The 575,951-nt window shown below is 44.2% G+C and overlaps 10 protein-coding genes, 1 long non-coding RNA gene and 1 pseudogene across 19 annotated transcripts in view; 4 read left to right on the forward strand and 8 right to left on the reverse strand.

Moving 5' to 3' along the window:
• ADHFE1 (alcohol dehydrogenase iron containing 1) overlaps positions 1-3,829 on the forward strand; it is a 15,638-nt gene extending 11,809 nt beyond the window's left edge. For both annotated transcript variants that reach the window (XM_078593626.1, XM_078593627.1), the window contains 3 exons: positions 115-211; positions 1,452-1,609; positions 3,337-3,829. In XM_078593626.1, coding sequence (XP_078449752.1) covers positions 115-211; positions 1,452-1,609; positions 3,337-3,420 — 339 coding nt within the window. In that variant the 3' untranslated portion in view covers positions 3,421-3,829. The remainder of the gene's footprint in view (positions 1-114; positions 212-1,451; positions 1,610-3,336) is intronic.
• A 2,807-nt stretch (positions 3,830-6,636) lies between these two features.
• LOC144717880 (uncharacterized) lies at positions 6,637-12,652 on the reverse strand. Its single transcript, XM_078593628.1, has 5 exons — positions 12,367-12,652; positions 10,748-10,876; positions 10,179-10,269; positions 8,828-9,153; positions 6,637-7,675 (listed from the first exon to the last, which is right to left on the reverse strand). The coding sequence occupies exons 1-5, from the start codon at positions 12,479-12,481 to the stop codon at positions 7,545-7,547; spliced, it is 792 nt and encodes a 263-aa protein (XP_078449754.1). The 5' UTR covers positions 12,482-12,652; the 3' UTR covers positions 6,637-7,544.
• A 6,998-nt stretch (positions 12,653-19,650) lies between these two features.
• On the reverse strand, positions 19,651-280,862 carry LOC144717881 (microtubule-actin cross-linking factor 1-like). 4 transcript variants are annotated; one of them, XM_078593630.1, is made up of 94 exons: positions 280,386-280,862; positions 200,295-200,356; positions 172,575-172,664; positions 170,727-170,804; positions 169,316-169,408; positions 158,621-158,787; positions 151,009-151,124; positions 150,679-150,785; positions 149,943-150,062; positions 149,286-149,381; positions 148,742-148,869; positions 145,100-145,193; positions 144,188-144,342; positions 143,111-143,309; positions 141,264-141,392; positions 140,800-140,877; positions 140,020-140,181; positions 139,520-139,624; positions 138,976-139,071; positions 138,644-138,769; positions 137,664-137,816; positions 137,201-137,355; positions 136,437-136,563; positions 135,895-136,078; positions 135,329-135,486; positions 133,154-133,332; positions 132,302-132,440; positions 131,110-131,303; positions 130,405-130,567; positions 129,373-129,456; positions 128,761-128,859; positions 127,083-127,181; positions 106,353-106,511; positions 104,667-104,755; positions 103,920-104,043; positions 94,446-94,589; positions 92,432-92,665; positions 91,078-91,209; positions 90,242-90,796; positions 89,041-89,217; positions 87,478-87,601; positions 86,026-86,234; positions 85,065-85,385; positions 83,926-84,092; positions 83,046-83,202; positions 81,548-81,677; positions 81,162-81,212; positions 79,262-79,497; positions 78,872-79,001; positions 78,174-78,373; positions 76,455-76,950; positions 74,383-75,638; positions 73,290-73,508; positions 66,705-66,866; positions 65,760-65,930; positions 64,245-64,411; positions 62,995-63,154; positions 62,189-62,515; positions 61,852-61,936; positions 61,327-61,568; positions 60,162-60,488; positions 58,195-58,302; positions 56,955-57,173; positions 55,193-55,396; positions 53,442-53,673; positions 52,690-52,916; positions 52,094-52,216; positions 51,693-51,794; positions 50,542-50,643; positions 49,824-49,997; positions 48,047-48,202; positions 46,861-47,058; positions 45,919-46,047; positions 44,636-44,800; positions 44,085-44,240; positions 43,330-43,536; positions 42,365-42,484; positions 41,083-41,252; positions 39,934-40,093; positions 38,944-39,138; positions 38,336-38,464; positions 37,805-37,948; positions 36,711-36,899; positions 35,683-35,797; positions 35,156-35,319; positions 34,408-34,570; positions 34,116-34,270; positions 32,433-32,507; positions 30,510-30,527; positions 29,501-29,618; positions 26,441-26,685; positions 24,096-24,209; positions 22,733-22,856; positions 19,651-21,250 (listed from the first exon to the last, which is right to left on the reverse strand). In XM_078593630.1, exons 1-94 carry the CDS (start codon positions 280,573-280,575, stop codon positions 20,979-20,981), a joined length of 16,248 nt encoding a protein of 5,415 aa, XP_078449756.1. In that variant the 5' UTR covers positions 280,576-280,862; the 3' UTR covers positions 19,651-20,978. The 4 variants fall into 4 exon arrangements, with proteins under 4 accessions (XP_078449756.1, XP_078449757.1, XP_078449758.1 ...); XM_078593631.1 differs by lacking the exon at positions 280,386-280,862 and adding an exon at positions 268,666-269,241; XM_078593632.1 differs by lacking the exon at positions 280,386-280,862 and adding an exon at positions 212,039-212,168.
• LOC144717477 (uncharacterized) lies at positions 95,779-102,879 on the reverse strand (the record flags this gene model as incomplete). Its single annotated transcript, XM_078592847.1, has 1 exon — positions 95,779-102,879. A coding segment is annotated over one exon (7,008 nt), but the record flags the coding sequence as incomplete, so codon positions are not given.
• On the reverse strand, positions 106,518-113,572 carry LOC144717882 (uncharacterized). The gene has a single exon (XM_078593633.1). The coding sequence runs from the start codon at positions 112,438-112,440 to the stop codon at positions 108,301-108,303; it is 4,140 nt and encodes a 1,379-aa protein (XP_078449759.1). The 5' UTR covers positions 112,441-113,572; the 3' UTR covers positions 106,518-108,300.
• LOC144717479 (uncharacterized) lies at positions 113,836-127,076 on the reverse strand. The gene is made up of 2 exons (XM_078592848.1): positions 118,070-127,076; positions 113,836-117,106 (listed from the first exon to the last, which is right to left on the reverse strand). Exons 1-2 carry the CDS (start codon positions 123,017-123,019, stop codon positions 114,947-114,949), a joined length of 7,110 nt encoding a protein of 2,369 aa, XP_078448974.1. The 5' UTR covers positions 123,020-127,076; the 3' UTR covers positions 113,836-114,946.
• LOC144717885 (uncharacterized) lies at positions 167,703-176,910 on the forward strand. Its single transcript, XR_013585159.1, has 3 exons — positions 167,703-167,853; positions 168,014-168,166; positions 176,042-176,910. It is a non-coding gene; the product is annotated as an uncharacterized LOC144717885 (long non-coding RNA).
• On the reverse strand, positions 214,748-217,395 carry LOC144717884 (small ribosomal subunit protein eS10 pseudogene; annotated as a pseudogene).
• Positions 280,863-307,148: 26,286 nt separating the features above from the next.
• Positions 307,149-309,510, forward strand: LOC144717886 (protein LRATD2-like). Its single transcript, XM_078593634.1, has one exon. It carries the CDS (start codon positions 307,484-307,486, stop codon positions 308,261-308,263), a length of 780 nt encoding a protein of 259 aa, XP_078449760.1. The 5' UTR covers positions 307,149-307,483; the 3' UTR covers positions 308,264-309,510.
• Positions 309,511-403,205: 93,695 nt separating this feature from the next.
• Positions 403,206-411,607, reverse strand: LOC144717887 (tribbles homolog 2-like). Its single transcript, XM_078593636.1, has 3 exons — positions 410,696-411,607; positions 407,898-408,190; positions 403,206-404,764 (listed from the first exon to the last, which is right to left on the reverse strand). The coding sequence occupies exons 1-3, from the start codon at positions 411,095-411,097 to the stop codon at positions 404,272-404,274; spliced, it is 1,188 nt and encodes a 395-aa protein (XP_078449762.1). The 5' UTR covers positions 411,098-411,607; the 3' UTR covers positions 403,206-404,271.
• A 101,967-nt stretch (positions 411,608-513,574) lies between these two features.
• Positions 513,575-566,042, forward strand: LOC144717888 (arf-GAP with SH3 domain, ANK repeat and PH domain-containing protein 2-like). 3 transcript variants are annotated; one of them, XM_078593637.1, is made up of 28 exons: positions 513,575-514,193; positions 524,252-524,324; positions 525,259-525,404; positions 526,013-526,087; positions 526,610-526,659; positions 526,785-526,851; positions 527,651-527,736; positions 527,915-527,990; positions 528,934-529,020; positions 529,570-529,670; positions 530,524-530,593; positions 532,304-532,391; positions 532,523-532,571; positions 537,372-537,535; positions 539,438-539,571; positions 543,353-543,447; positions 543,644-543,833; positions 544,345-544,430; positions 545,242-545,357; positions 545,987-546,054; positions 547,550-547,657; positions 550,252-550,471; positions 554,273-554,443; positions 554,927-554,984; positions 556,188-556,267; positions 557,442-557,581; positions 557,942-558,064; positions 561,506-566,042. In XM_078593637.1, exons 1-28 carry the CDS (start codon positions 514,059-514,061, stop codon positions 561,578-561,580), a joined length of 2,931 nt encoding a protein of 976 aa, XP_078449763.1. In that variant the 5' UTR covers positions 513,575-514,058; the 3' UTR covers positions 561,581-566,042. The 3 variants fall into 3 exon arrangements, with proteins under 3 accessions (XP_078449763.1, XP_078449764.1, XP_078449765.1); XM_078593638.1 differs by having other exon boundaries at positions 557,948-558,064; XM_078593639.1 differs by lacking the exon at positions 554,273-554,443.
• A 2-nt stretch (positions 566,043-566,044) lies between these two features.
• On the reverse strand, positions 566,045-574,984 carry ITGB1BP1 (integrin subunit beta 1 binding protein 1). 3 transcript variants are annotated; one of them, XM_078593642.1, is made up of 7 exons: positions 574,893-574,984; positions 573,079-573,180; positions 572,721-572,799; positions 571,684-571,817; positions 569,777-569,869; positions 568,944-569,093; positions 566,045-567,961 (listed from the first exon to the last, which is right to left on the reverse strand). In XM_078593642.1, exons 2-7 carry the CDS (start codon positions 573,148-573,150, stop codon positions 567,890-567,892), a joined length of 600 nt encoding a protein of 199 aa, XP_078449768.1. In that variant the 5' UTR covers positions 573,151-573,180; positions 574,893-574,984; the 3' UTR covers positions 566,045-567,889. The 3 variants fall into 3 exon arrangements, with proteins under 3 accessions (XP_078449768.1, XP_078449769.1, XP_078449767.1); XM_078593643.1 differs by lacking the exon at positions 574,893-574,984 and adding an exon at positions 573,499-574,883; XM_078593641.1 differs by lacking the exon at positions 574,893-574,984 and adding an exon at positions 573,391-574,883.
• Between the last annotated feature and the right edge of the window lie 967 nt (positions 574,985-575,951).

A 575,951-nucleotide genomic window follows, 5' to 3' on the forward strand; every position in this document is an offset into this window, starting at 1 on the left:
TAACAAGGTACCAATGAGAATTGTTCATTCGAATCATAACCAGCAAATCTTAACAAATCCACTGAATTTCCGAGGGAGTGAATCATTACTTCCTGATGTTTTTGTTCATTCCAGCCTCACGGTCTTTCGGTGGTGCTGACCTCCCCTGCTGTCTTCACGTTCACCGCCGCCATGTGCCCAGAGCGACATCTCGAGGCAGCTGCAATCCTTGGTAGGGCTGCTGCCGGCATGCTAGTTGGCTGTTTGAGAAATGGTTACATCCATTGTTTTAAATACAGTCTAATGTAGCAGAACAGGGCAGGTGGATGTCTGTATAAACGGTCCTCCGGTTTTTCCATCCACGTTTAGAAACGTGCTTTCAAAGTATTGGGCTGTGGTAAATTTACACGTGATAAGCCACTTCGTTGGGCTATCGTTTGTGGCCAGATCGCTTCTGAAAATGAGATGTGTAATTATAGCTCAGTGGACCATAACCTGGTAAAAAAAAATTATCATGGGACCTCCTTTGCCAGTGCCAAAATATGGGAATAGGTTTTCCCCTTTTTTCTGGCAACAAAACAGTTGTGTTAAGATGGTGTCCTCTGGTCTAACAGCGTTTGAGACGAGGCTTGAAAGAAAGCTGTCTCTGGTGTGGACCAATCAGTTTCAAAGAAAATGCATATATTATTAGAGTGTTTTTTTGGTTTGCATTCTGATCACAAGCATTGTGGTTAATGCAGACATGATTCCTTGTAAAAGGTTTCAGTTTGGTGTTTTAACATCTTAACACCTGTTTTGTTGCCAGAAAAAATTGTTAATGAGTTAAATGTCATTATAACAGGACCCTGCGGGGTGGGCTGGTAGGAACGAATAACCAAATAATATAAACATAATGTATTATTACACTTGTTAAGCCAGGAAAGCCCCACTGAGTCAAAAGGTTTTTGTAGGGTCCTGCCAAGTGTTTGCAGTAGGGGTCGATGTTGATACACGGACGGACGGACGGACGGACGGACGATATAATCTATTGGTGGTCTGGTCCACTTCGTTCCTACCAGTATAAGCTCTGTACCTATCAGCCCTCTCTACTTGCTGAGTGAATGGGCCATTGCCTAAAACGTTCCTTGACGATATACTTTTTTGATCCACAATACACGTTTTTTGGGTTAGATTGCATAAATATAAATGTGTCGTTAAACCCGCCACCACCCGACACAGCTAATTAGTAAGGTTTGTCATGTAAACAGAACATGCCAATTCGTTATTAGTACAGCACACCGGTGTGTTGGAGGGCAAATCCACAACATTTACAATCTGAGTACGACGTTTCGCCAGTAATTACAACTAGCATCATCACACGGCAGCCAGATTTGTGGATAAATCCTCTTGTTTCGTTCCTTAAATAGAGGGGTAGATTTGATGACGTCTTCTTGTGAACCACTACACCTCCACGAATGCTTGCCTCTGCCTAGGGGCGGACGTAAGCCAAGCGAAGCAAGCTGACGCGGGATCCATTCTTGCCGACACTCTGCGTGCGCTTTTGTTTGACCTCAACGTCGAGGATGGCTTGAGCGCTGTGGGGTACTCGTCCCAGGACATCCCCGCACTCGTCAAGGGCACCCTGCCCCAGGTGAGTACAGGGTGCTCAAAAAAATATTGGACACTTCTGAGAATTTTCAACAATAGTAAAAGATATGTGCCTCTGGGCTCTGGAGACCACCTGGAGAAGATTCTAGGCACGTGTTGACAACGATGGCGAACAAGTGGAGACTCTTTGACTTGTTTAAGCTATTAGCATACATTTGTTATCAAGTTAAAGTGTATTATTCGTTCTTTTTCCATTAAAAACGATGGTCCCATATAAATGTTAACATTTTTTTGAAGCTACCTGTATTGTCGAGAGCCCATCAAGCTCAGTTGGCTGCCCCATGGCTGGTACGCTTGATTGCTGTCGCATTTTTTTTATGTTGCCAATGCAACTTTTCAAAATTTCTGAATTTCCATTTGTGTAATTTGGTGTGCCGTAACTCCGTACGAGTGTTGATTATAATACATGGCACATATGCAGAACCTTGTGTCAATCCACTGCTGGATGAGGGATTCCCTACATGCTGGTCAGTGCAGGTTGTTGAAGTTAAGGAGCATAGACATGGGAGCATAGATGTATAGCAGAACAATGTACTTTGTTTGCATTGCCCTCTGCAACGCACTACATAGCCTCACAGCCTATCAGAACCTGCTGTGCATGGCGGTCTCTCATCCAGATACTACCCTGTTTAGCTTCCGAGATCTGATAAGTCAAAGTATTTGGTCATTTATCACACTACCTATATATGTTATGAAAAAGAACAGATACACTTTTATTCAAAGTTTAATCTTGTCATCATGGGCAATGCATAACAATTTGTAAATAGAAGTGTTTGTGTAAACTGCCCACGCTTATATTACATACTTACATTGAATATAAATGCTGCATGGTCGAACGTTTAACACAGTGGACTTGCGATCCAGAGGTCGCCGATTCAATCTCCTGGCACAGCAGTTGAATCGATTGGCAGGTTCATCTTCTTGGTTCTTTCGGTAAAGTCACGTAGAAGGGAAGTAATAAAATAATAAAAATAATACATAATAAAATACAATTCTCACGACGTTTCGGCCACAACGCAAGCAGCCGTCCTCAGGTGAAAACCAGACGCTGTCGCCTCGACAGACCTGGTTTTCACCTGAGGACGGCTGCTTGCGTTGTGGCCGAAACGTCGTGAGAATTATTTTATTATGTTTTATTTGTATTTTATTACTTCCCTTCTACGTGACTTTACCGAAAGAACCAAGAAGATGAATCCCTGCAGTCACGAAAGCTTTAAATCGAAAAATAGACTAAGTACATTCATGATTCCGGCTCGTGATAAATTCAATGACAATCAATGATGAGATGTTTCATTACAATACTTTAAATCGAAAGATTGGCAGGTTGTGTGTGGTGTGGTCAAGTGTAGGTACTCCCATCTCTTCTACGATATCAGGTCAATGTGGAAGAGTCGACCAAATTACTCACTATAAATGACTGTCTATAGCTCCCTCAAGTGGAAGCCCTTCTGCAAGCAGTGCTGCGAGCAATGAATCGCCAGACTCTACTGGCAACCCTTTAAACTTGATCTGATCAATGTTGTGAATGTTCCTTGAAGTGTGCGTAATGGTTCTAGATTTCGATAGGGATAGTGGATGCCCTTCCGCCATCAGTGACGTTAGCAATACATTGCAGGGCTGCACCTTTGACCTTTGACATTGAATATAAATTGGCGAATGGGCAAGTTTATTTTTTGTACACGTCAACTCTCCGGCCTTAATCTGTTTCAGGAACGAGTCACCAAGTTGTCTCCAAGGCCCCAAAATGAAGAGGACCTGGCAGCGTTGTTTGAAGCATCAATGAGAATTTACTGAGGAAGGAAGCTCCGACCAAAATAATGTTCTCGCACAGCATCAGATATATCTCACATTTTATTCAAACTATACTGTATTTTTCAAAACTAATTGTAAAAGCCACACATTTTCGGTGCCCGAAATGCACGCTTGATGCAATATTTTGTGCAGGTACTGCGTGGAGAGAAATGATTGGTAAGAAGACGCAGCACGTTCTAATTTCATTTGGAAGGGATTTTTGAATGATCCCCCCCCCCCCGTGATTTTCAGATGATAACCAGTCAATGATAAATTCTTACATAGCACTTGAAAGTGTTTATAAATTCCAACTCTTTTTTTTAGGAACAGAAAATTGTCTATTCTTATCAGCAAGTCACTGCCATAATTATACCAAAAATAAAAGATGTGTACTTACAGTCCGAAAATGAAAGCTTTTCGTATCAGGCTTATTTTGTTTCGGTAAGGTGTGAGAATAAAAGTGCTTGATTAGAAAATTATAGAAGAAAAAGAGGAGAGTTATGAAATGGGTCAAAGATGCCAAACAAAAGCGATGAGAATGTCGGAGAACACATACAAAAATGATTGAAGACAAGAAATGGAAGCATCTAAGCAGAAAAAAAGTAGAATGATGACTGGTAATTTCCCAATTCTGGCAGTTAGATTGATGAGTGCAAGTCGTAAAATGATGGATATATATTTTGGTCAATCATTCTACAACTTTCTTGCAATCGCTGCTGCTTTCATACAAAAGCAAAAAAAAACATCGCACCTTGTAATTAATGTTTGGCCGATTCTGCATCAAATGTATAAAGTCTGCCACTTTTGCTTTAATTGTGGAATGGTCAAAAGTGTGTGGAGGTAAGTGTGAAGCCACTGTGGAATCACGTCAATCACGAGCTCGGGACACGGCTTGCGTGGGCGCAATGGGGAGGAGAGTGGCGATTTAGCACAATAGTGAGTCCGTGAAATATGGAGGAAGTATGCATGTGCAAGAGGGTACACGTGCACCGATGTTCAGGTAAGGTCTTTATAAATATATTCAGCTATCTCTAAGAGCCCCGAGCACAATTTACACCCCCTTTATATACCCTCGATTTTCTGGAACCCTCCAGTACGTTCCTCCAAATTTCCATGTATAACGGGCGTATGTGACGCAGGAGAAGCTGATGGAGGCAACACGTATTTATTACAATTAAATTCAGTACAGCAGGGTAACGACTCTAACACTTGAAGAGGTATCGGCCTCTTCACCCGGTCTATTAGAGGAAGTGTTCCCCAGCTAACGCTCCCCGTTAACTCCTTACTTCCCTCTATTCCAGACCTTCCCCAAATGTAGGCTCGCTAACCTGGCCCAGCTTCGGCGCAGGTTCTGACCCTCAGCCACACGAGTCTGGCCATTACAAGGACATCAGACCTCACTGCTCTGAGGTCGCCACTGGCTTGCCCTGCTCGGCCCTTACAAGAACAGCGAGTCAGGGTAGTTCCAGGTCTAGCTAGCTGGCCTTCAGTCTTCACTGGCTCTTCATCTTGATCTGTACCCAACGACTGCCTCGAGCTCTCTCGCTCTCCGCCTTATATACCAACATGCCCTCGAGGGGGGCGGGGCTGTGTGGGATCCCAGCCTCCCCCCCCACACAGCCCCCCAGGGTGGAAACCGTTTGCGGACGTGGATGTAGACACCCCAGTGTAACTGCCCGTTTCTCCCCGTTACGTAACACCTCTACACATGTTTGCCTCTCATGCTCCCCTCTCGTTTCTCTTTCCTGCCAAATCTCTCCACTTGTCCTCAACCAATCCTGCTTTGTGCTGCCTAGCCGTGGTCCTTGCACCACCCTAACATGTCCTTACACGGCCCCTTACGCATTAGCCTTAAACAGCCAATGGGAAGCAATGCCACAACAAGCAGTCGGATCCAGCGAAGGATCTGAGCATGGGATTCATCTGGTATGTGTCTTGAGCATGGGTTTACAGCATGGGGTCGAGCTAATATGGGTTGGAGCATGGGTTTGGGCATGGAATCGAAATCGCTATTTCTGTAGATTGCTGTTCTATACCTCCTTAAATGGTAAGCACACGCCAAGGGTAACCTTAGTTGGATGTGGTATCTACTTTACATCCCTCATTCTATCGCGACAGTACCAACCCATTCCACAAAAAATCATGGGTATTCTTGGTACCATTGTACAATTTATTCATAAATTGTTTAAAGTAAACTTTCGAGTATTTTTACGAGCTATTCTCGTCTGACAGCGGTGGAAATACGGCTCGGAGACATGCAGATGCCGTTGATGATGCAAACTCAATTAAACGATTACACAAGTCGATGACGAAGTCAATGATAAGATAATACGCGGATGCTGCTAATGCAAGATGACGCAGAAGAAATGAGTGTGCCTGGAAAGACACCGAGTCTCGAAGACTCGCTTGTTTTTTCCATGCCAGAGGAAGCTGGAGGAACCAGATAAACCCCACGCTTCGAGGAGATGCATCTCAAAAGCCATATACCGGAGTAAGGGGCCGTCCATAAATTACGTCACGAGATTTTGACGATTTTTGCCTCCCCCCCCCCCTTTCGTCACACGGCGTCACAAAGTCAGACCCCCCCCCCTCAAATATGACGTCACAAAGCTCTGCCCCCCCCCCCCCCCCCAAAAATACATGCTTCAAATCGCTTTAAACTATTGTCATTGTAGTGCGTATTTAATGTGGTGCTGCCCTCTGATGTTGTAGGGTAAAACATGTACTAAACAGTCTATTTAATTAAGTAGAACGTGTTGTCTATTTATTTAAAGTTGTGGATTTTGATGTGACGCCACATTTCTCAACCTCCCCTTCCCCCCTCGTCACACATCGTCACAAATGTCTGACCCCCCCCCCCCCCCCAGGTGCGTGACGTTATTTATGGACGGCCCCTTAGTACGTAGGCACTCAAATAATAATGTTAATATTTGAGAGTGAATGGCATTGGCGTTATTGTAAATCTGACCGCGTCTCCACAACAAAGACAATGGGTTTTCAAAGCAGACTGAAATAAACATTATGATTCAGCGAGTATAAATCTGAGGATTGTAGGCTCGAGTGAGAAAGAGGATGTGCGCTCTGAGCCAAGCCTGGGATGACGGACCTGGCTGGGAATTAAACAGATCATTCGCAGGAGTGACCACGTGTGAAGCTGCAGAATCATGTATGGCAATGTGAATATTGCATTGTTCAACAGAAGCACAAAGACTTTGTAAATACATTTCAAATAAAATTAGTATTTATTAGTTTTACAACTGTGATTCGATCTCTCCGTGGTATGTTACATGTATATCAGCATTTGTGCAAGTGTGCATCTTATCTTAATGATATTTACATAGTGCATTTAACAAGGCGCTTTACAGCAATTATAAAATTGTACCGAGCATCACAATAATTTGAAAAAGTAAATTGGGTTATTATACATGGTGAGGTTTTGATGCAGCCAAGTAAGATGGATTGATACAGAGGGTTTGGGATAGGCCTGGTCGTAGTTGAGAAGCGACAGAAAGCTGGGGGGTTGAAAGGTAGTCAGCCAAAATTAAGTTGGAAAGACAAAGGGGGACGCGGCGAGGGGCTGGAGCCAGGAGGGAGAAGGGGGCCACGGCGATGGAGTCCCCCGCACCACCGACGATGTCCGTAATGTCCATGCAGTGCAGCAGTGGAGAACCCGCAGCCTCGGCCTGGCTTGCTTTCCACGGACACGAAGCTTCCCTCTGTGCCCGGCATGCTGATACGGTGAAGACCCCCCGGCAGGAGCTGGACCTTCCATCCTTGGGAGTGTAGTGGTCAGCTCACTGCGCTATGAACCCGGAGACTGGAATTCCAGTACCGCTCACGGCCAACAGTCCTCGGTCTTTTGTGGGTTGACTCAAACTCAAATGAGGCCATGGTGAATGCAAAAAGATCGTTACTCGGGAAACAAAGGCAGCCGGGCGTGACCACCCGGCCTTGCCCCAACAATCTGTTTTGGCTAAACGAGGGATCATTAAGTTTGTGAAGAGTTGAAGAAGGGAGCAGGGAATGCGATATGACGAGAGAAGTGATCATGTGGATTCATAAATGTTCGGAGTGAAGAGGAGGAGGAGCGGGGAGGGGTTGTCGGGGAATGGAGTTGCTGTCCACGACTATTTACGCTTCTTCTTACATTTACATTTTTTCATTTTATTCTTGAAGCCCGTCTTGAATTTGCTGTGAAGTTTCTTTGCTTGCGTTCTCTTATTTGCCATGAGTTTCTTGAACTTTTCTTTCTTTTTGCCTGCAAGGGGACAGATCATGTTAAAGTAGCAGCAAGCAGGGGAGAGTGGCCTCTTCACCGAGGCCACACAGAGTCGGAGCAGAACCACAACACCACGCGTCATTTCGCAGTGAGCCTACGCCGTAACAGAGCCTTGATAATGCCATGCAGTGGGCCCTTGGAGCTGAGCAGCTACTAATGTCGCAGGAAAATTCAAGTATTTGAAACCACGACCAACTGCGAAGTTTCACATATACATTTTCGTGATATCCTAACCTGTGTCACACCCTGTGTTACATAGCATGTTCCCAGGGGAGATGTCACAGACATGACTACTTATGAAGTCATTTCAGTGGGTGTCTTTATCCACAACAGGCATAAATATTTCACCTACCGTAGAAATATAGTTTGTTGAATTTCATTTTACTTATTTACGCGTTTGAGTTGGTATAAGCCACGTTAATTATTAGGATGGTCTGCTTCTGAACTATTTTTGACTTCATCTGGTGATGAAGGATTTGTTCATGAGAACAAAATTTGAGCTTTTTCACTCTGTAGCCTGATATGTCATGTAGCATCGCATGACTATTGCAATTACATGTTCTGCCAATGTTGACGAGCGGTGTATCATCATGAAGGCAATCTGTAAAACACAACTCCCGTTTTCCACCAAGTGACGGTGAAGTCACCACGGCACGTGTGCCATGCTACGTGCACGTTGAGGCCAAGTGAAGGCTCGCTGGCAGGAGGTCATGGAACCGATCCAGTTGCCATAGATTTTCTGAGATGTAGGTATGTTGAATTTCTTTTGTACAATACATAGCCTACCGTGCTTATAGGAGGTGCGAGATGACCAGAGGTCGCTACCGGGTACCCGATACCCGTACCCTACCTGATACCCGGCTACCCATACCCGGCCGGGTACGGGTACCCGTTTGCGACCCTGGTGCGGCCGGGTACGGGTATGGGTACGGGTAGGCCGTGAGTCACTGGTGAGTAACCGTTTGTCACTCATTTCGGGTAGGGTACGGATAGGGAACGAGTACCCGTACCCGGCCGGGTACTCGTTCCCTACCCGTACCCGGCCGGGTACGGGTAAGGAATCAAAACCCGTTTGCGACCTCTGGAAATGACTGGTAGATGCACACAGACACACACACACACTTCTCTCACCTGACTTCTGGTTCTTCTCCTTATGGTGCGTCTTGTTGTTATCATCACCACCACCACCACCGCCACCGCCGCCTTCTGTGTTGCTGCTGGTCCCTGGCTCAGGCTTCAAGCTTTCCACCAAGGTAGTGAGGATCTCCATAAACCATCCGCCTGGTGCAACGGCTTCTTCTTCCTCTTCATCCACGGCCCTTGGTTGCGGCATTATGCATTGGCAAATTGCCCTGAAGGCTCGTGAGATATCGCTCCGAAGTGATGGTGGCATGTCTTCTTCATCATTGTTCATGAGATCGGCTTCGCCACCGTCATCTGCAGCCTGTGGTGAAAAGCTACCACAGAAAGTGCAAAAGAGAAGCAGAAGAAAATTGTCTAGACATGAAAGGTTGCCTTGTTAGGATGCAGTGCACGTGGCTTGTGCAGTGTTCACCATGGGTTCCTATATTCCTGCACAGTGCTCTTATCTTCCTACATCAGGGGTTGGCGATCAAAATAACAAGAACCGTTTTTTTCGAATTCGGCAAAAAAGACCTCAATATTTCAACAGCCGTAATGCACTGTGGTGAATACGAGACGGTCCTTAATAAATAAGGTCACGAAGCAACCCTTAAAGAGCCGCATGCTACTCCAGAGTCAGAGGTTGCCGACCCCTGTCCTAGCTTCTACTACACACACACCTAGACATTGTCTCACAAAGCTTCACATGCGTTTGAAGCTTCTTAAAGTTATTTATTCATCACTGATTGGTGGTGGCTCGTTGGTGTAGTGATATCTTGGTGTGAACTGGCACTGCTGCGATGTTTTTCTACACGTAGCTGCCTGTGATGAAATTGAGCTGAGAAGTGCATTGCTTTCTGTTAAATTCGAGCTCTGAGAGTTACGTGGTGGACGTTACTCTGTAAAAGCAGATGGGGAATTATTGCCCCGTGGTATAGGTCACTTCGTTGTGTGATATCTGTTTCCATGGACCATTGTCTAACATGGGGTGATGCTGCTTTGCAAGAATGCGATTTTGGATGCATTATTCATTTCAAAACATGACACTGACTTTACAGAAGTTCATCGTACCATCAAATAAAACGCGTGCTAAACTGCCAAGGACACGCTGATTAGTTGTGTAGCTACAAGATAAGGGCTGTTTGTTTTTCGTTGTTCTTCAAGTCACTTTAACATGAAGGGCTTACACTTGGCTCCAAACATTGTACAATTATGTTTTTACAAAGAACATACGCAGTGTGTTACATGGAAGGGAGGAGGTTGACATGGAACCAATGGAAAAGAGCGGTTGATTTTAAGAAACATGTGCTCCCTGGACCCTGTAGCATTTTACCCTCATCATCATCATCATCACACTCACCTCACGAAACGCCAGTATAGAAGCCTTGCACCAACACACAGGGCGATCAGCCCTATGGAACTCAGGACGGACAAAATAACCGTCTTGTAGACTGCGTCCACACACAATGGAGAACAAACACATTAATCTTCAGCAACATATCAAGAGGGGTGACTCACATCCTAATTAGTCAGGGTTAGGGACAGCAATATAATTGCTCAACCCCAGTTATTAATGCTTTAATATTTGCATTCCTTTTGGCGCTCTCTGGTCTAACACTGGTGAGACAAGGCGATAAAAGAGGCTGTCTCTGGTGTAGGCCAATTAGTCTCAAGGACAGTAATTAATTTTTAAAGCATGTTTGTTTGCATGTTTTACATTTGTGGTTAATGCAGACTCGATGCCTTCCAGTAGGTGTGTATTTGGTGTGGGAAAATCTTAAACACTTCCTATATTATTGCCAGAAAGGGTGAAGCCTATTATTTTTTAATCGCTACTTACAAAGTTAGGGTTTACAGTTAGGGCTATGTTTAGCATTACGGATGGGCTTGGAGTTAAGGCTAGAGGGTTATTAATCATAAGATAATTACCTGAAGATTTGTGGGCCATGTCCGGTGCTTGAGGGATGGCAGTCGTGCTGGTCGGAGGGGGAGCTGTCGTCGTTTTCACGCCGCGCATCCGCTGGATCCAGCCGGACATTCCCATCGCCGGCTCCACTCCTGACCGACCGACCACCAGAACCAACGTGTAAGGATGGAAAAATCATCACATACCCATCCTATGTGTATGACACCAAACCTTTTACTGGCATTGATTGCACCGAAGCCTCTGCACTCAAAAGGCTCTCAGAGTACGGCCCCAGAGCCTCGCAACAGAATTCTGGACCGTTTTTAACTTTGAAATGAGCAAAGCAGGGAAACCGTGGGAGAGCGAGTTTAAATGTAGTCCAACAGAGAAGTAATGAAGGCATGGATGAGTCTCACAATATTCCATATGCGGGGCAATGTAACACTGGCATCGGTAGAATGTCTTATAGACTTGCGACGTTTGGTCGGAGAATAAAAGCATGAGGATCTAAAATAACCACGAGGTTACACGTGCTGTTGGCCAAGATAAGATAAAAAAAACATTTTTATTTGTATATATTTATAAGTAAATTTTTCGATTTAAAGCTTTCGTGACTACAGGGATTCGTATTCTTGGTTCTTTCGGTAAAGTCACGTAGGAGGGAAATAATAAAATAATAAAATTCTACATAATAAAACAGGCTTTTGTTTTACCAATATGAAGGACCTCAATTTACGTCCATATTTACCAGCATCAACATTGCTACTATTGCATCACAACGACTACTACCAACAAAACCCATAATTGAAACAACCACCACGGCATCAACACCATCCCAATCGGCAAAAGCAAACCATGAGGACTACAAGGCAACCATATAGCATTGCCTTCAACACCATCTCCTGCATCACAACATCCACCAACAAACAAAAGACAAAGACCCCTCATATAGCCTTAACAAATTGTTGAGGCAAGTGCTGTAAGCAAGCAACTATGAAGCCCAACACGGTACACGATGGGGTGGGTTGTCAGCACCATGCCCGATCACCCTTGTCTCCCCAGTGGCGATGTTTGCACACCACACAACAGGTACAGTCCACATGTGAGGTTGAGTCGACTTCGGGGAGGACCATAAACGGTTCGGATAATCATCACTGGTGTTGGCCATGAGTAGAAATCGAACTCGTGTTGCTGGGTTTGTATAGCAGCGCGCTAACCACTGCGCCACTGCTGCTCACATCCACCAACAATGCCACTATTATCATCGGCGCACGTGTAAAGCCCTAATGGAGCTCAGTGGATTCCTGGTGGAATTAGGATATCTATTTAAAGCTTTCGTGACTGCAGAGATTCATCTTCTTGGTTCTTTCGGTAAAGTCACGTAGAAGGGAAATAATGAAATAATAAAAATAAAACATAATAAAATACAATTCTATATTTTAGTATGTTTCATTTTTATTATTTCCCTTCTACGTGACTTTACAGAAAGAACCAAGAAATAATAAAAATAAAACATAATAAAATACAATTCTATATTTTATTATGTTTTATTTTTATTATTTTTATTATTTCCCTTCTACGTGACTTTACCGAAAGAACCAAGAAGATTAGGATCTCTATTTATCCCTCCTGGTTCTCTCACCCTCGGGCGCACTGATGCTGTTTTTGGACATCACGGGCTTTGCAGCCGAAGGATGGAACCCCGCAAGAAGCAGCAGCAGTAGCGGCAGGAGCAGTTTGAAGAACTTGAACTCCATTGCCAAAGCAGCTGTTGTAAGTGGAGCTCAGTGAATATCCTAAAGCCAAAACTTAGCGTGGTTGTCGGGAGCTTAAACATGGAGCGTCAACCTCACGACACCGCCTCGAAGTGTGTGACGTCACTACAGGTCTGTGACGAGTTGTGACGTAGCATTGACGGTGGGCGGAGCCATGCGAGTGGGCGGAGCCAGGCGAGTGGGCGGAGCCAGGCGAGTCCATTCGGCTGTTGAGAGCGGAAGGGGGGGGGTACTTAACGAAATCCAGCCTTGATCTTGGCAGATTTTTGACCCCCCCTCCCCCCCTCGTCACAAAAAGTCAGACCCCCTTCAAATATGACGTCACAAAGCTCTGCCTCCCCAAAAAACATATTTCCATTTTAAAAATAAAACATGCTTCAAATCACTTTAAACTATTGTCATTGTATTTAAAGTGGCGCTGCACTCTGATGTTGTAGGAGAAACACGTATTAAAAAGGAGGCGTTGGAAAGCTAAAATTTTGCATTAAATTCACTTGAAAATATCCAACGTCTAACGAAACTGCAGATGTTCAGAATATTATATTGAAATTTCTCATAATTATCAAATATTAAAAGTAATTATAACTATTAAAAAAATACTTGAAACTTTGTAGCAGAACGAAGCAAAATGGAGAGTACAATTATAATAACCACATTTTCATTCCACAGAATGAAAAGCCCTGGTAGAATCATTAAAATGAAAATGTTGAATAACAATCATTCAACAAAATTACAAATTTATGCTTCTCCATTCTCCCATGGAGAAGCAAAAGGAATAAATAAAAGGTGACCTTAGTCAATTTAAATAATCAAATAGTTAATAATGAAAATTAATCAAAATTAGTGTTGTTATAACAATTATATTGTTAAAATGTATTTAAAGTTGCGCATTTTGATGTGACGTCACATTTCTCAACCCCTCCCCCCCTCGTCACACATCGTCACAAATGTCTGACCCCCCCCCTCCCCCCCTAGGTGCGTGACGTCATTTTATGGACCTTGAGGCCAAGTGACAAACCCAGGTGCCATGGGTTGACTGAGATGACTGGCAAGAGGCTCCCTCCTGTGCCAACTCGCTGCTTTTTATCCACCCGGCGCGCGCTCTGATTATTGTGAGCGTCGCTCCTCCGCCCTCCGTTGTTGTTGGAGGGCGACTGCCTCCAACTGCCCAGTCGCGTCCTTCACGAGCCTCCTCCACAGCGGCCGATCGTGACACCGCTGGAAAAACCAGTCATTGGGCAAGTCCGCTCAGCTCCAACATCATCCTGTACCGCATCAAGTCCATCTCTTCTCCAGCCCGTGCTGCGCCCGTTTAGCCCCCGCTATCCGAACAGAATCTGCTTAAACACACACACACATATAAACGTGCAAAGACTCCCAACGTTACCGTATAAGGCTATTAAGTCGAGGGATGAGCAACGCAAACTGATACATCAGGATATTGATGTTTTCCTTTGGATGTTGTGTTTTTCACGCCAAACAAACGATGGTCACATTTTTTTACGAAATTTCCTGTCGCCCATCGCCCACCCGTCACGAACAGGTGTACATATTGTAGATAATAAGTAATATTCTGTAAAGTAATCTGTAAAGTAATATTCTGTAAAGTATTATGTAAAGTAATATTCTGTAAAGTAATCTGTAAAGTAATTTTATGTAAGGTAATCTGTAGAGCAATATTATGTAAAGTAATCTGTAAAGTAATATTATGTAAAGTAATATATAAAGTAATGTTCTGTGAAGTAATCTGAAAAGTAATATTCTGTAAAGTATTCTGTACATTAATATTTTGTAAAGTAATCTGTAAAGTTAAATTATGCAAAGTATTCTATAAACTAATATTATGTAAAGTAATATGTAAAGTAATATTCTGTGGAGGCAAGATTGCTGTTGGCTGAGAGGTGGCACCTGTGGGGTGGTCTGAGGAACTCCCAGAAACCTTAGGAAACCTTCACCATGGCCTGGAGTTGAACTGAGTCTTCAATGCATTGAAGCCCGCTTCGTCCCATGGTGACGCGAACCTGCGGAGAGCGTTCTCACCTGGGTCGTTTGTGCGGGTTACCTTTGGCTCGTTCGTCCGTTCGTGGAGTAGGCATGGGGCAAATAAAACAACGTTAACATCGATGTTCTTGGTTTTGATGCGTTGACATCGATGTTGCAGCCATCCCTACGATAACATCGGAATGTCAATGTTTTCCTTTCTATGTTGTTTTATACTCACTGAAAAATTGGTGTAAAGAAATGAATGAAGCAGTCTCAACGTTCTTCGGCCACCTTCATGTTTAAGCTATTTAATGAAAAAGTAACTGGTCCCTCTCAAAATGTCGACAGGTGTTACTTGCTGTGGATGGGATGAATGGTAATCTATATATATATAATCGCAAATCTGTCTGTCTGTGTGTGTGTCTGTGTGTCGCCGGACCATACGCAGTTTCATTGGACGAAATGTGAGGGATTTGCGAGACACGATTGGTCCGTTTGGTTTTCCTAGCGCTGCGATTGGCCCGTTCATCGAGGCCGTGGCGGAGTAGCGCAGTTGGTAGCGCCCTCGCTTCCCATGCCAAAGGTCGCGGGATCGATCCCCGCGTCCTTCACAGGCGAATATATTTTTAAATCCTATATATTAAGTTCGCTGCCACGCATATAAAGAATTTATAGTGAAAAACTTTCTTTTTACGAACGCGTCCACATGCAAACCACAAAATACAAAGCCTCCAACTTAGACAACACGTGAAGACCCGTGCAACGCCGGGTTTTACTGCTATTTATATATATAAAAAAGGGAAATTTGTGAATGTGTGTCTGTTGAAAATGTTTAGCGTACTTCCCGACATGCAAAAAACGTGAAATTTGCCATGTGGGTACTTTCCAGAATGTACACCATGCAAAACTTATAAAAACATTACTTTTGTATTCTTTTGGGGGGGGGGGCGCAATAATGCATATATTTTGCACGGCAAGTGAGCTGTGACGTCACATCTGTCATGTGACCCGCGCGTGCGGAAGCGTAACGCAGTGTGCCTGCTCATCACGCACCCCCCCCCCAACCCTCCGCGAGTAAAGTGCCATACAAATGTTTTGCAGGTCTAAGACGTTCTTCGCGCAGCAATATCCTGTCGTTTACTGCCGTACGCACCGTTAAAGATGTGTGTCTGTAGCAAGCGCGTGTATGTGTACCTATGGACGGGGGGCGCGTGTGTGGGGCGAGCGGTAGTGTAGTGGTTAGTGCGCTGCGCTATGAACTCGGCGACCCGAGTTCGATTCCCACTTACTACCACCACCTGTGACGATCATTTGAACCGGTCCTGGGCCTCCCCTAGGTCGACTCAGCCTCAAACGAGTAACCGTGGTGTGAACATCGCCACTGGGGAGACAAAGACGGCCGGGCGTCGAGAATCCAAGTCCCGGGCGAAGCTGGGTAGTAAAGCTAGTATTCTAGAAAGTAAATGTAAATTAGATGTCGGTTGAATGTTGAGCCTGCCAACTGCCTTGTAATTTTCGATTGCTGAATCTCTTTCAATTATATTTATGTTTTCGATATTGCTTTTGCATATTGTTAAATAAATATCAATGCTTTGCTTAACAGATTTCACGCGATTCCTCATTGGTCATTGAACATTATTGTTTCACGCTATACAGGTGTCCCTCGATTTATACGGGTTCGGTTTGTGCGATTTCTCATGTATGGCCAACCTATTTCTACCGAAAATTCGCTCTATTCCGTTTTAATTCACCCATATGCAGCTGGGTTGTGGTCGGAGGTGGGACAACTGTGTGGACTGTGTGCATGTGTAATGACTATAGAGCCTGCATGCGGTGTGTGGGGCCTAGTGGCCACGGGAGGTAATGGCAGGGGAGTCAGCCTACAGTACGAATGCACTAGTGGCTACGGGAGGTAATGGCAGGGGAGTCAGCCTACAGTACGAATGCACTAGTGGCTACGGGAGGTAATGGCAGGGGAGTCAGCCTACAGTACGAATGCACTAGTGGCTACGGGAGGTAATGGCAAGGGAGTCAGTTGCGAGTGCGAAGGGACTAGTGGCGACGGGAATGTTCGAGAAGAGAGCGTGGTCAGGCGATGGAAGAGGACGGTGGAGTCTGGAGTCTACCGGCGGAGCGAGCGTCCAGAGTCAGCGAGAAAGTTCGGGAAGGGGAAGCGTGGCCTCGTGTCGGTATAAAAGGGGGAGATGCGCGGGAGACTCGGGGCTGTTGCAGTGGGGGTCTCCGCCTGATGTCAAGTGTCACCGTGTCTTCAATAAAGTGCCATCTCAAGAGAAGTGTGCATACACACAGCGTGGAAGTTCGCTCTCCTGTCCACTCCTCGTGACACCACTTTTATCTCACCTCCTCCCCACCATTATTTTCCATCTCGTTATTTTCCACCAATCCCGTATCCTACCGCCTACTTATTATTTCCTGGCAACTCCAAAAATTTCGCGTCCTCAACCCCAAATCCCCTCGCTCTCCCGTACACCGGCTGTACCGTGGGCCCGTCCATGAATGATTTCACTCGAGTTGTCCTCGCTTAACCCCCCCCTCACCCCTCTTTACAACAATCAATCTCTTTGGGACCTCATTTGGTTACAAGTGACACCAACTTATACGTCGTGAAATCTGAACAAAGGGGGGTGGGTGAACGGATCCATCTTTAGTTTTAAACGTGTATGCTGTTTCACTGTTTAAGTTATTTCTGTAAAGAAAACAACCCTTTCCACTTTCAACAAAATAATCATTACCAATTTCCACCCCCTCCCCCCCCCAATAAAAAACCGGTTATTTTGGTGCATTGATCCTGGATGGAGTCGCATACATCAACGTCTGCAATTGGGATTTGTTGAAACTTATCACACCACGTTTCACGCTTTGTACAGCACGTTTAAGTTCTATCACTCATTTTCAAACTATACTGCGGGAACGTCACGCTCTCTCAAATTGTCAACACTACCTGGCTGTTTTACAGTTGCAGCCCAATAAATGTGTCCTCCGTCAGCAAAATGCATCTACCTACAACAATCTATGCTTCCTGTATTAAACAAGTAAAGCACTATAAACACCTACAGCTGGTATTCACCTACAACTGTTAATTCGCCCGTAGTGTAAGAGCATGATTATAGTACGCACGTTTAAAATAACTGCAGACCACGAACGCAAAAAATGTTATTCCAAAAAAAATGAGCAATGCGTATAAGTGAGCTATTTACCATTCACTTGGGTGAGGCTTTTGAGGTGAGGTCTCCAAACTGGATTGCCCTGAAACCACCCCACACGGCTGCTTCAGGTGTGGCCCTGTGTCCCTGCTGATCATTGGAGAACGCTTTGAGGCACGCAGCTGGAGTTATGGACTGCTCTTAAGTCCTATTGTGCGCTGAATTTATAACAAAGCACACCGGAAGTTCACTTAACAAGACGCGCCTTGATATCTATCCGAATATCCTCTGTCTTGGCATACGTTTAAGCAGTTCATCTGTGTAAGTATATAAGCGTTAAGCTATCTGGTAAGATCTACCGAATTATAACTGCTTTGGGGTTTTTTTTTTATTAAAGGATAGATGTCATGACTCCAAAAATGCTTTGGTCCAGGCACAAATGAGCGGTGCCAACATGGAAGTGACGGTGCGAAAGAAGTTCAACATAAATTTTGATTTAAAGCTTTCGTGACTGCAGTGATTCATATTCTTGGTTCTTTCGGTAAAGTCACGCAGAAGGGAAATAATAAAATAATATAAATATAAAACAATATTTTATTATTTCCCTTCTACGTGACTTTACCGAAAGAACCAAGAATATAAGTTCAACATAAATACGCACACACACACGCATGGCCAATCAAGTTCACGAGATCCAGTGGGCACACGCACGACAATCATTAAACAACAATAAGACGAGACGGCCACCTAATAGTCGATGATCCACGATCCCATTAAGAGGTTAACAGTTCATGATCAGTATAATGCAGAGCAGTCATTGGGTACACACTTCATCTGTAGCAGGTATCAAGCAATGCTCTAAATGGTGATGCTCACAAATTGTATTCCATTAAAAGAATTGAACAGATATAATCTCCGGTCATGGTGCAGTTAAAAGGTGACACTCCATTTGGTGCAGATTACTCTGTAAAAAAAAAATAGGCCAATTTTGGGATGGCAGTGCAGGATGTTTCAACATAAGTTTTTTCTAAGCAATGCCATTGGCGTAAAGGTGTGCACACCTTGTGAATTGACGGTTGTATTGATTAACATGCAGAGCCAGAGGTCACAGCCTTATTATGAGACAACTTATAACTTTATTTCAGGAGTATTCGGAAGAGCTATACGGAAGACATGAGAGAGATGTGAATACTGTGTACTGAGATACGAGAGAGATGCAGCGAGAATGATGAAAGTGAGATGCATTGTGAACGCGCTTCCAGCACTTAGACCGCGAGGATGCGGTCCTCGGTTCACATGACCTCCCTCTGCACCCTTCCCCACTCCAGTGACTCCACACATCCTCTCCGCCAGTGGTTCTTACCCTGGGGTGGACGCACCTCCATGGGGGCGCGAGACATCGGCAGATTTTTTTAGAAGGCAAATCATCGATACACAAATTAAGCACGGCCACGTAACAACGACTTTGTTTCATCACACCTACGTATTTATTAACGTTACACATTTTTGTGTACGATTGGGAACCAAAGGGGTGCAAAGGCTGCAGTAAAGGTTAAGAAGCACTGCTCTATTCTGACCAAGACCGTCCAAGTAATTAGTCCACAGAGTTGTGCGCAGTAAATGTTATCATCGTGATTAAAAACACGTGACGGGCGCCATTTTTTAAATGGTAATTTGAGTAACGCCGCGGGCTGCATTAGACGAGATTCATTCTAGCCCACGGGGCAAATTGGACAGCCCTGGCATAAATGTAAGGCAGCAGCAAAAAGGAACTTGTTCACGTGATGTATAGACTTTTCTCTACTAAAAAAATCATACATTTGATTGGATGTGTATACGTGTTATAAGGGATAATGAATTAAAAGTGGAGTACATAATTGACACATCTTTGAGTGTCTTTTCATCCAAAGATTTTCTGCTTAAAAAAAAAGCTAAACATTACTCTTATGTAACTTTTTAGAATAGCAGAATTTTTCATTCGTATTTAGCACAAGTACTCTTGCAGTAGACCAAGCAATTTATTTGAAACATTGCTATTACAATGTTAGCCATCAATGGAGCAAGAAAGTTATAATTAATTAAATCTCGCAAACATGACTATCGCAACCTTAATGAAAATGTCACCCATACACTTCGAGACCTATACAGGTGCCCATATAATACCATCGTTTTTCAATTAATTATACATAAACAGCATTGCAAATGTTGTGACCATTATCGTTGATCAGAATTTAGCAGCAAATGTTCGTGAAATATATCAAAGCATGGCATATCTATGCGTTTGACGTCTGGAACACCGAATACAAATATTTGTTGACCATGAACACGAAATGAAGCAAAAATCAAATACAAAATATTCGGGAAAACTGTTCAAGCTTCTTTTATTGCAAGCGCATCTGCTTTTGTACAAAATAAAATTTGTTGAACTGCTAATGTAGTGTTTAAACTTGGGTGAAACAGAAAAATCTGGCAAAGAAATCAATTTTTTTTTATTTGAAGCTAGAAATGGCTTGATTTGTTGTTCATTTCATTTCCGTACATCCGATATAAACGGGGGGGGGGGGGGGGGAGGGGGGCGGAAATAGTGCTTACATACGCTTTTGCTTTTTCAGCCAAGTTAGTTCGGTTAATCTCATTTTAAACAAAGTCAAGCTTCTCGAAATTCCAGTCTTCAATGTTAAATATCCCTTTGAAGATATTTCAGTTTTATTTTAATATCCTAGTGTACGTTTAATACCTAGTGTTCCGTTAGTGTGAGCCATGCAATGCTTAGCAGTTTCAGTTCACCTTCTACTGAGGTATCCTCATAGTGTTTGACAATAATGGATAGCATTGTTCGTGCATATAAAGTTCTTCGGCAGCCTTCGTCACACATAATTTATGCTCCGAAGACAACTTAAAAAAAAAAAGTGACAAAAGATGGATAGAGCTCCACGGAGCCCCGAAAGCTTGTCTCCTTACAAACAATCAAAAACAGGCCATCCAATTCTGACACATCTCCCGTGCAAAGCAAGATTAGAGGTGAAGAGGTGAGCTATTTCTAAACATTATCAACGACGGCGACAACAATGAAGATGAACAATTATTATGGACATTCGTTCACAAAGTACCTCCTTGTAAAACGCACAAATTACATAAGTAAGGCCATCCGTAGCATAAAACAAAGGTCACTTTTGCTGCTGCTGCGTTGCAAGCTCCATTATTATATATTTTATTTGTTTTCTCCTTTATTCTTACACAAATAATTTACATCTCTTTCAGCTCTCGTCTAGCGACGGCGGAGGTGGTGGGCGGGGCGGGGGGGTTGGGAGGCCCAGGTGCCGCCCCGGTCACTATCTGCGCGCGCCTTTGCTGGCCGATGAGGCGGAGGAGGACGCTGGGCCGCCGAGCTTGGTGGCCGAGTTGGTGGTGGGGATCTTGGAGCCCTTGGGCGTTTGCCGGGCGCCCGTGCGCGAGGCGGGTCGCGGCTCGCCGTCCGACTGCAGGATGGAGCGCTCCGAAGCGTCCAACTCTGACGACTCGCTGCCGCGGCGGCTGCCCGTGCGGCTGCCCGGCCGACTTCCAAGCGCACTGCTCGTCCGACTGGGGGACCGGCTTGAATCGGCTGCAGGTGATACACGCGCACACGCAAAACATGTGTAAGAACGGGGATGAACGGCGCGGTTCAGCAAGTGCGTTCTTCAAGCCAATGCTGGCATAGAAGGGCCTTCCCTTCCTTGCCCTAGATGGTGCTGATGACTGTACCGCTACTGACGAGTCCGTAATGTTTCACCGCTGCCTGGATAGATGGCCTCACTTTCGACCCTTTTTGAGTCGGTTGCCTAAGCGATAATACAGCCACACTTTCAAATCTCTCATGAGTTAGTGGTAGACAAGGCTGAGAGAACTGTCCGTGCGATGTGGTGGTGACCGACACGATACACAAGCGATGATGGGAGCGGTGCCTTCCTGGTGTTGTTTTTTGCATGCCTTTGCGCCATCTTATTTCTAGAGAGGCCCTCTAGAGCATATTCGGCCTACCCTTCAACGATGGCCAGATGCCTTGGAAGAGTTGGGAGTACCAACACTTCACGCCACTGTATGCAACATGCCGATTGACTATCTGTAGTGTAATCATTTATACTGCTGGGTGGACAGAGACGGGGGGGGGGATTTAATAACCTTCTCCAATGTTTCAATGGTCACACCAGCTACGTCTGAATTGAAAGACCAGCGTGCTAACCACTGCACTCTGGCTACAATCATATTTACACTCATTAAATGCCAGACATAGAATCCATGCAATGTTCAGCACTGTAACATTCAAATATCACCGCCAAATGTGAACAATATTATGAAAGTTATACATTTCACTTGCTAGGATGTATTCGTGCGAACAGCTTTCAAATGCTACTTAAGGGAGACCATCATCAAGTCTTAATAACAATACAAATACATAAATAACCTGAAGCGATTTACTGTGGCCAACGCATTGCTCTATGAGTATGCACACAGATAATATAGAAGGTGACCTTTGTGACTAGGTAACAGCCCACTGAAACCAAGAGTGTTTTTCAAGACCTGGGATTTAAAAATAAATCATACAATCATTATTATTGAAGAGCACTCATGTACCACACGACACTTCCACTACAATGAACCGCAACAAAAACGAGGACATTTGAGACTGCCACAATTTCCCCCCCCCCCCCGCACTTATTATTCTGAAAACTCAGCAGTAAGTCGTTCGCACGAGCGTGGAATGGAGTTTTAAATAAAAATAACCTTAAATTTCGATTTAAAGCTTTCGTGACTGCAGGGATTCATCTTCTTGGTTCTTTCGGTAAAGTCACGTAGAAGGGAAGTAATAAAATAATAAAAATAAAACATAATAAAATAATTCTCACGACGTTTCGGCCACAACGCAAGCAGCCGTCCTCAGACGCTGTCTCCCCGACAGACCTGGTCTTCACCCGAGGACGGCTGCTTGCGTTGTGGCCGAAACGTCGTGAGAATTATTTTATTATGTTTTATTTTTATTATTGTATTACTTCCCTTCTACGTGACTTTACCAAAAATAACCTTCCCAGAAATGCAAGCAACTCACCTAGCGTGCACGGTGGGTGCGTTTCGGAGGCAGAGTCTGACGTCAGGCTGTCGTCGCCGGTGTGAAGGCTTTTGCCAGACAGGTAACCCGGAGGCCGGAGTCTGCTGCCCTGCACAGGAGTGACCTGCCAGGGGCATGTGAAGAACGGTGAATAATATCACATTAGGGCCTCGCTACCATGCTGTTCATCACATCTCTCCGTTATTTTCGTAACTCAATATACAGTCTCTTATAAGTTAGTTGATAAAAATAATAATCTTGCAGCCAATATTGACAGGGGTTACTTTAGCGTGTGTTCTTTGGTAAAATACAAGGGAGGGGTGATCCTTATAGTTGTATAGCACATAATGCCGTGAACTCAGCACGACCTGAGTTTAATTCCTGGCCATGGCAAACACCAGTGGCGATATCTGAACAGGTCATGGACACCCCCCCCCCCATTCACCAACTCTGACTGACTAGTGTGATAAAGTACTTTACGGTTAAACCCACATGACTGCAATGGCATGGGGAGGCCTTCTTTCAGCAGCGGATTGTTGATGGCTGAAAATTATTGTTAAAATACAAGAGGTATGCAGTTAGTAGGAATACAATTGCAAGCCGAACCTATGGACATCCACAAGTTCAATGTCCAAAATGTTAGCTTGCATTTGTATTCCTTTCAGTAGCATTTGCTGTTGATACAGGGCGATCCATGTACAGATATCCCACTATAATACAATTAATATAAGATGAGGGGGAAAAACATTTACACGTGTGTCCCACCTATCTCCATCCATTTATTATATAACTTTCGTTGTCTCTTCATATACTTAGTCACACGTAGGTTGCTGTTGTTATTCAGTCATGCGTAAGTCGAGGCGACTGGTGACTCGTGATTTTGTCACAGACACGTGTGTGGTCTCAGATATAGCCCAACAAGGAAACAAAAACTTCAACAGGGTTATACAAGGTGAAAGTTGGGGGCGGGAGGCAGACAATTTCCTCTTGTAACCACAAGAGCCGGGTCGTAATAAAACAGTGGGATGTCTATAATTGGATCGCCCTGTACTTTTCAGCCATCCAGAAAAAAAAACCAACACACTTTGTGTTGCAAATGATTAAAGTCCAAAATCCTAAAAAAAAAAATAGTTCCATTCCTCAGTAATGCAATATTAGACACGTTCGAAGCAGTTTATCAAAGCATGTACTCAACAACAACAACAAATATCGAGCGTGACCGGATTACGGTTATACAATTTCCGATACCGCACCGAGAACACGGAAACCTCTTCCCAGTGGGCAGGCAGCAGAAAGAGAAACAGCCACTCAAATCGACACTCTTCCTTAAAGTACCGAGGCACACTTGGCATTGTTTGCGTACCTCAAAGGGTGGACTCTCACAGTCTTGGCCAATTGGCCTTGCTGGCGTTGAGGTTTTGCTGTTGACAAGCCAAGGCTTGTCATAATTGCGGCTAAGGCTCAAAGCTGAAGGTTGCTGGAGAACGATGAAACCATGAAGAGGGAGAGACAGAAGACACAACACATTGTTGGGATGGGAGGGGAAAGAGGCATGGCAGAGGCCAGGTTTGGAAGGGTTTGATTCAATGGAGACAGAAAAAAAGTGGAATTGGATGGGTTATGCCATGGGGGGAAGGGGGAAAGGGGAGATCAAAATTAAATAAGAATAAAGCAAAGCTTATATATATGATTACATATATATACACACGTATACACATATACGTATACGCACAGATAAAACACTCCAATTTGCATGCATACCAAATGTTATGTGAAATAAACCAAGCATGTGAGTTCACAAAATCAAACCAAGAATGAGAATGCAGTAGCGTAGAATGGAGGTTTTTTGTTACTGTAGAGGGCAGCCTCAGTCTATTGGAAGCCTGCGTGTGAAGGTGTGCGCTAGCATCTACAAGCTAATATTTGCACAGAATTCTTCATTGCCACAAGCAATGATACGCACGCGCAAAACACACGCACAATCTAATTTCGAGCAACATGCATGCGATCAAAACGTATCTCATAATAATAGGAGGGTAACATTAATCGCGTAGATTCATGCATGCACAAAATCTTCATAAAGGTTAATGCTCTCTGCAGTAATTTCAATCTGACTTGCACCATTGCTTACATGCCAGAATATATGACATGTATATTTAAAATAAAACTGTCAAAGTATAGCTAACCCAATGTCAGACCGTCCCACAGAAGCGGGCATCGCAGAACTACTTCTGAGATTCCTTCAATTGCTTCGAAACAACATGCCCTGCTCTAGATATGTTAATTACTTGGGATGTTTTTTTGTTTATCATCAGAACTAGAATATTGTTAAATTAGGGGCAAAACCATGCTTAATATGATATTCTTTGGTACAGTAATCGATCACTTGGCTGGGACCATTAACTCACTGCGAGGGAGAAGCCAATTTAAACATGGGTCATTGATTGGATTTTAACCGAGATTTTCAGCCGTGCTCACTGCACCCTCGGCACCCAGCCAACTGTAAAAAAATAATTCTACATATATTTTGTCGATTAACTTGCAAACTACATAAACCATACATTCTCATGAGCTATAGGTCAGTACAGAAAACACATTAGCTGAGATGATCTTCATTATATTGCCATGCAAGCAGTGTTCATTCAAATAATAGTACATTTTTACAACAAAACAGGCAAGTCTTTAAAAGTGACAAAGATCTGTTGTCACATGACAGCAGACAGTGCAAAATTACATTCGGTTCTGCACACAGACACTACATGGCAAATTGCACAACTGTTTTTACCAAAGATAGTTGGAGGCCAGGTACCTGCCAAGTATGTGTTATGGCATTGGTGTTTATCCATGTTACTGCTCCGTTATCACTGCTCATTACACAAACACAACTATAAACACAATGATCCTAATGAACAAATAGCATTTGCACGAAGATCATTTGGTAGGTAAATTCACAATAATACAAGAGGCACACTTGAGACAATTTCCATTAAACTTCAGAACGATTATGCACAATGCAAGAAACAGTTATCAGATCAACTTTAAAGGTTATCAGGGCAGTCCAGCAATTGCTTGCTCATGGCATTGCTTGGTGGAAGGGCCTCCACTACAGGAAGCTCTAGCGATGCCCTTCAGGGGCTATTTTGGCCCACTCTTGCACAATGGCCAGACATCTTGGATGAAGTGTGAGTACCCACACTTTACCCCACTACATGCCACCTGGCGATTGACTGACTGTGGCGTAACCCAATTATATTGCTGGGGTGGACAAAGGCGGCAGGGGAATTTAAGAAAACGGTGTCATCTGCCATGCCGAACTTCAAACTGGCAACCGCTGAATTGCAAATCCACTGTGCTAACGAACTAAACTTTTTTTTATTTTACCAGGTAAGGCCCACTGAGCTATGTAGCTCTTTTTCAGAAGCGACTCAGCCACAAATGATAGCTCAACAAAGTGGCTTATCGCGTGGAAATGTATAGCAGCATAAATTGCTCTAACCATTACGCCTCGGCAGAATATAGCATAACAGGAAGCTGGCTTCCAACGAAATGCAATCCGCCTTGCACGGCACAAACACACACACAGGAGTGCACACACAGCTGGCCACTCTTTCTCACTCCCTCGGCGGTGGCTTTTTTCGCGCTGCGGAAATGTGCCGCCGGGCCGCTCTCCCCAAATAGCGAGGGATGCCCCCCCGCTGGGGCACTCACCCTGGGCGTGCTGGGGGTATTGGAGGAGCCCGAGGAGGGCGGCGTTGCGCAGCTGCCGCTGTTGTGCGTTGGGGTGTAGGCGTGCCCGTGGCCGTGAGAGTGCGCGAATCCAGCGCGCGTCGGCGAGGCCGTACGGGATGACGGGCGGGAGCGCTTCCCTCGCATCCTGAAGGGCGTCATGGACTGGCTGGCTCCCTCGGGTAGGATGAACTTCTCACGGAGCTCCAGGTTTGTTCGACCCTTCGCTGTGGTGGGAACCGGACAGCAGTCATGAGAGAGAGAGAGAAATAAAAACACGCACAGTTCAGGTGTGCCCGCACTGTAATTTCGCAGCCCCTGCTGTGGCATGAGAATATATATATCATTAGCCACGAGTACATTTGCAGGCCTGAAATTGCTTGCTCGCATCAACTGCTGGTGGAAGGGAGTACACCAGAGGGAGCACGAGGGTACTTTGGCCTACTCTTCCACGCTGGCCAGACGCGTATTGGAACAGGTGGGAGTACCCACACTTAACCCCACCATAAGCGATAGTTTATAGTGCTCGGTAGACAGAGGCAGGGGGATTAAGGAGCTCATTGCATCTGCCTTGCCGCGAGATGGAATCGGTTGCAAAGTCCAATACGGAAATATAAAGAAACAAATACAGACATTTGGTAAAAAAGTTACAAAATATCTGAATTTCATTACAATTAAAACAAGCACATACATGGTTTCATGATGAACACATGCAGCTTCTTAAACAGGCAAACAGTCTTGGAAATATTGTTTGCAAAGCAGGTTAACAATGTTTCAGCTCCCATGCCTTGCTCTAAATATGAATGAAGCTTACGTGACAAAACCGAGTTTATAAAAGCAAACGGTTGTCGTAAACACTCGAACAACATAAAAAAAAGCACAAACAAGCTGCAAATACATTGTTTAAAGATCACAATCAAATCGCAAAGTGGCAAATAAAGGGTTTTCTGCGGTCGCAGCGCCATCCCCTTGAAAGATTAATAAACCAACACTACGTGCACGGACACAAACAAAAAACAAAACACATGCGGGAATAACTGCAGAGGCAGGAGGAGGGAGGCTTAAAGTTAACACACACACACACACCGACTAAAGGTTAGTAGAGCATTACACTTTTGTGCAGCTTGAATAAATCAAGCCACTGTGTGGAAACATTTATTTAAAGCAGGGGGGGGGGGAAACCAAGGAAATGAGACGAGAAGAGAAACGTTGCCAACCTATGGCAGACTGAGTGGTTATTGAAGAGTTTGACTCCGAGCGCAGCATTTTATTCCCGTGGTGGTGAACTAGAAGAAATGTGAGTCAAGAGGCAAAAGGCAGAATGTGTCACACAGGAGGATGAGGAGCAAGCACCAGGCCTGGACACAGCTTCGTTTAAGGAGAAGAAGAAAAACACATTTTTATATCGCGCACGCGCGCCCGATTTTCACAATGGTTCCTCTCTCTTAAGGCTATATAGAGCACAGCACCAAATTACAGGTCTCAAATGCAAAACAATTCGAGTTAAAATAACAAACAAACTTGCGTGCTCCTAGTTTTCCCTCGGACAAATTGCTATAATTTCTGTAAAACGTCTGAGTACTTTCGTCCACTTTTAAACAAGGGGAATGGCAAAAAAGAAAGACTGACAAAACTGCTTGAAAGTTTCTTAAAAACGCGTTCCGCGGCAGGCACCGTATGTACATCGCCACAGGCAGCGCGAGAGAGAAACATCGACTTATGCAAGGTCCAGAGATGCAGACTAAGACACAATGGGATTGATGGAAGTAGGGATCAAAGAAAACGCCGTTTCGTTCTTGAAGGAAGAGCTGCAGGGGGGAAGCGGAGCAAGCAGCTGCCATATTAACCATGCTGAGGATCGTGCAAAACGTTCCCAACGCCCGCCATGGCAGATGTTATAGCTTGGAGTTCGGCATTGCAAGGTTGTGTAATAATTGCCCAGCTTGACAGTTCGGTTTGACTTCTTATGAGTTTCCAGACCAGGATTTCACAAATATACGCCATCTCTTGCGTACGCCGAATTTAGTTTTTTATGAACGAGTAAAATTCGTCTTGTTGAAGGTGGCAGTGCATTCTTAAAATAGACGAGTCAATTATTTTTGTAAATGTAATTAATCTTACGCTTATTGCCACTCAATTCAACTGCAAATACGTATGATGAATGTATCAATGTTGAGAAAATCGTAACGTTACAATTCAAATTATGGCTGGCGCTTACATCATCGCTCAATTTGTAAAAATGTAGTCTGGAAAGTCTGGGACAAAGAGGCACTCGTTTCAGGGACATGCGGTGGATACTAAGATGTGAGCCTATCCACATACCACAAGGAACAGCTCTGACCGAATATTACGAAGCCGAAATGTGGAATAAGGGAAAGGTATATACTGAAGCTGCTCTGTCGACCATACTAATCTCACACAGCCCAATGGGCAGGGCAGAAACTACCTTTGATAAAGTGCCACATCCAGTTGATTTGCTCTGGCCATGTGAAATAAACAGGAAGATTAAAATAAAAGAATTTGAAAGAGCACACACACACACAGGCAGATGCACACACACAGGCAGATGCACACACACACACACACGGGAACATAACACACCACTTAAGTACAATGCAATGGCATATTTTCATCCGAACGACACTTTTTTTTCCAGCATGTCATAGAAACGTGTTACATGTTATGACGAAAAAAAACAGTATAAGCTTTGGCAATAGAACACCATATACTTTACATTCGATCTTTTTTGATTATATTAAAACGTCAGTGGCTGGCAATTAGATCTAATCAAGTTAATCGCCGACGAGCTTTCAGGTTTCAACGCTCGTCATTCGGCACGGCGTCCCGACGTTTCGCTCCACGTGCCCGGGCCGAACAACACGCGGCACGACCAACTAAAACACGCCGGCTAGCTGTGTAGCACAACCGCGGAAAACCTGCGCAGCCGTAATGAAATTGGCCGCACATTTAGCGCGAAGGGAATCGGTATGATGAGGTCGCGAGGGCAAAACGAAGGAAGGAGGGATTGGAGATCACCCGTACCTCGGCAGGGGTCGTTCTTCACCAGAAATTCGTCGAGAGCCATCCAGCCTCCACCGACGCGCACCATCACGGTGCTACGCAAGATGCGCACCAGGCGCAGCTGCTGCGAGTCGCCAAACTGTCGCAGGGCACGGCGAGGCGTTAGCAGGCAACCGCACGGGCGATGGTCAATGGGCTCTGACCGCAGTTTACGAGGCCAAGAATATGGAGTAAGAAACATATATGTATTTTGACATACATTCAAGCTGCTCTGTTAATCGTACTAATCTCCCATAGTACAACGGTGTTGTCCATCTACCACAACCCCCCCCCCCCCCATCTCGTACGTTCATTTCTATGAGTAAAATAAAGGGTGTTTCTTTGTATATTTACAAAGGTTACGGGAGCTCACGTGCTAGGATAGGCAGATTCACTGTACAGAAATCAACTGACTTTTAAGGTAAAAAACAAGAAATAAGAGCGTTTTAAAAGGCAAGAATTACAAGAATTCGTTTGTTTTGATTCGGAGCAGTGATTGGCCACAAATGTTCAGTAAATAAATGTTATTTCAATCTGAGGTTAAAATTTGGTGTTAAGTATGACTGACATGAAATATGCACGGTTCGCTGTTCATGCGCAATTCACTCGGTGCATTCATACAATCTGAAACTCCTCTGAAGGACGAAGCACAACAAGATTTTTTTTTTTCAAACCACAAATTGAGGTTAAACTTTAAAAAGTCCACAGCACATGGGAGACGTCTTTTGAAATGTGGATAAACATCTTGCGTCTCAATTTTTCCTGTTTTGTTTGAAAATCTCACATTAATTTGTCATAATTATATTTTATTGTGTGATTCCTGCAACCAGCTCCCCCCCCCCCCCAACCAACTGCAGACTTTTTAAAGAACCATATTCATGCACAAGCAAAAGTGGGAGAAATATATTAAAAATGATATTCAGAGAAAAACCATTGATGAGAAGCAATGATCACCACAAGCAGCGCATGGCCAAACACAAACCCTCAGTACCTGATTCCCAAGGTAGAACTACACACCAAGGAAAGAAGAGAAAGACACAGAGAAGAAAAAAACCAAAATAAAGAAAAAAATTGTTAAAAGAGCAACACACAAAGCTACAAGGCATGGGCAAAATGCCCAGCAAGCTTCTTAATGCACCACCTTTACTTTACCAATACTGTGTTTTGTAGAACAAGACAACGGTACTCTTCAATTGAATTTCACTTGAAATGTAACACATAAAATGTGATATATAATTCTATGAAGATTGGCTACATGGCTCTCTGATATTTTTGGGTTGTACACGCCGTGCTGTTCAGCATGATGTCTGACGTTTCGATCCAAGTGCAGGGAGCTTCTTCAGGAATTTAGAAAAAAGCTCCAAGCACACGGAGTGAACAACACGTGGTACAGACCGGCAAAAAAAACAATCGGAGAGCTGTGCTGCATAGAATGTTAACACGTGCCAGATTTAGTATTGGTAAAATACAAGAAAGTGCATTTTAACGTCGCTACGTGAGTTCATGAAAGAGTTCACCGGCACCACCTAGGGGCTTCTAAATGTTCCATACGACGACGGTCTCATCGGCAACACAGAGCTCTACGATGTGCTCACCCTACTGGCCAAATAAAAACCTCCTCGCTCTACCTTCCTCTCAACGGTGGAAGGCCACTGGCCGGCATGCACACCATCACACACACGGGGGTCAGGGTCTCGGAGGTGCTGGGCTTGGCAAATCGGGGAGAGAAGCCACACAAAAAAATAGCAGAGAGAAAATTTGGCTGATGGGGGCAAAACAGAGGTGGGGGTACGAAGACGACAAAACGGCGAAAGCTGGAGGACAAGAAGCCCTTTCACAAAATCCTCGCTCATCCCGCCGTCACTCAGCACTGCTCTGTGTCACTTTGTGTCACTTCGCGCCATGCCGTGTGTGCATAGCGAGAGCGCTTTTATTTTGTTTCTCCATAGGCGCATCACACGGCTGTGACAGCTTTTAACAAAGGGCTCTCTCAAACTGTGGGTGCATTCAGCAACAGCCGTTTGATCAGGTGACTTGGGCTTTGTAGATCAGTGCCACGGAGTTTGAATGCCAAAATGCAGTCGCTCACGATCCAATTGCCAAGGCGATAAATGGAGTTGCCGTACATAATCCCAAGGGGTTTGTCCAGTTTAACACGTAGGCTTTCGCGACCAATATTATTCATGATAAAGGTTTTTGGGTTATATTGCGTAAGTATAAACGTGCCGTAACCCTCCACCACCCGACACAGCCGGTAAGGTTTGTCACGGGAAACAAAGCGCCAATTAGTTACTACTACAGAGAGTAAATCCACAACATTTACAATTTTAATACGACGTTTTGCTGGGTTTGTTCAAATAAGATACATATGTTGACACTTTCAAAGTGAAGCTGCCAATGCAAAATTACCACATTCCCAAACAAGCTCCGACATGAAATCACTGTAATGTGTTAGCCAAAACATATTCCTGTAAAAGGTAGGATTGGGTTACATCCCGCCTGACAGATGCCCATTCTTATTAAATAGCAAGCTGCAAATATGAACCATGAAATACAGACTCCTGAGTGCCTCACATGTTAATGAGGGCGATAGCAATAATCAAATGAAAGCAGTGAAAATGTTAAGCCAACAACTTTGAAAGATATCCCCCATTGTAAAAAAAGGTTTAAATAAAGATATTCACTTTTGATCATGTTTTTGTTATACAAAAGCAATGCAAAAGTTTAGGTATGATTATAGCATATGAAAAAAATAATCAGATAAAAAACAGTTCTACTTGTGTTATGCATGCCGATGGAAATAGATTCTCGCCATGCAAATCAATGTATTCGCCCGACCAATGAGATTGGAAACATTTACGTATTTTCTGGCTCGCACGAAAAAATATTTAAGTTAAAAAACATCAAAACTCACTCGGTACTTGTTTTCACCAATCTGCTCCACCTGGAATCTCCTGGTACACTTGCAGGCAGCAACCTGTCTGGTGACCTGCAAGGCCAAGACAGTTGTACGTCAGATCACGCACTATTCCTGGGTAATAATAGATTATCATGCTTCTAATAATTCATCGAATCGTGCCTGTAAGAATCCTTATTGTCCAGAAAAAAAGCCGACATTAAACTGAATCATTATTGTCAATCGTTCGTGTTGTAATTGGTTCACATGCAGCTAAAAAATCACCATGATGTTGGTAAAAATAACAACCAATTCTTCAATCAAATTCATAATTCAGGATAATGACAATGCATGTGTAGAGTAGAGATGCGCGCAGTTGAGCGGGTGCAATCGAGGACGAGCAGGTGTGCGCTTTGGGGCAGGAGGTTTGCGCCGGAGAGACGGGAGATGGGGGCGATGATTAGGGATTAATGAGTGCAAGAGGCGACGTGGTGGCGACAGCTCAAGTGGGGAGCACGTGAGGACTCGGAATGAGGAGGAGGGGTATATAAGCGGGAGCGTGTGTGAGCAAAGTTGAGTTCATACTCTTAGGTTTTTTTTTTCGGTAAAGTCACGTAGGCAAAAAATTATAAAATAAATAATACAATATCTAAAAGAATGATTTGATTTTGTTATTTTCATTTATTATTATTTTACTTTATTATTATTATTCTTTTACCTACGTGACTTTACCGAAAAAAAAAACCTAAGAGTATGAATCCTTGCAGTCACAAAAGCTTCAAATCTAGAATCAAAGTTGAGTTGTTCGGGGACCAAGAGAGAAGACATCTTGTGGCTGTCGCTCGAGTCGCCAACGGGACCTCGCTGCTCTGTGTTGGCTGAACCCCCCGCCCGGGGCAGACGTGTGAGTGGGTACGGGGCAGTGTAGGAGAGGGCAGAGGTGAGATAGGAGACAGTAGGTGAGATGCAGAGGAGGTGAGCTGCGGAGTAGATGAGAGCGGGTAGTAGGAGAAGCAGAGTTTGTGGTGACAGTGGAAGGCAGTCATAGGAGTGCCTACAACGGGTGCGAGAGAGGGATTAATAAAGTGTAAGCAGGTGACCTGTTTCTCCGTGTCAGTGTGAGTAATTTCGAGACACCTCACATGGAATCATGAGGGGACGAATAATTACAAGCCTTCAAAATTATAAACGTCTGCCCTCTGGTTCTATAAAAGAATACCCTCTACACTACCATGCGAGTTGCACACCTATAACGCGAAAGACGTTCAACATACATACATGCAATAAGAAATAAATATATATCATAAAGTGGGATGTGATAACTATGGGACTGGTATGTCAATTGCATTCAAATGTCCAAAGTTGTTTTCATGTAAAATACATCTTTCATAAAGTTCAGTGAGATACATTTATACATTTGCACAGTGAAGTGAATAATAACAATTGGCAATTTGATTTTTCAATATTGTATACAACAGCCCATTCTTACAAGACATGTCACTGGCTTCAGAATACCAATTTCACAGCAACCAATGTCGTTAAATCATGTCCCACTCTATTGCTAGGTGGACGTAAGAAATTAAATGTCAACCCCATTCAATCTATCCCGATAGCAAGTGTGCTAACCACAAGCCTGCCCAGCTGCATTCAGTATAATGAGATGCAACACACACTGCCGCAGCCGTGTCAGCATGATTGTACCTCATCCTCAATCTTGTCTGCATCGGTGATGGGCCTGTAAGCATCTTTGTTCGGATGCAAGGCAGCAATGAACTCATAATAGTCGATGTAGCCATCGCCATCCCTGTCAAAGATATCTGCCACTGCTGTCATTTCCAGGCGATTAGTTGGAAACCCTGGAGAAATATATAAAAAAACACAGATGCTGTCAATTATGAGTTGTGTCAATTTATAGACTGCGAATACAGTTGAAATGTAATTTCTCGCAGAAATACAGATGTTTTCAGATTGAACAAGTACAAACGATGCTCACTGGAGGACAGGATTCCATCGATGAATTCTTGTCGGGTAATCTTGCCGTCTTGATCTTTATCCATTCTCCGGAAAAAGTCCATGACACGGGACTTTTTGTGGTTCATCCACTGCATGTACCGCTTCCGCCAGACGTCAAAGTCAAAGTTTTCAAACTCCTTCAGCTGTTGTCAGAAACGCAAAACAGGGACATGAGGCTCAACAATCAAACGAGTCGGCAATTAAACCTACAATGTACAAGTATGTGTTCTTTTACATATTGAACTCGTGAAATAGCCATTTCAATATTTCATGTTTGGTTTCTTTTGGTGATATTTTCACATTATTATCCCCATCGTGCTGTTGGTGCCGTTACGATACAAAGTATCCGTTTAGATCTCTCACAGAGCAATGCAACCCTCTGTGTTGGAGAACGGACAGTGGAACTGGATATTACAGAGCGACCTCCAAAAGCCTTTCAAGTGACTCAGTCCAACGAGAAGACGGCAGTACTTCCCACTTGCCCTGCATGCGAGAGTGAGGGGCATTGCACTGCACGACAGTCAAACCGGTATTTGATTGCACGGAGCTGGAATTGAGCCCAAGTAAGCGCTTGACCAAATCCACAGCGACGGTATCTTGCACAGCCATTGGCAACGCGGGGCCGAGACCATCGCCTCACAATATTCCACGTTCTTAACCCAATCTTAGTGGGCGTAACCGTTCCACCCACAGCAAAAGCCAGCGAATATCAAAGGGAGCCCCCTCACCTCCTGGAGTCTCTCCAGCGCGTCCTGCAGCTTCCGCTGCCTCTCCAGCGCCACGAGCCAGACCTGCCGCCAACGGTTGAAGAGCAGCGTGATGCGTGGGTTCTTGGTCTCCAGGGGCTGGGAGGGCGACGCTGGAGCGGTCGACTGGGGCCCTCCACGCTTTCCTGCAGGGATCACAACGCGGTTGCACCGCACGTTTTTTTGTGTTTGTTTTTCCCTTGGCGCAATTGTGGAACAACAGCCGTATCAGACGTCAGGACGCCTAATCGGCATAATCGTTGCTTCGCTGCAGCTCAAGGACTCAGTACTACGAGGCGTGTGGTGAAGTAAGGGGATGTCCATGTGCTCGGCATTTCTGTTCTGGCAACTGTGGGGGGCAAGGGGATGGCTTGGCAGGGTACAGACAACGTGTCGCATCCGGCATCATGCCGTCACGTCATCGACACGTGAACGCACAATTCGTTTTCTTCTTCTTTTGTTTGAATCTCAATAGAATAATCCCGGCGTTGAATGAGTTGTGTACTTACGAGTACTCCCACGAGTTCTGTCGAACAGTGCATGAGATTCTGAAGGTTTGCGCTTGTAAGACTTTGTCATCTGCTCCATTTCTGGCTGCTTGCTCATCATCTCCTCCATAAAGCCCTACAGAAGACAGTACCAATTAACGTATTTATATTTATGTGAATACATACAATCAAGCAAACATTTTTTTTCTATAACGTGATATAAATACAGTTGCTTGAGCAAACATTTTTTAAAATAATTTAACAGAAATGGCACTGCAATCAAATAAAAAATGTAAATGTTCGAGTTCAACCCTTTCAAACCGACAGTAACTCCTCTATCAACATAGGTTCCTCCATTTTCACATTTCGAATTTATCGGGCAAACACCCCATGCTAGGTGCATCGGTGCTTGTGCCAGCCGCTGGAATTCTCGGCAAGAACGATTATGAGCGTAAGCAAAGTTAACATTTTCACAGCAGCGAAGTTATCACAAGATTTTTCTTCTTCTTGGTTCTTTCGGTAAAGTCACGTAGAATGGAAATAATAAAATAATAAAAATAAACATAATAAAATAATTCTCACGACGTTTTGGCCACAACGCAAGCAGCCGTCCTCAGGTGAAAAACAGGTCTGTCGAGAAGACAGAGTCTGAATGACACGCCCCAGGCTTGGAGCGACTATTTAAGCTGGGATGGAGGGGCGAAGAGCGCCTTAACAAAATAATTTGCATATCAAGAGGAATTTAGCATATTTATGGGAAATGCAGAAATGCGATTAGTACTACTTGTGAAATGCGTAGGAGGTTTGGCGAGGGGTTTAAAGTCATTATGCCCGTGCATTATGCAGGATTAGCAGCATTTTATTATGTTTTATTTTTATGATTTTATTATTTCCATTCTACGTGACTTTACCGAAAGAACCAAGAAGATGAATCCCTGCAGTCACGAAAGCTTTCAATCGAAATTTCACAAGATTTTTGTTTTGTTATCACTGCTTCCACCTGGAAGAACACGCGAGTAAATGCTACGCGATGGGTGCGGGCGGCAGACCTGGTGCTCCGAGATGAGGTAGTGCAGAGACTCGATCTGCTCAGGGAGGGTCTCCTGGTCTCTCTGCGCCAGCATCTCCTGCGCTTTCTGCAGCCAGGCGAGCATCTCCTCGAGAAGCTGCGAGTTGGACACGAGCTCAGAGAGGGCGGCCTCCAGCCGCGTCTGGTGCTGCCGGGCCCACGTCATCACCTGCGGCCCACGTCACCCCAAGTGAGTGACAACCCAGCGCGTTCACGACATTTGCGACGAGAATGTTAATAAATTTAAGTGGGGTTTTTTTTTGTTATGTCAGACAGTCAGCGATTACTACAAGTAGACGAAAACTATCGATCACGATGATGAACAGGGCTGCCCACCAAAGACCATCGCACTCAAATTGTAAATGTTGTGGATTTACTCTCCAACACACCGGTGAGCTGAAGTAGTAACTATTTGGCGTTTTGTTTACGTGACAAATCCCTTACTAATTGGCTGTCAAATGGTGCAGGGTTACGACACATTTATACTTGCGCGATCTAACCCAAAAACCTTTATTGTGAATAATATTGGTCGCGAAAGCCTACGTATTCAATTGACTCAAATTAGACAAGCTGACTGACTAAAATAAATAAATGCTGCTTGTTAGCCAATCCAATTAGGGGATATACCGTCACAAGCAAAGCAGCAGTGACCAGAAAATGGCATGGCCAGCCGTTCATATTCATAACCCTAAATGTGTGTAATATCAGAGAGAATATGTTGTCTGGGAATGTACTGTGTATGTATGTTGAACTTCTTTCACAACGTACGTAGCCAATCTTGCTAATCGGAGGTGTGGGGGAAGGACAACAAACTAAACACTAAAAACTGTTCTAAAGAAACTATAACCGTGGCTTAATTTCCACCGTGTCTGTTCAGGTCAGCAACTCGAGAAAATATTTCCGCAACTCGCACAACACACCCAGTACACGTCTCATTGCATCCGTGACGACTCCTCGTGCTCACTCCAGCGTATCAGCGACCCGGAACATATTCGGGCGAGAAATTAATCCCTGTTGATAATAAAAGTCAATAAACTACAAGTCGTCACGCACCGTACAGAGACACTGTCTCACCTCCTCAAAGCGGGTGCGAATGATGTTGATCCACTGCTTTATGGCGGATGCAGAGTCCGGGTGGCAGACTGCCAGGATGGCTTCTCCCATGGAGACGGCCCTGATCACCTCCGAGCGCTGAGCTTCCAGCCTCTCCGTGAACTCCTACAAAAATCCCCGACCGCCATGGCCAATCAAGACTCGCATGTTTGTATGCATGAAAGAAAATGCACATGGTGTGGCAAGGTCTTCATGCAGCAGTGCATTATAAAATAACCATAAACAATTAATGATTTGTAAATAATATTTCATACAACACAAATCAGCTGATATGCATAACAATTGCTACTAAATCATGGTCATGTTCATGTATACTTTATATCTATCCTATTCATGCATTCTAAAATATTGCAACAACCCAAAGCATTCTCCTACTCAAACGAGCACTGACGGGAACGTTATAATAGATCATTTGAGGGGTTAAAAGTAATTGTAGGCGACTGGAGAACAATGTTTGCTGATGTCAATTGCAACTACTACGCTGTTGAGCACCTTGTGTTGGGAGATAAGGAGCCTCAGGGAGTCCTCGTCATCGGGCAGCGTCCCGTGGAACCGCAGCGTCTTCTCAGCCTCCGCCAGAACATCCATGATGCTTTGCACGAGTGTCCGGAACACCTCCGCCTTAACACACAGACACACGCTCGTTTGGTTACCGTCATGCCACGCCCACAGGGCCTGCCCCTGCTGGTGGACGGGCCTCCCGTTACAGGCAGCTCGAGGGTACACGTTGGCCTACTCTTCTATGCTGGCCAGATATCGTTGAAGACGTGCAAGTGCCGCCCGTACTTTACCCCAGCACATGTGACCTGCAACATGCCAATCGGATGACCTAGTCCAGGGGTCGGCAACCAAAATAACAAGAAGAGCCATTTCTTTCCAATTCGGTAGAAAATTCAGTATTTCAAGAGCCGCAATGCATCTGAGTACATACTGTACATACGTACATATCGTCAAGAAGCAGCCCGTAAAGAGCCGCATGCGGCTCCGGAGCCGTAGGTTGCCGACCCCTGACCTAGTCGAATCACCGAGTCGCGAATGCGCGGGACGGCGCGCTTGCGCGGAGGCGGGGTGGATCGCGCGCCGCATGGCCCGTCACGCACCTGCTTGAGCGCGTCGTCCAGGCGAGCCTGCTTGCTGACCGAGAGCTTGCAGACCGTGTCCCAGCGCGCGCTCAGCTCCGCCATCTGGGCACGCACCCACGACGCGTCGCTCTTGCTGCTGTCCAGGAGGTCGCGTGCCGAGCGCTTCAGGGCGTTCACGCTGCTCGCACGCTTGCCCAGCTCCCTTTGGAACACCTGCGAGAGAGAGAGAGAGGGAGGGAGAAACACACAGGCGCGCGCATTTACATAAGTCTTCCTGCACGTGCGCATTTGTATGTCGGGAGAGGTAGCGCAGGGGTTAGTGCGCTGCGCTATGAAACCGGTGACTCGAGTTCGATTCGCTCTCATGGCCAACAAGAGTGGCGATTATCTGAACCTGTCCCGGACATCTCCGAGGTCGACTCAGTCTCAAATAAGTGCCTGCTGCGCTGTGTAAACATTGCCACTGTGGAGACAAAGGCGGCCGGGCATGGTGCTGGCCACCCACCTCCTCGTGCGCCATGGTGTTCTGTGTAAACAATAGGACTGGAAAGACAAAGGCGGCCGGGCTTGGTGCAGGTCACACTGCCCCCCCCCCCCGCACCCCTCTTGTGCACTGTGCTGGCCTTCATAGTTGCTCGCTAACGGCACTCGTCCCAACAGTCTGCATATGCTACACAGGGAATATGCCTTCATTGGAACATCCATTCATTCTGGGGTGCCATGGTGGTGAGATGTTAACTACCTCGTCTGATATGCAGGAGGTCCTGGGGCGATCCCAACCCTGACGCCTGTATATTTGGAGTTTGCATCCTCGCTCTGTGGCCGTGTGAAATTTTCTCCGGGTCCTCCAGGTTTTTCCCTTTTCCTTATTTGGACTCAATGTGCGCTTGGAGTATCTGGCTGCTATAAATTTCCAGGCGATAAGCCACTTCGTTGAGCTATCATTTATGACAGCCAGGTTGCTTCTGAATTTTTTTTTTAGTTTAGTTACGTTTTGAATGCACGCACCTTGTGGGCGTCGATGAGCGTCATAACGAGCGCTACATCGCCATGCACCGGCTGGTCCTCAGCCAGGTGAGGCTCCACCTTGTACAGCCAGTCAATGAGCACCTGCAGCGCCTCGGCAAACTGGCCGGAGAAGAGCAGAGCCTCCTCCAGCTTGTGCTGCCTGCGCGTACACACACACACGAGTAAAACAGAACGGGTGTTAGGCGGGTATAGGGCAATCGCCACCGGTGCCACCATGCAGGGGTGAACAACTGCAGGAGGAGGAACAAAGATTTATTGCGTCGCTTTTGAAACCCAGTGCTTAGAATAACGCGATGAACTGCATCGATATGGGAGTTGGACTGTACCCATCGATACATAAAATGATTACCATACAAACAACTAAATTACAGGATTTAAACATGCATGTAAAAAAACTAACATTAAAAAGGAACACAACTGTAAACATGTATTATTGTTGATGGATTAAGCTAGTTATTAATGTAAGTTCCACTAGAAATTTACTTTGATGTGGTTGTTAATGCTACCTATTCAAGCATACTGCAATGTCAGATTCATCGATTCTGAGACTCACAACACTTGTATCAAATGATGCAATAAAACATCGATTATATTATTAGAGATTTGTATAAGAGAATATACATTCATATGGCACTTGCTTAAAAGCCTCAGCAACTCAAAACTACTTACCCTCCATCTCATCTCGACCAATCCAATGCCCTGCTCTAGTCTCGCTAAGAGAACCCCAGTGGCACCTGTCCCCGTGCGGCACAAGGTATACGGAGCACCGGCCTGCAAATGGCTTTCATCTGCTGGTCAATGGGCAGTGTTATTTTGTGTCTTTTCCCAATTGTGTATCTTGCGAGTAACTCCTCAAACTTGGAAAATGCATCGCATGCCGCTGGCTTAAATAACAACTGCAGCCACTCGATATTCCACGTACACCGATTCCCCGCACCATCGAATTAGCAATTTGGCTACGTACAGTGCAAAAAAAGTTAAATGCATACATACACCACAGCGACAACAACAAAATAGAATCGACTCTTGACTCGAATGGCGACACCACTCCCGAGGATAATTCGTTGAATCTCGAGTGGGGGGGGGGGGCGGTACGAATGGTCGCAATTTCCGCGCTGCCCACATTACCTCTCGACGGACTTGCCACAGATCGTATCCCACTTGTCACGCAGCTCGCTCAGCATGTTGTCGAGCCGCTGGTCGTCGTCCACCAGCGTGGCGCGCTCCTTGAGCGTGCGGCCGGTGCGCGTTGTTGAGTCGTAAATGGGCTGCTTGGCTCCCAGGGATTTTTGTATGTCCTGTGGGAGTCGGTGGGGGGGGGAGACCACAAAGACAAATATGACATGTTATAGTCTTGACGGAGGAGTATCATCCCCTGTAGAGGTTAGTCAACTTAACACATTTTCACGTCTTGCAAATGGCCTGATGAAGCTGGTTGTAAATGCAGGCGAAACTTCGTACTCAAATTGTAAATGTTTGTGGGGTTTACTCGCCATCACACCGATGTGCTGAAGTAATAGCTAATTGGCACGTTTTGTTCACGCGACAAACCTTTCTAATTGGCTGTCGGGTGGTGGTGGGTTAACGACACATTTATATATACACGATCTATCTCAAAAACCTTTATTGTGAAGCCTTAACAGACATCAGGAGCAAGTGCTATTAGCGAGCACCTATGAAGGCCGGCACGGCATACGAAGGGGTGGGTGGCCAGAACCAAGCACGGCCACTTTTGACTCCTTCGTGGCGATGTTTCTACTGGATATTTGGCCTACTCTTCCATGCTGGCAAATGTGTCTTGGAAAAAGTGGGGGTACGCCACAAGTGATTTGCCAATCGTCTAGTTGTGGTGTACACGTTCATGATGCTGGGAAAAATTAAGAAACATTTGATAACATTTCCCAGTTTCAACTGCTGCAACTTTTTGTATTGTGAGTCGAATTTGCGTTAACCATTTTACCTAAGCAGCATCCCTCAATGTTCGACTTTTAAAAATAATTAAATATTTTTTAATAATTACGTGCATAGATTGGCCCCTAGCATGGGAATGTGGAATTTCCACCAATGGTTCAGGGATTTCAACGCGGATGAACAGCCACCCTGTTTTGAGTGTCTGACACTTTGACTGCTTGATATTGGCATATATTGACCTGAATAATTTACTTATTTAACCAGTAATGCTTCAGTGAGTGCGAGTCTGTCCATTGTACAACCACTCTTAACCTCCCCATTAAGTGGTCTACATTTTATTGACTTTGGAGGGATGATGGATTGAGTCAACCTCCACACAGGATTTTAACTCGTAAACCTTCCGAGTTGCTCACTCAATTGCCGAGCCACCTGGCCAGAATATTGTCTGGCTACTATACATTGTATATAAATAAAAAACAATAAATAATAATTGACGTGCCTTGTGCCGGCCAAGCATGAGTTTAATCCGCTCCGGGTCGTTGCCACAGTCCAGCTCATGGTCGAGTCCTTTCTCTGCCCCCTCCAGCCAGTCCATGAGTTTAGTCCAGGACTCGTGGAACTGAAAAAAACACAACCCAACAGTAATACTTAAACAGTGTGAACACAGAAACATACATTTGGGATTTCTAAAACGCTCAAATGTGAGCTCATTTCAAAACACTGCACAAAATAAGGTGATCACATTGAGAGGACTTAGAAGGGATGGAGGGCCTACAATTAAAAGCTATGTTTTTTAATTATTATCGTTGCAATTTTTTGTGTTGAATAGGGCCACATTATGCACACAGAGTGCTTTTTACAATAGCTTGTTGCATTTGAGCAGTATTTTATTTGTTGAAACAAATATTGATGAACAATATTGGTCTCGAAAGCTCTTAGGCTGTCACACTATATAACATTTCATTTCAATATAGAAAAATGGATGTCGATTTATTTACTTATTTTGATATATGGCAATGTCTTTGATAGAAAACGGATGCGCTATCATCAATAACTATCTAGTTGCTCTCTGATGTGTTTTTCCGGTTGTGAAGCGTGTTTTGTTCATGATGGCCGGACATGCAGCAGCACTGTTTCTTCAGGTTATGAAGTTCGTAAAGAATCTCCCATCACGTGGGGCAAAACACAAGACATTGCACAGAACAACACGCGGTACAAGCCATTAACACATCAGAGAGCCGTACGGCCGCACAAAGGCCAATGTCTACCTCGGTAGCAAAATATCAAACCCGCATTATTATCGGCAGAAATCGCCCCCCCTGGAAATTCCGGAGCGGCACACGCATCAGGAGGGGACCAAGAACACACAGAGTCCCCCCCCCCCCCCCCGCCCGCCCATCTTTGTCCAGGGCGAGCGGCGCGCGTTACTGCGCCGCCAAGCATGTTGCCGCATGTGACGCGAACCTGCTTGGCTCGCTTGCGAGCGTCATCGAGCGAGCGGCCACGCTCCAGCGTGGATTGCATGATGTGCTCCCAGCGCGCCTGCACGCTCAGCAGCAGGTTCTTGATGAGCGCCACGTCCTGCTTCTGGCTGAAGTACTTGAGGTGCGTGCCCGTCTTGTCCAGCTCGATGATCTGCTCACGGTGCGTGTTCACTTCGTTCGCGAGCATCTGCTCCCCCCCCCACCACCCCGAGGTGCAAAGTTTTTAACGCGAATCGTCAGCGCTCGGTTCGTCGCATCGACCGGCGTTATTCGTGTACACTGAAAATCGCGAACACTGTGAATTAACGTGGGCGGATATACACTCTAAGCTAAAGAAGGGAACATCTGGCAAAGCAATGCTGACACTGTAGTTATCAGAGTGTCAATGCCGCGCAGAAACATTAAGTGTCAGGCAGTCGCACGGCAAATAATGTGGCCTTGGATTGTATGTTCCAGAATTGGCATGTACATTTTCAGTTGTTTAAACTGTGGTGTTCCACCTCATATTGCTTTTTATATAGAGAGTTTGTGTTTAATAAAACATAAAAAGCAATATTAATAACATCCCAAGCTATGCATAGACTGATTTTGGTCTTTATGGTAAACAAATGAGGTTTTGTTAAGATAACACATATACACAGGGGCACCTCGCCACTGCATTAGCTCAGGATTTCGACGACACGCTGTTTAATGTAGAACGGTAACGTTGGCGCGGTAAAATACCAAGTGGATTACCTTATGCTCATCGATCTGAAACAGAACAGAGTCCAGGATGAGGCTGGCTGGCGATAGTGTGTTCAGATTGTTCTCCATCTGCGTCAGCCAGCCGATGAAATCTTGCAGAGAGTTGTGGAATTCAATCGCCGTTTTCAGAGCGGTCTCCAACTTGGCCTGCCCACAATAATTACGCATCAAGAAAACCGACAGACATCATCACGTTAATATTCAATCAAAATGTATCCCATCCCTTCTTCGGTCCAAATAAATATATAACGGTTATTGAATGTTGAAAATTAACACAGGATGTTGAATGTTGCAGTTTAAAAACAAAACACGCACTCAACCATAATTTTTACATAAATGCTCATTATTTAATCATCAACCATTAATTAAGAGAAAACGTGTGCCTACTTTTGCAGGTTTACATTTAAAGGAATGTTAACCTTTGATCACTGGCTAATATTTCTCCACTAAATGCCTACGTAGATAAATCAATGCGTGAACTCTCTGAATTGCAGTCATTAAGTAAAATCATTTCCCATGATGCATTGCCATGCGAGGCTCACCCTTCTCTCGTTCAGCTTGTTGCCGACGATCTTCCACTTGTGCTCCAGGTCCTGAATGCCGTACTTCAACGTGGGTTCACCAGATTGCTCATTCTGCATCCGCTGACACTGCTCCAGCACCTTGGTGTACAGCCCGTGTTTGACCTGGTACTCCTCGCACATCTCCTGCAGGGTGGCACAAACATGTCGAGGGCACGAGAAATTCATAATTGTACTTTTGTGTCGCGTGGCTCAGAGCGCCGAGCCAACAGCACAGCGGTCAACGTAGATTCAAATCCGGGTAACCACTGGTGATTAACGAGGGTTAATCTTTGCATTCATGAAGGTGTATATATGTATGCATGTTGAACTTCTTTCGCACTGGTACGTAGCCAACCGTGCTCATCGGAGGTGTGGAATTTTTTTTGTTAATCGTCTCAGCCCAGTCACCAATGGGCAGCACGGAATGCCTAATCATACTACATTCGTTGTTTCAATTAATTCAGCGCATTTAAACCAAAACATTATTTTCACACGTGACAAACGCACTTTGTAAATCATATAAACAGGGTATAATCAAGTGTGGATAAAGATATTTATGCAAGTGACTTGAGCAACAGGTCTGTAACGTCACCTTCCTGTGCCATTCTCTAACCCCACGTGGTACCACCGCTGTCTGCGCGGGTACTCGGTGGAAATGTAATAGTCTCATAACAAGACAAAGATGGTACGGTGGCGAGATGTTAAGTCCCTCGCTTGCATTTTTTCCCCTCCAAATTTATAATCAACGTCACGCGTTTAAGATTATTTGGCTGCAATAAATGTCCACGGGATAAGCCACTTCGTTGAGCTATCATTTGTGGGCAGGTCGCTTCTGAAAAATAAGCTGAGCTCCGCGGGCTTTACCCGGTTAAATAAAATAAAAGAATAAAATACTTGCACTACTATCGCATTTTTGTATCGGTTGTTGTGGGAATTTTCATACGCACATCAGATTGATTCCTTGAAAAGGGTATCTATTTGGTGTTTGAACATCTAAACACCTGTTTTATTGCCACAAAGGGTAAAAACCTATTCTTATTTATTTCATATTTCTAACCCACCCCTACTGGACATCCGTGAAAGAGAGCTTTCTAGCTCATCGGATACCTCCAGCATAAAATAAAGATTCCGATTATGACATATTGGGGCGGCGGTACAGAATTTCAATACAACTTAATGATAAAGAGGACGGGGGGGCGGGGGGGGGCGGCACCGCGATTGGGCCGTGATGGCGGTGGGGGCATGGATGTCGGTAGGTGTACCATGTGAGTACTGAGCTGCTCCTTGGCAGTCTCGGGAAGGCCCCCGACCGGCTTCGTGTCACTCAGCTGGTTCTCCATGTCGGACAGCCACTGCAGGAGCCCATCCATCTCACCCTGAAAGCCCTGGGCCTGTAGGCGAGAAGCAACGTGCGTGCAAAGTCATCATCACTCTGTTGGCAATGTCACACCTGCAATTGCATCAGTCATTATGAAGTGGACCATTTTTATTCTAACTTACCAGTTAAAGAGGGTTCAAGTCTAATTGTGGTTTAAAAGACCATCTGTAAGGCATGGAAATATTAACCTTCCCCCCTCCTATTCTTGGTTCTTTCGGTAAAGTCACGTAGAAGGGAAATAATAAAATAATAAAAGTATAAAACAATAAAATTCTCACGACGTGAGAATGCGCTGTGACCTACGCGTGAGTATGTACGTTGAACGTCTTTCGCACCGTACGTAGCCAGCCATGCTAATCGAGAGGTGCGGCGAAACAACAAACTAAACACAAAAATCAGTTCTAAAGAAATGTATTTTCAATCTAGATTTAAAAGACCTGCAGTGTGGCGGTTAACCCCTTTCCCGTTTCGAGAAGTCTTCAAGTTGCAGGGTGGGTCCCATTCACCTCTGAATCTCGCAAAGTGCAAGCGGCTCGGCGTTAATTGTATTTAGAGAGGCATAGCACCGTTGTTCTTAAAGACACTGTACTCACCGCAGAGAACTGTAGTGACACAACCGCACTCTACGATAGATGGCACCAAACTGCACCACACGACCCTCCCGCATGGCCTTGTGAAAAGCCTCGGTACTGATAAACCTATTTTTGTTTAGTTTTTCTTCCGGTTTCGTTTTGATGATGTACACGCGCGTTCCGTCATCGGACTGGGGAAAGGGTTAACACGCAGTGAGGACCCGATAACGGCGTCTCGGGCAGGTTGCGCGTACCTTGCGCAGGGAGCCCTCCAGCTGGGCCTGCCGCTGCTCGGTGCAGCTCAGCACGCTCTCCCAGCGCGCGGCGAGGTCGTCGAGCCGACCCTGCAGGCCGCTGGCCTCGGCACCGGAGCTCGAGAGCACGAGGTCCTGGCCGGCGCGCTGCACCGTGCCCACCGTCGACTGGTGTGCCAGCACGTCGTTACGCAGCACCTGCGGGGGCGGTGGGGAGGGTGGGGAGGACCACGGCAAGCGCGGGGAGTCGCTCGGGCGTCGTCGGGGGCCGCGTCGAGCGCAGGATCCGAGCCAAATGCTTGTGTCTACTACTACGGGGACATCGGTGTGACGTGCGCCACAGCGGAGTCACTTGCGTAGCTGCATCGTGGAGGCCGTCTTCTGATAAGCTAGCCAAAGTTTGGCGTTGCATTGACGTGAGCTGTCTGATAGACTACGCGAAAGGAATATGACAGTGACTTTTAATTTCGGGACGTTTTGCGCACATTTATACCAACACTAAATGACCCAAAATTCATTCATATCCCTATTGTATTTTAAATTGCTTTAAAAAAAATGACGTATTTCTATTTGTTCTGTGTTTTGATTTTGACATTAACTTGTCTTTATTTTCACTTGGAACCAGTTTTTTGTTTTTCTGCACGTTCTCTTTCAGTCTTTTGGCCTTACTTGTTTAATTTCTGCATTTTAAATTGTTTATCCCATGGAACCCGTTTGCTGTACGATGCACGTATTTTAATCCATCTCTCGCTCGCAAAAAATACTTCCTATCTCAACGGGCTCTTGGATAAAAAAAAAAAACGAAGACAATCCATCAGTAGGTACTCTTGTCATTTAAACTTGAGAAGGTGATGATGACGGAGAGCACGTAAAATCCTGGGAAAGACAACTCCGCTCCCAAACGTTTACCGATTCGAAATATATCCGGGCGACGGTGAAAGGGGGTTAAACGAGGCCTGAAAGTGAGGGGGGGGTTTGGGCGCGTGCAGGGGTTGTGGCAACCAAAATAACAAGAGGATGCATTTTTTCGAATTAGGTCCAAAAAAAAAAAAACCCTGCAATATTTCAAGAGCCGCAAAGCACGTGAACAACGTCACGAAGCGGTTGCTTAAAGAGCCGCACGCGGCGTCGGAGCCCCAGGCTGCCGACCCGCCGGGCGTGTGCGTGTCAAAGCATTTCCGCGTACGTGGTGCTTGGCCAGCTCGATCTCGATGGCCTTGGGCTCGTTGGCGACGGGTTTCTGCTCGTCCAGGAGGCCCTCGGTGTGCTCCAGCCAGGTGAGCAGCTCGTCCAGCGCGTGCTGGAACTGCCCCAGGGCCAGCAGCGCCGCCTCCATCTTGTGCTGCATTGCACGCGGGATCGCACGCTCGTCAATAGAATGTTCCGGAACACGGGGAGGGGGGGGGGGGGACTTCACATCATGACCCCCACGGACGGCACTGCAGTGCTTGACGCACAAGCTGGGGGATTACAGCACATGGACGTCACGGTGGCGAGATGTTAACTACCTCGCCTGGTATACAGGAGGTCGTGGGATCGATCCTGATCCTGATGCCTGGATATTTGGAGTTTGCATATCTCTCACTGGTTGGTCGCTTGGATTTTTCTCCAGGTCCTCTGGCTTTCCCTCTACAATTAGAAACATCTTTTTAAGAGCATTTGAGTGCTATAAATTTCCACATGATAAGCATCTTCTGAAAAAGAGCTTTTTAGTTCAGTGGGGCTAGTTTAGTTTCTGAGGTTGTCCTGTACAGGGTGCTCATGGTGTATTGAGATTTTCTGGTTGTGCCGCGTGTTTTTCAGCTTGACTGCCGACGTTTTACTCCGCGTGCTGGGAGCATTCGGAATTCCATTTCAGAAGTAGCTCCCGGCACGTGGAGCGAAACGTTGGACATCACGCCGAACAACACGCGCGGTACAATCCAAAAACACACCAGAGAGCGAAAGGTACTTAAACAAATGCCGTGGAAATTGCAGAGGTGGCGGTACCAGCCAATCAATCAGATGGGGTGATTTTTATTCCGATCTACAATTGTCAATAAAAATGCGTGAGCTCAAGCCTCTTTCCGCTTTGCCCTCCACCACCCAGCCACGTTTGACATCATGAGCAATACCTGCTGTGTCCACCGGGCAGTGCACTATTCACAGCCATTGGTACGGAGACAGTTTGCCGTCACGGTTTCAGAACTCGGTCAAGGTCATAGGTCATGCATGGCTAATCATCAATACCAGACGTTCTCGGTTCCTTCTCTTTCTCTTCAAATGAAAATCACACAAGTGCTGTGACTGAGCGGCAGGCTGACAACGACACTTCCTACAAGGACGCTCGCAATTCATAGAAACATTAAAATGATAGACGTCACTTTCCCAATTTCATGCAACGATTAGGTCTGCGAACCATCACTCAATTCATACACTTCCCATTGAGTCTCACTCGACATGCAGAACCCTTAACAGAGCTGCAAACTCGGCCAATGCCCTTGCACCTGTAATGCGAGCGTATGCTGGGACTTCGCCGCCCCAGCCCCTAAGCCAACCAGGCGACACGAACCATTGGGGGCAGGGTTCAAGGGCGGAGCCCGAGGGCGCTAGGGGGTGGTATTATCTGGAAAGTTCTTAAGGGGTGTGGTGAAGGGTGGAGTCTGGGTGACGCGGGAAGGGGATATTAGGGGGAGCCGGAAAGGGGCTCGGGGTCAGTTGGTGAGAGCTGGAAGCTGGGCCACGTCGCGGGTCTCCGTGAGCCATCGGCCACGTGGCGACGTGGAGACGGCTCCCAGTGCGCCGTCTGCCAGCGGTGCGTGGGAGCGGAGAAGTGAGAGCGAGAGGGCGGCGCGGGAGCGGGACGCCAGCTCACGCGACGCGCCATGGAACAACCGAGAGAGCGGAACGCGAGCTGTCCAGATAACGAAGAAATAAACAGACGGAGACACAGTCGCTTGCCGTCGACCTGGTTGATTACACACCTGTCTGCTGAGTATTTTGGTGTCGAGGGTCTCCCACTGCTCCTTGAGGTCGCGGAGCGGCCCCGCGATCACCATGCGGTTCTCCTCCTCCTTCACCCTCTTGAGCATCAGCTCGCCCTGGTGGCTCAGACGCTCCATCTCGATCTGCTGCTGGTAGCTCTCGGTTTTCAGTTGCTGCAAAAAAGGGAACGGGAAACAACGTCCCAGCTTCATCAAACAGCATTCAGAAATAATTGCTTTTAAAACATGCACGTAATAAGAACATTATTCTATGCCAATTATATAGCTAAAATGCATCTTCCTGGAGATGAAGTGGCATTTTTAAAAATATAAAATGCATTATTGTGTCCTGTTCATTCATTACTCACAATTAAGTCAGATTTTCAGCTGGTCATCATGTTCACGGTTGTTAGATATTTCGCGTATTTGTTTACAAATTTTATTGCATTGCTTTGCGGTTCAGGTCTCCCCTGCCGAAGAGACTCTTGCTCTCAGAAGGTAACAATGAAGGATACGTACATCTAAACATACTCTCGACAAACACCATCAGACGGAGAGACCAGATCGAGGGGAATTGTGGTGAGCGTTGGCCGAAGCCGTGAGGATGCCGCTCACGCGGCGGAGTGGCGAATGCGATTCAGAGCCGCCACCCCCGAATAAACGCGACGAGAAGGAGGAGAAGAGAAACTCTAACGCAGGGAAATGTGCGGCCCCTCACCTTGAGATCCTCCATCTGCCGCTTGACCGTCTCCAGGTCGGTTCCGACAGGCGGCAGGTTTTCCATCTCCGTGGTGGCGTTCTCCACCCAGTCGAACATGCTCTGTCGAGTTACGCAGCGCGCACAGTTATCGTGCGTCAGAATCAGAATCTTTGAATTTGGACTGGAGGAATGCGATGAGCTACGAAAGCCCTCTTTCATTTCGATTTAAAGCTTTCGTGACTGCAGGGATTCATCTTCTTGGTTCTTTCGGTAAAGTCACGTAGAAGGGAAGTAATAAAATAATAAAAATAAAACACAATAAAATAATTCTCACGACTTTTCGGCCACAACGCAAGCAGCCGTCCTCAGGTGTTGTGGCCGAAACGTCGTGAGAATTATTTTATTGTGTTTTAATTTTATTATTTTATTACTTCCCTTCTACGTGACTTTACCGAAAGAACCAAGAAGATGAAGCCCTCTTTCAATTAAGACGTCCAGTGCCGCAGCGCAATCGCAATTGTGGAACGGCTGCGCACACCACGTGCACCACGTAGACAGTTGCCACTGCTGGGGAGATGGGTGGGGGACGAGGGAGACGCGAGGTGGGGGGGGGGGGTACCCATTTGGCTCGACTGCAGCAAGGCACTGGAATGGTTGAGATGAGATGTAAGGCTCTCTGAGTTGCTGGGGCATTCAAGTGCCCGGTGGACGCAACATCCGTATGCGTGCAACCCTCTTCGTCAATCCACTGCTGGATGAGGGTTCTCTCCACACCATGTGGGTCGTGGCGGGTAGATAAAAGCCGAGTGAGCATTTCGCTTTGCTCAGGCACAGCATGAAAACACCTCCTCAGAGACGAGAAGCCGTCAGTTACTGAACAAAGCCCGTCGATTGTTAATTATGTTAGGCTCAATCTTACTGCTCTATTTTTAAAAAATGATTGCCATTGTCGCAAAATGGTGCTGTTATGAAACAGTTTTGATAGTATATTATGCGAAAGCATGAACGAGTCTTCGAGAGAAGCCTAACAATATGTTGGCGAGACCTTTCATTGGCCTAATTCTGTCAGGATTTTGACCGACCTACGCACAAGCGGTGCAGGCAAGTGAACAATGCAATGGCACATGCAAGAGTTGTGGAGGAATGAAGAAATGGATGAGCTGCCCAACCTGCAATGCATCCTGGTATTGCATGGCTGTCTTCATAGCCTCCTCCAATTTGTCCATGCGGTCCTTCCAGCATTTGTTCAGCCGATCCCAGGAAGAATTCATCTTTAAAAAAGAGTGCATAGTGGCAGTGCCTTCAGTACAAAATACAATATTTGATCGATTAATGCATTCAATGACATGTAAACAATTCAAAGGGACTTTTTTAATCGGCGCAACAGACATTGTTTGATCAATTGTATTATTTTATTATGTTTCATTTGTATTATTGTATTATCTCCCTTCTACGTGACTTTACCGAAAGAACCAAGAAGATTGTTTGATCAATTTACGTAAGTGTGTGTGTGACGTACTTTTGATTTCATGTTTAAAATTTAAAACGAAGTTTGGGTGTGTAATCATACCTCATCGATGCTCTTCTTCACTTCAGGCTTGTCCGGTTCTCCGCAAGCCGATATCAGATTTGTTCCCAGATACCTCAGAATCTCAAGGTCCTCTTGGAATCCATCGATGTCATTCTTGTTAGCCTGATTGATATACAACAGGTTGTCTGTTAGTACTGCTGCATTTCATTTTATATCTATGACTTTCATTAAAACAATATAAATGTTAGTGCCATTAAACCGCCCACACAAGGCATTAGAGTGGGTATGCAAAGGTCAGTAAATTAGTTTGAAGACCAACAACTAGATGGTGGGATACTGGGAGACGAAACCTTGAGGGTTTGACATTGACTTCACAATACCTAGGTAAGCTACTGCGTAGGATTTACAGTTGTGCCGTAGATCTCTCCGATGAGCTTCTGAGCCGTACAGCGTGCCGTTCGCCATCACGTGCAGCGAAACGTCAGACACCGTGACAGACAACACGCGCTAACGACCCAATAACACATCGGAGGATCACGTGACACAGGAGAAGTACACAGCTGCAGGGTGTGGCGGCATCGATAGCGCTGGCCACGACGGGACCTTGCCCTTGACCCACAGCGGCGCGCGCGTACCAGCATGTACTCCTCCTGCTGCTTGATGAGCGACGGGTCCACGCCCAGCTCCTCCAGGTCCTGCATGTACTCGCGTGTCTCCTTCAGAGTGGCCAGCATGGTGCCCAGGTCGGTCCAGAAGCGCTCAGCCAGGTCCAGCACGTCCAGGAGACGGTTCTCCCGCTCCTCCGAGCGAGACTGGATCTCCTCCCACAGCGACAGCATCTGGCCCAGCTTGTCCTTGATGGCTGCGTCATTACAAAGGTGGGGGGGGGGGGGTGGGGCGGCCAACGACACACGCTTCAATATGTATGCGTGTATGTTTAACTTAAATTTCGATATAAAGCTTTCGTGACTGCAGGGATTCATCTTCTTGGTTCTTTCGGTAAAGTCACGTAGAAGGGAAATAATAAAATAATAAAAATAAAACATAATAAAATAATTCTCACGACGTTTCGGCCACAACGCAAGCAGCCGTCCTCAGGTGAAGAACAGGTCTGTCGTAAAGACAGCGTCTGAATGGGCACCACCAGGCATGGCAGCGAATATTTAAGCTGGGTTGGAGGGGGAAGGGGCGCCTTGACAAAGGAATTTGCATATCAAGAGGAATTTAACAAATTTTGTTCACTGTTCTAACGCAACGTGGACGTTGAAGTGTCGATGCCCATTTTCCATACTGGGCATCTGGGAAAAAGAGCCTTGTGGCTCATTGGATTCCTCAAGTATATAAATAAATATTCGGATTACAACAAGGGTGGCAAAGTACACAAAACCTTTAGCATTGAGCTCCTTCTCGGCGCCCCCGGAGAGGCCCACGAGCTCCTCGCCGCTCTCCTTGAGGAGGTTGAACATTGGCTGGAGCTTCTCCAGCTCCAGAGCGATGTTCTTGTTCTCCGCGAGCTGCTCCTTGATCTTCTCTGCCTCGGCCGGAATGGGTGGCGGCATTCGCAGCCGCTCGATGATCCTGCCCAGGCCTTCCAGCATCACGTCCATCTTGTCGTGGAACTAGAGCCAAAGTGGACCAAGAGTGCACGTGATTTGTTTTTTGCGCGTGTATAAATAAAAATGAGTACTTGTCAACAGAAGAAAAAAACAACAACAGACAACTGCCTCTTAAAGGAGTTTGCAAAACTAGCAGCACTTTGCAGATGGTTATGTTGCGAATAACGGGCAGACAGAAATACACTTACCTCTTTAATCTGAACATCAGTAGAAGCCATTCAGAGATCCAAGCAGAAGAATGCACAGAAAAGCAAACAGCGTAGCGATGTGATAGATTAAGTCCTCATGCAACACAGAATTCAAGAAATCAACATGTTAGGCAAGACGATATTTGCGAGGCATGCAGTAGACCAGGATCACATCATGGCAGCATTTAATTATAATGTGTTAATTGCAAAGAATGCTTCACTGCCATTTGTTTAATCTTCCATCGGACATGGTTGGATATGCCCGAAAACGCATTTCAGATGGTCAGAGCACATGTTTTATTGTGGATCATAGCATATAGAATGAAATATTGTCCTTGTTAATTTGGTACAGAGCCAGATATAAAATGGAAATGAAGTGAATCACGAAGAAATTATCAGCCTTAAGTTTAAACCAAGATTTATGTTAGTGGGTGATTGTTGTTATTGTTTTATTACTTAACTAATAAATGATCAGCAGACAACATTTTAAATTACGCATATATGAATATCAGGACGTGAAATTAGTAGCATAGTAATCACTAAAATTGGTGACACAAACCAGCAAACACAGTCGCTGGCTATTAATACAAGAGGAGCATGGGAAAGGTACATAAAGACGAAGTTTAGTTTTCACAAAACAAAAGACATGGCACATTCACTCGAGTTATTCAAACAATGAATAGTTTCACGCATCCATCATCTTTCACCAATCACCATACTAGGCAGAGTAAACAAAAATCTACACTGGGACTGTATGGCATAGTCAACACTTTGCGCCTACATTTTCCAACGGTACGTGCATGACAATTGTTAAACATTTGAAATAAGTACCATACCAGGAACTCGGTAAGTCGTTGTTTTAACATCCAGCTCAATATAATTAGACTTGTGTGCACATAACATTCTGGTAATAAAACCAGTTCATTATACTCCGCCCCACTGTCCTCCTTGCGAGTCACGCGGCGATGGCGGAGACGCAAATACGACGGAACGCGACGGTGGCTAGACGTTAACTACCTCGCCTGGTATACAGGAGGTCGTGGGTTCGATCGCGACCTTGACGCCTGCTTATTTGGAGTTTGCATGTTCCCTCTCCCCGTGGTGGCGTGGAATTTTCTCCGGGTCCCCCCGGTTTAGTCCCTCCACCTTCAGAATCGACGTGCTTTTACGAGCATTCGGCTGCTATAAATGCCCACGCGATAATCCACTTTCTCACCCAGCTGTCACCTGTGGCCTGGCCGCTTCCGATAAAAAAAAAGAGCTATGTGGGCCTTACACCTGGTGAAATAAAAAGTGAAAGAAAATTGATTTAAGTTAAGGGGGCGGCCCCGCACCTGCGACGACTGGGACAGGGCCTCGTCCAGGCCGAGCGCGCGCTGCCGCACGTCCTCGCGGATCGCCTCGAACAGCCGCTCGGCGCCCGTGTACTTCTCGCGCAGCGCCGGCCCCTCCGACAGGCTCAGCTCCTCCAGCTGCGGACCGATCTTCTTCAGCTTGTCCACGTACGGCTTGTGCTCCGCGATGGACTCCCGCAATTGCTAAGAGGGTGGAGCCATGGGGGAAGAACGGGGCCCCACGGTGAGACTTGGGAACAGTGGATGGTCAGCGGTAGCTCAACGTTAGCGGCCGGTGGAGTTGGTGAGCAACAATTTTTTAAAAACTAGAAGGTAAAAATTTGAAAATTATCATTGGTGTTTTAAATTGCATCGTGGCCTTTGATCACATCGCTGGAGTGCCAATAAATAATAAATATTAATTGAGACTTTAACAAGCCTTGGATACGTGACATTGCATTGCAATATAAAGACAATTGAACACTTAATTTCGTGAATGCTAAATGCTACAAATTTAAAAACCCAAAATAAAAAAAAAAATACTCGATATTACTCCTGATGTATCTTTAAGTTTATTCTAGTTGACAGTGTTCAACTTACTTCATTGCTATCTAAAGTCATAATGTACTTGGAGGGAATGGGCTTGCTTGGTTGGTAATCCCAATCAAGAAGTGACTTACCCTCTAAAATTGGTTCAAGGTTCAAGTTTAATTGCTTTAACCAATTGAGAACCCAAGTGACCAGGATAGTCTCATTAACACGAGACATCTAGGTCACCAAAATGACAAAAAAAAAGCCACCTAAATTTAAGACAGGGTCTCACGTTACATTATACCATTGTACCTTCCCTTAATGATATAAATTTGGCTATGTCCAGTGGCTCCATCGAACTAACCACAAGCAAGAAATGACGCTTGTCGTTTCGGACAGCTCTTAGGGTGAGCACGAATGCAAGACTGCACGACTGCACGAATGCACGCATGCATGTATGTATGCTGACCTTCTTTCGCACCGTACGTGGCCGCCAACCGTGCTCATCGGAGGTGTGGGGGAAGAACAATAAACTATGGGTCTCTGTGCGAGTCTATGGGTCTCCGTGTGAGTCTATGGGTCTCTGTGTGAGTCTATGGGTCTCTGTGTGAGTCCATGGGTCTCTGTGTGAGTCTATGGGTCTCTGTGTGAGTCTATGGGTCTCTGTGTGAGTCTATGGGTCTCTGTGTGAGTATATGGGTCTCTCTGTGAGTCTATGGGTCTCTCTGTGAGTCTATGGGTCTCTGTGTGAGTCTATGGGTCTCTCTGTGAGTCTATGGGTCTCTCTGTGAGTCTATGGGTCTCTGTGAGTCTATGGGTCTCTCTGTGAGTATATGGGTCTCTGTGTGAGTCCATGGGTCTCTGTGTGAGTCTATGGGTCTCTGTGTGAGTCTATGGGTCTCTGTGTGAGTCTATGGGTCTCTGTGTGAGTATATGGGTCTCTCTGTGAGTCTATGGTTCTCTCTGTAAGTCTATGGGTCTCTGTGTGAGTCTATGGGTCTCTGTGTGAGTCCATGGGTCTCTGTGTGAGTCTATGCGTCTCTGTGTGAGTCAATGGGTCTCTGTGTGAGTCTATGGGTCTCTGTGTAAGTCTATGCATGTATGTTGAACTTCTTTCATATCGTACGTAGCCAACTGTCCAACTGTGCTAATCGGAGGTGCACCCCCCCCCCCCCCTGCCCAGCTGGCCACCCCTGCCACCGCAAACTGCACAAAGCCGCAAAGCGCTCACCCGCAGCTCCTCCTGCTGCTGCCGCAGGGTCTCCTGCTCGATGGAGGGCGGGGGCAGGTGGCCGAGCGACTCTCTGGTCTCGACCAGCCAGGGCATGAGCTCTTCGTAGATCTCCCAGAACTGGGTGGACAGCAGCTGGGCGCGCTCCAACTGGCTGAGGCGCGCGGTGTTCAGCCGGCTCACCACGTCGTAACGCTCCAGCAGGGACGCGAGCTTGCTCTGCAAGGGACCATCGCACAAATCCCACCACGTGACCGGCCGCACCGCAAGATCCCCGCTTAGGGTTTGAATCCGAACTCGTTCGTCACGTTTCTCCCCCATTCGCCAACGACAGGTTGGATAGTTCTGCTGGCTAGTTGTTACTGATACCGACCATTTGTTAAGTGTTGTTGCTGGAAAAGGTTTAACATTAAAAAAAAAATGTTGATTCGATTCATTGACTCTTACTTCTGTAGGGGTGTTAGAGAGAGAGCCGTTATGCATGGCAGCTTATGGGAAACAAACACAGTGGGCGGGGCTACGTGAGTGCACGGGGGGGGGGGTGCTCTCAACGACGTCCGCACCAGGCAGCCCGGGGCCCCACCCCTCAGCGGGGGTTGAGTATAAAGGGGGATGTGTCAGAGGGCTCGGGGCAGAATGTTAAAGCTAAACCAGTGAAGACCGAAGATCGTCTAGCTAGAGCCCTGGACTCCCCTGGGACGCCGCCCTTGTCAGGGCCGCGCAGGACCGAGCCAGCGGCGTGGTCCCGAGAACCAGAGCTAGTGCTCTGGGACTCCGGGTACCGTAGCCCGACTTACCAGTGTCGGGCCAGACAGCCTCCCCTAGCCCGTTAGTGGAGGACTAGGAGGTAGGTCAGAGATAGCTAGCAGTGTATTCCCAGCTAGCCGGGTGAGGGGGCCGATACCCCCTCTAGTATTGTATGTCCACAGTTGTGACTACTTGTACGGAATAAATATGTGTGCCTCACCAACGGTGTCCAAGAGTCATCAACGGTACTTCACTTCGTTGGATGCAGATACATCAATGCCCTATCTGTACATTTCATGCAAGTTTAATTAATTTTGTGGGACGATCATAACTTGGCGTTTGCAAACAGGGAGTTCACTTGAAACGCCGCCAAACTACATAGGGTTTGGAATGCAAGAACTTGTATAAGAGTATGAAAAGAAAATAATCAACGATCTGATGCCCTTCATTTTATTTAAGAATAATGTTGATCTCAACCAAGTATGGAAAATACCTCCATGGCAGCTTTCTCTTCTTCACTGCATGAGACTTTCAGCTCATCGCCATTCTTCACCAACTGGTCAATGGAGTCCTTGTGTCTAAGAATGTCGATGGTGAACGCCTGAAGGCAAAAAACAGAAGAAATAAATAAGCATCCATTCAAATGATGAGCAGTTAAAACGTCGATCCAGCCAGGTGGCTCAGTGTTAGTGGTAGATCGAGCGGCTTGTAATCAGGTTGCGAGTTCAAATCCTGGTTGGGCAGTTGTCTCAGCCCACCATCTCTATGGAGTCGGCTAAAATAAGCACCACTTTGCAGTAGAAGTCAAAAGCGTTTGTCCTACGGGCAGGCTCATCCCTGCCATATGAATGTGGAGTTTCCACCATTTTCTCAGGGTTGTAAACAGGAGATGAGCACTGCCTCGATGCGCATTTGAGCACGAATCAAATTTACTTTTGACAATAGTTCTAAAAGGCAAAACATGGAAATCAATGGGCTCACCTTTTTGTCATCAGCAATAACATGTTAAAAAAGAAGTTAATAATTCAGAGGAATTCAAAATAAACTAAACTTCTACGTAGTAATGCCAGGTGGACTGAAAGAGGCAACTGTAATACAGGCCATGCTGACTCACACGAATAGCCAGCCTCTGAGGTCCGAGCCCACACACGTGCACCACGATCACCTTCTGTGTTTACTCTCAACATTTTACAGCATTTACCGAATGTGACGCCTTCCTACCGAGCACGCCACTCACCGCCCGGTCAACGCTAGCGGAAGAGCGGAGAAATTTTAAAAAGAAAACGTTGATACTGCATGCGTATTAAGACGCGTGATAATTTGCCCTCGCCTCCGCCCAGAAATATAACGTTGCAATAAGATTGAATAATATAAAAAAAATGTTCGTACAATTTGTATTTTCCCTCTATTTTCCAACTTTTCTACAGTTTTGTTGTATTTGTAGCCGAAAAAGTTACACTATATAATTTTCATAAACTTTACACAGATTATGACATGCTTAACAATTAATCACATTCGACGAATCAATGCATTGTTGCATGGCATACAGCACACGCACTGTGGTCCCACGTGAGTGATTCAAACCGCGTAGAGTTAATCTTTGGTAGAAATAGGTAGGCTGCATATGCAAAATTGCACAAACCGAACTCGCATAAAGAGAGGGAAATATATATTTTCAGTGACAAGACAATGTTCGTTCATGACAAGAGTGGTAAAATATGTACAACCTTTAAAAGTAACCAATTCATTAATCGCTAAAATCTGATAACATTTACATATATATACATTTAGATAATTAGTACAGCAGTAGTGGTGCAGTGTTTTAGGACCATGCAATATAAACCTGGCATCCTGAGTTTCATTGCCGGCATGGGGAAACATATCTAAACCTGCAAGACCTTCCTGCACCTACAGACCAGTGTGGAGTTTGGTCAAACAACCTCCAGGAATGACTTGCACTGGACATCTGTGAAAAAAAACAGCCTGATAGCTCATTGGATTCCTCCAGCAGAAATGAATTTTCTGATTCTGGCATGGGGAGGACTTTAGGCAGCAGTGGACTGTTTAGCGAAAGCGCACTTCACATATAACTCTGGTATATGCTGGGTTTGCAATTGTATTGCATTCTGGGTGATCTGTCATGCGGGAGCACATATGGAAAGTAATGACAGGGTGAGAGGAAGGAGGTGGGGAGGTTACTCTGCAGGCTGCTCTAATTATGGGGCTGGGCGTTTTGTGCGGTTGGCAAGAGGACGCAGTGCATTATGGTGTGCGGTGGGCGAGCGTGACAACTGCCTGGATGAGTAGAATATATGCAGGTACTGAGAGATCACGATAGGGGAGCCCGTAGGAGATGACCTAGGTTGGCTAGCGGATCCGACGATATTTTTCACTTGCAAAAAGTCAAGAGCCAGAAGACCAGCTGAGGCAACGGAGAGTGCCCCCCCCCCGCCCCCCCACCTTCTGGACTTGCAGCTGCGACGTGGTGGTGTCCTGCTCGAGGCTGACGTCGCCGAGCGCGCGCAGCTTGCGCTCCGTCTCCGCGACCCACGCCAGCTCGTTGTCGGCCGTCTGCTCGAACTGCTGCGAGCGCTGAACGGCGGCGTCCAGCTCGTCCGTCTTGTGCGCGACGGCGTCGCTCACGACGCGGTAGCGCGCGTTGTCGTCGGCCACGAGGCGGTCGAGGCCCTCGCGGGCGCGCCACGGCACCAGCTCGAGCAGGGCGCTGCTCACCTCGTTCACCGTGTCGAGCGTCAGCCGCCGCTCCATCACGTCCTTGTGCAGCGTCTGCGGCGGTGGTGGGAGGGGTATCGGACGGATCGGTGTTGTAAGAACGCCTCGGCTTCGATTCAAAGCTTTCGTGACTGCAGGGATTCATCTTCTTGGTTCTTTCGGTAAAGTCACGTAGAAGGGAAGTATAAAATAATAAAAATAAAACGTAATAAAATAATTCTCACGACGTTTCGGCCACAACGCAAGCGGCCGTCCTCAGGTGAAGAGCAGGTCTATCGGGGAGACAGCGTCAGACGAAACGTCGTGAGAATTATTTTATTATGTTTTATTTTTATCATTTTATTATTTCCCTTCTACGTGACTTTACCGAAAGAACCAAGAAGATGAACGCCTCGGCTGCTCGCCGTCCCGACTGCTGTTTGTTCCGAATCTCCTGCCAATGAAAACTTGCGCCGTGCCGTGTGGAATTCGTCAACGCGGAATGCTTAATTTGTACGTGAAGAGATGTGGTGCACATATTCAGTAATATCTGTAAAAAAAGAATATAAGCCTACGATGAATATGGCGTTTTTTATCGAATAATGCGAGTCGTGGCAGAGCAGCGGCACAGTTGTTAGCACACCGTAATATGAACCTGGTGACTTGAGTTAGATTCCCGGCCAAGGTTAAGATATTTAATCCGGACATGGGATGCTCGCACTATCATGGTAAAGTTTCGACAATTAACCCCCATGAAGGACACGGCATGGGGAGGCCTTCACTAAGCAATGGACTGACAAAAAGTTTTTAAACGATTCCCATCTTATGATCATCAACAGCCCGTAACGTGGAGCAAGCACAGCAGTGGCAGCGGCGGCTGCGGCGACGTTGGGTGCAAGCGCGGAAAGCTCACGTTGACGCGGTCCTGCATCGCGGTGAGCTGCTCGCCCACGGCCAGGCGCGTGTCGCAGGTAGCCATCTCGCTCTCGGCATGGCCCAGCCATTCGTTGAGCTCCCGGTGGGTGCCGTGGAACTTGGTGGCGAGGTGCAGGGCCTTCTCGAGCGTCTTGAGGGCGCGTGTGCTGCTGCCCGTGATCTCGGCATAGCGAGACTTTATGCCGTCCAACTTCTCCTGGATGGTGAGAATCTCATCGCCTGCACCACGGACGTTTCGGGGCAAGCAGAGCTCTTTGTTACAGTGACCGTGTTTCCCTGAACTTCATTTGTTTGTCCTCGTGTACAAGAAATCAAGGAAGATAGCGAGATAAGTATGTAAGCAATTTGGACAAATGTAGAATTTCTACCGCTGGCTGATCGGAGATGAGCACCGCCTCAATGCTCATTTGAGTAGGAAATCCCTTATTATAATTAAGTGATGGTAAAAAAATATAATCATAAGCAGGAACTAAATTTAATTTGTTCCAGAATAAACGCCCACCTGTGGTTTGCTTGAGAAGGTTTTGTCCGTTCTTAATCGCCTGGTCGACCGTCTGCTTCCGTGAGACGATCTCCTCGTGAAGGCTCTGAAAACACACCCTGGCCTTTTAGCGCGATTCCCGAGCCAACCACAAGCAACCCCACTCAACAAACCCCCTGCCACCAAACGCGCACCAAAAAAACACAAATCACATGAAGACATTACGGGTGACCAAAAAAACGAAAACGATCAGAATGCAAAAAATGACACGTAAGTTTCAACGCAACAGAAAAAAAACTGAAATGAAAACGAGAGGAGCGCGAGTGAGGTGCATGTGGGGTCCGGCGGGCAATGCTACCAGGTGCTCATCATGCTGAGCCTGCAGCACGTCCGGCTGGTGATCGCTGGGGGACATGTCGGCCAGCCGGTCCTGCGCCTCGGCCAGCCAATTGAGCAGCTCCACCTCATCGTCTCCGAAGAGCCGCGCGTGCGCCAGCGCCTGGCCCAGCAGCTCCCCGCGACGCCTGGCGCGTTCGGCCGTCTCCAGGTAGCGAGCCTGCACCTGCTCCAGCTGCACCTGCACGGCCTCGCGCTCGCCCCCACCGCTCGATGCCTTCAGGGCCTGGCCCAGGCCGAGCAGCTGGTGCAGTGGTTTGCTCCGAGCGTTGACGTCCTCCTCCAGAGACTGCGGCGCGCGATGAAAGCCGGCGGGCGATTTTGTCCGGTTTCGTTTTGGTTTTTTGGTTTGTTTTTGTTGTGGTGTCAATTTTCCACCCACGTAGAATAGTGCGTGTGTTTTTTGTGATGAGCGAGCAAACATGGAAGGAATAAAAACGTAAATAAAAGGAAACTTGATGGTAAACGATGACAAAAAAGGCACGAGACACAAGCACAAAACTTAAGCAAATAAATAACGAAGAATTAACAATGGTAGGCAGGCTTGATGTTTGGCGGTCATAATAAAACACACAATAGACAATTTATTTCGAAAAAAAAACGCGATTATTAGTCAACATGTATATATGTTAAACTTCTTATGCACCACAACATAAGATGAGAAAACATTTCAAGATATATATGTAAAATTGAATTTTAAAATGCGTCCGCTGTTTAGTACAATAAATAGTAACACATCCTGGGGCTGAAAGAGCCAGGATCCCACACCTTGTGTTGACTGATTTGCTGCTGGATCTTGACGGCCTGAGTGCCGATGGGCTCCAGGTTGGACAGCTTCTTCTCCGTGCCACTCAGCCATTCCGACAATGGCTCCAGCGTCTCGTGGAACTGCTGAGCCACCACCAGAATCCCCTCCAGCTGCTTCTGCCTGCAATGCAAACACAACCGGGTCGAGACCGTTCGTGAGAACTCGTTGGAAAAGCGCTGCCCGAACGGCGATTAACTCCTAAAGTGGTCACACACTTGTTTTTTTTCTTCTTGGTTCTTTCGGTAAAGTCACGTAGAATGGAAGTAATAAAATAAAAAAAATAAAACTTGATAAAATAATTCTCACGACGTTTCGGCCACAACGCAAGCAGCTGTCCTCAGGTGGAGAACAGGTCTGTCGAGAAGACAGAGACAACGTCGTGAGAATTATTTTATGTTTCATTTTTATTATTTTATTATTTACATTCTACGTGACTTTACCGAAAGAACCAAGAAGATGAATCCCTGCAGTCACGAAAGCTTTAAATCAAAATGGTCACACACTTGTTTTTAACTCTGCAGCATGTTTTACGATAAGTAAAAAATGTTTACAAATATTTAAAGTCTGTCTCAGTACAAAATCATCTATTTCATGCGGCGAGATGGAATTATGTCTGTTTAAATGGACGTTGCCCATTAACGTCCAATAGAGCACATTCTAAACTTACAGTGGTTGCTGAAAAGAGATGAATAAATGTTACAATTGATTTCAAGTACGAATGCGTACGTTTACAAAAGTACAACGATCTACCATGGACTTTCATCGAGTGTGCCGGAAGCCAGTGTCGTGAAACATTGAGCGTCTCTGGCTCGACTTATAAGCATTTATTAATTCCCCAACCCCCCCCCCCCCCACTTCGTGCAAGAAGAGCACAAAGGTTTTGGTCATCACATCTACCCCTCTATTTAAGGAACGAAACACTTCTCCACCAATCTGGCTGTTGCCTGATGAAGCTAGTTACTGGCAAAACGTCGTACTCAAATTGTAAAGGTTGTGGCTTTGCTCTCCAACACACCGGTTAGTGCTGTACTAGTGACGAATTGGCACGTTCTGTTTACGTGACAACCCTTACTAATTGGCTGTGTCGGGTGGTGGTGGGTTTGACGACACATTTATATATTTATACACGATCTAACCCCAAAAAACCCTGTATTATGGCTGGACTCTCCGTCTGTTCTGCTCAACGCTGCCATGCAATCCCGATGAGCACCTGGCATCGGCCTTGGAGGTGAGGGCCTCCCAACGGCGGCCCAGGCTGGACAGCTGCTTGAGGATCTTTTCCTTGTCGGGAGCGTCGGCCGAGTCGGCGATTTGCTGCCCCTCTTTGCGGATGACCTCGATGCTGTGCTTGCGGTCGTCCAATAGCAGCGCCAGGAGCTATCACAGAAACAACAAATGATGACATCCGCCCTGGCCCCCGGCACCATGAAGCCACACATGCACTACGGTCGGCAGCTGTGTGAATTGCGGGTTTCAGAGAAATGTTTTAAACAGATGTCCTTGCCATCTCGACGGAGTGATCCATTTCTGGATCAAGGTTTCATCTAGCTTCTGCACAACAGCTAAACACTTCGCCCCATCTCCACAATGGTCATCCTCCTTTTGAGTGTGTTCACTCCTTCGGCTATCATTCCATCAGCAGCCTTGTCCGTTAGTCACCATCCATTCCCGTGAAAGTGTCTTGCCCAAGCCCACTTTCTTTTACGGTAAATGCAGCGTCTCGAATTTGCGTTATGTTTCTCTGACCTACGTATTTATCTTTTCATCTCGGAGAATAATAATTGCAGGCATGAGTCATTAAAAACAAATGTCTTTAAGTTTTTTTTTTATATATTTCAATGCATGATCTATACCCTGGCTCACAGGATCAATAATACTGGTTGCTTATTAAGATCCTTGAGCAGTCAAAATATGTAATATATTTAGAGAATCTGGTAAAGATAAAACGCAAAAAGATCATGAGTATGTTATTTTAAAGAGGGATACCTATGGAATGGTAATAGTTGAACACAGTACAATGTCACGTATCCGCCATGACCGATGAGGCACCCTGTAAAGTATTTACGGATGGTCACCAATCCAACCTCTTCACACCCTGTAATGTATTCCTAATCTCCATAACAGGTGCCTCAGGAGAATCTGTTGCATCTTCTGGCCAAACAAAATCCACAACACCGAACTGTACAGGGAGACCGGTTGTCCTAATATCACACAGGACATCGAGAGACGGCGACTCAGATATGTCTTCAGAATGGACCAGGACCGTACACCCAAAATTGCCCGAAGATGGACACCGCCGGGCAAAATGAAACCTGGGAGACCCGAGACCACGTGACGCAGGACCGTGAAGTTGGAGCTGGCGGCAGCGACCAGCCTCTCTTGGGGCGACGCTCAACATGTTGCCAAGGACAGGAAGCAGGTGGAGGGAACTAACTGCGGCCTCATGTCCCATAAGGAATGAAGAAGATTAACTAACTAACAAATCTCGCGGTCTACATTTGCTTAATAATAGTGAAGCTTTTTCCCATGTTGAAAGCAGTTTGCGCTTTATACTTGTCCAGTAACCGATTTGTACATGGAGTAAATCCCATATACTACAGTTAACATATCTGAACTTTCAACAGTTCCCATTAAACCTCAGTCCCCGGAGTCGGATATGCAACGTTGTCCTTCACGTGTACAGACAAAGGATATGAAGTCAAAACAACAACGGACATTGCTGTACCTTCTGCTCCTGGATCTGAGCCTTGACCACCTTGTACTCGGCCGAGGGAGGCTTCTGATTGGCTATGAGCTCCTCTGTGTCGGCGAGCCAGCTCAGCAGGGACTCCAGGGCATCCTGGAACTTCCCACAATGCAGCAGGGCCCTCTGCAACTGCACAGCTCGCTCGGCCACCTGAACACCCAACACGGCGATTTAACAACAGCAAAAAACACAAGGGATTCTGCCATGGTGTAACGGTTAGCACACTGGATCTGGAGTCCAGGGGGTCGCCGGTTCCACCTCTGGCCCAGCAGCTGAAACAATGGGCAAGTCTCTTATATCCTCTCCACCGCCTCTGTGCATGCAGCAGAACACATGGATACACTATAAATGTGATCCGGAGGTTAAAGTGTGGGTCCTCCCACCTCTTGCAAGACATCCGACCAACGTGGAAGAATAGGCCAATATACCCTATAGAGGGGTTTTCTAGAGCTCTCTCAAATGGAGGCCCTTCCGCCAGCAGTGGTGTTTCGGCTAACGGCCCGTGCAAATCCACCCACGCTGCGAGAGCCAGGAGCCAGGAGCTGCCTTGGTTCACATGTGCCAGTGGGGGAAAAGAGGGTACAGACAGTGCTCGGCTTACGAGCACCGACACTTATAAACACCCTCACTTACGAACCAGCTTCCAGGATCATTATTTTTTAACACCGACTTAAAACGCGAAGTCTCGCTTGCAAATCGAACCAGTGGAACTATTTTGTTCAGCTGAGCGATCCTCCGCGGGATGTAATGAGTCTGCTTCGTGCTGGGAGCAAGTGTTTGTGTGTGTGTGTGGGGGCATTTAAATACGGTAGATTATTGTGCTCGGACTTTCGAACCGTTCGACTTAGGAACGGGCCTCCAGAACGAATTGTGTTCATGAGCCGAGGACTGACCACACTCTAGGGACGCGAGTCTGGAGCCCACCTTTTTGTTGAGAGTGTTCCAGCAAGCGTTGGTCTCTTCCAGCTCGTGCTCCAGGCCCTGCGTTGCTACCGACTTGGCGGCGCTCTGCACCAGGCCGTGGCCCAGCGTGTTCAACTCCTGCACGCTCACCTGCAAGGGCTCCACCTCTCCCTTCTGGAAACTCTGTGGAAACCCACAAAAAAAACAGAGAAGGCGGCGGCCGCGGTAAGCGAGTGAGTGCAAGCGAGCGAGCGGTGATGGCTTCTAGTAGGGGATGCCAAACAAAATGGGTTGGAATGGCTTTAGTAAATGCAGTAATGATGTAGAGCTAAACACATTGTATGAATGTGTGGCCGAGGAGTGTAACGATGTATCGGTTAATATAGATCTTTATGCATGTGTTGCAAGGACCACATTGCACGTGTTAGGATCAATGTTGTTCGATTCTTATCTGTTGCGTGCAACGGGCTCACGTGACCAGCCCAGATTTGATTAATAATGACTCTTTCATTCAAAATACACGCATCTGGATGTGTGACCACGAATCAGTGTTACAATGTTGTTCTTCGATTTAAAGCTTTTGTGACTGCAGGGATTCATATTCTTGGTTCTTTCGGTAAAGTCACGTAGAAGGGAAATAATAATAAAAAAACGCCACTTTTTTCAAATGTTCTTGCTGTGGTTTTCACACCTAATGATGATTGCTTGTGTTGCAATCGAAACGTCGTGAGAATTTTATTGTTTAATTTTTTTCCCCTTCTATGTGACTTTACTGAAAGAACAAAGAATACTGTTGTTCTTGTATGTCATTGCTTCAAGTTATCCCTGCTGGAGATTGCCACTTTCACCGCAAAGTAAAATAAATGAATATTGAATTGAATAGAGACTGAATTGCACAAATTCATTGAAGCACACGGAGTGTAAATTATATGCTTCTAGTAAATCTGCTAATTTGTACATTTCTGCAGTTAAACTTGCAGTAGGTCTTGTGCTGGTGAACTTCCAATGTATTTGGGAAAGGACCCTCAATGTTAAGTTTGGGCCTTAGTTTTCATACAAAATGTGAAATACATTACACAAAACAATCATCTGGTAACAAAATGAGTCACCAGACAATAAACCTTCACAGATCTGTCCCTCCATGTCAAAAATAAAAGTATGTTGACACATTACGGCATTGGTTCAAGCAAGCCTGACTGTTGATGAGGCACTGTGTAGTATATCAATACTGATTGATTGTTAAACCAATGGCGCTAAAATTATACAATCCTGGAAGTCCGTGTGGGCTAATGAGTATTGTCTGCTCATTAATTATTTTTACTTATATTGTCAAAAAATACACTAACGTTTAGTTTGTGCCAAATATGTTTTGTTAGAGAGGCTACGCGTCGAGGCATATTTCAAGATACCGTTTGTGGTAGACTGAAAAAGCACGAAACTCCCTCAACATTCTTGTTAAAACCCGCAACCCAACATCTTGTCGTGAACATTTTCATAGCATTCATCAGATGGATAACTTTGTGGGGACGTATTTCAAACAATCACACTCCCTGTTGCGGCACTTTTATCTTTTGCACAACCGCTGTTCAAATCCGTTCAAAACTGTGAGAAGTACAAATGTGCACTCCTCTTCATTGTCCATTAATCAGGCCGTATTGACGCAGGTGTTTGTGTGCTCCTTTGTGCAATGGCCTCATTTGATCTGAAGAACTTTGCCACTTCCCAGGCCAGCATTAGAAAAATTGCAACACAAAAGTCACTACACATGAACAAGGAGCAGCCTGCAATTAATTCGGCTAAACATTGCAAGTAGTTGGCTAACATACCAGTGCATTTGCAAGCGTATTTGGCAAGAATCTGTTTTTAAGTGTCCCAAATCTATCAACAATTACAAACACACCTTTAAACAGAATGTTAATAGGATCAATATTTGTGGCCTAATAATATACAGCACTTGTATTATTGTGAAACTATTAAAGGTCGGAACAAAAAAAAGATAAATTGCAATAAATAACCGAGTTCAAATATATACACCGAAATAAAGTAAACGGAATGGTTTACAGAGTCCTTATTCTTTAAAAAAAATACAAGAGACTCCGTCTCACAGTCGTATTCACCAGTTGCCAACATCCACAGCATATCAATTCAAACTGCCAACTTTTTGCCAATATATTTCATTACAAAATTGCTGCACACACGTGTAAACACACACTCCAGACACATACACACTTCACACAAAGATGCCCCATTTAGGCTGAATGTTGTAACAAGTGCTATTAGCAAGCAACTATTAACTCCGGCGCTGTACATGATGAAGTGGTTTTGACAGCGCCTAACTTGGCTGTCTTTGTCTCCCCGCTCCTTGCTAAATTAACTAAGGGGAGGCCAAGGCCACGTTCAAATACTAACTTACACGACGAGCATGAATAGTAATAAAAGTCAAGAGATAAAAACGGTAACAATCCGCTCTATTTTCACCCAGGATATCTTCACAGAGTCTCAAAACACGTACTGTGCGAGAGAAGTTCAACACAATACATGCATGGGGAAGTTTGGTCATTTCCATCAATGAGTGCCTGGCATGTGTGAGGAAACCAAAATACAGTGCTCAAAGAAAACCCCCCAAAAAAGTTCCGCACAAATAGGTTTAGGAATATATTGCTGCATCGACATCACGCGGCTACTTTAGCTACAGGACTATGCTATGCAATGCTGAGATCACACAATGGGGTAACCATTACGAAGCTACCATTCACGCGCACCACCATTCACAACTTACGGACACACAACAAAGGTTTTCCGATGAAGCAAACCTCAACGGCGAACTCCTCCACGTGTCTGCGCCCAACCGTGACGGGAAACTCCGTGATTTCAATTATTTCAGTAATTGTCGTTTCTATCACTTCTGTCACTTCCGTGACCTCGTGCCCAGTAACGGATCGCCAGGATCTTCGGTCTGCCGGAACCCGTCCTCGGAGAGTGCCTTGGAAGCTGTCCGTGTCAAGATCCCGCTGCAAGGTGGCGTAACTGCCTCTGTCCAGGGTTTTGCTGTCCTTTCTCGTTAAATCCCGCTGCAAAGAGCCATTGGGCAGGGCAGGCAGGCACTTGGAGTTCAAATTCAAGTCTTCCTGCACAGACTTCAATGTTCCATTGGATGAGGACACACCGTCAATCTGGTCGTTGAGTCGGACGGTATCGAAGACCGTTCGGCGCGGGACGTAAAAGTCGTCCGCGTAGGCTTCGTCTTCGGCCACCTTCCCGGCGCACGAGCTACGGCCTAAGCAGGTAGGCTTGCTTGAAGTTTTCCCCATTTCGCTAAAAGTTTCCCAGGTGATGCTATGGCGTAGAGGAACACACATAAGCTGGCGTACTGCATAAACAACTTTCAAGAGCACGCATTTCAACTCTTGTCGACCTTGATGACCATTAAGTTGTTAGAAACTTTATTCCGCCTTCAACTTGAATAAAATGACACACGACCCGTCAGTGACCGACGTAGCCGGCCGAGACCCTTCTGTCCAGTTTAGCCTTTTATTACTCCTGAATTACCCGTAGTTCTACTTTAAACGTTGTCAATTTATTTGGATTGTAAATATTGTATGGAACAAAAATAAAACCATAAAATCAAACCCGCTAAGGCAACAGAGAGAAAGCTGGGAGAGTGTGCGCTCACGTTCACACGCCACACTGCACTGGCCTCAACTCTCCAGCCGCTCCCTCAACATAAAGCCTGCATTCATTCATTCATTCTTTCTTTACGCCCCAATTTCCCTTTCATGCAGGGCCTCACGCAGATGCCCTCCTGATCCACTTAATTCCGCATGGAGCTTCAGCGGTTGGAGAAACACGGGCAGACAATGCAGAGCGAGCCATTGGATGTAACAATGCTTGCTTTCCACAATGGCTTTTCCAAACTTAGGTGATAAATTTTGATTCCCTACCTCCAACATGGGCCACGATTGTTTAAACATGTTCTAACTTCCATGGTTTTTCTACATCTTCGTGTTTTTCTTGCTGAGATTATTACATTTCATTTAAAAAAAAACAATACCAACGTTTAAAAAATAAAGCAAGTAAATCAAGGCCTTAATTGTCAACTTTAAAATGACGCATGCCAAGAGTACTGCATTGTAAATGCAACTTTCATTTGCTGCTTGTAAAATGTGGCCAACATCTATTGATATGGACATGTGTGTAATAAACCCAATCTTATGGAACGTCTTGAAACAGTCAGACGCAGCAGCTGTGAGATGTAGATGCATTGAGAAGGAAGACAGTCTTAGCATTCACTTAAGTGTTGGCAAGGCTTAAAAGTAACTCCAACCCAATGGTTGCTTAATTTATATGGGTTAACTTCAGTGAATGGGATACATGCAAAAGAGACAAAGACAGCCCCAGCATGCTGTCAGATGTAGTCTTCTAAGACAACTCATCAACTGGGGGCCTGTGGTGGAACCGGGGATTTTTTTTCCCCCCCAACCAAAAACACATCCAATAAAATAGCAATGCCCTTACCCATTTCTCACAGGCTTACTCTACAAGCAGGATGTACAAGCTCGTACACATGTTTGCATTTAGAGAGGGGACACTGCCAAGTCTCAGCGTGGGGATTTTTGAATGGGAAAACATTGTTGGAATGTAATCTTGCTGCCCGTATGAAAATCCTTGCACGTTAATTCACGCTACTCTCAGAAATGAAAATCTTTGCAATGATTTTATTGTATATAAAACAAAATGTTTTTTTCAGGCTTTGAAAAAAACCAACGTGGAATTTGACCATGGAATGCAGTATTGCAGTATTGAGAAGTAAACACATTAGCTGTCACAAGCAGGGCCAAATAAACATGCTAATATTTTGAAAGGGGTTGCTGTCATGAGAAAGCATGTCAGTACACTTAGGCATTTGTTATCCCTGCTGTTGGATAAATGTTGACGTGGAAAGACGATGAGAGGCTGCCAACACAAATGCACGACAACCACCAGAAACAGCGAATTAACTGAAACCAATTAAAAACGACTTGCATCGATCATTAAAAATAATTGCATGCGCCCATCTGAAAAAGGGCCATGCCATGAAACATAAATCGGAGATGTCAAAAGCATGTTCTGTGGCTGGAATATGATCTGCATACAGCGTTTACTGTAGCATTCAAAAGGGCCTGTGGACTTGGCAGTTTGAAAGAGAAGCTTCACCACTGAGAGACGCATTGAATATGCTTGTGCAAGGCAGTCGTCAAAACCGGCTAACAAAGGACAGACCCGACAGCACAGCAAGTCATGCACGGTTGGCTGACCTCCACGCACAACTTCTCACATAAATTATTCATAAGCCTGAGAAAAATTTTGTTATGGAAAACTGCGAGCATTTTTTTTTGCTTCTTACAAAATGAACAAACATAAAACTACGCATGAGCAGGGCGTTGTGATTTTCTATTTTTGACATTGACCATCAGCTGTTAACCTCAATAGCAGAAACTTTAGGTATGAAAGTCTACATTTAATTAAAAAACATTTTTTACCAAGTAAGGCCCACTGAGCAATATGGCTCTTTTTCAGAATCGACCTGGCCACAAATGAAAAGCTCAACTGAATTTATATCAGCCAAATACTCAAAATGCATGTTTCTAAATGTGGAGGGAAAAACCGGAGGACCCGGAGAAAATCCACACAACCACAGGGAGAACACGCAAACTTAAAATATACAAGTGCCAGGGTCGGCATTGAAGCCATGACCTCTTGTAAAACTGGTGAGGTAGATAATATCTCGCCATGAATAGAAAAGAGGAAATTTGTTCTTGAAACATTTTTGTTTAGCAAAAATGTCATTATAACGCTCATAGCATGTGCAAAATTATAGATGACAATTTGTTTGCAATGCTAAATAAAAATAATTTAACATTCATTCCACCATGGTTTTTGTGCATATGAAAAACTACTAGAAAATACTCACGGTTTAAAAGTCTTAATTTTGCTAAACAACTAATCTCAAAATTAAAAAAAATGTGCATTTGAAAAAGATTTTAGACATGTCCAAACCCCCAAATAATTTTCAGTGACAATTTTCCCTTGTGTTTTTTTATCAAGGTCAAATGTCATGAGATGAATCATATCGGTCCCAGGTTACTCCGGTCAGAATAAGCCTTTGCTCGACTCTACAAACAAATTCACTCACAGTGCAAGCTGCACAGATGGACAAATTAAGTTTCTTTTTTACAGAATATAGATGTACGTGTACGGCTTTTTCCCCAATCCACTTCTGGATGAGGGCATCCCCACGACATGAAAAATATGACATCACAGGAAGTGACGTCCCTAATTTGGCATATCTGTGCTTTTCCCGCCAACAGGGGTGTCACGTGACATTAGGTGACACAATTCTTGTTAGCACGAAGACGTTTTCAATTCTTACACTGTTAATGGTCTATAAATAAAAAAAAATATCCAAAATTGTTGTAAGGAATTTAAAAAAATCCAATATCTCAATTTTTTTAATTTTAATCTCACTCCCTCAAATAAAAAAAAAACCTCACAATTTACTTAAATTAGGAGGTACAAGTTGCTTGACACATTGAGAATCCGGAGGTACAGCGCAATGACGAGGCATACCTGGAAGGTCTCCATCTGCTGGTTGATCAGCTCGAGCTCGGCAGCGACCGGGCCCTGTCCGTCCTCGGTGGCCTCGGCAGACTGCAGCTGCTGGCTCAGCACCTGTATCTTGTGGTGGAAGTCCTCCACCTGGGCCAGCGTCTCCTGCAACTCCGCTTGCCGTGTGTCCGTCCTGTCGGCCAGCCGACCGCTCTGCTTCTTCAGGGTCTCCACCTCCCTCTGTCAGCGTGAACACATCGGCTTTAGCTACACGGTCTTGTATCCAACACTGATGAGCACTGGGGAGTGTAGGTGGTTCGCCAACATATCTGGACCGCTCTCACCCCACAGAAATGTTTTTGCGCACCGCAAGATGCAATAAAAACGATGGTGTTTTGTGAAAAAAAAATTAATATCCGCAAACAGATCGGCGGACCGCTTCCCACGGCCTTGGGGACCAGCAGTAGTTCGTGGTGCCCAGGTTAGGTACTGGTAGAGGATGAAATTAAATACAATGAAATCTAGGAGGTGACTATGTGGCTGAGGAGTCAAACCATTGAGCCGGCAATGCCAGGGTGGTTTTAATCCGGATTCTGAAAATTATGGAGGTTGCATTGCCAGCTTTTTCACGGATGACTGCACAAAATGCACGTTAAATGTATCGATTAGCTTGACAAAATAACAACCTGTTAAATGGTCACGCGACAAATATTTCTCAATATCAGTGCCCCTAGAATTGGTTCTGTAATATCTCACTATACAGGCCATACTCTAACATCGCGTGATGATCTGCTGGATTTGAGTTTTCCGAATTGACATTTCTTAATCTCGTGACATGATGCCAATAAGTGTGATTGGATTAATATTGGAGACATGGCCAAGCGTGTAAATAAGACAATTATTGTAAGACTAACGATGGCCACAATTTAGGGATATATTTTTATTTTATTTTGCAGATTGATTTAGAATGACAAAATGACACGACTTGCAAAGAAAATAAGATACCACACCGCTTGATAATTTATAAAATAAACCCAATACATTGACCGTGTCGACACATTCCACAATAAAATGTGCCAAATGTATACTGCAAAGTTAACTTTTACATTCTTACCTTGACCCCCTGCAGATCCATCCCGGATTCATTCTCCTGCATCTTAGTGCATCCTTCGCCGGCTTTCCTGATTTCATCGCGGAGGTTCTGTAGCTTTTCCTGGATGCTGCCAAGGTCTTCCAGCTGGCACTGCAGCGTGTCTACATCGCGAGCTGTTGGCCCCATCGTGTCGAGCTCATCGTCCAGGTCCGTCAGCGACGTGAAGAGCTCCCTCACGTGGCCCTGGAAGCGGTTCACGCCCTGCAGCCGACCGTCCAAGACGCTGCAGCGCTCGGTGATGCCGGCCAGGGCGCTGTCGAACGAGCTGCGCGTCTCCTCGGCGAGCTGCACGACCGAAGACGTGTCGCTGCCCTCGGAGGCATCGGCCACGAGGCCAAGGGCAAAGTTGTGCATGTAGTCCACCTGTGGGGCCAGCGCTTCCATGCCCTCGTGGTATGCCTTCATCTTCTCGAGCTGCTTGTTGTTGAAAGCCTGGTTTCCCATGGCGTCGTGCGAACTAATCTGCTGGCCGGCGTCATCAAGCTTCTTCTGGATGTCTTTCTGCGAGTCGTGGAACTCTTTGAGCCTCTGCGCCATCTCCTCCAAGCCCTCGACCCGAAGCAAGACGTTCTCCGTCAAGTTGTCCATCCTTTGGTTGAGCTCGGCCTTCTCATCCCGGATCATTTCCTCGTCTACTTGGCAGGAGTCAATGAAGTTGTCGGCTGCCGTGTTCAGCGCCTCCAGCATGCTGTGGCGCCTCTGCACGTCTTGCCTCATGGCCTTCCCACCTGCCAACTGCCTGTCGACTTCCGTCTGATCAATGCTCACCTTGTCAATGGCTGTCAGTTTTCCCTCGCTGTCCTCAACCCACGGTCTTAGCTCATCCGCCAGCTGCTTGTAATGCTGTGCCTTCTTCAGGGCATCCTGCAACCTGTGGTGCCGATCTCCCGCTTGCTTCATGAGGTCCTCCCAATGCTCCTTCAGGGATGCAAGCTGCGTCTGCAGGGCAGTCTTCTCCGCCCCGGGCTGAGTGGCCTGAAGCAGAGCCTCCCCCTCTGCCACGACTACATGGTAGGTGCCGGCGTGCTGGTTCAGGGACTTCAGAAAGTCACTTTGTTGTTGTAGCTGGGCCTGCAGCTGATCTATCTTGGCTGATATCGGGGGCATGGTGGCCTGCTCCCCACGTTGCTCATCCAGCCAGCCACGAAGCTCGTCGAACATCTGCTGGAACTGCTGGGAGCTGGCCAACGCCGTCTGCAGCTGATTCATCCGGTCGCCTGTAAAAATAGTGCCAAGGATACCATTAACATCATCGTCATTGTCAGCCATGGTCAATCCACTGCTGGATGAAGGCCTACCCAAACTGCTGCCATCTCTCGTGTTCCTGCGATGTAATGATTGTGACCGTATGGTATTGAAATAAAAACTTTAAACATCCATATGAATATATTCTGAATATGGTATTATAATACTAATGCTCGTTGTTTACCCCGGAAAGCCTCAGAGTCTCATGACTCTCTCTTTTTTAAGAGGGTTCTGCATTAGGATGTAGGTTAGGCTAATTCTTAACATGCAAGAAGGAAAACCACAGTACCTAGAGAAAACACACAGATACGAGGTGACACAAGCTTCATACAGATATATTCAAGAATCCATTGTTGTGGCTGCAAAATAGCCAGGAGGTGACAGTGCTGGTGGGTTTTTTCATGGTACTCCCATTTCATCCGACATGAAGTCAAATACTCAACAATGACACTGACCAAACATCAATGTCGAACCTCCCGATAGGAGTCTTTAGACACAATGCGGTTTTCCTGAGTAAATAATTGACAGTATTGTTGTAGTACCATATCCTAAGAAATAAGTGTAGCAGGAACAATGAGATTCCCTCCCAGAGTCTCTTTTCCAAAATTCCTATAACCTTGCTCAGTTCAAGAAATGTACTTAGTCTCACCTATTGCAACATCAACAGTGCTGTTTGTGTGGCTGGCCACTTGGCATTTTGAACCACTGGGGACTGTAATCGGCAATCATGACAAATCAAATAAAAAAGTTAAGGTGCATTTGGATAGCATCGACTAAAAAAACCTCACCTGCTCTTTCCTCCAGCTCTTTGAAAGGTACCATGACACTACCGAGCCTCCTCCGGATCTCCGTCTGGAGGTATGGCTCCTGGACCAGGTCCGAGAGCTCCTGGCACAGGTACTCGGCCTCCTCCAGCTGGTCCTTCTGCAGCTCAATCTCCCCGGCGATCTCCCCCGCCTCCTCCAGCTGCCGCTTCACCACCTCGGGCTGGGTGCTCAGCGGCCCCTGCTTGCTCAGCTTTGCGCCCAGGTCCGAGACTTTGTCGGAGAGCTCCCGCAGCGCGTCGGCGTACGTCGCGCTCGTCTCCAGGGCCTTGTCGATGCGGTCCGAGCGGCTCGACAGTTGACCCGTGATGTCGCCCCAGGTGTCGTTGACGGCCGCGTGCTGCTCCGCGACGCGCTCGTTCGCTTCGCGGTTCTCGCCCCCTTTGCCCAGAATGCCTTGCGCCGCTTGGTTGAGTTGGTCGTACTGTGGCCGCCGTGCCTCGAACTCTTTGAGCATGAACTGTGAAACGGCGGTGGCGGGCATTGAAATATTTTTTGCGAGTGTTAACCCTATTCCACATTCCGACGACGGACACCATCAAAACGAAACCGGAAGAAAAACTAAGATAAAATAACGTTATCGCTACCAAGACTCCCACAAGGCCATGCGGGAGGTCGTGTGGCACAGTTTGGCGCCAGCTACCACATAGAGCGGTCGTGTCGCTACAGTTCTCGGGGGTGAGTACAATGTCTTTAAAACAACGGCGCCATGCCTCTCTAAGTAAAATTAACTGAGCCACTTGCATGTTCTGAGATTCAGAGGTTAATGGGACCCACCCTGCAACTTGTAGACATCTCCGAATGGGAAAGGGTTATACATATTCACGTGTGAAACACATCACAAGGTTGAGTATTACATTCCTGCTACTTTAGTTTAAGGATCGCATACATTATTATTAGCTCAGAAATTTGTGACAAAGCAAAACGCTTGCCAAAGATCTATGAAAAGGGGGGTATTTTTAGAGTGCGTTTGAAGAGACAGGTTTGAGGGATGAAGAAATGAGGAAAAAAACAGGGGTCCCGATACTGTTGAAGAAAATAACAAAAGGGATGGGGCCAGATTGAGAACGACTAATGAGAGATGGACAAATGTAACTATGCAGTGGAAACCGAAAGAAGATCAAATAAGCAGAGAATCGAAGATGAATTAAAAGAGTTTGGAGACCAATAACGGACAAGAATAATGAAGGATAACAAGGAAACATGGGGTCAAATAGATAAATAAATAAATATTACTATAATAAAAATAGAAAAATAAACCAGTGCCCCCACAATACTCTTTGGGTCTTTCGGCGAAGCCACGTAGATGGAAAAAATAAAATAATAAAACTAGGTTCAAAGCTTTCGTGACTGCAGGAATTACTCTTGATGACGATTGCTTGTGTTGCAATCGAAATGTCGTATTCTATTATTTAATTTAACCTCTTTCTCCGTGACTTTACTGAAAGAACCAAAGAGTAAAATAATAAAAATAAGAACAATATCACGAAGTTAAGATCACAACACAAGCAATCGTCATCAGGTGAGAGCAGCTCGTATTATTGTTATTATTTTCATTATTTCATTTTATTATATTTTTCCCATCTACGCGGCTTCACTGAAAGACCCAAAGAATACGAATTCCTGCAGTCACGAAGGCTTTAAGTCAAGAGTGCCCACAATTTGAAGTGAATACACCCTCACCTGGACCTGCTGTTTCTGGTTGGCCAGCATATTGGGATCGATGGAGAGGGGACCCAGGACGCTCATCATGAGCTGCTTCTCCATCAGCCACTGGCTCAGCTGGGACTCGAGCGAGCGGAACGTCTCCAGGAGGCCGCACGACTCCTCCAGCTGCTGCTGCCGCTCGCTCGCTGACTGGTGAACCGCCGCCCACTGATCATCTGGGAGGCGACGCCAACGCATACAACAACATTAGCGCAGCACGAACTGGGTGGCGACCCAATGCATTGACAGCGACTAAATACCACCCCCACCTCCCCTTCCCTTTTATCACTGGCATATCCAAGCCACGCCAGTATAGGTGCTTTTCCACTGACCATTTGCCGAGCCGAGCCAGAACCAAACCGTGGAACTCTGGCCTCAAAATACATCTCAATCTGGCTCTCAGCCAATCACGGCCAGCATTGGCGGGGGGGGATTAATAATTTTCGTTACATGTTGCATCAGCAGTCAGAGTGCACTTAGTAGGTAGTGACACCAGCGTTGTCACGATTCGAGTCCTGCAGTGGAAAAAGAAAAAATCCTGCGCCTCGTGAGTTGTGCCGGGCTGGCTCGGCAAAGACCCTAGCGTTGGATCGGTTTGTAGAATGGAAATCAAAAGAGGATAATACATCCAATAGGGGCAGTTATGTGAAAAGTAAAATGCATTGGTCACTGACCAAGTTCCTTCAGCATGCTCCTCCACTTGTCCGCTTCGGGAGAGTCTGGGTTTTTCTCCAAGAGCTCCCGTAGCTGCTGTCTGAGAGCCTGCACTTTGGGCAAGTTGTTTTCAATCTCAGAGAGTAGCAGCTGAAAAGAAATTGCATTGCAGGGACACGTTTAAACCTTCAGCGCATTTCATTAAGAAGAACGCTACAATAAATGTCATTAGGTTCGTATTGCCATCTCTTGGAAATCTCCTCGGCCAGTATTTTTGGGAGATCCATAAATGTAGGCAACCCACCAACCCTGGCCTACCAAGGTGCTAGATTACAGCACAACCGCGAAAAACCTTCACGCAGTACTGGGGCAATTTGTGTTGCTACACGGAACCCGGTGGGGCCCCTCACCTTGTTGCGCTCAGCCTCAGATTTGATGGCGCTGCCCTCGGAGGGAGCGCCGCTCCACCCGGACACGTCCTGCAGCTTGCCTGCCAGCCAGCCCATGAGGGAGTCGGCATCGCCGCGCACCTGCTCTACCCTCTCCAGCGCCGACGCGGCCGCTCGCTCCCTGTCCCTCAGGGCGTGGCCCAGCTCGTCGTAGCGCCCGCTCACGTCCGACACGTCGCTCTGAATCGTGGCCAGCTCTGTACGTGCGCACGCGCGGGCACGGATTTACACACAGACAAAATGTGCATTCTTACACGTACGGGGATGTGGAAGCACACAGAAGCTTGTGCACAGTTATGTGCCCACACAAGTAGTACATCCACAAACCAGGTTTTTTGGGTTAGATCGCATAAATATATTTATATATTTTTCGGTTAGATTGCGTAAATATATTTATATTTACACGATCTAACCCAGAAAACCTGTATTATGTGCAACCACACAAGACGACTTAACCCTAACGCACGAGTACATGGGTGCACGTCGCACGTGTACACACGCACAGACCCACGCACAAGACAAAGATCCCTTCCATAGCCTTAACAGACTGTTGGGTCAAGTGCTGTTGACAAGCACCTATGTGAAGGCCGGGAAGGCACACGAGGGCATGGGTGGCCACATCATTATGCCCGGCCACCTTTGTCTGCCTAGTGGTGATGTTTACACATCGCACCAGGTACTCATTTGAGGCTGAGTTGACCTAGGAGAGGCCCAGGACTGGTTCAGACAATCGCCGTCACTGATGTTGGTGGCCGTTGGTCAGAATCGAACTCAGGTCGCCGGGTTCGGCGTGCAGTGCGCTAATCACTCTGCCACCGCTCTCCCCTCACCACGAGCACACAAAGACACACACGCAGATGTGCACAGTAGCTGCTCTATTTGGCCCAACTCCAAAATAAATACATTTTTTATCATATTAAGGAAGAAACACCATTTACCATAGGTGGGACAAAGTCATTGTTATGCAAGTCCAAGTCGAGTCGCAAGTCATCAAATTCATGACTCGAGTCTGACTCGAGTCCAAGTCACATGACTCGAGTCCACATCTCATAGGTGGGACAAAGTCATTGTTATGCAAGTCCAAGTCGAGTCGCAAGTCATCAAATTCATGACTCGAGTCTGACTCGAGTCCAAGTCACATGACTCGAGTCCACATCTCATAGGTGGGACAAAGTCATTGTTATGCAAGTCCAAGTCGAGTCGCAAGTCATCAAATTCATGACTCGAGTCTGACTCGAGTCCAAGTCACATGACTCGAGTCCACATCTCATAGGTGGGACAAAGTCATTGTTATGCAAGTCCAAGTCGAGTCGCAAGTCATCAAATTCATGACTCGAGTCTGACTCGAGTCCAAGTCACATGACTCGAGTCCACACCTCTGCCATTTACTGTACATATATGTGACAGGCTATTCATCAATCAATTAATTATAGCGGTAAAACATGTGACTGGTGTGCTGTGAAATTCAGTTACGCTGAAGGACTGGTTAGAGGGTCATGTATTTATGTAATGCAAGAGACATTAACTATGTCACCGTGATAGAGGGACGAATTAAGATAATTATTCTGCAAGTACATCATAATACTTGTATATCTGAAAACGTAGCTGCATTAACTTCCATAGCAATTTTTTGGGTTTAACAAAATGCATTCATTACTCAAAATAGATAAAACATAAGTCGACAATGAATATAAATACAGCAACAAAACAACGTTGATGTGCAACGAAGACAAGAGTTCCAAACATCATGCTTTGCATATGATGTCTGCTATGAAAAAAATCTTACTCATAAGGAAACTTTGCATCTCTGAAAGTGCTGAAAAAACAACATCAGCAGACAGTTCACATGCATTAATCTCACCTTTACTGGTGGAGTGACCATTTACACTAGGTGAGGAACTTGGTATAGAACCTATGGTAACAGGAACACAAAAGAAAAGAAATAATGGCAAGTACGCAACTTAAAAGTGATCAAACAGCCAATGCAAACCAAACACAGAGTGCACACTCAAAGCAGCTGGTGTCTGTGAACTGCAGCTCAATAACTACAGACGTGAACATCAGACGACACACATCGCGGGCACCTGACGGCATGGGAAATGCCACAACGTGTAAGTACGCTGCACACAGCAAGGGCAGGTCTGTCTATCTCTGGCCACGGCATTGCAAAAGCACGGGTCATTTGATCGGCAAAGCTCTGCAGCAGCCTCATGTTGGCAAGTGTAACCGATGACCATCCGCACGCACCTGATTTGACCTGGCTCTCTGTTACCGCATCAGCAGATACCATTGTTGCAAGAAGCTTCTCCAGTTCTTCGGCCTGCTTTTTGACGTCATCCACGTTTGGGCCTTTAGCCTCCCACTCCACAAGGAGACTCTGTGGAAGTCAAGATGCGCGTGACATTGGCAAGAATTAGTCGATAGGCCAAAGAATAGTTTTGCAAAGGAGATGGGAGGCTTTACCCTTTCTGGTGTAAATGCAGGTGTAAAGATGGACAAACACTAAATAGACACCTATTACGAGGCATCAAGTCTGCAAAAACCACGCATAATTGTGATTGATTCTTCAATGATATATCTATGGGACCTTTTTCCAGTATCAAAAATAGGTTTTATCCTTTCTGCAGACTTGATGCTTTGGAAAAAGGTATCTATTTGGTGTTTGAACATCTTAACACTTCATAGGTACAACTCCATAACCCGAGCTATTAATGGTAAGGCGTTTGCATCCTCCTTGGACCGCTCTCGCCTTTTGGCCGCCTTAATTCTATAGCACCGGCGAGACAGAGATTTTAAAAAGTGTGCGTTTCTGGTGTGGGCCAATGTTATCAAAATAGTAAGAAAAAAAACTAATGTAATGGCATTTTTTGGTGTAGATTCATTGGTGAGTGGGGTTGAGACCATCGACCCGCTCCACTTCAGAACCCAGTTTAATCACGGCTGCTTATATGATCAGGATCTCAGCAGTGCTGGGTAAGTGCTCTGACTTCTGTGCCAACCGGGCAACCTAATCTGTATCTGAACGTTTATCAACCACTTTATAATCAAAGAGCAACTGCAAATGCTTGCTCACGTCACTGCTGGTGGAAGCGCCTCCACCAGAGGGAGCTCTAGAGAGATGGCCGCAGGGTTATTTTTGGCCAACTCTTCCAGCTGGCCAGACACTTCCAAAGAGGTGGGAATAATACCCACACATCACCTGCCGATTTAATAACTGTGGTTTACCTATTTATACTCTTGGATGGACAGAGGCAGAGGCTGGGTGGGGAATTTAGAAACTCGCACCACCGTTTCAACAGATATGTGGTTCATCTTCTTGGTTCTTTCGGTAAAGTCACGTAGAAGGGAAATAATACAATAATAAAAATAAAACAATAAAATAATTCTCACGACGTTTCGGCCACAACGCAAGCAGCCGTCCTCAGGTGAAGAACAGGTTGCTTGCGTTGTGACCAAAACGTCGTGAGAATTATTTTATTGTTTTATTTGTATTATTTTATTATTTCCCTTCTACGTGACTTTACCTAAAGAACCAAGAAGATGAATCCCTGCAGTCACGAAACCTTTAAATCGAAAAAGATATGTGGTTCCAGGATTGCCCTTATCAGCCACCAACGTATCCACAAACCCTGACCATCATATGCTGTCCACGGACGATCATCATACTCGACCTCCACGGATCCCAGATGACACGGGGAGATCTCAATTTTAATACGTAAAAAAAAAACGCTTAAAATACAGGCACCTGAACGAGCTGCACATGATCCTGAAGGCTCCCCGCCGCGCCGGTGGACGCGTCCGACGGCACCCTGCCCTCCGTTTCCGTGAGCCACTGGCGCAGAGATTCCACCAGGACACGGAACTCGTCCAGCTGCAGCTGGAACGACGCCACCGTCGCCTCCCTGCGTGTCGACACGCGCGCGTCACGCCGCGACGGCGAGGATGCGCAAAAAGCCACGGCCACACGAGAAGCGACGTCCAGTGGTTGAATCCGATGCAGGAGGTTATCCACTCTTGCACAGCGTCGGGTTACATCGCAGCGCTCGGTAAATTCGCAGGGTTCGGGTTTGAAGGAAGATTTAGTCTCCATGCATTGACTTATTTGCAGCCCGACCCTTTCACTCCATTGTGCACCCAACTGCTCGTCTCTCTTCTCACATCATTTCCCTTCCTTTTGTCGATCTCTTCCTGTTTTTCCCAGCCTGTCTTTGTCCTTTACATTGCTTCAGAAGCACTTCTGCAGCCATCTGGAATGCGCTTCCTTCTGATATTACGAAGCCACTGGAGCTATGCACTTTTAAATCTATATTGAAAAATAATTTCTTGAGAACTGCTCTTTGTGATTAGTTTGCTGTCCTTCCCCCGCACCTCAAATTAGCACGGTTAGCTATGTACGGTGCAAAAGAAGTTCAACATACACACATATAGTTCTGCCCCACCCCCCCCCCCCCCAGCTTGGTAAAGTATGGTAAAACAACGGACAACCTGGACCGACAAACCATGGGCTATTATTACGAATGCCAGTAAATTAATAGTGCGAACACATTTAGGTCCTGCGTGCAGAGTTGGCCCATGCTTGCTTCCCACAATGCAACGTGCACACGCTCTGAGAAGGGAAGCCCCACCTCTCCCGGATTTCTTCCTGGAGCTGGTGCCACTCTGCAAGGATGCCGTTAATCTTCTCCAGCATCTGGTCCCTCGCGGCTGACGGTTCCATCTCCGCGAGCTCCTTCGCCAGCTTCTGCAGCTCCTCCATCTTCTCGGATTCTGCCGACAGCTCCGAGCTTCGCCACTGAAATGCAACGCGAAGCATTGCGAGTCGTCACTTGGTGGAAACAAATGATAATTAATTAAGCTTTTTGCTAATGGGAAATAGCTGAACTTAATGAGTAGCTCTCCGATGAGTTTTTCGGGTCGGACCGCATGTTGTCCGGGACGATGTCCGACGTTTTGCTCCACATGCTGCGGGCTTCTTCAGGAACTCCAAAGGCAGTAATATAACTTTGGTGTGTTGGTATTTTTGGCGTGGGCTTTACCTGTATGTATGCATATGTATGTATGTACGTGCCTTGAAATTACCATTTTTCCAGGAAGTAGTCTTACCTGCAGGGAGCTGAACCCTAGAACTGCCATAAAAATGCTAATTAACATCCTTGGTAATTTATGTAACATTCTTGATTTGAAGCTTTCGTGACTGCAGGAATCCATACTCTTTGCTTCTTTCGGCAAAGTCACGTACGTGATTTATTTTATTTTATACCTACGTGACTTTAAGTAATATTATTTAACATCCATATTTTTGGACATATTGAAAATAACTCTTTTGATATTCATAACAACTTTAAATATCTAAACTTGCAATACCATGCATTTGCCTAAACATGTGAACTAAACACAAAAACGTTCCGTCATAACGTACCTTCACATTTCGATTTAAAGCTTTCGTGACTGCAGGGATTCATCTCCAGAAGTAGTGACTAATCCCATATCTGCATCTCCCATAAATATGCTAAATTCCTCTTGATATGCAAATTATTTTGTCAAGGCGCTCTTCCCCCTCCAACCCAGCTTAAATATAGGCTGCCAAGCCTGGTGGTGTTCATTCAGACGCTTTCTTTCCGACAGACCTGTTCTTCACCTGAGGACGGCTACTTGCGTTTTGGCCGAAACGTCGTGAGAATTATTTTATTATGTTTTATTTTAATTATTTTATTATTTCCCTTCTACGTGACGACTTTACCGAAAGAACTAAGAAGATGAGTACCTTCACATCCCGGCTCATTTCGGAGAAATCCATGCCTCCCCCTCCATCCACCATGTTGAAGCCCTTCTCTCCCGGAGCCATGAGGGAGCCCATCCGTTCGGTGGCTCTCTCCACCACCTCCATCTTCTCCGCCAGGCCGCCCAGGTTGGCGTCCTTGTCCTGGCACCGGCCGTCCAGCGTCTCAAATCTCTCCTCCAGGCGCCGCAGCTTCTCCTTCAGGTCGGCGGCGGTCACGGGGTCGGCCGTGGCGAGCAGGCCCTCGATTTTCTCGCGCATGGACGCCATGCGGCCACGCTTGCGCTTCAGCTCCTCTTGCAGTGACTGAGACAGCGAGAGAGAGGGACAGGGCGGTAGTGGTAATGAGCGGCCACGGTGATATCAACTCACTAGCGATGATAACAACGGTGAATATTGTTTGGTTCTGCTGACCTTGGCTCTGTTTGTCGGAATTATAACTCATTCATGCCCAAAATTAGGGTGGCCTTCGACGCTACAAATTCACCTGCAGATTTAACATTTTGCATTGCGGGTCCCATACAAATCCCAGAGGTTATTAACATTAACAACCTGGAAGTTGATATTTACACTGCTGCCATCGAGTGCGCCAGCTCTTGTTTACCTTTTACTGCGGGAAGCTAAATTTTTGCTCGCCGTTGAAATCAATCAATAACCACGGGGCACTTCAGCCAATCCCTGTGTGCAGGGAGTGGCTCAACTTAAGTCCCTTCCACTATTTAAATCCCATTTAAAAACCTTTGGTTAAATTTCGATTTAAAGCTTTCGTGACTGCAGGGATTCGTCTTCTTGGTTCTTTCGGTAAAGTCACGTAGAATGGAAATAATAAAATAACAAAAATAAAACATAACAAAAATAATTTTCACGACGTTTTCTACGTGACTTTACCGAAAGAACCAAGAAGATGTACCTTTTGGTTTACCATGGCATTTAACTGGGTCCTTACCTCATTGTCGGTCATCATCTGCCGCACGGAGTGGGATGTGACGGGGCCGCTGGCCTCTTCCTCCACCTGCCTCTCGGCCTCCTCGAGCCACTGAAGCATCTTCTCCAGGCCGTCCTGCAGGCTCACCGACTGCTCCAGGGCCGCCTCCAGGCGCTCCCCGTGCTCGGCTGACGAGCGCGACAGCTCCTCGTACCTCCTCGTCGCGTCGTCTGCCAAGGTGATCACGCGACAAAGCGTCCCCAGTCAAGCCAAGCGGTCTCGACGTACCGATTCAGCGAGACACCGAATCCAATCATTAGTCCAGTGGGTGTTGCGCAATTCTTATAGCGCACGGCTATAACAAAGGCACTATATTTCATAGACAATTGCAGTCTGTACTTGTTTCCCAGTATGTTTTGCTATGTGGCTTTACCCAATTAGGTAATTTGTGAGTCATTTTCTCATTTGGAAATTTTGAGAGAGCGAAACCGGCACACAAGGCCTACTCTTCTTATATATGTGTAAAGTCACGAGATGTTTCACGTCCACTGTGATATACCTGCTGCATCCATCTGGGCGGCACCCGGGAGTGAACAGAAACATTTTTAAATACGTGGAAAAATGCGCTTCCACTTGGCAAAACTATATTTTACGGGGTGTTTTTCCTGCAGGTTGTGGTCAGAAAACTAAATCCGTTGCGGTGCTGTACTTCTACATCCCCATGTCTAAGCAGCCCACCTTCACCAACCCGCACTGACCAGCATGGTGAAGTATGATCAAATAACCACTCACAAACCGCACGGTGTGCTGATGCCCCCATCGAGCATTGGATTCACAAAAGGGCTGCACATGGATGGTATTGTTATTACGCATGTGGTATTGTTATGATGGTATTGTTATGATGGTATTGTATGATGTATAGTATGTATGGTATTGTATGATGTATGGTATTGTATGATGGTATTGTTATGATGTATAGTATGTATGGTATTGTATGATGTATGGTATTGTATGATGGTATTGTATGATGTATAGTATGTATGGTATTGTATGATGTATGGTATTGTATGATGGTATTGTTATGATGTATAGTATGTATGGTATTGTATGATGTATGGTATTGTTATGATGGTATTGTATGATGTATAGTATGTATGGTATTGTATGATGTATGGTATTGTATGATGGTATTGTTATGATGTTATTGCTATTACTTGCATCACACTGGGAATTTTGCACACAGCGTTGTAACACGGTGGTTTATTTTCTGGAAAATTTGCTGGTTTATCCAGGATGTTTCTGTTGCGCGTCGTCACTTTAAGATGTCCTCTGTTCATATTTTGCTTGTTGCGGTTGCACCTGACTCAAGAGCCGCATGGCTCGAAGGGCTATACCTCATAAATGAAACTTGAAAACTTGTATACGCAGGTGAAACTCTCAACATACAATTCATATTTCACGCGTGCAACTCACCCAGTGTGTTTTGAATTTCCTGCTGGTTTGTGAGCGGCTCGCCAGTCGTCGCGAGAAGTGCCTCCGTTGCTCGAGTGAATCTCTGCATGGCGGTCTTGTGAGCCGTCACATCTTCCTTCAGTTTCTGAAGTTATAAAATAAATAAATTAAAATCATCTCAGTTTCAGAGAAAATGCGCACGCTCACTGTTGAGATTTCAATTTGCAATGTAATTTGATTTCAGGGCAAAATTTTGGTGAAAATGTAAGCCCAACTGGTAATCTCACAATTCACGTGAATATAACACCACACATATATATAAAAACGTTATACTAAGCTTTAACTGTCCAAAATACAAGAAACATAAATATAGTATAAGTGTTAAGATTTTATAAAGAACGGTGCTGTCAGGCCATGTGAGTTTTACCGTTATAGAGTTAATGCCTGTTCTTAAATCCTAACCTAGGTCTTCATGAGCCTTGGACCCAAAAATGGCTTATCGGTAAGATTGACCATTTCATCGTGAGATCAGAAATTCGTTTTGATAGTAAGGTCACCGTTGTCGCTTCATATGGGGAAACGTGTTTTATAAAGGGTACCATAGGAAGTACTGAAAAGAATATAGTTTTCGAGAAAGGAAAACTGAACGTGATATGAAACATCTATGGAATATGAACATACACAGGAAGTGTGTTCAACAGATAGCGTATATATATTTCGTTACAATTTTTTTGATTTTACAAGCTAAGTTTCACTGAGATATATAGCTCTTTTTCAGCAGTGACCTGGCCACAAATGATAGCTCAACGAAGTGGCTTATCATGTGTACATTTTTGCAGCCAAATACTCTAAACGCATGTTTCTAACTGTGGAGGGAAAAACTGGAGGACCCGGAGAAAAATCCACACGACCTTGGAGAGAACACGCACACTCCAAATATACAAGCGTCAGGGTTGAGACCGAACCCACGACCTCCTGTACACCAGGAAAAGTAGTTATCATCTCGCCACCGTGTTCGCCCATATATACTAAGCTAACTGTCAATGGTGTGCACTGCCCATGGTGGATACTGGTTGCATTTGCCACCCCAGGCAGTATCGACTAAATCACCTGGGCCAGAGGTCGCAAACGGGTTTTGATTCCTTACCCGTACCCGGACCCGGCCGCACCAGGGTCGCAAACGGGTACCCGTACCCGTACCCGGCCGTACCCGTACCCGTACCCTACCCATACCCAGCCAGGTACGGGTAGGGTACGGGTATCGGGTACCTGATTGCGACCTCTAGGATGAAGCCATGTTGCAGGCGCGGGTGGGTTGATTATAGGAACTTGAATTGTGAGAAGAGACAAGACGTTGGGAAATGAGTGACAGTTACTCATCAGTGACTCACGGCCTACCCGTACCCGGCCGCACCGGGGTCGCAAACGGGTACCCGTACCCGTACCCGGCCGGGTACGGGTAGCCGGGTATCGGGTAGGGTACGGGTATCAGGTACCCGGTTGCGACCTCTGACCTGTGCTCACGGTCTACCTCTATGCATGCAGTGGTGTGTTGAGCTACATTACGGTGGCACACTGCTTTACCTTTGCTTCCTCCAGCTGCCTCTGCAGGCCATCGGCGGTGGCGGCCACGGGGTCGGACTTCAGCTTGTCGGCCGCGAGCTCAGCCTGCTGCAGCCAGGGCACCAGCTCTGACGATGCCTCCTGGTAGTGCTTGTACTTTTCCTGTCTGTCCACCAGCTGGCTCCCAAGGTCATCGCACTAAGGAATAAACACGTAAACGCAGAGCACACATGTGAAGCGTATGGGATTAATTAATGTTGAAGAAAAAAATATGGAACATATTATTTGATACCGGAAATTTAGCTGTGACGGTCCCACCTGAAGACGGAGACTTGTGTTGCCTCCGAAACGTCGTGATTTAATTTAGTAATTTTTCATTTATTATTATTTTATTTTGTATTATTATTTTACCTACGTGACTTTACCGAAAAAACCTAAGAGTATGAATCCTTGCAGTCACGAAAGCTTCAAATCTAGAATTAACATTTTATTTCATTAATAAGTTATGTTAACTCAATTTATTTTAATTTACCCGAGCACACATTAATGGAATTGGCCAAGCATTCCATTTCAGAAAATGTCTGAAAAACAGTCCCAGACAAATGAAACACGTGATCACAAATAAGGTAAAGGTGCGACCCTGCAAGAACATGCCAATGCCATCGTTGGAGGAAGTGTCTGCAACAGAAAGAGCCTCTAGTGAGCCTCGACATAGGGTATTTGGCCTACTCGTCAACGCTGGCCAGACATCTTGGAAGAGGTGGGGGAGTGCCCACACTTTACCCCACTGCACGTGACCTGCTGGTACACTAAATGCAGCTTGGTGGACAGAGGATTGAGGAAACTTGCCCCATTGTTTCAGCTGCTAAAAGATCAAATCCGGATTGCAATTCGAATCACGCCAACCATTACCCCACGGCAGCAGCAGCACTCCCCCCTCCCCCGCCACCACAATACTTATCATAGCGACGAGTGCACACCGTGTCCCCTCCGCCAGCAATGGCGACCTGCCTGCCGAACGACTAACTGTGGTGTATGCATTTATACTGCTGCACGGACTGAGGCGGACCCATCGTGTTCAACTGCTGCACCGGGAGATGGAATTGAACCGGCGACCTCTGAAATTAAAAGTCCAGCTTGCTACCCCTTACACCAAGGCACCATTAGCATCATTAAAATTATTATAAAAAACACACACACACAAACCCTCACATATCCATACCTGTGCACGCAGAGTGCCGAACCGCCCGTTGACCTGCTGAAGCCTGTCTTTGACGGTGATGGCGATCGCGTCCGTGTTGAAGCTGGGTCCCGAGGGCCCGTCGGTGACCTTGGCGCACAGCTCCTCGTACGCCTTGATCGCGCCCAGCACCTTCTGGCCCGAGCGGCTGAGGTAGCGCAGGTCGCCCTTGTGCGACACCACGTCGTCCGAGAAGCTGCCGTGCCTCCGCCGCACGCTCCGCAGCGACTCGGGGTCGGAGGCCGATCGTCCCAGCTCCCCCATGTCGCCCTCGGCCTGGTCGAGCCAGCCCTCGAACTCGTCGCATTCGCCGCCGAACTTGCCCGCGTCGTCCTGCATCTCCTGCACCAGACGCCACTTGCCGTCGGCGAGCGCCAGCGTGGCCTCGAAGCGGTCGCGCAGGTTGGCCAGGTTCCGCTCCAGCTTCTCGCGCTCATCGGGAGGCAGGGAGGCGCCGTGCTTGTCCAGGAAAGCCTGGGACTGCTGCGCCGCGATGAGGAAGCCCTGCTGCTGTGCCAGCACGTGCTGGTGGTAGGCCTGCTCGCGGGCACACGGCACACGGCAGGGCGTAAACCACTTCGGCCTGTTGCCGTGTTCTACCACCGACCGTACGAGTAAAGTATTCAAACCGGGAATGTCACAGCAGGCCGACGAACCCAGAAGACAACGTTTGTATGTACGTACATTGAACTTCTTTCGCACTGTACGGAGCCAACCGTGCGAATGGGAGGTGTTAGTTTGGCGACCGAACATTGCAGCTAGCTGCATTAGAAAATACAAAGTAAGGGAGATATGGTGAAGAGCCTGGTCTCTCTCACCTTCATCGCATCGTGCTCCGAAATGGCACTGCGGCTGTCCACTTCGTCCTGGGGTTCCTCCAGAGATGAGAGCCACCCAAGCAGCTGATCGATCTTGTCCTTGTTTTCTTCCAGCTGTTCTGCGGCGGCCAGCTGTTGCAACGGAAAACACGAGGCGACGACAAACTGTTCAGCTTAAATGGACTTTACATGTAACGCCATGATTCAATCGGCTAATAATGAGGAATGTTGCATCAGTATGAGAGCAGCATCATGTCAGGTACACATGTTGAAATCGTTTCTCCACATTTTATAAAATTGTGCAGTCAAGTGCATGACAGCCTTGTTAACGTTCATCAAACCAAACACATATTCAAGCATTATCAACACGTCAACAAAGGATGATGATAGTGAATTAAAAAAATCATATTGGTACCAGTCTTACGTTGGATCTGATCATTCATATTTGAGTCGATGACATCAGGTGACAGTGGTCACATGTTGATAAACACTGGAGGCTACGGGTGGGGAATATCATCCTTACTGAGCACCGATGAAGACTTTGAAATGTCTATGGTGGTGGTAGAGGGTCTACACACGTACACACACCTTGGTCACTTCTGTCAGGGCAAGAGGCCCTTGCAGCAACAGAAGCGACCGAGCGTGGCGCTATCATGAGAAACGCGGTGTTGCCAGGTGAAAAATATTCCCCTCCAGTGCCCGATTAGAGCAGCTAAGGTTCTTGCAGTGACAGATAAATATCGTTTGCAGGCATTGTCGAAGTGAAGCAGTGGGCCGCTGAAGCGAAGTTACGGGCCCTGTCCGGCTCGTGAGCCTGTAGGTTCCCCACCTCTGCTTGTAGAGGCCTTGTCAGCGGGTACGCGACATTGATTTTACTTGATAATGGTTTTTTTACCCTTCTATCTGGCAACAAAACTGACACCTTTTTACAAGGAGTCATGTTTGCATAGACCGTAATACCTGCAGTCATAATACAAACAAAAGACATAACTCTCATAATGTGCACTGTCCTTGAAGTTGATTGGTCCACACCCGAGACAGCTTTCCTTAGAGCCTAGTCTCATATGGGTTGGACCAGATGATGCCAAAAGGCGCACAACTCAAAGACAATGCACCATCAGAGTATGAGAGCTCGGGGTAAGCATTTACACCATTGGAACCTCATTTGATTTTACTTGTTGAGAACTCACCGAGCGGACAGGGGAGGGGGGAGGGGGGGGGAGTTGTTTATGCAACGCAAGAGGCAGAATTTTGACTGTAGGCTTGGGGGGGGGGGGCAAGGCAAGTCACTGTAAGGGGACGATGGTCGAACCCGACCGCGGATTGGCAGCAGACGAAGTTGGCAGCGCCTTACCTTCTCGGTCTTCTGCTTGATGGCGGTGCTCACGGAGGCATCGAGCTGCCTCTGCTTGGCCTGGGCCTCGGCCTGCAGCTCGCCGAGCTTGCTCTTGGCGTCGGCGAGCTTCTTCTCCACGGCGGCCACGAACTCGGGGTCGAGCCGCTCGCGGTTCTCGTCGAGGAAGCGCTGCGTGCTGCGCACCATCTCCTCCATCTCGCCGGCGCGGGTCGCCAGGTCCCTCTGCAGCATCTGCGAGTGCGGTCAAAGAGGCACGTCGGGTTTCAAGTTTGATTTATTAGGTATAGCCCTGTGAGCCATTCATGAACAAGAAAACATCTTAAAGTGACTGTGTGCCAACAGAAAATCCAAGAAAAGATCGCAACATATTGCGGAAAAAGCACCGTACACCAACACTGTGTGCAAAAATCCCAGTGGGATGCAAGTCAAACAACAACCACAAGACAACTTAGATTTAGGCCATCAGTCTAACTCTGTACTACAACAAACAAACATGGCCAAACCAAAAAACTTATCGAAAATCACCAAAATAAAGCCATAAAAGCAATGAAACAGTGATCATAGGAACTGTGACCGAATTTTCACAATAAACGACGTAAACAACATGTATTACCAAACTCTGCAGCCATAGCTGGCTGCATGAGTCACTCCACAACAGCAGGAGCATCAGTCGGAGTGTCAACATTTTTCAATGCACGTTTAAGGTCAAAGCACGCGACCGAAGATTCACCGCCAAAAACACTGAACAGGACACGACAGTCAACAATTGGCCATGCCGGAGGGACAATGCATACTGCTTCAATAACGTGCATTTTCCATGCGGCAGTTCGACACATTCGCATTTAGTAACTTTATGTTTGGAGCTCCGGATGTGTTTTTTTATTGTACTGCGTGTTTCGAAGGAGCTAGTCTGGTTTCTCAAGAAGATCTCAGCAACTGGAATGAAATGTTGGACATTATGCCGAAGAACAAAACAACAATCGAAAGCTACACTGCACATGAAACCTTGTGTAGTGGTAATGTTTATTTAATCCGTTTATGTGTGGAAATCTTGATTTTTTTGTACTTCTCAATGTCCACAAATAAATTCATACTCAGTGTCCACTTATAGAAAGTGGTTTCATTTGTTAACGTTCTTAAAACTTCCAAGTTGTTTGAGGGCCCCAGGGTAAAGCATGACCTCCAACTATTAAGTCCATATGCCTCTCCCTGCTCTGAAGAAGATTAAATGCCTAAAATGTTAGACATTTACGTAACATCATGAAGTGGTAATGATTATTGTGATGAGTTTATTTAATCCGTGCTCACATATCATTTCCAACCCAGCCCATTACTTATTTTGTATATTACAATAGAAACTGTTTATAAGCACTGTTATTATATAAGCAACAACGGTTTGGCCTGGCCATGTTTGTTTGTTGTAGTACAGAGTTGGCCTGATAACTTTAATCTACATTGTCTTATGGTTGCTATTGTTTGACTTGCATCCTACTGGGATTTTTGCACACAGCGTTGAAATGCGAAGTATTTTCTGGAAGACTTTTTCCAGGATTTTTCTGTTGTGTGTAGTCACTTTAAGATGTTTCTTGTTCATGTTTTTGTTTTGTTGCGGTTGCACCCGAGTCAAGAGCCGCATGGCTCACAGGGTTATACCTAATAAATGAAAACTGAAATGAATGAAACTGAACACAAACAGGGATACGTGAGGGTGTGTGTGTAAACTTTGTGCTGCGTAGAGACAGCAGCCACTGGGGCTCCGCTTGGAGAATGAACGGGTCGAGATGAGATGTGACGTAAGATGCTTTCTTTGAGTTGCCAAGGCTTTTAAGCACCCTAGATATGCAAATCCGTTTGCTTAATTTATTCTGGTTAGGGCACACCCATGGGCAACTTCTGACACAAGCATATGTTGGACATAACCACAGCTGACCTTGCTCCTAAGGAGTGTGCTTACACACATCCAGCTTCCACTGTGATACGATTACCAATTTCTAGCAAGCCTGCGACTTGCCTGGTGCTGCAGCTGTTGTTGTTGCAGATCGTCGAGTTCATGGAGGTTATCCTGGGTGGAGAGGCCACTGGATGCTTCATCCAGCCAGGACTCCAGGTCGCTCAGCTTCTGTGAACACTCTTGTTGCCGCACCTCCAGGACTTGCTGCAAGGCACGTGTGTTCCCATTTAAAACCCCGCCATGCACCATCCATACATCGATATCTTTCACATGGTAACATTTAAAAGTGTCTAACTGGCTGATAGTGGGGTTTTGCACCATAGAAATTAAACCAATGATCACTGATCGAATTTGAAGCACACAGACAGGTCTTGCACCACCGCAGAATGTTTTTCTTTGAACGGAACAAATTGTTTTTGAAACAATGTCACCCCCCCAGTGTAAGCGATGAAATCGGCAATGATATCAGCTGGTGCGCGCAGGCGTGAGATGGATTTGACGGCCCCTGTGGGACCACGAGAGATGGTGACAATACGGAGGAGCCTTCATCCATCAGTGAGTAGGCAAGTGGCTGATGATGAAGCCTGTAACAATGTATGAAGGCTAGTTTGGAGAGAGAAAAAAATGTTGACCACCTCTGAAAACAGGTACTCAAAACCCAAGTTAAATGTGCACACGTTTACCCGACCAATAGCCTCCAAAAGCAAAGTCCCTTGTTAAAAATGCACGTGAATAAGCACCGGTTTCTAGACTTATATGTCCATGGTTCTGAAATGACCCTTGCGGGTGAGCCATAAACATGCACAGCGGACCATCTGTTATCCATTAAAGGGAAACCACAGAAGTCAGTAAAAAAATAGGCCAGAATACCACGAATATTTTGACCATATAAAACTTTTTCACGCAGTTGCAAAAAATAATTAGATGAATAAATAAAAATGCAAAGCATATGAACAACCATTCAACTGACAAAAAAAATAATCTCTCCATGCAGTCGAAAAAGAAAAAAAATCTCAAACATTAACAAAACCCAAGGCCTAAAAAAATCAATACAATACACGGCACAACGGAAGGGCACCTGCTTGCATTCGCACACGATTCAAAATCAAGGCAATGTTAGCAACAAAGACTCACACACACGCATACACACACATTGCAACTTTCAACGCGTGAAATAAATTTAACTGTTCACATGCCCTAGCCCAGGCACAGGATGTGACATGCACAGGGGCAGGCATGGTGCGAGAGCGATAGCAGCGAACTGGGGATACATCTTCCCGGCACTAAAACCCGGACCTCCAGGTCAATGACGGAGCCTTCATCGTGTGTCACATCTTCTCGTTCACAACGACCATCCCTTGCCGAGTGGGGCTCGGGCAAAGCCTTTTGGGAAAAAAAAAGACAAAAAAACAGCGAGAATAAGAAAATAAATAATAAATACACGTACTTCGTTTATTATTTTCAGAAATACAATGCATATTTGCAATTAATGGGATACCATGAAGAAAAGTGCAATAGCAATGTATTCACATATTACCTCATTGCCAATGACGATGTCCACGTTGTTGCTTCCGCCCTCCTGCTGGATATCTTTAGCGGTGGCATTCTTGGAAAGGTCACCTTCAAGAGGCGTAAGCTTCTTTTCAATTTGACAAGCTGCCTGCACTGGCACCTCTTGAAATAGGCTCTGATCTAATGGCTTTTCTTTTGTATCACCGGTATCAAGTAAACTGTCATTCAATGGCAAAGGAGTTGGCTCTAACTTTGAAGTTTCTGTTGCAGCGAAGACTTTTCCAGATGACACGCTTGCATCTTTGGGTTCCACTCTCAATTGGCCTTGTACTTGCTCAATCATTTCAGAAGAAGGCGTATCGTCCTTGCTATGAGGACGATCATCATCATGTTTCAAGGTCCCTCTCTCTTGTTGGCTCGCATTAGATGATATATCTCTCCCCCCATGAGAATCACCTTCATGTTTCACTGGGTCTGGCTCTTGTCGATTCGCACAAGGAGAAGGTGTATCTTTCGCACTTTTGGAATCATCATCGTCATGGTGCAGTGTGTCTCGCTCTTGTTGGTTTGCATTATAAGAGGTATCTAGCTCAATTACATTAGAAGGGTCATTTTTTTCAGCATTAGGTTGTATTGTCTCTTGCTTTTGTTGACCTGCACTAGAAGTTGGATCTTCCCCCCTATGAGAATGGTCGTATTCTTTTTTCAATGTATCTTGCTCTTGTTGATTTGCACTTGAAACAAATGTATCTTTCTCACTGTGAGGATCGTGATCTTCACATTTCACCATCCCTTGCTCTTGCTGGCTTGCATCAGAAGAGACATCTTTTACACTCTGAGAATCATCTTCATGTTTTACTGTGTCTCTCTCTTGCTGGCTTGCATCAGATGGGACATCTTTTACACTCTCAGAATCACCTTCCTGTTTTACTGTGTCTCTCTCTTGCTGGCTTGCATCAGACGGGACATCTTTTACACTCTCAGAATCATCATCATGTTTCTCCGTGTCTCTCTCTTGCTGGCTTGTATCAGTCGGGACATCTTTTACACACTCAGAATCATAATCATGTTTCTCCGTGTCTCTCTCTTGCTGGCTTGTATCAGTCGGGACATCTTTTACACACTCAGAATCATCATCATGTTTAACCGTGTCTCTCTCTTGCTGGCTTGTATCAGTCGGGACATCTTTTACACACTCAGAATCATCATCATGTTTAACCGTGTCTCTCTCTTGCTGGCTTGTATCAGACGGGACATCTTTTACACACTCAGAATCATCTTCATGTTTTACCGTGTCTCTCTCTTGCTGGCTTGCATCAGACGGGACATCTTTCACACTCTGAGAAACATCTTCCTGTTTTACCGTGTCTCTCTCTTGCTGGCTTGCATCAGAAGGGACATCTTTTCCACTCTCAGAATCATCATCATGTTTCTCCGTGTCTCTCTCTTGCTGGCTTGCATCAGAAGGGACATCTTTTACACTCTGAGAAACATCTTCATGTTTTACTGTGTCTCTCTCTTGCTGGCTTGCATCAGATGGGACATCTTTTACACTCTGAGAAACATCTTCCTGTTTTACTGTGTCTCTCTCTTGCTGGCTTGCATCAGACGGGACATCTTTTACACTTTCAGAATCATCTTCCTGTTTTACCGTGTCTCTCTCTTGCTGGCTTGCATCAGAAGGGACATCTTTTACACTTTCAGAATCATCTTCCTGTTTTACCATGTCTCTCTCTTGCTGGCTTGCATCAGACGGGACATCTTTTACACTTTCAGAATCATCTTCATGTTTTACCATGTCTCTCTCTTGCTGGCTTGCATCAGACAGGACATCTTTTACACTCTGAGAAACATCTTCCTGTTTTACCGTGTCTCTCTCTTGCTGGCTTGCATCAGACGGGACATCTTTTCCACTCTCAGAATCATCTTCATGTTTTACCGTGTCTCTCCTCTCTTGCTGGCTTGCATCAGAAGGGACTTCTTTTACACTCTCAGAATCATCTTCATGCTTCTCCGTGTCTCTCTCTTGCTGGCTTGCATCAGTCGGGACATCTTTTCCACTCTCAGAATCATCTTCATGTTTTACCGTGTCTCTCCTCTCTTGCTGGCTTGCATCAGTCGGGACATCTTTTACACACTCAGAATCATCTTCCTGTTTTACCGTGTCTCTCTCTTGCTGGCTTGCATCAGACGGGACATCTTTTACACTTTCAGAATCATCTTCATGTTTTACCATGTCTCTCTCTTGCTGGCTTGCATCAGACAGGACATCTTTTACACTCTGAGAAACATCTTCCTGTTTTACCGTGTCTCTCTCTTGCTGGCTTGCATCAGACGGGACATACTTTCCACTCTCAGAATCATCATCATGTTTTACCGTGTCTCTCTCTTGCTGGCTTGCATCAGACGGGACATACTTTCCACTCTCAGAATCATCATCATGTTTTACCGTGTCTCTCTCTTGCTGGCTTGCATCAGACGGGACATCCTTTCCACTCTCAGAATCATCATCATGTTTTACCGTGTCTCTCTCTTGCTGGCTTGCATCAGAAGGGACATCTTTTACACTCTCAGAATCATCTTCATGCTTCTCCGTGTCTCTCTCTTGCTGGCTTGCATCAGACGGGACATCTTTTCCACTCTCAGAATCATCTTCATGTTTTACCGTGTCTCTCCTCTCTTGCTGGCTTGCATCAGAAGGGACATCTTTTACACTCTCAGAATCATCTTCATGCTTCTCCGTGTCTCTCTCTTGCTGGCTTGCATCAGTCGGGACATCTTTTCCACTCTCAGAATCATCTTCATGTTTTACCGTGTCTCTCCTCTCTTGCTGGCTTGCATCAGTCGGGACATCTTTTACACACTCAGAATCATCTTCCTGTTTTACCGTGTCTCTCTCTTGCTGGCTTGCATCAGACGGGACATCTTTCACACTCTGAGAAACATCTTCCTGTTTTACCGTGTCTCTCTCTTGCTGGCTTGCATCAGACGGGACATCTTTTACACTCTCAGAATCATCTTCATGTTTAACCGTGTCTCTCTCTTGCTGGCTTGCATCAGACGGGACATCTTTGACACTCTGAGAAACATCTTCCTGTTTTACCGTGTCTCTCTCTTGCTGGCTTGCATCAGAAGGGACATCTTTTACACTCTCAGAATCATCTTCATGTTTCTCCGTGTCTCTCTCTTGCTGGCTTGCATCGAAAGAGACATCCTGCCCAGTGTGAGAATCCACATGCGTCTGCTGTACCCCCGTTTGCCCTTGCTTTACCTCAGCAGTGGAAACCATTTCAGACACCACTTTAACATCGTCAGGTTTTACACTGACTCGCCCTTGACCCATTTCAGGAGAATGAATATCGTTACTATTTTGACATTCTTCATCGGTGCTTTTCACACCGTGTTGCTCATGTTTCACAACTTCATGGAAGGAAACCTCTTCTCCTGTGAGAGGTTGCCCATCTGAGCATTCATCACCTCCTTGCTGCTCCTCAACTTCACAAGTTAGAGAAACGCCTTCCTTATGTTCGCTCGTCTCGTGCCTGCGTTGCTCTTGATCCTGTTCCAACTCTTCAATGTCAACCACGTGAACGGGCGTGTCCTCCAAATAGTTATCAGTGGTTTCCGTTGCTTTCATTTGCTCTCTCTTCTCACATTCATCCACCACTCCTGAAGCTCCTTCAACCACAACTCCATCAGGCCGTTCGCTCGGCACACCTGCAATGTCTTTCTCGAAAGGAACACACGTTCCAAACTCATTGCTCACATCCTCACTTTCATCCTTTTCAACATGCGTCATTGAGCCTTTGACAGGACTACCATCAACCGCTTCCACAGTTAAGGTCTCATCTTTAAGATTACTTTTTCCTGAAGAGTTAAATAGTGTATCGTCATCTTTGTGCGGACCTACAACATTGTCCGTATGGAATTTTTCAGTAACAACATCTGTCTCAGTCACCTTTGCATCGGTGTCTCTTTCCTCTTCTTCACCTTTAATTTCAAGCAGCATCACCTCCTCGCCAACCTTCTTGACCATCTCTACAGCAGGCAATGCAGGAGCAGGCTTTTCTTCGGAGCAAATGGAAACGGCGTGTTTGTCATCCTGGCAACTTTCTGAGCTCACGCTACCAGAAGACAATCTTGTATCATCGTTCACCATTTGGTCAGCGGATAACAATAATTCTGCTTCTGAAGCAACGGCCGTTTTCATTTTCTGTAATCGCGAAACATCTTTGACCAGCTCTTGATTCACCACGTTGTTCAATTCATCACTCGTGGCGACATTCATCGCACTCTGGCCATTATTTGCTTCTGTTTGTTCGGTGTCGGCTTGTAAAATGTTGGCTGTTGTCTCTCCGTGCCATTTGTCTGTAGCTAAATTGGAGCTGATATTGTCATTTGGTTCGGTTTGATCATCAGAAACATTTGAGGCAATCTCTGGCTCCCGTAAGGGATGACTGATCATATGGAGGCTCTCTCCATCCTGGCTCATTTCATCAGTGTCCGAGCATTCAACAACGCTTTGAAAAATATCCTCAAGGTCCAACACATTTCCTATTTCCTCCGAGGTAGTTTCCTTTATATCATGAGTGCTATACTCCTTTTCATCATCGTCATCATCAGTATGTTTTAGTAACTCACTATTTATATTTTTTGATTTGGTTAACTCAGGAGGTTCAAAAGGCATCTTTTCTTGTTTAATATGTAGGCGCACAGGTTTCTGCAACGCTTCCGCTTCACCAATATTGGAAACCCGCACATCTTTTGACTGCCGTGCTCCATCTTCAGAAACCACGACAGCAGTTTCAGCAAGTTGCCCTGAGTCATGAAATGTTTCTCTTTCAACCAAGCAGTCTTCTCTCGGGTCATTCTCCTCTCGCTCATCTTCATCGGAGTGCTCTTTCAACTTCCGCTCGACGTCCTCTGCTTTCGGGCTACAACCTACATTTTGCAAATCGATACGCTGCGTCTCGTCTTTCTCGGCATCAACGTGCATCTTTGGAACGTACACTTTACCACTTGCCGCATCCACTTCACTCACTGCACCACGATCGTGATCTGCCCTGTTTTGATCAAAGGCACTTTCAATGTTTTGCATAGGGGTCAGGTTTCCATCTGTCTCGGAGCGTTTGCGATTACCTTCAGCTCCTTCCAATGGCATTTCCTCCAGATGTTTTTCTTCATTGAAGATGGCCTCATCAGACAGTGACAGAACATTCTCAAGAATTGTGTTGTCTTCGGTTGCGTCCACGGACCTGTAGCCCGAATCTTTACTCAGTGCAGATGCTTCTTTTTCAGTCAGTGCAGTACTCTCCTCTTTTTCCTTCATGCACAAGTCTATGTTTCCAACATCTGAAAGTGCTTTTGTAAGGGAAGCACACATTTCAATCACCTTCATGTCACCCATCTCATCTGCAGATCCAAGCTGCTGGCTATCAACATCAGTGCTTAATGTAGAATCTAGCGCATCACTTGATATCCGTGGCATTTCCCCTTTATTACTTTCTTTCTCACACGGCAGTAATTCAGTCACCCTGTTCTCTTCACGAGCTAGGTTCTCATCAGAAAACGTTTGTTCGTTAATGTCCATCTCTACGTGGCTTCCTTCGATTACCCCTCTGGTCAGGCATGTAACGCCAGCATCCATCACTATTAGCCTGTGCCCTGTTTTAGTGTCCATGTAACTGTGATCCAGGACGTATTTAAGCAGAATATGTTCTTCATCCACTTCACTGCCATGTTCCTCTGCATCTCCTACAGAAGCATCTTGCTGAATTTGACAGGGCTGCTGTTTGAGGAATGGATTTTCATCTGGCACAAGGATTCCCTTCAGGCTATCACTAATCGGAATGTCCAGGACAGATCTTTTGGCAGACTCCTTTATCGACAACACTCCGCCAGCCTCAGGTACATAAAGCCCAGCCACATAATGGCGGTTTTCCAAAACCTTCAGTGCTGTGTCCGTACTAATAGCATCCTGATGTAGTGCAGTTGAGACTGGCATCAGCTCCCCAGACTCCACCCAAATGAGACCTCTGAATGCCTGCAGAGATTCCAAAACAACCAGGGCACTTGTTGGAGAGATTATTTTTTGAGCCACAGCTTCATCCACGGAGAGTCTCTGACCACAGGAGGGATCCACAATTCCGCCAGACATGACTTGCTGCACTAGCAGCGAGGACATTGTCTCGTGGTCGATAAGGTTATGGTTCACGGCTTCTTCTGCAGTCATCCTGCGCCCTGTCCTAGGATCAACAATGCCCCCTGCGAAAAGCTGGCATTCCAAAAGACGAAGCATCACGTGTCTGTCAATAAGCCCTTCGTGAACTGCCCTGAGTACACTGACCTTTCTACCAGACTTTAGGCAAATCATTCCTGCTGTCGTCTGCCCGACAGGTAAAAGCTTTTGACCAGTTTCCTCATGGTAAATACATCGCTGCAACAGCTCCGAGAGAGACACTTTCTCGAGTGAATTGGGATCGAGCAGGCTCTGGCAGGTCTTGTTCCTCTCCAGCAGCTTGGAGAGGAACTGTGGTGTTATTAAGTTCAGCTGGGATGCCTTCTCCAGCGACAGGTCATCGGTGAAATCCTTGTGAATTAATCCTCCTGTTGCAAGCTGTGCTTCCAGAATCTTCACCCCAATGCCTTCGGGGATCTGTCCTGTGTCCACAGCTGTTACAACGGGCAGATGATGTGTACGGTCAAGTGGAATGGCACTGACCGCTTGTCGATGGAGCTGAATAATTTCTAAACGACCGTGAATGTGGTCATCAATGAGCCCCCTGTGCAAGGCCTCTTTCAGTGAGATCACCTGATTTGCACGTGGATCGACCAAAGCACTCAAAATAACTTGCGTTTCTAACAGTGTCAGGCCAGTCTCGTGATCAAGGAGCCCTTTCTTGACCGCATGATATATTGAGAAGACTTCCGACGTGCCTAGGTTAATTATTCCGGCAATTGCCACGTTACCCTGCAAAGCCAAAAGAGATTAAACAGCATCAATGTGGAAACTACGCGTACACAAGGGATTTTTTTTAGCAAACAGAAACAATAGCAACATAAATACGTAATTAAGCAGCAAAAATCGTCATTAAAACTGCCAAAAAATATGCAATTGATATAAATGAATGCGAAAAACCGAAAGGCAGTTGTAAAGCAAGTAAAAAATAATGTAAAATTGACAACGTATGTACTTACCAAAACAAAAGGATGTCACACAAGCGGTGCAAGCATTTTTGTCAAGGGTCAATGCCAACAGCATGACAGGTGAAAGGGGATAAGGAAGCTGATCCAGCATGCTTCTTTAGAACTCACAACACAATGGCTTTGTGACACAGAAGCATCAGTTAGTTAACGGCAAGTAAAAAAATGTTAACTTGAACCTCCAGACTCGACGTGGGAGACACACACGGACGTTTTGTTGTTCTTTGCAAACACGCGAGACATTTCTTTGTTAAAGTTCAGACCATGCTGTGCATGTTTATGGCAAGCCACACGATGTATTCGTGAAGGTAAGTAAAACACCAGTGCCCTGCTGTGTGTTACTTTCTGCTTCCAGTGCAAGGTGGCGGTGCTTGAATACAAATGTCCCAATGGTGCAGCGGTGGTAGTAGTAGGTGATTCATGACACGGATTTACTTTTTTCGCCTGTATTGTTGCAAATTTGAATTTCGCTCAAAATGTAAGGACCCATACTGGTATGCAATTAAAAATAAATTCACAAAAAAACACACGCATATAACAGGATTAAAACCTATGGTGCAATAACCCCACCATGCACGTTTATAAAGGAGAGCAATGCAACACATTTGAAAAAATAACAAAAAATGAACGAGCTGAGCATGCACGCATCAACAAAAAACACACGTTAAGGTGCAACCAAAAAACAATGACCATTCCGACATTCCGTTTAATGAAAATGCAGCGTTAAAAAAAATCACCGCATTAATATCTGCAACGCAACACGACGACCATGCTTTTCCTGTGCCAACCCAGCATCACCGAGACCGAGCAATACGCTACCTTGCGCTGCGCTTCCTTGTGCAGCTGTTGCAACTCCTCTGCCGACTGCTCGCACAGCTGCTGGTATGTTTGCTTGAGGTTGTCAAGCTTGGCCTGAATTTCGGCCTTCTGTTCTTCCGATAGCCTTCATGCACAGCACAGGAAAAGCAGCATTTAGTTGTTTTTCCCCAACGGCAAGTTAATTGTGCAATTTGTGAAATGTATATATACATCTGAAAAACACCAAAAATCTTTGAGCTCAGATAATGCCCCACCAAACTGAACCCAAACCTGGAACGCAGAGTGGTATTGTGCACTGCACTATGCACCTGGCCACCAAAGTTCCTTCCTTGCCCTCGTCTAGGAGGCCGCTTTCCTATCTTACAGCAGTTAAATGCTAATTTCTCACATTAACATCACTAGCCCCGGCCACTTCTTTATGACCGTTGGGCTACACCCATTTCAAACCTTTTAAAACAGTCTGCCTCAGCAGCAAACCATGCTTTCCCACCTGATGTCGGACGCTTGTGTTGCGCCCGAAACGTCGTGATTTATTTTATTTTATACTTGACCGAAAGAACCAAAGAGAATGGGTATTAATACATAAAGAAACTAACAACATTATAAATACATACAATTAAAAGAAATATTGTCAAATCAAAGCATTAATTAACATTTACTGTACCTACAACAGCCCGTCGTTAACAGGAGTGGTCGTTAAGAGGGGTTGTCTACTGTATAATCACCCTGCAAAACGTGGACACTCACTTGCTGCCGTTTTGAGCCAAAAACAGCTCCGTCTGTCGAATGGCCTCAGCAACGGCATCCTTCTGGGAGGACAGCTGGTCAACCAAACTCTGCAAGAATGGAGCAAAATGTGAGAGTTCATTAGCAAGGAGAAAGATTAATCGAAATGCAATTGTAATGATTATAGATTATACAGCATTTACATCGAGACGCATGTAGAGTTTGTTTAAAATACTGAGAATGACAGAGTAAATCCAGTGATTTTTTAAAAAAAATTACTGTGAAGTGCCATGTGTTCTAAGTGCGTAAAAAGGCTTGATAATTATTACCATTTTGGCAAATATCGTGAAAATCACTGAATATTTGACATTTTTATTCTGTACGTGTATTTATTATATACCGTTGCCGAATGTAGGTCTAGGTCTACCTCGATCTTTCGGTAATGGGGGGGGGGGGTTGTTTGACCATACTTCCTCACGTTGTTCATTGTGGGTCGGTGAAGGGAGGCCAGGACTGGCTCGAACTCAGATGACAGGGTTCGTGGTGCAGTTTGCTAACCACTGCATCACCGCTCCACCCTTATCTCGATATAGAAGGGCTGATAAAGCACTGCTTTGTAGCCCGAACACAATAAGATAACATTGTGGCTGAAGGCCATTCTTTAGAAGGGCAACTGTCGAAATATGTTACTTATTTCAGACCAATGGTAGGGGGGGAGGGGATATGCATCAACGTATCAATTAAAATCGTTCTAAAGCTCATGATGCATCCGATCCTGTTGTGCAGAGTTAATTCATGAGGACCTCTGCAACCACTAAAGGTGCTACGGCGCAAAACGATGCGAGAACAAAAGTGTGATTCTTCAATCAAATTGTGCCCCCTACTCAAGACGAACCGAATCACCAGGATTGTGCATAATTACAGGCATATTTTACACATTTTTAATTTGTGGACGTGTTCGCTAATGTTGAAGGTGCCTAAAGCCATTTAACAACTGATGCTTCGACACCACTGCCAATGCAATGCTTTACTGTTCTTGTCAACTTACATATGTATGCACTGTAATTCGGAATATTGGATAATCTGGCAAGGCCAAAGCCCTGATATGTGTCGAATTAACAAGGGTTTACTGTATACTCTTTGGTTCTTTCGGTAAAGTCAACTGCTGATTTCAGCAGTCGTCCTGCTGTATCGGTTCCGCCTGATGACGGTCGCTTGTGTTGCAATCGAAACATCGTGATTTATTTTATTTTATTTCTACCTGTGTGACTTTACTTAAAGAACCAAAAAGTATGGATTCCTGCAGTCACGAAAGCTTCAAATCAGGGTTTACTGTATGTTGAACTTTTTTCGCACAATATGGAAAGGTGGTCACAAATGACACCTGCTTGTTACGGCGTTCTTGCCTGCCGAGGGGCTATGTTGTCGGCAAAGTGCAGTGCAGCAAATTGCATATTGTACTGTGTTACACCCCAACGTCTATGCTCCCCACATTCAACAACCAGCAACTGACCAACGTAGCGAAGTATGGCCGAACAACTCGCACGACCTGCACGGCACGGGGGAGGCCCTCATCCGTCAGTGCGATGAATTCACGTAAAGGGATACGCACACGCACGTATGTACGCACGTACGTACGTAAGAGTTTCGCGCGCGCGTCGATCAATTGTCGCGCAATCACGAAACATTTGAATGCATCCTCCTCACCTGCTGCTCATTGCAGCTCTGGTCCAGCAGCTCAGAGTCGGGGCTGAGGCCACTGGACTGCGCTCGTCTGCTCTGGAGGTTCTCGCCGATGCCCGACACCCACGAGAGAAGCTCGTCCACCTTTGACAGGTGACCTTCTCTGGACTGTTCCAGGGACGTCTGGGTGGGCGGCGAGGATGCCGAGAATCCGGTTAGTGGCGCAAAAATAAAAAAATTGTACACGTGATTTTTTTTTGTGGTCGTCACATTTCAACGTCAAAATACCAACGTCTCAAGGTGGAGTTAAGCTGGCAATTGCAAATACAAGCACGGTGCATGCAGAGTTCAACGCAGTTTCTGCGAAAGTGTCGAGACTGTATGGTGCTACAGTTATATGTTCAGGACGGTTTTATATTTGCAATGACTTTTATGTACGTTTATGTACTTTTTATAGAAATATAATTTGCATACCTGCAACACCGTAGAGTAACACTTTCAAATTGGAAAAGTTCACCTTTTCACAATTTTAGGCACATATAACGCCGAGCATGCATACCAAGCAGCTACACAACTCGCACTTTTGGCCATAATACTGGAATTATTTTCTATAATTCTCCACAGATAATTCAAAGGGAGTGTGAAAGGCATAGCACAACATATCGGGCACTACACCTCGTTAGCAGATGGGACATATCCAATAGTTTTAATGAGAAATTTGTATAAAGAGCCTTCGCATATCTTAAACGTTGTTGCAGCTTGGTAATGCACTTTGAGCAGGATTAACACACCCTACTTTAGACATAACACACACATTCAGAGCATCACCACCATTAAACACCAACAAACTCTCATCAACGGAAGCAAAACGTTCCAAGAATTTAAGCGTTGCAAAAATATGCACTCGCCATTTTGGCTCACGCCAGTTTTTTTTCCTTGTCAAAACATTGAAATTTCCATCATTTGGTTAAGTACGGATGTAACGAAAAAAATACATATGGCACATCCCGATAAAGTGAATACACGTGTGAATAAATAAAGACTTAAACAAGTTGCTGCTGCCACAGTTTTGTACAAAATGCACACCAACCACTGCCCCACAGACCTGCAGGCCATGCTTCCACTCCCGTATGAAAGACGCCGTGCCACGCGATTCTGCACAACCCTGTCAAGTCTCGCCCTAGCCCACCAGTTGCCAGAACATGCTCCCTGGACTGAAGCTTCCTTCGATCTGCTGTCCGGATATGGTATGGAAATGCCTCCTTGAACACATTGTCGGCAAAATCACTGATTCTGGTCTTCAGGCCTTCAAATGCCGAGCACACACATGGATATCTCCTAACGTCACCACACGCCTTGTAGGGACTATTAAGTCGTTGAGCTGCAGTGAACCAATGATTATGCCGATTAGAAGTACTAATGTGTGATATGGCTGTTGTTCACAATTACACCCAATTAAAAATATTCAATACAACGTTGATACTAGACACTGGATAGCCCCAACGTTGAGATTAAAAGTAAAAGTTGCAGCTAGCTTTGTTTTAGGAGCTGAACGCCAAGAGAAATTCGCACAATAGGTTTGGCTCTTTACGTGACACAAGTACACACACACACACAGGTTTGTTCCAACATTGTACTCCACACATATGTTGAGCACGGGTTTTAATTAAAAAAAAACACTGCACAAAGCTTAGTGGCTAGAGAGGGACAGCAGGGATGGAGATGACCTTGAAAGTGAAACCACAGCAAGGAAAAACAGAATATATTGCATCGAAGCACCCAACCCAAGTGTATTTCCAGAAGAGAGAAAAAAGTGAAATTTTACACAAATATTCAAATCAAGGACTGTAACTGAATGAGTTGCTTCCATGCACATAGTTATTGCTAATATACATTTATCAAATTAGCTTGGATGCTACACATTTACAGGGTACATACCTCAAAGAATTAGTTTTTCCCCCCATTTGTTTTGTTAATGAATACATAATAATGCGCAAAGTATCACAAAGTGATTATTAAACCGATAACATAGGCAGCTTTGAGTGCTACGCACCACACTGCAAGATGCTTGAGCTTTCGGGCTGTTATCACAGGAGAGGTCATCATCATCGCTGTCCCCTAGCAGTGTCTTGTCCAGCCCAAAGTACACAGCAACCCCATTGCGAGGGCACTCTACCAGTTCATTCTGTGGCACCAAGCAGCCTTGCTCCTTCTGCCACCGTTGTGCCCAGGAGAAATTGTAGAAGCTGTTCTCAGACATTGAAGGCTTCTCCCCTTTGTCGTGTTCAAAATAAGATCTTTTCTCACTTTGTGGAGCACCCTCAATCTTCTGGGAGGTTCCGGTGACATTTTTCCCTCCTTGGTTGTACAATTCACTTTCGCAGATATCGAGAGGAGCACACAATTCATCTTCATGATGCTGGTTTGAAGCCTTAATGCCTAGGCCTTCGTCAGAATAAACACACTTTAAATTCTGTGTTGATGGAGATGTAGTTTTGGAGCCACTTACATTTTCATACGATAAACCTTCTACACCAAGGGTGTTTACTACGTCTGCGATTGCAGGGATGACATTTTCTTTGGTTGGCTGTGCCATATAATCAGCCAAACTTCCAGAAGAATAAACTACTGATGTGACATTTATTTTCGAACTGTCAAAATCAGTATCAGACATCTTATTTGGAGGAGACCCTGGTGGTGACTTTTTCAAAATATAGTAGGTTACATTTTCATCATCTTTAACTTCCGCATTTTGTTTTTCAGGAAGGGTAAGGTAATCATATCCAGGGTGATGCACAATTAATTGCTCAGGTGTATTTCCAAGCATGGACCCATCGACGTGTTCATGGGAAATGGCATAGCTAGACAAAGGAGGGGATCGATATGTTCCAGCTGAATTAAACAAGTTGGCACTGCCGTCTGCCGCCTTTACTTTGTGCGAAGCACCATCGCAGGAAGGCTGGAGGGATCGGCTGGAATCTGACTCGCCAACGTGCATCATCATTTCGGGAGCCTCCGTGTCCGAGAGCAATTTAGAACTCTCAGACACGGAGCCCACCCCTAAAAAATGATCGGACTCGTTAGAAAGCATCGTAGGAGAAGTCGCAACCCTCTGACCAGAGCTAAAACTAGTCTGACCAGAAAATGTATGAGTGCTAAACCCTGTGCTATGGCCACCACTGTCAACAGAACTTGAACCCGAGCCAAAGAAGGAAGCACTTCCAAAGCTCGAGCTAGACCCAGACACAGCAATGGCCTGCTGGGCCGACACTCCCAAGCTGGTCAGCGTAGAAGCTTCGAGGAACCTTAAGCCAGTCGGGGCGTCTATCTTGGAACGATCCATCGCCTCCTTGTAGGATATTTTTGCTTTTGTTTTAGGGCAAATCATGTATTTTGCGTAAGCGTTCACATTGCGCAGTTTCTTGATCATTACCTCGCTAATTGTGCCCTTCTGAAGAGCTTCATCAATTGGCACTCGGCCTTTTATACCAGGTTCAATGAGGCCTCCTGTTAAGTACTGCACCTCAAGATATCTCTGCCCTGCCTCAGTATACAAGGAACCTTTTTTCATGGCCTGCGCTGTGGAAATTACTGTTTTATTACGGGCATCTTCAAACCCTTTGAACGCCTTCTCAGCGAGTTGAATCCTTTCTTTCATTATTTTATCAATAAGATGTTTTGCAACTGCTTCATCGAGGGAATATCTCTGACCTGTTGCTGGATCTATGATTCCCCCAGTGCATGCCTGAGCCTCAAATAGCTTTTGACCCGTTGATCCATCAACTAAATGTCTCTTCATTGCTTCTTTGATGGTAATGTATTCCTTTTCGTGAAGATCTAAAATTCCTGCGACTGGCGTGGTTTCCTCTGTGGGGTCATTGAATGAACACAAGCTGCCATATTCCACAAACACAGCACTACCGCCAGTTTGTGGTGTTCTTGGAGATGATGGTTGGACTTCATGGACAGGCGCGCTTGCACTCAGCATACCGGCCAATTCTGAGACAGAAATAGATCCTTCCTTGTACTGTTTAAAGCTAGCCTCGGTTAATATGCCTTTCGCAAGTGCATCATCAATGTTAAACTCTTTTCCGGACTTGCTGTCCATCAAAAGAGTGGAGACACTGCCGTCTGGCATTATTGTTACAGTTTCTTTCCACTCACCTTCTTGTTCTGTGAGCTTATAATATGTGTGCACATCAATGAAACCTTTTCGGTATGCCTCATACACAGTCATTTCCCTCTTTGTATCGGGATCTATGATAATGATCTTACGGGCCCGTACAGATGATTTGGACGAGGGTCTCCTGTCCTTTTCCTTTTCTTTCACCGGAAGCAGAGAGAAACCAAATTCTGAATCGCACACGCATTTGCCCAACAGGTCTTTGTAACTGATTTTGTCACCCGTGTCTGGGTCATGAAAACCTTTGGCTTGCTCGCCAACGCCTGACAAAATTCGGAACATATCCGTGTCTATGACATTGTGCTCATAAGCCATTTTCAGAGGAAGGCGAATGCTTGCCTGTGGCTCAATTATCCCACCTGTAGCCGCCTGTACCTCCAACAAATTAACAGCCATAACCTTCAAATCGGGTCTTTTCTGTAATACCCTCTGCAGTGTCAGCACTTTCCCCGTGAGCATATCAGTAAAGCCTGTTGCAATTTTCTCAGCAGTGAGCAGCTTTTCGCGAAATTCAGAGCCAACCAACCCCTTCCTGAAGGCCTCATCTACCGTCAGCTTGCCATTGTTAGCCGGGTCTAATATGTAGCCAGTGGCAGCCTGGGCCTCGAGCAATTCCAAGGCAGTGGTCGGGCTTAGAATCCCTCGTTTCATTGCACTGTAAATGCCCACCTTTTCATTCGTGGACTCAACAAGGATCCCAGCAATTCCACCGCCGCTCTGTAATTGCGATTTCAGAGACTGCGAAATTTCCTCGAGGGTCACTGTCCCCTGCAAGACCTGAGAAGCTTTCGCCTCGCTTAGCAATCCCGCATTAATCAGTGCCTCCAGGCTAACTGGGCGTCTCACTCCTTGGACGCCGATGAGCTTTTTCCTGTCAATCTTCGGACCCTTGCCCTCAATAATTTCTATGATTATGATGATAATTGTCTCCACGGTTGTGACACCTTGCTTGTAGGATGCCTTTAGATCCCTCCTCTTTACTTCTGAAATAATACTGGAATTAAGGATCTCCCAAATTGAAAGGGTTTTTCCTGCCAACACACCGGACGGTATGGTTAAAAATGGTTTCTTAAGAGCAATTTCCATTTGATATTCAGTGTATGTCTCTATTACAGTTTTGCCCGAGGCGCCGAGTAGCGTCGCTGCAACCTGGCTGTATCTATCGCCAGCACTTTGTTGCTGCTCGCTTGTTTGGCGACTGCTGTTGTTGCTTTCTGTGTGAGTGACACCTGACCTAGTTATAGTGACATTGCTCTCGGCGACCTTGTCGGTCTTCATGGTCAGCTTCTGCAAAGCCTCCATCTCCCGTTTTTTGTTCTGCTCTAACTTTTCAAGCTCGAGCTTCCTCTCTTTTTCGAGACGCTGCATGTCCAATTTCTTCTGCTCCTCCAAAACCCGCTGCTGATGCTCCAAGTCCCGGAGCCTCTGCTGCAACAGGCGGTTCTCCCCTTCCCATCTGCGCTTCTCCTCGTCAGACTTTTTCTTCTCCATGTCCATCAGCTCCTTCTGCTTCTGCTGTATTTCCGTCTCACTCTTCCTCTGCTTTCTCATGCCCTCCTCAATCTGCGCACGCAGATTCCTGTTCTCTTCCTCCTGCTGCCTTCTCTGCCGCGTCTCGGCCATCAGCAAGGCTTTGGCCTTGTTGAGCTCCTCCTCGTACATCTGTTCCAGCTTTCCTTTTTCCTCGTCGAGAAGCTTCTGCTTCATTAAGAGCGTCTCCCTCTCAGTCTTGTGCTTAAAGGCTTCTTCCTCAATTTTCTTGTGCAGCACCTGAGTCTCGTGAGATATTTGCGACTCGTCTAATTTAGTCCTCTGCGGGGGAAAAAAAAATTGGCAAGACATATTTTTGTCAGGCCAAGGTTTCAAAATGCTTTTTTCCCATGGCTCTTTCCCAGCAGGCAAGCCCTGTGGCTTTGATGAAGCATGCATATTGTAAATAGGGAGCAGTGGTGTTTCTTAAGTATGGATGTGAGGGAAATCTAGAAAACATGAATATTTTAAGACAATAATTACATGCTACTTTAGTTCAGCTTAAAAGTGTGATTTAAAAAAAATATTATTGCATAGCATCCCAATAAGATGCAACGTTAGGTAAATGCTGGATGACACTGGGCCAACAACGTTGGTCCAATGTCAACCAATATTGGCCCCAACATTTGCATGTCTATTGCAATACATGATATTTAAATAGACTGCATATTTTAGTATATTGCCTTTACAATTCTAAGAACGGTATAATGAAATATGGTTAGTTGTACTTTATGAACATGCAAATAAATATAGATGAAAGTGATTATATGCACTACATATAATGCAACTGAAAGAAGCCATGGGATTCATAATGTTAAAGAGAGCATGCATAAAATATATTTTATACACATAAGGGCTTACATAACTACACTCCATGTTTTTGGTATATTATGATATTTTAAGTATATAGAAGTCTACAATAACAGGTAGAGGTCCTTTGTATTCAGAATGACAGAAGGTAAAAGGAGAAAAGTCAGGGTTTTGAAAACAAATAATGGATCGCAAGATTACCAAATACAGAATAAATAAAGTGTTTTGTTGAGAAACCAGAACGAGGAAATAGAATATATATAAATAGTAAAATAATCCCAGCGGAAGGCATGGATTTTCCAGAAAAGTTACAGCCACCAAGCAGAAAAAAAAACTAGAAAAAATAAAACCTTCAGGGGATATAACACGACTGCATGTGTATAGAATGCTGTTATATCCTGCGGCGTTAAAACTACGAGGTATGATAAAAAAATTAACCCGTAAAAACAAAGTTTTTCACTCTAAATCCTTTATATGCGTGGCGGCTAGAGTCCTCTCGTCCTCTGGCTTGAGATGGCTGCAATCTATGGGTCAGATGATTGTCTGCCAGTATTAAGCAATTGGTAATTAAATATTTAATTTGTTTTCCCTAAACAGTGCAAAATTTTGGAAAAACATTTTCACAAAAATTAATTGTCACACACAACGAGTCTGTGTGGAAAATGTCAGCTCGATTGGATCACGGGAAGTGGGTTAAAAAACGAGCAAAAGATTTGCACGGTCCTAAGCAAGCAAACGAACTTAATATAAAGGATTTAAAATATATTCGCCTGTGGAGGACGCGGGGATCGATCCCGCGACCTTTGGCATGGGAAGCGAGGGCGCTACCAACTGCGCTACTCCGCCACGGCCTGTGGAGGGGTTACGCTCTGGGCTCTTATACTGTGACGTTCAGCCAAAGCCAAGAATGAGTTCTATTTGAATATATGTAAAATATTTTTTTTTTGCCTAAAAAGTGTAAAATTTTGGGAATTTTTTCCCGAACATTAATTGTCTTTCACAACAAGTCTGTGTGGAAAATGTCAGCTCGATTGGATCACGGGAAGTGGGTTAAAAAACGACCGAAAGATTTGCACGGTCGTAAGCAAGCAAGCACGCAAGCAAGCAAGCATGCGAACTTAATATAAAGGATTTAAAAATTAAGCACCCACCACCAAGACGGAAAATTACAAAAAGTCAGTATTTTTAAGGCACACATTACTTTTTTTTGCCACATTCGTAAGACCCATTTGTCCAGCTAGTTGGCTTTCTTTTCTTTTTGAACACACGAAGAGGGCCAGTGCCAACCTGAGTTACTTAAATAAAACACAACTGTGACTAAGAGTAATGAAAATATATCCTCTCTCCACAAACAGGTATTTCAAATGCTCTGTCAAAACAGAGAGTGGTCACAGTCACATCAGGATAAGTGTGTTAATTTGCAATAAAACAGTGGGGTATAAGATAGCTGGTGAAGTAAAAAACTGGCTTAGCCAAGGACATTATTAACACGTTTGAATTGCATCGCGCTTGTCACACAAGTGCCGCGCCAATGTTAGGAAGTAATTATGATGTGGCAAAACTGTTAGAAGCCTTGGGACACAAGCGTTGGTTTATGCATCCTGCAAAGGTTGTGCACAAACAAACACAGATGTTTTTTTCTTTTTTTACCACCACCAATGTTTCCCGGAAAAATAAAAAAGTTGATAGGACAGAAAAGTTTTGAAAGGGAATACAAAAGGAACACATTCAGACCTGCACATGTTTGCCTGTTTTTTCTAAATTGGGATTGTGTAAATGAATAGTGGCCTGTCCAAAAGCTTACCAAGTCAGACCAATAATATTAATACATTAAAACGCATTAACTTTCTCAAATAAATTGGCCATTTCTTCCACTTAATTTTGGTAAAAGTGCATTTTGCATTATTTATAATTGCATATATTCTTTAGAATAATTGCTAAATTACCAGAAAATATCTGTCTCACAAATGTTATATACATAGGAATAATCCCGCTATATTAAAAATATATATCCTCTTCTACTGATAGAGTAACACATTGTCGAAAAACAATTACATTCCAATTATAAAAAAAATCATAATTATTCTGAAACACCCTATGCACGATTTAGGCGAAACTGCCAGTGCGATGGGCAAGATACCTCTGCCATTTTTTTTAAGTGCTCAAGCTCATCCACGATTCTCTTCTTCTCCACGTCGGACATCTCCAGCTTCCTGCGCATCAAGTCCAGCTGCGTTTTGAGAGCCTCTTGCTTCATCTTCTCCTCGCCAGCGAGCCTCTTCTGCCGCTCGGCTTCCGCTTCCGCGCTACTTTTCTGCATCTCGAGCAAGTCGCGCGAGCGCCGCTGCTCCTCCTGCTTCTGCTCCAGTCCCCTCAGCTTCTCCATTTCCTGCATCAGCTTCTGCTCCATCTCGCGCTCCTGCTTGCTGCTGACGCCCGGCTGCTGCATTCTCTGCTCCGACAGCTGACGCTTGCGCTCCGTATCCACCACCGTCTGCTTCAGCTTCACCACTTCCGACTCGTACTCTCTCTGTTTTCTGATGGCGTCTCGCTCGGACGCCTGCTTCATTTGCATCTCCTTCTCCATTCGGCCCTTCTGGTTCTTCAGCTCTTCGAGGTAGGCCTTCTGTTTCACGATCTCCTGCTCCAGCTTTGACTTGTCGCGGTCCGCCAGATCCACTTTCGCCTTCAAGTCCCTCGCCTCCTTCTCTGCCTCGCACTTGCTCTTCTGTATCTGCTCCGAGTAGCTCTTCATCTGCACCACCTTCTCATCCAGCACAGATCGCTCTTTGGCCATCTCATCCAGCTTCTGTTTCAGCTGCATCTCCTTCCTATCCATGGAAATCTTGGTTGCGGACTCCCGCATTAAAATGTCCTGCTGCGACTGCTCTCTCAGCTTCTGCAGCTGATGGTCATACTCCCTCTTCAATTCAGTCAAGTTACCATGCAGACTTTCGGCCGACCGCTTGCTGCTTAAGAGCTCCTGCTCAAGATTCGTAATCTTTCTAAGGTACTCATTTTCCGCCCTCAGTTTATCTTGTGTGAGCTCTTCTGCCTTGCGCAGCTTCTGTGTGAGCAGCGTGATCTGCTCCTCTTGGGCCACGATGCGCTTTTCCGCTTTCGCCTTATCCAGCTGCACCATGTGGATTTGATTTCTCAACAGGCCGAGCTCCTGCTCAGACATATTCTTCGACCTGGAAAGTTCGTCAATCCGCTGCTTAAGCACTGCCATGCTTTTCTCATCTTTCTCCTTAGCTCGGACGTAACTCTCAATGTCCAGCAGCAATTGCCTTTCCTTCGTCACCATGTCCATGTGCCTCACCGCCTCCTTTTGGAGAGCCTCCCTCGCCACGGCTAGCTGACGCTTGGCCTCTATTTCCGCCGTCTCGCGCTGGCGGAACTTTTCTTCCGCCAATGCCTTCTGGCGCTGCAGCTCCTGCTCGGACAGCTTGCACTGCATGCTCAGCCTCTCCTCCGTCCACGTCCTCCGGGCTACCTCCTCCTCGGCTCTCTGCTTCTGGGCCATGCTGTCCTGCAGCTCCTTCTCCCTATGCTTCAGCTCCTCTTCCAGCTGATGCCGGATCAAGTGACCATCCTGCATCTCTCTCTGCAACAGACCCAGCTGCTCCTCCGACACTTGCTTCCTGCGCTCCGTTTGCTTGCAGCACGCTCGCATCTTCTCCAGTTCCACCTCCACCCCGTCCTTCTGGTTCGTCAGCTTATCCACCTGGACGCGCAAGCACTGCGCTTCTTGCTCGGCCTGGTCTTTCTGCCGCTGGACGTCGCTGGCAAAACGCCTCTGCCTCCTCAGCTCTTCCTCCGCGTTCAACTTCAAGCTCATTATTTCCATTTCGGCGGCCGACTTGATTGCGATGTTGTCAGCCAAAAGAGCTTGCTCATGCACGCTGCTTGCCTGCTTGCTCCTCGACACGTCGCGGCCACTGGACAACCTCCGTCTCGTTTTGGTCGGCGAGTTCGGCTGATCAACGTTGGCGTGCTGTTTCATTTCTACTTGGTACATCTTTGGCTGCTGAAGAGGGCTCCCGTTGAGGACCTGTATCGTCTCCCGTCTTCCTCCGCCCCTTTCAGGTGACATCTCTGCCGCCACTTGTTGCTGCTGCTGCTGCTGCTGTTGTTGCTGCTGCTGTTGCTGCAATAGTAAGAATTCACGCTGCTGCCGATGCCTCTGCTCCTCTTGCAGCCTGTGTTGCTGTTCAGTGTGACGTTGCAGGGCTGCTTCTGAAAGTTGTGTTTTCTACAATAGAATTAAAGTGACGATCAGAGTTGAATTTTGGCACGGCGCATCATCTTGAAGGGGTGGCGACAGGGCAAGAGGATTTGCAGAGGCAGTGCAGCTTTCAGCCCAGGGCAGGATGCATCATGAGATGCATCCTTTGCAAAAAAAGCAATTGTCAGCAAGGCCATTTCCCTCCACCACCAGTTGAACAAGCTAGTAATGAATGCCTGGAATGAACATTCATTGGCACAATGATTCATAGAATCATGTCCTAAAGGCATTATTCATCTCTTGCCACTTTGATGCAAGACTGGAGTTTTTGCATAATTTCCAAAATCATGCAAAATAACTAAAACATTTTCAATACTGTAACTCTTGATCAATAATTCGGAGTTGTTCCATTTCAAACCCTACAATCGTTCATCATGGGGCCATAACGTGAACTACTTAGGAATGAATGGCTTGTGATGTTTATCCAGGCATACGCTTGTAAGCATTGTGTAGAATACAGAGTTAAAGAAACAGAATATTATAGAAAAGTAATCTGCCTATTCTCATAGAAGACAAAAACTTGCTTTAAAAGTAGTCAGGCAAACACGCTCACTTTCACGGCGATAAGAACGGATGTCATGAGACAAATAACCCAAAATAATATAAAGGCAACGATTGGTGGTAAAAAAAAAGAATAAGGTGTAGTCACACGCAACGATGACATGTTTAAAACAGTATCAGGTGTGAAAATGTGAACTCTTGTTCTTGAGGTGTGGAATAGTTATATATGTAAAACGGCATGGCTAACGTTTGTCAATATGCAAGTGCATTGTCCCTGCTTCCAGTGTGAAAGACAAAACAATAGGTGGGGCTTGGTGTGTTTGAAAATCACACAGACGAAACACAAAACGCACAAATACAAGATCAAAGCAATGCATGCATAGGGAGGGCTTGGTGGCTTTCAGAATCATGTCAAAAAGACACGAATCAAATGTAATAAAATGGCAAAGTATGAAAAAAATCCAAAACGACCCTGACTTTTTCACCAGTGAAATATACCTTCTGTGTGACGATAATATTCACGGTATTCATATGACTGCAGACCACACGTCTACAAAATGTCAAAGATGACCACACCAATACCTCTGTAAATTTGGTGTCTGCGATGGGCTCCATCTGACCACCTTGTGCACGCTCTGTTATTCGAAGTGTCGTTCTTTCGGCAACCACCGCCAGTTTTACGATACTTGGGTGCATCTTGGCATCGACTTCAGATTGAGCCCCGAATGTGGTTGCTGTTGAATCGGAAGGTCCCATTTGCTGAACACTGGCATCAACGACAGGCCCCTGATCACAGCTAGTACCCGTAATTTCTGATTGTGAATCACGTGCACTACCACCCTCAGTGACCGTCATTTCCAACGGTTGTTCACCGAATAACGTAGTAGCGTCAACATATGTGGGCAGTATTCCCGTGTAGTCATTATGGGATTCTTGTTGTACTACAGTTTCACGAGATTTGTCTATGGCCAATTTTTCTGTTTCATATACAGGTTCAGCTCCTTCCGTCACTAAACCTGCTTTATCGCCAACCTTCAGATGATCACTCAAGCTAATAATTTCATCGCGTGGTTTGTTTTCTTTTTTTACAACCACTCCACTTTCTGCACGGGTATCCATTGCCTCGAGTCTGGCATCGAATTGATCTTCTTGTCTTCCACCGGTTATTTCTACATTTGATGGTTTGTCATCTTCAACTGCAATGAGCCCAACCTCTGCGCACTGATGGTCAGATGTTAAAGTAGTACCTCCCATTTCCAACGCATGACGGATTTCTTCCTGCTCAAGAGCAACTGTTGAATTCTCACTTCTGCCAAGATGTTCTTCCCCTTGGAGCAGTGAAACCTCATCTAAGCCAGATGTTACATCCATAGACATATCTTCGATAATGAAAAGACCACGTGCTTTGTTCGCCGAAACCTCAATATTAAGTGGTCCTTCTTTTCTTAGCGTCTCATCTTGCACGCACTGAGACAAAACATGCTGCTCATCCGTAGGCAATGTTACCGTATTGCTTTCACTAATCTCAGGCTCTTTCAAAAACGACCCATCAACTGATAAAGGTTGACCAACAGTGCCTTCATCATACTCTTTAGTTTTTTCGTCACTTAACTCATCTCTTTCAGCAAGTCGTGTTGGCTTTGTTTGGTGCCCATTTTTATTTTCTGAACTAAAATCTCCTGGCTCGGTCTGGACTGCTATTTCTAGACATATCTTGCTGCCAGATTCAAAATCATGGCACGCGCTTGCTATTTGTCCCTGATCGACCTCCGCTTGGTGAATTATTTTCTCAGCGTCAACCATTACGCGGGGCTGAAGCTGCATTTTGCTGCCTCCCGGAATGACATCTTCGTCGCCTTCCTTCACACTCTCCCCCACAGACACGTGCGGAATGCTGTCCTCACGACGCTCATCGCTGCTCGATGTTGTTTTGGCTTCACCGTCTTGCCAATGCACACGTGAGCATTCCTTATCCGAAAGAAAAACGGTGTCGGTGCCAATGTTTTTCATTTGATTGTGGAGGTCTGTCTGCTGCCCAGCATCCGTGACCAATGTCGGTGCTTTGTCAAACTGCGCTTTGGCATTCGCCGCCGCTTCCTGTGCCTGCGAGCGCTCCAGGGTGAGCTGCTCCACGAGTCGGCGGAGGCGATCCGCCTCCTCCAGCAGAGCTTCCTGACGTCGGTGCTCTTCGTTTAGTGTCTTCTTGAAAAGCTCCGACTCGGACACGAGCAGCTGCTGGTAGCGCTCTTTGTCTTCGGCCAACGCTTTGAGATTTTCTTCCGCATTCTCTTGCTGTCTCTGCACCGCCTCCGTCTCCTGCTGGAGCCGCAGTGCTTCCAGGATTGCCTGGAGCTTCTCCTCCTCCATCCTCCCCGTAAGCTCTCTCTGATTTTGCAATTCTTGCTCAGATTTCCTTTGCAGCCTGGCAGATTCGTCCGCCTCTGCACGGAGATGCTCTGCCTCCATCGTGGCCACCCTCAACTTTTCTTCTTCTCCTAGAAGTAGCACACTCTTCTCTTCTTCGGCTTTTTCATGAAGGTTCTTCATTTGCTCATCGTTGTTGTGCATTTCAAGCACCTTTTGCATCCGAGCTTTAAGATCTGCCAGCTCTTCTTCCACAATGCTCTTCTGATGCACGACCTCTGCTACTTCAGCTTTCTGAGAAATCAGCTCTTCTTCTAGATCCTTCTTTTGACATTTGGTCTTACCCAACTGGGAGCGTAGCTCGTTCAATTCTAGTTCAGTCGAGGCCCTTTGGTTGTCCGTCTCTTGGGCAATGCGTCTTTGTCGTTCAATCTCAGCTTCCGCGAGTGCCTTTTGCCGCAGGGCTTCGGCCTCAGCATCCGCACATCTGCTCGCGTTCTCCTCCGCTTCCTTTCGACGCCGTTCGGCCTCCTCCTGAGCCTGAGCAGTATGCACGGCTGAGTTTTCAGCCTGAGCTTTCAGGTGCCGTGCTTCTTCAGCCTGCTGTTGAAAGAGAAGCAGTTCCATCTCCGCCCGCTTCCTCGCGAGGTCTGCCTCCGCAGCAAGCCTCTTGGCTCGGCTGGCCTCCTCTTCAATCCGCAGAATTTTCTCTTTTTCCTCAGAAGCCAATTTTTCACTTTCCGCGCACTTCATTTCCAGCAGCGCCAAACTGGCCTGTGTTTCCGCCTCTATTTGCGTTTGAGCGGCTTCTTTTGCCAACGCGATCTGTCTGACCGCTTCCTGCGCAGACTGCTCTTTCAGAATCAGTGCCTCGCGCTCCCGTTGCCTGAGATTTTCCAGCTCGTCAAGCGCGCACCGACACTGCTGCGCCGCGTCTCGTTCAGCCTTCATCAAATGCTGGACGTGATCCTCGGCTTCTCGTTTCTTCCGGGCCTCCTGCAGGGCAAACTGTCTCTGCTGCTGCGCCTCCAACTCGGCCTGTTCCTTCAGCCGTGCAGTTTCATCAGCCAATACCTTCAGCTGCAGGAGCTGTCCTTCCAAATTAACCCTTTCCTGAAGAGTATCATCCACCTTATTTCTTAGCAGCTGGATTTCTTCTTGTATTAAGGTTCGCTGGAAACATGTTTCTTGAACGATGACTTGCTGTTTCCTTATCTCGTCCTCAGACTGCAGTCGCATTTGCTCCTTCTCTTCTGCTATGGCCTTCTTTTCTCGGGCCGCCTTTTCTTCAACCAACTGCCTCTGGTATGCCCCCTCTTCGGCCAAAACCTTCAGCCTCTCTGCCTCCTGCTCTTTTTCCTTGAGCGCCAGCTCCGATTCTTCCTTGAGTCTGCATGCCTCCTGAATGGCAGCCAACTTATCTCTGAACATTTGCTTTGCATCTTCCCTCTGCTGAGCCAAGGCCGCCTCTGCTTGGAGGCTCTGTTGCATTGCTTGCTCAGCCAGAGCTCTCAGTTGTACAGTCTCCTGTTCCATGTCCTTCAACTTTGCGACCGCTTCTTCCTCAAGGGCCTTCTGCATCCTACTAAATTCCTGTTCTGACCATCTCCTTTGATCGTTCTCGTTACGCAGCTTGAGTTTAATGAGCTCCTGGAGCTGCGCTTTGACTTTAGCGAGCTCTTCCTCGAGGATTCTTTTCTGACGCACCGCTTCTGACGCGTGAGCCCTGGCGTGCGTTACCTCCTCTTCCAGGAGCACAACGTGCTGAGCATTCTCTTCCATGCACGTGCGCAAACGCGCAAGTTCCATCTCCGCCAAACGTTTCTCGTTTGCGGTTTCCGCGGCCAATTTTCTCATTTTCTCCAGTTCGTCTTCGGCGTGCCGTTTCTGCCGGAGAGCCGCCTCCTCCGACTTGGCACATTCCTTCGCCTCGTGTTGAGCGAGTGACTTCTGGTGCTCGGCCTCCTCCTGTGCACGAGCTCTCTTTTTAGCCGTCTCCTCTGCCAGGACTTTAAAGTGGAGCGCTTCATCGGTCCTTTGCCTCCACTTCTCCAGCTCCCTCTCGGCTGCATCACGACAAACTTCTGCCTCCTCGGCCCACTTTTTGCACCGTTCCACTTCGGTGATCAGCGACTTCATGATTTTCTGCTGTTCCATTAGCAAGCCACCTTCCTCGAGCTCCTCGTGAAATGATGAGCGCTTCAATTTTATTTCAGCTTCTTGTTTGTGCTGTTCAGCCACTTTAGCCAATTCCCCTTGTTCTCTAGCCTTGGTCTCAGCCATGTCATGTTGTTTTTGAGTCTCTTCAACTTCCCTGCGCACTTTGTCGAGTTCATGGAGGGCAAACTGTGTTTGACGAGCCGCTTCTTGCTCTGCTATGGCCTTCACTCTCAGTTCTTGCTCAGCATTGTGCCTCTTACAGGCTTCCTCCTCAGCCAGGTCCTTCATTTTTTTGGTTTCCTTTTCGGTGCGCAGCTTCTGAAGCGCTGCATCCTCCGCGGCCATCCTGAGGCGCATGACCTCTTTCTCGAAGGCCTCTTTCTGCAGAGACAACTTCTTGAGCTCCTGCCTGAGGCTCTGCACTTCCAGCTCGGTTTGCTTCTGCTGCAAGAGAACGTCCTGAACGATCGTTGTCTGCCGATCGATTTCCTGCTCCGTCTGCCTCTTGAGCTCCATCAGCTGGCGCTCAATGGACAGTTTTTGCAGCGTCACCGTCTCCGTGTAGGAGAGGCGGTTCTGGGTCTCTCGGTGCATCTGCCGGCGCAGTTTGTCAGCCTCGGCCTCAGCCTGTGCTTTTTCCTGGGCATAGTTTTGCGAGATCTGCTTTTGTTTCTCCAGCTCGGCTTCCATCTTCGCTTGCTTTCTGAGCGTTTCTCGCACCTTTTGCTGCCTCATCTGCGCCTGCTTTGAGCCACCGCCGCACACCGCACGCACACAGAATCGCAACCAAGGGGAAAGAATAAAGAAGACAAGTGAGGGGGAAAAAATTAAAGTGAAAAATGGGAAAAAAGACATTGAAAGGGGAAGAAAACGGTAATGAAATGGAGAAAACAAGATATTAAACACTGGGGTATTAAGGGGTTAAGAAAAAGCAGTGAAACAAAATGTTATGGAGTCACACGTGAAGAGCACACAGCACACACAACTTCTAGAATTTAGCTGCCATGGAAGCCATTAATTCTTCACGTCACACATGTAGAGTTTCATTTCAACGCAATGTGGGCAGTAGTCAGTGTGGCTGATGATTCCAAAGCCACTTGCATGGTGTTATGGCAGTCACACAAATGCCCCTTGGATAAAGGCTTCAGCAGCAATACAGGTTCTTCATCGTCGCTGGGAGCCGACATGAACGAGTTCTCCGTGAATGCTTACGACTCCCGCTTTCCATTCCCTCCGTTAAATATACAAAGATTCATTTATGTTCAAGATATGTTTCTGAAATTAAAAAACGTACACTTCAAAGTAGTCAAATATTGCATTCGTAATATTTTTTTTTGCGAACGAATATCTGCACTGAAAGCGAATTAAAATGTGTGTAAAATAAATGTTGCTAAATGTTTAAAAGCTTGCGATGATCGTAAACACATGCTTAAGTCATGCTTAACGATAGCTCCGATGCGTTGTCAGATTGTACAGCATATTTTTTGGCATGGTGTCCGACGTTTCACTCCCCATCCTGGGATCTTCTTCAGGAGCTTAACGGAGCGACTAACTTTCTCCCTCGATTACAGAGAGTGGCCCAATTCATTTCCCGAAGAAGCTCCCAGCACATGGAGCGAAACGTTGGATTCCAAGCTAACACTTGGTACGATCTGAGAAAACACATCGGCGAGCTATACAGCACAAATATAAAAATTCTGTAGAAATCCTCAATGATTTTATGCGATGCTAGTTACAAAGGTATCTTTTTTTATTTAACTACTGTAAATTGCATCGCCTTGCTTATTTAGGCAGATATTCTGAAAGCCACCAGCGTTTACCTCTTAATTACAAAACAAAGAGACGTGTGTTTTTTGCAGCACGAGTAGGTCACGGGTGAAAGTTAGTCGTTTTTTTTCAAACATCAGCCGGAAAATAGGGTTACTGTGATGAGTCACAAAACACAGACACGTGCAGACACTCACTATTGCGTGAGGTCGCTGCAGAAAAAGACAGGAATTGTGTTAAACGCATGTAGTGGCAAACTCTGCACATGATCTCGACAACACAGAGTGAGCACATTGCCGATTGCTCTCCCCTGTATGAAAGTAATTCGAGTGAGGCAAAGGACATTGACAAAATTAAGAAATATAAAATGTCGTGCAATCGACTTGGTTTTTTGTTCTAGATCACTTCTTGTGATGCTGACATCATGTAAAAAAATTGTGTAAGTTAATGTTATTCAAAATTACCGTATGTGCAATGAGTTAAAGAGGAAGAAAGGGACATGGCATCACACTGATTTCAAACTACAAAACGGATAATATATCATATTTACACACAAACACACACTTGTAAATGATAGTGAAAATCCTGGAGAATAACCAAGTGTTAGTGCAATGAAAAGCAATCTACCAATAATCTGGAAGTGTTCAGTCAAATATAATGCCACGAAATAATTGTACTAGGTGACATGCCATAGGTTTACCAGCTCTTGGTGTTTACAAATACTGTAAAGTTCAGCAATTAAACAAAATAAAATTGCCATCCATAACGAGAAATTAACAATGAAACAGTTAAAATGGTGTGATTCACCCCTAATCACTCCATGTTCATGATCACCAATTACACATTTCCCTGGTAACATGGTGATGCAATGTAAAAATACAACTGAATACGAAATAGGAGAGAGAGAAAAAACATCAAAGACAGGAAAACCACATCACAAATAAGACATTTGTCCACGTGTTGGCCATCGGCTGTAGATATCTTGTCCCATCTTCCATCGCGTTATCTTACCGCAAAGTTGAAGGAGCTGCAAATCGCACTGTTACCTCGATAAAAAAAGTATACCGTTCCTTCGACTATAGCCGACACCTGTGTTGCTTACTACAGGATGCTGCCACTACAAAATATTATGGGGAATATCTTTTGTTTAACTTGGCCTGCACTGGGACACCTTTCATAGCATGCAGGATAGTTTTTAGTTTTGTATGTTGGGCAATTAAGTGTATATTAGGGCTGCCACGGTACAATTTTTTTACTTTGTGATATTACATTTCATGATTTTAGAATCTCGATAAAAGTTTTCCTTAACCTTCAATCTGTATTTCACATCTGCCTCATCTTATTATTGTGCCTTTATGTACTTCTAGCACAAATAAAGAGTGCTCAAAAGTTATTAAACTGCAGTTCACGCAAAATAAACTGACCAAAAGTCGTTTTTATTCATTATTACTTGACAATGCATGATGCTGATGGCATTGTATAAACACCATGCTGTCAAATTATGCAGAACAGACGCTGTCGCCTCGACAGACCTGGTCTTCACCTGAGGATGGCTGCTTGCGTTGTGGCTGAAACGTCGTGAGAATTATTTTATTATGTTTTATTTTTATTATTTTATTACTTCGCTTCTACGTGACTTTACCGAAAGAACCAAGAAGAAGATATGCAGAACACGTTTTATGAAGCAGAAATTGAATGAAAAACTACGTATATTTTTCACGTGAACGTTATAAATATTGTCAGGAAGTGACGATATTATTGTGGACTTGATATCATCCGATATATCGTAGTATTGCTACATACATCGTGGCAACCCTAAGGTATATATATATTTATATTTCAGCATACACAAATGAAGGCAAATAACGAAGGATTTTAGTTTTGGAAACAATTCATCGCGCGCACGCTGTATTGTCCATCACAGGTCGTGTGCTGCAACAACGGTGCACCAGATCAGTTTGGTGGAAGAGTCTAAAGGGCTTATCGGGATGTGCCACAGTATTGCTTCATAATGCAGACAAGCAAGCATTCTGCAGCACAGCAAATGTTTGTTTCAAACGCAACGCATGAACTCCCACACACATACGAGCGCACACACGTAGAATCAAAGTGCACTGAACAACAGTTCAGATCACTTCATATTGACATTTCGTAAATGTTAGTAGTGTTAGATACAAAAGCTGCTTACACAAACCACAAAAGTAACAAAATGTTTTTGCACGAAAAAACATTTTTGTCGTTAATCGCTGCAGGAATCAACAGTTTCTCTCAGCATTTGAGAGAGAATCTGTTTAGTCAAAACAACACTGGTATACTTTCAACCGAGTACATTTTTTCTTTCAATATTTAGAATCTAAAATGACCACAACTTCAGGTCCGTTACTCAAATATTTAATGTCACACAATGCACACACTGTGCCTCACAAGTGGAGCACTGTAGTGGTCATGTGCACTACATGTCAAATGCAGAACGAGATGTCAGAAACTAAATTAAAAGATGAATGAAGAAATAACATCGTGACTGGTTAACACTATTTACAATTAATGAGCCTTGGTCAAGATTCATGTAAAACTATTTTACATGGAGCCCATGCCAATTCTACGCACAAACAGCGATTTTTGGAATTAAAAAAAATCAGCAGACGGAACACTGTCCCATGAGCACTGTTTGTGGTTGACTGCCATCAATGTCAATCAATATGAACATACAGGCATTTCATAAATACAGATGGGCATAAGTTAGCGAGTAATTCATAAAAATTCTGATGATGTTGGGTATAAAGCTGAAACTTGTCAATATAGTCATACCTATGATTATAAATTTACACAACCGAACAAAAAAATATATATTTTGAGCACCAGAAAATTGAGGGGGGAAATAAAATAAAACGTTTAGCTATTCTGCGTTTTAACTGAGCACTGGGGAAGTTTGTATCCAAAGATTTTCAAAGGCGCTGAATCCAAATATGATCAAATATTTATCATCATTAAAATTTTCGCAAAAATGTGACATTAATTGCAATAGTTGTGGGCAAATTCCCACCGGCAACTCGAGTTGAATACAAGGTACATGCCTCTGGCATGACCCTGCCCAGTGTTGTTCGACGTCACCGCACGACGCGTCGTTAGTAAAACTCATTAGCGACACTACCTCGTCCTCGCGGGCGCGCCGCAGCGTGTCGCCGATGAACTTCTCGTTTTGTCGAGCCAGAGTAATCTGGCTACTGTAACGGTTACGCAGCTCCATGAACTGTAAGGGGGAACAACATTTTGCAAAGTCATCGGCGATCCAAACACGTACGCAGCGGTCAAGCGAGATGTACACAATCCGCTCCGCGAACGAGGAGCGTTCTCGTTAGGATCCGCCGAGGGGGCTGGATTAAAGCAAAAACAACTTGCACAACACGAGAGTGTGATTAATGTCAACGCTGCTGTAAAGAAGTGTTGTTCATAAAGCGGTCGTGATTCAGGATAATATAACTCAGACCCACTTTCTCATGTATGCATATGCCACTAGTTATCCAGATTCTCGTGGTAGAAAAACCATCATGCACAAACACATCTTGGGCTGAAATGATTAAATACTGAAGCCAATAGGTGCATCAGTATTTACATCGATTGCATGTCTGCCATAATGCACAGACATATCGTCAAGGACGTGCATCTGTATCAAAATAAAGGGCCACATTGCCTAAAAGGTAAAAGCCAATCTTTAACAACAAATATGTTATGGGATGTTGGCTATCAACAACAAGGCAACTCCTATGACTAATTGGGAATGGGACGCAAGCGTAGGATTGATCACCCTGTCGCTGGCCGCCTTTGGGGAGGGTGTATAGTATGAAAGGCCGAAACACCCTAGGAACCAAAGGTTCACTACTGACGATGCGCTCCCCAAATTTCACCAGGCTCACTGTTCATGAACTCTTGGAAGTGCTTGCACAAAGGATAGTAACATCTCATCATGTGTTCTTGGAACCTATCAAGTCAATAATTTTCTGTTGAGAATGAAGGAACAATCAAGTCACAGGCACATTTGGTGTTGAATATCTGTGATCCGGCACTTTTGGACGCGAGGGGCAATGGATCAAGTAGATTTTGACAACTCCCAAACCCACTGGGTGAGGATGGGGCCCAGAGATGGCAGTGCAGCAAAAGGTTTTTTTTAGTGCTATCCTCATGAACATATGTGGGTTTTCTCCGGGTGACTCCAGTGTTGTCCCACATTCCAAATATTCCTTGCAATAGAATTGGCCAAACATCCCATTGCAGGACCTCCGTGAAAAAAAAACGAAAGTCTTAACCGTTATGGAAGCTTTCCTGAACAAATAACTTTATCATTGATATAACCTACTGAAGTGCATAAGAAGCTTGCAAAAAATAAATTTCCCAATTATGTATGAAACACACAAAAATGTAAGTTCGTGTGCGTTGTTTACTGCGTGTTGTTTGGCATCATGTTTTGCTCCACTTGCTAAGAGCTTCTTTGGGAACTGAATGTAGCAGTTCACCAACAGTTTCCTTGATAATATAAATTAAGTTGAGCAGCCAATGTTATGTTTCATCTCTTGTGCATACAAAATCAATGTAACCGACAGAGAACGTCAACTGCTTCATCCAGTTCCTGAATAAGCTCACAGCACGTGGAGCGAAAATTCGGACATTGTGCCAAACAACACGCGGTGATACATCCCGAAAAACACAACAGGGATCAACACAGCGCACAACTGTGTAAAACTATGCAATCGTGACATTGATACTGTAGTCCCCCTACTTAATGCAAGATCCACTTCTGTGGCAAAGAGCCCGTGGCTCCAAATCCCTACTACCTGCTGCCCTGTGACATCAGCAGACGACTGCAGCATTCGCTTGCGCACAGGTGCCTTCTCCGCCATGGCCCTGTAGGTCATCAGCTGCATCTCGTAGTCCTGGTTGGAGAGAAAAAGGGGCAGCATTGGAATACTGAATGCAAACTGGGTAGCTCATTACCCCCATTATCACGGAGATGAAACAGCCAACGTGATAATGCGGTACTGAAATAACTGCCGACGCGATGCCGGATTTGAATGTTGATTTTATAAAAATCCCAAATTATACCAGGCATTCTAATGTTATAAGTAGATAGTCTGAGGCTAATTGTGTATGTATGAATGCACACACATACACACAAAACACTGCGGTAATTTATTTGTACAGCCACATAGGCTGTATATCACGACTGCATGTCGGATGACTTACATTTGGTGAGCCACTCTCTAAAAAGGACGATAGAATGCTGCCTAGTATTGGTAACAGAGACCTAATCGAGCGATTCCAGAATTAGTTCTGCCGAATCGTGTCACGAGGCCGCTCCCTGATTTGTATTTACCTCACCGCCTCACTCCGGGAGCATACATCAGACGAGCATGGTGATTTGAAAGCGGCAAAGGGTTCGAGCTCACCTTGACTCCAGTGCAGAACTGGCTGGAGTATTCCTGGCACTCGTTCAGCTTGGGAAGGTTCTTTTCCAACTCCACGACCAAATTCTGCAAAGAAAAAACGCAGCCTCGCAATATTCGCGCGAATGCTTACCAACAATTCCATCTGGAGCACTTGGCCCAGCAAAACGTTTCACGGCCCAGCGGCAAGCCCTCATTGCCGCTTGTTACAGAGGTTCACGGTTCGAGACCACTGGCCACCCTGGTTGAAACAGCAGGGTCTATTTACCATAAATAAATAAATAGATGCGCCATGTCTGATTCTGAGTGGAACGTTGGAGTTCCTGTGACGTTACACGAAAAATAGCAGTCCACGTGTACAGGTACCATGGCCCAAATCAGCTAAATTGTATTTGTGATTGACAAGTTACTCAATGGGGAAAAACCACAAAGCCGGTACCATAAACATCTAGTGCTGCACAGGGACAATTGCCACTGAGGGTGCCCTTGGCTAGACTGTAGAAGGGCATTGGAATAGTTCACATGAGGTGTGATGTAAGGCACTTTCAGTTCCTGAGGCATGTGAGAGCAAACAAAAGACACGAATGTTGGCGTTGAAGTAAGGAAGGCGAACAAAGGAAAAAACAACAACCTGTTAAAATTTCGATTTAAAGCTTTCGTGACTGCAGGGATTCATCTTCTTGGTTCTTGCGGTAAAGTCACGTAGAAGGGAAGTAATAAAATAATAAAAATAAAACATAATAAAATAATTATCACGACGTTTCGGCCACAACGCAAGCAGCCGTCCTCAGGTGAATACCAGGTCTGTCTGGGAGACAGGTCTTCAAAAAAACGTCGTGAGAATTATTTGATTATGTTTTATTTTTGTTATTTTATTACTTCCCTTCTACGTGACTTTACCGAAAGAACCAAGAAGAACAACCTGTTTGCTCATTATTTTATCTAAAGAAGAGCCAGACTACTTCCACTGGTTTCCAGAAGGCCTGGCACACATATAGAGGCCAGACCGAGTGGCTGCTCGTACACACAACACACCTGCTGCTGGTGGAGCTGTTCAGTCAGGCTGCGGCTGTCGGTGGCCTTGGCGGACTGGAGACTTTCCTGGAGCCCCGTGGCATCTTGCACAAAGCTGTCCAGCCACACGTACGTCTCCGTGTAGTAGCCGAGCTGCTTCTGCAGGCCCTCCAGCTCCCGCGCTCTGCAATGTCAACGCGACACGTTCGCACAAAGGGCCGCATGTTGTTGTTCGGCACGATGCCCCGGCGTTTCGCCTCCGCGTGCTGGTAGGTGAAATTGTTACATGCGTGCAACGCTTCAGCGGGCTATAAGCTGCGTGAATGTATGCGGGGCATTGACACGGCTGCCAAGCGGTAACGCCTTTCCCGCTTGTTGCAGAGGGTTCGCGGTTCGGCAAACGCCCTGGTCAACACCGCGGGTGTATTTACCAAAAAAAAGTACATCCCCCTCTGTTCCACTGCAGACGATCAAGATCCCTTTGTGAACGAGTAGGCCAAGCGTGCTGGCGGCGTCACAAGGCAAACGACTCGCAATATACTTCATTGAGTCAAAACAAACAATTACAACATCGCCCTGCCCCCCCCCCCTAACCGGCAGTGAAACAGCACCCGTCGCGATCGCCTCGCCCTGTCTGTTGGGATGGGCCGCCAATACCAAACACGTGCAGAGTTATTATTCCTGTCATTGTCATCACAACGACTAAAAGGGGGGCGGGCGGGGCACCTGGCGTCGATCTGGCTGTGGACGCTGTGCCAGCGCTCGCACAGCTGATCCGCCCTCTCCTTGAAGCGATCGACGTCCGGGCCGCGCTCGCTGTGGGCGCGGAACATGTGCTCGTTGACGGCGCGCGCCCTCTGCACCTCGTCCTCCAGCGAGTGGAACAGGTCCTGCTGCTGGTCCACCTCGGTGCGCCATTGCTGGCGGTGGTGGGGGACACAGACACGGTGCCGCATGTACAATACTTGCGCTCGTGGCTATGATAAGCATTGTGGGGGAGCGGGGGGGGTGGTGCCGCCGACAAAACAAGAAGTTCATCAGTGGCACGCTGCGGGCTGCGAGGATGAGGTAGTCTGCCCATGAGTTGTACTAACAACGCGTGCAGTTATGTTGAACAACACTGGCAGGGTCATGCCAGAGGTATGTGCATATTCAATGGTAGTTGGAAGTGGGAATTGCCAACAAGTGGTTGGCGTCATTGGAATTGCAATATGGTGCAGCAGCTGAAACAGTTGGGCAATTTCGATTTAAAGCTTTCGTGACTGCAGGGATTCGTCTTCTTGGTTCTTTCGGTAAAGTCACATGTCGAAAAGACAGACTCTGTCTTCTCGACAGACCTGTTCTTCACCTGAGGACGGCTGCTTGCGTTGTGGCCGAAACGTCGTGAGAATTATTTTATTATGTTTTATTTTTATCATTTTATTATTTCCATTCTATGTGACTTTACCGAAAGAACCAAGAAGACAGTTGGGAAAGTTTACAAAAAATCCTCTGCCTCTGTCCACCAAGCTGCATAAAGTTAGTATACTGGCAGGTCATGTGCAGAGGGGTAAAGTGTGGGCGCTCCCCCACCTCGTCCAAGACGTGCGGCCAGGGTGGAAGAGTAGGCCAAATACCTCCAGAGCTCCCTCTAGCAGAGGCCCTTCCTCCAACAGTGATGTGAGCAGGTAATTGCATGGCTACACCTGTGTCTGTGATAACTATGACTCCGGGTCATTTTTCAGGAGAATTCAGCTTTGGGATATGCGACCAATTCTTTCGGTTATATTTTTTTTGCATGTGAAAAGAATCTTAGAGTGCTCGGAAAGAAAAAAAACATGCGAACAAGGCAACAAAACTAGGAGGCTAACAACCTATGTCCTTACCAGCAATGTAAATGCCAAAAATGGTAACAAGAAAAAACTGATCGATGTGTCACCTTGAGAATGGTTTTATAGCGCTGTATTTCCTGTGGGTCAGTTGGAACTCTTTCTTCCTCGCATAGCCTGGTCTCAAACGTCTTCACGAGGATTTCTGCATCTTGCACAGACTTTATCACCAAATCCACAGTCTTCAGCCTACGGGGAAAACAATTATAAAAGCAATTATATAATAAAAACATTATTAGAAAAACATTTTAAGTTCATGTTCTCCATAAATAGTTTTGTAAGGTCTTTATGAACCCAATTATGCAGCATTTTTCCAAATCAGTAAATTATCATAAAATGAACGTAAAAATGACATTAAGTAAACACTTTCATTTTATATAGCGCCATTCAGGCTAACAGCGTCCCATAACCCTGTACATCAATGAAATATGAGGACCAAATCCCATACACAGCTACTACCAAGTGAATTAAAACCCTACTTACCAAGCAAAATCAAAAAGGATTAAATTAAGACATTGCACCAAAACACAAAGAGCACAAAACAACAGAAAAACGTCATCACAACAAAAACATCGGTCCATTAAGGTCACGTAATAATAATGACATTTATAACGCGCCAGATCTTGCAGACAAGTCAACAACTCAGAGGCGCGGAGCCAAGCTCAGGGCAGCTCGAAAGCCCTGACCAAACAGATGGAGGTCTTTAGATGTCTTTTGAAAGTCAGAGTGCATTTTATGTTGGGGATACGTAAAGGGATAGAGAGTTCCACACCAAGGGGGGTGACAGCAGAGAACCGACGTGAGGCTGTAACAGTTTGAGACCTTGGTGTCCCGAAGCAGATTTTGAGTGACACGAGACAAAGGCCTCGACTGCGTGTGGATTGGTGTGGCGCCGTCCTCACTTTTCCAGGTAGACGGAGGAGAGGCAGTAGACTTGGTCCATCCTCTGCAGGGTGACCGCGTGCTCGGAGCGAAGCTGGGTCTGGCTCGGCACGGCCACGCTCTGGCCGAGCACGGACTCGCAGCTCGCGCTCGTGCGCTGCAGCCCGGCCTTCACCTCCTCCACGTCTCCGTGCAAGCGCTGCCCAGAAAAGGGAGGAGCACGGAATGGAAGGGACGAAAGCGATCAACGTCAGCGTCAGCAAGATGACCTGGCGCAGCAATAGCATGTTAAGAGTGCCCCGTACCGGTTTGCTGAATGAATCAAGGATATCAATGCCAACTCTGCTGATGCCACCACACCTTGTCATTCCTCCCCTTGCTGGCTCCTGGTTTTTTCGACAGTTGACAAGTGTCTCATCTTCTTGGTTCTTTCGGTAAAGTAACGTAGAATGGAAATAAGAAAATAAGAAAAATAAAACATAATAAAATAATTCTCACAAGTGAGAATCACAAGTGAGAATTATTTAATTATGTTTTATTTTTATTATTTTATTATTTCCATTCTACGTGACTTTACCAAAAGAACCAAGAAGATGAATCTCTGCAGTCACGAAAGCTTTAAATCGAAATCTAAGTGTCTCATCGTTTGGCTTTAGGGGTCCCCATTGGTTGCTGACCTCTGGGTGATACTCCAATGCCAGTCTCTGTAACCTGCCCTTTTTCATACTGCACGTGTGCCCTGCCCATCACACCCTTCCAGATTGCATTTAGAATGATTGCCTGGCATCTTCCATTGCGAACTTTCAACTTGCTCTCCCGACACGTCGATGAAATTCCCAGCACAGAGTTGCACGTAAATGTATTTAAATTACAGGAACGTATTTTCCACATGCTAATACATTTTATATAAAAATCATAATTACCATAGGAGAAAAACATGATTGGAACTTGTGAATAAGCAGGCAAAGAAACATTATTTATTCAAGGAATGTTCAAGAACACAATATTTACATCGATGAGATCATGTGTTGATCGCATTTGTTATACAAAACCTAAATCATGCGTAATATTGAAAACTTCCATGATACTAAACATATTGATTTGGAACTGCCTACCAATAAAAAAAGATTAATGATGAAGGTATGTCGAATTATTATCAGAATATAATCTATAATGAACACAAATAATAAAAGTTGCGCTGTTCAACAGCAACCTATTTTTACACATTCTTGCTCGAGCTGAAAAAAAGCATTAACAACAATGAATAACTGATGAAAAGCATTCTGACATGCCAAACAAAAAATACTCGGAGCTTCTCAAGAAGCATTTTAACACTGCAAATTCATTCTTGCTTTCCCAAAACGTGTATGCACAGGCCCCAGATAGCTGGGGTAGCGCCACGGGCAAGCGGTCGCAAGGCTGTGAACATTTCTGTCGTTCCACCCACGCCCCCACCGTGGTCACGTCCCTTGCACAACGGTTTCAATTCACCACTTGGCAATAGTATATACCGCGTCATTCTGGAAGCGAGAATAATTACATTTTCACAAAATGTAACCTACTTTATTGAGCAATGCCATTCTCACTATAATAGTTTTTTTTGTAATAAAAATAACAATGTACATTATACTCTTTGGTTCTTTTGGTAAAGTCACGTAGGCATAAAATAAAATAAATCACGACGTTTTGATCCACTGCTGGATTATATGTTTTCCGCCTTAGGACGACCGCTTGTGTTGCGATCGAAACGTCGTGATTTCTTTTATTTTCTACCTACGTGACTTTACCGAAAGAACCAAAGAGTATGGATTCCTGCAGTCATGAAAGCTTCAAATCAAGAATGTACATTATTTTTTACGAAAATAACTGAACTCATCGGAGACGAAAGAAAAGTAAGGAAATGTTATGCTCACTAAACTTGTCAACAACTGTTCAAGTTATATTATTTCCACTCCAAAAAGTATGCATGCATGTACGTTTAACTTCTTTCGCACCGCACGTAACCAACCGTGCTGAATTGTTACATCACAGGAGTGGTTGGATTGTTACATCGCAGAACCATGAGAGATGGCCTCGGTTGGGCTACATGATCATCCAGCAGGGAACTGATTGTGGCTGAAAAAGCCACTCCCAAAAAGGAAGGCACTGGCACTTAGGCAGCACTGCTTGTGAGCGAGCGCCGTGCAGTCACGCACCTCCTGCTCGGAGATGCGGTTGGCATTGTCCTGCAGGGCATCCTGGTCCAAGGGGGTGCGGATCATGCGGACCATGCGCTCCTCGCAGCTCTCCAAACGCTGCTGCACGCCCTGCAGTTCGGCAATCAGACTGCGACATGCAGTCTCATCCTGGTCCTCTGCACGCCATCCAGACACGCGATAGAGAGAGACGGACTCGCATTGTGAATCAAATGAAAGTGATAGCTATCGGTGCCGAGATATAATGAATCAGACACGGCTGTCAAATTTCTTGGCACCTACATCAACCCAAAGCGTTGTATCAGAAGCAACAATAGACTGAATGTTGGAGATATACAGACACCGACTGGCACATGATTGCCGCTGATGTTTCCCACAGATGTGAACATGAATGACATCGTATAAATTGTGTGTTTAGAGAAGACGGAATAAAAGCACCTCGTCAACTTTGCTGACAATATCAGCAACATCAGAGAAAACTGCGAGACGTACTTTCAAGCTGATAAATGCGATCTGCTAAATTAGCACCGTCAACAAAGCAGGAACCACCACTGTCCTCGCATTACCTTTTTCGACTGTCAGAAGCAGTTCCTCGTAGTGCTGTCGGCAGAAGTTGAAGTCGCGCTCCAGCTGAGAGAGTTCCGACGGGGTGAAGACCTCGGACTCCCGGCTGTTTTTCAAGAACTCCTCGTAATGCACCGTCAGATCATGCATGACGTTGGCGTGCTCCTCCGGAGAAATGTTGCGAAACTGTCGTGGACGTCGGAACAACGCGCAAAGCCACAGCAAATCACAAGGAGCAAACTACGTCACGGAATTCTAGCGGGTATATTAAAAGTCCAACGGCAGGGGTGCATCGAACTAACTATCTCACGTATCCATACCGAAACTACCTGAAGATAACATTTCAAAGTCCGATTGTAAAAATCGTGTTTAAAGTTTGTGCTGTAAACTAACATGCCAAAAAAAAGTGTGAATTGTATTAATGTTTGCCCGAGATAATTTTTACAATGGCACTTTTTTCTATCGATCTTTCTTAGCGAGGGCGAAAGCAATGGACTTTGCATTTCATAAACATTGGTTGAAAGGTCGCAGCGTGTTGCCATACCATGTTGGTGTTCCAAGAGCGGATGACGTCGATGTCACTCACAAAGTAGTGCCAGGAAAGCACGCTCTGCATATTGGTGTACAGCTGGTGCCAGAGCGTCCCTATGTCATGGTACAGCTGCTCAAGTCTGCCAAAGAACCGCACCATCGCTTATTGGTTACAGAAGTATCCTTGGAAACAGAAATGCACAACAAACTCACCATATCTATTTCCACTGAACCTGAGAAAAACTAAAAACATGTATAAAACCGCAAAAAAAAAAATACTTACATAACGGGATATATAAGGTAGCCAATGTATATGTTCATTCGTTAAATTCCTAGCATAAACCAATTAATTATAATTCCATATCTGTGTAATATATGAAAAGGGAGTATGAGCCAGAACTTTAGGTTACGGTTTGGTTATTTCTCACTTTAAAAATGTAATGGGTATGTCAATACATGCCCATTATAAATAACACGAAATAATAGAAATAATCTCCAGAAGTTTTATGGAGGCTTCTCCACATCATCTCAATTGGGGGGCTGTCTGACCATACTTCACCACAGTGGTCAGTGTGGATTTGGTCGAAAGGGGGAGCCACCCAGGAGGAACAAACCGCCGATGTTATCCGCGGCCAGGAATCGAACACAGATCGCCAAATTCAGAGCGCACTGTGCCGCTGCCGCCAACACCCACTGCACACCCATTGCACTAAGTGTTGCCTTCTAATCACCGTGCCAAACTGCCAATGGTAGAACCCACAGCACACTGGGCCACACCTGCTGGCCAAGTCGATCGCCTCCCTGTTTGGCGCCGGCACGGAGAAGCACACGGAGGGCACCATGGCCTCGCTGCCGCTCGAGCTGATCACCTTCCACCTGGAGCGCTGCGAGTTGTCCTCCAGGACGCACTCGGCATTCTTGTGCAGCGTGATCTTCAACACAAAGACAGATATCCCCCACGTAGCCTATTAACGGGCTGTTAGGGCAAGCGCTGTTAGCGAGTGGCATCCATGAAGGAGTGCACGGCACGCCTTCATGTAGTATTAAAATAACACGTGTGTACTGCTGTTAGTCGTCGCCATATATTGAAACATAAGACAGTACGAGCGGGTATGCGTACGTTAGCAATCCCTTAAGCAACCTTGTCGCCTGCACGTAACAGATGCACGCCGACACAAAGTTCGCAAGTACTGAACTTATTCCGTGGAAGTACACGTTACCACGCTGAGGGCATCCGTACCTCCAGCTGCTTGTAATCACAGATGGCCCTGATAGGAATGGTGCCATGCAGGAAACTGTCCGGGTTTCTGGGCTTGAGCTGCACGACAGTCTTGGCTCTGCTCGCAAGGTTGTTCACGCGGCTCTTATAGCTTGAGAGCTGTTCCTTTTCCTCCTAGGAAACACGATCAAACATTCGAGCCCGATTGAATGCGCTGCGTCGGTGAACAGCAAGCGGTCACGGACTACAATGATTCAACAAACCGAGAGATGAAAAGGTAACGGGGGATAACGGCCCTTGTAATGCCTTGGTTCATTCCCACTGCTGCCAAAAGAGGCCTCCACTAGAGGGAGCTCTGGAAAGCTCTCTGAGAAGGGAATCGGCCGCCTATTCCACACCGGCCAGGCGTCTTGGAAGAGGTGGCAGACACCCACTGTTTACCCCACCCACACGCGACCCTTCCAATCGATTGACCTCTCGGTGTTACCCATTCGTACTGCTGCTGTGGGGACATGGGTGGAGGAGGGATTTAAGAAACTTCAACTATCGTGACAGGGAGTTCGAACTGGCGACCTGTGGATCACAAGTAGAGTGTGCTAACCATTATACCATGGCAGCGTCCCGTCATCAAACTACGTTTTCATTAAGTCTAGTCATGGATATTTCCTCACAATATTTATGCCAATTCTAACCCGTGTTAAAAGGCACAGGTGACTTGCAATTATCATTGTGGTTATGAACGTGGAAAAGGGGCAACCCACAAGGTTCAATACTGGGGTAAGCATTACACACGTAATCAACTTAATTAGGATCTCAGATGAAAAAGAAATTAAAGTGCAACTATTACTACTATTTTATTTGATCAGGTAAGGCCCATTGAATGAAATAGGTCTTTTTCAGAAGTGACCTGGCCACAAACAATAGCTCGACAAAGTGACTTATCATGTGGACATTTATAACAGCCAAATACTCTAAACTCTCAAACGCTCAAAAGTACTCACGATCGCGTCCTGCAGGAGATTCTCTAGGCGGGTCAAACTTGTCGACTTGTCGCATTTGTACTTCCTCCAGATGGTGTCCTGAAGGTTGTTCAGCTGCTGTTCCACCTCCTTGGCATCTTGAAAGAACTGGCAACGAGTAAAGGAAGTTTGTGATCATCGCACCGTCTTGACAAGATTAATAGACTAAGAATTCCGTAGTTTAGATGTGCTGCATAGGAAGTAGCTATGCGCACGCAAATACATTTCCTCGTTTTGAAAGCAGACGATCATAGACGTAGCTAGTCAAAGAGGGATAACAGCGACTTACACGTCACTCAGTGCCGTAAGCGTACCTGGAAATAGGCGGTGTTCTCGGCCAGGTGTGTCTCTACGCAAGAGCACAGCTGAAGGACCCAGTTCCACTGTGTTTGCATGGCTGCAATGTAGGCCTGTAACACACAATTACAGTCAAACAACCCAATTCCAAAGGAGAGTTCAGTGGAGGCACACGTCAGGGTTGGTTTAGCCAAATAAATCATCGTCATTATTTCTAGATTTGAAGCTTTCGTGACTGCAATGATTCATATTCTTAGGTTTTTTCGGTAAAGTCACGTAGGTAAAATATTAAAATTAATAAAAGTAAAATAAATATAAAATAAAAATCAAGTTTCGGAGGCAACACAAGCTTCCGTCTTAAATAGCTTGATACAGCTATCGTGCTGTGACGGTTCCACCTGAAGACGGAAGCTTGTGTTGCCTCCGAAACGTCGTGATTTTTATTTTATATTTATTTTACTTTTATTAATTTTAATTTTTCAGCTACGTGACTTTACCGAAAAAACCCAATTACGGCTATACCAATGATCACAGGTGCATCTCTGAAATAAAACTGCATACCTGAATCGACTGCTTTCCAGGGTGGGCATCAGCCAGGAGTTGCTCGCCGCTCTCCTGAATACTCTTTATGTTCGATTCCCTTTCCTCGAGCTCTCGCATAAATTCCTGCACAAGGAAGTAAAGATGAAGACGATCACGTGACGTTTTCATTGCGCCTCCGATTATATTACCAAGGTCGGCTACGTAGGGTGCGAAAGAAGTTCAACATGCATGCATACAATTACATGGCTTGCTTTGCTTTTCACATTTCCACATCGGCCCTCGAGAACCGCATATTTCTGGACAAAGTTATACCAGTGAAACAAACCGAGGTCGGCTACGTAGCGTGCGAAAGAAGTTCAACATGCATGCATACAATTAAATGGCTTGCATTGCTTTCACATTTCCACATCGGCCCTTGAGAACCGCATATTTCTGGACAAAGTTATACCAGTGAAACAAACCGCCTCTTACGGTCTCCGGCGATGTGCGAGTGACTTATGGGCAGTGGATAAACGTACACCGTAGGCCTCCTTCTTCACGGCAGTGCTGCTGTTCTTCTCGCTCCAGTCATAAGACACCTCATCTTCCTCCTTCTGGTTCAGCCAGATGAGCTCCTTGGTGGCCCGTGTGATGAAGCTGTGCAAGCTGTCCAGGTGCCTCCCTCTGCTCCGTGACGCGTTCTGAATTCAAGGCACACAATGCAAACCGCTCAGAATTCCCATCGCCCACAGGGTGTGGTCAATAAGTATGTGCCCTTGGGATTAGTTAGAGACAAAATTACATTGTTTCACGAGGAATATTGCAATTTTATTTTAAACTAAAGTAATCTTGGTGTTTACAGAGAGATCACTATAGCTAATAGGTAAAGGTCTAGCCGTATGGTTTCTTGGCCACGCTCTAGGAAGCTCGACAGAGACTCTCTAGACGGTATTTAACCTATCTCTTCCATGCTGGCCAGACGTCTTTGGAGTACCTAAACTTTATCCCACCGCATGGGACCTGCTGATGGACTTCATGTGCTGTAACCCGTTTATACTCATGGGTGGACGGAGGCGAGTAACTTGACCCATTATGTTAACCGCTGCGCCAGGAGATCAAAAAGTCCGGTGCGCTACCCACGGCAGAATCCCGACCTAAATAGGAGGTTACTTCAACCGATACCCACGAACTACATTTAAAAACTTCAAATTTCCAAGAAAGTATTAGAGAGTTAAATTACGTGACAGACACCGATGCTTAATTACGAGTACTCATTAGGCTTTGCTGCACTGTGTGAAAGCATAAGCCAAGTTACAAACCATGAGTTTCGTGTACTTTATCTCCAGGCTGTTCACAAGCCCAATGTACTCGGCCTTCACAGTCGATGACAACTTGCTCTGTAAAACAACAATTGACATAGCACGCACACGACGCACTCCACTCACATTTGTGCAACTTTACAAACCATTCTAACGTGTTGACTTTTGAGTACAGCACTCAAACTGTAAATGCGGTGGGTTTACGCAGTAGACAACTCGTAAATCTTGTGGGTTTACTTTCCAACACACCGGTGAGCTGAATTAGTAACTAATTGGCACGTTTTCTTCACGTGACAAACCTTACTAATTGGCTGTGTCGGGGGTGGTGGTGGGTTTAACGACACATTTACATTTTCGTGATCGAACCCATGAAAAAGTGATCATGAATAAACAAAGCCTCTCTTCCCGGAGAGCAAAGATATAACATTTTTATGGGAATCAAATGATGTGGTAATAAACCGTACCTTGTTGGCTGTGGCTTCTTCCACACTTGACCTGAAGTCCTCGATGGATCTGTGTAGAGTTTTGTGGCTTTCCATATTCGCCTCGACAGAAGGAAGATCGGAGCCCCAGTCACCCGAGTCAATTTGTAACTGTAAGAACCCAGAAGCACCAGGTAGGTTACACAAATACAGCGATACCTTGGTTCACGAACTTAATTCGTGAACTGACTCTGGTCGCGAACCGAATTGGTCGTGAACCGAGGCACATTTTCCCATAGGGTTCAATGTAACTCCGGTTAAGTCACGACCATGTGACAGCCTGGAAATAGCATTCAAATGGCCGCGGCTCCTGTTCGTGAACCGAAGCGGAGTTCGTGAACCGGAGCATTTTGTTATGAACTTTTCTGTTCGTGAACCGAGTTGTTCGTGAACAGAAGCGGAGTTCGTGAACCGGAGCATTTTGTTATGAACTTTTCTGTTCGTGAACCGAGTTGTTCGTGAACCGAAGCGGAGTTCGTGAACCGGAGCATTTTGTTATGAACTTTTCTGTTCGTGAACCGAGTTGTTCGTGAACCGAAGCGGAATTCGTGAACCGGAGCATTTTGTTATGAACTTTTCTGTTCGTGAACCGAGTTGTTCGTGAACCGAAGCGGAGTTCGTGAACCGGAGCATTTTGTTATGAACTTTTCTGTTCGTGAACCGAGTTGTTCGTGAACCGAAGCGGAGTTCGTGAACCGGAGCATATTTTTATGAACTTTTCTGTTCGTGAACCGAGTTGTTCGTGAACAGAAGCGTTCGTGAACCGAGGTATCACTGTATCATGGGCGAGCCAGTTGAACTGTTAATGCATTTACATTTGTATTTTTAAAAAATATGTGAAGCTGTTGGAATGGCGGACTTTGCAAAGATGCTATTAAACTGTGTTTAGCCAATGTGGAAAGTTACATCTTGTGACCAGCAACCATTTACCACCACATACAGAATACACTTATTTACTGTTTATATAATTTTAGCCAATATTATTTGTATTTTCACAAAAGCAACTGGACTTGTATTAACAGAGACTAGTATAAGTAATGTAATTACAAAACAAAATCCAGAAAATGGCCTTCAGAACTTTCACAGATTACTCATGAGATATATTTAAAATTGTAACTCTTTGTTGAATGATGGGCATGGCAGACTTTGTATGTTTTGTTTCCAGCCGACACAGCAATTGAGTACAAGTTGCGACACCATCATGATTATTATTACTACTACTATGACTGCATAGGTTTTCACGGATCGTGTTGCTGAACGGCTTTCCAGAGTATGTGCGGATCGTGTGTGCGTGCTGTACAACACGATGCCCTTGGGCAGCTGCTGGCATAATGCGAAGCCAAATGTCAGACGTGTCAGAAAATCATGCCGAGCAAAATACAAAGATCCTCCGTATAGCCTGAACAGACTGTTTGGACAAGTGCTGTTAGCAAGCACCTATGAAGGCCAGCACGCCACACGAGGGGGGTGGGTGGCCAGCACCACGCCCGGCCGCCTTCCTCTCCCTAGCGGCGATATTTACACACCGCACCAGGTACTCATTTGAGGCCGAGTCGACGTAGGGGGAGGCCCATCGTCACCGGCGTTGGTCGTGAGCAGGAATCGAACTCGGGTGGCCCGGGCTCGAATAGCACGGCGCGCTAACCGCTATGCTGCCGAAACACGCGGTTTTCAGCAATTCTAGATTTGAAGCTTTCGTGACTGCAAGGATTCATATTCTTAGGTTTTTTCGGTAAAGTCACGTAGGTAAAAAAATTAAACCCACGAGCGCATCAGGAGCGAATACAACTTATCTGCCGTGCCGTAACCCCGGGCAGCCGCAAACGCACCTGGCTGTGCTCCACCCAGGCGAGCAGTTCGTGAGCATACTTCAGGTTGGAGTCGTCCTCGGTCCGCACGCGCTCGGCGTCCGCCGCCCTGGAGGCGGCCGCGTCCCTCGCCTTGTCCTCCAGCAGCTGCTGCACCCTGCCCAGGAGCTTGCCCTGCTCGGCGCGCATGCTCGTCAACTGCTCGTGCAGCTGCAGGACCCTGTGCGGCCGCGGCACGACGAGAAGGCTTCATCGTTAAACCTCCTTTGCCAGGACCAAAATATAATAATAGGGGTTCTTCCCCTTTTTTTTCTGGCAACAAAACTGAAACCTTCTTTTTACGAGGATTCATGTCTGCATTAGCCACAATACTTGCAGTCAAATGCAAACAAAAAACACACTATGATAATATATGCATTGTCCTTGAAACTGATTGGTCCACACCGAGGGACGGCTTTCTTTTGAGCCTCGACCCGATTGGTGCTCGACCAGAGGATGCCAAAAGACGTACAGCTCAAAGACAATGCACTATCAAAGTAATGAGGGCTCGGGGTGAGCATCCACATCATTAAACCTCCTTTGCCAGTACCAAAATATAATAATAGGGTTTTTCCCCTTTTTTCTGGCAACAAAACTGAAACCTTTTTACAAGGAGAAAGCTCATGCTCCATTAAACTAAAACTACTTTTTTTATTTAACCAGGTATAGGCCCCGCTGAGCTACCATACCTCTTTTCTCAAAAACAGAACTCGCCACAGATGGTAGCTGAACGAGGTGGCTCCTTGCGTGGAAATTTATAGCAGCCAAAAACTCTCTAAAATCTGAACGCGCAATTCTAAATGTGGAGAGAAAACCCAGAGGACCCGGAGATAAATCCACGCGACCACAGGGAGAACATGTCAACTCCAAATATACAGGGCGTCAGGGTCGGGATCGAACCCATGACCTCCTGTATACCAGGCGAGGTAGTCAACATCTCGCCGCCGTGGTGCTCAGCCGGGGACGGGAAGGCAACCGTGCCACATCCCCGGAAGTATACGTAGAGATATTTGTTTTGGTTTGGCATTCAGGGTGAATGAAAGAAGCCACATGTCGTACCTGGAGTAGAGCTGCTCCGAGTGGAGATATTTTGCTTCTCTGAGACTCTGGATGTCCACAAAGAGTTTGCTGATCTTCACTTCAGTTTCCGTTAAATACTGTGCAATCTCAGCCATGCTCTGTGGTTGCTGCCCGGAAGAAATTCGACTCGAGTCCTAAGAATGAATAAACATGGATCATCTATTACTTTCTGTTTTGACGCGAGTACAGGATACACAAATAAGTAGAATTGTCCAATAAACACTATTTACTAAAGACATAACATTAACTTATGAAACTGCTTCTACGCTATAATAATACATTAACACAGAATTTACATGTAATTGTTTTAACGCCATTATAATGGTGCCTTATGAAAGTTTCCTTCTTTGTAAATATCAATTTCCACATCTTTAGAAGCCCATTGCAGAATCCAAATGAGATTCGGGACAACTAACTGAATATTAACTATTTCTCTTTTACCAGGATAGGCCCACTGAGCTAAACAGCTCTTTTTCAGAAGAGACCTGTCCACAAATGATAGCTCAACCAAATGGCTGATCATGTGGAAATTTATAGCAGCCAAATACTCTAAACGTGTCTTTATAAATGTGGAGAGAAAAACCGGAGGACCTGGAGAAAAATCCACACGACCATTGAGAGACCATGCAAACTCCAAATATGCGGGCGTCAGGGTTGGGATTCCAACCCACGACCTCCGGTATTCCAGGGGAGAAAAAGTTAACATCTCGCCCATTAGGCCGGCGCCAGCAATGGAATCCAAACGGCGTCTCATTAAAACAGCACACGTAGGGATGTCATTGCCACCAGCAGACCGTGTGCAGTTCATCACGAGGCTGCTGCCTTTGTCCCTTTGTCCTCCACTGCTAGGCTATAAATAGAGACGCGCAGAGAATGCGGTGCGACACATACGGCCTGCAGGGCCGACGACGCTTTGGCCAGGAGGTCACCGCACTGGCTCGTGTCCATCTCCGCTGTCCTCGCCAACCTTTGCAGCGCCTCCAGCCTGGCAATCAAAGGGCAGAGTGGCGATAGCACAAGAGAAATACGATAAAAGCGCAGCCCCGCAATTACCCTCCTGAAAAAAAACTGTCATGAGACTCGGCTGCGCTTGCCTAGGTGAACAAGCATAATACATAAATAAACCGTCTAGAGAGCGCCGCTACAGTTAATTTGGCCGAATCGTCCACACCAGCCAGACGACTTGAAGGCGTTGAGAGTACCCACACTTAACCCCACCACGTGCGATCCGCCGATCCACAAAATGACATGCAAACCATTCACGCCATCTGTGCTGCCGTGTGAATTATAGGTGGGGAGATTAAATGGAACTGGGGAAGTCCAGTGTCATAACCGCTACACCGCAGCGGCATTGAAATGAAATACGCCATGTGAAATGTCTCTCCTGTTCCAACTGGAACTGCATGCCCGGTTCTTCCCATTGCATGAAGCGGGCAACCCTCACCCGTCACCTTTCCGTAGAGCGAATGAGCTAATTCAGCGCGGCTGAATTTTTGTTCTTGTGCCCACGAACGACATGGCAGTTTACCTACTACGTCAGGTATATTTATATCGGGTCATTGTTCAAAAACGACATTGTAAAATTATCCCTGAGTCACGTGCTCACGCTTTGTTTTGGTGTGAGCAGGTGGGGCTCATGCATCGCTGTGAAAGCATGCGGCCGGTTCAATATCCAAATGAAGAAAACATGGCAATTAATCACGTATATTTTCATTAAGTGACTTATTTAATTTAGATAAAATGACTATTTGCGGTATATAACTGCAATGTGTTATACTATTTTTGAGATGTCTAACTAATTTCAACAAAGTGCTGAAGAAAACGACTATATATTTGTGTCACCATGACAATGGTGACAATAATTATAGAATAACTGTATGCAAATTCGATTAGGGATTAAAATTAAAAGCCATCGACTTCAAAATGAAACATCTGGATATGTATGTGCATTATGCACAATGCTTATATACAAACAACAATTAGACTCGAGCAATGCAATGCGGCATTGCATGCATTAACGCGTACGCACGTATGCAACAGCGACGCACAAGCAAGCGCTGGAATTTCACACCGCCACCGACACGCGCGGTTGCCGTCATCACCGTTACCTGGCCATCTCTCCACCCGCGTCCACCAACTGACCGTACGCCGGCATGCCTGTCAACCCGTGCCCACCCCCCCCTCCGAAGCTGGCTTGAGCCATCTGGCTGGCGTTGCTCCTCAGGTGAGCTGCGCTGCTGAGACCGCTGCCCGTTTGCGCCGGGGTCAACACCTGGCTGCTATCCACTATTCCAATGTCTGAAGAGGGGGCGAAGGCCTGTATCTGCTCGACGGTATATAGCGTCATGCCGCCCGATTGACTGCGCTCGGCGAGAGACGACGCGACCCCGCCGCTGTACTGCGCCGGCTGGCCCCTCAACACGACGTTGCCAAACTGAACCGGTCCGACCACCTGGCCACGGTCAACACCAGCCGGACTGGGAGATCGCTGCCGCATGACGGACGCTGCGACATCAGCGCCGTACTGTGGAGAAGGCAGAGGGCTCGTGGCTCTGCCAAGCGTCTGGCCTTGGCCGCTACCGCTACTGTAAGAAACGCTTCTGTACACGTCTGCATTGTCAAAATTATCAGCAGAGGCCCCTGCAAAGGACACGCTTTTGCCCGCGGCACTGTTTTGGTGTAATGATCCCGCGGACTGGCCCCCATCAGGAACACGAACATTTGAGCTGACCGACTGACTTCTGATCGACATGCCATGTCCAGACTGGCTCCCACCAGCGACCATTCCATATGAAGCACCAGACATCGACCTTGGCAAAGATCCATAATGGACGGTGCCTGCAGGCTGACTGCTGTAGGACATACCACCACCAGACTGTCCTCCACCTAAAGCCATCCCATACGAGCCACCAGCAGCTGTCTGCGACAGAGAACCATACTGCATGGTGCTGGCAGCCGGACTGCTGTAGGACAAGCCAGCAGCAGACTGTGCCCCATCCACTGCCATTCCATATGACGCACTAGGACAAGCACGAGAGAAAGCTCGTGGAAGGGAACCGTACCGCACAGCGCTCGCAACCTGGCTGTCGTGAGGAGACAAGCCAGTAGCAGACTGTGGTGCCCCATCCATTGTCATTCTATACGAGCCGCTACCACCACCGCCATCACTACCACCAGAGAATGCCCTTGGGAAAGAACCATACTGCACGGTGCTCCCAGCTTGAGTGCTGTAGGACATGCCAGCAGGAGACTGTGCTCCATCCATTGTCATTCCATATGAGCCACCGCCACCACTACCGCTACCACCACCACCACCACCAGAGAATGACCTTGGAAGAGAGCCATACTGCATTGTACTCCCACCTTGTCCACTGTAAAACATCTCACCAGGAAACTGTGCTCCATCCATTATCACTCCATATGAGCCACAACCATCGCCACCACCACCGCCACCACCACCGCTACCACCACCGCCAGAGAATGACCTTGGAAGAGAAGCATACTGCATGGTACTTCCAGGGTGACTGCTGTAGGACATGCCTACAGGAGACTGCCCCCCATTCATCACCATGTCATGCAAACCGCCAGTGTACGAGCGTGGCAGAGAGCCATAATGCACGGCAGAGCCACTCGACATAATCCTAGTGCTGAAGGAAGTCAAGCTTCCTTCCTAAGTCCAGTTGTTTTTATCAAAATTTCCTCCCTTGAATATTTCCTGTATTTTTACCCCTTTCCTCAGCAGGGCTGCAAATGACAAACTGACGCTAACACGTGCTACCCCATCTTGATTGAATGTACTAATAATTACGTAAGAAAATAAAAAAACACGAGCACAATGTTTCTCCGAAGAATCCTAAATGACTGCCACAGTTTAAGATTACATCTTTCACGACGGCAAGTTGAGATGAACTTCCCAAAAACGAAAGCTTTTCGCGGCGAGCATGCGCTATTTAAGGAGTTTCTGCTCAGCCACGAAAAGCATCGCGCCAATCAGGCAAAAAGTAAAACTCCCCATGCGTCCCGATAGGTCCGGCCAAGATGGGCGTACCTGTAATATTTCGCCCCGGAGGTCTTAAACGTTGGCTTAGTGCACTGAAATTAATCCAGACCACACTTGCCACGGACCATTGTCAAGCCTGACAAGCCACGGCACGGCAGGCGCTCTCAGATCACACTTTTGTCAGTTACACCACATTCCTCAGCCTGTTATGTTTCCCCCCCCCCGACCACACATTTAAAAAATAAATATATATACTTAGAGATGAATATGTTATTATGTCTGTATGACAAGCTACCAATGAGTTACGAAAAAAATTAACAAAATGGATTTCTGTTAATTGCATAGAGGTAATATTATTTAAACAAAATAGTAAGAAGAAAAAATGTATGCATTAAAAAATCCTAAAATTTAAGAAGCGACACAGCAAGCAGAAAGGAAAACTACTGGAAAGCAATGGAACTATAAATATATCAAAGCTCTATATTTCACTTTAGGGTTTATTGATTTAAACACGACGACGAATCATTACCGACCTCGCTATTTCAAATCGCAGAGTGGTCTCCCGCTCGCCCATGGCTTTAAAGAGCCTGCTCCACTCCCGCTCCACATCGTTGGGATGGCTCTTCTCGGGCAGCTTGATTCGACCTGACTGAAACCAGCCCTGCCAAGACAATGGCACAGAAGCGATCGCAATTGCTCTCGCAAAAAAGAAGAAGATAAACGGAGTGCGACACAGTGTTGGTCTTCTTGGTTCTTTCGGTAAAGTCACGTAGAATGGAAATAATAAAAAAATAAAAATAAAACATTAAAAAAAAAATTCTTTACTATGTTGAATTTGTATTATTTTATTATTTCCATTCTACGGGACTTTACCGAAATAATAAAATAATAAGAATAAAACATAATAAAAAATTATTGTATAATGTTTTATTTTAATTATTTTATTATTTCCATTCTACGTGACTTTACCGAAAAAAACAAGAAGACGAATCCCTGCAGTCACGAAAGCTTTAAATCGAAACAGTGTTGGTCGTTTAAAAAAATCAACGAGCGTCGTGGCTGCCGTGCAGTCCGCACCTCCAGCGTCTTGTAGAGCTCGTGGATTCTGTGCTTCTCCGACAGCCTCGTCGTGAACTCGGTGTTTTTCAAGTGGGTGAATTGGGCATAAAGTGCCTGCAAAACAGAACATCGGGTGAGAGGAACTTCAGATTGTGGTTACAACACAGCATTTTTTTTTTGGCTGCGATAAATGCCCACGTGATAACCCACTTCGTTGAGCTATCAATTGTGGCCTAGGTCGCTTTTGAAAAAAAGCTCTACTGCTCAAGTGGGCCTTACCTGGTAAAATTGAACATTGTTTAGTTTGTAGTTTTTTTCGTCAGTAAGTTACGTGAATAACACAAAAAAGTTCATCATTCCTGAAAGAAGATGCTGTGTTTATGTATTGGAAAGAAAATTCCACAGTGACTTAAGTATTTAATATTTATGGGAATACACATATCAAGCATTTAAAACGTATAAGACAAAGAGTGAAAAAACATATTGCAGTGTGCTATTTGTGTATTCTGATTTTAAGACATACTTGATTATTCTAATTAAAGATTACACATATCTCAGAATAATTTATCTAACATCTGTTTGTCAACTTATATTTCACCAGTGTATATGATTCAGGGGAAGGGGGGGTAATTAAGCCACAGGGCACAGGCACCAGATGCAGGGGCAGTATCTCACATTCAACTGTTCCAAGTCGTCAGGGAATGTTCTGTCCTCCATAATCTCAATCTGTCGTGAAATCCAAAGCAGCAGCGACTTCACCATCTCCTGGTACTCCGACCACTTCAGATCGGCCTCCTGGTGAAATAAGATAAACGTGTAAGTTCCAATTCAAAGGAAAGTTTTTGTTTTTATTTTCACTACGCACACAAACTCAGATACAAAGATTCCCTCAATAGAGTCTTTAACACTCACAGCAAGTGCTGTGAAGGGGGTGATGGACTACACAGGTGCTCGCTGACAGCACATGCTCGTAAGTAAAAGCCAAGAGGAAAACAAGCAAATAAAAAGGTTAACACGTCGGCTTTCGCGACCGATAAGGAAGACTTCTTCAAAATTCTGGAAAATCGCCTGATGAAGCTCATTGTAATCACCAGCAAAACGTCTTACTCAGATTGTAAATGTTGTGGGTCTACTCTCCAACACACCGGTGTGCTGAAGTAGTAACTAATTGGCACGTTCTGTTCACGTGATAAACCTTACTAATTGACAGTATCGGGTGGTGGTGGGTTAATGACACATTTATATTTATGCGATATAACCCAAAAATCTTCATTATGAAACAAATAATAAGTATGTACATCTTCTGTGTGAAAACACAGTTAAAAACATTTGAACTGCTTTGATAATTCTTCACTGGATGCATTCATTCCAGGCTATATATCGTGTATGCATGGCAAAAGGAAGTACTCACATCTGCACTGATTCCATTGAACACGTCAGGGACAACAGGCATTGCGTCGTACAGCGAAGACACGTACGTGATGATGGACTTTTCATCCGGAGATACAACATCAATGTCTGCAACAACAACAACAAAACCCATCTCATTACAACAAAAAACGAGTTCTTTTGACAGCCTAAATTCAGAAACATATTCAAGAGCAACTCTAAAAACTAGAACTTGCTTCGACAGCTGGTTTACATTAAACATACCTGGTTACAACAGTAATTAGCGCAAGATAATTAAACCCGCATTGGCTTGCCATACGTGTTTTCTTTTCATTATTGCAGACAGATTCACCTTCAGGGTCCAGTAGACTTGTGACCCCGAGTTCCTTCTCTGCAAGGGCAAACGCTTGCGCCAGATTTTCCCTGTTACTCTGGATGTTGACTTTTTCCATGTCCACAAGATCCGGCCTGCAAAGTGTGAATCAACAAAGGAAATGTGATGTGTGAGACGCGGGTCAATCCCATTGTAATAAGACTTGGGGAAATGCCAACATTGGTTTTCATGCTTAGGATTTCGCGATTGTGCCTCTCAGCTCTTCGGTGCAATCTTTGTGTCGTTTGGCATCATGTCAAACACGTGGCACACCCCGAAAACCCATTCTAGAAAGTTACATTTTATCTCCACCTAGATTATTTTATTTTCTTTGTTCGGCCATGAACGCTGCCAGGAGAACACACAAAGCTTCACATGTCGGTAAAACTACGAATAACTCTGCATTAACTGTGAGCAGATAATCCAGGTTGCTACCTAATAACGAAATAAAATATTTTGACGCATGCTGGTTCAATTATTAGCTGCTCTTAACTCCTCGAACGTCAGTGACTCCGATGCAATTATTCTGAGCCTAAGAACATGTTTTAATTGATTAATTAAAGCACTGTTTCTTCCAATATCCAATGAAACAATTTACTTGAAAACTGGGTATGAGAAGAGTCATTACCCCAAAAATCTTAGAAATCTGTGTTATTTATCTGTTATCATTTTTTCCCAATTTAATTCATATTTTCTAACAAACTTCCAAAGACTGCAGTGTTATAAGACCACATATTGCAAATCCTACCTATAAATGATATTGCTTGGGTCTTTGACTCAACTTCATTACAATTGACACCACGTCATATAGAAAAACATCCATTCAGAAATATTGCAAACCAACGTATCAGCCTATACTCGAGAATAGCCTGCTCGAAGCAGACATCACAAAACTAATTTTGAGAGTGCTTCAAATGAGAATTTAATCCACACACCCAAAGGGCATATTTTTCATCATGCGCCAGTACACAGCAACTTTATTTTCAAGACAATCGAATGTGTATGTTTTTTTTTTATTAATCAGAGCTATAATTCAGGCAAGTGAATAAAAAAACTGACAATTTCAACATAAAGTTTATTTTTACAATCACAGGTAGCCACGGTTTAACTCGATGTCCAGATTCAAACCCGGTATATCCAAGCAGTGGTAACTCAATACCGTGACCCCTTGTGCCAGTTGGCCACCTCCAATGATCCCAACTAATTTAAAGGCTCTAACTCAGCAGCCATCGTCACAGCAACTGCCCACGGTTATGTCCCCAGAGCTGCACAGCTGCAATCCATCCAAGACCTCCAATCACTCTCATTACATCACTGCAAATCCTCCTCGATTGACCCCTCGCGTTCGTGTCATTTGCTTGTTGCTTTTCTAGAATGAGATTTATCTACAGATGGTCACCCTTTCTAAAAAAAATGTCTAGTAATATATATGTACGTACTGCACAGGATTATTTGTTTTGCTTGAAGCAACCTCAACATGGAGCTCACGTGACATCCATGTGTTTTATACTCGTAATGAAATATGTTCTGCTTAACATCTGAAGCTATTTTGATCTATGAATCAAATTACTGTCACGTGGTAAAACCTGTGAGTATAAAGTTGCAACAACCACAAAAAAACACAACTGCACGTAAACAACGTTCAAGAACTGAAATCCAACCATGTGTGCTTTTAGACAAATAGCCTTTTCATTAGAGGCATCATACCGAGGCTACAATGTGTGGCATTAGCAAACCACTTATATTGCCCTGGGCACAATACCTACAGAGTGAAGAAGTGAATATGCCTACCAACATTACCGGTTTGCTAAAATGCAGAGTAAAATGTACCAACATGCTAATCGGGACAAATACATAATCGTAATAAAGCAAACAAACTAAAGTTATGGTGGGTGTGAAATGTATTTACAATACTTGTGCAAGTGATATAAATAAAAATTATTTGCATCCCTTTGTCAACCAATTGCTGATGAAGGCCTCTTCACACAACACCAGTTTAGAGAGTTGATCGGCCATACTTTGCCATTCTGGTGAATACGGCCGGTTTAGATAGAAATCGCTACTAATGTCAGCTAAGGCTGTGAATGAAAGTCAGATGGCAGTAACCGCCGTGGCACCGCACCACCCCATTCCACTCTGGTATAATCAAATATGCACAGTTTAGTGCACAAGCTGGTAAACCAGCACATCATAAAATTGTGTTATTGTTAAGTATGCCACATGCGTTATGCAGTGGTTATGCAAGCTTGATGCTTAGCCGCAATTAAAAAAAAGAGATAATCGTGGATTTGGTGGTTTGGGTGTTTAAGCCTTTAAAGACAGATCCGTGCACCACAGAAGGGTTGTTAATTCAAGTCTTAACCTGCATAAGTAGACTCGTGTCACTTCATACATTACCGATTTATCACGGCAGCTTTATACTTCCGATTAAACCCATCAGTTAGAAACAATCACCGTCTACCAATGCAATGTACTGACAGAGCACACGTCGTGAGATGTCGTTTGCTATTCTTTAAACAATAAGACAGAGAAGATTAGGAATGAAGAAGATGAGAAGGGGACACGGGAGGAGATGAGAGGGCAAGACCATGGAAAGATGTAAAGACTAGCATCAGGTATTTGATAAGAGAGCGGTGTAGTAAACGGAAAGCCAGTGGGGTTGAAGGAGGAGAGGTGAAGTGTTATTGTTTGACTTGCATCCCACTGGGATTTTTGCACACAGCGTTGATATACGGTGGGTTTTTTCTGGAAGACTTTGCTGTTTTTTTCCTGCATGTTTCTGTTGTGCGTAGTCACTTTAAGATGTTTCTTGTTCATGTTTTTGTTTTGTTGCGGTTGCACCCGAGTCAAGAGCCGCATGGCTCACAGGGCTAAACCTAATAAATGAAACTGAAACATTGTCCTTAAAGTGTTTAAATTTTTCAATCCAATCAAAAAATCAGAGACCATTCCTCCAAATGGGTGGAAGCTGGCCTCATACGGAATTAATAGTGGAATGCAGATAACTGAAAATTACATCTCAAACAGTCCAAATAATATCATTGACATGTGTGGAGCACTGACAGCTGTATATGTGCATTTTAATGGAATGTACTGCAGTCTGTTTGGTACAGCATTTGACTGAGATTATCAATGGTGTGGACAAAATGGGTTCTGACAAATGATACTGCAGTGCAGAATGTTTCAAGAGGGTGTGAAATTCGTTTTAAATGCAAGATGAATGGGATAAGTGATGAAGGCCATTTCAGCATCTTCATCATTTCTACATAGATTTGTGCGATTTTTCAAGACATTTCCAGTAACCTGAATACACCAGCGGAACCGTTGTCCAGACACCCAAAGTGTCCAAACCACGTAATTGCACGTGGCTGCCTGTACGACATTTCAATAGGGATTAAGAGCAAATTGCTTGCACGTTTACGTAACTGAAGAAAGTCGCTTTTGGTCACGCCTTTCAAACCCTCGCTCACAAAAGCAAATTCCACGTTCTGCTGAAATTCTATCCATTACAAGCGAGTCAATTTAATGGCCTGCTATTGAAATTCCCATCACGTGTTTGCACCACGTTAGCCATGCTTGTGACGACTTGAAAAGACACCCGCACATTCAGGGCCCTGAATTCCTGAACCATAGCCCAGTGGCAAAGCCCAGTCCTGTCCCGACAAGCAGCAACTCTGCACCGAGACCGTCAACATTCAGCCAGGGCCTCTGGGACCAAGTGAATCAATGGGATACACTTCACTTCATCTTATAGATATGTTTTTTTTAAAGCCACCGACCTATTTTCAAACACAAGTCACTCAGATGTGACAGTTGGCCACGTGGCATTGACTTTGATTACATCACCTCATTACAGTCAGTAGTGGTTGTCCTATGGGTAGACTCACCCCCATCATAGGAATGTGGAATTTTTTTCACCATAGGCTCATGGAAGTAAGCAGGAGAGGAGTGCCACCCCATGCTAAGCTGGAGCATGAAACCACTTTAAGATGATTCTTTTGCAATTTCGTTGACTTACATTTCCACAATTTGTATAGTGTAAGGATAAAATGTACAATCTAATCTCATTTATATTTATAGAGCACCTTCACTCGAGGCGCTTGACATAGCTTACCAAACGGTAACAGAATAGAATTATTTAAATTGCAGGTGCGTACAAGGATATAAGAATGAGTGAGAGTGATAAAGGGTACTTAGAGATCACGAAAGGGTATGGGAGGGACGGGAAGGAGTGGAGGAGTGAGGGGAGGGAAGGGAATGGGCACTGGAGAAGAGGTGAGCTTTGAGAGCAAAACAGAAGTATGTTATTGAGGGGGACTGCTAAATGTACAAGAGAACATAATAAAATACAATTCTCACGACGTTTCGGCCACAATGCAAGCAGCCGTCCTTGCGTTGTGGCCGAAACGTCGTGACTTTAGCGAAAGAACCAAGAAGATGAATCCCTGCAGTCACGAAAGCTTTAAATCGAAATGTACAAGAGAAGTTGATTCCAGTGGAGGGGTGCAAGGAGGAAGAAGTGCCAAACATGGGATTGGGCACAGGGAGACGGAGGGACAGACAGAGACAGAGAAGATTAGGAATGAAGAAGATGAGAAGGGGACATGGAAGGAGATGAGAGGGCAAGACCATGGAAAGATGTAAAGACTAGCATCAGGTATTTGATAAGAGAGCGGTGTAGTAAATGGGAAGCCAGTGGGGTTGAAGGAGGAGAGGTGAAGTGTAAGAATTACAGGGGAGATGGAAAATAACAATACATGTTGATTTGAAGCTTTCGTGACTGCAGGAATCCATACTCTTTGGTTCTTTCGGTAAAGTCACGTAGGTAGAAAATACGTGACTTTACCGAAAGAACCAAAGAGTAACACACCAAAGAGTAACAAGAAATGTGTTTACGGCAAAAAAAAATGGTTGCGCACAAGTGATACTGCTGATATACCCAAACATTACGAGTCTAGACTAGCAGCTGCAAATGCCAGCAAATGAGAGAAAGCATGTCGATTTAAACCGACAGCATCTGAAGAAATAATCAGTTCCATCGATAAAACGTTTACCAGCATTATTTGGGAAAAGTAGAGCTGCAACGGCCAATGGAACAACTTCTGGAATGCGATTTTGAAACGAGTTTGCATTGACGCACACAGACGGGTATCACCATCAGCTATAATGACTGCTGTGCGTACGAAGACACATCGGTTCAAGTAAGGTCTACGGACATCTGCGATTTCTGGGGCTCCTTCGTGAAGGAGTCAATTTTATACTCTTGTCAATTCTGCGGTTAAACAGCAATGCGACTTTGTCAAATGCAATGCCACATCTCGCTCTGTAGATTGGCTTCCCCAGCTAAATACTTGGCTGTGGAGCGGCATACCACACTCACGCAACAAGTCTCAACGATAAATCCTTTAGGGCTCAAATAAGTGGTCAGCAGAGGACACACCTCAACACTGACCGCAGCCAACAGATATTGGCGGCAATGTGATCTCCACTACAGGGACATTGCAAGGGATTGTACGCATAATCATTAATTCATGGTAACAACAACAACAAAACTGTACGTTAAATGTGTCAAGTTTGGTGAAAGCTTAACATATCCACCTTTATTTTAATGATGGGGACTAAAATGTGAAATTGGCTGATTCCTTAAAAAAAGGACACTTGCCTTAATTGTTAATCACCTTTGTCGGTTAAACGTGACTCAAACATTCAGGTAAAGATAACAAGGGTAAATCAAGTGATGAACCCATTTAATGAAGTTCATTAACTCATAGTCAAATACACATGTAACACTGTTGATATACCCCAAGATTGCAAGTCTAGACAAGCAGATGCTAACGTCAGCAAACTGAGTAAGCATGTTGATTTGAATAAATAATGAGTTCCATCTGTAAATGCCTTGTTTTTCTTCTGAACTTATGCAGTCTTGTTTGAAATTTAAAACACAAACACATAAATAACTTAAAATGCTGCCTTCGTTTCTAATCAATTCATCGCTCTGGTATTAAGCAATCTAATATCAAATACATGACGGTGTGCTTAACTCACTTGACATAACATGTCTAATATTTGGCAATTCAACATAAGAAATGAGTCCAAAAGTGCACTGGGCTATTTGCTATATTACTCCGATTATGCACGCAACAGCATCAACAACTTCATTGCGAATATAATAGCACCGAGTATGCGTGCATTCCATAAACATTCAGAAAGAAACAAAAGCAGGTTAAAGACATCGTTATATCGGTAAAAAAAACTACCTAAGTAAGTAGACTTGGACAGCACCACTCCAGATGTCCGCTGCAAAGTATGATCTTGAGTTTCGATTATAGTGTGCTGAACTTGAAAGGTGCATTCGCAAATTTTGATGTTATGAACTGACTCATGCTGCCAGCTATGGCCGTAAAGTTTGGTCGTACATGTTATGGATATCGTTTATTGCTAAATTTGAATCACAGTTCCTATGATCACTGTTACATTGTTTTTATAGCTTTATTTTGGTGATTTCGAAAAAGTATGGTTAAGCTATGTTTGTTGAAGTACGGTGTTAGCCTGATAACTTTAATCTAAATTGTCTTATGGTTGTTATTGTTAGACTTGCATCCCATTGGGATTTTTGCACACAGCGTTGATATACACAGTGCTTTTTCTGGAAGATTTAACTGTTTTTTCCTGGATGTTTCTGTTGTGCGTCGTCACTTTAAGATGTTCTTTGTTCATGTTTTTGTTTGTTGCGGTTGCACCCGAGTCAAGAGCCTCATGGCTCACAGGGCTATACCTAATAAATGAAAACTGAAAAAAACAAAGTCGCTAGCCAAGGGAATAGAATCAAAATATGAATTCACACTGAAGGAATCCGATGAGCTATAAATCTCTTTTTTCACAGATGTCTAGGAGGGGCGAGTCAGAACGTTGCAACAACAAACACGATAGGAGTGTAAAGTCTTGGGGAGGTAAACAAATAACTAAAATCTATAAATAAAACTAAACTATTTTATTTTACAAGTTAAAGCCCATTGAGCTATTAGCTTCTTTTTCAAAAGCGACCTGTCCCAAAATAATAGCTCAACTAAGTGGCTTATCTTGTGCATATGTATCGCAGCCTAATAATCAAAATAATCGAGACGCATGTTTAAAAAATATAGAACACGCCCGAGAAGGTGTCCACTGGATTGCGACATCGATAAATCCTGAGTGATGGTAACGGCTTGAGAAGGCCTTCATCTAGCAGTGGATTGATCATGGCTGATGATGATTGACGATGACAATTAACAATTCATCTTTAACCCACGGAAAAAAGATTAAAGACTTGAACCCAGAAACAATAAGCGGTTGAGATGGCCAAACAGCAGGGTATATAAACACAACATGTTGGTGAGCAATGGCTTACCAACATGGCACCTCCGATTAGCGTGGTTGGCTATGTACGATGTGAAAGAAGTTCAACATACATCCACAGGCTAAGCCAAGCTGGCGGGTAATGGCTGCAAAGAGCACCTGTTCCAGTTTGTTGTCCTTCCCTAGCACCTCTGATGAGCACGGTTGGATACGTACGGTGCGCCAAAGAGGTTCAACACTACACACGCACACATACCGGTGTCGATGGATGATGGCGTTGAAGAGGTGTCCATCCCGCCAAGCAGTTGAGAAGTTCTGGCATGAGGCGGCAGGGTAGACCTCCACCATGCGCTGGGACCACAGCAGCAGCTTCTCCTTGGCCGACATGTCCTCCGACTGTCCCGTCACCTGGATCTCCGAGATCTGTCAGCAACACCAGCGAGGCGGGTCAGATGAGGTCACGGATGCACGCGACCTCAATGAGGTTAAACCGAACTTTATGTTGGAGGCAGCGCACAGCCATACTCCAACTCACCTCTGATTAGCACGGATGGCTATGCAGGGTGTGAAAGAAGTTCAACTTACATTCATCTTTACAATTTCGATGACAGTTTAGGTAGTGTAAGACAGCGCAAGATGTAAAAGATACTGCTTAAATAAAGTTTTAAGAAGTGCAAGTTGCAGATTTAACGTGATTTTTTGGTAAAGATGCATCGATGCAATCGCTTGCCATGCCATATCTGGGCAGAGAAGGGCCTCTACTAAAACTGCCACGCCAGGAGATCGATCTCTGAACGGAGCTAACCATCAACACAACAGCAGCAGCATCGAACGTGTTTCGGACATTGTTGAAATTACCAATTAAAACTTTTTTTTAAAAATCATGTGGGCAGAGCAAAGAAGCAACAGCGCCCCTTCGTGATTGGACATGAGGTCAAGAATGTCGGTTGCTTTGTGCCTTTAAAAAGTTAAAAGGACCCCCAACCCTTTACCAGACAGCCTTGCTGAAAAATACTTGACAAAAAACACATGACATAATTTATATCGTGTATTACGGTACACATCACTCAATGTTGGAGATCTGCATTCGGAAATTATTGCCGTTTAAAAAAACAACTTAATGCTGCCACCAAGCGGTGCATACTTGTCAATATGCACCCGGTTATTTACGCAGAGAGGCGAGGATGAAACGATACATTGTCCATAAATAGCACCTTGCTCTACAATGAACATAACCCTTTATGGAAAACTCGGGCGAGCTTTCATCTCACTCGACTCCTTTTCACAGTGCCAATGGTGAATCAACACCTCCTCTGAATGTCACTAGTGTCCATAACTTGTAAATATATGATTTCTAAATGTTAACATTTATAGGGTTTACACATTTCTTCCATGCATACAGTGCTTATTTTTACATGGCATACGTGTCATTAATAACAATTTCCGGTTAAGTGCAAATTAAAAAAACCACTCCGAAAGACTTTTGGAGAAAATTTTCGATGAGTGGAATTACATCACTGTATTTCCAACATTCCTTTAGCACGAGACGGAAACCAAACCTAACGGTACAGTTCAGTTTTTTTGGCATTAAGAAAAGAAAAACCAGACATTGGTAACAACTGCCTTCAGGACTACCAATTAAATCGTTGCTTTGCAGACAGAATATCCAGCATAAAGTGAGCCAATGATATGCTCACTATTTTCAATTTCTTTAGATGCATTGGCCTCTTTTTTTTCCTACTCGTTTTTTTTATAAATTCAAACATATAGAAAGTAAAGGCACAACCCTGCAATGTCTTGCTCATGCCACTGCTGGTGGAAGGGCCTCCTCTAAAGTGGGCCCTCGAAAACCTTGCTATAGGTGATTTTGTGGCCCTATTCTTCCATGCTGGCTAGACGTCTTGAAGGAGGTGAGATTACCCACAATTTACCCCACCTCAAGTCACCTCCTGCCCAACGGCTTACTGCGGTGCACCCATTTATACTGCTGGGTGGACAGAAGCGGTGGTGGTTGGGGGGGATTTAAGAAACTCGCACAATCGTGTCAACTGCTGCGCCAGGAGATCGAACTGGAAGGCCTCTGGATCGCAAGTCAAGTACCGCGTGAAGCATTACACCAGGGTTGCATCCTTCCAAAAGTTAATTTGAAATAGAATAAAAATTTCACATTGAAAGAGAAACCCTACGAAGATAAAATGTGTGATCGTCTATCCCAGCGTATGCTGCAAAATTGTGCTAAGCGCATAAAAAAAATTAAGGAAAGTATTCCATGCCAAAAACAATTACGTGAATTAATGCTGGAAACAAATGACCTACTAACGTGGGTAAACAGAGGACACCGTGGCTGTTTGCAATTTGACAGCCATTTTGACAGCCATTTAGGCGCTTGTCCAACGGTGCCTAGATAATGGGGGAAAATTGACACTTAACATTCCGCAGCGGCTACAAAAACAATCAAACGGTGCCGCCACAAAGACAACCGCTATCAACAGCAATGTCGGAGCATGCGCCAAATTCCTCGCATAAACGAGACCATAATCATATCAGCTCCTCACACGCGGGGCGACGTCGTGCGCACGGCATTATTACGGGGGTCTTGTGCGCATTATTGCAGTGCATGGTAGAAGTGTTTTTATTTTTTAAAGGTTAATGCAGCGGTGTACGGTTGGGAGCCCCATTCGAAATGAAAAAAAAATTACAAGTTGTTGTTCAATACTATCTGTAAAAAAATAGAAATGTAAGGGTCCCTTAGGTTTTTCTCCTGCAAGGTGTGGTCTCGCGCTGTTTCAGACTAAATTAGGCAACGGCAGGCTTGTGTGACGAGTGTGAGATGGGCACGGAGTGTCCCGTACGTGTACACAACCTCGGTCGTGTTTATACCTCGAAAATGTACAAGAATTCTACGGCATCATCGGCGGACCTCGCACAAAGCCATTTAAGTAAAACAAGTGCACACTGTGCACGAACAAAATATTTATTTAAACCAAAACATGTCAAGTAAACCTTTACAGGTGTCGCCCGTATTAGAAATAAGTGCTTCCGTGATTAAAAAGAAAAAAATCCTTTGGATTTACAGCTGGTGGCTCACAGATGTCAATGATGCCTCATCGCTGTTGGTCCACTGAGTCAATTTTTTTACAGGATTGAGACGTATATACAGAGAACATGGTTTTTTATGATATGTTTATAACAGCTGACATGACCATCCATGAGAAAAAAGACTTCAAAATAAGGGATAAATCACTTAGACCCGGTATGTTTTTGCAAGGATTCATACGAGGCTTTTCTACAAAAACAAAGATCCCCCATATATATTCTTGGTTCTTTCAGTAAAGTCACGTCGAATTTTTATTTATGTTTTATTTATTTAAAAAAATATATATCTAAGTAACTTTAACGAAAATAACCCAGAAAATGAATTCCTGCAGTCACGAAAGTTTTAAGTCAAAATCCCCCATATAGCTTTCAACAGATTGTTGGGGAAAGTGCTGCTAGCGAGCACCCCTTAAGATTGGCACGACACAGGCCAGCACCACGCCCGGCCGCTTTTGTCTCCCCAATGCTCTTTGCACATGCACCAGATACTAAACTAAGGCTGAATAGACCCACAGGAGGCCCAGCAGTAGTGAGAGATTGGCCACGAGTGGGAATCGAACTTGGGTGGCTGCGCTGGATTCATAGCGCAACGCGCTAACCACTGCACTACTATACTACTCTTTGTCTTTAAGGATATGCATAAATGCACACGCGCAGAGGAAAGGTAGCCAGCTCAGTTCTTTACATGATTCAAATGTATTTTGATCTATATTTGGATCAACTAACGTAAATTATCTGCACATGTCAAAGCTTCCCATTTTACATTTTTATATTCTACATTGAATGATTGAGACGTATCCAATGCAATCAGAAACCGTACAAAAAAAAAGATTTCGTTTCTCTTTTAGATTGATAGAGCGTTAAACAGCAAATACAATTCAAGTGACAACCATTGTTCTATCTTTTATTTTTTGAGATATTTCAGATTAAAGCGATTGTGAATGAAAAAATACTGATTTTATGATGTTCAAATCTGAATAATTCGAAAACGGTAAAAGGTAGGAGCTTCCTCTCATATAATATTAAGTTCATTCATTTTTGTTCTTTACAAAAATATAAATAAAACTGAATCTTTAAATTGAGTGGTTTCCGATGGGTACATCGTTAAATATAACAAGTTCAATCAAGTCGTCAACAATGTGTTATTTTTCGTGGAAAAATACACATTTTTGGAGTAGTTGTTGGTGTCTGATCGTAGATTAAAAAAAATAACATCAGGTTAATTCTTATATTTATTGAAACTTGCCTGGTGAAGACAGGCTTTATGAACTAGTTTAATATAAAATTTAACCATGACTTTTATTTACCCTGCAAATGCTCACTCAGTCCTCAAATCTTTTTTCTGAAGGCTCCTACATAAGGAGGGCCCTGTAATTCAGAAGGATCATCAATTGCACGAATATGTTTGGCTTGTGTAAATCAATTCTAGTACTTAGAGAATAACCCATGCTTACTAAACTAATCTTTGTATTTTACAGGGTAAGGCCCACGTAGCTATATAGTTCGTTTTCAGAAGCTAGACATTTATAGCAGCAAAACAATCTAAATGGCACGTTTTGTTTACATCACAAATCTTACTGGCTGTGTCGGGTGGTGGAGGGTTCCGACACATTTACACTTACGCGATCTAACCCATAAACCTTTATTATGAATAATATTGGTCGCGAAAGCCTACGTGATCATCTCAATATATTGTTAAAGATCACATTTACAAATCACATTTGAAAATGTGGCTGTATGCAGCACTAATCTTTTGCTTCAAAACATTTTTTGAAGGAAGATTTAAGTGAAAAGGCAGAAAAGAAGGTTGTTCCAAAACGTTGGTGCTGCAATGGCAAAGGCTTTGTCACCTTTACAAAGTCGTGTTCTTGGGATAGTTAAAAGGCAATTAGATGGACACCTTAGGTTTCTTGGATTTGACAATGGCATAAAATAAATTAGCTAAGTATAATGCAGATTTGGCAATAAAAATGTTACGGATAAACATGCCCCAATTTAGATTTCTTGTTACATCAAGTGATGAGCGATCGGATTTTAGGTCGAGGTCACAATGGTGGGTCCTGTATGGTACATCCAGTGCAAATTGAAGAGCAGAATTATAAAGTGGGTTTCGTCTGTTTAGTGATTTATTAGAAGCTGATCTGTAAGCAGCATCACCGTAGTCAAACAGTGATAGCTTCAAATTTTGCAGGCGTAATCGAATGGGAAAACAATGATTGTTTCCATGTTTGTTTCTAAATATAAGAATCCTATTTTTGATTTGATTATCTTCAAGCTGTGATGAATATGGGGTTGGATTGTAAGTTTGGAATCAATCAGTAAACAAGTATTTAAGCACTCCGTTTGTTCAATAATGTTGTTTCTGTAATCAGTATAAGGTGAAGAGAATGAAACTGGATTTTTGTTTGAGGAAAAGACCATGACCTTGTTTTTCTTTTTTACGATTTAGGAGCAATCTTACGGTTGACAATTGATCTTGAATTAAATCAAAATCGTGTTGGAGATTCTGTTTGATTTCGTGAGGAGATTTAACAGTAAAAATACCACGTATACAATATGTTTTTGTCCTCTGATCCATGCCTTCCATATTTCAGGCTCAGTGTCATTCCAAGAATTAACGTTTTCTTGTTAATTTGCAAACGTTTTATGATTTGCTAAATTTTCTTTGCCGTTGTCGTGTTCCCAATCCATATGTTACATCAGCGAATGAAAGCTGATTTTAAAACGTTATTCTTCAGGAATTTTGGTAAGTTGTATTGCTTCAGCAAATTCAGTTCTCCATATGCACTCCTACCTCTTAGTGACTTGAACTACTTGAAGGGTTACAAGAACCATGAGCCTTATATCTTATGTATATAAATTATTTACTTTGGCCAGTTTAAAGGCCAGCTAAGCCGGATTTAGGAAAGGTTTTTCTACCAAGAGACTACTTTCATACTCGAAATCAAACTATAAACTATAAAAAACAATTTTTATTTGCCAGGTACGGCCCACTGAGCTACAGAACTCTTTTTAAGAAAGACCTGTCCACAAATAATAGCTTAATTAAGTGGATTATGACGTAGAAATTTCTAGCAGCCAAATACTTTAAACGCATGTTTATAAATGTGGAGGGAAAAACCGGAGGACCCGGAAAAAAATCCATGCGACCACGGAGGAGAACATACAGCAGGCATCAGGGTTGGGATCGAACCTACGACCTCCTGTATACCAGGCGAGGTAGTTAACATCTCACCACCATGGCACCCTATCAGATTCTGAAATCAGATTCTGAAATCAGATTCTGAAATCAGATTCTGAAATCAGATTCTAGTAAAGACTAAACATTATCTTCAAATCTAGAAACATTATCTTGCTATTGTCGACTAAGGAAACGAATTTTACTCAAACAAATTGTCTGCAGTCATCAAAGTCCTCACAAAGCAGGTACAGTATGAAATAAAATAAAAAATATTACAAATTATGAAACCATCTACGAGGATGGAAAAGCTATATTGAGACTGCATGAAGAGAGTAACACATGAAGAGAGTAACAAATAACATAGCATAAGCAGAGCCAGGTAATGAGATGCACTCTCACTAATGTTATTCGCACCTCCGATAAGCATGGTTGGCTACGTACTGTGTGAAACAACTTCAACAAACATATATTCCCAGCGACATCAGAAGGTATTTTTGTACAATCATATTGGAGAAAAAAGGTATGGCCATGAATTGAGACATGTTTTCTGATAACACTCATAATATATGGAAATAAATAACCGAAAATTATCTAAGAATGTAATAAAGAAGGCTGCAAAGTTAGGCTCAAGAAAAACAAGCAAAACAAAAATCATCCGAAATAAGTTTTCGATTTTTTAAAAATATTTATTGTGGGTAGACACAAATGGAAATTATTTAAGGTGGATAAGAATTTGCGATCAGAGTTTCCAATGTTAAGAAATAGAAGTTATTTATATAAGTGATGAACGAATACACATTTTAAGTCCTATGAATCTCCAGTCATTATTCGTAAAGTTTTAGATTTATTGTTGTTGTCCGAGGTCCTCGAAATGACACATCTTCCGGATAAGTCAATTCAAAACAAGGTACACGTAAAACAAATACATGTCCCGAACAAACGACAAAAAATAATGAACGCCGATTGTGCCAAGCGAACAAAACGTCCTGTTCAACGCAGCTGCTTCTGCTGCAAATCAATACGTGCAGGAGCTCAATGAAAAACACATGCTTTACAGTTCTTGAGGGTGTGCACGATTACTTATAGAGGCCCCAACCCATCCATAATGAGCACATTTTCAACATCTGCCAACCATTCTGGAATAAAGCAACTGAACGACACAAATGCCCCACTGTACCAGCTCTGGCCACCGTAAGAACTTAATCTGCTCAAGTAAATTGCCTGCTCACTTACGGTGGGTTACTCCACAGTGGAGTGCATTGCCGCATGGTTCACACTCAATATTGGCAATGTATTGAGTTTATATTTTATAGGAGTTATTTTTTTCACACAGCTAAAAACCCCCTTCAATGTGTTTCACTTGGACGATGCTTTACACAAGCACACATGAGGGCAACACAGTAAACGCTTCCAATTTTAAACATGCATGCAATTTTAAACAAACATGCAAGCAATGTTATGGGACTAAAACATCACCACCGGTCATTGCGTTGAAAGTGATTGATTTTTAAAACGGAAAATGGTCCTACCTCTTGCCTGTGAACAGCCTTAATTACGTCGCTCTGATGAATGTGTCTTTGACATACTTCACCACCATGGTCCGAGTCATTAATTCCCGAGGCTGGTTTCCCAACAACAGATGGGGAATTAACTGGCTTAAGAGCTCCTTCTTCACGTGGACGTGCCTTATCATCAACCCTTTGACCTCTTGCCCAGCCAGCCGCAGCGCTGGGAAGATCGCCAACCGTCTCGTCATCTTGCAAACTGTCCTCATTAATGTGTAGAACTTCATCGCAGCTAAACGTCAAATGCCTCTCAAAATCAGCAGAAGCAGGATTGTCATCCTCCCCCAGATCTGATGCATCACCGCTGCCATTATCCACAAGCTCCGATGAGAGATGCTCGTGACTGACCAACACAGTTGCCCTCTTATCTGTTGCCAACCAATCTGTGACTGGCTGCTCGAAGACGGCAGATCCAGACCTAAACAATCCAGGCGCATTGCTGTCAACTTTGTCTTCGCTACTGGAACTGGCCAACACACTTGACGAAGCTGGTCTTATGCGGTCGTCTTCATTATCTCGTTGTAACGATGGCGAGCCGCTCTCGTGTGTAGTAAATCTATTATTAACATGCTCCGCTGAGCCACGGTCGGCCGACACAGAATCTGGTTTCAACTTCTCTTGCCTGCACAGTTCTGAACCACCAGTGGGCTCAATCACACAATTATTACTTGAACAGTTTTCCAGATGACTATTATCTCTCCCGCTCATAGGTAGTGTCTTCTTGATAGCCTCAGCCTCACGTCCATATCCAGCGAGCTCACGTTCAGCAGGGTAGACGATTGGATTTTTTAACATCCCCATGTCAACATGGTCGATATTTTCTGCCGGCAAAATGCTTCTGTTGCTAACGTCACCGACCTGCCACGGATGAAAAGCTTGTGTCGGGGTCTCGGCTTCTCTCGCTTGCGGGTCGAGGTCTTGCGACAACTGTGACTTTACAGACGATGCTTGCCTTTTGCTCCATTTTTTCCACCTCTTCCTGTTGGAGGAGTCCTTATCCTTTGCTGGATCAAAGTCCAGCGGCGCTTTGCTCGGATCAACGACCAGTTCTTCCTTTTGCTCCCTGACGCAGCCGCACGTATTCCCCATGGCACCGATTCCTAAGCTTGGCGATGTTCATCGATACGACCGTAATCCGGGGGGGGCCAGGCAGGCAGCAAAATCTAATCACCTTCGGAGCTCCTTGAGCACTCAGCCATTAGCGCTGACGCTGAAATCCTGATGACACGTACTACCGCAGCGGCACGGCACTCAGCGGAATGGCCATCCTTTTACGCCGGCCTCTACATACGTAGCCTGCTGCCGCAAATGAACAGACAGCTCACTTCGGAATCAGCTGCTCTGCGAGCAGAGCAGTGAGTGCGGCGAGAGGGGTCGGGAGGGGAGAGGCTGCCAAACAAGCAAGCAGCGCCCATAGGCTACCCGTCCGTGCTCATTGTAATATTTTGCCCTGCCCCAGGCTACTGTTCCAAACTGCTGGCAAGCTGGGAGAATACATTTCCTGGAAGCTTAGACAACACCAGCAACTCTAAACCAGTAACACATTCACGCCCCCCCCCCCCCGATTCTTAATCGACTCGAGAGCTAACGCACGAGACAACATGCACTGGGGTACGAAACGCCTTTTCGTACGAAAAAGGGAAACAGGTACTGTGCTCGTGTCGCTGAAAATATGTAAGCTGTCATATATATCAGTGAAGGTCATCCGTAGCATCGATCCCCGCACCTGGAATGATTCATAGACACGACCATAATCCGCCAAGTATGAAAAAGTACAATGTGTGAAATGCGCTTATTTTTTTCACAGATCTACTGAGACTTCACAAGGACAAAGTGCGTTATCCTTACAGTCTAGTTCTAAACATCAAGAGCCTGTGTGCAACGTACTTTGCTTTGCTCATAAATCTGTTGCTGGTATTCACACACGAGGACTGTGGAATGTACCTCTCCCACAAGCAATGTAAGTAATGTGGTCGCAATCATACAATTTGGAACGTTACATTTAATACATATATGTTGTATGCTCCTGAATTCGTAGTAATAATAAGTGCACATATAACAATGATTAAAACAAAATATGCCACTGTAGGCTTGGTGTAGATGTAAACAAATGTCTCCCTATAATATTTTCACCAACTCACAAGGCGACATGATCTAAATGAAAAGCAAATCTTTTTTCACATGCGTCATTCAGCGTCATGGTTGGGAAGGCCACAATGAATATGAAACACTGCTGTTGGCTTGGCATCAGCTTTGGAAAATACCAACTGGAATAGGGGAAACTATAAATGGATAAGCATTACTATGACACAGTGTTTTAAAACTGTTGAGAATGTTAGTGGGGTCGTGTTACATTTTTAAGCGTTTATATTCTTACAAGATAACGTTTAGTCTCTAATTATCCTGGTAATGGCTGACAAACAGGCCTTTGCCTCGAAGTAATGTAAAACGCCTTTGACAAAAAAAAATGTAAACCAAAAAATGTAAGCCCAATAGCTCCCCAACCAACGCGTGGAAGAAGAATAGCTGCCCAACATCTGGCATTTATCAATTGTATAACGAGGTGTCGACACGTGTATTAAACTACAAAGTCTCAACAATGATTCATGTCATGTTTGTTCTCCAGTCCTGGAACCATCAACAGTTGTACAGTCGCTACCTCAGGCATGTGACCAAAGGTCGGCACACATACAAATGTAGGTAGATACACAAACATGATACGTACACACTGAAGTTGATCTGCAACGTTAATTTTGATGAGAAACGTACCGTGCAAACTAAACTCAACTGCGTGCAAGTAATCATTAAAGGGGGGCTGTTGACTTTGCAAAGACCAACAGCCGTTCAGCGGTAAGTAAGCAATAGACGTGACCTTTGACAAAGGCCGTTTGCAAACGCCGCACAGACATTCCCCCACGCCGCCGTCACGCCAACACGCCCCCTGAAGGCGGCTGGCTCCAGTTGGTCTCTGCTAACCGATGACAAACACGACGTTTCGGTGACGTTTCGGCGTCCTCCGTAGCGCGGTCACAAAGATCGCCCGTATGAAAATGCTCGCTGCAGCGGTGGTTTTCAAGTCACTTGTGAAAGTCTGAAAACGATTCATTACCTGGAAGTGGAGGATGATGGTCCATATTAATCCCAGGGTCAACTTGGGGTTCCCATCTGCAATGTCATCACTTCTGATGTTGACGAGTTTGATCTGTGGGCAGTAAACAGGAGGCGATATAAATACTTGAATATCCATACATTTCAGATGTAATTTAAAATAATTGCATTTTCCACAATTGTATTCTCATTGTGCTCTTGGTGTTATGCCATGAGAATAATAATTCATTTAGAACTCTGACAGATCCTTACAACCCCCTTGTTAGAATAATTGTGTGTGCAATAAATATATGACGGAACTACTTAATTGGGTTGTGTCACCATACTTCAACACTCTGGCCATTTCAGGTTGGTATGAGAGCCCAGAGTTGGTTTGGTTGAGGTATCACCCTCCACAGACTTTAGCCGTGGTCAGGAATAACATTCAGGTCACCAGGTTCATAATGAACCACTGTACCACTGCTGCACTCTATCCCTTGTACTTGATTTTAAAATGTATTCACTGGACATGTGAATGTTTCATTCTTAGAAAATATGTATTTCGAAATGCATTAATAATAGTCAAGGCTCTGTACGTTCTTATTGTTGACCTTTGATCACATTATTACTCCCATGCTTTATTTGACTCAGGTCTCCGTTGAGAATGAGACAATCTCAACTGGCTTTCACCTGATTAAAAAATATATGTAAGCATGGTGACGAATAATTAAATGGTAGCAGTGCTACAAAACTACTCCTGGCATGGAATTTGAAAAGGGCTAAATTGACACACTCGTGCCATTTATTTTACCACATGTCACAGGGTCTTGCGAGATACTCGCACGGTGACGTTGACCAGCAGAAAAACAATTGAATGTTCTGACTCAACGTGCGAGTGTGATCTATGGGATACCTTTTTGCCAGTATTAAAATGATGAAACTATAAGAAGAGATTTTACAATTTCTGGCAATAAAACAGTAGGCGTTAAGATGTTCAAACACCAAAAGGGTACAGCTCGGGTTGAGCAGTTATATCTACAGCTCTATAGATACCTATCGATAGAACTGCTCAATCCGAACTATAAATGCTCTGACACGTGCATTGTCCTTGTACTGTTCGCCTTCTAGCAAACTCTGGTCTAACACTGGTGCAAAGACAAGGCCATCAAGAAGGCTGTCTCTGGTGTAGGCCAATCAGTTTCAAAGAAAATGCATTTATTCTAAACGCATTTTTGTTTGCACGTTTTCCCACAAGGATGTGTGGTTAATGCAGACTGGATGCCATTCAAAAAGGTATATATTTGGTGTTTGAACACCTTAACGCCTCTTATTTTAAGGTCAGAAATGGTGAAACCTATTCGTATTGTTTCATCACATGAGTGTGAATTTAAAAAAATCGGCATGGGAATGGAATGAAAGTGTGAGTTTCATACCTGGCGGTGTCGTAAGTATTCAAGTGCAATGTGGACATTCTGAAGTCGGTGGAATCGCATTCGCCCTTTTTCCCTTTGCTGTTGCGTGGGAGGATCAGGAAGAAGCGATATGAAAAAGAAACAGACATCCATAAGGGGTTTCTTCTTTGGGATTAGGTCGCGTAAATATACATGTTTAGAGAAACCCGCCGCCTCCCCCTCCCCAACACAGCCAATTTGAAAAGGTTTGTCATGAAAACAAGACGTGCCAATTAGTTACTAGTTCAACACACCGGTGTGTTGGAGAGTAAACCCGCAATATGTTACATTTTGGTCAATATCACGCCAAGCTGGTAAATACACTTTATGTATATTTGAAAGTCTTATCAATAACGAACACAAATATGTAGTCACGTTAAAAGCACTTTTATATTTTACAAATGACTGATGTAATTTGAGAGATTATGCATTTGAGAAATTATGATACAACGTCCCAAGTGATAATTGTAATTCACCACCAATGATGAATGGGGATTTTCTATTTGCAGCTTCAGATATAAATCTAGAAATATTGACGAGGCAATTGCTCACAAGCAAATAGGTTCATTCAATCTGAATCTTGAAAAAAACGTCCAAAAACCATTTTTTATGTTAAGACGCACATACAACTCCATGTGTGTACCACCAAAACTAACCGTTAACCCACTGACAGCTGTTCACAGACCTCACAAAGCAATATAGTGATACTTGTATTAAATCTATAAATTAACGATACATTAGCTTAGGCACCGGTGTGCTCAAAGAATAATAATAAAACATAAACGTGTGACACAAAGAATGCCATTCGCGGGTTCACAAATCATTTAGTTTTTTTTAGCTAACAATACTATTTATGTTGTTTATTATTCTAACCGTGTAATAATTGTCTACGAAAATGATGTTCAAGTATGAGAAGTACGCAAGACAACATACGTATTAACAATGTTACGTTATACAAGGATTCAGCACCGTTGCATTTAGAAATACTTTCTTTTCATCTGACGGTCTTTGAGCTATTCCTGGATAAAAACCTCCCCATGTCGCTGCCACCCCCCCCACCCCCCACAGTCCTGCACTGCCACAATCCATCTAGAGGTCCTGCACATAAGCCGATCTCTTCACTCCATATCGGTGGTGGTCTCCTGCTTGGGGATTGTGCCTGCCTTTGGTTGACATTTCATGAGCAGTTTCATCCTTTGGCCACAGACATTCCTCGAATGATCTTCCTTTCAATATTAGGTAGCACACAGGAGTTATGCCTTTTTAAATCTAGGTTGAAAACTCATTTCTGTAGAGCTGCTTTTTGTGTTTATTTTTTTGTTGTCCTGCTCCCGCTCCTCCGATTAGCATGGTTGGCTACGTACAGTGCAAGATAAGTTCAACATAAATGCATATATGATAGGTCCTACCCAAGCGCACTTCATATTCTTGACCGTAAAAGTCTCTAATTTGCATTTGTTTTCTGATTCATCTTCATCTTTCTGTCTCCGAGTGCAAGTCCCAGCATGCAGCTCTCCATGTTAATTGTCATACTTTGCAGCCTGTGTTCCATAGTGTGTCAAAGGCCACATTACCAATCCATGTCATGGAAGGTTAACGTCCACCGATTGTAAATTGTCATCTTCGGGCACATGTGTTATACTTATTTTACTATGGTAGTTTCAAAACAACTGTGAGGATGTATGTCCACCGACGGTATTTTTCTACTAAACCCAGTCGCCGGGTACGTCATTTTGTAATGCCCTACTCTGCATTAATCCTTAATTTATGCACGAATAACATTTTGTGGTTATACAACCATAAAACATGTAGATGCATCACGAGGCTTACCAGCGTGTCCCCAGAAAGCACCTCCAGTAACGTGATTAAGTTATGCCCATCCCGCATGTCTTCGTAGAGGTCATTGACATGCTTCCGGACCTGCATGATAAAAATACACGCAAACCCACACACACACACATACATTACTCCTTAGCAACGTGCACATTGGGAAAAAAAATAATATTTCATAGCCAAAGGGTTAGGCTACAGCATGGATCATCACAGGGAATAATTTTATCTGTGAGATGGCTATTGATTCCAGCCTTAATCCATAATCACATCAGCACCCTGTTTACATTGGCATGACAGGTAATGCTTTTTTGTAAAGATAGGGGGAGTCATTTCTTGAAGTTTCCCTTTGACCCCATACAAACAAATGTGGCTAAATCTGGAAAATGTGCATGCTCACCATGATGCCTCACACTATCGTACGTGGGAAATGTGCAGTTCCTAACTTGTGCTCTGCGGATAACTGGTGGTCCCCGCATGCCCATGGGGGGAAAGTGGGGTGGCACGTGCCCCTCCAATCATCCGATCGAAATCCCTAATTTTGATCGGATCCCTAATTTCGATCGGATCATTGGGGTTTATTAGTAATAAATCGGCATTTTGCGGCCCCCACTGCCACTGTTCAGCATATTATGATGTGCCAGGGACTCTATGAGATTATAGGACAATAGTCTGAGTCCATAATTGGCAATAAGTAACGGCAAAGCAGTTATAAGTGATTCACAGAATTGTGCGCAGTTGGGTATACAGTACACGACTTCCCTGAAGGCATTCACCTTCAGGGAGCGCGATGCCGATCACACATGGTTCAAATTCGACCCTCGATCGATGGCTGTGCTATCGCCGCACACACGTCGAATAAAAAGCAAGGGACAAGTCCTTACTTACTAACAACTCCTATCATTTTTCATTGTTGGAGGGGTTGCCCCCCCTACCTGAAAATCCTGGCTCCGCCATTGCGTGGGAAGTGGCCAACAAAACTGTTCCAGATTTATTAAAATGCATTTCACCAAATCCCAGGTTAATTATTTTAAGTATGGTTTTATTAACTAACATTTTAGAGCGCTTTTAGAGTAGTTAACAAAAATATGTTATTGGTGCATTGCGGTCCATGAAATTTTTTTAAGGGTTGACATCGGGTCAACGGGTCCATAAAGGATAAAAACCGCTAATCTAAATGGCATGCTGTTCAACACAGTTTGTGGCTAAACTGACTGTTACCATTGTGGAAACGAGACACAATAAGCTGATAAAGCTGCTCTCCCATCGTACAGACGCACACTGCTGACAATGCATGGACAAAATGCAGTCAAGAAAACTATGACAGAGATTAATTTCAGAATTTGCAGGCCTTTGTCAGTTTACTGCTAAATAAATGCTACACCAAGTCATTGTTGTTATAGTGGTGGAAGCTGGTTCATGGTGGGTTTGTTAAGAAGGTGGGGGGGGGGGCGGTTAGGACTGATTCAAATATTTTTAGATTTGAAGCTTTTGTGACTGCAAGGATTCATATTCTTAGGTTTTTTTCGGTAAAGTCATGTAGGTAAAAATTTAAATTAATAAAAGCAAAATAAAAAATATCGACAGCAATCGTGCTGTGACGGTTCCACCTGAAGACGGAAGCTTGTGTTGCCTCCAAAACATCGTGATTTTTATTTTACTTTTATTAATTTTTATTTTTACCTACGTGACTTTACCGAAAAAACCCTAAAAATATGATTCAAATATCACTCGCTGGGGCTTAAACTCAAGTCGCCGGGTTCATAGTGCAGCTTGTTAAACTATCAAGCCATTACTGAACCCTCAATAACTGATTAACAAATAACTAACTTAATTGAATGCAAGAAAGGTTATTACGATGTGCCAAATTCCTATTCAGTGAGGCTGGCTGTCAGATGGGAGCCACTGTGGCACATAATGGAAGTGGCCAATGTCTTAGACCAGGGGTCGGCAACCTACGGCTCCGGAGCCGCATGCGGCTCTTTACGGGCTGCTTCTTGAAAATATGTACGTATGTACAGTATGTACTCAGATGCATTGTGGCTCTTGAATTTTGTACCGAATTGGAAAGAAATGGCTCTTCTTGTTATTTTGGTTGCCGACCCCTGTCTTAGACCATGAGTGCAAGTGGAAGACATCTGTCGAGCAGTTGTGTGGAGCAGCAGCCCCATTGCCTCATCACGACATGCGTTGGGAAATTTCCAAAGCCCACAAAATTGCAATCTCCAAAAATTATTCCGTTTTTGTCTAAAACTACAAACTGAACTTTTTATGTTACCAGGTAAAGCCCCACATAGGTTTACAGCTCTCTTTCGGAAGTGACCTGGCCACAAATGATTGCTGAACGTAGTGGCTTATCATGTGGTAATGTATAGCAGCCAAATGCTCTAATCACATGTTTCTAAATCTGGAGGTAAAACTGGAGGACCGGGACAAAAATCCACACGACCACGCGGAGAACACGCAAACTCCAAATATACAGCCGTCAGGGTTGGGATCGAAGCCACGACCTCCTGTATACCAGGCGAGGTAGTTAACATCTCGCCACCGTGGTGCCATGCTTTGGTTACAAGTGGAATATAATATATATTTTAATAGCCTACAAGAGAGATAAGGACTCTAAATTTGAATGACCACAACAGTCACAGCAAAGTAAATGCTAATCTGTTTTTTTAACAATAAATAAAAACCGAATACAAGAAGGTGAGACGGCCCCTTTTCCACCTCCACCAGCAGAGGGGGTGCGAGATCAGGTTAAGCCGAAGGCCACAGGACACAAGCGCTGCGTATAAACTGAAGAATGTTTCCCACATCCCCCAGAGACTAAACAAATCAATGGCCCGAAAACAACCGGGCTACCCGCATACGCCGCCCGCCCACCCTACAACCCCAACAACAGGATGTGTTGTTTGAATGAGCCAATCCAACTTGTGTTTCAGCCACACACTGATTTATGATAAGAAAGTTAAATATTATCCGCTCACCAGTGAAGGGCTTATTTGTTTGATTTGTTGACACGATAATGCAGATGTTTACTAACAATGCCATTGTAATAGAAATATGCCGGTTATTATGCTTAAGCAGTGAGTAGTGTTCAATTTACTGCAGTACAGTATAAGCAACGCCAAGCCAATGACTCCAAATTTACATACATGGGGCGTATGAAACAGTTCTGTCCATTGCACCAAATAAAAATTGTCAGGTTGAAAGCTACCTTGGCAACTAGAGCAGTGGCTATGAAGGTCACTGACGCTGATAATTATGATGTTGACATTAACTACAGATTGAGGTGTTTTGCATAAGTAATAAAGTATAGCACAGAAACGTGTTCAGTCACCAGTAGAGGGACAGGACGCAATAGGAGCGCCTTTGTCCTGTAAAAAAAATAAATGACCTCAAGCAAATTCGTTTGTGCAAATTATTTTTCGTCTTTTGTTTTTTTTTGCATGCGTGTGTGACTGTGGTAGCAGGCAAGCAGGCCGGTGAGACACTTACCCCCTCCCTCCAGTGCTGTGCAACGTGGCGGCCAGAAAACAAAGCAATGAAGAGAGAAATCAGAGTGCAGGAGAGAAGAAAATGGACAAAGATTAAAGCGCAGCAATTGGGGGGGAAAAAATAGGCAGAAATCACATTCGCAGGCGGCAGAGAGGGCCCACGAAGCTGACAGAAGCTGCTCGCCACACGTATTCTTTCACTCAAAACACAGAAGGAAGAGCAAGGCAAAAGAAGCTAGCATGGGGGATTATAGTGTTATGAAAATATTATAGGGTGGATGTGATTCAAGTTTATAATAAGGAATCTATTTATGATAGGGAAGAGCTGGGACACAGTGATCAAAACCATGACTGCTTGGGTGATTAATATATGATGGGAAACATGAGCAATGCTCAACTATTAATACAGGATGGGCTGCAAACAGTCACCGACAGATGCAGCACCAAAATGAGCAGTTTCTTAGCACCGTGTTCTCCACCACACAGAGTTACAAATAAGGAAATGTATCCGTAGAGCCATGGATTATTATATTTAAGAAATTAAATGTTAGTTTGATGCAAGTATAACAGTATGACATTGCATAATAACGAAGCATCAAATCCAATCAAGTTTCCCGTAACACGGATAGAAAAAATAGCGCAACAATTTTCACGTACCATGATGAAATGCAACAGTTGACAAATTCTACTGCAAATTTCATGCAGTCATCTTAAAAAGGACGATACTTCTACAAAAAAATGTTAAGTGTACTGAGTAACCATCGTCTTAGGACATCCTACGAGGATCACCAGGTACACATTCAAGTGCTTTGCATTCTTTTAAAAATAAATTAATCATAAACGTCATCTAAACAGAGCATCAATTTAAATGTGGCATATGCATATTCATTTTACACTTTTTTACAAGCAAGCTGAGAAATGTGTTTTGTTACTTTTTGAAAAGTATATATTTTTATATGTTTGTCTTTTTTCACACAATTGTATCTGGAATGTGTCATCACTCACTTCCATGACATAAGATAAAGAATCAATTTGGATCCTCCGCAGAACAGCGCAAGCCTACATGTTTATAGAACAGCCCACAGAAGAGAATATAAAGGAACTAATTCTGAGATCCTTCTGAGCAGAGGTCGCAAACGGGTTTTGATTCCTTACCCGTACCCGGCCGCATCAGGGTCGCAAACGGGTACCCGTACCCGATAACCGTACCCTACCCATACCTGGCCGGGTACGGGTAGTTGGGTATTGGGTAGGGCACGGGTATCGGGTACCCGATTGCGACCTCTGGGATGAAGCGATGTTGCTGGCACGGGTGGGTTGATTCTAGGAACTTGAATTGTGAGAAGAGACAAGACGTTGGGAAATGAGTGACAAACGGTTACTCACCAGTGACTCACGGCCTACCCGTACACGGCCGCACCAGGGTCGCAAACGGGTACCCGTACCCGGCCGGGTACGGGTAGCCAGGTATCGGGTAGGATACGGGTATCGGGTACCCGATTGCGACCTCTGCTTCTGAGACCTTTATACACCCTTAGGGGGCAGCACATTTCCACCCACGCTGATTGAGAGAGTGACGTTCATCATATGACAAACTGATATGTTTTAAATTTTCAGAGCTGGAATTTAGTCAAAGTAAGCCCAAAGATTGGTGCGGTTAAAACTTACTACAAAATATACGCTGTTTCATCGCCAACATTTGAACCCAGGACCTCAGCAGAACCAGTTCAGAGCTCTGACCTCCGAGCCACCAGTTTACCTCATCCAGGTATAGTTTTTCCACTGATAAGTTAATGCCTTGGCAAAATTGTACAGTGCACTAACTCTTAAACAAAGATCCCCCGTGTAGCCTGAACAGACTGTTGGGGCAAGTGCTGTTAACCAACACCTATGAAGGCCGGCACGTCACACGAGGGCGGTGGGTGGCCAAACACACCAGGTACTCGTTTGAGGCTGAGTCGGCCTAGGAGAGGCCCATGACCAGTTCAGATAATCGTCACTGGTGTTGGCCGTGAGCGGGAATCGAACTTGGGACCCTGAGTTCGTTGCGCATCACGGCTAACAGCTACGCTACTGACTCGCACACACGCTGATCCTAATCACTACCTCCAACCCAAGTCTCTTGCAAACCAGTGCTTCAAGACTCACCGCACTAGGATAGATATAAAATAGTTTATGCAACGTCGATGGTAGTGATCACATAGAGCATTTCATGCAGGAGTCCTGCCTTATTAGGTTATTATTTAAACTGTCAACTCAGATTATTGCGGGTACAATGTCGAAACCTAAAAACGTGTTGTTAAACAGGCTACAGTTGTCCGAGACCTTTAATTGTGTAGAAAGTACTCATTGTGAAAATTGAGGGGGCACTATACATATGTATATTAAAACATTTAATTAATTGAAACGTTCACTTGGCTAATAAAACATCCTGCCCAGTTGTATGGCACATTCAACCTACAGTATCTCTCTCCGTGGAGAACTAGTGAGCTCACAAAAATATTATAGAAAGTGTGTAGCACACACCAATTTCATTTCAGAAAAAAACATATCATACCAGTAATTAATTATAGTTTATGAAAAAATAACATATATAGGATGCTAGATTTGAAGTTTTCGTGACTGCAAGAATCCATACTCTTTGGTTTTATTCGGTAAAGTCACGTAGGTAGAAAAATAAAATAAAAATGATTTAATTTAGTTGTTCTTTCATTTTTATTTTTTTTACCTACGTGACTTTACCGAATACACCCAAAGAGTATATATAGGATGATGTTTTAATGGAAACCTCTCATTTTGCTCTCAATCAGTCTATATCTTTCTAGTGAGCAAAGCTCCCCGCAAAATACATTTGACGTGGGCATTTTTTTATCGAAGTGAAAGCAGCAGCAGCGAGAACAGACTACATCTTCATACATTCTTTGGTGATTCCTACGCCAAATCAATCATTCAATTTCATTAGCCGCATTCGAATGAGCCTACAGCCAAGGACCAAGAGAACAAAAAGAGACATCTTTACAACATGATGAAAAACGCACGCTAAATGCACGCCCTTGGGTGAACTGCACAATATGTAATTTTCCACAACGATGATTATATATATGTGCTGAGGTGCTAGAATTCTTAGCAGTGTGAGAGCACATTTAACCTATGCTCTGGTACTAAGAAAAAACATTGATAAGGAATGCAGAGATTCTTTTTTATTTGCTTCATCATGGAAGTGAGTGTTTAATTTAGCAATGATATCAACTAAAACGTGTGCTTATTCTTATGAACACTCGTGGTCCGATCTTGATTTGAAGCTTTCGTGACTGCAGGAATCCATACTCTTTGGTTCTTCCGGTAAAGTCACGTAGGTAGAAATAAAAAAAACAAATCACGACGTTTCGACCGCTTGTGTTGCGATCGAAACGTCGTGATGTTTTATTTTATTTCTACCTAAGTGACTTTACTGGAAGAACCAAAGAGTACTAGTGGTCCGTTTTGCTTAAACACAACCACTGTAACACAAACACGAGCTGTAACCTTAACCTGTAAATTACGATCTGTAATCAACGAGTGAGAAAACTGCAGAGGAAGTCGAACAGTGGAACAACAGTCACTTGGCATGCAAACACTATTATACCCAAACCCATGGAGGGCAGGGTTAAGAGGTGGCTAGAAACACGTGTGCCTCTTTCCAGTAATTCCTCGCTTAACACAGTAGATGCGTTCCCGAAAAATGCCGCGTGAAGCACACACGAATTAAGCGAGGAATCGTCGTACTGAGTCACAACTGCACTACAAAAAAATGAGTCTGCAGTCATCCCACAGATAACAGAGGCTACACCGGGTACTGTAACACATTCCTGCGGAGGCAGCTGGTAGGAACGTTGGGTTGCTCGGTCAATGGCCAGGGTCAACGGCGGCGTGGTGTATTCCGCAAATATGGCCGACTGTGTGAGGGTGGGCACAAGCCGGCGTGAGTAGGTTAAACGTTGAGTTTTATAAGGGCACCACGGGGTGACCAGCCCCTCCCCACCCAGCCCCACCCCACCCAGCCCCACCCTCCCCTCCCCACCCATCCCCTCCCCACCCTCCCCTCTCCACCCAGCCCCACCCCTCCCATTTTTGGATGCACGACGGACGGACGGACACAATAATCCCGTGTGGGCTGGTGGAACCAGGTGGTTCCTACCAGCATTAATCTGCAGGTACACCCATAATTCCCATAACCGCTCAGCTGCACAGCTCAAGTAGTTCGTCGTCGACCGCTCAGAAACCACGTAATCACAACGGGCTCGTTCCACGTTTTGCTAAAAGTGTTGCCTAATAGAGAAAAGGCACTGTGTGAAAACGCGTTAAGCGAGGACTTTCCTGACAATGCTTTCCTGTTTGAAGGGGGAAAACACGAATTGTTTTAACCTTCCTATTCCCTTTTGTGTTGGTCTATGTGAAATTGTGACATTAATGTTACGTGAATTCATGCGTCATACAAAACTGATCACACAAGCTGAAGTGTGAAGCAAACTGACAGACTCTATTATCGCCAAACACTTAGAACCCTTCATCGTACTAAGAGCAGCTGAAAGATTCTGAAAGTTTGACATTGAACTAAAATATGTGCAGAATAATTGGGTTATTTTACAAATTTCTGTTGCAAGTTTCAAGTTGACTTGAAGTACTCATTACAAAGTAACAAGTGAAGTGCAATATTTAGTATGTTCTGTCGTCAGAATGTGATTAATGTTGACATCTAACTATTCAAATTTGTTTTTATCAGATGGTTGCTGAAAATGGGCCCAAGAGTCTAAAACGCCAAGGCGCTAGCAACAAATGGTGTGATTGAATGCAGAGAAGATGAGAGTCAAACCATTCCTTCATTAAGCAAGGTTATAAGAACTTGTGAAACGAGGAGATGCGAGGTAATTCTATAATCGAGCCGTGCAAGTACGCAGAGAGAGCAGTTGTTGTGGTCTGCTAGCACGGTGGTTGAACACGGATGTAGGAATCAATGAGTGAAATTCATGGGAACAGTAACCATGGTAAGTAGTATCCATAGAACTGTGTTAAAGGGGGCCACTGACTGCCGGTGAGGAAGTGTCTGCGGTAGTGTAGCGGTTAGCGCGCTGCGCTATGAACCTGGCCACCCGAGTTCGATTCCCGCTCACTGCTAACACCAGTGACGATTATCTGAACCGGTCCAGGGCCTCCCCTAGGTCGACTCAGCCTTAAATGAGTACCTGGTGCGGTGTGTAAACATCGCCACTGGGGAAACAAAGGCGGTCGGGCGTGGTGCTGGCCACCCACCCCCCTCGTGTATCGTTCCGGCCTTCACAGGTGCTCACTAACAGCACTTGCCCCTACAGTCTGTTAAGGCTATACGGGGGATCTTTGTAGTGAACTAGTATGGGGGAGCTGCAGTGTAGCAGTTAGCGTGGTGACGCCACGAACCCGGCCACCCGAGTTGGATTCCCACTCACGGCCACCAACACGAGCGACGATCATCTAAACCGGTCACTGGGCCTCCGGTGGGTCGATTTGGCCTCAACTGAGTACCTGGTGCGGTGTGGAAACATCGCCGCTGGGGAGACAAAGGCGGCCGGGCGGGTTGTTGGCCACCAACCCCCATCGCGCACCGTGCCAGCCTTCGTAGGGTGCTCGCTAACACCACATGCCCCAACAGTCTATTAAGGCTATACGGGGGACCTTTGTTTTTGCAGTGAACCAGTATGGATTCCTGGAGTCACGAAAGCTTCAAATCTAGATTTTTACACGCATGTGTTTCTTTATCCTAGCCTTCAAGAATCTGTTCCACGTGTACATCTCATTGTGTTCGTTGAGACCTCCGTAAGCCTCACCGATATTCTTCTCTGAAGCCTGCGGCTCATGCAAACTGTAACCCGAAACAATATAAGAAGAGAGAGCAGAAAATTCAGACGCTGGGGACACACAACTGTATATTCACGAGACCTTTGCACGGCGCTGCTTGGGCTCCGAGCCCCAAGGCCTATTCAGCGCATTCGGCACCCAGCTATGAGGGAAATTAAGCGCGGGTAGATGGAAGGGGACATTTATCGTTGCACCGCAAACGCTCCATAGATATAATGTCAACCCAACGCTGCAGGAAGACTCCGAGATTAGCCACTTAACGCGGAGTGTGTGACGACAATCAATTAAAAGCAGTTGGGGACGAGATTCGTTTTTTTTACGTGCCATACATTTTTTTATTATGCTAAATGCAATTTAGATCATTAAAATGTAATTTACCATTACCAGCTTTGGCTATTTTTAAAGGGACTTCATAACTGCATATAATTCATGTATTAGTATTACTATGTATATGTCAGTTGCTTCAAATCCCACTAATATTACATTAGTGTGTTTTTGTTTAAATGTTATTGTTGAAAGTAAATCGTTAAAGGTGCAGCCCTGAAAGTGCCTGTTCATGATACAGGTGATGGGTTTCCACGAGAAGGAGCTCCGGAGAGCCCCTCTGTAGGGTAATTGGCCTTCTCGTCCGAACTGCAGGTACATTACATGTACGGAAAGTCCTCGCTTAACGCGTTTTCACACAACGTGCTTCCGCTATAACAAAGTTCTTCCAATAGCGAACAGTTTGTGCACAACGCCGAACGCGCACACCGTTCTAACGCGGTTTCAGAGCGGTCAACGACGAACTACTTCCTTGAGCTGCGCGGCTGAGCGGTACGAGACGGTACACGGAATGATACATCATCTCAGTTCTTTGTCCAGCCATCGGATGACTGCAGGCTGATCGCACGGTGCAAATGTGATTCAGTACAGCAATTCCCCACTTAATGCGGTTCTTGCTTAATGTGCCACTTTTCAGTAACGCATCTACTTCTAGCGCGTTAAACAGGGGATTACTGTACAACACACTTGTAAATTTAGATTGTCTGGCCAGTTGGCTCGGTAGTAGAATAAGCAATTTGCAATCGGGTGGTTGCAAGCTCAAATCCTGGTCGGGGATTGCCTCAGTCCATCATTTATCTGGGGGGGGGGGGGGATCGATATCACTTTGTAGAAAAGTTAACAGTGGTTCAACTATGGATCGACTCACCCCCTGCCTTAGGAATGTGGAATTCCACCACTGGCTCAGGGCTGTAAACAATACGAGTGCTACATACTGATCATTGGAGCAGGAAATCAGTTTTGACATTTAGATGCTATGAAATAACTGCAATGGTTTACACATTAATATTTTGAACCACATATTTCTTTTTATTCAGTTTGGCACAATTAAAGTCAAGTTTCGGGGACCATAGAGTGCCTGGCCGCCACAGTGATGAGATGTTAGCTACCATGTCTTGTATACAGGAAGTTGTGGGTTCGATTGTGACCCTGACGATGCCTGTCTATTTGGAGTTTGCATGTTCACCCCGTGGTCGCGTGGATTTTTCTCGTGGGTCCTCTGGTTTTTCTCCCCACATTTATGAACATTAATTTAGAGTATTGATCTGCTATATACATTTCCATGTGATAAGCCACTTCGTTGAGCTGTCATTTGTGGCCAAGTCATATTCTTAAAAAGAGCTTTCCTTGTAAAATAAAAAAAATAGTAACAATAAATAGAAACATTGCAGCAAACACCATGAACATTTAGGAATTTGGGCGGGATGGGTTTGCGTGATCGGCAGGCACGCTTGATGAGATTGCGGAGTTCCAGTGGCTGTCTGCATCCTCCTACTACTGCAGCTCTTTCATCAGAGTGTTGTATCCAAACCTGTCATGGTCCATGACCCACTACCCCTGGTTCAAAGTCCTCTTTTGACATTGACTGAAGCCTCCCCCTTGGTGCTCTATAATAAATCATGGCTGAGACGGAACACGTGATGGCACCTTCTTGCTGGTCTCAGATGTGCTGTTGCCCTCCTCTACCTCATTTTTCTGACTCCCATAATCCTTTGCAGAATTACTGTACTCAAGGTTGCATAATGTTTCACATTTGACAATTTCTTGGGGTCAAATCCAGAGCAATCAGACCACAACAAAATCGCAAAGAAATACGTAGGATGCGAAAATGTCCTTTTCTCAACACTTTTTCCACAAATGATATGAAAAAATGTCTTCAAATACATTTCAATAGTGCTCATCAGATGAAGAAAGTTTAATTCGAAGCTACATGTGCAATACTCCTTGTCAGAGAATGACCACGCAAAAGATGACACTGCAGAACTACTTCTGAGGTCACTTCATCAAAAGGCGTCATTAGCCAAACTAGGGCTATGCCCTGAGAAAACAGCTCGTCCCACGTCAATCAAAGTATAATAACCCTTGGAGAGGGCACATAGCTAGACTTCGAAAAAAACTTTATTTAATATGATGAGTTTTTTTTTTTGGTCAATGGGAACTGGGGTGAAACCATCACTTGTCCCGCCTGCACTAGAAAACCTTGCTTAATCACATGTACGTCCTGGATCCCAGCAATGCCAATTCAGTGCTCTGATCCTGTTAAGATCGGAATAGTTTAGTTTTATTTGTATATATTTTTAAGTAATTTGCTTACCATTCCTATGCTTTGCACTCCTGACGCGTTTTTGTATTGTTTGTTGTTGTAACGTTCTGACCTGCCCCAACTGGACATCTATGAAACACATCTTTATAGATCATCTGATTCTGATTTTGATCACCGAGGTACCCTGCCATCTTTTCTTACCCCCGAGTCATCCGGCAAACTTAGCGTTCTCAACGCCTTCATGTCTGCATCTCCAATTACACAAACATTTCCTTTTAAAAGGATCGATGCAGGTACAGGAAGCTATATAATCACACCAATGTGACAAGGCCTGTGGAATCACCAATTTGAGACCCACCACATCAATAAAAAATATATATTCACACCCCATATTTCAGACCACCACAAAATCATCCACCACCATATCAACAACAGCCACGCTGCGTGCACTGCTGGATAGAGCTCCCCTACATTGGTTCCACTGCCTCGAGACGTGCACGCATGCAATCCATCTTACTGCCACGGATGAGTTTATTCCATCGCTCCGTCTCCGCTCTGGGCATGTCCTGACTGCTATTACGAAGCTAGTTATCGCTGTTCTCATGCCTTGTAGCAATGTTTCCTGTTATGGGCATACATGCGTAGGACGTGAAGCCACTTGTTTTAATGACAAGCGTAAGCGTTTAATATCCTTCAAATAAAATGGGATTAGTGGTGGCTTTTGTACAGTTTATGGGACATAATTATTCCAGTTTTCCCATGCTGCTTTACACAAATGGGAATGTAAGTGATGAGATGGCTGCACTTTTAATATGTTTCAAGTTCAGGCAAAAGAGGGAGAAGAAAAAATATTTACTGACATTAAAAAAAAGTCAACTTCTTATTTAACCCAAATGCAAGCTTTGCTGTTGATCACAACGAAAACAATCTCCTACAACTAAGCCATTGTGTAAATGCTGTGTTATGGTCCTCTAGATAAATTCCCACAAAAGATATGTTCACATGCGTTTATTGATGCCCACAGGATTATTTTGGTCCGGGTAAATACCACAAGAAAATAGTATAATCTGTACAGGACACGCGAAGTGAATCTAGACATACATTAGACGACCCAATTAGATGACAGCGCTGGCCGGATCCACTCTAGCAGAATGAGGTACTGAAGTTGAGTATCTTGCTGAATGGGCCCTTCCTGTAATTAGACCACCAACAAAATTTGGTCAAGCATATTCTGTCGCGTGCCCTCAACTGATTCATATTCAAGTGGTGCAATTAAGGTTATTACGGTGAACAGGTGGCTCTCTGTGCAATCCCTGCACCTGTTTAATAGTCCCTGAGCATGGCACTTGTTTACATCTGTGGCTTGCATGCTGAGTCATACTCCCATCTGCCCCGGCTATTGCCATGGTGCTGGTCTGATAACGCCGCACCAAGGCCCTGAGTCTGCAGGTCCCCACTCACCCACATGGCAGGTTACCACATGCACCATGTCCCACGAGACATATTCCCCGAGACGTAGAAGCAATGGGAATCTGCCAACAGGCACACACTGTACTGTGGGCAATTCTAAGGCTAAAGTGGAAAGCGAAGGTCAATATCACCGTCATTATCACGCAACTGCTAATTAAAAACTAAAATCAGTTTCACTGTGTTCGTTGCCAGTACGTTGCCTCATTAAACGTGTTACAGGCTTCATGGTTAATGATAAAGAGTTAAAACATTTTTTAAAGGTGAATGTTTACGAAAACAATTAAACGATCAAATGCAATACATTTATGCGTAGGATTTCATGACCAATATTGTCATGAATGGTTAGTCTCTCATAACCGCTGAAGCTTCTGTTAGTGAACATCTGATGATGCTGGATGTCATCTCCAACGAAACGTCGGGTAAAACTGTCAAACTTTTTCTTGCTTTTCAACACTCCGGATGCAATTAAACCAAATGAACTGGAATATTTGCCCACGTGACAACTTGATTTGATTGCCTCTGTCCGGTGGCAGAGGGTATAGTTAAAAATTGTCATAACACGTATCACAATATAGCCCAAAAATGTATCATTATAAATCAAAATGCTCGACTCATGAATAACCCATAATGAGTCATGTATATAAGGAGACTCCATCCTGTATCTTCAATTACAAATGCATTTGTTTTGGTCCTTTGGGTTTCCAGACCAAAATTATCCAGCGGCATTTGTGTTTAAGTGTGCAAAACTCCGAACCAGTTTTTGGTGTACGGTGATTTTTTCTGCAATATTTTGCTGTCTTTTCTTGGATTTTCTGTTTGCACGTAGTCACTTTAAGATGTTTTCTTGTTCATGTTTTTGTTTTTTTGTTGTTGCGGTTGCACCCGATTCAAGAGCCGAATGGCTCACAGGGCTATACCTAATAAATGAACTTTGAACCTTCTGGCTCTCAACAGCAGTCGAGCTTATTGAGAATAACATTGGGTGAGTAAAACTGTGAGTGAGATGCAGGCGTCACGGTGGTGTGAACATGTTGTTACGAGTTGGGTTAGAGTCGTAATACCAACCCCCCATTAACAGGTAGCGTGAGCTTAGAAGGTGTTGCTTTGTAAACAAATGCTAATTGTTGATTAAAGCAACACTGAAGGCCCGATGAAGCGCCTGCAAAACGCGCAGTGGGCCGACTTCTTTCCATAACGATGATTCTACGACAGTGCGGCAATTTACGTTGCTCAAATGCCAGCGCCGAAGGAGAATGAACACTTAAAAAATGCATGACTCATTAAACGGAGACGGACGCAAAACTGCAATGCGGTACATTACATAAAACGCATTACGTAGGCGAATTTAATAGTAAAAAAATATCAATAAATTCTAACAACCACCCAACCACTAACCCCCCCCCCCCACCACCTTGCCCTCACCAATGCCCCCCCATACAACCACCCAACACTGCCTGTAAATCCATCACACATTTTACAGCAGACCCCTTGCCGGCAAAGACAAAGATTCCCCCGTAATAGCCCTTTTTAACAGACTGTGGGGGAAAGTGCTGTTAGCGAGCAGCTATGGTGGTCGGCACGGCGCACGATGGAGTCGAGCGGCCAACACCACGCCCGGCCGCCTTCATCTCCCCAGTGGTGATGCACTGGGTACTCAATTGAGGCTGAGTCGACCTAGGGGAGGCCCAAGACCAGTTCGGATAATTATCATCAGCGGGTATTGGCCGCGAGGTGGGAAATCGAACTCGGGTTGCCCAGGTTTCAACGGGCGCAGTGCGCTAACAGCCAACGCCCACCCATAAATATAGGTTTTTATTTTTTGGTTGGGGGTGTTGTTAGATCGCGACCTAACCCCAACGAGACCTATATTATGGATGACATCGGTAGCGGCGTTGAACGCAAACGGCCGAACAAACAATGGGGGGGGGGGGGGGGGGTTGGTGGGGTGGGGGCAGACGCACACACCTGGCGCGTCCCGGGGAGCAGCGGGCACCATCGCGAGAGTTCACGGAAGCCGCACAAAGCCGACACGCGTGTTAATTTTTTAAGAACACGTATAAGTTGAGAGAGAGAGGGGGAGGGCTTTTGCGACCCAAATATCATCCTTAATACAGGGTTGTTGTGGGTTGTTTTTTTTTTTGGGGGGGGGGGGGGTGAGGTGGGTTAGATGGGCGTAAATATAAACGTGTCGTTAAACCTGCCACCAACCGACACAGCCAATTAGTAAGGGTTGTCACTTATTCATATTTACGTGATCTAACCCCAAAAAAAGAAAAACCTCTATGAAGGGCGCTTGTTATTGCTGCCATGCAGCTCAGGCTAACCCCTGCAGGATGTCGCCGAGGTCTAATCCTTTCCAACGGGTACGCAAAAGAACGATTGCGTTTTTGCAAGCTTCAACTTGTGACACCCCCCCCACACACACACGCTTTGTATGAAAAAAAAAATCACAAGAAGATAAAGGTGCAGCCCTGCCAATTGCTATCCTCTCCTTTAAATGTGCAGCAGCAATGTCTTGCTCGCACCACTTCTGACAGAAGGACTTTTCACTACTGGAAGCTCTTTTACCCTTGTTGGTATATGTTGCGGTGACATGCCCCAGCGGGAGCGCATGAGACGTTTGTTGCAGAGGTTCACGGTTCGAATCCAGTGGCCGCCTTGGTTATTACTCGCACCTCCGATTATTATCGAGGTTGGCTATGTACGGTCCAAAAGAAGTCCAATATACATTACTGTGGTTGGATATCAAGTTCAAGTTCATGTATTAGGTATAGCCCTGTGAGCCATTCGGCTCTTGAATCGGGTGCAACCGCAACAAACAAAAAACATGAACAAAAAACATCTTAAAGTGAATATGTGACTGGGTGCAAACAGAAAATCCAAGAAAAGACAGTAAAATATTGCACAAAAAGCACCGTACACAAAAATGTGCAAAAATCCCAGTGGGATGCAAGTCAAACAACAACAACCACAAGACAACTTAGATTAAGATATGAAGAGTTAAATTATATGCCGTCTGCTTGGCAGCATATTTCAAAGAATGTGTGGTGTAATATGGAAGCGCTGTCCATTGTGATCGGCGTCATCGTCCAAACTTAACAAATTTAGAAAAATTACCCGCAAATAAATTATTCAACTGGAAAGGACACGTGGCAACCATCGCCCCCTACTGTGAACACTTGGCTCAACCCTACTGTTAAAACGGCCATGAGACTTGGTAATGCTTTCTCCTAGGAGAACAAGCGTAATAAAAAAACAATTTAGAGAACCCCTCTGGAGTGTGTTTTGGCATACTCTTCCATGCTGGCCAGATGCATTGGAAGAGTTTCAGTTTCATTTATTAGGTGTAGCCCTGTGAGCCATGTGGCTCTTGACTCAGGTGCAACCGCAACAGACAAAAACATGAACAAAGAACATCTTAAAGCGGCTACGCGCAACAGAAAAATCCAGGAAAAAACAGCAAAGTCTTCCAGATAAAAACACCGTATAGCAACGATGTGTGCAAAAATCCCAGTGAGATGCAAGTCAAAGAATAACAAGCATAAGATAATTTAGATTAAAGTCATCAGGCTAATAGTAGTTTTTTTACCCTTTTTTCTGGCAACAAAACTGAAACCTTTTTTTACGAGGAATCATGTTTGCATTAACCACACCAGAGACAGCTTTCCTCATAGCCTAGTCTCATATGGTGGTCGACCAGAAGATGCCAAAAGGCGCACAACTCAAAGACAACACACGATCAGAGTAATGAGTAATGAGAGCTCGGGGTAAGCATAAGGAAATCTGTCTCTGGTGTGGACCAATCGATTTCAAGGTCAATGCATACATTATCAGAGTGTGTTTTTTGTTTGCATTCTGACTGCAGGTATTGTGGTTAATGCAAACATGATTCCTTGTAAAAACAAGGTTTCAGTTTTGTTGCCAGAAAAAAGGGTAAAAAACCTAATATTATATTTTGCTACTGGCAAAGGAGCTCTCATAATGTAAATGATCAGGCTAACTCTGTACTTCAACAAACAAACATGGCTATGCCAGAGAGGCAAGGAGTACCCACTCTTTACCTCAACACACGTGACCCCACCGATGAAGTGTCGGTGGACCCATGCACAGAGGCATTGGGGGAATTCAGAAACGTGTCGATTTTTTTTATTTTGATTTAAAGCTTTCGTGACTGCAGGGATTCATCTTCTTGGTTCTTTTGGTAAAGTCACGTAGAAGGGAAATAATAAAATACTAAAATAAAACATAATAAAATACAATTCTCAGGACGTTTCGGCCACAACGCAAGCAGCCGTCCTCAGGTGAAGAACAGGTCTCATCCAGACGCTGTCTTTCCGACAGACCTGTTCTTCACCTGAGGACGGGACGGCTGCTTGCATTGTGGCCGAAACGTCGTGAGAATTGTATTTTATTATATTTTATTATTATTTTATTATTTCCCTTCCACGTAACTTTACCGAAAGAACCAATAAAACGTGTCGATTGTTTTAACTGCCATGACAGGAGCTCGAACGGCGACCATGTCCAGTGCTAAGTTTTACACCACGACAGAATGCCCTTGTATTCTCTACATCACAACCGATGTATTCCTATTATTACGATTTTTTTTAAGCAACACAGTTATTTTAATCGCAACAAGCCGGGGGGAAATTAATTTGGACTCGCATTACCATTCACGAAATGCTCTCCCAAACTTCAAAACGTGACTCTTGGAAATTTGTTCTCCAGATTTCAAATATTGATTTAACATTATAAACATCTCCACCCACTCCTCTACACGCAATAAAAAAAAACAATTCATCATTAGTCACTGCCATAAACATGACATGTTTCAGTGTAGCAGATGTATACAACATCAGTGCGGTGTGCTTTACATGCCGCACACATCCACTGTCTGACATGCACTCTGGGTGCTACAGTTTCGTCTAAATATAGTGGCAAACATGAAGTGGTTATTCCATTATATTATTTGGTCCATTGCCAGACGTGCTCTTGCTTGTCTCAACAAGGTCAGACAGAAGCAATGTTATATTATTTCGAAAACAAAGTATGTACTTTACATACAAAATTCATGCGTGCAAAACACTTGCGCAATTCGATTAATCTTATCCTTGGCTCGGGGAAATCAGGTAGAATCGAGGCCAATCAGACATGAGATTTAAAACAAAGCTGAAATGTGCAGCAATAACTGCGATAATGACCTGGGAATCAACATCCTATTGTATATGCCTGACTCCGCAAAGAATGAAAGAACTGGTAAAAAAAAAACACCCTCCTATAAACCGCTGTGTATACTGAATGGGTACATATTTGCATAACATTCTTGACAAAGAGAGATTTTGCTCCGATGAATAACGAAGCTACTTCCTCGAAGCTCGTAATCAAGACCCAGGGCCTCCTCTTGTGAGCAGGTCACTGGGCCATCATTCAATATAGCCGCCCCGTTCATTACTCGTTCTGCATTTGACATTTCTTAAATTAAGAATCACAATCCCAAACTAAATTCTATTTATCATAATGTATAGCAAGTCGGAGAAAATATCAACTACCTTGCAGTGTACAACTACCAACCTCAAGTTACAATTTGGTGGATAATACGAGCTAACGCAGAACAATTGTGCGCCGTAAATGTTGCATATGAAAGATATCACAGTAGTTAAAATGAAACGTTACTCAATGTTTACATGTTACCAGTGGGTAGTGGCACAGCCAAATGGGCAAGGACCTGAGATCATATTCCTCTTATACACGATAACACGCAAAAGGCTAAATATAACAGGCCTAACCAGGCTGTGACCATTTGATGTGATGTTCTGCATTGGAAGGGAAACCGAATAAAAAGATGAGATTGAAATCACTGTGCAAATGTGTTTGCATAATAATACCAATGATTTACCAAATTTCCCCAATTCTGAAGACTCTTCAAGGAGAGTCCCACATTAGAATGTTTGGCCAAAACCATTACTGAGCACTGTACCGTATTTGACAAATTAACGTATTTGGCAGTACACGGGTGAGCGGTATATTTTTTGCAACCCTATTTTTTTATTTTTCCTGCGATTCGCAACCCCGGTCAGAAAATCTTGCGGGGTGCGTCAAAACCAGTTCTCGCGATGTCGAAGCAGTCGGAAGACAAATGTTACATGAGCGGCTGAACAAGAAGCTTCACAGTCTGTTGCCGTATAGCGCCCAGCCTGATGACGATTGTCTGCTCCATGTTCCAAAGGCAGAATTGGACTCCTAGTGCCCTCGACTTTGTCGGACGGTTCCTCGATTAATTTCCGGAATCATTTATTGGCGGACGGTGGCATCAAAAGATTATGTCCCATGGTGTCGCACGTTCGAATATGAAAGCAGCTGCTGAGACTAAGGCAACTTCTGATGGAGAGTCTGCAGCTCCACGCAAGGGCAACAGCAACATCGTTGGACTGCTTTATGAGGACTGGTGTGTTATGCTGCACCGGTGCACCCCCAAAACGTCCAAATGGAAGGAAGACAAATAACCTGGAGAAAAACTTCCATGCATACATGGACATGATATTACCATATCCTGGCCATATCCTATAGCCCCACGCCTGCAACACCCGGCAAAAGCTTTATAGTTTCGTATTCAACGACAGTACTAAATAAGCCACTTAACCTTTGCTTAGCTTGAAAAACATGACGGGACTGGCCACATTCGGGGAAGATTTGTTTTAAGTGTTCATAGCTAAGGCCTAAACGAGTATGAAAATTAAAGCTAGGCAAGCCGGTGCAATGCGTGAGCAAAGCACTTGCACATCAGTAATTTCCACTCGCGTAAAACAACATAAATCAGCTGCCTATTATTTTCATATTTTGTCCTTTCAGTGAACACCGGAAAACATTTGGTCATGTGGGTGACATATCAAATATAAGTTAATTCAGCATTACTAAATACCTGGTGTCACTCTCCTGAGGATCTTAATATATAAAAATGCAATACTGGACATTTTCAAAGAACAACCGACAATATGAAATATAATAGCAAAACTGTAATAAAATATCCTTAATTTAATGTTCACAAACTAATCAGATTACTGTGGCGGTACAGTATAATACTAAAGCTGGAAAGTTATTGTGCATTGCGTTTAGTCAAATGTTTCTACAAATAGCTCAGAAAGATATTTCAACAAGGGTAAACTGCTGTACGTGTTTAAATAGAGGGTATGATTTAAACTGGCGCTTTACAGCACACCACAACAACCAATGAGAATGCAGTACAGAAATCTTGACAGTCGTCTATTTCATTTCAGTATTCCGTTCATCATTACCACCATCATCATCAGCCATGTTCAATCCACTGCTGGATGAAGGCCTCCCAAGATGCTGCCATTTCTCAATGATCCTCTGATGCAATCATCCACCTTGCACCAGCACACGAGATTATTTCATTGTTCCATCTCGTCGCCTTTTGTGTTCTCGGACGTGTGCCATTCCTTGGCTGTCACTCCGCCATCATTTGTGGCCATCAGCCATCGTCCCTTTGAGCAGTGTCCTGCCCAAGCCCACTCACATTTCTTAACAGTCCGAATGATGTCGTTAACCTGTGTGTATGTCCTCTAAACCTTGTGTTCAACTGTCTCTCAATGTCATTCTAAGAATGCATATCTCCATGCTTTTTTGCCCAACTTTAGTTTTTGTACCCTGCTTTTTGTTAATGATCATGTTTGTGAGCCATAAGTCATAGCTGCTATGACGAAAGTAAAATATGAATCGATGGATGAGATTCAATGAACATGTGTAAAAAGCACACAGCCTCTGAGCATATGCAAAAAGCATCAGAATTTCCTGAAGAATTCCATTGTGGTCCTCTAGCCTCCGAGGTCACCATCAAGATAACAAATGTGACCAACTGACAGCAGCAGTGACACAGAGACAGACAACTGTCGACCTGATTTATCCTTCTTTGAACTCATCACCACAGAATAGTAACCAATATTCACTGCTTTAATGTCTGCCTCTGGGAACTGGAAAGTGGATCAATCTTAATTTTGGAGCTTTCGTGACTGCAGGAATTATTCTTTGGTTCTTTCGGTAAAGTCACGTATAAAGATAAAATAATAAATTAAATAATAGCATACTACGACGTGTTGCAATCGAAACGTCGTAGTATGCTATTATTTAATTTATTATTTTATCTTTATACGTGACTTTACCGAATGAACCAAAGAATAACTGTATAGTGGAGTCCACCGTGTACACTAGGGGGCACATTAGCTTGACCCGCCAACTGGATATCTGTGAAAAAGAGCTTCATAGCTCATCGGATTCTTATAGGATAAATAAAGATTCTGAACTTGGCTAACGCACATAGGCCCTGTGCGTTTTACACATTTATGCGTCTAATTTCAAAGGTATGTTTTTCCAGCCTCCACTTTACTTCCATTACGATGGAATTTTCTCGTTAATTTACAGATTTGATAACAGATGGATTTAGACATTTTAATAACAATATCCCTAAACACTAATGTACAGCCCTTTGTCAATCCACTGCTGGATTAAGGACAACCCACACATTGCCAGTAGTGGTGGTATGTCTGCCGATACTTCTAACATAGATATGCGTAGAATTTCCCCACTAGTTAAAATGTACTAGCCACAGGGGCGGTTTCTTCATTAGGGCGATTGGGCGACGCACCACCAATGTCATTCAACCACAGAGTCACGCTAGCCGTCACTGTGCCTCTGGATATAGTCCAATCAGCGTCATGTCACGTTCTGTGGAGTATCGCCTCTTTTTGGGCGATTTCACTCCGGCTGAGAATCGCCCCGAGTGGCCCCATAGACTTACATTCAAAGATGTTTTTTTTCGAACGGGAGGCGCTGCAATGCATTCTCTATGGCTTCCGGGAGGGCTCGCCCTAACGTGCTTACGTCATCATACGTAAGCACGTTTCATCCAACAATATAATTTGTTGCCACCTAGTGGAATCTTTAATAAAAGAAACTTGAGTGGATTGTATTAATAGTGAGTATAGAAACAAACAAGATGTATTGTAAGAGTCACTTTATTTTTCATTAATATTAAAGAAGTGAAGTTGCCTTTACATGCTTAAGCTGTTAATTTATCCATTGCATGGGTGGACCTTATCCTTATCAATCATCCAGACATTTGCCCCCCTTGAGAGATTTTGCAGGAGCCGCCACTGACTAGCCATATCATCCGGGACACTACTAACTTGCTCTCTGGGAGCTAATATTTGTGATTACCGATCATTAACTTCCTTTCCGCTAATTTCTTTGCTCCCATTTGCTTGCGATGGAATCTTCACCCATGTTTGTATTCTGTTGTGCAAATGAGTTTTCTCATTCTTTCCTGAAGGGCTTTACAGAGTAATGTGTATTCCATACTTTGGCATTTTTAAAATCAAATTCCATATCTCTTATCTCTTTTTCGTCATCGCGAGTGTTGTCGTTTTGAAAAACTTGTTCTCTTAGAATTCTGTTCACAAATGTTTTAACTTTTCTTCCCACTTTCAGTTCACTGCTCATCAAAATGTTCGTTCTCTTTATTGAAGTGATGGCATCCTCTCCAACAGTGCATAGATCATGGCTTGTGATGCTGATGATTCTGATGATTCACAAATACCCGCTGGTATGCAGATGTGTGTTTGAAATCACATTCAAAATGGGCAAGCAAAGAACACAAATTATCATGAAAGCGAGGCATTTTGATATTCCTAAAAGTGCCCAAAGGTTGGGAAGTATTTCGTGACTGCAGGGATTCATCTTCTTGGTTCTTTCGGTAAAGTCACGTAGAAGGGAAGTAATAAAATAATAAAAATAAAACATAATAAAATCATTCTCACGACGTTTCGGCTACAACGCAAGCAGCCGTCTTCAGGTGTCAGCTTGGTAGTGTCTCATTCTTCACCTGAAGACGGCTGCTTGCGTTGTAGCCGAAACGTCGTGAGAATTATTTTATTTTATTATGTTTTATTTTTATTATTTTATTACTTCCCTTCTACGTGACTTTACCGAAAGAACCAAGAAGTTGGGAAGTATGTTATTACTCACTTGCATCAGACATGAGACTGGCACACAATGCATTTACATGATTGGATGGAATAAGCTTGCACAATGAATAAACTAGCATCACAGTGATGTGCACGGTGAGTTATGATTCAATAAAATCGATGGAAGTGTGTTCGTCAAAACTCTTTCAATATGCTATGCCTTTTTTTCCGCCTAAAAAGTACCTATATTAAATGTCCCGCATTCAACAACTGAAAATACCAACCGCATTGAAATATTGAGAAGAGATAACATAACAATGGAGACGTAAATAGCTCTTCCAAAGTGCCGATTCGTCCACCGAACAATGCGGTGCTCTGGACACCGTGTCGAAAATTCATCCAAATCTAAGCGGACGTAACACGTGTGAAGCATTGTCAAGGACGAGCATTCCTCACACACCTTTTGCACAAGGCCACACGCGAGCGACCTCCAGCTACTACACTTAGCCAAAAGTAGTTTCGAAAAAAGAATCTGCTGACGCGCAGGCGAAACGCAGGGTCAGATAAAGGCAGTCAATGTCAGCCGATTCGTCGCGGGCAAACTTTCTTGAACGCGCATCGTTATACATAACGATTCGACACTGCAGTCACGTCATTAAACACTTAGAAGTATAAATTCACATTCTAGCAATTTCACATCGCGGATAACAAAATGGGGTGAAGGTGCAGCCCTGAAATGGCTTCCTCATGGCACCGCTGTGCTAGAAGGGCCTCCACAACAGGGAGTAGCCACTCGAGTTGGTGGTATTCTGACCAACTCTTGCACCATGTCTACTCACGATTGGAGAGATACGGGGGGGGGGGGGGTATTTTTTTCAAGATTCCACCGTCTCAACTTCCGCGCCGGGAGATTGAACCATCAGCAGCTGGATTGAATCAGAATCTCTACTTATACTGCAGGAATCCGAAAAGCTATGAAGCTCATTTTCACAGATGTCTACCAGGAGTGGGTCAGAACGTTACAACAACAAACAAGACTAAAACCGATAGGAGTGCGAGATATAGGAAAGCTTGAAAGCCCAGTGTGTTCACCATTACACCACAAAAACATAATTAAACACATAACTGCCAGAAATGTGCAGCTGTCAGATTTCAAAGCCACGTTGGCAAGCGAGTACGAGTTTTCAGCACAATCATGACAACTGGCAGCAGCAGGGGCTGCTTGGTATTTAGGACTGAAACCAAGAATAACAATGACATTAGGTCAATACTATTGTACAAATGGCAAAGTATACATCTAAGCAAAAGCAAATAAAAATTTACCACAGACGCCATAGATAATGAAACACACGATGTGCTCGAACATAATGTTGAGGCAATTTCCCACGACTCTGGTTTTTCACTTGTAAAAAACACAGTATATAATGCAATTTGCATTAAAAAAGATAATGTTTAGAGTGTCTCAAGACACTCTAAACATTGATTTTGTGTTAAACGGGTCAGAAAAGGTGGCAGCAGCATGTTGTCTTAACCCGGTACGCTGCCTGTTAAACCATTGAACCTGTGGTTGAGACAACACCCATGTTTTGCATTGGCTAAACACAGGCATATATTGAGACAAGTGACGCGATGGTAACAGTATGCGGCAAGCATCAAGATGGTTACAAGTTCAATCCCAGTCGGGAGTAAACTTGGCCCGTTTATCCATCTGGGACAGATAAATTGAGTACCATTTTACGTAAATTTAGCAGTGGTTGTTATCGGTGGTGAGCTCTTCCATAGCAACACGGGATCTTCATTATTGGCTCAGTCCATGCTCATTGAGCAGAAAACATGACGTTTCTATTTTTTTACTGATAATTACAGATAGTGCCTGAGTTACGATGCTCCGACTTACGCTATTTAGATCTTACGATGGCGATAGCGATATGACAAAATTGTAAAATATTTTTTATTTCGCGCGGCAGGCAAACGCATGAATGTATGATACGTAGCTTTAGCGATTTCATTTTAGGGTTACCACGATACGATACGTTCAATTCATGTTAAAAGTTTTTATAGCAAATAGGATTGTTTCCTGAAAAAACTTTCTATTAATTTGCAGTTCATATAGGTAGGCTAAGAATTTACCTTGGTTTTTACTTTATATTTTACTGTGCAATACAGTATTGTAATTAATAAATACATACAGTATATAGTTTATACAGTACGGTACTGTAAATTGCTCTGTTTTGCTAAATTATCGCCATTTTTTAAGACTCCTGGGTAGGCGAGGCCATCTTCGACTTACGATATTTTTGACTTACGATGGGGTCGTCGTAACGCATCTCCATCGTAATTAGAGGACTACCTGTACAATGTAATATTGGTTAAATTCACATCCTGATGTCACCTAAACAACAACAACAAGGTGTCTCCTTAACGAGTTCTAAATGCACCTTTGATTATTAAGGTACACTCATAATTGCTCACATACCAACGACAACAATGATAATGCCTCACTGAGGCGTCACAATCGATGATCTGGACTTCCTGCCCCTGCACTTCTTGCACTAAAAGCGGCCAATAATGTACGAGTTGTTATCAAGAAATAAATGACAGTGTTTCTAGATTTGAAGTTTTCGTCACTGCTAGGATCCATATACTCTTTGTTTTTTTCCGTAAAGTCACGTAGGTGAAAACAAAATAAAATAGTAACAGGTTTTTACCCTTTCAACTGGTACAAAAAACTGACACTTTTATACAAGGCATCATGTTTGCAATAACCACGACACAAGCAGTCAAAATGCAAACAAAAAGAAACAACTCTGATGATGATAATGATATGCACTGTCCTTGAAGTTGATTGGTCCACACCCGAGACGGCTTTTCTTAGAGCCCAGTCTCCATTGGTGTTGGACCAGATGACGCCAAAAGGCGTACAACTCAAAGACAGTGCACTATCAGAGTATTGAGAGCTCGGGGTAAGCATGCCTTATGCCTTGTATAAAGGTGCCTTGTATAAAGGTGTCAGTTTTTGTACCAGTTGAAAGGGTAAAAACCTATTACTATATTTTGCCACTGGTAAAGGAGGTCTCATAGTGAGAACAAAATTTAAATAAACAACTAAATTAAATCACGACGTTTCGGAAGCAACACAAGCATCCGTCCTCAGGTGCGACTGCTCCAGCAAAATCGTCGTGATTAAATTTGTTGTTTTATTTTTATTTTATTTAGCTTTCACCTACGTGACTTTACCGAAAAAACCAAAGAGTACAAATGACAGTGTGCTTCTCTCCATTCGACAGACCACACGTATCACTGGAGAGTACTGGCACACACCACGATGAGATGAAAGAGAGGAGTCACGGATTAATAGTGACGTTTATAGGCAGTTGGAAACACATTCCTTGCTAATAACTGAAGGACAATGAGCACGTCACATTAAAGTTGTCGCATACAGTGCAGTGAGCAAATGGCAGCACACTTATCACGGAAGCAGTACGATGTGATGCATCCGTACCAGAGGTCGCAACCGGGTACCCGATACCCGTACCCTACCCGATACCCAGCTACCCGTACCCGGCCGGGTACGGGTAGCCGTTTGCGACCCTGGTGCAGCCGGGTACGGGTACGGGTAGGCCGTGAGTCACTGGTGAGTAACCGTTTGTCACTCATTTCGGGTAGGGTACGGGTAGGGAACGGGTACCCGTACCCGCCCCGGGTACGGGTATGGGTACCCATTTGCGACCCTGGTGCGGCCGGGTACGGGTACGGGTAAGGAATCAAAACCCGTTTGCGACCTCTGATCCGTACTCAGTACGGTACCCATAGTTAAGTCATTAATGTTTTATCCTACTGTGTAGATGTCCACGGCAGTGCTGGATAGCTCTCTGCTGTGCTGTTGGGTTCTTTCCATGACGCACCTTCACATCTCTGCCCGGATGCATTCAATCAATTCACGTATTTAAGGTTGATGTACAAAGTTACGAATTTGCTGGCGTTGAGTCGGTGCACTTTGATTCAACTACTCTTCATCCCCGCTTTGTCAAACACGCCAGAGGAACCCGAAACAATATACTAACTGCGTAAAATGTTCGCGTTTGCGCTGTATAAGCCTTCCGTGTTTCGGGTTGGCGGCGCATTGCTTGGAATGAGGCCCAACGTTTCCGTTCAAGGCGTCGGGAGCTTCGTCGGAAGAAGAATGTTCCGGGCACGATGTTTTCAAGCAATGAGAACTTAAAATAAACCGTAGCTTGAGTGATGAGTCATTGAGGCAAATATATTAACGAGACCCTCCGTTACCACATCCCTTAATCATCATCAAATAACGTGACGTTACCTTTATCAAGTGCTTGTTCACCCATTTGGTGAAGGTTTTCTTCTGAACTTTGTCCCGTTCATCTGTAAAACACAAAGAAAATCCACAGTCAGCAACATAATTCGAAGGCCTTACGGTTGATCCTCAAGACCCTGAGAAAGAACACGTTTACAGCCAAATGAGGCAACGAAATAAATAAATAAAACTCGGCTGCAATTTTTGGTTTCATCCGAGACATTGAAAAATATGGGTCAGTACACTCTAATGAGCATATATAGCGTATATATGCAGCTACAGATTCTTTTCTTCCACTCTATAAGAGACTTCAAATGGCAAAATGTGAACGCAAAGTAAGCAAATTAATATGATATCATGCCGTTCCTAAATATGGAATCTGCTAAATCCACAACTGCCTGAGCAGGCATCTTTCATTTCCGAGTTGACACTATTTTTAATGTGCACTTCAGCTTGGGTAACACACATTTATCAGAGTAAACAAGACTTCACAAACATGTGCTAACCACTACTTCATATGTTCACGATTACAACTTGATATATCACTGTCTTCTTGGTTCTTTCGGTAAAGTCACGTAGAAGGGAAATAATAAAATAATAAAAATAAAACATAATAAAATAATATATTTTTTATTTTATTATTTCCCTTCTACGTGACTTTACCGAAAGAACTAAGAAGATGAATCCCTGCAGTCACGAAAGCTTTAAATCGAAATTTGATATACCCTCTTCTTGGTTCTTTCGGTAAAGTCACGTAGAAGGGAAATAATAAAATAATAAAAATAAAGCATAATAAAATAATATATTTTTTATTTTATTATTTCCCTTCTACGTGACTTTACCGAAAGAACTAAGAAGATGAATCCCTGCAGTCACGAAAGCTTTAAATCGAAATTTGATATACCCTCTTCTTGGTTCTTTCGGAAAAGTCACGTAGAAGGGAAATAATAAAATAATAAAAATAAAACATAATAAAATAATATATTTTTTATTTTATTATTTCCCTTCTACGTGACTTTACCGAAAGAACCAAGAAGATGAATCCCTGCAGTCACGAAAGCTTTAAATCGAAATTTGATATACCCTATATCAGAAAGTCAAATTTTCCTCATTAAGAGAAATGCATCAGCTGCTGTTTGATGAGAAATGCAAGTGCGTGAAGGGAAATGGATTACAATTGTTTGATTGTCCAGCAAAAAACCATCATCACCATCGCCGCCATCATCATTTATTTAGGGCTCTGTAAGTGCCCTCTGTAAGTGCCCTCTGAGGTAGAGGACTGTAAGCGATACCTGGGATGAAACAACCAACAGCCATATTGCTAACTGATGAACACACAGAACATTCCCATTCAGAAAATAATAAGAACGAACAAATACCCCTTACAGTATATTACAAGATTTGAAGCTTTCGTGACTGCAAGGATTCAGTCACGTAGTAAAGTCACGTAGGTAAAAAATGAAAATAAAATTTATAATTATTATTACTATTATTTTATTTTTATTAATTTTAATTCATTTTTTACCTACGTGAGTTTACCGAAAAAACTAAGCGTATATATTACAACATACCAAAGCGTCAGATTTTCACATATAAATCGAGTAAACGCCAGAGGGATAAAGACGACAACACAATGTACTTTCGATTTAAAGCTTTCGTGACTGCAGAGATTCATATTCTTAGTTCTTTCGGTAAAGTCACGTAGAAGGGAAATAATAACATAATAAAAATAAAACAATAAAATTCTCACGACGTTTCGATTGCAACACAAGCAATCATCATCAAGTGTGAAAACCACAGCAAGAACATTTTCGCGAGAATTTTATTGTTTAATTTGTATTATTTCCCTTCTACGTGACTTTACCGAAAGAACCAATAATAAAAAAACAATGCACGACAATGCAAGTAACAATTTGGAGCGCTGCTGTGGTGAGATATTCTCTCCATCGCATGGTATGCAGCATGCAGGAGGTTGTGGATTGGATCTCAACACCTGGATTTTTAGAGTGTGCCCGTTCTTCCCATGGTTGCGTGGATTTTTCCCTCCGAGTCCTCCGGTCACACCTTCCACATTTAGAAACATGAATTTAGATGATTTGGCGACTACTATAAATTCCCACACGTGATGATATAAGCCACTTCCACAAGCTCAAGTACAGCCAGGTCACTGCTGAAGAAGAGCGAATAGCGCAGTGGGCTGTACCTGGCAAAACAATTATTTTAAATACGACTACTATGCAAACGACAGTTCATTCAGGGTCAACAAATGTCAGGGAAAATTAAACCCGAGCATATTTAAAATGGAGAGCAGTGGCACAGTGGTAAACACACGCACAATGACACCAGCGAACTGAGCTTGATTCGCAGCCACTGCTAACAACAGGAGTGGAGCGAGTGATATCAGAACCAGTCCTGGGCGCATCCTCCTTTACCAACCCGCACTGATCAGCATGGTTTAGTAACTTCCATGACTGTCAAGACACGGGGAAGCCTACATCCAGAAATGTATTGGCAAATGGTTTTAAATCACTTTGAAAATTGCGTTTTAAATACTGAACTCTACGTTCTGATGAAACCGACTCATGTGAATTCCAACACCTTCAGATTGAAAAGGCGGTCGTCGAACATCAAGATGGGTTATTTAATACGTTGGAGGATGTGGCCTCAATGTGAAGCACCTTCATTCACCAACGGACATGCACAAATAGTTTAGAGCTGCAACTATCAACGACTGAAATAATCGATTAATCTACTCGTGATGAAACCCTCTATTAATCAGATGACAGGACAAAATGAGCATTCACTATGCTAATCATTTGCATACAATCACACAATTTACACATGCGAAACATCCAAAAAATGTTTTATCGATAACGTCATCAGCAGGGAATTTCTAGGGTTTTGGAGGCCGTATTCCCAGCAAAATCACCATACACTTCGCGGGCAATGTTTTTGTTTTAAACCTCATTTGTTTTTTGTTATAGTTTGTCAGCACTACGTTGGGTTCGACTCGTCTCCATGTGATTGGATACGCAGCTACCTCACAGTGGGCAAACGCCAAGGGCTGGGACTTTAATCCGCATGCTCAGCTGCAAACATGGACCTTTGTTTTTAATTAGCTCGAGCAGGGAGTGAAATCTCTTAAGCTGTCATGTGGGCACTAAATACCCAGTGCACGACTATACAAGTTAAAATAAAATTCGACGCATACATTCATCAGTCCTTGCGATATTATGCTTTCGCAACTGAATTTCGACGTTTGAAAAAGTCTACATTTTGAAGGTACAGGTACTGTAATTACAATAGGATGGGAGAAAAAATTGCGTTGAATATTATTTTTCCAGGTCACCAGCCAATGATGGGGATGCACATGTTGGGGGGAGGGAAAGAGCAAAAAATAAAAAAAAAATATTAAATACATGAAGTTTAAAACAAGAGAACGACTACTTTAAAAGGCAGTGAGATATTAATTAAAACATACAATCAGTGTTCTACATTTCGACGAGGATACAATGTACAATTGCAGCATTCAAACGTCCATCCCTAATGAGCACTCACATCAGTGCCGAAGAGAAACTGAACACAAATTCCCGGTGACATCACGCTGCCAGATTAATCGCTTCGAGAGATGCTCGCGGCCTTTAAAAAAAAAACTCCGCGCGGTCCTACGCATGGCGCATGCAAGAGAGAGAGAGAGAGATATATATACGCACCCATGCAACACATCTTCTGCACCAGGCAGGCGTTGATTTCCCTTTCATGTTGGCGGGGCAACATTCTTTGGAGTTCTACTTGAAAAACCATAGCCTGGAGGTCGGGCAAACCCTTATTCCCATCAATGCGGTGCAGACTGCGTGTCCTTTTAGCTCTGCCACAACCACCCGAGAAGATTACGCCAAGTTTGGCGGGGGCTTCAGCCCGCATCCAGGACATTGCAAACGGACGCACGGCACGGGCAGAAGCACGCGTCCCTTCTTGCATCCTTTGGCGGTCGCTGTGGATGCCACACCTCATTTCAGAACCCGTCGGAGCACGGCGTGGGGTAACGACGCAGTCACGGAGCGGCTCCTAAGCTAGCACCAACAGGCCCACCTCATTCCACCGCCCTGTCTGGAACTCTCTCTCTCTCTCGTCGTCATGCCCTCGGGTACGAAGAGGCCGTAGCAGCAATCTCGTGCACGCGAACGGAACATTTGTCGGCGCTGATTTCTCGGGCGATATTCACGCAGAGCAGCAGAGAAACCCGGTCCAGGTGCCTTTAATGCATCCTGCCGCCGCTTTCACTATCAGGAGCACCAGGGCTTGACGCGAAAGCCGAAGCAGGTTTATAATACCTTTTGCTCAGCCTCCAACAAGTGCTTTCTAAATTGCCAGCGACAGCCTTTCATCCAGTGTGTACACGCGCACCGTGCTGAGCTGCATATGCGCTGCAGCCGAGCTCGGCTTAAGCCAGAAGCGTGCACAGCACAACAATCCGCTGCTATCTGGACTGTAACAAATGTCAACCTTTTTTCTTCGCCGATTTAAAAAATACGACATCCACAGCGGACGGCTTTGCTCTCTGATACCGATGATGGAACTCTGTGCACCATACAAAACAAAATGAAATAAAAATAGTCACGAGAAAAAAACGAAAATGATGTTGGTAACTAGGGCACGAGAGGAGTCTCTTACATAATGCAAGCACGCTACGTGCGATGCAGAGGAGCGACTGCACTGTGCAATATGGCAGACCGGATGATATAAATGGATTGTATATGCCTTGCAGTTTAATTGTTAATGCACCGTGCATTTGACAGTGCAGGATTGGAGGCATTGGGAGCAGAGTCATAGTAAAAGGGGGAACATTGTCCTGGATACATCACATTGTCATTCCAATGAGATCTGCGGGGGGGGGGGGGGGTCTGTGGTTTAATTTTGGAAGCATTCATTTCAAATGCAGCGCACCACACATTTCACGACGGCCCGTAGATCAGGTGTGTCGCATTCATTCAGAGGTCACAAAATCAAAAAGAGATTCGTAAAAGGGACGTTGGCTGTGATTTCAGCCTCTGTTCCTCGCATGATAACAATGATGTGCACAGTTAAAGAGTCAGTCTGCCGTCAGCCGATTTGCGTGCATGGCAACAAGGATGAGCGCTGCCAGAAAACCCGCTAATGGCGTGCAGATAAATTAACGTATTTTTGAGTGGAAAATGCATGCAAGGTTTTGGTGTCCACTGCCAGTCATGATAGTGTTGGCCTAGATATGCTTTCGGCAGTCCTGATTGTTGAAAATAATAGAAAATGACACCGCCTTGTGGGCACGTGCACTGTCCACTCCTGTGCGTGTTGATGTGCGCACACAAGATCATATCACGCCGTTTGGAGTGTCCCATAAGAACCCGTCAGAAGCCTCAATAGCACCATAGCATACACCAAATATGGTTAGAATTGGCGATGGTTCCACTCGATTTTTACTAGATCTCAACAACAATAATAATAATCAATGAGGACAGGCCAACATTTATTTTCTTTTGTCTGAAAATGTGTAACAAAACGAATGCCCTCAATTTACCCAGAAACACAACGTGGGTCTCGCTACTACATTTTTTTAGGAACGCCTTGCATTTGGGATGAGTGACAAATTCCATAACTACATATAATTATGATGGGTGTTTGGCACGTGGGAGACAACCAGGGTCGCCTGGGAGAAAACCCATACACAATGGGGTAAACACCCAAAGATCTTTCACAGATAGATGCAATGATGCACGACTGGACTGCGATGTGCTGATCACATCACAGCCAACACCTACAACAACTGGCATTCACAGGGGGTCTTCCACCCTAGTGCTATGGCATAATCCGCAGTACCCCCTCTCCTTATCCTCCTTTCATTCTTCTATGAAAACTCACTTCTTCTCTACAGCCCATTCCCTTCCTCTTCCCTCCCCTCCGCCCCTCCACTCCCTTCGATCCCTCCCCTTTCTTGATCCCCAAGTACCCTATATCACAATCACTCATTCCCCAATCCTTGTACACACCTGTCAACGACAACATTCCATTCTGTCATCGTTCTGTAAGCCGTGTCAAGTGCCTTGAGTGAAGGCACTCTATAATATAAATTAGATTGGAAAAATATATCTTCCGAGATCTAATGAGGTCGTGCAACATTCAGGGCAATTTTTGTCAAAGGCGTGATGCACCGCCATGCCACATTTCCATTGTCTTTACAGAAGGAGAGTAAATGCAGTAATGCGGTTGACATCACTAGCATAACCACAGCAACTTGCTCCACTTTTCAATCCATTCACTAATTTTTTTGAGTAAAAACTGGCCCCACTAAAGACGGCATCACATACTTTTTGCTGAAATGGTGCCACACCTCAACAAAAAAAAAACATCGTCATCCTAGGTCGCATGACAATACAATGGAGGATGGGTTCCCTCGTTGCTACGACTGTTTATGCTGCGTCGCTTGGTATACATTCCAGAAAGCAACTGTACTGTTTAAACGAGAGTTCCTGTTACAGAACCAAATATAGAGAATGAATATTGAGCTCATGTCCCAATGATGGGGTAACGCATTCACAGCATTCCCATCGTGCTAATTCAAAACGTCTGTTGAATTCTTTAAGCAGTAACTTTCCTCAATTCTTGATCACATTCTCCACAGTGCTTTTTCCACGTGGTAACTGAAATATTTTAAAAAACGGAAGAAAATCGATTGCACAGGAACCATGCAATAACATTCAGTACGTAACCACAAGTTTAATAAATGGAAGTTTAGCTAACGTTTAATTAAAAATCCATATTAGCTATGAAAACCACGTTATGCAAAACAATCTACTGAAGCATTAAGAATGCAATACACTTTTAGAGTACAATATAAGCTTTTAGAAATATTATCTATAAATACGAATATTCAGTCACAAGTTTTACCCATTGCCGAGCAGTCTATATCGTTGTGGTCCAAACAATCTAATATGTATATTAGGTATAAAAGTAAACAACAAAAACTGAAAATTAATAAACGGGACATATGCATGGAATTTAATTGAGGAAGATATGGATTAGAGACCACATGGAGGTGTAACGTCGTTCCAAGGGATGATGGATGGTGGTCAAGAATAATAACGGAGCGGCGGCAAAGGAATGGAATGCATCAGAGAGGATGCCCACTGACGAGATGGAGCGATGATATCGGGTCATGTGCGGGAGCCGGATAGATTCTTGCATCGCAGGATCATACGAGGTGGAGGTGGACTGACCATAGCTATTCTGACAAATCGCCCGATGACGCTGGATGTAAATACCAGCGAAACGTCGGACTCAAATTGCAAATGTTGTGGATTTACTCTCCAACACACCAGTGGGCTGAAGTAGAAACAATTTGGCGCGTTTTTTTTACGTGACAAACCTTACTTGCTATGTCGGGTGGTGGAGGGTTATGACACATTTATACTTACGCGATCTAACCCAAAAACCTTGATTATGACCATAGCTGATGACTATTAAGATAAAGGCGCAATCCTATATCTTCCTCATGCCACTGCCGGTAAAAAAGCCTTCGCTTGAGCGAGCTCAAGCGAGTGCGCCCTTTCGAGCAGTGTTCTTCACTAACTTTCAGAGGGGGGCCCACTTTCGCCGATAAGACATCATCAGTGTGAGGGCCGCCACACCGCCTGCAAGAGGTTTGTGTATTGTCGGGCGGTGAGTACGTCAGGGGCCACACTAAAGGCCACCAGGGGCCGCCAGTAACCCACGGGCCTTGCAATGAGGAACACTGCTCTAGGGGATAGTTGGCCTACTCTTTACACGCTGGCCAGACGTCTGGGAAAAGGTGAGAGTCCCCACACTTTACCACACCACACACCACTCGACGATTGGCCAACTGGTATGCCAATGCATTCTGCCGGGTGGACTGATTCAGAGGGATTTGAAAACGTTGTTTCAACTGCTGCGTTAGGAGTTCACTCTGGAACAAAGACCTCTGGATGGCTTCTGTATTGCAAATCCAGTGTGCTACTTACCCATACCACTACGGCACCATCCCCATATTGTATATATGGCAAACAAACATATTTTACATAAATACATTGCGTGAGAAAAATTCCAATTCCAAATGCAACAATTTTTTCAACAAAGAGCCTATAATTTACTCCATTATTTGAAGGGACAGATAATTGCCAAACCCGCATGACAACTCTGAGGCGAGGGTTCTGTGACGCACTCCACATGTTAGCAATAACAATGCGTAGCGACGCCTTGAGGCGGGGAAAAAAAACCGGATTGTATGTTTAAAATCTAAGTTCTTTAATTAACAAACATTTAATTAACACCCTTACTTTCATGCACGGTACACGTATTATAACAGAGATGACGACGGCATTTTTTTCAACGCCGAGCGAAAACAATTGACAAACGGTGACCACCGATTCGCAAACTCCGCAGACACGGCTTTGGACCGAGGCGACCGGCCAATGCCTGGGGCCGTAAGAGAAGGGCGGCGAGCTCGACACAACGGACGGCAGCAGGTGCCCGGGCTGCCAGGCCGGGAGAGGCCGGCAGGGCAGGCATGGCCGCGACGCGGCGAGGGCCTGGGCTGGCCGGGCTAAAGGGAAGAACCCTCTCTTCTCCCTCCACGCCAAACGCAACGCCCGATCGCCGCTTGCCTCGCACTCCTACCTGGAATAATCTTCATTCAGCTCTGCAGGTGCCCGGCAAGAGTGGGGGGGGGGGGGGTGGTGGGAAAAGGCGACGGTGCGCAGGACTGGCGAGCGACGAGAAGGGGAAAAGTCTGCGACAAGCGCGGCCGCTAGTTCCACACCCGCTCCACACGCCCCCCCCCCAAAAAAAAAACGCAGATTGGTGCCGCTGCCCTATCAATCAGTAAGGGGCCATGTGAGAGGCAAGGTTAAAAATACCCGAGGACAAGCACAAGGCTCTACAGGCAGAGGCCGGCTGAGTCCAATGGAGGCGGAGGCACAGCTGTCGGTAGTTGGGAAAGGGGACACCCAGGCCTTCGTGGCCCTGGCATCTCGAGGCACATATTTTGCACCCGTCGCAATATCAATATATATGCAGGCGTGTGTGTGTGCAGAGGTCCTGTGTATCAATACGGTACTTTCTTAAAAGCTTCAAACGAGAAATATTTTTTTACTGACCAAAAGTGGTCTTCTGAAGTAGGACACGAAACGTCGTGAGAATTATTTTATTATTTTTATTTGTATTATTTTATTATTTTCCTTCTACGTGACTTTACCGAAAGAACCAAGACGATGAATCCCTGCAGTCACGAAAGCTTTAAATCGAAATTTAGGACACATCTCACCTTGCTAAAATTACTTTGACAGTATGTATACACGATATATTTAGTTATTTAGGTTATTTGAAAACACCTGTGAAATGTCCTGGCTTAGGTCCCCACATCACTGCAGCACTATGCAAGGACAAGCTTGTCAATAGTTTTGCTTGGAATTGTTTGGATCATAACTTACAATTGTCTGAGATGTGAATTTTTAGACTGTTGTCATCAATTGCATTTGTATACCATCTATATTAGAGTTTGTCTAGTCTGACCATTCCAACATTTCAATTGTCATTGCAGGGTTAAAATTGACTCATATCCCAGTCAGTATAAACCTGAATTGTCATTGATATGCATGGCCAAATACCTAGTGCATGGAATTGGCCTAGTTCCACCTCATTTCTACCTTGGCATTAAGGCAAGATGGGATAGTCTGCAAGGCCTGGCCAGCCTAGTGTCATATCCAATTAAACATATGGCAAATACCTATGTAAAATATTTTATTGGTAAATCTGGGTCGATACTAACCAGCTGGTATCATCATCAATCACCTGGGCTACCAGCAGGACCAGCAACTAATACCGAGACAGCCACTGGGTCAATTGGGACGAACGGAAAAAACATTGGGACTACTGCGACCACTGGCGCTACCATTGGAACCACCAGAAGCTCTATTTAGACAACCGAAACTACCACCACGACCATTGAGACCACCACTAGAATCTCAGGGACCAGCACTTGGACTACCAGAACTACAAATTGATTGGATGCTCACTTACTCACATTCAGGTATGTGCACAAAAAAACTCACGTATTAATATTTACATACACAGATGTTCACTCATGTATATTATGAAGATTTTAACACGGGAATTGTCAATAGCAGAATCGTGATTCCTGCAGGAATAGCCCAGGGTGGAATTATAGGAAGTGAAGGCAAATCCAATAGAAAAGCACCACTGGAATCTACATCTGTGTATTCTAAATTGAATTTGTCTATGAGTCAGTCTGTTTGTTCTGGAGGTTACTTGAGCGTATGCAAAGGAAAGGGTTTTTTCTGACCGGAAGGATTCAGGATTCTAATGTATAGATTGTCAGCAATCTAAGACCGAAGATCTTAGACCTAGTTGAAAGACCGTGAAGGGGAATTTTCACCATCCTAATCTGATGGGGTTTTAGACATTTGGAAAATGCATTGCTTATAAAACAACTTGGACATGTGCAGAGCAAATTGAACCTGGACTAGAAATGTCACAGGCATTTCCAATTTAGTTTTTTTTTACGTTGAGGTATTCAGGTTAGTGACACAAATTTTGGCTCGTGAAAGTGGCCAAAATAAAAATGCTGTAGGGTTTTTTTGTCCAATTAAAAACATTCACAATGTTGCCTTTTGTTTGTATCGAACGGTTTAAGCATATTAGCTCACAAGTCCAATTCTCACAATTGATTTTTTGGGGTTTTATGAACGAGCAGATGAACAAAGCAGATATACATATCCATTGATAAACAGAAGCTGCATTTATGCGAATGTCCCATACCCGAATCATTGGCTCTGAGAGTCAGCACACCTGCCCATTATGAGATAGCGTACCGATGCAAGTAGACAGGACAGTAGACTAAACACACCCAGCAAAGATGCTATTCATCCAGTACTCCGGCTTGATCGAGTGATAGGTATCAGACTTCCAAGCGATGAGTCTTCTACCTCGCATCCATCAAACTGTTCAGCACTCTTAAGTTTTAAAGTAAGAATGCAATAACATTAAGTGGTAAAACAGTCGGGCAGTAGTGGGGCAGTCCCAATTGACCCAGTGGCCGTCTCGATGTTAGTTGCTGGTCCTGCTGGCAGCCCAGGTGATTGATGATATGTAACATCAGTTGGCGAGTGATATCTGAACTGGTCCCAAGCACCCTCCCTCCCCTTCACTAACTGGCACTGACCAGCAAGGTGAAGTACGGTCAAACCCCAGTGACAGACATTGCACATCCGATTAGCACGGCTGGCTACGTACGATGCAAAAGAAGTTCGTCATACAGAAATGGGGAATACTTCATCCAGCAGTGGATTGAGAATGGGCTGCAAGTAACTCGTATCACGAGTGACTTATACGCTATTGAAACGAGATGACAAATGTATGAAGATAAACTGTTCAGAAACAACTAATCTGACCACACGGCACAATTTCGAGAGTCATATCTTGCACGACTTCAGAGCGTACAGCATCCAACACGAAAGCGCATAATCGGAAACGGCCCAGGTCGATGTGGCACATACGCCACCACATTTATGGGGACGTGGCTCAAAAGTTCTCGTCAAGCCGGAGCCTTTATCGAGCCCCGCCTGAAGAATTTCCGAGGTGCCAGGAGGCATTTTAACCTGAGCTGCTGCTGTTTAAGGCAGACGAGCAAAAACGAGAATCCCGCAAAAGTCACCGCGCATACACGGCTCAAACATTACCTTGAGTGTGGCGAATAACATCTTCAAAACGTGTCACTGTCACAGCCATGGAGATCGGTGTTTAGGGAAACAGGTGACTGAAAACGATTTGACAGGTAAAGCGCCACCGCCGCTGCTGCTGCTGTACCTCCGCACAGTTTACGTGCTTTTTTTTCATCACCTGTAAATCCGGCAGACACGGTGGCCACGTGACTCGGCCGCCAACAGAAACGAACGTCATGGGAGGGGCACGCATTTCAGAGAGGAAAGGGCCCCCCCCACCCCCGACCGACGATGTGGCCACGCCACGAGCTCCGTCTAACCTGTCCGACTTGACGAGACACCCCGAGAATCCGCGCGGTGCCCGCCGTCACTGTCGCTGGGGCACTTTGTGGAGCAAATCCCCTTTGTATTGAACACACACACAAACCCGGTCTGAACAGGACAAACATGTTGTATCTTTTACAAAATAAAAAAAAATTGATGAGGTCATATATTGTTTTTGTTTGTAGTTACGCTTTGTGTAGCTGTTGTTCAACGTGCGTTTAAAACCCATCGACATCATCATCCGCCACGATCAATCCATTGCTGGCTGAAGCCCCCCACCCGAAAAAATCGTCTCATTCCCTCACAATCCCACAGTAGTTCAAAGTAAACGATGCAGCTGGTGCTCCTTCTGGAACCTAGCTTCATCCATTTAGCCCTGCTCTTTTGAAAACACCTACCTCATCAGGCGTGGGTAATAAGGTGCTGTGTGGCGCTAGTGAAAAGGTCAGCTGTGCTGGATGCCGGGAGGCGAGACACGGGGCTAATGTCGAGTTATGGTGGCTAGTCCTACATTGCAGGTGGTCAGCACAAAGGCCCGAGGTTCCAGCACGCGTTTGAGGTGTGTCCGAGGCAAATATTTGGCAAGATGTCTATGTGGTCTATGAATTAAAAGTCAGACGTTGCAAGAACACGCAGCAAAGTGCTGTTGGACCACTTCAATTGTTCTGATGATACAAACACAGCTTGATGACGACAATACGTAAAGGCCACATTGGGTACACTTTATATATAAAAAAAGATTTGAATTAAGCAGACAGTACAGTACTAACCTGTCACCTCATTTTAAAAGACAGGGTTATTCATACTCTATGGTTCTTTCGGTAAAGTCACGTTGGTATAAAATAAAATAAATGATGACGTTTCGGGCGCAACACAAGCATCCATCATCAGGTGGGAAAGCGTGGTCTGCTGCTGAAGCAGACTGAGTATGGATTCCTGCAGTCATGAAAGCTTCAAATCAGTATTATTCATATTCTATGGGTCTGGTCTTGATTTGGGTCTTTCGGTAAAGCCACGTAGATAGAAAAATAATACAAATATCACGACGTTTCGATCGCAACACAAGCAATCGTCTTCAGGTGAGAGAGTATTATTCATAAAAAAAAAATGCAATGTGAAGTCCTTTGTCAATCCACTGCTGGATAATTACATCCTCCCCATGCCGTGTGCATGATGGGGGTTATTTAACCTTCCTTCACCAACCCACACTGACCAGTTTGGTGAAGTATGGTCAAACAACACCCATGAGTGGATCAAGATTGGCTGTAGCCAATGTCGTTGGTGGTCATGCTCGTAATGCACGAACCCAACCACAGCGCCACCGCCCCGCACCAAAATAAACCTCGCTGTATTTCATGATTTAATTTTTAATAACAAAGTAACATTGTAATTATTAAAGACGTAATGAAATGACAGTTCACGTGGCTTACATGCTAAAAGTGACCGGATTTTTTTAGTTTTTTTACACATCGACTGATAGGCAGGTCACTTTCCAGAGGAAAACGTTCTCATTTCTCTGGCTTGTGATTGAACAGGAAGGGCCCTTTGTGAGTCAGAGGGCGTGGGGGCGGTGGGGAACGGGACAACCACAGAAATGCAATTGCAGCCTCCACCAAAACTGCCACGGTTACACAACTCCAAAAAATTAAATACAATCGCCTATGTTAGATTACGGACAGGAAAGGCATCAATCATCCCGCTCATCGATTCGCACGGTTGCGTTACTCTGCGTAACGTTATTTTATTTTCCCAAAGCAGCTTTGTCATCGCGAGGGCCTCCACTGTACACGAGATGTGTTTCGCCCAAGCTGCTCGTTTAAGAGTGGTTTGAAGTGCTCGACTTTTAATTCGAGAGTGAAAGAGGTTAGTGTACAAAAAACTGTACTCATTATCAGCGATAACATTTAGTCACGGTTGACTGCAATGTAAATAGGGGTGCGCGCAAATCGTTAGCCCCCCCCCCCCCCCTGCATCACAATATTAATCAGGGCATTTGCCACCGTTTGGCCTTCAATAATTTGATCTCAAAAGAAGTGCTCAGAGAGTCTTGTCACGCAAACACATTTAATATCAGCACATGCATTATTCAGCCACTCCCCTGTAGCAGAGACAGGCCAGGCTAGTTCCGGGTATCTTGTGCCATCACATTTGTGTCATCCACTCATTCGGACTTCAGCATTGAAATCTGCTTAATTAATAATTAATATTCGCTCCACATAGGCAAAGGTACAGCCCTGCAATGTCTTGCTCAAGCCACGGCTGCTGGAAGGGCCACCACTAAAGAAAGCTTTAAAGGACCCCTTGTGGGTCTACTCATCCAATACGTCTAGGAAGAGAATCCCACACTTTACCCCACCACATGCTGCCTGCTGATTGACTAACTCAATGTTATGCAATACAGTATTTATAGTTAACACGCCTTTGTATGAACAGATAAGCAAATGCACCTATATGTACATCAAAAGCAAAGCTATAATCCAAACAACACACGTACGTCACCAGACACCAATGTAAGAAATACAATACCATAGTATATGCACTGTAATATAAAATGTGTGTTGAACTTCTTTCGCACCGTACGTATATAACAACACAAACCCCTATCCTTATCAAGAATTTACAGACTTTGCTTCACAATTGTGCTTTAATTGCTGAAGACTAAGCTATCCAACATTGCATTCATACAAATAAGACATTTATTTATGAACAGGGCAGACTGCAGCCCTGCAACAGTGTGAAAGGTGATATCGGTAGGAAGTGTAAATACTGCACAGGCGGAGGGGGGGGGAGGAAGCAATGATATGAGCGCAAAGCAAACCTGGCAGAGGTTTCTGAGGCTGGACGCTGCCTTTCCCACCGCGGAACTCAAACACGGGCAGCCCCGCCGCCCCGACGCTTGCCACCTTGTCTTCGTCTTTGGCTATGGCTCGCCTGTACGCCTGCCTGTCGGGGGACGCCTGCGTGGCTACGGCGGCGGCGGCGCAAGCGGAGGAGGAGGATGAAGCGGAGGAGACCGGCACCCGGCGCGCGACCCCGGGACCCCGGCCCTGGAGCGGCCGGACGGTGGGCGTCGGCTGGCGGAAGCGCTGCATGGACGCGGGAACGATCTCCATCGGGAGCCTCAGGTATCCGCGCAGGAAGCCGATGCCCTCGTCCGTGAGGTACCAATAGTGGTGCTGCCACGCCGCCGTCTCCCTCACGAAGCCCCGGGAGCGGAGGGAGCGCATCGCTCGGAAGATCTGCAGCTGGGTGGCAACGCGGACTTCGGCGTGGCGGCTCTGGGGCCGGTGGTCCCGGCGGGCGACCATCACACCGTCTCTGAAGAGCAGCTCGTAGATGGCCCTCAGCTGCTCCGTGGGCAGCAGCATCCCTCCGACCATCTTCGGGACTTGGGTGATTTTAGTTAATTAACAAAAAATGCAGTGCCGGTCACTCTTGCGGCTTACAATGAGGCGCACGTCTTAGGGAGAATGCGGTTTTTGTCCCACCTCTCCCAACAAGAAAAAAAAAGAGGAAACCAAGCGAGTGCAATGATGCTGTCAAGTTAAAGTAAAAGGTCCCATCTGGAAAATTGCATCATCCGGTAGAATGAAAGTTGAGATACAGTACGTACAATAAACAAATGTCCTTCCACGGTGTCAGCGAGCTGCACGGAGGAAGGTCAAAGCTTCTCGTCCAGAAGGATGTTTCACATGTTCTTGCACCAGCTTGTCCCTCCAAAACCCACGTCGACAAGCAGGTCAGCTCTTCTTCCAGTTGACAGTGCAAACCGAGCAGACGGACAAACGAGTCAGTGGCAAGGGCCTCCACCCTGACAACTCTGCAGTGTGCCGAGAGAGGGAGCGCGTGCAGAATATGCTCTTTGCTGTCTGCGCACAATCACGTTCTACTGCAGCGTCGGGGTGTGATCGCCCCGAGTACAATGCACGCAGCAGGAAAACTCCAGAGACCTTCAGGCTAACCTTTATTTATTTTCAATCCCTGGAGATGAGTAAAATGACCTCACTCGCTGCATTGCACAGATTTCCCCCGGAGAATAAGGCTTTCAATCTGCTTTTTGCCAGCACGTGCTACCTCTCGGGGAGAAGCGGTCCACGAAACAATTTCCACGCGATCCCTCCTGAAGGTCAAACACCAGGGAATTTTTTCCATGCGCTGCGTTACCTAGAGTAGGAGCGGAACAGCAGGCGCAGAGCGGACGAGCATGCAAATAGGTCCTCAACAAGAGCCGCGAGGTGAGCGAAAAATAGTCGGCGGCACAATATTTCATTCAGCCCGGTACCAGCTGTCCTGCCTTTTTAGCTCTGCGGAAAATCCATCTGCACGGAGAGACACCACCACCACCACCACCAACCCCGTCTCCCCTCTCCTCGACGCGCCTCGTTCACACCATCAACTCCTTTATTAACGTGTTGCGTCTACAGCACGGCCCGCACGCTCCGTTCACGGAGCCTTCGTTATGCGACGCTATGCGCAGCCCACACCCAAAGCACTGCCGGATGACGTTAAAGGGGGGGGGGGGGAGAAAAAAATCAATATCGCTCCACGTCGGCTGCTGCTGCTGCGCAGGAGATGTGTGTTTTTTTCCTTTTCAGGAAACACTGCAGACGGGTCAGCTGACTTATGAGATGCAGGAGGGAAAATGTAAAAATTGGAAAATGTGACCTTGTGACTAGATATGCAGACAGATCATAAACAAAATAATGCAACAAAAAAACGCTTGAATTTGTGTGTTTAAATTAGAAAATAAATAAAAAGGTGACAGCTTTACCAATGCACAAATTTACTTGATTTTTTTAAAAATAAAAAATGGTCAGTTAAAAAATACATTTTGTAATTCACATCTTTTTGTAATTCACATTTAAAAAAAAAATATTCCCTTCTTTAATTCTCATTTGGGAAAAAAGCTTTGGATGGTGTAATAATTACCCATTCCAAAACAAAGATTGTAAACCACTATTTACTCCTATAATGAGCCAAGAATGTCTGTGTGTCCCGCGCGTGACGTCACTCCACGTCGGCCAGCCCTCCTCATGAATAATCATGAGCGGGTGACGTCACTCCACATGTAGCACCCCCCCCCCCCCTTCATTAATAATCATAAGTGGGTGACGTCGCTACAATTCTGTACTGGATCACTACTCGACCCTGTGAAATAAATTACTGTACTACCTTCATAATATATTGTTCTGCGCCACATGAATTAGGTACAGCAGCACAGTCAGTGCATTTGTAATCAAACAGCAACCCGGATATGTCCTCTCACATTACACATCGACTGATAATCCGTGTTACTACTGTATAAGCAAATTCAACCTCTTAATGTGATCCACATACAGTATACACATCATTACTGAGCCTCGGCTTAACAATAACTGCTGGTAGTATATGATGATAAATACCAATTCAGATTCATTCCTTCTTTCCTATTCTTTTTTAATTGAGCAGATACATTTAAATTTGTCAGGAGTTTTAAGGCACCCGTATGTATTTTTGCAGAAATGAAAATACTGAATGTTAATTTAATTCAACACTTCGTATATTTTTATATTTATCTTTATCTTTCTATCTTTATCCTACCAGGAAAGGCCCACTGAACTATAAAGCTATTTTTCAGATGCGACCTAGCCACAATTTATAGCTCAACGAAGTGGCTTATCATGTGGAAATGTATAGCAAGCTAATATACTTTAAATGCACGTTCACTCTAAATGTGGAGGGAAAGACCGGAGGACCCGGAGAAATCTCCACGAAACCACGGGGACAACATGCAAACTCCCAATATAGAGGCGTCAGGGTCGGGATCGAACCGACAACCCCCTGAATAATAGGCGAGAGAGTGAACATCCCACCACCGTCTTTGTGGCCCTCGAAGCTAATACCCATATTCTCCATGATCCTGCATTTTCCCCAATAGAGCCGTACATATTACTAGAGTATAATAATCATAGCTGATAGTAAACATGATGCAATACAATACATGCCAGGATTTACCATTAGCAGACACGAGAGTGATTATACATGTTACTAAATGTGCACATTAACTCTGTACTGATGGGCCAACTACTGTACTATAATCTTGGGAGAATATACCATAAATAAAAAAAGCAAATACGATCTGATGTTAATATTTTGTTGAAAGGGATATTTCTTCAATGAGCCTACAAAAAGAAAATAAATGTTCAACACATATCTCCCTCTCCGAGCTTGAACAACACATGAAACCTACGTTTCACACCCTGCGATTGGCACGGTTGGATCTGTACGGTGCGAAAGAAGTTCAACATACATACGCCCCCCACAAGGGGACAACGTAATACAATATTAAAGCAAGCTTAACGAACATGGTCTATCTCGACTTCAATCTCGTTTATCATGCCAAGCAACTCTAAAAATGCACTACTAATGCACACAGTAAACTGTTCTAAAATGCGAGTTGTATATACTGGCGAAATCTCGTACTCGAATTGTAAATGTTGTGGGTTTACTCTCCAACACACCGGTGTGCTGTACTAGTAACGAATTGGTATGTTTCGTTTACGTGACAAATCTTACTAATTTGCCGTGTCGGGTGGTGGCGGGTTTAACGACACATTTATATTTACGCCATCTCACCCAAAAAACCCTCTATTATGCTCTAAAATACCGGTAACTTGTTAAACCAGGTGGTTGTTGTTATTTGAAAGATATATGTCCAATAGGGAAGGGCAAACCGGACAAAAAAAATTTGGATGTTGCATTCAATTTACGACCCAATAAATAATCTCTCTACCCACAGAAAAGCACATCGAGCTATCTGTGCAAACACCCTCGTGTATTAAAAAGGTCAGCTGATAATTTACGTTTTAAATATCACCACGTGACACTATATAGCACTAAAGAAGGTTGGGGGGGTTTAAATAAGGCAACCTTATAAAGGCAGCACGTGCGTGTCTTTGGACATCGGTAACAAGCGAGTGAGTGGGAAGGTCAACAAAATAATCCATGTCATCGTTTAGAAATCAGTGAATGATTACCTCTGTATAACACAAACACGAAATTTGCACCGTAAGCTATCATCGTTGTAAGCAGCTATGTAACTACTGTAGCTCATTGATTTAATAAAATAGTATATTCTATATGTGTGTGTATATATATAATTCAAATAAAAACAACAGAGGCAATTCAGGAAGAAAAAAACACTTGAAGCGGATTTAACTCATGTACTTAAAATAAATGGCTTGGAGCCATGACCCACACAAACTAGTACAAAAAGCAGTCGCGACATTACTATTGCAGAGGTCCAGGAGAAAAAAAAAACAAGCCACGTTGCAAAAATCAATGTCTGTAGGGGGCACGGCCCAACACGTACAAAGCGAGGCCACAAAACAAGGATGGAGACGTACGTCCACTTAAGGTAGAGCGGGCAGCCCTCCACTCTAACCCACCGTGTCATAATAATCATCATCCACAGACTCCCCTGTGACCATCCCTGCACCGTCAACCTCTAACCCCTTGCACAGCACCGGCCACTGGGGACACGTTTATATCAAGGTACAGTAGATCATACCTGCAACTGCCCTGTGGGATTTTAGCGGTATTAAGTACTGAACATTTTATGAGAAGCACTACATCTGCAGGGTACTCACTGACAATGCATTCAGAGTTAGCTTTTTCAGGACATAAGACCAAATTGAGCAAGCAAATATGGAAATAAAGAGTACTGTGTAACATTTTTCTTTGGTTCTTTCGGTAAAGTCACGTATAAAGATAAAATAATAAATTAAATAATAGCATACGACGTTTCGATCGCAACACAAGCAATCATCATCAGGTATAATGAAATAGCGACATAAAATCTAACCAGAAAACTATAGACAGACATATAAGCAGACAGATATCACCAAGATACATAGCGAGAGCAACACAGGTACAGAGAGGGGTGATCGTCTCTGTGGGGTGGCGACGATCACCCCTCTCTGTTACCTGTGTTGCTCGCTCTATGTATGTATCTTGGTGATATCTGTCTGCTTATATGTCTGTCTATAGTTTTCTGGTTAGATTTTATGTCGCTATTTCATCATACCTGATGATGATTGCTAGTGTTGCGATCGAAACGTCGTATGCTATTATTTAATTTATTATTTTATCTTTATACGTGACTTTACCGAAAGAACCAAAGAATAATTCCTGCAGTCACGAAAGCTCCAAAATTAAGATACTGTGTAACACTTTCAGTCATATTATCTTGCTGGAGGGCAACGCTTTGTCATATGTACCCCCGAAAGCTTTCAATGGTCTCGTTTGTACAGCAGACTGTGCTGGAGATTGCAATATGCCCTGCGTACCATTACAGAGTAATCGCGATAACGCAACACTCGACGTTGTACTCTGCACATTGTAGCATAAAGACAATGACATGGAAAACATATCCATGGTACTGTGTTGGTAGTGTTTGCCACAGGTTCCCCAAATATTGTTTTAAATAAAATTTCAACTACAGTCCTGTATATTAGAAACTATTAATATTTTTGTTCTTTCACCTGATGACGATTGCTTGCGTTGCGCTCGAAACGTCGTGATATTTTTTAAATATTTTTTCTATCTACGTGGCTTCACCGAAAAGCCCAAAGAACATAAATCACCACATTGCAGTTAATTTGTGTATATAATCAGTGACAAATTACAAATATCAAACAGCTCACATTTGTTTTTATCTCCAAAAATCTCACTTGAAAAAAAGAAGACAAAAACCTCATCAGCCTCTCTTCATGGTCATCATGCCACTCACTCCATTGATCCATTCATTCTGTGTTACACATATTTATCACTCCTTTGGCCGTGCGCCAGGCAGCATGGTTGCAGCGCCGCCTATAGGACTCCCATAACTCAAGGTGGTGCAATGCGCAAGCCCTGCTACAGACTTGGAGCACCTTAACACAACTGCGATGATAACATATAACTGTAGGCCCTCATCATGAATCACGTTACACTAGATTATGAGTCGATATGGCTCATTGCTCGATTTGCATGCATTCGCCCACATTTTGCACGGCGTTTTAATTATCGTGCAATTTGTTTACGGGGGAAAAAGAATATATATTCCAAGGGGCATGAGAGTACTGTACTACACCTGGCATTGAGAACACATTGCACATGGTTAAATTGCTTCAATATCCGACCACCAATGAATAAATGTAATACTTGTTATATATTGTCTCGTATCATGTTGCTGATAGCACAATTGTTGGTGTCATTGGCTTAAAAGACAAAATACTGTAATAGCATACCCACATTTCAACCCGTAGTGTATATCATCCAAGTCAGGTGACAACAAAAGTGCTGGAACCAGGCCCGTAGCCCCTGGGCCCTTTTTTGGCCACTGTTGTAAAACCATTAGCAAATTTCCTAAACACTGACCACCAAACATATTTCAGGTTTCCCATAATACCGCATCAAACCGTTGTAAACATACGGCACTACTGTATCACTCAGTTGTGGAGGGATATTTTATCCAAACGAAGCAGGTGACAATACTTTGCTGCCTGGAAGCATGAGCAAAATCAGCATTAACAGATTTACTGTGCACGCATGCACACACATATTAATGAGGAAAAGTGATTGCAGTGCAATTTAACAGACTGGTGACATGGCTTTAATCATGTAAAGAGAACGCTGTGAGGTTCTTTTAGCGTAATTATCAGTGTCTGAATGTGCTATGGGCATAAATGGCCGTTATGCAAATGGTTTCGTCGTAGGTTTTAAATTAGCACTCCACATTATCCACGAGAATCCATAACATACAATTAACTGAACATGGAAAATATATTATTATTTCCTTACATTAAGGGCAACACAATTTCATACATTTCTCTGGGTCTACTTGGCGCACATAGGTGTAAATGTGACATCTTCAATTGAACACAACCAGGACTGCATAATAAGCAAGCACATTTAATTTAAACCCGAAGTCGTCTGTTACCTCACATCTCCGCGGTGACATTGTATAACTCATCAAGCTAAACTGGCAGGGAAGGTACGAGTTATACTAACTGGTTTGAAGATACACAGTTTTGGGGTTGCTAATATTTCCTTGTAAGCAGAATTCCTTTTGCAAGCCAATTCATTTATATATATTTTAAATATCAGGACATTTCAAATGTATCATATTTACTTGTGAAGATGTCTATGTTATAAAAATGTATAATTAAAATTATAATAATAGCTGAACAGCTGTTGCTTATAGATTGTTAATTGGTAAATGCTCGGCAAGTGAATTTTATTAATTGCTTTTCCAATGCAAAGTGACAATTTGATTCTATATTCGATTCTCCCCTGTCTAATGTCACCATATTGCTGGTATTGTTGCTCACATATTCTATCTATATTGTATGCAGTAAATGATGCATTTTAGGACACCACTTGACAGCAAGGCCAGCTGTGCTTGAAATCCGGAACAGTGTGTTGCTTATATAAGAGCTCTGATTACATAAAGTTGTCCTTACATGCCAGTGCCTACACGAGTAACTTAAACATTTGCATATAATTTGCATGCCAATTTCATAAATCATATAACATGTATGTAGAATTTCTTTCGCACAGTACGTGGCCAACCACATCGATTCCCACTTGCACAATTTGATGCACTTTGGGAAGCTTAATAAAGCAAATGCATTTCTCGTTGCCACATTAAATACTGAGCCACGTGATTGGACAAGTGTGCTAATTTTGGTCACATCCTGTGGAAAAAGGGTTGCCAGGGCACCATCTGCTCATGCGTGCCAACTCGGCGGTGAATTCATCAAACAGAAACCCCTCCCAGCAACATGCGTATGGAGCCACGTAAACCTGCAGCCAAACCAGCGAAAGCAGTCCCACTCTGACCTCACCATGCACTCACAGCAACCAAGTGAATTTTAGGATCAGAGGGGCATGGTTGTTCAGAGGTCAGAGGTCAACGTGTTGGCACCGATGACATCCTGGATTAGAATCCAGCTATTAATCGGCCTGTGATTAAAACGCATTTCCAATTAGAGCGTGTTGAATGTTTCAGCTGCACACACAAAAAAAAATCAGTCAATCTGGTTCTGCACTCAATTTGGCCAACTTCCAGTCCTGTGCATAAAACATTTTAATTCTATATCGTGTTGACTATCGTGCGATGTTCCTGTAATCTTGCTCTCGCATGCAGAGCGGATGACAAAGTGCTGCCACCTAGTGTGTGGTGGGTTCCCGAGGCAACTCTATGACGACCTCTTCCACAATCGGATGGCAATAATTATTTTAAAATAGATCTGAATGGAATACGTAACCTCATTGTGTAATACAGCATAAAACTGGGTGGTGGGATTGAGAGGGCTGGGGCAGATTTGAGGCGGGGGGGGGGGATACCAAAGAATGTAACCTTACAGATTGTAAACATGAATAATTACAGTATATAATTATAATGAAGTAAATAGAAAAAAATAAGTTACGTATTTCTGGTTTGCAAGATCAGTTTGGTTCTCATGATACTGCCAGAAAAAAAAAACATGTATTCGCGTTACAGTACTTCAGGTAAGTGTTGTGGCTATTATTAGGTTAAAAACGGTTACGCTGGTTAGGACCCGTGCAGGATTATGGAGGGACAGTGACATCATTGGAACTGTCTCCAAAAGTCTGGTGACCGATGGGATGACCTCAGGCCAGATGAGTGCAAACTTAGGCCAGATGTTGGAGGTCGCGTGTCTACTGTGCAGCAGTTGCAGGGTTTGGCAGAGGATATAAAGCGTTGACCAGGTGTGGTCTTCAACTTTGATTTAGTGGCTCCAATGCAAGTGTGTGCTCAGCTAAAGAAAATATAGTTATCCGCACTCAACTCTACATGATGAAAATATAAGGTGCAATTAAATTTTATGGGTATGTAGTAATGCAACTCAAAGGCATCGTATCGTAAGATCTCTGTGTATGCCCATGACTTTAATTCACAAATGACAACAGAGTAACCCAGACATATCACTGAGAGAGAAACAAACATATAAAAACATTAACGAGTGAGTTTTTGAAGGAATTATGACCGCAACATTACTTTATAAAAGAGTTAATGGAAACACCGTTTCACTTGAGTCAGTCCAGGGACCTTGCGGCTTGCAATTTGGCATTTTCTTCAGCTCCCTGATGATGAATCCGACTGTAAATTCCACACTTGGGTAGTCATCTCATACCCACACATTTTATTGGTGCGGCCTCCAAACCTTCACTTGGGTGAACTACAGTGTGAACAGTCATGCAGTGTGAGCTTTGAGCATGATGTCAGGGTAATTAGATGTCATCACTAATCATGGAGGATCTGGTGATTATTTTTATGTCACGACTTGGACAAAGCTTTTACAAAGCCACCGTTTGATGTAGCAGGTATGTAATTGGCCTAAATGGGCGTAGTATCATCAGGACACATGAATAATGTAACAGGGTCTCCTCTGATGTCTTTGGCAAGCACACATTTGCAGTGACAGTGATACATTTAATATGGCGAATGCTTCTTGCAAAAGAGTGCTTCTTGCCACATGCATGCTAAGACCAACCAAGCAGTGTGATTCTGGCGCAACGCTTAAAGGGTCTTAAGCTAAATACACGCATCGAACCATGGATTTCATGTTTAGAATTGTACAAGTCGTATGCACGTGACCCCCTGCAGCCACTAGGGATCGCTGCATCCACAGCAATGCGAAAAAAAGATAATAGATTCTTGAATCAAATCCGTGTCCAGAACCACCAGTAGTTGATTTCATGGCTAGGGGAGAGCTACATGATTCTTGACACCCCACATGCGTAACACCACCCTCCGCTATTCGGAGCCTCAGTGCTAAAACAAAACTGTAAGCCACTGCAGGGAACAAGATGACACACATTTCACCATACAGCCAAACCAATGATGAAAAGCTCTTCGTGCTCTACAAAAGCTAAATTAATGTAAAAAAATAAATCACACAATTGGGAACTCATGTGATTAATCTATCAGATTCTAGATTTGAACCTTTCGTGACTGCAAGGATTCATATTCTTAGGTTTTTTCGGTAAAGTCACGTAGGTAAAAAATTAAAATTAATAATTATAATCTATAAGAGTTTGCTTGTGTCGAATCGATGGTTTTGGAATTATGCACTCATGGAAGGCTGTGTGACTGATGGGATGTGTACAATGCTTGTACGTTTTGTGTGGAGATACAGATGTGGGGGAAGGAGGCATGGTGTCTGCTGCACCTCCGATTAGCACGGTTGGCTACGTACGGTGCGAAAGAAGCTCAACGTACACACGCACAGCTCGACCACATTTAATAAACTAACCAATTAACTTAAGACAGCAAATATTTACCAACCCTAAAATGAACATATTCTTAGGTTTTTTCGGTAAAGTCACGTAGGTAAAAATGTTTTAATTAAAAATATTTTACTTTTATTAATTTTAATTTTTTACCTACGTGACTTTACCGAAAAAACCTAAGAATATGACTCTTTGCAGTCACGAAAGCTTCAAATCTAGAACTAAAATGTACAGTTGAATAATGTCCTGTATGGTAATATTCAAATTTCCAATCCTTATCCTTCGCGTTTAAGCGTTGGATAAGGTAGATGGCTTCCTGAACTCGCGATTCAGCTATGGCAGTGGTTCTCAACGGGTGGTACGCGGACCCCTGGGGGTTACGTGGCAATGTCCCAGCAGGGTACGTGAGGCAATTCACAAATGTGTGAAATTAAATCATACGTGAGAGTCCTTGGTGAATAATCATGCATGATGAATCTGCCGATATAAAATAACGACGATAAAATGTTAAGTACATATGGTAACCTAGAACAATACAAAATACTTGATTTGAAGCTTTCGTGACTGCAGGAATCCATACTCTGGTTCTTTCGGTAAAGTCACGTAGATAGAAAAAGAGTAAAATAAAACACGATCGCAACAGAAGACGGATACGTCTTCTTGGTTCTTTCAGTAAAGTCACGTAGAAGGGAAATAATAAAATAATAAAAATATAACATAATAAAATACAATTATCACAGTAGCCACATAAAAAAATGTTGAGAACCACTGGGGCTATACGGTACACAGCAATGTCTGAATGAGGTCACAACTAATAACGTCATTCTAACAGCTGTGCACACACTTCCTGCTGATACTTTAGGGATGCCCATACACGTATATTGGTCAATGAGCACAGATCTGGCCCTGGAATCAACCGCACATGTGGTAAACCACTCTTTCATTGGAAACATCAATCATGCAAAACGGCCGGGCAGAATCGTTTTCTTTTACCTTTGAGGCAACGGAAAAGAAAATACCACAAAACGAAGGTATTATGCGCGTAATTTTTTATGTCATTTTCTTAGCAGTTGGCTCCAGGGTCAAAGCGCTGAAATGAATGTGGGGTGGTGACCATCAACATTCGCAGCTCTGAGTCGAAAGCAGAAATTCCACACTCCTATGAGGATTTAATTCTCTACTTTGGGCAAATACTGACACAAGGCGTTAGCGTGCATATATTTGCACTGAATACAAATATACAAAGAAAACAACGAATACTGTACAAGATGAAACATACAGGATTCAATTCGAGGGCGAATCACCATTCCCATATTTATTCACTATTTACATTTTACGAGGTAAGGCCCCCCGCTGAGCATTATCGCTCTTTTTCAGAAGTGACCTGGCTAGAAATGATAGCTCAAATAAGTGGCTTATTGTGTGGAAATGTATCGCAGCCAAATACTTCAAACGCACGTTTCTAAATGTAGGAGGGAAAAACTAGAGGACCCGGAGAAATATCCACGTGACCATGGGGAGACAACCTGCAAACTCCAAAAGTATCGAACTCACGACACCTCCTGTACACCAGGTGGGATTGTTAAAATCTCGCCACCATGGTGCCACATCTTTCAGATGGACTGAGCGGTGGCACAGTGACTAACGCCCTGCGCTGTATAACCCCCGTGACCCCAGTGTCATTCTCGGCCACGAAAAGTGATAGCAGCCCTGCCCCCAGCCCACATCCCCTTTCGCCACCCCGCACTGACCGGCATGGTCAAGTATGATAATAAAATAAAAACCCCATGACCGACGTGCCACGTGGAAGCCTTCATCTATTGGCTCATAGGAGAATAGCTGGAATCGATTCTGTCCAACAGGAGCCATTCTGCATTTTCCACCGAATGCTTCACAATGGTGGCAATTGCAATGGGATTGGGCATCGGGGGGAACTTGGTAGCACCAAAATCCCACCTCTCCTCTGCCCCCTATTGGCAGCAACTTCAATTTACCGGAGACTTGAAGAGAGCTCCATTCATTGCTGCACAGCTTTAATAGTGGGCGATAGATTTATTTGCTGGAAGACTGTTTACCCAGGGAAAGCCACAACATTTGAACCTGGACGTATGATTTACATTGTACTTGCCATACGCTAGACGAAAATTATCCTGGAAAGCCTCGCCGAGTCTCATGACTCTTTTTCTAGGAGAGGCCCTGCCGAGTTTCCACAGTAGGGGTCGTTAATTTGCTATACATTTAATTGTATGTGTACTTATGATTGAGTAATTTGCGTGTATTTGTTTTCAAATTTGGTCAATTTATAGATACTATACCCCACTGTTTTGTAAAAACCGTCTTACTTCGCTTCTCAACAGGTGATTGATTATTGCGAAAACGATGGTTATCTATTTTACAAAGGAGATTGTTTAAAGAATAAGTGCACTGAGGTTGGTGGGAAATGTAGAGGCTTTGAAATAAATAAAACGTCGTTCTCTATATAGGAACATATGATGTCTCCCTATTACTTTCGAGGCGTATCTATGAATTGATCACCCTGTACATTTGCCAGTCCTATTTTGCGAAGGACTAAGCGGTACGCATAGTTCTGTAGATGTAAATCAAATGCACGATTTATGGAATTGCGAATAACGAATAAATGGGCTTTGCAACATAATCTTTATAATAGCTTTAGCTCTTACCGGACGTTTAAATATAACCCGTAAGATTAGACATGATAGCTTAAACGGACTGCATTCAAGTGTCGGTCCAAGGTCTGTTGTTTCGTAACATTGGATGCAAGCGGCCAACAATAGGTAAGATATTAGTGCTTACAAAGTGAACACTGTAACACATCAGTGCTTGAACAAAACTGCTGCAAGTACAGAGTTCAGAATATAGAATGCATGTAATGTACACTAAAATAAAACATGCGTGTGTGGTTGATTGTCCTCTAGGCATGCTTAGGGATCCATCTATAAAGTCACATTGAACCCTGTAGTGTGACCTTGTTAAAATGGGATCATCTTCTTGGTTCTTTCGGTAAGTCACGTAGGAGGAAAATAATAAAAATAAAACATAATAAAATACAATTATCACGACAGCCCTGTTCTTCACCTGAGGATGGCTGCTTGCGTTGTGGCCGAAACGTCGTGAGAATTGTATTTTATTATGTTTTATTTTTATTATTTTATTATTTCCCTTCTACGTGACTTTACCGAAAGAACCAAGAAGATGAATCCCTGCAGTCACGAAAGCTTTAAATCGAAAAATGTAATAGGATCACTTCAAAAAAACTTCGGTTGAGCACTCCACGTTCACGACACTGACATGCAGAGGCACATTCGGGTTATGGGTGAGAAAAAAATACCACCAAATATTGTACCTACATTTTTTGTTACTTGACAATAAGAATTTAGAATGGGGGCTGAGCCCTCAAGCAAGGGAAGTTGGAAGGGGGGTAGTATGCCCCACCAGCCATTTGGGGATCCTCCATCCAGCAGTGGATGAATAATGGCTCATGTTGATGATGAACCTCATGGATAACATGCGTAAATTATACAGATAAACGCTCGATTACCCTGGAAAGCCTCACCGAGTCTCGTGATATTTTTTCTCAGGAGGCGATTGCCAAGTTTTCACAGTAGAGGGCGATGATGGCTACGTACAGTTTCATTCCAATTGCGGTCGTTGCGGGTAAATTTTTTTTCTAAATTTGTAAAAGTTGGACCACGATTGCCTCCACACACAATGGCCTAACTCTTGCGAATGAGCTCACGAAGTCTTTAACGTCCACTGTGAAGCAGATGGCGCGTATTTGTTTTACGGCTCATGTAACCGCAGTGTTAATCCCGGCTGCGGCTGGATATGACCCGCAAAACCTCTGCAAGGTTTTGGCGAACTTGCTACCAAGAGGCCATGTATATTTATATATTTCACTGGATTATTTCCGCGTTCAGTAACCTTCAATTGAAGTTATATCGTTAGGTAATTTTGTGAAGCACGTTGCATGCATTATACAGGGCGCTTCAATTTTTGTTTAACACTTCTGATAATTTGCAACAATACCACAAGAAATGTGCTTCCGGGCTCTGGAGACCACTTGGAGAAGATTCCAAACATGTGTTGACAATCCATAATAGAGGTTTTTGGATTTTATCGCGTAAATATATAAATGTGTCGTTAAACCCGCCACCACCCAACACAGCCAACTAGTAAGGGTTGTCATGTAAACGGAACATGCCAATTCGTCACTAGTACAGCACACCGGTGTGTTGGAGAGCAAAGCCACAACATTTACAATCTGAGTACGACGTTTCGCCAGTAATTACAACTAGCTTCATCAGGCGACAGCCAGATTTGTGGAAAAGTCTTACTGTTTCGTTCCTTATATAGAGGCATAGATGTGGTGATGTGGTCAGCACAAATCTGGCTGTCGCCTGATGAAGCTAGTTGTAATTACTGGCGAAACGTCGTACTCAGATTGTAAATGTTGTGGCTTAGCTCTCCAACACACCGGTGTGCTGTACTAGTGACGAATTGGCACGTTCTGTTTAAGTGACAACCCTTACTAGTTGGCTGTGTCGGGTGGTGGCGGGTTTAACGACACGTATTTACGCGATCAAACTCATAACCTCTATTATGGATAATATTGGTCGCGAAAGCCTACGTGTTAAAATGTGTTGACAATTATGGCGAACAAGTGGAGACTTTTTGACTTTTTAAGCTATTAACATACATTTGTTATCATGTTACAGTGTATTATACGTTATTTTTCCATTAAAAACGATAGTCCCGTATAAGTGTTAACATTTTTTGAAGCACCCTGTATATGCACACGTGTTATCAGTTCCAACTTCGGTTGGGTTGAGTCCAGATAATTAATGCAGGAAAGTTCCAGTGGGCTAGAAAGCTCTAAGTGTGGGATTCCTGCATTAACTGCAGATGTCACAAAAATAGTCAGTGGGCAAACTTGGCATAGCAAGAGTCGTGACACGTATTATAAATAAAGAGTGATGGACAGTATACATGCCTGTCAACCCATACGGTTTACCCGTATTCCTGTACATGGAAATTGAGTTTACAGGTCCATACGGCGTACAGCCGTTTCAATACGGACAGAATTAAATGTGTCTATTTGTTTGTGTTTCTCCCTTGTGATGGGACGTTGTCGGATGAACGTCGAAATGTATAAGGGGCACGGGGTGACCAATACGTTCTGAATTGGTCTGTAACAAGGTAGGCACGGATAAGAGGTTGAAATGCATGAGTATACATACTGGAAAAAATAAAAACATTAGTGGTGAGATCGCATCTTGATGAACAACATAACGAGTGAGATCTCGTAAAAAAGAGATGAAATTACCAAGCCAGTCTACCTGTCCATTGTTGGTAATTTGCCAAATGTTGGCTATACTGTAGCTGTTCTTGAACCAGTTTGAATAAAGGGAAGACATTTTAGGCAAAGCATAGTCGAATGACACTGCATGGGCAAGTGGGGGAGGGGGGGGAAACTGCAAGATAAAATTAAGTCCAAAAACGCCGTTAACAGATAAGCAACAAAACGCAGTACTTTACTGTGAACAAACTGGATCTAACTGGGAAACGAAGCAATAAATAGCGCATCTTCACGCCATCAAGCGCACACACAAAAAACCAAGGCAATTAAGTACCAATGACGTAAAGCGCCTGATAAGATGGGGAATTTATACCAGGGGCACAAGAAGTTATTCTCTGGGTGTGGTGGTGGTGTTAACGTTTTGAAGACAATGGGCAGTAATAAAATAGATATCTACCAAACATTCTAAAGGGTTGAAATGACCAAACTTTAAAACCACAGATGTTCCAAGAAATGGAAACAGAGTACAAGACCACGTGAGCATTTACAATGGCAGCCAACGTGGTAACGTAAATGCAAATTCCATCACGTAAATCTCTCTGCTGCTGGGATGAAATTAAACATATTTAAAACAGTTGCATTAGAAAAACAATGGAGAGCTGCAAGAATGATTCACACAATTTTCACTGGCGGCCGTGACAAGTTACGAGCTGGAACGTGTTTACTAGCATGGTGCATGACCACTCAACTCGACTTTAAAAAAAACAATTATATATGTTAAAAAAATTGCCAATCATTTACCCAGGAAACTCACGGAGTCACAATACATCTTGAGGAGGGTCCTGCATTGTGACATTTAGCTGATACGGTTAATGAGCAGTCGACATATTGAAGGAAACCAGTGCCTGGAGAGGTAACACTCAACACCGCAATCTCCTGGACACCTGGTAAGCCCTGGGAATATTCCATCCTCCAAGCATGAACCAGGCCTTAACTCTGGATTTGAAGCTTTCGTGACTGCAAGGATTCATACTCTTTGTTTTTTTTTCCGGTAAAGTCACGTAGGTAAAACAAATAAAATAAATGAAAACAACTAAATAAAATCACGACGTTTCGGGCGCAACACAAGCGTCCTTCTTCAGGTGGGGACAACGTAGCGAAAGAACAACACACTTAAGCGGTTGATTTTATACCTACGTGGCTTTACCGAAAATAACAAAGAGTAGGCTTTAACTCTGCTTAGCTTCCAAGATGTGACAATATTGGGTGCATTTAAAGTGATATGTTAGTAGGAAAATACCCCAACTGATTCAAGGTGAAATTTTACAATGTACAATAATAATGATAATATAATGAAAATAAAGGGAATACCATTTGTGCGTATTATTTATACAAACATTCATGCATGGATATTGATGACTGCAAGGATCCATACTCTTTGGTTCTTTCGGTAAAGTCACGTAGATGAAAAATAAAAATAATAAATGAAAATAACTAAATTAAATCTCAATTTAATTTTCATTTTATTATTTTTATTTTTCATCGACGTGACTTTACCGAAAGAACCAAAGAGTATAGTTTGTAATTTAATTCGTACTGTGATTGACTGTACAAATGTCTCACAGAAATTACAATGATGTAAAATAGTTAACACATTTAACTTCTGAACTCTCTCACCAATGAAGAATACCCAAAAAGATGTTTGTGAACGTGCTATCTAAAGGTCAAAGTTAACTATGAAATGCGTTTAACACAAGATGAAACGTACATATAATACACATAACTCAGTGGAAATACAATCTGTCCACCCAACACACATACAAAAAAACTTGTCAACAATTCCCACCAATGGCACATGATGTTTAATGGCAGGATGGAGGGTGTGCCTATCATAACCTAAATATAGTTTCCAAACTGCTTGTTCTTAATTTGGCTAAATGCCAAAGGAGCATTACTGAGGTGGACAGGAAATCTAATGCCACTCCTTATACAGAACACATTTTTACGAAAATACACACGAACATTTATGGTGAACTATTTGATTGCAATCTCAACTCGGCTGCTGTCAAGCTGGATTTGAAAATGATCAGCATGCGTGGCACAGTGCGGAATATCATTCCTTAGATTCAGCCGCGTGCTAATTTTATAGCCACAGCATTTATGTATACATTGAAATGCACCACATACGCATATTACGTTTTACAACATGTTTCACAAACATGATTTAAACACAACAACCCCTTGTACTCTCTGAACAATGTTCAGCTTCCAAAAAAAAAAGTCACGTGTTCATGGCATGAATATATATATATTTTTTTAATGGAATGCTTAATCTTGTCATGTTCAGTCACTTTCAAAGTGGCATTTGAACTACCACTCGATGCAGTTTGTTCTATCATGAATTTTATTTTGGCGCACTGCCCACCTATCCCCCCACGACGACAAAAGTGCAAACGCAGGGAAATAAAAACGCCTTAACAGCTGCTCCAGTAGCAACGTTACGTAACGGAATAAGCACATAATGGGGGCACCAACGTGTGCACTTTAATTATCGCGTAATAACCTGATTAAATACTCCATTAAGACGTGCGTCATTTAAGCGCAGGTCGATTCATGACGACCATGTAAAAATGTGGCTCTGTGTTTACTCTCGCATGCCAAAAGGATATATGAAGAATGATATTACATACTCTTAGGTTTTTTCGGTAAAGTCACGTAGGTAAAAAATAATAAAAATGATAAAAAATAAAATAATAATAAATGAACATAAATCAATAAAATCACGACGTTTCGGGGGCAACACAAGCTTCCTTCATCAGGTGTAAAAAGGATGAAGGAAGCTTGTGTTGCCTCCGAAACGTCGTGATTTAATTGGTTTATTTTAATTTATTATTATATTATTATTATTTACCTACGTGACTTTACCGAAATAAACCCTAAGAGTATGAATCCTTGCAGTCACGAAAGCTTCAAATCTAGAATGATATTACAGAATTAGGTAAGCTACCACAAGGGGGAGCCGTATAAAGATTATGTAAAGTGTACAGTATTTCAAATCACTGCTCCCTTTTCAATGCCCCTCTACGTAATATGTACCAAGGCAGCAATCGGTTTGCACATTCAATTCTATAACAGCTGAAGTGGTTCCGTTACTCTGCAAAACGGAACGTGCGCCGTGGTGAATGGCAGGGCGAATCCAGTGTGGCTTGGCATATACATGACAGGTGATTCTGGTGTCCAGCCCTGAGGACAACGTGAAATAACATTTTATGGGTCACTGCATAAACCTCACCACCAATATTTGGTACTTGTGTTGGTTATATCATCTCAGGTATTTGATCTAACATGCATGCAATGTTACATACACTGTATATATGTGAACTTTTAGTAAAATAAATTTGCCGATACACTGTGTGTGACCAGACCAGGCTAATATTGAAGCCTCTGAGACACATTTGACAAGCAAACGCGAGAGTTAAGCAAGCAGACTTTGCTGTGACACATACGGGGGAAAATGCCAGTTCTGAGGTTGTATCCCATAGCAGCTCGTTTTTCTCTCTCTCTCTAATTAATCTTGATCGACTCCTTAAATGTAGTTTCTCTGAAACTTACATCTTCACAGCGGATTAGGAAAATCCAACTAATGATGTTTTGGCAAGCAGGTTATCCCACTGTGCAGCGATCGTGCAGTTATGTCATTTATTATTTTAACTCCTCCATGAAGAAACGCTTTGGGTCAATGTTTTGCAGCCCATTTTTTTCAAGTCTGGAGATCTATGCAATGCTCAAGTCAATGAGCGGTTCAATAAAGAGGATCAGAAACATTTAGAAGCAAAATTAAAAACAAAACATTTCACTTCACCACTGCCGGGAGGGCAATGAACTTTGCTCTCACATAGATGAGCTCCTACGTGCAGCTTTACAGCAACGAATTGGTTCCAGGAACCCTACACAGTTGTCCCCCACCATCTGCACAAAGGTTCCCGCAAAGTGTACTGACAATCGGCGTTATTAACATCCTGCAATGCCAAGCAAGGTAATGAGCAAGGTACGCCTCATTGTAGGGCCCTGTGTAATGTGTGTGTGTAGGCATGAGCTGTGGTGATTGTTACATTGGGGAAACGAAACGTCATGTCTCTGATCGTGTCCGCGAGCACAAGTCAGATTTGAAACACGGCAAAATTGAGTCTTCCGCCGTTACCGATCATTGCTACAACGCGGTGGGCTCTCATGATATTGTTTTTTCCGAGACTAAGGTGCTCTGCAAACCCTCTGGCTACCATCAAAGGTTTGTACACGAAACCATTCAGATATACAAACACAGACATAATTTCAACCGTGATGATGTGTACAAACTTAGTAATCATTGGAAAGATGTTATTAACCATGTAAAAAATATTTAACTACACATTTTTGGACTATCTTATCCGACAGGCACTATTTTACTTAACCGAGTGTTAACATCCCCAGTGTTTAACAGTACTCTCTTTACTGTCAGCCAACACTGGTATAAACATGGGCATTTTCGTTCTTTTCTATCATGTGTATCAACAGGTGCTTGTGCATAGACATGTCCACGTACACTTGCACCCCGTACTCTCTTTTAGCCCCCCCCCCTCGTCCAATACGTTATCATGTGCAACAACAGTGACTTGCGCACAAACACGTCCACGTCGTCGACGCCTACGAGCACTTCGTGCCTTCTTTTAGCCCCCCCCCCCCTCCCGATACGTTCCATTCATTGGCTACCACATTCTGATAAGCTCCCCCCCCCGCTCCTCCCCCCTTAACTTGTATTTAAGGGCTTGCATCTTGAATACCTGCCTCACTTGATGCAGCAAATCTGGCTGTGACGGTCCCACCTGATGACGGAGACTTGTGTTGCCTCCGAAACGTCGTGATTTTTATTTTATTTGTATTAATTTTAATTACATTTTTTACCTATGTGACTTTACCGAAAGAACTAAGAGTATGATTGAAAACATTCCCCCGGAGTTGAAGATGCAACATACAGCAGTACATCGCATGACCACGTCATGTGCCGCCTCTTAGTATTATTTGAACAAAGAAACATTTTTAAAAAGACAAGGCGTCATGTGAACGCAAGGGAAATAGAAAAAAACGAAGGTAATATTTTCAAAGCCATCTTCTGAAATATAGTTCAACATAGAAAACCGATTCTGGTCAGAGGTAGAAATAGTTCACTTCTGTTTTATTTTTGTAAAAAAAAGAAGGTAAAGGTGCAGCCCTGCAATTGCTTGCTCAGGCCACTTCTGGCCAAAAGGCCTCTCACTCGAGAGCGCTCTAGATAGCCCCTACAGGGGTGCCACAGTGGCGAAATGTTAACTCCCTCGCCTGGTATGTAGGAGGTCATGGGTCCAATCCCACCCCTGACGCCTGTATATTTAGAGTTTGTATGTCTCTCTCCTTGTGGTCGCGTAGATTGTTCTCCGGGTCCTCCACATTTAGAAACATGCGTTAAGGGTATTTGAATGCGTATAAATCCCCACGTGGTAAGCTACTTCGTCGAGCTATCAATTGTGGCCAAGTTGCTTCTGAAAACAAGCTATATAGCTCAGCGGGCCTTACCTGGTAAAATACAATGAAAATAAATGGATATTTGACCTACAGTTCCACACTGGCCAGACATCCTCGGAAGACATGGGAGCACCCACATTTTACCCCGCCACACGCGACCTGCCAATCGATCAACTGTGGTGAACCCATTTACAATAACTACACTGCTGGGTCGACAGGAGCGGCGGTGAGGGGGGGATGTTACAAAACTTGCACATTTTGTCTCAACTGCGACCTCTGGATTGCCAGTTCAGCGTACTCACCATTACACAACGGTCGCGTTTTTTTTTAAGTGTGTGTTTTTTTTAAGCAGAGTGTAAGTTTGATTGATTGGTAATCCAGAAGGAACAATGACAGCTGGGGGCAAGGTCAAGCAGCAAGCATGTGTTTCTTGACAATTGGGTTACCAACTGTAGGGAATGGTTTCTTCCTTTGCTCATACTATAATAGTGATCCCCACCCACCAACACCACCACCCCCCGTGTCAAACTTGGCACAGACACCGATGATCGCACTTTATTTCACACAAAGTGCTTGCCACAATTGAACCACAATGCATTGCTGATCTTGTCAAGGAGCAGAAACCATCACGCGAATTCTGGTCATTCTCACAGCGGCTTTTGGCTGGCCATCGAACAAAGATTATCACCGCATCGCACGCTTTCCAGATGCGCTTCTGCGGTCGTCCGGAATGCTCTTCCTTCTGATATCAGGAAGCCACTGGGAGCTATGCACTTTCAAATCTAATTTGAAAACTCATTTCTTTAGAACTGCTTCCTTCCCCCGCACCTCCGATTAGAACGGTCGGCTATGTACGGTGCGAAAGAAGTTAAACATATATACGTAGCAAAAAAATAATGAAACCCAGGTTACAATTAGGTATCACAGCAGATTTAACACTGTACCACACAACTCCCCACCTGTATGGGAAGAGAGGTACAGTACTGGGTGTTTCAAAAACATAGACCCGATTTGAAATCGCTATTTCTCTGCAACCACAAACCGCCCATGAATGAAACTCTTACCACTTGAAAGGGCGGGGCATAGAGGAGGGCGGGGCATAGAGAGGGCGGGGCATAGAGAGGGCGGGGCATAGAGAGGGCGGGGCATAGAGAGGGCGGGGCATAGAGTTTAAATGATCACCGCTAGATGCCTCTCCCAGCACACAAACAGCCCCTAGCCTCAGTCATTCGCAAGATGGCGACCCCGCAACACAACAAGGCGTTTTGCGTTCTGCAGTTCAGCAAGACTGAATCCGTTATTGCGGTGCAGCGTGCGTTTCAACGGCGTTTTGGCATTGATCTGCCAATGTCAAAGAGCATGGTGGCACAATATACTGTTTTTGTGCCACCATTAGCGACTAATCTGGATAACCTCAAAAACAGAATCACGGCAGCGGTGACTTCAGTGGAAGAAGACACTTTGAGAGGCGTTTGGGACTAATTAAACTATCGTCTCGATGTAGTCCGTACAGCAGGTGGAGGGCACATAGAGCATTTATAAAATGGTTAGTAAAACTTGATAACTCATTAAACCGTTTGTAACTTTTCGTGTAATTGTAACATGTTGCCATCGTGAAATATACTGCTTTGAAATTGGGTCTATCTTTTAAACATCCTGGAAATTAATGCCTTTGAAAAAAAAGAGTCAAATCTTTCCAGAGGTAATTCTACTTCATCCACAAGCATACTGGTTCATCACCCGTGTGTGGAGTAGCTTCAAGGAGTAATACTTCCAGCAGAGGTCGCAATCGGGTACCCGATACCCGTACCCTACCCGATACCCGGCTACCCGTACCCGGCCAGGTATCGGGTACGGGTACCCGTTTGCGACCCTGGTGCGGCCGGGTACGGGTACGGGTAAGGAATCAAAACCCGTTTGCGACCTCTGACTTCCAGTGACAGCAGCAATGCAATCAACACATCATATACAGGTGTGTCTAGAGAGCTACCCGAGTGGGTGTACATATTGTTTCAAGCCCTCTGGTGGGTTTTTTTCCGGGTTGCACTGTGCGTTGTTTGGCATGAAGTTCGACGTTTCACTCCAAGTGCTGGGAGCTTCTACAGGAACTGAACTGACCGTTGTCAGCCGTACGACGGCTTTTAGGGTGAAATTAGAATGTGGAGTGGCTTAATTCTGTTCCTGCAGATAGGTCCCGGCACATGGAGTGAAACATCGGACATCCTGCTGATCAGCACACGGCACAACCCTGAAGACACGTCACTGGGCTATACAGCGCAACGGCGAAAACCTACGTGGTCGTGTAATGTTTTTTTAGTTTCTATGCTGTGCGTGACAATGCATTCGATGCAAAGTCATTGAAGCAAATTCCACCAACAACGCTCCATAAAAAAACATCACTTTACACAACGTCATTAGCAAAATTACGCTGATTAATTGAACACATCACTGCAAAGATGTGAAGGTGGGTCATTGACACCGGTTTATTAATTTAGGAGCCTCACGATTCTATGGCTAGGCAGGTGGGCAAGTCCAGCGTTGCCAAGTAAAACCGTACCCCCCCCCCGACCCCGTTAACAACCTGCTGCAGAGCCCCACCATTAAAGCATCAATGTAGCAGGCCAGCCAGCTGTCCGCTCTCGATGGCAGGGGCATTTGTGACATGCGGACAGTTTGGCGCAGGATCTCCCATGGCCTGAAAGCACGGCTGGTGGGGATTGTGTTACGCTCGCCGCGCAGACCTCTGCGATGGTGGCAGGCTTTTCGGGTGCCTAGCAGCAGGCCAGTTGGGCAATGCAATACCGGGCACAGGCAATTAACCTCAGAGCCGGGTCGACAGCCTATCCCCCCCCCCGCCCTCTCACCACCCCTCTTCACCCTGCTCCCCTCCGGTACTGTGACTTTCATTTAAAAGGCACCATCCTGGTCATTGCAATCAACAGCTTTGCAAAAGGAGAGAAAAGAGGACACCCCCTTCTGAAAAAGGGAGCTGAAAAATAACCCTCCACAGTTGGCCTTTTGTCCCGTCTAGGGAAATTTGTTTGGTGCTTTTCAATTGTGTGCGAAAGTCTGCATTCAAATTGCACATTACGCCGCAGAGTTCACACACTTTCTCCCGGTCCGTGAAAGGTGATGAAAGGTGAACGTGACAGGGGGACATCATATGTCGGCGTGTAGCATAAATCGCCCATGCGTCTCAATGTAGGAAAGGTCCATTGTTAAAGCAAGATGATGCTTTGGGAAGCATGTGCACTGTAAACCTATGAAAGTATTTCGGGGTCCACTTCACCAAATTAAAAAAAACCCTAATCTTTTAATCCCCTTGAATCTATGGGGGTCTCTTTCGCAGAGTTGTTCCTAACTGAAGAAACTGCCTTGACAAGTTTACAGAATTTCATTGTGCACAGTATGAAAGTGAAGTTTAATTGCAACTCCTGCATTTATCCCTTATGGATCATTGGACTTTTTTAACAATAGATTTTTTTTAACGTTATACATCTGTCTCTATCGAAGCATACTTTGAATAGTTTATTTTAAGCATTGCTTTGTGCGACTTTAAAACAGAAATCTCCAGGCAAGGATATGTGTAAAGAAATCCAAATTATGGTTTAACTTTAACCATTATTGTAATAAAAAAAATTTACATTTCAGTTGCATATTCAAAATAAACAATTCAAGAAGATGGATTACATGAAAGTAGCAGATATTGAGAAAATGCTCATTCCACACCATTAAATTAACCTGTTAAATTAACCTGTTAATTTAATGCTCATCATGCACCAAACCCCAGGCCACATGTATGTACAGTATGTAGAACTTTAATTTCACCAAACATAACCAACCGTGCTAATCAGAGGTGTGGGGAAAGGACAGAAAACTAAATGCAAAAAAAGCAGTTCTGAGGAAATGCGTTTTCAATCGAGATTCAAAAGTACACATCTCCGGTGGCTTCCTAATATCGGAATGAAGAGCGTTCCGTTCCAGGCGGCCGCAAAAGAGCATCTGCAAGCAGTGACCATCTTTGCGCTACACATAGGGTTGCACAAAATGTTTGCCGAGGGCTCCCAATGGGCTAGCACCACTACTGTCCAGACACACTAACAGATAGCCACCAGATTGTCTCGAATCGACGAGCCCAGATGTTTGAGTGTTGCCGCTTTCTATATCTTACGGAACCACGCCTGAGAGTATGCCCTCTTGTGCGCCTTCAGTATCCCGAAGGATAGGGAGTCGAGCAATGGAAATGTTGAAGTGGAGTTGAATTAGAGTTGACTCATGCTCCCTCGTGACGTACGTGGTGCAGAGGCCAGAACACAGACATCGGGCAGAGTAATAACAACCAATGTAGCACACGTGCAATTGCGGATAATCAAGGTTTCACTTGACTAACGATTGTGGTTTTAAGCCCAAAAATACAATTAAACATAAACGACTTAAATCTTGACTTAGAACTTTCGTGACTGCAGAAATTCATATTCTTTGGATCGTTCGGTAAAGTCACGTAGATAGGTTCAAAGAAAATAACAAAAAACTACGACGTTTCGATCGCAACACACGGCCGCTTGTGTTGCGATCGAAACGGAGTTTTTTGTTTTTTTCTTTGAACCTATCTACGTGACTTTACCGAAAGACCCACAGAATATAAACGACTTAACCCTTCCGCATTCAAGTTATTCCGCATAGAAAGTGAGATTTACGGCTCCTGATCACTGATAGCCAAGATAAAATACAAATAATAATTGAGTAAGTGGTGGGTGTAGATCGTAATGCAAAACGCTAATTATACCGGTGCAAACCTTATGGCAAAAATCTTTCAAGGGCCACAGCATGAGCACCAGGACAATGTGCAACTGCCCTCAGCTACAGCTAGGGGGCACACTCACAAACATCAGCAAAGCAAAGGCGCTGAAGTTTGGGACTTGGCATCGGTGGGTCACATGATTTGGAAATCGGCCACTTTTCCGAACGCGGATCTTCCCTGGAGCGATCGGGTGGGGTTCCGGAATCACGATAGTCACCGTCAGCCATGTTCAATCTACTGTTGGAGGAAGGCCTCCGCAAGCCGCCACCATGTATGGTTTTTTTGAACTTCTTTCGCAACGTACGTAGCCAACAGTTCTAATGTGAGGTGCGGGGAAAGGACAACAAACTGAACACAAAAAGCAGCTCTGAGATGCGATAAATCACGGAGAATGATAAACCAAACGAGATAATTTCATCACTTCATCTCCTTAGTTGGCGTACTCTCGGATGCGTTCCATTTCTCGGGCTGCCACTGTCATCATTCTTGACCATCGAACATCATCCCACAATTCCTTCGATGGCCGAGGGAATATATCTAACTACTTTGTACCCGAATCGAACATGATATAAGAATGCAAAATTAAGATCTGAGATGTTTTAAATAGGCCGGTGACTTGAGATTCGAATACGTTAGTAAGCAATGCAGGTATTTTATGCCAAACAACATGTTATTCACGTTTAGCAATTCATTAAAGCTATGACGGCAGGGAACAATGGATGTATTTGCAGATGATCTTGGCTATGTTCACACCCTGGAATCTTTGCAATGCATCTGGGACAATTTGACCACCTGATAAAAAGCGTGCTACCCCATGGCTGATTTGCTATGTTTTAAAAATAAATCTAAGTACAAAGACATTTTGATCTTTCCAGTCTTTGTTGCACAGTGAATATCTAGGACTGCTGTGTACACTCCAAGACTCAGGTCAAAACCTTTCATCAATATTCCATTGAGAAACGCTTTTAAGTCGGGAGCATACAGAAATAATGATTCAAAGACACTGTTGAAGATGAATCTACCGATCGAGTACATCATAATCAAACTTACCAAATGCTTTTAATTAGTAGCAAAAGGGTCTTGTTGAGGCTGTATCAATACATGCCATGCCCGCTTTGTTCTTGCAAAGTTATCATCTTAAATCATGTCACAAAGGTTCGTATGAAAGCTGTGGATATATTCCAAGCCCTTGTGAGATTTTAATGTGCATAATTGCTGAATTACTTGCCAATTGGCTGCCACATTTTTCCAACGCATCATGCCTCTCAAATCATGCATCACGTCACGTTACGCACAAAGTTGGAAGCCCACGACATAAACGATCAAAACAGCTATACTCCATTTAAAGATCCCAAGGTAAGCAAACCAACCAAAACGTGCAGAAACTCTGGCTGGGAAACTGTATAAAGTAACACGTGTACTACCGTTGGCAGTGTCAAAAGGCATGCAAACAAATGATGAAAATTGCTGACTGATCACCAGAATGTGCTAGTGCAGAGGCTGCAGACTGTGTTTGCAGGCTGTGTTGGCAAACGTTTGGGAATGCTTCGCATATCTCCGGTCATTATCGTGGTTGAGCTTCCGGCATGAGTCTCACTTCTGTTTGGACACGCAGCTTTGTTAATTACTGTACTTTGGGGTCTATCGCAATGCGCACAGTGCAGGAGGTGGCCCTCTAAACTAGGGGCTCTAAGTGATTGTACAATAAATTGCCCTTCAAGTTATATTTGGTTCTGGAATTAATGTGGATGAATTCCATCTCTGGGAATTAAAATATCAATTTGACGGTCACGGGACAAACTTTACTCTCATATGCACCTCCGATTTTTTCCCCCACATCCCATTTGCACAGTTGTTCAACATACATACATAGAGCAAGTGAAAAGCACTGCCCTCTAATGCCTGTGGACCAGAGATCACTAAAAGGGATCTCAGAGGTAGCTCTGTGATAACCACTTCCATGGAATGTTCTCCAATATGAAGGGCTGAACTGTGCTTTGACAGGTACGGAATGATATTGTGTCTCGTGATGTGAAGCCAAGGGCACAGCTGGGCTACATTTTGGTGAAAATAACAAAACAAGTAGAACAACGGGACTATAAGATGAAGTTCAATATGATGAAATAAAATGACTGAATAGAGCAGGAGTTTTACGAAACTGAAATTAATCATGAATAGCAACATAGCAGCGTAGCTAAATACTACAATGTTGAATGCGTTTATATTGCCTATGACAAATAATTCAGAAACAGGAATGCATGCATCAGACAACATCTTGCAACTTATAGACATCAGATTGACTGTGAATACAAGCAAGTGGACTTGGACAGTACACGCCATTGCTAGAAGGGATGGCAGACAGTGGTCAAGACTAACAATGGAGTGGCAGCCCAAGGATTTACTATGCCTTAGATGACATCCACCATGGAGATGTAGCAATGACATCAGCAGAGAAGCAGGAGGTAGATTTAACACGCAGGCTTTCGCGACCAATATTATCCACAAGAGGTTTTTGGGGTTAGATCGCATAAATATGAATGTGTTGTTAAACCCGCCACCACCCGACACAGCCAATTAGCAAGGTTTGTCACGTAAACATGTTTTGTTGTATTGGTATGTATTGTTTATGTCACAAACCTTACTAATTGGCTGTATCGGGTGGTGGCGGGTTTAATACAATTTCTATTTACGCTATCTAACCCAAAAAAACCTTTATAAAGGAGGTAGATTCCTGCATCTTGAGACTGAGGGATGGTGATTACTTAGTGAATACATCACAGGCTGATGGCGATGATAATTAAGACCCCCATCACCTATATTCGTGAAAGAGCTCGAGGGGTACCCCCCCTGGTGAGACACTGCTTAACCAATACATACCAATACATACTTCACCTGGAATGGAACCTTCTACAAACAAATTGAGGGCACCCCAATGGGCTCCCCCTTATCTCCGGTTGTAGCCAACATCTTCATGGAGAAATTTGAGACGGACGCCATCCAGACTGCCACTCTACGCCCGACCTTATGGGAGAGGTACGTAGACGACACTTTTGTCATCTGGCCACATGGCCGGCCTGCTCTAGACCAATTTCTCGACCATATCAATTCCATACACCCAGCCATCAGATTCACCATGGAAGTCGAAAATGATGGCAAGCTACCCTTTTTGGATGTCCTAATCAAAAGGAGACCTGATGGTTCAATGAGCCACTCTGTCTACAGGAAAGCCACCCACACGGATGCTTATCTAAAACCGGATTCCCACCACCATCCATCCCAGAAGAATTCCCTCATCAAGACTCTATATCATAGAGCCCAATGCATCTCCGACCATGAACACATTTCCAGTGAACTCAAACACGTACGCCAAGCTCTTAAGGCTAATGGTTACTCCGACTACACAATCCGCAAAGCCATCACTCCAACCACCAAGAAGGATCCTGTTGAGGAGCCTTTCAAGACCATCACCTTACCCTACATTGCTGGGGTCACAAAAAAGATCTCCAAAATCCTGATTAAACACAAGATCCAGGTCCGATTCAACACAGTACATAAAATCCGTGATCTGGTACCGTCTGTAAAAGATGTGGTTCCAGACATACAGTACCCTGGTGTCTACAAACTAAGTTGCCTCTGTGGTAGCAGTTACATTGGGGAAACCAAACGACATGTCTCGGACCGCATCCGTGAACATAAAGCTGACCTGAAACACTGTAGGACAAACACCTCAGCCGTGGCAGATCACTGTTACAACTCAGTGGGCTCACATGACATTGACTTCTCCAAGACAGAGGTTCTCTGCAAGCCATCTGGCTATCATGAGAGATTCGTACATGAGGCGATCCACATTTACAAACACAGAGACAATTTTAACCGAGAAGATGGATTCTGGCTTAGCAATCACTGGAAGGACGTAATAAACCATTTTGATACACATTAGGGTGGGTAGAATAATACATAGTGTTATATTAAAAATGTATAAGGTATAGGGTGGTTTATAGCAATACAGTATGTAATTTAATGTTGGTTTTGCCTATGGAAGTATATAGTACGGTATAGACGCGTGTGATGTAAGAGAATAAAGTTTAGATGGAAGCATATTATATAATTTTTTACAACGTAGAATTTTTCATGTATTACTTACTGTTAGTAACTCAGCTTATTGTAGAGTATAGTAAGTTTACTGATGATGCTATGTAGTTTATACTTTAGTTTGTCATGCAGTTTATACTGTAGTTTTTTACGTGGTTGTTTAGTAACTACAGCTACATACTATTAACATTCCTTTCCTTTGTTAATGCTCCCCCCCTTCCCCCCCCCCCCCTTTGATGCTGCTAATCCTGCATAATGCACGGGCATAGTATTGATTTGGAACCCCCCCCGCCCACCTCCTACGCATTTTCCATATGCTGAATTCCTCTTGATATGCAAATGATTTTGTTTAGGCGCTCTTCTTCCCACCTCCCCCCCCTCTAACCCAGCTTAAATATACGCTCCAAGCTTGGGGTGTTTCATTCTTCGCCTGAGGATGGCTGCTTGCGTTGTGGCCGAAACGTCGTGAGAATTGTTTTATTATGTTTTATTTTTATTATTTTATTACTTCCCTTCTACGTGACTTTACCGAAAGAACCAAGAAGATGAATCCCTGCAGTCACGAAAGCTTTAAATCGAAATTTAACCGCCTCTACGGGGAGGGTTTCCACATAACTTTGAGATCCTTCAACAAGCTCCGGGACAAGAAGGCTCAGCTAATCGAGTCTCTCACCTTTCTGAAGAGATGCCGCGACTCTAAGGTAATACCGAACGCATTTACACTAACATCTGCTGCTGTAACTTCTTCTAATGCGAAACGAATTCTGTCTAGAACTAGCTTAGCTCTTATCTCAGAGAAAATCAGACTTACGCGCACCGAACTAGATCAGTTAGACAAGACACTCTACAAATCACACTTATCCTTGAGTGCAACAATGTCCACATCGGATTGGGAACATGTGGAAAAAATGACTGCCTCTTCAGCTGCCGCTATGTCGACTAAATGTAAGGACAACTTGATTTCCAAATTCAACCGCCTCTCAAACAAGAAACCGGACCCACACATTGAAAAGCTAGATGTTAACAAAGTCGTAATTAATCGCAGTAACAGTCCTATTTCTGAAGGTTTGAAATCCGTTTTAGCTAAAGGACTAAACATTGCAGTCACACCTAGACACATACCAGTTAATGATATAATTGCTCGAGTAGATGTAGCTCTCAAGGGCTTGAGTCACATCGCTGCAGACGTAGCAAGATCGGAAATCTCTGTAACCCTCAAAAACGCTAAGATGCCAGCTAGCAACATCAGCAAAGATGAGCGTTTTGAATTAGCTCAATTAAAAAAGAGGGATGACATTGTCATCCTCTCAGCCGACAAAGGCAATGCCACTGTCATCATGGACAAAATAGAATACAACAACAAAATTCAAGAACTACTCACCGATGGCAGCTATACAAAAATAAAAAGAGACCCCACCAACAGCCTCGTCTCCAAAACCAACAACATCATTTCTGCTTCAACCGCATTAATTGATCAGACCAAACAGTTCTCGTTGAAACCTTCTGCAGCCAGGCCACCAAGATTGTACGGCTTGCCAAAGATACATAAAGAAGATACACCTCTTCGTCCCATTGTCTCTACTATCAACTCCCCGACTTACAAACTGGCTCGTTTTTTGTCCGAAATCCTACGGCCTTTCACTGGAAAAACCACCTCTGCAGTACTAAACTCTACTGACCTGGTATCAACAATCAAGGGGATTGCCCTGTCCCCAGACGACCTGCTTGTCAGTTTTGATGTGGTTTCCTTGTTCACCAAGGTGCCTGTGCCTGACACCATCGCAATCATTGAAGACTTGGTTCATCAAGGACTGAATGCTGGGGTACCCCCCCTGGTGAGACACTGCTTAACCAATACATACTTCACCTGGAATGGAACCTTCTACAAACAAATTGAGGGCACCCCAATGGGCTCCCCCTTATCTCCGGTTGTAGCCAACATCTTCATGGAGAAATTTGAGACGGACGCCATCCAGACTGCCACTCTACGCCCGACCTTATGGAAGAGGTACGTAGACGACACTTTTGTCATCTGGCCACATGGCCGGCCTGCTCTAGACCAATTTCTCGACCATATCAATTCCATACACCCAGCCATCAGATTCACCATGGAAGTCGAAAATGATGGCAAGCTACCCTTTTTGGATGTCCTAATCAAAAGGAGACCTGATGGTTCAATGAGCCACTCTGTCTACAGGAAAGCCACCCACACGGATGCTTATCTAAAACCGGATTCCCACCACCATCCATCCCAGAAGAATTCCCTCATCAAGACTCTATATCATAGAGCCCAATGCATCTCCGACCATGAACACATTTCCAGTGAACTCAAACACGTACGCCAAGCTCTTAAGGCTAATGGTTACTCCGACTACACAATCCGCAAAGCCATCACTCCAACCACCAAGAAGGATCCTGTTGAGGAGCCTTTCAAGACCATCACCTTACCCTACATTGCTGGGGTCACAAAAAAGATCTCCAAAATCCTGATTAAACACAAGATCCAGGTCCGATTCAACACAGTACATAAAATCCGTGATCTGGTACCGTCTGTAAAAGATGTGGTTCCAGACATACAGTACCCTGGTGTCTACAAACTAAGTTGCCTCTGTGGTAGCAGTTACATTGGGGAAACCAAACGACATGTCTCGGACCGCATCCGTGAACATAAAGCTGACCTGAAACACTGTAGGACAAACACCTCAGCCGTGGCAGATCACTGTTACAACTCAGTGGGCTCACATGACATTGACTTCTCCAAGACAGAGGTTCTCTGCAAGCCATCTGGCTATCATGAGAGATTCGTACATGAGGCGATCCACATTTACAAACACAGAGACAATTTTAACCGAGAAGATGGATTCTGGCTTAGCAATCACTGGAAGGACGTAATAAACCATTTTGATACACATTAGGGTGGGTAGAATAATACATAGTGTTATATTAAAAATGTATAAGGTATAGGGTGGTTTATAGCAATACAGTATGTAATTTAATGTTGGTTTTGCCTATGGAAGTATATAGTACGGTATAGACGCGTGTGATGTAAGAGAATAAAGTTTAGATGGAAGCATATTATATAATTTTTTACAACGTAGAATTTTTCATGTATTACTTACTGTTAGTAACTCAGCTTATTGTAGAGTATAGTAAGTTTACTGATGATGCTATGTAGTTTATACTTTAGTTTGTCATGCAGTTTATACTGTAGTTTTTTACGTGGTTGTTTAGTAACTACAGCTACATACTATTAACATTCCTTTCCTTTGTTAATGCTCCCCCCCTTCCCCCCCCCCTTTGATGCTGCTAATCCTGCATAATGCACGGGCATAGTATTGATTTGGAACCCCCCCCGCCCACCTCCTACGCATTTTCCATATGCTGAATTCCTCTTGATATGCAAATGATTTTGTTTAGGCGCTCTTCTTCCCACCTCCCCCCCCTCTAACCCAGCTTAAATATACGCTCCAAGCTTGGGGTGTTTCATTCTTCGCCTGAGGATGGCTGCTTGCGTTGTGGCCGAAACGTCGTGAGAATTGTTTTATTATGTTTTATTTTTATTATTTTATTACTTCCCTTCTACGTGACTTTACCGAAAGAACCAAGAAGATGAAAAGCTCGAGAGAAGATGAATATTTTGGATTAAATAATTTTGTGAAATTACAATAATGTAAACTATCACAACCGGAGGAACAAAATAGGGTGCTTATTCAGGGTAATCATCCTATCGGGCATGTGCAGCCTTTAGCTCAGAGGTCGCAATCGGGTACCCGATACCCGTACCCGACCCGATACCCGGCTACCCGTACCCGGCCGGGTACGGGTACCCGGTTGCGACCCTGGTGCGCCGGGTACGGGTACGGGTACCCGTTTGCGACCCGTACCCAGCCGGGTACGGGTACCCGTTTGTGACCCTGGTGTGGCCGGGTACGGGTAAGGAATCAAAACCCGTTTGCGACCTCTGCTTTAGCTGCCTTTCCACCACCACTCACCCACCGGTAAACCATCATTTCAAGCAACACATACTACTCAAGCCCAATTGCTTTTCTCAAATCAACAAGACATCTCGGATTTGCATTTCGTTCCTGGTTCACGTGTTATTTTTTCTGCCTCAGTGCAATTGCAGAAATGCATCTCTCCTTGCCCCATGCTTAAAAATATGGCATAGTTGATACACATTTTCATCTCCAAGCTCATATATCATGTGGTTATGAAATGGGGAACTTAGCAACAGTATTTTATTTATGCTCAATTAAATATAGAAGGCCTGTTTAACACATGCACCTGTCAAACCCGAAAAAATAAACTGGTGGTCAGCGGGTGACCAGGTTCAAGATTTACTCACTCTCAAGGTGAAATATTGCACCGCATATATATTCCCACTGCCTGGATGCTAGAGTCAATTCAATTTGCTGTTTAAATTGTCATCACAAAACGCTAACAATTGCGGACAATTTGTTCCACGGAACACAATGACCCAGTGGAGAAAATGCCAAGAATTGTTGTACTGACCACCAGTTTCGAAACAATAAACGATCACTGGTGACAAAATAAAACGTGTTGGGTACTCTGCTGGCCCAGTGTGGGTGTGGGAAATTCAGTATCATGAATGTGAGGCACATGCTACATACTTGGAGCACCACGGTGGTGAGATGTTAACTACCTCGTGGGTTTGAGCCCGACCCTGCCTGTATATTTAGAGTTTGCCGTGTCTCTCTCCCCGTGGGCGCGTGGATTTTACTTCGGCTCCTCCGGACATTCCCTCCAAATTTAGAAGCATCCGTTTTAGAGTATCTGGCTGCTATAAATTTCCTTGCGATAAGCCACCTTGTTGAGCTATAATTTGTGGCCAAGTTGCTTCTGAAAACAAGAGCTATGTAGCTCAGTGGGCTTTACCTGGTCAAATAAAAATAACGTATAGGTGTTTTGTACAAGCACAGCTAGATTTTGGAATGTCACTCGAACAATGCAGCAGCATGCACATTTAAGCAATAATGTAATCGACATTGTTCCATTACTCAGGCTCTCTTTAAAAATAATAGGCAGCCACCACCTCCACCCACACCGTGCCCTCCTGAACCCCCTACAAGCCACGCCCAGCGTGACGACCCTCGTGATGCCGATGGCGTCACCAAACTGTGCCCACCACCTCCATTCCCGTCTGTCAGCAACACGAAGGGGAACGGGAGCACCGATTTCTCTTCTCCAAATGTTTTGTTAGTTCGAGTAATCGAACCGATGATCTGAAGAGGGGGGGAAACTCCCAAGTGATGACTTAAATAATCGGAGAAGCCAGCTCTGCAATAATGTATCCGATTTTACCTGTAACATCTCTTCCTTCTCAGCTATTGGAGTCCTTTTGGAAAGCTGGATCATGAAAAGATACCCATGTGCCATATATCGCAGATCCGATTATTATCCACGGGGTTTTTAGAGATTTTATTCCACGTTCGCAGGGGGGGGGGGGAATTGTGGGTAATAGCGGAAAATGTAATGACATTGCCGCACAACTCTTGCGAGTACAGTATTGGGAATCGCATAGAATGGAAAAAAATTAAGGGCTGTGGATAATAAGTGTTTTCGCGGACCCTGCAACTGCAATGGCAGAATAGGGCCACGGATATGAGTCATTAACCTGTATTAGAATTTTTACCATGCCCAATGGCATGCAATGCTCCAATCAACACGAGATTTCTTGAGGTTAATGTATAACGTTCGCATGACCCAACAGGACTGCGGCAGCCTCAGTAAATATGTAGCCATAAGAGGACGTGCACGTGTGTTTTGTAGGATATAACAGTAACAAAAGGCAAAGATCCCCTGTTAGGCTTAACAGATTTGTTTTGGGAAAGTGCTGTTAGTGAGCACCTATGAAGGCTGGCACACAACAGGGAGGGGGGTGGCCAACATCATGCCCGGCTGCCTTCTCTCCGGAGTGGCAATGTTTACATATCACACCAGGTACTCATTTGAAGTGGAATCGAACTAGCGGAGGCCCAAGACTGGTTCAGATTTTCGTCACTAGTTTGTGCTCATATTAAAATGTATACAGCGATGCCCATAACACATTTACTTATTTAACTGACAAATGAAGAGGAGTGATCATGCTATGGTCTAATGATTAGCACACTGGACCTGAGCAATCCAGTGGTAGCCGGTACGATCTCCCAGCAACAACGTTTCTACCCCCCCACCCTCTGCCCATCAATAATAAATGGTTACACCCCAGTTTGTTAATTAGTAGGTCGCATGTGATGGAATAAAGTGTGGATACGCCCACCTCTTCCTACTAAAACTCCACTGCAAACGATTATCGGGTTCCCGAGTTTCGGAAACCCATAATCGATTCTCAAAACTGACACTCAAAGTCACGCCCATAGCATCTACAATGCACATTTCCGTCTGGTCACACCGCGATTCATTCAATACATTCTAAGGCCTGTCATGACGAAGTGGATGAACTCGTGGTTTTTGCTCTTGAGTTTGTCAGGTCGAGAATGCCATGCAGCAACATGGGTCCAGCCTTCGAAAATGGGCGATCGCCATACACCTTTAGGCGAGGTTCGTGTAAAAACGACTAGATTTACCATGAGCAGCAGATCAAAGGTTACTTTAAAGAGTGGTCGACCAGCAATCTCCACTACTTTCAATCTGTAGCGTCCCATTGTCAATTGTCGGGTGTCTGGTGGTGTGTTCAGTCCACAATTTTAGCTATTTCTTTTTCTATACAGCTGTCCCAAAAATCTAGAGTAACAAAAAAAACGCCACATTTTAAATACAGCAGCATTTTCTTGAGCGGGCGATAACAATGTAAATCGGCGTACCAACAGCAGGAAACCTTTAGAACAGGTGGTGTGAACCCAGCTGTTGCAACATCCCAGCAGGTACGCCTGGGTGTTTCCTGGTTTGCGCCCAATGCTCAGAGAGTGGGTCTAACCTTGCCTGCCAACACACGGGTTCAGATATGGCTGCGTGCAGTCCCAAATTGCACGTACGTCATTGTCATTTCATTCCGGGCCACAAACTTTGATCAGGCGCAAAGTGTGAGGCTTTGATTCCCCCCCCATGTACGGTGACACAAAGCACGCATTCCTGTGACGCAATGTTCTTGCAATAATATTGCATCGATTCATAAGACATCGTTTGAAGGTAGGCCCTTGGCTCACTGGTTTCTGTCATCGTAATTGCGACTGAATGCCGTCTTTTACATTGGCATAACTTAAAAATGTTTAACAAATAAATATCCCACAGTGCATTAGCGTTCATTAGCTTTACACGTTAAGCCTTTCGAAAACTTCTCACCTTAAAATTGTTCTAGACATCCTAATTGACTTCCGCTTAATATAATGATAAAAAAGCTATAATGAGTCCAAGTAATTTGTACATGTTCGATAAAAAAAATTAGTCGAAAACCATTTAAAAGTGGGTAAATTATCTTTTTTTTTTAAGTGGGGTTCAAATAGTGGAAGTGAATTATCTCGATGGCTATAAAACAATATTGCAACATGCACTGTCAGGTGTGGTTGCGTGCCTAACGCGGGTTTGCTCATGTGAGTGCACAAACGGTTGTATTCACAAACTGTCTTTACGCACACATCACAACAAGTATCCCACTCATTCAGGCGTATTTACTCTTTTACAATTTAAATTGCTCCTATTGTACATGTCGCATGCGGGAATATATGTGTAAGTACAAAACTATACTTGTACTGTGTGTGTGCATGGATTTCTTTCGATTGTCTGCGGGATAGGTGGTTGCCAAGCCCTCTGGACGGGGTGGTGGGGCAGCAACTGTCAACCCTCAACAAACATTTTTGCAGACCACCTTGCGGCAAAAGGATCTGGTGTTTTGTGAAAACACCGCATCTGCAACGGTTTCACAGACACCAATTCTCACCGCCTAGTGGACCACCAGTGGGACCGTGGGCCACAGGTTTGAGACCAAATGGTCCGGATCACCGTCTGACCGAGCAAATGTAGGTTATTAAAAACGGCGTCCTCCAAAGGTTTGACAACTGACGACAAACTTGACCAACATTCGCTTAATTTGTCCCGCGGCAATGAGCAAGGGACAATCGAGCCGTTCATGCCATAGCTTTGGCAGCGCACACCCTGCGAGCATCTAAACCCATGATCCCCCACACAAGCGGCCCATTTAACTCTTACGCCTGTGAATAAACTTGGGTGGTGGAAGAGGATGAAAAAATTACATCATCCCTTGTGCTGTATTATGATAAATGTGCATTCCTATTTTCAGTTTTAATAACGTGGCAACATCACCGCAGAACTTAACCAAACATATAGCGCAATGCTGTCGGTATATGTTTTTTGGCGACTATTGGGTGCAACCCTTCTGTACTATTGTTTGGTGACCTGCAACCAACAGTATGACACCACAACAATGAAGGTGGCTCTTGTGTGAAGCCCTTTTAAGTTGCATGCAATGTCTGAATGTGTCAACATCACTGTATTAAGCAAAAACAACATGGCATTTTACGAGCCATTCTTAACAACGTTATACGATTTAACAGTTTGGAATGGTTTGTATAAAATTCCACCAGTTCTCAACAAGGTTACATGGTATATTAAACACTACAAGATATCATTGTATTCAAATTTAGCATTTCGGTCTTTGTCAAGATGAAAAAAACATTTCCTTGCGTGCAAAAACTTGGTAGATTATTTGTGTACTTGTCAAATGACCACTCTGCAATGCAGTATCTTATAATACAATGATACAAACTTATCAGCAGTGCCAGCACAGGAAACACATTGGGGAAGTGGTGGTCTCACCAATAGTCTCATTGAAACCCACAAATCAACCACTGTGAACTCATATTGCCCTCTCTATCTTACTATGAAACGTATGGCTGGCTGACAAAGAGGCATGGAAAAAAATACAGCAATGCAAGCCTCAGATAAACAACGTGACAGCACGCAGGGGTTGAAAGGTTACTCAGATATCACCTTTAGCACTATTCCAGGTTCTTTTACAACCTGTTGCCCTCACCGCACAGGTTTTTCAAATGATTTACGATAAGCGCTAATCCATTATTGAACATGAAAATACTGTATGCCAATTTTTGGTAAGCGGCAGTATGCAAAATGGACCTTTGTGACGTCACAATATGAAGGTGTGTTTTTTTTCTTTCAGTTTCTAGCATACTTAAGAACACAACAAAATACTGGCACTAAATACATGAAATCTTTTTTTCCTTCCAAATATGGCAAATATACCCCCTTGCACATGCATGGCAGATGTGAAAAAAACAGGTACACTTTGGACTTTAATCCAATTTTACAAAGTAGATAGATCATCCTGGCTAAAAATACAGTGTCCAGTCTAACACAGTATGGATTATAGGATAATATAATGACCAGCTGCTTCAAGAATGGCAGCTTCACTGCATATGCTGGGTTTTGAGCCATAAAACACATTCTTTCACAGCTACGGTCTGGAATTATCATCTGTGTTGCACAAGCAATAAAAACACAGAAAATGGCCACACGGTGTCATTACATTTGCCAAGATGAAGTTGTCATTTACATACCTAAAGAACCCAGGGCTAATGTCTAGAGGTCATTAGAGGTAAAACTAAGCTCAGGGCCGAGATTTTGTTTTAAAAACACAGTCCTGTATGTGCAACATTGTCCCATTAAAAGCTCTCCACCTTTATCCAAATGTTATACTCAACGCCGCCGCATTTTATTGTTTATTCTCCAAAGTCCAAGGTTGGCGTGGCATTTTTCCCAATTGGCTATTGTTTAAATTGTAAATATCTCAGGATTATAAACTTTTTTTTAACAGCTTGTCGCCACTACAAGCACTCTGTTATGGTTAAACTATTTCTTTGAAAGTTAACAATATGGGCGTGTGCCTGGTACATGAGGCCATCCAAGCCAAAGACCAACTTCAGGACTCTTAGCCTTTACCCCCTGGGTGTTGTTTTTGCATATCCAGAGTCCACTACACAAACAACTGTACAATCAGTTGAAAGAGTCACCTGAGCACCACTTCCAGAAAACACGACTAGAGCTGTGGATCTACTGACAACCTCTGCACCTTACTTAGAGATCCACTTGACACTTAAGATTTGTCCGTATAAATGCATTGACATAACACATACAAGCATGCGACAAACCTGAACTTACAAAGCTTTGATTATGCCCTCGTGATAACATATCACCACACAGGATAGTTTACTGCTAACCTGGTGATAGAACAAAGAAACAATATAACTGCTCTAGTTATCTCTTATGTGGTCACGGCGAGGTCGTCACAGCAGGCTATTGAAAGCCTTACGCATCAACCATGACGGGTTTCTGCTCTTCCAAACACAGAAGTTGCTGACTTGCCGTTTATATACGATGCCATTTTGCCAATGTTAAAGGGAGGCTGCCTCTAATTGTGAAACTTCAGCCAGCTTTTTTTCCTTTCTTTCGTTCTACAATGTAAGCATTAAAATGTGTGTGTGCACCCATTCCGATGATTATTGGGTTCATTTAACCTGAAGGATGGGGGGGGGGCTTCCCAACAAAACACAAAATGTCTGTGGGGAATCTCAGTAAATGAGCAATGATGTCATGGTAAAAAGGCAGTCAACAGTGCCCGCTCAAAAGAAAATTCATGCAAACTTTGAATGGGGAAGGCCATTAATGGGAAGGCCACGTTTTATCCTCTTAACAGAAACACCCTTCCGTGCCACCCATTCTATCCCACTCCCACCAGAAATACCCCCCACCCACACCCATCTCTCCAACTTAATTCTCTTAGGCAGGAGTCCCCCCCTCCTGATGAAAAGCTCACATTCCAGGCCTCTGTGTACTCATTAAACAGCAAGCCTGTGTAATTCATGCACTGCATGGGAAGGGCGTCAATCAGCACGGCTGCCTGTCCGTCCCTTTGCATGACTAAGCCCTCGAAGCAAAAAAACACATGCTTCACACTGGTTGCGATAAGCCAAAGCAAACTCTGCACGGCTTTTGCTCACTTAATGAACCAATGAAGTAAAAAAAAACTCCAAGGCAACTATTACGCATTATGAAGCCTAATATTGGCCTGCAAGTTGGTGCTACTCGGGAGACAAAATTTTCCCAGCTAAAAGTCAGTAGATGAACATCAAGTGTTAAAACGAAAGAAATGTGGGGAGTATATGTGTGTACGGTAGATGTTCCAGATTTTTAGATTGTTTGGACGTTGATAAAAAAAAAATTGAGGAAGATCCGAAATATTGCCCGTTTCAGATTAATCCCAAAGTATGACGTCACATTAAATGACGTCACTCAGCACCTCCGACTAGCACGGTTGGCTATGTACGGTAAAAAAGAAGTTCAACATACATATGACGCCAGTTCCGTGATCTTCCTGCTAAAAGTGGTTTAATGTGGCAGGCAACGTAATTTTTATTAGCATGAAGACACGTTAATTGTAATATGTCTATGAAATATTATTTTTTTAAAGGTATGGAAATTTTGATTTAAAGCTTTCGTGAATGCAGGGATTAATATTCTTGGTTCTTTCGGTAAAGTCACGTAGAAGGGATATAATAAAATAATAAAATATTAATATTTTATTGTTTTAGATTTTTATTATTTCCCTTCTACGTGACTTTACCGAAAGAACCAAGAATAGGTATGGAAATGTTCTGAACAATCCCCCAAAAATATCTGAAATATATTTTAATCTCAAACTCATCCCTCGTATATACAGTGCATATATAGTAAACATGTCCAGTATATTATTCAGTTGTCCAATGTGGTAGGGCAGTGGTGGCCAATTGTCATCTCCGGAGCTGCATGCGGCTCTTTCGAAGGGGGCATATCGTAGAACAAACACACTATCACAGTGGCAACGAATATTGAAATAAAGTTGCGTGATAAGCTGTTTTTGTGTGTCAAATCACGTTGATAGAAACCTATTTTTTAAATAATCACCTTGCAAATATTACAATCATAATGTTTGTGTGCGGACAAATAATATTTCTGTTCCTTGCTTCTTCCACTAAACTCATGTACATAGAAAGTGTGTGTAAGTCGATGTGTGTGTCTGTCTTTTTTCGCCCGGGCAACGCCGGGTTACTTACCGCTAGTATAATATATACACACTAGGCACTTTGCAGAACTCACGGGCACTTGTTGGCTCTTAGTCTGTTACATGTTGGCGACCCCTATGCTAGGGCATGATGGTGAGGGCAGTGGTTAGCAGGGCACACTTCAACCCTTTGCGTTTGATACCCAGCCACGGTGGCTTTCATCAGCGGGAAGCGACATCTGAATTGGTTCTGCGCCCCCACATTATCTAACTGGCACTCGCCAAACAACCACCAGGACCATAAGGTTTGGGAAGAGCTTCCATCCAGGAGTAGATTGGCAAAGGGCAGTGCATTATTAGTTTAACTGGAATATCCTTTTAGAAGGAATTATTGTTTGTTAAACATATGGTCAGCCTACACGACAAACTTAAGTGGCATGTAAAACTAAACAAATTTTTTTATGTTACCAGGTAAGGCCTGCTAAGCTATATAGCTCTTTTCAGAAGTGACCTGGCCACAAATGATAGCTCAACGAAGTGGCTCATCATGTGGAAATTTACAGCAGCGAAACACTAAATGCGTGTTGATTCTAAATGTGGAGAGAAAACCGGAGGACCCAGAGAAAGAGCCACGCGACCACGGGGAAAACACGCAAACTCCAAATATACAGGCGTCAGGGTCGGCATCGAACCCACGACCTCCTGTATACCAGGCGAGGTAGCTAACATCTCCTAGCCACCGTGGCGCCCCATGTAACAACACCGTCAGCCAGCCGTGCTACCGGTTATTGAGTGACGAGGCTATTTGGACACATTTTGTGCACATTTAAAAACGCACACAGGGCAACAATAGAAAGGATTGGCAGGCACTTCCTTTGTCTACTGTTGGCCAGCATTTTCACGTAGAGCAAGCACCTTGAGTTGATGAAGACATTGTCCTCATTTACATCACGTGCTTCTGTCACCCTCATGCATTCACTACAATCGCACCGGGCAGTAGCGTAGGAGATAATTTTGCCAGGCAAGTTATCGACTACGTGCCGATGTTACCATGACTATACCTTGCATGAGCAAATCGTGACTATGATGTAAAGGGAAAGTGTCCTAATTGATTAAGATATTGTTCTCACCTATCAGTCAGACGTTTGTTTATACTTTAGCCCTGTTTCAGCATTATGTGAAAATAGAGCATATTTCGTTTTAAAGACATGGTAATGTAGAACTCGATTAAATGTCAAACAAATTCCAAAACAAGATAACTTACGTTTCATTTCAATGTTAATGCCAGCTAAAACCCAACAGCGTAATGACACCACCATATATTTTTTAAATCTCTTAACACCTTTCGGCAGAATGATTCAGCTGTGCAAACCAAACACCACTTAACTATAAGACTGGACAATGAGAAATTACAATCTCGGCAATGGGATTCGTGTTGCGAGACAAACCAGTCAGCGCAGTCCTCTCCAGGGCCACGATCCAAGGCTCGGCCACAAAGCACACTGACAGAGAGCCCTCACATTAACACGACTGCCGCTTGCTTGGGTTACACGAGGGCCTGCATGCTTGTGCCCCCCCCTCTCCCCGCCCCTCACGTGTTTGGCACATGCCATTCTTATTATAATGTCGCAGCGCTTTGCTGGCAATTGGAGGCATAACGCGTGCAGCTACATAGCAAACACTTCCCAAAGTCAAACACACACACAAAAAGAGTTCTGGCTCCAGGAATCTTGAGCACATCAGCAGCAGCGACGGTGGCTTTATGGCCGAGGGGTTAAAATGTTTGCCACTAAATGAACGTGTGGGGAGGCCGATAGTTGGCTTCGCACAGCTTCCCAGCAATGTGGGGGCATTGCTAAAATGCGCAAGTCTTCCGTATGATGGCTATTAAAGACCCTGTGACATCATCCACGAGCCTATGCAAATTGTGTGCCAGATCGCGCTCTCGCCAAATTTGGCAAAATGTAAAGTTAAACTGGAGATGACTAAATTTCGATTTAAAGCTTTCGTGACTGCAGGGATTCATATACTTTACTGAAAGAACCAAGCATATGGAGATGACTAATTATAAAAATACAACTCTTTAGCCCCGTTGGGATTCGACATCGATTACAATGAGGCAAAACATCTCATGGCAACTGCCCAAACATAAATCTTCACAAAACCTCAAAACACTTGCACTTGCCACCATCAGCTGCTTGCACAACAGCTGATACAGGACAGTACTCGTATTGAAGACTCCAATGCTGAGTTACTGCCACCGCCTCCTCCTCTACTGCTGCACGATGCAGAGAACAAATCCTCAAAGGGGTAAATCACTCCACCCCCTGTCTTGGATGTGCTCTCACCCTTGCTCCATATCTTCTGCCTCGGCTATCGCGTGGATTCCGCCATCGTCCCCTCCGGCAACAGGTCAAAATCAATGAACGTGGCGTTATCGCCATGAGAACAACGCCCTGCATATACGAGTGTGTTTCCATGGCACCTCGTAAGCACCGACACAAATAGACACCGATTAATGTCCCCAAACCCATCAAAATATTTATTTTTTTGTTTATCCACTGCTGGTTGAAAAGAATACCGCGTCAGCATCATTTCCCTTGGTGCTGTTCTGTCGTCCTCGTCATCCATCATTGTGTGACATATCCCTTTATCTCACCAATCGATCTTCTTTGAGGTTGTCCCCTCGGAAGCATTCCCTTTCTTGGCTTCCACTCCATCAATTTTGTCCTTAGCGTTCCCCAACCCACATATCACAGCCCTGCACTAGCCCACTTTTAGTTCCGATAATTAGTGCTAAACCTCTCCTTTGTGCGTGTGTGTAGGGGGTGTTTTCTGTCATATCTCATATATGTCAATAATGTAGAAAAGAAACAAGCCAGTTCACACACTTTAAATATCTTAAAAACAAGAGGCCGACCAAACCCAGCGATGCACCTTCCACTTCAACTACAGTTTAGCAAATCAACAGGATCATTATATAGAAGTGGGGAATAAGATTACTGGATGCTCAATGTCTTAGTTTGCTTAGTGGGCACGCATTGTACATTATACATACGACTATGGGTGAGCAGCGTGGATTAACCAGTGACCGCTTGGGCTCACCGACTTCTCAGTAGCTCATAAGGAACATCGTGCCTCGACCTAAACGCATACTGCCTCGCAAGGTCTGCCATAGCAACACAGTATGAGGCTTGGAGTGTTCTCTCTAAGGGTGCGATGAGCAATGTTCCTTTACAGCCACTGCAATGAGGCTGTAAAGGAAAGCGACAAACAACTCTCAAATGTATGTGGCGCCGTAACTTATAAAATGTACTCTTTGGTTCTTTCGGTAAAGTCACGTATAAAGTGAAAATAATAAATTAAATAATAGCAAATGACGTTTCGATTGCAACACAAGCAATCAACATCAGAAATAGAAAACAAACCTAGTAAACTTAGAAATATAATGCAATACAACACAGAGAGTCGGCTAACATAAGTCAACACCATACCTGGTTGATTACGTTCTTCCAGAGAATGCTAAATTTGAGAGAGATAAAATACAGAATCGGAAACATATAGACAGACATATAAGGAGAGAGAGATAACACAGAGACACATACATAGGCACCAGGATATGATGAGAAGACGTTAATTAGGAGATGTTTTTTTTGTGGTAGAATTCACTATTTCTTCACAAAGTGGCTAAATCGTTTTGAGATAATTGTGCAATGCGTCACGTAAGGGTATACGTTCATAAAAAAAAAACTGTTTGTGACATTCGTCTGCAAGGAGAGAAATTTCTGCTTGCAAAAGAGAATGCTACGTGCCACACAGATGTGTCATTACCCACAAGACACGGCAGAGATGATGGTGTGGGACTGCCACGTAGCTGCAACTATTAACTGAGGTCTCACTCCCTGGGACGTTTTACCACCGCCCCATACAAAACTATTTGCATGAGGGTCAACTTGTACAGGCTGAATTCTCGACCTAAACTTTCGGTGACCTAGTCGAGGAGCAAGAATGGCAGAGGAGAGAGAGAGAGGGCCGTGGAGGGATGTGTTACACACTACCAATCCTCTGGACAGAGGACAACACTAAACAAAGATTGAATTACTTGATTTGAAACTTTCGTGACTGCAGGAATCCATACTCTTTGGTTCTTTCGGTAAAGCGTTTTCCCACCTGATGACGGACGCTTGTGTTGCGTCCGAAACGTCGTGATTTATTTTTTTCCTACGTGACTTTACGAAAGAACCAAAGAGTATTGAATTATACTTCATAACACTAATACACTGAATTTGCATATTATATTGGCTTGGTTCTTTCTTCATTTGTATGTTGCTGCAATGACAACAGAATTATACAGCAAAAAAAAACTTAAAACATTCAGAAACACAATTTCTAGAAACACTTGAGCTGCCACGCACGGCTCCCTTTCAGTAGCCCGCAGACAAGCGATTGAAACAATCATAAAAAAAATCCAAGCAATCGTGAAATAAAACCACGAAAAATGTTTCCGTGAATATTTTGCCGATCATTCTGTTTATTCGCTGCTGTAAGGCATAAAAAGGGGGGGTTTGACTGCATGTGGCAAAGTGAATTTTTTTCGTTTCATCACAGTTGTCCTCAGGGCCAACCCTCGCTTGACAAACTGCCAATCAAAAATAGAGAAAGCGGCATAATGCAAATTAGTGTCACTGGTTTATCCAACACTTGCGCTCACTCCAAATGAAACACTCCAAATAAAAGAGTCACTGGCTGTGAAGAGACTTCTGGGTAAGGTGTCACTTCCCATGTAAAAATCAGAACTCCCGACAAAACATCACCGTGCCATGATAAGACGAGTACAATCCTGAATGCATTTGTCATTTCTTGCAAAAAAAAACATGTTTAATGCAGATAACTTGCTTGAGAAAGTTAATTTGCAAAAAACTGTGGGGGGTGTCGCACTTATGCAGCACCCACCATTGAATTAAGAGATACTTTTAATTGCAAAGTCTCCTACGGCGTAGTAAAGAGTTACTATTTAACATCCGACACATATATACATACTCTTCCGTTCTTTCGCTATAGTCACGTAGGTTAAAATTGTAAATAAAAAATAATATATCACGACGTTTTGATCGCAACACAAGCGGTCGTCCTAAGGTGGAATTTTTTTTTTTATCCAGCAATGGAACTGCTGAACCAGGAAAAAAATTCACCCGTAAAAACAAAGTTTTTCACTATAAATCCTTTATATGCGTGGCGGCTAGACTCCTCTCGTCCTCTGGCTTGAGATGGCTGCCACCTATGGGTCAGATGATTGCCTGCCACCATTAAGCAATTGGTAATTAAATATAAAAACAATTCCTAAAAAGTGTAAAATTTTGGGAAAAAAATTTCACGAAAATAAATTGTCACGCACAACGAGTCTGTGTGCAAAATGTCAGCTCGATTGGATCACGGGAAGTGGGTTAAAAAACGACCGAAAGATTTGCACGGTTGTAAGCAAGCAAGCAAGTGAACTTAATATAAAGGATTTTAAAAAACACACACACATACAACACATTTTCTTAGTGTATAATGGTCGTGATTTTGGACAGCAACGGAGAAGTGACCAAAGCGTATCTATTAAAATGTTAACACGATCCTTCAGTTCAGACCACACATCACGACGACGACCGGCGAATTGGTCTGCTCGTCGGGTGGTCCCTGCCCCGGCTCCCTTGAAAGTGGCGGAGGGAGAGCAAGCACATCTATTGTCGCCTCGGGGAGGTTTCCAACAAAAACCTACGCCCTCCAAAACTACCGGCTGAGAACTAAAATACAGCTGTTGTAATTAAAGTCAATCCCTAGAATTTCCTTGTTCGAAAAAAAAAGCCAAGCCGGTGGCTCGAGAGAATGGAAGTCAGCAGGGTGACGAATTGAACTCAAAATTCTGGTGGGGTCTTTTCTTCCGACTGACTCCCTCTCCCCTCTCTCCCACAGCCATCATGAGCCACAGCCCCCCCCCCCCCGCTAAAAGCCTCCTCTTCCTCCTCCTCCAAATAAAAAAAGAGAACATGGAAACACAGCCCTGGAAACCAGACGTAAAACATGGGAAAGGGGCCCTTCATCACAGCCGGCAAACACCTCCGCAGACAGCCACTCTGTTCACTGGCATTTCCCATAGCGTTGTCTCTTTATTATCTGTCCCGCGGGGGTCTCAATCTTCTGCCGACAGCAGTCATTGCCATAGGCCTCACCCTCACAATGAACGATGGCGTGGATTAAAGGTGTTTGTGTATCTGTGTGCATTGTTGTGTGTGCGGCATTTTCAAAAGCACCGCCGAATTCGCCATCGCTGCTGGTTCGTGACGTAATTTTAAATACAAAGGCATATGTCGGGCGACATTTCAAACGTGTAAAGTGGTTCATGTACACTTTTTTTATAATTCACAACTAGTGAGGAGGTACCAAAATGGAATTGATTTGAGTTTATTACAATGTTACAACGTTTAACAGTCATCCATGAATGTGATGTAAAAATAGTGCTGGAAAGTTCAGAAATAGACAAACAGCATAACATGTCAAGAAACTAACTTCAATAAACTCTGTAACTATACAGTCCAATTCATACACTGGGACCTTTCATTACGAAGTGATGAGAACTCTGCCTAAAGTTAAATAAACCACAATCCATCACTCAGCCTTATTGTGAAGATGCAATGTCGCATCGTTTTCCAAACACAACACAGTGGTGAAACACCAACGGATAATTGTGTAGTTGACACTGCAATTATGATAATTGGGTTATTGTATGTACGTGAAACTTATTTCGCACTGTACATAGCCAATCGTGCCAATCAGGTGTGGATTACTACCAAATAATAAGACATCTAAACGGACAATGTTGCTACCCCAGGTGAAGCAAGGTTAACCTTTGTACTTCCCTTTTTGATACTCTTCAGTCAATCATTTGCATCATCGTGGATTACATCTCACCCAAATTGTGATGGTGCAAGGCCGATAATATGAAGACACTGCATCGTGAGCTTTCTAACCATTGTATAAATATTTTGCTGACAACAGAGCAATACAATGGACAGACAGTCCTCTCACGTGTACCCCGAGCGGTGACTTTTCACACCTGAAAGGCCTCCTAGCCTCTGGGACTAAACAAGGATTCCATCGGGGGAGGTCATAATCATCTGCTTGAAAACGCACTGTACACTGCATATACAAGCAAACTACATATAGTGGATGCAGTTGTAGCTGTTCTCATATTTCAAGTTTGAGATTGGAACTATCAACCAGTGGGTACAATTGTGCATATTGTGAAATACATACATTACACGCGCGGGCACGTGTACGTATAATAGCTTATACAGCCGTTTGTCAATCCATTTCTGGATGAAGAGTTCCCCACATTGTCGGTCACAGGAATTGTTTGACCATACTTCACTGCACTGGTCAGAATGGGTTGGTGAGGTCGGGGTAGGGTGGCAGGACCAGTTCAGAACATCACTCGCCACTGATATTAGCCATGGCAAGGAATCAAAACTCGGGTATCCAGGGTACATAGTGCAGTGCCTCATTATAATCATCACGATCTGTGGACAGATAGCCCATAGATGTCCACTGCACATTTAGTCATTTGGTTCCACTTTCCTCTGTCCTGTGCCAATATGCTCAGGTCGGGCAACATCTTTCTGGCACCAATCTCTTCTGCCGTCAAGTAATTCTCTCTTTCCGGTTCCTTCCATTTTTCCGAACAGATTTATAATTTTCCTGTTGCTGTCCATCCTACATGTGTCCAAATAGTGTCAGTTTCCATTTCATCACTGCCTGCGCAAGGTCTTCTTCTATGTGTTAGTGCGACGCACTAACACTGGCAGATGCACCACCTGTGCTGCCTACTGTGCGAACGTACTGACATGTATATATACAAAAAAACTACACAATATAACCATACGGACTGTTGGAGCAGTACTGCTCATGAGAACTTATTTCAGCTGGCACAGCGCATGAGGCGGTGGGGTCTGGACAGCACCATGCCTGGCCGCCTTTGTCTCACACATGTCGTACCAGGTATGGTAAGGCCGCATCAACCAAAGGGAAGGCCCAGGACGAGTTCGGATATTCACCACTGATATTACCCGCGTCTAGGAACCGAACGCAGATTGGAAGGTCCGTGGCTCAGTGCGCGTGAGCAACTGCACCACCGTCAATTTTGGATATCACGAAAAACATGACATATTACAACGTGTATATTAAATCGTACGTATACAGAACTCGTATAACATATACAGTACAGCGCGTATAGGGCATTTGACACCAACCACCTGAAGGATAAAACCAAACTTAAGTCGGCCTTCTTAATCCGCTTAGAGGACAATTATAAAGCTCCTCCCAATGTTCTATAGCCACCCCAGCACCTAAGTTGCAGTTACAGCCAATCACAGAATGACATCACCTGCTCATACTCCACGTGTTTAACCGCTAGACTTGACGCGGACCGCAAATCCTCTAGAATCCTACCTAATGACTCAAACTCCTTGGCAAGGATCGCGTCACAAAAATGTAGAGCTGCCTTCCATATTAGGCACTTTCTGCTTTGGGTAAAGTGGCACGCCTAACGGCAGCAAGGGAGGAAACCGGCGAATGATCATAACACTAATATTGCTTTCCTGTCATCATTTTCAAATAATCGTACCTATGGCGATCTCGAGATGTGCACTGCGGTTGTTTTGGCCGCATTTCTCTGGATGTGCAAACGAGTGCCAAATTCATCTTCTTGGTTCTTTCGGTAAAGTCACTTAGAAGGGAAATAATAAAATAATAAAAATGAAACATAATAAAATAATTCTCACGACGTTTCGGCCACAACGCAAGCAGCCGAAACGTCGTGAGAATTATTTTATTATGTTTTATTTTTATTATTTTATTATTTCCCTTCTACTTGACTTTACCGAAAGAACCAAAAAGATGAATCCCTGCAGTCACGAAAGCTTAAAATCGAAATTTAGAGTGCCAAATTGTTTGTTTAGCTCCTCGGGCTGGGAGGTGGAATTTCATATATTGAGCAAGTATGATATCTGCACAATATTCCCCAAATCTGCCCCCTTGGGTTGCATCTCTATTGCATGAACCTTCTCATTCCTTTAGCCTGCACGTGTTGCATGGCTTCAGATGCAGGAGAAATGTAGCGACGTTCATCATAAAGCAATAATGTCAAACCTGTGTGAGTTGAACGTGACAAATTTTACCTTTTGCTATGTACACCAATAACATTCACGTACGATGCATTTCATCATTATCGTCACCAACCACGTTCAAGCCACTGCTGGATGAAGGCTTCTCCCCAGACCAATGCTATATTTCAGAGTTCTTGGATTTAACAATCTTCTCGCCGCCTGCAAACGAGCCGATTCCATCGCTCCATCTCCTGGTGCAAGGTCATCGCGGATATTTTAAATGTCTTTGTTTGCTCATCTGTCATTACATTTCACCACTGGCCATCATCATTCCTTCTAGAGACCGTGTCTTGCCCAAGCCCACTTTGCTTTTTTTCCCCAATCAGAATTTTCTCTAAGCTACGCCTTTTCTATTACCCGTGTGTTTCTTTCTGTATCAGTGTAACTCCAAGCACGCATCTCACCATGCTTCTGGGTGCACTTATCCGGACCTCTGATGAGCGCAGTTAGCTACGTACAGTGCAAAAAAAGTTAAACACGCATACTTATCGGTCGTATTTCAATCGTTCTTGTTCATAGTCACGTTTCGTAGCCATGCCATAGAAGGGAGTGCACACACTTTGTTAGTTTTCATTATCAATTTCAGCTAAAACGCATGACAGTGATTACTGTATTCGTACGTTCGGAGTATGGGAATGGAAAATTCTACCCCAAGTATTTCTGAGTGCGGGACTATTATATATATTTTTTAACTGCAGACTGTATATTCAATTCCCCAGCACAATCGAGAGGAGGCAGAGTTATAAACAATAAGGTGCACTAACAAAGTGGAGGAAACTGGGCTCGCATTTAAAGCTCAGCACAGATGTTGGCCAGGAAGAAAGGGGCACACTGCCCTGGATATGCAAAGCAGTGCCTTGGCTGTGTGTGAGCTTTTCATGATGGCAGGATGTCCTGGACTGCAAAACTGTAGGAATCGACTACAATGTACTAATTCTAGATTTGAAGCTTTCGTGACTGCAAGGATTCATATTCTTAGGTTTTTTCGGTAACGTCACGTAGGTAAAAAATAAAAAATAAAATAAAAATCACGACGTTTCGGAGGCAACACAAGCTTCGGTCTTCAGGTGGAACCGTCACAGCACGATAGCTGTATCAAGTAAGAGAAATTCCAAGAAAACAATGTACTACACAACACAGCAAGGGAGTTGGTCCTAAATGGAACTCAGCAGTGATCGCATGCTGTGTACACTCTCATCCAGGTCTCACACTGCGCTGATTTGACTCGTAACGTGGAAACCTGTCCCAAACAAATGCTGCTGTACAACTGTTGGGTCAGAAGGTCCCACAGATAGGAGGCGGTGAACTTAAAACATTATACTTTCTTCAGTTGAATGTTAAATTGGCACTGTATACAACTTCGTATTACTATTTACACAGTTCCGTAGTTGAATAGTTGATAAATTTCACGTACAACACAGTGTACAGTAACCGGTATATACACAATTACAGTGTTTAAAACACTTACTGAGAGCGTAGAGTAAGTTAAAACAGTAGCAGCAGCATGCCTATACTGTAGTTGATTAATAATTACCATACACATTCCTTACAAAGTAACTTACATTCCCTTTACGATTGCTTCCGTTTCGTTTCAAAAGGAAGCTTCATGTCATCAATGTGACCACGCCAGTCAATTACATTCCACTTTATATGACAAAAAGGAGGAAATTATACATTTGTACCGCAGTACACACACGCACATCGATACAACAAGGCACACAGACACAATGCCATGTGTGACCACTGTAGTTTGTGTGTGCACACGCGTACACATACACACATCGATACAACAAGGCACAGTCACAATGCCATGTGTGACCGCTGTAGTTGTGTGTGTGTGCACACGTGTGCACACACACACACACATCGATACAAGGCACATAGACACAATGCCATGTGTGACTATCGTAGCCGTGTGTGCACACACGTGTAGACACACACACACAACCTCACCATCACTCCCACGACTAAACACCAGCCCGGTGAAGGAAGAAGAGCGGCAAATGAGAAATAACCAGCGGCGCCTTTCTGTACGACGACGCTGGTTTTCATTACCTTTGTATCTCCCCAGGACGTCCTCGTACGCCTGGATTCCTTGCCTCTCCTCGTCCGCGTGGAGAGCCATGGGCGCAGGCGCATGTGCATGCACTCCTCGTGAGTGTCACCCCAGCCGGGTTAATGATGATCGTGGCGGTGGTGATGATGATGATGAAGATGATGATGCCGCTCCAAACAGCGGTGCGTCCACCACCATACGCGCCTCCACAGTGGCGCTGTCCCGAGCAGCACCAGCTACGCGAGATGAACCACACAAGATGTGGTTGTGTGTGTGGTTGTGTGTGTGACCCCCACCACCACCACTCCTCCTACTCACTCCACAAAGCCTCCTCCTCCTCCCGTCTCTCTCTCTCTCTCGCTACCTGACTGCCCTGCCCACGCCAACCCGACTCTTTGCCGAGCGTCGCGTCCTCGACGGACCTCGGCTACTGCCCTAGGGGATGGGTGGGGGGAGGAGGTGATGGAGGTGATTGCTGATGATGAAGGAAGCAAGGGCGGCGAGCCGCTGTGTGGATTTTTTGGTGGAGCACCTCCTCCCCCCCGTAATAGCCGCAGCACACAAAGCGAAGCTTTTTCGTGGCGGAAACACACTCTGACTTGTGACGTCCTCTGCTGCCCTCTTCCGCATGCTTCTCTCTCTCCGCAGTGTGGATTCGTGATGGGGGTGGGTTTTTTTTGTGTGTGTTTGTGTCGGTGTGGTGCCTCTCCGAGGATTGAGAGCCCTGGGTTTTGATTGGAGGCTGTTTGTATTTCGTTTTGTTGATTCCTTGTCATCGGCAAGGAGTGCGGTTTTGGCCGACATCCGAATTCACGACTTGGTGGGGGATGCCTTTAGGCATTGTTGTGAACACTGATTGCGGGTTGTACACAGTAAGCGCACGCACACATTAATAGATCTATGTATAGTTATTATCATTACGTACAGCCTTTTGTCAATGCTGCGTAATCATGCCTTGTGGAGACGCTAATTTGGAGACGTGTAAGGTCATGGACACTAATTGCTACACTGCACGGAATATGCACGATGCTCGCATACCATCACGTGGTGCCACTGTTTACAATTGTTATTTACAGCGCAGTATTGTGTCAGTTCACTGCTGGATGTGGACTTCTCTACACCGTACTCTTTGGTTTTTTCGGTAAAGTCACGTAGGTAAAACAAATAAATAAAAGAAAAATATTTTTTTATCTAATTAATTTTTATTTAATTTTTTACCTACATGACTTTACCGAAAAACCCAAAGAGTATGGACCCTTGCAGTCACGAAAACTTTAAATCTAGAATCTCTACATCGTGTCGGTAACGGGGGGGGGGGGGGGGGATTTAACCATACTTCACCACGCCGGTCAGTGTGGGTTTGGTGGCACGTAGGGATTCGTGTGACTCGCCACGGATGGTTGATTGGCCGTGGCTGGGGATCGAACTCAGGTTCAGTTCAGTTTCAGTTATACAGGTAGGAACAACAGGTTGCACACTGCCTACCAGGGATTATCTGTCTGTCGTGCATACTACAACCTCCAACACGACTACGATATCCAACACGGATCGCACGAATGCGCTGTCCAACCAAGTTCATACCTGCCCACTCCGAAGGAACGTGCTTAGGTATAGCCCTGTGAGCCATGCGGCTCTTGAATCGGGTGCAACCGCAACAAACAAAAACATGAACAAGAAAACATCTTAAAGTGACGACGCACAACAGAAGAATCCAGGAAAAACAGTAAAGTCTGACAGAAAAAGCACCGTATATTAACGCTGTGTGCAAAAATCCCAGTGGGATGCAAGTCAAACAATAACAACCATAAGACAATTTAGATTAAAGTCATCAGTCTAACTCTGTACTACAACAAACAAATATGGCTAAGCCAAAAGTTTTCGAAATCACCAAAATAAAGCTATAAAAACAATGTAACAGTGATCATAGGAACTGTGATTCAAATGTAACAATAAACGATATCCATACCATGTACGACCAAACTTTGCAACCATAGCTAGCAGCATGAGTCACTCCATAACAGCAGGAGGATCAGTAGGAGTATCAACATTTTTCAATGCACCTTTAAAGATCAGCACACTATAATCAAAACTCAAGATCATACTTTGCAGAGGTCATCCGGAGCGATACAGGATCATCGTGCAGTGCTCTCAATCTGCTGGCCACGCCACTGTTCCCCCATACGCAGAGCAAGCTGGACGTGCCAGTATTGTATGCACGTATTGCAGGTAACCGCAGTCAGTATGAGCTTTCGAAGGTCGCTTTTAGTAAACCGAGAAGCAAACTGGCTGATTAAAAAACAGATGTTTTATACTGTCACTCACCGCGAAAGAAATAACTCGACGTTTCGGCCAAATGGCCTCATTCAGTAAATACTGTGGTGGAGAGAATAAGACTACACGTCTGCGCAGGTATTTGTGCACACGTGTGCTACACGGTGCACAGATATGCGTACATCGGTGTAACACTATACCTACATGGTTGTGATACATGATCATCACTGGAATACCCGCGTGTATATATAGAGATACATGCAAACGTGACAGAAGAAAACAACCGGCATATACACGCCGATAGTGCAATGATAAGTGATGTAAAATACGTTGCTTTGCCAGCCAAAACATGATTACATTGGCGTTTGTTAAAAAAGAAATGAGTACATTCACAGGAATGGGATGCAAACCATTTTCTACAGAGTTTTAATCTCGGCCAGGGCTCACATGAGTGGCGAGTGATATCTGAACCAGTGCTGGACAACTTTCACAATTCCATTCTGACGATTGAAGTCTGATCAAACAGACCGACATCACGTGCTGAGGGGTTTCATCCAGCAGTGGATGGACAAAGGGCTGTAAGCATGATACAAAGACAAATATCCCCCGTATAGCCTCAACATAGGTTGGGGTAAGTGCTGCTAGCGAGCACCTACGAAGGCCAGCAAGACACACGGTGGGGGTTCATGGCCAACACTACACCCGGCCGCCTTTGTCTCCCTAGTGCAGTGTTCTTCATCGCAAGGCCCGCAGGCCACTGGCGGCTCCCAGTGGCCTTTAGTGCGGCCCCCCAACAAATACACAAAGTGTGAAAACATCACCACCCCTCATCGTCGTGCTGTCAACCCCCAATGGTGCAAATGTGTGTGGCGGCCCACTCATTTGAGGCCGAGTCGACCTAGAAGAATTCCCAGGACTGGTTCAGATATTCGTCACTGCGGTCGTGAAATCGGGTCACCGAGCTAACCTCCGATTAGCACGGTTCGCTAACGTATGGTGCGAAAGAAGTTCAACATACATAACCACTGCGTCACCGCCCCCCATACACATGACCCACGTACACAAACTACCTTATGGAGTACATCCACAGGCTATGCGAGGTCACAGAATGCAACTTATTTTCGACACTTTAGGCTGCAATGAATAAGCACGCTGGAAGTGCAATAAACGTTGCACCTTGACATACCACATTTTACGGTGGTCAATATTCAGCTCTAAATTTAACGCTTGTGACGTTGTTGCATACTACACGGTGTTCAAACTATTTAATAGTCAAATATGGTGATACATATCCCAGTACAGTATACGGTTTTATGAAATATGTGTTTAATTGTTTGAAATAGGTTGGGGGGGGGGTTGCATTACTGGAAACCACATGCAAAATAAATAAATAAAAACTGTTACTGGTTTTGGGTATCGACATAAATATCGGAAATAAACTGAACATGTCTACCTGTTTACTGAGAAATTCTGGGAGCTAGAACCGTATAATAGTGCCAGAAGTTAACACAATGGTGCCAGAAGTTGAAACGATGGTGCAAGTTTCTTAAATCCCACCGCCTCTGTGGTGGGGTAAATTGTGGGTACGCTGACCTCTTCCAACATATCCTGAACAGAGCGGAAGAGTATTCCATATGCCCACTGAGTTTCCCTGGACCTTCCGAAAGCAGAGGCGTGAGCGTGTATGTATGTTGAACTTTTTTTGCACCATACACTTACCAACCGTGCTAATCGGAGGTGCGGGAAAGGACAACAGACTAAACAACAAGAGCAGTTCTCAAGAAATTAGTTTTCAATCTAGATTTAAAAGCACATAGCTCTAGTGACTTTCTCCAGTGCTGAACCTTTGCCATTTATTTATACAAATATATGTCCCCTTAGGCCTGCCGCCGTGCGATTTGAACGTTGTGCTAATGAGTGCATCATCTCTAAAAATGTCACTAAAACCTACTAATTTCGGTTCTGAGCTTTCTGAATCGTTAATCAATTCTGAAAGTTTGACGGTTATCATTGAACCGTAGAAAAACAAAGCATACCAGAAGACACAACTCGTTAGGTCTGCAAAAAAAAAAACATGTTCACAAACCCCATTGCTGTACTGCCAATTCCTGGTCATCTGGCAGTCCAGCAGGTTATGTTGTTTTACAAACTGACTTGATACACTAACCTTCGCCTCCAAAGCGGGAGTTTAATGTATAATTCATGTCAGGTTCAAAATACCTCCATTTCATTTACACGTGACAAACTGTATGCTAACGCTGCTGCCAAAGAAATGGACATTATGACCGATTCACCTATAATGTGCCCAATCACGTCATACTCAAGAAGCTAAGCAGGTTCTTGCTTGGATAGTGCTCGGGGTTGTGAATACCAGTCACCACTAGAGGGCAGTGCAATTTTTTTTCCATTGTTCTTCTGCACCAAAGACAAAGATCCCCCGAATAGTCTTAACAGACTGTTGGGACAAGTGCTGTTAACGAGCACCTATGAAGGCCGGCACGGTACAAGAGGGTGACCAGCACTACGCCCGACCACCTGTATCTCCCGAGTAGCAATGTTTACACATCGCACCAGGTACTCAATTTGAGGCTGAGTGGACATAGGGGAGGTCCAGGACCAGTTCAGATAATCGTCACTGGTGTTGGCCGTGAGCAGGAATCGAACCCACCACACTACCGCTCTTCTGCACCAAAAGCGCAATGACCAGCACGGTGAAGTATGGTCACAAAACCCTCACTGCCTGAGTGACGTCGGGAGATAGTATCCATTATTCAGCAGTGGAGTGACAAACGGCCTACGTGTGTCCAGTATACATCCGCCAATTAATACTTTACACCTATCAGTAGTAACTGATTGGTGGTGCCATGTGGCAGCCAGATGGTACCCCAAATATGAAATCCTCATGCCACCGTCACAATAATAATCGCTGTCGGTAAAGCAGGACACCACGTTTGACAGTGCGGTCGTGAATGCTTGTGTCACATTTCCACGGGAGTAATTTGCTCACAATGCCCCCTTTCATGAAACAGTCCAAATGGCAACACTGAGATTACTTTGCTGCAATAAATTTCCACATGACACGCCACTTTGTCGAGCTATCATGTGTGGCCAGGTCGATTCTGAAAAAGAAGCTCATAGCTCAGTGGGCTTTGCCTGGTATTTGAATATATTTTTAAGTGACTTGTTTACCGTTCCTATACGTTGCGCTCCTATCTTGCTTTTTGTGCTGTTTGTTGTTGACCCGCCCCGACGGGACCTCTGTGAAAAATAGCTTCATAGCTCATCGGATTCCTCCAGTATAAATACGTATTGTGATTCTGATATAATTTTCTTATGTTTTTTTCGGTAAAGTCACGTAGGTAAAAATTTAAAATTAATAAAAGTAAAATTTAAATAAGACTCTTACTTGAAACAGCAATCGTGCTGTGACGGTTCCACCTGAAGACGGAAGCTTGTGTTGCCTCCGAAACGTCGTGATTTTTATTTTATTTTAATTTTACTTTTATTAATTTTAATTTTTTACCTACGTGACTTTACCGAAAAAACCTAAGAATATGAATCCTTGCAGTCACGAAAGCTTCAAATCTAGAATTCTGATATAATCCAAGGACAGGACACAAAGCGTGACTGTTTTTAACGCGTCTCTCTAGCGTCCCCACATGGACAGTTGTAAACTCCACGTGCTCATGGGATATCGAGGTGCCGGTTGGTGCCATCGTGCCTGTGAGCGACCTGGGCCTCTTATCGCTTTGTGGTTTAACATACATGGAAAGAAAAAAAACGCAGATAGAAAGCGAAGGTGCATATTTGATTATAACGGGTGTGTACTTGTAATCGCGGTAATGTGGGCCCCGTGCTGTGTGTACTGTGTGTACAGCTGCGTCTTTACAATGTCCAGCAGCGTCTCACCCACCCACCCAATGTTTTATATTGCTCAGTGATGTGTATAAAAAGCTAAACGGCAATGATACTCTGCTGAAATATCGATTATTTACCCAGGAAAGCGTCCGTTGTAAACGTATCCTATCGCATTGTGAGATAAGATGGCGAGTGTGTGATCAGATCACTCGCATTGCACCTGCTCTCGTCGGATCTCGGAAGCTTGGATGGGTTCAAGTTGAAAGGTTATTTTAAAAAACCAGGTGAGAACTCAAAGAGTCTAGGTAATCCCATTTGCGAGAGTGACCTGGGGCAGTCTGTCAGTAGAGGGCGATGATTGCGATGGTGCGTAATATGCAATCCCAATTAGCCAAATTTGAAAATTTCAACGCACATGTAATCCCAATTGCGATGTAATGTTCGAATTTTTGCAACTTTGGACCTTGACGCCTGCACATAGTGGCCTATTCTTGCGAATGACTTCGGAGGATCGTCAACGTCCACTATGAAGCAGCATTAACCGGGGTGGCTGCTGGATTCGAACCGAACCCCCTGGACAGTGGTGAGAGTGGGACCCATGGTAGCGAGACCTTAACTACCTTGCCTGGTATGTAGGAAGTCGTGGGTTCGACCCCGACCCTTACGATGCCTGTATGTTTGGAGTTTGCATGTTCTCCCCGTGGGCGCGTGGATTTTTCTCCGGGTACTCCGGTTTTTTCCCTCCACATTTAGAAACGTGCGTTTACGAGTATTTGGCCGCTATAAATGTCCACGTGATAAGCAGCTTCGTTTAGCTATCCTATGTGGCCAGGCCGCATCTGAAAAAGAGCTATATAGCTCAGTCAGCCTTACCTGGTAAGATAAAAAATTAGTTTTGGGCGGTGCTTGGATGGGTGACCATCATGCATACACAGGTGCTTTAGGCTGCTCCAGGGCTATAGTATCGACACGGAGCAGTGCAGCAAAAATAAATTATCTGTACTGTGCTATGCTCCAATGGCTATACTCTCCTCCTTCACCAACCCGCACTGGTGAAGTATGGTCAAATAACCCCCCCTCCCCATGACCCGCAATGGCATGGGGAGGTCGTCATCCAGCAGTGGAGTGACGAGAACGCTGCACGTGTACACTGCGAGGTACAAATATAATGTGCTTGTTTGCAATAACGTGGTTGTGTTAAATATGGCGTAAACAGCATTTTACATAATTCAAACCAAGATATAAATATATATTCCAGTATACAGTTTGTCCAATAATAATACTCCAATGTCAATTATCGATGAAGAAATCACTGAGTGTCAACATTCTTTTCGGGAGGGGACTGTGTTGGAATGTTAAGGCAACCCCATGATAAGTATTTACACTATGAGACATCTCCTTTACCAGTGGCAAAATATAGTAGTAGGTTTTTACCCTTTCAACTGGTACAAAAACTGACACCGTTATACAAGGCATCATGTTTGCAATAACCACAACACAAGCATTCAAAATGCAAACAAAAATAAACAACAGTGCATATCATTATCATCATCAGAGTTGTTTCTTTTTGTTTGCATTTTGACTGCTTGTGTTGTGGTTATTGCAAACATGATGCCTTGTATAAAGGTGTCAGTTTTTGTACCAGTTGAAAGGGTAAAAACCTACTACTATACCCATGATAAGTGTTTGGAATATTGGAGAACACTTAGTTCTAAAACACCGCCACCTCCTGTCCACCTCGTAGCCTCACGCCGACAAGACCTGGAAAACCCTGGTAGACAACCATCCCAGTGCTCGCCAGGTTGATGCTTGTTTGGCTTCTGAGATCTTGTGAAACTGCTCAGAGTGATCTGAGCCATTTGGTCACAGTACGTTTATCTATGACTATACTATGTGACATGTGAAGTGTATTCTGTTGTACGGTAGGGGGTTGGTCAGCAATGTTTGCGAGTTCATGCTGAGGCTGGTGAGCCAGTGGACGGCTTCAGGAGTGGCCTGATAAATATCTGAAACCAGCCTTTTGCCCGTCCAAGGACGGGTGCATTGCAGTAAATCTGAAACTTGCAAGCGAAAAGCAGACCGCGAGGTGCTATTCATTGCATCCATTCGAGTGCAATTTGTAAGGTCGCGGTGACACAGACCTATTTCATACTGGTAGGAACATCCTGGTTACACCAGCCCACAGGGGATTATTGTGTCCGTCGTGCAGGGAGGGGCTGGATGGGGAGGGAGGGGCTGGGTGGGGAGGGTGGGGAGGGTCTGGGTGGGGAGGGTAGGGCTGGGTGGGGGTGGGAGGGGTGGGGCTGGGTGGGGAGGGGCTGGTCACCCCGTGGTGCCCTTATAATACTCAAAGTTTGACCTACTCACGCCGGCTTGTGCCCGCCCTCACAGTCGGGAATATTTGCGGAATACACCACGCCGCCGTTGACCCTGGCCATTGACCGAGCAACCCAACGTTCCTACCAGCTCCTTCCGCAGGAATGTGTTAAGGTTATAATCCCTTGTTCATCATGACGTCCTTTTTACTTCGATGTCTCAATGGCGGAGATCACGTGACGTGAGGGTTCTGCCTTTGTGGTGAGGGTTGTAAGTTGACGCCGAGGAAGGGGGAGGAGGCGCCTCAGCCCCCCATGTGGAGTGACGTCACCCGCTAATTATTATGAATGAGGGGGGGGGTGTCCATTTGGAGTACATCACCTTATCATCATTATTAATGAGGGGGGTTGTTCGATGTGGAGTCACGTCACCTGCTCATGATTATTAATGAGGGGTGAGGGTGCTCCATATGGAGTGACCTCACCTGCTCATGATTATTAATGAGGGGGGGGGGGTCCATGTGGAGGACGTAACCTGTTCATTATTATTAATGAGGGGGGCTGGTCGACGTGGAGTGACGTCACGAGCGTTGCACACAAACATTATTGGCTCATTATTGTAGGTAATAATAAGGGGGGGGGGGCTGGTCGATGTGGAGTGGGTGATTATAGTCGGTATGCGGCCGGCGAATAATCGAAAGCTCACAGCAGTGGCGTCACTTCGTGGTCTACACTGATTTTCAGAGAGGGGGCCACTTTCGCCAATACGACATCAGTGTGAGGGCCGCCACACATTCTAAATCATTGGGGTTTGACAGCACGGTGATGGGGGTGTTTTCACAGTTCTGTTTTGTTGGGGGTCGCACTAAAGGCCACCAGGGGCCTTGCAATGAAGAACACAGCTGTAGTGTGAGATTCCGGACTGAAGTCACACTCCGGCTTGGTCCTAATTGTCCATTACTTGCCGAATACCAGGTGCCACATATTTAAATAATCGTACATTTTGCTCATGGTGTCATGTATGAGACCACTTGACTCCTTCACATGCTATCTTATAGTTTGCGGTACAGGCCCATTGAATGTGTGGGCCACTAAATTGTTAATTTTGTTGGGAAGACAGCATCGTGTTCTGAAAGAGGAAAAATTCTGGTGTAAACTACTGTAATGGAGGGGGGGTGGGGGGATTGCAGAGGCAGGCTCACAGCAAATTCCCATAAAAATCAGAGGCCAAAATGAAGTCATGCATTAAGATGACAAAGGATATCCCAGGATTAAGCATACGCCGTCATTTACCAAAGCTTCAAAAGTCCCTTTGCAATCGTTTTCCCGGAATGTGTGTTGTTGCTTCCAGGCTGTTGACTTTTACGGGCTATTGGGTTGTACAGTAGTACTTGGGATACATTATGAATTTGACGTTTTACGTGCCCTGAATTTTGCAGTCCACCAGGATGGGCACACACTGTATATGCGTGGGGGTTCACCAATCATTTATGACCAGCGGCGCTGAACAAAGGATGACATTGCAGGCATCATAAATTGCAGGTACAACTTTAGCAAGCAAATATTGAAGACGTGTACATTTTTAGTACTGTGCTAGTTTATGTATAACGTTGCGATGAAGAAATCTAATGGTTAAAGCACCAAAATGCAGTGCATTTAAATAGTATCAATTCATGATGTGCCATGATAAAAGTTTATAGTAAAAAAATCAGTTTGACAATAAAATATTGAAACGAGAAATCTAATTTTCACGCAGCAAACTATGGATGTGGTAAAAAATAAAGGTACGGCCCTGAAATGTCTTGTTTATGCCATTGCTGGTGGAAGGACTTCAACGGGAGAGCCCTTCCTCGAGTAGGAATTTGGCCTACTCTTCTACTCTCGCCAGCCGTCTTGCAGGAGATGGGAATACCCACACCTTGCCCCACCACACGTGACCTGCCGATTGCTTTAACTGGTAATGACCCATTTTTTTCATATTTCTGTGTAGACACGAGGATAATAAACGTGCCCACTGTTTTATCTGCCACGCCTGGAGATCGAACCCACGATCATCTACATGCTAACCATTATACAGCACCACGGGGGCAACTTATTGGATTCCTCCAGTATAAATAAACATTCTGATTTGCTAGGTGGCTTCAAATTTAACAAAGGGTTTCTTTTTTTTTATCCAAAGTTTGTTTTGTGTACATATACACTAACAAACCCGTTATGTATCGTGCCTTCAGTGCCAAGTTGAAGCCACTTTCGAGGATAAAAGGCGCTGTGAAGTTTAGAAAAACACGCGAACTGATGGGCGCTTGCCCTGAATGTCAAGCAGACAGACAACTTGTTTCCCCATGCAGACAATAGCAAACTGTATCTGTGGTTTGTACAAATAATGACTGTGAACATTGCGTTGACGAGCCTGTGTTCACGGCCACTGTTTATAAATTTGTCCACAAAAGGACATAGTTACGCTTCTACGATGCCATACATTTTAATTTTTTTCCAAACGCGGTGTGTGGCGCTAACGTCAAATGATTTCGAATGTGCGTCCACAACGCCACAAAGTGTCCCACCGTGTGTAATGGACATTTAAAAACACTCTACCTAATTATACGATTAACCGAACATCGTTTTTGTGCGTGCGTGTGTTCAGAATACATTGTAATTTACATCATACAAATTATATTTAACCCAAATGCGTTCACAACCCATTACCCACCGAATCAATTCAGGGGGCGATATCATATCACCGTATAGGGCACACACATGACATATGATGATGTCCAGTGACTTCATGATCCACAACCCATACACATTGTGAAGCAACTGTACACGTGACCACAAAGACAAAGATACCCCCCCATGTAGCCTTAACAGATTGTTGTGGCAAGTGATGTTGGCAAGCAGCACCTATGAAGACCGGGCATGACAGCACAAGTAGATGGGTGGCCAGCAAACCCATGCCCGCCCGCCTTTGTCTCCCCACCAGAGATGATTTCACACCACACCAGGTACTCATTCGAGGCTGATTCGACCCATAGGGGGCCCATGACCGGTTCAGATAATCGTAGTCTTACACACACACACGACCACACACACACGTGTGTGTGTACACACATGAACGGCGTTATAGACCAGACTGCACACATACCATGAGTGGAACGATGCTGAGACTTAGTGTGTGTGGTGGGATAGATTGAGTGAGAGAGCAAGAGAGATGGGGGTGTATGTGTGTGTGTATGTATGGGGGAGGAGGAGGGAAGAGATGGGAAGACCCCTTTTACCGGCAAGCCTTATCACAGCCCTGTCCGCAGGATCCAGCACCCCATCCGTGGCCACCTTCCTCTTCATGCGGTGGTGCCTGGGCAGGTTCCACGGCAGGGTGTCCCCGGCCGACAGCGACTGCGATCCCGACGCCTGGCCACTGCTGCTGCAGCTGCTACTGTCCTCATCCGACGAGTCGACCGTAGACATTGTCCTGCGAGGGTGGTGGTGGTGGTGTGTGTGTGTGGGGGGGTCTCTGTCAATTTAACAAGAGGCGGTGCCCGAAAGGACTCATCGACGGAGAGGTTAACGTGAAGCTCCCCACCACTGTGTGTGTGCGCTCACGGCTAGCCGACTTTGTCCCGTCTGAATGTCGAGATGTCTTCTTCCAACGCTGCTGCTGCTGAAGCTGTAACGATTGGGCTACCCGCCCCTCCGTCTATGCGCGATGCGGATGATGTATTCTGTGCATTGTGTGGAGGAGCAGCAGCAGCAGCGGCAGGAGGAAGAGGAGGAGGCAGGAACGGCGTGCAGAGGGCTGCGTGATGAGACGCGCACTTCGCCACGCTGTGGTGCTGCGGGTGTAATGCACTCCGCTGGCAATGGGAGAGGGTGGGGGACATTCAGAGCAGATCACGGATATGCATACAGTAAAATATATTCACGTTTCGTGTATGCAATGTTACAATGATCTCTCTGTGTGTGGGTAGGTGGTGGTGGACAAGCCTGAGATCGAAACTAAAGGCAATGGATGTCCTAAGACATTCAGAGCAGATCACGGGTATGCATACAGTAAAATATATTCACGTTTCGTGTATGCAATGTTACAATGATCTCTGTGTGTGTGGGTAGGTGGTGGTGGTGGACAAGCCTGAGATAGAAACTAAAGCCAATGGATGTCGTAAGACATTCAGAGCAGATCACGGATATGCATACAGTAAAATATATGCACGGTTTCGTGTATGCAATATTACAATGATCTGTGTGTGTAGGTGGTGGTGGTGGACAAGTCTTAGATCGAAACTAAACCCAATGGATGTCCTAAGACATTCAGAGCAGATCACGGATATGTATTCAGTAACATATATTCACGGTTTCGTTTATGCAATGTTACAATGATCTGTGTGTGTGTGTAGGTGGTGGTGGTGGACAAGTCTTAGATCGAAACTAAAGCCAATGGATGTCCTAAGGTCAAGTGGGATGGATGCTTTCTATCCGTCGTGGATTGCTCTACTGTATGTGTTTGCCAGTCACAATTGCTGGTATGACATAAGGGCAGGAAATGCAAGGATGTGGAGTGGTGGGGTTAGGGGTTGGGAGAGTTGGGTCTTTGTTGTGCTACCGTGGAGGAGTGGTTGGAGGGAGAAATAATGAAGAGAGAAAAAATATTTATTTGCTATTAAACTATGTTTTTTTTTAACCCGGTAAGGCCCACTGAGCGATATAGCTGTGTTTTTTTTTGTTTGTTTGTTCAGAAGCGACCTGGACCACAAATGATAGCTCAACGAAGTGGCTTATCGCGCGGAAATGTATAGCAGCCGAGTACTTTAAACGCGTGTTTATAAATGTGGAGGGGGAAAACTCGGAAGACCCGGAGAAAAATCCACGCGACCACGAGGAGACAATCAAACTCAAGAGTCGGGATCGAACCCACGAGCTGCTACATACCAGACGATGTAGTGAACATATCGCCACTGACATGTTAAGAGTGGATGGTGACAGTGCCGGATTAAGCTAGTGCGGGGCCTGTAGCATATGTTGCAAAGGGGCCCTAAATAAAAAAAAATAAAACACATTTTGTTTTACTTGCAGAGTAAAGTACAGTAATTGTATTTTTTTTATTTGCTATACAGCCAGATAATACGACAAATCGCTAACCTTAACCATCCAGTCGTTCATAAAAGTTGAAGGCAGTATAGTACTATAGTAATAGAGCAAGTGCAGAATCACTGAACCGGAATTGATAGCTTGAAAGCATTTAGCGCGGGGCCCTTGAAAGTGCGGGACCCGTAGCATATGCTACTTTTACAACTAGGATAATCCGGCACTAGATGGCAATAATAACACGGTGAAGTGCTGGTGCAGTTACACGAGTTCGATTGCCGGTCATGGAAAACATCATCAGTGGCATTTGAATCGGTCCCAGTCCTTACTGACCAGACACGTGAAGTATGGTCAAACAAGCCACATCATCGACACTGCGTGGGAAGGTCTTTGTCCACCAAGTGGATCGGCAAAGGGATGTAAATTCCTGCATTGCTGTTATGAACGGACATTAAGTTGGGTGGGTGAATGGGGCGATGATGGCATCCCTAAAACAAAGAGCTTAACCCTCCAAAAAACAGACAGAACCAGCTCTCCCTTGTTTAAATAAACAGCGTGCACTGTTACTTCCTCGGGGGATCACTGAAATACACCCCAACCCCCACACACACTCTCCCCTGCTCTCAACCGCAGTCTCCATCGCCACGGCTTCTCAAGAAGTCATCGAATGGCAAGCACATTTCACAGTTCCCAACAGTAACAAAAAATTAACACCAATTGATGAAGCGTGCTGGGTGACTCAGGCGAGGAGATGCCCCCCCCCCCACCGATCCACGTTCACAAACAAATGAATGGGGCTGTAAAACAAACGGAAAGACTACATATAAAAAAACCCAACAAAGCTAAGCCTACAAAATTGGATCACACGCTGTGTGGGATGAATAGAGACTATTCGTTGAAGAGTGGAACGCCCAGGTTTTTGTTTGTTCACGAGTTGGTTAAAAACTGTAAGAAACTGTATACCACACATCACTTGAAGGTGTCTCAGAGGTAGCGCCCTGACAGCTGCTTCCGTGGCCCGTTCTCTTACACCAGGCGTCGCACGGCTCTAGCTGCGAGAGATCTGAAAGGATTCACAATCTATGAACAACTAAAACTATATATTTTTTTTACCAGGTAAGGCCCACTGAGCTTTCTATATAGCTATTTTTTTCAGAAGCGACCTGGTCACAGATGAGATAGCTCAACGCAGTGGCTTATGATGTCGAAATTTTTTTCAGCCAACCATTCTAAACGCATGTTTCTAAATACCAGAGGTGTGGACTCGAGTCATGTGACTTGGACTCGAGTCAGACTCGAGTCATGAATTTGATGACTTGCGACTCGACTTGGACTTGCATAACAATGACTTTGTCCCACCTATGCGATGTGGACTCGAGTCATGTGACTTGGACTCGAGTCAGACTCGAGTCATGAATTTGATGACTTGCGACTCGACTTGGACTTGCATAACAATGACTTTGTCCCACCTCTGCTAAATACAGAGGCAAAAACCAGCGGACCCGGATAAATATCTATGCGACCATAAGAAGAGAGACATGCAAACTCCAAAATGTATTCTTTGGTTTTTCGGTAAAGTCATGTAGATATAAAAATAATAAAATGAAAGTGAATAAAAATGTAAACAAAACCATTAATGTAGACTGTAGCCTGGTTCTTAATCGGAGTGAGTGTACTGGCAGTCTATAATGTAGACTGTAGCCTGGTTATTAAGTTTGGTGAGTGTACTGGCAGTCTATAATGTAGACTGTAGCAATGGTTATTAAGCTGGGTGAGTGTACTGGCAGTCGAAAATATAGACTGCAGCCTGGTTCTTAACCTGAGTGAGCGTACTGGCAGTCTATAATGTAGACTTATTCTTGGTTCTTTCAGTAATAATTTTAGATAAAAAAACAAAAACCACGACGTTACGATCACAACACAAGCGATCATCTCCAGGAGGAAAGAGGGAGATGGTCACCCAAGGCAACCGCTGAAAAAGGTTTCAAAAATGGGCGTGGCACAAGAGCAAAAGCTCCTGCGGTGCAACGAAGTGGGCGGGGCATATGTGCCCTGGGGTCAGAGAGCACCAATGTGAAGCACGGGACATGCAGTGCCACAAAACGTCTCGTGTCAGAACGAAGTGGACGGGGCACATGTGCCCTGGGGCAAGACGACAAGAAAACGACACGAATCAAGTCATGACTTAAGCTGTGCTCCCCCGACAAGAAAACACAAATCAAGTCAAACCCAAAGTGGTTGATGACATCTTTCCAAATGATTGCTGAGTTGAAAACCATCCTCTCGGTTGAAATTGTGTCTGTATATATGGATGGCTTCATGAACAAATCTTTGTTGATAGCCAGTGGGCTTGCAAAGTACCATCGTCTTAGAGAAATCAATTTCGTGTGAGCCAGCCGCATTAAAATAATTATCAGCCACGGCAGAAGTATTGTTCCTACCGTGTTTCAAATCTGCCTTACACTTACGAACACGGTCCGAGGCATGTCGCAGATACAGCTTAGTTTTTAGACGCCGGGATATTGCAAGTCAGGAATCTTGTCCTTTACAGATAGGATCATATCACGAATTTTATGTACTGTGTTAATCGGACCTGGATCTTGTGTTTGTTCATGATTTTGGAAATATTTTGGTTACCCCTATGTATGGCAAGGTGATGGTTTTGATTGTATCCTCAGATGGTTCCTTCCTCGCGGTTAAGGTGATGGCTTTGCGGATTGTGTAGTCAGAATATCCATTCCACTTGAGAGCTTGGTGTACGTGTTTGAGCTCACTGGTTAGGTGTTCATGGTCGGAGATACATTGAACTCTATCGTGTAGCGTTTTGATGAAGGAATTATGCTGGGATGGATGGTGGTAGGAATCAGGTTTTAGGTAGGCATCAGTATGGGTTACTTTCCTGTAGACAGAAAGACTCATTGAGCCATCTGGTCTCTTTTTGATTCGGACATCCAAGATAGATAGCATGCCATCTTCTACTGTACCTCCATGGTGAATTTGATGGATGGGTGTATGGAATTGATGTGGTTGAGGAATTGGTTCAGAGCCGGTCGGCCATGTGGCCAGATGACAAACGTGTCATCCACATACCTCTTCCACAAGGACGGGCGTAGAGTGGATGCCTGGATGGCGTCCATCTCAAAATTTTCAATGAAAACATTGGCTACAACCGGAGATACGGGAGAACCCATTGGGGTGCCTTCAGTTTGTTTGTAGAATGTTCCATTCCAGGTGGAGTATGTATTGGTGAGGCAGTGGATCACCAGGGCCGGTACATCAGCATTCAATCCTTGTTGGACCAATTCTTCAATGATTGCAATGGTATCGGGCACCGAAACTAACGAGCAAATCACCTGGGGATAATGAGATGTCCTTAATTGATGATACCAGGTGAGCTGAGTTAAGAACAGAGGAGGTGGTCTTACCAGTGAATGGCTGCAAGGTCTCAGACAGATATCGGGACAGTTTGATGGTGGGTGAGCCAATGGTGGAGACGATGGGATGAAGGGGTGTACCTTCTTTATGGATATTTGGTAAGCCATATAATCTGGGTGGTCTAGCAGCAGAAGGTTTTAAGGAAAACCGTTTGGTCTGTTCAATTAATGAAGCTGAATCAGTGATGATAATGTTCATTTTTGTACCGAGGCTGTTGGTGGAATGCCAGTACGCTCACTCAGTTTAATAACCGGGCTACAGTATACATTATAGACTGCCAGTACACTCACCCAGCTTAATAACCAATACTACAGTCTACACTATAGACTGCCAGTACACTCACCAAATTTAATAACCAGGCTACAGTCTCCATTATAGACTGCCAGTACAACCACCAAGGTTAAGAACCAAGGTTACAGTCTACATTATAGACTGCCAGTACACTCACTCCGATTAAGAACCAGGCTACAGTCTACATTAATGTTTATTTTATTTTGATAATTTTTATTCACTTTATTTTTTTTTATTTTTTTTCTATCTATGTGCCTTTACCGAAAGAAACAAAGAAAAATAATTTTTGCAGGCACGAAAGTTTTAGGTTAAAACTCCAAATATACCTTAGGTTTTTTTGGTAAAGTCACGTAGGTAAAAACATTAAAAAGTAAAATAAAATTAAAAATCACGACGTTTCGGAGGCAACACAAGCTTCCGTCTTCAGGTGGTACCGTCACAGCCACGACAGCTGTATCAACTATCAAGTAAATGAGAGATTGCAGGAGTTACCACTGCATTATATAAACGCAGTGCATTATATAAACGCAGTGGTAACTCCTGCAATCTCTCATTTACTTGATACAGCTGTCGTGGCTGTGACGGTACCACCTGAAGACGGGAGCTTGTGTTGCCTCCGAAACGTCGTGATTTTTTATTTTATTTTACTTTTTAATGTTTTTACCTACGTGACTTTACCGAAAAAACTTAAGAATATGAATCATTGCAGTCACGAAAGCTTCAAATCTAGAATCCAAATATACCGTACAGGCGTCAGGATCGGAATCGAAACCACAACCTCCTCCATACCAGGCGAGCTGGTTAACATCTCGCCACCATGGCGCCGGTGGCACAATTCAGGATGTAAAATTTGGGTCAAATTAGATGGAATTATGGGCTGTTACCGTTTATATAAGAAGTGATGCTTATCATAAAATCCGTTGTTCAATCTCAAAAATCTCGTGCCAAAACCAGATTTGCTGGTTCAGCCGCGGATTTACGTTCTTGTGCTATTTATAGTTACGTTTACGATATTAATGTCTACCAATCTACGCTGTCCAAATACTGCGATGAAATGTATTTACATAGATTCTCCCATTTGTGAAAATCTGTACACGACTGTCATAATTGTGGCGTAGTGGTTTAACGCACTGAGCTATGGACCCAAAAACCTGGGTTTGATTCCCAACGACGGCTAACACCAGTGGCGAGTGATAGCTGATCCAGTCCTGGGCCACCCTCAACTTCACCAAACCAGCATCGACCAACGTGGTGAAGTATGGTCAAACAACGCACTACGACAGACATGGCATGCTGAGGCAGGCACTCATCCAGCAGTGGCTTAACTAGCACTGTAAATAAATTGACCCTCGTCTGGTTTAAATGCGTAGATATAATCGCGTTCGTTTCATCCAATATTGGTCAATGACATGTAAATTAAATGTTTAACGTGGCCCACTATTGAGTGTTATACTGTATATATAGCTCCACTCACGCCTCTCGACACCCAACGAAACGATAACTTAACCCAAATAGGCAATGTCTGACTTTCTGGGGGCGGGGAGGAGGGATGCATTATAAATGCTTGTCACATTGCGCCCGTGGCCATAGCTCTGTATCCAACGGAGCGTGGTAATGCGTTTGATGGCATGTACCACTTTTAGCCCTCGCGACGATGGGGTGGCAACTGTCTGGGAATGTTTGATGCGCGGTGGATCAAGCCTGACCCCGCGTGGCAGAGAGGGGGAATGACCCGAACGCACATGCGAAACGGCCCGCTCTCATCAGAGCCGCCTGGGCCCCCATACGGCCTGTGTACGTAAATGGTTTTAAGTGTGATCATATTGAGAATAGGTTTCCCCCCCCCATTTTTTCTGGCAACAAGACAGGTGTTGGGATGTTAAGACACCAAACTGAAACAAGGAACCATGTCTGCATTGACCACAATGCTTGTGATCAGAATGCAAGAAAACTGTCTCTGGTGTGGACCAATCAGTTTCAAAGACAATGCATATATAATTATCAGAGTATGTCTTTTGTTTGCATTCTGACCACAAGTATTGTGGTTAACGCAGACGTGATTCCTTGTAAAAGGTTTCAGTTTGGTGTTTTAACATCTCAACACCTGTTTTGTTGCCAGAAAAAAGGGGAAAACCTATTCTCATATTTTGGTAGTGGCAAAGGAGGTCCCATGATGTGATCATATTCCACATTAAGTGATAATGGCCCTGCATAATGATTACTCTTCGGTTGTTTTATCCGTGCGTGTGTATCTGTTTTATATCGCGACCTCTACGCCGGGGCGTTTCACCGCCGCTTCACGTCATCTCATCTCAAACAATTGGGAAGGGCACCCACAGTGGCAACTGTGGGTGAAAAGCCACAAAGTGACTCAGCACCTGGCCTTTGCTGCCCACAGCCATTCGGCTGCCGGCTGTGGGGGTGGGGGTAGACGGCGTGCGTGAGCAACAAAAGACGAACTTGCACAATGGAAATAATAAATTAAATACTAGCATACGACGTTTCGATTGCAACACAAGCAGTCGTCATCAGGTATAAATGAAATAGAAACACAAATCTAGTATACTTAGAAATGTAATGTAATACAACAGAGAGTCGGATAACATAACAGTCAACACCCTACCTGGTTGATTACGTTCTTCCTGAGAATGCTAAATTTGAGAGAGAGATAAAACACAGAACCAGAGACATATAGATAGACATATAAGTAGAGACAGATATCGAGGCCTCGACACAGAGGCGTGGTTTATCTGTGTGCCTATGTATCTCTGTGATATCTAGGGGCCATCCATTTAGTAGGTACGCAAAAATCTGTCAAAACTTGACCCATCCCTCCCTGTATGCACGCGGACTGTTTACACCCCACCCCGAATCCTATAGAACGGTCGATATTTAATGCACGCAGAAACGATCATGGATTATTAATAATATGAAAGTGTTTAAGCAAACAGATAGTCCACCGCCGGACTATCTAACTCATTTTAAGGCCAATGTAGACAAATTATTATCGAGGCTTCACCCCCCCTCCCCCCCGTTTCCTATGCGTACATTGTCAGTAGATCCCCCATACGCAAGCGTACACATTTGGGTTAACCACCCCCCTCCCCCCTCCATGTGTACCTACTAAATGGATGGCCCCTTACCCCCCCCCCCTTCCGTTGTTGTGTGCCCATTCCGCGTAACGCGTCCAGAACCACCTGTGTCCCTGACTCTTCCTTCCCGTCTCCTCCGCTGAATTACTCCGAACCATTTTCTTACCTGACGGTACAGGTTTTGTTTAAGAAGCATCTGACTCTGCCGATGAAAACCATCCGGTAGTCACCAGTCCGTATACTAGCCTAACGTAGTTAGTTCCCTTGCCCAAATGTGTCCGTGAGCACAGAAAGCAGATGCAGCACTTGTAAAAAAAATATATAGTAATATTACATAGAAAACATAGGGGGAACATAGACATGGAGGAGGGAGAGAGGGGGTAGAGAGAGAGGGGGGGTAGAGAGAGGGGGTAGAGAGAGAGGGAAGGGGTAAGGATAGCAGAGCGTGAACTCTTATTGTGAAGTCTTTCATTTAAAAGGGGGGGGGAGGGGTGGTTACATAAAGCAAATCATTAAAAAACAAAACAAAAAACTAAATGATGAACGAAGCAAAGTGCCGACTACCACCGAGCATCTTCTTGTTTCCTCTGATCGTAAAAAGAAAAAAAAAGCCAAAGGGGCCGAGACAACGGGTGCTCATTTAACGTGAAGACAGAGCGAGAGAACAATTGATTTTATGAGCCAGAATGATTGGGCGATAATTACACCGTAGCGTTGAGCATCACCCTCTTCCCTCCTGCTGGGTAAACAAGCGTCATCATTAAAAGTTTGCAGTAGTTTTTTTTGTGGTACACGGTATGCTACGGAGTGAGCAGAAAGTCACCAAACTCCCTGTCTTGCACAGATCCACGGAACCCACGAACTAAATGGGGTATTGGGGACTTCCCCAACAGCTGTTGATCACAATTTCATGCTCATCTTTTATAGGGCAAGAAAACATAACACTGTGATTTTCCTTCTCCAATATACATTGACGCTCATCTGTGAAAAAATAACTTCATAGCTCATCGGATTTCTCCAGGATGAATACAGATTCTCAAATTTACAGTCCTTAAGCCGGTGGTGGAAATTCCAAATTCATGTGGTGGAGGTGAGTCGATAGGACTGTCACTGTTGACAAACATAGCAGACCTATAACGCGCTACGATATTTGTAATTTTTTATAGTCATTTAACTGCGGTCTCAATGTTTTCTTTTACACTTTAGGTCACGCTGAAACGGGTGTGTGCGCGTCACACGTGACTAATTTCGTTTTGCATATACGTGGCACGTATTGGTGATGTCCAGTGGTGGGGGTATGGTGTACTGCGGTGAATTGTGATCGTGAAGCTCTAAAAGGTGGCCCCAATTTCAAAAGAACACGTTTATGATTCATGTAGTGAAGGGTGACATGCATCAGATACTTTTGGTTGTGTATTGCAACGAGTGGAGTCAAGTGGATTCGACACTGTCACAGCCCCGTCAAGATGAATACTGCGGATGCCCCACTTCCAAGGCTCTCACTTCATAGGTTTAGCTCCTATCGCTAGGTTTGCATTAACCTAGATTTAGAGTGCAGACACTAACGTGCAATGCCATTTATATATATGTAGTTTGCTCATGAAATTAGTTTTATATAGGCGTTTTAACGTATATAAAGTAGAAGAAAATAATTGCATTGTCGTCCTTATGACATTTCCCAAAAGCATATGTACACAGCTGGATAAACCTCTACACATTCTGTATGACCAATTGAATGGCAAACGTTTACGCAGACATTAAATACATTGATCACGGAATCATGCCTCAATTACATCATACACTAAATACATCCGTTGTGTCCTGCCCTTTGTTATGAGAGGGCTTGTTTGACCATTCTTTGACATTCTGGTCAGTGCGGATTCTTGAAGGTGGGGCCCAGGACTGGTTCAGATGTCACTTGCCACTGCTGTTAGCTGTGACCGAGAATTGGAAGTTCACCGGGTTCATAGCTCCACCGTTTCACTTTTATAATCCTGAACAATAATAATAATATACACCGATTTACGCGGTTTGCTACGTATGGTGAGAAAACAAGTTCAACACGCATACATACATTACTGCATGTGTAAGGTCCAATTTCACGGACACCATTAGCCTCTGGTTATATGCGATTTCACTCAACTTACCTGCGAGAATTGCAAATCGTGGATATTATGAATAATAGGGCTGCTTATAAGAGTGTTGTGGACCCAGTGTCTCCAGCGAATAATAAAGAGTCAGGGGGGATAAGGTAACTGGCGTTCTGTACTGTATTTCTAATTAATTAACTTAGGCATAATTCCCATGTGCTATGATCAGGATGTGAAAATACTGTGAACATTTGGCAAGAGTGACTTTTATTTCGATTTAAAGCTTTCGTGACTGCAGGGATTCATCTTCTTGGTTCTTTCGGTAAAGTCACGTAGAAGGGAAATAATAAAATAATAAAAATAAAACATAATAAAATAAAATTCTCACGACGTTTCGGCCACAACGCAATGGAGGACGGCTGCTTGCGTTGTGGCCGAAACGTCGTGAGAATTATTTTATTATGTTTTATTTTTATAATTGTATTATTTCCCTTCTACGTGACTTTACCGAAAAAATCAAGAAGAGTGACTTTTATTGTAGAATTTCTGCAGGCCTTGTTTTAAATAGCCTCTCAAGTTTGTGTGATCCCTGAACGTTTGTGAAGGGGTGATTATCGCGAAGGAAAAATAGAGCTGCTACTTTCACACCTGCAGTGACTCATCACACAGATCCCTGTGAACACAATACATTTGCAGACTAAACCAAATTAAAGTAATCTTGCTTCTGGCCATGAATTTTATTTATTTGTAGCAGAAATTTATAGATGAGATGTTTTAATGAAATGGATGCACCGTTAAAACATTAAACATTGGCCAATAATTCAGACAAAGCCAGTATTGCTCTCACGATGCACTGAGTACCAGCACCACAGAACGAATGCCTTCAAAGTGAAGACAAGCTCTTTCTTGGCATTAACATACTTCACTACTTCAGATACATTGTTTTGAGAAAAAGCAAAGCTCATACAATAACAACTCCTACACGCCAATTTGTGGATGGCAACTCAATATGTGTGGTAGATTCCACTGTGATGCAAGAACATGTGTAGCATTCTATAACTAAGCATCGACTTAGTTATATATATAACATTAAAATCCTACTGAGGCCTTGTAAACGGAACAGCGGCAAAGTGGTTGTATAACTGCTATGAACCAGGTCCTGCGAACTCCTCACCAATCTACGCTGTGGAAGGTTCACCAAACAACCCCCAGCAACCAACAGTGTGGAGAGGCCTTCATCCAGCAGTGGATTGTCATGTGCACGCATTTAATGATTACAGCCACTATATACAGTGGAAGATAGCAGTCAAATATTGCTTGAAGGCTTTTTGAAACGAAAACTAGAACCCAAGCTGTTTCGCTGTGTGCGAGTGCAATCATGCATCTCCTCCAGAGGTCGCAACCGGGTACCCGATACCCGTACCCTACCCGATACCCGGCTACCCGTACCCGGCCGGGTACGGGTAGCCGTTTGCGACCCTGGTGCGGCCGGGTACGGGTACGGGTAGGCCGTGAGTCACTGGTGAGTCACCGTTTGTCACTCATTTCGGGTAGAGTACGGGTACGGGTAGGGAACGAGAACCCGTACCCGGCCGGGTACGGGTATGGGTACCCATTTGCGACCCTGGTGCGGCCGGGTACGGGTACGGGTAAGGAATCAAAACCCGTTTGCGACCTCTGATCTCCAATGTCTCGTGTGTGCTCTAACCCCCCAGTGTGTGTGTGCCGCATTGCATTGTGCAACAGCAACCGAGCAGTGATACCAGCAGCGGGTTCCCCTCTCGCGTGACTTGTGTGTTTCCACATAGACAACCCCCTTTACACAAAAGGCACTGGGCAGCTCGCCAAAGCTGAGGGATTCAGATGAATGGGAGGGTCAGGTTTTCTGTTACCACAACAGGTGTTTACTGAGCGGGTGTCACACGACTCGCCTTTTGATCCAGAGGCCACCGGTTTGATTAGATCTGCCAGCACGACAGGAGAATCAATGGGCAGCTTCAAAAAGGGCCAACAATATTAATGAAGGCGCCACAGTTGACCGGCACTTCGCATGTGGTGAGCTAAAGTGTGCGTGCTCTCTAAGAGCTCCCTCAAGGTGAAGAAGCCGTTCCGCCAGAAGTGGAGGGCTGATCTTGCCACTTTTTAGATTTGAACCGGATGGTCGGGGAATTGATAATAATAGTTTTATAAGGCTGCCTTAAGCAAAGGATCTCAGAGCGCCGTGCATATAAAGGAGGAAAATAAGTGAGAAGTAACCGGGGAGAGAAAGACTAAAGAGACAGAGAACTGGAGAGATTAAGAGGAGGCTGTGTTAAACATGCGGTGGGGTCTTCAGCCGTGACTTGTGCATCGCCTGCGGGTTCCTGACCTCCAAGGGCAGGGAATCCCAGAGCATGGGCGCCAGGTTCGAAGCCTGGAGCGTGGTCATGCACTGATCGATAGATCTCGGATATCTCAGTGAATTGGTATTTGTGTGTAGGTAGCAGGAATTGATTTTAATATGTATTTTTATCAACATATGATGGCATTGAGTTGAACTTTATACTGTGGCAACCCCAGGCATGTCCAAGACAATGCAGGGCTGCACATTTGTACGCAATTTATACTGTGTTGCACAGATTATGTGCTTCGATGCTGCATTAACCCATGTTCATGGTGTAATTAGAGGCAATTTCATGAATTGTCTAAGATGCCAAGGTATATCACAATAATTGCATGCATACTGCCATCTGCCCGCTTCCCCACATCTAGCATGTTCTGCATTTTATTTGCATCACAAAACAGTGAAGATCCTTTTTAGCAGGAGCATTATCAACGGAAGAGATTAACAAGGTGCTAACAAAATATGATTTGCAATCTTTTGTTCAAAACGCGCCCGTCATACATACAGATTATGCACACAAGCAAACGTTGCTAATCACAAAGTAAAGATTAATTCCAATTTACTGAGAACGAAGGGCCATTTTGGCAGCTTTTACCCCTGTCATTTAGATAGTTTTTAGTGCTTACCAATACTCACAAAACAAAGTATTTAATGCTGAAAACGTTGCTTTCCATTTGCAATACTGGGCACATACGTGAATGCATTCTCCGTGAAGATTGTTACCGTGCGTGGGATGCAGTGCCCTCTTGTGGATCACGGTGATTGTTACATTCCTGAGAAATATTTTACTTTCGTAGGGGTTGAGTGATTACCCACTAAATACTGTGAGTTACAGTATATGTTTTCAATACATACACTGCCTGAATACATATTATTATCTATACAAGGTGATATATTTATTAGAAACCTCACCGATTTATAATGACCCCTTGGGCGATTTGAATTTAGTGAAAGCGATGGCTCTGTATCTTGCACAAGCAGAGTGTTCAAATGTTCAATTAGTGCATTGAGATTGGTGAGCGATGTCCAGGCATTGAAACGCAATGTCGGTTTCTGCATAATTTCTCCCCCCCCTATTATTTTTTGTGGGATATCGCATATTGAATCACCGTGGGTTAACGCAAATTGTGTACCGAGTCGTATATGTACACTACATATATCGCAGTCAGATTAATAATGGTGCTTAGAATTCTGCACAGCAGGTAGAGACAATTGAGGCACAGTAATTGAATGCTTTGTTAACATTCCCCCATCCAGTTAGCTCACGTTGTCACACCTGGTGCTGGGAATTTTAAAGACCCATAATAAATCTCTCCACAGCTAATAAACGAGGGCCAGATTTGCTTACATTCCCATGTTAATATCCACGTGCGAAAACGTGCGTATGGACTTTGCTCACCAAATATTTTTCGCACGGGAAATGCCTCGATCATTATTTTATTCAACAGGGGGGATACGGCGACTGAGAAGAACAGACCCATTAGCCCCTGAATGCAAAAAACAGCTTAACAAATGTATATATTCAATAGTGTGTACACACAACATATACATTGAGTGAACATACAGTGTATGATGTACTTGTAACGAATTAGCATGTTCTGATTACGTGACAAACCTTAATAATTGGCTTTGTTGGGTGGTGGCAGGTTTAACAACACATTTATATTCATGCGATCTAACCCAAAAAAACTATATCACGGGTAGTGTATACATACAGAGCAGTGTGAACAATGGCCTTTCCTTTTCTTGACTCAAGGAACCATGGGTATTGGGAAAAATCAATTAGGAATCCCCTTTGCAAAATCTTACTAATCAAGTATATGGGTTGTGACCATCTGAAATGGCGTTGCTTGTTGGCAGGCTTGCACATCATCAGTGAGTGCAATAACAAGTGAAGAAGTGACGATGGGGTGGGTGGGGGGTGTGAAAACCAACCACTTAAACGCAGCCAATATGCCATCTGGCGGGGCACAAAGGGCAGATTTGGGATTTGAGGAGTGGGAGGTTTGGCAACATTGAGTTTTTGAGGAACAACGGCCCTATGGTGGAGGTTGTTTTCTTAGAATGGTGGGGCATTACAGAAAAAGTGTGTCTGAAAATAGGCGAAAATTCTGTGCTTTCAAAAGAAGGGATCAACACTTTTCAAAATTATTCCTTCATCTGTCTCTGAGCTGGTGATATACTCACTTAAGGCTGAAGGAAATCCCTCGTCTCTGTACAAGTCCAGGCCGCTCTGACTGGAACCGTCTCAGACATATATTCTTAGGTTTTTTTCCGGTTAAGTCACGTAGGTAAAACATTAAAATTAATAAAAGTAGAATAAAATAAAAGTCACGACGTTTCGGAGGCAACACAAGCCTCCGTCTTCAGGTGGAACCGTCACAGCCACGACAGCTGTATCAAGTAAATGAGAGATTGCAAGAGCTACCACTCCGTATATATAATGGTTGGAGAGGGGGGAAGGGCCAATTACGGCACACTTTTTATTCATATGGTAAGGTGAGGCTTAAGAGGGTGAGCCTTTGTTATGGAGAGGTACGGTTTGTGACTAAACCTGGCCTACATAACAATAGTGTGAAAAAAGGAGACGACAACAAAACATGGTAAAACAAGCCTGGCTGTCTATCAATAACCTGTAATAGTTGTCTGTCAAATAAGATTGGCCAAATAAACGTCGTGACTTTTATTTTATTTTACTTTTATTAATTTTAATATTTTACCTACGTGACTTTACCGAAAAAAACCTAAGAATATGAATCCTTGCAGTCACGAAAGCTTCAAATTTAGTCTCAGACATAGGTGGTATATATTCACTCCCTTGTTCTCCATGATGCGAAGCCCCCTTATGACTTGTCAGTCATGAGGATTGTCTCACGATATACTTCCCGACATTGGCCAGTCTGGATTGCTTAAGAGTGGCCCAGGACTGGCTTAGATGGTATTTGTCATTTTGGTTAGCCGTGACCAGAAAATAAACTCAGGTTGCCTAGTTTATAGTGCAGTGGCAAGGTGTGTAAATGAGTATCAGCTCTGGATTTCAGATGCAGTCATGTCAACTGCCATGCATTTACGTGGCAACAGCACGTTTTGCAAAAGCACGTTTTGCAAAAGCAGACACGTTGCTGCCTGGTTTTATCGTGCAGAAAATGTGAGACAAGTGAAAATGATCAAATTTGGGTAATACGTTTCAAATTTGATTAACGAACAGAAAGATGTCTCGAATTTCAGAAAATCACTGAAGGGTATTAAGAATTACAAATTATGAGTATACATGAATTGCTTTGCATAATGTTGCACTTATTTTAATGAACTAAAATGAATTAATTAGTAAACAATAACACAGTAATCGTAGCAATAAGTGCAAAAATTATATAATGAGGTTTGGCTTCATGAAATATTTTAACTTTGGAGGGTTTGTAGATTGCATTTTAATACAGCAATCGAATTAAAATGTAATCCTGTAGTGAGAAATACACATGGGTTGATGCGTTTTAAATCATCGACATGAAGTCTTATATAGTAGTACAATGTGCAAGGCAATACAACTCCCTTATTTAGTTTAGTATTTCATATCCTTGGGTCTTTCGGTAAAGTCACGTAGATAGGTTCAAAGAAAATAATACAAAATAACAGACCTATCCACGTGACTTTACCGAAAGAACCCAGAATATGAATTACTGCAGTCACGAAAGCTTTAAGTCAAGATTTAGTTACGTATTTGTGTTTTTTTTTCAGCACCATTTTTGTCGACAGTGTTGAGGCGCTATAGGTGGCATGATAAGTAGGAAGCATCAGCCAGCCGGTAATGGTTCCTTGCCACTGGCAGAAAGTTCATGGAGCGTGGATGACAAATTTACCTACCTACTTGTGGCATGCGCCGATGTCTCAATCTATTTAAAAACAATGGACACGGAGGGGGGGGGGAATTCAAGTGTCACGCAGATAGTAGGGCTTGAAACATTTACCCCCTCATCTTCACCAAAGAGATAATTATACCTTTTGAACAGTGGCGATTTTTGCAAAATACTGTAATTTCACACCCGATACACGTTCCCATTTTCTATGAGGACAATGTCTGTATTTTGTTTCCCCCAGGCTCTCTACTTGAAATATGTAGTGGAATATTACCACCTTAAATGTGTATACCATATTCTCCGGGTCACAGATCAAACTCTTTACACCTGTACAGAATTTGAAACGAAAAGTTATGGGTGCATCATATAATGCGGTATGTGTGTGTGTGTGCGCGTGTGAGACGAGCTTTCTATAACTTTATTAACACCGGGCACGAGTGTTCGGTAGTGTCTTACTTTCTGGAGTATCTCCTAATCCGGAGAATATAGTATTTCATTCTATATTGTGAAGTAATAGAATTCCCAAAGTTCTGCAATGCATGCGAACACCATTTTGACATAAGGTGCATTTTTCTTAGTGCACTTGTATTGACACTTTTCAGTGTACTACATTGCAGCAGTTTTTTCTTGCTGTGGTTGTCCCACCTGATGACGATTTGCTTGTGTTGCGATCGGAACGTCGTGATCTATTATGTTTCTACCTACGTGACTTTACCGAAAGAACCAATGCGTATATACTACATTGTATTCATGGTTAGTTTTCTATAAAGCAGAATACGAACAGCAAGCCTAGAAACAAGTAGCAATGGGGATAATGCAATCATTCACGATTCTTCTGTTTTGAGTGGCCAGTAAGTGTCTACTGGTGAGCTTGAGTGTGTGGTCATTCAGGTCGCTACGGGTGATGTCCCTGTTGGTGTTCTGCTCATGCAGTAAACTCTCAGGAGGTGGTGGGGGTGATTATTGATGGCCGCGTTCGTACATTTTCTTGATAGTAACCTTATGGATTATATCTCTGAGCAACCTCCATGGACTGTTTGGAGCATTGGGTTCTGGAATGATTAACAAAAATGGTTGTGCTTCAATGCAACACGTGCTTGTTTTGAAATATAAATTGTACCACTGTGTCGATTTTCGTGGCTGTGTTTGCTGCTTGAGTTACTCTGTGCAGTTCTGCACGATGTCCGCCTTTCGGCTCCACCTACTGGGAGCTTCTTCAGCCGTTTTGTTTATTTTGACAGCTCCCACGACAGGCCTGTATCTAAATGAGGCATTATGATTGATGTTACTGTACTGCGTTATAATGTTTCGGGACCGTGTTGACATTTGGAAGGCAGTTTGCATTCTATTTCCATTTTAATAATACTGTCCGTGGTTACTACTGGATACATTGAGATCCATTTGTTAGAGGACGCATTGCTAAAGTATTTAATGATTTTTTTTTAGGAGGGGGTGGGGGGTGTTCCAGTGTGCCATAGTCAAGAGAACAGCATAATTGGGTAGGTAATAATAGTAATAAAGACTGTATAAATTTTGATTAGAAGCTTTCGTGACTGCAGGGATTCATATTCTTGGTTCATTCGGCAAAGTCACGTAGAAGGGAAACAATAAAATAATAAAAAATATTAAACAATTAAATTCTCACGACGTTTCGACTGCAACACAAGCAATCATCATCAGGTGAGAATTTTATTGTTTTGTATTTTTATTATTTAATTGTTTCCCTTCTACGTGACTTTACCGAAAGAACCAAAAATATGAAAGACTATAGTTGTGAACAATGAATAATGTAGGCATTCAAGAGGGTTGTATGAGTATCTTTGGTCGAGGTTCGTCTTTTGATATCGTCTTCTATTTTTGTGCACGAAAATATGTGCAGGAGCTTGGTGCCGATCAATGTCATCTTCCCTGCAGGGCAGGTTATCGTTCTGTTTAAGGGAACATGAAAACGCGTAGCAGGTTGCCGGCAAGAAGCCTACTGCCCCCTCGCCCTATGTCTGATCATCTAAATATTTTGCATTCAATAACATGAAATTATATTGATTCAATAGTACGCGTACCGTACAGATAATAATAATATCACTTGCAGTTATTTATATCATTTGCGCTAGCAGCCAGCGTTCTTAAAATGAGCCTATTCAAATATTGTCCTGTACAATTACACATCCACATGATTGGAGTGGTGGCGCTATGGTTGGTGCACCGTGCTGTGAATCGAGTCACGTGAGGTTGATTCCCGACCAGCCGTCGGTGACCAGCATGGTTAAGTACGGTGTAGTCAAATTCCATTTGCAAAGGGGCACGGGGGATGCCTTCTCCACCATTCTTATGACTAAAGCTGTAAAATACTATTTTAATGAATAAATGTAAACCATTGCAGTAGTTATTCTTTGGTTCTTTCGGTTAAGTCACGTCTAAAGATAAAATAAGAAATTATTTATTTATTAATACAGCTCCAAAATTAAGATTGCAGTAGTTGACACATTAGAATTTGAATACATCTTTCAAGGCAACTAATGCCTAATTATTCACAAAGTACATGGACATATACGGTACGTAAATGATGAACGTTTCAGACTGCATTTAAAAAATATATTTAATTGTCACTTTTGATTATACATTTTTTTGGGGGGAAGGGAATTCACCATGCATATTTAAAGATTACCCTTGAATGTAATAGTATTTAATAAAATATAATTGTCTTTGTATGAAATACATATTGCACTGAACCACTTGAAACATGCACCTAGGTGATTGGCAAGGTCAAACAGGGCGCTGGGCTCATCCAAGAGAGGCAGCAGCAGCAGCCTCCCAATGAAGCGGTATTTGTTTTCTCCCCGGTAGACGGTTTAACCATTCCAGGCATTCACATCAAAGAGTTCTCTGGCTGACTGCCTGCTAATACTTTCTGTTGCAGTCTCACCCTGTTCCTTGGCTTGTGCTTCACGTTGTATCATCGTCGTGCCTGTTTTTTGATATGACAAACGTGAGTGATGGCAACTTTCATCCGTGCAACAAAACACACACAACAAACAACCCATTCTGAACGTTTAATTTAGGAAAGAAATTTGTTTTCTATATCCTATAAATGCTCGGTATTAATAATGTCAGTGGTGCCAAATAGCTTTTAATGAATCAACATTGGTAATGCACGTACTTTTATTTACAGGTAATGAAAATATGTGAAATTTTTTAAAGTAATTAATGCATTAATTAGTGAGCTTTATCTGGACAATATTAGAATGAATGAAAACCGTTATGAATTATTTTACTCGTGTTATTGTAAGTTTTATTCCATATTGCAATGACAGTCTTTTAATTAAATTTCCTTTAAATATGTAGAATAGGTATACTTTCTTAAATATGAATTCTGATGAAATAATGCCTCAAATGAAGTAACATTTGTACTGGGTTAAAAAAGTAAAGTTTCCAAAATTATATGAAGGATTATTTTCAAAAATAGTCACCGTAATTTTATAACAATACATCAGCTTGTTCATGTCAATATGTCACATTCATCTTTGTAAGGTTCGTCGATTTTCGCACGTCCAGGTAAAGTATTACTCGCACTGGGACATCTTTCACCCCCTTATAGCTGGCCATATCAACCTTTGCGTCGACAGGTAAGTTACTTGAAATGCATGTGTAGTGCCCCAGTGGGAAAGGAGATTTTCGCTCGGTCTGCTGCTCCTCAGTAATAGCAGTCACATCGGTTATCACTCCACACCACTTTGTTGGGCCCATCAGTCTTTCTTCCAAGCAACCAGGGGCATGTAGGCCGTCCCTGTAGGATAGAAACCCACATTTAAAACAACACAACAGCAACAAGAGTGGCATGCTACAGCAAATTATTCCAATCAGTTGTGAAGGATGTTACTGAAAGGACTGGAAGGAGTTGATTAGAGGAGAGGAAATGCATTCTGGGACAGCGAACCAGCCTGGATGATGTTTCAGAGATGAATATTTCTTGCTTGAATACAGCATGCAGATTACCAACGAAAGTAAAAAAAAAACACTCAAGAAAAATGACCGAGATGAACAAAATCATTCGGATTGTATTGGCAGCTTGGAGGTGAACTCTTGTGTGCTGTTTCTCGGATAAAATGACCTGTGACACGGAAGTATGCGAGCAATTCCCTTAGGTTTCATTTAAAGTTAACGCCCCCTCCAATTTAAAAGGACCCTTTTCCTTACACTTATCAGCCCAGAAGGGTGTGGACAAAAAGGGTGCGATTACAGAGCAATTTAACCTGCTATTACAGATTGGGTTTGGAATTCACTGAATCATGGGTTATGCTGGAGGCAAGTGAAACAGAACCCTAAATTACAATGGAAAAAGATTTCCAGTTTAAAAAGATTTCCAGTCTAAAAAAGATTTTCTGGAAAAAATATTTATTGGAAATATTTTTAAAACTGTAAATATCATGAAAGGGAAGAATAACCCATGGATCTAAAGTATGTTTTAGTTAATTCAATACATTGATAATGATTGATGTGATTATTATCTCACGTGCCTTTTGTTGTTGTTGATGTCATTGTTGGTATAAGAACAGTTATCTCTTCATTGGCTACAAGTGGAATTCCGAGTGGATTTTAAGATACTGCTATTAACCTAAAAGGCTTTAAAAGAGCTCACCCCAAATTACTTGCAAGAACTAGTACATTTATACATTCCATCAAGGTCCTTAAGATTTTCTGATCTCCAACTGCTCAGCACTCCCAGGTCTAGGTTGCACTCTTTATGGTGATCGGGCTTTTGTTATCGTGGCACCCAAGCTATGGTAACGCCTTTCCACTTGAAATCAGGCAATTAGAGTCCATATATATATTTAAGTCTCCTTTGTAAACCCAACTCTTTAAAGTGGCCTTCCCTCTTTAGTTTGGTCGGTTGCCCTGGTTCTGTTTTTGTTTCTTGCTTTCCATGCATTGCGCATTTGAATCCTCGGATTGAATGCGCATTATGAATTTAAATTATTATTAAAGGCTTGGAAAAACCCAAAAACTCACACATGTCAGCCCTTGTTAAGTAGTATGGATAAATTGATAGTTTTTTTTTATGTAAATAGCCATGAAAGCATTAACGAGAACAGATCTGTATCACCATTTCCTTTTCTTTGTTACAATGTAAGAGTTCCGAATAAAAAACGTGGTGGTTGGGAATGTTGACAAGTGTAAATGTACATTTGCATTTATTTTCTGTATAATTATAAGGGGTATTTTTATTTTACCAATGTTGGAGAAGCTGTACAAACTTTTCGTTTTATTTAACACGCAAGTGTGGTCAATATTCATAATAAAGGGGAGGGGGCGGATTTGGGTTATATTGCGTAAATATAAATGTGTCATTAAACCACCACCACCACCAGTCAACGCAGGCAAGTAATAAGGCTTGTAAAAACTTATTTGTTTATTCTTCACCTTTTTCGTCATACAGTATCCACTGTACACAGTGAATAAAAGTACACATACATATCGAAACCCTATATAATACATTGCTAATACAGTAGTTATTTTTATCATAAAATATTCCAGTGAATATGGTTCTGCTTACTATACGTATATGATAAGAAAACAGTGTTTGTTGTTACGCTTATATATTTCCGCATGTCTTCTGGTAAAGTTTGTTCTGAATAAGACTCCTCGCTCTGACCTTCATTTGTCACCATTATGCTAAGAACTCATTTGCGAATCTTTATTAGCTTTAAGGTGGGCTCGAGTGCCTGGAGCATATTAAAACTGCACAGTATACATCGTCTTCTTAAGACCTAATTGCCAATAGGAGTAAATTAGCTCTGGAGTATTCCAAGATACGAATTGCAGCTCCCGCACAAATATGTACATAAGTGCATTCCTTTAGGCATACCCTTAGTCCACCATGACTATAGATATTCAGTATTATAAATTTCACTCAAGTAAAACCACTTCTGCTCAAATGAGCATTAATGCAGTGCTCATCTCTTTACAGCCCTTAGCCAGTCCTGGATAATGCCCCAATTTTTATGGCGTCGGTGAGTCTTATCTGTCGGACATCCACCGTTGACTCCCTCACAAAGTGGTACACTACCAATGCTATCGACCCAGGAAGGATGATGGGCCGAGTCATCGCCTTACCGGGATTCGTACTCACAACCTTCCGATCCCGAGCCGCTCGCTCAACCACACAGCCACTTGGCTGGTGCATTGCCGCACCTCTGCATAAGGCTGGTAAATTGCAGGAGATGAGTCGTGCGCTCTTAATAGTAATTTACAAAGTATAATGGTTTAAATGTGCACAAGTGTGGCATTAATATTGTGCAAACACTGGTTCACTTTGTCACTTAACACACTGTTATGCCTTGCTTATTGTTTTTTTTTTACCTTCGCAGAGGTGTTTAATATGTGTGCTGTGTTTTCGCCGTGTTAAGGCTGTAATGAGAATTAACAGAGACTTTTATTGCAGAGCAATTTGGTGCTCAGCACAACATGATTAATACCAGAATTTTAAATGTGTGAATTTATTCACGTGCTCTGATTTTTTCTCATATGGTGTAAACAGCTCCTGTTATTCCAATGTGTTATAGAATATTCCGCATTTATTATCGTCACCGTTTTCCACTGTGTATCAAATGCCCTTGAATTTACCGAATTTGTTTCATTATTTGTACTAATTTAAAAGCAATGTTGGTGTTTGTATCATCCGAAGAAAATTCATCGCCAGAATTGCAGATGCTTGACTTCTTTTGAGCGCACGATAATATGCAATGAACAAAAAACATGAATTTTTCATGGGAGCAACTATTAAACAAAGAATTGTGATTTGAAATCAATAACTAGAAAATATATAAATCATTACAAATTGAATCAGAACAATCTTAACATTTTGAGATCCCTCCGGATATGCCAATATTCTGCTGTGCAAAATGTATGAATAAATTAATAAATCAAAAGGCACATTTACATACTAACGTTCTGCAGGAATTCCTCGTGTGTGCGCCTATGTAACAGCGTATCGCTGGCCAATAATAAGTAATATGTTTTTTTTTTCTCTCTGTGCATTAGCTGTCATCCCTGTAGAATTAAAGCAGGACAGACTAATAAGCGTCGATACAAACGCACGGGCATGACAATACTCCCACACTCATCTTGCCATGGAGACAGAGGGTTTGAAGGCTGGCTTGATCAAAACAAAGCGAGCACGCACAGTAGTAGCGCAGCAATATCTTGCTCCAGTCTGGACATCCAATTAACGAGCTGGCAGGTGAACCTCATGGCACGTAGAGGAAACAAAAAAAAACCGCACACATGCAAAAAAAAATATCCATGTACACATTAAATCGCACGCCCGCGCTAATGTGCGCGCAGACTGTGAACAACACACGTTCATGGTCACACGGGCGCATTAGAGTTTGGTTTTTTTTATTTCGGTGTGTGCAGGATTTTCATGCGGTACGTTATGAATCGTGCGAGCTGCCTTTGTGGTGAAGCGTCAATCCAATATCCATTTCCTGAGGATGTGTATTTCTTAAGTGTTGGATAAGGTGGGCGTCAGATAGCATGTGATTTTTGCATGCACTGGATAGAAATGGGCTTTTTTTCAGTTTTATACGCTATACTTTGTTGGACAAGTTCATTGTTGATGTCTAAACTTGTGCCCTGTTTATCCTTTGTAAAAAGAGCTGCGATAGTTTTTATTTTATTTTAAGATATGGCATGTGCACAATGTGCCATTAAAATACAACGATGCAGTGTGCATGGAAGTATTTTAAACATCATATTGTGCATGTAGAAATGGGTCAGATTATTGATGTTTACGCAGGCAGACAAAAGCTGTTACATAAATGACACCACTCCCTGTGTTACCAATGTGTCAATTTGTAACTCATTTGCTGGATCATGTTAAAGTGAAGATGATTCAAGTGTTTCATTATAAATGTACGGTTGTTTGTTAGACGAGCCTTAGGGGTTGTAACAAAGATTTAAACATAACAAAAATATAGCTTTCATGTATTATTCAATGATACTATAATAGCAGAATAGTGTTTCACTGCATGTCTGTAACTGTCTTTCAACAAGAGGGCAATTTAAATTAATCTCACACCAAACTGATTCCTGTGAAAGTTATTCCATCTCTATTGAAACTCAGGCTGTGGTCCATGACAAGTGCTCTTGCTATCTTTCTAGGGTCCTTCGCGAGGTCGTGTGCCGTGTGCCGATTGGTCGACGGGCGCTTGAAGCGGCACACCTGCAGCCAACTCAAAGGTAATGAGCGACGTGGATGGGGGGGGTGAGGCTCTTGTTAAAATTAACATAAGGGGGGGACTCGACCACTTGCAACGTACCGGCGGGGATGTTCACTTTTCACCGCAGTGTGCACAATTCCTTACACAGCAGGTGGCAGCAGGCCCTGCGTGAGTTGCGTTGCATTGTTAGCGCCTATGTGAGGATTCCTTTTTTTTATATTTTATTCATCCCTAGATTTCTATTTTCATTCCGGTGGGAAATTGTGCGAGGAAATAGTTTGAAGAGCCTGCAACCATTACTCGGAAAGTGGTGCGGTGTGAACAGGAGACTATATTTTCTGCATTATGACAATTCTTATATTGGAAAAGGAGTGATTCCTTTTTCACGGAGCTACAACATCAATGCAGATAGGCCATGCTATAAATTGGCTGTGCTATATATCAGGATGGGAACATATAGCAACTAGAAAAGCCCAAATGGTGCTGATGCTTATTGCGTTTTCTGCCCATGCTGCCATCCATTTATTGTATCATATATCAGGGCTTAATTTCAGCTGTAGCGGTCCAGGGCTGAGCTCTAGAAAGATTTCCCCTCCCCCCTCAATAGTAGGGGGTGGGGCGGGGGTCCAGAGCATTGGGAGTTGGGGGGCCCCAGAATATATTCCATGGCGAATTAAGCTCTGGAATGTATCATATTCAAGTAGTCAAATGCGCAGCGGAATTGGTTAATCAAAAACCATTGTGAGCAAATAACTGTGAATTGAATTCAATGCAAGTAAATACATAATTACGTGTAATTATTTTTTTCTGCTAGAATCAACTTTATGTCACAGTTAAAATTACACAGACACATGAAATCACACGATCGCTATTTTTAATATGTCCAACCAGACGCCAGTTGTTTGCTAATTGTTTTAGCGCCGAACAGCATGAGATTACGCGGTGCGGTGACATTTAATTTTACTTTCCCGAGAAGAGAAAAAAAAATCGATGATTTCACGTCGTTTTTTTTATTATCTCGTTATTTTTCTGTCGTTGGGAAGCAGAAGCTTGGGATGAGTTGAGCAAGCTGTGAATGATGAATCGTTCCTCTGGAGGGCTGCCAGCTTACCTGAGTAATTACTCAAACTTGCACTCCTTGCGAGTGTTTATGAAGCTAGACGGAGGCTATGCAGGCAAGCGGACGATCTCTGGATAAATGCAGGCTGTGCCAACCTGCGCTGAATATCGAAAAGTGTTCCTTTGTTCAAACACATCATTTATGAGTGTGACATTTGTAAGTGATGTATATATGTGCGCTCCAAATTATTTTAGACAGTTTTATTTGAATAATATTCAACCAACAAAATTTTCATCCGTATATATAAACAAAAAATAACACTGTATGTTATCATACGCGTTGCTATATTTTGTTTTATGTGTGCTGCGGTGAAGGGAATTTACAAAACAATGTTTGTTGATTGTAAATATTATAGCGCAAAAAAGAGATATCCGTTTCACTCCGTGAAACATATGACACGTAGACCATTAAATAACACCCCTGTTACTTGGTACGGCCCAGGCATTGAGCAACAATTGTGCAGTAGGATGTTGAGTGCCTGTGAATACTGCACGAGGCTACGGGAGAGGCAACTGTAATGTTGGGCTTTTCCCGCACCGCGGCTTCGCAATTGAGAAGTTAATTCATTCCTTGGAGTTGGGCACTGCACGTGCGTGTGACCCTGCTTGGCGCTGGTTATTCAAGGACGGCTGCTCGCTGGACAGCATCTATCTATGGTGAATGTGCCGTGGGAATGTGCTTGTGATTTCTCAACAGAAGATAGCGTTTCCTGTGTGTGTGTGCAACTATTGACCCAAGAAGCGCAGCCCGTCAGCACACTGTAAAAAAACTAAAACTGTTCCGTGGCAGACACACGCCAAATTGAATGCGATGGGAAACCAGGTGGAGCGGCTGACTCACCTCACGTACAACGAAGTCCCCACCGCCGACCCCACCGGACTAGATGCTGACCTGGGCTCCCAGATCGGAGTCTCCTACATTTTTTCTGACGAGGAAGAACACGTGGAGGAGGGCAGGATTTCAACAGAGGACACGAACACGGCTGCCCACGATGACAGCGGCAACGATGACATCGAGTATACGGTGAACCACAATGACAAGTGCATCTTCTCCAAGCGCAGGACTTGCACCAACCTGCGCACGTACCTGCCGGACGTTCTCGCTGCCCGCTGCAAAGCAGGTGACCTCGTCGAGTTCGTGAGGGCCCTCAAGCAGCCGCATTGGGCCGTGTGGGTGGGCAACGGGCAGGTAGTCCACCTTTGCAACCAGGAGATCAAGAGGGAGACGCTCGCCCTGGCCTCGCGCGGATGGCGTGGCCGAGTGGTCAGCGACTGGTACCGCTTCAAGCCGCTGGAGGTCGAGCTGGTGGTGCAGAACGCGTGCAAGCACGTGGGCCCTTCGCGCGGGGTGGCCGACGCGCGTTGGCACAATTCGGAGGGCTTCGCCGCCTGGTGCCGCTACGAGCGGCGAGAGTTCAAGAGCGGTGGCGAGATCCGCATCGGCAAGCAGCCGTACACGCTCAAGGTCTACCTGGAGGAAGAGCCCATCGCCATGAGCTTCCAGAGCCTGGAGGATGTCATCGGCGAGAGGAGGAAGCGGGACATGCAGGGGAAGGGTGCGCTGCTTCAGGAGCTGAGACAGGAGCTGTGACGGTGGAGGGGGAGAGCGATGCGGTGGTTGAGCATAAGGAGGGCGCGGGGGGAGTGGGGGGTGTCACCACTTTGGCGTGTTCGGACAAGTTCGACGTAACCCCCTCTGGGATCAGGATTTCAAGTGGAAAAAGACGTTTTGCTTTCGTCAACGAACAGGCCGTGTAATGCATTCGTGCGTTGAACATGTTTGTGGATTTGTTGGGAGGTCAGGTTATCGAATTGGATTTTTTTTATTTGGCGCGCCGTAAAATCTATAAGAGAAGTCCAGTGATCTACGGTTACATATTAAAAACGTTTATTAGCAAATGAACTGAAATTACAGTGTGGACATCGGGTTTATTTATTGTTTAATGGTACTCATCCTGGCGTGTGTCATGACCAGGTTTGCATTTCAATGTGCGGCTGCCACAGCGTATTTTTCCTCTTCTTGTGGAGACGCACAAAGCAATACTCCACACAAAGAGGAGCAAGTGGCAGAAATAGAGGTTGTATCTCATAAAAGATTTATGATCAAAGGAGGAGCCCAGCGTGCATTTCAATTTCAATATATTGAGAGAGAAAAAACTCAGAGATGTGATTTTGTGGACAAGATGTGACAGCATAATGGCAAAAAGGATAACGGTACGTGGTTGCTCAAGATTAATATTTCGATAATTATAGACGAGACAGTACAGAGAACATTTTAAATAAAAACAATTATTCCATTATATATTTCATAAATCCAAAACGCCTGTTTTGTAATGTCGCCCACGCTGACTGTAGTGTTTCAAATGTAGCTCCTTTAACAGTGATCGGTTAAGTAGTTTAAATAATTGCTGTAGTATCATTATTATTATGATGCATAACCATTTTCTGCCCGGTCAATGCGCAAGCATTAAGACTGGTTGTTCAAGAAGAAAAAGCAAAATAACTTTAGGATTTAATTTCCCTCCAACGTTCGCATAGTTGCTGGGGTATGTTATGCAAATTACTTCATACTTCCCTGCTCACAAATCTCTGTTGAAATGTTATAAAAGCAATCGAAGAATGTGGTAGGTGGATAGGGGTGTGAAATCTGACGTACCAGAAAAATAATGTTTTTTATAGAATATTTTGCAACTGTACATGCTATTTCTAAGAGTATAACTACAAAAAATTACAGTCTATCATACCACATGAAGCGCATTGTATTTTGTGTCCATGGTTTTCTATAAAACGAATGAGCATTCACTGTAATTTGTTGAAATAAAATTATCTGCTGGATTATATGAGAAACGTAATATCTTTATTTTCAATCTTGCAATGTTATGAATGACTTCCCTTATCAATGATTATGTTATTTCAGCTGGGACCTGGGACCTGTGACCTGGTCAAGGTTAAAAAATATCAGTCACCACATCTTATTTAAAAAAGAAAAAATTCTGAACTTTAGGTGACACGTGAATAAAGGTGTTGTTATCGCTGCCTTTGCCTGCATGATGGATTCATCTCATTTGTTTTCATTGAAAGAGATATATGTGGGTCCCTACCCCAAGCTATCCATCGTCATGTGGCAGTGCAAGATTGATATGTGTCACTGATATATCACACGGTATCTGCAATTTACTTAACAACGTTGGTGCAGCAAGTGTGGTTGTAAATGGTGGCACTTTTAAAAGATTGAGGATATAAAAATATTCTACAGCAAGTTATTAGATGATAGCTACATTGCAATTTTAAAAATATATATTTAAAACAAATCTATATTTCAAATTGTTAATAAATGTGTGGTTGAGTTTTGATTAAAAATTGTGAATATTGCCTGATCCTTTGTTCCATTTTAATTCCTGAGCCACAACTCTGATCATATTGCTTCTGTGCTTCTGCCTCTGTCTGTCTGTCCTGCTTCGCTCGTTTTTATGAAAAAACTTGAACATCTGCACATATTTGTAGACAAGAGTAAGCTCCCTGAACTTGTGTTTGAGACCTACGTCTAATGAGCTTACTGTCATGTTTAGCGGTACAGTAAGCTATATATTGTCTCGCTAGCATTTGTTTTGACAAATGCGGGTGTCTGCCTATGTGACCGTGGAATAATTTGCATTTACTTTAATGTCCGATTTCTCTCTCCTCCAGTGAAATGTTTATTGTTGTAAAGCCAGTCCTGCTCGAAAAGAAGATCTCTCACCGCTTGCTACCAGCACTTAAGGCGAAGGGTTTGCTTTAACTTACGGTTAGAGATGTCACTTTTTGTAAGGAGTCAGCGATTCTGTTTATGAAAATCCAGTCCTGCAAATCTTAAGATGGGGTGGAAATTTCCACGACTTGCCTATATCAAATTGTTTCATCTCTCAAAAAAAAATATTCCCAGACAGCAGTAACATGGACAAACTGAAGGGAGCATTGGCTTTCACACTTGAGGTGTCCAAATATCCACATCAGCTTAATCTGTCACAATGCATCCTCCATCCACACTCTTAAGGAGACCGATATTTTAAGGGCCCATTATGGAGCTCTGCTTTACACTTATTTGTGTAGCAGTGGTTATATTAGTTTTCCTAAAACAATATTGCAGTGTTGCTTATCATGGGTACTTGTATGCCGAAGCTTGATTACTACCGTATTTGTTTTGCATCCTTCAATACCACTGCGTCGGATATCGCACGTGTGCTCTGTCGCTCTCCAGTGTGTTTCTTGTGGTTGTACCTCGTGTTGTACGGCGTAATATCATTGTCCAACATTTCGCCGAACCTGCAGGCAGCTTCTTGAGGAACTGAGATGTGGAGCGTAACGTCAGACATCATGCTGAACAACGCACGGTACGATCTGAAAAAAAACTCTTTGGAGAGCGGAGGAGCATCCTTCAATGTTCAAAATGTTCCTTCCTTATGTTCATCTTTTAGACACTGAGCAATTTTCTTTAGCTGCATGATGCACGAGTCCACAACCCATATCAGTGTACTGATTCAGCACTGCTGTTATCAAAAGTTCAAGCCCCAGTTTACCACCGGAGGTAAAACATTACAATGTGCAGAGGTTGATGGTTTCAGCTAAGTTACAGGTGATTGCCCAGCAAAAACGCAATTCCCAAAACCAAAAAAGTGTCATTGCTCTTTCTGAAGCTGAACACATCTTTTGAGGGAAACATTAATAGGCAACCTATATGGAGCGAACTCCACTTAGGTGCAGTGCTACGGTCTAGTGGGTGGATAAAAGTTGGCGATTTAATAGTATTGAAAGTACTTGTGCAACATCTAGCAGTTATGGCAAAGTGACCTGCCCTCTACAGAGGCATCCGAAATCAGATTAAAAGCGCCTTCTGATGCCAGACGCTGAACTGGTATAATTTTTTTGTCGAAAATCCCTGAAGGAGAATGAAGGGACGCGTATGGCAGGAGGCGACGAGAAAAGTTAAAAATCAAACATTCGTAAATTGGAATTCGCGGTAGCCAGAGAATGTGTATACAGCCATTGATTGAATCTATACGCTTGGAACTTTTGAGTGCAACAACATTTCTATGCATGGGTTTTGTCAAGGTATGCCTGTGTCCTCCCACAGACGCACATTTACCGGCCGAACATTCCAGCAAAGGACTCCCCCGTGTGAATGCATGGTATTAGTAGTATTTAGATGCTAACATGGTTTTAATGGTTAACGCACTGGACTTGCAATCCACAGGTTGCCTCTTTCATCACATCCACCGAAGCGGCGGTCGAAATAATAGGCAAGTCTGTTTAATCCATTTGCCCCGCGTCAACCAAGGAAGAAAATTGGGTTCGCCACCATCAGGCGCGAGTGAAAGAGTAGGCCAAACACCCTTTAGAAGGGGCTCTCTAAAGCTCCCACTCGTGGATGCCCTTCGGTCAGCATTGGCGCCAGCAAGACATTGTGCAGCCGCGCCTTGACCACCCTTCCGTTGTGCTTCATTCCGCAATACCACAACATCGGTCACGAGAGTATTGGCCTATCAAAAAAAACTCGGGATATGTTGTTCATGGTCAGCCGCAATGTTGTTCGGAAAAGGGCACCGGCAACGTGCGGTGTTTTAAATTTAAGCCCTGTGCAGTCCCGGAGTGTTGCAGTGTTGTTATGGTAAGTACTGAAGAAAAGAGTAATGATGTGTGGTGACGTATGGTGAGCATTGAGAGCCCTCGCAGCCAAAACACTGAAATACCGTCGTGGTTTTTGTTGTTGTTGTTGTTACTTTGCGGTTTGCTTCTAGGGCAGTTCTTAATGGGCAAAAAGAGATGAAAATAAATTGATGCTGGAAATACATGCTGACATACACACAATAAAAAAGAAGGCAGTATGGCAAAGGGTTTTCACTTCTTTTGAAGTATTCTCTCACGGGTTTGATGACCCGCTGTTGAGTTCAGGTTAACGCAAATTCTCGTGAATTCAATGGAGCGATACATCTTTTTTAAATCCTTTATATTAAGTTCGCTTGCTTGCTTGCTTGCTTAGGACCGTGCAAATTTTTCGGTCGTTTTTAAACCCACTTCCCGTGATCCAATCGAGCTGACATTTTGCACACAGACTCGTGCGTGACAATAAATTTTCGTGAAAATTTTTTCCAAAATTTTACACAGTTTAGGGAATTTTTAAAAAATATTTAATTACCAATTGCTTAATGGTGGCAGCCATTCATCTGACCCATAGGTGGCAGCCATCTCAAGCCAGAGGACGAGAGGACTCTAGCCGCCACGCATATAAAGGATTTATAGTGAAAAACTTTGTTTTTACGGGTTAATTTTTACAATGTCAGAGGGAATTCACACTGACCGTTATTTTGTACGAGAACTTGCGATCAGTTTGTTTTTAGGTAAATACACTATTTATATTTTAACAAAAAAAACATTCACTACTTGTCTGCTCGCTTATCCACGGCAACATCAACGGTGGGGGGGGGATCTTGGTGTTTAGCCATTAAGCGTTCAATTGAAACTTCACTATCGCCGATGTGAGCAGGTTAATGGTGAACAAATGAAGAACCTGCGGATGTTTTCTTTGAAAAGTGCACGGTGCTGAACCTAACATTGTTTTTTTTTATTAATTAAACCGTTTACACGCCTCGTCCTAAAACGAAATTACGAGGATCTCCGTTTTTACTCGTTTTTAGAAACGGCCTGAACTCTCCAACAGGTTCGAGAGCAGCTAGACATTTGTTTTCATCTGCCAATGCTGCTACTCGCGGTTTTGTTATTATCGATTTGAGGGCAAATACCATTTTCAAGACCATTCTCTTTTCGTGATGGGTCATCAGTGGCTGGGCAGAGACCATCAAAGTCATAGCACATGAAATCCTTTCCAGACAGGAGTGATCAATGCTCTTTTGGAACTTGTCTGCCCTGTGGCTTGAACCTCAGATCAAGAGATGTTGGCTCAGTTCCCTGACATGGACATTACCCCCCCCCCCCGCCCTGAGCTACCAGTCACTGCTGAGTGCTTTCTAATATGCAGTAACCTGCTGACAAGGTGCTTATATAAGTTTTTTTGTACTGCCATTACAATGCTCATTGAGCTATACCATATTCCTATGCCATGTTGCTGAATTTATGGAGAGAATAATAAACTGTGGATTCATTACCAATCTATTCAGGGGAATGGTGTCTTAGTTCATGTGAATATACTGCACAGTGAATAATTGAGAATGTGAACGGTTTTACATGGCGTGAAGTGATTCGTTTATTTGGCAATTATGTTTTCCAATGAAAGCTGTGTAATTACAGATGAACATAAAGCCAGCAATGTGAGATGCGATAGCAAGCGAAACAGTTTTAAGTTTGTTTTACGTTCAGCTGCCCATGGACAAATACACTATATAAGTGCATCCTGAAGCAGTGGTTCATTACATTGATGAATTCACACTACGTAGGCATAAGTACAGGATATATTCACCGCTTGAGTGCTTTGCCTCTGCATTACCAATGGTGGGTGCCCTTAATCATGAACTTTTTTAAATTCCATTGAAGGATATTTATTAAAATATGAATTACTCAGGAAAGACAAAAACGTATTGAGAAAGATGAATAGGTTTTACATGTACCATCTGTCTCATTAAAAAGCTGCCTTTTCATCCCCTCTTAACGGCATATTTTTTTTTACTTCAAAATGAGTGCACCATTATAATTGTCCCCGTCGATACTGCGAAATGTGTAGGGGGCCACGGCTGTTTCCTCCGCATATTCGACACCGCTTTTACCCCCATAGCTCTTCTGGAGAAAACAATCGTATTTACAGCAGCCAAAACAACAAACTCAGTGCTGAACTATGCGCGCACTGATCCAGAGGCGGCCGGTTCAATTTGAGTCTACACCGCCCCCGTATTGCCCAGCAGTATATGTGGTGGTGGTGGCAGTGGTGGTGGGTTAACGTGTGAGTGGTCCCACCATTTCCAAGGCGTCTGGCCGGACAACCCCTTCTCGAGCTTCCTCCAGCAGGGGCGTGAGTAAGCAATTGCAGGGCTGAAACTTTAGCTTAAACAATACACGACAGAGCGCCGACGTCGTGGGGTTACGGTCATTACGTTGCGAACTTTAGCCATTATTGAAAGATCGTGAAGCCGAATACGTTAATTGCACTAAAACTTAAACTAAAATAAAAAAACGGCCGTTCATTAATCTAGCAAGCACCTGTACCTTTGCGGTCCGGGCTAAAGGAGTCCCACCAAGCAATCGACCGGAGACTCCTTGAAAGCCGCCTCTCGTGGGAGACTTAACAAGATAAAACTGCCAGTGGGAATCCTGCCAATGCTTTGGGGGCTATTGGCACGGAGAGGTAGATGGAGCAGACTAGAATAGAGAAAATGTGTGAAATGCTGATAGCACACAACGTTGCACCATACACATGGGTATTTTTTTTGGTGACAATTTCTTTATCAAGGTTCTTACATTGTGTAAGGACATACATAATGAGCATTTACCATCATCTACGCACGTGTAAAGCCATTTATGGTTTAAAGTCCAAATGGAATGCCCAATTACTAACATTTCTGGTAATGTCCCCTCCCCCCTTTACATGTAATGAGGTTTTTTTGCCAGCTGGATGGTAATATGTAAAAAAAAATATATATATATTAATAAAATATAACATAAAAGCTAATTAAAAAACAAACACTCATTACGTGGTGTAATTAACATAATACCCAGAACCGTTGAAATAATGATGATTTTCACAGTGTTGACATGCCATTAAACTGCTAACATAATTTTCGCCCCAGTAATAGGCATTTGTCCGTTATGTTTGTGCTATAGGTGGAGTAAATAGCTTAACATTGCGGAACATTGCAGAGGTACCTTTTATTTCGTTCACATTCGCTATTTTAGAAGAGCATTGCAGCCCTTATCCCTTGCATGTATTGATTTTTAGTGCTTGAACTGTATTCTCCTGAGCTCTGGCCTCTTCACTAATTGAAGAGATAAATTGGAAACAAATCCAGGTAACATTTCCAGACATCGCCAGTTTCAAAGCACCAGCTAACCCTAACAGCCAGATGGTGTTAAAGTTCAATGCTTTAATTTTAAATGCAGCAGAGCGACGTTTTAACACATTTGTTGGAGCAATCTGCTGCGACAAATGCTCTCGCTAAATATGCGGATTTATTAAGATTAATACAAATGTTGCATGTGGAGTCTCTCAGATGTCATATTTAGGCTATGTGTGCATTTTTGAATGTTCGCCAATTTGATATTAGCGATGTGATCTTCAAGTTTCGCCGGCTCAGTACAGAGATGTAAGCCGCTTAATGCTGGAAAGTGCACCTGAAGCAAATTATCTCGAGTGTTTCTCTTCAAAGGTCCATTCTCAAAGGCATATTCAATCTACACTACGAGACATCTCCTTTACCAGTGGCAAAATATAGTGATAGGTTTTTACCCTGTCAACTGGTACAAAAACTGACACCTTTATACAAGGCATCATGTTTGCAATAACCACAACACAAGCAGTCAAAATGCAAACAAAAAGAAACAACTCTGATAATGATAATGATATGCACTGTCCTTGAAGTTGATTGGTCCACACCCGAGACAGCTTTTCTTAGTGCCTCGTCTCCATTGGTGTTGGACCAGATGACGCCAAAAGGACAGTTCATATCATTATCATTATCAGAGTTGTTTATTTTTGTTTGCATTTTGACTGCTTGTGTTGTGGTTATTGCAAACATGATGCCTTGTATAAAGGTGTCAGTTTTTGTACCAGTTGAAAGGGTTAAAACCTCTCACTGTATATTCAATCTCTTTATCATGCGGTCTCCTTTCTTTTCCTCCAGTGTCTGGACGAATGAAGCCATCACAAGTGTCGTACCTGTGAATCTGAATAAAATCGATGTTACATTGTATTATCGTGCTAAGTATCTTCCTTTATAACCTATCATGTGTTGATTTCATGCAGTTGCGTTGTCCTGCAATTTTACCGTGAATATTCTGCCATTAGGCCCGACGACAATCCAAATTACTGTTCTGTGTGAATTAATTTAACATATACATGTTATATGTTTCGTTTGTATATCGTTGCATTTCCAAATGTTTTCCTTGATATTGCGCCTTCGCACATTTAGCTCGTGACGGTTCATTCGTTTTTCAAAACGTGAGGATGCGTGAATGTCTCATGGCATAATGCCATTTAAATGTGCCTGATGGTCTCGCCTCGGCCCATCGCCCAGCCCTTATAGCTTCCGTTTTATCTGCCTGGATTTCTGAAGATTGTAGTTTTATCGGCAGAACAGAAATAACGTGTCGCTTCATCGTAAGAGCAGCGTTCTCAGTCGCCATTAAGCATGGCCAGTGGAAAGCCATTCCACTGTGTATGTGTGTGAGTGTTGCTAGGTTGATAAAGCGCAGTCTTTCTAGACTTCAGTTGCAATGTTAGACCTTTGATTAAATTCTTCATTGCACTTGACACTGGACTGGAATCTAATATAGCGGACATAGTAACAAAGGATTGCTCAATACGTGGAGTTTGAAATCAATGCAATTTACAACTATTGGATTCTGGAATTTCTGAAATGTCTTTGTCCATTGGATACAAAGTTCATATAGTGGTGATGTTAAAATATTGGAAGGATCTTCTATTCAGTTAGGAATTTATATATTATGACTAATACATTTTTTGACATTTAAAGCATGGCATGTTAGCTGTGATTACTTTAACAGTGGAAGGATGATGAACTGGGTAAAAACACAGTATTTTATCAGGTGTCATCAATTAAACGAAGTGTTTTAAGACCCCAGAATACAAATATTAGCACATTTATAAGGGGGGAGGGGGGTGGGTTAGTTTCAATGCAATGGTTTTCTCCATCCATCTAGCTATACAAATTAAACTTTCTTTTGGTTTAAAATCAAAGAGAGATTCATGAATTCCCAGGGAAGTTGGCTTCTGCAATTGATTTTTTTGTACTCGAAGTCTCTTCTGTTAATTTATGTTTACTGCACATGCCTCATTATATTATCACTATAGGAAACATGATGCATACGAATCAATAGAACAGGGCATATTGTATATGATCAGCATTTTGATCCTTTTCGATGCTCCAAGATAAATTAACCCAAGGGAAAGGGTCGTTGTAAACGTTTGCAGTGTTGATTTATATTTTTTTGGTCTAATCAATATATTTCTTGCATGAGTTACTTATTTATGGAATGCTGATATGGTGTGATATCGCACTGGACTGGGTTTCTGTGTCATGAAGTATTGAAGTATAAATGGGCTACACCACAAGTTGGTTGATCGGCTGGTTGGTGGGGTAAAGTATGGGTAATCAAACCTCTTTAAAGATGTCTATGGGACCAATATATAACTGCTCAAAGCCGGGCTTTTAACACTTTCATACTTGCATTGCCTCTTGGCTCTGGTGTAGGCCAATCAGTTTCAAAGACAATGCGGATATTATCAGAGCATGTTTGTTTGCATGTCTTGCTACAGATATGTGCGGTTAATGCAGCCTCGGTACCTTGCAATAGGTATCTGGTGTTTGAACGTCTCAACACCTGTTTTGTTGCTAGAAAGGGTAAAGCCTATTCTTTTTTCATAAATCTTCAAAGATGTCTGACCAGCATGGAAGAGTGGCAAATCGCCTTTCGAGGAGCCCTCTAGAACTCTGCCTCGTGGATTCAGTTTTGCCAGTCGTGGTATAATAAGTTTTAATGAAATGTACCGTACTAGTAATGGAAGGACTCGACGACTCCAGGAAGTGGCCCCGAAGCTTGCCATAATGTAAAGGACCGTGGTCAATTACAGCCAACGTCAGTTGACCGTGGACAATTAGACCTAAGCCGAAACATCTTATACTGTATATAAAAAAGAATGTTTAATATATATTTTTATGATAGAATATAGTATTGTCATCAGTATGACATAAGTATACCAAGTTTGCAGTCGATACCACATTGGGAAGTGGGCAAAAATTGAGTTACAAGATTTGAGGATACAACAACGGCAACAACAACAGACAGAGTGAGTTAGATAAAAGCGTGTAATAAAAAAGAAGTTCTATAACTGCAATGGCGGAGCCAGGGTTTTCAGGTAGGGGGGGCAACCCCTCCAGCAATGAAAAATGATAGGAGTTGTTAGTAAGTAAGGACTTGTCCCTTGCTTTTTATTCGACGCGTGTGCGGCGATGGCGCAGCCATCGATCGAGGGTCGAATTCGAACCGCGTTGTGTGATCGGCATCGCGCTCGCTGAAGGTGAATGCCTTCAGGGAAGTCGTGTACTGTATACGCAACTGCGACCAATTCTGAGTCACTTATAACCGCTTTGCCGTTACTTATTGCCAAGTATGGACTCAGACTATTGTCCTATCATCTCATAAAGTCCCTGGCACGTAATAATATGCTATACACAGTGGCAGTGGGGGTCGCAAAATGCCGATTTATTACGAATACACCACAATGATCCGATAGAAATTAGGGATTTCGATCGGATCATTTGGGGGGTACGTGCCCCCCCCCCCCCCCCACTGCATGACTGCTCCTTTACTTTTCATAATTTATTCGATAAAAAAGTGTGGCTGGCTGGCGGGCTCGCAGTGAATATGAACAGCGTTATGTGCATGATACAGAGTGTTTTAAGTATTTATATTCATGAAGAATATCCATATGCATATACTTTATACTATATACAAATGATTCTATAAACATTAGTATGAATTGATATTTATTAAGCAGGATTAATCTAGGCCGGAAAGGGATTATGCAAGATGAGAGACCTGAGATGATAATGTTCATCTTGTTGATCCGTTTAAAAAAAGTGATCTTCCTGATGTCAGCAGTACCAATGGTGTCTTACGTATGTATGGCAAACTTTTTTTACACCATACGTAGCTAACCTCGCTAATGCTGTTCAACTTCACACATTCGATAAGCACTTGGTTCCATTTATTGGCTTACTGATATCATTAATTGAGCTATGCAGACTGGTTATTTTTGTTTTTTACCCAGGCAACCAATTTGTGATATTCAGCGATTCTAATATAACGCTGTACATCAAGGTACATATTACAAAGCGTTTTTAATTAGAGCTGCCATTTGGAGAGATACATTGGATTAATAAAAACTAATGGTAAATGGGCCAATATCAACATCGCGTGTGCTGACACGGTATAATGATTATCACAATGGAACTGCAGTCCAGAGACAAACGGGTTCGATCTCCTGAAGTGACAGTTGAAATAATGGGAAATTCTCTTAAATAATCCCTCCCTTTCCCAAACTCTGTCGACCCAGCAGTATGAATGGGTACGCCACAGTGAATCGATTGGCGGGTTGCATGTGGCCATCGTGGAAGAGTAGGCCAAGTTCCCTCCACAGGGGTGCTCTTGAACTCCTGCTTTGTGGAGGCCCTTCTGCAGTCATTCGGTGTGAGTAAATACTTTCAAGTGCTGCCCGTTTGCCAGCAACAACAAAAACAAATAGGGTGAGCTTTAAAAAAAAAAAGCATTTTTTTTTACTTTGTTATGCCAAGCGTTTGCGAACATATACCCCCTGAAATATTGTAAAAATAAAATGTAAAGTACTATAGTTTAACTTAATTCGTATTTACATAGTTAACTCATCAATTATAGATATCGTTGTGTCTCACAAGAGGTAACTGATTAAATCATTATTTTATTTCACAATATGCTTCAAAGTGTTTTTCCCCCCCATCTAATAAGCATATATCCGTTATAAAGCACAAGTGCATCAGATATTCTGCTAACTGATGCATTTTTAATTTCAATGTCAATTCTTTATCTATTGCGCATTTCCCGAAAGAAGTGTTTTTTTACGAGGTGGGGGAGGGGTGGAAAGTAGAGCAGCATGGATCAGTGGTTGCAACTGAGCAGTCTGTTTATATAAAGCTGAAACGCTCAGCTAAATTGATTAAAGTGCATGGCAATTGGGGCGTTTCAATGTTTGCAGTTTTTTATTCATTATGTTATAATAAATTGACACAAAAAAACGTGCACTTTTTTTTACGGGTTTTTATTATTTCATTCAATTCGGTATATTTTTGTGCAAGAAAGTATTTGCGTCATTTTTGACTCTTTCGCCGTACTGTGTTATAACATGCCAAGGCTCTATAAATCTCCCGTAGAGAAATGAATATGGAACATCTTGTCACTTCATTTCATCCCTTGGTCTGCTCTTTAGGGAACCGTAGGTGAAAGGGTCGGTGCATGATAAGTGATTTCATGTTATGAACTTGACAACTTAGATGTGATCACTCCAATTATACAATGTACGCACGATGGTGGTAATCAGAATGTCTTCGATGTTGCCTTACACTATCTTTCAGAGCAGGTCTCTGCTTATAATGCGCTTCAAGACAGTGGGAAATTAGGTGTCAGAGGTAACAAAAGAATGGAAATCCGTCGTCTTCCGCGTGACAACATACGTCTCCATTGCTATTGAAATCCTCTGTTGGTTATTCGAAGGCTATGTTTAAGCCTCTCTTTTTATGCTGCTGTCGATCAATTATGTATACGACATTATATATATTATATTTTGACACTTGTACAATTTTTTTTTTCATTTCGTCAATCTCTTTTTTTGCATAATGTTATATTCAAAACTTAAAGGCATTTTGCTTTGGATTACGGTGTAATGCACAGGGTCTTTGACACAAATGCGTTATCTTTTGGTTTCATGAATATCATTGGGGTTTCACTGGAATGGTGGATGTGTGATAATAAAATGAACGTGATTTCCTCCTGAAATGAGCATCGAGGCAATGGCTCGTCTCCTGTTTATATCCCAGAACCAGTAGTGGAAATTCCATATTCCTATTGTGGGGGGCGAATCTCTCCACATACCAACCACTGTTAACCTCCCCACGAAGTGGTACTGATTTTACCAACCCCAGGGGGTATGATGGGCCCGAGCCAACCCTCAACCTGGATTTGAACTCGCAAACTTCTGATTGCGGGCTGCTCGCTATACCGCTGAGCCACGTGACCTTGTGCAAGATCATGTTGCTTAACGTTGGCCAAGACTTAAAGCAATCCTGGGAGTATGTTTTTTGTAACTGTGTTCACTTCTAACGTATGGTGCGAACTTTATTATAGTTGTGACTAGCACCTGTTATTTACAACGGTTTGGTATGTGTGGCGTTTCGCCCTCGATTCGTACCACATCTGTTTACATTCCGGGAGTCTCGTTTTTACTTCAGTGCGTGTCACGGGACGTCCTTTCGCTCTGCCTTTAATGCCACAGCAGCCCAACAAAATAAAAATGTTACCGTTTATCCAGACTGTTATATGTTCAAGGGGAAACAAAAACAACGAACTGACAACAGTTTTCTCACGAACACAGCCGTGAAACCCAGCACACCAGGGCCACATGCACGCTCGTATGGCCACACCAAGTCACTCCCCCCGTGGAGCTATAGACTTTTAAATCAAGATTAAAAACTAATTTCTCCAGGATTACTTTTTGTATTTAGTTTGGTGTCCCCCCCCCGCCACACCACCGATTAGCACGATTGCCTACGTATGGCGCAAAATCAATTCAACATACACACAACACCTCTCTTTTCACATTTTACAATCACATCTTTATTTTATTTTAAACATTTTATTCAACAAAGTATGTTTGTGTATGTTTAACATGTAGGCTTTCGCGACCAATATCATCCATTATACCGTTTTTTTGGGGGGTTAGAGCACGTAAATATATGAATGTGTCGTTAAATCCGCCACCACCCGACACAGCCAACTAGTAAGGGTTGTCACGTAAACAGAACGTGGCCAATTCGTCACTAGTACAGCACCACCGGTGTGTTGGAGAGCCAAGCCACAACATTTACAATCAGAGTACGACGTTTCGCCAGTAAATTACAACTAGCTTCATCAGGCGACAGACAGATTTGTGGATAAATCCTCCTGTTTCGTTCCTTAAATAGAGGGGTAGATGTTATCATGCCACTTGTGAGCCCTTGACGTGCGAAGGCGGTGGGGGGTGTTAATGAATGCAATGAGTATGGGGTTATTCATATGGTAATCGACGTACATTATGCATGCACATTGTTATTGTACCTCCTATCGTTTGCATGCAATAAATTATCAGTACCTGTTATTGTCTGCGTACAGGTAATCCCCATTGATGTAGAGGCATGCATTTAAACAACATATTATTTTATGATTCGCTTCCAAGCAGCACTATGCCTGTAGCAGAGGTCGCAACCGGGTACCCGATACCCGTACCCTACCCGATACCCGGCTACCCGTACCCGTACCCGGCCGGGTACGGGTACGGGTACCCGTTTGCGACCCTGGTGCGGCCGGGTACGGGTACGGGTAGGCCGTGAGTCACTGGTGAGTAACCGTTTGTCACTAATTTCGGGTAGGGTACGGGTAGGGAACGGGTACCCGTACCCGGCCGGGTACGGGTACGGGTACCCATTTGCGACCCTGGTGCGGCCGGGTACGGGTAAGGAATCAAAACCCGTTTGCGACCTCTGGCCTGTAGCTATCCGAACGTTGAATATTCTTTTAATTTATCTCAATTTCGATATATTCTCTAATTAGTCTTGGCCAGTAGTAGCTAGTTTTGTGTTGAAGCTCTGTCCAAAACTAGTTACAAAATTAATTCGAGAATCTATCTGAAATGGAGAGAAATAAAATAATTTTAACCGTTCGGATAGCTACAGGCTTTGTGCTGCTTTGGAAGCGAATCATCAACTAATACGTTGTTTAAATGCATGCCTCTACATCAATGGGGATTACCTGTACGCAGACAATAACTGCTATGCTATTGCATGCAAAGGACAGGATGTACCTCGCCGCCCCTTCGCACGTGAAGGGCTCCAAAGTGACGTCATTACATCTACCCCTCTATTTAAGGAACGAAACAGGAGTTCTTCACAAATCTGTCTGTCGCCTGATGATGCGAGTTGTAATTACTGGCAAAACGACATACTCCGATTGTAAATATTGTGGATTTGCTCTTCAACACACCGATGTGCTGTACTCGTCACAAATTGGCCACGTTCTGTTTACGTGACAACCCTTACTAGTTGGCTATGTCGGGTGGTGGCGGATTTAACGACACATTTATATATTTACGCGCTCTAACCCAAAACGCCTACATTATGGGTATACGCGTGTACTTCAAATTGTCACCGTCCGTTACAACCCTTACCAACAAACACCGTTATGTCTGCAAAGGCACGGGCGTTTGAAGTAGACTCTCAAATGATGCAGATGCCACTACACGGCCATGGATAACATTCGTGGCTCGTGACATCTGAAACTGATCCCAGCACTGCTTTTTATGAACCAGCACTGACCACGATGCGGAAGTATGATCATGCGGCCCCCGTGAGAGACACAGTGTGCAGAGGTCTTCATCCAGCAACTGCTGGGTGAAGGTCTGGCTCCTTGAGATGGACAGCATGGGAGGTGCAGCATAAGTGATGATGATGATGGCTGAAAGAAACGTTTGTAAGCTATAATGGTGGCATTAGTATCAAATTACTATCAACTTGGGGTTACCTGGGTTTGTCAAGGTGTGATTGTCACGGCTAAACCCGAATGTTAACTTGTACATGCACAGGCCTTTTGCCAATCCACTGCTGGATGAGGTCATCTTCACTTCCAATGCGGGCCATTGGGGGTTGTTTCATTGCAATGCAATTCGGGAATGGATCACAACTGGAGATAATTTATTAGGAAGATTTGTTATATTTCTATGTGCGGTATGGCAAGGGTAGACCCAATTTTTACACTGTAATTTTATGGTGGTTCTATATTTGTATACTCCTGTTAATTTGTTTACCTCGTATGCTGAGAAGCAGTTTGAGATGGGCTTCTTTTTGCATTTATAAACAATATATAAATAATTAAAATCGTCAATGTTGCAACCATGCCAATCGACAAGATGACCATGGTTTCTACAGCCTGCACAATAACGGGGACCACACAATAATGGGGAGATGGTGAAACTTGATCAAACAGAGTAAGGCATTTAAACTCCATACGCTGTTGGTGATCTCCATTAATGGCAAAACCAGTAGAACACAGCTGGGAATGTCATTGCTGCTACATATGTAGTGTAGCAATAATCCTGACTATGAGATGCATTTGGGCTCAAGACTCTGATCTGACACCATGCCTGATTACTTTTGGAATCCCATGAGATATATTTGCAGTGTGGCACTCTTGACTTATGGCCATACCTGGTAAAAGTTATATTTTCGATGAGTTATGATACTAGTTCCGACAGACTCATTTTAATCATCCATCTCGTGCCTCCACAAATAGTGGAATATTCTGGCCTTATCCTGCTCAGTGCTTGGTCATCAAAGCTGGCCAGGTGTTTCAGAGGTCAGAGTGCCAAGCTGCTACCATTGATTCGTTGAGTTTGAATCTTGGCAGCTGCCTGTGATTAAACTGGGTCCTCAAGCAAAGTGAGTTGATGGTTTCAGCCCAGTCACAAAAAACTGCGGGGAAAAAAATATTTGTTCTGCGTTTCATTTGGCTAATTTCCAGCTATGAGAATACAAATATTGGTTGGAATGTCTTGCGACGACCATTTAGCACAAATCCTCGCCTCCACATGCAGAGTGGGTGGGAAAGTGCTACCCTCTATCGTGTGGCCAGAGATCACTTGAAGAGATTTCAGAGGTAGCTCTGTGATTTCCTCTTCCGTGGGCTGTTCTCGAACACAAAAGGATTGCACCGCTCTGCGAGATATTTTAACATAGTGTAATATAACAATGTGTAATAAACGACTGGACCACGATGTCTGGCTCAGTGTCCTTTATTATTCGGTTCGTGCTGTACACCCACACGGCTGTCTTTACTCTGTAGCTTCTCCACGGTGCTGACTCCAATGTCAGCCCGATCCACAACAGCAGCTCCGCTGCTGTTCCTCTCACACAGCCCCCTTTGGCTGTACTCGCTGCTGCTCTTCTCCCTCCGCAGCTCTCACAGCTTCTTGCTCTCTCTCTCTCTCTCCGCAGCTCCTCCTGGCAGCCACACCGCTGCCTCTAACACGCAGCCCTTCTGGCTGTCTCCTCCGCAGCTGCACACCACTCCGCAGCTTCCTCTTATCTTCGGGGTTGGCTCCCGATGGCCGTCGGCGCCCCCCCCTCTCCACTCTTGCCCGCGTGGCCTCACTCTTTTCCGCTCACACCCCGACTGCCTTCCCCTTCCGGTTTACCCGCTTAAGGCCCCGAATCTTCCCCCCACGTCACATGACTCCACCCCCCGTGACGTCACCTCCGGAAGGTCGCTTACGCCCGCATTACACCACCCTCCCCCGTAGAAAAATCCCAGCCGACCTCGGCTGACCAATAGCAAATCGTAATGCGGCGAACCGAGCTTCCCCCCCTAAAGGACACTAAGCATATAATGTAACAGCAAGAACAACAACAACGCAATTAACATCAACGAACGTACAAAAGCATGCAATAAATACAACTGTAAGAAAAAAAAACAAGACAGCAACAATCAACGAAACGTAAGCGATTTGGAACGTGTGCGGGTCGCCGGCCCGTCCCGGACGGTCGGCGGCCCACTCGCAGAACGGGAACGCGATGAAAGTCGAGGAATGACAGGGGGTAATCCCCCTGTCGCAGCTGGAAGTCCACCGACGTCCCGTGTCCCTAAAGAGTTAGTCTTGGGCTTGTCCTGTGACCGTGCCCGCAGCTGGGTCGGAAGAGCTGCAGGGCTCGAAGGTCCCGCAGACCTGGCAGGCGTCCTCCGAGCAGGGCCCCTCGTCCCCCGCAATGTCACGGCCGGCCTGTCTGGAACAGGTACGACAGGCGCTCTAGCGAGATCAATGGACGCAGGCAGGGGAGAGTCAGCAGCAACAGACCCCGGCAAGGCAACATTGGGGGATGACGCATCATGTAAGGGAGCAACATATGGTTTCAAGCGCGACGTATGCACAACCCAGCGACGAGACCCAATCTGGACGCGTGCTGACTGTGGGTTGGGAACCGCAATGAGGCGTACGGGACCATGCCAGGGTTTGTGCAATTTCGGCGAGGTCCCCGGACGTACCTGTGGACAATGAAGCCAGGCTAGGTCCCCAACCTTCCAAGGGCACTCCCCCTCAGACCGTCGCGCATATCGCTCGTTCCGGGCCTGGGCTTTGGCCGTAGCCACGCGGGCATTCTCCCGCGCCTCCGTGACTCGGCGAACCGTGTCCTGAATGTATTCAGGAAGTGGTTTACGAGGTCCCTTCACCCCAGTTCCCAATTGCACATCCACCGGCGGCACGTTTTCCCGACCATACATAAGGTAAAACGGCGAATATCCTGTAGCCGCATGAGGCGTCATCCTGTACGCCGAAAGCACCCCGGGGATGTGCAGATCCCAATCTGATTGTTGTTCACTCACGGTATGGCAAAGCATGGCAGACAATGTCCTGTTCAGCCGTTCAACCATACCATCCGTCTGCGGATGGTATGGGGATGTTCGTACTTTCTTAGTCCCAAGGCCCGCGCACACTTCCGCCAATAATTTAGAAGAGAAATTCCTGCCCTGGTCCGTGAGGAGTCTCTCAGGCGCCCCCTTATCCATAATATACCCAAACAAAAAGGCGTCGGTAATGGCCGCGGCCGACTGATCGGGCAATGGCCAGGCCATCGGCCAACGGGAGAGGTACTCAACCCCTACCAGCAAATATTTATTACCCCTCGCCGATGGTGGAAAAGGTCCCAATATGTCCAGCGCCACCAATTCATTGACTCGAGACACCTGAATCGACTGGAGAGGCGGCACGTAAGGATGTTTCGGCGGCTTACGTTGTGCACACGCAGGGCACGCGCGCACGTGCCCTACGACATCTGTCGCCATGCCGTGCCAAAAATAATGACGTTGCAACGTCAACAAGGTCTTCTGCACCCCTAAATGTAAGAGAGTGTCACAATGGAGGGTTCTAATCAACTCGAACCGCAAGGACGTTGGTACCACCAGGCGCCAACGTTCCTGGAACCCCTCCCGCCACATAAGCAGACCATCTCGGAGAGCGGTTTGCGGCCCCACAGCCGTACTCGGACTCCCATTGTCCTTAGCAGACCGCTTCCGCAAAGACACCAATGACTCATCCATCATCTGTTCCCGGATCCAGACAGACCGCGGCAGATTCAAAACCCCGTCAGCCGGTCCCGGTTCCATCGGAGTGTCCGACTTCTCGACGGCCAACGTGAGCGGCTGAGGGGGGTTTGGAATCGGCGAACACCTATGCGTCCCCGACTCACATTTACAAGGGGCGCGCCGCGGTAATCTGGAAAGTGCGTCAGCGTTCGCATGGCGCACTCCCTTCCGATGTTGAATTTGGAAGGAAAATTCCTGTAGCGTGTCCAACCAACGTGCCAATTGTCCGGATGGCTGGTCAATTTTAAGGGCATATTGCAAGGCCGCATGATCCGTACGCACAATAAAAGAACGACCATAAAGGTATGGTCGAAATTGCCGTAGGAAAAAAACAACCGCCAATAGTTCTCTGCGAGTGACACAGTAGCGGGTTTCCGCAGGAGACAAGACTCGGCTACCATACGCCACGACACGCTCTACACCCCCTTTAGACTGTGATAACACTGCCCCAATACCTGTGTCACTCGCGTCCGTATCAAGAATGAATGGGTGATCGAAATCGGGATAATCCAATGTTGGGGCCGTGGCCAATAGATCACGCAGACTCCAAAAGGCCGCCTCCTCCGGCTGTCCCCAAACAAACTTCCGTCCTTTACCCGTGTAGTAACGCTTATGACTCGTTCACACCGGAGTTGGAGGCACACTTGTTTATTTAACACCATACGTTGTGACATACACACTGAGGGGGTATCGGCCCCCTCACCCGTCTATCTGAGGACACACCTCTAGGCTAACCCTAGCCTGCCTCTGAGTCCTCCTCTAATGGGCTAGGGGAGGCTATCTTGGCCCGACACTGGTCAGTCGGGCCCGGTACCCAGAGTCCAGACCAGCACTGGCTCTGGCTCTGGTACCACGCCACTGGCTCGAGCCTGCGCGGTCCTGATAAGGACGGCGTGCCAGGGGGAGACCAGGGCTCTATCTAGGACGTCTTCCTCTTCTCTTCTTAGCTAACACAACACTCCCGAGCCCTTCGATACATTCCCCTTTTATACCCAACCCCTCCCTGAGGGGTGGGGCCCCGGGGGATCATAATGACCGAATCGACCCCCCAGGGTGTCTGGCGCGGACGTCGCAGAGGGCACCTGCTCGTGCACACATGTAGCCCCGCCTACTGTGTTTGTTTACCATAGGCTGCCATGCATAACGGGCTCTCTCTCTAACACCCCTACATCACTCCCCCCCGCATAGCATGCAGCCGTCCCGGCTGCCAACATACAAAAATTTGACAATAAAGGTGCCTTCACCCCCTGACCGCGCGTGTGCCTCACTATTTTTGAACAATAACAGGAACCAGAACAAGAACGCAACAGCAAGATGAGAAAACAACCCGTCGCACCCCCCCCGAATAAATACGAATTCCGTAAAAAAAACAGCCTATATACAATCAGCAGGGAACCCACCACGCACACACAACACACGGTGAAGCCAACATATGTACATCCGAGGAGTGGGGAACACACCACCCACACAACATCCAATGAACACAACAGCTATGTACACATTTTCCGGCCTCACAACAGTTTGCGCATTTTAGCGCGCGTCCTTGCAGCGGGCCCCTCACACGGGGTAACCGCGTGTGGCGGACCATCAGGTGGCAATTTTCCGTCTTGGGGTGAGCATTCATCCGACTCCGCGTGACCCTCGGTATCCGCAGGAGGGGTGATTGGGCGTGAGCCCGTCACTCCTGATGCACCTGAAGGTGGCACAGCCGGCAAGGCATTAGGTGAGAGCGACGGAGACGGACCCAGCGAGTCGGCCGACCCCCCACATGCTTGGCCACGCGCGTGTGAAGTGTGATTGTGTACCGCAGAGAAGGGTTTTAACCTAGAGGGGTGCACGAACCATCGCCGCTTCCCCCACTTGATGCGCACGCACTGCGGTCGTAACACCTCCACCACTTCCACAGGGCCCCGCCACGGCCGCACCAGTTTAGAGGAGGTTGCCAGTGGCACCTGGGGGCAGTGCAGCCATGCCTTGTCCCCCGGCTTCCACTGCAGCATGTGCGCTCGACTCAATCTGAGGCGCTCATTCGCCTTCTGACGGAGGTCAGAGTTTTGCATTGCAGCATCCCGTGCCTCGGTCAATTTGTCCAGATTAAATTTAACGTGGTCAGCCAGATTAGTTTTTCCCTGCGGCACGGGGATCTGCAACTGGGCACGAACAGGCGGGTCTGGTTCTCGGCCGTACATGAGGTAAAAGGGAGAAAACCCCGTAGCTGCATGGGGTGCCATCCGGTACGCCGCCAAGACCCCCTGAATTTGTAGGTCCCAATCCGTTTGCGAGTCTGAAACTTGTTGTGATAACATGGACGTGATGGTGCGATGCAACCGTTCGACCATCCCGTCAGTTTGTGGGTGATATGGGGAGGTCCGAATTTTCTTTGTGCCCAGGAGATCACAGACTTGTCTGAGTAGTTTACCGGAAAAATTTCTGCCCTGGTCGGTCAGCAGCCTCTCCGGAGCACCTTTGTCCAGGACATAACCCTGAACAAAGGCCTCCACGATGGCTGCTGCCGACTGGTTGGCCAGAGGCCAGGCCATAGGCCAGCGTGTAAAATACTCGACACCAGTCAACAAATATCTATTCCCCCTGGGGGTGGCGGGGAATGGTCCCAAAATGTCCAGAGCGACCAGCTCGTTTATCCTGGACACTTTGATCGATTGCAAGGGCGGGTTAGACTCCCGTGCCGGCGGTTTGCGTTGTGCACATCGAGGGCATGATCCCAACAAATCCCCAACATCCCTCGTCATGCCAGGCCAATAAAAATCAAGTTGCAGCAAGGCGAGAGTCTTTTGGGTCCCCAGGTGTAGGAGGCGCTCATGAGCGGCCCATACCACCCTGCCCCGCAACCCAGTAGGGACCACCAGCCGATGTCGACGCGACTTCCCGTCCCAATGCATCAGCAGGCCTTGGCACATTTCCCATGCGTCGGAACCACCTCTTTTTCCCCCCGCCGCACCGCCAACGCGACGTCGCCACCCGAGGAGGGACACATCCTCCATCTGGAGGCGCCCCCAGTCAATGACGGGCAACCCCAACAGGGAATCTTTGCCCTGTTGTTCGATCGAATTAGTAACTACTGTATCGTCGTCGTTGGCGGCCGCCAAGACAGGAACCGATGTGTCCCCTGGAGGTCTGCAACGTCCAGACCCCAGGAGGCATGCACACTCGGAGGTGGTTGGCAAGCGCGACAGAGCGTCCGCGTTGGTGTGGCGAACGCCCTTACGGTATGTGGTTTGGAAATCGTAGTCCTGGAGGACCTCCAACCATCGGGACAATTGTCCCGATGGCTGTTGAACCCTCAGGGCGTACTGCAGTGCCGCATGATCTGTGCGGACGGTGAAATGCCGACCGTACAGATATGGGCGATACTGTTGGATGAAATGAACAATTGCCAACAGTTCCCTACGGGTGACACAATATCGTTGCTCCGCTGGAGACAACACCCGACTGCCGTACGCAACCACACGTTCCACGCCGTCAACCACCTGGGAGAGCACGCCCCCAATACCCGTGTTGCTCGCATCGGTGTCGAGCAAGAATATTTTTGAAAAATCAGGGTAAATCAGGGGAGGAGCGTTTACCAAAGCGTCCCGAAGGGAGCAAAAAGCAGCTTCCTCCTCCCGACCCCAGCAGAACCGAACCCCTTTTGATGTTAAAGCGTGTAGGGGTTTTGCTATAGTCGCAAAATTAGCGACGAAGCGTCTATAATACGACGCAAACCCAATAAAACTCCTAACCTCTCCCACTGAGGTGGGAGTCGGCCAGGAGCTTACACACTGCGTTTTGGCGGGATCGGTAGAAATACCTGAGCGTCCCACGATGTGCCCCAAATAACGCACCGACTCGCGTAACAAATGGCATTTTTGGGGCTTAAATTTCAAATTAGCAGCCCGCATCTTTAGGAAAACCGCCCGCAACCTCTGGAGATGTTCATCAAAAGTTTTGCCAAAGACAATAACGTCATCCAAATAAATCAGGCACGACTCCCATTGCAATCCAGCCAAAACCAATTCCATCAACCGCTGGAAAGTTGCCGGCGCTGAGTGTAAGCCCATCGGCAACCGGTTGAATTGAAACAGGCCGTGCGGAGTACGGAAAGCAGTTTTAGGCTTTGAATCATCGTCCAGAGGAAGCTGCCAGAATCCCGAAAGTAAGTCCAATGTGGAGAAGAATCGCGCTCCCGCCAAGGCGTCAAGCGATTCGTCCATCCGTGGGAGCGGGTATGCGTCGGCAACCGTAATTTTGTTAAGGCGCCGAAAGTCAACGCAAAACCGCAACGAACCGTCCTGCTTCTTAACCAGGACGATCGGCGCTCCCCAAGGGCTGTTGGAGGGAGAAATGATGTCGGCGGCTAGCATGTCATCAACAGCCGATTTGACATGGTCCTTTTCGGCGGGACTCAACCGAAAAGGATTCTGGCGTATTGGCGCGCTGTCACCCGTATCAATATGGTGACGCAGCAGATTAGTGCAGCCCAAATCGTATTTATCTCGACTGAAAACGTCGGAAAATTCCCTTAGTAGTGTCTTAAGACGTTGACGCTCTAAATTTGACAGGTCCGTCGATCCCGCACAAAGCGCCTCGAGCCACCCTTCATCGCTGTCCGAATGTGGTCGCGGTGCAGGGACAGCGCCGACATGACTCGCGACGGGTTCCTCACAGGGCACCGGCGTTGCGTGAGCAAGCACGGTCCCCTGTGGGACCACCACCGTCTGCGAGCCCACATTGAGGACCGCGATGAAGGGTTCTCCTTCCCCTCTCACTATGGTCTGGGCCGGGAGTAAATCAGGTCCACTGACCCCGGCCCTAGACGGTCCCAACAGAACCCCTTGAGCCCCAATGCCCTTAGCGAAGGGCCGCCGAAGTTTCAAAGGAATCAACATTTGCGCCCCCGGAGGAACGCGCACCGTTCTATCTACGAACGCCGGCACCGTCGCGAACGCCGTCCGGCTCGTAGCGGGGGATGGCAGAAACGCCATGCGTCGGCCCGATGGGAGCTCAATGCATCCCTGGTCGATTAATATCCTAATCGGCATTTTGGCCAGGAAGTCCGTCCCCAGCAGGCACGGAACCGCCAGCGAGGAGGAAACAAAAATCGGCCCAGACAATTTAATATCCCCGACACAAATTTGGGCACGAATTTGTCCGATGATGCCAAGTGAACCCCCGTTAGCAGCAAAGAATGGCACGTTAACAGGCATCAAAGGACGGCTTTGGGCAGGGAGAATGTTATAAATCAACTCCGAAATAATGGTCGCCGATGCTCCTGTATCGACCAGGATGCGCACCTCGACCCCATCGATGTGGCCCACAACGGCCGACGACCCTGACGACGCGGCTACAACCCGATGGGCCAACACGGACCACTGGCTGGGTTCAATCTGAGTACCCAGAGCGGTGCGTGTTGGTGCCATGGTACGCGATATTGGCCCCCCCTTCGCTGCGGTGTTTGAGTGTGTGACGGGCGTGTGCGTGGGCCAAGCATGAGGGGTGCCGCGACTCGCCGGATTATGATGGTGGAGCTTGTGACGAGGACCGGCGTCCCGTTGAGGTGTCGTCCTGCGCTGCCCAGGAGAGCGGCACCCCGAGGCGACGTGGCCCCGGAAGCCGCAGTTGTAACAGCGTGGAAGCGCTGGTGACGACGATGGATGTTGTAGACGGCTTGAACCGGCCCGGTCCTCCCGTACTCCCGCTCCATGCTGCCGTTGATGGTCGATGGCGCAAACCTCTTCCGCCGGGAGGGTGGCTGCAGCGACGGCACGCCCGCTCGCCGCCTTGCTGGCCTTCCGTCGTTGAGAGGACAGGTTTGCGTGGAGAAGACGGGCCGCTTGGAGGGAGCACATCTCTGCATCGTCCTGTGCGACAATGACGATGTCTAAGTCGTCCGCCAGCAAAAGTATCTTCTCTGTCACCATGGCGTCGACACCCTCGTCATCCATTCGTGGAAAGGCCTCCTTCGCCAGTGCCAGGAGGCTTGTGCGGTACGCCAGGGGCGACTCCTTCGTCCCCCGCTGGCGATCGTAAAAGAGTTGGCGACAGTCCGATGGTGGACCATATACCGCCGACAGCACCTGCATCGCCTTCCGCAGCGTGGAGCGCCTCTCCTTCGAAGCCGATGTTAGAGTGGCGAGGGCGTCGCTGTCGAGAAGTGCTGGCAGCGCGCGGAGAGCCTCGGCGTCTGTCCACTGTGCCATCTCCTGGTGAGCGAGGAAGCGCCGCTGGAAGCCGCCCCAGTCACCATCCTCGCCCACAAATTCCTTGAGTGGAGGTAGCCGCTGATGTAAGGCAGCGGCTGCAGAGGAAGAACGCACTCCCTCGTCCGCCTCACTCAAGTCAGCGTCGGCACGAACCAGCGATGGCATCGCCGGTCGCACCCGTGGTGACGTTCCGCCCGTTGGTGGTGACGCGGCAGGTACTGTACTCCCGCCGTTGGACGCGATGCTTAGAGCGGCCACGCCCTCAACAGCAGCTGCGGCGATGGCGGGAGTTTCAAAATGTTGCTCCGTGGAAATGGCGGGAAGGCGCTGTGATCGTCGGCTGCCGTTGCCCCGTGGCGGTCCCGCAGCCCCCAGCTGCGTGATGGTGTCGAGCATGGCGGCTGCGGCGTACAGCAGCTCGGTCAGCTTCGCGTGCGCCTCCCTCAGCCCCTCCATCGACGGCTCCCCTTCCTCCAGCTGCTGTGGCGTGGATGCGCCCAGCCCCGGCTGGTCGATGGCATCTTCAGCCGTCCCGGGCCCTCCGACTGCAGTGGTGTCTTCTGCCTCTGGTACCCCGACTCGAGTCGTCCGGCGTGTATCCATGTTCGTACTTTGTTTCACTTCTGACGCCAGATGTAGTAACGCTTATGACTCGTTCACACCGGAGTTGGAGGCACACTTGTTTATTTAACACCATACGTTGTGACATACACACTGAGGGGGTATCGGCCCCCTCACCCGTCTATCTGAGGACACACCTCTAGGCTAACCCTAGCCTGCCTCTGAGTCCTCCTCTAATGGGCTAGGGGAGGCTATCTTGGCCCGACACTGGTCAGTCGGGCCCGGTACCCAGAGTCCAGACCAGCACTGGCTCTGGCTCTGGTACCACGCCACTGGCTCGAGCCTGCGCGGTCCTGATAAGGACGGCGTGCCAGGGGGAGACCAGGGCTCTATCTAGGACGTCTTCCTCTTCTCTTCTTAGCTAACACAACACTCCCGAGCCCTTCGATACATTCCCCTTTTATACCCAACCCCTCCCTGAGGGGTGGGGCCCCGGGGGATCATAATGACCGAATCGACCCCCCAGGGTGTCTGGCGCGGACGTCGCAGAGGGCACCTGCTCGTGCACACATGTAGCCCCGCCTACTGTGTTTGTTTACCATAGGCTGCCATGCATAACGGGCTCTCTCTCTAACACCCCTACACCCGTAAGGAGATGCAAAGGCCTCGCAATCGTCGCAAAACCCGGCACGAATCTTCGGTAATACGAGGCAAATCCCAAAAACCGCCGAACATCCCCCACGGTGGCCGGAGTCGGCCAATCCCGGACGCACGCCGTCTTTTCCGGATCCGTGGACACTCCCTCAGCGCTCACAATGTGCCCCAAATAGCGGACGGACCGTTGCAGTAGGTGACATTTCTTTGGTTTGAATTTCAATTTGGCAGAACGCATCCTCGTGAACACTGTCTCCAGCCGCGTCAAATGTTCATCAAATGTGCGGCTGAAGACAATGATATCGTCCAAATATATAAGACATGTCTCCCACTGCAACCCCGTCAAAACGAGCTCCATCAATCTTTGAAATGTAGCAGGGGCCGCATTCAATCCCATCGGGAGACAGTTGAATTGAAATAACCCCTGCGGCGTACGGAATGCGGTTTTCTCCCGTGAGGACTCGTCAAGGGGAAGCTGCCAAAATCCCGAAGAGAGGTCCAGTGTGGAAAAGAACTTAGCCCCCGACAATGCGTCGAGGGAGTCATCCATACGCGGTAGGGGGTACGCATCTGCCACCGATATCTTATTCAATTTGCGGAAATCAACACAAAATCGCAATTTGCCATCCTTCTTCTTAACCAAGACAACTGGAGCGCCCCATGGGCTGTTAGATGGCGATATAATGTCCGCAGCCAACATGTCTTCCACTGCCCCCCGTACGTGTTCTCGCTCCGCAGGACTCATCCGATGCGAATTTAATCGAATAGGGGCAGCATCGCCCGTCTCAATGTGATGGTAAAGCAAGGAAGTGCGGCCCAAATCCAAATCATCGGAGCTGAACACATCGGAATATGTCAACAACAATTTACGCAGCGCACCACGTTGCTCCATGGACAGGGAAGAATTTTCGTCACATAATTGAGCAACCCAACGATCATCCGAACTCCTTGGCTCGGAAACCCCAGCAACAACTCCCCGGCTATGTGGACAATCATGGGTCGCAAACGCCGTAGTGGCATGTGCCACAACCGTACCGGCCGGGACACGGACGTTTTCTCCCCCCGCATTAAGCACCTGTAAAAACGGTAATTGATCCGGCCGAACGATGGTCTGTGCCCCCACTAACGCCAACCCGGTTGTTATCGTGGCGGACGGTGACAACAAGACCCCTACTGCTCCTAGCCGATCAGGCAGGGGCTTCCGATACCGCAAGGGTATAAGCATCTGTGTACCAGGTGGGATGTCCACAGATGCGACGGACAGCGCCTGCACTTGTACGGCCGAAGCAGGTCGCCCCCAGGGCGACGGCAGAAACGAGATTTGACGGCCCCCCGGCAGTTCAATACAATTCTCATTGATTTTGATCAAAATGGGCATCTTAGCCAAAAAATCGGTGCCTAACAAACAAGGAACCGCCAAAGATCTCGATATCAACACAACACCCGAGGCCGACACATCCCCAATAGATATCTTAGCATCCACCTGACCCACGATACCCATGCTACCCCCGTTCGCAGCGACGCACGACCCATAAACCGGACGCACAGCCCCCGACGGAATGCCCAACAGATGGAAAATGACATCCGATATAATAGTCGCAGACGCCCCCGAGTCAACCAAAATGCGCACGTCCACACCCTGTATGGACCCCGGTACAGTGGACGAACCCGTAGCGGCCGCGACAACTCTCCGTGCCAATTTGCGCCACTGCGTAACTGAATGAAAAGGCCCCGTCGATGGCCTTTGTTTAACAACAACAATAGGATCGCGCAACACAGGTGGTGGGTGAGGTGGAAAGCCTTGCCGAGTGTCTGGTGCGTGCCGACATGCCTGTTTCGGAGGATCTTTAGCTGACTTGACCGGTGCCGAGGCCTCCTGCTGCGGCGGAGCCGGGAAGCGGGCCCAGCAGTCTCTGGCGTAGTGGCCCCTACGCCCGCAGCGGAAACAATCGGCCTCGTTGCGCCGAAGCGCAGGCCTCGCCTCCTGACGGCCCCGTTCTGGTAGCACCGCGCGCGGTCTCGGCCCGCCGCGTCCCGTCCATGGAGCGGAGGCGGCCGTCAGTTGTTGAGGGCCCCGGTCATCCGGAACATAGACGGCCTGCGCAGGGTTCCACCCCAGCGCCTCCCCTTCTTTGACGGGCCCCCCCGTCCACGCCGTCACTTGTTTCCAGCGACGGAGGTTGAATTGCGCATCGAGACACTTAGCAGCCATCCGGGAAGTTAGCTTCTCATGCCCACACACAGGCATGGGGATCCCTAGATCCCGAGACAGCTCCAACATTTTCCCTAATATGAGAGGCTCAAGCAGGTCCTGTGGCGTCTCAGGATAAGCTGCCATGGCCAGCTCCAGCACCGCACCCCTGAACGCCACGGGCGACTCCTCTGGTGCTCGTTGTCGTTGAGCGAATCGCCGATGCGCATCATCTGGTGGCTCATAAGCATCGGCCATTTCTTGAAAAACACCACATAAAGTTGCCTTCTTATCGGTCGCTATGGAACGGAAGAATCGGACAGATTCGTCGTCCAGGAGAGTCGGCAACACCTCCAAAGCCTCCGCATCGGTCCATCTTGCTGTGCGTACCGCCGCCAAGAAGCGGCAGGCGAACGCGCTCCAGTCCCCACCGACGGAAAATTCTTTAACCGTTGTAAGGTGGCGACTCCGACTCCTCTTCCCGCCGTCTTCCAATGGTGGTGGTTGTGATGGCAAATTCAAAATGGCGTCGGCCCGCGGCGTGGCCAAGATGGCGGTTTGGCGCCACGGAGCGCGCAAAATGGCGGCCTCTTGCCGCGTGGGCAATGGCGGCGGCAGGACAGGCAACGTGGCGGCCCACGGAGCACCACTTGCATCATCCATCGTCCCTGGCGCGACGAGATGGCATAGATGCGCCAGGACGTCCTTAAGTGCCTCCAGTTGTACCGCCATCGCTTGCCATCGTTGATCCGCGTCTGATGATGTCGACGGACCCGCCAACCCGCCAACATCCTCCACTCCCGTTCCCGTGGTCGCCTCAGCCTGGCTCTCCTCCACCACCCCAACAGGATCCGTGGTTGGAGGGAGTTCGTCGTCGTCGGACGAAGAAGCCGATGCAGGCGCCGGATTAACTTTCTTCCTCACTTGTTTCGACATGCCGTTGCACTTCCGACACCAGTGTAATAAACGACTGGACCACGATGTCTGGCTCAGTGTCCTTTATTATTCGGTTCGTGCTGTACACCCACACGGCTGTCTTTACTCTGTAGCTTCTCCACGGTGCTGACTCCAATGTCAGCCCGATCCACAACAGCAGCTCCGCTGCTGTTCCTCTCACACAGCCCCCTTTGGCTGTACTCGCTGCTGCTCTTCTCCCTCCGCAGCTCTCACAGCTTCTTGCTCTCTCTCTCTCTCTCCGCAGCTCCTCCTGGCAGCCACACCGCTGCCTCTAACACGCAGCCCTTCTGGCTGTCTCCTCCGCAGCTGCACACCACTCCGCAGCTTCCTCTTATCTTCGGGGTTGGCTCCCGATGGCCGTCGGCGCCCCCCCCTCTCCACTCTTGCCCGCGTGGCCTCACTCTTTTCCGCTCACACCCCGACTGCCTTCCCCTTCCGGTTTACCCGCTTAAGGCCCCGAATCTTCCCCCCACGTCACATGACTCCACCCCCCGTGACGTCACCTCCGGAAGGTCGCTTACGCCCGCATTACAAATGTATAAGGTATAGGGTGGTGTATAGTAATACAGTATGTAATTTAATGTTGGGTTTGTCTATGGCAGCATATAGTACGGTGAGACCTGTTTGATGTAAGGGGAAAAAGTTTAGCTAGAAGCATATTATATTTTTTGCGACATAGAATTGTAATGTATTACTTACTGTTAGTAGCTCAGCTTATTGGAGAGTATATTTAGTATACTGATGATACTATGAAGTTTATACTTTAGTTTTTTTTTTACGTGGTTGTTTGGTTACTGCAGCTGCATACTATTCACATTCCTTCCCTTTGTTGGTGCTGCCCCTGCCCCTGCCCCCTCCCTTTGATGCTGCTAATCCTGCATAATGCATGGGCATAATATGACTTTGAAAACCCCCCGCCCACCTCCCACGCATTTCACAATTAGCACTATTCGCATTCCTGCATTTCCCATAAATATGCTAAATTCCTCTTCAAATGCAAATTATTTTGTCAAGGCTCTCTTCCTCCTCCCTCACAGCTTAAATAGACACTCCACGCCTAAGACGTGTCATTTAGACTCTGTCTTATCGACAGACATGTTCTTCACCTGAGGACGGCTGCTTGCGTTGTGGCCGAAACGTCGTGAGAATTATTTTATTATGTTTTATTTTTATTATTTTATTACTTCCCTTCTACGTGACTTTACCGAAAGAACCAAGAAGATTAATCCCTGCAGTCACGAAAGCTTTAAATCGAAATTTAAGGATAGCATTTGTAAAATATGACAAAAATATCTGGCCATTCACCCACCCCCAATCCCTTCTTGACCCGACTCCCAACATCCCTCTGGCTCCTGCAGGGCACACCTAGCAGGAGCAGCAGGAGCAGGGCCTTGCTCATTCACGAAGAGTAGATCAGGGAGAGTGGAGAATATTAAAGCACTCACCAGACCTATTCAGGATACATTCTGCAGTCTGGGGACAACTTCACAGTAAGCACTCTCAACGGTCAGCGCGGGTTTGACGTCTAAAGGAGGCAGAATGGGTGACCAGAGGGTTTTATCGCTCAGTCCATTTGCAAATAACCCCGGCTCGATAATTATTGCTATAATGTGTCTGCTATGAAGTGTATGGCAAATATTGCGTATATATTCTTATTCAGAGACAGCGTTTTGACATCTAACCTTCGAGATTTGTTTTATTGAAATAGCCTATCTTATTTCATGCTGCTTGCCAACTTCTCGGTGACTTTGACAGTCATACTCTTTTCCTGTTTTCAATTTCCATTTAAAGTAGGTGGCCAAGAGGAATGATTGTTACCACTGCAACATTTTAGAGACAAACAGCCAAGGCAGAACGTTCCTTTCTTGATATCGAAAATAAAAAAAAACACGGGAATGCCAGTCACCAACATAGGAAATCAATTTGAACTGAGCTCACGTTCCATTGTACGAACCCTGTTTCAGCGACAGCATGGAATCACGTTCCCGATAAAGAGAAATGCCCAAGGTATAATCATCAATGTCGGTATTTAAGCCGTAAGACTTTAATCCTGGTATTTAAAAAGTCGGTACTTTCCTCCCCGCCCACTCCCCGTATTGCTTTAAAGCTCTCCTGCTAGAAATGCGCGACATGTTGCTCGATTGCCTCGGCAGGGGTGCCAGCTGTCAAGTCCGCGAGGTGGGATGTGAATGGGAGGCCTTGAAGGCGTGCGACGTGGGAGTCACATGAGGATGGCGTTCCAAGGAGACCGCTGTGGCGTTGGCACCGATGAACAATCTGGTGCCGACTTAATGATTTGTTTACCTGCAGGGAAATGGCTCACGTTTGTATATCACCAGTCGATGAAGAATGCGTGTCATATATTAGCGAAATGCAAACTCTGTGAATTCCGCGGCTTAAATAATGCTGAGTATTTCGTCGAGAGGCTGAATAGACGATTGGACGCGAGGTGGGTTAGCGGGTGGGAAGGGTGGGCGAGGGTTTTTCATTTCACATTTGGGGGGGGCGGGTGGGGAGGAAAAAAATATGGTTTTGGTCTCCAGGCGCATTGGGATCTACTGATGAAATGCCCTCTACAAATGTAAGCTGTGATTGTTTTATACACGTCGGTGTTTGCGAAGAGTTCGGTTGCCTTTGCATGTTTTGGATTAACACTGGGGTGTACATTTACCACTCGGTCATCGGAACAAGTTCAAGTTCGTGACTTTGGTGGGGAGATTAGAGTCCGAGTAGGCGTTGGGGTCAATTTTAATCAGCAACCCCTACAAGCATGTATTACATTCTACAGTAAATCCCTCCCCCCCTCAATGGTAAACACAGCATCAGCATTCATGGTGGTCACATTAAATAGAGATAATGCTATAGGGTGTGTGCACGTGTGAATTATAGTACTCTATTGCATATTTTATTATTTTACTTGTATGTAGAAGCAGATGTGATGAAAGCCCAATGAGACAAGGTAAGATTCTTTGGTTCTTTTCGGTTAAGTCACGTCTAAAAATAAAATAATAAATCAAAATAAAACAACACATTACGACGTTTCGATTGCAACACAAGCAATCATCATCAGGCATAAAAGAAATAGCAACAAAAATCTAACTAGAAAACTATAGACCGACATACAAGCAGACAGACATCACAACGGCACACATAGAGAGGAGTATACAGGCACACGAGAATTAAATAACCTAGTAAAATATTGAAATGTGATGTAATACAACACAGAGAGTCGGTTAACACACAATTAACGCATGGCCTGGTTGACTACGTGTTTCAAAATTTGCTAAGTTAGAATTTTAAGTGTGAGCAACAAATATCTAACTAGAAAACTATAGACAGGCCATGCGTTAATTGTGTGTTAACCGACTCTCTGTGTTGTATTACATCACATTTCAATATTTTACTAGGTTATTTAATTCTCGTGTGCCTGTATACTCCTCTCTATGTGTGCCGTTGTGATGTCTGTCTGCTTGTATGTCGGTCTATAGTTTTCTAGTTAGATTTTTGTTGCTATTTCTTTTATGCCTGATGATGATTGCTTGTGTTGCAATCGAAACGTCGTAATGTGTTGTTTTATTTTGATTTATTATTTTATTTTTAGACGTGACTTAACCGAAAAGAACCAAAGAATAATTCCTGCAGTCACGAAAGCTCCCAAATTAAGATTAGACAAGGTAAGAACCTATTAAAATAAGAAGTCTCGTTTCTAAGACACCCTTTGCCACAGATCCTCACCTCCAGAAAGTGCCATCACAGCAATGGTGTGTTTTGTTAGAAATATGCGGGTTTGTTCGCCGCATCAACAGCTTGACAGCTAGTAGCGTAACTTCCATAATTAGTACCGCAACAGACATGTCACTGGCTACGCTTGTGTTTTTGCAACCGTAGTATGCAATGCAATGTTTTGCAACATTTGGATGCTATGCCAGTGATGTGGCGAAACTACGGCACGTCGGCTCTTATTCCGCATGTTCTTCTCTGGAAGATATTTCCCTCTGCCACTCAGATATCTCGTTCGGAGACATTGGGGTCCGATGCAGTGGTGGAGTGTTTTAACGCTTTTGCGAAATGTCGACATTTGGATGGGAAATTCAGCAAAAAAGTGATTGTGTCAAATTCGTGCATCGGGGTTTTGCCTGGATTCACTGTGCAGGATGGTTGCACCCCCTCCCCACCAACCCCCATCGTGCACACAATCTGGTAGCCAATCATTAGCCAGGGGGAATGCCTGGAGAGATTCCGATCTGCTGACGTCACCACGCTAATCCCTGCTCTCAGACCGAACTGACCAATCAGGCTCTTGTGTGTGTGCATGTGTGTGCTCGTGAACAGCACCTGCCCCAATAGTCTGTTAAGGCTATACGGGGGATCTTTATCTTTGTAAGAGGAGCAACTTCTACACACACATGCACGCACACAAGTTTGTTTGTGAAATGATATTACGAAGCGAAGCCCGAGACGATTGAGTGTTCGTTAAACATGAGGCCGGTGATTATGATGATGAATGTGATCACAATAGCAATGATTTTAAAGGGTAAGCATAATAGTGATGATTGCACCTACAATTAGCATGGTTGGCTACGTTCAACATACACAAATACATGCTTACACATTATAAATAGAATTATTATCGTGGATTATACATCATATGGTACATTGTAGTATTGCCGTATAGTGTTAATTCGTGTGGTTTTGTGTGGAATGGACCACACGTAAATTTCATAAAGAGGAATGGTTACAATCTTTATGAAAGCCGCCTGTTATTCCATCAAAAATGGCACAACGATGAAAAAAATCTTCACATTATCTGTGCCCCTTTGAACTGATTAAAGTTTGTAACTTGAGATTAAAAGTAAAATGATTATACATTTGACCGATATACCATGAAATTGTGCAGAGAAAAACAATATGCACGTGAAACTTGTGATGATCAAAGCCTTCATTGATACAGATTAACTCAAAGCCCTTGATCGGTTATGCTTAAGCAATACTCTAGATTCAATTACGCTTGTCTGCTGTGAAGAAGCATTAGTTGCCTCTGGCATGATACGGTATTTATTCAAGTAATTTATATAACAAGGCGACGCTGACCGTTATTGATAAACATAATGCATTACAAATTACTAAAGATTGGTTCAATTTAAAATGTTTCCCAATAACAGTGCATGCAATGTTTGTTGAATATACATTTTTAATAACTATCACAGAAATATTTAAATCACACCACTTGCGATAATAATAATAATAATGAGCAGGCATTCGATTTAAGATTTAAAAACTGAAACTGTACATGTGTTTGCTTGGAGTGAATACGTTTCCTGTGTTTAGCAAATCCCCCCCCCCCGCACAAAAGACTGTACGCACAAAAGAAAGGCAGCAACAATGCTGATGGCAGCACAGTGATTAAATGTCAAGGGTTAATGTCCCTCCGAAGGTTGCCATTAATACTGCTATACACAGTGGCAGGCAGCTCTTTGCCTCAATTTTTGGGTACCAGTGGGCCCCCAACATCCGATTCTCCCAGCATCACGTGACATGAGCAGGTGTGTTTTGGAATTCATTGACGGTGATTCCGTTTGAGCGTCTTCAACCGCACGGAGAAGGGAATTGAATGCATGGTCTCTGCTCGTGGGAATGATTATTGGTGAGAGACCAGGACTGAGTGCATTGTCATACGCTGCCACGGTGGTGAGATGTTAACTGCCTCGCCTGGTATACAGGAGGGTCCTCGGTTGAATGCCGATTCTGACGCCTGAAGATTTGGAGTTTGCGTGTTCTCCCCGTGGTCGCGTGAAATGTTCTGGTTGTTTCCTTCACATTTAGATGAATGCGTTTAGGGTCTGTCTGTGTGTCTCCGTGTCTGTGTTTCGTCTCTCTCTCAAATTTAGTTCTACCCGATGACGGTTGCTTGTGTTGCAATCGAAACGTCGTATTCTATTATTTAATTTATTTTCTTTTTACTTGACTTTACCGAAAGAACCAAAGAGCGTTCATGGTATTTGGCTGCTATACATTTCCACGTGAAAAGCCAGTTAGTTGAACTATCATTTGTGGCGAGGTAACTTCTAAAAAAGGGCTATATAGCTCAGTGGGCCTTACCTCGAAAAAATAGTATTTTTTGTTTGTTTTAGTTTAAGTAAAAAACATAATTGGTTACCCGAGTGTGCGGCGCTACTTAACCAGTATTGTGATACTCAAGGTGTATTTTGCTGTGCATTAAAAATATGAATCACGTTCCAACATAAGTTGCTGGATTAAAGTTTTGGGCAGATATTAATTTGAAATGTATGTTCATGCCCAGACACAGAAGTAGGTCACTTGGATAGAACAGACCTCACATAGTGTGCACTGGAAACTTTGCAGCTCACAATTTGGGCCATGATGGATCACGTATTGGCCTCCCCTTCTGAAGGATTTTGCAGAATCTTTAAAAGTCAATATGTCATCCAAAAGCACGTATTACTGAGCAACTGCGGGAATAGAACTGTCGTCCTTGTTTGCACGACAGGCTTAATAATCACAAAGCTGGTCACTTGGCGCAAATGAGGCATGTTAGTCGGAGTTCACCTTATATTTCTTCACAGCAGTGCTATTAGCACAGCTGAGGGACTGCACCTTTAGAATGATTACATTGAGATAATTGTTTTTGAATCGACATTGAACTTACCAGGAGCATCTCAGTGCCTTATAGCAGATTAAGAGCATGATGTACCCGTCCATCCTGTATTTATTACCCTCCCAATTGCGTCCCAAAGTGAAAAATTATCACCGCAGCAATCTGAGTAAATGCAGCTCACATACGCTTTGAAAATTGTGTCTCTGGTGTAAAAAAAAAGAACCCATCACAACTATTTACAGGATTTGAAGGTGTCACTCTGCTCCAGTTGCTATTGCATGGGGAAAGCGTATGAGCTCGTCATGTGTTCAGGTATAAAGGAAGAAAGAAAATTATTAAATAAGTAACACGATTTCATTTTAACTGGAACATTGGTCCCCCCAAAAAACATTACGTTTGGGCCAGTGCACAGCATCGTCTTGATAGAAGCAAAATGACAAAGACTGTATCATTCAATTTTCTCAATTCGAATTTTCAAATGCTCTATTCGTCTAATGTGAGAGATTATGTTGCCCACTGACACTCCCCAGCATAGGCCGGGGGATTGTTTTCCATCTCAAACATTGAGAGAGGGAGAGAAGGAGAGACCGCTAGAGCCACCAAATGAACACGCCGCTGGTAAGGGCAGAGGGACAGACAGATTTGCAGTTCGTGTGCGATCAGTCTGATGCCATGCAGAACCTAGGGGCGGCAGTGCATTAGGCAGGAGCAGATTCATCATTGGGTTTATTTTTTTTAGGCAGGAGTAAGTAATCTGGAAGCAGTGTAATGAAGGAGAAACAGATCATCACTCATCTCTGACAACATTGGTATTAAATTTAAAACACATTCTGTGCAAGTGCATTGGAATCCGCATTAAATGAAGCAACAATACAAACTTGGAGTGCTCTGATGAAAAGATCGATAAATGTGAATGCTGCCCCTGGGCTTGGACAAAATTGGAAAAGCCAAAGCATTAAATAATTTTAAAATGTGCTTTTTGGAAGCACGATTATGACAGAGAAGAGGGGATGTGATAACTTGCCTCTGATTTAATTACGGGTCATTCCCAAAACAAGCTACGTTCTGCATTTTCAAGAGGAAATCAATTGCCCCTCTGTTTCACACAATTATATTTACCAACCAGTGCATCGCTGTCGCACGGTAGCCTGTATTAAGCTTCACATTCCTGCTGCGATATTGCAATATATGGACTTTTGCTCTTGTGTTGTAGCGACTGATTTGTCGGCTTGAGCCCACCGATGATTTATAGACCATACCTTTCTTTTGTGCTGAATGCGAAGTGTGTTGCATTGTGCTTGCCAGCAATGGGAAGCCCACAGCTTTGTGCACTTAACCAACAATGCTAAGAGCTTCGTACGTTACAAATTGCCATTATATATGTATCTGTTTTTATAAGTGTATATATATAGATAAGAAAATATCATAAATAACGACCGTAATAAAGCAACCGCGTTTTATTTTAAGTTATGCTTTTGAGATATTACCCTACTTGCGTGAAGGGGCATTGAGTTTTTGCAAGAAAAAAAAAACCAGGGCTGGTTTCTGCATTACGTGTAATATATGTGCCTCATTACAATTGTCACAACATATGTAAATCATGCACAAACCAGATATTGTGCGTGTACATATGATGCCGCATGCATATCAATCACAAGCAGGCATGCTCTTTGTTAGTTTGTAATTATAATTACACTCTTAATTTATGTCTCCATAAATGGAGTGTCAAACAAATCATCTACTTGGGGGATCTACTGTTTTATCAATCATGGAGAGATACAGCATGCATCTGAAGTGCATTATTTGCAAAGCAGAACGCAACAAATGTTTTTTGTATTTTGGATAAGCATTTCATGTTTTTATTTATTTCTGTGTAAGGCATAAAGGAATGATTTAAGGACATGCAGTCCCAATAGGGGTTTGCAAGACATTGGTTCTCCGATGTAATTTAAATTTGTACCGTGCGTTGTTCGGCATGATGTCCAACGTTTCGCTCCCACGTCCTGAGAGCATCCCCATTCACTGACGTTGAGCTTCTTACCGTTACTCCTCGATGACAGTAAAACCAGAAACCATCAGAAGGCTATACAGCACAACCACGAAACACGAGGCACGAAAAGCCATTTTTAGAATAGGTTCGATGTGTGTGTGTGTTTTCCCCCAAGAGAATGTCTTTTGTGCATTACAATGCATGCAGTCTTGAGAAGAATGGGCCAGAATGTTTGTGCTGTGTGCCTTGTCAAAAGGACAATCGTTTCCAAAGGATGAGAACGCTGAGAGCAAGTCTCTTCTAATTCCAAGCTAACCTGAGACGCTGCTTTAATCTTGCCAGATATTGCCACTGATGAAATAAATTCAAGATGCCAAGTTAAAGAAGGACTTGGAAACCCAGTGACACCGGTTATGCTTCACAGGAATCTAAATTAGTTTTTGGATGCAAGCAACTGGGGATGCGTGCATTTCGGCGATATGCAGCGGAATTTCTGATCGTGTAATCTTTACTTTCGGGAGTAACAGAGCTACAAATGAATCACCCTTATATGTTTAACAAACCTCAATTTTACACTTTCAACTAAAGGACAGCTCGTTTCAATGAATGTGCCACAATTGGTCAACAAAAATTACACTGATAATGAAACGCGACGGATGAATGTGCCTGGATAAGAAGTGTTCAGTCAGTTCCCACGAGCTGATTGATAAGAAAGTGTTCAGTCAGTTCCCACCACCAGATCGATAAGAAAGTGTTCAGTCAGCTCCCACCACCTGATCGATAAGAAAGTGTTCAGTCAGTTCCCACTACCTGATCGATAAGAAAGTGATCAGTCAGTTCCCACTACCTGATCGTTAAGAAAGTGTTCAGTCAGTTCCCACAAGCTGATCGATAATAAAGTGTTCAGTCAGTTCCCACCACCAGATCGATAAGAAAGTGATCAGTCAGTTCCCACTACCTGATCGATAAGAAAGTGATCAGTCAGCTCCCACCACGAGATCGATAATAAAGTGTCCAGTCAGTTCCCACTACCTGATCGATAATAAAGTGTTCAGTCAGTTCCCACTAGCTGATCGATAAGAAAGTGATCAGTCAGCTCCCACCACCTGATCGATTAGAAAGTGATCAGTCAGTTCCCACTAGCTGATCGATAAGAAAGTGATCAGTCAGCTCCCACCACCTGATCGATAAGAAAGTGTTCAGTGAGTTTTCACCACCTGATCGATAAGAAAGTGATCAGTCAGTTCCCACCACCTGATCAATAAGAAAGTGTTCAGTCAGTTCCCACTAGCTGATCGATAAGAAAGTGTTCAGTCAGTTCCCACCACCTGATCGATAATAAAGTGTTCAGTCAGCTCCCACCACTTGATCGATAAGAAAATGTTCAGTCAGTTCCCACTACCTGATCGATAAGAAAGTGTTCAGTCAGTCCCCACTACCTGATCGATAAGAAAGTGTTTAGTCAGCTCCCACTGCCTGATCGATAAGAAAGTGTTCAGTCAGTCCCCTCTACCTGATCGATAAGAAAGTGTTTAGTCAGTTCCCACTACCTGATCGATAAGAAAGTGTTCAGTCAGTTCCCACTACCTGATCGATAAGAAAGTGTTCAGTCAGTTTCCATTACCAGATCGATAATTCTCCAATTTGGAAATTATCAAAATGTAATGCCAAAGCAGACTTAATGTGATGCTTGTTTACGTGTAGTGATTGCTGACTGGGCGGAGACCATCAACTCACTACACTTGAGAACCCAATCTTAATCACAGGCTCGAACCCAGGTCAGTGGCTTGAGCTCTGAGCTTTGAACCACTGCTCCTCAGATTATCACGGTTGGCTACGTATGGTTCTAAGGAAGTTCAACATACATAACGAGTACTAACTAACTAAAGTTTTTCTTTATTTTACCAGGTAAGGTCCACTGAGCTACGTAGCTCTTTTTCAGAAGCGACCCGGCCACAAACATTAGCCCAACGAAGTGCCTTATCTTTTTCGATTTAAAGCTTTCGTGACTGCAGGAATTCCTATTCTTGGTTCTTTCGGTAAAGTCACGTAGAAGGAAAAGAACCAAGAATATGAAGTGGCTCATCACGTGGAAATTTAGAGCAGCCAAATACTCTAAACGCGTGTTTCTAAATGTGGAGGGGAAAAACCGGACAATCCGGAGAAAAATCCACTCGACCACGGGGAGAACACGCAAACTCCAAATATACAGCAGGCTAAATATCGATTTAAAGCTTTCGTGACTGCAGGGATTCATCTTCTTGGTTCTTTCTGTAAAGTCACGTAGAAGGGAAGTAATAAAATAATAAAAATAAAACATAATCAAATAATTTTCACGACGTTTCGGCCACAACGCAAGCGGCCGTCCTCAGGTGAAAACCAAGTCTGTCGAGGCGACAGCATCTGAATGAAACAGCACCATGCTTGGAGCATATATTTAAGCTGGGTTGTAAGGGGGGGAAAGGGCGCCTTGACAAAATAATTTGCATATCAAGAGGAATTTAGCATATTTATGGGAAATGCAGGTATGTGATTAGTACTACTTATGCCCGTGCATTATGCAGGATTAGCAGAATCAAAGGGAGGGGATATGGGAAATGCAGGTATGTGATTAGTACTACTTATGCCCGTGCATTATGCAGGATTAGCAGCATCAAAGGGAGGGGATATGGGAAATGCAGGTATGTGATTAGTACTACTTATGCCCGTGCATTATGCAGGATTAGCAGCATCAAAGGGAGGGGATAGGGGTAGCATTAATAAAGGGAAGGAGTGTTAATAGTATGTAGCTGCAGTAACTAAAACCACCACGTAAACAACTAAAGTATAAACTACATAGTATCATCAGTATACTAAATATACTCTACAATAAGCTGAGTTACTAACAGTAAGTAATACATTACAATTCTACGTCGTAAAAAATATAATATGCTTCCATCTAAACTTTATTCTCTTACATCACACGAGTCTACACCGTACTATATACTGCCATAGACAAACCCAACATTAAATTATATACTGTATTGCTATAAACCACCCTATACCTTAAACATTGTAATATTACACTATGTATTATTCTACCCACCCTAATGTATATCACACTGCTGTATATTCACTATACAATTGCGATACTTTATATTACTTCGTGCATTGTATTAAGCATATACATTTTATACTATTTGTTATTATACACTGTACCATTGACCGTCGTGTGAAAGATACTAAGAGGAAGCAACGAAATATGTCAATGGGAGAGTAGTGTAGGAAACTTGCAGCGGAGCAAAGAATCCATTGTATTCTCCGCAGTAAAATTACTCTTTGCCCACTACAGTAATTTTTGTTTCTTACTGTAGTTGTCCCACCTGATGACGGAAACTTGTGTTGCTTCCGAAACGTGATTTAATTTAGTTATTTCTATTTTATTGTTATTTTTTTCACTCACGTGACTTTACCGAAAGAACCAAAGAGTATGGATCCTTGCAGTCACGAAAACTTCTAATCTAGAAAAAACAAATATACATCTAAACAAATGCTGGGAGAAGTGCATCCTTTGAATTACAATGTGAGACCGAAAGAAAAAGAACAACACGTCATATGAATCGTTCATAAAAGTGTCGGCTTCAGCGGAACGCATTGCTCACAGAGACGATCGCTAATGGCTGCAACATTGAGATGGGCAGGCACACGACGGAACGCTCCGGAAAGCGTGACCTGCGTTCTGTTTGTGCACGGGAGTGAGCAAAACTCGTTGGCATTCATCCAGCAGTGGATAGACATCGACGAGGAAGTAAATTGCAACAGTGAGTTGCGTTTGGAAAGAAAAAAAAACAACCCTGCTTGCAAAATTGTTTGACATGAGCCACAAACACAACATTTGTAAAGTAGCTTTGTATGAATAATCATAGTTGATGCCGAGTGCATATTTTATTGTACTGGAAGCTGTGTTCTCTTTGTAGTAAATTGACGATTCACTGGTTCAGATGGTTAGGAGCATAGTCTCTGCCAATGATGGATTGCACCGTAATCATTGATTACACGTGTGCACAGCAGACACCTTTATAAAGCAGTGCACACGTTCGCAATGCTTTGAAGAACGTTCAATATTTGTAGTGGTTATTTAGTATGTGGTCTGCTCGCCATTCCCACAGAGTGAATAAAACATAATTAATGAAAACTGCACGGCAGTAAAAAAAAATGTCTTAATTATGTTTTTTTTTACTTTTAAGCCTAAATCGTAATGTTAGCATATTTCAAGCATAATTGTTTAATGCTTTGCTATTATACTACGTTTTAAGTGTTGGATTTCCAACAAAGAACCTTTATAGCAGTATATTTAACCGGTATTCGTCCACTTAAACTCATTTGGAATTACAGATGCACATATACACGTGGAATATACATTAAATATATGCTGCATACTATTAATACTGTACTTCATAAATTAATTGCCAATTAACATTCAAATCTGCATTACATTACATTTCATAGAAATGGCGTAAAATAGGTGAAATTTATTTATTTTCCCACAAACTCAATTACAATATTCGCAGTGAGTGCATACGACTATAATTGGTCACCTTCACAGGAGCTAACCAACATCGTACAATTTTATTAGTTTTTTGCACACGCAAATATCTCGCTTATAATTAGCCCAAAGCTTGCTTACATTTTATAGGATGCAGGCGTTTATGTAAAATCATAGTGCACCGGTGATATTGCACTCATGATGCACTAATGTGAATAGTACTGTACAGAATAAATATTAATGATAATCTTGTTTGAATGAACGAAAGGAGGGATAGTGTGATGACTAATGCAGGTAAAATGCTCGTGGGATATTCATTAATTTCCTTAACTTGCTCAATTAATTTTAATCAGATGCAGAAATGAGAAAAAAATAGTATTGAAGATATTAGAGCGTTTCCCAATACCTCAATAGGTGCATGATGACTGCGATCAGGTAAGCACACTTGGCTGGATTTAAGAGCGAGTTGAAACTATTTACAGTTCCAAGGTTATTTTGAGGAAAGTGACAGATTTTTAAATGCAGAGAGCTTCCGTGGCAAAGCAAAAGCTCTGAAACACAACTACGGAGTAGCTAAGAAATAAGGGAGTCGGCCAAAAGGATTAAAGCAAGGCATTCTTCAGTTCTCCTCGGCTGTAAGAAAGGCTCGGTACAGAGTAATATAAATGTTACATTCGTGATTTCTTTTGCACGTATATATTTCTCAAATATATCCAGTACGCACATGGTTAAAATAAAAATAAAAATTTCGGTCAACAGCAAAAATGTTGTATTTGTGATGCGAGCAATTTTTGATGGAATGTTTAATGTTTTTTTTTTTCGCCCTGTCAACTCTTCCAACACCATGATACTATTCCCGTTATTGCACCACTTGAAACTTCGGTTCTGTGATACGAATTCGAGGAGGAGAAGAAGAAATACGGAAGGACGCTCAATTCCCTGACTCGCGAAGGCTTTGCTCGTACCACGACTCTGCATTGGAAGCTAAAATCCAGGGTGCTTAAAATGTTTTTTTTTAACACTTGTGAGAATTTGCAAAAATACCACGATAAATGTACCTCGGGGCTCTGGAGACCACCTGGAGAAGATTCCAGGCACGAGTTAACAACGATGGCGAACAAGTAAGAGACTCTTTGACTTTTTGAATCTATTAACATTACATTTGCTATCATGTTACAGTGTAGTATTATCCCTTCTTTTTCCCCCCATTAAAAACTATAGTTCCACGTAAGTGTTCACATTTTGTTTGAAGCACCCCCCTGTTTAAAGCGTCCCCTCCTGCTTGCATTCAGGGCTGGAGACGCGTTGGCAATGTGGCGAGAAACCACCGGGAAATTGGTTATGAAAACTTTTTTTTCTTCCCAATTGCGCACGTTCCATCGGCAAGGAGATCTCGACATCTTTTTCTTTGAATACGGCACCTCGGGGGATATAATCGGCTCTGGTGATCACAGCGGTTGCCGGCTCGCCCTTGCCCCTGCCAAGCCCAATGGCTTGATAATATACGGTTGACTGAAAGCCGGGTAAAACATTTCTCAGGAGCAAGCGGGGAAATATGCGTACACATTCGGCACGTGCCATTTACACTTATTAGCGGATGTGTATGGTGTGTGCGTTCACATGTGTGGGCTGTCTGCCTGGCGTGGGCAGTGTGTGCGTGTGTATCTTATTTAAGCTCAGTGATGCCAAGCAAAGCTGCAGCCACAGTATTATTTTGTGTCGGGAGCTGGAGTGCAGCGGGTTAGTGCGCTGCGCTACGAACCTGGCGATCCGAGTTCGTTTCTCGTTTACGGCCAAGACCAGCGACGATTACACTGGTCAACAAAAAAAACATTTTTTCTGGCCTGGACTTTTGCAGCTGTTTAGACTACTTTCAGGGTGCTGATTCCAAATCTGTTCTCAGATTTCATCTCATTTTATGCTATCGGCATACCCCATTTTCATTGATTTTACCCGAAATTAACTCTGTCACTTATGATTGCAAGTTGTTGCGAGTCAGTGACTGCTTTAGTGTTAAAATATGGTGCTGTATTTTTAGGATAGTGTGTTTATAATGTCATTTTATGTAGATATCCACATCTATTTAATATTTTTCTTCTGCAGTTTTCATTGAAAATGCAATATTTGATATCTCAAAAACCTGATGTGATAGACAAAAACTGATGCCAGATTTGGAATCAGCAAATTACCTTAAAACCGTTGGAAAACCTTATGCCAGAAAAAGTGTGTTGACCAGTGTTATCTTAACTGGTCCGCACCTTCCCCCCCCATCGCCGCTAGGGAGACAGGGCCGGTCGTGCGTGGTGCTGGCCACCCACCCCTTTGAATTTACAGCAAGGCCATACCGAGGGTCTTTACCTTGTACAATTGCCTTGTGGGGAGCGGTGGCGCAGTGGTGAGTGCACTGCGCTACGAACCCGGCGTCACGAGTTATATTCCCGCTCACGATCAACGCTGGTGACGATTCTTTTTTAAACCATTGTCCTGGGCCTCCTCTAGGTCTACTGGGCTTTAAATGAGTACCTGGTGCGATGTGATAGATAACGTCAGCACGAGAGGGAGACAAAGGCCAGCCTTCATAAGTGTTTGCCAACAGCAAAATAGTCTTATAGGTGACATGGGGGGATTTTTGTCTTTCGTACAATTATATATGTAGAATCATGGCTTTACACTGTGCAGGTTCGGCAGGACATTAGGGAGTTGTGGTTATAGAGACGCCATGCATGACATAGTTCTGTAGCACATCCTTTAGTTGCTTTGCTAAATATTATAAATGCCAAATAAAGCAAAGGACCTGCTTCAACATGCCTTAAAATGTCATACTCTTAGTTCTTTCGGTAAAGTCACGTAGGTAAAAAATGAAATAAAAATTAATAAAAATAAAACAATAAAATTACGACGTTTCGGAGGCAACACAAGTCTCCGTCATCAGGTGGGACCGTCACAGCCAGATTAGCTGCATCAAGATGATGCAGCTAATCTGGCTTGATGCAGCAAATCTGGCTGTGACGGTCCCACCTGATGACGGAGACTTGTGTTGCCTCCGAAACGTCGTGATTTTATTGTTTTATTTTTATTAATTTTATTTCATTTTTTACCTACGTGACTTTACCGAAAGAACTAAGAGTATGAATCCTTGCAGTCACGAAAGTTTAAAATCTAGCCTTAAAATGTTGCTTCCCAGAGCTGTTTAATTCCACGAGATCAATTATCTGACAAATAAATAACAAATAATAAATATTATCGGCAAGAACCGTATGGATAAAGTATCCGAGACTGGACTATGTTGATCCTTTAATAATTAAATGTGGGTTTTCTGCTGATATGCAAATGAATTTTTTCTGCAAGTCAAGTTTAATTTTGAATGCAATATATTTCACATCGCCTTAATAGCCACATTGTGACATTTGGATTGTCTTAAGTAATGCTTTTAATTTACTAATTAATGTTTTGCTTTAAATGCAAGAAGTATTTTATTTCATTATGCACAAGTCATGCATAACATTAATTAAGAAGGAATACTTTACTGTGGATTAAAATCTGTTAAAGTGCCCATTTTCTCTTGTTTGGTATATAGTAAGCAGGAAATAGGCATGTTCCGGTTATTTATTTCACAAATTTGGTTTGTAAAACACTTCAAACGCGTGTACCCCACCCTCCACGCACTCTCCCCCACCCCACCCACCGCCCCTAATTTATTCTTCACGCATTCAGAAAATTCTAACAGTTTTAAGGAAAGATGTACCGTTTGTGGGCAGAATGTGAATGTACCGTTTGCTTTCATAAACGTGTAACATCCGCCTCGCGATTGGCTACATTCGAATTGAGAAATGGCAATTTGCATGCATTTTCTGTGCAGCACTTCTGTGGCCTGCAGCTACGATATGATGGCCTTTTGCAAGTACTTTTTTTCGGTTTAAATCACTTAACATGCAAACACTGACTCTGGGTCATAAAAAAAAACAAGCAATTTGTTGTTGGTAAGGTAAGGAAAACAATTGCCGCCTTGCCAAAATCTTAACGAAGATGTTTTTGTTTTCGAGATGCATTTAATGTAATTTCACGACTGTTGTATTTACATCCAATATTCCTTGGCAATCAATGTAGTTTAATTACCACTATATTATGAATACACATTTTTGGTTGTGATATTTTTTGGTTATCATAAAGTTCATATTTGCAATGCTTATTTGGTTTGTTCAAGAAAAAAGAATGCAATTATCTAATTTTTTTAAATTTCCTATGCTGATGAGGACTACGACAACGGCTTAAATGCAGCAGCTATTGCTAATTTTACACATTGAAGATACTGCATAGCCATTGCTCAGGACACGATCCCAAAGGGCAATGTCAAATATTCCTCTATAATTCATTCACATTCCCTCGCAATTCCTCACACGATTTCTATATATTTATCTTGGGCCTATATTGACTTTTCTGTAGCCATCAAAAAACACGTGGAGGTAACTAGCAACGATGATACATCATATTTTCACCCATGTGTTTTCTCTTTTTTTTTTTTTTACTTTTTTGAGCTATATAATACTACTCGGCCACTATACTCTTAGGTTCTTTCGGTAAATTCACTAGGCCACTGTTATATTCTTTATGAATGCATGCTGACAGTGCAGCTGTTAAATTCAGCATAACAAATTATGATAAAATCTCCAAGCGTGGTGCAATCTCGGCTACACTTTTACGCATTATTTTACTGTGGTCGGGTGTATGTATGTTGATCTTCTTTCGCACCGTACGTAGCAAACTGTGCGAATTATAGGTCAGTTGGTTCAAAGCTCAGAGCTCAAGCCACTGACCTGGCACCGTTTAGACCTGGGTTCGAGCCTGTGATTAAGATTGGGTTCTCAAGTGTAGTGAGTTGATGGTCTCCGCCCAGTCACCAATCACTACACGTAAAAAAAGCATCACATGAAGTCTGGTTTTGCATGACATAATTGCTCATTTCCAGCTCTGGGAATTTAGAGCAGTTGGGAAAGCGCTGCCCCAAAACATGTACGACAAAAGGTCAATGGAATGGATCTCATAGGGGTGGATCTGTGATATTTGCTTCCGTGAGCCTTGCTCCGACTCAAAGAATCACACTGCAGTGCAAGAGATCTGACTTGACATTTTGTGACAATGCCAAATGGCACAGTCGGGATAAAAAAAATCCAAGATCATAAGTTAAATATAAACTTTTGCAAGCAAAGTATATGATGCTGTCATAACTGATGACCAATTTTCAGAATATTTTGAAAGATATAGAATTTTTTACAAACATATGATATGTTACAGGACTATGCAAATCACGCAATATTATGAGAGGTAGCCGATTGAACTATCTAAAAAGGTCAGACATGCTGAGAGCTACGTATTCATAAGTTTATGGAATTCTAGCCCTTAATTCTAACCCTTCATCTCCAGTTTCACTTATTTCTTGTCAAGTGTTCTGCCCTAAAACGTAAGGATTTCAATGGCTCCCACTCTGAAATATGAAAGTACATCTCTACAAAATGTTTTATTTTCATCACATCTTAAATGATCCCTCTGTTACACTGACCTTAACAGCCGCACGGACAACCTACGACCTGTGAATTTTAATGGCTCCCATTTTCTCGTAATGTAATATTTTGTGAACTAAATCTCCAGCTGCTTTTATCACATTTTGAATTATTACTTTTGCTGAGCAACTGTACTCAGGCATTCCAATTCAACATTGCCATCCCCAAGGTATATTGCCTTCATTGTCCTCAAAAGCAGTTGCTTGGATTACTATTTTCTCTGGCTCCAGTTATCTTTCAAGTTGTTTATCACATGCCAAAGGTCATCTATCGTCAGATTCCTGACTGTCAACCTCTAGGGGGGGATTTCGCCTCGGAATTTAACATTTAGGAATGCTGCCTTTGTGTAGTGGTTAGCACACTGGATAAGCAATCCAGATATTTGCCGGTTATATCTCTAGGCACCACAGCTGAAACAATGGGCACATTTGTTAAATCCCTCTCACCCCCTTATTAAATCCTTGTCGCTATTGGGATTGTGGAAGAGTAGACCAAAGTATCCTTAAGATGGTCTCTGTAAAGCTCTCTCTAGAAAACTCCCACTATTGGGCTGCTTGTAGTGTAGGCCCTTGCATGAGCAGTAGCGTGAACAAGATAGTTGCAGCACTTATTTTATTTGAACTTAGATTCAATTATCCAAATAAATTAGGAATGTTACAGTCATTTAAAACTTATTTGATCTCAAAAAACGATTTCCTCGGATGATTTTACCCTCTTTACCCGTATATATTCTCACCTTGAATGGATGTGTTAATTATCTTTCTAGCATGTTTCTGGAAATTAATTTCAGAATGTCATCGTCATGTTATTTGATGAGTGTTAGCCTTTTTACGAATTTTATTCAAATGTTAAAAAAACGAGGTGATCGTCATCAGCCATGATTAATGTACTGCCCGTAAGAATGTCTCCCCAAGCCACCACCACCTCTTGCGATCCTACGATGAATTTTGATTTAAAGCCTTCGTGACTGCAGGGATTCATCTTCTTGGTTCTTTCGGTAAAGTCACGTAGAATGAAAATAATAAAATAATAATAAAATAAGTTATTTGATTATGTTTCATTTTTATTATTTTATTATTTCCATTCTACGTGACTTTACCGAAAGAACCAAGAAGATGAATCCTACGATGATGCAATCATTCACCAAGCATCTGTGCGCAAGCCGATTTCATAGCTCCAACTCATTGGCGTCTTCTCGTCTGGAGTTTCATTGCTTGGCTGCCACTCCATTATTCTTGACCACCATCCCTCCCAACGACGAGTCATGCCCAGACCCACTTCGCTTAAACAGTTGCAATGATATTCTTGGTTCTTTCGGTAAAGTCACGTAGAAGGGAAACAATAAAATAAAATATATATAAAACAATAAAATTATCACGACGTTTCGACTGCAACACATATATTTTTTTTATTTTATTGTTTCCATTCTACGTGACTTTACCGAAAGAACCAAGAATATGAATCCCTGCAGTCACGAAAGCTTTAAATCAAAAGTTGCAATGATGCTCTCTTAAACCTGTGTATTTTCTCTTATACATGTATTCCTACTTCTGCCTCTCAGTGGAATTCCTAGCTTGCACCTCTCAGTGCTTTTTGGTAAAAAAAAAAAGATTGAGTGTTTAAGATTAAGTTAAACAATCTCAATGGTATGCGTATACAAAATGTCAATTTTATGCTCGAAAAGTAACCTGCGGCACATAATTATTACAGCCAATTCCATGCTTCAAAGATGTCTCCCCCTGTTGGGAAAAAATGCAACTTTATTTCTCAGAGTAATTATTTCAGAATGTTGGGAGTGCGCATACAATGTGCATAATCAATGTATCAGCTATCATGAATAATATATTTGAATATCACTTATTTATTTATTTCTCATATATCGCATGTCATATTATGATTCATGACCAGCACTCCTTCGAGGTTAAAACTGCTTCAAATGTCAGTGCCTTTATGGACTCCTCCCATTGCACCAAGGCTTTAAAAAAAAACTTTGAATGATGTGTGGTGATTCAGAACAAGTAATATGTAGAACGGTGCAATCGCCACCACTGCTATGCAGCCATATCTTCTCCGAGCCAGCCGAGTGGCTCAGCAGTAGAGGAAGTGCCCCACAATCAGGAGTGTATAAGTTCAAATCCTCGTTGGAGCTTGACTCAAAACCCATCATCCCTCCGGGGGTCAATAAAATGAGTACCACTTAAGTAGGGAAGTCAACAGTGGTTCCTCATTTGCCAGTAAAAAAAATATGATAATTGGTTTTTTACCCTTCTATCTGGTAGCAAAACTGACACCTTTTTTTTACCCCGAGCTCTCATACTCTGATGGTGCATTGTCTTTGAGTTGTGCGCCTTTTGGCGTCATCTGGTCCAACCCATGTGAGACTAGGCTCTAAGGAAAGCTGTCTCGGGTGTGGACCAATCAACGTCAAGGACAGTGCACATTATCAGAGTTATGAATTTTGTTTGCATTATGGCTGCAGGTATCATGGTCTATGCAAACATGACTCCTTGTAAAAAAAAGGTGTCAGCTTTGCTGCCAGATAGAAGGGTAAAAAAACAATTATCAACAGTGGTTGTTCTATGGATAGACTCGCCCCTGCCATCGGAATGTGTAATTTCCACCGCTGTCTCAGGGCTGTAAACGGGAAATGAGCAGCGCCTCGATGGTGGTTGAATCAGGAATTTACTTTTAATCTCCTCCATAAAACTACTTGGACGCGAATTGTCCCTTTTTAGAAAGTGGCGATTGCGAATCTAACATGCAAGTTGTCATGGAAACAATGGGAATAGAGAGGCAGTTTTCAGCGGTGTTGCAAAATCTCCATTTGCGAAAGTCATTTTGTGATTTCGCCCCAGGCCATTTTTCATCGCAATTCGCATTTATATGTATATATAAATTCTGCTGGCAAAAGTGAGAGCACCGGCCTTTGCCTCACGATGCGCCGTCTCATGCAATTGCATATGACATTTGTTTTTGCCATCGTGTAAAAAAATATATATATTCTTGAATGACGTTATTAGTGTGTTTTTCTTCTTCAATCCTACGTCCACACAGCAGCGTAATCGATGGATGCACCGCAGTCAGCCGATCGGCGGGTTGCATGAGGTGATGTAAAGTATGGTGGATGAATAGGCCAAAGTACAGTACCCTCTTGTTTCTGTAACATCCTCTCGTGGAAGCCCTTCTATTGGTAGCGACGTCGGCAATACATTGCAGGGCTGCATATTTCCCCTATTTTGTTTCTCGTTTATATGTGTGCATGCACGAGGGGGCCCTTTCCCCCGATTTTCAGATAATTTTGAAAAAAAAAGTAATGATCATAAAATGAGGCCAAGATGCGACATTTTTTGACGATCTTCATTTTATTTGGTTTTGTTTGAGGGTAGATCCGCGAATATGGCATCACAGAATGTCGCATCACCAAAGCGATGTCGTGGAGCATTGGGTGACGTCAACGCTGTTCGTTCGAAGACACGTTAAACGATGACGGGATTTAAAGAAGCTTAGAATATTAATATCTGGAAGAAAAAAAATCTGAAATTGTCCTTACAAACCTGAAAACAGTCATTTAAATCTGAAACTCATCCCTAATTAGCAAGTATTTGTGTGTTTTTCCATGGCATATGTATAAAAAGGATTAACGCCTTGTATCTAATAACTGCACTAAAAACAACATTCAGGTATATATATAGTCTATGGACCAGAGCAGAAAATTATACCACCAAAGAAAGCAATAATTTATTTGTACAGATTTTTCTTTAAATATGGGTCATAAGAGTTAATTATTCATAACCCACTCATTTCAAATGGCTATCACCCTAATTCACTCGTATTGACCATATTAGGAAATTGAAACCGCTAAAGTCATGCCACTTTTCAGGTCATACAGAGCAGTACAATATCTGGTCTGGCCTTATGGACTTCAGTTCAGTTCATTTATTAGGTATAGCCCTGTGAGCCATTCGGCTCTTGACTAACGGGGAAAATCTCACAGGGAACAATTGAGCGCATTCACCACGCACAGTTAAGTGGCAGAAGAAGCCGGTATTGTCCTGCCTAAACGATGGCCCATCGGTGTATTGACCTGCATAACAAGTTTTGACTCATTTTCTCCAACGGCCAGTTTTGTTGGAAATATGAGATTGGACATTTACTGCAAGAATTTTGAATGACCAGGTCTAGATGGCCCAATTCTCTGAAATGTGTACAATAAATATACCCAGGGGATTCGGCCATTCAATATGCAATCTTCACTTGCTACTGTAATGTCACTTCGCCGTGGCACTATCATTCATTATATCGAAAAGCTCGGGGCTATTTGTGTGATGCACTTTCATCAGTGCTAAAAGCCCTTGCACATACTGCAATGTGGCAATTCAATTTACACTTCATTTCGGTCATGCTTTCTCACATTTGTTGAGTTCGTCAGCGCAGATACAATGCTGACGAGTAACATAGCACGCACAGTTGATCGGCAGGTTGCGTGTGGTGGCGTAAGGTGTTGGTACTGCCGCATATTCTGAGATGTCTGGCCTCGTGTGGAAGTGTAAGCCTTCTATTGGGGGGGGGGGTATTATGGAACTTACTTTTGTGGGGGCCCTTTCTCCAGAACTCACGTGAGCAAGCAATTACAAGGCTGCACTTTTAACTTTTCACTCTTGGACATGTGAAAAAGTAGATTTGAAGCTTTCGTGACTGCAAGGATTCATATTCTTAGGTTTATTCGGTAAAGTCACGTAGGTAAAAAATTAAAATTAATAAAAGTACAATAAAAATACAATAAAAATCACGACGTTTCGGAGGCAACACAAGCTTCCGTCTTCAGGTGGAACCGTCACAGCACGATAGCTATTGTGCTCCGAAACGTCGTGATTTTTATTTTATTTTTATTGGACTTTTATTAATTTTTTACCTACGTGACTTTACCGAAAAAAAACCTAAGAATATGTGAAAAAGTGCTTTTTGCTCATCGGATTCATCCAGTATAAATACATCTTCTGATTCTGAACTTTTTTAGGCTCAGTTATTTCTCCCCTTCCTTAACGGAAACCCGGTTATTCTGAGAATGCTAAAGAAATAAAGACATCTAATCGCAATGCTCACCTATGCACATAGAGTAATGCAAACGCTATGCATTGATAACACTGTGTAATGACATTTTATTATGCCTCAAAAGTACAGAAAATGGCTATTATTCTCCACAAACTTTGCTTTTGTGACCAGGACAGTGATATTTAGAAATGTACCTATTTTCAATGAGAAAACGTGGTGTGCATTTGTGTCATTCCTTCACATAAAGTCCTGGTCACAAAAAAAGTTTGTGGCGAACAATAGCCATTTTCTATACTTTTGAGGCATAAGCAATTGTGAAAAAAACACTTACTATCCAGGAACAAAAATTCGTGTTACATAGTGTGTCATTTAATATAACCCGGTTCCTGGTCAATGCAGTAGTCTACCACAAGAGAGCACAGCTCTCCCAGAAATTGCGTTCCCTTCAAGCCGACTGAGAGAGTCACGCAGCAAAGCACGGCCACGTTGAGCAAGTTCGATATTATTCAGTTGGTGACTCGGAGAGTGCGCAACATGATGATGTTTAGCAGAAGTTACACAAACACGTGCTAAAGCCACATGTTACACGTAATTCTTCTTGGTTCTTTCGGTAAAGTCGTCACGTAGAAGGGAAATAATAAAATAATAAAAATAAAACATAATAAAATAATTCTCACGACGTTTCGGCCACAATGCAAGCAGCCGTCCTCAGGTGAAGAACAGGTCTGTCGGGAAGACAGACGCTGTCTTCCCGACAGACCTGTTTATTATGTTTTATTTTTATTATTTTATTATTTCCCTTCTACGTGACTTTACCGAAAGAACCAAGAAGATGAATCCCTGCAGTCACGAACGCTTTAAATCGAAATTTACACGTAATTGTTTCGCTGTTGTTTGTGTGACAATGGCTGGGGCATGTTAAAGCATGGACTAGTAAGTCATTGCCACTCAATGTCTACCTTTCATGGATCCATGCTTAAATGAATCCACTAGTAGTGGAATTTTTAAAAAGGCATATACTAATTCCAGTGTAAACCACTACATGTAATAGCTTGTTACAAACCTGTGCCCCTTTTCGTCCTTCATTATCTCCACAACAATTTACGACTACGTTCCTGTTCTTGTAATATCACTGAATGAACAGTCTCAGTTGATGTTATGCACTCTCGTATTATACAGCCCATTTTCAATCCAATATTAGATGAAGGCCTCCAGATTCTGTGTCGGTTGTCGTAGTTGTGTGGATTGTTCGTCCGTAGGTCACCACACTGGTCAGTCGAGCTTGTTAGAGCGGCTGCCCAAGACCGTTTTCAGATATCACCCACTACTGATGTTAGCAGGGAATCTCCCTCAGGTCAGTGGGTTCATAGGGCTGTGTGTGAACCACCGTGTCACCACTACCCCTTCCACCTGCCCCTGCCAAAGCTGTTATCACATTAACGAACAGCAGTACGCTTCCGTGGCAATAATAAAACCAGAGGTAAAACAAAGCAAGAGTGGCCAATTAATATTTCCACATACTGCATGATGTTTACAACTGTACGGCCAAGGAGACCGTGGCAGTAGTAGTACAACCTGGCAGCTGATTGGGGATGGTGGCCTCCTCTATGCTGTCGCCACTGCTGATGACGATGAACAGAGCCCTATATTGTCGGAATTCTATCAGGCGCCGATCCGTTCAATTTTAAGCACAGGCAATGAACACGGTCCACAAGGGTGTGTCGCGTGGCTGAACAGGAAACTTCGTCGATGATGAGCAATAGGCCGACGGAGAGGTCACCATTTTTCACTCGCAGTGGCCCACGAGTGCTGTTTCCATCGGGACTTGCCCAACCAAGAGAGGAGGTGGCAGGGTCAGATTTCGTTGTTTCCCGGTCGAGCCGAGCGTGTTGCAACTTGGCCACAGTGGCACGCTGTGGTTGGCTCACTTGCACGCTCGGGCTAGAGTCGACAGGCCTCGTTGTATGGCTGCAATAAAAAGCTGCAGGCAAGGCAGCTCACATATACATGTCCGTGCACCTTGATCAATTGACTGCTGGATGAAGGCCCACCCATTCTGTGTCCGTCATATGTTGCTGTGGTGTAATGGTTAGCCTGCTGGACTTGCAAATCCAGAGATTACCGGTTCCTGAAAAAAGGGCAGTTTTCTTGAATTCCGTGGCCTCCGTCCACCCAGCAGTAGACAGCAGCCGATCGTCGGACAGGCTGCGGCGGCATAGAGTGTAGGGTGTCCCCACGTCTTCCAAGACTGAAAACTAATCTATTTAAAACTGCTTTTTTACGTTCAGTAAGTTGTCCTTCCCCCGCACCTCCGATTATCACGATTGGCTACGTACCGTGTGCGAAAGAAGTCCAACATACACACACAAGACGCCTGGCCAGCGTGGAAAAGTAGGCCAAATACTCTTTCTGCCAGCAGTGGCGTGGAAAAGTACATTTTCCTGGAAAATGTGAAAGAGCACGGTGCTTTCTTGCAATTGCTGTGGGGTTGTGGCGAGGCATTTTCGTGTAGTTTGCGCCCTGCTCTTCACGTCACATTGGAGTCGTAACTTTAATTAAATACGCTCAGTGAATGCCACACGTTGGCTTCTCGGCATTCCCTTAGAAGACATGTTTCGCTCCGATTGCTGAATTTAAAAGAGCCTGTTTTTTTTCAAATAAAAATTTCCACACTTTGCACGCGCATGTTCCAATATAACACAGATCTTTCGATAGATATTGGTATATGTGCATAAAATATTGTAACCTTGGTCAATTGACTGCTGGATGAAGGCCCACCCATCCCACGTCCATTATTTGGATTGTCTTGTCATGCTGATTTGGTGAAGCGTTTGCCAAGGACCGGTTCAGATATCATTCGCCACTGATGATAGCCGTGGTCGAGAATCAAACTCAGTTCACCGGGTTCATATTATAGTTCGCAAACCACTGTGCCACCGCTCCATATTCCTGTTTGCACTAAGACGATCATTTTTTTCATCCACATATCATGAACTAGAGACTATCAAGTGATCCAGATTGTGTGTGTGCAGATATCTCGGAAAGAGCAAGCCTAACACACAGCCAATTGACAAAACACGCTATTCTATTTCTGTGCGTGGCAATGTGTTTCGGTGCAAAATGCCAATGCCAAGGTCAGCTGGCTACAAGAGGGCTTCGGGAGAGGAGAGAGTTCATGCAGTTTTCCTACTCCTCCCGTTGAAGGAGCGTTGACTATAGTGCCTTTGCCATGTGGTACCTTAGTTTGGGTTGCACGGCCACAATTGCAATACCGTGGCCTGTCTTTAAATAACCATTCCTGTGAGGGAGCCAAGTGCATCCCAGGAGCAGTTCAGATACCGCCAAATGTGCAATGATAAACACTCAGTGAGCACACATTCATAGGGTATTTATTAAATAGCTTGTGTGAACTTTCTTTTGACTTTAATGATTTTCAGATATTCCAAGCATGGGTTGGCTGAATTGAAAATTTATATTAATAATTCAATTAACTAACTTCTTAAAGCATCTCTTCTATTTGTTCAGTAAAACACACATCAAGGTACAATACACTTACTAGCTTTATACAATTTATATTTTATTGCTGCCTTACACTATTCAAATGTCATCAATTGTAACATTGCACATTTAGATGCATTATTAACGGACACATCTGTTTGAAAAATGCAACTTCTACAATACGGTTGCATTACTAATCACTCATAGCAGGTGTATTGCCGCAGGTGTAATGGTTGGCACACTGGACTTGCAATCTGGAGGTGACTGGATCGGCATGGTAGCTTCAAAACAATGGTGGAGGTTTCTTAAATCGCCCTACCAACCTCCCCGCCTCTGTGCACCCAGCCAGTGTTAGGTGGCTTCACCGTGGTTAGTCGATCGGCAGTGCTGGACTAAAGTGCGGGGTACTGCCACCTCTCGTTGGAAGAATAGGCCAAAAACAAAAAAACACATCTACTGTTAACCAGAGGTGTGGACTCGAGTCATGTGACTTGGACTCGAGTCAGACTCGAGTCATGAATTTGATGACTTGCGACTCGACTTGGACTTGCATAACAATGACTTTGTCCCACCTATGAGATGTGGACTCGAGTCATGTGACTTGGACTCGAGTCAGACTCGAGTCATGAATTTGATGACTTGCGACTCGACTTGGACTTGCATAACAATGACTTTGTCCCACCTCTGCTGTTAACCACCCAAAAAAAAAGACAAATCATGACTGAAATAAATTCGCGGACCACGTCCCACGGGCCTTGTTGGCCACCAAGAGCCTGCAAACCGTGGGTCGTGAAGCATTGCTCACGTAGGGCTCCTTTGGAAATCCCTGTGAAGAGATGTTAACTACCTCGCTTGCAATGCAGGAGGCCGTGGGTTCGGTCCCGACCCTGACGCCTGCTGTATATCTTATTGGTTCTTTCGGTAAAGTCACGTAGAATGGAAGTAATAAAATAATAAAAATAAAACATAATAAAAAATTTCTCACGACGTTTCGGCCACAACGCAAGCAGCCGTCCTCAGGTCGCCTCGACAGACCTGGTTTTCACCTGAGGACGGCTGCTTGCGTTGTGGCCGAAACGTCGTGAGAATTATTTTATTATGTTTTATTTTTATTATTTTATTACTTCCCTTCTACGTGACTTTACCGAAAGAACCAAGAAGATGAATCCCCGCAGTCACGAAAGCTTTACATCGAAATTTAGCCTGCTGTATATTTGGAGTTTGCGTGTTCTCCCCGTGGTCGCGTGGATTTTTCTCCCGATCCTCCGTTTTTTCCCCTCCACATTTAGAAACACGCGTTTAGAGTATTTGGCTGCTCTAAATTTCCACGTGATGAGCCACTTCATATTCTTGGTTCTTTCCCTTCTACGTGACTTTACCGAAAGAACCAAGAATATGAATCCCTGCAGTCACGAAAGCTTTAAATCGAAAAAGATAAGGCACTTCGTTGGGCTATTGTTTGTGGCCGGGTCGCTTCTGAAAAAGAGCTACGTAGCTCAGTGGACCTTACCTGGTAAAATAAAGAAAAAATTTAGTTAGTTAGTACTCGTAATGTATGTTGAACTTCCTTAGAACCATACGTAGCCAACCGTGATAATCTGAGGAGCAGTGGTTCAAAGCTCAGAGCTCAAGCCACTGACCTGGGTTCGAGCCTGTGATTAAGATTGGGTTCTCAAGGTGTAGTGAGTTGATGGTCTCCGCCCAGTCACCAATCACTACACGTAAACAAGCATCACATTAAGTCTGCTTTGGCATTACATTTTGATTATTTCCAAATTGGAGAATTTAGAATATAACGTTGACTGTTATGCAATGACTATAGCCGTCATTCTCCGACAGCAGTGAGGGTTATAGTCTCACTGCTGTCGGATAATATGAGGGCAATGGACATGAGAAGCCTTGTTAGGGTTTCTCCGACAGCAGGGGTGTGAGCGGGACATTGCAGAGCTGCACCTTTACCAACTTGGTAGGTTTCTAACCGATTACTCACAGCGGAGACTATTTTTAGTGATTGCTCAACAACAGAGTGGCTCCAAGTAAACAATTTCCTTGAATTCTCCAAGGCTATAGAGATGGAAGGTGGAGCCTGGAGACCTCGGGGCAAATGCCTCACACCGATGAGATCCAGTGGCAAACAGCCAGCTCACACACCATCGAGCACACGCCCAGCCACACCCTGACACTCACGGATGAAGTCTGACTCTGTGTGAATGACACTTCATTGCTGAGTGTTCGCGAAACATTTGCTTTTGCTTTAACTCCTCGAAGCATCGTCACATTCGGCTGTGAGGGTCGTCGACCAGTTGCGCTCGGAGGTGATTCACCAGTCACATCGGCGTGTGTTGGTGTGAATCTTGACTTAAAGCTTTCGTGATTGCAGGAATTCATATTCTTTGGGTCTTTCGGTAAAGTCATCGTAGATCGGTTCAAATAAAATATAAAAAAAAACTACGTCGTTTCGATCGCAACACAAGCGGTCGTCATCATCAATCGTCATCTTCCTGACAACGATCGCTTGTGTTGCGATCGAAACGTCGTCGTTTTTTTGTCATTTTCTTTTAACCGATCTACGTGAAATTTCGATTTAAAGCTTTCGTAACTGCAGGGATTCATCTTCTTGGTTCTTTCGGTAAAGTCACGTAGAATGGAAATAATATAATAATAATAAAAATTAAACATTTTTTTATTAAGCTTTATTTGTATTAATTTATTATTTCCATTCTACGTGACTTTACCGAAAGAACCAAGAAGACGATCTACGTGACTTTACCGAAAGACCCAACGAATACGCGTGTTGGTGTATCTGTAGCCAAGGGTGATGACAAAACTAACCACTCGTCACAAGCGGGCTGCGAGCGGATGAGACCTTGATGGGGGGGGGGGAGGTTTGGGGGTGTTTCTTTGTCTAATGAACACTTCGCACTAATTGACTTTGTAAGCGTGGCAATTCATGGGACGCAGATCTGAAAGAAAAGTCAGCTCTCAGCAATATGCTTCTAACCGCAACGCTTCGCAAGAGTCTTTATTCAGGCGGACGTGGTGTTTGCGGTTAATAGGGGATCGTGCCAGGTGTATGTTTTACGCGAGGAAGTTCCCCGCTAAACCTGGCCCCATGTCACGACCGACGTGGTCCCTCTGTGTGGACTGCAAAGCGTCACTACCCACGTGCAGCTCTGATCCCATAGCGTCTTGCTATCGTTAACATTTATGTTGTAACGCTCTGCTCCAGTAAGTCTCAAGAACAGGAGCCTTGTCGTTAACCGTCACATGCAGAGACTTGTTAAGCCAGGAAAACAAGCTTGCTTAAAAAAAAAACCCGAATCGATTGTGTTTTTTTTTATATATGTAAATATAGTTTTACAAAAATAAAGAATAAAAAAATGTGGTAAGGATGTCGCTGAAACCATTCATATGTTAAAATATACGCATCGATTCTCATATAAAAAATACATACGTTAAAAGCTGATGTTATCGTATTTATAAAAATTATTCTGCTAAAATATAAATCATAAAATATATAATCAACCATTGTCTATCCTCACAGTCATGAAGACCTTGCCATATCATCTATACCAGTCATGGTTCTGTGATCGCCAAAATCCATCTCACTCCTACGCTTGATTTCATTGCTCCATCTCCGTCGGTGACTGTCATCTGTGAGCATATTCACTCCGTTGACTGCCAGTCTATCACCAGTCTCGGACCTTAGAATGTCATCCCTCATAGCCGACCGCATTTGCATTCAACGAATTAAACTTTTCGTTTCTGTGAAAAAAAACTCAATAAATAGGTCTGCTAATTATACTGCCAACAGCTGGTGTCTGTGTTTATGATTGTCCAGAGTTCTTCCATCTGGTCTGTGAGTCTTCTCTGTTCTTCCAAATTACGAGGGGAAGTGGCTAAATCATCAGGTGTGGCATCTGGAATATCTTGTTCCTCACCTATAGAGCGTTTTATTTCCTTGGGTTTATGACTTTTTCTCTCGAAAGATCTGCACATGGTTCCTTTATTAGTTGTGTATGGTTCTGTCTTTGTCACGCATTATGATCGTGTTCTCTAATTTATTTCCTCGTATTTTTTTCATATTTTTTGTTTGTGTTTTATATTGCATTTTCATCCATTTTTTCACCTGGTGTGCAATGTGTTGTTTTAGATAACTTTTTCTGTTTTTTTTTAATTATTTTAATGTTGTCTTAAAACGTCAGTGCATCGTCGACACTAAATCATTTATAATTTGTATCGAATGATTTATATTGATTGAGGACATGTATTTTGTCACATTGTTACGTGTGTTATATAGACAACAAAACAAACATTAAATACATTTTGACCAAAATGTTACAGCTGCCTGTATACAATCATTAAGACTAAATTAACCTTGTGATCCTAATATTGTACGACCATTTTTTAGGTAAAGTGCGATCTTCATGCCATGCACTTCCATTGAATGTGTGTTGTACGAAGGCAATTACCCGTGTGTCGATGTGTGTGACTGGTGTACACTCTTTTAAATTGCTTTTAGTCAAAGCATTTGAAACTCTGTAATTATTTATCCAAATGTCACAGCTGCAGCAGTCGGTTGCAATGGCCGAACAAATGACAAGTCATGCTTTTCTGCAGATGTGTTCTATCGATTCTTTGTTTAGAAATGTGATGCACCGCACAGCACATCCGCAGGCAATTGTTCACCGTAATACAACTGGTGAAACTGATAAAACATTTCCTTACAGGCAACCCGTATTATTCATGCATTGACAGGAGCAGCAGATGAGATGGGGGGGGGGGGGAACTAGATCATCAGATTGAATGACAAATGGCCGGATGCTCACGGAGGCAAGGATTAATCCGGAAGCAGCCTCAATGATGAATGGGTCGTTTTCTGGATGAGTGAGAACACGGTTTTTTCTCTCAGCCAGCCGTCCTGCGGCCAGCACTCGCTAGTGACGGGCTTGGCTGACTCACACAAACCACTTGCAGGCCCAATATCCCACACAATTCAGAAAAATACGACGACAACACAAAAAACCACATGGCTTGCAATGGAAACCACTGGAATTAGCGTTTTTTTCTGGTATGTACGCCCTCACTCGCCTGCATTATTCATATGCCTCTTTGGTTTTCTGTTACTAGGTATTGCAATATATGACCCCCTGCTCCCCGACCAAGTCTGTTCAGGACTACCCTGCTATACGCCACTAAAAGGGCCAAGCGAACAGAACATACATTGTGTGAAATTATCTCGAATGTATTCACTATTGTCACTGCCTGCTAAAGACTGTACGCATTCACGCCCTGTATGAATAATAATGTGTTTTTTTTTGTAAAATAAGGAGGTATTTATCTTTATCATGGAATGAATGTTGATTGACACTGTAATATTTCCATGTTCATTCTGATATTGTTTTTCCAATTAAACTATGGACGTTAGAAGTGAACACAAGTGTGAGCATTCAGTTGAGACTGCTAACTAACATTTTCTTCAATGTATAAATGTGTGTACATTGAAATGCAATTGGACATATTGCACCATAAGTGAGGCCAATATAAATACGGAAATGGTATTTAGGCAGATGACTTCCTTTGAAAAATATTTGTAGTCTAAAAACTACGTCTCATGAGAAATTCTGATATTTCTTTCCTTTCAAACTTTCAAGTAAAACATTGCCATTGCTATTTAATGATGGATTATTTTATGCACAAAAGATAGCGTTGAAGTAAATATTTTCATCAAATATTTAATTCACTTTCCCCATCTTATTACATCATTGAAATGTTAATTCAATTCTGTTTAATGATTTAGCAATCTCCCTTGCGTGTCAGTAAAAGTTTGGCATTCTTAATATTCAAATCGAACCTTTCATCATTTTTTAATATTAACAAATTGTATCTGAGAGTATTAAACATTGACTAATATGTATTTTGGTTATCTCGTCATTATTTTAATTTAATTTTGATCACATCTAATGTTTTATGCTCATTCCCCTATTCCAATAAAACGCTGCTACAGTCTGCCTCGTCTTAACTCCGCATTATCAAGGTCTGCTCGTGGCGATAAGAGCCTGTCGCTATGCCGCTGGTTATTAGCTGCCATATGAAGTGATGAGAAGACCTTGCATATAAGGTTACCTTGAGATTGTAACGAGATTATTTGCAATTGGGATTTTATGTATATACAATGTATCAAATTAATTTCAGTTGATATTGATATTTTACCATCTTGTAAAGTATCCCTGTCTGTTGTGAAAAAAAAGTAAACGTGCAGCCATGCAATTTCTTTCTCACGCCACTGCTGGTGAAAGGGCCTCCACCAGAGGGAGCTCTAGAGAGCCTCCTCTGGAGTGTATTTGGCCTTCTCTTCCAAGGGCTGGGGCCGCGATAGGACGCCCCAGTACACGCTGGCGGTGCGGGTCTCGGACACGAGCGGAGACCCGAACATCTGACTCACTGCCATTGTCACCATCGCCGACAAGAACGACCACTGCCCCTGAGTTTGGGGTGCGATGGTGGCGAGATGTTAACTACCTCGCCTGGGATACAGGAGGTCGTGGGTTCGATGCCAACCCTAGTGCCTGTATATTTGGAGTTCGGACGTCACCGCACCACTCAACTAGTCTCCACTGCACCGCCGATTAGCACGGTTGGCTACGTATGGTGCGAAAGAAGTTCAACATACCATGGTGTAAATGCTTACCCCGAGCTCTCATACTCTGATGGTGAATTGTCTTTGAGTTGTGCGCCTTTTGGCGTCATCTGGTCCAACCCATGTGAGACTAGGCTCTAAGGAAAGCTGTCTCGGGTGTGGACCAATCAACTTCAAAGACAGTGCATACATTATCAGAGTTATGTTTTGTGGTCTATGTAAACATGACTCCTTGTAAAAAAGGTGTTAGTTTTGTTGCCAGATAGAAGGGTAAAAAAACAATTATCAAGTTCAACATACATACACACATCGGCCAGATGTTTTAGAAGGGTAGACAGTATTCACACTTTACCCCACCACCCATGATCTGTCGATCGACTAACAACCATGCTATACCCATTTACACTGGTGGATGAACCAGAAGCGGAGGGGATTTGAGAAACATTTTCAATTGTTGCTGTCACTGTGGCATGAGATCGAACTGTGGCAGCCTTTGGATCGCGACACTCTGTAAATCAAAGTGTGCAAACCGTCACATCCATGGCAGCATCTGCGCCGAGCATATCTTACTTTCGCAAAATGTATTTTCATATTCAAAAGTCTTCTGAAAACTTTAGTTACGAAGAAAAACCTTTGATAATGATAAGTTGTATGAGATGGCCCATTGCATACTGGAGGTCTAATGTTCATGCAACTGGGCTAGATAGAAGATTTAAATGAACAACCAAAATCACTGGAAATGGGCGTGCGATGAAAAATGGTCCTGGTGATGGAGCTATTAATTCAGATGAACCTATTTCCACCCACTACCGACATGTGACTGATGACACCCAATGTAATTTCATGCTTGGCTGAACATAGGCTGCTGCTAATGGGCACATTCTGGTAGAAAAAGCAGTGGCAGTCAAAACTATTCCTGGCATTGATTAATTATACCTGTACATTACGAAGATTGAAAAGGCCATTCATAGGATTCTGACTTTTGCGACGTTTCTCATGGTATTTAATGGATTAATAGGACGCATTTAACTTCTTAACTATTCTAAATTTAAAGGCACTAAACATGAAAATGCCTTAATGATAATCGTAATGTGTGCGTTGCCACATCTGTGTTTAAAAATAACAAAATTCCACGCAAAACCTCAACTGATAGTGGGTTTTAGTTGGAAACGGAATGATAGGCAATCATTATTTAATTGTGAAACAAATAAATATACATCTGATTTTCCGTGAAAAAAAAAAAAACTCCACGCATCGTGTAGCATGGTTGCTACTCATGCACTGGGACTCAAGTGGAGAAATGTGAAGGAAAATTATGCAGTTTTAATCGATGACAAAATCCATATTCCTCCACCAGTGTCAGTACCAGTGTGTTGGTAGTGTTTATATTTTGTCATCAGGTCCAAGGTCAATTGTAATATACCATTTTGATGATGATGTCCCTTCATGGTTAATTATGATATTAGTACTGAATACATCGTCAGTCTGCCCTCTTCCAGGTACCAGTGCTCACCCACTCGGGCCCCTCCCCTCCTGGCACCGCCTTTCACTCGCCTCGGCCTCCCAAACTCCCACTACATCACCAACAAATATGCCCTCGTCCACGACATCATATCCGATCATCATATCCGATTATCATATTCACATTTTTATCATCTCCGACGCTTGGACCAGGCCTGGTTTTCCACCCGCCGTCACTTTTGAGTTTCGCCCTCCTTAGGTCACAAGGTCCTCCACGTGATCACCGCGGCGGCTGAGTGGCCGTCATCCGTAACTCCAGTTTCACCGTAAAACCTCTGTCATGTGCACCCTCCACCGTTGAGGCCCAGTCAATGCCTCTAGTAATCACCGGAACCACCAGCCTTTTCCATCATCCCAATATACTGCCCTCCTGATGGCAACGTCATCAGCCTCCTCAGTGAACTTTCCCACCCACTGTACCTTTCTCCTCGACGTCACCCATCGGTTTGTGGTAACGGGCAATTTCAATTTGTGCAAGCCTGACTTGAACTACCATCTGCAGCCATCTGGAGGAAACTTTGGCCTGTCACAACTTGGCAATTGCCGGCACTGGCCCAAACCTGAGTATCTTCCGCACGTTCTGAGAGCTCTGCTCGATCTCTTCAACGAACCCGACCTTGACCGTTGCCCGTCTCCCGTCGGGGTGTCCTTCCAAGTAGACTATTCTGACCATCACCTCATTGTCACTTCTCTACCTTCATCCAGGTCTCTCATCATTCAAAATAATCATGCCATCTCAAAGGCATCGATTTTCCTGCCCTTTAGGATCGACTTGCCAACTCCTACTCCATCTTACCCCCTTCACCCAACCCGGGTGTTTGTACCCATCAGCTCGAAGCTGATCTCAGGACAGCATTGGCCAAACTGGGACCTCTCAAACCATCATCACACGACTCCCACTGGCTATCCGCCAATGCCATCCATGGCAAGCGAATCAAGAGGTGTTGGGAATGGACTTACTCGCACATTGAGCTTGCGACCAAGGAGACCCATTACAGAGTGGCCTGCAAGACAGCAAATGAGCTGATTCTTGCATCTACACAACCACCAACATTGAAGGTTGCATCCAAACCGTCTGACAAATCTCCCACAACCTATATAAAACCTCCAAAGATCGCCTCCATCCTGATAGAAGCCTGGCCCCCAGTCACATGGACCCACACGTTTTCTTGAAACGTTTTCTTGAAACGTGTAACCTCCTTCAGCGCGTACTTCACCAATAAACTTTCCGCCATCGCTAAAACTGTCAAGGCATCCCTCAAGCTTAACCCAAACCCATCTCACCCGCTGGCCTCCGCTGCACTGACTCCTCATACAAGGTTTCTGTCCTTCAAATAAGCCATGCTATCGAAGGATGTCTTCACACGAAACCAAGCACTTCAAGTGAAATCGACAGACCTGTTCTTCACCTGAGGACGGCTGCTTGCGTTGTGGCCGAAACGTCGTGATAATAATTTTATTATGTTTTATTTTTATTATATTATTATTTCCCTTCTACGTGACTTTACCGAAAGAACCAAGAAGATGAAATCGTCTCTTCTGGACACACCCTCAGTTTCCTATTGAAACGGTGTGCCACAGAACTGTCCGTCACGACCGCCAAAGTCACCAAATGCCTCTTCAGCTGTCGGCCATTTCCCATCTTCCTACAAAACTGGTCAAGTCACCCCACTGCTCAAGAAACCGGGCCTCAATACAAAGCTATTGACCCATCACCAACCTCTCCACCCTCTCCAAGCTCCTGGAATGCCGTGCCCTCACCCAGATCTAAGTCCACAGTACATCCTCACCAAACGTCTGCTCCTTCCTGCTGAGCATTCATATTCACCGGCTCCCCTATCCAATTCTCCAACCACATGAAGTTCCTTGGCGTCACCCTTGACTCCAGCTTATCTTTCGACGGCTTGACCGACCACACCGTCGGATCTTGCAACTACCTCCTCGGGTTTCATCTTCTCGGTTCTTTCGGTAAAGGCACGTAGAATGGAAGTAATAAAGTAATAAAAATAAAACATAATAAAATAATTCTCACGACGTTTCGGCCACAACGCAAGCAGCCGTCCTCAGGTGAAGAACAGGTCTGTCGGGGAGACAGCGTCAGACGCTGTCTCCCCGACAGACCTGGTCTTCCCTTCTACGTGACTTTACCGAAAGAACCAAGAAGATGATTCTCTGCAGTCACGAAAGCTTTAAATCGAAATATACCTCCTCGGGGTTCCTCCGTCGTCAACGTCCACTCGTCGCCGCCGAAATTGCCAAGACCATCGCCGGCGGAGCCCGACAGCCGGGTCTCGCCTCAAATATTTCAACTTCGTCCTCTTGCGATCTTCTTCCCGCACCTCCGGTTAGCACGGTTGGCTACATACGGGGCGAACGAAGTTCAATGTACATACATACATAGAGTAACCTAACAAAAAAAAACTCCCACAGTGGCAAAACTATCTTTCCTGCGTCATCAGTGGCTTCTCTTCGATCCCTCCACTGGCTTCCCCATCCATTGCCAGCAGGGTCAGTTGAAAGATTGCCTGCTAGTGCCAGCACGCCTATACTTTTGATCGTCCTCCGTATCTCTCTTCGGCCCCCCACCCTCCGCTACCCGTCATCCTGCACTGCAGCTGCGGGTAGAACTCTTTCTCTCTGCAGCAATGGAACTCACGACCTCTTTACTCTCCGCACCGGGACCAGCACCGACACTGCCGGGCGTCGCTTCAGCCCTGCCATCTGGAATGCAACAACCTGCCACAAATTCGCAGCATTCAATCTAACACCGACGTTTACGAGACACTTGAAGGGCACCCACCTCTTTTGCTTGGCTTTTTGAACGGCACTCAGCTTGTGACTGCAGAGTCGTGGTCGTTTATGCCTGTGAAAGAATTGTGTGCGTGTTATAAATTCCAGCATTATTGTTATATGAGCGGGCACAGTTCCGCACTCATGGTCAGTGATGGTGCTTAGATCATCTCAGCAGCACTGAATGTATGGTATTCAATTACAATTGAGTAACGTGAATAAATGCGCAATGTCTTTCAGTCAGACGTAGCTGATTAAAGGCAAATTTGTATAGCCTCAACGGGTAATTATTTTGGAATGCATAATCGTTGCTATGCAGTGACTAATGGATCATTACACTATTGGGTTTATGAAACGATTCTATCCCGTTGATTGCTTTGATATCTGATCGTGGTTAATACCCAATGCAACCATAGACTATAAACAAACCGTAATTCTTATGAAGAGGTATCCTTCTGTAAAAGCCTGACACACATATACATGTAGCTTCAGAAAGCATTACGCGTGACGTCAACGGGACATTATTAGGTTGTGCAGCTTATTGGTTTTTCACCCATGTGCATTTATAACCAGCACCAAAAAAATGCACCTAACTGCAAATTGATATACAACACACGTTGGCTTCTGGCTGGTGTGAGTCACCCGAGTGTTTTGCAATAAAATCCCAGGACACACAGACCCATCCTGCTCGATTTAGCATGCCAAGTCAGGCTATGTGCCAGTGTTCATCATTCTCTCCGAGTCTCTAAGCTATGTGAGTGGGCAACAGATATTGAACTCATTGCTTTCTCGGTACAAAGACGTGGGTGGGCATGCGGGTGTATGTGTGTATGCGTTGCTCTAAAGACAAAGTTGAAGTGGCTGTTATCAGTGGCGAATATATCTGAACTGGTCCTGACCTTCCCCTAGATTGACTCAGCCTTAAATGAGTTTCTGGTGCAGTGTGTAAAACATCAGCACTGGGGAGACAAAGGCAGCCGGGCGTGATGATGGCCAGACCACTCCCTCGTCCACCATTCCGCACTTGCCCCAACAGTCTGTGTGGTTATACGGGGGATCTTTGTCTTCGACGGGCTCATGCGTTTGCACGTAACCTTCATCCAACGTTGCACTTAGCCTGCCACAGCACCATGGCGATGACTCTACAACTTAGTAGCTTCATAGTGGCTGTTATCCTTTTCGTGTGTGTGGCCCCAAACCAATGAATTAGAGCAGTGTTCTTCATTAATTTTCATATATGTGGGGGCGGGGGGGGGCACTTTCGCCGATGAGACATCGATGTAAGGGCCGCCACACATTTGAACCCATTGGGGTTTGACAGCACGATGGGGTGTGGTCACATTGTGTATTATCAGGAGCCGCACTAAAGGCGTGTGTAGGTGTGCTCGCATTCTTCCAGGAATCATTGTCAACTCTGACCTTTTGTATAATGTACAATACCACATATGTCTTAACACTATGTGAGTGCATTTCAGATGCTTTTCACGCATTCATACCTCACGCCGATGTGATTTTGGTATGAGAAAAAAACCCTGCATTGTGAATTATGCACGACCCTGTCCACTCTGTGCACCAGCAAACCTGGAGGACAGAGTCAATCAATCATGAGAGCCATATATTATTAAGTACAATTTGTATCTTACCAGGTAAGGCCCACTGAGCTATAGAGTTATTTTTCAGAGGCGACTTGGCCACAAATTATAGCTCAACGATGTGGCTTATCACGTAGAAATGTATAACAGCCACATACTCTGAACGCGTGTTGATTCTGAACGTGGAGGGGAAAACAGGAGGACTCGGAAAAAAATTCACGCGACCACGAGTAGAACATGCAAACTCCAAATATACAGCAGGCGTCAGGGTCGGTATCGAACCCACGACTTCCTGTATACCAGGCGAGGGAGTAAACATATCGCCAATGTCGCACCCTGATCCCCCCCCCCCTAACCTCACATTCTATAGTTGGCTCTCACATGTCACCGTGCAGGTAACGAGTCTCATCTGACTTGTCCCAGAGTCGTCTAAGATGGGTGAGACGCAACGTGAACCAGAACCTCCACAATGCACCTCAACAACAATGCACCTCAACAACAATGCACCTCAACAACAACGCACCTCAACAACAATGCACCGCAACAACAATGCACATCAACAACAATGCACCTCAACAACAATGCACCTCAACAACGACGCACCTCAACAACAATGCACCTCAACAACAATGCACATCAACAACAATGCACCTCAACAACAATGCACCTCAACAACACTGAACCTCAACAACAATGCACCCCAACAACAATGCACACCAACAACAATGCACCTCAACAACAATGCACCTCAACAACGATGCACCTCAACAACAATTCACCTTAACAACAACGCACCTGAACAACAATGCACCTCAACAACAATGCACCTCAACAACAACGCACCTCAACAACAATGAACCTCAACAACAATGCACCTCAACAACAATGCACCTCAACAACAATGCACCTCAACAACAATGCACCTCAACAACAACGCACCTCAACAACAATGAACCTCAACAACAATGCACCTCAACAACAATGCACCTCAACAACAACGCACCTCAACAACAATGAACCTCAACAACAATGAACCTCAACAACAATGCACCTCAACAACAATGCACCTCAACAACAATGCACTTCAACAACAATGCACCTCAACAACAATGCACCTCAACAACAATGCACCTCAACAACAATGTACCTCAACAACAATGCACCTCAACAACAATGCACCTCAACAACAATGTACCTCAACAACAATGCACCTCAACAACAATGCACCTCAACAACAATGCACCTCAACAACAATGTACCTCAACAACGATGCACCTCAACAACAATGCACCTCAACAACAATGCACCTCAACAACAATGCACCTCAACAACGATGCACCTCAACAACAATGCACCTCAACAACAACGTACCTCAACAACAATGCACCACAACAACAACGCACCCCAACAACAATGCACCTCAACAACAATTCACCTCAACAACAACGCACCTCAACAACGACGCACCTCAACAACAATGCACCTCAACAACAACGCACCTCAACAACAATGCACCACAACAACAACGCACCCCAACAACAATGCACCACAAAAACAACGCACCTCAACAACAATGCACCTCAACAACAACGCACCTCAACAACGATGCACCACAACAACAACGCACCCCAACAACAATGCACCACAACAACAACGCACCTCAACAACAATGCACCTCAACAACAATGCACCTCGCCGCTGACTCGGGGTCCCGATTCTCCCCCCCCCCCCTCCCGAGATCGCGTCATTGCCACCGTCCTAGAACCTCGGCCACAGCCCCTTGGAGAACGCTGACGCGCAGAGCAGCATCGTGGATGAGGACCGTCCAGGGTCAACAGCTCGTTCGAGACCCAAACATCGCACCACCTCCTTTAAGAACGCGCTCTACTTGCTCTCGCCGGGTCATTCATGACCTCGTTTTTGTTGCGGTGCTGTTGATGAAATTATTTTCAGTGATTACGACAACAATAAAACAATCTGCCTGCCTCCAAAAGTGCACGCGCGCGTGTATATTTATGCATACTGGGTGATGCATTTTGTCCCATTCTGTCTGTTTTATGTGATATTTTGAAACGTTAATAGTTTTTTTTATTACAGTACATATATAATGCTCGCTTAGTTGTTTCATAGCTTACTGCTTGCCTCTACCCAGTAACAATGGAATCATCTTAATGTCCCATAAATCATATTACCACTTGCTGCCTTCAGCTCAGGCTTTTCTTACACAAATAATGTTTGCGGTAAAATGTGCAATTTAGAAAGGGTGAAAGAGAACTACAAGCAAGTAATCTGTAGTCGTCAATGCAGTTGGTGTACGTGTTCCGATTCGTGAAACATATTTATCTAAGCGTTTTACACAAGGCCCTCGATATGTTGAGATATTTACCTTACTCGCAAATTACTTTAGTCCGGGAGTGTAATAGCAGCATGCTACACGGGCACAGTTAATGCCACTTTCATCACGTAGCCCAGGCGTGTTTTTTTTTTAAGGATCAGGGTATGTCGAACATTGAAATGGAAACGTGAAGTCGAAAGTGTCATTATTGGATTTTTGGTGTGCAGCATTGACAACACAGCGCGCATAAATCACCAGTGCATGAGTCATGCATCTTCAGAATACCTTCTGAAATCCTTCAGCTAAGATATGGACAGCCAAAAATAGCTAATGGATATCTTTTGTACGAAAATATCCTTTTCATTGTAAAGATTTATTTGTCATATCCGAAAAGCAGTTTTATATTTTTTTTTCCCGTGAGCATTAGCGGACTTGATAGAGTGCACTGCTTGATGAACCTCGCCACGTGAGTTTGATTCCCTGACTGCCGCTAACATCAATGGTCACTGATATCTGAACAGGTGCCGTACGACTCGTCTGTCCCACTTCACCAGTCCGCATTGACAAGTGCAGTGATGTGTCTAGATTCAGTGATGTGTGGTCAGATAACTCCCATTAACCAACACTGCCTGGGGATGCCTTCATCCAGTTGTGGATTGTCATGGGGCTGTAACCTTTCATATTTTTATTTTTACAGACTACGAGGATGTCTTTTTGTTCATTTTGTATTGCTTGGATATTGGGTTATCGTTCTCAAACATACACCCGTCGTGCTCACTGTGAAGAACTTATCCGACGGATTATTCCATATACGCACAGACATGTGAATCCAATGCGCTGCCATCCATTGTCTTAATTACGCGCATAATGTTTGCTCTGAGTTCAAATGAAGTGACAAAAACCTGAATGACATGAGCCGTTTTTCAGTGTGCCGCGAATTGCTTTATCAGTATTAAAAAAAAAACACGATAGCGCCGTGTAGTTGAAAAGGCGGGCTGCCTCTGGCCAATATCATTCCAGCAAAGCAGCTGAACTGACGTCGGTGAAATACAAGCGGTGAACACACACACACACACAAGTACGAGGTAACCCGGCTCACGAGAGCAACTTGCAGGTCACCGAAAACGCGACAGGCGTGTGCACGACACAAACGCGTCTCTGATGTCAAAGCAGCACGTGATTAAAAAAAAAGGGGCCTGCAGTTAGGAAGGTCAGTGGGTGTAAGGCAGTTTGCCTCCTCCATTCTATATTTGAAGCTTTCGTGACTGCAAGGATTCATATTCTTAGGTTTTTTCGGTAAAGTCACGTAGGTAAAAAATTAAAATTAATAAAAGTAAAATATTAAAATTTTTAAAAGTAAAATATTTTCCTTTTATTAATTTTAATTTTATTTTTTTACCTACGTGACTTTACCGAAAAAAACCTAAGAATATGCCTCCTCCATGTTTGCGTTTTCTCTTTTTAGTCATTGCCATTACGATCATCATCAGCTGTGGCCAATCGGCTGGTGGATCAAATCCTCCCCAACCGCCTCCCCCTCCAGCCAGCTCTCACGCTTCTACCTGCCAGGCACCTTTGCACACGCGAGCTGAGTTCATCCTTTCATCTCCACGTGGGGCGTGCACTTGGACGCGTCCGAATCCTCGCGACGTTTAATCAAACGCGCCGACAGCATTTTGTTGTGGCTGTTGTTGTTATTTCGCCAAAGCCGTAATTATAATATAAATATGCTCAAAATGTCCCCCCCCCCCCCCCAATATATTGCTATAAATAGATTTCTGTTGAGACTATTGTGGTTATGGTTGTACTTTATTAATCCCTAATCTCTGCCATTACATACAATGAATGAAAGAAGAAAAGGTTAAAAAGAAAAAAAACAGAGCAATGTAATACAATACACTATAAGACATTATTGTAAAAAAAAATCGAAAGTTTATCCTATGTGTTAGTGAATTTTGTAATATTTTAGGCAGGAAATGGTAGGACATTCGTTTTTAAATTTAGATAAAAAATTCGGGGGAGGGAAACCCAGACCCCCTTGGAAGATTTACCCCCCCCCCCCCCATGTTGACTCCATGGCTACGGCCTTGTATTTCGCATATAGCATGAAAAAACGTTCCAAGTTAACACGGTGTGCTGTAGACAGCTCCGTTTATAGCCGACGTGTTGCCTAACACCCAGGACCATTGTGTCCTCAACTTAATATCCAGAAGTGACACTGGATACACGGTGACTCACCTCCCGGGCACCCCATCCCTAGCAATTCGATGAATCATCAAGGTGCAGGGTCGCAGTTCCATTCAAGAGCTGCATATCTTTTTTTTTACTTTGGAGCAAATAGCAGCACCCTATGGGTGGCTGCTGCACGGGCGATGGAAAAAAATGCTCATGGCTATGGAAACTAAAATTTGTACGTGTAGGTGTTGGGTTATAGAGCCCAAGGTATTGAGTAAGATCGCTGACTGCAATTTGAAACATTTGCAAGGAGCAACTGAGATTTGCCATGAAGCGAACATTGTATGCAATATTCGTTGTTTTTTTGTGTGTATATGTCAAGTGCAGCTGCGTCATGTCACGTGAAGCTGACTAGGGAGCACTTAGCGTAAACACGTTGTACAATTTTAACTGATAACACGGTGAAATACATATTTATAAAACACATTTCTACATCGTGTACCGTAAATATGAAATAATGATATTGCCATTACGGGGCAGTGACGCGGGCTAGCGGTAGCTCGTTAGCCCCTCGTTACAGAGGAGGTTCACGGTCAAAATCCGGCGTCCACCCTGGTTAATGCTGCATGCGGTTGTATTAACCACAAAACAAAATATGCGCCTGCTGCTTCGCAGTGGAATGTTAGCGAACCTGTGACGTCATTCTCAAGAGTAATGCACCGTGAGCTGGCATCGTGGTCCAAATACTGTATGAAATATTACTCTTAAATTACGTAATTGGAATGTACAGGGAGCAATTATCAACACCGAGTGCGATAAACACGGCAGAATCCTTCTGAGAATGAGTCATGGCACTCAGCGAGGCTTCCCTGGGTAAACAAACGCCATAATAACAATAATGGTACATTCTTAAGATTTTAAACTCAGTGTTTTGTTCAATCATGGGATGCTGCCTATTAGTCAGAGCATATTTGAAAAACACTCCTGTACGTATGTATGCTGAACGTCTTTCGCACCGCACGTAGCCAACCGTGCTAATTGGAGGTGCTGGATAAGGCTTTCTCAGTGTGACACTGTTATGTTCCGAGTGACGCGTTTTCGCAGTGCCGCTTTAACATGCGCCTCACATACGCAATCAGAGTTGTGAATAGATGGAACATTGAGTTTTTTATGCACGCCCAGGACATCACGCCGGTCATTAAATGTGTTCTCTAACACTCAAAGCACACGGACTGCAGATGAGGTGATAAACACATATATGCAGTGAAATACATACATCATGCAATTGCGTTTGTAGCAAGTTTACAAGAGGAACAACGTAACGTTTACATATGCACGTTTCGCCATTCTTTAGTTTACTCATTTTAAACAGATTATGTTTGTTATCTTGGTAAAAATAAAAGCTTATGCATTCCGACATTTATTTACAGCTGCGGCTTGCCACAACAAATCGCGAGTTTGTGTTCAAATTTGAGGCTCGGTAGGCACACACCGCTAAATGTATAATTTCAGCAACTCGTGATGTACAAGGTTTCAAAGAATTGCATCAACGGTAAACATTGTCTGAGATTACTTCTTTGGAAAGGCCATCTGTGAAACAGCACGCGAGAGAAGAACAGAGTGTACAGAAAATAACATTGGATGCATTGATATGGCAGTCTTCCAATCAAGAGCATGCGTTTATAAACTCTCATTGCTCACTGAAGTAGTTATTGTATGTTGTACACTTTTAGCTCACAGTCAGTGCATTTGTTAACGTACCTAATGCGTTATCTGAGCCACGTGTTTTTCACTCACGAAAAACGTTTGTCCAAAGTAATATTAAAGGGTTTTCCCCCCCTGCCTATGTAGGCCAAGTAATTAAATATTTTAACATCTCAGAATCTGCCAAAAAAATAAGATAACGGCAAAATGAGATTGTAAAATTGCAGGTGATATCTCCCAAGTAAAATAACAAAACGCCGGATGTAACCACCATAGCAGCCTTTATTAAGCCACGTGTGGGCAACTACTTACACGTTTTTACACAAAATTTATCCCAATTTACTCTATACGTTCATGCAATCCTGAGAAGGAAAGAACCATTTTTGAGGAAAGCCAACACATTGCAAACGAGAGATACGCTTATCAGCAGAATTTTATGGCATCCAATTAGACGGTTATGCAAAAGGCTGGCTGCACAATTTATAACAGACAATATTTTATCTCGCGTGCGTCATACCAAGAGTTTATTGGTACACGACCGTTATCTGGCAATAGGTCACATCCTAGTTGAATGCCGGGGGATTAGGCCACTGGGCTAGAAAGCCAAGAGTCCGGATGTCGCGTTGACAGCAATATCCCAGCCGCTGCACACATTCCCGTGAGAGATTGTCAATCGTCTTCTGTCACCCCGAGGGGCAAGTGGGTCCACTCGCATTAATGACGCACCTGAAGGCAAACACAATGTTGATTAACTTTTCATGTGCCTTGTTGAGCTTATGAAATTATTATTTTTAGAACAGCTTTTTTTGTGTTTAGTTGGTTGTCCTTCCGCCCATTAGCACGGTTGGCTACGTACGGTAGATTTTATTAGCTTAAAAAATAAAATCATCCATGTTTAGGTTGTGATAAAATGGTAAGTGTAAAGGGTATATATTTTCTCTAAAACACAGTTTCCATCTGTGTCACGAGTAACGTGGTGCAATTGCTTCATCTTCCCTGTGGCCTCATTATTGGTTAGTGCCGTAGTTAATGTTTTACCTTCAAATTGCATAACCATTTAAGCGCAGTTTAAACACTTTAATGTCAACTTTGAGGTCACGTGTTGTGGTTCATTTTTGTTACGTGATCAAACAAGCACGAAAACTGCAACAATAGTAAATGCTATCTATTATGTTAATCTATCATTGTTTTATAATTAAGCATTTTTTTAAATACGTAAAAAAGTAATACTCTATTCATGATATTGCTTTCACGTTTTAAAATGCTTATTTAGATGTTTTGCCTCTAAAATATTTTATAGGATTTTGATTATTCCACAACCATATCCGTTCAGTATAGTGCTGTGGGACTTAAGTGTGCTATAAATTGGAACTCAACACCCGTTTGATCTTTGATCTCCAGGAGCGCGCATGTGCTATATTGATAATGTATAATACAATAACCACAGTCATTTATATATTCACCCGGGTTTGCCCGTTCAAAAGAGGTCCCGCGTGTCCGTGAGCTGATTGCAATCGTCACCACCATCAATATTATCAGCCATAATCAATGAACAGCTGGATGAAAGCTCTCCAAAGCATGTCCAAGTCTCTCGTGGTCCTACGACGCAACAATACTTGTGATCTGTCTTCTTGGTTCTTTCGGTAAAGTCACGTAGAATGGAAATAATAAAATAATAAAAATAAAACATAATAAAATAATTCTCACGACGTTTCGGCCACAACGAAACAGTCGTCCTCAGGTGGAGAACACGTCTGTCGAGGAGACAGAGTCATTCAGACTCTGTCTCGTTGTAGCCGAAACGTCGCGAGAATTATTTTATTATGTTTTATTTTTATTTTTTTATTATATTATTATTTTTTATTATGCTTTATTTTTATTATTTTATTATTTCCATTCTACGTGACTTTACCGAAAGAACCAAGAAGACGAATCCCTGCAGTCACGAAAGCTTTAAATCGAAACTTATGATCTGATTTCACGACTCCATCTCCGCGGTGAACGCGACGTTTGCCGTGTAATCTCTCTTGGCTGACCACCGGCCATTGTCCCTTCTAGCGTCCTGTCGAAGCCCACTTAAGAGTCAATACTTTTAAAATCTGCTCTTTTAAATCTAGATTGAAAACTAATTTATTTTTGTGTTTAGTTCGTTGTCCTTACCCCGCACCTCCGATTAGCAAGGTTGGCTACATCCGGTGCGAAAGAAGTTCTACTTACAGTATATACAATACGATCTCTCTGACAATCATGTTCTCTGATCCACGTGTCCCTCTGTCCGTCTGTCAGTGTAGTTACAAGCACGTACCACACTTCAACTTTCGTTCCATTTTTTGCGTTAATATCCATGTCTCTGATCCATGTGTCATGGCAGGAAATATATACACTCATTAAAACTTTATTCAGGCACATTGGAACGTTTGCTTATATTCATCAGTAATTTTTTTTTAGTTCTCCAACCTGCTCTCATTCGATCTATGTCATAATTTAATCCTGGTGTTCCTTTGATAATTCATCTCGGCATACACACTCTGATGTCCATAATATAGCTACGATTGTAAATGTGGTGGATTTTCTCTCCAACACACCCGTGTTGCTGTACTAGTGTAGTGAGTCACTCCGGAGACACTATTTAGGAGGCAACAACGCTTATTCTACACTTCATAACACCATTACACACGGGACTACCATGCACCGAACTCTTACACTCGTTACACATGGGACTATGACACGCCCATCTCTTGCGCACACGGGGTAACCATAACCGGGTCAGAACAGCCAACGTGCTGTCTGACCCACGACGTCGGAGATGTAGACGTAGCACTTGGGTTCCACTTCACCTGCAGACAGCCCCGATATTCGATCGGGGCTTCTCTTTTATTCCTCTCGGCGCGGCCTGGCTCCACCCTCGGCCGCGCCTCCCTCTGGAACATTCCCAAAGGTTCCAGACTACCTTGCACCTCCTACCTGCCCGGCTCCGCCCTTAACCACGCCCCCTTCGGGAACTCTCTAGACGATTCCTGGCTACTCTTCCCGTGTCCCCTCGGTCACCTTTCCCCCAGATTCCTCACCCCGGCCCATCACGTGCTTCACCCATTGCCGGGGTAACTCGTCCTCATATGCCCCCTTCCGCCAGCAGCCCGCACCACGCTCCCCTGTGACCAATTATATGGCAATTTCTCGCTGCGCTGGAAGATTGGCTGCAATCCCTGACTCTGACGGTAGGACTCATTTGCCTCTCTCTGCTGGCACCCGGTACCACGCCCCTAGTGACCCACTGTATGGTACTGCACGGTGTGCTAGCCTCTGCACCCAAATTTTCTTGTTCTACAGCACTCAGCACTACGTGCCGTAGTGATCCATTTAACATCACTGCACTCGTGTAGAGGAGGAAAATACGCGGCGCGCACAATTAGCCGAGGGCAACTGAGGCTAAACAGGTGCACGTGTGCAAATGTTAGGTTTGCACGGACAAACTGCCACTTGTTAGGGGGCACAGCAGATGCAAACGGGGTCGACCGGTTGTGCACGCTGACACCAGAGGTGTTGCAAGGGAGATGGGAGATAAGGGTTGATTAAAGGGCATCTAGGCGCCAGCCTGGCTGGGCTTACAAAGACACACGAGGGCTCTCGGATAATTGGCAGGAGCATATAAGGGCGTGTGTGTGAGCGGAGCTGGGGAGTTGTCGCTGGGGACAAGAGTGAAGAGATCTCGCCGCTACCGCTCGAGCCGTCAACAGACCTCAACCCTCACGCGTCGCCGGGTGGGTGATGGCTTATCCCCCCGCCCGGGACAGACGAGTGAGCGGGTCTGAGGGAGCGTAGGTGAGGGCAGCGGTAGAGCTAGGAAGCTGCTTTGTGAAGCTGCTGTGTGCGGAGTCGCTGTGTGCAGAGACGGTGTGTGTGGAGTCGCTGTGTGCAGAGACGCTGTGTGCGGAGACGCTGTGTGCGGAGACGCTGTGTGCGGAGACGCTGTGTGCAGAGACGCTGTGGGGGAGACGCTGTGTGCAGAGATGCTGTGTGCGAAGACGCTGTGTGCGGAGACGCTGTGTGCAGAGACGCTGTGTGCGGAGACGCTGTGTGTGAAGACGCTGTGTGGGAAGACGCTGTGTGTGGAGACGCTGTGTGTGAAGACGCTGTGTGCGGAGACGCTGTGTGGGAAGACGCTGTGTGCGGAGACGCTGTGTGCGGAGACGCTGTGTGCGGAGACGCTGTGTGTGAAGACGCTGTGTGGGAAGACGCTGTGTGCGGAGACACTGTGTGCGGAGACGCTGTGTGCGGAGACGCTGTGTGCGAAGACGCTGTGTGCGGAGACGCTGTGTGTGAAGACGCTGTGTGCAGAGATGCTGTGTGTGAAGACGCTGTGTGCAGAGACGCTGTGTGTGAGGATGCTGTGTGTGGAGACGCTGTGTGTAGAGTCGCTGTGTGCAGAGACGCTGTGTGCGGAGACGCTGTGTGCGGAGACGCTGTGTGCGGAGACGCTGTGGGGGAGACGCTGTGTGCAGAGATGCTGTGTGCGAAGACGCTGTGTGCGGAGACGCTGTGTGGGAAGACGCTGTGTGGGAAGACGCTGTGTGCGAAGACGCTGTGTGCGGAGACGCTGTGTGCGAAGACGCTGTGTGCGGAGACGCTGTGTGCGGAGACGCTGTGTGCAGAGATGCTGTGTGTGAAGACGCTGTGTGCAGAGACGCTGTGTGTGAGGATGCTGTGTGTGGAGACGCTGTGTGCAGAGTCGATGTGTGCAGAGACGCTGTGTGCGAGGACGCTGTGTGCGGAGTTGCTGAGAGCAGAGCTGCCGAGGGCAGGATAAGTGAGGTGTAACGTAGATCCGAGTGGGGAGAAGTTGGATCTAAATGACCGTACAGATAGTTCTAGGAGTGCCTACAACTGGTGCAAGAATAGGTCAATAAAGTGTGAGCAGGTGACTTGTTACAACGTGTCAGTCTGAGTGGTTTTTTAAGACACTACACTAGTAACGAATTGGCACGTTCTGTTAACGTGACAAACCTTACTAATGGCTGTGTCGGGTGGTGGCGGGTTTAACGACACGTTTTTACGCGATCTGACGCCAAAAAAATATATTATGAATTATATTGGTCACGAAAGCCTACGTGTTAAACACTCTGATATATTTTGTTTATATTTTTTATAGAATTACCTTCAGTCCCACTTTCGCGGCCTCTTTTTAAAAAATGTCTTAATTCTTCTGTTCGCCCCGTGAGCTCTTACTCTGCTCAATATAAGCGCATTCATTGATTTTGCCGATCATTGCTCAAAGGATCTAAAAGCGATGTGCGTGTACACTTCTGTTCGGTTTGAGGATACATGTGAGGAGGGAAAAAAAAACCCTGTTGCTGAATCTGAAAACTCTGAAAGTGGTCAGTGTGTTTGCTCGGTCCTCAAGTGCCTCGGGTGCATGGCCTCAAGCATTTCATCGCCAGAGAGAGAGAGTGGCCAGCTGTATATTCACTGCATTTAACAATGAATGCGTTGCGAGTGTTTTATCAGTTGGCACTCGTTTTTTATTCCCGCTGACACTGCATAGCTGTTTGAGCCGTTCGCCACATGCATCTTTAGCCATGCGGGTTCTGCTTCATTTTTTTTATCTTGACACATCCACAGAACCTTCGCCTAACACTGACTTAAGAACAAAGAACGCGTATGTGGTGAGGATTAGAATACATTTTCACAGAGTGAAATCCCCATTTTTTTCCACCCATAAGCTTTCATGTATTTCAAACGCATTTTTGAAATTCTCGTCGATTCATAACCGAGCTGCAAATATATTAATAAAAATGCAATGCATTTTATGATAATTAGTGTGGCCGCTGATATATTAAATTAAAACATCGACACATTGAAGAAGGTGGGTAATGCTGTATCTGCATAAAGGGACATCCTTCATATATACAATATACTACGAATGTTTTTCGAGCTTTAAAGTTTAAATACCACAATGTTTGAATAATTTTGTGAATCGTGGACTTGTACTGTACAGATTATTTTTTACTACACGAACACATTCATTATTCCTGCAAATCACGTCAAATCATCAAATGGTTGGGTTTACGCTTTAAAATACAAATACTTGCAACTACCGCGGCATCACTTTTGTGAGCATGTTATTTGACCATGTTGATAAAACAGCTTAAATGAAAGCGAACACATCCCCTTCAGTGCGTTTGAGCAACCGGATTGCATGTGGAATGACAATACAAAAATATCCCCTATAGCCTGAACAGACTGTTGGGGCAAGTGCTGTTCTCGAGCACATATGAAGGCTGCCACTGCACACGAGATGATTGGTGGCCAGCACCACGCCCGGTCGTCTTTGTCTCCCTAGCGGCGATGTTTACACACCGCACCAGGTACTCATTTGAGGCCGAGTAGACGTAGGGGCGGCCCAGGACCGGTCTGGATAATCGTCGCCGGTTCTGACCGTTTTTTTTTTAGGAATCTAGGTTCGTAGCGCTAACCGCTACCCTACCCGCTCCCTGTGTATTGTCATTGGCCGGAATGACAATATACCCTCAATCACCCGCACACACATCCATCAGTTGCACACAGCTGCCTTCTCTAGGGCTTCGCGCATTAATGGGAACCCCGTTGACACACACCACTCACCTGCTCTGGCTGGAGCACGCCAGGTGCGTTTGCTTTGTTTGGTACTCGTGTGCCCCCTGATGCGTTTTCAAAAGTCCAGCTGGTATTTATCTGTTCGTGAAATGTGGTGAAGACAAAGGTGCAGCCTTGCAATTGCTTGCTCGCGCCACTGCCGATGGAAGGGCCCCCCGATAGACGGAGCTCTCCCTTTCCCAACTTATGTATATGTGCTATCAAGAAGGGCCATTGCCCACAACGTTGCCTATTATATACGTGTCCTTGAAAGGCGGTGTTAGTGACGAATGTGTCGAGTTTTGTGTTGTTACGTGAACTATCGGTTTTCATTAACCGCCCCTTTGTCAACCCACTCATTGAGAAATGGGCTCCCATCACGTCGTTGGCCATGGGCGTTGTCTGGCCAAACCTCACGATGCTGGTCGATGTGAAGTAGGGAACGAGGCCCAGGACTGCTTCAGATGTCACTTGCACGCTGATGTTAGCCGTGGCCGGGGAATCGAACTCGGGTAGCCGGGTTCATAGCACGGCGTGCTAACCGCTCTCCCGCTGCTCAAACGATTGGTGCATTTGCTGAGTAGTCTTATCTTTTGTCGGTCGTATAACTAATTGTTGGTGTCAATGACAGATGCTTTCCATTTTTCACATTGTTCAGTGTCTCTGATGAAGAGTCTCATCCAACTGCTCGTAATGTTCCACTAACTGACCTGTTTTGTTGAATAGTAAGAAATATATATTTGGTTAGATCGCGTAAAAATCAACGTGTCGTTAAACCCGCCACCACCCGACACAGCCAATTAGTACGGTTTATCACGCAAACACAACGTGCCAATTCGTGACTAGTGTAGTGACTGACTCAGAGACACTAAGAGTAAGAGGCACTCTGTTTATTAGCACGGCCTGACTGTTAACACTTGGTAACTACGGTTACCAGTCAGGGCAGCTGGCAGACTGGCTGACTGGCGACGCCGAGATGATGAAGACAGACGGTGACGAAGACTCCAGCAGCAGCAGCACGACGGGGACCCCACTCCACACGACAGCCCCGAGCTCCCCTCCCGGTGCCCCCTTTTATACTATCAGCGTGGCCTGGCTCCGCCCCCGGCCACGCCCTCTTCTGGAACTTACCAGCGGGTTCTCGATGTGACCCTTCCGTAACCTTTCCCCTAGATCCTTCTCTGGTCTATCACGTGACCTGCTGACAGTCAGGGCTGCTGTTGCTGCAGATGCCCTTCCCTGCTAGCAACCAACGCTATGCTGCTAAGTGACCGATTCTATGTCAGCAAATCCACAACATTTACAATCTGAGTAATTACAACTAGCATCGTCAGGCGACAGCCTTTTTTATGTTGGGGCCATGAGTTGAAATTTGTCATTGGCTGATCTAAAGTAAAAATCAGGTAGTGACACGTTTAAACGTGGACCTGGCTCAGCATATGTTTGCTTCGGAGATATTTCATCTTGACAAAATGTTGTCATGCTGTTATAGAAATAGCCTCTGTTAACCACATCTGGTCACTTTTTCTCTCGCAAAAAAGGGACAATGTGTTCATCATGATGAACCGGACATGCTGTGAGTTCCTCAAAACAAATTAGGATTGTGATTAATCCTTTGAGGACCTCACATGCACTGTAGGTAGCAGGTCAAATTAGTAACGTGGAAACGAACCCACGATGATGCATCTCACCACAGATGTCTCTTGAGAAACATTTAGCATTTTGTTTCAGTGCCCTTGTTAAGAAGCAACACCTTGCAGTGTTGCACATTGCCACGCCGCTGCCTCGGACTCGTTAAAGTCCGTGCTTGTTTTGTAAGAATGATTTGTACATTTTTATCACTCATGCCCAGACTCCACATGTGCTAAAACTACGTATAATGTTTATCTTCTGAACGTATTGCTCTGTGTTGTGTCAACCAACAGTGCAGGATGTACCTGTGGAGAGTGGAAACTTACTTCATAGGAGGAAATTGTGTTATTACCATGCACGTTATGACATCTTTGGCCACAGCTACAAGTGTGCAATTGTAAAGATAAACATTGAAACTGCTGCGTTTTGGTGGTTAGCGTCCACGGTGTTAAGCCAGCGTCTAAACTTAAGTTAGCCTTGTGAGAACGTTACCGTTTTGACTATAGTGGAAAATAATGAACTGAACCATTATTCTATTTTTAAATCCTTTATATTAAGTTCACTTGCTTGCTTGCTTAGGACCGTGCAAATCTTTCGGTCGTTTTTTAACCCACTTCCCGTGATCCAATCGAGCTGACATTTTCCACACAGACTCGTTGTGCGTGACAATTAATGTTCGTGAAATTTTTTTCCTAAATTTTACACTTTTTAGGACAAAAATATTATATTTAATTACCAATTGCTTAATGCTGCCATACAATCATCTGACCCATAGGTGGCAGCCATCTCAAGCCAGAGGACGAGAGGACTCTAGCCGCCACGCAAATAAAGGATTTATAGTGAAAAACTTTGTTTTTACGGGTTATACTTGTTGTGTATGGAAATACGGTATGTTTAGGAGCTAAAAGCCAATGGCTAAAAGCCAATGTCAAGGTCTGCTAGCCACGATAGCGATGCATTAGATAGTGTTCTGTAGTTTTGCTATTCCTCCTCTGTTGAAGGAGCGCAGACTGCAATGGTTCACTACACGGTCTACAGCTTGGGTGCACGACCACACTCGCTCTGTGGCTTGTCTTTGACTTTTCATTCGTGAAGATGTGCGCAGTGGCCTGCTGATGATTCGATGCGGTTTAGTGGTTACACCAGTCAGTGTCTTCGGGGAGGAATGTCAAAGCCAGGAGATGCGATTTTCTGGGTCTCGAACGAGGTGTTTATTCTGGACACCTGCGTCGTTCTGGATCTCGTTTGGTGAAATTAAAATCGCAGAAGGGGGGATCGGAACTTGAGATGCCCCCCCCCCCAAAAATAAAACATGCTTTAAATCGATTTAAACTATTGTCATTGTAGTGCGTATTTAATGTGGCGCTGCACTCTGATGTTGTAGGAGAAAACATTTATTAAAAAGTATATTTAATTAAGTAGAACGTGTTGTCTATATTTATTTAAAGTTGCGCATTTTGATGCGACGTCACATTTCTCACCCTCCCCCCCCACGCTTGTCACACAGCGTGACAAATGTCTGACCCTCCCCCCCCTAGGTGCGTGACTTCATTTATGGACGGCCCCTTTGTTGATGTATGTATATTGAACTTCTTTTGCATCGTACATAGTGTCTTCATGAAATGCATACGAAGTCTTGGTTGATGGGTCGGTGATTGTCGTTGCGTTATTCAATTGGGCATCGAGCGGTTTTGTGCACGAGCTCCCGGATCTGCCCGGATGGAAGTACTCTGGCACGGAGTAGATCAGATTCATTTAAAATCTAGATCGAAAACTCGTTTCTTTCGGCTTGTTTTGCGTGTGTAGTTTGTTGTCCTTCCACCGCACCTCCGATGAGCACGGTTGGCTACGTACGGCGCGAAAGAAGTTCAACACGCATGCATGCATCAGTGACAGTGCGGCAGTTCGCAGCACATCAGCTGAGGCCTTAATTCAAATCCAGATATGTTTCGTAGAAGGGTGGGAGACGGTGGCATGCGTGTGGCCCACCTGCTAAGTGATTTCACGTCACCTTAAACACAACGAACACCTATTCTTTTTAATGTTTTTACCTACGTGACTTTACCGATAAAACCTAAGAATATGAATCATTGCAGTCACGAAAGCTTCAAATCCAGAAACAACGAACACAGTCGTCTGGGCTAAATGGATGTCGTTAATATGGACAGTAGAGCTAATTCGACCATTGAATGCATTTGTTTCTGAAGTGCAAAAAGATAAGTCCGAGTTATTTGCTGCTCAAATGAGCCTTGAGATTGTGCTCATCTGCTGTTTACAGCTCTGAGCCAGTTGGTGGATATTCCACCTTCCTATGACAGTTGTTTCTTCCTCTTGATTTCTTCACAACATGGGCTGAGTCGACCGTCAAAGAGGATTTGAATTCGCAATCTTCCAATTTCCAGCCACCTACTGCAGCTGAGCCACCTGGCCGGTTCGTCTCTCATGGGGAGGATGATGTTAATATTTACGATCAGAGTAACACCTCCTGTGGTGCAAGTGTGTGCATCGGAACACCGGTGGTACAGTGGCTGCGCTCTGCGCTGTGTTCTTGGTCACCGAGGTTACATTTTTACTGGACATCTGTGAAAAAGAGCTTCATAGCTCATCGGATTCATCCGGGATAAATAAAGATTCCGATTCTGAATTCCTGCCTTTGTACCGCACCAGTTACAATTGGTTTCTCCGGACAATGACCCGGCTTAAAATGAATGCTTGGTTCTGCGTGCCAACGATAGCACAAAGAACACAAATGCAAATGGGTGTGTGGTGCTGGCTACAGTGTGCTACACCATTTAGTTGCTTCCGATGACTGCCGTAATAGGTGCACCCTTTCCTCATGGTTTCCGAGTTTTGTGTCCCAGGCCATGGCTACCGTCAGTGACAACCCAGAAAATATTCCTACGTCCGGCACACCACGTCCAGTGGTGCCTTTGCCATGGTTGTGGCCACGGGTCGTGTGCCTACCCCGGGATAAAAATTTGACCCAGAACATATTCAGTGTGGAAGTAAGACCTGGGCGAGAGTGAAATCTACCCCCGCCCCCAACCACCTCCTTCGTCACGAACGTGCGTTGTCCAGCGTGGTGAAGCATGTTCAAGCAACGTTGTAGACGTGGGGAGATCTGCATCCTGCAGGGGACTGACACAGTGATATGAAGCGAATGGCCAGTCTGTGACTACGGGACCCCCGGGCGATCTTTTGTCCACTCTGCCCTTTTCACGGAGATGTACCGAACGTCAGTGGAAAATGCTAATTGGTGCAAATCCCGTCTTGCAGTTGCTCCTCGCTCGTGCGTGCAAGAGGCACATCCGTGAAAATGTGTGGCGTGGTCTGACCGTGTTCAATTTGTATTCTGCAGGCTTTATCAAGTGGAGGCAGGTGGCACTGCCTTTTGAGACAGCATCAATGGAGCTCGCGAGGGTGACTGCTACAAAAATAATCCAGGCACGTGGGTAGAACGCTGCATCCTGCGAGTATAAATTGATGTTAGTTATATCGCAGCTACAAATGCTTGAGGGGCCAGTGCTTCTTTTAATGAGGATGTATTAGTTAGCATGCTTAATGATCTCACTGTTTTCTTGTTCCTTGCAAAAATGTAGCTCGCATTTCTCTGATTTTATATGCGCTGTGTGTTGTTATTTTCTGCATTAAAGTTTCCAATCGAGTGTTAAGCAAAAAAAGTATAATTTTCTTGCGTGCTGAAGGAAGATAAACTTTCACTCACTTGTGAATATATTATAAAATTTGGCCGAATGTGACACATTTATAAATATAGCTCTTCATTGCAAAAATTGAAGTCGGTTGTGTGATGCATTATAGGAATAACTCATACAGAGGTTCATCATCGCCCATTGCATCATGGTCCTTGTCGAATTAAACTTTCATTACAATGCCCATCGAGAAATTTAGTGAAGCAAACACTAAATGATGTAACCAGAAACACAAATCATGGACAGAGTACAATTTTATAGAAATCATAGAAATTGACAATGTGATCGTCTATTTTTGTTCACATTCATGACTCTGTTTCGGCAAATTAGTATTTGGTTTTTGTACAGAATGTAATTACTCACATCTTACATGGCTGGACATGGGTGAGTAATGGGTATACATCCTAACGATGTTCTCGGAGGGCTAGAAAGTAAATTTTTTGGCACAAATATATTGAAGAATATGCTTTTAAATTTAGAATCTAGGTCCAGGATCGTTAGTGAGCCGCACCATTTGTTGAAGGATGCTGACATCAGAGAGTGATTGTGCACTGTGCTGGTTGGCAACTGCTTGTTTGCTGCTCACTGATTTACAATCATCGGCCAGCGCAGTGTTTCCCGTGTGTGTCCAGAGGTTGTTATCGCTGCTTGCTGTATGTTCACAATGGTAGCTGTGCCCAACACTTTTTGGTGGCTGCTGTCACATTTGTGACTGTTGTGGGATGTTATACGGTCTTTTTTAATTCGTCTTATCTGGTTGCTTGCACCTTTTTTGGCCGTCTGGCTTCCCAATGATTTGGTGTGACTGTCTGTCATCTGTTCGCCCTCACCGTTTGACCTTGTGATAATTTCTGTAGTCTATAATACCGTAAGAATGTGTCTTCATGAAATGCAATAAGATGAATGAAAAGTCGTTTTATTCATATAGGATATACAGTAGTTATATACATTTAAATGAATGTGTCATAGTGATTTCCCAAAAGCAAAATAAAAAAAAGCCTTCTCCACCATGAATGTGTTTGTAGTATCTTTATGTCTACCTGCTAGTTGGCTTTGCTGTTTCTCTTCCTCATGAAGTCTTCAAAAAACGTTTCCAAAACGATACAGTTGACTAATAATATCACTTGTCAAAACAAGTTGTACCCTTGAGCAGAAATGTTTACGTTCAACAAGACGCGCATGTTTGAGGTATTCGTGAATAAAATAATGATTAATTCTAGATTTGAAGCTTTCGTGACTGCAAGGATTCACACGCTTAGTTATTTCGGTAAAGTCACGTAGGTAAAAAATGAAATTAAAATTAATAAAAATAAAACAATAAAAATCACGACGTTTCGGAGGCAACACAAGTTTCCGTCTTCAGGTGAAACCGTCACAGCAAAATATCTGTACCTTATATAGTGGTTAAGGGGGGAGGAGCCAGGAATATAATAATGATTATCACGAAAAAAAAATTTCACGAGATTGTCATTCCGCTACAGGATCGAAGCCTCCACACATCATGTGGAACATGCGAGTCGCTTGATCACACCACACCGGGCTAGTACAGTACCGTGTGGTATTTGTTATATTCTTCTTTCGTTCCCTATTAATAGCAGCAGCTTTACGATATCATTTCAGATGTGTGACCCACTGAATTGTCTGTTTTGGAAGCAGAGTGGATCTCGTCCATGCCGCCTTTAAAGGAGTGGAGATAGCAGCAGGCAGTGGCGGAGTGTTCACGAAGCGGTCGATGATTGTGGGATTCGTGTCCGCACACTCGCAGGCCGCTGAATCTTTGATGCGATATAATTTGTGCATCAGGTGGCCGCATTGGCCATTGCCCGGTCCTGATTCGCTCGGTAGATTATGGTTGCGTAACAATGCGGTTTAAGTACGTGTTTAATTCTCGATGAATTTTGGAATATGCCAGAAGGTTTTAGGAACTAAAGTGTGCACAGGCTCGGAATACTTCCAAATGGTAAAAAAAAAAATCCCAAATAATAATCTCAACCACCAAGGAGCATATTCTGTTAAATAAAATATGCTTTTTAAAGATGCGGTACGCATACTCTATTCTATAAATGCACAATACGGGCTTGAACTACAAAACGCGTGCACGAAAATAATCAGCAAATTGCGTAGCAGAGATGGAGATGTTTTAATGTATTTGATCTGCTAAAATTCAAAGCGCATTTTTAGGTGTGACGGTCAACAGACTTTTTAAATGAGTTGCCAGGCTAATATTAGTATGACAAACAATACAACGTTGCATATTCTTTCGTCACATATCCACCCTGTAATTTTCTATAGATGGTCACATATCGAACCTTTTGGCACATATCTGCCTATGCCTCAGTCCCCCATGAATCGGATATGCGATGCTGTACTGCACTGCAGTTGGGCATTAGTTGGTACCATCACGACCGTTCCAGGGCTTTGCTTTCAAAAACCATAATGTTGCGTACCAAATTACCCAAATTGAAAGAAAATGAAATATATAATAGGATAGTTTATTCATTTGAAAATAGTCTTTTCCATGGGTCTCTCCTGACACGGTCTGCCTTTTACGTTTAAACCGACATGACCCAAACATGATGTACGGGTCACGGGTTTTGCCATTTCCCTAGATAGCCAGCGTGCAATCTGACAGGCTGCCCTGAGCCATGAACGAGCGTAGTGGAAACACAATGTTTCCCCCCCCCTTGCCTCCTCTGGTGGCCCATCAGAAGTCACACCCCTTACCGCTTCACGGTTGGTCTTGGACATTCGGCAGACAACGTTTCTAAATCGACATTAATTTGGACTTCATCGTTAACGCTAAAATCCTGCGGGGTCGTGAACTCCTCCAGACACTGCGTGCAAATAAAGCTGAGGCCATGACCCCAATAATGGTGCGAACCTTAGAGCCATGCCAGGTTTTTTTATTTGGAACCAAGAGGGCACAACAGGGAGCTGCTGCTCAACAGGATGACCCAGCACGGGGCCTTTATTCCTCACTTCTGGCGACATCGTCCTCTGTTTACAACTGCTGCAATTACCTCTCTTGGAAACAGACCCTTCCGGGACTAATGGCTTTATGGATCCTATTCCATTTCCTCCGCTATGGGGCAGATATATGTGCACTGCCAAACCGCTGCAACATTCCTCTGTTTTTTCACAGTACAGCTTTTGTAAGTAATACCAACGTAGGATTTCAAAACTCACTTAACAAAGAGTGTTTCTTAACCTCTTACAGTACCAGCACATGTTATTTTTTTGCTTGTTGTATTAATCAATATTTGCTATTCGACGAGTGTTGTTGCAGCTGTGTTTTATTTGGTGAGTTCTTGGGATATATTAGCACACTGTAAAACATACACAATGTGTGCCAATTTAAATAGGGAGGGGGGGAGGGAAATTCATGAAATATGCTTGACCACAATAAAAACACGTCTATATCTTGTGCGTGGCAATCTTAGTAAAAATGTTTCAATATGTAAACTGACTTTGGTTTCCAGGTGAACGTATTTTAGACTCAATTAAACTAAAGATCAATATTTTATTTTATTAACAATTTCCATAAATTAAGGCAGGAAGCTGAATTGATGAATATCTGAACTGGTCTTGGGCCCCTTGATCGACTCAGCCTTAATTTAAAACCTGGTGCGTTGATTTAAACATCAGCAAACAAGCCTTTGTCTCTCCATGAAACAACATCACTGGGAAGAAAAATGGTGTTGTGCTCGTTACCCACCCCAATCGTGTGCCGTACCGGCCTTAATAGGTGCTCACTAACATAACTTGCCCAAACAGTCTGTTACGGCTATAAGGAAGATATTTGTCTTTGTATATAAATCGATCAATGAAAAGTTAATTCTCGAGTTACTACCCTCCCCCCTGCAACACCCTCCCAACCCTGATAATACAACTATTAAGGTCACTAAGGTCACAAGACGGAGTGCTCACATTTGTTTAGTGCCGTGCGTGAGTAGTGGTTTGTTCGCCGCAACGTGGTGCCTGGATCTTGCTTGGATGGGAGACCGTCAAGCATGGCCAGGTTGTCGTAGGCGACTTTCTGTGCTACGCGGTGGTCAGCAGATGGCAGAGCAGCAAAATGCATTGTTGTACTTTGATTCTATGCTTCCTGCCCTTATGAACCCACGTTGATCAGCGTGCAGTACAGTATGGTGAAATAACCCCATCGATGACATGGCATGGCCCTCCTTAAGTGGTGGATTGACCACACACATCAATCATAGTTATAATATATCTATCAAAACATAGCTGGCTGGCTGGCATGGCTGGTTGATAATGATAATAATATGCACTGTCCTTGAAGTTGATTGGTCCACACTCGAGACGGCTTTCTTTAGAGCCTAGTCCCCATTGGTGTTGGACCAGATGACATCAGAAGGCGTACAACTCAGAGTTGCTTCTTTTTGTTTGCTTTTTTGACTACTTGTGTTGTGGTTATTGCAAACATGATGCCTTGAATAAAGGTGTCAGGTTTGTACCAGTTTAAAAGGGTAAAAACCTACTACTATATTTTGCCACTGGTAAAAGAGATCTCATAGTATAAATGGCTGGTTGAGTTGGCATGGCTGACATGGCTGGCTTGGCGAGGCTGACTTGGTTAACTTGTCTGACTTGGTTAGCTTGGTTGGCTGGACTGGTGGATGGAGGGATGGACGGTGACGTCCAAAGGACGTGTGTGTTGCTCGTATACACTTCATACTAATGACGTAACCAGCTGGAATTTAAATTAATCTGCCATCACCATGACATTTCTGGGGGTGTTCATGCAACAGACTGAGAAAGCAGGCTGTCTTTTTGCAACATTACTTTAAACATTAAATGTTGTTAAGGATTAGTGGGTGTTAAATTGCCTGACATGGGTTTCACGTACAAAATATGATCGTTGTATAGTAAAGACATGAATGAGTGTGAGTAAATTGATTCCACTAAAGTGTATTTTATTATAGGGTTTTTTTTTCGTAATTTTTCCACCGAGAATGCATTTGAGAGTTTAGTAAATGATAATTGAGGCATTATTTAATTAGTTTGGCTGGTGAACACACACATCAGTCGTGTTCGCCAATGTCCTAGTAAATGCCAGTGTTAAAGCAACTGCATCTCATTGTCAGTTTATCCATGTGGACAGCTTGCATTTGAAAAAAAATGCTTTATCTCTTTCATATGGTTCTATCAGCCATGAAAGGTATTCATATGAAGAGTTTTGCCCATTTGTGGATAGGGCATGTATTATGAATCAGCAATTATCAAGCCAGAATACACTAGGATAATTGATGTGGTTTATAAAAATTGTGTCTGTCACCACAGTGTGGTTATTTTTCATAATACAGTAGCTGATAGGATTAATCGTTTGAGCTGTGCATATTTGGAGGCGTACAGCAGGATTGTAAGCCCCTGTGGGACCTCATTACTTGCTTTCCAACCTTGGCAGCTGCGAAAAGAGAGAGCAAAAGGAGTCTGGGCACAGGGTTTCCTTTGCCTGGCCATGAGACTCGACTGCCCTTCCAAACGGCACAATTTATTTTGGCACCGACAAAGTGGAAAATTGGCACGCGAAAAAAAGTTGGTGTGGGAATTAAACAGAGTCTGGTCTGTAAGGTTAAGGCGGTTTAATGCATTTAATCATGGTGCTTTGCTTCAGACAAATTGTGGATATGTTTTAAGTATGTAAAAATGCATCCAGTGCACATTTGTGGCCAATTCTTGCAGCATACAAAATATTTGATGTATTCGGTATCTTGTTATGCATTTTTTCTAGATTGCCAACCAGAGAGCGCTTTCACAACCGTATGTTTACAGGTAGTTTGAAAGCTTCTTATAAAAAGAACATATTTTCCTTTGTGTTACGGACTTGCACAAGCAGATGTGTGGACAATCATTTAATTTTCAAAAGTGTCAATGTGTGATCCCATTATCCCTCTAACGAACATTTGTTTTTGAGCCATCAAACCCTCTGGTGAGAAGGTTGTCGTCTCTAACCGCTGTCAAGAGAATTGGTCTTCAGGCGCATTGAAAGTTGGGCTAATCCTATAATCATTCGAACAATGGTAGAAATCTGAAGCCTCTAATTACAATCCAGTGAGCCTTGCTCGTTTCTAATGAATTTAACCACCACCTGTACATGAAGGGAAGCGGGATGTTCTACATAATGCAAATGTGGCAACATTTAAATATAATTATACCCCAAGGCTGCCTCTTTTATCTATCTGTATATTTTTTTATTTGCATCAAAATAGTGTAAAGTTAATTCAGCACAGTTTAAAAGTAGCATGACGTTCACCATCATTTTTAAGATAGTCCAATAGTTCCAAAATCCAACCATAAACATGATTTTCAATCATTCTGCCGAGCTTTCAACATCTTTTCCGTCACGACCACGTTGTCTCGGTAGTGTTAATCAATGGGCATCGCAAGCCTTTTATTGTAGTCACATGGTGCAAACTATTTTTGACGACGTGAAGGAATTCTGTGAGACTGCCTATTAGTTTGTGGCTATAGTGTTGGGGCGAAGTAATGGGGCAGTGTTTAGCACCCTGCACTCTCAACCCTGGCTATACGAGTTTAATGATCGGCCACGGCTAACATCAGTGTTGATATCTGAACCTGGTTTACCGCCCCCCTCCCCCCTCCATTGCCACTACCAGTGCGGGGATATATATGGACAAGCTATACCCATGTCCCGACTTGGTGTGAAGAGGCCTTCATCCATCGGTGAATTCACCTACCCATCCAGACAGAGCCATCTTTTTGGAGGCTTGCTATTATAGGACTTCACACAAAGACAACCCTTTGCTATGACACAGGAAAAAAAACTCGCCGTTAATGAGTGACTTGTTGCGGTGAATCATTATTATGGCATGTCATTGGAATAACAACAACGGTAAAGCAGTGTTAATAAATTCTTTTTTATTACAAAATACACATACATATGCACAATAACAATTGTTAACGCTTGCACAACTGCTACTTGTACAAAAATGGGGCTATCAGTCTAGTGTTTACACTTTTACACTTACAAAAAAAGTATATACAAGGATTTTATACAAGACGCCGGTTAAGGAGAAATTCACAGTGGCAGCATTACTGACAAATGGCACAGAAGGGCAATAATAGGCAGTTTACATTTGTTTGCAACAGACAAAATATTAACTTTAATAAACTTGTCCTGTGCCACAGGTACTGGAAATCTTTGACAGTTTAAACTTCGTAAAGGTGTAGTTTGGAAATAAAATAAAAAAAACAGGAACTGGACTCATGAACTGGGCAGGCTATTTCGCTGCGAATCCTATGAACGATATTAACATTTTGAAGAAGATAAGAAGATTCAACATCCATTGGCTCAACAATTAATATAAGTGGTAGCCACATTTCATTGGATCAGTACTGGTTCAGGACACATTCAGTAACAGTTTTGATAGTTAGTAGACCCAATGTAAACTTGGCAAGTCTTATTTACATGTATTAACAAAAATGTTTGGAAAGATGAAGTCCAGTCAGGCAACCCCAGTCCTAACATTCTTTTCAAGTTTTCTTCCTCAAGTTTTCAACAGCTTTCCCATGTCAAGACCACCTTGTTTCGCTAGTGTTAATCTATAGGCATCGGAGGCCTTCAAATCGCAGTCACATTGTGTAAAGTGTTTTTCATCACATGACGGAACCCTTTAAGTCTACCAAGATGTTTATCAATAAACTATTCATCCAACAATACCTTGTATCATCCGGCATGACTTCGGATAATCACAAGCTTTAGTTTCTTTTTTTTAATTTATTGACCAACATTCGCTCAAAATGTCTGTAAACAAACCACTGGAATTTACAGTCCAATTTTTCTTTCCGTATCTACACATCTCCATAGGAGGATAGCTCAGTTATTTTTTTTTCTGCAGATGAATAAAAAACAAAAAAAAACAAAAACTAAAATATTCCAGTGAAACCAATTTTGCTTCTTTTCCACACCTCAGCTGAAAAAGGGGTCCTCAGACTCGGCCATGTCCACGTCGGGAACCACTTGGTCGTTGTGTTCGCGTTCCCGGGACCCGCACGGTCTGGAACTCAATCCGCACCCGTCCATCCGAAACCACGGGTGCTCCAGAATCTCCGCCGCTGGCAGTCGCTCGGAAGGCTCGCGCCGCAGCAGGCTTCGGATGAGGCACCGCGCCCTCGGGGACACCCAGTCGGGCACCGTGAACTGGCCCCGGCGAATCTTCTGGAAGAGCGCCGCCGGCTCGGCGTCGTGGAACGGGTAGCGTCCCACGAGCATGGTGTAGAGCATCACGCCGAGGCTCCAGACGTCAGCGGCGCGCCCCGAGTACGTCCCCGCGCAGCCGGCGCTCAGGATCTCGGGGCTCACGTAGGCCGGGCAGCCGTGCTTGTTGGAGAGCGAGTCGTCGTCGACGTCGTCGTCCGGCAGGACGTACGCGTCCTCAAGGCTCTCCAGCTTCAGCGTGGTCCTGTGGAGTTCGCGGGAATAGAAAAGCAGCGCGTTCAAAGTTTGGCAATTTCAGGTTCCACGATTTCGCCATCTGGAACGCTGTTTCGCCCCCCCCCACCCCACGCACCCCCCAATTGCATGAGGTCAGCTGTAGGGGGTGGGCGGCCTGACCAGCGATTACAAGACCAAAACAAGCAAGTATTGTATCAATCATTGCGTCACCCTTAACAGCCAAGTTTCAACAGCGGGCCAATATTTGCACAAGATAAAACTATTTTGCATAACCCTAATCACTAAAACATCAATACCTTATGCTGTTGACACACGGCTTACAAAATCTGGTAACAGTGCAGCGTAAACAGTTTTTTTCACTCCTCCCTTGACATATTTTGGCAGTGCCTCTCCACCACAAAAAACGAACCAATGATCACACATGCGCCCGCCGCGGTCACTCTTAAAAAAAAAAATTACCCATTAACACCGTCATATTCACGGAGCAAGTTGATTAAATAAGTGCTTATGCAAGCAGGGCCCTCCTCCTCCCTTGCTTCACACGCCCCGGTGCCTAACTACTGTACAAAATACCCTCAGTTCTCTGCCTCTGAATGGGAGCCTTTGACAATCCGGCGCAAAATGCTCACAAGGAACAGATGCCAAAGAATTGAGCTTTCACAAAAGTGACCTTGGGAGCATTTTTGCAGAAATGTCACGTTACGTGCGAGGCGGCATCGAAAATAGTGGCATCCTGCCAAAGAAATGCCTCTGTCAGGAGGCATTTACCGAATCGCCTCGGACAAAAGAAATAAACGGAGGAACTGAGAAAATGGTTACAAAGTGGCACCATATACCAACGGTTTACGACTTGTCAATAATCCACATCATTCTAAATGTTATTTTTTTACGTGATGATGCATTGTGCATCGTTATCCAATACGCGCTTATTGTTGTGTAAACGTGATTAGCTGTGCAGCCGCAGATCGCCTGCTCTCACTTTATCCTCCCCCGAAACACGTCATTTGAATTATCACTTATGCAACAGACGTTGTTCGTGTGTCGCATTGCCGTGTTAGAGGATTATGTCTTCACGTGGCTGTCCATGAAGTCTCTTCAGTGCAGAGACGAAGACGAATAAGAAGAAGAAACAAAAACAACGGGCAATTCCCATTTCTGACGCAAGGGGTCAACCACACGCAGAGAGAGTCGTCGTGATTTCATGAACGAGGTCCAGGGGATCTCGCGGCAGCAGCTCTTGCACGTTTCTCACGTCACAGCCTCAAATATCACCCATGTCATGAAACTCGCGTGAACTGCCAGCCGCACATGGTTTGGGCTCAAGCGAGGGCAAACGTAAATTGATTGCCCACCCCCCCACCTTCCCCTCCCCCTCCCCCCTCCGCGAATCTTAAAGATTGTCAAATACGACAAGTTAAATGGCCCGGAAAACACACTTTCGAAAATGATCGATACAAGCATTCTCGGGACATGATTTGATCACACGCAAGGTCTACCCTGGAGCAAATAGACAAAACAATCTTGAAGGAATTTTGGATCTATGAGGCCCAATAGATGGTTGCAATTGATCACCCCTCCAGGGTCAATACAATTAATATACCACATTGTGAGGAAGTCAACGGTGATTGCTTTATAGACTGACTCAATGCTCATTTGAGCAGGAATTCTATTTGACTTTTAATTATCTCATTAAATTATGGTATAGGCAAGAGCGCAGGCAATTGCACATGGAATCCCAAAGACAGTGGTGACTAAAGGCACATAACTGGGCCAGCAAATGTGCGGTGATTAATATTCATGTGAGAAACTGCATTACGTAAAGTCTGCATCAGCTCATCATTGGCAACCAGGTAAGAAACCCGTTGAGACAGATTCTGTTGCAAGAAAGACTTTGGAATGATACATTTTGCAACGGCAGCTGTTCCCACTTCACCATTGCAAGCCTGACTGTTTCTATTCCAGGATAAATGTCACGAGGATGATGTGGCCAAATGGGCCCCACCCTGGTGTCAAGATCTGAAAATGCCCATCCCTTCGATCTAATTGTGATTTCAGCTCAAAGTTCCCCTTGAAGAAAAGGCATGGGGTTTTTCTTTGCCGCAAATTAAAGGAAATTATGATGGTGGAGACGTCTCATTCAATAGTATGAACATTATGACAGGAAGGTCAGGACAAACGAGACAGCAATGGATTGATAAGCAAATGATATACATAGGGGGTTCAATGTGATGATTTCCATCAAGTCCAAGGGCCAGATTCACATCTTTTCATACGTTCATTTTAATCACTTAAAATGTTTTATCGATAGCTCCAACGCCACACAACGTGATGCTCGTCAGCCCATCTCATTGAGTACAATCTGACATCGACAATCCTGTAGGGTGAAGATCCCATCAAACGAGTTGCATGCCTCTAAATCTCCACGTGTCTGTGGCCGTGGAATTAGCAACACACTGCATCGAGATCTAGAGTCCCAGGTGTACGCCAGAATCTCGCCAGCGACTGTTTTAAATACTCCTGTTCATGTCAGCGGTTCTCACCCAGCGGGTCGCGTCTCCCAGTCTCTCAAGAGGGATGCGGTACCAGGCTACGGCATGGATACCGTACAGGAGAACATTTCGAATGTGCCGCTGTGAGCGTCAGCACGACGTTGCGGCAACAACAAAACAGCGCACGGCACTAAACAAATGTGATCTCTCTGTATTGTGACCTTAGGTACCTTACGAGTTTTATTCTCAGGGTCGGAGGGTTTTGCAGGGGAGTGGTGACATGGGAATTAACTTTTTATTGATTGATTTATACACAAACACAAAGATCTCCCATAGAGCCTTCAGAGGCTGTTGGGGCAAGTGCTGTTAGCAAACACCTATGAAGACCGACATGGCACACGAGGGGGTGGGTGGCTAGTAAGTGGCGATGTTTACACACCGCACCAGGTACTCATTTGCGGCCGAGTCGACCTAGGAGAGTCCCGGGACCGGCTCAGATAACCGTCACCGGTGTTGGTCGTGAGCGGGAATCGAAATCGGCTCGCCGGCTTCGTAGCGCAGTCCCGCACACACGCCACACCACCTCTTCCCCACGCACGCAGACACACACACGCGCACGCACGCACGCACGCAAGCCTTCGAGCCGTTTACCTGTCGGCATCGGCAAAGACGAACTTGCGCAGCTTGAGGTCGCGCAGCACCACGCCGGCGCCGTGGCAGTGCGCCACGGCGGAGGCGATCTGCCGGAAGAGGCGAGCCGCCTCCGGCTCGGCGAGGCGACGGGCGGCGCGCACGTGCGCGTGCATGTCGCCGTGCGAGCGTTCGTGCAGCGCGTAGGCGCTCCGCTCGCCCAGCACCACCTCGAGCAGGGCGCAGACGTGCGGGTGGGCGCTCAGGCGCAGCTGGGCGCCCAGGTTCTCCTGCCAGCGTGACAGCTCGTACACCTGTGGCCCGGGGCAGCCGGCAGGCGAGGGAGGGGTGGGGAAAGACAGAGGCGAGGGAGGCGAGGGAGGGGAGGGAGGGGAGGGAGGAAATGAGAGAATGGGAGCGGGGGGGAGAAGAGTCAATTATCATCAATCAATAAATAATTATCATTCAATAATGGCCATCACTATCATGAATGTATGCATGTAGAACTTTCCGCACCGCACGTAGCAAACCTTGTTCACCGGCATATCATCATCATCAAATGATCAACATTATAATTTAATATTTACCATCGCGATTATAAATACAACCATCAATGCATGAAAAATCACTCGATTATTAGCACCACTAACATGAAAACCATCATCAATAAATAAACAATTACATTTATTAAATTATTACAATCACTTTCAGAAATACCATCGTAAATAAACAACCGTTCAATAATAACCACCACAGCAGGCATAGACGCCACCACCACTCCCACCCACCGTAAAACAAATTGTCGTGGGGATTGGGAGACTTGGAACTCGGTCCATGAGAAATGAAGTCCCACTCATCACCATTGTCATCAATCATCATCATCATCATCGCCGGAGTCAAATCACATTGTCGGAAGCAATTTCACTCGTCACCGGCAACGCGTCGTCATTGCTACCGTTCGACAGCGACGGCGGTTCGTTTCTTTTGTTCACTTAACTCGCCGTCATCGGCATGGATATCGTTACGATTATCGTAAAAAAAAATTCACTCGGCGTCATCGCCTACAACGGTGTATGGACATCATCGATCGCACATCGTCGTAGTCAAATTAATGGCTCGTCATGATCATTAAGAGCCCTCGCTCGCGGTTATCGATCGTGCATCAATGTCCATCCGTTATCAAGATCATTACCGACAGCCACCGTGACTTGACCATTAACCCCAACAGTCATCATCACTCACCAATCAGCAGGACTTGCAGCACTAATCGCTATTCATTACTATCTCTTAATTATCATCAGCATTCTCCACGACCGCCAATCACTCATAACACCAGCCGTCGATCAATTCTTCTGAAATCTCGATTTAAAGCTTTCGTGACTGCAGGGATTCATCTTCTTGGCTCCTTCGGTAAAGTCACGTAGAATGGAAATAATAAAACAAAACATTTAATAATTCTCACGACGTTTCGGCCACAACGCAAGCAGCCGTCCTCAGGTGGAGAACAGGTCTGTCGAGGAGACAGAGTCTGAGGACGGCTGCTTGCGTTATGGCCGAAACGTCGTGAGAATTATTTTATTATGTTTTATTTTTATTATTTTATTATTTCTCTTCTGAAATCGTCACCATTGATAAATGGTACCCGATGTTCATCAACCGTTCGTCAGCGTAAAGTCCATTACTGTGGTTTTTAAAAAAAGAAATAACCTACTTCAAGGGAAGATCGTGAACGCTGCGCTTGTATTCCATTGACACGGAATCTTCCCACAAAAGAGCCCTGCCCCCCTAACCCCAGTCGCTAAAAGGTGTCACACAAGCGCGCGCCTTGCCAGTTTAACTATAACCACAATTAGCATTCAACGGTTTCGTAAAACCCAAGACATGTCCGTGCTTTTGCTGTGCTCACCGAGATTGCATCGGTAAAGACTCAAGGACCACGCAGACATGCCTAGCCATCCGGATAAGCCTTCGCCATTCTAAAATCCCAGCACGCCACGTCAATGGCAACGCTGTCCTAAAAGTGGACGTATGACCGGGCGTCTAAGTCTGTATTTACGATAGTGACTCTCTCTGCTTCATGCCAGAGGAGATGTCAATCATGGTTCCATGCGCAAAGGGGCGATGCTGATGAATATGCTCATCACACCGCTCGCTCTCCTCTGTCACCACAATAACGTCTTCTTGTTTGGTTTTACACGGAAATACCGGTCCGCCTTTGTTCAATTGAAAGTAGAGCGATCAACAAATAAAACAAAAAAACGCATGCGCAGAGCAATTCTATAGATCACGTTCTGCGTATAGCCATTCATCAACCCACTACCTGTACGGAGGGCTACCCCCAACGCCTCTTCGGTCGTGTGGGTGTTGTTGGACCATGCTTCACCACGCTCGTCATTGCGGGTTGGTGATTGGGAAGGGGGGTAAATGCGAAATCGCTCCGAGTAAGTGAACATTAAACCACCGATTGATGTAAGCCGTGGCCGCGAATAGAACCCCGGATCTGCCGATTCATACTTCTTAATTAGGGCAGTGCACTGGCCAATTGCATCGTTGTTCCACCCGTCAAAAAAACCACACACACGTACCTACGTACCTACCACACAAACTGCTAAATTTGACACATTGTCAACCGCTACCTGGCCTAGACCCCGAGATACACACATCCCCATTCAGAGTGACCTCCCCGTGAAACAACCGCCATCGATGCGCGCGCGCTGCGTTTGCGCGTTAAACTTCCATCGCACCGTACGCGTGCCGACCGTTGTGCTAAAATCACAGCGAGTTGTGTGCGCGACGGAATATCCCACGAACGGCCGTACCTTGCACACGAACTCCTCTCCCGTGTGAACGTGCACCGCTCGGAAGACCCTCTCGCCGGCTACGGGTCCCAGCAGCAGGTACTGGCCGATCTTCGAGACGGCGTGCGACGACGAGACGGGGCCGGGACTTTGCGGCGGGCTGCACGGAGAGCCCCAGACCGACCCGGCCAGACCCGACGTGCCGGCGTCCCCGTGCGCCGGGCTCGACACCACCATCGTCGTCCGCTCGTCCGATTCGAGTCCGGGTTTCTCGAAGCGCGGCGGAGTGGCCACGCCGCTCGATCCGTCGACGCCGCCAGCTGCTGCTGCCGCCGCTGCTGCTGCTGTAGTAGCGGACGATGCAGAAGCCATCGCTTGTCCACGGGCTTCCACGTTGGGCCACGTTGAGAAGACGCTGTCCATTGTGTGTGTGGGGGGGGGTGCCAGCACTCGAGTGTCCCTTTTGTCGTTGCTGCTGCTGCTGCTGATCTCCGCAGACCCGGGATGGTTGTGGAGCGGGGTGGTGGTGGGGGGGATTCCGAGCCAGGTTCGGTAGAAGGGGGGGTGGAGGCTTCACGCGCACTCAACAGCTCCGGCCACGCACGTGGCTGGTACCACCCCACGACGCTGTCGCTCGCTGTCTTCTCTCGTGACACGTGCCGCTCCTGCTGCTGTTACTGCCGCCGCTGCTGCTGCCGCTGCTGTTACTGCCGATTCTCTTGTTTTTGTCCGTTGCCGTATTCCGACACCAAACTCTCAGGGGTCCTCTCCGGCAATCCTGCTTGCTCCCCTCCACCAACAACGCTTCGTGTCGTCTTATTCTTCTTCTCCTGCTCGCCCCCTCTCTCTCTCTCTCGATCTCTCTACGCCCTACGGCACAAGCGTTGGTCTCATTTGCGCAGCACGTTCCACCCACCAGCGCAACAGAAAGAAAGATGTGCACTTGCTAACGACCAAGTGACGGGAGGAAGGGTGCGATGGGCAAGTGCATGGGGGTGGGGTGGCTGGGGGGGTTGCCCGGTGGACGGAGGAGAGAGCGAGAGATGACGCCGGCCGGCCTGCTGATGTCGGGTTGATAGCCAACGTCTGTCCGTCCCCACACGGGCGCTGCACAGGAGAAGAAGCAGCAGCAGCAAGCAAGCAGCAGAAGATCGACGAGCGAAGTGAGAGGGGAGCTGCTTTAGGAGTGGCCGCAGACGCAAATGCCGCGTTGACTCAGCAAGCCCTCTCCGAGTGCGTTACATCACTTCCTGAGCGCGCGCACTCCCACCCCACCACCTCCCCACGCGTGCGCGCTCTCTCTCTCCACTCCCCTTCACACACATACAGAGAGAGAGAGTCACAGCCAGAGACTCACTCACACACACGCCACTCTCGCGCACAGAGTTAGCAACAGCGGTGGTGGAGGATGTCAGTCACGATGTGTGTGGGGGGGGGGACGACTTCCTTACTCACGCACGCAAGCCTCTTTGTCGCCCCTCCCCCAGCAGTAAATTGCTATCCGGAATATGTTGCTCATTAATTGATTTAATTGTAATCGGCGGGAGCGCTCTCTGGTTTCTTAATTCGTTTGTTTCTGTTTGCCGACTCACTTGAAGCGTCATTCGCAGAACGTGTTATGGACTTGTTTGAGTGAACGCGTTTTCCTCAATAGCGTTGCTCGTGCCGTTCATCAATGCTCCCGATTGCTCTTCACGATGTCGATGCACGTTTGCATCCGACAGTATATTTTATTATCCATAATACATGTTTTTTTTTTTGGGTTAGATCGCGTAAATATATAAATGTGTCGTTAAACCCGCCACCACCCGACACAGCCAACTAGTAAGGGTTGTCACGTAAACAGAACGTGCCAATTCGTCACTAGTACAGCACACCGGTGTGTTGGAGAGCCAAGCCACAGAATTTGAAATCTGAGTACGACGTTTCGCCAGTGATTACAACTAGCTTCATCAGGCGACAGCCAGGTTTGTATATTAAATTCACTGCATCATTTTAATTCTTAACTGAACTCGTGTCTTTTGTTGGTAATTTTCACCTGAACAAAAGATCGCAAGCCATTAACCATGGGATACATATAAACAGTACTGTAAGGAATGCAATGCGTCCGAAAGGGTGTTCCTTTGGAGGAGATGGAGTGATGAAATCAGCTTGTTTGCAGGTGCTAAAGTGGATTAATTACATCGTGGGATTTTGAGAGGTGGTAGTGGTTTGAGCAGGCCTTCATCCAGCAGTGGATTGACCATGGCCGATGGTGTTGAAACACACGTGCATCTATAGTTAGACTTGTGAGTAGATAGGGTATCTTATCTCACATATTTTGGGAACAGGTCGATAAGTACACATCATATTTGTCCTTGCGTTATGGGTCTCTTTGTTAATTGCACACCAAGGTGTGTGTGATGAATGCGATTGTCGAAAGGACAAAGCACATAGCTTCATATTTCTGCAGGACAATTCTTGTTGGTTGGGTCAACACATCCGCATATCAATTGGCTTAAATGATAATGTGAATATGTATGGAAAAATTCCTCCGTCAAACGAGCAGAAAAAAATAAGAAGAAAATATATGACAGAAGCACTATAGAAAGGAGGGAAAATGTCAAGGAAAGAAACGGGGGGAGCATGAATGCATCAAAATTGAGGTTGCTGATTGCCAATTCACAAATGTTCGCCCATCGGGAGAAATCTGGAAGTAGAACACGTTCCAGAGATCGTTTCTTATGCAGATCTCTCTCATAACAACGTCATATACCCCCAGGAATCAAACCACTTTTCAGTCATGTACAATAAATTTGCTAAAAAATTAGATATATCTTTTGGAGGGAGGAATACCACTGGAAAACACATGCAAAACTGTACGTAAAACTGATGACAGTCATTCAAAATTAAAAATAACTACAAATTTAATACCAACGTACCTCAAGAATAAAGTTTGAATTGGTGCATATTATGTTATCTGCTATGACATGTGGATACGGATAATGTACATTGGCAAAGAAAATGGAGGAAAGAAAACGTGGTAACTGCGCAAAGAATAATGGAGAGATGTATATTTGGAATGCCATTGAGAGACAGGAAAACACATGGATCAGAGTGCATACGCAAGTTAAGAAACATTGACTTACAAAAGTGGGCTTGGGCAGGACATATAGCTAGACGTTATATTGTACGGTGGACAAGACTAAAGCCGGAGTGTGATGCTCAATATGTTATCCCACCTTGGAGATGGAGTTATGAAATTAATTTGTGTGCCTGAGCTCGTGATGGGTTGCAGAGGCCTTGATCCACAGCGATGGATTGATCCCTGATGACTGCAAAATGTAACGTAAGTACCATTGAGGCGTTTTTATCGCTTAAAAATGTTCTCACGCAGCAGGATGGTCCAATGCACAAGAGGCCCTTTCATTCGCCTGTCTAATATGCCTACATTGTTCATGTCATTCCGTTCCTGGGGAGGCGCCCACGCGGGCAAACAACCATCACAGGCATTGCCAATGATTCATATGGCCGCTGTATTACGGTGAATTATGAATGACCTGATGGATTGTCAGTGAGTCATTGTGTGCATTGGTCAATTAATGGAATTCGACCAAGAGGACGGTGAAATTATCTCATGTGCAAGTCGGTGGTTTATCAGATCGCAGGATCGTGACATTTGATGGTGGATTTCGATTTAAAGCTTTCGTGACTGCAGGGATTCATCTTCTTGGTTCTTTCGGTAAAGTCAAGTAGAATTGAAATAATAAAATAATAAAAATAACACATAATAAAATAATTCTCACGACGTTTCGGCCACAACGCAAGTAGCCGTCCTCAGGTGGAGAACAGGTCTGTCGAGGAGACAGACTCGTGAGAATTATTTTATTATGTTTTATTTTTATTATTTTATTATTTCAATTCTACGTGACTTTACCGAAAGAACCAAGAAGATTTGATGGTGGCTTGGGATTAGCCTTCGTCCAGCAGTGGATTGGTCATGGGTGACAATTGTGGCAAATTTAACGAATGGGCTGTGGATCGGGCTTCATACTGTGTGTGTGTCATTGGCTGAATAATTCACATCAGCCATCGTTGTGCTGCGCAGTGAGTGAAAGGGTGTACAGAGACCATTGTGTTTTTAACTCGATGGCTGGACATTGCGTGCGCTGGCGTCGGAAGTAAGTTAACTGCTAAAATAAAACCACCCCCAAAATTTTAAACATCACAGGTAACCATGGACACGCGGACACAAATATCGAGGCACTTGGTGCCTTGCGCGCAAGTGTTATGGCTCTAGTTGCGACATCGTTTTTTTTTTGCCCGGGGTTGTATAGGCAGGTGGTTCCAGAATTACGGCTATTCTCTGCATTGCAAGACGCAGTTCCCTCTGCCTCCTCCCCTGAAAGCAAACGTTGGGAGTGTGCGTCTTGCAATCCAGTGGGTTGCGAGTAGGTGTGTGTGAGTAGGTGTGCGTGTGTGTGTGTAGGTGTGTGTGTGTGTGTAGGTGTGCGTGTGTGTGTGTAGGTGTGTGTGTGTGTGTAGGTGTGTGTGTGAGTAGGTGTGTGTGTGTGTGTGAGAAGGTGTGTGTGTAGGTGTGCGCGCGTGTGTAGGTGTGTAGGTGTGCGTGTGTGTGTGTAGGTGTGCGCGCGTGTGTAGGTGTGTGTGTAGGTGTGCGTGTGTGTGTGAGTAGGTGTGTGTGTGAGTAGGTGTGCGTGTGTGTGTAGGTGTGCGCGCGTGTGTAGGTGTGTGTGAGTAGGTGTGCGTGTGTGTGTGAGTAGGTGTGTGTGAGTAGGTGTGCGTGTGTGTGTAGGTGTGTGTGTGTAGGTGTGCGTGTGTGTGTGAGTAGGTGTGTGTGTGTAGGTGTGCGTGTGTGTGTAGGTGTGTGTGTGTGTGTGAATAGGCGTGTGCGTGTGTGTGTGGCGACCCGAGTTCGATTCCCGGTCACGGTCAACACCAGCGACGATTATCTGAACCGGTCCCGGGCCTCCCCTAGGTCGACTCAGCCTCAAATGAGTACCTGGTGCGTTGTGTCAACATCGCCACTCGGGTTGACAAAGGCGGCTAGGCGTGGTGCTGGCCACCCACCCACCCCCTCGTGTACTGTCCCAGGCCTTCATAGGTACTCGCTAACAGCACCTGCCCCCAAAAATATGGTAAGGCTATACCGGGGAGCTTTGTCTTTGTGTGTGTGTGCGTAACTGGATCTGTGTAACTTGAATTGACACCTGCCAGCAAGTTTGGGAGGGGTGCGTCTTATTTACCGGAACATCTTATAATCCGTATTAAACACTCCATGCGATTATACATCCCTGATTATATATACACACACACACCAAGGCAACTAGGGTGCACACGCTTAGTTCATACGTGCATTTCTTATACCGTGTTATGCAGAAACAGAATGGGAATAATAGTAATAACGCTGCTGCTGCTGCTGCTTGAGAGAAGAGACGGCAGATTGCGACACCCAGGTGTACTGCTCGCAGCCAGTTCATCATGTTCGACTCACGCAGAGGCTATGGTTTCGCAAGCGTTGTGCACTGTTGTGCAACATTGCACAACAGTGCTCGCCGGCTTATATAGTGGTCATTGGAGAATAAAGATCTGGTGTAAAAGGGGAGCGCGTGAAGCAAAACGGTAGTTTCGGCGCACATTTGAGTGGGTCTTTCATAAACAACATGCTGTATTGCCTAAATCAATTTCATTACGTTGTTCAAGTGGCCCGTAGATTATGCGCAAATGGCTCCTTCGGTAATTGTCACGCGTGTCAGAGGTGGATACGATCCGCGTTTCTAACCGTGTGCTGTAAATTGTTTAAAGGTTGGGCGATTTTAACGAACGTCTTGTAAAGAAACGTATTGGTGATGCGACTAGGTAACCAGACGGCCCGGTGCAATGCTCGCTTGCTACGTGCTGTGTCGAGATCGAGGTATGGACACCATGAATAAGTCATGAGATGGAATAAAGGCCTTTAGCCGGTCCTAATCTAATCGGCAAATATAAGGAAACAGGGCAGCGCTGTATAATATAGTATTCGTGCAGCAGCATATATTTTATATGTCCTTGTAGTGCATGCGACAGCAGATAAACAAGCTACAAAACTAGCGTATTATTTGCGTAAATTCGTTATTATTCTTTAAAAAAAATACAGGGTGTGCGTAAATGTATCATCGGCTATTAAATATTTATAATTCTGCAGCATTTCGAAGTGCGCGGTTGAAATGTTGGCAACATCTTACATTTTCGAGATAAGGTATGCACGCGAAAAAAAAAACCGCGTAAAATTTCAGTTTGCATCAACAGATAACAGAAGAATTCAAAACAACGACTCCCGCGATGCCGGTAATCACCGGAGACTCACTGATGTCGACGCGACGTTACGTCTCGAAAATGCGGACACGTGGAGATTCTTGAGTAATTGGACTCATCGTTCACAGTACCCAGTATGTGTGTTCGGTTTTAGTCACTAAATTCAAGCCGATGTCTAATGTTAATAAGTTAGTGATGGATAAAACAAAGGTCCCCCGTATAGCCTTAACAGACTGTTTTCTGTTTTCTAGCACCTATGAAAGCCAGCACGGTACACGAGGGGTTTGGGTGGCTAGCACCACGCCCGACCGCCTTTGTCTCCCCAGTGGCGATGTTTACACACCGCACCAGGTACTCATTTGAGGCCGAGTCGACCTAGGTGAGGGCCAGTACCAATTAAGATAATCGTCACTGGGTGTTGGCCGTGAGCGGGAATCGAACCCGGGTGGCCGGGTTCATAGCGCAATGCGCTAACCGCTACACCACCGCTCCCCACTACTGATGGACATCCTTCATAAGGTACGGACACCCTTCATAGAGTACATTATCCAGGACCAAGCAAATAAGACGGCTCGTTTAGGGAATCTAAACGCTGCATATCACGTCTGGACGAACACCAGTTACTTGTTACAGAAATGCGGAATGTGCGTGTGCATTACGGTACATTTACTCTCCTTGCGAATATTTGGCCCGAAGATATTCGTGTAAACTCAGTGCAGAGAGGTGTTCAGCGTTGGCGAGTGATTATTGTGAAGGCAATAGTCTAGCAAAATCAAGGACGCTTGGAAACTTTGACCGTGACTGGGCCTCGCAGTAGCAACATCCGGCTATACTTCAGCGCAACTTATTTCACGTAAAAAAATAAATCAGTCAACGCGGAAAACAAATTAAACGCAAAACCCTCCCCCCGTGGCTTTATAGTTAAAATGTAATTATTTAAACAACAGCTATTCCAACGGACGACAAGCCACTGGCCAGATGGGACCCATCAACCCGCCGGGGTAACCATCTGTCTCTATTTGTCTGCGTGGCTCGTAAAATAAAGAAACCCCAGCACCCGCTCACCACCTGGAAAGTTGCCGCAACGCGTTGTTTGCTCACACAGCTCCAGCCCGTGCATCCTATATGCTGCATGCATCCGTGTGTTGTTCCGGAGATCATCTAAACAGGGGGGGTGGACAAAGTGTACGACCAGCGGTTTGTTTTGAACACAGCGCTGAGCGTCTCTGTGTGTGTGTGTTTGGGCTGCCACGGCTGTTCGTCGGCTGTCAAGTGAAAAGGAAGTCGATGAGGTGCAATGTCACCAGGCAAAGCAAATCCACACCCTCCCGCGGAACCGTTCTATCCCTGGCCCACACATACAGCCTCGCACAGGGTTGGGGGGAGGGGAGCTTTATTCGCGCCTTCGCTTGAGCAAAGCGGGGTCACTAAGACGAAGGCGCTATTTAGACGGGAGCGCGGGACTTCTTGTGAAAGTGAAATGGCTTGGTGTGAGTCAACAACAACAGCAGCGGGTGTTCGTTTCGTGCCGGAGGAAAAGGGGAAAACCTTACATTTGACTTTTCAAGGTAGCCGATTATCAAAAATTGCAGGATACAATTTAGCAGCGTGATCTCATTGTAGGTGTAAATGTCTCTATGACAGCACTATGTGCACAATTTGCAAATTCGCAAGCTCTGAATGTAAGGAAGAATTACATGTTTCTATGTTGTGTACAGTACACTGATTGTCTTTATTCTTTGTTTGAAGTTGCCATTTATGGAAACTACGATGTGTCAAAGGGGTCTATTATTCATTTGCGAATAGCCCATTGATAATGTATGAAATGGTTATTGCATTATTTAAAGACGCGCTACTTCTTTAAATGTATCTTCAATTAAAATGCCCCATTTAGGTATGGGCAATACCACACACGACGAGAACACATGGCACGTTTGAGTATGAGCATGTTGTGTACATAATCAACGTTTTTGGGTTTAGATCGCGTTATTTATAAATGTATCGTAACCCTCCACTACCCGACACGGCCAATCAGTAAATAACGCGATCTAAACCCAAAAACGTTGATTATGAATAATATTGGTCGCGAAAGCCTACGTGTTAAACTGATGTTGTGTACAGCTTCCCAACACAGCAGGGCTGCTGGTTCTCTCTCCACTGTCATTTCTGCTTCGTGTTGTGTTTTGTAAATCAGTCACGCTCACCAATCACGCAATGGATTTTTGTTATTGCCATGATATAAAATGACACACGTGGTCATTTTGTTTTAAAATACAAATAGCTTCCTCCATGAATTATAAATTCACGGTTGTCTTTGCAAAAGCACTGCCGCATTATAATCTTTCTCATTGTTATGTCATGTTCTACCACTTCGTATGGAGCATTTTAAATCGGTGTCAAAAAAGACAATACACCAGCACATTGGAGACGCGCGTGTCTTCGTTTATAATGATTGCCGTACACATAATAGAGGTGTTTTTTTTTTGGGGGGGGGGTTCGATTGCGTAATTTTAAATGTGTCGTTAAACCCGCAACCACCCAACACAGCCAATTAGTAAGGTTTGTGACATACACAAGCATGCCAATTACTTACTAGTTCATCACTTACCCCCCCCCAAAAAACTAAAACAAGGTACACATGCATCATAGAGCAAAGCAGGTGACGCGTCATACTGTGATGCTTGTTGAGAAAGGTTTAGTTGTCTTGGATGGGACGCATAACGAGATGACCGATGGAAGGAAGCGCCAGAGAGCCAGGCCGCCTCGGAGATGGAACAAATGAATGAGGTTAGTCTACGTGCAGGAGCGAGATGGATTATTGCATTTCACACACTGTGGGGGAGGTCTTCATCAAGCGGTGGATTGATCATGGTTGTTGATGATATTTTTGGTGACAAATGAAACGTTGCCAGTTCCTGCGTTAGCTTTCGTTCGGCTTTAAATGTATATTCATTATTCAGAGCTGTGGCATCAGCACTCGGTGTGCTTGATGACCTGTCCATTCAGCATTTATGTACACTGTACAGTATTGCAGAGTCTGCAGTGCACAAGTCCTACACGGTCCGCTAACCTGTGGAATATCATGTTTCATTTAGTAGCCTATAATAATGTGTTGCTGGGCGAATTTTACGTGTACGCACTCTGCACACAAAAGCTGGGACTGACGTGGGACCCTTGGGACACTGGATTCGCCTATCACACAGTGCTCTTAAGCGTGGTGCTTGCTCCTCGTAAAGATGAAAGACATGAGGATGCAAGCGTGTTATAAATATGCACACACAGACTGCTGCGGATAGCAACTCGGCAAAACAGTTTTTTGGGGGGGTTTCCGTGAAGAATAAATACTAAGAACCTAAGGTGCTTTTTTACACACAGTACGTGAATGTTACATCATTTGGGTCTCACCTTATGCGCGCAATGTAAGGTCTGTAAACCACAATGTGAAACTACATCCAAGAGGAACTCTCCCAGCCCGACCCCCCCCCCCCCCACGTGGATTTCAATTTTTGGAACATTGGATCCTGCATTTGCAAGTCTCCCTTTCCGTGCTCTCACCGCTATATCGGGCACGTTTTCAAGGACAACAATTGTCAGTGGCCGACAGAAATGGTTCCCCGAGCTGTAGTCCACCGCCCCTCTTCTCCGTCCACATCTCACAATGCAGCTGCCCACAATTAGCAAGCGTCAAGTGGACGCAACGCGCAGCGCCTTGATTTGCACACGAATGGGGGGGGTCTCAATCAGTAATCGTCGATCGCTACGCCATGGGAGGTCCCAAGCCTCGAGTTGAAGTTCGGCGAGGGGGGGGGGGCGGCGAGGGGGGGGGGGACGGCGAGGGGGGGGTGACGGCGAGGGGGGGGTGACGGCGAGGGGGGGGGGGGACGGCGAGGGGGGGGGGGTGACGGCGAGGGGGGGGGGGGTGACGGCGAGGGGGGGGGGGACGGCGAGGGGGGGGGGGGACGGCGAGGGGGGGGGGGACGGCGAGGGGGGGGGGACGGCGAGGGGGGGGGGACGGCGAGGGGGGGGGGACGGCGAGGGGGGGGGGCGGCGAGGGGGCGGGGGCGGCGAGGGGGGGGGGACGGCGAGGGGGGGGGGACGGCGAGGGGGGGGGGACGGCGAGGGGGGGGGGGGCGCGGCGAGGGGGCGGGGGCGGCGAGGGGGGGGGGACGGCGAGGGGGGGGGGACGGCGAGGGGGGGGGACGGCGAGGGGGGGGGACGGCGAGGGGGGGGGGGACGTGAGATGTTGGTGACGTCATCACGCAGATGCACGCTGTCACGTCGCCTACCGCGCGATTTGCTGCGCGTGCGCCAGCGAGGAAGCCGGCCAGCCAGCAAAACTTTTGTTATGGTTGTATAGTCCGATCAGCTTACAAATGCTTGTCCACTTGATACAGATATTTTGCTGTGACAGTTTCACCTGAAGACGGAAGCTTGTGTTGCCTCCGAAACGTCGTGATTTTATTGTTTTATTTTTATTAATTTTAATTTTATTTTTTACCTACGTGACTTTACCGAAAGAACTAAGAGTATGAGCTAATTGTATCAGTGGTGTTGTTTTACACGTGAAGGAAAACGTGTTTTCATACAGATTTACAGTCGCAATAAAAGGATGATCATTGTAATATTTCAATGCCACAATTTCCAATCACACCTGCATCGTTAATGTTATAATTGTTCCTTAGTAATAATGTACAACCAATTGCTAAAATACTATACGTGTTAAAAGCTTAAGTACTACACTTATCTTGAGTAGGAAAATCGATTTTGATTGAACGTTTTTGTTGTTGCAATTTCACCTTTCTACACATTTAGTAACCGAGTCAAGCGAATGGTTTACGATTCACCAATTATAATGAGTAACATTCTAATCACCATCAAAACAATATTGACCTTAAGTATCAAAGGCGGTGATGGCAGTGCTGCATTAAATGTGCATCACATTATACATTCATGAGCGAAACAGAGAGGCGGCTGTTTTCTTGATTGACATTTCTGACATCTGAATTGTAAAACCGAAGACATCTCTGAATTTTAAACCGAGAGGCTGTTACTCCGTCAAGCGCGCTTCATGCAAATGCAAAGTAACTGAAGACCTGCATGCATATGCTTTGTGGATTAGGGTCATTTGAACTGGCCATTTCAAGCCTGCGTCTGTCATCGCCATCTGTGGTTTGTAGATTCACAAATAAAGCAACCACAGACACTCCATTTTCACAATGCAGCGCAGCATTGCCTTCATTGGAAGCAGTTTAGCATGCTCGCGTTATGGATTTTTACAGAGAAAGCCAATTGCTTTGTCCGTGTTGAGTTCAACACCACTCAGTTTGATTCGTGTACAGTTTCGGATGTATGCGGGATGTTTTTCACGTTGACCCACGGATTATTGTAGCCACGCCGTGGAATAAAATGTACAACAATGCCTGCCTGCTTTGTCAATTGTTGGCAACATCTCAGAACATTCACAGCGTCACTCACCACGGGTCTACGCCTGGATCGCGAGTCTCGGCATCGACAAAGAACGCTGCTAAAGTCCCTGCCATACGAGAGAAGAGATTTTAATCAGTCGGTGTTCAGTTCATCTGTATGTGATGTATTTGAAAACACTTTTTTAGCGTGTGCTCTTACGTATGTGTTCAGTAAACAAATGACGAGATTGAACAAAAAACTAAAACTTAAAATGTGGAAATCCTAGACTACGAAGAAGTTACCAGCGGTTTTAAATATTATGTAAACCCACCAATTGTAATTACAAAACGTAGTTTATATTGGAGTTTCAAATGTATTAAAATGTTAACCGCTTCTTAATAAAATAATATTTCGCAAATATGTACAATCCGCTGCAATAATACAGTACTGTACGACATGGCCATACTTAAAAAAAAATAAGCCTTTCCTTTTAACCCAAAGAACTTACGCAAGAGAATTAATCATTATCGTTGCTCTACAGAACACATCTAACAAAATAAATAAGCATACGTCTCCAGATATATTTGAAGTGAATATAATATTATCTGTTTGCCTATTCTGTTAACGTACAATAGTCGCACTGTATGCAATTATAAAGCTGTATGCAAAGAGTAGAATTGTATTCATTAGAGCTATACACAGTAGCAGAGCTGTATACAATAGTATAGAACATAGACTATAATACAATAGCATGCATTAGTATATCTGTATACAAACAGATCCACAGCTTGTTTGCATTTCACTGATGCTGCTGATAATGAATCACTCCCAGAAGGCGTGTGGTCAGTATGTTGTGTATGACACACTTTTATTTTATTTTCTATGGGGGAGTGACAAATATGGGAAGGATGCATTTCACAAGAACAGGGTTGGGATATTGGTCTTTTTCAGCTTAAAACTAACCATGCGCACACCTGCTCTGTGGCCAACACAAACTGAAGGCACACATCCTGGGGCTGACAGACATCCTCGCAAAATTGAATGCAAATGCAATTTGCCGAGAGCTACTCTCTAGATAACAACTTTAGGGGAAGCAATTGAGCAAAGTCGTAATGAGGAACGTTCGGGGCACATCGAGACCAGCAGACCGTGTGTCCCTTTGCGTTTTGCAGTCCAGACGCAAACAGGTGGGGTACATTTACACGGAGGTGAAAGTCTAATTGAACTTAGGTAAGGGCTCGCGTTTATTGTCGATGTCTCCTCAGCCAGGGCGCATTGCAAAAAAGCTGGCGAAGCTCGTTGAGTAGGAATATCAATAATATTTACCACGTTTAAATAAAGTGCATTTATTTACATTTAAACGAAGCCATACGTTCACAACCCTAGAATCTGCCTTGCCACGTGTAAAAGTATCGTTCAAAACTCTGCTCAGCATGTACTGTAGTAGAACATTGTTGTATAAATCCCTTGGGGTACGGCAACGTTTTATCTTTAATGATTGACTTTTTACAAGTGCATAGTGGACCATTCTGATGTAAAGAGTTATCCGTGCAACGATGACCTGACTAAAATAGTAGTAGTCAGTTTTCGAGGAGTCTCTACATTTTATTTCAAAGTTTCTCCACGTTTCTTACCGACCGCGCTATCCCAGATGTAGTTCTGATATCTCCTTCCACGATCCGTGGGCCATTCTCCACCACGTGGTCATGCATTGCTCCGTGATCATATCAAGTTGGACCCTATTTTTCTCATGGGATAGCACAATAGGACACAAATTGTAAAAAAAAAAAATTTGGTTTGTTTGATATATGAAGCACATGCAGGTAACTGACTCTTTAGAAAGTTACCTCTCCAAAAAATACATATTTTCATACTTACTTACACTATACTTTTGTGATTTGTTTTATTTTATTTCTACCTACGTTACTTTACCGAAAGAACCAAAGAATGGATGCCTGCAGTCACGAAAGCTTCAAATCAAAATTGATATATACATGTTCCGCGCAGGAATAAAACACTTCCTTGTGTTGAGACAATGGATAAGTATGAATGTCCTTGCCTGCTGATGCGCTTTAGATTATTAATTTCCCAACTGCACGGCTCCGAGTGTGTAATTTCCTGTTCAATTAAAAGCAACCTGCTACTCATTTCCTGTCAATGCGAGCGTGTAATTCAGCTCCAGCATCACGTGAATAAACAAAGGATGGTCGTTAAACCTTCTGAAATGTTTCGTTGAATCTCCGATTTTTAAGGTTGTTTGCATGAAACGTCTTACTCTATTTGAAAAAGTTTCAGTTTTGACAATAATTACCAGACTGGAGCGGTGACATCACCGCGGTTTAAAGCCCTGCACCACAAACCCAGCAAACTTGAGTTCGATCCCCGGCCACGGCTAACATCAGCGGCGAGTCGTATCAGAACCAGTCCTGTCATCGTGACACTTTCACCGACCGGAAATAACCAGCGTGGTGAAGTATGGTTCAATAACAAACCCATGATGAAAATAGCATGGGGGGGGGAGGGGGGCCTTCCTCCATTGGTAGCTGGAGAAATGTTAACGTGCTCTACGATAACACTGCCCTTCTAAGAGGATCCCAACGTACAATGAACCTGCATGCAAACTCGGGCTGTCCGGCTCTCTCTCTCTCTCCCACGAACGCTTCGTTTTGCATTCTCGAACCGAAGCATGTGAAGCATCGCAGCACTCCCACTCTTGACAGGGGTCAGCCAGCAATCCTTGTTAAGTCAGTCAGGGTGCGGAAGAGAGAGAGGCGGGTCTGGCTCCCGAGCAAGCATCCGCTGGAGGCAGAGGAAGCAACATCATCCCATCACATCCTGCATCCGTTACACGGTGGGAGCGTGGGACTTGGAGTGGGACTGCGAGCATCCTTCCAGCCGACAGCTCACATCCTGTCTGTGCATTCAAGCTCCGCTGGGCGAAGTGACGATGCTCACAGGGAGGTCAGCGGAGCGGAGGGAGGGGGGGTGTTACCTGTTGTTGCGAGGTCGGTTTGTGCCGCTTGCATTACCTGCTGGGTAAACAATTCACCGAGAGACAAAGTTCCCCTGTCAATCCGATGGGACGGTCAAGGCAACCTTTAGGAGGATCAGGAACAGCACACGATGGCGTGGATTTGGTCAACCGTAACGCAAACCCCGGTCACCCCCCCGCAGCAGCTTTCGGCTCACCATCGGAACAAAGACGGCCACCGCATCGCGAGCCTTCAGATGCGCTTCTGCGGCCGTCTGGAAAGCTCTTGCTTCCGATATGAGGACGCCACTCGAGCTGTGCACTTTTACATCATTGAGATTGAAAGATAATGTCTTTAGAACGTTTTGTGTGTGGGTTGTTGTCATTCCCCCGCACCTCTGATTAGCACGGTTGGCTACGTACGGTGCAAACGAAGTTCAACATAATTACCACTAAAACTGTCTTGGTCTTCCCATTGCTGATGTTGACCACACAGGACCAGGCATTCGTTTTAGGCTGGGCTAAACCAATTGGAGGGTTTTTCAAACAATTTACAATTGTGCACATGGCCAGGACTTGAACTTCTCTTTAAAGAATTTCAGTGAAATGCCCCAAACACTGATGCTCTTTACACACAGACAATACTATCATATATTACATTCAGGATGTTATGGGTTTTACGATGCATTTCTCTTCCATGAATTCAGAATCAATGTTTGTAATGTTTTGAAGCGACCTCTAGAGGCAAGTGGGTAAAGTGCACCTATTACATACAACATAATATGTACATACATGTAAAAAAAATCAATTGCTATGCACACGGTTCAACGCATGTAATGTGAGATTAAAATATAACACGAATCAATTAATGATTACATAGTTACGCCCACATAAATTCTTAACGAATATAAAAAAAATAAGTTGACAATTTTACATTTGTGGTGGTAAATGTGAAAATAGCCTACGTGTCATGAGTAGAATGCTAAAATAAGCTTTCCTTTAAAATCATCTCTTTGTTTTAACATGATGGGGTAGATGCATTGTAAATAAATAAATAATATTTCCCTGGTATCACTTCTGCATTGTCAAAGAATTGCGCAATGTTGCTCAAAATGGCGGGTCATCCACTCTCATGTAGGTGGACTTATCAATGTGCAGCTTTTAGTGGTTTGTAGAATGATACTTTTGGATGTCCACACTTTTCAATGATTTCTTGTCAAACAAAAGTCAAATCTGTAAGTGGTTATGTTGGGGGAGGGGGGGGTGACAGGGGGCTGGGGAGGCAAACCATTAAATAATATCAAACGGAATGCCGCACTGCAATGTGTGGCTTGTTTTGGTCTTTGTATTTTTAATAACATTAAATCTGAAAAATAAAAAGTCCACGTAATTTTCCTCTATAGTGCAGATTGATGTATTTATTCAATCCTTATTCCTGTTGTATTTTTATCCCTCCCAGTATTATTCTGATTGGGCTATTGGCATCATGCCATGCGATAAAGAATCAATTAATAGCAGTGTAATCCTTTTATTTTGGAGAGTGGCTGACGGAAGTGGATATCACAGAGCTACATCCGAGATCCTTTCATATGACCTCTGGTCCACATGATACAGGGCAGCACTTTGCACCTCACTCTACATATTTGAACAATGTTCTTCACACAACAGTCATACTGATAGTTTCACTTTCAGACCTCGAATTTAGCCAAGGTGAGTGCAGAAACTAATTTAATATGACGATGTTGTGTTGTTTTGGATTCATCATTGTTTGGCCTAATACCATCAACTCAACTTAAACCCAGTGTAACCACATGCAGCTTCCCGCATTCGAACCCAGGTTCTTAGCGCTCCAAGCGTTGAGCTCCCGATTGACTAATTTATTCTTCATCAACGCTGGCATCAACAGCGGTGCTTCTCGTTTTCTTTTGGCAATGGAGTTATTTTACTTGGACTACACTGCTACTCCTCGGTGTGCTTGGGTGAAGGAAGTATGGCACAATGGAGAACACTCGGGTTGCAGTAAATATCACAGACTGTCCATTTATATAATTAAACCATTGTGTCATTGCTCTTACCAAAGTATTACTAAAGAGTGCTCGATTTGCCAAGCATTTCTTTTTTTTTATAAATAAAGAAGTGTGGTTGACATTGTGCAATTGCTGTAGTTACAGACGTGTGTGTGTTCTGTCACGTCGGTTTGTACTCTGAACTCCTCTTGCAATGACCTGTGAGGGATGTCTGTTAGGATTTCTAAAACAAAGAGGCATTATAAAAGTGTTTTTTTATAATGCTGAGCACACCGCCATGCACGTAACAATGGCTAGCTGGCGCTTGATCCTTTAGGTCGGATGCAGCATGAATCGAGTGCCCAGTACAGTGTAATCAGTATAATCACTGGGGAGACAAAGGTGGCAGTGTGGTGCTGGTGAAACATCCTTGCACAGGACATGCTGATCTAAATAGTCGCTAACGTTTTCCCGAATAGTATTTTGCTTCGGTCTTCATGCGGACAGTTGCAGTCGTAGTTTCTTTCATTCAACCTGGAGATGAAATGAGTCCATCCAGACACGTGCAACATCGTCTCTTTTGCAAAGCCAAACCGGATAAATGTGTGTAGGCTGTGGTGAAATATAAATATATTTATAATGGGATATGTATAAGTATAATGACACAATCCTCACACGTTATTTTAAAGCCCCTGTCGTAATATGTAAAACCCACACCATTGAATCATCATCATCATCAGTAGCAGTCTTGATCAACCCACTGCTTGGTGAATGCTTTCCCAAGCCACCACCGTATTTAAACGATCCTACGACATAATAATCCACCTAGTACTTGGACATGGACTGATTTTATCGCTCCGCTTCCAAGGGCCGCCGTTGCATTCCTCGTCTGCCACTCCGTTAGGTGGAGCCGCTAGGATGGTCGATGCCCGTGATAAAAATAACGAGTGCAATAACATCTGCCACGAGTGCAGTTTAGCGTACTGACAAATCAGAATCTTTATTTATGCTGGAGGAAATCCAATGAGCCATGAAGCTCTTTTTTTTTACAAATGTCCAGAAGGGATAGTGCAATATGCAAGAGAGCCTGCAACATTCTTGTTGTGAGTGTCCACCTCCTTGTAGCACGGTCGGCGACATGCGGTGTGAAAGAAGTTCAACATACGTACATGCTTGCATAGACTGAGATTCAGTGTTGTTTGTATCCAAAAAGAATAACTTCTGACATCAATTCACGTATTCCGTTTTCACTGTACCATAACTGTGTGACTTCGAGGGAAGTCTGAGATTGGTGGAATTTATTTTATTTCTATCCAGTTGCTTACATTGCCCGTCATACAATGGATTTACAACTTGAACTCACAACCCTAAAAGTATATATATACTATTCTTATTGTAATAATCTACAACAGAAGAATTCTGAGCAAGTGCTGTGCATATGAACAAATATAACGATTTAATTAAGTAAACCCAGAATGATATATTTCAGGCCATCAACTTAACACTACTAAAGTAGCATGTAAATACAATGGTGTGATTGCTGTGTGGATATTGCTACCGCAGTGCACAAATTTATATTATTTGGTTTATTAAAATAAATCTGTCCCATGGTTATTGTACACAAAATAAATATCTACATTGCTTTTTCACGATCGCAGAACTTCTGCCTGTTGGGAGATTCTTCGTGTGAAAATATTACGTAATTAAAATTGTCTGTTGTAATATTTATATGGACACTTTATTACCCGTTGTCAACACATAAAGTAATATTTAACAAAATAAATGAAGCAAGGGTGTGCACAGGGTTCCCACAGGGCAACGATACAACCAAAGCCTATATTGTATTACCACACAAGATTGAAGAAAATCCAATTTACATTGGGTACACAATAACTGCCGGGCCCCCTTTAAGCAATCTAAAGTCAATAATTTGTCGAGTTGCAAAGTTCTAAGAAAAAGCTTGAACTTCTGCCAAGATCCACATGTCACATGGACTGATGCAAACCCAGGGCGGGAGAAAAAAACGTGATACGGTCAGCAAAAATAGAGGTGAGATAGAAAAAGAAGATGAGGGTATATCATCATCATCATCATCCATGGTCAATCCACTGCTGCATGAAAGCCTACCCAAGCCGCAGCCATCTGCCGTGGTCTCACGGTGTGTAACAACGAGCTGACCTCACCCGCTCAATCTCTTCGGTGAACTCATAAAACGTGCAAAACAACCACAACATATTGTTGCGAGGTGTTTAAAGCGGATGTGCTCGTGAAAGAGGCTCAGCATAGGCACGCGCGCACATACATACGTAGGGCCAGGTAAAGATCTTCTCGAAAGGTGCAACGCCGCTCGTGTACATACACGCTCAAGCACTTGAAGCTACACCGTTGTACAAGCGGTGGGTGGAAAAGGTCTGGGCGACAGTGGGGAAGGCAAGGGGAGTGCAAGTGACACGGTGGAATAAACAACGCGCACAGCAGCAGCAGAGCGGATTGGACTGCGACCGCCACGGATTTGAGCCATAGGCCACCGCGTTGTGAAATCGTGTCATTGTTGCATCAAACGTTGAGTAACCTCGCTTGTATGACCAGAATAAAAATGGGAAGAGTTGTTCATTTATAGAACGTGCCTCACCAGTGCAATCATTTCCATTCTCTCGTTGTTACACGTATTGGACAGAAAGTGCATACCGTTACAATGTACTGTTTGGTTCTTTCGGTAAAGTCACGTAGTTATTAGAAATAAAATAAAATAAAACAAATCACGACGTTTCGACCGCTTGTGTTGCGATCGAAACGTCGTGATTTGTTTTATTTCTACCTACGTGACTTTACCGAAAGAACCAAAGGGTATGGATTCCTGCAGTCACGAAAGCTTCAAATCAAGATTCGTTACAATATAGTTGGAAATTTGACTGAAATGCATTAAAAAAAACTTGCTTTATATCTCTACCGTACACATGCAGACAGCATTTATTAATAATGAGAAATGATTACTATGAATGAGGCAATCCTATGCATACGTACAAATCATCTGCGATACTGTGCTTGCACGTACGGTGCGAAAGAAGTTCAACCTACATACAAGCCGATACGTACAATCGAAAGTAACACAAATTTCACCACGTTTGTCAATGACACTTGTGTAAAAAAAAAACTTAGCTATGGTGGAAGAGTAGTTAACGTGATGTTTGGCTTATGGCCCTTCGTAGTAGTATTATATATCCAGAGGCCTCACATTTTGTCGTTTCGCAATTATAAGGCTCTACGATCGTTTTGCAAAGCAGTTTATTGTTACAAAGCACCTTCCTTATTTAAAACAGCTACTGGAGATACCGCCACTACAGGAAGTCAAAAACCCGGTGGCCCTAAACAGAAGCTGACCGCTGATTTGATCTCTCGCTCTTTGTCTTTCTGCAGAACGTTCGATATAATCACGAGGAGGGACGACTGCTCCAAAACATTTCCTCGCATTGTAAAAGGGTTTCCTTCAGCTCAAGAGAGAGAGAGAGATTATTTGCCAAAGAGTTTCTCGCCAGTTTCACGCGCAAACCTCTTCCCTTTTCGTTGAGGCCGTCGTTTATCCGAAGAGATGGGGGTTCCCGTGATTTGGTGGAGGTTTTTTGCGCCGCTTACGGATGAACCCCAAGCTCATAGGGACGGGCAAGCCGAGGTAGAAAACTAAAAAAAATATCTTGGGACATACCGTTGACAGTAAAATCCACGATAGTACAATTAGTATTATACGTCAGTCGTATTATACCGCGTGTTCCCACTCATACGCTTAAGAGCAAGTACAAGCTGTACTGTGCATTGGAGAACTGGAGGGCCAGACAGTGGAGGGCAGCGGAGGGAGTTTGCCTTGGGATGCTGCCGTTGATCGAGAGAGTGGAAGGCAAACTGCGTGGGAGTACATTTAGTTCCTAGAAATGAATTCAACGGTGAAGTTAAATTAATAATATTGTACAGCCTTCTTCTTCTTCCCGTCTGCGGACTGACAAAACGTACCCGCAGTGTTATGTTTAATGGTGTTATTGCCAGGAGTAGAAAATAAATAAATATGCACGTTAGTAAATTACTCCATCGGAATATACTGGTGTAACATTCCAAGCTGACGTGTCTACGAGCAATCGAAAACATAAACACAGCCCACAATCTTATGCGAAATGTAGAACAAATTATTAAAAAACACTTTAAATGCTCTGAAACAAGACCAGGCTTCTTGACCCATCTGGCTCATGTTTTTTAGAACATCCGGCTCCCTTCCCTCCCCTCTCTTACAAACGTCTGTGATGACTAAACTACGCTGCACTGTGTTAAGTGCATTCCCAAGACGAATCAAAGCGCCACAATTCTACGAGACTGAATCTCGATTTGAAGCGTTCGTGACTGCAGGAATCCATACTCTTTGGTTCTTTCGGTAAAGGCACGTAGGTAGAAAAAATAATAGATCACGACGTTTCGATCGCAACAACAAACGACCGTCTATCAGGTGAAAAGACGGGTGAAGACAGTCGTTGTTGTTGAGATTGAAACGTTGTGATCTATTATTATTTTTCTACGTACGTGACTTTACGAGGCTGCTTTTCATTTAAAAAAAGGTTCTGTGCATTTGTGTCCGCAGTTTTCCTGGAGAAATGGCGACTATGGGGCTTCCGATTTGGCAATCCGTACTCTTCAAAAATAATAATATCATTTGTATACGTAAAGGTGCAACAAAAAATACAAAAACACGATTGTTGTGCAAAGTACAGGAAAGGCAAATAAATCACCCAAAACATACAAATTAAACGAAACAATCCCACCAGGCAAAGCCTAATGAGGTATTCACTTATTTTTAAGAAGCGACCTGGCCACAAATGATAGCTCAACAAAGTGACTTACGTGGAAATTTATAGCAGCAAAATAATCTAAATGCTGTAATCTCAATGCTGGCTGAAGAGCCTCCACTAGAGGGAAGTCTATAAAGCCTCTCTAAAGGTTATTTTGGCCTAAATTCCCACCCTAGCCAAACATCTTGAAATATGTGGGTGTACCCACACTTTACCCCACCACACGCAACTTGTGATGGACTAACCATGATGGAGGGATTTAAGAAACATGGCCACTGTTTCAACTGGCACGCCAGGAGATCGAACTTGTGAACTTTGGATTGCAATTACCCCCGTGCTCACTAGTGCATAAAGGCAGCATTCATACACAAAATTAAACACAATCCCTATTTAAATAACCGCAGTTATCATTGACGTTGCCTTCGAACAGCACATTATATATAGCAGTAGGCTAACATTTTAAGGCAATGACTTTTCTGTAGAGCAGCGAGTGAAAAGGCAGGGAGGGGCATTGCCTGAACTGTATAGATGGAGATCCTTACATTACACAATGGGATCTTTACATTCCACAAAGAGACCCTTACATGACACAACGGGTCCATGAGAAAACTGTAACATTTTTAAAAAGTTGACAACTGCACTTTCTTTTTTTTTTAATACGGAGAAGTTCCCTCATATTTGTAGACTTAAAAAAAAACTTTAGATAATCCATCATTTATGCACACAATGATTTTGATAATTATCCGATGTGAACGTATAATTGCATAATGGGCGGAACAATTGTATCGCTGTACATAATGTGTACTGCAGTAATTGCGATGGACTGTAACGAGGTCCTTAAGTTGTGAATTCCCCCGTATCGTGCATATTTAATTACACAAATTACATCTGAATTGGTACCCATTATATTTGTCCAAATTCGAATGAAAGTGAAGTTTCAGTCTACATTATAGACTGCTAGTACGCTCACTCCGATTAAGAACCAGGCTACAGTATTATTTTCATTTATTATTTGTATTCGCTTAATTTGTATTATTATTTTCTTCTATCTACGCGACTTAACCGAAAGAACCAAAGAATATTTAATGAACCTGTTTTGTTCCCCCCCCCTTCTCCCTTTTCATAGGGATGTTGAACGTGCAAACAGCAGGTGCTGGTGAATGTCAGAGTGTGGTGTGGGGTGGGAGTCGCCAGTCGGTGTCTCGCCTGCGGTTAGCCACATGCAGCAGAATGGCAGGAAAGGTAGAGGGAAAGATTCCGCCAGGTTCTGCCTCCCTCGCCCTTATAGTGTTCCCGTATTGATTGGATCTCCCTAATAAAGGCTTTTCTGGGTCAGATCGCATGAACATAAATGCGTCGTTAAACCCGCCGCAGCCAATTATTTTTTAATATGTCACTTAAACAAAACGTGCCAATTCGTTACTACTTCAGCACGCCGGTGTGTTTGGAAGTAAACCCCACGACATTTACAATCCGAGTACGACGTTTCGCTGGTGATTGCAACAAGCTTCGAGAGGCGATAGCCAGAATTATGAAGAAAGTCCTCCTGTTTCGGTCTTTAATAGAGGGGACAAAGGTGATGTCACCACTTTGGGCCTATCAGGTACGAAGACAAGAGGGGGGTTAATGTTGTCATCAAGTTTACATGTCGCCCATCGCCATGCTCTGCCTACAGGGCCTTAATGGAACCGTAATACTGGTAGGAACCTCCTGGTTCCACCAGCCCACAGGGGATTATTGTGTCCGTCCGTCGGTCGTGCATCCAAAAATGGGAGGGGTGGGGCTGGGTGGAGAGGGGAGGGTGGGGAGGGGCTGGGTGGGGAAGGAGGGGCTGGGTGGGGAGGGGAGGGTGGGGATGGGCTGGGTGGGGAGGGTAGGGAGCGGCTGGTCAGTTCGTGGTGCCCTTATAAAACTCAACGTTTAACCTACTCACGCCGGCTTGTCCCGCCCTCACAGTCGACCATATTTGCGGAATACACCACGCCGCCGTTGACCCTGGCCATTGACCGAGCAACCCAACGTTCCTACCAGCTCCCTCCGCAGGAATGTGTTCTCAAACCAGTCTCAGATTCCCTGAGACTGATTTGAGTTGTAATCTTGCAAACGTTTATACCAATGCGTAGGTTGTCGCCGTTGCGCTGTATATAAGCTCTGAACACATCGCAAAATAAGAAAAAATCGCGACAGCTCTTCCATGTGTTTTCGGATTGTACCACGTGTTGTTCGCCGTGATGAGAAATGTTTCCTGTTTCTTTTTTCTTATTTTGCATGACAACGTTTGGTCAGTAAGCATATTTTTTTGCACTAACGATGAAGACTGCCCGTTGGGCCAACAACTTCCTTAAGTGCAATGTGTCGCTATCTCTATCGGTTTTTTTATTGTTTGTCGTAGCTTTCTGACCTGCCTCGACTGGACATCGGATTCCTCCAGTCTAAATAAAGATTCTGGTGCATAAAATAACATGCGAGATCTAGGTTGCCTTTATTAGTGCCATGTGAAAATGTGCAGTTCACATGTGTGACACATTCCCAGAGGCGCAAACATTTCCTATGATGTCACGGTCAGCTGCTAGGCGGCCGGGGCTAAAGTTATCATCAACACATTGGACCATCCAACCCCTGCTTCTGCTGCTGCAGAGCCTCACCAAACATGAAGCTTCACTAAACCAGGGAGACATTCTGCCCATTCCTAAACTCTGCGCTGTCGCGCTGCCAGCTGATGCATAGCACAGCTGCACTGATCACGAAGGTTATTAATATATATAACATATGCAGCGGCATTAAAAGGATTGTACAATAAAGGCTGGCGATGCATGAGGGTGATTGCATTAAATGTGCCAAGATTCACAATTTGCAAAGGTTGGCGTGAGGCAGGATGGAAATGTGATCTGTTTACTCAAGAGCAGGTCTGAAACGATGCATTGCATCGATTCATCAAATAAAATCAATTTAATATGCTCAAGGTACATGCATAAATGCCTGTGTGGGGAGCGGTGGTGTAGTGGTAAGCGCGCTGCGCTACGAACCTGGGGCCCGGGTTCGATTCCTGCTCACGGCCAACATCAGTGACGATTATCTGAACCGGTCCTGGGCCTCCCCTAGGTCGACTCAGCCTCAAATGAGTACCTGGTGCGGTGTGTAAATATCGCCACTAGGGAGACAAAGGCGGCCGGGCGTGGTGTTGGCCACCCAGCCCCTCGTGTGCCGTGCCGACCTCCATAGGTGCTCGCTAACAGCACTTTCCCCTACAGTCTGTTACAGGCTACACGGGGGATCTTTGTCTTTGATCTTTTTGTTTTAGAGGCGAGATGTTAAATACCTCGCCTGGTATTCAGGAGATCGTGGGTTCGATTCCGACCCTGACGCCTGCTGTATATTTGGAGTGTGTATGTCCTCCGCATGGTCACGTAGATTTTTCTCCCGGTCCTCCCGGGTTTTTCCTTCACATTTAGAAACGTCCGTTTAGAATATTTGTCTGCGATGAATTTACACCTGACAAGCCACTTCGTTGAGCTATCACTTGTGATAGCCAGGTCGCTTCTGAAAAAGAGCTTCATAGCTCAGTGCGTCTTAACTGATAAAAAAAGTGTAACTAATCATGAGGTTATATAACACCTGCAGCCAAAAGAGGTTCTGAAATACACCGCGATGCCATAAAAAAAAAGATTCTTAAATTAAATCAAGGCCCTCAAATTAGCACAATTGATTGAATCGCGATGGGAGAGAAATAATCATTAACAGGCCCTCAAGTGTTCCCAACCCATAACGTATAAACAAATGCATTGCCGATGCTGCATTACAACTAGCTGCCCTCATAGGTCTGTTGCTAAAGTATTTGGGCAGTGGTCAGGGCTTCATTTGAATTGGAGCTGTCCGGGGCTCAGCTCCGGTTGGGGGGAACCTCAGAAAATTTTCCATGAGATATGAAGCCCTGGCTGGAGAACATTAGGCCTGGCTGTGCTATCCACACAGCGATACGGAATATTTTGCAATAACATTCAGGCCCAAAGGGATTGGCTCAAACAGTTTGGTCAAGCCGAGCTGGCGGTTGACTTTCGTGACATAGGTGACTGCCCTTGAAGCCAAATTTAGAAAGCTGTGCCGTGAACAGAGCTACAAACTTAGCTCTGCCTAGGGAGCCAACTGATCCGGCACCGGAGCTTAACTCAAGGGAAGCATTTGGTCGGGATTGCCCAACAACGAGCGTAGTTCTTGTTTGTCAAGCATATCAAAGGCACGGAACTGCCCAGAGGGTTGGAATACGTATAAATCTAACTATAATTATTCAAGGATGAGTCTTGCATCTTGACAAAGGGCCTCATTCAAACGACGCATTTGCACAATCTGACAGATTGGTTGCCCCTGCTCCCAAAGCATTGCCAGACGATGCCTCTTGGACCGCGGTTGTTTTGTGAATGTGGAGGAGGAGGAGGCAGCGGCGGTTAGCGGCAGGTGCTTGCAGACCGAATATCGCATGTCAGGGTAAGGGACACCCCCTCCTCGGATGAGCTAAAAACAAACACTTACGTAAGACAGCGTGCCCTTCGGGAGCGAAAAGAGTGGACGAACGCGCATTGCGCACGGCAAGCGATCGTCAACATGGGGTGCAGGCAGGGCCGGATTAAGCCGTTGAGGGCTTTAAGGGCTACAGCCCAGGGGCCTCAGCCAGCTGGAGGGCCTCCAGAGATGAAGTGAAAAGAATTAAGTGAAAAGTTATTTCGTTTGTGAATGCTGAATTTTATTTGTTGTGAGCCTTGTAAAAATAAATCAATTTTTTTTATTTAACTTTGTTTTCCTTTTGAAAATATTACTGGGGGCCCTCACAGTACCTGTCGCCCAGGGGCCTACACAATCTTAATCCGGCCCTGGGTGCAGGCACAAGGCGGGTTTTTTTTGCGCGCGTACAACTCGGAATACTTTGGGGAGAGAGAGTCGGCGGTTGCGGAAGACATAATGCATTGCACAAATGACCACTTTCAACATTCAGAGCTCGGGCTGTACTGATGTAACTGTTGCAAAATGTAATGATCCTATGTGAAATTCCCCTTGGCGTTGGCACTGCCAAGGCGCACATATGCGTATGTTGCAAGTGAGCACTTAATTTAGTTGCCGCAAAAGCAAAGTCACATGTATTTTTTTTTAGGGTAATATTTCAATATTTGCACAAAATAAATATGTACTTATTTGACGAAATCGCGACCTGCATGTCGCAGAAAGAAAACTCGACATTGGCGCGGATTGGGTGTCTAAAGGACGTGCAAAAAGTAATAACAACAAAAACAAAATGCCCTTCAAAGAAAAACAAATAATCAATACTGACATTCATGTGCTCTAATAAAAGTGCGAAAGCATTCACTCTACAAATAAATACTTGTGCTGCAACATGTTTTAATGCACTGAACATGCACGTTTTGTACGTAAATATGGAAATGAAATGAAAGCGTCCTATGTTTTACTTCATTTTTTTTTATGACGCACTAGACTCAAGACCAACTTGCAAATTGACTGCCCTCGTCTATTTTCACATTGCTGCTGAAATCTGTGGCTACTTACTGTTGACTGGGCGATCACGGAGACATTTCCGTAGCAACAGACGCATTTCAAAACTCCAGTCACTGCTCTCCTCCCATTTGCCAAACGAAGGGCCTTGGGCTGACTTTGTTCCAGGCGCTGAATTAGCATCATCTGTTGGCTCGTAAGTTTTGTTTGCAGTCATTGGCAAGCGTGGCTATGTTTGTGAATGTTTGACGTGGGACCAAATGCTAATCTTGGCCACTCAAGTTGCAAATCAGCTCGGTAACGTGTTGATAATTGTTTAAAGTGTACACCTTATTCTCATGAAACACTCCAATACATCAAAACAAGACTAGCAAGGTGTCTGAAAGGGCTGAAAAGTGCCTTTGCATGGCAAAGGTGAAAATGTATTGAGCAACATTGTGTGCAATTACATTCTTTTTCATAAAAACCCAAACGTATTAATGCCACACATATCTAAAGTTAGCAATCCATTGCTTCATTTGTGCACCCATAACTACACGCACTGCAGCAGTGCCATTGAAATGGAATGCCCATAGTGAGTTAATTTACCTCTATTTATTAATTTTATATTAAGATGAATGCACACTTGGTGAATCCGAATGTTAAATAATCTGGGAGCCATGCTCGTAAAACAGCCTTGCGTAACTTAAGATTAGAATCTTGAGGTCACCACAAAGACTGGTCAAAGGCCGTCTGAGCAGACTGGTAAACAGGAATGACTGGCTGGGAGACAACTGCCAATTTAAATGGATCAAACTTCTGAAGAACGGCCTGCTCCTCAGGAATGAATGATGACGATTTGAGAAGGTTTACCGGGAGGAGGGAATGCACGATGTTTCATGCATACCAGGGGTAAATACGAGTGTGACGGAGAGAACTCGGGTGTGACCTGGAAGCACCTGGCAAGTTGTGTAGGTGGAGGAAAGGGAACTTGGGTCAGTCCATGTAAAGAGGTAGCCGTAGTGAACACGTGCTGCAGAGGCGTGTGAGAACACTCGCAAGGTGGAGTTGACCACATGGGATGGAGGCTGTGATGGGAGTGATAGCAGGAGTTTTCTAACATGACAAAGTTGTCCAACATTGCCATTACAGTATTAAAAAAAAAAAACTCTAGTTTCCCCATTGTTATGGACACGACATTGGTGAACTACAGCAGCACATTGAGAGCATATGTAATTAAATTTAAAACGATCCATCGCGTTTCATATTGGCTGCAGATTGTTGGCAGGAGTGATTCGTTAGAATGCCCAATTTGCTGCACAATGCATGCTATTTCAGGCCATATTGCTTAGAGCGCCTGTGATCCTTTGATTTCTCAAGGCTGATGTCAGTGACAGTCGAGCTTTTCTATCCTTTTAAGATAATCAGATGTACATTATTAACACTCTGGCTTATGTCAACCTTTTGTAACATACACGGCTCCTGTGACTCACACCTAGAGGTGGGGGGGGCTATGAATAGTGGCACCGTCGGTGATTTCAAAAAGGTGTGTTGCAAACTTGATGGTAATTATTAGCTGATGGCTAGCAATCGTAAGACGGAGAATTAAATTGTCTTCACACCGCCAAATTGTGTTGTAACGTGCACGTCCGTCATGATCTCTCGTTAAAATAAAATCGTCATGTGAGGTGTGCACATCAGCGCATTTGGTGATTTGGGGGAGAGTTCTCGTACAAACGTATGCTTTTTTTTTTAATACCGCTGCAAAGCATATACAGTATATGGTTGCGTTCTTTTATTTTCACAGTTCAAAATGTGATGCTTAAAGTCGCCCGGTAAAATTAGAACAAAAACACAATCGACAAAATAGCACGAATAATATAATTAATTGAAAACGACTACATTAACGCAATATAGCAAGTGCATATAAAGAACAACACCTGTATGTGCATTATAGCACGAACAGTCCCATATCAATCCACTGCTAGATGAGGGCCGTCCCAAGCTCTTTGGTCTTGCGGGTTCATTGACTCTCCTTCACCATGCTGTTTGGTGCAGGTTGGTGAAGGGGGTGGACAGGACCTGTTCACAAAATCACTCGCCACTGATGTTAACCGTGGCTGGAAATAGAGCCCAGGTGGCCGAGTTCAAAGCACACGTGTGCTCACCACTCCACCACCACTCCTGGTGATCCCGTAGGCATTGCAGTAGATGCACACAAATCACTTGACAATGAGATGTGACAGCTTGTTAGTCAGATGAACAAAATGTACAGCGTTGTAGTTGGAGTGTGTTGCGAGCGCGAGTGCGTTTTGAAGTCATTAACCGCATTAGCAGTCCCTAACAGCATGTGATGGCTCCTGCTGAGTGTTCAGGCTTCAGCACGCTCGTAAGTGAGCAGAGTCCATGCCTGCTCAGGCACGCCGTGCGCTATGCTGAAAGAGCACGGTGTCATTTTTTTGGTTACACGATACAGTGGACATATTTCATCTCTCCTTTGATAGCAAATTTGTCGATACCAAATTTTGAGTTGACTTTTATCGTACGTTTTTTTTGTTGCGTCTTTGAAATGATCTCTGGAAAAGGAGAAGGGGGGGGGGCAAACCCTGTGAATCATTGTTTCAACAGGGCGCCATATTTTATACGGAGTATTCATCTGGTAATCTGTCAGCATTTGTTTTACTCGCCTGACTGCTGATGAGATCCCGGAGGTCATAAACGGTGCAGAGTTGTTCTTTCTTAAACGAACTCTGCTTGATGATATTTGTCTGGAAAGCCAGCAGGCTGATGCACTTCAAGATATTTAAATTTATGTGGAGACACAAAACAGAGCTTCGTTTCGTGAACAATAAAGATCTCTTGTTTTTACATTTCTCTGCGCAAATTTAATGTGACTTAAATGTTATCAAATTAAATTGAAAAAGAAAGGCTGGTCAGTCTTATTTAATGCATTTGAGATTTTGCAGCAATACTGCCTGCAGTAACTGCTATGTGCGTTCGTTCATAACCGTCGTACAGCCTCCTTAATACAGCAGGCACAATTTACATGCGTATTGGGTTCATTGTGATCAAGTGGCCAGCTCTATAACATAGATTTTTTGAAATTGTGTGCTTTTTTATTCACACTTTATAAACTGCAGGAGCATTGAATTAGGAATTGATTGGAAACTGATGCAATTGACTCAAGGTGATAAGAGTTCTTCATAATAGAAGCGTTTTTCTGTTTGAAAAAAAATCTTCGTAGGTTTCAATTATTCCAGGGAGGAGAAAGTGGTGCACTGATTAGCACACTGCGCCCTTTGAGCCCGGTGAACTCAGTCCGATTCCTGGCCACGACTAACTGGTCCTGGGTTTTACTGCCCCTCCCCGATTACGTTCATCAAACTGCATTGACCAGCATGGTGAAGCGTGGTCGAACAACCCCCGATGACCGAAAGGCATGCGGAGAACTTCATCCAGCAGTGGATCAACAAAGGGCTGTATAACATAATTATACGTATTCAATTATTTAAGTTGTTGCTTTAAAAACATTCCCAGCTGAGGCAATGTCTGAGGTCATAAGACTTCGAAAGGATGATCGTTTATTTTGTGTATGTGTAGTGACATAGAATCTGTCACGTAGCAGCATAGCGCTGGCTGCTGACAGGGAAGGGGATCTGCAGCAACAGAAGCCCTGACTGCCAGCAGGTCACGTGGTAGACCAGACAGGGATGTAGGGGCAAAGGTTACGGAAGGGGCACATCGAGAACCCGCTAGTAGGTTCCAGAAGGGGGCGTGGCAAGGGGCGGAGCCAGGCCACGCTGATAGTATAAAAGGGGGCACCGGGAGGGGAGCTCGGGGCTGTCGTGTGGAGTGGGGTCCCCGTCGTGCTGCTGCTGCTGGAGTCTTCGTCACCGTCTGTCTTCATCATCTCGGCGTCGCCGGTCAACCAGTCTGCCAGCTGCCCTGACTGGTAACCGTAGTTACCAAGTGTTAACAGTCAGGCCGTGCTAATAAACAGATTGCATCCTACTCTTAGTGTAGTAGTAGGTTTTTACCCTTTTAAACTGGTACAAAACTGACACCTTTATTCAAGGCATCATGTTTGCAATGACCACAACACAACTTCAAGGACAGTGCATATTATGATCATTATCAGAGTTGCTTCTTTTTGTTTGCTTTTTTTTGACTACTTGTGTTGTGGTCATTGCAAACATGATGCCTTGAATAAAGGTGTCAGTTTTGTACCAGTTTAAAAGGGTAAAAACCTACTACTATATTTTGCCACTGGTAAAAGAGATCTCATAGTGTAAATACTCTTAGTGTCTCCGAGTCAGGCACTGCATATGTATGGAGAGCCGTCATGATTCAAATTGCAAACGTATTATTTTGACTGGTGAAATGTTCGAAATGTGGTTTTCATTACAATTAAATGATAGATTGCTTATTTAAACAATGCATTAGCGGATTTAAAAATAATGTTACATGCTTACCCCTGAGTGGCACAGACAGAGAGAGAGGGGCTCACAATCGGGAGGATGCAAATTTCAAATCCGGGCTGGGGGCTTAACTCCACTCATCATCCCTCCAGAGTCGATAACATACAGTAGGTGCCATTTTGTAACGAAGTCAACAGTGATCGTCCGATGGGAAGACTCAACTTGCCCTACCATAGGAATAAGGAATTTCCACCACTGGCTCAGTGTTGTAAAACAAGAGATGAGAAACGCCTCAATGCTCATTTCTGCAGGAAATCACGTTTGACTTTGACTTTCTCGAATGACTTAGAGAGCAGTTCACACATACATTTGATTTTTTTTATTTACTTTCCGTAATTTTCAATATTTCATCACAATACCACCGAGTTGTATTATTGATGGTGCTGTTGAATGTGTCATTAATTATAGCAATAATTCGGATACACTCTTGATGGGTGCTGTAAAAAGAGGCAGTAAACACAGAGGCAATAACAGTAAAAGGACCAGTGGTGCTTTTACATGCACACCTACAGAAGGCTTTGACCTCAGGTAATTTCTTAGCCTGGATGCTTATTGAACAGACAGCACAATCACCTCGGTTGTAAATCTATTAATGCTGCCGACTTGGACGAGCGTGTTTTTTTCGGTCTGTGGCATGCCCAGAGAATTCCAGAGGTGATAGCAACTGTGGTGGCCTCAAGGCTGCCGTATTCTCCCTGTTGGTAGATGCACCAAAAAAAATAAAGAACGCACCATCAACTTTTTGGTCATTTCAACAAAACAAGAGAGAAACGTTTCTACAAGTAAATGCAAAGCAGTAAAATCTACAGACACATTACACGAAATATGAAGATTGATGGAATCCTGTAACAAGGTCCAGCGGTATAGTATATTGCATTAAAATGATGGAAAAAGCCGCTAGTCTCAAAACCTTTACATGTAAATAAATCATACGGAAACAAATATGAGTTTGTATACAACACCGGTCAAATGTTTCTCTCCAGTCACTGGCTAAAACTGTTTGATGGACTAGGTGGCACCAGAGTCAGAGAGTTTGTTTTACCAGGTAAGAACTTGAGCCTATATGAGGTCTTTTACTAGCTTAACCTGGTCAAAATGGCCATGAAAGTAAAATGGGGAGATAGAAATGGATTGGATGCTGAGTGCAATTCTAACTTCCAATTCTAGGTGCCAGATTTCTGACCACCTTCCCGATTATTAGATGCACCTTCAAAGTTTGCTTTAAAATACTTCCATTGAAAGAAAGGGCCTGTCATAATCTGAGGAATATGCTCATTGTGGGCAGGATACAATCCCTATGTAGGTAAACCAAAGTGATTCCCTGCTCAATTGTGCATTGAGGCGGTGCTATGGCAAGGGCGAGTCATTTCATCGTACGCCCACTGTTGACTTGCCCGCAAAGTGGCACTGATTTTTATCCACCCAGGAAAGACGATGGACATCAACAGGAAAACTAAAAGTCTTGTTGTTGTTCGGAAAAATGGAAGGAACCGGAAAGAGAGGAAGTCCTCACAGAGAATGGCTTGGCGACATCAGAGATTGGTGCCAGAAAGATACGGCACTACTCGAAAATACTGGCACACAATACAGAGGAAAGTGGAAACACATGACGAAATGTGCAGTGGACACCGACGGGCTATCTGCCTATGGATCGTGATGTTGATGATGATGAGAGACCATGGGCTGAATCAACCCCCAACCGGGAACTGAACTCGCAACCTTCGATTGCGAGCTGCTCCCTGTCCCGCTGAACCACCTGGCCGGATGGGTAAACACAGCAGCTAAAGCCTATAATGGTCGGTCATCAACCTTTACGGTGTTTTCACAGTGCCTCTCCCCCAGCATCTGCCCACTAGGACCGTGGCACGATGTCTGTGTGTGTCAAATTTCCAATGCACGGTACAAAGGAACACATTGACCTGCTCCATGAAGGCATCCTTGAAATGATTACGTTTCGGAGCAAGGCGAAAATGAGATTGTAAAAAGGAGGGTGTGTTTTCAAAAATAATCTTGTTGAACACATTATGTTGAAACTTCTATGTTTATTTTTTAATCATTATCATACGACACATTACAAGTTAGGTATTTGTACATTCAGAGGATTCAGAAGCGATTAACCACCAGGCACGTAACGCTACAATTATTGTATCATTGCAAATGCTCTATTTTTGTACGTTATCTTAGTGATGTACTTCATGTTTGCGTATTTCATGGAATTAATATTCAGCACGATAACGATGTCTGTACACGATGCCTTGAAGATGATTGAATTACATCCTCTCTGTAGAGATGGATAATATATGTATTCATCACCATCATTATCGCCAGTCATGATCAATCCACTGCTAGACAAAGGCTGCCCCAAAGTCGTTGCTATACGGTTTTCCCCTCCACATTTAGAAACATGCGTTTACATTATTTAGATTATTCGGCTGTTAGAAATGTGCACATGATAAGCCATTTTGTTGAACTATTATTTGTGGCCAGGTCGCTTCTGAAAAATAAGCTAATAGCACAGTGGGCTTTACCTGGTAAGATAAAAAATATATATTTAGGTTTTTTTGTGTGATTTACTTACCTTTCCTATACTTTGCGCTGATTTCGTGTTTTCGTATTGTTTGCTGTAACTGTAACACATTCCTGCGGAGGGAGTTGGTATGAACGTTGGGTTGCTCGGTCAATGGCCAGGGTCAACGGCGGCGTGGTGTATTCTGCAAATATTGCCGACTGTGAGGGCGGGCACAGGCCGGCGTGAGTAGGTTAAACGTTGAGTTTTATAAGGGCACCACGGGGTGACCCGCCCCTCCCCACCGAGCCTCACCCCTCCCACCCCTCACCCAGCCCCACCCTGCCCACCCAGCCCCTCCCCAACCTTTCCACCCAGCCCCTCCCCACCCTCCCCTCCCCACCCATCTCCTCCCCACCCTCTCCACCCAGCCCCTCCCTCCCCACCCAGCCCCTCCCTGCACGACGGACGGACAGACAATAACCCCCTGTGGGCTGGTGTAACCAGGAGGTTCCTACAGGTATAAACAGCCCCTCCCTACTCGACAACTGTTAGGTCTTCCTCTCTTGCCTGGTAGGATGGGGATGCTTTTGTTTCATTGTATGTGTTTGGGTGATTTGTTTACCTTTCTTGTACTTTGCACGACGAACATGATTTTTGTACTGTTTGTTGTTGTAACGTTCTTATCCGACCCTGCTGGACATCTGTGAAAAAAGAGCTTGATAGCTCATCGGATTCCTCCAGTTTCATGAAAGAATATGATTCTGATATGGGCTTTAATCCACGTGTTCTTATTCCCGTCTCACAACGTCATTGCAATCATGCATCCCGTCACGGTTATTTGTGTCATTTCAGTTTGTATTCCATTGTTGTTGCTAATCCCCATGTTTCCGAGTCCTATGTCGAAAATTAGTATGCACTCATTAAATGTATTTATTATTTTAACAAAATTGGATCTCCTGGCACCTGCCAGGAGATCCAAATGTGCACATAAGTAATGATATTTTGAAAAGAAAGTAAATACTGTCAATACAATCTCAGACTTAATCCATATAATTAAATAGCTAAATATTTATTTCAATTAGCACTGTAATGCAATTGCCTATGTAAGTCCACATTTATGAAATATACATTTTGTTCATTATTAGTCGTGCAAATGAATCAGTAATTTCTTTTTAGCCTCTTTTGAAAACCTCAATGTCATGGAAATTACGCGATTGTATTACGTGAACATAATTTGCAGTGACTTACCCTGAATTGGATATCTATCTTGTTGACACGTTCTATAAATACACGAAAGAATAAGCTTTAGCTTGATGGTTCTTTGTTTAATGTTTGTTACCGCCGTGACTATTGAAAGGTGTAATAACCACCTTATCTGTGTGGACGTAAACACCAAGTAAACAGGTCCGTGTTATCTGATACACGCTGTGCGCCCTGTATGTGGCAAGCTTGCGAAATCATTGAAATTTAATCATAGCATTATTGCATGTTACCAACACAAACCCGTCTGAACTGGATTGAATTGTTTTGGTTGGGATGAATAAAAAGAGCCATTCTCCAGCAAGTTACTGTACATTAACCAAGCATTGACGAATTAGACCATGTTCTCCGTCCGTTTTAACTTGATCTTAAGAGTCCTAGCCAGATGAATACAATGGGCATCCAGGCTTGAGATGATCTTTACCTGTATCTCTACTCTTCTGCGATTATAAATCACGGAGCGCCTACAGTTGGAAGTCTTCACTGCACTGCTTAATTTTAATTAATGATCGAGCTGCGTATTTGCTTGTTCCCCATACACGTACCTGGCAGCACATTGCCTAGGCAATATCCTCCAGGATGAGATGGAGTAGAACAAAGACACATGCCTCAATGCGTACATCTTGTTCGCGTCCCAAAATCCTTGAGTGTGCCTCTGAAGGTCCCCGCGCCAGCCGACGCAAAGAAACTTGAAGTCTATTGCGTGGAAATAGGTCCATGGTATTTGTTCATGGGTAGACTGCTTTCCCGGAGCTACTAGATGCTTTGGGTGATACTTGCGGCTGGTTCGACTCAGTCTTATCAGACCACGATAGGATGAACATGTGCGAGCGTGGTCGTAACGGCACTGGCCCACCCGTATTCATGTTGGGAGTTCACACAGTTGCAAGCATGTGGGCTATCACCTCACGACATCTCAAAAAAATAAATGCTTGGTTGCAACTGCTACCCTCAATTTGGCGGGATTTTGTTGTTGTTGCTATCGGTGACTTTCTAACCCACTGACTAGGCTACAGACCGACGGCTCGTAGCCACGATAGGGCAATGAATCATCAAACGTCGTCTAGGCTTTGAGCCTGTTCTCGTGAAGTTGTTGACTTTCCTTTTATTTATTGTATGACATGGTCACGTCCATAAGATGCCACGTCGCAGAAACTCAATATTTGTTTTACCCATGATTGTAATACTCTACCTTGTTTTCCATGTTTTATGTTTGTTCTAGCAGTAAAGAGGGCATTCGAGAGCGGCAAAAAAACACGAGTGGACACATCCCTGGCATAACGTGTTTGAGAGCTGAACATTATCTGACCTTGGTTTGGCGATTCAAGTCCCGAGGTGCAATATACAGTCTTGGGAACATGGCTCTTTTGTCAGCCATATGGATTTCGTTGTATGTTTGCCGATGTATTTTTTTTATAAATTAGAATTTTTTCTGGAGGCCAACAATGGTAGCTCACAATATAAAGTTGCAGCTTATTTGTTGGCGTATGCTGTAGGTACGGTGTAAAGGACCTCTCTCGTTGCATTGTTACGGCACCTCTCACATTTGTGCGTTAGGGTCAACAACAAAAAGATGCACAGCCCGGTAATTGCTTTCTGGCCGATTGGCCTCCAGTCGTTGGGAGCTCTAGAGGTTCCCTCTGGAGACCAATCGTTGATACCCTTCCACGCTGTCCGGATCACCTTGGAGTACCCACACTGTACCTCACCACACATGGCCTGCCAGTCGACGGACTGCGGTGTAGAAACAGAGGCGGTGGGATTTAAGAAACGAGTCCCATTGTTTCAGTTGCTGGACTGAGAGACCCAAAATCAGCAATCTCCGACATTCAGGGAGTCTGATACGAAAACTCAGTCACCAGTTTCATCTCGGTTACTCCATGCATCTGTGCCCTATCGTTCAATGTATATTTTTATGATTGCCCAGGTACATTGGTGACTGTACACTTTATTCAGCTGCACTCGGAGAATTAATTTAGTTGTTGGCCACACATGTTTCAAGATGTAATGTGTTCATTGCTGTATCTGTTGCATCACCATTTAAAAAAAACAATAGGTTCGATTATTTTGTGCAGGAACGTTTGCTTATTTTTACGTGGAGTGGATCGGTGGGACAGTGATTATTACAATGCGCTATGAACCTGGCGACCTAAGTTTGACTCGTGGCCAGGGCTAACATTCAGCGGCAAGAGATATCAGAACCGGTCCTGTCCTCTCGTCCTTCACGAACCCGTACTGACGAGCGTGGTGAAGTATGGGTAAAAAAAAATAACCAACATAAGATCTTCATTGTACGTTTATATGTTGACCTTCTTTCGCACCGTACGCAGCCAATCTTGCTGTAATCGGAGGTGCGGGGTGAAGAACAACATTGGAGGCCTTCATCCTTTGTTGGGTTGAGAATGCCTGGGAAATATGTAATTATATATTTAATATAAGCACGCAATGCTGTATTCATACACATATAAAAGAAAGCACCATCTTTGAAGGTCCGAAAAAACAAACAAAATGTTGCATTTTCCTACACTTACAATACCTTCATGAGACCTGCCGTGCGACTTGAACGCTCCCAAACCTCGATGGGTAAATGTGCCGTATACCTCAAAAAACCCATCCGCATACTCCCGCAGCTTCCTCATTGAATGCACAGAACACATTCTAAATGCCAATAGGTTTTTTTTCGCGTTCAACTCTGCGTCCGTAATGCACGCATCTCATCCCCCGAGCAGCGGTGTGCACGTGTGTTTCTTCTCTCCTTTGCAGTATGCAATGATCTCAATAATCATCGATTATACACTGGTCAACACACTTTTTCTGACATAAGGTATTCCAACGATTATAAGGTAATTTTGGGGTGCTGATTCCAAATCTAGCATCAGTTTTTGTCTATCACATTAGGTTTTTGAGATATCAAATATTGCATTTTTTCAATAAAAACTGCAGAAGAAAAATATGAAATAAATCTACATAAAATGATATTATAAACACACTATCCTAAAAATACAGCACCATATTTTAACACTAAAGCAGTCACTGACTCGCAAAATCATAAGTGACAGAGTTAATTTCGGGTAAAATCAATGAAAATGGGGTATGCCGATAGCATAAAAATGAGATGTGATAGAGCAAATCTGAGATCAGATTTGGAATCAGCACCCTGAAATTAGTCTTTAACAGCTGCAAAAGTCCAGGCCAGAGAAAATGTATTTTTTTGTTGACCAGTGTAATCCTCAATTGACTGACATTGAGAAGATGGGTACAAACTTAGCAATCATTGGAAGGACGTTATCAACCAGTTTAAGTCATTCACTGGCTGTGATGTTCCCACCCTGCCACCTTCCGATGTAATTAAAAAAAAAAATTCCCCCGTGGCTTCGGCTCCCCAATTTCACATTAGCAGGTTGAATTTCTCGCGCCAACGTGGCCACCTACGGAAGCCGACCTCTGTGTCGCGGTGACTCTGCGATTTTTCATTAACATGCGAATCTCTGACATTAACATAACTAGCCCCGCCCACTTCGTTTATGACCCTAGGACTACGCCCTATAAAACAGTCTTCATTCAGCAGTTTTCCTCCTTGCCTCCTCTTGGTGACGATCGCTTGTGTTGTGATCGAAACGTCGTAGTTTTTTGTTTGTTATTTTCTTTGAACCGTCTACGTGCCATTAAAGAAAGACCCCAAAGAATATGGATTCCTGCAGTCACGAAAGCTTTAAGTCAAGATTTGACTGACATTTTTGTCTTTATGTGTTACCCTAGTTGAATTGTGGGGGGGGCTCTGGGGTGAATGCCAGCCCTACCCCAGCGAGAAGTCATCTGTTCAGCGTTGCATGAAATGCCAGCTGTGTTTTTTTCTCCTCTCTCCTTCAAATCCGTACGGACACAGGCTTCGAGAACTACTGCAGGACAAAGCATTTACCCAGAGAGCATATTCATTATTCCCAAAGTGATACTTACAAAATAAATTAATGCAGGGTTAAGCAAGACCTGGGTACAATTTCCAATTTTTCCGATTCATAAGTATGCATTGTGTACATATAAAACCTCCTTAAACGCGTGATAAGCAATGCAATTATATAAGGACCATTGGACTGAACGGTAGTTGTTATTTGAATAAGAAGTTGTACCGCTTTATTTAAGCCACCCATTTAATAAAGGACGCTCGATTTTCAACGAACAATTGGCCTTTGTTACACGCGAAGGGACACATTGTTTTGGAAATAACAACATGCAAAAGTGTGCTCACAGGGGGTAAGGAAACGACTCCCGTCAATCCTCGTCGATTTGTTTCCAGCCTGCATGCCCTTTCCTGTTTGTGACGAATTTACTCGTCATATGCAAACGTGTTTGATATTGAAACATTGTTTCGGGTACACGTTGTACTCGTGTTTTTCCCTGTGCTCATGAATAAACCATACGTCAAAATGATAAAGTGTAGATAATGCGGCTGAGGGATTATTCGGGGCATGATTTTCCATCGCAAATACATGCACTGTATCTCATGCTGATGGCACAGCACACTATCTTAAGTAATTTGGAATAATGGTTAATATGTAAAGCGACATTATTTAAAATCTATTACATTCAAATGCCAGCATGTGCAGATAATTTGTACATTTATATGCATAGTTTTTTATGGTTCATGGCATGTTCCAGATATCATTGCAAATCCTCAATTAAAAAAATGTGTATTTTGGCGATTGGGGTTTATTTTGTCATAAAGCACACACAACGTTCTATTGATCATAAAATACATTATCTAAAATAAATACTCGAGTATTGTATTTCAAAACAGAATATTGACTAACCATCTGAGGACAATTCTGATCACTCTGTAAAGCACACACCATGCATTTATCTCATCATGAAATTGTAGAAATGTATTAATATGCTTACTCGATTGTCTCATTTTCAAATGTATAATATTGCACATTCAAGAGAAAGCCTCCGTTACATATCCAGCATTTCACAGTTCAACAGGCCAGTCAAAAATAATGTTCTCTCATGTTGCTGAACCCTCCGAAATTATGATACTTTATGTTTAGGGCGTGATAACAAGCTGAATATGTGTGCTAAAACTGGACTACACTGTAATAATCCTTCAATTAATCAGGCTTTAGATCCACACGAAAGACAACCGGACAGAGACTGACTTTACGGGATATATATTAATCGACCTCTCCCATCCCATCTTACTCTACGCCAGTAGTTCTCAACATTTTGGGTAAATCTTCTTGGTTCTTTCGGTAAAGTCACGTAGAATGGAAATAACAAAATAACAAAATAAAACAGAGACGCTGTCTCTCCGACAGACCTGGTCTTCACCTGAGGACGGCTACTTGCGTTGTGGCCGAAACGTCGTGAGAATTATTTTATTATGTTTTATTTTGTTATTTTGTTATTTCCATTCTACGTGACTTTACCGAAAGAACCAAGAAGATGAATTCCTGCAGTCACGAAAGCTTTCAATCGAAATTTTTGGGTAAGTTGCCCCCCCACCCACTCCGCATGACATTTAAACGCTTCTACAGCATTGATGTGTTTCTTTGTGTGTACGAGTGTGTCCTGTTACTGGCGTTCTACATTTTTCCTGCACGGTATCTATGCCACAGCCTGCACACCTCCGGAAGAGATGTGGGGGGGGGGCTATGACGCACAAGTTGAGAACTGTTACATTTCCCCTCATCTCGTGCTATCCACTCAAGCAACAGCCTTAGGCTCAGTGCAAATGTGATCTTTCTCCTTTGCTTGCCCTATTGTCTTGAACTACCTCCCCCTGGCCGTCTCTGTTGAGACTCCCTGCCCTTATTAAAATCCACACTCAAGACCTTGCTCTTTCCCTCTGCATATGACCGAGCAAATCTGATCTCTCAAAAGCAGTAAAGTATTCCCTCGTTATTCACGAACTTGCTACCTACAAGACTGCATCGAGAGAGAGAGAAAGAAAGTGATGATATAGAGTGATGAGACCAAGCGACGAGAGAGAAAGTAATGAGATCAAAAGATGAGATAGACAACTTCATGATGCTTTAGAAGCATCTGTAGACGTTGTGTGTACGATATTCGTAGGCTCATTTCATTATCCACGAAATTTGCTATTCACGCATCCCTCGCGAAGAATGAGGGAAACCCTGTATATGGTATTCATGCCCATGTTTTGGGCATGCTTCACAAATCCTAATTGTCATTTTTTTTGTACTTTGTTGTTATCAAAGCGATTTCATGTTTCGATAATGTGTGCCATTACACCTGGATATAACGTGTGCGGCCTCTTAGAAACTAAACAACTAATCTAACATAAAATTACATTTTTCGTGACTGCAGAAATTACTATACTCATTGGTTTTTTCGGTAAAGTCACGTATGTAGAAATAAAATAAAACTAAATAAAATACAATTGTGTTGCGTTCGAAACGTAGTGATTTATTTTAATTAAATTTTATTTAGTTTTATTTTATTTCTACATACGTGACTTTACCGAAAAAAAACAAGAGTAAACTATATTCTTAGGTTTTTTTCGGTAAAGTCACGTAGGTAAAACATCAAAATTAATGAAAATAAAATAAAATAAAAACAAAAATCACGACGTTTCGGAGGCAACACAAGTCTCCGTCATCAGGTGGGACCGTCACAGCCGAATTAGCTGCATCAAGTGAGGCAATGATTCAAGAAGTAATCCCTTATAAGCAAGTTGAAGGGGGGAGGAAAGGGGGGGCTCATCAGAATGTGGTAGCCAATGAATGGAACGTATCGGGAGGGAGGGGGGCGGGGCTCAAAGACAGCCCACTGAGCAATATAGCTCTTTTTCAGAAGCGACCTGGCCACAAATGATAGACAGCTCAACGAAGTGGTTTATCATGGGAACATTTATAGCAGCCAAATACTTTAAACGCAAGTTAATTCTAAATGTGGAGGGAACTGGATAAAAAAATTACGGGGAGAGAGGCATGCAAACTCCAAATATACAGCCGTCAGGGTCGGGATCGGGATCGAACCCGTGCCCTCCTGTACACCAGGCGAGGTAGTTAACATCTCGCAACCACGACGCCCCGTGAGCGATGTGATGAGGTGTTTGGCTTCGTGTTAACTCCAGACAGAGCAGGCACCCTGCAACATTACTCCGCACATGGAGGATTTGAAGCGTGTGCAAAACTATCTCCGTGGCAAGCGCGTTATTCACAATGGTCTCAAGACTCCCGCAAATTTTACTCCCGCATACAATTGCATGAGCAAAAAAAACCAAAGCGATTTGTAGAGGGCTGTTGCGCCACTCTTGAAAGAGAAATCAAATCGTATTGTAGTCCTGCAGACAGAATAACGAGCTGAAAACTTCAACGCAAGAATAAAGCCTTGTAGAAAACAAAACAAGGACGACTGGGGTCGGTGTATTTTATAACGCCTCAATAACACGAGCTCATACATTGTAAATTCACTCTATGATGAATACGTGTGCGGTATAAATATCTGGAAAATATAGCACTAAATAAAACTGTTTCACTTCCCCTCCCCACCCCCAAGTATAATTCCTGGACTGAACTGTCACAGTTTCTTAAACAACCAGGCGACTGGTATTTTACGCATTGCAACAGCAGAGTGGGAGGGTGTGTGGGTGAGTGGCTGGGTGGTTGGAGATCACAAACAAATCTCCATTCACCCCATCAACTATCTCGGCTAATTGCTGTGAGTTTTCCTGGGTGGCCCATCGCCTGCTTTGCGAGGGTCAGTAGCAATTGCTCCTGGGTGAAGGTGGGCCACTTACGTCACATCATGAGCGGTGTAAAGAGAATTGCACGGAGGAGATGGAGGGATGAAATCAGCTCATGTCCAGGTGTGGATTTTTCTCTGATTCCTCCGGGTTATCTCTCCACATTTATAAACGTGCGTTACGGTTATCTGGCTGCTAGACATGTCCACATCATAAGCCACTTCGTTGAGCTATTATTTGTGGCGAGGTCGCTTCTGAAAAAGAGCTAATATAGCTCAGTGGGCATTATCTGGTAAAAAAAAAAAAAATTATAGTTGAGAAGAAATGCATGAAAACAAGTGTCTGCGAATCAATGTCTATCATCATGACTATATGTCGTATGTAAATGGGATCCAGGTAACTTACATTCACCGCAACATTTAGTACAGAATCACGACCGTAAATGTGTGGCATAACCACTGGGCCATCGTTCCAACCCTCGTGTGCAGCATTCTTTTCTTTTTGAACCCGGTTGTATCGACTTGATGATATATATATATTGGCTGAAAATGTTTTGGTGCATGCACATGACATTTGAGAATGTCGAGGATATTTGAAGCAGACATTAAACATTTACATTCACGGAAATGTTACAGGCAATGGGGTTTTTTTTTGTTTATTGTTACACTTAAATCACCACTGCCGGCCAATAGATTTTTATTCAAGTCTGTGAAAGCAACAGGAAAGGTGAATGTAGCATTGTGACGAAAAATTCCGGACAATGAATCCCTGGTCTCTAAATCGTCCCCCCCCTCTCCCCACAAATTTGTAAACGCGACCTTTTTTTGTGCTGACATTACCTCTTCAAACTGAAGTCACCTCTTTGCGAAAGGCTGAGTCTCTCACTGCTCCACCTGCCACGTCGTGTTAGACGATGCAGCCTGTGTCCGTATCCACACACGCACACCGGGCAACTGTAGGCAAGTGTCGATCAGTATTTGCTTCCTTGTGAGATTATTTTTTTGTAATACCCATGAGCGCGGTTGAATAGGCATGGCGCGAAAGAAGCTCACCACACGTTGTGTTCTCCTATAACGTGGCAGTTGCGTTCCCGAAGAACGTCGCGTTATGGAAAAATTGCGTTCTTATAAATAATATAGTAGGTAAAGCACAGTGCGCGAGAACGCGTGAGAGATGCATACGCAGGCTGAACAACGACTGAGGCGCGTGGGTAGCATCTAGAAGCATCCAGCAGTATCCCAGTGCCTTGTGTGACGCTAGGCCGAGGCAGCCGTAAAACCGCGTATTGCTACTCGCACGACGTCGTTCCGTACACTCAATCGCGTTCTATCCAATTCACGTGATGAAAACACGCATACTTTATTTTTTGTCATACAGATTAGCACAGTTGGCTACGTACGGAAATATGTTCGGCAGAGAAAGGGACATGCACCAGCACCAGCAGTTTCTGAGGTGCAAAAATAAATTATGAGGCACCCCCCCCCCCTTTCTACAATTAGGTGGCATGTGTTCATGAATAAGGGCTATTGCCAAAGACATTGGCTGTAATTTCTTTCCATTTTTAGGGCCGTGTTGTTGACAAATGTGTTGGGTTTTTTTTTTTTACACAAGCCGTTCTGTTCACAAGATAGACGTGTTTGCTACGTGCTTATCTTTGCACGTTGCGAGCTGGTGCGACTGGCACACGTCTGATTCCATGGCCGGGCACTCAAGTTCAAGTTCATTTATTAGGTAAAGCCCTGTGAGCCATTCGGCTCTTGAATCGGGTGAAACCGCAACAAGCAAAAAACAAAAACATGAACAAAAAAACATCTTAAAGTGAATATGTGACTGAGTGCAAACAGAAAATCCAAGAAAAGACAGCAAAATATTGCAGAAAAAAACACCGTACACCAACGCTGTGTGCAAAGATCCCAGTGGGATGCAAGTCAAACAACCAACAACAACCACAAGACAACTTAGATTAAAGCCATCAGTCTAACTCTGTACTACAACAAACAAACATGGCTAAACCAATACACTTTTTGAAATCACCAAAATAAAGCCATGAAACCAATGAAACAGTGATCATAGGAACTGTGACGGAATTCGAGGCGGAGGGGTGAATGTTTCGTCAATTTACCTTCCCCCCAGCGCCAACAACAGCAGCGGCGGATGCCAATTATAGGCAGAGTTTGGGGATAGCACATGCCCTTTCATACGACAAAAAATAACAACAGAGTAAATAATATAATGCAAGCGATAGGTTACGGGGTTATGATATTGTTCACGTAAGTAAAAGTTCAAACAAAAGCAATAAAACAATAATTATGCTTTTCCTTAATTGTTAGCTTTTAATTGAATTTGGAAATGTTCACAATTCCCAGCCTGTGATCGATATATCGATGTGGTTTTTTTCATTTCAGGGTCCCACTGTACTGGGAACACTACTTTGGACAACCAGGACTAACAAGAATGCCAACTCAGCTGACCAGGACGAAAGGGACTACCACTGAGACCACTGAACCCACACTACCATCAGGACCATCGGAGTCGCCACTGAGTACAATTGTACTACCACAACTACTTTTTGAAACACCACAGCGGGCCAATTATTAGTTAACAAATAAACAGATCCCTCCTATAGCCTTCAACACATTCCTGCGGAGAGAGCTGGTAGGAACGTTGGGTTGCTCGGTCAATGGCCAGGATCAACGGCGGCGTGGTGTATTACGCAAATATGCCCGACTGTGAGGGCGGGCACAAGCCGGCGTGAGTCGGTTAAACGTTGAGTTTTATAAGGGCACCACGGGGTGACCAGCCCCTCCTCACCCAGCCCCACCCCTCCCACCCCCCCACCCTCCCCACCCAGCCCCTCCCCACCCTCCCCACCCAGCCCCTCCCCACTCTCCGCACCCAGCGCCTCCCCACCCTCCCCTCCCCACCCAGCCCCACCCAGCCCCTCCCTCCCCACCCTCCCCACCCAGCCCCTCCCCACCCTCCCCACCCAGCCCCTCCCCACCCTCCCCACCCAGCCCCTCCCCACTCTCCGCACCCAGCGCCTCCTCACCCTCCCCTCCCTCCCCTCCCCACCCAGCCCCACCCAGCCCCTCCCTCCCCACCCAGCCTCTCCCCACCCTCCCCTCTCCACCCAGCCACACCCCTCCCATTTTTGGATGCACGACGGACGGACACAATAATCCCCTGTGGGCTGGTGTACCCAGGAGGTTCCTACCAGTAACAGACTGTTTGGGGTAAGTGCTGTTAATGAAAAACAATGAAGGACAGCACGCCACATGGTGAGGTGGGTAGCCAACACAATGCCCACATGTATCTCACCAGTCCTGATGTTTACACATCACACGAAAGATTCGTACGCTTTGGTTCTTTCGGTAAAGTCACGTAGGTAAAAAAATAAAACCAAGTAAAAATAAGAAATCACGACGTTTCGATCGCTACACAAGCGGTCGTCCTCGGGCGGGAAAAAATAAATATTATTTTTATTTTGTTTTATTTTTCTACCTACGTGACTTTACCGAAATAACCAAAGAATGATGGATTCCTGCAGTCACGAAAGCTTCAAATAAAGATTGACTAGGTATTCGTTTAAGGCTGAGGCGACCTAGGGGAGGCCCAGGATCGGTTAAATTATTCCTCACCGATGTTGTCCGTGAAACGAACTCGAGTTGCTGGGTTTATCGCGGAATGCACTAACGACCACACTACTGCTCCCCACACAATGTATGCACTCACGATGATGCACACTCACGTATGCATGCATGCACAATCATGCGTTCATTCATGTGGATATATATGAATATTTAAACACGGAAATTGCCTTGAAGATAATTATCATTTGTGCAGGAATCGCCCAGCTCTAGATCACAGGCATACACCACTTATATTCTTTGGTTCTTTCGGTAAAATCACGTAGATAGAAACAAAATAATAAATAGAAAGTGAATTCAAATAAAAATGAAAAAAATAAAAAAAAAACATTAATGTAGACTGTAGCCTCGTTCTTAATCGGAGTGAGTGTACTGGCAGTGTATAATGTCGACTGTAGCCTGGTGATTAAGTTTGGTGAGTGTACTGGCAGTCTATAATGTAGACTGTAGCAATGGTTATTAAGCTGGGTAAGTGTACTGGCAGTCTATAATGTAGACTGTAGCCTGGTTATTAAGTTTGGTGAGTGTACTGGCAGTCTATAATGTAGACTGTAGCAATGGTTATTAAGCTGAGTGAGTGTACTGGCAGTCTATAATGTAGACTGTAGCCTGGTGATTAAGTTTGGTGAGTGTACTGGCAGTCTATAATGTAGACTGTAGCAATGGTTATTAAGCTGAGTGAGTGTACTGGCAGTCTATAATGTAGACTGTAGCCTGGTGATTAAGTTTGGTGAGTGTACCGGCAGTCTATAATGTAGACTTATTCTTGGTTCCTTCAGTAATAAAAAAGGAATAAAATTCAATAAAAAAAACGTGAGAAAAAAATAAACATTTTAATAAAAATAAATAAATTAAAATCACGACATTTCGATCACAACACAAGCGATCATCTCCAGGAGGAAAGAGGGAGATGGTCACCCAAGGCAACCGCTGAAAAAGGTTTCAAAAATGGGCGTGGCACAAGAGCAAAAGCTCCTGCGGTGCAACGAAGTGGGCGGGGCATATGTGCCCTGGGGTCAGAGAGCACCAATGTGAAGCACGGGACATGCAGTGCCACAAAACGTCTCGTGTCAGAACGAAGTGGACGGGGCACATGTGCCCTGGGGCAAGGCGACAAGAACAAGACACGAATCAAGTCATGGCTTGACCTGTGCTCCCCCGACAAAAAAAAACTGCCAGTACACTCACCAAACGTAATAACCGGGCTACAGTCTACATTATAGACTGCCAGTACACTCACCAAACTTAATAGCCAGGTTACAGTCTATATTATACACTGCCAGTACACTCACCAAACTTAATAACCAGGATACAGTCTATATTATAGACTGTCAGTACACTCACCAAACTTAATAACCAGGCTACAGTCTATATTATAGACTGCCAGTACACGCACCAAACGTAATAACCAGGCTACAGTTTATATTATAGACTGCCAGTACACTCACCAAACTTAGTAACCAGGCTACAATCTACATCATAGACTGCCAGTACACTCATCAAACTTAATAACCAGGCTACAGTCTATATTATAGACTGCCAATACACCGATTAAGAACCAGTCTACATTAATGTTTTTATTTATTATTTTTATTATTTTATTTTGATCAGTTGAATTTTTATTCACTTTATTTATATTATTATTTTTCTATCTTCGTGACTTTACTTAAAGAACGGAAGAACATGAATTCCTGCAGTCACGAAAGTTTTAAGTACAAATGTGTACCCCACTTACCTTCAGGTGCAGTGCATCTGGCTTTGCCATTCATAAAATGTTAGTGGCACTATGGCAACACAGATTAAATGCTTGAGTTAGCATCTAGAAATCCCTTTGACTTGCCTTATTCACCTTTACTTGATACTTCGCTTTCATTCTTGACTTTGTGGCATAACGCACTGTAGGTGCTTATTGAGTAGTCCATGATTGCCATAGCCCTGGGTGGGGGTGATTCTTACACCCGCATATAGCCGAGGAACACGTTCTGGCAGAACACCAGGTGTTCCTTAGGTCAGCTCCGACATTGCTTCTTCTAAATGCGTTGATGACCACCCACCCATTCCAGCCTCTCCCCCCCCCCCCCCCAGTGCCCCCCACTTTAGTGTTCCCCCAGATTAGAATCTGATGCAGCACAAAGGTTGCGTTTGTCGTGTGCCTCAAAGAGTGCGTGGCATTGTTGTCAACCCGGCAGGCACATTACTACAAGGGTAGTAATACGAATAAATAAATTAATTATAATAATGACGATAATGACTCCTTCATTGAATCTCCGCCACAAACGTGAATTACGGAGAGTTGCTGTCCGCTGCCGACGATTAATCGCCTTAGACGTTTTTTGTTGTTGATTTTTTTTTAATCAGGAATAATTGTAGTCTTTTAACAAAAAAATAACCTGTAAGCTATTTGTATTTTACCAGGTAAGGCCCACTGAGCCTACGTGTTAAACCGAGAAAAGTTCTGTAAAGGACTGGACGTTTAAAATATCAGACCAACGACGTGGTCCGAAATGCTTTTGAGAGATTTTACTATTTTGTTTAAAATTTTCCAGGTAAGTCCCACTGAGCTATACAGCTCTTTTTCGGAGGCGACCTGGCCACGAATGATAGCTCCACGAAGTGACTTGTCACGTGGACAGTTATAGCAGCCAAATACTCTAAACGCGTGTAGATTCTAAATGTGGAGGGGGGAAACCGAGACGACTGGGATAAAAATCCACGCGACCACGGTGAGAGAGAACACGCAAACTCCAAATATACAGCAGCAGCAGGCGTCAGGGTCAGGATCAGTATCGAACCCACGACCTCCTGCATACCAAGCAACGGAGTTAACACATCGCCACAGCGGTGCCCCAGTTGACCAAGTCACTTCACCAAAGGCAAACACGGGTCATCGATATCATCATCATCAATCAGCAATGATCGATCCACCGCTGCACAAATGGCCTCCCCAAGCCGTCGAAATCCAATGGCGATCCTGCGACGTTCACAATTCACCCGGTCTCACCACCGCTGTCTCTCTTCCCTCCACGAGGCTGCCACTCCGACATTCATCCCCGACACATCTTCCATCGAGTGCAAAGTCGTATATCCGACCAGCAACCTATCCGCCCCGGCCAAATTAATCGCTCGCCGCGCGCAGTGCATGGTGTTAATCGTAATCGTCGACAAATCCGATATCGTCACACAGGGAATGTAGTCGTGACCTCCCGTACATTCACTTGCTTCCAAAGCACACAGTTAAAGTATGTTCATTTTGTTAAACAAACCAAAAAAATGTGGTTTCTTTTTTAACCCGGTAACCTATTTGTGCGATGATGCGAGTGTAATTTTTCTATTAGATGTTGACTTATCCGAACATTTCACATGTCCGCCCGCAACCTCAGTGCCCTGCAAGTCTGACATGCGTCGATGCACGGCATGCGTTGTAATGCTGTATTCCTGAGTAATTTGCATGTGAGAAATGTTCGATGGGGGAAATGTATTTTTCTTGCAGGAAGCGTTTCTGGGCGTGATTTGAACTTTTCGCACAAACCGACCGCGTGCTGAAAGCAAGACTCGCTTGGCAAAAGAATAGCAATCGAAGTATATCGTCCTCCTGGGATTTCTGTGCAGATTGCTTGGCCGTACAAAAAAAAACTGGAGGAAATGATGCTAAATAGCCAGTGGAATGTTCCCAGCACAACGGAGGAACAGCAGACTGCATCCGAATAAATCCACGGGGGCTTTGAGTGTGTGGGAAAAAGCTATTGAGCTGCTGAAATTGGAAAGAAATGACTCAACCCCATTTTTTTTGTAGAGCTCAGCTGCCTAAAATTGATTCCTTTTAACCACATTTTCAACTTTGTGTGTTTTTTTTCATGCAAACAAAAAACCTCAGTGGAAGCATTTTTTTTAAATGGCAGCAGTTGACCGAAGCATGCAACAAAGAATTCGTGCACAAGTCTAGCACCACAAGGTCAAACTCAAAGAGCAGAGCAAAGTATGTGTTACTGCTGACTGCAAGACATGGCGGAGGGCGGGTGGTGGTGGGGGGGGAACTACTTGAGCAGCAACAATGGATTCAGTGTGCACGTATAGCGATGCATGCCAGGGTGATGAGTTACGGCAGCCTCCACCAGAGTGGCCTGGCTTTTCACTGTACAGCGCGTCTTGTGCTCTCCCCACGTCCCGTCTGCAAGCATTGCTTGCCTGTCTGCCCTTCTGTATCGCATGCATGAAATAGATTTTAATCCAAGGTCGACTGGTTGGACTCGGTCCTCTCCTCCTCCTCCCCCCCCACGTTAGACTCTTTCTCGGCCCTCCCCTAATCAGCTTTAGAACCTCTCTTGCCCCCACCAACTCCGCCTGCAAAAAGGTTAGCGCACTCATCAGCAATGCTAGCAGTCTTGCCTGCATTACTGTTGGGCTTGAGCAAGGGAAAGTGTTGGTGGGTTGATTTTTGTGTGTGTGTGTGCAATTTGTTCACTGGGTAAAAAAAACAGTTAAATGATCCATCTCTTCAAGTGCTTTCTCACGCCATTGCTGGCAGAGTGCTCTCCACTGGAATGGGGGTGGTATTTGGCCTACTTTTTCACGCTGCCTAGATGTCTTTAAAAAGGTGTGAGTAACCACACTCTAGCAAACCACACGTGGAATTGCCGATTAACTTCGATTCGCATTTTTTGCTCGTACGGTGCTAAAGAAGTTCAACATACCACACATATATCCCGTATAATACTACTGGGTGGACAGAGGCGGCAGCGTGGGAGGATTTGCGAAGCTTGCACCGTTGTTTTAAACATTTTAAATGAACTGTATTTTTCTTATTTTACACGGTAAAGCCCACTGAGCTAATAGCTCTTTGTTTTAGAAGCCACCTGGCCACAAATGATAGCCCAATTAAATGGATAGTAGCCAAATACTCTAAACGCAAGTTTATAATTGTGGAGTGAACAACCGGAGGACCTGGAGAAAAATCCACGCGACCATTGCGAGAAGACACAAACTCTAAATATGCAGGTGTCACGGTTGGGATGGAACCCCACGACCTCCTGTATACCAGGCGAGGAATTTAACACCTCACTACCGCGGCGTCCATGCCCGGATATGAATCGACCCGGTAACCTCTTGAATTTCAAGTCCGGTTTGCTAACCATTGCACCACGACAGGATCTCAGCACTGATTAATCGCAGTTGCTGTTGATTCTTGGTACAGCTGTGAACTTCAATGGACAAGTGCGTCACTCCTGTTATTAAGTTGATGAATAATGTAGCATCCGAATTGCAAAGTGAGGCAAGTTATGATGTTGTTTAGGCTTTAAAATGTTTTTGCTATGATCCAATGTCACCTGTTTAAACCTTGATTTATCTACATATCTACAGTGTGCTAAGTGGCTGAACATTCAGAATGCAAATATACAACGTGTAAAGTGCATCGTTCCAATTCATTAAAACAAATGTTGTTAATGCGAATGCATATTGTATACATGTACAGCCCGTGTGTTAATCCACTGCTGGATGACGGCCTCCACAGATCACGCAGGCAGTGAGGGCTATTTAACCATACTTCACCACGCTGGTCGGTGAAAGTGCTGGGAAGTGTTACACCGCGTTGAGTCGTGGGCTTCCATCCCGACCCTGACGCCTGCATATTTGGAGTTTGCACGTTCTCCCCGTGGTCACGTGGATTCTTCTCCAGGTCCTCCGGGTTTTCCCTGCACATTTAGAAACGTGCGTTTCGAGTATCTGCCCGCTCTACATTTCCACGTGATAAGTCACTTCGCTGAGCTATCATCATTTGTGGCCAGGGCATTTCTGCAAAAGAGCTATATAGCTCAGTGGGCCTTACCTGGTAAAATAAAACAAATGGTTTGGTTTGAGATGAGTGAATTCGGAATGTGTCAGTGCTGGAGGGAGGTGGAAATTGCTACATGGGGAGGAGAGGCTGTTGATGGTCAAACAACCCTTGGTCAACACAGACTTCTTCTTCCTTTAAGGCACCGTCCCAGAATTGTGGGCACATCATTAAAATGTTTTTTTTTCTCTCTCTTTCTCAAATTCCTTTCCATGGAGCGATGTAACAGCCACAAATGAAGCCGTCTTGCGTTGCCATAGTTTGCTTTGTTCATACACTCAGCTTGGTTCGCGTCTGGTTTTCTGTGCACAGCGCAGATGTAGCCGTGAACTACCGCTTGTGTCTTGACTATCATTGTGCCTGACTTTTAACACCGTTGTCATGTTCTAGGGTGTGATTCGTACAAAATAAAAATAGTTACTCAATCAGTTACGGGCAAGCTGAATCTGGTAATTCTCCTTGCCAGCGCCTGCTCACATCACAGCTGGCAGAACGGCCTCCCCGAGAGAGACCTCTAAAGTGTATTTGGTCTACTCTTTCATGCCGGCCACACTTTGCCCCACCGCACGTAAACAGTCGATACGCTTTACCCATTTACATTGCTGTGTGGATAGAGACGGGGAGGGGATGATAAGGGGGGGGGGAGTGGATGGGGGGGGGGCTTGGCTGGGTGGTGGTGGGGGGAGCTTGCACCGTCGATTTAACTGCTGCATCGGGAAAACAGAATTGAACGGGCGACCTCTGGATTACAAAATGCGCTGTGTGCACCACCAGTACACTACACTATTCAAAATCACGTTATAATACCCACACTGTCATGTTTCAGGGTTCTTGATGCTCAAAAGCTCTACTCGAGCACAGTTAAACCTGAAACGCGCAACGCCGTGTTTGAAACGACAGTTTATTTCACTTTTCGATTTAAAGCTTTCGTGACTGCAGGGATTCATCTTCTTGGTTCTTTCGATAAAGTCACGTAGAAGGGAAGTAATAAAATAATAAAAATAAAACATAATAAAATAAAATAATTCTCACGACGTTTCGGCTACAACGCAAGCAGCCGTCTTCAGGTGACTTTACCGAAAGAACCAAGAAGATTCATTTCACTTATTCTATGGGTCTTTCGGTAAAGCCACGTAGACAAAAAAAAATTCACGACGTTTCGATCGCAACACAAGCAATCGTCTTCAGGTGAGAGACAATTGCTTGTGTTGCGATCGAAACGTCGTGATATTTGTATTATTTTTCTATCTACGCGGCTTTACCGAAAGACCCATAGAATATGTATCCCTGCAGTCACGAAAGCTTTAAGTCAAGGTTCATTTCACTTGCTCCTGTCTTGGTTGTCGGACGACGTGGCTTGAGCAAGTTGCTAGCGCGGACATGATTTAAACATGTCCAAAATTACCACACCATAATGGATGTGATGGAGGTTTTCGAAATGGCAGGTATGGGCGCCTGATAAGACACCCCTTTGGATTGCATGTTGTTGGAAATGGAATCATTGCACTTATCAGCCAGCAGAAAAGGGCACCAGAGACGTGAACAATTTATGGCTTGTCGGCAATGGGGTGAGTTGACGCAACTTCCTGAACAGTTAGTCATCCTGTTTGCAATATATTTTGTGATAATAATGAAACATTGCTACATTTAGATAAGCTTTCTGCACGCGAGCAAAACAATCTTGGGTGGAACAATGCACGTGGAAGCTGCGTTTTAATTATGACAGATTAATTAAATGTTGGATTACGATGCACGTGCGATGGCTGCGTAGCGAAAGTACACATTATACTGGACCGTAAATTATGATTATTTGCATTCCATAGCGCCAATACAACATTAATATACACTGTACAGTGCATTTATATATTAAGTTGATGCAAATATTAAAGTAGTGGCGCAGTTGTGAATGCACTATACCATGAAACCTGCCTACCTGCCCTGACCAAAATGATTAAGTTTGGTCAAATGACCCACGGGACCAACTGTCTGGAGAGACGTTGATCCTGCAGTAGAGTAACAACGTTCTGTACAACACATTCCTGCGGAGGGAGCTGGTAGGAACGTTGGGTTGCTCGGTCAATGGCCAGGGTCAACGGCGGCGTGGTGTATTCCGCAAATATGGCCGACTGTGAGGGCGGGCACAATCCGGCGTGAGTATGTGAAACGTTGAGTTTTATAAGGGCACCACGGGGTGACCAGCCCCTCCCCACCCAGCCCCACCCCTCCCACCCGCCACCCAGCCCCACCCTCCCCACTCAGCCCCTTCCCACCCTCCCCACCCAGCCCCTCCCCACTCTCCCCTCTCCACCCAGCCCCACCCCTCCCATTTTTGGATGCACGACGGACGGACACAATAAACCCCTGTGGGCTGGTGGAACCAGGAGGTTCCTACCAGTATTAATGTATTATTTGACAATATAATCAGAGCAAAATTATTTTCGGCTGTTTGTAAACCCACTGTCGGATGAAGGTTTCAACAAGGCATGTCAGTCTTGGCATATTTTGGTTTGCATACTTCACTACGCTGGTCAGTGTAGGTTAGTGATGGTGGGGAGGGATTAGGGACAAGTTGGATATCACTGATGTCGCCGTAGTTGAGAATCAAACGGAGGTTGCTGGGTTCACAGTGCAGTGTGCTAACCACTGTGCAACCATTCCACTGCCTTCGTTATTAAACTATATGTGTGTAGTGTCAATGCTGTTGATACTTACGTAGTGAGTTCAACTGAGTCGCATGCGTACTCTTTGGAGGCCCGTTTTAAAACAGTCTGTATCAGCAGCATGCCATGCTTTCCAACCTGATGACGGACACTTGTGTTGCGCCCGAAACGTCGTGATTTATTGTATTTTAATACCTACGTGACTTTACCGAAAGAACCAAAGAGTATGGATTCCTACAGTCACGAAAGCTTCAAATCAAGATTGGGTAACTGCCCCTTAATCAGATAACAACCTATGGTGGTGGACCACCAGGCTAACTACACTAGTTACACTGGGAGTAGCTACAACGGACAGGACCCCAGCTTGGGTCCAGGTGCACGTATTGGTGACTCTTCTCGGATGTAGAACGTAGATTCTTCAGGATGAACAACAGCAGCCGGTTCCTCTCGGGGACCCGGCTTATATCCTCCGTGGTGTGGCTGGCTCCGCCCTTAGCCACGCCAACCTTCGAGAACCCTCCAGTAGGATCTCGGCCCTGACACGTGACCACCCCTAGCCCCCACCTGGGGGCCCTGTGTAGACTTTACCGGTCACGTGTCATCCTGGGTCAACCAGAGTGCCATGGCCCTTAGTAACCCCATTCCCATGGCCGGCACTCTCACACCTTACACTGTAGGGGTCGGTACTGCACGTGGTGCCCGCGATGTCAATACATCGCACGCCATGTCTCTCTCGGGCCGGCATTACACAGTGACATCCGTGATGTCACTGCACTTAGAAGCAATTATATATGTGACACTGTCACACACTTTCGTTTCTATTTCTATTGTAACAATGGGTTAACCAGTGCTGGCAAAACTAAGCTTCATCTGTAATAATTACGTGCAGTTTATATACATCAGGATTACTTATGTTCACTGAAGAAGTGTTACGTGAATGTACCCCTGTGAACTGTTGAAGCGTCTATATCTCTGCATTCCTGCGTTTTGGACACATTTAATATTTCTTTTTTTTCTCAAACCAAGTATGCATCGATGGGTGAGATTATGACATGTGATCATGAACAAAGAGCCAGGATTATACACACAGAAAGGAATGCAACCTAAAAAAATGAATTTATGAAAAACACATGCATCACATTCGGCTTATGCGAAATAATCTTATCATTCTTATTATTTTCATGCTCACGTGGGGTCTGGCTTTCTGGTCTTTCTCCACTCATTCCTGTCCTGGGTCATTTCCATGCACACTCCACAGTCCCTCATATACCGGTTCACCACTTTGAACCACCTCTTTTTAGACCGGAGTTGCACAGCATCTGTTTCTGCCTGTTTTTTTTTAATCCACCATTCAATGTGTCAATACTGATCTTAATATTGCCTTATGCACTTTCCACCTCAGTCAGGTTGGAATGTTCCTATCGCTCATCACCACACTGATTTTATCTGCATGTCAGTCATGCCCTGTGGATACTCACTTTGACCTCCTTGTCCAGTCCACTATCTTCTTACACTTGTCCACCCCTATATACTTAAACGCATCATCGGCTTTCAGTAGAGGGATCTCCCCACTCCCTCCCCCCTCCCTCCCCCCTCCTCCCCATCACAAACTGGAAGTAATTTACATCACGCGCTGTTTACAACTTGTTTTAACATGGTGTCTTTTTTTTTCAAGATGGATTATAGACGCCTGCACTTTGAATGTTGCGCAAATTTCAACTCAAAGTGGGACAACACTCGTGTTACTTGTAGTGCAACGGCTAGCACACTGGACCAGAACACCGCTCTGGGAAGGTTTGTTAAACACCCCCCTCCCACCCCCCCATGGCCTCTGTCCAACCAGCAGCATAAACGGGCACAGCATAGGTCGTCGTTCGGCAGAGGTCACGTGTGGTGGAACAAGCGTGGGTGTTCCCACGTCTTCCGAGGCGTCTGACCGGCATGGAGGAGTTGACCAATGGCACTCTGTAGAGTGGTGTTCTTCAGTGCAAGTCCCGCGGGCCACTGGGAAACCCCGGTGGCCTTTAGTGCAGGCCCTGATGTGCGGCTACCAACAGTACACAAACGGTGGAAACACCACCACCCTCCCATCGTCGCGCTGTTAAACCCCCCAATGGTTTCAAATGTGTGTGGCGGCCCTCACACTGACGATGTTGTATCGGCGAAAGTGGCCGCCCCTCTAACAATTAGTGAAGAACACTGCTCTAGAGGGGCTCTATAGAGCTTCTTCTCGCGAAGGACCTTCCACCAGCAGCGGCGTTAGCAAGCAATTTCAGGGGCTGATCCTCTACCATATAGAGTTTGTAGGCCTATATTTGTGGCAGAAAATACCATTTCAAATCATTGATCAAACAAAAAAATACCGCCGGTGGGTATACTTTCATCAGAAAATATCCTGATAACTTGTTTTCTTACTGAGCAGAGAACAAACGGCTGACTGTTGTTGGATATTTTCTTGCATGCATTTCATTAAGTCTTGCTGTTAAACAAGTCTCTTTGACAAAGAAGGACTGACGTGGCAAATAATTGCTGATGCAATGATTGCTATTGTGAGCCCTCCGCAGAAATTAGTTTGGGGTTCATCACCTGACTGTAAACATTATATCATGGATAAGCTACATGAATTATAATACAATTGTGTGAAATAATTATATTGAGACCAATTACAATTGTAGTTCATGTTAAGCGTTACTTGAATGAGCTTTATTTTTTACATTGCTCTAATTAGGATCTAAATTCAAGCGAGTATTTGGTACGCACCTATATATTTAAATCCTTTATATTAAGTTCACTTGCTTGCTTGCTTGCACGCTTACGACCATGCAAATCTTTCGGTCGTTTTTTAACCCACTTCCAGTGATCCAATCGAGCTGACATTTTCCACACAGACTCGTTGTGCGTGGCAATTTATTTTCGTGAAATTTTTTTTCCATAACTTTACACTTTTTAGGAATTTTTTTTTTATATTTAATTACCAATTGCTTAATGGTGGCAGGCAATCATCTGACCCATAGGTGGCAGCCATCTCAAGCCAGAGGACGAGAGGACTCTAGCCGCCACGCATATAAAGGATTTATAGTGAAACACTTTGTTTTTACGGATTAATTTTTTTGTCATGAATCCGGAGTCTCTTTAGCTGCTCGGAGCCAAAAACCTTTACTTAGTTTGCTTATGCCTAGCTCCATCACTGAGGGTTATTAAAATATAAATAGGACAACACTGTGGATAATCACCAATTAGTATTTCCTCAGGATTATAGATGTTGTCGGTTATGTTTTTTGGCATGCAAGTTACATGTAACAATGGAACTGTTAATTAAGCATGAATTAATTACAAAGCTATTCTCTATTACCCCAATTGTATACTCATAAACCATCAGATTTTGCACCCACAAGCCGGACAAAAATAACTCGCTGAACATTAGTATTGAATTTGCATCAGATGCAGACAGCTGAGGCATAGCAGATGAAAGGTCAATTGTTGATTTTTTTTCTAATGTAGTCCATTACTTCCATGATCAAATCCATTATTGAATTCCAATCAATCATAAACAGTGTAATTAATTTCAAAATACACCTGCCCTCGCAGTGAGGGATGCCACAAATGTCCCCAAACCATTGTTCATGTCAACTATGTGCACAGAAAATCGGTGTTGTCAATGCATGATAACGTTTCACATCATTGGGGTATTTTACTTTTATTAATTTAAATTTAAATTTTTTACCTACGTGACTTTACCGAAAAAAACCAAGAATATGAATCCTTGCAGTCACGAAAGCTTTAAATCGAAAAATCATTGGGGTACCTTCTGCACTTAATGCAACGATAAATGTTTGCATATTTATTTTGGAAAAGCTTAGCACTTTAGCATTACGACAGCAAAATGCATGCACAAACGGGGCTGGCTATTGGTTCTACCAAGCCATGCACTTTATTCACGTTTTTTTTTATATCAGAAGGGTATGGTGTATGTGTCAGCTTGAAAGAGTAGGCCAAAGGAGCCTTAAGATGGAGCATTCCAGGGAATACCTCTCATCGATGTCCTTCCGACAGCAGCAGCGTGAGCACAGTAATCGCAGGGCCGCTCATTTACATATTTCTACAGCAATACAGTACTGTATTTGAAATACGACTTCTGCATCTGGCTGTTAACGGGAAGCTCCTGTTTCTGAGTGCATCGTTGGGAAATGGGAACGGCAGCATTCTAGGGCATTCTTGTTAACCACCGTGCGGTTTCAGGCACACACAAAAAAACACCTGCCGAAATTGACGTTCGGCCAAGAAACCTTTTCTCCAGCACTGTTTGGTTCGAAACGAGGCTTTGCGTCACTCGTTTGCTTATCGCTATCCTGATTTAAAACGTTAACATTGCCACCTTGCACAATGCACGCGACTCGCGCTTATTAAGATTAGCACACACACACAAAAAAGGTTGAAACTCCTCTGACAATCGTCTATTTTGTGTGCGGAGGGTGCCACAGGTCTCAAGCGGCAGAGAGCCTCTTTGGCTCAGATGCAGACAGTCGTTGCAGATTAAGAATGGCATGACCGTGTGTGTGGGTTGCACAACCCTGGCTACGCCTGGGTGCATGGACACGGGACTAGTCTCAGCCCCTGTCTGGGCACAAGACCAAGGTAGCAATGTCTCCTCTCAAACTTGGCTCGCTTCCCCTTGGGTTGAAACAACACCCGTGTGTCCTTGGAATGGGTTTATTGCGCAAGTAGAGCCTTTACAGCGTGAACGCACACACACACACACGCGCACGCACACGCACGCACACACACACGCACACACGCGCGCACGCACACGCACACACACACACGCACACACGCACACGCACACACGCACACACACACACACGCGCACTCACACACGCACACACGCGCGCACGCACACGCACGCACACACACACGCACACACGCGCGCACGCACACACACACACACGCACACACACGCACGCACACACACACGCGCACTCACACACGCACACGCGCACACACATACACGCACGCACACACGCGCGTACGCACACACGCACACACACGCGCGCACACACACACGCGCGCACACACGCGCGCACACACGTACACAAAACGCACGCGCGGATTCGACCGCGCATGTTAATCTAAGGAAACTCTCAGGGTGGTGGTTTATTTTTTCTGCTGCGATGAAGGGGGGGGGGAAAGTTGGATTGCGAAAAATCATCGGCCTCTCACAAAGCACCACTACTGTGGGGCTTTGTGAAACTTTCTGTCCAACCAAGGGTTTGCCCGATGCAGGTGGTGAGTCTCGCCACATGGGATGCACTCAACATACGTACTCTGATATGGAAACACATTTTGTCCATTGCCTCTGTTGAGGCCATTTGTATGAATTAAAAGGCAACAAGTGTTTGTGTTGCCTGTTAAGGTTCGGCATCTGACGTTGGCTTTGGGGCATTGTAGATTTTTTTAATGACAGATTAGTAATTTTCTATTCCTCTTCCTGTCATAAGGGTGGAAGTGAATTCGAGAGAAATAACATTTCCACGTATTTGTGGACTAAAATGAATGAGATTTAAACAGAAATGGAAACGAAATACCAAACCTCAAAAAAATCGAGTGCAGAAGGAAAATCAATGCTTTGGGAAAGGCTTGTGCAGAGCTGTACAAACAAGTGACATCAGTCCTTGACAACCACCGCCCCCTTTTTCTCCACCCAGCTAGGAAACTGGTCAGCCTAAACTTTAATTCGCCCTACCTACCGATTCAACCCAGCCCCTCATGCCCATTCGCCCGCTGTGGTTATACAACGACCCCTCGAGGGGGATTTCTCAATATTCCAAGAAGTGTGGCCGAGGCCACGTCATAGTTCGGTGAGCAGGCTAACCCAGCGCAGTGCATGCCTCACCTTGTACGGGAGATCTTCAAGGTATACCTTTTGGCCCCGGGCAGAAAAAACACCTATTTGCTATGCAGCAGCTGTCTCTGTTTGGTACGGCTCACGCTATCCGCCGCCTTTCCTGGCGGCCAATAAACACAAATTGCCCCGGCAACACAAAAACGTCTCCCAAACGGCATGCGTCAGAATATGGGAAGCCAATCGTTTAAAGCACAATGCAGATTACGATTAAGTTTCACGAAGAGTTGTGGAGAGATTTGTCTACCGGACGAATGTAAGTTTTATGGATGCAAAACAATGTTATATACTGTAATTATTTGTCATACAAAAGCCCTTTCCTTAATAATGTTACCAGTATAATATAGATAACTAGCGGTAAGTACCCGGCGTTGCTCGGGCGACAAAGGCAGACACACACATGAACTTACACACAGACATTGACCCGCACACATAGAAACACATCAACTTAGACGCACACACACACATATATGGTTAAACCCAGGATGGATCGTTAGCAGGCTAGCCCAAATGTTTCTAACCGGCGAAGATGTTCCATTAGGGGGGTGCACGTTTCTCAAGCGTAGAGAAGGGAGGGAATTACCGTGGCCGAGAATAATGTCGAGGCGTAATGAATGGTTAGCACTAGATTTGAAGCTTTCGTGACTGCAAGGATTCATATTCTTAGGTTTTTTCGGGAAAGTCACGTAGGTAAAATATTAAAATTAATAAAAGTAAAATAAAATAAAAATCACGACGTTTCGGAGGCAACACAAGCTTCCGTCTTCAGGTGGAACCGTCACGGCCATGACAGCTGTATCAAGTATTATTAATTTTAATGTTTTACCTACGTGACTTTACAGAAAAAACCTAAGAAAATGGTTAGCACATTGGACTTACAATGCAGAGGTTTCCTGTTCGATCTCTAAGCACGGCAGTTGAAACAATTGGCATGGTTTTTTAAAATCCTAAATATCCTTACCCCTGTCTACTCACCAATACATAATAAAATAATAAAAATAAAACATAATAAAATAATTCTCACGACGTTTCAGCCACAATGCAAGCAGCCGTCCTCAGGTGGAGAGCAGGTATGTCGAGTAGACAGACTCTTATTTTATTATTTCCATTCTACGTGATGACTTTACCGAAAAAACCAAGAAGATGAATCCCTGCAGTCACGAAAGCTTTAAGTCGAAATGGTAACACGTCAGTGAGTCCGGCGTCGTGGGATAACGTGGTTTTGGGTTCTCCTGCCTCTTGCAATATCTCTGGCCAGTGTGGAAGGGTAGGCCAAACGCTCTGCGGAGCTCCCTCTAGTGGGAGCCCTTTCACCACCAGTGGCATCAGAATGCAATAGCAAGGCAGAGCATTTTGTCTTTTGATAATCTTTTTTTTTACTGTTGAGGTCTATTTAAATGTTGGCTCAGCCGACGTATGGTGTTGAAACTCCTTGTGCATTTTGTTTGCAGACTAAGTTGACAGGTGTATTGGTGTACAGATATTTGAAGTTCTAGATTTGAAGTTTTCGTGACTTCTATATTTGAAGTTTTCGTGACTGCAAGGATCCATACTCTTTGGTTATTTCTGTAAAGTTATTATTATTTTTATTTTTCATCTACGTGACTTTACCGAAAGAACCAAAGAGTACAGATATTTGAAGCTTATGACAAAAAATCTTTTGCATAAAACCCCCCAAAATACATGCACTCACGTATTAAAGTCTTAAAGAATTGTCACAAACTTAAATGTCACAAAATGTCACATTTTATTATGGAGCATATGCGGGTGCAGCTCACATTCTCAATGTCAGACAGCTCTGAAAGTGTGAAAACTGAATGCCTCTCTGTTATTTGGCTTATTATAAAGTAACCCAGATAATAACTTGCTTCATGCCACTCTATGCACTTTAAGATACTTGAATAAAATAGACAAGATGCTATATATTGTTCTTCCTATTGAAGAAAACTCTCATTTTCTGTAACATCAAACACATTATTTGGTAATATTGCATTGGCAGTGGTGCACAACACAAATGGCAAAAAAGACCATCAATACATTCGTCAACAACACTGCCTTGAGATTAAAAAAACATACAAGAGGCAATGTTTTCTCGCAATGACTTAATGTGTTTCCTTCACGTTTCGCTCTACACGTGCTTACGAAGAAGTGCCATAGCAAAGGCCCTTGTTCGTCAATAGAACTGAGACAGTCCCATCAATGACGGCTGTGTTGAGTTTTTTTCGCAAGTTGAGAGGTGGTGCTGCAGCTAGCCTCTGGTGCACCGGGTTCAATTCCAGGCTGTGAATAACATATGGGGGTGAGCGATATCTTAACCCATCCCGGGCCTCCTCCATCACCAATAATAATCAGCATGGTGAAGTATGGTCAAACAACTCCCACAACTGATACACGGCCTTCATCCTGCAGTGGATATGTGAAAAATGTCAACGCAATATAAAACAGAAAAAAATGACATGCCTAAAAAACCCTTCGACATGGTTGTGGAAAAGCGTCGCAACGTGTGTTTTGCTTCTCACCTAAATTTGGACGTTGCAAACCTTACCATTTAAATGCAGACACATTGCATTCTGACGCATGCGGCATTTGTTTGCGTAGCAAAACGACAAGTGTTCACAAAAGGATGGGAAATCCCTCCATGTTGAAATGCTCAGGTGCTACCTGGAATCGGCCCCGCACTGTCACGCGCACTTCCTTGTGCACTTTCACACTCAATGAAACATTCCTGTAACCCGTCTTCTTCCCTTTTCGTATGCACGCACACACGATAAATACCCAGATGTCATCAGTTGTCAGGGTGATTGCATTAACAAAGGCAATGCATTGCGCTCACGACTTGGCATTCGCAGCTCACGCACCACCAGTTTGCGCTGTATATTATTGTACTGCACCTGTGCTTTCCATTTGACGTATTCCAGTGAAATGGTGTAATCACCACTTTTTGATAAACAAGTCCGGTACTGCCTGCCAACAATTTGTTTGTCTTCAAGTTACGGAACAATTTCTCGCTTGCTTATTTCGCAACACATGAAAGGCAGCATTTTATGGTAATAACCTGATATATAAAACATTTCCAGATAGATATGAAGGTTATTATGTCTGTGCTATAAATTCGATGGGGGAAGTTATTTGGGTAACAGGTAACAAAAAGCTGAAGTGGTACCAACACATGCTAACGCCACAGGTGACGGAAGGGCATTCAATAGAGGGGAGCGCTAGAGACCCCTTCGAGAAGTTATATTGGCCTACTCTTCCATCCTGGTTAGATGTCGTGGATGATAGCGCTCACATTTTACCCCACCAACACGTGACTTGGCGATTGACTGTGGTATTCCCATTGATATTGTTGAGTTGGACAGGGGTTGGGGAGATTGAGGCGACGTGGTAGCATTGTTTGAACTGGCGTTCCAGGCTAATGAATGGAGCTGGCAAACCCTGGATTGCAAGTGTTGTGTTGCTCACCATCACCCTACGGCAGTATCCACGTGTTACTTATATTCAATGTCATGCATACATTTTTGGGTCTGATTAAGTTAACGATAGTGGTGAGCTTTAATAGAACAATGTGTTTTTGCAAGTGATGCAAACATGATCGAAGTGCACTGCTGATAGCGCGCAATAAGATGACATATATTGCGACATTTGGTGATGAAAAAAAACGTTATTCAAACAGAAATGCATTATGAATAAACCGCGATATTGACCTTGCTCTGGCTGCACCATTGCAACATGTAGATGGCATAAAAGTGTAGTGACATGGAATGGGTCACTACGTAGCATAGTGCTGGTTGCTGGCAGAGAAGGGGATATACAGTTGCAGCAGCCCTGTCTGTCAGCAGGTCACGTGATAAACCAGAGAGAGGGTTGTAGGGGAAAGGTTAAGAGGGGTCACGTGGGGGAAGCCTGGGAACCCGCTAGTAGGTTCTAGAAAGGGGGGCATGGCCAGGGCGGAGCGAGGCCACGCTGGGAGGCTGTCGCCTGGAGCGGGATCCCCTCGTCGTGCTGCTGGAGTCTCCGTCTGCGTCTTCTCGGCGTCGTCAGTCAGGCAGCCTGCCAGCTGTGCTGACTGAGAGCTGTGGTTGCTTTGTGTGGACTGTGAAGGCTGTTAATACTGGTAGGAACGAAGTGGACCAGACCACCAATAGATTATATCGTCCGACCGTTTGTCCGTCCGTCTGTCCGCGTCCGTTTGTCCGTCCGTCCGTCCGCGTCCGTTTGTCCATCCGTCCGTCCGACAAGATGGCCGCCCGCTCCCCCTGCGCGTGTGTGTGTGTGTGCGTGTGTGTTTGCGTGCGTGCGTGTGTGTGCGTGCGTGTGTGCGTGTCCGGCCCACTCGAGCGGCGTGATGAATGGGCGCTATTGGGCTTCGGATCGTTATTCACGGCGAACTGGAAGCGTAGCAACACAACTTCATTACGTGTGCGTGTGCGTGCGTGCATGTATGTGTGTGTGCGTGCGGTGTGTGTGCGTGTGTGTGTGCGTGTGTACGTTTATGCGCGTGTGTGCGCGTGTGCGTGTGTGTGCGGTCGATATCCCTGTACCGGTATTAGTATTATTCCTACCAGCCCACCCCGCAGGGTCCTGTTTAATAAATAGAGTGCCTCCTACTCCTAGTGTCTCTGAGTGCATCACTACAAAAGTACATCCCGTGGTGTATTGAACATGTTTGGATCATGGCGCTCATATCATGTCTTTACTATTCAGATAACATGTGTGCAGTCACTGTGTTTTACTTTAAAGACATGTAAATGGTGGCATCAGTAAGGTTATTTCGTATTGGTTATCTTTGAATTTTGCCGGTGTTTAAATAACCAAACATACCTTTTCATAATATTCATAATATAGGTTTTTGGGTCAGATCGCGTTATTTATAAATGTGTCGTAACCCTCCACCACCCGACACGGCCAAACAGTAAAAAATGTGTCACGTTTTCAAAGGACAAATTAATTGACTTCTTTAGCCCACCGGTGTGCTGAAGAGAGAATCAACAGCATTTTAAAATTTGAGTACGACGTTTCGCTGATAATTACAATCAGCTTCTGATTGTAAACCACCTCGGTTTGCGAAGCCAACAGAATGGAAGGCTGTAAAAGGACCCACGTGTATAACCCATTGCTCTCGTGACATATTGCCAGGTTGAATTACCGGGCAGCTTTCTGCCATCTGGTGTATACTGTACACCGCTTGTTCAGAAACACAAGAAATGTCATGATTCAATGCAATGTCTGGGAGATCACACAACTGAAATCGAGGACATACACGTACTACATTTGGAGAGTGGTAGGTACCTTAACATACACTCATTTGACTCATCCTAAAATGCTGAAGGCGTACGTCAGACCAGAAAAAGGTTTTTTTTCACTCTAAAAGCAGACGTTGCTGCCTAACTTTCCTATAGTTTCAGGCTATGCGTGCTTAAAATCAAATAAAGAGTTCCACAGTGTTATGAAACCCCAGTGAGACACGGTTCAATTAGAGAGTTTGAATATCAGTTCGACCCCATGTTGTGTGGGTGGCATGCACAGCGATGGCCAATGAGCGGTATCTTCAAACAGAAAAAAACGTCTTCAAGTGATGTCAATATGGCGTGTTTTGCCAACTGGACACAATGAACGCTGTGCTTCCTCATGACGCCAATGCGATGTGTGTGCATTATGAGTGGATGAGGTCATGCAAGCGCATGAATGCACTTGCCATGGCACGATGAGTGAGCATTGAGCGCTTCAGTGTTCATCGAGAAAAGGTTCCTTGCTACCTAGCATAGGATTATGATGAGGGGGGGGGGTGATGTGGCACTCGCGATTGGCGGTACACGTTGGCAAAAAATGTGCGCCGAGTTATTGCGTGTCGTGAAGCGGTTTAAAATTACTGTGAGATGTTTGTAAAAGGTTGTAATTTATTTTGGTAAATGTAATACAATGAAATTGTAAATCACGTGCAATGTTAATGCGACTACGTCTCAAGATGATGTACAAAAAGTGGGTCGTGCATCACAGGAAAGAGGCGGCATATGTGTATACTTTTTTTTCCCAGACCATTGCGTCTGGACTTGAACGGGGGCGAGGGGGGAGGGGTACGGGATCGACAGTGCAGATGGCCAGTGGGAGGGAATTTCAAAACACAGGTGGCACCAGGGAAGGGACGACCTCCCACTTGGCAAAGGTTGACAAGGGGGCCTTTGGTTGCTGGGGTGGAGATCATATGACCAGGTGTAGACGGAGGTGAGATGATATAATTAGTCAGCGCGATGTCAGAGTTTAGGAGGTGTATACACACACTGGGTTCGACACTGTGCATGGACTTTTTTTGCGTGCCAATAATGAGTACGTTAGTTTTGGCATGATTTATGTGCAATAATGTTGTGCGACAGTAAGCACAAGCATAATCATGGAGACGATATGTAACAACATAGAACAGCAGACAATGTATCTCTCCCTCGACATAAATAATACAATTATTTTTCGATTTAAAGCTTTCGTGACTGCAGGGATTCATCTTCTTGGTTCTTTCGGTAAAGTCACGTAGAATGGAAATAATAAAATAATAAAAATAAAACTATAATCAATAATAATATAATAATTATTATTTTACTATTTCCAATCTACGTGACTTTACCAAAAGAACCAAGAAGATGAATACAATTATTTGTTTACACCTTCCATAAACGATGAGGCCTTTTGACAGTAACACTAATTCTAGGACCCGTACGTTAAACTGAGGGCCTGTGGCTCGGGCTGAACGATTAATCGATTTCAAATCGAAATCGTAATTTGAAACAATACGATTAGTAAATCGCAAAGGCTGCGATTTTTTGCGATTTCAAAAGTCCTATTACGTTCTAATTGGAATTGTTTTATTTTTTATTATAACTTTATTTACTTAACTTAACAAATGTTCTATGTTTGATTGTTCTATTTCAATTAAAACATTTTAATATAGTCATGGTGGAAGCACCATGACTATATTAAAATTTTAAGTTCTCATCCTTGCATTAGAATATATAGAGCAGTTCATATTTTGATGGTATAATGTGGTAATGCTTCATCACATGTTTTAAATCTATTACACAGTGAATATTCAACTGAAGCTTGACTTAAAAACGTTTAATCGCAAATCAAATCGCAATCGCAATATCTGTCCAAAAAAAATCACCATTAGATATTTTCCCCAAATCGTTCAGCCCTATCTGTGGCTATAACATCTGGCAGTTCACAAGCATTGGTTCAAGCACGCCTGACTGCTGATGAGACACTGTATGTTGAAAATACTCCAGAGTTTTCTTGTGTTGAACCGAAGCTAGGTGAACGTATGCACTCCCAAATGGCTTTGGGGTTGATGGGAAGTGTAAAAAATGCTTTCACTTTTTTTTTTACGTCGGGAGACGGATAGAAATGTACGTTGAACTTTTATTCGAAACGTACGTAGCCAACCGTGGTAATCGGAGGTGTGGGAGAAGGACAACGCACAAAACACAAAAGGCAGTTCGAAATAAATCTCTGTCCAGTGTATGTATGAATATGCAATGACTGTTGCCAATAATGCCCACATACGATGTACAATTATCTATTATGGCATCACCACCTTGTCGTGCCATTATTGCACTCAGTGGTACACATAACAGAAAGTGTTCTTAAAACAAAAATTTTATTATATTTTTGTAAAAAATTGTTGTTTTTTCGTAAAAAAAAAACAACAGTAAAATATTTGCAATCTGTATGTGAATGCATCTCTTTTACAATGTTACCAGTCACCTGCAGTTGCACGTCAGTTTGAGCCGCACCAAGAGAGTTATCGCAGGGCTGACGGTCGCAGTAACACTTATCTACAAAGCTGACCTATTCTAATCGCCACCTGCGACATGACGCACCGATTGCTCGCAGAGATAAGAGTTTATTCGAATGGGGAGAAAGAAAAAGGTGAGGATCAAAGTGTGTACTGCGGGAAATTGTGGCCTACCGCGTTCCCACACTCTATTCCTACTGTGGTCAGCATCTTAGGAGAAAAGTTGATTCCTCCCTGATAATTCTTGACAATATTCACTTTCACCACTGCCCCCACCACCAGCTGTCTCGTATGCAGGCGGTGCAACTGCACAATGGTCCAGGAGCCTGGCTTCAAAAGGTTGGTACATTGGATAGGAGGCCCCATTTAATTTATTGCACCAAGGGCTGATGCCAACCATAATACACCACTGCTCACCACAACCACTCACTCATCACTCAACAACCCCTGAGCGTTATACTGTCTTGTAGCCAAGAAGTATATTTGTGAATCCCTATTATAAAAAGCCTCGTAAAATGATGGCTATGCCTTCAAGGGGTCGTTTACGTCTTTCAGAATAATGTACTGTACTGCCTTTCTCAAACCACTGCTAAATGAAATATTTCTTACCTCATTTTACCATGTTGGTCCATGCGGGTTTATAAAGGAGGGATACTGCAGCAATGCAGATATTATCTTGGCCCAACCAAATAAAATCAGATGATCAGGTTCACAGCACAGTACAGTATCCACTGTGCATTGCTTCAGCTATGGTTGATCGATACATACATATGGACTGAAGAAAAAAAAGGCAGAGGGGTGGCACACTGGTTCGCGCACTGCCCTTTGAGCCTGGCCATTTGAGTTTAATTCCTGGCGTCGGTCACCATGGTCCTTCCCCCCCCCCTCTTTCCCTCCTACCACACCCACTTCACTAACCCCACACTGACCAGTATGATGAGGGATGGTCAAACAACCCCCATGATTGATTGGACATGGGAAGTCCTGTATTCAGCAGTGCATTCATAATGGGCCGGAAAAAATATGTACCTCTAGAAAAATATAAATTGGTATACATTATTCATATCTAAAATAGGCAGTATCGTTTCCTGTGTAAATTGTCTGTTAGTTGTAACACCGTATAAACTGTAGACATGTGGAATGTATTGCATCCGGAGCAACAATACATTGCATTATGCCATACAGCACTTAAATTACATTCCAGCCCAATTTAGTTTTTATAATGCACCTTTGATATATGGAAAGCAAAAGCATACTGCAATGTAACAATAGCTCTTCCAGTACCGTTGAAATAATATTTCTTTGCAAGCAATATATAATGGGGCTTGGGGAAATACTTGCCCGCCATCAAATCACGTTTGCTGTCCGTTGTATTTCCCTGTAGCAACAGCTCGTTACCAATTAACCAATCCACTCTGGCCCTGTGTTACGTATAAATTAGGGCACTTTTATTATGTTTTATTTTTATTATTGTATTACTTCCCTTCTACGTGACTTTACCGAAAGAACCAAGAAGATGAATCCCTGCAGTCACGAAAGCTTTAAATCGAAAATTAGGCCACTTTCTTTCAATATTTAAACAATGTCGTACATCGTTACTCACGCCGCGTTCCCACAGCCCTCTACCCCAAAAATAACCCCGGGGCCGGTTAACGAACTGGGAAACGTGGGGCTCGCAGCTTCGATTCCCACGGGGGCACACAGGTCCATCCGTGCCCGTCGTGGCTCAATGTGTAGCGGGCCGCGTGTCGTCCCTCTCTCCTCCTCCGGGAGCTACAGCAACCTTTACTCGAGCTGCCCTCGGAAACGGTGGGTGGTGAAGCCACGGAATTCAATGCGCCACGTTGCTCGTAGTTTAACTTGAAGGCTTGTGATTTTTTTTTGGGGTGGGGGGGGGGACGAAGACAAAACAATGATGGAGAAAGCCGTGGGAAGAAATACTGAAGAGATTATTGCTCGTGAAAGCAGAATCTATCTCATATTAAATCCTGACTTAAAGCTTTCGTGACTGCAGGAATTTAAATTCTTCTGGTCTTTCGATAAAGTCACGTACATAGGTTCAAATGAATGAAAAAATACGACGTTTCGATCACAATGCGATCGTTATCAGGAGGATGACGATCGCTTGCGTTGTGATCGAAACGTCGTAGTTTTTTTATTTGAACCTATGTACGTAAATATCTCATATTATTGAGAACTTTTGTCATTTCTCTTCCCCCGTCGCATTTCCGATTAGCACGGTTGGCTACGTACGGTGCGAAAGAAGTTCAACATACATACTGTACTAACAATAACATATTTAAATATTTCGAATACACAGGGTGCTTCAAAAAAAAGTTAACACTTCTGAGAATTTGCAGGATTCTTCAAAAAAATGTTAACACTTCTGAGAATTTGCAGGATGCTTCAAAAATTTTTAACACTTGCGAGAATTTGCAACAACGCCACGAGAAATGCGCCTCCGTGCTCTGGAGACCACCTGGAGAAGATTCCAGGCATGCGTTGACAATGATGGCGAACAAGTGGAGACTCCATAATCAACTTTTTGGGTTTAGATCGCGTTATTTATAGAGACTCTTTGACTTTTTGAAGCTATTAACATACACGTTTTTCTTCTTCTTGGTTCTTTCGGGAAAAGTCACGTAGAAGGGAAATAATAAAATAATAAAAATAAAACATCATAAAATACAATTCTCACGACGTTTCGGCCACAACGCAAGCAGCCGTCCTCAGGTGAAGAACAGGGCTGTCAGAAAGACAGCGTCTGAATGAACACCACCAAGCTTGACAGCGTATATTTAAGCTGGGTTACATTTGTTATCATGTTACAGTGTAGTATTATCGTTCTTTTATCCATTAAAAACGATAGTCCCATATAAGTGTTAACATTTTTTTGAAGCGCCCTGTATGTGATTGCTACCCTCTGGCTATGGAGGGAAGGGAGGAGGAGACTGTACGACTCTTGCAGCACCGGGGACAACACACGAGCCACGCTGGGCCACTCTAATGGTGGTTGGGAGTGAAGCGTCAGAAACCGAGAGGCTATAAGTCTTGCGAGAGGTAATCGGTAATCAGTGGTGAAGGGAAAACATGATGTTGATGTTGAGCGAATGTGCCTCGTGGCTGTATATTACGAAGACCGAGCCCAAGAGTTGGCTGTGATTACGACCCTCCCAGAAGCGATCAAGAATGTTGGGATTTGTCCATGGAGATCTCACTTACACAACAGAAGGCTTAGTCTGAAGCCCTCTATTTACATGTTAATTATGACTGTAATCAAACGTCTTATTTGATAATAGGGGTAGCCCAATTGCAATATACATGATACAATTTGGACATTACAATGTGATCTTTTTTTTCTCATCAAAATGTTTTCACCGCTCTCTGCAATATGCCAAATGTGTGGACGAGTCGTCGTAAAGTCTTCACTTTAGCCTTGCTCATTCTCGAAGACACGTGTATTGCTAAACCTAGATTGGTTCTGATCTGCTGCATCTGAATTGCTCTTTTAAAATGCCATTGATGGGATTGATGACAATTTGAAGTGTCCCTGTCACAGCGTGGCCTCGGAGTGACTCAGAGGCCCACTGGGCATGCTTTTTACATTGCTGAGTCAGTCAAAGTAGATTGTTTTTAAATCAATAAAAAAACTGGAAGGGAAAAAAATGTCTTGTTCTTAAGATGGCACAAGGAGTGCTTTAATTAATTGTATTACATACCTTCGATGTCTGCACGAGAACATGCACTGAATATATAAATACTGAGATGCGAAACAAGTTCTTGCTATGCCTATGAAAAAAGCAATCTTCCATCACTGTAAAATAACGCAAACAAACGTAATTCCGGATGATTCATAACGTTGTCAATTTTAGATCCTGTTTTAATATTATTATATTTATTATCACTGGGCGCTTCGTTGCTGGACATGACTTTCTCTCTCTGACTCATCAGAGCGGTGTGAAATCAGGAAACATCAGATTCTGTTAACCTACCGCAAAGCAAGGAGTTTAGTAAAACCCCACCACTTGCCAATCCCAGGGAAAAATCACTCGACATAGCGATGTCCTAATCAAGTTGAGAAAACCTTTTCCAAAGGGAATTGAAACTATATATTTTTTTTACTTTATTTGGAGCTTTCGTGACTGCAGAAATTACTTTTTTATTCTTAGGTATTTTTTTCGGTAAAGTCACGTAGGTAAAACATAAAAATTAAAAAAAATTAAATAAAAAATAAAAAAAACATCAAAATTAATAAAAATAAAAGAAAAAAGAAAAAATATTTATTTTTTATTTTATTTTATTTTTTTATTAATTTTTATGTTTTACCTACGTGACTTTACCGAAAAAATACCTAAGAATATGAATCCTTGCAGTCACGAAAGCTTCAAATCTAAAAATGACTTTTTGGTTCTTTCGGTAAAGTCACGTAGAAAGAAAAGAAATTAAATTAAGAAAATAAATTACAATTATTTTCTTTCTACGTGACTTTACCGAAATCACCAAAAAGTAGATCTATTTTTGTAAATTATCGCAACGGTTACAGGAACTATGCCCTTTATGAATTTCACGCTGCTATCCACACACATTAATCTTTTCACCATTAAAACTCAATTCTATTTAGACATTTTGCAAGCCGTTTGTAGCGTCTTCATTCGATTGCAAGTCGCTTGCCCACAGCAACAGACTTGAATACGTTTTTTTACGTGGTCTCCTTTAAATCATGCATTGCTTAGCAGTTCGTAATACATTACTATTCATTATATTCAATCGTATACGTTGACTGTTTTGACAGACTGGAGGAACATATTAACCATACATTTTGCTATAAATAACACAATTGACTCACCCCCTGACATAGGAATGTGGACTTGCTCAGGGCTATAAACAGCAGATGAACACTAACTCAACGCTTATTTAGCAAGGAAATTACTTTAACTTCATGAATATGATACCCGTACCAATGTGTGCATTGCTCACGATTTCGATCGATTGTTAGTTTCGATGGAAAAAAACTCAAGCTAAGTGATTTTTTTAAATATATCAGCACACATTACTGCTAAGTGGGAACGCCACAGTTAGTCGATCAGCAAGCTAGCGTGTGGTGGGGGTAAACTGTGGGTACCCCTACCTCTTATAAAACGTCTCATTAGTGTGGAACCATAGGCCAGATACCCTCTAAAGGGGTTGTCTAGGGCTCCCTCTAGTGGTGGCTGTTCTGCCAAAAATAAATTGCAGGGGAGCGCCCATAACGTGTACACGTCATTATGGTGCATCGTTAATGTCGCACGCACACAACTTCTCAATAAAGTTGTGCAGCGTGCTCCATTATTTTCTTCAACGGAATCTGCAGCGCGTTTCTTTGTTTACTTTTTGGCGTACGCACCGCAGACGTGCGGTTTCCTGGAATTAAATTTCACCTGCACGCTCACGCCGGACGATCCGGCAGCCAGGATTTCAGCGTATTGCCCATTAAGCCATACTTGTTATGGCGATGCGAGGCATAAGAATTCCAATGAAAAGGGGAATGCGTAAGTGAATATGTCAAAGAAAATTACACACGTTAGAGCTGTCTGCAACAAGAAATTGTCTTAGCTTTGGGTAAAAAAATGTTACCTTGTTCCAGACGGCCCCAGCTGTCTCCCTTCCCCGTTCAGCCACACGACAGGTCTCCAGGTCCATGAACTCCCAATATTAGCCCTCCACTCTTGGCGATCATCGGTACCCCCCTCTCTTTCCATGATCATTCTTCCACTGCATGGGTCTGCCATGTTTTTGGTGTTTTTGATCATCATCTGCCTCTGTTACTTTCCATTCCACGTTGCAATTGCTTTTGCATTGATTGCTGTTTGGTGCCATGCTTCCGACACAACTGAGCCAAATCAGTCCGCCGTTCCTCAATTACCTCTATTACGGTGTGTGTCCATCCCTTCTCGCGTTATTTCGCATGTCTTCAATTCCTTAATGCAAACAGCTGCCACTGCTGCATATTCAGCCACCTCAATGTTGGTTTCGCCAAATTGTGGCTTTTTTTTTGACAGATCAAGATTGATGCATGTGGGAGCGAACTGGAGAAGCTGGCCTAAAAGCCCACCCGTGTGAGAAGTTAAGATTCTAAGCTCCCGCACCTCCGACTAGCACGGTGGGCTACGTACGGTGTGAAAGAAGTTCAACATACATCGAAGCTCAAAGGCCTGCACTCATAGATTCAAGAATTCATTTATTGTACTGCCATCTCCTGGTCACCTCGCAGTACAGCAGTTTTTTTTGTTTGTTACAAAAATCCACGATCAACCAACTCTTGCTTTCAAAGTGCTTGACTTAGAGGCGAGTGGCACTATCTCCCACTCATGCATGCAGATGTTTCACTTGGCAGGCCATCGGACAGGGACGGTCACTGCATCGCGCGCTTTCAGATACGCTTCTGCGGCTGACTGGAACGCTCTTACTTCCGATATCGGGAAGCCACTGGAGCCATGCACTTTTGAAGCTAGACTGAAAACGAATTTCTTTGGAGCTGCTTTTTTGTGTTTAGTTTGTTGTTTTCCCCCCCGCACCTCCGAAAATCAGGGTTGGCTACGTACGGTGCGAAAGAAGTTCAACAGCGAGGCATGAAAGGGTACACATACGCATATTATATATTAATGTATTACGAATAATTAAGGTAAGGGTAAAAACAAATCCATGTATCTGCAGCTGTTGTTGTTTCTAATTCTCTATCTACAACTGAAAGCCTATCCTTGCAGAAAGTGGAGTTACAGCTGCAATTCATCGGACTCTCACACGTGTCCTGATTTCATCACACAGTCTCATTTTTAGTCACACTACTCATGAACAACACGTCCTGGCTGAACCAACGTGCTCTTATTCTCTTTGCAGTGACGGTGATGTGTTGGGCTGGCACGTGTTGTTAACACGTTGGTGTTTGAGTCCGAACACGCAAGCATCATATGTTATATTTTTTGGAGTGACATGCCACTCAACACATTCGTGCAGCACTCTTAGCATGACATAGGCATTTAGATTATTTTTTACATCCATACAAGAGATTCATAATATAGGTTTTCGGGTCAGATCGCGTTATTTATAAATGTGTCGTAACCCTCCACCACCCGACACGGCCAATCAGTAAAAAATGTGCCACGTTTTTCAAAGGACAAAATAATTCACTTCTTATTTCGTCCTTTGAAAAACGTGACACATTTTTTTACTGTTTGGCTGTGTCGGGTGGTGGAGGGTTACAACACATTTATAAATAACGCGATCTGACCCAAAAACCTGTATTATGAATAATATTGGTCGCGAAAGCCTACGTGTTAAATTCATACAAGAGATACCCAAACATTGTAATGGAAGCCCAAGTACTGTATACCAGAGGTGGGACAAAGTCATTGTTGTGCAAGTCACAAGTAAGTCTCAAGTCTTTGCTCTCGAGTCCCGAGTCAAGTCGAGTCAAAGATGAGGCAAGTCCAAGTCGAGTCAGAAGTCATCAAAATCATGACTCGAGTCTGACTCGAGTCCAAGTCGCATGACTCGAGTCCACACCTCTGAGGTGGGACAAAGTCATTGTTGTGCAAGTCACAAGTAAGTCTCAAGTCTTTGCTTTCGAGTCCCGAGTCAAGTCGAGTCAAAGATGAGGCAAGTCCAAGTCGAGTCTGAAGTCATCAAAATCATGACTCGAGTCTGACTCGAGTCCAAGTCGCATGACTCGAGTCCACACCTCTGAGGTGGGACAAAGTCATTGTTGTGCAAGTCACAAGTAAGTCTCAAGTCTTTGCTCTCGAGTCCCGAGTCAAGTCGAGTCAAAGATGAGGCAAGTCCAAGTCGAGTCAGAAGTCATCAAAATCATGACTCGAGTCTGACTCGAGTCCAAGTCGCATGACTCGAGTCCACACCTCTGAGGTGGGACAAAGTCATTGTTGTGCAAGTCACAAGTAAGTCTCAAGTCTTTGCTCTCGAGTCCCGAGTCAAGTCGAGTCAAAGATGAGGCAAGTCCAAGTCGAGTCTGAAGTCATCAAAATCATGACTCGAGTCTGACTCGAGTCCAAGTCGCATGACTCGAGTCCACACCTCTGAGGTGGGACAAAGTCATTGTTATGCAAGTCACAAGTAAGTCTCAAGTCTTTGCTCTCGAGTCCCGAGTCAAGTCGAGTCAAAGATGAGGCAAGTCCAAGTCGAGTCAGAAGTCATCAAAATCATGACTCGAGTCTGACTCGAGTCCAAGTCGCATGACTCGAGTCCACACCTCTGCTGTATACTATACTTCAAGGTCATTAAAGGTCAAACAACTCACGTACCTCCTGCCTGTTAACTTTCAATATTGTCCTCATTTGTATATGCTAACATGTGTTAATAATTTTTTGGAAAATTAATCATTAATACTGTGTAATGTTCCACTTAATTATAGTGCCGTGTTACCTCGAGCAATCCTTCAGGCTGCGTTTTATACATTTCTCATTCGCAAAACGCTTGAAATCTCCCCCCCCCACCCCGTCTTCCACGTTCACACGTGAAACCGTCAAGTCTAGAACGTTTTTTGGTCAGCCTCAAGTCCCTGAAAAACGAACAGGACGCGGTGCGAGGCGATAAGTGTAAGACTTATCGTCTGACCTTCAGAGAGCCTTAATATTCCAAGAATTCAGCTTCAGAGTAGCACTGCTGGATCGGTGGTTTTCAGCTCATTTTTTGCCGACGTTTGCGTGGCCGCATCACAATGACAGGTCGTTAAAAACACACGAGTCACGCGAATACATCTACAAGGTGCTCACAACAACACGCTTCCCTAACACCCACGCCTTGCGCTTGAGTCAATGAAACCCCTGCCGATACCTTCAAGGAAGGATCCACGCGGTGCTTTCCCTCTCAGTCAATTATTCACTCGAGAATTGTGCACTTTGGCATGACGTCAGTGTTTTTTTTTACTTCTATATTTTGACACACGATAGAGAGACCGCGGCAGGTATTTACGTGGGTTGCTTTGGAAGTTTTCTAGAGGGCATTGACCACCAACCCCCCCTCCTCCTCCCCATCTTAATACGTGGAGAGTGCTGTCGAGGCAGAACCTTGTGGACATGGCTGGGTGCTCAGAGTGGGCAGTGTTCTCTCTGGCCAAGGTTCACTGAGTTTCGTCTCTGGACTTTCCGATAGGTTTGAGGATATTGCGTGCAATGGTGGCGTGACAACAATAATGCAACGCTTATCTCACCGACGAATTTTACCGTGTGTGTTGTTTTCGGGCACGATGACCTAATGACCTATATTTCATGCTCTTAGTTCTTTCGGTAAAGTCACGTAGGTAAAAAATGAAATTAAAATTAATAAAAAATAAAATATTTTATTTTATTATATTATATTATTTTTATTAATTTTAATTTAATTTTTTACCTACGTGACTTTACCGAAAGAACTAAGAGTATGAATCCTTGCAGTCACGAAAGCTTCCAATCTAGAATATATTTAATGCTTTCACACCTGATGACGGACGCTTGTGTTGCGCCCGAAACGTCGTGATTTATTAAATTTTTCTACCTACGTGACTTTATCGAAATAACCAAAGAGTATGGATTCCTGCAGTCACGAAAGCTTCAAATCCAGACCTATATTTGTCTCCGTGTGCTCAGAGCGACTTCCATGCACAGCTTGTGCTGATGTGAAACGTCACAGGCTTCGTGCCGAACGACACGCGGTCACAACCCCAAACACATCGGAGATTGGTGCAACACAGCCGCCAAAACCGACACTTATTGATACTCTGTTCCATTACTAAACCATGTTGACACCCGCCCCCCCCCCCTCCCTCCATGTGTCACCTTTTGTAATGCAGTATTGATATAAAGTTTGTTAGTCTTCATTCGAAAATGCTATTAAAGAAACAGAATTCGTCCATCTGTGAGTCCGTCAAATGATTTAACTGAGTAATATGTGTTGTACACAGTCGAGGAAGGACCCATTCTTGTTGGAGGAAGCCATGAAGCTATATTATGAATTATGAGCCATGTACAACCTTTGACCAAGGTAAAAAAAAAAATCCGTGACATGTCGTTTACAAAAGAGTGCGTTTGTGGCGTATGACTCCTGCACAATAGTGCAGTATTTGTGACAATGCCTATATATATAACTATACAAGATAGATGGCTGTGAAATGTCACAGTATAAATACGGTACAGTATCCCCGAAGACTCCAATTGTCTCCCTACTAGGCTTAAACGTGGGCACACACCCGCACACTCGTATACATGCATATACCCATATAGACATACACATAAATGTTCGTATACATACAAAGACAACGACCCCCCGTAAAGCTGTAACAAACTATTGGGGCAAGTGCATTTAGCGAGCACCTATGAAGGCCGGAACAGCACACGAGGGGGTGGTTGGCCAGCACCACCCATGCCCGGCCTCCTTTGTATCCCCAGTGGCGATGTTTACACACCGCACCAGGCACTCATTTGAGGCTGAGTCGACCTAGGGGAGGCCCAGCACCGGGTCACGTAATTGTTACTGGTGTTGGCTGTGAGCAGGAATAGAACTTGGGTCGTCAGGTTCGTAGCGCAGCACACTAATCCACTGCTGCTAATATATATACACGCATTTATTCACGCACATATTGGTGTATATATGTAAGTACATGTGATTTCATTTGTGTAAGCCTTTAGGGAACACATTCAGTTTTGAGGGGGGATTACACTGACATTTCATGGGATTTTTCTCATTATATATGAACATCTGACAGAATGATGCTGTATGAATATATACGTGAACATGCACAAGTCAGAGGTGGTAGGATGGCTCAGAGTTCAAATCTATGAGTTGGCACCACTGAGATCATGGGTTTGAAATCAGGTTTTAGCCAGCCGTGATTGAACCGGCTTCTCAAGCATTGCGAGTTGATGATCTCAGCCCAGTCACCAAATAACTGCACAAAACTACCCATCATATTAAATTCCAGATCTGACATTTAACAAAAATATCAGCTTTGACTGTCATGCAACAGAACAATCGCACAGCAGATTGTATGGGAAATTGTGATCCCTACTGTATAACGGATAGAAAGGCCACTTGAAGTGCTGTTAAAATGTCGATTTGTAGCCATTCAATTACAGACAAGGACCCTACTCTGTGATGTTTCCAAATAAATTCTTAATTTCATCACGTGACACAGAGCTAGAATATTCCCAAGAGTGGAGAGGGAGTTCTAAAAATGTCCGCTTCTTTAATTAGGGCCCTACAATAACAATATAAAAAAACATAATTCAATGGATGTTATCACGGCACTATGAATAAAAACAATTATCAGGGTTGCAAGGGAGGATAGGGTGAAGGTGGGGGGGGTATCACCTCTATGCCTCCCTCCCTTTGGATCTGCCACAGACAAAACACAAATAGTATAAGTGCTTTAATTTTGGAGGGGAAAACTCGAAAATAATTTTGAAACAAAAAAGCTTGCAATGTTACTATTTTTGCTTTCAGTTTCAGAAGTCACAATATCAGAACAAAAAAGGAGTAATCGTTATTGAAATAGATGGTCTGGAGACTGATTTTGTTTTACTGTTAGCATTGTGTATGTGGCCTGCATGCAAAATGGCCGGATGAAGATTGTAATTAGGAAGAGATATAAAGGTTAGTATGTTTTGAAGGGCCAATAATAAACATACGACACAGTGGTTAACGGGAATAGTTATATGGGAAAGTACATAGAACCATTATGTACATTGAACTTCTTTCGCACCCTACATAGCGAATCGTGCTAATCGGAGGTGCGGAGAAGGACTAACAAACTAAACACAACAAGCATTTCTAAAGGAATTCGTTTTCAATCTAGATTTAAAAGTGCATAGCTCCAGTGGCTTCCGAACATCGGAAGAGCGTTCCAGACGGCCACAGAAACGCATCTGAAAGCGCCACGCGATGCGGTGACCCCCGCCGTCTTTGTTCGATGACAAATTCATTGTCAAGGTTTTAATTCTTGCGGCGATTATGACGATTGTGCAGAAATAAAAATGCAAAGACTGAGATGGGTGCGTGGTATTGACTCGCCAGTTGGCAAGCTGCTGTCATTTCCTCGTTTGTGCGTGTGTGCATTTAAGGTTTTAATGTGCAGCCACGCACTTGGTATTTTGTAATCATAGCTGACACTGGTATCTACGGTAGTTAAAGGCCTTAGACGCAGGAATGTTTAACATCATTTGTCAGGCAGAAGCACTCGGAGGAAATATAATTTACAGTGCTTATTATTCCAGGTTATTGACTGGGTCTATAGGATATAGACAGTAGTTTGTTTTGTCCACCATCTACAGTTGTACATGTGGCCCTTTTACAAATACAGTACAAACAAACATGATTGAGAACAGGATATTTGCAGTCCTGTAGTACATCTACAAACAGTAACGTTTGGACAAGCATTGCAAACAATGTCTTGACGTACCGGTGAATAACTTAGCCTGTCACCTTTTTTGTATTTGAATGTATTTTTTGCATGCATACACCAGCGGTTTATTGTATAGAGTTAGTGAAATTTATGTTTCTGTATAATTATAGCAGTAAAAAAATGGGGGAACGGGTCGTGGAAAAGTGATATATATATAAGCTCAAAGGGCAACCATGGAACATTCTCATTATTATTATTTATCCACCCATACATATATCCTTCAAGGGTAGCGGTGACACATGCGTTATTGTATTGTAGTATGAATACTCTTAGTTCTTTCGGTAAAGTCACGTAGGTAAAAAATGAAATTTAAATTAATAAAAATAAAAATCACGACGTTTCAGAGGCAACAAAGTCTCCGTCATCAGGTGGGACCATCACAGCTAGATTTACTGCATCAAGTGATGCAGCGGAGACTTGTGTTGCCTCCGTAACGTCGTGATTTTTATTTTATTTTCATTAATTTTTATTTCATTTTTTACCTACGTGACTTTACCGAAAGAACTAAGGGTATGGATCCTTGCAGTCACGAAAGCTTCAAATCTAGAATTAATTGTAGTATGAACCCCGGCGAACTGAGTTTGATTCCTGCCCACGGCCAACATCAGTAGCGAGTGATATCTGAAACGGTCCTGACCCCCCCATCTACCCCCCTCCCCCTCCCGTCACCTTCACCAGCTCACACTGACTAAGGTGGTGAAGTATGGTCAATCAGCCCCTATGACCGACACGCTCCTGAGGGGGTTTTAACCCGCGGTGGAATGATGACGGGCCGTAAATTGTTACAATTTAATTAGTTTTCACGTATAAAGTTCGAGTGCAAAGAAGTCAAGTTGTAAACAGATAAGCGAGAAATGCACGTGGCCACTGAAATGAATTGGCACCCCACAGTAATCATCTCCATTATCGTTATTAATACAGGCATGACCCCCAGCAGCCGGTTTCACATATTGTAATGCAGACCACATTGCTTCTGTTGTTTTGCAGTTTCCATGCATGTACTGTAAATCTATCTATCTATCCCTACCAGCTTCAATAGTGCCCTCTATAGCCAAACGTGGCGTATACACGAGCACGATACTGAACTGGGAATTGATAATTTCATGCGCTCTTTTTGGGTTGTGGTGCCCTAATGCGAGAGCCCCTTACCAGGGGAACGTTTACAATGCCGTTGTTTCAAGTCACAATTCGTCTGCGTTTAATACAAACTTATGGAAGAACGATTGCACTCGATGCAATTACAGCCATTTGCCAGCGCACTTCCCCGCACCTTGTCGTTCACAGGGGTCGATTGATCATACTTCATCGCACTGGCCAGTGCGGTGTTGGTGAAGGGTTGTGGAACGGAGCTGGTGCAGATGCCACTCTTCACTGCTGTCAGCCATGAGCAGGCATGGAATCCAGGCGGCCAAGTTCATAACAGAGTGTGCCAAGCGCAGCGCCACCACTCCACTAATGCAGTATATTTTGGGCTAAATATAGGAAGTGTCCACTGCCAGTATTATACGCCTATTTTTAAAATGTTGAACGAAACAAAAATAGCGTGTGAGTTTGTGAACCGGATAAACGTATTAAGCGTAAGGGACGTGTAATTATGCACCGCCGTTCGCATGTCTGCCAGACAATGTTTTTTTTTTCAAGGTTACAAATTATGAATTGCAACTTGTAGAGAACGTAACGCGCCGAATCGAGAGCATATACGCAGGTCAGACCCACATCATTGAATCTGCTTACAAAAAGTAAACGGCCTTGGGTAGGTTACGCTCGAATGGATGATGGCTGATTGAAAGGTGGCAGAGGAGGAATGAAATGGGCATGAGAAGGCGTCAGCAGGGGGTGGATGGCGTGACATCAATTGGCTCCTTGTGCAGGTGCTGGATTGTGAGAGGTCGGGAGTTGGCGGCGGCGGCGGCGGCGGCTTAGGGTGGCTTTCATCCAGCAGTGGATCGATCATGCCTGTTGATAATAATGAAACAGTATCGATCCAATCAAATCAGTTAAGCAAATTTTCTAATCGGTAGAGTAATCCATTAATGGATTACTTGAAAGAAACAGCAAGTTTTACTAAATGCAACTTTTGAACGCCCCCCCCCCTCCTCCTCCTCGTCTCCAACTCTAAACTGCAGCAAGAAGTCTTTACAACTATAAATCAGTGTCGCCGAACTCGCAATTTACCCCCTGAGGTGCATTGCGCCAGAGTCCTCTTACATCACACACGCGCTGTCGGCAACAGGATGAATCACAGCGTTATTATTGTTGCGTGCAGGCACCCTCGCTTGAGCAACTGCACTGATGAACACATGCCTTGCCATGGAAACACGCCATATGCATTACACCCTTGCATACCGTATGGGCATATATATATGTTTTGTTACACGGATGACAAGCCTCATTATCTTTTTTTTTACACGTAAAAAAAAAGACTAAAATGTCCATTAGGGTTACTCGTCTATTTTATTTTCGAGTGAACGTCCTCGTGGTGTAATGGTTTGCACACTGGGTTGCAGTCCAAACGTCGCTGGTTTGATTAAATCACCCACCGTGCGTGTTGGGGAATTTTGTTTTCACTGAAATCTCCTCCCCCGCCTCTGTGTACACCCAGTAACGTCAATGGGTTCACCACGGTTACTTGATCGGTTCGGTTGGTCCCGTACGTTGGGGTAAAGTTGTGGGTGTACGCTCGTCTCTTTCAAGGCAATCTGGCCAGAGTGGAAGAGTAGGCCAAAATCCCCTCCAGATGGGGCTATCTTGAGCTCCCTTTAGTGGAGAGTCCTTCACAGCAGTGGCGTGAGCAAGATATTGCAGGGCTCCACTTTCATCTCTCGTCGTTTCAAATAAAATAGAAAGTTGTGTGTAAACTACGGTATAGGATCGAGTATGCATGCACTCATAAACACAAAACGTAGTCACACTAGCAGTGCATAATATTATGTTAGCATAGCAACTAGACATTTAAATTGTACGTGGATGCCTCTATTTAGAGGTTTGGCAAAACCTACAAAATAACATTACATGTTGAAGTGAGTGTTAATATGCGTAAGTACCCTGCTGGGTTCAACTTGTGTTAATAATGGCAAGAGAGATTGCTGCATGGTGCGTGTGTCAGCGTATGATTCACATGGACTAACTACAGATTAACTTTTTACATATATAGTTATATATTTTTGTACCCACAAAGACTTGTTCATTCTCAAGGCTTTTTTTTTATGGAACGCGCCTTGGCTTTTTTCGCAGTAGGAGGAGGCGACTGCCTTGCATTTTACAATTTAGTAATTTTCGGTGTATTTTTTTTATTTAAACCACGACGCCAGCACACAATGGTCTACTCATTTCAAATAACATCACTGGATCATTAACATCCACTGTTAAGGAGACGATATATTTTAGGATAACAGCCTAAGTAATTACCAGGGCACTGTAATCGAACCATGAAACTCTGCAACAAGCAGCTAACACTTGATACAGCTATCGTGCTGTGACGGTTCCACCTGAAGACGGAAGCTTGTGTTGCCTCCGAAACGTCGTGATTTTTATTTCATTTTTATTTTACTTTTATAAATTTTAATTTTTTTACCTACGTGACTTTACCGAAAAAACCTAAGAATATGTGTGCCAGGCCATTATGGCAGAGTCGGTGGCGCAGTGATTAACGCACTGCACCATGAACTTGGCGATGTTTGACCATGACTGACATCAGTGGCAAGTGATATCTTAACCAGCATGGTGAAGTATGGTCAAGCAACCTCCACGACCGACACGTGGATGGACAAAGGGAAAATAAACGATAATAGTATCACTATGTATGGTTATTGCGTTGTACAATCTATGTCCGCAACTAATGGGTTGTAGTATGCACTGGACGGAAACAACATTTTATCATGCAACTGCCATACATAGAGATAGTCAATTCTCCACGATTTGACGGCCAGCAAAATGGAAAGCTCCACGGCTTAACGGAAGCATCTGTCGGGCTGCACTCACGCATTCTGCGAGGCACGATTTGTAAAAGCTGTTGAGCTCATGGCAAATGCACAGCCTTCATATTATAATCTTGAATGGTTAGCTATGAGCGTTGAGAAATTGTGATGTGCGTTTAATCCATTTCCAGACCCCAGTTTATTTCATAACAGATTGCAGGTCTGAACTGGCATTGCTTGTGTGGATTCACCATTTTAACATTGCCGCAAAATGTGCATGACGAATAATTTATTGCACATTGATACCACAGGGAAATGTATATGAGGTGTAATTTAATAAGATCCTTTTAGCAACACCATCAGCAATATGTTTCGGTAGTGCTCAAAAACAAAATTATTACAAGTGTTTTACTACAAGACATATGGTCAAAAAAACATGTTCTTCATGTGTTCTATGAAGCTATCAACAAATGTTGATTATTTGAATAAATTATGTATTTGCATACATTAACTGCATAAATTCAGCAGTCATATGCCATGATCTATCCACTACTGGATGAAGGTCTCCCGACGTTTTCACCATACCCTCATACTCCTATGATGCCACAATCACTCTCTCTCTCTCTCCTGCACATGAACTAATCTCATTGCTTCATCTTCATCTCATGTCAACATTCCGGATTTTAGAAATGTTTTTTTGGCTATTGACCAGACCATATGTGTCAATCACAGTTGAGAAATAACAAAATACTGCGATGAATACATTTTGTAGAAAATGGAAAGGCCATTTGAATAATTGGACACTGATGCTGATATATAAGCTCTCACAAACCAGGGCATTGGTAATATAAATATATTGAAAATTGTCAACAAAATTTATAAAGATAGAATGTTTACACTAAGTTTGCATGCAGAAAGTAAAAACATATATACTCACGGAAGAGGACTCAGGCCAGGGGATACATTCTCACCAAAGTTATTAATAGTGGCATTGAAATATATAACCGAGTAAAGTCTTGTAATTATCTTAAAATTACTAATGCCAAACGTGAAACGTTACAATCAAGAGAAAATGAATGCAGTACTCTGTTTGGTAAAATATTTAACGACAATAATGGATTGAAAACTACACATAAACACAATTCTAAACAAAGGGAAATCATGCAATACCCATGTGAGCTTTTTGAGGTCAGTTTCTAATTTCCTATTTTGGCTGAGATCTTGTGACCAAATTCACATGCACATTTTGGCTCTGCAATCTTAACCACGGGGCAGATTCTTTTAAATATCTTTGCAGTCAATCCAAGAGACCAATTTTTTTAAAACCCAGGCCAACATTTCAAGTTCAATTTTCGATTTAAAGCTTTCGTGACTGCAGGGATTCATAAAATAATAAAAATAAAACATATTTTATTATGTTTTATTTTTATTATTTTATTACTTCCCTTCTACGTGACTTTACCGAAAGAACCAAGAAGATTTCAAGTTCAGTTGCGCAAATTACATACTAATAAGTAATCCAAAAAAACTGTATTGTGGATTATACGTTTATATAGGGCTGGGCGATCTGATTATTTAAGTACAGTAATGGATTACTCTACCGATTAGAAAGTTCGCTTAACTGATTTGATTGGATAACAAGAAAATTGTTGGAAAAATAAAGTTCCTATACGTGCCACCGGATGGAATGACAGTTGGGGCAGAGTGATGTCATCAGTCGTCCTGGGTGTGGCTTGCAGGGGGTTTCTCACCATCAGCAGGCAGGATATTGGGGTGGCTGGCATTTTGAAAGAGGCCTTAGTAATCGACCGCAAAAATGTAGTCGTCCAAAAGAAACTTTATACGATTAACAGACTTGATTTCCGAATCAGCTCAGCTCTACGTTTATTTATAAATTGTCAAGCCTTTTCTCTATGTACAAACATGAAAATCATGTAAACTCCAAAAAACTGTACTTGATTTTTTATTTGGCAGAGTGCATAACGTATGTTGATCTTCTGCTCATTGCATGGCAACACATGCACAGCTGCCAAACCTCCATTAAATTAATGGAGTTGCACTCTGGTTTAAGCATATTAATAGATCATTCCCATGAGCTGCCCGGCACTGGACAAAACCAAACCAAGCAACCAGTTTTACACGACAATACACGCATGCCGCTGCTGGTTGGTTGGTGACCGAGGCCATATCTCCAGAGAAGCTGTCGCCACAGATTCCCTGAAGCTAAAAAATCCGGGGGATGTTCATGAATAGGCAGTCATTTGGGAGTTGAATTGGCGCAATGGGGTTTTTTTGTTCCGACCGTAAGATATCGGTGCTCCTCATCAAATAAAGACATCCCTTCGCAAACCCGATGCTGAATGAAGGTCTCTCGTTCATCGGGGTTATTTGATCGTATTTTAGAATCAGAATATTTATTCATATTGGAGGAATCCGATGGCCTATAAATCTCTTTTTCATAGATGTCCAGTAGGGGCAGGTCAGAATGTTTCAGAAAAATGATAATACGAAAACACGATAAACAGATCACTTAAAAATGTTTACAAATAAAACTACATTTTTAAAAATCTTACTAATAAAGGCCCACTGAGTCAACAGTTTAGTGGGCCGCTTGGAGATGAAGGAGGGCACCAAGTCTGATTCCTGACATATCACTCAAATATCACTCGCGGACGGGAATCAAAAGTGGGTTGCGAGGTTCTTCGCGCAGCTTGAGAACCAATGCGACGCTGCTCCACCCCATCCGCCCCACAGACCGTTTATGAGGACTATTTGCGGTGCACTTTGAAATATGCACGGGAGTGCCTTGTTTTATCGTTGTTATTTCAATTTGTAAAAATCTCCGCAATCGTCCGAGCGGTGAATTGGTTGCGAATTACGTAAACGCAGCTGCGGGTTGTGCAATGGAGCAATGAAAGAGAGTGAATCACTCCGCTGTTCGTGTTTTTACTGCAAGGAGGGGGAGGGCAACCGAGGAGCTATGCCTGTCGGATGAATTTTGCTCGCAAAGACATCCACTTCCGTTTGGTCACTTTAACGGTTGGATATTTAAAGAAGGAACATCTTTATATAGAAACCCAAAGAGACGAAGCTCCAGGTGAGTGCCTAGGCCACAGCTTGAAGTCAACGTTAATCAGACGTTCAAAGCTGTTTGAAGGAGAGAATATCCTTTTGATATGTCGGTTCCAAAAACCAAGATATAAACTTCAAAGGACATGTCAGGTGCATAACATAATCCAAATGCATTGTGTCTCAACATAGGGAATATACAATTAAGTGTGCACTGAAAAAATATGTTGATATTATAAATTAAGCATGAATTGTTGCGGCCATGTCATATGTTTTGCAAATGGGTTGTGCAAAAGTTGGACCACATTTGTACTATAATTATGCGATTTTGGCAACCTGTGGCGAAGACATTTGGTGATACCAAGTTGGCAGTGGTGCAGCAGCATATTCGTCAATAACAGTTCCTTATAAATAAAAAATCTATCAAATAGATGACGTTTCAGGCAATGACCCTGCTTCACAGCAAATAGAGATGTCAGAGTGGCAGAGAGACATTCTCCCTCTCCGGCCTCTCTCTGTGCTGTGAACGAGAGCGACTGCCTGAAACTTTACCTATTTGTATATTTTTTAAAATGTAAGGGAGTACATATAATCAAGTTTCCGCTTAGAATATAATTTATGTCACTTAGTGACATGAGCACCAATACATCTCTGTTATGCGGCTATATGAAGTGGTGCACTCGCCATTAGCAAATTAAGCAAGAGCTCACGTCCCTCAAGCAACTCGTGGGGCCTCAGATTAATAAAAAAAAATAAAGGGATGCACCACATATCAGAATTCAGATACGAATAAACGAAACGAAAAACTAAACTATTTTCATTTTACCAGGTAAGGCCCACTGAGCTATTTTTCAGAAGCGACCTGGTCACACACGATAGCTTAACGTAGTTGCTTGTCATGTGGACATTTATAGCAGCCAAATACTCTAAACACATGTTTCTAAACGTGGAGGGAAAAACTGGACGACCCTGAGAAAAATCCACGCGACCACGGGGAGAACACGCAAACTCCAATTAGGCGTCAGGGTTGGGATCGAACCCATGAGGTCCTGCATACCAGGCGAGGTAGTTAACATCCCACCGATTATTGTCAAACCATAAAACGCATGTTAATCTCCCAAATCTCTATCGTGTCTGCATCTATCGTGTCTGATCTTTCTACATTTCTATTGTTTATATCTCTTTTTTTTTCACCTCACTGTGAGTTTCTAAACTGAAAGCGCATGGAGGTCCAAAGGAAAAAAAAATACGTGTAGGGCCCCCAATGGGATAGCAGCACCACTGACAGTACGCCTTTATTCCAGACACAAACCACATGGGAGACAGTTGGGGCTTCGGCTGAGAACATAGCTGCATAAGAGGAAATACTTAGTGCTCATACAGTAACAGTCGCCACTTTGCATACCGGAGACGAACAGTTGAACGCTGAACGCTGCGATGTGACCTCCTGACCCTCACGTCCGCCCACAAAGCACCCTCATGTTGTAAAGTAGCTTATGTGTGTTTGGCACACTCCCACAGTTACTGTTCGGAAATTATGTAAACTCAACGTAATGTTTTTTTGTTGCTATACATTTTAGCACTTGAACAACGATGAACAAAAAGAATCATCCACTTTTGGTGCACTGTAGTGACAGTCCATCTCTAGAATAGTTCCGAAAGTTACGCAAATCTTGCATCACATTTATTTCTCAAGCTCTTGCGAGTACGCAATGCGATAAGCTTACTTTGAAAAAACAAAAGGCTAATTTTTTGTTTACGAAGTCCCACTGATTTGTTGAATCAGTAGAGGGCGTGCCTTAGCTATCACACCGCAGACGCACTTTGGCAGGCTAAATCGTCAGTGGCCCACGAAGTTAAACTAGCGCTTCAAGAGAATTCTCAAAGTATCACGTTTAATTTTCGATGGTTATTAACAAAAAACGTCTCATTATTAAATGCATGCGGTGTGTGTGTGTGTTCAAACATTATGCTGTTTACATGGGTGTTACAATGCCCGACCGCTTTCTTACACGTGACACGCATGCCCTCTGGTGACTGAACTTTGTGAGAACTAAAATAAATCTTATTGTTTCTTTCGGTAAAGTCACGTAGAAGGGAAGTAATACAATAATAAAAATAAAACATAATGAAATAAAAGTGAGAATTTGTTTTTATAATAAAAATAAAACATAATAAAATAAAAGTGAGAATTTTTTTTATAATAAAAATAAAACATAATAAAATAAAAGAGTGAGAATTTTATTTTATTATGTTTTATTTGTATTCTTTTATTATTTCCCTTCTACGCGACTTTACCGAAAAAACCAAGAAGATGAATCCCTGCAGTCACGAAAGCTTTAAATCGAATCTAAAATATAATTAACTGCACACTCCCCGAGTGCGTGCGGTGTTTCGGCATGGTGTGTAATGCTTGCTTTCCAGAGGCGTTCACAAATCCGACCGTTTGAATCGTCCGCCTGTCCATCAGTGGATATGCAACGTCGTTTTTGCGTTGGCACGCGGTGTGTAAAGCAGTCGCGTAACCCGCGCGGGGCAGGCAGGGGATGCCTTGGCTTCACCTGGTGGCCAAAGCTTACGAGTTGAGGCTCCCTTGGCAACCACCGTGGGATGTAGTTTTCAACAACAGCGTAAAATAAAAAAATAAAGCTGTCTCCACGACAGACCTGGCTTTCACCTGAGGACGGCTGCTTGCGTTGTGGCCGAAACGTCGTGAGAATTATTTTATTATGTATTATTTTTATTATTTTATTATTTCCCTTCTACGTGACTTTACCGAAAGAACCAAGAAGATGAAACCCCGTCTTTAATACGCGGTTTAAATTTGTGTCTATGAAAATACTTCAATTTGCGTTCCACGTTTTATTTTAATTCAATTAGCAAACTGTGCATCGCATATTGATTTTGATGTTGTCATAGGGCCGTCCATAAATGACCTCACGCGATTTTTGACGATTTTTGACTCCCACCCTCGTCACACGGCATCACAAAAAGTCAGACCCCCCCCCCCCCCCTCAAATATGACGTCACAAAGCTCTGCCCCCCCCCCCCCCAAAACCATATTTCCATTTTGAAAATAAAACATGCTCCAAATCGCTTTAAACTATCGTCATTGTAGTGCGTATTTAATGTGGCGCTGCACTCTGATGTTGTAGGAGTGTTGTTATAACAATTAGTGTTGTTAAAACAATTCTATATTTATTTAAAGTTGCGCATTTTGATGTGACGTCACATTTCTCACCCCCCCCCCCCTCGTCACACATCGTCACAAGTGTCTGACCCCCCCCCCCCCCAGGTGCGTGACGTCATTTATGGACGGTCCCTAAGACCATTATTCATATCTTCGTCACCTCTCATTTAGAAGACTGCATATTTATCCAAACGATTGGCATACATCGATACCAGACTACGTACCCACACACAAACATACATATATACATAACCACATCACCACAGTACTTTGATGCTTCCGTTGGTTCCATATAAAATCCCACGCAAACTTCCATATCACCCGTGGACTTGCCCCATGCCGACCTGTCTCCTCTCATCTTGCACAACGCCCTTTCACATGCTCTCAGCTCCAGCAATCAAGGCCTTCTGTAATAACCCTATCAACCTCAGCTCAATGGAAGGGCGTTTCTGCCTCCTTTTGCCGTTTTGCTGTGGAATACGCTCCCTTCCAGCTATCCATGCGACCCACTCCATGTCCTGAGTCAAGTGAAAGCACAACACCTTCATTGTGTTTGCCCTTCGTCCTTTGACAGCCCGTTCTCTATCGAGTGTCTTCAACCACACCTCTCCATGACAACATTCTGTATCTGTACCTGCCTTTTCACAGGTTTCAAAATGAATGCGATGTGCAGCATCTTAGGAGGTAGATGCATTCATCATCATTATCATCATACGGGTTCATGGCACAACAGGATGAAGGTCTCCCGAAGACATCGCATTCAGTTGCATTTATATTTGTTGATTTGTATTGCTGTTGTACATTTCGGCTTATCGTAAACGTACAACGTATAACACTGTAATAAATGTATATCAGTAAACATGTTTTGTACTCGACTAATCTTTCTATACACAACTGCTTCCACGTATGCCCTTTATCTGCTTAATTCTGTCTTTATATCTTCTCTCTCTCTCTGCATGTGCTTTGCTTTCTCCCCTCACCCTGTGTTCTTGTGTGCTCTCTCTCTCTCTCCCTTTGCTGTGTTTATTTCAAAGTATTCTTCCCTCTCATGAAAGTATAATGTTGTACGTGACCCTCTGACAGAATAGTAAGTTATGCCTTGCTATGCAAGAAATAATTTATGGCTGCACTATGGGATGCATCTACCAGATATTGGCTCGCACGGTAATCTGCTAGCAGAGCTGGTACAATTCCAGAACGTGAATTACTACTGCACAGAAGTCGTATGTGTGTTGAACTTCTTTCGCAACGTACGTAGCCAACCGTGCCAATCAGAGGTGCGGGGGAAGGACAACAAACTAATCACAAAAAAAACATTTCTAAAGAAATTAGTTTTGAATTTAACGAAATTAGTTTTCATGAAAGATGTACGTGTAAAAGTTGGATTTAGTGCAAAATTCTGCGACAGCCAGGATTTTATCACTAATACAGTACACAAATTACGGGGAGAAAAATTAAAGTCCTTTTTGTTACTTTGATATCTGAAAAATAGCCTACTTACTTAATCATCTGCAATGTGCCAGATTTCATCATATCTCATAAGCTAAGCAGAGCTACGTCCTTATATTGCTTGGATGGGCAATCACCATGGATAAAACAGGTGATAAATGTTGCCTTGTCAGCGGGTTCATAGTTCATAGCAGAGGGCGCAACATCACTGCGCCACTATCCTATTTACTTCTCAGATTTAGTGCAGACTCAGCAGATTCACAAATGTAGCGCCACCAAATTGTGAGTTGTGGCTTGGAAGGTCTTCCTGTCGTGACACCTCAGTGCCAAGAGCACATCACAGTGGGGAACAGCACGTCCAGGGTTCCATGTGCCTAGTCATTTACATATCAATTTTCTTCAGATTGGCATATTGACTATGAATTGTAATGGTGCTTCAGCCTGGCTTAATGAAACATTAAAATAAAAGTCACCCATGAATATTTCGACGATTGTATTTTTTTTATTTGCTCCTTTTTCCTCTTAGTCACTGTGCGTTTATATGTGCTCTCTATCCCTACTCTGTCCTGTGATTTATTTCCCTGGGCTCTCGCCTCTCTGACAGAAGTCTAACGCCACCATGCTGAATAGCAAGTTATGCCTCTCTGAGCCATATTCTATTTCTGGACCCCTTAGATCTTCCAAATGTTGGCTGCTGGCAATATTTGCCAGTCGTGCTGGTGGATTTCCTGGATATGAAGTTGCATCGGTCAGCTCAGAGAACATGCCTTCTAAAAACTTTTTCAAACAATTCATCACGCACATAAGCCATCCTCCTCGCAGTTGGCAGTTCATAAAACATTGAGTTAGCGACCTTTGGGGGTGGATATAAGAACTATTCCATGGACCAGAGCAGAATTCAGTCCTCGGGGTGCCAATTATGCAGTGATATGTGGCGAATAAAAGTGACGTAGAAAGGAAGTAATAAAATAATAAAAATAAAACATAATATTTTATTATGTTTTATTAATAATATTTAATATGTATGTTATCACGTAACTCACTTTTATTCTTTTCGATTTAAAGCTTTCGTGACTGCAGGGATTCATCTTCTTGGTTCTTTCGGTAAAGTCACGTAGAAGGGAAGTAATAAAATAATAAAAATAAAACATAATAAAATATTATGTTTTAAAGTCACGTAGAAGGGAAGTAATACATATTATATTTTAAAGTCACGTAGAAGGGAAGTAATAAAATAATAAAAATAAAGCATAATATTGTATTATGTTTTAATAATATAAATAAAACATAATATTTTATTATGTTTTATTTTTATTATTTTATTACTTCCCTTCTACGTGACTTTACCGAAAGAACCAAGAAGATGAATCCCTGCAGTCACGAAAGCTTTAAATCGAAAATAATAAAAGTGAGTTATGTGATGACATACATATTAAATATTATTGGAAAATGTATTTTTGTTGACGATTTAAAAACAATGGTACACCTCAAGTTTTACCATCTTAGATGGTGTCAACAAGCACATAATTTGGTCTGGGTCAACAAACTGCAATTTGTGAATTTGGCTTACAGCTGCCTGATTGATATACGCCCAAATTTATGTACATGTACAACATTTTGGGTGCATTATGCCAACCTTAAAGCTGTAAATGGTCAGGCGAATTGTACCTGTGATATGTACCTAGGATGTTGTCAGCCTACTTACTCTAATTTCTATTGGAATCACCTTATTACCCTGCCCAAGTGATACAAAAACAGTCTAGCCCTAAGTGTCTGAAATACAGGTGCATATGACACAATCCTAGTATTGACACAATACTATTTACTAGATACGTATCAATATAGTATGCTTACTGAGCATGTATATACAAGATGTTTGTATAGGAACCCTTTCTATGTATTGCGGGTGTGGTGGAACATTTCAAGACATAGGCTGCAACAGATTATCACAATCAAATACACACATTGATTAATTTTAATATAGTCCAGCACCTCTGAACCTCTTCGGTATTGTGGCTCCCCCAATCAACACCACTGGTTCTCAAGCCGCAACCAGGGACCGATGTCTCCTGAGCACATTCAACATGTCTCCTGCACCGTATCAATGCTGCAAACTGCACCGACCCTCAAAAGGTTGATAACCGCCGGTCTCATCTTTATCATCAAGTGAATCGTTTTTTTTCTACAATTCCGTTTGCCCCCTGAACATAAATTGAACATGAATTCTGCATGTAATTTTCATAAACCTGACACATCTATGCATCGTTTTGCATTGATATATAGATGAAATCCTCACCCACGCTAACCATATTTCAGAGCCATAACCTTTGCTTATCATGCGGGGCCCCCTAGTGGTCCACTCTCTCAATTTAAGTTCAACGTCATCGTCAGCCATGATCTATCCGCGGCTGGATGAAGTCCTTTAAAATCTGTCACCATCCCTGAGATGCCACAATCCATCTCACTCCTGTGCATGGATACATGTTATGGCTCCATCTCCACATTGGCCGTTCTCTTGTAGGTATTTCTCCATTGGCTGCTATTCCATTATCAGTCTTATACATCGGCCATCATTCTAGATTTGAAGCTTTCGTGACTGCAAGGATTCATATTCTTAGGTTTTTTCGGTAAAGTCACGTAGGTAAACAATTTAAATTAATAAAAGTAAAATAAAAATGAAAAAAAAATAAAAATCACGACGTTTCGGAGGCAACACAAGCTTCCGTCCACCTGAAGATGGAAGCTTGTGTTGCCTCCGAAACGTCGTGATTTTTATTTTTATTTCATTTTTATTTTACTTTTATTAATTTTAATTTTAATTTTTTACCTACGTGACTTTACCGAAAAAAACCTAAGAATATCGGCCATCATCCCTTCTAAAACAAAATATTTCCACCTATTATTCTTCACAGTCAATTATTTCAAATGTAATGTGTTTCAGGGCAATTTCCAGCATGCTGTAGGAAACTGCAGTTACCGAGAAACATAAACCACGTCCACGAGAGGACGTGCCGCCGATTATGCAATCTTAGGCTATGTATAGTGTTCTAGATTTGAAGCTTTCGTGACTGCAAGGATTCATATTCTTAGGTTTTTTCGGTAAAGTCACGTAGGTAAAATTTTTTTTTATAAAAGTACCAAGTACAGCAGTCGTGGCTGTGACGGTTCCACCTGAAGACGGAAGCTTGTGTTGCCTCCGAAACGTCGTGATTTTTATTTTATTTTACCTTTATTAACTTTATTTTTTTTACCTACGTGACTTTACCGATTAAACCTAAGAATATGTATAGTGTTCCCTCGTTATTCACGAGGGATACGTTCCGGAAATGCTAATGAATATCAAATTTCTCGGATAATTATATTGGCCTACGAAAACCTAACTTTTTAATGAATTACCTCAAATAAATACTTAAAGAAGCTATTAAATCAATAAAATGATCATACTATTTTTTTGTTCTAATCAACATAGTTGAAATAAAAAATAAATATTTAAGTATTAAATAATAGTTCATGAATTAACTTACCTGAAATTATGATGATACTGTGCATCATCACTTTATCTCATCACTTTTTCTCTCTTTAGATACAGTCATGTAGAGTTCCAGATGCGATTCGCAGATAGCCAACATCGCGGATAGCAAGTTCGTGAATAACTTTTTTTTGGTGATACAGCATTGGCAGTGGTGCATAAAAAAACCTCAATACATTCGTGAATAAGACTACCTTAACAGGATAATAGGTGACGTTTTGGAAGACTGCACTTTACACCATGGTGTAAAATCCAGGCTCATTCTCTTATAACTCAAAATCTCTGGCCTCAATGTGCTTTGAGGAGGGGCCAATTTCCTGTACAGGGACTCCTCTACTTACGAAGATTTGACTTACGAATTTTCATAGATACAAACAAACCTGTCTGTATGTCCAGTTGCTTGTTTGGACCAAAAGTCGTAAGTTCAACCGCCGCGCAATAGATTGCAGTGGTGGCATCTACATCTCCAGAACATGAATAACCAGTGGCATCTACATCTATATGAGACCATACAACTTTTAAAGCCATTATCCGTGTTAATTGTACATGCCGTACATAATGTTTAGAATCGTCAGGTGTAAAGTTGGACTTACGAACAAATCGACTTAGAAACATACCTCTGGAACCGAACTCGTTCGTAAGTAGAGGAGTATCTATACATGTGTAGTGCTATAGCGCTGGCTGGTGGCGGAAAAGGGTAACTGTGGTGTACGGCAGTACTCATGTCAGTAGGCCACGATATGTACGAGAGGGGGACATCTAGGGGAAAGGTCACAGAAGGGGCCCATCGGGAAGCCTCCGGCTTGGCCAGCTCCGCCCCAGGCCACGCCCCCCTTCCCGATCCTTCGGGAAGGCCCGAGACCCCAACCACGTGACCCCCCTGGGGCCCCTGGCCCCCCTTTATCCGGTCACGTGTCCTGTTAGGTTCACGCAGAGTGTCACGGCCTGACACGACCTCCGTGACACCCGCCTACAGCCCCCAAACTGAGCCAACACAGTAGTGTCGTTCTACTATACTACACATTGTGAAATTGAACAGGTTCAGTTCTTATTCAAGGTTCAATTCTCCTACACATTAACTTTTCTTAATATTCCCTATGCTGTATAGTGAACCATACAAGTGTAGAGAAGCTCCCACGGACGTACTCGGAGACGGAGGTAAGTTAAGGGCTTCCGCCAGGGTTTATTAAAGCTTATCAATAATACACAGGGTACACAACTCCCAGGGGCTAGGGGTCCTACTCTGAGTCTGGGTCCCTGCCGGCTAGCTCCGGTCTCTCTCTCTCGTGTCGAGTCGTGGACTCTGCTGACTCCACCAACCGGAGAGAGAAGCACCTCTACGGCTACCACCGGCTTCTCCCCAGACTCACTATTCAATCCCTCTCTACCCCTGGTTCCCTCTTCACCCTTCTTACTCTACCCGTTCCCACAGTGACCCCGCTTGCGTCACGGGGTCTCCCTTAAGTACCCTAGGAGACGTGACGTCATCGCACTGAACGGCACACCTGACGTCACGTCCCCATTTACTCATCTACACAAGTAAAGTAGCAACCTTCTTATGGACAAAGCTCCCACATTTCCGGGAGGCTCAACCTCGACACCTGGAGAGCTGTCGGCTTCCTTCAACTGTTTATACTCACCTAACTACTAGTGCCGCTCACAGCGAGTGGCCTTTATCTTTCTGTTGCAGCCAAAACCAACCAGACGTTTGGTAGCTTTACTTTGAATGTATGCTGCAATTGGGAATTCACGTTAAGTATGGTCAAATGACCCCCACGATCCGTTCAGGTGCTCATCAAGCAAATGAGGTAATCATCCAGTAGTGTGGCTTGACAAAAGCGCTGCACGTATACAGTATCCAATATCCTGCGTGGGGCATACACGTGTAGGCTACGGCATAGAGTACTTGTAAAAAGAGGCAGTACAATAAGTAGGTCACAGCAACATCTGCGGTGAGTTTGAGTTAAATTAATCCCTTTGAATGCATGGGGGTTACCCCTGGCACTCCAGCCTCACAGAAGTGCAAAACAAAAACCAGTGATGTATTGCCCTAACAATTCCCCCGAAAAAATCAGGACCCTCTTCAAAGTGTGTCTTGTTCTGGTGCTTTCCTGGGTAAAATAAAGCGAATCACATTTCAGGGAGGCCTTGAGTTGGCAACTCGAGCTCCATCAGCCTCGCCCACCTTAGCGTAACCACACCCACCACGGCACTAGCACGAGGATGTGGACGGGGTGAGTGACCGCTTATCGGCTCCACATATTTTTCCGACAACACCGATCGAATGGGATTTCCATTTCTCCACTTGTATGTATCGTGAATTTCTTTCGCAACTGTACGTAACCAACCGTGCTAATCGGAGGTGCGTGGAGAAAGACAACGATCGAGACACAAAAAGTAGCTCTCAAGCAATGGCTTTTCTAACTGGATTTAAAAGTGCATAGCTCCAGTGGCTTCCTAATATCGGAAGGAAGAGCGTTCCAGATGGTGGCAAGTAGGGCATCTGAAAACGCGCGATGCAGTTGCCCGTCTTTGTTTGATGGCCAGCCAAAATCCGCTGCTGCGAGGATGACCGGATCACTTGAGTGACTTGACATTTCAGAAAGCCAATGAGTGGATCGATAAAACTAGACTTTCCATTACAGTACCGTATAAGCTTTTCCCGTTATATGAAATAATGCCCGAGTAGCCTCACCCACCCCATGCACTTAGGTAGTAGCCCCAACCTTGAGCTGTAATCACGAATTCCAGCACGCGGGGAAAGATTTTTTTTTAAACCGAAACTGCCGGGTTGCCTATCCCAGCCAAACCGCACTGAACGAGCTTATCACGACCCAGTGAGTGTGAGCAGCCGTTGAAATATTCGAATAGGGATTTTCCGTGATATATTTCACGATATTAAGATTATTGCGATATCAGCTTCCCATAGCTTTGTAATTGTACTCGACATTTTATTTTATTTTACTGTTTTTATGAGCTTTTACGTACGTCCAAGTAGGAATACAATTGACTCAAAATCATGTATTCGATTGCAAGCTCACTTAAAGCTGCCAAAATGCGTATCATTGCAGATGCACACCACACGGTGTTTAACACATTCCTGCGGAGGGAGCTGGTAGTAACGTTGGGTTGCTCGGTCAATGGCCAGGGTCAACGGCGGCGTGGTGTATTCCGCAAATGTGCCCGACTGTGAGGGCGGGCACAAGCCGGCGTGAGTAGGTTAAACGTTGAGTTTTATAAGGGCACCACGGGGTGACCAGCCCCTCCCCACCCAGCCCCTCCCCACCCGGCCCCTCCCCACCCTCCCGTCCCCACCCAGCCCCTCCCCACCCTCCCCACCCCACCCAGCCCCTCCCCTCTCCACCCAGCCCCATCCCTCCCATTTTTGGATGCACGACGGACGGACGGACACAATAATCCCCTGTGGGCTGGTGTAACCAGGAGGTTACTACCAGTATTAAAACGCACATGTGCTGTGTGGCACAATAACCAAATTATTTAATTGAAATAATGCCCACCAGAACGATAACGTCAGAGAGCCACCACGCGCTCAATTACTCCGAAACGTATTTTGTAAAGCACTACTTTATTTACAAACCGAACATTTTATTAAGTTAAATGCCATGTCCCACACCCCCCCCGCCACCCCTCTATTTTTGTTCATATTAAGAATGTCGTCATATTCTTTGCGTGTGTTTGATTTTTTAACGTTTTCGATCGGTTCCCTATTTCTGTAACGTGTAAAGCACCCACCGATCGATACTGCCTTATTGGCATTGCGTAAAATGTAACCGACACCCTCTTACCGTGGAACAACATCTACACCGTCGCAGCTTACCGAGCTGTATAACCCGTAAAAACAAAGTTTTTCACTATAAATCCTTTATATGCGTGGCGGCTAGAGTCCTCTCGTCCTCTGGCTTGAGATGGCTGCCACCTATGGGTCAGATGATTGCATGGCACCATTAAGCAATTGGTAATTAAATATAATATTTTTGTCCTAAAAAGTGTAAAATTTAGGAAACATTTTTTCACGAACATTAATTGTCACGCACAACGAGTCTGTGTGGAAAATGTCAGCTCGATTGGATCACGGGAAGTGGGTTAAAAAACGACCGAAAGATTTGCACGGTCGTAAGCAAGCAAGCAAGCGCGCAAGTGAACTTAATATAAAGGATTTAACAAGTAAACCCGTAAAAACAAAGTTTTTCACTATAAATCCTTTATATGCGTGGCGGCTAGAGTCTTCTCGTCCTCTGGCTTGAGATGGCTGCCACCTATGGGTCAGATGATTGTCTGCCAGTATTAAGCAATTTGTAATGAAATATTTAATTTGTTTTCCCTAAACAGTGTAAAATTTTGGAAAAAAATTTTCACGAAAATTAATTGTCACACACAACGAGTCTGTGTGGAAAATGTCAGCTCGATTGGATCACGGGAAGTGGGTTAAAAAACGAGCGAAAGATTTGCACGGTCCTAAGCAAGCAAGTGAACTTAATATAAAGGATTTAAAAATATATTCGCCTGTGGAGGACGCGGGGATCGATCCCGCGACCTTTGGCATGGGAAGCGAGGGCGCTACCAACTGCGCTACTCCGCCACGGCCCGTGGAGGTGTCACGCTCTGGGCTCCTACACTGTGACGTTCAGCCAAAGCCATGAATGAGTTGTATTTGAATAAATGTAAACTAATTTTTTTTTGCCTAAAAAGTGTACAATTTTAGAATTTTTTTTCACGAACATTACTTGTCTCGCACAACGAGTCTGTGTGGAAAATGTCAGCTCGATCGGATCACGGGAAGTGGGTTAAAAAACGACCGAAAGATTTGCACGGTCGTAAGCAAGCAAGCAAGCACGCAAGCACGCAAGCAAGCAAGTGAACTTAATATAAAGGATTTAAAAAGAGAATGAAGGCAAATATTTGTGTTAAAAGAAAAAAAATCGAGTTAAGATTAGCGCCTTCGATTAGCACGGTCGGCCACGTAACGCGCGAAATAAGTTCAACATACACATACCGTACTCTTAGTTTTTTTCGGTAAAGTCACGTAGGTAAAAAATTATAATGAAATAAAATAATTTTAAATGCTAAATAAATCAATTAAATCACGACGTTACAAAAATCAGGTATTCGAAACGTTGTGATTTAATTGATTTTTTTCATTATTTATTATTGATTTATACCAACGTGACTTTACCGAAAGAACCAAAGAGTATGGATTCCTGCAGTCACGAAAGCTTTGTCTATTTGTTTGTGTTTCTACCTTGCGATGGGACTTTGTCGGATGAACGTTGAGATTTGCAAGGGTGACCAATAAGGTCTGAATTGATCTGTAATATAAAGGTAGGGCACCGATACGGGGTTGACAGGTATGCACACAGACGTACCATATCACGATATATTGCATTTCCAAACTGACCAAACGATTATCGTGGATCTCGATATATCGTGGAATCGCCATATCGCAGCAACCCTCGTATTGCGCACGAGTGTTTGAACCACATTCCTGCGGAAGGAGCTGGTAGGAACGTTGGGTTGCTCGGTCAATGGCCAGGGTCAACGGCAGCGTGGTGTATTCCGCAAATATGCCCGACTGTGAGGGCGGGCACAAGCCGGCGTGAGTAGGTTAAACGTTGAGTTTTATAAGGGCACCACGGGGTGACCAGCCCCTCCCCACCCAGCGCCACCCCTCCCACCCGCTACCCAGCCCCACCCTCCCCACCCAGCCCTTCCCCACCCTCCCCACCCAGCCCCACCCTCCCCATGCAGCCCCTCCCCTCCCACCCCCCATCCAGCCCTACCCTCCCCACCCAGCCCCTCCCTCCCCACCCAGCCCCACCCCTCCCACCCCCCACCCAGCCCCACCCTCCCCACCCAGCCCTTCCCCACCCTCCCCTCCCCACCCACCCACCCAGTCCCTCCCTACCCACCCAGCCCCTCCCTGCACGACGGACGGAGGGACACAATAATCCCCTGTGGGCTTGTGTAACCAGGAGGTTCCTACCAGTATAAAGGGAAGGGCGAGATGACGTTCATCTTGGTGGGAGGGAGGGGGACGAGGGGGGAGGAGGGGGAGGAGGGGGACGAGGGGGGAGGAGGGGGAGGAGGAGAGGGGGCAGGAGGGGGGGGGGGAAGGGGAGAGGGGGTGGAGGGGGAGGAGGGATGGAGGGGGAGGAGGGGGACGAGGGGGGAGGAGGGGGAGGAGGGGGGAGGAGGAGGAGGAGGGGGGAGGAGGAGAGGGAGGAGGGGGGAGGAGGAGAGGGGGCAGGAGGGAGGGGAGGGGGAGCAGGGGAGAGGGGGTTGAGGGGAGGGGGTGGAGGGGGAGGAGGGGAATGTAGGGGGGGGGATGTAGGGGGAGGGATGGAGGGGAGAAGAGGGGGTGGAGGAGGGAGGGGAGGAGGGGGGGAGAGGGGGTGGAGGAGGGAGGGGAGGAGGGGAGGGGGAGAGGAGGGAGGGAGGGAGGGGAGGAGGGGAAAGGGGAGTAGAGGAGGGGCAGAGGAGGGAGGAAGGGGAGGAGGAAGGGGAGGAGTGAGAGGGCGTGGCCTTCGGGGGCAAGGAGGGGGTGGGGTCTTGCTGTCACTCTCGCCACTCCCACAACAGCGGTGGCGTCTCAACGCCCGAGTGCTGCTCTGAGCTCACGACGCCTGCACCCGCAACGCGCACACACACACACGTGCTGCGACTTACACACACACACGTGACACACGTGCTGCGACTTACACACACGTGACACACACGTGCTGCGACTTACACACACGTGACACACGTGACACTCACACGTGCTGCGACTTACACGCGCCGCTCGGGTTTATGGTAAACGTCAGCTTTAGTCCAACAACAACAACGACATCGTCAGTCTCGCCACCGGCAAGCCATGAGTAGCACTTAGACAACCGATCGTCGACCGGCTGTTCACACTGCGTCCGTCATACAAAACAAACAAATCGATAATAGTTTGAGCATTATCGGTAGCCCTGGCGTGGTTATAATCACCCGCAGCAAATCGTCATTTAGCGAGAGGCGACGGGGGTGGCTTCTGTTTGCTACAGCAGCAATGATGATGGACATGTTCAGTGTGGATGAATTCTTGGAGGAGTGTAGGGAGAATGGCACCAACTCCACCAACTCGTCGTCGACCTTTTCCTCCAAGATGAACGTCTACAAGAAGTCGTTTTCCAACATCGAAGAGGTGGGTCCTAAAAAAGTTTATCTTTTTTTTGTATAAACACAACGATTTCCTCCTCCTCTCCCCCCCCCCCCCCCAGTGTTACCTTGGTTGTTTTAATGTGAAGTCGTGTTTAGGTGGTGCCCGGGAGGGCTTCAGATCACTTTGTGACAACTGTGGTTCGTTACTGATGTTAGCCGCGAGTTTGGGTATCGAACTTGGGGGGAGGGTTTGGCGCTAATCACTAACAATCAATACGACCGCGCCACGCTATCGTATTTGATTGGGGGCAGACAAACACACAAACATAAACACAAACAGATAAACACAGACAAACAGACAAACATAAACACACAGACAAACACAAACACACACAGACAAACACAGACAAACACACAGATAAACACACAAACAAACACACAGACAAACACACAAACATAAACACAAACAGATAAACACAGACAAACAGACAAACATAAACACACACAGACAAACACAAACACAGACAAACACACAGATAAACACACAAACAAACACACACACAAACATAAACACACAGACAAACACAAACACAGACAAACACACAGATAAACACACAAACAAACACACACACAAACATAAACACACAGACAAACACAGACACAGACAAACACACAGATAAACACACAAACACACACACAAACATAAACACACAGACAAACACAGACAAACTCACAAACATAAACACACACAGACAAACACAGACACACACACAAACACACACAAACATAAACACACAGACAAACACAGACAAACACAAACAAACACACACACAGACAAACACACACAGACAAACACACACACACAAACACACACAAACATAAACACAGACAAACACATAGACACACACAAACAAACACACACACAAACACACACACAAACACACACACAAACACACACAGACAAACACACACAAACAAACACACACAAACAAACACAAACACACACACAAACACACACACAAATACACACACACACACAAACACACACACACAAACAAACACAACAACAACAACAACATCGTCAGCATGTATGATGCACAAGTCGTGCAACGTGTTTAAACTCCGCGTCCGATTGCCAAACAGTGTCAACTCGCCCTGACAGCTTCGTCGTTTGGAAAACGGGAAAAGCCACTTTTTTTTCTCTCTTCGTGTCTTGAAGCTTTGGCAGCACAAGAAGGCTTATTGTTGTTGTTGTTCCTCGTTCTAACGCCATAGTCTCTTCCCCTTATCCCACCACCACCAGATGCCGTATTCACAGTTGAATTAAACAATTGGGGAGTCTTCCCCAGTCAGCCGTGTTCACTCACGACCCCGTCAGAGTCAGAGACCGATTGACTGCCTTGCTTTGCCTGCCTTGCCTGCCTTGCCTTGCCAGTCACCTGCCTCTCTCTGTGTGTGTGTGAGTGACTTGTTGCAGTGTTCTGTTAAACGCAGGCAGATTCACAGCCGCCTCTGCATCACAAGGGGGACGAGAGCCAGTCAGTGGTGGTGGTGGTGCGATTTGTGGACCTGCAACACAAAAACTGCGGATCGAATTCGTAAACCCATCAGAGACACGTTGAGATACACACACAGAGATGCATAGACCGAGAAAAAGGCCCATCGAGATATAGGAAGGTATAGCTACAGTACACAGACACCCAATAGAAATGCAGAGACATATACAGATAGTCTTCGAGTTACGATGATTCGACTTACGATATTTCGATCTTACGATGGCAGTTAAGTTAAGTTGTCTCGGTGTTCAATGCATGTTAAAAGTTTTTTTTTCTATAGCAGATAGGATTGTTTCCTGAAAAAACTTGCTATTAAATTGCAGTTCATATCGGTAGGCTAAGAATTTACCTTGTTTTTTTTACTTTACACTTTACTGTGCAATACAGTATGGTAATTAGTAAATACATACAGTATATAGTTTATACACTAAACTATAAACGATATATACTGTACAGTATATATAGTTTATACAGTAAACTATATATACTGTAAATTGCTCTGTTTTGCTAAATTATCACCATTCTTTAAGACTCCTGGGTAGGCTAGGCCATCTTAGACTTACGTTATTTTTGACTTACGATGGGGTCGTCGAAACGCATCTCCATCGTAAATAGAGGACTACCTGTACATTGATACACATAGAGATTTCGAGAACCATCGAGACCCATACCGATACTTTAAAGACAGGCCACATGAGTCCGATCGTGGCCTTGGCAACCCAAAGTGGACCATTTAGTAAACCGTTGTGGTCTGTGCTCATTCAACAGACGAGGAATTGTCAAATCGACACCAACTCACTCCTGGGCTAGCAGATCAAGACCATTTGGCGCCGAGCTCGTGAATACACTGCCATCATCACACAAAAGAATAGAATCGTGTCCCGTTGAGTTGAGGATTGTATAGTTTTGTAGTGCGAGATATTTCAGTGTATCCAGGATTATGAGATGCACTCTTTCCCCCCGTGATTTAAAGCAGAGTTGGGAGATGCATCTGATAATCCAGTAGATGTGAGTGTGTGTTATATTGATTGACACTGGGCACAGGTTTGGGGGGTACGTTTTCCTTTCTTAGATGTCTTATAATCCATGGAATAGGATTGTATACAAATCTTGAGTCACTTTATTGGCATCGTTTGATACGTGTGGTGGCAAGTTGCTGTTTTGATGTTAGCTCATGGATTTAATTTTAATTGTGTGCGGTACACACCTTTGTGTCATATATATATGCCTCGGGGTGTAACCAACCCATCTAATGGCATTGACGAACTGGGAGGCACTTTAAAGTCATTGTTTTTCAGGTTCTTACAATTCCCTCCCATTGTAGCTGATGCCAGTTAGTGAGTAGGTTTGAGTGGTAAACTGTCTTGGACGTCAATGAGTTACTGCCAATGGAGCACTATAGTTATCTTAGGGAATTAATAGTTAATCTGTAAACAATTAATGGAGTAAACATACACAAACAGTATACCAACACTACTTAAAGCCAGGACCACAGCAAATTAGCACACCTGACGTTTTTCCATTTGATTACTTGACAAAAAATACATGCACATTGTCCTGATAATGCACTTTGCAGAAAGCCTACACTATTGGCTAAGTGGCCCAATCTCTATTATGTCGTTTCAGTGTCTCCATTCCCGTAGCTGAAAGGACAGCAGTTTCCAATGAACAATGATCTTGAGCCAGATTGTAAATGTGTATTGTGTGTACAGTGCATTATCCAGGCATGCGGATGTGTGTGCGAAATTATTTAAACGTGTGATTGTAGAAGCGTAGGTGGAAAAGGTGCACGTGAAAAAAAAGTGCTGTCAGTGGACACGAAAATATAAGAGACACATTAATAACGTCCATTTCGATGGCCAAGTTCACCCGTTTAAAATTGAGGTTTAATACGGTCTCGAACCCACTTTAAATTACTGAAATAACACTGAAATAATTTAAAGTTCTGCATTTCGAGGGGTGGGAAAATATGAAGCGAATACACACTGTATGACCAAATAAATAAATAACCAACCAACGTGTTGCTTACATGTACAAAAAGATAACCGACCACATTCCCAGCTACCTCTGTGATTACAGTTACACGGCCATGTGAAAGGCAGTGATAAAACTACTGCCCTTAACACAGAGGCTCGCAATCGGCAAGAGAGATCTGGTGTTCGGTATTTATTTCTGCCATGCAAGTCATATGTGTCAGTGGTGAGTGATAAAGTAATATTTGTCAGTGATAAATAATACTCTCATTCACTCCCATAGTGCAAAAATAATGATAATCACAAATAGTCGTTCTGTGACCACTCAAATTAATCGTATTGTATGTTCTCACCTGCTTCTGATTAAGTATAATGGTGTACAGTATTGGTGAATCGGAGATGACTCAAAATTGCTAAAATTACGAATTAAGAATGAGTACCTGAATAAATTCAACTATTTATATTTTACCAGGTAAGGCCCACTGAGCTATAGCTCTTTTTTTAGAAGCGATCTGGCCACAACATGATATCTCAACGAAGTGGTTTATTATGTGGACATTTCTAGGAGCCAAATAGTCTAAAATCGTGTTCTAAATGTGGAGGAGAAAACGAGCACCCAGAGAAAAATCCATGCAACCACGGGGAGAACAAACTCCAAATATACAGGCGTCGGGGTTGTGATCAAACCCACGACCTCCTGAATACCATTCGAGGTAGTTAACATATTGCCACCATGGCGCCTAATAAGGCTACTTGAGGCCAATACTTCGAGAACATCCATGTGACCCTCAATGACAAGGCTCTACCAATCAAATTAACCTTTATCTTCAACTGATTAATTAGAGATGACAACATCCTCCTTCTAATGTCCCATGGGGATGAACTGCAGAACATTTTGGAAGAATGTAATACAGTGGAGAAAGCTGTAAGGTTTGGCAAAACAAAGTTGATATACGAGTTTGATTAGGTCATCTGAAAGAGGGATAGACTTAGAAAGCACAGCAGAATAAATATATCTAGTATGTCTAATGAAAGCTGTCAGTGTATTGTTAAATATTATTTGATTATTTTGTTGCCATCAGTGTTTGGGTTGTCAATTTTTCCATGATTTCACTATTAACATGAAAAAAGTAACAACCACTGCATGGGCATTCTCTCTAGTCCGCATTGATAGTGGCATTAGCTAATGCAGCTTAATTTTCTTTATTTTATTTTTTTGTCCAGCCAATGATTTGTATCTGAATCGCATTAATAAGTGATTGGAGTGAATGTTGCTCACCATGTATAAAATAACACATTGGGCTGAGCTAGCTTAGCATACATCAGCTGCATAACATTGTAGTATCTTTGAGGTTTGTATAACGATATAATTTGTCAGACAGGTTTTATTTCTTTATTATTTATTGCAATGAATAATGCGATCCAATTTCTTACTTCCTGAGTACCCACTGCTCGGACCATGCAAGGGCATTTACTGTAGTTATTCACAGTGTGGTCTGAGAAGGCCTAAGGAAGTGTGGTTCACCACTGGAAACAGTTACTTTTGCTACCTACTTGCCTTGCTAGCAGGCAGTCTTACTGCACCTTCTCTTGTAAACCGATGAAAAAAATTTGTGCTGTTTGAAAGTTGGCACATTGCATTCCCGCTTGTCAAATTGCCGTGTTGTTAACTTAATTTATATTGTGTTAACATGTTGTTATGAATAAGCCTAACCTACGGTTACTATTATTATAATATCATACGAGATACTGTTAAGCCCTCGTGTTTGTATGAGTTCGCATTAAGATATGGTAATTAGACGACAGCAGATTGCAAATTTCTTAGACGTCTTCTTTTTGAAGGTTTGAGCGTCGGTTTATTTGGCAATTATAAACCCTATATTGACGTTAAATTTAGATTTATGTGGAGGTTCTTTTATTTAAGTGTGGCATTTTATGATTATGTATTGTGTTTAAAATATATTGATTATGGTCCTTACAATGCTATAATTTCACATCAAGCTTCAGATGTGTCTGCAATGTAGGAAACAAGATATCTATTTCCCACATTTAGTGGGGCTTCTCTCGAAAATATCTTGGGGTCTTTGTCAACCTTTCGAATCAGAGGGCATGTTGTGGCAGATATGGGATTTTAACAGTGAACCTATGTATATCCTCTTCCACTTGGGTAACAAAGACCACCGTGCTATCTTGCTGACCCATAAATCATACGAACTACCTTGTACATTATTTTAAATACGCCTTAAAATAAAAAAATGACATTGCAACATTGTGTCCACTCCACCAGTCCTTCATATGCAAGTTTACCACTTTGATTTTAACCATGTCTGTCTAGGCCTGCCTCTTGGTGTCTGTCCTAGTACTTCCATATCTTATGGTCTGAGTTTACTGTAATTTTATGAGAAATCCTGGCCATCTGAGTTGACTTTCCACAGTTGGGTGGGAGGCACTCCTGTAATGTTTTCGTTGATCTCTTTATTTCAAACCCCCATGCAGTCATATGGTCCATGAGAATGATCTTGCAATCCAATTGAAACATGATATATGTTAATAGCTTAGTTAATGGAAATGTATTTGTATATACCATATTTTTATTATCATGCATGTTGAATAATGTATACAGAAGATGTATTTTACCAATCCAGGCATTAAATATTTATCAAACATGACCATACACATCTGAGCTCTGCTATAAATAGGTAGGGCATGGTTAACATTCTTGTACAACCTCAGTCAGCTGGTGACTTTTTTCAGCTTGCTGGTGGCATTTGGTTCTGTGCTCATGAGTTTAGTGACATAGCAATCAAGCGTTGCTGGGAGTGGTTCTGCTTTGTTGGCCATAAATGTTCTGAAGACATCACGTACCAATTGCACAGATTAATACCTTGCTCATATCACGCGTTGCGCCGACATTTCACCAACCCATTAGGTTTTTGGAAGAGTAATTTGGTATTCTTGGATCTTTCGGTAAAGTCACGTAGAAGGGAAATAATAAAATAATAAAAATAAAGACGCTTTTGATAGCTCTGTTCTTCACCTCATGAGGACGGCTGCTTGTGTTGTGGCCGAAACGTCGTGAGAATTGTATTGTGTTTTATTTTTATTATTTGATTATTTCCCTTCTACGTGACTTTACCGAAAGATCCAAGAATATGAATCCCTGCAGTTACGAAAGCATTAAATCGAAAAGTAATTTGGTAGTTGTGGAATGTTTGACTCCACGTAGGAACGTCACAGCCAAAACACGATATTGGAGCAGTGATTGGGTTTCCAAAAATATACCTTCTCATTTTAGCTTGTGGGTCTTATTTGATGCATTTGCTCATGCTGCCATGCATCTCCTATTACTCATTCCTGTTACCCTGCAATAGAACGCATAGCTTTTTCCAGTACTGTTCTGCATGTAAACTCAAGTGGTAGAGCAATGAATACATTTTCAACTATAGCATCGCAACTGTATAACTTTTGCAAACCTTGGTATGGCTCGTGTTAATTATACTATAATTCAGAGCTGGGCTATCTGACTATTTAAGTCATTGATTGCACTGCCGATTATTGAATCGATTACTCGACAAATTGCTCATCACCAAAAAGTTACGAAAATTCATCTCATCAATCTCATGCCTGCTCTCACGTGTGCCGCTGGGTGGGAAGTTATGGGCGGAGCATGGTGACGTCATGTGCTTGATCATCCCAGTGGCCCAAGTTCAGTAATTGACCATAAAAAGAGTCTTGGATTTTAATCTTTGGGCCATTAAATCTACAGGGTGGTCCAGATGGCCTGTGATCCCCAATTTAATTATCTAAAATTTTATATTTTTAAAGTGAGGTTTATTTAAAACAGAAATTAATTTTACAAAGAAAAAGCACAATTGTTAGGGGTGAATTAATTTGGGGTCACAAGACGTCTGTACCACCCTCTAAATTAACGATTAATCGTGCGATCTCTAACTCTAATGTAATACTGTCCTGTCTAGTTGAAACTACTTTGTTAGTAACATATGCCGTAGTTTGATAGTGACGGAAGGGCGCGAGAGAGTTGTATGCAAATATGAACTGTAGTTTTTGCATAACGTGTTAAGATCATAAGATATTTATTGTCAAGCTGTGGGGGGTTTTGGCTTGCCTGCATCAGCTGCAGTGATGTCTGATAGTGGCTAATAGCAGTGAGCAACGGTAACATAAATACGTTGTCTTAAACGTCTCATATGAAGCATGTGAATGTGTCCGTCGCTTAAAATCGTGGTCACTGCTGAATAGGGTGTATTACCAACGCGTTGTCTGCCAAAGGTGAAACTTCTGAGTTGCCACTTTGGTAAGGAATCTGAAATTTCTGCATGTGCGAGAATGTATTGGGTGTGTGCGAGAATGTATTGGGTGTGTGCGAGAATGTGTACACACTGCGGCCATTTCAGATCTGCACACTTGAGCATTGTGCGTGGGTGATCATAGCGACCAAATTCCTCCGGCATCTCGTTTTTGGGAAAGCTTTTGAGGCAGGCTTCTGCCGTTGTCCAACACGTTTGCAATTGCAACCACCGCACATACGGACACTGCCCGATGTCTCTCTCTGGGCCAGTGCACTCTGATTACAGAGGGTCGTGCTGGTTTATCTGTGCCCTAACCAAGGCTGTTTCCTTGCTCCACACCTCGGCGTGTTCGACCGACAGAGAGGGCACGTGGGAGATAGTGAGTGCTGCTTTGGTTCACTTGCTGCACACGGAAGGGCAGGGATTGAGAAAATGTGTCAGGGGCCCTAAATAATGGCAGGGTGTGTAGGGCATGTGACTGCATGTCTCATATGCCAAAGCTAGCTTAGGTGACTCAAAAGGCATGTGCTTAGACTGGTTGTGCTTTGCTGGCATGGGTTACTGCAGCATCATCAGCCTTGGTATATACGCAAAGGATATATATGTTTCAAAAATGTTTCAAAAATGTTACCTTGTGTGTGGCATGTTCTTAGTGAGTTTTTTTTAAAAATTCTGAACTTCATACCGCACTGGGGAAAAAAAACTGTCCACAAGTCCATTCTAACTGGAAAGGAAATTATCCTTGTGATGTGTGTGCATTGTGTAATTGTGTGTAATGCTGTTGTGGGAGCATGGGAGTAACTGTGACAACACCTTTTGGCTGCTGCAGCTTCTGTGATTGAAAATATTCAAAATGTTTAAAATATATTTCGTGGAAATGTTTTTCTTCGGAATGCAAACAGCCTTTAGATACAAAGTAGTGTACTGCACTGCTCTCACTGATATTAATGTTAAATGTAACTAAATCAGTCGTTTCAGTCTTTTTGGTATGATGGCCCCCCAATGAACACCACTGCTCCCCCCCCACACCAAGATACTGAGGCTACAATACGTAAAATTATCACGTGTCCACGACTAGCGAACGTCGTGTTAGTAAGGTATTTATTTCATACGCTTGGTTCTTTCAGTAAAGTCACGTAGAAGGGAAATAATAAAATAATAAAAATATCAAACATTGTTTTAAGGAAAAATAAATAAAAATAAATAAAAAACATTGTTTTATAAATAAATGTTTTCCCTTTTACGTGATTTTACCGAAAGAACCAAGAATATGAATCCCTGCAGTCACGGAAGCTTTAAATCAAAATGTATTTGTTTCATGTTGTGTTTTAGTGTGTTTTGTGCTAGTAAGGCATTTATTATCGTGTGTGTTTTCATCGCAACGTGGCATTTACATTCCCAACGCATATTTGACATTTCTCCTGCACAATATCCATGCTGCAGGCTGTGTCTCTCCTGAAGGCTGGTTGGCGGGGGGGGGCTCGTTGCTAGCAAACTAAAACTCACGTGAAAAAGATGTAGAATTTCCCCGAGTTTACTTTACATTTAAAATAACAATAACGCTTAAAATCAAGATACTAAAACTACATCTATCTCTTTGGTCCTTTCGGTAAAGCCACGTAGAAAGAAAAAATAAATTAAATAATAGCGTACGACGTTTAGATTGCAACACAAGCAATCATCATCAGGTACAAATGAAAGAGAAAACAAACCTATGTAGGCTTAAAAATATAATGCTATACAACACAGAGAGTTGGCTAACATATGATGATTGCTTGTGTTGCAATCGAAGCGTCGTATGCTATTATTTAATTACTATTTTCTTTGTACGTGACTTTACCGAAAGAAGCAAAGAGTAATTCCTGCAGTCACGAAAGCTCCAAATCAAGTTTACATCCATCTCGTCTTGCACTACGTGCAAAACTAAAGTAGGTAACTAATACGCATGTATTGCACTCGTCCGGTAATTAAAATTGAGCACAACGAGTTCAGACGTGATGCGAGTACTGGCACTGCCATGCAATCTCCTTTGTGCAGCCATCACACTTCCCTGTTAAGTCCTGGAGGGTTTAATTAATCTCATATTATCTGCCAACATAGGCCACGTGCTTGTTAATTCAATGTTGTCCGTAGAGTAATTAGAGCAAGTGTGCGCATTGTTGCGAAAAGGCAGTAGCCGGGGATATCACATCCATTTTGAATAAACAGCAGCATGATTTATTGATTGATTGCTCCCTAACCTAATGTCAAATGTCTCCTCAGGCGCTGGAAACCGATCGTGGGTGCTTGCAGAAGATGAAGAAATACGTGAAGACTATGTGCACCTCAGGACAAAGTACTCAACACAATTATAGAGGATTGCTTCATTACAATTATAATCAGAGCATAGTTATTTTTTTTTTCTAATTTTCTTGTTGTGGATTTCACACCTGATGATGATTGTTTGTGTTGCGGTCGAAACGTCGTGAGAATTTTATTGTTTTATATATTTTTTATTTTATTATTTCCCTTCTACGTGACTTTACCGAAAGAACCAAGAATATATATTTCCAAAACAGATGACTGCTATATCACTGGTATACTAGTGCGTAGTGGTATTCAGCTGACTGTCAGTATGCACGTGACTGAACATATGTTAACGTTGTAAGGTTACACATTATTACTCTAACTAAATGCACGCCATGGTGTGTATGCATGTGGAAATATTAGCGAATTGAAATAGTTTTCCTATTTAATTGAGCATGGGGTACACAGATCAGCTGCTGTTTATAGCCCTGATCCAGTGGTTCAATTTCCACATTCCTAAATATGTTCCCTCTTTTATTTATCCCACGGGAATGATCAGCTTTAGTCAACCCGCAACCAGGATTTGAACTCACAATCAATCTGATTGTGTGCTGCTCACTCTGCCGGCTCAGGCTTTACTTTTTACCGTGTTGATGAATACTGTAGTGCAATGTTTCAATAAGCAAAACCCTCATTTACTTCGAATTAAAACCACTTAAAAAATGTAAGCAGTAATAATAATGATTCTGCAATTTAAAATCACTATCCCATCATACAACTAGTTTGAACGACTCCAGAGGCATGTAGGGCTGATCAGGATTTGAACCCACAACCTTCCTACTTTGAGCAGCACGCTCCATGTATCACGTTGCCATCTGGCCGGATTGTGCAAATGTACAGTTCTACCTTAATAATTTTTATATTAAAGAGACCAACATGGGTTCATATGTTGTGAACCTTGCTGTGCGCGCATTGCCTTTCAGCATACGTTGAAAACGAGGAGCTCTTTTCCAATTACCTGGAGAAGTTTGGAAACAACTATTTGGAGAGGGAAGAACCACACCTGGCCACTGCTTTCCTCAAATTTTCCGTCTACACAAAGGAGCTGTCGTCGCATCTGAAGAGCATGGTACCCGCTTGCCGAGCACATTTTAATAAAATCTGGGTGGAACCACAAGTGCAGTTCATGTGGAAACGCCCAATACGAAACATGGCATCATCACATGTCGCGTGGTTCTGTGATGACTATTGCTGCCCTGTGCACAGGTGTAGTACAGTAACAATGAAACAGTTTTATTACCAAACACCGCTTCCGTTTTTTTGCTTAGGGAACTATTACTTGGAATGAAAATTACGTTGATACATTGTCGAGCGAATGTTTATGTACGGCCCATTGCTTTTTTTTTTTTCCTCTGCTGGATCAGGACCCTATGGGCCATGAGGGATAATATGACCATGCTTTACCAACATGGTCAGTGCATGTTGGTGGAGGTGCTTGGAGTGCTGAACAACATTCGTTTTTTATTGCACTGCTCTCTACTTCCCACAACGCCTACAATATAGTGCATCGTAGTCTCCCATCCAAGCGCTATCCAGAGCACAAGCCTGCTTGTCTTCCAAGATCTGATGAGATCGGTTGAATTCCGGGTGATTTGCTCACATGCGAATATTCATGTGCATACAAAATCGCTATTCGGTCCAAGTTAAACTCGTATTTTTTTTTCATCTTGATTTCAGAACCGACAAGTAAACAATGTCATTGTGTTCTCCTTGGATACTCTTCTCAAAGGTGACTTGAAGGAAGTCAAGGGGGTGAGTGATCTTGAATGTAACCTTACACACAGTGGTATTGTCCTACTCGACATCTGCCAAAGAGAGTTTCGTGTCTCATCGGATTCTTCCAGTCTAGATAAACATTCTCATGATACTCACGAGAGATTTAGCAGTCTTTTTAAATACGTGGTCACAACCAGGTTAGTGTCTAACTGTGTTGTTGGCTGACTGGTTTGCATGACATTATGTTTGTAAGGTCTGTGTTTTCTTACATGCAGTTTGCCGTTGTCTATGTGCTATGTACGTGGTGTCCCCCTGTGTGTTCCCTCGCTGTGTGTTTCACCCCATTTCCACCTGATGATGAGCGCTTGTGTTGCGTTCGAAACGTCGTGATTTATTTTAATTTAATTTATTTAAATTTCATTTTATTTCTACACACGTGACTTTACCGAAAAAACCAATGAGTATAATTTCTGCAGTTACGAAAGCTTAAATCCTAGATTATTCTCATGATAGATGCTTCACACTGAAAACGATGCCCTGTATATTTCTTATTTACAGGACCTTAAAAAATCATTTGACAAAACGTGGAAGGACTATGAAACCAAAATGTGAGTTAAGCGAGTTACATTTTTTCCATACCCACGATACGTTTAACTGTTGAAAAGAAAACGAAGGTCTCCTGAAATCGTGGCCCCCCTGAGTGACGTGTTCTTTTGTTGTGACACACCCCAAGGTCCAAAACAGAGAAGGAAGAGGACATGGAGCGTGAGCGGAAAGCTGTGCAGCTGCAGATGTGCGAGGTGGGTCGTTTGTCTACCTCTGATAAGAATTCTCCACCCACAAAGTGGCAGCGACGCAAGACTGTGTGTTGAGCAATGGGGACCACAGCTGTTGAGTTGCCTGCCCAAGAGGATGTGTGCTGTTATCACATGAGCCATTTCTGTCCTCTGGACAATTTTTTCAACAGAACTGGTCTGTCGGTTATAATGTTTTTTTTTTATCACGGATGCTGAGTATATATATGGCGAACTTCTTTTGCACTGTACATAGACCAACAATGCTTATCGGAGTACGAGTCGAAAGGCCTAAATTGCCAAGCAGCCAGCAATGAACGGCACTTTTGAAAGACAGAAGGTTGTAGGATGTTTCTTGAATTGTGCAAGATTAAGAACTCGGGTGAAAGAGAAGATAGGGGGGAATTCCAAAGTGGAGAAGTTCCAGATTGTATGTTGACCTCTGTGGTCTGGTGGTAGAACATTATGGGTGAGAGTGCATTCGGTCTGCTAGATTGGATCCTCAGCATGGTAGGAAGAATCAACGAGTGAACTGTAACAATGATAGAAGCAACGGTAGAGTAACAATGCAGCGGCTGGCCGATGGTATGGTGACTGTTGCACATGAATATATGTGTCCCTGTCATAAGAACATAGAATGGCCACCGCTAGCTTAGAACTCCCCACTGGAGATGAACGCAACGCAGCCTTTATGCGTGGGAATGCTGATGTTGATTATTGCCCGATTGTTTTAGAAATCAAGTGGATTTCAAATGACAACCGCGTCATTTTTCATTCTTCATTAATGTGATGTTGTTTCCCACAGTATCTGATCAAAGTGAATGAGATTCAATCCAAGAAAGGGGCCGATTTTCTTCAGCATTTGATCAAACTCTACCACACTCATTCCAGGTGCCTTTTTGGATTGGTTATATTTTTAAGCGCAGTTTTCCACATTTACACTATATATACACGGAGATGTTACTAAACACAGAATACCCACGATTACTGTTGTTTTTTATGCATTTTTTTCTCGCTCATGAATTCGTGTATGATGCTTTGTGTGAAGTTTACGATTTGTTGTCGACAGTTTTTTCCAGGACAGTTTAAAAATAGTTGAGAGTCTGAAAGGCTCAGTTGAAGACCTCACTGCAGAACTAACAAATGTAAGTGGCTCATGAAACAAAACATGGAAGTTGTAATGCGAGTAGGCCAAGACGTCCTATGCACGTCGCTTTTACTTTCAGTTAGGAGTGGAACTCTCCCCCCACCCCCCCTCCCACTGTGCAAAACTTCCCTAACCACAATTTTTTGTTCTTGCATAAACGTGTGGGTGTGTTTTGACATCCGAGTCTCTGCACATTGAACCATTACATTCTATCACCCTTTGCCATGTTACCAATGTATTTATGTAATACATGTATAGAATGTGTATTTATTATGTACAGCACTTTGTGAATCCACTGCTGGGTAAAGGCCCTCGCCATGCCTTGTCTGTTAGGTGTTGGTGAAGAGGGGTGTGGATGGGAAGCCGGTAGCGAAAGTTATTGCGCTGCGCTACGAACTCGGCGACCCGAGTTCGATTCCCATTCACCGCCACCACCAGTGATGATTATCTGAAACGGTGCTGGTCCTCCCCTAGGTTGACTCAGCCTCAAATGAGCACCTTGCGGTTTGAAACCCGAAGGCGTATGTACTATGCTAGTTGTAATCATACAACAACAAGATAAAGGAGGTCATGATTTCGATCTTGTTTCCCTGTAGTCACGTGTATTTTTTTCCGTGTACTCTGGTTTTTCCCTCCACTTTTAGAAACGTGTGTGTGGAGTATTTGGCTGCTATAATTTTCCACGTGAAAAGCCCCTTTGGTTGAGCTATTATTTTGTTGCTTTATAGCTCAGTGGGCCTTACCTGGTACTTTTTTTTTATTAGTTTCGTTTAGTAGTTTTGTTGAGTACCAAGGACATGCATTCCCTCGGCCAGGTAAAATAGCACACAGCCTGAGATGAGGACCAGGCCTATTATAAGAGCTCATTTCAAAAACGCTCATTCACAGTGTTGGTGGAATGCGCAGCTGTTGCATAAATTGTTCCCTTGTTGCTGTTCCAGATCAAGCAGGCGCAAGATGATGAGCGTAAGAAACTGTGTGCCATGAAGGACAAGTTGAAGGATTCTCTTCAAGTGGAGAGCAAGGAGGTTGGAAAGAATTTCTTTGTAATCTCAACAACAGTGTTTGTGTCAGTTATGAAGGTGTACGTTTCAGCTGACTGTTAGATCCAGCTAAATATGGTGCTTACAGTATCTTTAAATCTTCTGAAAGATTTGATTGTAATATGCATTGATAGTACGGATGCATTTCGGATAAAGAATCGTCGTAATTTTCTTATTTTGAAGGGAAAGGATGGATTGTTTTCGGATTGTTTACATTGTCATATATTTATGCCTTCGTGACTATAAAAGTGACATTACTCTGCCACGCAACACAATGTTTGGCAGGAATACAGCAGAAGTGACATCATAGTGACATCTCTTCCGGTTTTCAGGTCAATCTGAAACTAAAAATTACCATTTGGATCTTCCAAAATCTTGTGTCTTGTGCTTGATTCTATGATTTTTTTCAGATTGGTCTTAAAACCTGGAGCACATCCGTAAATGATTTAAGTTTCACGTAATATGAAAACCATTTTACGAAGAAAACTGTCCAAATGACCTCCACCACTCTGTCTTATTTGCCTCTATGCTCAGGATGCTGGAAAGCTGCAGGCGGTCTACAGCCTGCATCAGCTGCAGGGAAACAAAACTCATGGCAATGAAAAGAGTGGACACCTTCTGAAGAAGAGTGATGGGTAATTGTTCATTGTGGAACACGATCGTAATTTTACAACCCACTGTTTTGATGATGACCTCAGGGGTTTTTCTTTGGGGTTTTCTTTGAGCGTGCTTTATAATGCTGATCAGTGTGGATTGTTGAAGGGGGAGGGGCAAGGCTGGTATGGATACCACTCAATAGGCATGTGTGTCTCGAAAGACATTTATTTTGCGCCTTACGAGGTCAGCTGTGGGTTTTGCAGCGCCTAGAATGACTTGGTAGGCCAATCTTTGAGTGGCAATCCTTGCCACAGCAATTGCAAGTGAATGCGGTGGCAGCTCCAGAGGTTCATCTTCTTGGTTCTTTCGGTAAAGTCACGTAGAAGGGAAATAATTAAATAAAAAAATAAAACATAATAAAATAATTCTCACGACGTTTCGGCCACAACGCAAGCAGCCGTCCTCAGGTGAAGAACAGGTCTGTCGGAAAGACAGCGTGTGAATGGGCACCACCAGGCTTGGCAGCGTATATTTAAGCTGGGTTGGAGGGGGTGTTTGTTGCTTTTTCTTTACGTCGCTCCCTCTTGGTCTGATGTTATCAGTGGCTAGGGAATCGAGCTCGGGTTGCCTGGATCATAGTATCGTACACGAACAACCGTACCATCGCTCCATCCTCTTACGTAATGCGCATCTTAAAAATGAATTCCGTTTATAATGCGGATTCACATTATCTGCCTCAACTGCGCTATGCTAGCTGGTGATTCCACACTAGCGTATTGTTGAGTGTATCTTGGGAATGATAAAAATGTGTTTTAATTAAAAAGCATCCTGTTAAATGTATTTACTTTGTGCCGTTGCTTCGTATCATTTATGTTTTTTTTCTTTCTCTAGAATACGGAAAGTGTGGCAGAAGAGAAAATGTGATGTCAGAAATGGATTTTTGCTCATATACCATGGAGTGGTGAGTGTAGTTTTCCCCATACATTGTGATACACTTGTACGGGAAGTTATACATGCAATTATGTATGTTGCATGATGTAAAACTCCTCTTATTTGCTTTGCTCTGAGAGCTCTATTGGTGGATCTTATGGTTTGTGCTTATCCATTCATTTTACTCCTTATAGCCACACTATGAAGCATAAATAAACTTCGAAAATACGATTGCTTTTCCACCACTTGCTGGTTCCCGCCCCTATACTGGGTATCTGTAAAAAAGAGCTGCATAGCTCACCAGATTTCTCCATGACAAATAAAGATTCTGATAAGATGATACATGACGTGCAATTGGGAGACCAAAATATGTGTTGATTTGGGTTGGTTCAAACCCACAAATAAGCGCAGATGATACAGAATATGTCACCAATTTCTGGGTGATTCTGCTGAGTTGCGGGAAACCCTTGACAAAGTGGAAGGATTTGGCATTTTAATCTTATGAGTGGAAGCCACCAATTTGGATGATGTTCGTCACAGCCCGGATGTTTGGGACACAATCCACTGATAAAACTCGGATTATATCAATTAATTTGCCTTTACTCTTGTTTTCTTCTCAGCCTAAGTGCGGGTGATAAGAATAATTGTCGTATGGACACAATGCATGCATATAAATCTACAGATATGAGTGCAATTCACTGTAACATGGGATCTTTCGTGCCAGTATGAAAATATAACAATAGCTTTTACCATTTCTGGCAATAAAACAGCTGTGTTAAGATGTTTAAACACCAAACATTATCCCTTTTAAGGAATCCTGTACGCCTTTTTGGCGTCCTCTGGTCTAACACTTTGAGACGAGGCTCAAAAGAAAGCTGTCTCTGGTGTGCACCAATCAGTTTCAAAGAAATGCATATATTATCAGAGCATGTTTTTTGTTTGCACGTTCACCACAAAGTACGTGTGGTTAATGCAGACAGGATTCCTTGCAAAAAGCATTCTGTTTGGTGTTTTAACATCTTAACACCTATATTCTTGGTCACGTGACTTTACCGAAAGAACCAAGAATATGAATCTCTGCAGTCACGAAAGCTTTAAATCGAAATCTTAACAGCTGTTTTATTACTCGTTGGTTCTTCCGGTAAAGTCACGTAGAAAGAGAAATAAATTAAATAAGAGCATACGACGTTTCGATTGCAACATAAGCAATCATCATGAGGTACAAATGAAAGAGAAAACAAACCTAGTAAACTTTGAAATATAATGCAATACAACCTGTTTTTTTGCCAGAGGGTAAAGCCGATTGTTACAATTCACTGTATTGGTGAATTATGACCATATTCTAGATTTTAAGTTTTCGTGACTGCAAGGATCCATACTCTTTGGTTCTTTCGGTAAAGTCACGTAGGTGAAAATAAAAAGAAAAATAACTAAATTAAATCCCGACGTTTCGGAGGCAACACAAGCTTCCGTCATCAGGTGGGACAACCACAGCAAAAAAACAGAATTACTGCCCACTACAGTAATTCAGTTTTTTTTTGCTGTGGTTGTCCTACCTGATGACGGAATCTTGTGTTGCCTCCGAAACGTCGGGATTTTATTTAGTTATTTTTTATTTTTATTTTCACCTACGTGACTTTACCGAAAGAACCGAAGAGTATGACCATATTATTTACGTTGGAAAGTAGCCAATGGTTTTTCTAAAAGTTAACATTGAAATGTACCGTTTGGTATCTTGCAGGCCAATCGCCAGCCAGCAAAGCTCAACTTGTTGACTTGCCAAGTGAAGCCGAGTGCGGAAGATCGCAAGTGCTTCAGTTTGATCTCGTGTGAGTGCGAAGATGACAATTTTCTCGCAGTACGGCTTCATGACTTGTGATGTTCGTTCTCCGTTGCTTTTAAAGGCAAACGGTGTTACTCGGTGTGTTTGCATGATTTTGTACGTTGTCTTTTCGCACAGATAACAGAACATACCATTTTCAAGTGGAAGATGAAAGAGAATGCGCCGTGTAAGATGAAACAAACTGTCCCTGCACACTTACACTTTCAGAACATGTACAGTGTTGTCGAAAGTGTTCATCAAAATATAAATAAAATTGATTTACAATGGTTTTTGAGAAATTATCACTCAAAAGTAACACCGATAACTTGACCACACTGGGCAGCACCGGGTGGTGAAGTGGGTGAGTGGGTGGAGTGTAACTAAATATAGTGCCTCTCAACAAAAATATATAAATACATATATAGATTTATCAAGGGCCTTATTCCAAGGTGCTTTACATCAATCATAAAGTTGTCCATAAGATGATAGTGGTTGAGATAAAGAGTGGGGTTAGTAAGAGTGGTGATGCAGTGATGGTGACAGGTAGGAGAACAGGCTGTGGGGTAGGCGTGGGCATAGCCGGGGGCCAGGGTCAGGGAGTAGCAGCAGGGGTAGTGATAGGGGTAGTGATAGGGGTAGTGATAGGGGTTGGGGTAGTGATAGGGGTAGTGATAGGGGTAGTGATAGGGGTAGTGACAGGTGCTGGGGTAGTGATAGGGGCAGTGATAGGGGTTGTGGTAGTGATAGGGGTTGTGGTAGTGATAGGGGCTGGGGTAGTGATAGGGGTTTGGTTAGTGATAGGGGTTGGGGTAGTGATAGGGGTTGGGGTAGTGATAGGGGTTGTGGTAGTGATAGGGGTTGGGGTAGTGATAGGGGTTGGGGTAGTGATAGGGGTTGGGGTAGTGATAGGGGTTTGGTTAGTGATAGGGGTTGGGGTAGTGATAGGGGTTGGGGTAGTGATAGGGGTTGGGGTAGTGATAGGGATTGAGGTAGTGATAGGGGTTGGGGTAGTGATAGGGGTTGGGGTAGTGATAGGGGTTGGGGTAGTGATGATAGGGGTTGTGGTAGTGATAGGGATTGAGGTAGTGATAGGGGTTGGGGTAGTGATAGGGGTTGGGGTAGTGATAGCGGTAGTGATAGGGGTAGTGATAGGGGTTGGGGTAGTGATAGGAGTTGGGGAAGTGATAGGGGCTGGGGTAGTTATCGGGGTTGGGGTAGTGATAGGGGCTGGGGTAGTGATAGGGGTTGGGGTAGTGATAGGGGTTGGGGTAGTGATAGGGGTTGGGGTAGTGATAGCGGTAGTGATAGGGGTAGTGATAGGGGTTGGGGTAGTGATAGGAGTTGGGGAAGTGATAGGGGCTGGGGTAGTTATCGGGGTTGGGGTAGTGATAGGGGTTGGGGTAGTGATAGGGGTTGGGGTAGTGATAGCGGTAGTGATAGGGGTAGTGACAGGGGTTGGGGTAGTGATAGGAGTTGGGGAAGTGATAGGGGCTGGGGTAGTGATAGGGGTTGGGGTAGTGATAGGGGTTGGGGTAGTGATAGGGGTTGGGGTAGTGATAGGGGTTGGGGTAGTGATAGGAGTTGGGGTAGTGATAGGGGCTGGGGTAGTTATCGGGGTTGGGGTAGTGATAGGGGCTGGGGTAGTGATAGGGGTTGGGGTAGTGATAGGGGTTGGGGTAGTGATAGGAGTTGGGGTAGTGATAGGGGCTGGGGTAGTGATAGGGGTTGGGGTAGTGATAGGGGCTGGGGTAGTGATAGGGGTTGGGGTAGTGATAGGGGCTGGGGTAGTGATAGCGGTAGTGATAGGGGTAGTGATAGGGGCTGGGGTAGTTATCGGGGTTGGGGTAGTGATAGGGGCGGGGGTAGTGATAGCGGTAGTGATAGGGGTAGTGATAGGGGTTGGGGTAGTGATAGGAGTTGGGGAAGTGATAGGGGCTGGGGTAGTTATCGGGGTTGGGGTAGTGATAGGGGCTGGGGTAGTGATAGCGGTAGTGATAGGGGTAGTGATAGGGGTTGGGGTAGTGATAGGAGTTGGGGAAGTGATAGGGGCTGGGGTAGTTATCGGGGTTGGGGTAGTGATAGGGGCTGGGGTAGTGATAGGGGTTGGGGTAGTGATAGGGGCTGGGGTAGTGATAGGGGCTGGGGTAGTGATAGGGGTTGGGGTAGTGATAGGGGCTGGGGTAGTGATAGGGGTTGGGGAAGTGATAGGGGCTGGGGTAGTGATAGGGGCTGGGGTAGTGATAGGGGTTGGGGTAGTGATAGGGGCTGGGGTAGTGATAGGGGCTGGGGTAGTGATAGGGGTTGGGGAAGTGATAGGGGCTGGGGTAGTGATAGGGGCTGGGGTAGTGATAGGGGTAGTGATAGGGGTTGGGGTAGTGATAGGGGGCTGGGGTAGTGATAGGGGTTGGGGTAGTGATAGGGGTTGGGGTAGTGATAGCGGTAGTGATAGGGGTAGTGATAGGGGTTGGGGTAGTGATAGGGGTTGGGGTAGTGATAGCGGTAGTGATAGGGGTAGTGATAGGGGTTGGGGTAGTGATAGGGGTTGGGGTAGTGATAGGGGCTGGGGTAGTGATAGCGGTAGTGATAGGGGTAGTGATAGGGGTTGGGGTAGTGATAGGGGTTGGGGTAGTGATAGGGGTTGGGGTAGTGATAGCGGTAGTGATAGTAGTTGGGGTAGTGATAGAGGTTGGGGTAGTGATAGCGGTAGTGATAGGGGTAGTGATAGGGGTTGGGGTAGTGATAGGGGTTGGGGTAGTGATAGGGGTTGGGGTAGTGATAGCGGTAGTGATAGGGGTAGTGATAGGGGTTGGGGTAGTGATAGCGGTAGTGATAGCGGTAGTGATAGGGGTTGGGGTAGTGATAGGGGTTGGGGTAGTGATAGGGGTAGTGATAGGGGTTGGGGTAGTGATAGGGGTTGGGGTAGTGATAGGGGCTGGGGTAGTGATAGGGGTTGGGGAAGTGATAGGGGCTGGGGTAGTGATAGCGGTAGTGATAGGGGTTGGGGTAGTGATAGGGGTTGGGGTAGTGATAGGGGTAGTGATAGGGGTTGGGGTAGTGATAGGGGTTGGGGTAGTGATAGGGGCTGGGGTAGTGATAGGGGTTGGGGAAGTGATAGGGGCTGGGGTAGTGATAGGGGTTGGGGTAGTGATAGGGGCTGGGGTAGTGATAGGGGCTGGGGTAGTGATAGGGGTTGGGGTAGTGATAGGGGTTGGGGTAGTGATAGGGGTTGGGGTAGTGATAGGGGTTGGGGATGTGATAGGGGCTGGGGTAGTGATAGGGGCTGGGGTAGTGATAGGGGTTGGGGTAGTGATAGGGGTTGGGGTAGTGATAGGGGCTGGGGTAGTGATAGGGGCTGGGGTAGTGATAGGGGTTGGGGTAGTGATAGGGGCTGGGGTAGTGATAGGGGTTGGGGTAGTGATAGGGGTTGGGGTAGTGATAGGGGTTGGGGTAGTGATAGGGGTTGGGGTAGTGATAGGGGTTGGGGTAGTGATAGGGGCTGGGGTAGTGATAGGGGTTGGGGTAGTGATAGGGGCTGGGGTAGTGATAGGGGTTGGGGTAGTGATAGGGGTTGGGGTAGTGATAGGGGTTGGGGTAGTGATAGGGGCTGGGGTAGTGATAGGGGTTGGGGTAGTGATAGGGGCTGGGGTAGTGATAGGGGTTGGGGTAGTGATAGGGGTTGGGGTAGTGATAGGGGTTGGGGTAGTGATAGGGGTTGGGGTAGTGATAGGGGTTGGGGTAGTGATAGGGGCTGGGGTAGTGATAGGGGTTGGGGTAGTGATAGGGGTTGGGGTAGTGATAGGGGCTGGGGTAGTGATAGGGGTTGGGGTAGTGATAGGGGTTGGGGTAGTGATAGGGGTTGGGGTAGTGATAGGGGTTGGGGTAGTGATAGGGGTTGGGGTAGTGATAGGGGCTGGGGTAGTGATAGGGGTTGGGGTAGTGATAGGGGTTGGGGTAGTGATAGGGGTTGGGGTAGTGATAGGGGTTGGGGTAGTGATAGGGGCTGGGGTAGTGATAGGGGTTGGGGTAGTGATAGGGGCTGGGGTAGTGATAGGGGCTGGGGTAGTGATAGCGGTAGTGATAGGGGCTGGGGTAGCCCTTGTAGGTGGGGGCAGGGAGTAGGAGTAGGATGAGCAAGAGAGAAGAGATGGGGTTTGAAGGAGGATCTGAAGCAAGTTTGTGAAGGTGATTGTGTTTCATGTGCAGTGGGAGTTTGTCCCAGTGAAGTGGAACAAGCAGCATTTAAATTTCGATTTAAAGCTTTCGTGACTGCGGGGATTCATCTTCTTGGTTCTTTCGGTAAAGTCACGTAGAAGGGAAGTAATAAAATAATAAAAATACAACATAATAAAATAATTCTCACTTATTATTTTTTATTTATTATGTTTTATTTTTATTATTTTATTACTTCCCTTCTATGTGACTTTACCGAAAGAACCAAGAAGAAGCAGCATTTATATAACATTTAAAGTCTTAATGCTAGTTTGCAGATCTATAATAGGCCATTCTCAAAATGGTTTCTTTCTTTAAAATGGTTTCCTTCCATAAGTATGAATTTGCATTGAGGAGGTTGAGCCAGACAATTGCATCAGGAGTAGCGGAGTGCATCGCTGTGATGATGCCTCCGTATGTGTGAATCGGGTATTGAGTCGTTATACGTTCCGTGGTCTGTTCTGGGTGACCACAGTCGCACACCGAAGGGTATTTAATTTTCCATTTGTGCATCATAAAGTACCCGCATCAGCTGCCATGGTTTGTGCCGTTGCGGTTTAGGTTTGGTTTCCTGTGTTCTCAATTCGAGAATTATCAGCTATATATGTACACAAGAATATGCATTTCTATAAGGTTTTATTTTCTAATTGAGTAAATACTGTTGTTTTTCATCCTGTTCAAATATATATATATTCCGAAACCGTTTACATGTACGGGCTGTTCAGTCTTTGCCATCAGTCCATGATTAAAATGTTGGGCTAAACTGTTTTCTTCACAGTTGGGTCTCGGTGCTGACCAACAGCAAAGAGGAGGCCATGAACAACGCGTTTAAGGGAGAGCATGGGGCGGACATCAGCAGCGTGCAGGAGCTGACTAGCGACATCATCCTGGAAGTGCAGAGCATGCCCGGGAACGACACGTGCTGCGATTGCTCCGTAGCAGGTACCAGGCTATGTGCCACTTGCTGTGCTGTTCACATTTTGTTCCGTCCCCTCGTTCTCACCCAATCCTTCTCTCATTGGAACATTTTTTTCCGATTAACCTTGGACGTTAAAGGTCCCGTGATGGCATTTCAAAAATCAGGAGGCCACTGTGTGCCAGCGTTATGGTCAAAATTTGCCAAAATCGGTAAATAGCCCGTAAATTACCCAAATGGGATTACACAGATGAATCATTACCCCCTCACCCCCCCGCCGCAGACTAATGCCCCCTTGTAGGCAAGTGCCGCGTCGCCTTGTGCCACACCGGCACAGCTGCTACGAGCGATGATCCCCTTACATCCTCGATTGAGCCCACCTTACATCCTCGAGATGAGGATGTAAGGTGGTTTCAATTGCCGAGGCATTAAAGCGCCGTATGAAGGTAAATATTATTATTAACCAGTGCATTAGTTGGACATGGTGATGCATGCCTGTAATCTAGCACTATGAGGTCAGGATCGTGAACATTTCTGAAACTCCCCAACCTGTTGGCCTGCTGATGTGGCCTGGAGAAAGTACAGCAAGTGGGTTGCCAAGCATCGTCTCTATGCAGGTCTTTGAGCATCTCTCCCTTATATTCTTGGCTTTTCCCCAGCTACTCTAGGCCAGGAATGTGGAAACACATGACTGCATGTGCATTGGACACCGAGGGGCTATTTGCCCATGGATCGCGATGATGATGACTGGTCAATTCCCATGCTTAGAACTCTACAATTTTATTCAGAATACTCTTTGGTTCTTATTCAGAATACCCACCTCTTTGCCCACCCCTCGCATGTTTACTCTTAGAAAAGTTCAGCCAACGCTATGAAAATCGCAACAATGAGCTCTGTAAATAAGGACGTGCAAGGCCTGTAACTCGGCGCAGTGTGTTTATTGTTGGAGTGTACCATGCGTCGTGAACGTGAATTTAAATGAATTGGGAAAATGTTCCAGTGCCAAAGGGCCTCAGAACTCTCCGAAGCTTTTCTGAAGAAATGCATTAATTATTAAGTCCACCTAGCAATGCTTCTGAACAGGCTTCTGAACAGGTTATGGAAAATGCGTTTTTTATTTGGCGTTTGTGGGATCTTGATAGATTTCGCTACGTCATTGCCATTTTCGGTTTACCAAACTGTGATACGCAGATTAGCTGTTTTTGATTTTAAAACTGTACATCTTTTCTGTGTAAGGTGTTTTTAGTATATTCATCATCAGCCATGATTAATCCACTGCTGGATGCACACCCCTCCCAAGCCGTCGCCATTTTTCATGATTCTGCAATGTACTAATCCAACTAGCATGTGTGCATGAGCTGATTTAATCACTCCTCCTGAGTGGATGTAGCCTTGGACACATACCATTCTTCAGCTGCCATTCTATCTTTATTCTTGTCCATCGGCCATCATTCCTTTTAGCGATGTGCCGTGTCCAAGTCCACTTACTTTTTTTACAATTTGAATCATGTCGTTAACCTTCGTATGATCTCTAATTCATGTGTTCGTCTTTCTGTCTCGGTGTTATTTCGTCTTGACTTAAAGCTTTCGTGACTGCAGGAATTAATATTCTTTGAGTCACGAAAGACCCAAAGAATAGGTGTAATTTCAATTTTGCATCTCGGCACCTTTTTTCTTGTGCACATTTCAGTTTTATTCATGACCATGTTTCTGAACCGTATGTCCTAGCGGATAGTGAATTCTATTATATTTAGCAGTGACGAAAGAATAGGTTTTGTTGTAACTGTACACGTGGCATGCCCTTGATGTTCTCTGTCTGCATGCTTCTAGCATGAGAGCAGCATCCCTTTAAGGCTGTCACCTACGTTCTCATTTAAATTGAAAACCCATTTGGCAAAGGGATCACGACTGTGCCTACTGCCTGACAGATCCCAGCTGGCTGGCGACCAACCTTGGCATCTTGACATGCATCGAATGCTCGGGGATTCATCGCGAGATGGGTGTGCACGTCTCCCGCATCCAGTCCATCACCCTCGATGTGCTGAGCACGGCCGAGCTGCTGGTACGTCCACTTGCTCATCTCGCACGGTGGAAGTACAGAGAGAGAGAGTGTGTGTTTGTGTGTGAATGTCAGTGTGTGTGTGTGGGGGGAGTGGCAGCGCAGTGGCTATCGCACTTGCCCTACGAACACAGCATCCCGAGTTTTGATTCCTGGCCATGGCTAGCATCAGGGCCGAGTGATATCTTAACCGGTCCTGTGCCTCCCCTACGTCGACTCAGCCTTAAATGAGTGCCTGGTGTGGTCTGTGAAACTATCAGCATTGGGGAGACAAAAGTGGCCCGGTGTGGTGCGATCCATGCCACCCCCTAACAGAGGTCGCAACCGGGTACCCGATACCCGTACCCTACCCGATACCCGGCTACCCGTACCCTACCAGATACCCGTACCCTACCCGATACCCGTACCCTACCCGATACCCGTACCCTACCCGATACCCGGCCGGGTACGGGTACGGGTAGCCGTTTGCGACCCTGGTGCGGCCGGGTATGGGTACGGGTAAGGAATCAAAACCCGTTTGCGACCTCTGCCCCCTAATGATTCGTGCTGGCATTCACAGGTGCTTGCTAAAAGCACTTACATGACAGCCTCTGTAGGTTAAACTGGAGAAGAAGGTCTGCATCCCAAGTCATTCAAGATGAGAATTTTCACATTTATGATAGCAATAGCCTCAAATTTGTGTTCCTCCTACAAACATTATATTTGTACTCGCTTATACAAAGGGAAGTGTATACATGTAGAAGTTAGACAACATGGACGTTTGAGTTGCGCAATATGTTTTCATTAAAATATTGGGCTGCCGTGATGGCGAGATGTTAACTACCTCACACTATGAGACCTCCTTTACCAGTGGCAAAATATAGGAGTAGGTTTTTACCCTTTAAACTGGTACAAAACTGACACCTTTATACAAGGCTATTGCAAACATGATGTCTTGTATAAAGGTGTCAGTTTTGTACCAGTTTAAAGGGTAAAAACCTACTACTACCTCACCTGGGTTCGATCCCAACCCCTGACGTCTGCTGTATAATTGGAGTTTGCGTGTTCTCCCCGTGGTGGCGTGGGTTTTTCTTCGGGTCCTCCGGTTTTTCCCTCGACATTTAGAAACACGCGTTCAGAGTATTTGGCTGCTGTACATTGCCACGTGATTAGCCACTTCGTTGGGCTGTCAATAATTCGGTGGGTCTTACTTGGTAAAATACAAATGGTTTATAGTTCTATGGTAATATTGTAGTGGGTGGCGTGGTGGCACAGGGGTTAGTATACCTCATGGCTATGGTTATCCGAGTACGATTCCTGTCCATGGCGAATATTGTTGTCCAGTAATATTTGAATTGGTCCTCTGTTCCCCTGTTCACCAACACGCACTGACAATCTTGGTCAGTTGTGGTGTACCCCATGGGTAACTTTCATCCAGTAGTAGATTCCGTATTCAGTTTCCATGAAACATTTAGCAAATGGTTGAAGGGATGATGCATCAACATGCTGTCAAAATGTAAATTTTAATTTTAGCTGCTCGCTTAACTGAGAGAAAATATCCACGATGTAGACACACGTAGCCTGTTGTATTATTTTATCTGTAGTTTGTCTAGGGGAAACACTGAAGATGTTACCACTCGTCAGAGGTCGCAAACGGGTTTTGATTCCTTACTCGTACCCGGCCGCACCAGTGCCGCAAACGGGTACCCGTACCCTACCCGATACCCGGCCGGGTACAGGTAGCCGGGTATCGGGTAGGGTACGGGTATCGGGTACCCGATTGCGACTTCTGGGATGAAGCCATGTTTCAGGCACGGGTGGATTGATTCTAGGAACTTGAATTGTGAGAAGAGACAAGACGTTGGGAAATGAGTGACAAACGGTTTACTAACCAGTGACTCACGGCCTACCCGTACCCGTACCCGACCGCACCAGGGTCGCAAGCGGGTACCCGTACCCGGCCGCACCAGGGTCGCAAACGGGTACCCGTAACCGGCCGGGTACGGGTAGCCGGGTATCGGGTAGGGTATGGGTATCGGGTACCCGATTGCGACCTTTGCCACTCCTGGTGATTTATCGAGGTTGGTATAATGTTGCCAATAGACCCTGACACACGGTGGGCTAAAACCGTATGCCTTGGTTCACTGTGTGGAATCTGGTTTTGCCAGTTTTGCGAGAAACAGTGTCAGTTCTTGCCTTTTTGTAAACTCTCATGTCCGGTGCGTTGCATTGTTTCACCCAGTAATCGTTTTCTCCTGGGGCATGACACTCCAACATCCACATATTTGTGGTGTTAACGCAAAGTTTGGAATTCATAACCTGGGCACATGAAGTGACTCGTGTATTAGAGTTATTTTCCCGTGTGTAGAATCACCTCCGCGATAGGAATGAACGTGTTTACAGAAATTAATGAGAGGTGAAAACTACAGAGATGAACTGGGGAGACTGTGGGGCAACGTTTAACGCACTGCTCTATGAACTCTGTAACCTGAGTTTGATTCCCGGCTATGGCTAATGTCAGTGACGAGTGATGTTAATATCGTGCTGGTTTTGTGCCTCCCCTGTTCACCATCCCGCATTGACCAGCCTGGTGAAGTAAGTTCTTACAATTCCCCATGGCCGACATGGCGTGGAGAGGCCTGCGTCCAGCAGTGGATTAGATAATGGCTGTAAATTATTATAATTATAAATCTAAGTGAATAATTTGGTGCATTATTACTACTCTTGGTGAAGTATTGGAAAATGACGGCAGGAAACTCCTTGACGGGAACACACTTCTTTTATTAAATCTTGACTTGTAACAATACAACGCGTGGCCTCTCTTCTTCACAATGCGCTTCTCTTGACTCTGGATTCTGTGCTGCCGTCTCTCTGTGCCTCGTGTAGACTCCGCGCCTCGGCTACACTCCTCTCTCGCCTCGTGTAGACTCTGCGCCTCTGCTACACTCTCCACTCGCCTCGTGTAGACTTTGCATCTCTCTCTCTGGCTACACCGTATGCATACTCGGCTCGTGTAGACCTTCCTCTCTCGCTGGCTACACCGTATGCATACTCGGCTTGTGTAGACCGTTCTCTCTCGCTGGCTACACACTATACATTACTCAGCTCGTGTAGACCGTTCTCTCTCGCTGGCTACACACTTATACCTTACTCTCCTCTACTCTCCATTACTCTCCTCTCCGGGCTCTATCTCTGCACCTTCGTCTTCATTCTTAGATGGTTCCACTTCCCCCCTGCTCCTCTGTGCATCACCTTATATACCCCTTCTTCCCGGGAGACGGAGCGGATGCGGACCTCAACGTCGGCACCGCTCCTCAGTTACCCAATCCCCACGCGCTATCCCTACGATCCGGTTCCGCTCAGCGCGTGTTTCCACTCCCCGACCAATCACACCGCGCTGCTACCCGATCACTCCCTCTGGGCGCGTCACCGGCACACAGCCAATCAGCAGCACTACCCCCACCCGCGCACTGACGCCTGCTCCTCCCCGTCAGCGCGCGTCACCACACACACACCCGTACATACGCGCTGGCACACGACATATACACCCAGCGCGTATCACCACTACATTGGTAACCAAATTGTAATCACTTAATGTAATTGCAGATACTGTCACGTTACAATGAAAGAACATTGGACCAACGTGTTGACCTTTGCATTTTACTTTCCTCATGTTTTTGTGAATCTCTCTAACTTCTGAACAGATCGAATTCGTTGATTAATTATTTAATTTCCACGAAGCATGCATCTAATTCTGTCATATTACAACCTTCATCACGGTGTATTGTAATTTTTTCCCCCCCAGCTGGCTAGAAATGTGGGCAACTACAGGTTTAATGAAATTCTCGAGAGCAACCTGCCATCCGACTGTGATATCAAACCAGCAGCCGACAGCGACATGTAAGTGCTTCTGTTACATCAACCTTTCGAATTCGCATTTTAACACATCTCCGACTCGCCACCAAACAAATGCACGCATGTACGTTGACCTTCTTTCGCACCGTACGTTAGCCAACCGCGCTAACGTAGGCGCGGGCGGGAAGTACAACAAACTAAACACAAACGCGTCGGTCCAAATGACGGTCGCTCTCCCCAGGAACGAGCGGCGGTCTTACATCACCGCCAAGTACATCGAGCGCAAGTACACGAAGCGGAGTGCGCAGTCCAGCGCGGACAAGGCGGCCGCCCTGTGCGCCGCCCTCGTGGCCAAGGACGTCTTTGCGCTGATCGAGGTCTACAGCGAAGGGGTGGACCTGCTGGAACCGCTCGATGCGGCGCACGTGCAGGTTGACGTGGCACCGTTGCAGTGGCGGCACGAGGCATAAACAACAACAAACAACATGCTTAGGGCTCCAATGAGCCCAGGGGTTCCTGGATTAATGAATTAAACAAAAACATCTGTTTGATGTATCATGCCAATTTTAAATGCTACTGAACTTAGCAAGTCAAATTAACTTAAGGTGTCAATTACACTCTTTGATCAGTCATTTATTTGCATCTCTGTTCTCATCTCACTACATTGCTTATGTCTACATTTGCCTTGCTTCACTACATTTCTCTCTCTTGGCAATTTCTCTCCTGTCATCTCACTCGTATTTTATTAATTGAAAGGGGGACCCCAATGGTCTAGCACCACGACTGAATTGAGGATGAAGGGGACTTGGTTCAGGAACAATATATCATCCCCCTAATATAGATTTTAACTTACAAGCTGGAACTCTTTTTCCATATTGGCTTTTTTGTAAATTAATCTTCTAGTAGGTAACCCTAAACCATGTTTATTTTCCTACGGAACAGGAGAAAGGGGAGACTGCATTACACTTTGCCGTCCGCCAGTCAGACAGGAGCTCTCTGCACCTTGTCGACTTCCTCATCCTCAACTGGTAACGACTGAACATTAACGCGGCCTCCTTTGATGCTGAATGCCTTTCAACTGCGTCACACGAGCGAGCGTTCGCTCGTTTGCCCCTTGTTGCAAATGTTCTTGGTTCGAGCCTGGCATAGGTCTCTGGCACCATGACGCAAATTAATATTTTGTGATGATTGTATGGAATGGCTTCACTCATTGAACATGTGACTGAGATACAGAACCCAGCCAAAAGCAGCATCCGCACCAGTCGGAGTGTGGCTCTGGCGTGGCTGAGTGGTACCACATTTGCCGCTTGCTCCAAAGGGTTCGCGGTTGTCGGCTGTAGGCTGCCCCGGTTATAATGCTGTGGGTGTATTAACCATAAATATGTGGCCTCTGCTTAAAGTGGACATTAAAGGTCTCGTGACATTATTTGAAAGAGTGGGCTGTGAGTGTGGCAGCATCATGTAAAATTTACCAAGTAAAAAAAATACTTGTCAATTACTTAAATGGGAAAAACCACGGAACAACGTCTCCCCCTATTGGCAAACTATAGACATGTGTGAAACATAGCACTGGCACGAGAGCCTTTTATGCTATAAAATATAACCAAAATTCCTAATGGACAAATACATTTTTATTTTGTCAAGTTTGTTCTTGAAAGGTGCACACAAATTGCACGTGAAACGATTAGGCAGGCGAGATACACCATCATGAACAAACAAGAAAACACATCATGCTGTTGTTACGATTGTCAATTGGCATCGAGCATTGCTGTTTATTTGCCACCCTAGTGCCACTTCTTGCGTCGCTCAGAGGGGGCTTCTGAAATTCCGTGTGCGCAGTAGAAATGTAAACAAGCAGACGGAGAATGGGAACACTGCGCTGCATTACTGCAGTCGGTACAATGCCACTGAGTGCCTCAAACTTCTGCTACGGAGCAAAGCTGCTCTCCACGTGTGTGAGTAATGCCCCAGAGGTTGGTCCACTCTCATCCCTTTCATCTCCTCGGCCGTCACATCATCCTCACTGCTGTAAGAATCAATGTGGTTTCTTGTTTTTTTTGTTAAATTAATTTAAAACAGACATCGTGAATATCAGGGGTGGAGTAGCGGCACTGTGGTTGGTGCACCACTCTATGGGCTCGGCGATCTGAATTTGAGACCCGGCCATGGTTAACATCGGTGGCGAAAGATGTAGGAAGTCGTCCTGAAGAAAAAAAAAAATCTACTTTCGTATCGCCACATATCGCCACATATTAGTGCATCTAAATGTTTTAACCGAGCATATTGGCACATGCCTCTTATCTAGCACTTTGCAAATTAGGGTCGGTGAACCATGCAGGAGATGGCAGCCCAGCCAAGTAGAATTTAGACTATCTGTGCGAGCTAAAAATGCTCGCCCCTTGAATTAAAGTGGTTTCTCTTTTACTCTCATCTCCTTCCAAATGCCAAACAATTGGTCAGATATCCTCATGCAGGAACCTCCTGAAAAGAGTCTTGAGATTCAGTGAAACTTTCCTGGATGTAAAAAAAAAAAACTGTATAATTGTTTTTTTTCTAATTGCTTTATTTCTTTGATGTCTTAAAGCAAATGAAGCTGGAGAAACTGCCCTGGACATTGCCAAACAAATGGATCATGCACAGTGTGAAGACCTGGTAATTATATTGTGTCTAGTTTCACAAATTCCAGTGAGACGTTCAGTGCCTCTGCATCATCTTACGTCAACGCTTAATTATCACTTTCCTTGATTGCGATCCATTAACCGTAATGAGCAGAATCCTAGACTTAATTTTAGAACTTTCGTGACTGCAGGAATTATTATTTGGTTCTTTCGGTTAAGTCACGTCTAAAGATAAAATAATAAATTAAATTAAATAATAGAATACGACGTTTCGATTGCAACACAAGCAATCATCATCAGGTATAATGAAATAGCGACATAAAATCTAACCAGAAAACTATAGACAGACATATTAGCAGACAGATATCACCAAGATACATAGCGGGAGCAACACAGGTAACAGAGAGGGGTGATCGTCTCTGTGGGGTGGCCTTAAATAGACAGAGGAGGGCGCGGAGGCAGAGAGAAGGAAGGGGGGTTAGATAAAAAATTAGCATATCAATGAGTGGTCAACAGACGTGGTGCTGCACGGCAAGTAAGCCTGAAAATCAGGAGGACACACTAAAATTAAATAACCTAGTAAAATATCGAAATGTAATGTAATACAACACAGAGGGTCGGTCAACACACAATTAACGCATAGCCTGGTTGACGTGACTTAACCGAAAGAACCAAATAATAAGAATCCTAGACGCCTGGCACCTGCTCAAATACCTCATCCCTAAATCCACCAACTCGTGGTCTTGACTGCATCTGCTCAGGAAGTTTATACTTGGCATTTGGACAAAAGCAAGCAGTGTTGACTGTGGTTATTTTGCTAAAGTTGGACAGAGACCAGTTCTCAATAGTTTGTATATGACCCTGTACAAGGGACCGTTCCACAAATTCTGACGTACATTTCGGAGACTTCAAAGGTAGTAGTGAAGTAGAATTTTATTTTGGGCTTAGTATGTCAACCAATTTGGACCGTGATAGAGATATAAATGATTTGTCCGTCTTTCTCGACAAGGGAGAAATGTTCATGAAACACCACGCTGTCGGATGTGCTCGGGCGGACTGGCGTTTTTTTAAATCCACGCTGGGATGGTGACCGGTGACGATACGTTCAGTTGTCTGTGTATGTCTGTGCATGCAATTTAAGAAAATTGCCCATTATTTCAGCTGCTGCGTGCCCACAGATGGAATCGAACCGACAACCTCTGGGTTGCAAGTCGAGTGTGCTAACCATTAAGCCATTGCAGCATACTCTTTGGTTTTTTCGGTAAATGAAAACAACTAAATTAAATCACGACGTTTCGGGCACAACACAAGCGCCCGAAACGTCGTGATTTAATTTAGTTGTTTTCATTTATTTTATTTTTTACCTACATGACTTTACCGAAAAAACCAAAGAGTATGAATCCTTGCAGTCACGAAAGCTTCAAATCTAGAACCATTGCAGCATCCCTACCAAATGTAGTAATTTATCATTACTGTATTATTGTCATTATTGTCATTATTAAGCCAAGCTTGCCCCTTTCTGTGCGCAGCTCACCCTGGCGGAGAAGGGCTTGTTCAACCCTCGCACGCCCGTCGAGTACAACTGGAAGCTCGACAAGGATGACCTTTGTGAGAGCGAAGACGAACTCGATGAGAAGGTAACAGAGCGCAGCCGTGAGTGCAGCTCCCGGAATAAAATATCTTTTCACCTCTGCGCTTTGCCTTCTCCCTAGACGCCCACCAGACAATAAGCAATCCACACTCAGCAAGTCACTACGCGGTGGAGCGGTGGCTGAATCTTACACGTTTATATCAGTGACGTCAGTTAAGATTTTTGATAAACACACATAGCCAATTACTAAGTCGAGTGGTGCCTGCTGATTTGAGCGGTCACTGCTGAGTAGTGTCAGGTGAACTTGGCTGGTGAAGGTCACGTGGGGTGTATCTTGAGAGTGTTACGCGGTGGTAATTTAGTTGGCATATTTTATGTTTCTTTTATTCATCTTCGTCTCATTGACATCAACTTGTAGAATTTCAGCGAAGGCATTGTGTGTGTGTTCGTTCATTCTCATGGTCTAGTTGACGAAAGTGGTTAAAATGTAGTCCACTCTTAATTATTGAATGTCGGTGTGAGGGGTGTGCAAATTCTCCCCCTCCCCCCACATAAATATAATCAGGCCTGCAAATCAGGGCTGCCCAGTCATTTGATTATATACATACGTAGCCAATTACCATTTGTGACCTTTCTCAGTGCCCTTCGGCCTCGGAGTAATGTTTTAAATGATCTCCGTCTGTTCTTTCATTCAGACTCGTTCATTTTCGTTTCGTCATAGCCACGCTTTGATCTGCGGTGGGTAGTTGCCGTCATCGTGACTCTTGAAGATTTTCGTCCATCGTTGTCTAAAAGAAATATGTAATAAGTAATATTTTAATTAAAAACACGCTTTTATGAAATGTACTAGTAATGGCAGAACTCCACGACTCCAGGAAGTGGCCCCGAAGCTTGCCAGAACGTAAGGGGACCGTGGCCAATTACAGCCAACGTCAGTTGACCGTGGACAATTAGACCCAAGCCAAAAACGTAACATATAAAAAAGAATGTTTAAAAATATAGATGTTTTTCTTTCTTATAATAGAATACAGTTTTGCCATCAGTATGACATAAGTATACCAAGTTTGCAGTCGATACCACTTTGGGAAGTGGGTTAAAATTGAGTTACAAGATTTGAGCACACAACAACGACAACAACAACGACAACAGACAGAGTGAGTTAAAAGAAAGCGTGTAAAAACACATTTTTTTCTAGCATTACATTTCAGTAAATCGAACACCGCTGTTACATCACATTATCTGCAGCACGGCGTGCTCTGGAGTATATCTACATGTCAATATACGTGTCTTTTTTTGCCTCGTATATAATTTGATCTTGCCTCGAGTCCTCCTAACCATAATAGGTGTTGGTCGGTTGTGGTGTGGTTTGGAACCATTTGGAGAAGTTTCCTCTGCACGGCGTGGTGGACACCCCGAAAGGAGAACCTATTTGTAATGACTGTGGATGCTGGCAAGGCCTACAAAAATCAATTTTTGCTGAGTACTAGATCTTGCATTGAACATGCTGCAGCATTGGCACAGTGGTTACCGCATTGTGTTATACACCCGCTGGCCTGCGTTCACTTTACGGCCATAGCTGACGTAGCCTCGTGGCATGTGATGTATGAACTGATTTTAGAACTCCCCTCTTCAGCAACCCTCAAGGTGAAGAAGTGTAGTCAAAGTAGTCTCCATAACTGGCACAGAATGGGGATGCCTACATCCATGTTGATGAAGGGTTGTACATACTTTTTTTTATTAACATTGTTTATCATTAAAATCCCAATAATACTTCACGTAAAAATTACTTGGGTCTGTTAAATGCTGCATGTGTAGTTTGTAACATTTAAAATATGTAGACTTTGGTTTATAGTGTATGACTTATCTTTATGCACTTTCATAGAATGTATGATATTGCATTTTGGGTGATTTAATTGAAAAGTGTATTATTTATGAATCTGGCGATTTGACTGCCCCATGTGTATAATATCAAGCACGTAGTTCCTGGGCCATTACATATCTCATTCTGAATCCATTACTCCCTTTATATTAAAGACAGACTGTGTAGGTTTTTCTTTTTTGCGGTAGTGCTGCATAGCTCTCCGGCGTGCGTTTGCCGATCGTGCCGCGGCGTTGTCCAGCGCGATGTCCTGACGCTTCGCCGCGCGGCCCGGACGCTTCGCCATTTACTTTCTCCAAAGTGCCGCGTGGGAGCGAAACGTCGGGGAGGCCATACCCGAACGACGACACGCGGCACGAGCGAGACGGACCATCGACGACGGGACGTTCATTCCGCCGCGGCGGTCTCTTCGTTTTTAAATCCTTTATATTAAGTTCACTTGCTTGCTTAGGACCGTGCAAATCTTTAGGTCGTTTTTTAACCCACTTCCCGTGATCCAATCGAGCTGACATTTTGCACACAGACTCGTTGTGCGTGACAATTTATTTTCGTGAAATTTTTTTCCCAAAATTTTCCACTTTTCAGGAAAAAATTTTTTTTCATATTTAATTTAAAATACCAATGTGATAAAAATGAAACTCTTACTCAAGAAAAAACAGAAATGAATAATAAAATAAAACCGATGCCACGCATATAAAGGATTTATAGTGAAAAACGTTGTTTTTACGGGTTAATTTTTTTTGTTTATTACGTTTCTCCAGCCCGCCCGAAACATCCGACCCACCAGCTGCATCACAAGGGCGTCCCAAGTGACCTCCGAACACGAGAGCCAGAAGGCTGCCAAGAGGAGGCTGACCCTGCCTGCCGGATACAGCACTCAGGACGTGAGCACCACGGCCGCCCCCGCAGTCCTCGCAGCGGGCCGTGTCGCCGACATCCCCACGCCGTCCTCGCCGGGGGGCTCGAGAAAAGTAGCGATGGGTAAAGGCACGGCGCTCCCCGGGCAAGCCTCGCCTGCTCTCTCAATATTGCTCGCTTACTCGCGACAGAAATCGTTCTCCGCACTCTCGCGGGTGTTACTCTTGGGCAGCCACGGAGCGTGACCTCGTTGAAAGTGTCGAGGGGGTTGGGGCGGGGGGGAGACGAGCAGAAACTGGATATCTGTGAAAAAGGGCTTCGTCGCTCATCGGATTCCTCCAGTCTACATAAAGATTCTGATTCCGAACCGAAGTGGGGCACAACGGCAGTCGGTGTTAAAAGCGACGGCACTCAGCCGAAGCGAAGCAAGCAAACGCATCGAGAGCCCCAATCAGTCCAGGGGTTCCTGAATTCATGAAATAAATTAGTGCATCAAATATGAGCTCAAATTCAAATGCTAATCAACGTATATTTTCTTTACCGTAATTGACATACACCAAATTGATCTCTCATCTCTATCTTGTCCTGCATTTCTTTTCTCATCTCACTGCATGTCTATTTTTGTCTGCATTTCTCTTATCTCACTACGTCTCTATCTCTTGTCTATATTTTTTCTATCATCTATAGCATGTTCTAAATTAAAACGGGGGGGGGGGGGGAGCACAAATACTGTATGCTTAGGATCCCCAATTGCTTATTACCACCACTGATGTTAAACAAACTTCAAAGGCAAATGAAAACTCAAACAGAAATACCGTTCATTCTGCTCTAGCTCTCACCCTCGATTTGGCAACTGTCCCGCCGCGCACATAAACGACGCGACCCGCATGGCGCGGATTATTCTGTTGTCATGTCATCCAAGCACAGCGAGGTCGAATGCGCAGAAGAAACAAAACTTCTAAAATCTGATTATCGCATCGTGTAGAGCTCGTCAAGAGGAATAGATTGCCATATCGTTCGCCTTCAACAGACATACAATGACTTCACAACGCAGTTTAGGCGAAAACCGGGGGCTTATGGGACCCCAGGGTCCCGCCATAAGGTTCATTTGTTCAATTACGAGTACCAGCTGTTCACATGACTGACATGGCCTGTTGCCGTGATATAATTTTTCATGATACGATGTGATAACATGTACATTTTCACGATTTTATGTATGTATGTTGAACTTCTTTTGCGCCGTACGTAGCTAACTGCTAATCAGAGGTGTGGGGGAAGGGCCACAATCTAAACACAAAAGCAGTGCTGAGCACCATGTCGGTGTCATGTAGATTTTTTAAACTTCCAGTACAAATAAAGAGGTCAAGCAAAAGTTATTGGTTCTTTCGGTAAAGTCACGTAGAAGGGAAGTAATAAAATAATAAAAATAAAACATAATAAAATCAAATAATTCTCACGACGTTTCGGCTACAACGCAAGCAGCCGTCTTCAGGTGAAGAAGCTCCTAGCTTATATATAAGCTCCTAGCTTGGCAGTGTCTCATTCTTCACCTGAAGACGGCTGCTTGCGTTGTAGCCGAAACGTCGTGAGAATTATTTGATTTTATTATGTTTTATTTTTATTATTTTATTACTTCCCTTCTACGTGACTTTACCGAAAGAACCAAGAAGATGAATCCCTGCAGTCACGAAAGCTTTAAATCGAAATTCAAGCAAAAGTTATGAATCCAAATTTCACTCAACTTAGGTCCTTTTAATTGTTACAATCTAAAAAGTTTAGTAAAGCGCGCATGCTTCCAGTTACACTCCAAATAAATAAATAAGGAGTGTATTGCGTAAATTATGATGTCATAGAACCAATTAATCTAAAGCACATTTTTAAAATGCTAATTTAACGGGTAATAGCTACGTAGAACTTTATTATTGAGTTTCAGAAATATTTTGTCAGGAGATAAAATAATTAAAACGAGCCCTGATAATTCACAACACGTCAATATTTTGCAAAGCGGATTATACGATGAGCATGGATATTTATTCGTAAGACTTGTCAACGTGTTTCCATATGATGGCACTTTCGATTATCAGTTGGTTTAGGTACGGTGCGAAGGAAGTTACAACATACATACATGTGCAACACTGCTAAAAAATTTCAATTATCCCCACTCGCATTGACGTGTCCGACGGCCAACATTCACTTCAGCACAGCCACCACAAGGTGGCAGCTGAAACGCAGCATCAGTTCAAACACAGCATGGGTTCGGAGCGCTGTGCAACTCAACTCAGAGATATCCAATCTGTAAATGGTGAGAAGACCTTATCGAAACAAAAAAACTAAAAACATTGAGACCAAAAACGTGTTGAGCCTCACTTGAAAAATGCATTGTTAAATTGCATTTAGTATCACAGCAGGTAAATTGACTTTTCTTGTATTTCGATTTAAAGCTTTCGTGGCTGTAGGGATTCATCTTCTTGGTTCTTTCGGTAAAGTCACGTAGAAGGGAAATAATAAAATAATAAAACTAAAACATAATAAAATAATTCTCACAACGTTTCGGCCACAACACAACAGGTCTGTCGGAAAGACAGCGTCTGAAATTCAGACCCTGTCTTTCCGACAGACCTGTTCTTCACCTGAGGACGGCTGTTTGCGTTGTGGCCGAAACGTCGTGAGAATTTTTTTATTATGTTTTATTTGTATTATTTTATTATTTCCCTTCTACGTGACTTTACCGAAAGAACCAAGAAGATTACTTATCTTGCTTATGAAGTATATTTGCCAAGGTCCTGCACTGTTTTGTAATTTTATATGAAAAGGTGATGCCACCAGGAGTTCATTAAGAAAAATTACAAAATTAACTTTTCTATTAATCATTAGCAACACCTGTGAACCCTACTGAGGCAGAATCGAGACTGCACATGTTACCAATTACATTTTATCACCATTGCCATTAACAGCGCTGCCTTGTAAACTGAACTATTTAATTGGCTTATGCTTTGACCTGTGGTCCTTCAAAGCATGGCGAGAATATGAAAAACCATGGCTCTTATACCAGAAACCATCCCGTTGCAATGTGTTGCCTCGGATGGTTTTTGAATCATATATATAAAAAAATAGAATCTAAAAAATGTAATCTATTTTTTTTATGTCTTAAAATCACACCTTTCGGAATGGACAAAAAAACAACACTCAGGGATGGAAAATAACAGTATAATTTAGCTTATATGTGCAGTCATTACATTTTCTTTACACTTGTTATTCCTCAGTTCAGTACTCAGTATTATGATACGTCTACATTTTTAAATATTACTTTGTTTAGGACACAATTGTGGTGTGAATTGCAATCTCATTACATATTTACAGGTCCCCGGTCACCATGGACGCGGCTACTTTGCCATGTAAAACTGATTTTGTTAAATATAATTAAACATATTTGTTATCGCCATCCAGGTGGCTGAGCCATAGAGGGAGTGGCTTGCAATTGGAAGGTTGTGAGTTCAAATCTTGGTTCAGGGTTGACTCAGCCCATCATCGTCATCATTATCCCTCCAGGGTGGATAGAATGGAAATGGCTTTGTGGGTAAGTCAACAATGGTTGTCTCTTAGAGAGACTCACACCTGCCATGGGAATAAGGAATTTCCACCACAGGTCACAAGGTACATTGCTCAAATAGGCATTGGCCATTTGAGCAATGCTCCTTGCGACATATATTTTTCATAACCATAGGGTCATTTAAACTGTTCACTGTGTGAGCAAACTCAATCGTAACATTCTACCGGAGGTCTGATTTGGCTGCAAAAAAATAAAATAAACGCTGACCTCTGAACCATGTGCGTTGTGCACTGGGGAGGGGGGCGTGCTTTGAAATGATAAACGACGAGTGTTTTCAACTCACGCCCCCCTTCCGCCTCTTGTGCTTTCGGCAGCGTCTCCGGGCTCGGCGGACGGTCCTGGTGGCAGGCGCAAGCCCCCGCCGCCACCTCCAAACAGGCCCCTGCACAAGCGGACACACTCCGAGCCCTTTGGCCCCAGCCAGCTGAGAAACAGCACCCCACCTCCCGTTCCTCCTCTTCCCCACATCTCTCCCGTACTGTCCAGTAAGTGGGACGGGGCAGAGAGTATGTACAATTTTTAGCTTTCGCGTTGTGGATGCAATGATGGTGGTGCCACTGTAAATGCTGTGCAATTGTGATGGCGGTTCATTCATAGGTAGGGGAGAAGCAGAGGTAAACACAGTTATTTGTGGACATGCTGTGCTTAAATTATGAAGGTGGCAGGCAGAATGATGTTTGAAAAAAAAAAATTCCCAACAGAGAAGAGGTCAAGATTATGCCCAGCAAGAAGTAAACTTTTCTAGACTTTTTTTTATCAGCCGAAAAGATGGCGTGACTATCTTTAACAGATGCACGGTGTTGTGATATTTCATTGTAGATGTTGCGTTGTTTTGTGCAAGACTAAAGATGCCGTTTATACTGTTGTTGGATTTTTTCCCGAAGGTCAAGATGCCTTGCAAAATTACATAGAAATAATCGGAAAAAATCTGTTCCTTTTTTTTACGACTTTTAAATTTCCCTTCACAGAGAGCGGCAGGAAATCATTCCCACAAACAAAGAATCTTCCGGCAGGATTGCAAGAAAGGTAAAAAAATTAAATTAGTACTTTGATTTTGTCATTGTTTATGAAAACAACCTTACCAGAAATCTCTCAACAGCAGAGGGTGCATTTTCACTACAATAACAGGGTGCATAAAACCACGCTCATTATGTTTTGTTGTGGTTAAACGTAAATCTTGCATATATTTATACGAAAATTTAGACGAAATAAACCATGGTCGACTAACTGGCTCACGTGGCTTGCAGTTATAATGAAGGAAAATAATGGCTAAATAGTAAACTGTTGACAATAACCTGATGAAGATTGCTTGTGTTGCAATCGAAACGTCGTGATTAGTTTTATTTTATTTCTAACTACGTGACTTTACCGAAAGAACCAAAGAGTATGTTGACAATAGGTTATTGATGAAGCCCAATAATGATGTTATTCAAATAAATGTTAAACATCTACAATTATTGTGCAAACTTTTATACGCAACTATTTTTTTCAGTTCGTTAATTTTGATTAATTTGAAAAGGCATTGTTTCACATAAGAAACTCATGATTTTCATTTTTTATTGTAACTAGGATAAAATTGGATGCAGTACAGGCTATTAGTGTTTATAACTTGAAAGCACGCAGCTACTTTTAAGTTAAAATTTCTAATTAATTAGCATGAATGTTCAAGGTAATACAAAGATTTCCCTTTAGCCTTAACAGACATTTTAGGCAAGATCTGTGAGTGAGCACCTATGAAGACCGGCACTGTACATGGGGTGGATGGCCAGCACCACGCCCGGACACCTTTATCTCCCCAGTGACGATGTTTACACGGTGCACCAGGTACTCATTTGAGGCCGAGTTGACGTAGGGGAGGCCCAGGACTGGTTCAGGTACTCGCTACTGTTTTCGGCCGTGAGCGGGAATCAAAAGTACAACCACAAGGACATATACTGCTGTGGTATATGACATGCCAAACTCTAATTTGTTCAGTATGCAAAAACGTGCAAAATATGTGTATGCGTTTTCTTCCCTATTTACAAAAGACGTGTGCACTTATTTTAGACAAAGAGTAGGAATTTAGAAAGTGGAGGAGGTACAATTCTGTCAATGCAAAAAATATTGTATTCGCGTTAATCCCCCGCTTGTCATGAATGATGGAGCCAAGGTCACATGACTCTTTCATGGGATCCTGCAGTGATGCCGCTGGACAATTAGCATGTTGTGTGTTGCGTGCGCGCCTTTCAGTGTGGAGAACGCAGCTTTGGCACGGAGACCTTCTACACAAAGACCCCGTCCTGCTCCCCCGAGCCCTCCAGACAACTGCGGTTCGTTGAGCCATTGATTTCTGCGCTGAGAGAGCGGCTACGCTTATAGAGCAACGTTCGCTGTCGGTTGAGCACAACTACCACAATAACAGCAAAAGCCTACGTTTAATGCAATACACAATTAAACGGCATTTGGAGACATAGTCACGGCTATAAAAACTGAATCACAAATGTAATATAATTACATGTTGTTTGTGGGCAGGGTAAACTTTAAGACTTTAATGACTTCCACGGGATTACCTCCTCACGGAGTGTGTTTCAGTGTTAACCAGCAATTTGGATTTGCTACCTTTTGAGAGTTTGATTTCATACACATAATCCAAGCTGCTCTGTTAAACTGCTATGTGTACCTTCCACACATTCCTCTGACTGGCACTTGCATTACAACAAAATTATAGACTAACATCCCCCAGCAGTATTTCCACAAATTCCACGCCGTCTGACATGTGCCAGTATTGTGCTCGTGCCATTACCATGCTACACATATTTTGTCCCTGCGTGAAGTTTTCCAGTGGCGAGGCAGTCGAAGCAATGGTGAAGGTTTCTTAAACCCCCGCCCCCCCGCCCGCCTCTTGTCTACCCAGCAGCGTAAATGGCTACCCAGCGGTCGATCGTTAAGTTGCATGGGGCGGGGTAAAGTGTGGGCTCACCCACCTTGCCAATATGTCTGGTTAGCATGCAAGAGTAGACCAAAATATCCGCTAGAGAAGCTCTCTGCAGCTTCCTCTGGCGGTGATCCTTCCTCTAGCAGTGGTGTGAGTAAGAAATTTCAGGTCTGCACTTTTAGCATATGTAATTGTTCTTCTTGGTTCTTTCGGTAAAGTCACGTAGAAGAATTCTCACGACGTTTCAGACAGTGTCTGAATGACGCTGTCTTCCCGACAGACCTGTTCTTCACCTGAGGACGGCTGCTTGCGTTGTGGCCGAAACGTCGTGAGAATTATTTTATTATGTTTTGTTTTTATTATTTTATTATTTCCCTTCTACGTGACTTTACCGAAAGAACCAAGAAGATGAATCCCTGCAGTCACGAAAGCTTTAAATCGAAACATATGTAATTGATTGCATATTGTGAGTTTTTACCTGCTCGGCTCATGTAACACAATCGTTTGCCGGCTGTGGTGATTTTTGGTCTCGCCGTCCCAACGTGCTTTCGTCATGGTTGTCTGTGCAGCTGTGGAGAGTGGAGTGGTGGATGGGTCTAAAGTCTCACGGGAACCAATTTCCCGGCCCAGGCCTCATCCGCCTTTGCCTCCAAAGCCACAGGAAATGCCGCATCGTCCCCCGGTGCCTCTGCCCAGAAAGCCACCTTTGGTAAGAGACTATCCATCACATCCCCGAAATCAATTTGCTTATGCACTGTGTGAAATTAAACAAGACTAATGTCGACAAAATAGTATGCATGTTTTGCCACATCATAAATCAAATTTTATATATGTGCAACTTTCCGTACATAAAACAAAAAGATTCTCCTGTTCTTATACGTAAGTTGGCAAATGAATAAGGGAATTATAAAGACTCCTGAGACAAGAAATTTAAATTGGTGGCAAATGGTTGAGAGATGTGGCTTTTACCGGGTCTCGTTTAAGCTTAGGCGTTGCACAGCAAAAGCAAGGTTACATGATATGTGTGTGGTTAATTTTGTGAATTCCCTTTGCCCTGGTGGGACGACAGATGAAGCCGAAGATTAAACGGGTCAAGGCCAAATATGACTGCCAGGCGGACCAAAAAGACGAACTCACTTTTATGAAAGGAGACACCATCGTGGTAGAACGGGAGGAAGACGACGAGTGGTGGGTAAGTCGCTCACGCCACAGTCACGGAATGTTAACGACCTCGCCTGGTATGCAGAAGGTCGTGGGTTCGATCCCAACACTGACGTCTGTATATTTGGAGTTTCCATGTTCTCCACGTGGTCGTGTGGATTTTTCTCGGGGTCTTCTGGTTATTCCCTCTATATTTAGAAACATGCATTTGGAGTATTTGGCTGCTATACATTTCCACATGATAAGCCACTTCGTTGAGCTATCGTTTGTGGCTAGGCCACTTCTGAAGAAAAGCTTTATAGCTCTGGGCTTAACCTGATAAAGTGAAACTATTTCAGAAGTTGCGGGAGTGCCCACACTTTACTCAATGACACGTGACCTGCGAAATCGACTAACTGGTGTATGGAGTACCCATTTATTCTGCCAGATGGACAAAGGCCGGGGGAATTTAAGAAACCTGCCCATTGTTTCCACTGCCATTCAGAAGATCGAACCGCCAAGCCCCTGGATTGGAAGTGCAGTGTGCTAACCGTTATAGCACGGCAGCATCCCATGCAAACCATCCATTTTTGGCCACATCTTCGCAAGCAGTAGAACAACAAATTACCACATGATTGTATGTCATATATGCCATCGCCTGCATAATCCTCTCGGCAGATTTTTTTCAGAAATAGCCAGCTTTCCTAGCTCGAGCACGTATCCACGCATATGAATCTTGAAATAAAGTTCTGTGGCAGCAAGTAGTACCCTGTCTCTGTAACAGCAGTGAAATTTAATTTTAAAAGCACTCCAGTGACACTGTAATTGGTTATTTGCTTTGATGTGTTAGCAGCATTCTAATATTTGAACCATGAAATCAATGGCATGGCAGGGAAGAACAAAGAATGTGATGCTTTAGTAGTGTAAAATTACTTGCGTGCATGTTTTCTTATATTTTAATTGGATACATTTTTTTTGTGATATTTGCATTTGGTCCATTTCTTATAGAATACGTGTAACTGCAGTGGGTAGCAATGTTGTTGTCAACCCAGTGACATTAGTCTGATTCCCGGCCATAGCTAACAACAGTGATGGATGGTGTCAGAACCAAACTTAATTTGGAGCTTTCGTGACTGCAGGAATTATTCTTTGGTTCTTTCGGTAAAGTCACGTATAAAGATAAAATAATAAATTAAATAAAAAAACTAGGATACGACGTTTCGATTGCAACACAAGCAATCATCATCAGGTATAAATTAAATAGGAACACAAATCTAGTATACTTAGAAATGTAATGTAATACAACAGAGAGTCGGATAACATAACAGTCAACACCCTATCTGGTTGATTACGTTCTTCCTGAGAATGCTAAATTTGAGAGAGAGATTAAACACAGAACCAGAAGCATAGACAGACATATAAGCAGACAGATATCACAGAGATACATAGAGAGAGAGCAAACATAGGCACAGAGAGAAACTAAGCCTCTGTGTCGAGGCCTTAAATAGAGAAAGGGGGGGTGGGGGCGGGGAGAGAGGGAGGGGTTAGAGAAATTTGCATGTCCATGAGTGGAAACGTCAGAACCAGTCCTGGTTCTGGCTCTCAATTTTACCAACCCGCCTCTTATCAGCATGGAGAAGTATGCCATGGCATGAAGAGATATTCATCCAGCTGTAGCTTAGCAAAGGGCTCAACATTACTCTTAATATTAAATATGGCTGTTTGTTCACAAATTACCTATTTGGAATTAATACAGCCATGCTAGTTCTTGGCATGGATGTGCTAAGTGGAGATGCGCGTTCATGTTGGACGAGGAGGAGGCAGTGTGTCTGCCAGTAATTAAGCCCCTGGCGCAACAAAATTTGTCTACTGCTTCCATCATTCATTGCTAGCATTCCGTGGTATTTGGTGTTGTGCTGTCTCTACCGTTGCATGTGTTTTTTGCAGTTGTGTTCTGTAGCTCTCTGATGGGTTTTCGTTTTTTTTTCTGCATGTTGTTGGGCATGATGTCCTTTCGCTCCATGTGGTGGGGGCTTCATCAGGAACTGAATTAAGCTGCTCACTTTGTCGCTCGATTACGTAGCATTGCTGGCTGCTGCTGCTGGTGTTGCTGATTGGCTCAGTTCTGATTAGACTGGCTGATGTTTTTATTTTTCTAGTGGTCACTGCTTTCTGCAGTGTAGTCACTGTTTCTCAGTTGCTGCTCTCAATGTCTGGAATTACCTTTGCGTGGCTTCTCACACTCCTGAGCGCCTCCATGTATTCAAGCTCAGGCTCTAGACTGCTCCTCTTTACAAAGTGTTGTCGTACGCACCTCCACAATAACAACTTTCTCTCATTTCCCTCTGCCATATACAATTCTTCCAATCGTTCCCTGAACTCATAAAGTAGTATCCCTCTTGAAACTCTGCATATGAGCATGTTTCTCCTATTTTCTGCAGTGATTCAAAATGCAGTCACATTTGTATACTTTGAAAAAAATATAAGTTGTTAAGCCATCGATTCATTGACTTAAAATTGTAATCGCCAATTTTTTTGGTCGTCGATTACCCGAGACCCTACAAGTCACACGCAGCATGATGTGGAAGACGATGCCTATGTCCTCAAGCCCTGCCCATCACCTCTCATCCAGTGGCACACCTTGGAACAGAGGGGGGACATTTTGTTCCATATGTATTTGGATTGTCCAATTGGTCTTGTAATCGAATTGATAATCGGTAGGAGTATTTTCCCCCCTCGAATAATTAGATAGCCCAGCTCTACAAACATGCATTGCATTGTGTAATACTGCATACGCAGTCTTTAAATATCTTCTGACACTTATTTTAGTGTTACAGACTGCAGCCTGTCCAATATGCAGCTGCCAGGGTGCTCGCCTGCACTCCTCTTCGGAACCATAACTCACTGTGCTTATTTCTCTGCATTGACTTCCACTTCAAATTCACAATGAGTTTAAGATTATCATTCTTGTGTTCAAACATGGCTTTAAATGGGCTTGCTCCACCCTACATCCAGGAGGTGATTCAACCGCACACACTCCACTAACCAGCCACACACTCTGCTATCCAACCACATACTCCACTCACCAACCACACACTCCACTCACCAGCCACACACTCCACTAACCAGCCACACACTCCACTCACCAGCCACACACTCCACTAACCAACAACACACTGCACTGAGATCCCTGAGATTTACCGATCGTGCCCTACTCAGCGCGAGCTCCAGGCTTCGAACCTGGGTCTGACCACCGGAGCTTTTGTCCGCACGGTGTCCAGGCTCTAGAATTCCGTCCTTGGAGGTCAGGAACTCGCAGGCGATGGAGATTTTAATTCCTGGCTGAAGAACTCTCCACCTTCTCTCTTTGTCTCCATGGTTACTTCTCACTTGCTTTTCCTCCCTTTATATGCCTGACACTATAAAGACCATTGCTTAAGGGGTGGCTTATAAGTTTGAATCATGATGATTATTGTTGTTTTCTCTTCCGCAGCACGGCTACGTCGAGGGCGTTCCGGCGAGACGTGGCGCCTTCCCGGTTTCCTTCATCGAGCAACTGACCGATTGAGCCTGCCTCTTTGCCAGAATGTAGGCACTTTGGTGTTTGTTACAATTCCAAGACGCCGTATCGCTTACAAGGAAATGCGGAGTAACTTGGTGCACTCAGGATTTTGTCATCATTCCGAACTCTTGGCATCTCTTTTTTTGTAGTTTTTTTTTGTTAAGCTCAAAATCAATTTGTTTCCCTTGTGGATGAAAGTAACCATGGGGGAATTTTCCAACGGTACTAAGCCTTTTACCCAAGTGAGGATTATGAAAATGTTACCATTGTTTCAGCTGAAACTTGGTGGGTGTTTTGGAGGCATAAAACAATACTAAATCACTTGTGCAACTGGCTTTCATGTACGAGTCACAAGTATTCCCAGATGAGTGTCTGCCTTAGGAAAAATGAAAGGAGCATTAGGGATTTGTAACGATGTACCCATGTGTGTCATGTGGAATGCGAGTTGCGAACCAGACTTCTTCGGTTGGTTACTTTGCCATGTACTTGCACTTATATTTTCATTATGAATTGAAGGAAAATATTGGAAAGCCTTTGCACTTATTGTTATGAACGTTAGTCTTGACCTTTGTGTTAGAAATAAGCTGGGAATTATAGTTTCCTTAGTTAGTTTTTTAATATGATGGCACTTGCCTTGTTGGTTTTAAATGCAGGCAAGGCTTCTTATGCATCCGCAGCACAGTATTTGTTTACAAGTGTAAATAATCCATGATACAGTTTTTTTTTTGGGTTAGATCACGTAAATATATAAAAGTGTAGTTAAACCCGCCACCACCACCTGACATAGCTAATTAGTGAGGTTTGCCACGTAAACAGAACATGCCAATTCGTAGTACAGCACACCGGTGTGTTGGAGAGCAAAGCTACAACATTTACAATCTGACTACGGCGTTTCACCAGTAAATTACAACTAGCGTCATCAGCCGACAGCCAGATTTGTGGACAAATCCTCCCGTTTCGTTCCTTAAATAGAGGGGTAGATGTGATGTCGTCATCTGTGTCCCCTTCTTGCGCGAATTTGGGGGGGGATTCATAAATGTTGTGGCTTTGCTCTCCAACACACTGGTGTGCTGTACTACTAACGAATTGACACGTGCTGTTTACGTGACAAACCTTACTAATTGGCTGTTTCGGGTGGTGGCGGGTTTAACGACGCTTTTATATATTTATACGCGATCTCACCCAAAAAAACTGTATTATGGATGATATTGGTCGCGAAAGCCTACGTGTAAACCAAGTGTAAACGACAACAGTTTGACTTGACCACTCTACTCTGAGGTCCATTTATGTATTAAACAAAGAACATAATTTATGATAGCGATAGCATTGAACGTAGCAATTGGTGTTGCTTGGTATTCATTGTGCGTCTTTTATCTCTCGGTGAACCAGGTAAGGGCATTGAGATATGCAGGTTTTTTTTTTAACAAAGGAGTCCTGGGGTCTCCATAAAAGGAAATAGCTAATTTATAATAAATGTGTGTACATACATTTATGTAGACATACATAAGCATACCCACATATATACAGCACACACACAGTATACATATGCATGTACAATTGTAAAAACGTAAAGGCAAAGATTCTCATTTTAGCCAAATATTCACGTGGATCTTAGCTCTTTGGTGCTTTTTGTGCGCCAGTGTTTAGTTGACCTAGTCAAGGCCTAATGCCACTTGTGATGTGCAGTTCTTAACAAGAACTGGAATATGCCTTTTTAAGGTTTTCGTTAACTGTCAGTCTGAATTCCATCTCCTTTTTTTGAAGATGGAGGGCACAGCGCAGTGGGTTGGCATGCTGCATATATTAATCCTAATTACCGGGCTTTGTGTAGATATGTATGCCCTCCCATTACGTGTAGGGGAAAGGGTCTAGGGCAGGGTGCATTCGTTGCCATTCTCTATCACAATCCTGGCGAGCTGTGTTTGAATCGTAGTAGCCATTCAGAACACCAGTGGGGAAACATGCCGAAATTGTTCCTTGCGAACAGCAATTGCCAACGAGAGTTCATAAGACTAACATGGGAATCTCTTTGTCTTTGACATCCAGTATACACACACACAAATTGCACATACATTACAAATATGCACTGATGTGCAATGACTGGTCAAAATGAATATTGGAATGATGCTGTTACATCGAATACAGTTCAGCGATTAATTTCGAATGCCCCCTTCAAAGCAATCTTATTCTGCCATCGATGCATCTTGTGCCAGCAATTTCACAGCTTAACTGAGTCTGTAGCTGAAGCCTCTCATTTGCCTAATCACATTTGCATTAAGTTCCTCATTATCTTTTTAAAATAGTTCCGTTCAAAGTGAGTACATTGCAATCTGTATAAGTTGTTGTAACATGGGGAGAGTTTCAGTAGGGGCAGACTTACCAAATTTAACACATTCCTGCGGAGGGAGCTGGTAGGAACGTTGGGTTGCTCGGTCAATGGCCAGGGTCAACGGCGGCGTGGTGTATTCAGCAAATATGCCCGACTGTGAGGGCGGGCACAAGCCGGCGTGAGTCGGTTAAACGTTGAGTTTTATAAGGGCACCACGGGGTGACCAGCCCCTCCCCACCCAGCCCCACCCCTCCCACCCCACCCTCCCCACCCTCCCCTCTCCACCCAGCTCCACCCCTCCCATTTTTTGATGCACGACGGACGGACACAATAATCTCTTGTGGGCTGGTGTAACCAGGAGGTTCCTACCAGTAACAGGAAATTTTATGTTGCATTGTTGGTCACTCTCCACGATAACCCACAAGGTGCCAAACTCGTACCGAAATGTTCTGCTTGTGCGATTTGTTCACTAATTCCTGTGACTTTGTGGACAGTACTTTGAAGGGTTAAAATTTGACTACACTTTCGTGACTGCAGGAATTCATATTTTTTGGTTCTTTCGGTAATGTCACGTAGATAGAAACGTAATAATATAAATAAAGTGAATAAGAATAAAAATGATTAAAATAAAATCATCAAAAACATTAATGTAGACTGTAACCTGGTTCTTAATCGGAGTGGGCGTATTGGCATTCTATAATGTAGACTGTAGCAATGGTTATTAAGCTTGGTGAGCGTATTGGCATTCTATAATATAGACTGTAGCCTGGTTCTTAACCTGAGTGAGTGTACTGGCAGTCTATAATGTAGACTTATTCTTGGTTCTTTCAGTAATAAAATAAAAAAAAACCACGACGTTTCGATCACAACACAGGCGATCGACTTCAGAAGGAAAGATTAAGATGGTCACCTCAGGCAACCGCTGATAAACGTTACAAAAAAGGGGCTTGGCACAAGAGCAAAAGCTGCTGCGTAACGAAGTGGGCGGGGCTTCAGTAAACATTAATTATTTTTATTTTTTTTATTCACTTTATTATTATTTTTCTATCTACGTGAATTTACCGAAAGAACCAAACAATACTTTGAAGGGGTTCAGAGAGCGTTTTTTTTTTCTAATCATATCTTTAATTGAATAAAATCCTTCCATAGACTTTTTGACCAGCCCTCATATTGCATACAAAGGTATGCAAAAATAAGAGGTCACCATTTGCAAGGTTACTGTCAACGGGCTTTAATGTAAAGTTTGCTGAATTTAATGTCTATATGCAACAAGATTGTTACACGTTCTTATGAATAAAAAAAAATAACTTGATGTAAAGTTTACAAACTGTATGAAAAATCATCTACCGTGTTACATATTGTTCGTAGTCTACCACATTTCATGTTTATTTGTCAATCAGATGTTGCCAAATGCTTTTGCATGATATTGTACCAAGTCTATTGCACTGGTTTGCTATTCACCTTCGAGGCTATGAATATTGATCTATTTTTTCCCTACCAAACATCACACGTCTCTATTTTAGTCTTCGTGTCAACATTATTCATAAATTTGCTTCTAACGTTCCCATGTTCCAATATCATGGAGTATATCCCATGGGGTTTCAAGGGCATGCTAGCTCCCCCACTCAGCTTTCTTGCATTGGCACTTTGTTTCTGGTGTATTGGTGAATTTGCCACACGGTGCATACCATTGGCTCTCATTGTTTGGCCGGTGAAGCAAAAATGACTTGATTTGTGTTCAACAAGCCTAACACTGGACTATGCATATGAGAGATGCATGATGTCAAAACGAACATAGAAAGTTTTTTTCTGGAAATATGCAGCAATAATTATGAAAAATGAAAGTGGGAGTCTTGAGTTAGATATCATGACAAGGAAACTGTTATTGTGGCCAGGTGGTGCAATAGATGCTGGTGAAAACTGAGAAAAGGACAATTCTATGTTGGTATCGCAAGAATACAAAATAAGTAGTTCCATCCTTGTACATTTTAAAGTTTTGTAAGACTGGGATGTATTGGAAGTGTTTTACGTACGAAAGGCGACTTTTGCGAGTTTGTTTTAGTTCTAAGGTGACTGATCTCTTTGGTTATACCTTGTGTTTTACCCATTTTAAATAAAGCAATTCATTGAAATTTTCAACATTCCTTGAAATGCGTTTTTATTGTTGTATAAAACTATGAAATGTGAATAATACAAATTGTGAATGCATTCCTTTATACAAGTACATCACAGGGTTGGATAGAAGAAACGACCGATACATTTTAAAGACAATCATGAACATTGATCAAAAGCTTAGAGAACAAAGTAAAAACTAACAGTTTTAGGTTCGCAAATACGCATCAACTTTATCCACTAATGTACTGCTCTGGTTTTCTAATTCCCCTTTAGAAAAAATGTAGTTAGATATGAATGTCTTAAAAAAAGGGGTTCATAGCACAATACACTGAACCTGGTGAGTCGAGTTTTATTCCCAGCCATGGCTAATATTGGCAAGTGACATTTGAACTGGTTTTGGATATCCCCTTCACTATCTCGTCTTGACCACTGTGGTAACATACAGTGTCAAATAAATCCCACATCCGACATGGTGCAGGGAAGACCTTCATCCGGAAGTGGATTGACAAAGAGCTGTTCGTGACTTGTTATTAAATCCACCAAACACTATCCCAACCATATGCATTTATACTCATGAAATCAGTTATCAGGATGAACCGAGTAACACTAAACAATTACATGCGATATCCAATTATGAGGAACTGCTTTATTCCTGCCCGATGTGTAACTCTAATAGTAAAAAATAAAAAAATAAAATCCCGTAACCAATTGTATTGTAAGATTCTGGCTCGAGAGGGTTTTTAGCAGCTCAATATAGATGAATAGAAGCCTGGCTACAAGCCTTCCTATGTGCCAGCGTGATCTGGCATTCCCGGATGGCATTTTGTAGTCTAGGTATCAGAGGTCGCAATCGGGTACCCCATACCCGTACCCAGCTACGCGTACCCGACTGGGTACGGGTACGGGTAGCCGTTTGCGACCCTGGTGCGGCCGGGTACGGGTAGGTCGTGAGTCACTGGTGAGTCACCGTTTGTCACTCATTTCCCAACGTCTTGTCTCTTCTCACAATTCAAGTTCCTAGAATCAACCCACCCACGCCTGCAACATGGCTTCATCCCAGAAGTCGCAATCGGGTACCCTACCCGATACCCGGCCGGGTACGGGTAGCCGGGTATTGGGTAGGGTACGGGTACCCGTTTGCGACCCTGGTGCGGCCGGGTATGGGTAAGGAATCAAAACCCGTTTGCGACCTCTGCTAGGTATTGACCAGTGTTCTCCCTGCTTAGCCTCCAGTACAGAAGCAATCATGACTTGTGCTTTGTCTTGGGCAAGCCATTTGTTCATGAGCATTTACAACCATAGGCTTCTTTATTTTGTGGGCGATATAATTTGTCATCCAGCCCTGTCAATCCACAGCTGGATAAAGGCCTCCCCACGCCTTTTGGTCACAACGATTGTTCGAGTGCATGACTTGCAATTGGAAAAGTGCGAGTTCAAATACCAAAGGTTAAATCGATCGAATTTCCGTCAAGTTCAATTATACTAGATTCAGAACAAATTTTATATCGGCCGATCCGTGTCTATACATGGCACAAGAATACAATCACGTGTTTACATGAATAGTGTGCCATCGTATTACAGTACAGTACATTCATATTTTGGGAAAGTGCTACATTTGATCAAGTTCAGTGATTGTTAAATATAAACAATACTACAGTTAAGAACCACCTACACACAATTTGTAAGGTGAGGGTTATCCAACAATCCTCTGCAGGCCAGTTAACCATCATTGAGATTGTGCCTTCCATTTTAATTGCCGTGTCAAATCGGCATTCTCGGTATAATTTATCCTGACCATGTTGACATTTTTCAAAACATCTTGACGGCGAGTGATTAGGTACAACATTTAGTTGTGCTTGTTTGTCATGTCCTCACGACTTCACTGCACCCAGGACCACGTCAAACAGAGATGACATTGCACGGCAGATAGCTTGTCCTTGATCCTGGACGAAATATGAAAAAAGTAGACAGCCATGATAAAACAACACGCTAAAACATGTTGACAGCACTTGTGTCAAAGGATTGGTATAAAATGCTACACAGTGGGTATGTCTCAATTAAAAAAGGGTTGCATTATGGTAGTAATTTAATGTTGACCTTTAGCTCACCATTGCTTTTTTCAAAGCCTGCTGTTTCGAGGGTTTGTTTGAAGCTATTGGACTTTTTCAAACAATACAGTTAAACATACAATAAACATCCAAGGGCTCATATCAATTGCTGTCGTGAATGTGCGTGTAGATGTACAGACCATTTTGTTGAATCCACTGCTGAATGAGGGTCTCCCCACGTCTTGTAAGGATACGAGGGATATATGACCATACTTCACCACCCTGGTCAATGCGGGTTGGTGAGTGGATTTTCCTGCACTGCCCTCGACCACCCACTACACCTACTGCACCTGTCATGTGCACAGTAGTCGCCCATCCGAGCACTATCCAGGCGCGACTCTGCTTAACTTCCGAGGCCTGGCGAGATTCGATGGATTCTCAGTGAGTTCGTCAGAGGTGGCTTAACAAATGAAAAATAAGGGTAAAGGTGCAGCCCTGCAAGTTCTTTCCCACGCAAGAAGGGCATTCACTACAGGCAAGAGGAACTTTCTCAGGTAGGAGTACCCACACTATTCACCACCGCACATGACTTGCCAATCAACTTCGGTGTACCCATTTATACTAATGGTGGATGGAGGCGGGAGGATTTAAGGAGCTTTTTTATTCATCGCTGTGCCAGGAGATTAAATCGAACCGACGACTGCTGGATTGCAAGTCCGAGAAGCTTACCATTATACTACGGCAGCAAACCGCCTTCGTGCATCTGCTATACTACAGATGTAGAAAAAAAAGTGTTGTGTTCCGTCTATAGTTGCATTGTGCATTATTCCTATTCATCGTGTAATTGGCAGCAAAAATTCCTTGTCGGTGCAAGTACCAGGCTGCTGCACTGGTAAACCCAGAGGCTCTGCTCGGTGCGATGTGGCTCCGCGGTCTTGAGGGCGAGCAGATGCTTGCCCATGCCAAATCCATCGTCAAAACAAACCGTGAGCACAATGAGGTAGAGTGGGTGTCGCTGGAGCACGTCCTGCAAAAAACGACAACAAATAAATACATCACGGTTCTCTGCACAGTTCGGGTAAACTGTGCACAGGCTCAAGATGTCGTGAAGTTTATGGACAAGTGGCCACCGGCAATGGGTCCAAATTGCAGTTCACTTTTATGATGGGCCACAGCCAAAATCTTTAAATGTTTTTGTTGAAAACTATTTGATACCACCAGTGCTTTCTCTTCCCAGTTGGCACAAATGATGCAACATCATTTGTGCCTGAAATGTAGCTTTGCCTTGCTAATTCCCTTAACTTGTGCAAACACTCGAACAGCATTACCCTCAAAAAGCTCTTTAGCCAGTGTGGAAAAAATGCAAGGAAAATTGCACGAATTTCAAGGCTGTTCAGTTCCAACACACAGGACCTCTGCATGGTGGACTGACTGCAGATTTGTGTATGTCCACAGAATTCCAATGCAGGATTCCCCAGAATATTATTGTACAATTGTAGCAATGCATTATCTAAACGTGTAAATCAAATAATCGTTTCGGTGGTAATAGATGTAATTACGAAAAAATAAAGCCTTGATACGTTTTTTTTTTTACATCAAAAGATTGATAGATTAACCTGAACAATATAGGTGATGTGCTTTTCAAATATGTTGTGACGCATTTTCTGATTTGCAAGACAGTAAATGGTAGGATGTCAACTATTTACTCACCAAGTGATCTGCAGCAATCATTTTGATGCCATGTTTTGAAACGAGAAGAGTGACTTCTTCTTCAGAGGCAACAAATGGAAGCTTTCCATATTGCTGTTGGAAGTGGGATAAAAAGTAAAGTTAGCGTAAAGTCACGTAGAAGGGAAATAATAAAATAATAAAAATAAAACATAATAAAATACAATTCTCACGACGTTTCGGCCACAACGCAAGTAGCCGTCCTCAGGTGAAGAACAGGGCTGTCGGAAAGACAGCGTCCGTATGTTTCATTTTTATTATTTTATTATTTCCCTTCTACGTGACTTTACCGAAAGAACCAAGAAGATGAATCCCTACAGTCACGAAAGCTTTAAAAATCGAAATTTAAAGTTAACGTAGTTAATATTCTGACGGGATACACCACACAGATACAGCATCTCGTTAAACAGCTCTGTCCTGATGACAGCGGAGCTTCCATTTGATTCCGATGCCATTGTACTCGTTCAAGGTGCATTACATGGAAATGACACTGGTAATTCATGTGTGACAGGATGGATTAATTTGGAGCGTTCAAAATGTAATTGATATGGTGTTAGGTAAGTTTAACCATTATTTTACCTGGTGGTAGGAACAGATTTCAAATTAAATTCATATTCTTGGTTATTTCGGTAAAGTCATGTAGAAGGGAAATAATAAAATCATAAAAATAAAACTATAAAAATTGTATTGTTGAATTTTTGATTATTTCCCTTCGACGTGACTTTACCGAAAGAACCAAGAATATAATATTCCCCATATTTGGTCAATTATGTACATGGCTAGGGACTGTTAGATTCTGGTATAAACACAACTTAAGAGGTAGGTTTTTTCAGGTGTAAGAAACCTAAAACAGCATTGCTACAACAGCATTGCTACAACCAAAGGTTATATTAAGAACATGTGTCATGTTATGTGGAACATTAATATGGATATGTTCCGTACATGTTCATGAACAGCAAATTTCACGGATGATATTTGCCTACGAAAAAAACTATATTTTTAATGAATTACCTTAAACAAATAAGACGGTACATTCATTAAAAAAATCATAACACAAAAATGTGTTTTAATAAACATATATGATTTTTTTAAGTAGAGAATCCATACTCTTTGGTTGTTTCGGTAAAGTCACGTAGATTTCGATTTAAAGCTTTCGTGACTGCAGGGATTCATCTTCTTGGTTCTTTCGGTAAAGTCATCACGTAGAAGGGAAATAATAAAAATAAAACATAATAAAATAATTCTCACGACGTTTCCGCCACAGACGCTGTCTTCCCGACACACCTCTTCTTCACCTGAGGACGGCTGCTTGCGTTGTGGCCGAAACGTCGTGAGAATTATTTTATTATGTTTTATTTTTATTATTTTATTATTTCCCTTCTACGTGACTTTACCGAAGGAACCAAGAAGATGAAAAGTCACGTAGGTATAATATAAATCACGACGTTTCGGGCACAACACAAGCGTCCATCATCACGTGGGAAAGCATGGTGTGCTACAGACCTCAGCAGTAGACCATGCTTTCCCACCTGATGATGGACGCTTGTGTTGCGCCCGAAAAGTCGTGATTTATTTGATTTTATACCTACGTGACTTTACCGAAAGAACCAAAGAGTATGGATTCCTGCAGTCACGAAAGCTTCAAATCAAGATTATTACAGAATAGTTTATCAACGAACTTAGCTTAATCTCATCACTCTGTCTTGCATAATTTTATCTCATCCCTTTCTCGCATTACATTCTCTCTCATCACTTGATGTCATCACTTTTTTTCTCTCTCTCTCGATGCAGTCGTGTAGAGTTCCAGATTCAAATCACGGATAGCCAAAATCGCGGATAGCAACTTTGTGAATAACAAGGTAATACTGTACAAATGGTGGAGGCATTACCTGGGCTAAGTCGATGCAGTTGATTATGTCTGCTGGGGTATGCAGAGCCCCATAGTCTCCCACTCGCACTCTCTCCAAGGCTCCCAGATACCGCATGCGGAACTCGGCGATGTTCGCACTGCTATTCGCAACACCTTATATCGATAGGTGGGGGGGAAAGGGGGGGGGGGGAGTGGTGGTGTAGTGGTTAGCGCACTATGCTAAAAACCTTACATCTAACATCAGTGGTGAGTGATATCTGCACCAGTCCTAGGCTCCTTCAATCAACCTGCCCGCACTGACCAGTGCGTTGAAGTCCGGTCAAACAACCCCCATGATCAGCATGACACTCAGAGGCTGATATCCAGCAGTGGTTTGACAGAGAAATGTAAGTTATAATTAAGGACATGAATGAATTATTACAATCTAAAATGGACGTATACACAGCAGGGGTGTAGGATGTAATAATGCAATGCATTGAATCGCTTGTGGACGAATAGATGCTTATTTATTTATGTACATTATATGCGTGATACATTTGATTGTATTACCCGATTGAAATTATCTGTTAATCGACAATTCAATGGGTGAAACTCCCCTTATATGTTTGTGGTTTCTGCAGCAGCTCGCAATAAAAAGAAAAAAAGAAAATAGTTAAACATGCTGTCTGGGGCTGAGCTCTGGGTGTGGTGGGGTGTAGGGTCTGTGGTGGATGTTTCCATGAGACATGAAGCCCTGCAAACACTCAAAGCAGCAGCAGCAGGACCACCTTAACAACGACAACAGTAACAGGGAAGCTTTTGGTTATGTATGTTGAACTTCTTTCGTACCGTACGTAGCCAACCGTGCTAATTCGTAGGTGGCTAAACAATTACATTTGTCAGTTTAACACGTAGGCTTTCGGTTTTTGGGTTAGATCGCGTAAGTAAAATTGGCGCATTTTGTTTACGTGACAAACCTTACTGGCTGTGTCGGATGGTGGAGGGTTACGACACATTTCTACTTACGTGATTTAACCCAAAACCCTTTATTATGAACTACAATTGTGCAGTCCTTACCGGAGCTTTTGGTGGAATCGGTGTCGAGGCTTGCAACAGTGCTGGTGCGTGAGAGCTTACCCAAACTGGAGTCTATGGACTGCAATGACAAAACCGACAATGACAAAATTAGAGCTTCGCTATCCAATGATTTAAGCCATCGATGAATCTATCGTGATCTGTTCGAGCACTCAGATTATCGAATAACACGGATATAGTTGGGGAAGAAAGTCTCGCCTCTGCTTCCACGTGTGTCGCTGGATGGGAGGTGATGCCATTGGCATAACCATGAGCCACGTCACGCTGTGCGTGGCTTGTTGGGGCAGCAGCAACAACCCGAAAACATATCGGAGAGCTGCAGTGTGCGTGCGTGCAGTACCTTGCTCTTTGCACTGATTTCACTGCCCTGTGAGCTGCTGCTGTTGTGCCGCTTTTTCCCCTTGCGAAACATGCCTGCTCATCGTCGCCTGCCCTGATATAACTGTGGAGAAGGGAAAAACAAACACGTGAAATTCATGTTTCATTAGTCATTGACATTCATTCGTGGGTGCCACATAAACCAGCTGGAGTTCAACAAAATAGCAGCTTTGCATAATTATCATACTTAATGCATGAGGCATTTACCATACTTAAGAAAAACCCCACCCTTGCAGCTGTAAATACGGGCTTGGAGAACGTCAGACTTACTCACCATAGCCTCTGCGCAAAAGCAAATTCCTTTGTGATGTCTATTATAGCAGAAATGGGATTGTGAAGTTGTGTTTGTCTTTTATTTTCCATTCATGAAGGAGATGCGTACAACGAACGGCTTGTTGATGTTCCCCGTTGCGGTTGATGGTCCCACCACCGGTGTCTTCGAAGAGGAGAAATGTCAAAGCCAGGAGGTGAGATGATGTTTGGCTCTCGAGTGACGTGTTTATTCTGGACGTGTGTGCTGTTCCACTGTGTTCGCCAGCGTTATTCCGAATCCGGGTGAGATATACTATGAATATTTGATAACTCCGCTCATTTCAAACGGTTATCATAGACACCACCACGGCTGTCAACCCATTCGGTTTACCCGTATTCTTATACAGCAGGGATGAGGAACGTCCGGCCCGCAGGTCGTATAGGGCCCGCGAAATCATTTGGGTCTGGCCCTGCCAAGGCAACCGCAGGCGGGACTCGAAATTCAATAAATCTAGGAGCAAACCTGGAAAAGCAGTTGCGAGTAGCAACATCATCAATACCAGCTAACATCACACGCCTCACCAAAGAGAAGCAGTTCCAGCCATCGTATTAGGGGCGAGTTAATTAAATGTTTGACCAAATATAAACGGGCTAATTTTTAAGTTGATAATTTTGTATGGCCCGCGAATGATGTTATAAATATCCAAATGGCCCTTGGCAGAAAAAAGGTTCCCAACCCCTGTTGTACAGGGAAATTGCGTCTTCAGGTCCACACGGCATAGAGCTATCTCAATACGGGCAATTTTTATTATATGTTGTCTATTCGTTTGTCCCTTGTGATGGGACTTTTTCGGATGAACGTTGGGATGTATAAGGGCACGGGATGACCAATAAGGTCTGAATGTGTCTGTAATAAGGTAGTAGGCACTGGTAAGGGGTTGACAGGTATGCACCACTGGCATTTGCCACATAGCAAAATTGGAACCTCCTAAGTTTTGCCATCTCAACTGGTATCGGCAAATGAAAATAATCCGGTATGGGCTCATGGACTATACAAAATGCCACATCAAATATTTGGCAGGTTATATATCTTACAGCGTATAAACATAGGTCATCACGCCCAGTGCTTATGCGCGCTGGGAAATGTAACGTTTGGTCACTCGGTCTCAAGAAAGTAGGGGCGCGTTCCAAGCGCCTCGCTGTTCACAACAACAAGAGCGTTGCAGCGTTAATCTCCATTAAGGATTATGGCACACGGGGGTGACACAACGGACACGTTTCGTCAACGTTACGAGCAAAGTCGCGGCGTTATAAAAACGCGGTTAATAAAAACAAAAAAAAATCCGAATCGCACACATTGCAGTGGCACTCTTGACGCATGTTCCACGGCTTTAGACACACTTCCTGCACGTAAGCGCCGCTGTTGTCCACAGCTCAACAACACTCCGAACTATAGACGTGAACACTTGCACAGTTAGTAAATGACGGCAGCGAGAGGAGTTAGTGCAACGTTGACGGACTTACCAAATGCGCCTACTGACTTCTATGAGATCATCAAAACCACCAACCCCCCTATTGCGGAAGACCCAGATGGTACGCCCCATGACACGTGACGGTATAAAAGGCGGTGCCTGCTTGATTAGCGTAGTATATAGTATTAAATTATAAATGTAAATACTTATACAGTACCATAGCTAAGGCAGTTACTAAATTACATCAGCGAGAGTACTTAGTGCAACGTTAACGTACTTACCAACGCGCCTATTGACTTATGTCATTTGTCCAAACCCCCCCCCTCATTGCGGAAGACCCAGATGGTATGCCCCATAACACGTGATGGTATAAAAGGCGGTGCCTGCTTCATTACAGTAGAGTAGAGCAGTGTGGTATTGTTGTGGTGATGTGGTGATGTGGTGATGTGGTGATGTGGTGATGTGGTGATGTGGTGATGTGGTGATGTGGTGATGTGGTGATGTGGTGATGTGGTGATGTGGTGATGTGGTGATGTGGTGATGTGGTGATGTGGTGATGTGGTGATGTGGTGATGTGGTGATGTGGTGATGTGGTGATGTGGTGGTGTAAGATAGTATTATAGTCTTTTCTACAGTTACATGCTAATTTCTCACATTAACATCACTAGCCCCGGCCACTTCTTTATGACCCTTGGGCTACACCCATTTCAAACCTTTTAACAACAGTACTGCCTCAGCAGCAGATCATGCTTTCCCACCTGATGACGGACGCTTGTGTTGCGCCCGAAACGTCGTGATTTATTTTCTTTTATACCTATGTGACTTTACCGAAAGAACCAAAGAGTATGGATCCTTGCAGTCACGAAAACTTCCAATCTAGAATGAAGGCGATTTCATCCGGGGCTGAGTTCCGGAAAATATTTACCCCCCTCTGGGGGTACCCCAGAAAATATTCCATCAGGCGTGGAAACTGGAGTCGGCACCAGAAATTTAAAAGTCTAGACTTGATATTCTTGGTTCTTTCGGTAAAGTCACGTAGAAGGGAAATAATAAAATGATAAAAAATATAAAACAATACAAATTCTCACGACGTTTATTGCTGTGGATTTCA

This window comes from Lampetra planeri, chromosome 4 (genome assembly GCF_965212315.1).
Source record: "Lampetra planeri chromosome 4, kcLamPlan1.2.h2, whole genome shotgun sequence".
Lineage (NCBI taxonomy): Eukaryota > Metazoa > Chordata > Hyperoartia > Petromyzontiformes > Petromyzontidae > Lampetra > Lampetra planeri.

Excerpts from the sequence above, each read along its gene's own strand:
- LOC144717880 (XM_078593628.1), bottom strand. The coding sequence starts at position 12,481 with ATGGAGTTCAAGTTCTTCAAACTGCTCCTGCCGCTACTGCTGCTGCTT. Across the intron at positions 10,877-12,366 it reads CAGCATCAGTGCGCCCGAGG|GAGTGGAGCCGGCGATGGGA; the intron begins GTGAGAGAACCA and ends TCGGTCGGTCAG. Across the intron at positions 7,676-8,827 it reads GGAGAAGAACCAGAAGTCAG|GCAAAAAGAAAGAAAAGTTC; the intron begins GTGAGAGAAGTG and ends GTCCCCTTGCAG.
- LOC144717882 (XM_078593633.1), bottom strand. The coding sequence starts at position 112,440 with ATGCATGCTTCATCAAAGCCACAGGGCTTGCCTGCTGGGAAAGAGCCA.
- LOC144717479 (XM_078592848.1), bottom strand. The coding sequence starts at position 123,019 with ATGTCTTTTTTCCCATTTTTCACTTTAATTTTTTCCCCCTCACTTGTC. Across the intron at positions 117,107-118,069 it reads CTTTGCCATTTTATTACATT|AAAACACAACTTTCAGAAGC; the intron begins TGATTCGTGTCT and ends ATTCTATTGTAG.
- LOC144717881 (XM_078593629.1), bottom strand. The coding sequence starts at position 167,295 with ATGGGGAATACGTGCGGCTGCGTCAGGGAGCAAAAGGAAGAACTGGTC. Across the intron at positions 44,241-44,635 it reads ACAAGCTGAACGAGAGAAGG|GCCAAGTTGGAGACCGCTCT; the intron begins GTGAGCCTCGCA and ends TATTGTGGGCAG. Across the intron at positions 35,320-35,682 it reads CAGAACTCGTGGGAGTACTC|GAAAGCGTGGAGGGCCCCAG; the intron begins GTAAGTACACAA and ends TGATCCCTGCAG.
- LOC144717886 (XM_078593634.1), top strand. The coding sequence starts at position 307,484 with ATGGGAAACCAGGTGGAGCGGCTGACTCACCTCACGTACAACGAAGTC.
- LOC144717887 (XM_078593636.1), bottom strand. The coding sequence starts at position 411,097 with ATGGACAGCGTCTTCTCAACGTGGCCCAACGTGGAAGCCCGTGGACAA. Across the intron at positions 408,191-410,695 it reads GAGAGGAGTTCGTGTGCAAG|GTGTACGAGCTGTCACGCTG; the intron begins GTACGGCCGTTC and ends CCCGGGCCACAG. Across the intron at positions 404,765-407,897 it reads GTCTTTGCCGATGCCGACAG|GACCACGCTGAAGCTGGAGA; the intron begins GTAAACGGCTCG and ends CGAACTCCACAG.
- LOC144717888 (XM_078593637.1), top strand. The coding sequence starts at position 514,059 with ATGATGATGGACATGTTCAGTGTGGATGAATTCTTGGAGGAGTGTAGG. Across the intron at positions 525,405-526,012 it reads CGTCGCATCTGAAGAGCATG|AACCGACAAGTAAACAATGT; the intron begins GTACCCGCTTGC and ends TCTTGATTTCAG. Across the intron at positions 529,671-530,523 it reads CTTCTGAAGAAGAGTGATGG|AATACGGAAAGTGTGGCAGA; the intron begins GTAATTGTTCAT and ends TTCTTTCTCTAG.
- ITGB1BP1 (XM_078593642.1), bottom strand. The coding sequence starts at position 573,150 with ATGTTTCGCAAGGGGAAAAAGCGGCACAACAGCAGCAGCTCACAGGGC. Across the intron at positions 571,818-572,720 it reads CGATTCCACCAAAAGCTCCG|GTGTTGCGAATAGCAGTGCG; the intron begins GTAAGGACTGCA and ends TATCGATATAAG. Across the intron at positions 569,870-571,683 it reads ACTGCATCGACTTAGCCCAG|CAATATGGAAAGCTTCCATT; the intron begins GTAATGCCTCCA and ends CACTTCCAACAG.